This window comes from Gopherus evgoodei, chromosome 1 (assembly GCF_007399415.2).
Source record: "Gopherus evgoodei ecotype Sinaloan lineage chromosome 1, rGopEvg1_v1.p, whole genome shotgun sequence".
NCBI lineage: Eukaryota > Metazoa > Chordata > Testudines > Testudinidae > Gopherus > Gopherus evgoodei.
The window spans coordinates 37,078,682-37,655,397 of NC_044322.1; the positions used below are offsets into that span (position 1 = coordinate 37,078,682).

The following is a 576,716-nucleotide window of genomic DNA, read 5'->3' on the forward strand; positions in this document are numbered from 1 at the left end:
AAGTATTTTAAGATCGCTATCATCTCCCACCGTAATCTCCTCCTTTCAAAATTAAACATACCCAGTTCCTCCAGCCTTTGCTCATATGGCTTGTATTCTGTCCTTTTGATCATCTTTGTCACTTACCTCCGGATTCTTTCCAGTTTCTCTACATCCTTTCTATACGTTGGTGACCAAAATTGGACACAGTACTCCAGCTGAGGTCTAACCAGCGCCAAGTAGAACAGTACCATCAACTCTTGTGACTTGCATGCTATACCTCTGTTAATGCAATCTAAAACTGTATTTGCTTTTTTTTGCAACAGCATCACATTGCTGACTCATGCCGAGGCTGTGATCCACCACAACTTTCCCATTCTTCTCAGCAGTGCTGCTGCCAAGCCAGGTATCCCCCATTCTGTATGTTTCCCCCCCCCCAAGTGTAGTACCTTACATTTGTCTTTGTTGAATTTGTTGTCTATAGCCCAGGTCTCCAATTTATCAAGATCCCTCTGAATTTTAGCTCTATCCTCCAAAGTATTGGGAACCCGCCTAGTTTTATGTCATCTGCAAATTTGATCAGTATGCTCTCTATTCCTACATCAAGGTAATTAATAAAGGTATTAAACAACACCGGACCTAGAACATATCCCTGTGGAACCCCACTTGAGACCTCTCTCCTATTTGACATCATTCCATTAATAGTTACTTTTTTTGTTTGTTTTGATTGGTTAACCAATTATGTATGCACTTAATGGTAGTGCTGCCAAGCCCACATTTCTCTAGCTGTGGACCCATAGCTATGCAATTGTAGCACCCTAGCATAGACATGGACCAAGACAGCTCTGCCATGCCTGACGGAGAAGAGTCTAGCAGGGGCAGGAGCTGAAGCAGATCCAAGCTGTTGAAGGCCCCACCCTGCCAACACCTAATATAGGGGGAAAGGAAGAAAGACTAAGTACTGCACAGAAAAATAAAAATTAAAGTTATAAAACAAAATGGGTCAGTGGAAACTAAATTTTCAACTGGTTTAACTAGCAGAGGTAGAAAATCTGGTAGCCTGAGCAGAAGAGTAGGGCTTAGCCCTGGAGCTTTCAGCAACATTGGACCGCCTCCAAGTTCCATAGGTGGAGGACATTAACCCATTAGCAATGAATGAGGAAAGAAGCTGAGTAATAGAATGGGATGTTGTGCTTGAAGAGGTAAAGTGGCATAACTTGCAATCCGGGACTTGCTGTGAATACCACCAGATGTTGCTTAAGATTAGGTATACAGGGTAGATCCAAAGGAAGTCTTGTGGAAGAACTGTAAGCTCTTATACAGAAATGATCATGTTGCCTCTCTCTTAGTAAGGAGTTTAATGGTTTTGGAAGAAAATGTATCTCTGTTTCCTTGGGGGTTCAGCTTCAGATTTTTCCCTCTGCTAGGGGAACAGCCTCTTCTGGAATACTCTTGCTAGTGACAGATTTGCGATGTGGGATTTGATAGTGAGGATCAAGACCTCTCTGAATTCTCAGATACTAATTTCTCTGATTCCTCAAACATCTTCAACACCTGTAAATTTGGATACACAGCGTGTCTGATTAGGATGGCCAATTGCGATAGAATCATAGAAATATAGGGCAGGAAAGAACCTCAAGAAGTCATCAAGTGCACCCACTTGTGTTGACAGAAACAAGTAAACCTAGCCAACCCCTGACAGATGTTTGTCCAACCTGATCATAAAACCCTCTAATGATGGGGATTCCACAACCTCCCTTGGAAACCTGTTCCAGATCTTACTACCCTAACAGTTAGAAAGTTTTCTCCTAATATCTAACTTAAAATACCCTTGATGCAGATTAAGCCTTCTTGTCCTACCTTCAGTAGACATGGAGAACAATTGACAATTCTCTTTATAACAGCCCTTAACATACTTGAAATCTTGTCAGGTCCCTCTCAGTCTTCTTTTCTCAAGTCTAAGCATGCCGTTTTTTAAACCTTTCTTCAGAGATCAGGTTTGCTAAACGTTTCATCATTTTTGTTGCTCTCCTCTAGCCTGTCTTCAGTTTGTCCACCTTTTCTGAAGTGTGGCATCAAGAATTGGACACAGTACTCCAGCTGAGGCCTCACCAGTGCCAAGTAGTGCAGAACAATTACCTCCCATGTCTAACATAACAACACTCCTATCATATATCACCTCGGAATATTAGCCTTTTTCACAACAGCATCACATTGTTGACTTTTTCAGTTTGTGGTCCACTATAACTCTCAATTCCTTTTAAGCAGCACTGCCACCTAGCCAGTTATTCCCCATTTTATAGTTGTGCATTTAATTTTTCTTTTCTAATTTTTAACTTTGCACTTAATCTTTATTGAATTCCATCTTGTTGAATTCAGATCAATTCTCCAATTTGTCAAGGTCACTTTGAAGTCTGATTCTCTTCTCCAATGTGCTTGTAACGCCTTCCAGCCTGCTGTAAATCTGCAAATGTTATGAGCATACTCTCCAATCCATTATTAAAGTTATTAATGAACATATTTAATAGTTCCGGACAGGGGACAGACACCTGTGAAACACCACTAGAAGTGCCCTCTAAGTCTGACAGCGAACCGTTGAGAACTACTCTTCAAGTCTGGTCTTTCAACCAATCATGCACCCGTCTTACAATAATTTAGTCTCAATTGCATTTCCTTTGTCTGCTTAGGAAAATGTCATGGGGGACTGCATCTAAAGCCCTACTAAAATCAAGACATATCATAGCTACTGCTTTCCCTCTATCCACTAGGCCAGTAATCCTGTTAAAGAAGAAAATTAGGTTGGTTATTCCTTATAACTATTGTCCTTCAGATTTTTACAAACTGATTTTTTAATAATTTGTTCCAGTATCTATCCAGATATTGAAGTTAGGCTGACAGGTCTATAATTCCTAGGGTCCTCTCTGCTCTGCTTTTTAAAGCTAGGTACCATGTTTACTGGACTTTATCCAGTCTTCTGGAACATCTCCTGTCCTTCAGGAGTTCTCAAAGATAACTGCTAATCATTTTGAGATTGCTTCAGATAGTTCCTTAAATGTCCTGGGACGAATTTCATCAGGCCCTGCCAAACTGAATACATCTAAAAAGTTCTTTAACCTGTTCTTTCCCTATTTTGGCTTGCATTCCTTCCCCCTTGTTGTTAATATTAATTGTGGTGAGTATCTGGTGACCATTAACCGTCTAGTCTGAATCAAAATAGACATTAACCATCTTGGCTTTCTTGATGTTGTCTGTTATTAGCTCTCCTTCCTTGTTATATAAAGGACCTACAGTTTCTGTTGTCTCTCTCTTGCTCCTAATATATTTAAAGAACCTCATCTTATTGCCTTTTATATCCCTTGCTAGGGTAATTAACTTTGTGTCTTAGCTTTTCTGATTTTGTCCTACATGCTTGTGCTGTTCTTTTGTACTCCTCATTAGCAATTTGTTCATGTTTCCACTTTTTGTAGCTTTCCTTTTTGATTTTCAGGTAATTAAAGATCTCCTGATGGAGCCATAATGGCATCTTACTATTCTTCCTCTTTCTTTCGCAATGGGATAATTTGCAGTTATGCCTTTAATACTGTCTCCTTGAAAAACTCCCAGCTCTCCTGAACTCCTTTTTTGTCTTAGATTTCCTTCCCATGGGACCTTCTCTACCAGTTCTCGGATTTTCTTCAAGTCCAATATTCTTATTCTGCTGCTCTCATGCCTTCCTTTTCTTAGAATCATGAAAGCTATCATTTCATGATCATTTTCATTCAAATTACCTTCAACCTTCAGATTCACTATGAATTCTTCCCTGTTGGTCAGAATCAAATTGAAAATGGCTATCCATATGCTTACTTTCTCCACCGTCTGAAACAAAAATATTATCTCCAATACATTCCAAGAACTTACTGGAAATTTTGTGTTTTGGCATTTTATTTTTCCAGCAGATGTCTGGGCTACCAGGTCTTGTGTTTGGACATTCCTGCTGTTTGTTCTAGAAATGCCTCTTCCTGACTTGGTGGTCTATAGCAGACCCCTATCATGGTGTCACCCCTATTATTTTTACCCAAACACTTTCAACTGTTCTGCCTTTCACCTCCTTCATCAGAACAAGTGTATATATTCTAATATAATGCAACACCTCCTCCCTTTTTATCATGTCTGTCCTCCCTGAACATTGATGGGTATAACACAACTTCCTTGAAGCCACTCAGTTAGGAGCCATTGCTCTTGCCACAAATAAAATCAAGTCCCAGGAAAAATTGCTAAAAACATTTTACACACATCTGCAAGGACCTGATCTGAATGTAAATCCAAGACTTCACACCCAAAGCAAGATTCATATCCCTGTGCGATGAGCCATTTGATTACCAAATAATAAATTTTCCTTACTAAGTACATGAATCATTTCTTGTCTGAATAGCCAGTTGAGACTTTGAAATTTTGGTATACTGTCCTCATTTTTATGGTCTTTGGGATCTTTTGGAAGGTTTGAATATATCTTTTACTGGTGGGATTAGTGCTGTACCAAACTTAGGTCTTAAATTTAGGAAATTTTAAGTTTTACATAACATTTCAGTTTAACATTTGGTTTTAATCAGAAGCTTGCTTTGAGGACATCAGATCCAAAAAGTATGAGATAAGCAAAATTAAAGTGAAAGCAATATTATTATTAATGAGCTCTTCACCTGCAACTGGCTTCCTGTCTTGTAGGCGTCAGTGTTTTTAGGGTTTTTTTTGGAGGGGGGGGTGTTTCTCTCTTTTGATAATGTGTATGTTACTTACCCTGGCTGTTTATAGGAAAAAGATAGCACATTATGATAGCTCAGCCTCTGAAGCCCCATGCACTGGCAGAGCAAGGGTCAGTGGCTCCCCATCTGATGCTCCTGAAAAGCAGTGTACAGCACCTCTTGAACTTGGTTCCATGCTTACAGGGCTTCTTTGCTGCTGTAGTGCAGGGCAAAGGGAGTCCAGTCAAGAAGTGCTATACTGGAGGAACTAGAGGGTTAGAGCGTCAGTACTCCAGTAAGTCCTCAGCTCCGAAGAGGGAGAGAAGAACTAGAAGCTGAAATGAAGTCTCTACTGTATAAATAAATTTGTTAAAACAAACTGGTTGGGAGAAACTGAACAGCAACTTGTTCCTCGGCCTGAGGCAGCAATTTTGGTGGCCTAAGCCAAAGGGAAGGGCTTAGTCCCAGAACTCCCAGCAACAACAGTGGATCACCTCCAAATTCTAGAGGTAGGAGGAATTACCCATTCATTATGAATAATGAGAGGAACTGTGCAGCAGAAGTCTGTTGCCTATAACATTCAGCGTTGCCTCTTGCTAGCATTTTCCTTTCAAATCACAAGAAGTAATTTCCTCTGTATCAGACTGCTTTTAAGGGACAGGATTTAAGCAGTTCTTTATTATTGGTTTTCCTGCTTGTAATGCAGGATAACAAGGCCTCTGAAAATAAGGACTACCTGGGAGGAGAGTGCTGGAATTCTGGTTGATAACTACAAACCAACCATCACTTTGCATGGATCAAAAGTGATGTGATTAAGAATGATCTTTTCAAAAATTCATGAAAACAGTTCAGCATTTGCAACTATCTTTCACATTATAAAAATCTATCTAAAGTGGGTCAAATATTTAACACCTCCCTTTTTTATTTTTTTTTACAAAATGTTTTTCAATACAGTTCTCTCATTTCCTCTCCATCTTGTTTCTCCCCCCCCCCAAGAGAGAACCAATTTCTTAGTGTATGTGCACAAGCAGTTCCTTATTTAGAAGCTGTTTATGTAACACTGTATTTATTCCTCTTTCTAGTTCTTCAGTCATTGGGGTGGCTTTCAACTTCCTGGTTACAGACAACAAAACAGGTATTTTAATAAAACATTGACCTTAAATTCAGTGCTTTTAACAAGATGTATAATGTAAGTGAAAGATTTAGATATTTTACTTTGTAAGGCAGCATACTGAAGTTTCAGTTTAGTGTATTATTTGAATCATCCTCTTCTCTCTAGTATACTGCACAAACGTGTAAGCAGACAGAAATAATTACATGGAATATGTCACCAGTTCTGAATTAAATGAAGGATTATTCTGCAAAGCTCTTTGAACCACATCATCACTAACATAGAAATGTAGCACAAATATATTTTTGACTGTGCTTTATTTTAATGTGAGATTTAGTACAAATTGGTAATTAAAACGATTTTACTCGCCCCAGGTCCTGTGTATAAGAAGTCCTCTTTTTCCTGTGTCTCCCACTTCCAAGTTTGCAGCTAGTGCCATGGAGGTGTATTTTGTTGAAGAAAGGCAAAGTTATGACAATGTACCTCTCTTTTCCATGAGAGTTTTGCATAACTAGTTCCTTGTGACTTGCTGAAAGTTATTAGAAATTGAGATATAGGTCTTTTTTCACTGGTTTTCTATTTCTTCAAACTTTTTATGCTCTGTAAGACTCAGAAGATCCATGAATGTGGCTCAAAATCCAGCACCATGCCCAGCTCACTCTCAATCATTTGATTTGATAGATTCAGAATATCCTTTGCAAATATATCCAGAACAGAAGTTTATTTAACATTTCAGTAGTGTTTTCAACAAAGAGAACTAAGTTTGTCAGTTCAAACAGAAAGTCTTTGAAAGAGGCATTTCTTTGTAAATCTTTCTTGACAGGGATAAAGTCCATCTAAATTAAAGCTTTATTCTATTTGATACAGAACTAGAGCGGATCCCAATTTCGAACATACTAGCTGACATAAGCCAGAGAGTGTTCTCGGTTTCATTCAGGGCTCTCGTGAATACTGTGGTATGATGGCCGTAACTCTGAAGAAGACTTGTCTTTTCCTCACTAATATTCTAAAATCTGTAGCAAATACAAATAAATATCAGAGTAAGCAACAAGCACAGTAAAGAACACTGAAGCAGAGGAATATCATCCTGTATGAGATATCCATAGTAGGTCAAGTTATTTGTCACAAATAATGCATCCTTTTCCTGATCAATCTGAACAGGATTTTTACTAATTTATCCATTACGCAGAATTGCTCAGATATGTTGTGCAAACTTGTTTCAACCTATGGATTTGTTCAAACTATTTGCTGCAAGCATTTGAGTATTCAAAATTTGTTATTTGGGCCGCGTGATTGGTCATTTAAGTCACGGGTGGTTATTTCTGTTCCCTGGTTTTAATGATCTAACCTTGAACAGTAGAACATCTCAAGAAACCATTTGGGCGTTGGGAGTGGGCAAAGAGCCCTTGAAGAAAGAAAATGTTAAGAGTTTTATGAAATTAATTTTTTTCCTGTCCTCCTTTGTACAAGAATGAGATTAGATTTGATTAAGTCCTTGGACTGCACATTTAAAGGATATTTGGGTTCCTTCCTGATTAAGAAAGGCGTAAGCAGTATTTCTTGACTGTTTACATTCTTCATAGTCAATTCTCCCAGTCATGAAGTAATTGTATTTGCATGTATACACACATGCTATTTGGGAAGGGTACAGTAATCGGTCCTATGTCTTCTTTAATTGCTAGACTGCCACAGTTCTGGACAGGTAGTATGGGAAGCTGCTGTGTATTCCCCACCACTGATATAGCACACACTTATATATATTTGCCAGGTCACAACTCTTTCAATTTTGATAGTTATACAGCTGAACATGATCATTTTAAATTCTATGAATTTATTCTATTTATAAAAAATGAAGTTATTAGTTGTACACAAATATATATTTGTATGAAGTACAGACCAAACAGAAAAGGAACCTTAAGACAGTCACCATAAATACCAGGCCAAATGTTGCACATTTATTAAGACACAACCAAGAAGGGCTGTTTTGGTAGCTGATCTGAGAGCAAGTATTAATTTCTAAATGAATATATCTTCTCCAAATATACTCTCCTAAATTATATCAATTCAATTTCTTTAGTACATCTAGGGAATTCACTCTCACCTGTTCTCTTTGTTGCAATAATCTGGAATATTCCTTTCAAATCTTGTAGCAGTTCCTGTTTTGATCTCCGTTTTCATTACTGTAGGTGTATCTGTTTTTGGATTATACCTTGATAATATCTAAAATAAAACATTGAAGGCATTAAAGAGAGAATTTATCTGAGCAAGAATTCAAAGCATGACTATGGTTTATATTGTTTCAACTGAAAGCAGCAAAGAATTCCCAGATTCAAATCTGATAAAATTAAGCAGTCTTTCCACACCACTGGATAACAAAATGCAGATTCCACAGGCACAAACACACACAAGAAGTAAAAACAACCTGCAGAATGTCTTCTGGTATCTGTGTTATTTCTGGAGGCGGAGGAGTATTAAGGAGATTTTCATAGTCAGATATTTTTGGAAGAGAGGGTCTTCCAAGATGGTCAATATACTTGTCAGAACTTAAAATAGGAGGAGCACAATCTTCTTTGTGTTGTTTAACTGTCACATCAATCTCTGGCAATGACTCAGCCTTGTTCCCCTTTAATAGCTGTATAAAAGATGATAATCATATTCAAATTTATCGTAAAATGTCGTCAGCTAGTTTAGTTTTATTAATAGCATTCTTAATTTGTCTAATTACTTCAAGTTGATGTTATGGAGATTGGTTCTACACTGATACACCTGCCCACAAAAGCAGTGTGGGAAGGGAAGGCCATTACTGACTCATTAAAAAATTATATCTAAGTACATTTTCACTTGTCACAGAATAAATATGATTACTAAAATGACATTTAAGCACTTACTTTACTTTCTGTTTTTAGCCAGCCTGTTTCAAAGTCTGGAAGAGTGGGTGTTGTTATCTGATTAGAAATATTTGATTTTTTCATCTTTGGGGATTTGGGTAAGATAGTATTGTCCTTTCTGGAAGGAATTTTCAGACCAGGAGTGCAGAACACAGGTATCAAAGGAGAAGCCAGGCAATCAACAGCTAAAATAATGGATATGAGTAATAATTTTACGTGCTTGAATACACAGGGCATTTATAACAGTTCAGTTTAACAATTAACAATAGAGACTGCAGTAATAATTTTTGTGTATTTACGCATCCTAAAACAGCATGAAAGTATAATACTAGCTGACCATTTTACCACTGTGAAGACAAACTAAATTAGAAGGATCTTTGAGGTTAGATGCTTTAGTCCATCTATACAATGCAAATTTTAGGTTCAAGTCCATAGCAATATCCACATTCAAGAACCAGTTCTCTTGCTTAAAACATATCTACGTCATATTTCTGAACAAATCTCTTACATAAATGTATCTTACATTTTTCCAAATTTTAAATGTCAGTGTACAATTTTGCTCTAAGATCTTCATACACCTTCTGAAGTATGTCTCATTTTTCTCTTTTAAGATACTGTACAGCTATCTTGAAAGTTACAAGTTATAATATCAGGTCAGCTTGTTCTAACGTAACTTCATTTCTGTTCTTTTAAGCTTTTAATAAATAAGTTTAAAATTACTGAAGCAATGATTAAGTTCTGAAGGTGAAAGACTCACAGAGTAACATATGGTCTTTGTGGATGATGGTGTTGGAGATGGGGGAGAAAACCAATATTTATCTTTAAGTCTGGATGCTAGATTTACACACCACCAAACCCACCTTCTTTTGTACCTTTTAAAAATAATTTTCTGAATTCTTACAATGCAAACAAGTATCAAGCCTTAACTGTCAATGTAGAAAGTTTATTCAGAATTAACTGAAAATTACCACTATTAATTCCAAATAGTTTGAATTTACCATTTTCGCTAGGTGTTTTCATTGCTGGTCCAGGAGTAACCATGATTTCCCTGGATTTTGATGATGTTTCTGCTGCCACACACATTTCATTATCATCTTCCTTAGGAAAACTACAGATTCGGATTAAAAAAATACATCAAAAGTGATATTAAAATACCATTGACTATGGTTCCATGATTAAAGGTATACTGTCAACTTACTAAACATTTATATAGCAGTTACACCCAGAGGCCTGATCAGGATCAGGATTGTGCTAGGCATACGGGGAGGGATAGTTTAATGGTTTGAGCACTAGCCTGCTAAACCCGGGGTTGTGAGTTCAATCCTTGAGGGGGCCATTTAGGGATCTGGGGCAAAAAAAAAAAAAAAGTTGGGGATGGGTTCTGCTTTGAGCAGGGGGGTGGAGTAGATGACCTCCTGAGATCCCTTCCAACCCTAATATTCTATGATTGTATAAATACATAAGACTACACACATTCTCATCCTCGAAGAAAGCTATGGCTCAAATCCCACAGTTCACAGCGTACAAGTGCAGCAATCTATCCATGCTCTATCAATTGCCCAAGAGATTTGAAACCTAGTCATTCTGAAAAAAAAAGTAGTTACAAGTTTCCATTTTATTTTACATTGTCTCTCCCTCTTGCCTGAAATCCATACAACAGAGAAGGAAGATTGGCAATGAGGAAGACAGAGGAAGTTGTTTCCCAGCCCTGTTTTCTCTATGACCATGGATTCCATAATTGTCCAGCAGGGATTCTTGAACCTTCCCCTTAAACATAAAAGTACTGACAGGACTGATCTGATATGGAAATTCCCATGACTATACCTGAAGTGCTGTTGTATGATTTTAAGTTGATGTCTCTTTAAGGTTGCAACCAGGTTCCATTTTAAGACCCATATATTTATCTTCCTACCTGCTAGAAAAGTTAGTTTGGCTTGAAAATTGCCAAAGTTACTCAAGACTAAGGAGAATTTTTTCCCCCTAAAGCTTCAAGAAAACTGGTCAAACTGTTTGAGTTACAGGTTACTTTACACTGATTATCTACTTAATAGCGTTCTATGCAGGCTGCATCCCGAGTTTCATTATAAGACCAATTTTCACATCCCTTATAGTTTTGCACAGGAAAAGTATTTCTAGCTAAAAAAATTGGGCTAGAATTATTTTTGAAAGCTAGTAATCAAACCATTTTAAGTTATAGGTGTTTAAAAATGACATTGAATAAGTCTACTTCGTGTCACTCTGGCTACATACATATCTCAAACTTTATACAGATTCTTCCCATTAAATTAATAAACTAATTAAATTTTCCAGACTCTTATTTACAAAAATTAGCCTGCGTAAAAGCATGTAAAGTCTTTCTGCACAATTTCTGCACTATATGCCTGACTAGAGAGAGTCCAGGAAAGAGAAAGTGCAAGAGGACTGTTATCCTGCAGAGCAAATGAAACAAAGATTAGTTAAACTACAGTAACTCCGCACTTAACATCATGCTGGTTAATGTTGTTTCATTGTTACATCGCTGATCTATTAGAGAACATAGTCACTTGAAGTTGTGCAATGTTTGCTTATAATGTTGTTTGGCTGTGGGGGCTTGGAACCAGGGTGGGCTGGCAGCCCCCCATCAGCTCCCCTCCACCACCACCAGCGCCACTCACCCACTGGCAGCCCCATGGACCAGCAACTCCCCCTTTGCTCCCCACACCTCCTGTCTGCAGCAATCAGCTGTTTCGTGGTTTTCAGGAGGCTGGGGGGAGGAGCAAAGACGTGGCACACAGCTTCACCCCTTGCCCCCTGAAGCAGCTGATTGCTGCAGGCGGGAGGCACGGGGAGGGAAAAGGGAGATTGCATACCGTGTCCTCACTCCTCCGCCCTAGAGCAGTGGTTTTCAAACTGTGGGTCGCGACCCAGTACTGGGTCACAGAATGTAAGGCACTGGATCACAGCGCCCTGGTCAGCACCACCGACTGGGCTGTTAAAAGTCCCATTGACAGTGCTGCCTGGCTAAGGCAGACTAGTCCCTACCTGTTCTGACACTTCACTGTGCCCCGGAAGCAGCCGGGAACAGGTCTGGCTCCTAGGTGGGGCGGGCCCAGGGCTCTGTGCACTGCCCCCGCCCCACATGGGTGGATGGTGCCTATGAGCAAGAGCCACACGGAGCTGCTTGCGTACCTCCGCCTAGGAGCAAGACCTGCTGCTGGCCACTTCTGGGATGCAGCATGGTCTGCGGTACCAGGACAGCCAGGAAGCCTGCCTTAGCACCCCTGCTGCGCCGCTGACTGGGAACCACCTGAAAAGCCTGCGCTCCAACCTTATGCCCCAAATCCCCTGCCCCAGCCCTGAGCCGCCCCCAAACCCAGAGCCTCCTCCCACACTCTGAATCCCTCATTCCTGGCCCCATCCCGCAGCCTTCACCGTCACCCCTCACTCCCAGCTCCGCTGGGTGGTGGGCATCAACAATTTTCTTCAACTGGATTGTCAGAAAAAAAGTTTGAAAACCACTGCCCTAGAGCCACAAATGGCTGATTGCTGTGGGCGGGAGGCTTAGGGAAGGAGGCGACGCACCTCCTGCCCACAGCAATCAGTTGTTTCATGACATTCAGGAGGCTCTTGCAGGGAAGAGCGAGGATGTGGTGTGCTTGAGGGAGGGGGCGGAGCTGGAGTGGGGCCTTGGAGGAAGGGATGGAGTGGGGATAGGCCTCGGGCAGAGCTGGGCGTTAAGCACCCCCACCACACACTCACTTTGGAAAGAACAGCAAGAGGAGCAGCTGAATGATCCACCCTCTGACTCCACCACCTCACCCAAGCTTCACAATCATTATTGCTGAGTACAATATTTAATTGTTTGTTTAAAACTTATACTGTATATAATGTCTTTTGTCTGGCAAAATTTTTTTCCCCGGAACATAACCCCCCATATTTACATTAATTTTTATGGTGAAATTGGATTAGCTTAACATCGTTTCACTTAAAGTCGCATTTTTCAAGAACATAACTACAATGTTGAGCAAGGAGTTACTGTAATCTAAACTCTACAAAGCAGGGGGTAGACATATATACACTCACATACGCCACGCAAAGAAAACTGTGTTGACAGTATATGCAACCATATCTATCAACCACAACTCAAAGTTAGCAAACAGTAAGAAGCAAGGAAATAAAAAGTTCAACCATTCCAACACTTCATTTAGTTTCCTTTCAAACTGAACCACTTTCACCTTTCATAATCCACATATTACTTTAATACTGAACATTATCACTGTGCAGCCCTAACTCCAGTCCTGGTTACTGGTTTTATGCTAATCTACTTTGATTTAATATACGGCTTGTGTGGCTAGCACAACTTATACCGTATATAGTTCTGTGTACAATTTTGAATTGGTTTTGTAAGTACGAGAAATATGTTGTCAGATTGCCAATGGTAGCTGTGATTTTCTTTCTTTTTCTTTTTTTTTTAAATAAAATGTTTAGGAAAAGGTGATGTGTGTCAGCAATTGTTCTAAATGTAATTACAGTTACAGAACTGAAGTCTTAATTTATAGATGCATTGGTATATTTATGGGCACAGGTAAGGCGGCAGATCATAGTTAACACATTTTGATTTTTTCACATAGTAACAGAAGATAGAAGCAAAAAAGAAGTGTGATTTATTAAAAACTAAATACCCAGTGAGGTCCACTAGTTGACACTACTTTCAATGCATTCTTTGAAACTGACTAGGTTTTGAATTAGCATCCCTTTAAACACAGTACATGGAAAAAAACACAGCCACAAAAAAAGTCGCATCAGTCACAGCATAGTGAGCTCTCTCATTACTAAAAGTTCAATATTATGAAATACAAATACAAGGGGCATGTTTGTGCCATTTACAGAATGATCCAGACACGAATTGAAACTTGTTCCTTTACAAGTCCACAGAGTGGGGAGAAAAATAGCAGCCGCAGAATAGCCAATGGATGGAATATATATGGGAAATCATCATGTCAATTTTTCGTATGTATAGAAAAAGGCAAAATAACTGAATTGCCTGTGCTTGTAGTATTTGCAATTAGAGCTACTGGTTCTAACATACATGGCATCATAGCAAGAGCATAATGTCTAGAGATTTTTAAAAAATGTGAATTTTAACATTGATCTAAAAAAATCCACCTATTCCGTAAGTGTGAAGAAACAACAGCCAACTATGCTGTGATAACTGTTTAATTCTATTACAAACTTTCCATTTGAGTTTTAAAAGATAATATAGAGAGTCAATTATAGAAGTCCCATGGAACTAACACTGACTTCATAATTAAAGTTGTGACAGTTTTCATTATCAGCCCTTTTCATAGACTCATAGACTTTAAGGTCAGAAGGGACCATTATGATCATCTAGTCTGACCTCCTGCACAATGCAGGCCACAGAATCTCACCCACCCACTTCAGTATCATAACCTGTGTCTGAGCCATTGAAGTCCTCAAATCATGGTTTAAAGACTTCAAGGTGCAGAGAACCTTCCAACAAGTGACCCTTTTTTGACACCCCATATACTAAACCTTTCATTAAGTGAAATAAATCATTAAGAGAAATCGAGTTGTAGAATTTAAAAGGACATTGTGAAAAAAAACAAAAAAAACTTCACCTATTTTAGTAACCTCATTTTAGAATATTACAACCAAAATTATTTTAAAAATATAATGTATTTATTATGCTGTGCATTTCTTCTGTTTTATTCAGCTATGGACAATGAGGACTTGACTTTTAAAACCAGGTGCACCCATTTTAGAAGTCAGGCCCTTAAAAATACCAGTTTGACTTTGAAGTTCTCCATGCTGCCATGTTTGTGTTGCAGCTACTACAAGGGAGTATCTATTTGATAAAAACAACATGTTCATGATTACTGAAAAATTGTAAACATTTTTATCCATCTTTGGTTTTCTGAAAAATTAGTTTCCAAAAAACCAAAAACTGGACTACATTACAGCTGGTAACTGCTTTTAAAAGTGCTAACTTAAAAAAAATAAAAAATAAAAAAAACAAAATCACCTTTTATTGCCCATCCATAACTCAGACAGCATGATCAAGAAATAGCTTTATATCAGTTCTCAAATGATTATTGCACACGACAATGTTTATTAATGTCTGAACCCAAATCTGAGGTTAATGAAAGCCAAGGTCTTCAGATTGTCACTCTGACTGTCTCTATCATGTGGAACCTACTCAAACTGGAAAATTTAAAATCTTTAGACGGCACAAAATTTGCGGAAAGACGCAATTTATCTAGGGTATCCAACACAGTAGTGTCTAGCACAGCAAAGAGGTCGTGTGTGTGTGTGTGTGTATACACAGTGTTTTTTTCAAAATGCAACACTAACAAAGCTGGAAATCAATATGAAAAAAAGGATCACCTACCATCAGAAAATTGCAAGAAACTAGTACAATCACAGAGGCAACTACTACAGAAAACACAGGATAGCCTGAAGTTAAACACATCTACTTACTTTTTTCTTGTCTGTACATTTTTATTAATAAGTGCCATTGTATAGTCTTCATTCAAACACATGGTATGTTCACTAATGCCAAAATGTTCAAGCTTTGGAGTTAAACACTCATAATCATCCATCTTTAATGTACATTTTGGTGTTTTGGGCACTATATATGGGGTCTGTTTGGGAGTTAGAATTCTATTTCTTGAATCTTCTTTATGCATATTTGTCTGGGGTTGTACATCCATCATATCCCAAGTTCTGGAGAATGCGTACTGTGAAAGACCGAAATCTGAAAGCTGTGGGTTACGCAAGGGATCCTTAGGCACAGATATTTTCTCAGTACAAGCAGGAAAGCTAGACATATCTTCCACTTTCTCTTGATCAGAGTTAGCTTGGTCAGATACCTTAAATGCATGGTTAACTTCCTCCTTGTCCTCCACTGTTTTATTATAAACAAAAGATACGTCAGAAATGTCAGTAACCATTTAAGAACTGTTTTATAGACTAAGAAAACAAGACACTGACAAAGTGTTAATAGAAAACTGAAAATGTGCATAAGCACAATGTAAAAAAGTCAAGAGGAACGAAGAAGATCCCACTGCAAAGATAACTGAGTGCCCAAATCCTACGTTCAGAAACTAAGACACTCAAGAAAACAACACTTACAAATTCTTACAAATTATAGCAACTAAAAGAAAGCCATTCAACTGATAGCATAAGTAGCAGGAGCGCCAGTGGCGACATTGCTGAAAATGCTTTTGTATTGCACATATTTACTGATTTTCTTTAAACTTTAATATAACACCTTTAAGGGTTTATATTAATCCTCAAGTATTACTGAGATTTTTATATCAATAAGGAGTAGACTGGGGAAAGTTGAGACAATATTAAAGAAGAAGAGACACAACTAGATAATCCTTTGGTTTTGTCTAAGGCCTTTGTCTATGCAAAACTGGTTTAACACTGTGATTTTAAAACAATTTAATTAAACTGGTGCAAACAGCTGGATACTTATTTTGGTTTAAACCAGCTTTATTTGTTTGATTTAAGCTAAACTGAAAAAAGCCATTCAAACCAACATAAGCGTATAGGGGTATGAACTGATTTAAATGAAACCAGTACAATAGCTCATGTAGACAAAGCCTCTGCTAGGATAACAAATTGGGTTAAGAAGATGTGTTACATGTTTTAACATGCTGTTAATTACCAGTTAGTATTCAATATAGGACAAGACAGTTATGTTTAGAAACAACATCAAATGGGCTTTATTAACTCTAGAACCTGTGTCTTTTTGTCCATGTGTTTACAGCACCCAGCACAATGGGACCCCAAATCTTTGGGTACTACTGTAAAACAAATACTACTATGGTCCACATTAATGACACCTGAAATGAAAGACAGATTACAAGGTCAGGGAGTGTAATTTTATGCATGTTACTGTGATATTTAACTTGTCCATGCAACAAGGGTAAAAATTTCAAGTTGCATACTATTTCAAGGGTTTATGGATAGACCTACTATTAGACATGTTAATGTAAAGAAATCTGGCTAAGCCTGTATTATGTTTTGTAACTAGTTCATAATATTAACACATTTGGTCTGTGCTTTAATACAGAGATGCTTACAATTAGAGCAATGTTTTATCAGAAATCATATTTTTAATCTTCCAAAGGTTCTACAGTATTTTCAAGTAGTCTTACCTGAGTTATCTTTAACAAGTGGTTGATAACCATATTTCTGGAACAGTTCTCTTATTTTTTCAAGATCTGTTGTATTTCTTTGCATTAGTACTTTAATGGCTTTCATGATATCATAAGTTTCTTGTCTTTCAGAGCGACTCTGATCAAGGGTAGCGTTAACATCACCCTTTGAAGGAAAAAAATAGAGGTGAGTTTTAAAATACTAATTTACAAATAGTTTGTTCTTCCCTAGTTTTGTTCAAAGATCAGCGGGGAATAAAGTATACAATATATTTATTGTATGCTTCATCAAATGAGTGTATTGAATCTTTAAATAAAGGCTTCTTTTATTCAAAAGGATAGTCACAGAAGATACACATGTAAAAAACAAATGCAAAATTTTTAAACAGTCTTTAAACATCTTCCCTTCGGAACACACTGCGCTATGGTTGAAATTTTCCTGGGTGTGGGGTATATGTACCTGGACCCCTCAACACCCAGCCCTCCCACCATGTATGTACTTCCCCAGATCATTCCTCGAATGTTTTCTAAACATAAATACAACATTTGCTACTCTCTAGTCCTCTGGCACAGTAGCTGTTGTTAATGAGAGATTGCATATTTTTGCTAGAAGCTCAGCCACTTAATACCTGAGCGCCTTTGAGGGTAATTTTCAGCTGTTGTTCTTGAAAGTTTATACACCAAAGTTGCCAGTGAAAAAAGCGTTAATAAATATGTGCAGTTGTTGGCACCTAAGAGCCAATAGATAAAATCATCATCAGCTGCACTTCTGCTTCCATGCAGGCCTCCTCCCCTTACCGAGTTCCCCATCCCTATTTAATCATTACAAAACTAGGAAATGCACAGATCTTTGCTGTGAAGTAGTTTGGTTGCTACACACAATGTATTTGACACAAAATCAGTATATGAAAAGTTAAGCCACCTAACAGTACATATGTTCTACTCCTCTACCCAAAGGCACAAACTTTACCATTATCAAAACTACTGTGCACCAATCCATGTACCACAACTATAACTCAGTCCTAGGGAAGCAGCCTTCCACCACCCACTTTACCAAACTACCTTCTACTAACCCAACACGCTTACCTAATATCCACAATTAACAAAGTTGGGAGGAGGTACTTTGATTAAAAGGGTATGTAGAGAAGGCTGGGTTGAGTGAGGCAGTTATGGGTGTGGTGTGCTATGTACGGTAGTCATGGTAATAGTAAATAGGTACCCATACGTGATGGAGGGGAGTATGTACTATTAGGTGGGTTAACTCCATTTAATTGCTTTTGGGAGTTTGTGTCACGTATACGTGTCACAACCATATCAGCTTCACAAAGTTTTCTGTATATTAATAAGGAAACCAAAAAGTGTACAAACTCAATTTTTTTATTTTTTTGCTTTGATAATGGAAAGGAAGTGGAACACAATATCCATCACCTTCAATTTCCACCTGTTACCTTGCTATATGGAACAACATCTTATGTATGAAAGTATATCCTACAGAAGAAATATACAAAATATGTACAAAGTTATGGTAGCAATAAAACATTGCTAATTTGGGGACTGGAAGGCTCAGACTTTCCCCTAAAAATCAGTACTTCAATTAGACTAATCTGGTTCAAATTCAATCCCAGTGTGCAGAAATGAAGAGTTATTAAAACTTGCTGGCAGGAAAGAACATTACAGCACAATGTCACCATATTTTACACTAACAAGTAGATAGTGGAAGCTCTTAAAAATAAGTTTTAATCTAAGATGCTTAGTAGTTGACTTCAAATAGAATTTGTAATTCTCAGTCCTTGTCTCTACTTTCTCACTGAGGAAAGGTCCTAAAATGTTGCTGCTCTGATATTATGGGAGGCAAAAGATCAGAGCATTGCCCACATGGCAGTTAAGTAAAGTTAGAGTTCCAGATTGTGGGAAGGAAGTTTCTTCTCATCTAAGGCTCCAGGACTGGATACTGTCCTTTTGCATATTTCAGCCAGAATACCTGCAGCTGGCTAGAATGCCAGATATTGGGAAAGGAAGGAAATGTAAGAGTGATGGAACTGTCAAACAAAAGAGAACGTTAGAAGATTTTAGTTGCTTGGGGCCCGCTCTCATTGAAGTCATGAGTAAAACACCCACTGAATAGTTTGAACAGACCACTAGACATTGCTAATAAGTTTCTTCCATATTTTCCATTGTATTTTAATGTAGTTCACCATAGAACTCTTATAGCAAGATAACATGTTCACTAGGGTATATATTAGTACATCTAATCTGAACTCCATCAGTGCTATAATTTACTCCCTATCTGAACATTTTTGTTAGAAATTTTGGGCTACGGAATACTTCAGCACACTGTCAATTCAAATGTCAATTTAGCCATTGGAACATTTTATCAAGGGTCATGGTGGATTCTCCATCATTGACAATTTTAAAATCAAGATTGGATGTTTTTCTAAAAAAAATCTGTGCTAGGAATCATTTTTGGGAAATTGTATGGCCTGTCTTATACAGGAGGTCAAACCAGATGATCACAATGGTCGCTTCTGGCCTTAGAATCTATTAATTTAATATTTAAATACCAGAGTGAGAAGACAGTAGACAAAATATTTGTATATTTAAAAATCTTTTTACCATTTTTAACCACTATCTGAAAGCCTGAAACTGGGATCTGTTTGCTTACTAAATTTGGATTCTCTCTCATGAAGTGCACAAATTGGCTTATTATAAATTCAGTGCCAGCAACTCTATAAACGAAGAATTTACTAAAGTAATTAGTTTGGAAAACAAATAATTAGGACTTGCAAACTGAAAGAAAACAAGTCAAATTCTGAGTTGTTAACATTCATGAGTTAGAACTGTAAAATAATTTAATATATGATCTGTAAAGTTATGGAAAATAAAAAGATACATTGTTGTATAGTTTGACAAGCAAGTGATGAGTCAGTCATTACCTTTAGAGTCCTGACTTCACAATGCAGGTCATGTAAGACTCTCATTGGAGATTCATCTTCATATTCTTCAATATGCATGTTAATGGAAAACGATTTTGGAAGAAAAACAGAGGTTAATATCTTTTCATTAAGTTAATCAGTAATCTCAATTATTTCTACCATAGACATATACTTCTATTAGATTCAACATGAAAAACAAAACAAAAACAAACAAATAAATAAATATATAAAAAAGAACCAAGTGTAATATTATAAACCAAATGCCCCACATATCAGCGTGACAACTGACATTACACAGGCTGCAAAGCCACAGGGGGAAGAGGAGAGAAATTGATGAGGATCAATTTAGGTTCAATCCATTACTGCTCCAGTGAATGATGCTAGACAGTCCTGTTTATAGAAGCAGTATCACCACAGGTATAATCTACTCCTATAAGAATGTTCTGTGAAAATGTGGGATACCTGTGCCAAATGTCACCTCTTATCAGGTTAACCTTCAACTCAGATTGGCAGAAACATGGATACAAACATCTATACCTGCAAAAAGCAGAATCTAGTACCAGTTCTGACTTGTTTGCTTGCATACAGATGCCAGTGTTTGTCCCTTATACTGGAAACTGAGGCTAATGTGAATAGCTGAAGCAAGAGGGAACATCTGCTATGTGACAAGACACGGCAATGTACAGACCAGGAAAAGTATGAGTTGATAAATCAAATTAAAACCTTGAATCAAACGTGCAGCTACACTACAAAGCAAGCAAGCAATGAAAATAGATAGACAAATAGCACAGGACAGGCTGGATCAATAAGGACAATACAAGCAGCAATAGTTTTACAATGAAACAGAAAATGTAAGTAAAACTTACTGATTTTAAGGATTAGAGGTAATGGAACAAGGTACTGAATTGTCATCAAAGATTAAATAGAAAAACAACTTAATTAATGCAGAGGTAAGGTTGCCCGGTGGTATCTCATGCCTCTCCAAAACTCCAAGTTCAGCAAAACTCAAACTTGTGAAAATGAAGAAATACAAAGTTGAGATACCTGCCCATGCAATCTTAACTCTGCCCACCTGGAGCCCCTATTATCTGCATGCTCCCGAACTGCATTTGTTGTGTTAGATGTAGCTGTACTGAATGGTGGAGAAATTAGTTCGAGCAGCTTGGAAGAAGAGCGATTTTGATATGAGGCAACATAGGAGGCTGCAGTCTCTGGGGATTTGAGAGTGCCTCTCCTTGACCCCCAAGTGTGTGATCAAAGAGATGCAAGTGTACTTGAGAAATCTAGTATCCTTCATTTCAGCGATGCACTCTAAGTTAAACTGGCCTGCTGAACTTTAATGTGATTGCTCATCCCAAACATGAATAAAGTGGGGAGGGTTGAGCATAAGGTTAACCACCTAGCCTCATAAAAGACCCACACTGATTATAGAAACAGAACCAAGGTATCATTCTGGTAAAAATGGCTGCTCAGCAAAGAACACTGCTGAGCCCGCATGCTGCATGAAGGCTCCTGGTGAAACCACGTCTGTGGAAACCAGGACCCTGAAAAGTTTGATGCTGGCAGCAAGAAAACACTTCAAAGTTTGTTACTGAAACATGAGAATGATGTTTCAAATATCAAAGATGATGAAGGAGATGGACAACGTTCGATTCAAAATTCTGGCCATCAGCGAGGGCAGACTGACAGGTGCGGACAAGAAGCACTTCAAGCAAGAAAAGCCACATCTCATTTATTCAGGTTATAGTGACAACAAACAATTAGAGGAAGTAGTGCTCATTATGGCTGATTCTACGCAAGGTAATCACTCATCAATTGGGAACATATAACCCAGTGCATCATATACTCCAGACTCCAAACCAGATTCTTAAAAATGTCAATCATACAGTGCTATGCTCTGACAGAGGAACATGGCAATGATGATAAAGATGAGTTTTAAAATTGCCTCCAAAGAGGATTGGCAGAATACCAAAACATGACTTACTCCTTGTGATGGGTGACTTTAATGCTATAGTAGGATGTGACAAACTAGGAATGGAAAGAGAAATGGGTTGGGAGTTATCAGTCAAAATGGTAAGACTCAGAATTGTACTTGGAGTCCAACCTAGTTTTTGCAAGCACCCAGTTCCCTTACAAAGACAAACACAAAGAAACATGGAATTCACCAGATGGCAAAATGACAAACTAGATCAATCACAGCCATAGGCGCGAACTTTCCCTGGCGCCAGTGGGTGCCCCTCCACCCTTTCCCCGCCCTCATTCCAATCCCTTTCCCAAAGTTCCCACCCCAACTCCGCCCACTCCCTGCCCCATTGGACCCCTTCCCCAAATCCTCGCTCCAGCCCCACCTCTTCCCTGAGTGCACTGCATTCTCCCGCCTCCCTCCCAGAAGCGCAAAACATCTGTTTCGCAGCTCAAGCGCTGGGAGCTAGGCGGAAAAAGGGGGCACGTGGTACACTCAGGGAAGGAGGCGGAGGCAAGCTGGGCAGGGGTGGGAGCTGTGGGTGTGGGCTGAGCACCCACCAATTTTTCCCCGGGGGTGCTCCAGCCCTGGAGCACCCACGGAGTCGGCACCTGTGATCACAGCTGCACTAGTTGGAAAGTCAAGTCATCTGTCCAAGCCTCAAGGGCACATTGAGCAGCAGATGTCAGCAGCGGCCAAAATCTTTGCATTTCTAAACTGAAATTCAAATTCAAACTAAATTATCAACTTTAAACAGAAAACAAAAGTGTACCCTGAGAAATTCCTGCTTGAACTGAGAAACAGATTTGCGACATTGCCAGAGGCAGAGGAAGGTGAGAGACAACAGACCTGAGCAGTGCTCAGACTTCCAGAGACAATGTGATTTAACCTGCAGCAGCCACAGTTGGGTATCAGTGTAGACAGAGCAAGAACAGAGTAAGCCAAGAAATGTGGCCTCTCATCCAGGAAAGAAAAGTACTAACAGGAAAACTCCTGAATTCTGAGATCAATGAAATACTGGAAAAAACAAGAGAGGATTGCAAGAAAGAAGTGAAAAGCAATGCAAGGAAAGATAAATGGAGATATGCTGAAGACCTAGCAGCTGAAGCTGAAACTGCTACTATGATAGAAAGTCAGAGTTGTTTACCAAGTGAAAATTTCAAAATAGGAAATAGGCCAAAAAAAAGCAAAGATGGAAAAATGTTTACAGCTGAGGTAGGCCAGAAAAACAAATGAGCAGAACATTTCAAAGTTCTCACCAGACCAAGCCCCATTTCAGCGCCAGATTTCGATGAAACATGCAAACTGGATCAACTTGATATTAACATTGGCCCAACAGAGATGTCAAAAGTACAGGTTGCAATCAAGAAACTAAAATATAAAGCATTGAGGGATGATCAAGTCACAGCAAAAACACTAAACTTGATACCATCACCATAACAAAACTGACAATTGGTCAACTAAGGTTTGAGAAAAAGGAGAACCCCCCGCCCCATGACCAGTGAAAAGATGGAATCATTGTCAGAATATCCCAAAAGGGTGATCTTACTGACTGCAAAAATGGGAGATAAGTTACATTACTCAGTTGTAGGGAAAGCCTTCTGCTGAGTGACACTACTCAGGAAGAAAGGCAGTGGGTGCAAAGTTTAGAGAAGAACTCAAGCCCAAGACATCCTGTGTAGAGGAGATATTTACACTAAGGACAATCATAGAAGAATGTCTAACCTGGGAAGCTCCCCTCATTATCAATTTAATTGATTTTTCAAAAGACATTGTGGAATGTGCACAGACGTACATTGTGGAATGTGCTTCAGTCCTACGGAATCCCAGCTAAAGTTGTCACCATTATCAAGGCCATGTACAAAGATGCAAAGTGCTCAGTAAGTGTAAACAACCAGAGAAGGTATTTCAACTTGGACACTGTCATAAAACAGGGCTGCATTTTATCACCGCTGTTTGGCATTGCCATAGACTGGATAATGAAGAAGGGTATTGGCAACACAAACACTGATATAGCATGGCAAATGCCTAGAAGACCTAGACTTTGCTGATGATATTGCACTACTGAGTGACACTTCTGAAAAGTTACAAAGATTGACAATCTGGCAAAAACACCAGGCCAAGCAGGGCTCAAGATTAGTATGCTAAAACAAACATCCTTGAAGCCCAGTCATCTAGCAGTAAAATCATACTAGAAGGCAAAAACAAATAAGTAGAACAGTTAACTTACGTAGGCAGCAACATATTGGCCAACAGAGATTTCAAGAAGGAAGTGAGATCAAGGATAGGAAAGACAACATAGCATTTACTAAACTTAAAAACGTATGGTAATCAAAGAAATACACAAGCTTGGCAGAACTTTTTATGTAATTTCAGCAGAAATATCAATGTTTCAAAATAAACATTTTTAATTTTTCTCAATTTAAATTTTCAGTTGTGAGAAATTATATGGGGTGTCAGACAATTATTTAATTACATCAGATGTTGAGATTCAAAAATGTAAAGTTATATAACTATTAAAATAAACTGTCAATATCACATCAAAATATATAAAGTAAATACCTTTAAATCAAACTCTAATATGTTCTCAAGCAGAATTTCTTACTTTGTCTATCGGTAAGTTTCAATTATCATCTATGGCAATATTTTTTCATCAGTTTGTCTGTGTATAGTGAAAATGACATTTACTGACATGTAGCAATAAAAATTGAATCCTTCCAAGCTTACATCAGAACAAAACTGAGAATTTTCAATTCAAACAATCTCTGTGTGAATGTATGGCTTTGAAAGCTGGCTATCTACCAAATCATTAGACAGAAAAATTAGATGCATTCAAAAACAAGTGCCCACAAAAGATTTTGGGCCTTAGTGGAAAGACTTCATTACAAACACAAGATCTGAGAAATCACCAACCAGCTGATTATTGCCATCAGAATCAGAAGGAAGCATGGCACGTATTTGGGACAAGAACTCTGGATGCCAATGCACAGATTCCCACATGAAGCTGTCAAGTTGAAAACAACTGGTTTGAGGAAACAAGGTTGCCCAAGAGAAACCTTCAGAAGAACTCTTAGAAGGACAGGCAAAACAGCTGATCAACACTGTAGAGCAGATGGAAGCAACAGCAAATGACAAAAAAGAATGGAAGAGACTAGTTTCCGCCCTGTGCGCCAATAATGGCACGGGAAGGATGTAATGTAATTTACTTATGTAGTTTGTGTCACAGCTTTGCGAACAGGGGCCGTTAACAGGGAGTTTCGAGAGGGAGTTCTCCAGGTGAAGAAGGAGCAAATACGGGACCCTTGAGGTAAGTGGTTGTCTGTACTGTCTTTATGTTTGGGGGTTACTGTGTGCTGTGAGCTTGTATTTGTCTGTCTGTTTTGTTTTGTTTGAAGGACCGTGTGCTGTGAGCTTCTAAACAAGGTTTGAAATCTAGAAACCTCTGTTCATTGGCTGACCCTTAGTTAGGGGGTGGGGCTATCAGGAAGGCCGGGGCTTTATAAAGCAGTGAGTCAGCGACCAGGGAGCTTTGTGAATAGGGGCCGCTAACAGGGAGTTTGGAACGGAAGTGAGAAGGGGGCGAGGTACACTTGCTATTCTTTAAAACCTTTAAACTAAACTATAATCAAAACTTGATTTAAACAAAACCCCTATCATTAACCTAGGTAGCTATAGGAGAGAATGCAGGCAGAAGTCCAGCAGCAGAGTGGGGGCTGTCCTATTTATTGCACTCAGTGTCCCATGTATAATTACCTACCCCTGTGTGCATTCAGTGCAAGGACCTCCTGGTCCTCAGAGACTGCATACGGGTCTGGTGGAACTGGAGGAGCTAAGGCAGACAGAGAAGTATGTTGATGAGGCTTTCTGGGACACTGTAGATTTCTCCCACCTCCGGTCTGACAGCCCCCACGCTGTTAAGGAGGATGAAAGGCCCAGGGAAGCAGAGCAGTGAACGGGAGCAGAGATAAACCTTCCCATAGTTGGGACCCTCCTTTCGATGATGTTGGGGTATCCTCTCGCACTGAGGTTACCTATCCGGGGGAGGGAACTCTAGTCATTAGGAAAAGGCAAGCGTTAGTAATGGGAGATTTGATCATTAGAAACATAGATAGCTGGGTTTGTGATGACCAGGAGAACCGTATGGTGACTTGCCTGCCTGGTGCGACGGTTGCGGATCTCTTGAGGCATCTAGATAAACTTATGTGTAGTGCTGGGGAGGAGCCAGTGGTCGAGCTACATGTAGGTATCAATGACACAGGGAAGGGTAGGGAGAGACGTCCTGGAGGCCAAATTTAGGCTGCTAGGGAAGAGACTGAAATCCAGGACCTCTATGGTGGAATTCTCAGAAATGCTTCCAGTTCCACACTCAGGGCCAGGTAGGCAGGCAGAGCTTCAGAGTCCCAGTGCATGGATGAGATGTTGGTGTAGGGAGGAGAGGTTTAGATTTACTAGGAACTGGGGAAACTTTTGGGTGAGGGGGAGCCTATATAGGAAGGATGGGCTTCACCTAAACCAAAGTGGATTTGGACTGCTGGCACTTAACATTAAAAAGGCTGCAGAGCAGTTTTTAAACTAAGAGATGGGGGAAAGCTGATTGCTGCAGAGGAGCACATGGATTGGACAGAGACTTCTCTTAGAGGAGAGTCTATTGATAGAGATTCTCTAGGTTTTAGTCAGGAGGAGAGGATGGAAGAGGATAAAGTATGGAGCAGATCAGACGAGAAACATTCACATAAAAAAGAATCTGACATCAGAAAAGGGCAAATAAACAGTGACAAGTTTTTAAAGTGCTTGTACACAAATGCTAGAAGTCTAAATAATAGGATGAGTGAACTAGAGTGCCTTGTGATAAAGGAGGATATTGATATAATAGGCATCACAAAAACCTGGTGGAGTGAGGCCAGTCAATGGGACACAATCATTTCAGGGTACAAAATATATCGTAAGGACAGAACAAGTCGTGCGGGGGCAGGGGGAAAGGAGTGGCACTATATGTGAAAGAAAATGTAGAATCAAATGAAGTAAAAATCTTAAATGAACCCACACGTTCCATAGAATCTCTATGGACAGTAATTCCAGGCTCTAATAAGAACATAACAGTACGGATCTATTATCAACCACCTGACCAGGACAGTGATGGTGACTATGAAATGCTGAGGGAAATTAGAGAGGCTATCAAAATAAAGAACTCAATAATAGTGGGGGATTTCAATTATCCCCATACTGACTGTGTACATGTCACCTCAGGACAAAATGCAGACACAAAATTTCTCAATACTTCAAATGAATGCTTCTTGGAGCAGCTGGTACAGGAACTCACAAGGGGAGAGGTTTCAGCAGTAGCCGTGTTAGTCTGTATCAGCAAAAAAACCCAGGCGTCCTTGTGGCACCTTAGAAACTAACAAAGAGACAAATTTGTTAGTATGTAAGGTGCCACAAGGACTCCACTTTTTTTTTTTTCCCCCTCACAAGGGGAGAGGCAATTCTTGATCTAGTCCTAAGTGGAGCCCAGGATCTGGTCCCAGAGGTAACTATAACAGGACCGCTTGAAAATAGTGACCATAATATAACAACATTTAACATTCCTGTGTGGTGGGAAGAACATCTCAGCAGCCCAACACTGTGGCATTTAATTTCAGAAAGGGGAACTATGCAAAAATGAAGAGGTTAGTTAAACAGAAATTAAAAGGTACAGTGACTAGAGTGAAATCTCTGCAAGCTGCATGGACACTTTTCAAAGACACCATAATAGAGGCCCAATTTAAATGTATACCCCAAATTAAAAAACACAGTAAAAACTAGAAAAGAGCCACCATGGCTTAACAACCATGTAAAAGAAGCAGTGAGATAAAAAGGCATCTTTTAAAAAGTTGAAGTCAAATCCTAGTGAGATAAATAGAAAGGAGCAGAAACACTGCCAAATTCAATGTGAAAATGTAATAAGAAAAGCCAAAAAGGAGTTTGAAGAACAGCTAGCCAAAAACTCAAAATGTTTAAGTACATCAGAAGCAGACAGCCTGCTAAACAACCAGTGGGGACCCTGAACGATCGAAATAAAAAAGGAGCACTTAAAGAAAATAGAGTCATTGCAGAGAAACTAAATGAATTCTTTGCTTCAGTCTTCACGGCTGAGGATGTTAGGGAGATTCTCAAAACTGAGCCATCCTTTGTAGGTGACAAATCTGAGGAATTGTCACAGATTGAAGTGTCATTAGAGGAGGTTTTGGAATTAATTGATAAACTTAACAGTAACAAGTCACCGGGACGAGATGGCATTCACCCAACAGTTCTAAAAGAACTCAAATGTGAAATTGAGGAACTATTAACTATGGTTTGTAACCTGTCCTTTAAATCAGCTTCCGTACCCAATCATTGGAAGATAGCTAATGTAGCGGCAATATTTAAAAAAGGCTCTAGAGGTGATCCCAGCAATTACAGACCGATAAGTCTAACATCAGTACCAGGCAAATTAGTTGAAACGATTGTAAAGAATAAAATCGACAGACACATAGAAGAACATAAATTGTTGGGCAAAAGTCAACATGGTTTCTGGGAAATCATATCTTACTAATCTATTAGAATTATTTGAAGGGATCAAACAAACATGTGGACAAGGGGGATCCAGTGGACATAGTATACTTTGACAAAGTCCCTCACCAAAGGCTCTTACGTAAATTAAGTTGTCATGGGATAAGAGGGAAGATTCTTTCATAGACTGAGAACTGGTTAAAGGACAGGGAACGAAGGGTAAGAATAAATGGTAAATTTTCAGAATGGAGAGGAGTAACTAGCGATGTTCCCCAAGGGTCAGTCCTAGGACTAATCCTATTCAGCTTATTCATAAATGATCTGAAGAAAGGGGCAAACAGTGAGGTGGCAAAGTTTGCAGATGATACTAAACTGTTCAAGATAGTTAAGACCAAAGCAGACTGAAGAACTTCAAAAAGATCTCACAAAACTAAGTGACTGGGCAACAAAATGGCAAATGAAATTTAATGTGGATAAATGTAAAGAAATGCACACTGGAAAAAATAACCCCAAATCTACATACAATATGATGGGGGCTAATTTAGCTACAACTAATCAGAAAAGAGATCTTGGAGTCATCATGGATAGTTCTCTGAAGTTGTCCATGCAGTGTGCAGCAGCAGTCAAAAAAGCAAACAGGATGTTAGGAATCATTAAAAACGGGATAGAGAATAAGACGGAGAGTATCTTATTGCCCTTATATAAATCCATGGTATGCCCACATCTTGAATACTGCGTACAGATGTGGACTCCTCATCTCAAAAAAGATATACTGGCATTAGAAAAAGTTCAGAGAAGGGCAACTAAAATGATTAGGGGGGTTGGAACGGGTCCCATATGAGGAGAGATTAAAGAGGCTAGGACTTTTCAGCTTGGAAGAGAGGAGACAAAGGAGGGATATGATAGAAGTATATAAAATCATGAGTGGTGCAGAGAAAGTGAATAAGGAAAAGTTATTTACTTGTTGCCATAATATAAGAACTAGGGATCACCAAATGAAATTAATGGGCAGCAGGTTTAAAACTGTCATAGCATTCCCTCTCAGATCTGAACCTTAGAGTTCAGAAAATGAGATACTAGCACCTGAATCCTCTAAGCTTAATTACCAGCTTAGATCTGATAGCACTGCCACCACCCAAAAATATAGTGTTTTGGGGCACTCTGACCTCCCCAACCTTCCCTAGGGACCCCAAGAACCCAGATCCCTTGGGTTCTTAAAACAAGGAGAAATAAACCATTCCCCCCACCTTTCCCCCTCCCAGAATTTCCCTCCCTGGGCTATCCTGAGAGATACTGATCCAACCTCTTAAATCACCATACAGAGAAGCAGCTCCCTTTCCTTCCACAAAGAGGCAAACAGATTCAAGGAAAACAGAGAGAGAGTCTCTCTCTCCCCCCTCCCGTTTCCCCCACCCGTCCTGATGAGTTATCCCAATCCCCTGGAATAAAACAAAAGAGACTTTCCCCCTAGTACCAATACAAATCAAAATATTCCCAGCAACTACACATAAAAAAGTTAACCAGCCAGATCCACAATTGCAAATAGAGTAAAACAATCAAAAAGCCTAAACCGCCTGTTTTTACTTACTATTTCAAAAGAAACTTAGAGAGTCTGTAGTAATGTCTGGTCTCTCTCAGACCCTCTGAGAGAAGAACACACAACGGACAAAGAACACACACAAAAGCTTCCCTCCACCCAAATTTAAAAGTATCTTGTCTTCTGATTGGTCTTCTGGTCAGGTGTCCAGTTCCCTGCTTGTAACCCTTTACAGGTAGAAGAGACATTAACCCTTAACAATCTGTTTATGACAAAAACAAATAAAAGGAAGTTCTTCTTCACACAGCGCACAGTCAACCTGTGGAACTTCTTGCCCAAGGAGGTTGTGAAGGCTAGGACTATAACAAGGTTTAAAAGAGAACTAGATAAATTCATGGAGGTTAAAGTCCATTAATGGCTATTAGTCAGGATGGGTAAGGAATGGTGTCCCTATCTTCTGTTTGTCAGAGGGTGGAGTTGGATGGCAGAAGACAGAGCACTTAATCACTACCTGTTAGGTTCACTCCCTCTGGGGCACCTGGTATTGGCCACTGTCAGCAGACAAGATACTGGGCTGGATGGACCTTTGGTCTGAGCCAGTATAGCCATTCTTATGTAGAGGGGCTCTGGAGATAGTCTGCAGTTACATGGAAGAGAACTTGTGATCTGAGTTTAATGAAGGGTAAATACAAGTATAGCGTTAGTTGGTATCATATGCATAAGGGTGAAGGGGTACTGCATCTCCTCCAGGCTCTCAGTCTATGTCTACACTATCGCTTATGTCAGCAAAACGTATGTTGCTCAGGGGTGTGACTATTCCACTTCCTTGAGCAACATAAGTTACACTGGCATAAATGCTAGTGTGCACAGGGTTATGTTGCCGACACAGCTTCTGTCCCCCGGGGTGTGGTTTTTTTATGCTGAAGGGAGAGCTTCACCACACGTGCTGCAGCCCACAACTTAAATATGCGCAAACGAGGTTAACAAAATAAGTTTAAGCAAACTTTTCAGGTGTAGGTAATGCTGCATCACTATTATTTTCTAGAAGAGAGGTATCATATTTTTAAACAATTTGCCAGTTTCCACAACTCAATCACAAATTTTCCTTTTTTTTATATCAAATGTTAAAAAGGCCATTCTAGGAACATACCATTCAAGATTTAACCCACAACAAAGAAATTTCAACTGAGAAAAATAGTTGGAAGACAAAAAAAGTTAAAGTTTCAAAGTCTATAGATCTCAGCATTCAACATTCCATCTTAATCCAAATATCCATATCACATTGGCAACTAGAATCTGCATCTCCATTAAAAAGGACCAGGATGGAAATACTTTGACCTCTCTTGTAATGTTTTTCTTGCTGAGAGCACAAAACTAACAGCTTTCACGGAAGTACAAGATTTGAGGTGCAGCCTCTCACACACTTACGTGTATCTTCTCTATTTAATGCTTGTTCAAGTTGCTCAGCCTCTTTCTCCAAAGTGACAGCTAAAGCCCGCAGTTTGCTGAAGAAATTTCCCGTCAGCTCCATGATGAAGAAAATCACTAGAGAAGACAAGGCAAACACCTATCAGCAACTTAATAGTTGACATTTACATAGGCCATCTCTTGCATAAACTACCAAGAGCTAATGAACTACAACATGAAATACAGCAGTGGGGTGTGAGGGGAAATTTTACTCATGAATACCACAGGACAACCATACTCTTACAAAGTGCCATAAGTCATTTCAAGAGACAAGGTGGGTGAAGCAATCTTTTATCAGACCAACTTCTGAGACAAGCTTCAGGTCCTGAAGAAGAGCTCTGTATAGCTTGAAAGCTTGTCTCTCTCCCCACAGAATTTGATCCAATAAAAGATATTACAAGATATTACCTCAGGGAGGGGGAGGAACAGCTCAGTGGTTTGAGCATTGGCCTGCTAAACCCAGGGTTGTGAGTTCAATCCTTGAGGAAGCCATTTAGGGATCAGGGCAAAAAACTGTCTGGGGATTGGTCCTGCTTTGAGCAGGGGGTTGGACTAGATGACCTCCTGAGGTCCCTTCCAACCTGGTATTCTATGATTCTCAGGCACCTTGCCTCTCTAATATCCTGGGACGGACTGACTGACTGACATGGCTACAAACTACACTGTATATAAGTGGCTTAAGGTCATCTCTGAAAGATGCAACTGTATAGAAAAGTGTTTCAGTTTCAAATGAATGGTCGCTGCACGCAGTGCAGTGCTCCAGCATACACCCATGAAACAAAATGCACTCTCCTGGCCATATTCACCCATAATGGTGAATAACATCACCAACCACGCTGGCCATAAAGTTCTACTTAGCAGTGCATTTCCACACTAAGACTGGGCAGATGGGTGCTGTACTCTCATGTGGCACCAAGTTGGCTGGCTTCCTGCTATGCTTAGCCTTAGCTTGTACCTGTGATGCTGCATAAAAAGGAATACAACTAGTTACACTAATACAGTCACCATGGTTACAAATCGCAATAAATCCTGCACAAAGTATGTCATGGATCAATGGAAAAGTTATAATATATCCAGTATGATTATTCTGTTTAAATCCAGGTATCATCATTGTATCTGAAGTTATGAATACAGGCAGTCCTCGACTTTACAGACATTCAACTTATGATGAATGGCACTTACAATGTTTCTGAATTGACACCCTGATTTGACTTACAATTGGTTTTGACTTTATGATGCTTGGTCCCACAATGGAGAGTACTGCGGTTCCAAGTTATGATGCAATTTTCAAGAACCAATTGTGTCCTAAGTTCGAGGGCTTCTTGTATTATACAACCCCAGGAGGGGGGCCAGAAGCCTGAGCCCATCCAAGTCCCACTGCCCCAGGTGGGGAGGGGACCAAAGCCCGAGCCCCACCATTCTGCGTGGAGGGATGGGGGAAGGGAGTTGAAGCCCAAGGGCTTCAGCCCCACATGGGCAGCCTGTAACCTGAGCCCGACTACCTAGAGCTGAAGCCCTCAGGGTTGGGCTTCAGCAAGTCTAAGCCACGACCCACTTTGGGGTCCCGACTAACAGTTTGAGAACCACTGGGCTATGTGTTCGTATATCAAGTATGTTTTGCTCTTGGGTGACACCCACAAGGCAAGTTTACATGCATACTAGCCATCCCTGTGTTGATGGGCCACTGAAGAGACTCAGCTCGCCCAGTGAGCCTCTCCTGGAGATTCTTCAGAAAGCACCAGGCAATGGTTGCCCCGTGACTCAGTGAGGCATGAAGGACATGTGATTCAAGACTCCATCTTTTTGCCAGTAACTTTCTAGGCACATGGGCTGAGGGTATAAAATAGGAGACTGACATCACTGTTTTGTCTTTTTTCTTGCTCCACTTCTCTAGATTGTGATTTCTAACAAGGAAGCTTTGGAAAAACACTGATGATCCCCAATCTTTTTTGGTGATTCAGGGAGATATACTGCACGCTAGCAGAATCACTATCACTGCTATTATCCTGACCTGCATACTCTGAAATCAACTGTATATGACTCCTTTAACCATTTAATAACCCTCTTATTTTCTATTAATAAATCTTTAGTTCATTAAAGGAATTGGCTGCAGTGTGGTATTTGGTAAGATCCTGAAAGCATATACTGAGCTGGGAAGATGGCTGGTCCTTTGAGATTGGAAGAACTTTATATACGATTTCAAGTTTTAATAATCATTCATAACAAAAATCCAGTTGTCTGGGTGGTAAGTCAGGGGCTGGAATGCCTAAGGAAACTGTGTTTTGGCTTCTTGATAACTAGTGTGGTGGTACAGGAGTCACTGTTGTTAACTGGCTTGGTGAAATCATATAGAAGCAAACCACCAGTTAGGGCTGTGTCTGCCCTATTTCTTGACATCTGTCCTCAACTTGGTATTCTTGGTGGTGACCCATATCAAACACAGTGACAGTACCAAACTGCACACCTTGAGCTACTGAAGTGAACTTCTGAAGTTCCAGGTCATGCTGCCAGTGATCTTCTCACACAAAAAGATGCATACAGGGATGGCTCAGAGCAGCTGCAAAAGCTGCAGCTGCAGAGAACTCTGACAGCAAAGTGCTCCTACACAGAAATCCACTGCAGAAGCTGCAGACTTGCCAAAACAGGGCTGGGAGGCCAGGGACACATGGGGAATTTCTTCCTATCTCTCCAGGCAAATTGCAATTTACCCAGCAACTGTAGACAGGCGCCGCTTGGAAGGTGCGGAGGAGCAAGGCAAGCTTCAAGAGGGCAGAATGCCCCCATAATGTTCCCACTTCCAACCAAACCTCCTCTATCAGCACCCTCTGCCATTTTACCCCCTTCTCACTAATACCTTTTTTTTCGTTTTCTGTGAGAGCTACTTTAAATGTTTTGTATTGTCCTTGCCTTACATTTCATTCAGAGGGAAGCTAAGGGGTCTTCGGCTCATGTTCAACAATAAGCCAGATGAGAATTAGCAAGAATTTAGTTTAAATGTAAATTAAACAAGTTAAAGTCAAGCCATTGACAGCGGTTCAGCAGCACAGAGGGGGCATGGATCGCACTCCCTGTCAGTACCTAGCTTGGGGAAACCCATGAGTCTACCAGTGGATCAAATTCAGTGATGAATCCTAGTCATGTGCCACCTGAGGCACATTATGCATAGGCTAAGAAGAAAAAGTGACACATAAGGATGTAATTTATGACACATTTCATGTGTGTTTTTCAAGCTACAAGACACACAGTACTAATTGCAGCTCCACAGTGTTTCTTTCTGACAGACTGTCTAGAAAGTGGAGATATTTAAAGAGATTGTCATAATCACACGTTATGCTTCCTGAAGCATTTACTTTACTGAGATTCCACAAGTACTTAAGCTAATTAAGCCCTCCCTCAATAAATACACCCAGAGAGGAGCAATGTACACGTGCCATTTCACACATCAGTTGCAGGAGTGAGGCCTGGGAACTCCCACAGCGGAAAAAGCACAAATTTCCTGGGATTTGTATCTCTGCAATGACGGTGAATCCTGAGGTTTCAGCCCTTACAGCCAGGCCCCTTTGCCGTCCGGATGCCGCTGTTGTTAGATAGGGACAGTCCCTGAGCGGATGGCACATAGTACTGGGGATGTTGGGGGAGCACCAGGGTATGGTGCGAATTAAAGTAGTTTCAGTGTCCTGCAAAGGGAGCTCGGTTAATGCAATAACCCCCCACCCATGTCTGTGCGGGAGTTCAGCTAATACAACACCCCCCTCCCTACTCCGCACGTATCTCTGGGGGGCGGGGGGGCTCACCTAATGCAGCACCACACACACACAGACACACACACACACACACACACACACACACAGACACACACACACACACACACACGCGTGGGTGGGGGAGCCAGGGCTCAGCTAACGACCCCGCCGGGCACCCGCACTCCCCTCTCGGACTGTCCCCCCGCTTAGCTGGGCGGGAGCAGGGCCCGGACATGGGGCAGAGAGAAGGCTCCCCACCCCCACCCGACACCGCGCGGTCGAGCCGTTACCCGCAGCCGCTCTCGGTTGGCTCGGCCGGGTCCGTCCCTTGCTGCTGGAACGGAAACAAAGACACGCGCCGCCGCGCGCCTCGAGCGCTGCTTGAATGCCTGAGCAGAGCGACCGCCATTGGACGCTGCGAGTCCCCGCCCCTCCCGCGGCGGCGCCCCTAGTCTCGCGATAGAAGCGGCCGCCGGTGGCGCTGTGATGACCCTGGTTAGCCGTTGCCGTCTTGTCTCCGGCCTGTGAGGAAGTGACCGGGCTGCGGTGAACGGGGCCGGATCTCGTCTTAGGGTAAATGGCTCCAGGCGCGGGCGGGCCCGGCCTGTGCCCGCACGGGGCAGCCCTGAGCCCCGGCGGTTCTCGCGTGATCCCCGTAGCCCAGGCCCGGCGGGGGGGTAACGCCCCCCGGGCGTTCTCCTGAGCCCCGGCCTCCCCTGCTCCGGGGGGACGCGAGCGAGGCTCCAGGGGCTCCGTGGAGCGGGAAATGCAGTGGGGGCGGGGTGCTCGTCACAGCGCGATGGGCCGCGTAACCTGCGCCCATGCCAGCGCTGCGATTCGGGGCCGCGGGGTGCAAAGCTCGTGCTGGGAACGCGCGTCCAGCCTGGGGCCGCCCACGGGCTAGAAGGCGGTGACTGGCAAGGATTTGGGGAGGAGGGAGCAGTGGACAAGTAATTCAAGATGAGAGCCTAGCGTAATGCTATGGCAAAACGGGCTGCTGCAAGCTTTGAACGTGTAAAGGTCCCTTTATATGCATTGGTGACACAGATACTGGAATCTAGTTCTGGGGCCCCCATAGTCAAAAAATTCTTGGAGAGGATGTGGAGCCCCAAAATGATTAAACGATGGGGAAAGGTGCCTTACATTTAGAGACTTAATGTTTAGCTAGATTAAAAAAAATAATTAATTACAAATCAGGAGGTGAGTTAATTGTGGTGTGTAAGTACCTTTACAGGGAGAAAATACCAGGTACTACAAGGTTATTTTACAAAAACCAAAGAGTGGAAGGTAATGCTGGACAAATATCCAGTAGAAAGAAGGCATATCATTAACAAGGAGGGTGATTATCCAATGGCTGTACCACAGAAAGTGGTGGTTTCAGAGTGGCAGCCGCATTAGTCTGTATCCGCAAAAAGAACAGGAGTACTTGTGGCACCTTAGAGACTAACAAATTTATTTCAGCACCAGCTTTTGTGAGCCACAGCTCACCTGTCATCACATTAAGACTGGATGCCTTTCTAGAAAATATGCTTTAGTCAAATAGAAGTTATTGGCTGGATGCAGGGATAACTGGGTGAAATTCAGTAGCCTTTGTTGTACAGGAAATCCGATTAAAATATCTAATGGTCCATTTTGGCCTTAAAAAAACCCTGTGAAACTCTGATGTATCCATCACTGTGGAATTTGTCTGAATGGTGGTTATTTCAGGGTGCCATATTGGTAAATGTTTAGCTTTGTAACACTTTAATGCAGTGTTTCCCAAATCCCTACCAGTCTGTCATCAGGCATGAACAGGTGAGCAGTGGCATTTTTTTAAAAAGTAAATGTTAGAACAAGAAGTGGGGGAAAGCTGCCTGTCTCACTGCCCTGCCTACTTCAGGGGCAGAGCAACCAATCAGAGTTCAGTCAATCTCCCTCTCTCCCCTCTTCCCCTTCTCTCCTGCAGCCATTGGCTGGTGGAAGAGCCCCAGAACTCAGGGTGTGCCACAGCAGATTAAAGACTTCTCTAACAGCTTAAAAGTGTTCTGAGCAAGTGTTTTAATTGTAGAGAAACTCTTGTTATTTCTAAACAGACTTTAATTATTTATAATAAATTTAAAAACTTTATATATATAATTTTATTTACTTTAAGGTAATGTTTCTGACCACAGCACTACTCCGAAAAAGGATTCCTGGGAAACAATGGATTGGAAAATACAGAAGACCAAGAGTGGTTACTCTTTCAATGAAGCATTCAATGATTCAAAGGCTGGAAGTTGAAGCTGAGAATGAATATTGGCTGAGTCGACCATATATGACACCAGAGCAGGAATATAAACATAATGCAGAGCGGAGACTTGCAAAATGGGAGGCCTTGAAAAGCCAGATGATATCTAAGTTTCCTGAACATAGATACATTGCGGATCATTTGAATCACTTGAATGTGACTAAAAAATGGACAAACTCTTAAATCATATCTGTTCACTTTTGGCATATTTGCAGTGCTCTACCATCTGATCTGTTGTAGGCTGTTCAACACTTCTTGTGGAAAATTTTGTACTTGGTAAAAAAATGTGGGGATAAGGATGTGAATCTGATGAACATTTGTCTTCTGTTAATATATGTAGAGATAATGACATTAAAATCAATCATACAAGAAAAATGTGAGGTGTTTTTTCTTAATCTTGGCTCACTACATAGTGAAAGCTTTCCATGCAGTATATGCCTATCTTCTGTTATAAAGCAGGGGTTTTGTATAGGGCCATGTTGCATTTGGGCAGTAGGAGTTGCTGTAAGGAAATTGCTGTTGTGTAGTAGGAGTTTGGCAGGATCACTGTAAACATTTCTTTTTTCCTTCACTAGCTTCCTCCTCAAAAGGGCGGGGGGGGGCAACCTTACTAGGTTAACCAGTATTATTGCTGGCCTTTTCCTACCACTGAGTCCCTTTGCTTTATTATGAGATGAAAATGAAATTATGCTATTCTGGGCAGATTGATATCCAAGAATATTAGTATCTGTACCAAAAAAATTATCTAAAAATAATCTGGAGAAACAAAAGGCATTGAGGCTATGTTAGGATTAAGAGTTTCTCCTAAGTATGACTAAATCCTGATTTAGTTATATTTATGGGTATGTTTTATTTGACCTCTCTCTTCCCAGAACAGCATCCCATGGTCAAGGAAGCCAAAGTCCTCTTGCCAACAACATCTATGCCAGGGGTCCCCAATGCAGTGCCCGGAGGCACCATGGGGCAGCTATGTGTGCTGTCAGACAAGCATTCCCTGAAATGCCACCGAAAAGCAGCGTCAAGAGGCGTCGCTGCCGAAATGCTGATTTTTCGGTGGCATTTCAGCGGTGACGCCTCTTGCCGTTGCTGCTTCTTGGGACATTTCAGCAGATACTTGTCTGCCGGCCATGGTCCTTGGTGGCTCGTGTCATAACCTAGTCCCAGATTTGGACCTTAGCGTCCAAAATATGGGGGTTAGCATGAAAACCTCCAAGCTTAGTTACCAGCTTGGACCTGGTACTGCTGCCACCACCCAAAAAATTAGAGTGTTTTGGGGCACTCTGGTCCCCCCGAAAACCTTCCCTGGGGACCCCAAGACCCAAACCCTTGAGTCTCACAACAAAGGGAAATAATTTTTTCCCTTCCCCCCCTCCAGGTGCTCCTGGAGAGATACACAGAAGCAACCTCCGTGAATCTAAGCAGAGGGAGTCCACCCTCCCCGTTCCCAGCCTGGAGAACAGAATTACTGAGAGTCAATCTCTCTTTCCCCCCTCACCCAGAGGGAATGCAAAGTCAGGCTAGTACATCTAACACACACAGGTTTTCCCTTGACTTCTTCCTCCCACCAATTCCCTAGTGAGCTGCAGACCAAATTCCCTGGAGTTCCCCAGTAAAGAAAAACTCCAACAGGTCTTAAAAGAAAGCTTTATATAAAGAGAAAGAAAAATACATACAAATGGTCTCTCTGTATTAAGGTGACAAATACAAGGTCAATTGCTTAAAAGAATATTGAATAAACAGCCTTATTCAAAAAGAATACAATTCAAAGCACTTCAGCAACTAGACATGTAAATACAAAAACAACAAACCCTTTTTGTACTCACAACTTGGAAACAGAAGATTAGAAAGCAGGAAATAGAAAAATCCTTCCCATAGCTGAGAAAGAGTCAGACAGGCAGAAGACCCAAGAACAAAGGATACCCACACAACAAACCCTCCACCCAGAGTTAAAAAAATCCTGTTTCCTGATTGGACCTCTGGTCAGGTGGTTCAGATTACTTCTTTCCAGGTGAAAGAGACGTTAACCCTTAGCTATCTGTTTATGACAGCTCGTCATCTGGTGCCCGCCACCTGGAAAAGATTGGGGACTACTGATCTATGCAGTGATGCATTTATATCCAGGATGTATGTGTCCCTGCCTGGGCCTTTACTCTCAACTTGGAGGATGTATGAGAACACTATCTGCACCCCCAACTTCTTCCCCCTCACTCCCGCACCCCTGTAGTCATAGTCCTGGCACATATTTGCTTTCATTGTGTTGTGGTCTGGTCTGGTTTTCCTTAATTTAGATTACAAATACTCCAGGGCAGGGATTCTTATATTGTGTGAACCCATTTTTTTCTATGGATTTTACTCCTGAGGGCATTCTGTGCCAAAACATTAAATTCTGCACAATATTTTAAAATTCTGCAAACTTTGTCAATAAATAAATGCAGAGACTCCACTAGCTGTATTAAGGTGAGAGATCACCCTACAGCCTCCCCACCTGGGACATGGACTCAATAGTGAAACTGCATCCGACCCTGACATAGCACAAGGCCTGGGCCTATGCCTGTGCCAGAAATACCCTGGAGCCCTGCCCCGCTGTACCAGGAGCACCAGGTGTGAGGCAGGTAGGACCCAAGTGGGGAGGGGATCAGTGTGAGGTGAGAAGATTCTGTGCAGGACAATTGGGGTGCAGGCACTTCAGTGAGGGGATCTGGATGCACAGAGGCTTGGGGGGGGGGAGGTTCCAGGTGCAGGGGCAATGGGACTCTGCAGGGGATTCCAGGTGAAAGTGGTTGGGGCTCAGTGTGCGGGGGTGGAGCGGGTCTGGGTGCAGCTAGTTGGGAGTCAGTGGCAAGCGGGCTTGGGCTCAGGGTGACAGTGGGGGGCTTGTCGGAGTTTGAGTGCAGGGAGCTCTAGGGGGTGGTTTGGGTTCACGGACTAGAGGCAGTGAGGTCGAGATGCAGGGGCTGAGATACAGGTATGGAAGGTTACGGGGGTTCTGGGTGTACAGCATGAAGCTTGGCAGGAGTGTCTGGGAGGTCCAGATGCATGGGGGTTAAGTGCATGGGGGAGCAGCTTCCCATACAGTGACCGTTGGACTACTCTGCATATTTCTTTTAATTCTCTTCAGCTTTGACTCTGAAATTGCAGAACCAGATTTTCCATTAGACAGATCAGTATGAGGATTAAAACAGGATAACTTAGAACTAACAGTTACCATGTTGTCATTTGCTTTTGTTTTGGACTGTAAACCTTGTGGGGCAGAGAGTCTTATCTGTAGTGCAAAGCACACCATGCATATACTCGTCTCTAACAAAAATTAGAGAGAATTTTGTCTTCCCTTTACAAATGTTTTAGGATTCCATCAACAGGTCAAACAAGCTTCCCTTGCCGCCACACAAATGCACTACATTTAAACAGTTTAATTTCAGAATATTTCACATTCTTTATTTAGTCACTTTTGCATTCAATGAGGTCAAGTGTCACAACTTAATACTTTACCACTTAGGAAAAGAGGGCCCCAAAAGGTGCAAGTTTTGCCTAAACCGTGAATTGTAATTTAGATAAAATATATAGGTCTGGACTTTGATTTACAAAAGTCTGAATGCAAACATTCAACATTAAGTAATAACCTAAGAATACAGTGGTGAAAAAAATATATATGTATGGAGATGTTACAAGGTACAATTAAAATATGAAGGAACTCAGGCAAAATTTGTGTTTTTTTTTTTGTATATTTCATTAATTTATAAAAGCCATTAAAAAAAAACCTCTTCAAAGTATTAAACTATAAATGGCAACGTTTTCTTTGTGCATAGGAATGTTCCTATCAGCAACATACAAAAAATACAATGTGTCACGTATTACATATTTATTCTTGTATAATTAACTTCAGAGACTCAAACAATTAATTGCAAGTGTATGTAACCCACTGAAAAGAACTACAAGAAAGTAAGATGTGCAGACAGCCAGGATTTTGCCATTACAGTGCAATGTAGATGACATCCCCATTGGCAAATACAGGAGCTGCAGAGAGATTTATTTCACAATTTAAATGGGGCAAATTCTTAATAAAGGACTACCATACATCAGTCTTATCTATCCTCTGTCTGAACCATAATGTAGATTGATCCTAAAAATATTACTGTGAAATCTGATTTTCTCTGAATACCTGACTGGAGCTGATGCAGCAGGAAAAGAGCTCAACAGAGGCATGCTGAGCACTTTAGTATATTGTAACCTACATGTAAACAGTATGATGTCTGCTGGTCACCATTAAATCTTTGGTGCCAGCAAGCAGGAGACCCTGATACTCATTCCCCAGCACATTTGCATGGGTGCTATGCACTCATCTTGAGTTTCTGCTGGTAAATCGCATCTTCTGAAAACCAAATAATTAAAACAGTCTTGTAAAAATGATAAGATTCTGCTATCTATTAGAAACAAGATTCAAGTAACCTGCAAAAATCACTGTTTTATTAAGTCTAACTTAAAACAAATTTTATCATTACAGTAATGTTAAGATGCACTATAACTACACTCTGCATTTTAATTACATATTATGGCAGTTCTATACTAAAGAAAAATATGCATACAAAAAGCTGTCCCTACATACAAAATAAATGGATAGAAATGAACTTACTAAACAATTTCAGTATTATACTAAACTTTACATACTACAGCTTCTCTTTGGTATCAATTAGTGATACTGCCAAGATGCCCTGTGTGTTGAATATCTAATTACATTTCAGGTATGGTGAACAATGGTTCCCGGGTGATCTGTGTTTACAGTTATTTCAGTAATTGAAATATTTGGAGTCTTCTTAAACAGATGTCCAAATCTCTAAAGCTTGCCTGGGTTCCACAAACTATTCTATTGTAATGTAAAACTTCATATTCAGACAATACTTTTGAATTTGGTTGGTTGCTGCTCAAACTGAAGAATGATTGCACTAGCCTTATCTTTCATTAGACAGTCTGGCAAAAGACCTTAACTGTTACTTACAAATGCTACTTCCATTCCACTGGTGGGCCTCCACTGAGCTGAAATTGCAATGCTTCAATGATGCAGACAAATGTCCACATAAATTACTAGAAACAGATTTTAGTATGTTTAAAGCATGAACTTAGACTGGAATAGTACCTGAAAAATTTAGATACTTAAAACTCATAGAAGTGCAAGTGTTAGTGTGCCTAATTCTGACATATACTGTACTCAGAGTAGCTTGTTACCCATGCATTCCACACAGTTTGGGAATGCTTACTAACACATTAGAATACTTTCTTAAATCAGTAGTTAAATTAAATTAGTAATGTCAAAAAATTTCTAGAATTACCTAGTAAAAATCAGTTAGTGGAAGTCTGGGCTCAAAGATTACTTTCTATAAACTACTGATGTCAAATTCTGAGATAGTATTTTAAGAATTTAGTTGATAGATAGCATCTCTCTTTTCCTACATTCATCATACAAATTTGCCAAGAATCAGATGACCACTATTTAAAACAGTCTGATTATGTGATACGAATTGTAAATGCAGAAATAGCATTCCAAATTGAATTGAATTCTCTCACAGATTCACTTGTTTCATCTTTCTCCCTTAAGGGACTTCTTTATCATCTAAAGTATTCAGAAATGGGAGGAAACCCTTACATAGGAAGAGAAAAGAGCTTTGTGTCAGGCTTTTGTCCTCAAACTGGAAGTTTAAAGCACATCACATACATTTAATATAAAATAGCTTTAAGTAGCATTAAGCACATGGATTCTAATTGTACCACTATACTCCAGAAATCAAATAACTGGAATACTATTTGCGGCTGAAACATGGAGGCATCTGAAGGCTTAAGCATTGGAACTGCTAGTCTTCACTGGCAATGTTAAAGCACTGCTGTAGCAGCACTTTAATGTGGTTTGTGTATTCGCGGCAGAGAGCGCTCTAAAAAACCAGCGCTCTAAAAAACCCACCTGCACAAGGAGAATAGCTCCCAGCGCTGATACACTTTCTACGCTGGAACCGTACAGCGCTGAAATTTGTTTTTTTCACCTCCCTGAGCGAGAAAGTTGCAGTGCTGTAAATTGCCAGTGTAGACAAGCCCTTAGCTGTCATCTCAGTATTTCTGTACTTGCACATATGGAACAGCTTTTATAAAACACAATCCAGCACTCACTATAATCATATTATCTCAAGAACACATCCACTGATCCTGAATGGGTGGGGTTCCCTTGATGCAGTGACTGGAAGTTTCTGAGTGGTTGAATAGGAAGGCCTGGGCTGAAAGGACTTGCTCAGTAGGTTGCTCTCACAGGTTGTCCTACCTCTGTAAGCCAAGCGTGGAAGCAGTGAGTTTACAACTCCACTCAGCAGCAAAACAGCTTCCCCCCACCCCCTTTCCCCCATCTCTCTCTTCTTGCCAAATTTATTTTTACTGCTGGCTCTCTCCCCTTCTGCGTTTAATTCACTTTCCTTCACTCCAGTACAGAGTGCTCTTGCCTATGCATGGGAAACTGCCAATAGATTTGCTCTCCAAATGAGAGTCTGGAAGATTTGATCCTGTTTCAAATGCTGTACCTATTGTATACGCAGAGCTCCTATGTCAGTTCTCAAAAAAGACAGCAAAGGTGACGCCCTGTATCAGAGAGAGGCACCACTCTGGCCAGTGTCTTCTAATTAGTTCTATGAGTCCACAGTTGAGCACCCTTTAAGATCAGTTTCATGGTATTTCCTTTCCATCAATATGGTCTTTTTTCTGGCAATCACTTCTCCAAGAAGGGTGAGCTGAACCCGGGGGCTCTTTGCTGAACCACCCGATGATATTTTACATCCTGTAAAAGTGGCCTCAGATACTACCTGCTTTTATATCCAAGTATAGCTGCTCCTTCACCAGAATCAAGAGTGTGCTACTCTTATACCAGTCTTACTCAAAACATCAGAAAATCTGGCAAACTATGGCACATCTGTATCCAGATCTATATATCAGTGGCACCAATTCTGTATGGAAGTCTCAATTCATTGTTAGTGGCTTATCTGAGATACAGAGAAAGAATGCTCCCAAAGAAACTATTGCTCACTGGAAACCACACACAGACATTTGGCTTAATCTCAGAGGGCTTGTCTATCTGCAGCTTTTGTACTGCTTTAAATTTTATCAGTTTAGAAGCCAATACAGTTAAATTGGTGTTAGCCTCTAGTGTAGATGCAATTATACTGGTATACTAAACAGATACAATTAACACAGTGTTTTTAGACTCTTAAAGGCAGTACTGTTAAGTAGGAGAGCTTGCCACAGTAGAGACCTAGGTTCTATCCTTGCTCTGCCAGAAATGACCCTCTGCAACCTCTTAGATCTTCAATTAGCTCATCTGTAAAATTCAGGGGGAAATACACAGTCACATTTTCTATAATGACAGCTTGGGGTGCTTCACAGCCCTTAACATCCATCAGTGGAAGAAGGGAGATGAAATCAGGGTCTTCTCGTTCTCAACCCAGTGCACCTTTCCCCAAGCCATAGGATATTTTGATGGGGCCACCTCTCTTTCCAAACCTAACATGTTTATTGCTAGAATTTGGTGACTTCTGTTTTTTTTATTTTCAGTTAAGCAGAAGTTGCCAATATTTGAGACGGGCTGAAAGATTTCAGGGAAAAGTGGTTTGTAGCTCAAAAGAAGGCATATGATGTTTTTTGTGAATTCTGAAGTTGCTAGGTGCTACGCTTTTTGTACAAAAGTAGTACAAAATTTGGAGAGACATTTTGCAAGACTTCTGAAAAGTAAAATTTTGGACCATTACATTTCCTTCCATTAGTACACTTGCTAGTGACCAGAACATGCTTAAAAATTCTCAGATCTATCCCACTTTAAACAGTACTTGAAAATATAAAGGAATAGGTACCGTTTCAACTCCAGATGACTTAGGACCCCTGTGAGAGCAAAATCCCACCTCAACTTTAACCTTAGTGTTTCCATAAAATAAACGTTTAGTTTTGGAAGTAATTAGCCCAGGAACAAAAAAACATAGGTGGATCCCTTCAGCCCTGATAAACTGTTCTGCTGCCTCCAGTCTCAGTTTCAAGAGGACCCAATTGCACCTATTCAGGATCAGTAGATACCATATAGTGGAATAAAGAAATTAACAAGTAAGGGACATTTTTCAAGTTCGCTGGGCGCAATGTCAGTACCACTGAAAAAATAAATATCATTAGTAGTCTTTTCTAAATAGGAGTAAGAAATGTGGATATGTTGTTTGCTGTGGGTCTCGAGCTTTGGATGGACTATATTCCCTGCATAGGAAATACTTAATTTGCCTTTCATGAACAAGATAAAGAATTACGTAAAGTGCTTATGTCAGCTATTTTTCAGTCACTTCCACTTAAAATGAAAGTAAAAGACAACAGACTAAAGCATAAAATAAACTTCCAATATATTCCCCAAATGCATGATCCAACATTTACATTTCATCACAGATACTTGAACTGTGTCTAAATAGTACTTTAGAGCCAACGATAAAAAAACAAAACCTTCTGTTTTTATTAAAAAGCTAAAGCAAATATAAAACAATGTTTATAAACCATCAAGTGTCCAATATAAAAAGCAGTAATTTCCTCCAGTTCCATTTTCTAATACATTACAAATCTTACAGTAAGTTTTCTGCTGCCACTAGGATCTTGCTGCTCTGTTACTGCCCTGTACATCCCATTTTGCACCCCTTAACAGAAAAGTGCACTTTTTCTAAGCTCCTTTCTGGATTGAAAATGTTTTGTAAGTTGAGAGGCAACTGTAGGAAAAGTAAAACTGTTGTTCAGGTTACTATATCGAAATGGAAATTCAATTTATGGAGTCACATTCCTGATATGATTAAAGAAATCAAATTACTAGGGGGCCAATCCTGAAGCAAACAAATGGAGCCCAAGTGAAAGAGCTTTACTTGCTTGGCATTTTGCTGCAACAAAGCAGGGCTGAAGGAAGGAGTTTTTAACCCCCACAGCACTACAGAGCCAGGGTACAGGGGTAGTAAGTGTGTGACCAGCAACTACTGGGTACTAGGAAGAGATGAAGATACATCGTGCTGCTCTTCCCTTATGTGGTGTTTGGGCCACATGTAGCTACATAGTGGAAACTCACTGGCCATGCTCTCTGTTTGTGAGCAAGATACCCACTTTTCCCCTTTCTTGGTCCCCTGGAGACCTGCTATGGAAGTAACTTCTGCAGTGCACAGGAATATGGTATCTGCCTGCTTGGGTCCTGGCAGATCTACTCCCTCACAGCAGCAATGCATAGTTTCTGCTCTATTTGGGCCTTGTTCGCCACGCAGGACACTTCAGGATTTGGCTCTTTTGTAGCAGTATATAAGTCAATGTTGCATAAATGCATATTAATAATCTTAAGGCATCTGTCTTACTTCCCTGCTCTGCAGCAGTGCTTATAAACGTCCATTGTACTCCACAAAAACAATTTCTCATAAATCTTCTTTAACATGTTCACACTGTTCCATTTTCCCGAGCAACATCTTTCAAACAAAATTAATATTCAAGCACAAATGTGTTGCAGAAACCTAATTAAACGAAATAAGTTAATTAGTGGAAGTGTAACATTAACTTTAATAAATATGTAGATTAGTTTCTATTTAAGAATTATATCTACCTACCTTATAATTAATTCTACAAATAAGATTTTAAAACATATAATTTCAAGCTCTCTGCCTCTGGTAAGGTCCTGATTCATAAAAATACTTAAACATTTACTCATCTCTATTCAGGGCAACATTAAGCACAAGCTTATATGCTGTCCTAAATAGTGTTGCTTTCCTGAATCAGCTGTATTTTCTGTCTACAGCAGTTGCCCAGCTTCCTGCAAAGGATCTCAGTCTCCCTATTTCTCCTGCATGGTGACAGACTCTGGCAACCAGGGAAGTCCAACGGGGAATTTGCAATACAGGACGCCAATAGATGGTCCCTCTAAATTCTTCTTAACAACATAAAATGGTACATCATGACTAATAACAAATAACAGTCGTGTCTGTATACAATGTGCTGCTCTTACGAATACTTCCTCATTGCATTTTCCTTACAGAATTCCACCAGATTTTTGTAAATTCACTATTACAAAACTAAACTAGTCATTGTAAACCTACCCAGGAAATACAGAGTTTTCATGTATGCAGCAGCGCACCTCGTATTTCCCAAATATCAAATAAGAAAAGTATATACAGAAACTCTTTCATACACAGAAAAATAACGTTACTGTCAATTTGAAGTGTGACTAAGCAGAGCCATTTGTTCTGTGTACAGAGATTACTCACTGAAGCCGGATTTACCTCACGCCCACCACTTCTCTGACCTCATAAGCAAGGGTAAGACAAAACAATATATTGTTTAGCTGCTCCAGAACATCAAGAAAGCATTTAGCTTGGAACTGCCTCTGCAGCGAGTTCCTTCCACTGGTGGGTAAGGCTGGAATTCTTTGGCCTGCTTGCAGACCAAACTGTGGGGAACGGCTGAGTCTTCTCAGCCCACAAATCCACTGCAACGAGGTTTGCTCCTTCTATCCACTTCTCCAGTTCCATCCCCTCCAGCTGTTATGGCTCTGTCCCAGGAACCTCATGCTCAGCTCTACAAACGAACCTCCAGTTCATTTATCCACCGGACTCTATCCTTAAATCTACTCTTGCTCAGGGAAGGCTGAACTGACTTACTATCGGACCTTAATACTTCAGAAGCAAATAAATCAGAGGATGGTACTATTAAGACGCAAGGTTCTCTGCTGTTTAATCAGACAGAGGAAGAGACTAGCCAACCCCCTTATTACTCTGCAGACAGAATGCTACGTAGAGCTACACCTCTAGCACTTGTGATGCACTGAAGAGGGAACTTTTTATTAAGAAGCTTTGAGACGTTCTCTGAATTCATAGACTGAATATTTTATGGCTTCAGATGGCCAGAAGTAATTTATTTGCTGTTTCTGTGTAAAATAATCAATTACATTGATCTTACCTTTTTCTCATTGAGATAATTGGTAATTAACAGACTGAGATCAGCTTTCCAATGAAACTATAACATGCTTTTTTGCACCTAAAAAAAGTGAGAGGATCATCATGCAAAGTATGTATTGCACAGACACTGGCTATAAACCACAAAGTTTACCGTGCTGCAGATATTTGTCTCTCTCACCAACAGAAATTGAAAGATATTGGCTCACCCACCTTCTCTCTCTATTTTACAGAAGTAAATTTTCCCCTCCCTTTAAACCAAAGCACAAACCCACCCCAAACTAGAACATCCAGAACAGGAGACTAGAAAGTTGGAACTCTTCGATTTCCTTAGCACACTAATCTGTTTTGGATTAGATTAAGAGGCACAAATTAGCCTCATTCTAGAAATAAAATATTGAGTTTATTCCATTTGACAAATTTTCCACCCATTAATATTTTATTTATTAAACTTTAAAAATCCATTAGGAAAACACAGCTGAACTATAAAGTATGATACCATCTGAGATGTGACCCTCTACTTTATAAATTCTACCTGATTTAACATTTTCTTCTGAGCCATCTTCCACCCACTGACTTTCATTGTCCAACAATCGATTTTGCGACTCACTAAGTGGCCTGGCAGGAAAGGGCTGATTGGCTCCAGAACTGAAAACAGAGTACACAGAAGTATGGTCCAAAGTTAGATTTTGTAAGAAGCATACAAGTCATAAGTTACTGAAAAAATTAATAAAATTGACTTAAAAGTAAAACAAAAACACCAAACAGCCCAGGCAATGTAACTGGAAATTAAGTGTATTTTTGCCCGTTTGTAACCTAATTACGTACAGACTTGCTTCAGTGAAAATAGCCTCTGTCTGGACTGGTTAAGGCCATTTACTATTCTCATGGGGAAAATAGAAAACTGAATACTGGGGAATGCCTTGTTCAGAACTCCGTGCTGCATTCATCTTGTGATTTCACCTACAAAATTGCCATATAAATTATGAAAATAATGTAGCCAGTACTTCCTGAAAAAGAAAAAGCAGCATAAACCTGCTCCATTGTTTAAGTTTAAGCAAGTTCCACAGGTTAGTTATCTGGCATAAAAAAAGTATATTTAATTTGGTTCATAAAAGTTGGCTTTTAATTTCTCCAAAGCCCATCTACATCAGAAAACAGAACTGTTGCCAGAATGATTTAAGCCATGGATTCCCCTTAAGTGCTACTGTAGGCTGGACAATAATGGCACTTCAGAAAGACTTAGTTCCATATACATGTACAAAACTTCATCAAGTCTGAATCCAGCTTTCTGAAGAATACTGCAGACAGTTTTGTCCTCTCTAAACTAGCACACTTTTCAATATCAGCAAACTACTAAAAACCGTTGCCAGCAACAGTTTAATTTCCTCAAATAGGTAGGGCTTGAGTGTCCTCTTGTTTATTCATTTATGGGACTATTTGAAATGGTAAAAACACCACCAATATCGTTTGTTACTTTATACACATCTACCGCTAATCCTTCTCTAAAATTGTATTATTATTTTAGTCTTTTCATATCCCTTCTGATAGGCCTTCAAATTATATTATTTGCTAATCTTTGGAACTTTTCTATTATGTTCTTCTTGAGAAGTAACTAAATCTGAAAGCGTTCACAGTGAAGATGCATCATTAGGGCCCTACCAAATTCATGGCCGTGAAAAACACGTCATGAACCGTGAAATCTGGTCTTTTGTGTACTTTTAACCTATACCATATAGATTTCACAAGGGAGACCAGTGTTTCTCAAACTGTGGGTCCCGTCCCAAAAAGGGGTGGTGGTGGTGGTGGTGGTGGGAGGGTGGTCGCAAAGTTATTATAGGAGGATCATGGCATTGCCACTCTTACTTCTGAGTGCCTTCAGAGCTGGGTGGCCAGAGAGCAGCAGCAGCAGGCCAGGTGCCCAGCTCTGAAGGCAGCGCCCCGTCAGCAGCAGCAGTGCAGAAGTAAGGGTGACAATACTATACCATGTCATCCTTACTTCTGCGCTGCTGCTGGTGACAGTGCTGCTTTCAGAGCTCAGCTCCTGGCCAGCTGCCACTGCTCTCTGACAGCCCAACTGCCAGCAGCAGTGCAGAAGGGTGTCAATACTGCGAGTCGCCTACAATAACTTTACAACCGCCTTTCTCCCCACAACCCTCTTTTGGGTCAGGATGTCTACAATTACAACAGCATGAAATTTCAGATTTAAATATCTGAAATCAGGAAATTTACAATTTTTAAAATCCTAGGATGGTGAAATTGACCAAAATGGATTGTGAATTTGGTAAGGCCCTATTATCAATCTATCCATTTATATTTATTTTCGGTACTGGTGTCTATCCCCTTAAAACTATTAGGTAAATAACTTATTCTTTTCTTTTTTGATTGCTGCTTTGCACTGAGGAGACATATTCATTGTGCTCTCCACCATTGTTTCTCAACCCACCCCATCTACCTATGAAGGATTACAAACTAATTCAGGACCTACTTACTGGTGGGTGTAACTAGTTTAAAGTGGCCTTTCAAACTTGCACTTACTTTATTAGCCAGATGAAAGATGAAATGAGACATAAATAAAAGCACAGAAATACCAAATAAATAGCTGAAACTAAATACCTTTTGGTGGGTTCATTCTGGCTTGAGACAGTAAGTTGCTCTGGATCCATAATCACCAGGCGAGTTGGAAAATTACAACCATCACCCAAGCTACACGATGAAGGAAACATTAAATAAATCAATACTGGAGGTGTATTAAAATGAGCTAGGTAAATCCAGTTGAAAGATATGTACATGAAAATCATATGTCACATGTCAGAACTAGTTAGCTTAAGTGCCATGCTGCACTCCAAACCCGTGAAAACAGGAACTGCACATAGATTTCCTGCATGCCAGTGCAAAGTTCTACCATTTAGCTATGTGGCCAGGCCACTTACTACTGGAGCCAGTTTCTGTGCTTTTGAGCAGGCCTATGAAATAACTTTTGCCCTTCTCTGCCTAAACATATTGCTGTCTGTCATGACTGAGTCACAGCACCAGACTGTAGATTTTAGTAAGAACTACTGAGATGATTCTTTGGGACATGACCCAAAAGTAACTGCCTTTTTTTTTTTTTTTTGGTATAAAATTGTGTGGGAAAGCATGTGAGAGAGATTCACGCATCCCACTGTACAAATGCATGCAGGTGATCTGGCATTTAAACTGGCGAGAGCTGTAGTGTAGGCAAGGCTCCAGTGGCCAGACCTATTTTTACCACACCTTCAATAAGCCTGCTTTTGAAGCCAGTCTAAATTAAAATGACAGGGGAAAAAAACTTGTCTGGCTGTCAAGAGGCTCATCTACACTCTAAATCCCAGTAGTTTTAAACACCCATTTGAACATAGGTTCAGCTGAAATGGCATTAAAACTGCTGGGAAATTATTTGTCAATTTCTCTACCACAGAGAGAACCTTGTATTGCTTAGTCTCAAAATATTTTCTCATAACACATTTAATCTAATTATGTGCGGTCCACACTGAAGGCAAAATTGTGTCAGACAGTTATTTTTAAAACTATTTCTACAAAATGTCATCTGACATCAGTGTTCTTGTAGTATAGATGAAGCCTGAGAGTTCACTGGTCTGGTCCTTTGTGTTGCTTGGGTCCTGCTCTATGTAAGGCACCAGCCCACTGTCATTTGAAACTGTTAGCATCATTCCGAACATTGTCCAAGAAGTGTTTTCAACATCTCAGTCTGGCAGGGCCCTACGCTCCCTTGTGATCAGGGCTTAACTCTTCAGATTAGGGTCCTCAATGAAGTTTGTTCAGCTGTTTACTGTACACTTTCACCCACCAACCCCTAAATTCCAGGAGTTATGCATAGTTAGTTTCTTTTTTAAAGTAGGGGAATCCATGGTTCCCATAAGGGGTAGCAAGTCTTACTTAATACCTTGTAAAAACAGGCAGAAACCAATACTTCTTTTCATCTCCAAAAACCTCTTTCAGATTTTTGCTGCATCCAAGAGAGAAGCCATTTTTGTCAGGGCCATTTCGAAATGTGGGTGCACGGAATGCTTCTGTTAAAAAAGGGAAATTAACCATTTTAAACTAAGTAACATACTTAGAAAGCATGGAATTGAACAAATAATTTCTCTTCATCACTATGAATACTGTAGGCAATGGGAAGATACATGGGATTCAGACAGTGAGTTTAGTGAAACTAATACACTGATGTCAAGTTTTAGCAATTAAAAATATGGCAAAGATCTAACAAGGTAAGTGACATAATAGCAATGAAGGGTAAAATTTTGAATTTGATATGGGACGTGCTTTTATAACATGTCTATTTTATTTTATTTTATTTACATTTGACAGTCAAAAGAATACAAATACAAAACCTGAAACCCCGACTATAATTAGGCTTATAACAACTACCCTGCAGCATTAATACTGATCTACAAATAAATTAACCACTAGGCAGTCAGTGCCGATCTTGGAGCACCATTGTTGCATACTCCCAGTGAGATACTGTTTGATAAGGGAGTTGCTGCATTCTGTACCAGCTTCAATCTCCAAACAGTTTTAAAATATACAGCGCATTGCAATAGTTTAATCTTGATGTGAGAAGGCCTGTCCAACAGAAGCAAAGACCACAATCAGAAGGAAAAGCTGCAACTAGAGCTGAGCGAATGATCTGATTGATGAAAAATCTGAGGGGGGAAAAAAAAAATCACAGAAAAAAACCCAACAGGACTTGGGCTCCAAAGTCACGTAAGTACTTTTGAAAATGTTATCCAAGTGCTTTAACTTGAACACATGGTAGAAAAAATACCCATTGTACTGACCAGCAAGACTCAGTTTACAGCAGGCAAGGGAAGCATCATTATGTTAGTATTTCCATTTTTCCTTATTACTTTGAGTGTTTTACAAAAAGTTTTCTAGTAGTAAGGTCCCCCCTTTTATTCCCTCTATACCTCGTAACAGTTCTGGGGCATGGACTGCGTCTTTCTACATCTACGTACAGCACCTAGCACAAAGGTGCCATGATGTTGGTTGGAGCCCTGGGGTGCTACTGTAATACCAATGATTTGCACTGTGGTAATGCCTATAGGTTCCAATTAGGGACCTATTATGCTAGGCACCATACAAAAAACCAATACAACAAAAAGATAAAACAAATAACTGAAATCCATCATGCACCCACACCTTTGGTTCCAGACAGATAACTCTTTACACTCATTTATCTCACAACAGAACCTTTCAATTAAATTACTTCCACTGAAAATGTTCCACTCTCCACAGAATTTTAGAATTTCCCTTAAACATTATGCCACTTCCTGCAGAACTCATGCTCACATCAGTATCAGTTTTCTGGCCAAAAGGTAACTGCATATTCCAATTAACTGACCTATTGTTGATCTGTTTTTGCTGACCAGCCAGCAGTGGTAGCTGAAAAGTGACAGTACGCTGATGAAGAACATGGCAGCCACAAAGAAAAGGAAAAGTACATGGAATTTTGCATGCGAGTCTGGCAGATCATTCTGGGGAGAAAAAAAATGAAGATTAATATTAACCCTTTTAGCAAATAATCCGGCATCCTCAGTAAATGTTCTACTCTACACTTATTCCCCCCTGAAGCTTTTTTTCCCTTCACTTTGCATAATATGCTGCATCACTAATAAGCCTCTTTTCCATATTATCTGAAGCGGTTCAGAGAAGTGGATCACAGTGATTAGCCTGATGGTAACCCCATTCTGTCTGAATTTTACCTACTGTTCCTTGTAAACACCAACATAACTGGAAGCGAGCAGTATTTTCTATGTACACTTGACAGCACTTTTGGTATAATCGCTTTCATGTTAGGGTGGGTCTTCCAAACAGCAACAGGGGAGAGAAAATTGTTTTTAGAAACAGGAAAATTTGGACTGTGAAACCACAAGAATCAACAGAGTGACTCAGGGAAGGTGCTTAAACTACTTTTAACTTAAAAATGGACTAGATTTTAAGTTGACAGTGTCCCTGTTAACATGACCCTGAATTGGCAACGAAAGCAGAGAGGAACTGGACTAGTTACACAATGTCTTGTCTAAAATATTTTTAAATGTTGGAAACATTAGGGGCTAAACCCACAAAGTGATTTAGATGCCTAAGTCCAAAATTTAGATCCTCAAACCCTTTGCTCAGCTGGCACTTAACCCTGAAAGTGCTTAAATTCCCTAGGTGCCTACATTTCTGCCAGTGGGCATGTGCCAAGTTGTGCAAGTCCTGAGTTGCTCAATGCCTAAGCCCGAGCGGGATCTTCAAACTGGGCATTCCAACTTCTAGGTTGCCTACAGCACCCACATCCTGGGTGTTCTCAAAGATCACCTAAGAGCACACTTACTGGATTGGGCCCTGCACAAAACAAAGGAGGACGACTTGCTAATGCCCGTGTCTCCCCCCTGTAGGCCAGTGGTCAGGGCATTCACCTGAGAGGCTTAAAGGAATGATTTCTAGTTCAAAAGGAATGATTTTGGGGAAGTTCTATGGCCTGTGTTATACAGGTGGTCAGACTAGATGATCACAACAGTCTTTTCTGACCTTGGAATCTATGAGGTTCATGGTCAAGAATATCAAAATGAGAGAGCTGTGTAAGAGCCACCTCTTTCCTCCAATTCCTACTGGCTAGTTTCGGCAGCAGGGCTAAATCCCCTTGGTTGATCTAGGCCTAGTTGCTTGAGTTAGACCAGCTTAAAACACAGACAGCACTTACACAGCAAACCACTACAGGCCTGTGCCCATGGCAAAATTATGGAGATCACGTTTTTATGTAGGTCAACTTTTCTTAAACTACAATTTCAAAAAGTCAGGCACAAAACATGATTTTAAAAAACAAACAAAAATATTAGGCATTCACTTTCTTCCCTATCTATTTTTAGGTTTTGCTGTATACTTTTGCAATAGGCCAATGAGTTTTTTAAACAATAAATGGTTTAATTACATACATTCAAAAACTCAATACTTTTAAGAAGTTGACCTTTAACAGCATTCGGAAATTAGAGTATCTATTTTTATTCAGAGGTGTAGTTGGTCTTATTGCCATTTAATTTTCCATCAGTCCATTCAACACACACTTATCTGATGTTGATTTCTTTTCTAGGCTATCTGCCATACATTTCAATTAAGTCAAAACACACAAACACTCTATACCATCTGTCGTATACGGAGAAAGGATTACAGGTTTTTTTCCATTAGGTAACAATGTAAACAACTATCACAAATGAATGGACTAGAAAAAGCACAGTAGGAACAATTTCTATACTAATCACATCAACACAGGATTTTACCTTTGGACAATTCTCTGCAGATTTCCTGCGGCAAAGCTTTACGCAAACAAAGACAATTTATTATATACCAGTATTACTTGAAGACAAATGTTTGAAAACAGCACAGGCTTTGTTCAGAAAGCAATGGTTAGTGTGCACATGTGTTCTAGAACATGCAGAGTTCCAATGCCCATTAGAAGTCTTATCTTTCATTCATAAAGAAAATGGGAACAAAGTGCATAGGAGCAGATTGCTAACTCTTTTCTGAAAGCCTGAAGTGCTCTGTTGGTGTGTGTAACTGGCAACATTTATATCATGTATAGGGCGCTTTCAACATGTTTCCTCAACTTTCCCAATACAGTTGCATCAGGTGCTTTCTCCATTAGTAGTTTTCATCTAACTGTCTTTTAATTTTGTAACTGAGGTTTAAAAACCACTGAATAGGAACAGAATATTCAGGGATCAGGAAAATAACTCAAGCTCAGCATACCTTAGAGGTGCAGAACAAATGCTGTACAGTTTAGTGATTACACATCTATCTGCATTTCCAATATACGCATTACCACAGGCTGGAGTTGTCAATCAGGGGGTTGTAAATATGAAGAGGGGAAAATTTTCCATTCAGATATGTTTGTTTTTCAGTTGTGCTGGGGAAGTAAAACATTTAGGAATGGGCTCTAAATGAATAAAAGTTTCTCTTTCATTTTCTCTAGTCATAGCTAAAAAAGTAAAAACTGCCCATACAAATACACGTGAGATAACATTGCCTCTCCTGCAGTGTCCTTTTGCATGAAGGTAAAAGGGTCTTACACACTGATCTGGGATGCCTCCCACCAGTTAACTGAAAAACTCTAGGCTTCCCCTTCTGCAACAATAAAGCCCTCTCTAAACTCGGACTTCAAGTGTGATGTTAGCACACGTCAGCTAACACTTTAAAAGTCTAGCGTGGGCAAGACTGACTGCTTTAAACATATAAAGCTGATCAAACAAAAGCCTAAGCTTTAACTTGAACAGTTTAGCACATGTTAAAGGCAGCATCCCTTGTCTACACAAGACTTTTAAAATGTGTTAGTTAACATCACATCTTACATCCAAGTCTAGACAAGGCATAAGAGAGCAAGATACAACTGCTCTCTCTACCAACACATCAAGGCTAAGCTCCCTGACCTTGCAACATCCTTGCGTAGGGACATTTTAGTTACTGATGATTTCCATTTCTTAGGGCTGCCATTCTCTCTCTCTTTTCTTCAAGAGACCCAGCCATGTCTTGACCTCCTGACATCAAGGTCAGCGGAGGAGATACTCTAATTGCTTCTCTCTGCTGACCTCCTCATTGGGATAGCCAAGCCTCTTTCCAATCCAAGGTAGGTGGCCCTCTTTCTGGGGGGACACAGCTTGAAGATTAAGAAATACAGATCCACAGAGTAAACAAGAAAGTTACAGAGATGCTTTTTATTCCAGGAAGGCAGGATAGCCAAGGCTCTGTCATCAGGGTTTGCAGGCTAAGTGATAAGAGAGAAATTCTCAAAACTGTAAAACTACTAGCACTTCAAGGTATGTCAGTTTTTTCCACTGTAAAAAAAACCCACATTTTCAAGGGTTGATAGTAATTCTAATACAACTTTCATGAACATGAAACACATCTTCAGTTTAAAAAAACTTTTTTTAAAACAATTAAAAAAATCCACTTGGCTATTTTGGAATTATATTTCTGTCAAACAGACAGAGTAATTCTTGGAGAACAGTATTTTCTCAAAGCAAAATATTTAGTTTTTGAAATAAAATTTGATCAGGACCTGGTCGATACTGTGGTTAAATTGCTGCCGCTGTTCTGAACTTTAGAAATTGTTTACCTAACATGGGCAGAACTCAATTTGGTAAAGATATTTTTTGATTGTTCGTGTAACAAAATAGCCAAGTGGATTTAAAAAAAAATTGTTACTTCTATTCATCTTCTCCATGGAATATTTTCTTATCTCATTGTTCTCCTCACTCCACACAGGCACTCTCATTTATAGGGATTTTCTAAACATCTAATAGCATGAGGACTCAACTAAAATGAAGGGCCCTATTGGCTAGTAGCAATGCCCATGTGAGAATCTAAACTCCTCCCGCAGCCTTCCTCTCCCTGCCTGCAGCTGTTGCAAAAGGAGATTTGAGATTTCTACTACAATGTCCCTAGATCTGCTCGAGGACTCCATTTTTGTAGTGTCCAGATAATGTATGCTTGGTAAGTATGAAGTTTCCATTCTCACTGACTGTTGGAACTAAAAAATAGCTCTGTTCCCCAATTCTGGCCTCAGAGCCTACTGGCTGTTGCAAGGGTGGTGCTATCGCACTTATCCTATCTATATACCTATATATGGTCTCATCACTTTAAAATCTAAGAACCCCTGTACCAGGCTCTGTTTTTGAATCCATCTTCTGCCTTTGCTCAGAGCTTTCCCAAGCTGTAGCAGAGTAAATTTCACTTGAAACTTGTCCATGTTGGGTCAGTGCTGTCTCAAAGGTCCCCAACAGCAACAGTAAAAACTAACAAGCCTGATCAATTTTCACTTTGCTTTGGGAGAAAGATATGAGCAGCTGCAGAGGCATCGAGCTAACAGTCTTCAAACAGCACCATATCAGTTATACCTGGTTCATATCTGGAAGATTTTCTTTACAACTACTGAGACTAGAATATTTAAAGAAAAACAAATCACACATAGGAATAAAGTCTTAGATTCTGCAGAATCTATGACATTCATCTAGAAAAGCTTCCTACACACCACACATAAATGAATTTTGTAAGCTATGCTGATGAAGGTGCCACCACTGCTCTACAGAAGTCTTATTAAAATGGTCTACTATTTTAGTCTCATTACAATTTATTTTAGGTACATTAGATGCAGGAGTGTATAAGTGGCTTAAATATAGGTATAAAGTATAGTTTTACTTTGAAAAGTGATTGAAAGAATTCAGGATTTTGTCTCAATGATTTCAATAACAAGTGTGTGTAAGTTTACAATTAAAAGATGTTTTTCCTACTGCAAGTCCAGCAACCTCATTTTGAAATTTGTCAAGATGGGTTCTTTTCCATCTTGAATATTAAGGTTCTGCCTGCCAAATTAGACCCACACTCATAATCAAAACTGTTCTGTTGTTGATGCACTGAATCCTGCTCAATATTTCTAAGTATGTTGGCTCTGCAGTGCTACCAGACATAAGAAGCATCACATACCTGTTTTAATCACTAAAACAAACAGATATAACAGAATATACAAATGAAGCAGTACTGCTGAGTAAGATAAGACCATTTTTTTTTAAACAGTCAATTATGAGAAATGACATATGCTTGCAGAGAATATTGAAGTCTTAATGATTACATAAGAAACTCTTAAGTTCCCTCTCTCCGCTCAGAGAAGTCCTCTCCACTATTGTGTCTGATGGGCTTTGGAAGAGATTTTCTGTAAACAGGTGGTATTAAATAATGCTCATTAAGGCCAAATGTCCAAACACAAGACTTCTACTGTAATAAGATTTATGAAGTGAGGTGACAAGACAAATCAATTCTCTTTCCTGCATGTCTGCTCCCCCACTGATCTGTAAAATACAGAGGGCCACATCCACACTGAGCCACATTCACAAACAAATTAAAGATTCAATAGTGTATATTCAATAAGATTGAACATTAGAGTTAGACCATTTAATTCTGAGAAATTTGCCAAGGCAATGTTTTAATGAGGAAAATTAGTAACATATCGAATTGAATACTATCATAGAGCCTGATCCTGCAAGGCACTGACACTCAATTCCTACTGAGTTCTTTGGCTCTAGACTGATGGGCCACAATGTAAAATTGATATATTATACTGAAAGGCAGCACTTCGTAGAATTGGGCATACAGGCTGGATGACTACTAACACCATTTGTACCATTTGTCTTTCTGAGACATCAAAAGAACAACTGTTTCAAGTGTAGCTACTCTGAACGTACCGTGTAGTCTTATACAAAGAAAGAGATACCTGATTAGCTACATCTTTAGGCTCCAAAAACTGTCATCCTTACAGCTCTGAGAACAATTACTGTTTTGCACAGCTGCACAGATGGCAACTTGTGTCTAAGAGGCAGTCACAAGTTTCAAAAGTTGTGAAGAAGAGCCCTTCACTGATGACAGTTCTTCCAATCAATTATTTTTCAGTAGCATTAGCTGAATTCTGAAAGTAACTACATCTAGTCCTACATATCAGGAAGGACAGTAGGCACAATGCAAAGTTTTAATATTAGGAGAGGCAATGAAATAGAAGATACTCTATTGAGTCTGGAATGTGCACTTCTCTCTGGAAGAGAATTTGTATAAAATATAATGTATAAGGATGCTTCCTCTGATAAGGCTCTATTCAAATGAATTTGTGTAATAGAGTAAGTGCATATTGTCCATTTGAACACTGAAAACAGTTGCAGTGAAAGTAAACAGTATTAGCACTGCACATACTTTGTATAACTTCTTATGATGCCCACGTCTGGTCAGTAAACACTACTAACCTCAAATTGAAATTTGCCATTATAAGCACTCAGTATTAAAACCAAACAAATTCATAATGAATCGGCAAATTTAGCTGTCTCTTCTACTTGCATAATATCCACAAGTAGACTTCTATTTCCTTGAATCTGTTATTCAAATCTAACAATATTTTCCATCATTTGTTTTACTCTGTTGGTTGATTATAAGCAGCTCTCTGTAAGTATCCAACACACACATTTGAAAAATTGAGCTGTGCTCTTCAATTTTGGGCATCAGAGAAGTTGCATTTTATTGTTTTTGAATTTCCAACTCTCTAGTCTCCCACAGTATTTGTCCAGCTCTACTCAATGTAGAACTTAATTCATTTAATTTCGGAAGGTTCTCTTGCTTCAGTCACCTTAAGTGATGCTGTTGTTGATGGTACTGATCCACAAAACAGACAAAAATGGATGACATGATGCTCTGATACAGATTTCAGTAATGCATGCAAATTTAACAAAAAGCAAAACTTACTGTCCAAAACTTTATGAAGTACTGCAAGACCGTAGCAGCAACAAACAGACAGTACAATAAGGAGTATAATAAAAACAGGAGGAAGAATTTGTAGTTAGAAAATCCCACACAGTTATTCACCCTAAAAAAGAAAGAGTGAGAGAGATCACTATGGTATAAAGATTAATCACACTATTTTTGTGGGGCACGACTGTATGTGCATGATTTCAGCAGTCTGATAATTGGGACAATGTTCCATCAATTAAAAAGTTAAGATTTAACATTTTTCAAGAATATTCCCTTAAATCAGGTGATCTGGGCTCCTTCCATCACTCCTGCCACTGAAATTATTTTGCTGCACAAAGACTAGCATGATGACCAGCACCATTTCTGGCCAGATTTCTTATATAAATATATGAAGTCTTGCCAGACATCAGGGACCTTGATCCACTGGGGGCCTTTATATTGACTTCAATGGGTGTCACGTTAGGCCCTAGAACATCTATTGTTTACCACAACTAGCAATACCTGCTGGGATGGCACATCAGGTGTAGAGGAATAAAAACTATATGATATTCAATAGGGTCTACATATCCAGGTTGCAATTCTACACCCTGAAATGAAACCTGCATGAAAAAAAATATATATAGCAATACAGTAACTCCTCGCTTAACGCTGTAGTTATGTTCCTGAAAAATGCGAGTTTAAGCGAAACAATGTTAAGCAAATCCAGTTCCCCATAAGAATTAACGTAAATAGGGGAGTTAGATTCCAGAGAAATTTAACAAACAGTTTAATACTGTACACAGCAACGATAATTGTGAAGCTTGGCTGAGGTGGAGTCAGAGGGTGGGATATTTCCAAGGGAATCCCTTGCTGTTAAATGATGAACTAGCACTCAGCTGACCCCTCAAGTGTTAACACGTTGTTAATGGAGCCTCACACTCTAAAATGCAGCACAAATAGAGGGAAGAGACACAATAGTTGCATGGCAGTGGCTGCAAACATTCCCTTTGGAAACTGAACATGATGATGAACCCACTCTATGCCACTAGAGTGTACCACTCCCTCCACTTTCCAAAGTGCCAGGGGGTGCGTGCAAGAGAGACAGACACACAACATGTGTGAGAGAGAGACTCGCATTGCCCCTTTAAGTACACTGACCTCACTCTATGTACACTGCCTTTTAAAGTACATCAGCAAGCTCCCTTCCTCCTGAGCCATTGTGTCCCCCTCTGCTCTGTGGAGATGGGGTACAGGAGCAGGGGGCAGGAGAGGGGAACACCCTGACATCAGCATCCCATTTGCCCTCCACTACAAGCAGGAGGCTCTTGGGAGCAGCTCCAAGGCAGAGGGCAGGAACAGCATACAGCAGTGGGGGGAGGGACACCTGAACTACCTGATAGTTGATAATCTGCTGGGTGGCTGCAGCACAGGGTACTTAGAGGAGCTGATGGGGGGCTGCTGGCCCACTCTGATTCCACGCCCCCACCAGCTAGCTCCAACAGGCTGTGTTTCCTGCAAGCAGTGGACAAAGCAAGTAGCTGCCAAACAATGTTATAAGGGAGCACTGCGCAACTTTAAATGAGTATGTTCTCTAACAGATTAGAGACGTAACAACGATAATCAGGACAATGTTAAGTGAGGAGTTACAGTACCTGTTAGTGAGCTGATCAACTTGATATCTGGGAGTGAATTCATTTAAGCAGTTGATTTTCACAATTTAATGAAATAGATTCTCATCTCTTGGCACATACAGTATTGAATTAAACACAATAAAACAGCATCTCAGCCTCTCTCATTTCTTTTAACCTGGTCAGTTCTGATGTGCATCTATATTTAAGTATATATTTAGGTTTCTTAGACCTACAATTCTGGCTTGCAACATACATTGCAATAAGCATTAGGAAATATGCTGCTTTCATTTATACATGTCTGAATTTGGAAAAAATCCACTAAAAATCAGTGGAGTAATTACATATTTACTTTGGTGTAAAGGTGCAGAATTTGATCAATTGTTTCAATATTATTTATATTCATTTAAAAAAAACAAACATACCAAGGACAATGATGGTCCATTTTTAGTATACATCTGAAAAAGAAAAAAGTCCATTTCCAATTAATTAAAATAAAAATTGAAGTACAAAACACATTTACTTTCTAAATCAAACATTTGGTCTCAAACTTCCGAACATGTGAAACAACTTTTTAATACCCATTATTTCTGCTTTTCAAACCCCCCTCCCCCACACCCTTCAGGCAAAGGTCCCATATTATAGCTGTCAGATCTTCTGCCCAGGAGAAGTTGAAGATAGTACTCAAAAAAGCCCATTAATCAGACAGAGGGGATATTATTGAACTGCACAAGGCACTCTCTGTCTCCATAGATCATAAGGTGCTTTTTTCACTGTACACCAGCTCCACCTAACGAAGAGAGAAAAGAGCATCTTTGCAAGCTAACTTAGTGAGGAGGCTGGCTAACCTAGTTAGGAGGGCTTTAAACTAGGTTCACTGTGGGAAGGAGACCAAAGCCCTGAGGTAAGTAGGGAAATGGGATACGGGGAGGAAGCACAAGCAGGAGAAAGTAAGAGGGGAGGACTCCTGTCTCATACTGACAAAGCGGGATGATCAGCAAGTTATCTTAAGTATCTGTACACAAACGCAAGAAGCCTGGGAAACAAGCAGGGAGAACTGGAAGTCCTGGCACAGTCAAGGAACTATGATGTGATTGGAACAACAGAGACTTGGTGGGATACCTCACATGACTGGAGTACTGTCATGGATGGATATAAACTGTTTAGGAAGGACAGGAAGGGCAGAAAAGGTAGGGGATTTGCACTGTATGTAAGAGAGCAGTATGACTGCTCAGAGCTCCGGTATGAAACTGCAGAAAAACCTGAGAGGTCCTGGATTAAGTTTAGAAGTGTGAGCAACAAGGGTGATGTCGTATTGGGAGTCTGCTACAGACCACCAGACCAGGGGGATGAGGTGAATGAGGCTTTCTTCCTGCAACTAACAGAAGTTACTAGTTCGCAGGCCCTGGTTCTCACGGGAGACTAATCACCGTGACATCTGCTGGGAGAGCAATACAGCGGCGCACAGACAATCCAGGAAGCTTTTGGAAAGTGCAGCGGGCAATTTCCTGGTGCAAGTGCTAGAGGAACCAACTGGGGCAGAGCTCTTCTTGACCTGCTGCTCACAAACAGGGAAGAATTAGTAGGGGAAGCAAAAGTGGATGGGAACCTGGGATGCAGTGACTATGAGATGGTTGAGTTCAGGATCCTGACACAAGGAAGAAAGGAGAGCAGCAGAATATGGACCCTGGACTTCAGAAAAGCAGACTTTGACTCCCTCAGGGAACTGATGGGCAGGATCCCCTGGGAGAATAACATGAGGGGCAAAGGAGTCCATGAGAGCTGGCTGTATTTTCAAGAATCCTTATTGATGTTGCAGGAACAAACCATCCCAATGGGGAGAAAGAATAGTAAATATGGCAGGCGACCAGCTTGGCTTAACAGTGAAATCCTTGCTGATCTTAAACACAAAAGAGAAGCTTACAAGAAGTGGAATATTGGACAAATGATCAGGGAGGAGTATAAAAATATTGCTCAGGCATGCAGGAGTGAAATCAGGAAGGCCAAATTACATTTGGGGCTGATCTACACTGGGGGGGGGGGGATGGGGAGAAGTCCATGTAAGATATGCAATTTCAGCTATGAGAATAGCGTAGCTGAAGTCAACATATCTTATTTCGACTTACCTCCTGTCCTCACGGCAAGGGATCGATGGCCACGGCTCCCCCGTCGACTCCGCTTCCACCTCTCACCCTGGCGGAGTTCCGGAGTCAACAGGGAGCATGGAGGGGATCGATTTATTGTGTCTAGACGAGACATGATAAATTGATCCCTGATAGATAGATCGCTACCTGCCGATCTGGCGGGTAGTGTGGATGTACACTTAGAGTTGCAGCTAGTAAGAGATGTTAAGAGTAACAAGAAGGGTTTCTTCAGATATGTTAGCAACAAGAAGAAAGTCAAGGAAAGTTTCGGCCCCTTCCTGAATGAGGGAGGCAACCTAGTGACAGAGGATGTGGAAAAAGCTAATATACTCAATACTTTTTTTGTCTCTGTGTTCACGAACAAGGTCAGCTCCCAGACTGATGCACTGGGCAGCACAGCATGGGGAGGTGACGACCAGCCCTCTGTGGAGAAAGAAGTGGTTCAGGACTATTTAGAAAAGCTGGATGAGCACAAATCCATGGGGCCGGATGCGCTGCATCCGAAGGTGCTAAAGAAGTTGGCGGATGTGATTGCAGAGCCATTGGCCATTATGTTTGAAAACTCATGGCGATCGGGGGAGGTCCTGGATGACTGGAAAAAGGCTAATGTAGTGCCCATCTTTAAAAAAGGGAAGGAGGATCCAGGGAACTACAGGCCAGTCAGCCTCACCTCAGTTCCTGGAAAAATCATGGAGCAGGTCCTCAAGGAATCAATTCTGAAGCACTTAGAGGAAAGTGATCAGGAACAGTCAGCATGGATTCACCAAGGGCAAGTTGGCCTGACTAACCTAACTGCCTTCTATGACGAGATAACTGGCTCTGTGGATGAGGGGAAAGCAGTGGATGTGTTATTCCTTGACTTTAGGAAAGCTTTTGATACGGTCTCCCACAGTATTCTTGCCAGCAAGTTAAAGAAGTATGGGCTGGATGAATGGACTATAAGGTGGATAGAAAGGTGGCTAGATTGTTGGGCTCAACAGGTAGTGATCAATGGCTTCATGTCTAGTTGGCAGCCGGTATCAAGGGAGTGCTCCAAGGGTCAGTCCTAGGGCCGATTTTGTTAAATATCTTCATTAATGATCTGGAGGATGGCATGGACTACACTCTCAGCAAGTTTGCAGATGACACGAAACTGGGAGGAGTGGTAGATACATTGGAGGGTAGGGATAGGATACAGAGGGACCCAGATAAATTAGAGGATTGGGCCAAAAGAAACCTGATAAGGTTCAACAGGGACAAGTGCAGAGTCCTGCACTTAGGATGGAAGAATCCCATGCACTGCTACAGACTAAGGACCGAATGACTAGGCAGCAGTTCTGCAGAAAAGGCCCTAGGGGTTACAGTGGACGAGAAGCTGGATATGAGTCAACAGTGTGCCCTTGTTGCCAAGAAGGCCAGCTGCTGTGGATAGTATGGGATATATGGTAACCTGGCACTCAACTTAATCAATCTGATCAAAATGCTTGATAGAAAAATAACTTTGGGATAGAGAGGAAGAAAATGGAAAAATATATAAATCGATAGTTCCAATGGTCTATATTCCATTTTCTTCCAACTTTAGTATAGCATGGCCAAAGGGTAGTAATTCCAGACAGACACATGCATTCATCAGATTTCTTAATTAAATAGATCGACCCAAGCTTAGTCACGGAAATCTATTAACAATCTATTTCCCAGTCTTAGGTGGCCCATAAGAACAGATTTTGCAGGTGGAGAGAATACCTCAGAAGTTATGAAGATCTGTAATGCTACTGTAGCTCTCCTGAAACAAAGTTGTTACTACCACAGCATGCTTGTGCCTGACAGCTAGGGAAGCAAGCTAGGTTCCATGCACAGACATTTCTGTTGGCATATGTATCACAGTCCAGACCCACTTCACTTTCCAGTACTGATCCTTCAGACTGAACACATTTTACAAAGCTAGAAGCAAATGTAGGACAAATCCTGTCCCATTCTCCATGGTGCAGAGGGCCCCATATGCAGTAGAACTGTTGCAGTTCCAGCTGACGGAAAGGCAGAGATTTGCACGTCTTACATGAAGCCCAGGCTCTGTGGGCTGGGAGAGAGACAGAGATAGATCTACCATTATTCAATTCCACTGGCAAGCAATAAAAATAAGGCACAAGTATTCAAGATGAGAATGTAAACAATAGATCATCACAGCTACTTACAGGTCACATGCAGAACAGTGGTGACAGCGGTCAGGCTTGATTAGTTGGCATCTATCACAATATCTGATTGCTATGTTCAAATTTTAAAAGTCAATCTGTTAAACAGGTCTTTGTAAAATTAAATTACATACACACAGAAGCTCCCTATGTTCAGGAGACTGTCTCAAGGACATCTCCCCTCCCACTTCCATTCTTAATCGCATAAGATTGCTGTGGCAACTACAACTGCTTACAGAAAAATGTAACACGAAAGTATTTAGTGTAGCAGTATCTGTTTCTATTGTAATAAATGCTTTTTCAACTCTTCCTCTTCATTTAACCTGTTCCTCAGTCTCCCCTCCCCTGATCCTCCAGCACATGCTTCTCTGCCACTTGGTTTCCTTCTCCTCTGGATATGCTACCAGACACCGGGTCCTCTTCTCCCCATGTGCCTCTTGACATACTCCTCAAGCCTTAGTCCTTTCCAAGTCCTTGAGGGGGGCTGATATTTCTCTCCTATTCTGCTGACATGGTATCTAGTAGATGCGCTTAGGCTGGCCACTACTCCTTCTCAGCAGTTGCTTTTAAGAGCCTCCAGACTCTTCTTGATAAAAAGATGGCACACCTGTAGAGGCAGCTATAAAGAAGGAGAAAAGCCACCACCATCAGGCAGCTCTGTGCTGACAACCAGCAAGTGCTCCACAGACCACCAATGGCCCAGGAACCATAGTTTGGGAATCACTTAAATGCAAAATGAATTTACTCAAGATAAACATTAACAAATCTCATGACTTGCTATTAAGTGATAAGAGAGACAAGGTGAGTGAAGTGTATCTTTTATTGGACCAACTTCTATTGGTAAGAGACACAACAGAAGTTGATAGAATGGAAGATATTTCCTCACCAACCTTCGTCTCTCTAATATCCTGGGACTGACATGGCTACAACCACACTGCCTATTAAATGGTATAGCATTTGTAACTTCTAGTAAAAAAAGACCATAGGTCTTGGGAGTAATCAATAACACCACTAGTTTTAGAGTAGTAATGCAGTTATAGAAATCTAGCTATATTGTATTTAGGCATCAGAGAAAGTCATTTAACAGTCTCTCATGATATTTTCAGGGAAATTGCAATAGTATTACTTAAAAATAGTGAAGGTAAAGACAGACATAGCTGAAGCATCATAAACATAATGATTAAACATCTCTGTCCTGAGGGTTATAGCTGATATTGGAAGAAGAATTTACTGGCATTTTAGCTTCCATAGCCTCAATTCTGACACTGTAGTGGAAGTAAATTCAAGCCTTACATGTTCATAGTTAGAGGACCAAAGCAATAATTGGGATTAAATAGAAATGAATATAAAAAGCTCAGCCTTCCAATTCTGTTCTTTCAATCTATGTAAGATTATTATAAGCAGAGCACAAGATAAATATTTTCATGCTGAATTTGTTTTGCAAAACAGGATCTTTTTTGAGAAAACTGTTCTATCTACTGGCTGCTTGTAGAGATCCACAGACAAAAAAGAACTCTGGCTTCTCATGGGGAAATATGAAGTCATGGCCTTTTGCAGAAATTATTTATCAGATGGTTCACACAGCAACATCAAAATAAATCTCATGAATTGGACTAGGAGCTTTTGGACAACTGGACTTGTCTGTATGCCTCACCCCTTGATGCTGTTGTGGTATAGATAGGCAAGTCTTTAGCAGCTCTTCTCAAAATGTCCTGCTGGGATTCTGGTCTCTCTTCTCTTTCATATTCTTCTTTATCAGATTTTGATAAGCAGAACTGCAAGAGGGGGCAGAAGAATAGTTTTTAACTGCATGGCCAATCAAGGTTTACGTTAAGAGAGAATGATTTGAATTCTTTACCCCTAAAGAAGCAGCAATATCTGCCTATCATCTTACCAAACAGAGGACAAAAAGTAGTAAATGATAGGAGGTACAGTAAGAGTTTTCCCCCACACATTCTGAAATTACATGATTGATCCTTTGTAACTAAACTTTAAAATACTGAATTTAAAGGAACTGTCTTTGTCCTAGTTCCCGCCACTAGATTTCCCTTTGCCATACAAGATTACAAGATGAAGACTTGTACTCAGTGGCGTTTTATGAAGGTGGAAACTTCCCTTGAAACCATGGGTCTAAACCCTGTCCCAGAGGTGCTTGGGAATCCCATGAGTTCAGAGGGCTCTGTAATAACAAAGGGGGAGGGATAGCTCAGTGGTCTGAGCATTGGCCTGCTAAACCCAGGGTTGTAAATTCAATCCTTGAGGGGGCCATTTAGGGATCTAGGGCAAAAATCTGTCTGGGAATTGGTCCTGCTTTGAGCAGGGCGTTGGACTAGATGACCTCCTGAGGTCCCTTCTAACCCTGGTATTCTATAATCTAACCATTCTTGCCACAGGGAGAAGGGTCAGGCTCTATGGCTGCCACTCTCTATGTCTGGTGGGCCTGCAGACAGAGCAGGAACAGGGAAAGCTTTCTTGAAATTGAAAATAAGTCACTTTTCACAGTCACACCTCACCAGCTGAAGGGATACAGCTGGTAACTTTAATGAGACCATCAGCAATGGTCTCAAGCTATATTGGCAGAGCTAGCAATGTCAGTGAAGCCACAAAGGTAGTTCTTCGGGGAAGAGTTACCAACTTCTATAAGACATGAGAAGAACCATACTTAAGGCTCACCAGTTAGAAGCTTTGCCAGAATCACCTGGAGAGCTTGTACATTCCTGTGACACCCAGGGATTAGTACTCACTAAAATTATAAGCTTCATCCCCCTGCACATCCATGAGGCCCAAAGCAGTTACAAGCTTCTCTGGCAGAGACCTTGGCACAGAACATACTGCTTCCCTAAGGAGCTCTAGGTTCTGAACGGGGTGAAATCTTTTAAACTCTGAGCTCCCAGCAGGAATCCCTGAAGGTGCCCTTTCCTTTCTATATGCACTACTCAGTGTCTCCACGCCCACTCCAGTGAGGAAAAGATGCAAACCGGATTAAGGGTGTATCATTTTAACCATGTTGTACTTCTTGATTAGTTCATGTGGGTTTTCCTTGGGCCCTGTAACATCCCCTTCTTTTGGAATTCACCAGAGTCTAAGTAGTTGGAGAGGGAGTAATAATAGGGACAAGTGAAAAAATGGTACCTCTCCTACTACAGGAAGAATAGGAGAGACTGCTGTTGCCTCCCCATGTTACTTCCTAAATCCAGAAGGCTGAAGATTCAACCCACATTGCTCAGTAGTCAGGCAAGATTCCACTGCTGTATGCAGTATTGCCAGCTCCAATTTTTTTAAAAGTCATAACACGTCAGTTTCCAAAAATTATGAAATTGGCTTCAAATCATGAATTTAAAAAAGAATAAATATATCCTGTATTCTTTTTATTTGCCTTCAATGTTTTGAGGCATCAGGGTGCACTTGGGTCAGGTTTAAAAGTTTTTCTCCACAACCACAAGGGCTAGAAACTTCCCTTTTTAAAAAATAAAGGCAGATTTTCATATAATTATTTGCCTACAGGAGACAGGGCTTTAAATAAAATATCAAATATCATGAGAGTTGGCAACACTGTAGAAGGACGAGGAGTACCGCAATACACATTTGCTGCTGCCTCTCAGGAGGCCTTGTCAAGCGGAGACTGCTGCTAGGAGGAGTCTGCTTCATGTCTTCAACCCCGAGCCAGAGAAGTGGGCAATTAACTAAGGGTACGTCTATACTACCCGCCAGATCGGCGGGTAGTGTTCAATGTATCGGGAATCGAGACGCGATAAATTGATCCGCTAATCGACGCCCATACTCCACCTTGGCAGGAGGATTAAGCAGAGTTGACAGGGGCACCACAGCAGTCGACTCATCGCCATAAGGACGGCCAGGTAAGTCGAACTAAGAAACTTCGACTTCAGCTATGCGAATAGTGTAGCTGAAGTTGTGTATCTTAGTTCGAACCACTCGCTAGTGTAGCCCAGGCCTAAGAGAGTAAAAGTAGCCTTAAAACACTAATTAACAGACACAGCTAAACAAGCCATCCAACTAATGCATAGACAAAACCCTAAATCTCTAAAATTGTGTGGTTTAAATTTTTTTTCTAAAAGTTGTCCTTTTAGAAACCATAACCATAACAAATTGGCTAACAAATGTTCACTTTCCCAAAAAAGTTATGTTTATATAATTATGTCTATTGAATATTAATGGGGTCACAAGTCTATCCTCTCTTTGGGCAACAGATGCAAATATTCAAAGGGATGAAAGTTACAGATCAACAAAACATCAACAATTGTGACAAAGTTCCAGCAGCTCTTAATGTAAACAGTAACAAAGAGCCCCTTTGTTTCCTTCCTCTCTTTCTGGGATCTCACATAATGTTGATTGTTCTTCCTTATTATAAAATGTGCAGGGATTACATTTGCACAATAACAGGTGTGAAATCTTTTTTAGTACATTAGTAAAATCACAGGATGCCACTCATTTTACAAGAATGGGTACTTAAAATAACAAGATTACGTGAAAATGTATACATCTATGTTTTAAAACAATTGGAAAAAATTAAGTGAGAACAGTTTAGAGACAATACTATATTCTTCTCTGGTGCCTGAATGGAGATGACAGACAGAGACTGTGGGAGAAGAGCGCTCAAAGGAGGAACATGGCTTTTGGATAAGCGCATATGTAGAAATTTTCCAATTTAGACCTGATTTTATCAACACTTAAAATGGCTGAACTCTTTTTAACTCTCTGCTACTCACTGAAAGTTGAAGCCTTGCTGCAGCTTTTATTACAGTTAGTTATAAATAGATGTTGGCAGACAGAAGTAACCAGGCAAGCACCAAAATAATTATAAAATACATTGATGCTTAAGTTAAGTTCATGTGGCTCTACAAATCTTGGAGCAACTAATTGGTTGAGATAACTGTTTGATCTGCCAAGTGTTTTGTCATCATCATACAGAACAGGCTCCAATTAAACCAGTCATATGATTTGAAGGCGAGCCTCCGCAGTGAATTTACAACTTAAAATATTCAGTACTACTTCCTTTGCTCAGCTAACCAGCAGAACTCTCTCTTCAGCTTCCTCTCTCACTCTACTGTAAACTTCTGTGACATTTTATAGATACATATTATAGAACTACAGTGTCTGCTTTTCCATTGCAAGTATGTTTTCACCTGTACAAATTTGCTTCGGGCTAAGTGCTGGCTTTGAGAGAGTCATCCCTGTCAAAAATAGAATAAAAAAATTTCTGTTTAGCCATTTTAAAAAAGTTACAGGAAACAGAGGGACAACTTTAATTGCAGTTTTGATATTAAGACTATAGAGCAATTGACTTACGGGAAAAAAATAAAAGCCATCATGTTATAGGTTAGTTCACCTAATACATTCCTTGGAGAGATGATTATATTACAATTACCTCTGTCAATAAAGCTAGCACTTTTTAATGTCAGTGTTTAGAGATTTCTTTCTATAATGATTTAACAGTGCTCACCACGCCTTGAGCTTCTAAACAGACTTATCACTGAGCATTACAATCTTCTTAAAGTTACGAATATTTATTGTAACCTATCCTTATCCAAAGAAACATCACTGAGAGAGTTCAAATAAGGGTGTGTAATGAAAATACATACAGACTGAGTCACTGAGCTTGTTGTGTCTTAACTTATACTCAGTTTTGGCAGAATTTTTTTTTTTTTAATAATTTTGACAGATAATATTGATGTTTATTTTTAAGCATTTTTCAATTTTTATTGATGTAAATTTTCACAGTTGCACAAAAATATTGGTTTTAAGCATTTTTTAAAATCAATTTAAATGTTCACAGTTTTGGGAAATTAGGGGCGGCATCAGACAGTAATTAACGATATACTGATAGAGAGGTTGGGAGCTTGGTGGGTGGCCTACTGGTTAGTGCATCTAACATACAATCCCTTGTCTCTTTGTTGGGGGAGTGGATACCAGTGCCTAGTTCCTGACCCCAGGTCAAGAGTGTTGGGGCCTTCCCCCTCTGTCTGGGTCTTTTCTTTTAAGTGGGCCATCGTAGAGGGACCTGGCCTCTCCCTCTCCAGCAGGTCCCAGCCCAGAGCCCTTTGGGAAGTACCATTGGCAGGTTCTTCCCTGTAGAGAGTCCAAGTCTGCTGCCCTGGACTAGTGCTCCTTCACTTTGGGGCATGGCCCCGCTAGTTCAAACAGTCAATAGCTTCACAAAGTCCAAATGAGCCAAGCCTTGCAAAACCTGCTTGTTCTCCAAGTGGTTGGTGGTTGGAGAAGGCACTGCCGGGGGGCCTTACCCGCTCTGTGGGCCCCTCTCAAGGATCCACCTTCTGTCTGGCTTTCCGGATTTTTCTGTCCTGCAACCCATCAACCCTTTGCCGAGGTTTCTGAGCTCCTTTTAACCCACTTCTCCACATTGCACATGCTCAATAGGCCTATAGGGATGGGGTTGCTTGGGCCTAGTATAGCCTTTTAACCCCTTCGGGCCCAGTGTGGGGTTTGTATACCCCATCGTACAGGCATCGGGATTCAAAAAGTTAAAGCTTTATAACCAAATTGTCAATGTCGCGTGTCAAAATACACAAAGTAAATATCGTTCAATCAACCTCATGTTCTCAAGTAGCATTTTTCTTCCTTTTCCTATCTGTCAATTTTGATTAATCGATAGAAATATTTTTAGTCAGATTGTGTGTGTAATGGTGAAATCAACATTTACCACCATTTACCCATAAAAATGAATCCTTCCAAGCCTACTTATATTTTATTTATTCTAAATACCAAACTGAAGTTATTGCTTAGCAAAACACTGTGGTGACATATATACTCACATATCTTATTACTTGAACATATGCACCTGAAAGTCAAACTTGTGACCAGTTACAAACAAGCATTCAATCTGAAAAAATTTCATTAGGTTATGATAATTTTCAAAGTAATTTAATTATTTACATTCACGATATGGCAGCATGCTATTTATTTCAGTTAATGGGAACAGAGAAGATGAATTACATCGTACTTTAAAACAAGGATCACTGCTGAAAAGAGTTCAATGGTATAAGTAGTGTTGGCATTTTTCCATCATTAAATTTACCTCATCGGAGGGGGAAGCAGGAGATGTAAAAATAGTCTTCCAATAGGACCACACAAACATGACAAATGACAGATGAAAAACCACAAGGTAGACAACTGCAATAAAAATAAATATAATAAGACTTCAGTGAATATAGCTGAAAAGATCTAGAATTATAACATAAAAATGCAATGGTTTTGGGTGTAGATAAGTCATTTCTCTTCTGCAAGCCAGTAAGATAAATTGCACGTAAACCCACTGGATAATTAGGAATACTAGCACATCTGAGTGGGCTTAGCCCTATAAAGAAATTGTCTAAATCCACTTGATAGCCCACCAGATATGATGAGTGCTACTTCATCCTTAGAAATGATTCATGTAATTGGCTACTAAAATAATGATGATCAAAATCTTGGTCATGAAGCAATTTCCCCACTTACACTCCCACTTTTTTTTTTTTTTTTTTTTAAACAACTGAATGAGTCTCATCATGACAGCAGCAACCCACAACTTTAGAAACATACCTTCATTCCCACGTACCCACCCTCAGGAAAATTAAAATAAAGTGTCTGATGTCTGAAATAGCAAAATAAAAAAGCTGGAAGTATACATTTAAATTATCTTGACAGATAGGCCACAGTATATTGCAATTGGTTCGATTACTAAATTCAGTCCATGTACAGTATAATATATTGTCAGCAAATGAAGTAAATGATACCAGACACTGAAAACACTCAAGTTAATGTAAATTTTGGGTTATGCAATATATATATATATATATCTTATAAAGTCTAAGCATTGCACTAAAAATGTTTACATGCCAATATTATAATTATATTTTATTACTACTAGGTGTTGAAAAGGGGTTGTAAATAATCTTAAAATGTAAATGTTCCTGTACTGTAATTCAAACAAGGTAAACATTAATCGCATGTGGATTTTGCTGTAGTTTTTAAATATACTAGGCTCCCACTTTGATTCCATCTTGGAAAAGCTATTCTTTATACTTATAATAAAGGGCTAGGGACGAGATAATGGGAATTCTTGATGTAACATCTTAGTTCTGTATGAACATTTGTGATAGTGAGAACTTATGCGTTTCTGATAATTTTTTGTCTGTATAACTCTTGGTGCCTTCTCTGCCTCCACCTGCCAAATAAAAAGGAATATTTGTAACTAAAATGTAGACTCAGCACTGTCACAGCCATAGTGGAAAGTAGGATCTGCTGGCCTTTAACACACAATGGACTCAATTTCTTTTAATGGGGCTGACCTAAGGAAAAGGTGTAGCTAATTTCAAGATAAATTATGATATGTTTATGATTAGTTAGCAGTGTCTGGGAGACTCATGAGAACTGGATGACCCAAATTCTCCTTAAGGTTGCAAAATAAAGTATTTCGAGGCTCTCTTCTGGACTAAAGGGAAGCATCAGCACTGCAGACAACTCGGGGTCAGGTTCCTGAAAGAGTTGGATATAATCTCATGTGCAAAAACAGAAGTAGGACCCTTGTGTCAAAAGATGAGAGATTTGTTTTCTGGTGTTAATATACCACAGGGCAATTTCAAAATCATTTAATGGGAGCTATCATCTCCAGCATTTTGGGAGAAGGGGAAGGAAACCAAGAAGCAGTTGGCCACTGATCTGTAATATGAAACAGACACACATATAGACCACAGCCATTCTTGGTAGGAATTATATCAGAGGTTTGTAACTGGATTCATGGCGCTAGAAAGAGAGAATTCACTGGGTGATTTGAAGCCATCGCAGGAGATTGAGCAAGTGCTTAAAATGACATGATGAGTATAGCACCACAATTTATGGTGCTTGGGTTAATGCTGGTGGCCAGGGCTGAACAAAGTCATGATATCCAAAACTAGTTTGACCAGTTTCTACTTCTCTGTAACATCTTGTGAGGAAGATCTATCTAGATCAGCGGTCATCAATCGGTTGACTGCCATCGACTGGTCGATCCTAGGAGGATCTCCCAGTTGATCGCAATCTCCAGCAGCGCAGCGGGGCTGCCACTAACACAAGCTCCTTGCCTACCCCAGCCCCACGCTGCTCCTGGAAGCAGCCAGCATGCCCCATGGCCAGGGGTCTCCCTCTATACGCTGCTCCTGCCTGCAAACACCATCACCGCAGCTCCCATTGGCCAGGAACAGGGAGCTGTGGTCAATGGGAGCTGCGGGGGTGGTGCTTGCAGAGAGGGGCAGCATGCGGAGCGACATGCTGCCCCCTGCCCCCAGGGGCGCGTTGGCCCCTTCTGGGAGCAGCGTGGGGCTAGGGTAGGCAGGGAGCCTGCCTTAGCAGCAGCCATGCTACACTGACTGGGAGCTGCTGGAAGTTAAGTGCTGCTTGGTGGGAGGCTGCACCCCAATCCCTAGCCATGAGCCCCCTCCCGGAGCCAGCACTCTGAATCCTCTCCTACACCCCAAACCCCATGCCCCAGCCCTACCCCCCCTTCCAGAGACAGCACCCTGTACACCTTCCTACACCCCAACCCCCTGGCCCAGCCCTGATCCCCCTCCCAGAGCCAGCACTCTATACTCCCTCCCGTACCCCAATATTCTGCCGCAGCCTGGAGCCTCCTCCTGCACCCAAATTCCCTCCCAGGGCTTGCACCCCTCACCCCCTCCTGCACCCCAACCCCCTTCTCTAGGCTCAGCCCAGAGCCCCCTCCCACACTGCGAACCCATCCCCTGCCCAAACCCCTACCCAAGCCCAGTGAAAGTGAGTGAGGGTCAGGGAGAGCGAGTGATGGAGAGAGGGGGGAATGGAGTGAGAGGGGCGGGGCTTTGCAGAAGGGGCAAGTAAACAGGAACTCCCTTACCTTAGGCTTTGTCTACACTGGCAAATGAATGACAAAACTTTTGTCGTTCAGAGGTGTTAAAAACAAAACAAAAAACCCACACCACCCCGAAAGACAAAAGTTTTGTCAAGGAAAAGCACCAGTGTGAACAGTGCTTTGTCGGCAGGAGTGCTCTCCTGCCGACAAAGCTACTGCTGCTCATTGGGAAGTTTTTGGTCAGCAGGAGAGCTCTCTCCTGCCAACAAACAGCGGCTACACTGAGCGCCTTTTAACGGTACGGCTGTAGTGGTACAGCCGTGTCGCGAAAAGCTGTGTAGTGTAGACATAGCTTTAGAGGGAGATTAGAATGATTTTAACAGTCATGGAATAGAGCTAGTGGGACTCAACTGACATAGCAGTCAGCAAAAATAACTTTATATTCGTATGCAGAGTCCTAAAAGCTGCCACCATGTGACGTGAATACTTATTTCTCTCTGAAATGTTCCAGGGTACTAGCACTATACAGAACAAAGAAGATGGGGTCTTCTCTAAAAAGCTTCATGTCTAAGTTTAGACATAATAGGAGGCATGATAAAAAAACAGTAAGATGGGTTGGGGAAGGAGGACAAAGGTAAATTTAAGATTACAGTGGAAGTGGCTGGGTAAATCAGTGCAAGGGGGTGAGAAGAGTGGAACAGTTAGAACTAGAAAGAGGAAGTGATGGATGCACGAGGGCAGGGCACAAATAAAGTGTCTTAGCAGTAGGGAGTTAACCAAAACATAGAAGATTACATTTAAAAAGCAAGTTCCTTGAGGATCGGAGGCCTCTCTAGCGCGTGCGCGCACACACACACATACACACACACACATACCCCCACACCCCAAGCCCTTACTGGGGCTAGGTGCTACTGCAATGCAAATAAGCAACAACAGATGGTAGTACAGACAGTAGTTAGTGGCAATAAGGGCAGAAATTTGTGGCTGTGCTAGCAATACTTAGCAGAAACAGAAAACTGTCTAGACTTCTTGCAAAAGTGATGAAATCAGGTAGAGAACTCTGCAGACGACACCAAGTTGGGAGGAGTTACAAGCATTTTGGAGAACAATATTAGAATTCAAAATAGTCTTTATAAATTGGAGAACATCTAAAACCAACAAGATGAAATTCAATAAAGGCAAGAGCAAAGTAGTACACCTAAAAAGGAAAAATCAAATGCACAAATACAAAATGGAGAATAACTGGCTAGGCAGCAACAAAGGATCGGAATGAGAGGGTATAGTGACTCACAAACTGAACATGTGTCAGCAGTACAGTGCTGTTATATAAAAAGGCAAACATCATTCTGGGCTGTATTAACAGGCGTGTCTTGTGTAATCCATGGGAGGTAACTGTTCCACTCTATTCAGCACTGGTGAGGTCTCAGCTGGAGTAGTGTGTCCAGTTTTTGGCACCACACTTGAAGAAAGATACAAATTCCAGAGTCTCCAGAGGACAGCAACAAAAAGCAGTAACAGGTTTAAAAAACCTGATTTATGAGAAAAGGTTGAAAGAACTGGACTTGTTTATTCCAGAGAAGACTTGGGGGGAGCAGGTGGGGAGCTGGCGGAGAGGAAATAGGACCTGATAAGAGTCTTCAAATATGTGAAGGGTTGTTATAAAGAGGACGGTGGTCAATTGTTCTCCACGTCCACTGAAGGTATGAAAAGAAGCAATGGCCTTAATCCACAGCAAAGGAGATTTAGGTTAGATATTAGGAAAAATGTTTTAACTACACCTCTATCCCAATATAACACTGTCCTCGGGAGGCAAAAAAATCTTACCACGCTATAGGTGAAACCATGTTATATCGAACTTGCTTTGATCCACCGGAGTGCGCAGGCCCACCCCCCCAGAACTGCTTACCACATTATATCCGAATTTGTGTTATATCAGGTCGCATTATATCAGGGTAGAGGTGTATAAGGATAGGTAAGCACTGGTACAGGTTACCTAGGGAGGTTGTGGAATCCCCATCACTGGGAGGTTTTTAAGGACCGGCTAGACAAGCAGCTGTCAAGGATGGTCTAGATATATTTACTCCTTTCTCAGTGCAGGGGGCTGAGCTAGATTACCTCTTGAGGTCCTTTCCAGCCCTACAATTCTATGATTTCTATGTCATGCAGCACTGGAAGCTGAATGTCAGCCCTCTACAGCTATACTCTTCAAGGGGAACAGGAGTCTTTTGAATGTCCTGTCCAGATGAGTCCAGCTGCTACTGTATGCCATGCAGGAGGAAGTCCCTGGGATCAGGGTCCTGTCCTTTGGAGGCTGGCCCTATGCTGAACAGGCCCCTGCCTCTCTATCCTGCCTCACGTGCTGTCGTTACTGCTGCTGTTGAGAAAGGGATTCTGCATGCAGGTGCCTCCTAGGGTAAAGATGGGGTGGGGTGGAAGCAGGGCCGGTGCAAGATTGTTTCGCGCCCTAGGCAAAACTTCCACCTTGTGCCCTTCCCCATCGGCACCCTGAGGCGCCCCCTCCCGCGGCAGCTCCCCGCCTCTGCCCTGAGGCGCCCCACCTTCGGCAGCTCCCCACCCCCCACCCTGAGGCACCCCCTCTGCCCCAGCTCACTGCTGCTCCGCCTCCACCCCAAACACGCTGTCGTTGCTTCACTTCTCCCACCTCCCAGGCTTGTGGAGCCAATCAGCTTAGACGCCGCAAGCCTGGAAGACAGAAGTGAAGCAGCCACAGCATGCTCAGGGAGGAGGCGGGGCAGGGATGAGCTGGGGTGGGGAGTTCCCCTGCGTGCCATCATCCCTGCCCTTACTTGCTGCAGGCAGACCTCCCTGTGCTCCCCTGCCCCAGCAACCTCCGCCTAAATGCCGGAGGTGACCGGGGCGGCCGAAGATCCGGCCGCCGTGGTTGCTGCTGAAGAAAATGCGACCCCTCAAATCCTAGTGCCCTAGGTGACCGCCTAGGTTGCCTAAATGGTTGCACCGGCCCTGGATGAAAGACACTAGATTCAGCAGTTTCCCTTCTAGACTCCACCCAACCTACAAAGGCAGTAGCAGCAAGACTCATTGAAGGCAACCCTTCAAAGATCCTTGTGCTGGCTCCATGTATAAATATGCATTAGCTGGTTTCATATTAAGATCTGTTTATTTTCTTATAAGTACAAACCAGATGAAGGAAAGGAAAGAATAAAATAACCTCAGCACCAACTAGCAGGGAAAGTCAATTCACAGTTCTAACATAATCGGAGATAATAACCATAAAGTCTAACTTTGTTTGAAGTGTTAAGAAAAATCTGTAAATTTAACAGCATTTTAACTGAAGTCAACTAAAGAGATTGGCAGAGTTACTTCTGCTGTCTTCACTGAACAAATGTAAGTTGGCAGACTAAGTGGTCTAGTGACACTGAACTGACAAGTGGAAGGGGAATGTATTCAGGACCCCTACTCAGATTTTGTTCATTAAACAAACAGGTGCTGGCAGTACTACAAGGAGTACCTGAGTGCTTAGAAGAAAAGAAGGTCTTGCATCACTCAGTAGTGCTGAGGCTTTTGAAGGATCTATAGGAAATCTTCTTCAGCTGAAGGAAGGATTTCACTGATAAGAGGTTCAAGACTGACAGAAAGAACTCTACAGAAAACCCTACAGAATTCTCACTGCACCAAATAAAACAAAAATGCCCTTACCACTTACATTTAGTATGTTTTCTAACAACCTGTCTTACAGAATCAAAACATGTGGGAGAACAGCGGCCCAGTTTGTATGTGATTAATAAAAAGGGTTTTCTTAAACTCTTGTGATAATCTTCAGATAGAGAAAGAAACTTTGGGAAACTGGATTAGACATGCACACCCAGAGATACTCATGACACCACACCACTCTAGATTTCCTCATGTGGTTATCGTTAGCGCCTTGCATGTGTATAGGGTCTACTGGTTTTTATGTGGTTGTATATCAGATTCAAAACAATTCACATGTTTAAAAATAAGGCAAATTAGGGGAGAAACTACACACATCAAACAAGAGATAGATCACTCATGTAGTTCTATGTACTTCCTGTTAAATTAAATAGAAAATTAAAATAAAGCACTGCTCTAACAGGATTTAAACATAATACACTTGAAATGTGAGGCAGAAATTTATCTGCAAAGATATGGGCTCTTGGTTTAAAAATCACAGAATCTATTGATACCACCTTGGCTGCTAGAGGGCTGAGTTTTCTACTGATTCAAAAAAAAAAAAAAAAAAAACACAACAAAAACCTGACTACAAGAGCTATAAAATTCAAGTAAAGGAGATTTCCTATTTCATACTAACACCTAAATGTGAATGTTTTCCTGCAAGTCAGACTTGTTTTTGTTATTTCTTCAAAAAAAGTAGGAAGATTATAAACAAGCAAGGTTTCTCCTCTACTGGTGCTTTTGGGGGGGGGTTGGGGGGGTATAACCTGTACAAATATGTTCAACTATAGGAAAAGGAGGGGTTGCTCAGTGAGCTGAGGATCGGGTCTTAAATATCTAGATTTCCCGGGCTATAGGTACAAACTACACTAGATTCTATTCAGCTCTTCATTCTTCAGAATTATTAATTTCCCCCTGAGCTTTTCTATTATGCTAACCACTACAGTATCAGAGTGCTTCATAAAGGTATTTGCACAATGCCTCTGTGAGGTGAGGAGGTATTATCATCCCCATTTTACAGATGGTGAACCAAGGCACAGCAGTATTAGCCGTAAAAAGGATTCATTAATTTTGTATGTCCAACTGAAATGCCTAGAACCCTCTTTTTTTTTTTTTTTTTAAACACAGTGCTTGGCATTATACAGCATTTTATATGTTCAAAGCACAGTCCCTATTGACCCCAGTAGCAGCTGAGTACGCTCAGCTCCTCTGCATATCGGATTGTAGGGTCTCAAGTTAGGCTCCCAGAAAATGAGGACCACACAATTAGTGACCACCTGTGAAAAGTTTGGTTGAACTGTCTTGTCCAACATCTCATAGGAACTCTGTGGCAGAGGCTGGGATAAAATCTAATTACCCAAGGCAGCATTCAGTTGCTTTAACCATGAGACCATACTCCCCAACCTCATTCACTACTCACTTTTTAATTTCTGCAACAAATGAGGCAGGAGTCCTACAAACAAGTCTGCTTCCCTACCCAACCCTGATTGAGCCCCAAAGTAGCTTCATCCTATGAAGTGAATGAGACAGGGGTCTTATGGAAAAAAATAGCATGTAATCATGTAACTAAAGACTGTAATGTAATGTAATGTATGCACATAAGGGGGCTGGGCAAGTTTAATTCTGGCATCACCTAATTTTGCAACCTTAATAATGTTTTCTCAACATAGTTTTTTCTAGTTATTTCAATGTAATACAATACATATACACAACAAATGTGGTCAGAACCATCACTATGATAACTTCAGAATTTCAATAACCATATGACTGATTTTATTCTGCAATGGATGTAGCCATAGCAGATATCAATAGTATGGTTACCACAACAATTAATGCACTTTAAAAACAAGGGGGAAAAACAGAGAGATAAAAGAGACCCACATAACACACATTGAGTGGTATATAGAAAACATGATGTGGGTCTGATTTCCCCTTCCCTCCTCAACCACTTGTTTTGAAAGATCTGCATAACTAAGTCATGCTTCCATTGCTCACAGGTAATATGATCATCCCAGGCTTGTGGCACTAAAAATTGATAGATCCAGCCTCCCTATGTTTTCCCCTCTATGTACCCATCTGCTCACTCTCTCTAGAGAGTTACATAAAATCATACAAAATTGCATTGGTAAGTAGGTGTAAATTATACATCAGAAACACACTGTACATTTATATTAAGGAGACAAGAAGTAGGCAACCTTCCTATTTATAAAACTTTCAATTTATTTATTGAGGATGAGTAATACATGTTTCCTACCTTTTTCTCCAGTTGAGGTAATCGTAACTAAGAAAAAAGAAAGACAGAAAAGGTTAAGTGTATCTGTATTGTGTTTTAAAGATCAAAGCATGTTATAAATGTTAATAGAGCCTCCATAACTCTGTGAGGTAAACACTCATTAAACTTCTCCTCTAGATCTCCACGTCTCAAAAGTCAGTGACAGGGCTACAAACAGCCAGAAGCCCCAGCTCCCTGCTCTAGCCAAATAAGCATACTGCTCTTCACAAGCATTAATCCATATGTTTAATTAGATCATAATATAACAATTAAACATGTTGCCATGAACACCTACTATACTTTCCGAACTTTCTTAGGTTGTACACACACGCAACAGCTTATTTACTGCCTACAGAGATTTCAGAAAAGCTTAAATGAATAAAACCCTTCAAGTGGCAGATACAGAGGGAAGTTTAAATAACCTGAGAGCCCTTCACAGAAGTCCCTATACAATTTTTGTATTAGTCACATCCAATCTACTTTCTAGAGCTCCACACTTTCAACACCACCATCGTCCTCCCCATCACGCAGGCAAGTAATTTACAAGCTATTTTTGACTTCCTCTCCCCTGCCTGACACATTCAGCTCATATCTAAAAGTCTCATCACTTCTTCCTCCTCAATATCTCTAAGATGTCACCATTTATTTCTACCCCTACAGCTAAATCCCTTGTTCAGGCCCTCATTATATCTTGTCTTAACTAATGCAACATCCTCTTCTCTGGCTTCCCTAAACCAACTTTTTCAATCCACACAAAATATTGCACTGGAAATTTTCCTTGCTTCTGATTTTCATCATGTCACACCCCTTTCTGAATCCCTTCCTTGGCTCTCCACTTGCTACCACACCAGATTCAAGTTTGTCATCACCATCTCCAAAGCTCTGCATAACTCTGCCCCTCCCTCCCTACCTGAGCAGGTCTCATTTTGCATTGTCTCCTTCCTCCCTACTCTGCCAACTTTCCTAATTTCCACTGTCTGTCAGCTTTGCACAGACACAGCCATGTGTTTTCCCCTTGCACAGGCAGGGCATTTCTGTGCTCGTTTGCAAGGCCTTCATCCTCTCCACATTAAGTCCCCCTTGAAGACCCACTTCAGTCATGCGGTCTATAGTGAATTCTATTGCCATGTGTAAGTAAAATATATGTATCCCCACTCATCCTAATCTCTGTCTACTTGTCTGTCTGCCCTTCCATTGTCCTTAGGACTGGCACCACCCTCTTTTTTCGTTGTCTAGATACCTCTAAATAGTTAGTAATTCTTAGCAGTAATAAGACCTAACCGAAGAAAGAAAAAGCAAAACAGCTAAAATAAAATGTTCTGGCTTCTCTCACAAGGCTCAGATACTTCCTTTCTGCTCAGCACCCTCTCCATTCCCCTATGCAGTTTTATTGGCAACTTTTTAATTCCTTCCCTGAGAGGGAAGGATCTTTATCTACCATCCAAAATACAGCAAGTTTGGTTTTAAACTGAATTAGGAAGAATTATTGAGTATGATTAAAAATCAAGTTTCTGTTTTAAATGCCTTTTTTTCAGGGCATTTTCCCTCCCCCAAAGAACATGAACCAATAACATAGTAAAATAGTCCCAAAGCAAGTCAATATGTATAAAGACAAGTTACAACTGCTAAGAACAGGCTCACATGCTATAGGACAGTACAGTCAGTATTAACCTCTTGTGACTTAGAATTTGTCTATGCTTACAGTGGTGCAAGCTGCACCACTGTAGTGCTATGTATGATGACAAGAGAGTTTCTCCCACTAGAATAAGTACTCCACCTCCAGAGAGCGGTAGCTATGTTGATAGAGAAGCACTATCTACACCGGGAGTTCAGTCTGTATAGCTGCATTGCTCGTGGTTATACCAACATAAGATAGTAGCGTAGACAGGTGCTTCAAGGTTTCAGGCAGGTCTGTCGATTAATTGTAGTTAACTCACACGATTAACTCAAAAACATTTATCGCAATTTAAAAAATTAATCACAATTAATTTTAAAAGTGCCATTTTAATTGCACTTTTAAACAACAGAATATAAATTGAAATGTATTAAATATTTTGGATGTTTTTCTACATTTTCATATATTCTGTGTTGTATTCATGTATATGTGTTGTAATTGAAATCAAAATGTATATTATTTTTTTATTACAAATATTGCACTGTAAAATGATAAACAAAAGAAATACCGTATATACTCATTCACAAGCCGAATTTTTTTTAGTAAAAAAGGGAAGCACCAGAGAAGGGAGTCGGCTTATGAACAGGTATAGAGAGGGAGAGGTGGGACACAGCTCCTTACCCCAACAGAGGGAGCAAGGAGAGGCAGCACAGCCAGCAGAGCCAGAAGGAAAGAGGCGGGGCCAGAGTGTCTCTGCTTCTGGCCATGCTGCTCTCCCCCCAGCCTCCGAAGCAGCCGCGCTGCCCGGCCCGGCCTCCCCGGAACAGGCTGCAGCCAGGCAGAGGACATCCTCCCCAGATAAGGTGGGAAGGCATGGGATAGGATGGGAGAGTGTGGGGGTCCTGAGCTAGGGGTGGGGTCATGTGGGGTGGGGTCACAGGGGTTATTCCCCTGACCCCCAGCTTCTCTCCCCTCCCCCAAATTTCCCCACCAGTCGCTCTCCCAGCCCACCAGGGTAAGCAGCTGGTGCGCCTGGACACTTTGTTTACTTAGGTTTACCTCCGTGCCATGGACACTCGAGGCAAACCAACCATCTCAGCCCACCAGCGGCTTTTCCTGATGGCCCGGGATCCAAAGTTTGCTGACCCCTAAATTATAGGGTCGGCTTATGAATGGGTCATAAAACTTTTCCATTTTAACTTATCCATCTTGGGAGGGGCTGGCTTATAAACAACTCACCTCATGCAAGCATCCTAGTGCAATCTCTTTGTTGTGAAAGTGCAATTTACAAATATAGGGTCTGAAGTTTTACATTGTTTTGTTTTTGAGTGCAGTTATGTAACACAAAAAAATCTACAAGTCTACTCAGTCCTACTTCTTGTTCGGCCAATCGATAAGACAAACAAGTTTGTTTACATTTACGGGAGATAATGCTGCCCTCTTTTTACTTACAATGTCACCTGAAAGTGAGAACAGGCATTTGCATGGCACTTTTGTAGCTGGCATTGCAAGGAATTTACATGCCAGATATGCTAAACATTCATATGCCCCTTCATGCTTTGGCCAACATTCCAGAGGAGATGCTTCCATGCTGATGACGCTCGTAAAAAATAATGCATTAATTAAATGTGACTGAATTCCCTGGGGGAGATTTGTATGTCCCCTGCTCTGCTTTACCCACATTCTGCCATATATTTCATGTTATAGAGTCTCAGATGATGGACCAGCACATGCTGTTTATTTTAAGAACACTTTCACTGCAGATTTGCCAAAACGCAAAGAAGGTACCAATATCAGATTTCTAAAGATAGGTATAGCGCTCGACCCAAGGTTTAAGAATCTGAAGTGCCTTCCAAAATCTGAAAAGGATAAGGTGTGGAGCATGCTTTCAGAAGTCTTATAAGAGCAGCACTCAGACGAGGAAAATACAGAATCCGAACCACCAAAAAAGAAAATCAACCTTCTGCTTCGGCATCTGACTCAGATGATGAAAATGAACATGCATTGGTCCACACTAATTTGGATTGTTATCGAGCAGAACCCATCATCAGCATGGGCGCGTGTCCTCTGGAATGGTGGTTGAAGCATGAAAGGACATATGAATCTTTGCAGCATCTGGCACGCAAATAACTTGCGATGCCGGCTACAACAGTGCCATGCAAACACCTGTTCTCACTTTCAGGTGACAAAAAGTGGGCAACACTATCTCCTGCAAATGTAAACAAACTTGTTAGTATGAGAGACTGGCTGAACAAGAAGTAGGACTGAGTGGACTTGCAGTCTCTAAAGTTTTACCTTGTTCTATTTTTGAATGCAGTTATTTTCTCTACATAATTCTACATTTGTAAGTTCAACTACAGTACTTGTATTAGGTGAATTGAAAAATACTATTTCTTATTTTTTTTACAGAGCAAATATTTGTAATAAAAAATAAATATAAAGTGAGCACTGTACACTTTGTATTCTGTGTTGTAATTGAAATCAATATATTTGAAAATGCTGAAAACATCCCAAAATATTTAAATAAATGGTATTCTATTATTGTTTAAAAGTGCAATTAATTTTTTTAATCACTTGACAGCCCTAGTTTCAAGTTATTTTCTATTTTTTTGTTTGTTTTTTAAAACTCTGGAGATATCTGTAGTTTATTAAAACAAAATAGTTCTAATTTACTGTATTATATTTCTCTTTTCTTGTTCATATTAAATTGCTTAATTAATAATTTCACATTTTTTCCCCAACATAAAAAGGTGAACATTACAGACAGTGGAAGGTAAACATTAAAACTGGGGTTTTTTTTGCAAGATTGAGTTCCTAAACAATGAACTTCAAAATGACAACATGTATTTTCAGACTGAATTTTGCCTCTAGCTACAGCTCTATCCTGGGTGAACATGTTTGCATGGAGTTGGAAAAACATGCATTCTCTGAGACAAGATAAATTCAAAATTCCAGTTGTCTTCTGAAAGGAAAGAAACTAAGCATCCAACTTAGAAATGATGTATATAAAAAGATTCACATCATAGTTCCAGTCAAAAAGCGCTGTAATATGTGGCCTATACAGGTACTATATCAAGTAAATTTTACTCACTTATATTTTATGAGAATATTCAGAATGATGCTTCAGAAATCATATATTTTCCCTCTTGAACACAATTAGCTTAAGCCTAGGTAACATCATATTACTTTGCACTTATAGAGACTTCATCCAAGGATCTGGATGCCAGGCCCGCTGACCGGAGGGCAAGGGAGGGACAGAGGACGCGAAGGGGGCAATTTCCCAGGGGCCCAGGCAATTAAAAAGGGCCCGGTGGCCCCCAGCCACTGCTGCCAGGAGCTGCAGGCCCTTTTAAATTGCCTAGGCGGGCCACAGGGCCCCGCACTTTGGGGAAGCAGGGGGCCCGTGGGCCGGGACCCAGAATTTCTGTCGGCAAGCTTGCTGGATGCATTTTGCAAACTCTAAATACACCTTATAACCCTGGAAGGAAGCTAATTATCTCTCCCTTTCCTAGCCAGCTCCCTCAGGTGAACATGCATAGCCATCAGACCATGCAGAGCAATTTTAGGGTAACAAAATATTGTAGTCTGAAGTATGCCCTAATAGTGAAATCCTTCTGATTTCTCATACTGTTTTCATTTCAAGATTACGTCCAGTCACCACCAAATTAAAAAAAAAAAAAAAAAAAAAGTCCTTTGGGCAGAGAAGTGCACATAAGATATGAGGACAGTTTGTTGGGGTCTAGACAATTTAGGGAAAAGGTAAAAAAACTGGTCTTAAAATGTAAAGCTGGTTACCATTTTAGCTAAAGAGAGATTATTCTCACTCCACAGGTATTCTCATTTTATGGATGGATAAACTGAAGAACAGTCCTGAGGCACCAAGATTTATGACTTGACTAAACTCACAGAGCAAGCAAGAGGCGAGTCAACCATTTTCCAGGATGTATCTATATTACACCATGAAGTCCTATTTCAAATTAATAGTGATATTTACTATTTTGTTTCCACTAGGAACTTTAAACATGCACTGATTACCTGGCCAGCCAATCAATCATTCTAGCCTTTAAATTCTGCTTCAGAACTGCAAACTAAAATCCTTCCCTGTGCTGTCTTTGACCAATTTGCTTTGTTGCAGTGGCTCTCCAGTGAAATGAAACTTATTTCCACTCCAGGCACTTCAAAATCTTTTCTACACGTGGGAAAGATACCAAACAGTGCTGCTTTTTTGTCCTATTGATTTTTTACAAAACAAGTCAAAATGCTTCCAAAACCTTTGCATGGAAGCACATACATCTCAGAAGAACACGATGAAATGTATTGACCAGGGTCTGTGCCCTGAGAGCTGCAATGCAGAGCAAAGTCAGTATTTCACAAGTTTAAGTACTACAAATCTGCTTTCAGTCTGTCCTTGCTGGGAGCTGAGGAGTTCGAAATATATTCATTGGTCTATTGTTCAATTACAGAAATAAGGGGGGGGAAGAGTGGGGGGAATTAAGCAAGCCAAGCATCTTGAAAATGTATTAAATATTAAAATCACAACTTATTAAAACAGTAAGCCAATGTTTTAATAAGTTATTGCCGCCTGCTCCCTGCCTGCCCCAACCCCTCTCCACACCCCTGCCCCGTGACAGGACTCCCCAGAACTCCCGACTCATACAACCCCCGACAGTTCCTTGTCTCCTGACCACCCCCTCCAGAGACCCCCCACACCCTAACTGCTCCCCCACGACCCTCCTTGCTCCCTGTCCCCTGACTGCTCTGACCCCTATCCACCCCCCAAACAGACCCCGGGACTCCCATGCCCCATCCAACCCCCCTGCTCCCTGACTGCCCCCTCCAGAGACCCCCACCCCTAACCACCCCCCGGGATCCCACCCACCCTGCTCCCTGTCCCTTGACTGCCCCCACCCCTTACCCAACCCTCCCCCGCCGGCCCCGGACCTGGCCCCCTTACCATGAGGCTCCCCGCTCATCTGGAGCCCTGCCGCTGCCGCCCCCGTGCATGTATCCCTGCCCCGCCCCTCAGAATGCTGCGCACGGCAGCAGGGCTCCAATGAGCTGGGAGCGTCTTTCCTTCCCCACGGAGCCAAACACTACCCCGCGGGAGCACCTAGCCCCAGCTCCAAGAGCGCTGCGCGCGTGGCGGCAGGGCTCTAGGGAAGGCGGGGGTGGAGGCTTGCTGCGCTCGGGCTGGCACTCTGACCTGGGACAGCGGACCCCGCAGCTTGCTGCGTCGGCAGGATTTTTAATGGCACGCGGAGTCCCAGCAGGCAGCCGCGTGCCATTAAAAATTGGCTCGCGTGCCATCTTTGGCACGCGTGCCATAGGTTGCCGACCCCTGGACTAGATGATCACGATGATTCCTTCTGGCCTTTAAGTCCATGAGTCTATTTATAGGCTTTTCTATGGTTACTACAGTAGTATCCAAGCACCTCCAACATCCATAAGAACGGCTGTACCGGATCAGACCACAGGTCCATTGAGCCCAGTATCTGTCAAGGTAGGGAAATATCTCCACAGTGAGGCACAGAGAGATTGAGTGATTTGCCCAAGGTATCAAAGGAAATCTACTAAAAAGCCAGAAACAGAACCTGTATCTCAGTGCAATAACTTTAACCACAAAACCATTCTTCAGGTATTGGGTGTGTATTCTTTTAATTGTAGAGTACTGATTGCAGATAAAACTCAAATAAAAATTAAGACGTGGAAATAACTGGATCTGTTTCTTATGGAACGTTTATTTACAGCCCCATCATGGATCCTGACTCAAGTCATGGACTTTGAATATTAGAGTCTCTCCAGGCATTCAAAGAGTGAACTTTTACATTCTTTATGGTGCTCCATGTAGATGTGGAAATACTAAAGTGCAGATGCAAGTACATTCCTTCACCATATCTGAAGCCCTAACTTGCCCCAGCTTCCACTCCATTAAATTGTTCACAAATGAAGATCAAAACAATTTAAAAAAAAAACCCACCAACCACCCATCAGCTCTGGAACTCAGCTGAAACACATCTCAATAGTGCCCCTGACTGACTATAAGAAAAAGTTCTCCACCCTAACTCTCTCTAAAAAGTAAGTTAGCTCAACTCAACTGAGACCCCCACTCCTTTTAAGATCCATGTAGATATGGATCTTAGCAAGGTAACAAGGCAGAGCTTGAGTGTTCTCGACCCCATCCACATACAAAAACCCAATCACTCACGTGTGGTGGTGATATAACAAAAGCTGGCAGACTTAACTGGGGGTGTAGAACAGACTTCCAGTGAGATTCCCTCAACAGTTGCTAACATGTCTTATCTGTAGCCTGGATACAGGCTAATGCCACAACACAAGCAAAAACCGTTAGTCCTCCAATGCCTTCCAACAATTCTCGAACACCTCCCACCTGATGTCCTTTTCTTGCCATCTACCTCTCTCTGTTTTCTGATCAGAAACCACCTACCATTGCACATAGGCCTTCTCAGTCTTCTTTCCCCTACTTGCACAGTTTCCAGTATCAGCAATTTTACTCATCTATATGCAGCACAGAGCTCTGTTTGCTAAGAATGACCCCAAGAGGACTGCCTCAGTTTGCTGCCAGCTGGCCGAAGGCTGACACGAAGGTATCAGTGGATCTTTGGTGTGACGCTAGCAGGGCTCACAAGTTGGATACATGCTTTGCCACCCATAGGAATGTTTCTCCAGAGAGAAATCGGAAGTGAGCCCAGATCGGACTGGTTTACTTCACTGAGTTATTAGGTTCATACCACTTCCAATCAGAATCCCCAGAAGGGGCAGACATGTTCTCCCTCATTACACTGCAAAAGCATTCAGGGAGCAGTGCAGTTTAACGTAGCACTACAATGAGATGGGTCCCCACATGCCTTGGCATCACACACAAGTAAACAGAATGCTCATGTGGATGCAGGAGGTAACTCCCATAGCTAATACAAGGCAATAATCTCAAGGGTGGATCACTTGAGTTAATATTGTAATGTAGAATCACTCCTGGTTGTGCGGTAGCTTCAAACTATCTCAAAAAACGTTAAACTGTCTGCATAGGAGTTAAGGGAGGGGAGCGGGTTCCAATCAAGCTGATCTATCTCGAATGGAAAAATTAAAAAGCAAGGCATATTTTTTACATGCATAGACAGGGTCATGCCACATACTGCTATATTTATTAGTTTATTGAGAGAATTAACACTCACAGGAATTGACATTATAAATTGCATTATATTCCAAATATGGTAAAAGAGAGGTTATAGTTGCATAATATGGGTCACAATGATTTGTTTTTTAGTTGTTACTAACCATGGTCACAATTTCTGTTATATGGTTAAAGCAACATTAACAGAGAGTTATTTGACCGCAACAGATCATTTAGAGTGCCTGAGAGGCACACTGCCCAGAAAATACTCTCTTATAACAAAAGCAAGGTAGATATTTATTTATGGTGAGGCCACTCTAGCTTTAACACAGTATGTGTACCAACACGGAATCAAGGGAGGTCCGTAAGTATATGTTTGTTTGTTTTTAAAAACAGCATAAGCTGCAGAAACAAAAACATTCTAATTACCGTGTACAAGCATTCTATGCATCTAAGGGTTTTCTATAGTATGTATACTGCAACAGAGTCACTGAACAGGTAAAGAAGATCTCCATGATACTAACTACAGTGGATGCCAAGAGGATTCTGCCTCTCACCCCTCACAGTTCAAAATAAAGAGATCTAGTCAGAGCTGGCTTTTCAGACCCCCAAAGCTGCAGATGACCCTCCATCACTGACTCCATTCCTGGTTTTGAATGGCAATTTCAACTTTCATATTTAGAAAGTAAGTTTCTAGTCCTCTTCTTTGGCAAAGATAGTCTTGAAAGTGTAAAGGTAACCTGGGGCTGAAATGATGTCATGGATTTTTCTTAGGGTTGTCTATAAAAAACTGAACTGTTAGATCAGTTAAGAAACCACACATTTATCAAAATAAGCTATTCTGATATAAGCACCTTTACATGGCATCTACACTAGGGGGTTGCACTGATTTAATTATATCTGTTTCAAAAATAGATATAATTAAACTGTTACCAAAACTGTTTCTAGAAAATCTCTAAAAGATCCTGAATTATTCTGTGTCATTCTTATAGCTGGTCAGATATGACCTATGGGACTGGGAAAGCCACAAACACAGGGGTGGGCAAACTATGGCCCATAGGCTGCATCTGGCCCGCCAGCCGTTTTAATCCAGCACTCAAGCTCCCACTGTGGAGCGAGGTCTGGGGCTTGCCCAGCTCCAGCACTCCAGGTGAGGAGGAGGGCCGGCCCTAGGTTTTTTGCCACCCCAAGCAAAAAAAAATTTTGGTTCCCCCCCACCCACACACACACCCCTGCCGCCCCTGGGCTCCCGCCTTCCCTCCACCAGTGCCCTCCCCACACCTCCTGCTGTCCCAGCCCTGGGCTCTCCCCCTTCACCTGCACCCTCCTTTCGCCGCAGCCCTGGGTCACTGGTAACTCGCTCCCAGGGAGGATCATTCAGCAGGAATTTTGAATGTGCACAAAACACTGACAGGATTGGTTCCCATATGGTTACAGAGCTGCAGTAAAGTGAAGCAATTTTCAGCTTGTGTGATTGGAGGATATCTGGATGCATATTATAAGACTGTCTTCCATAAATGAGGAAAAGTTGAGGTGCCTTTATTATTCTTTTGTTTCACTTTCTTTCTTTCTATGGGAATTTGCCAATTCAATATCACTGTCTTCCTTTTAAACAAACAAACAAACAAACAAACAAACAAGGCAATGGCTGTTGAAAATAGCAATTCCAGTCCTAATAACCACTGGGAAGCATTTCTTGCTCAATTTTATCCTACCTTTTCTACAGCAAGTTACAGTGGATCAGTATATTTGATTTGGGAGAAATGAAGTAACACCTGCCCAAACTGAGCTTGAGCACTCCTCTGAATTTTGAGGTGTTCAAGTCTGGAAGTAAGGTGCTGGGTGCGTGGGTGGGGGGCTGTGGGCTCCGCGGGGCAGCATGGCAGCATGTATGCAGCAGTATGTCTGGCGCTGCGCGGAGCCAGACATGCTGGTTTGAGTGACACTGTAAGGGGGCTGGGGGGTTGGAGAAGAGGTAGGGGGTTCCGGGGGGGGGCAGTCAAGGGACAGGGAGCAGGAAGGGTTGGATGGGGCGGAGGTTCGGGGAGGCAGACAGGGGACAGGGAGCAGTTGGATAGGCTTGGGAGTCCCAGGGGTTTGTCACGGGACAGGTAGGGGGTGGGATCTGGGGGGGGGGTCTCAGGAGGGGCCAGTTGGGAACAAGGAGAAGGGCGGCTTAGATAGGGGGTGGGGTCCCGGGGCAAAGTTAGGGGCAGGGCTCCCGTTAGGGGGCAATCAGGGGATGGAGGGGGGGAGTTGGATGGGTTGGGGTTTCTGTGGGGGGCAGTCGGAGGGAGCGGATGGTGGCAGGGTGGGGCTTCCCTCCCTCTGGAGTGTCTTGTTTTATGAATGTTAAAATATGGTCTCCCTACCATTCACAGCACGCTGCTGCATGAGGTCTCCTTCCTTCCTTTCCAGTTGGTAGTGGCCAAGAGAATGCTGGGAAATGTAGTTCTTTCCCTGTTCCAGGGCTGGCTCTATAGGCAGGGAGCTAACCAAGGGACTACAGCTCCCAGAGCCCCATGTTGGTTCTCAGCTCCATGCCGCCCATGCAAATGGGCTGCCCCAATCAGGTGCTTGCTTTGCTGGTGCCGAGAGCAGCCCCTGGTGGGGAGCAGGGTTGGGGGCCACTCCACGTGGCTTCCAGAAACAGCAGCATGTCCCCCTTTTGGCTCCTACACGTAGCAGCAGCCAGGGGGCTCCACTCCGCACACTGTCCCCACACCAAGCGCCGCCCCTGCAGCTCCCATTGGCTGGGAACCATGGTAGGGGATCCATTACACCAACTCAAACTTTTCTGCCTACGTTTTTCTATTAACTACTTCACAGGTGAAGGTTATGATGATTCATTAATATTCATATATTATTGATGCAGAGGGGACTATAATGCACCAGAATGCACACAAAAGTTTCCAGAGATTCTAACAGCATACTGACCACTGGGTTATCTGCAGAATTGTGCCTCGAAACATTTTTAGATGTTGGTAATTTACATGGACCCTTTCCATTTCCCCAACACAAGAAAGCAGACAAAGAATTAAGGGGAGATTTTCAACAGCACAAATGGCAGTTTGGTACTCAACTCCCATTGACTCTGAACCAGAATTAGGCACCAAACTGCCATCCGTTATTTTGAATATCTCCCCCTTAGTCCTTACTAAAAAGCAGGAAGCTAAATACAAGGTTGCTCTGAAAAGAAGTCACCCAGCTAATCAAGCCTAAAGCTAGTCACATGCATAGCTGGGTAAAATGGTGAGGCATTGGCTATATTTGGAAAGAGTTTTGTACATTCATCCAAAAATGCTAAGGCTGGCTCTGTAATCAGCACATTAAGCTAATCAAACTACTGTACCGCAGCAGAAACTCTTAACCAAATTTGTTATCCTTGAAAAGCACCATTCACTGTAATGAAACACAACTGCACAGACTCAAGACATCTAAATTAGATCATCTTTCCTTTTTCTTAATCCCCAGTACACTGAAGGAATGCAATCTGTTCATTTTACTAGCAATTTGGCCTGCGCCTATTTCTACTGTCACTTGATTATGCCTTCCTAATCTGATTGGTAAAGCCACTACATGCTCCTCATTCAATCCCTCCTGAATAGTCGGCTCTGCACAACACCTTCAAGTAACTTCAATGGCTTGACTGTAGGGTAGTTTTTTAACGCTACATATAAATGATTTGTTTCCAATACTGCCCACAATGTGCAAAGTGCTATACAAACACAGAAAAAGGCACACTCTCTTTTAAAATCAAAACAGAGAGTATGTCTACACTACAGAGTCAACTCAACTCATGTACACTTGAGTTACTCTTCTCTGAGGGCACAGCTACACTGCAATAAAGATCCATGGTCCAGGTCAGCTAACTCAGGTTCGCAGGGCCTTGGGCTGTGGGGCTAAAAATTGCAGTGTAGTAGATATTTGGGTTCAGGCTGGAGTTTGGGCTCTGAAACCCTGCAGGGGGAGGGGGAAATGTGTCTCAGAGTTTGGGCTCCTGAGCTCCAAGACCCTCTGTCTCTTGTGGAGTTTTGGAGCCTGGGCTCCACCCCAAGTGTCTGTGTACAATTTTTAGCCCCACAGTCTAAGACAGAGTCAGCTAACCCAAGCTCTGAAACGTTGTGCCACAGGTTTTCTACTGCAGTATAGATATACCCTGAGTTAAACTAGCTTGAGTGAAAGCAGCCACACTGAGGCTATGTCTACACTGCACTTTCATCATTAAAAGTTTTGTAGCTCAGGGTTGTGGGAAAAAACCTCCAAATGACAAAAGTTTTAACAACGAACAACACCGGTCGGGGTGGTTTTATTTTGTCCTCAGGAGCGCTCTCTCACAGCGACAAAAAGCAGCTACACTGCATACCTTACAACGGCACAGCTGTGCCATTGTAAGGTGTGCACTGTAGATATAGCCTGAGAAACAATATGAGCCTCTGTGTCCATACTGGTGCTGCACTCACTTGGTTGTGGCATTAAAACTTCTGAGAGCACATGCTGTGTTTCTTAGTATTGTAGTAAGCTGAGCTGCTCTACTAATTCTTTCCCAGTGAGTTGTGAGAGAACTTCTCTGTCCTTCCTGGACACACGGGGAGAATTATAGGAAGACATTGTAAGAATAGCAGCACTTGAGCGTGGCTAGCCTTCGTCCACGCTACAGAGCGATCACGTTAGCAGCTGACAAGTTGTGTTTCGCTGAGCTTTAGCCTACACTCCTCTCAGGCCTACCAACTTGAGATAAAAGCACAACTGCATTTGAGTTGAAGGTCTGTGTAGGGGGATGGGACTACAGTTAGGGGCAACACTTGAGTTATAAACTTGAGTTAACTGTGCAGTGAAAACAAGCACTGAAGGAACTAGAAAGAGGAGTCAGAAACCAGCAAAGTGGCCAACTGATAGTATAATTTTAGCAATACATGGGTTTTGTAGAGAGAACACCTAATACATTGTGGGCAACATTGGAAACAATAAATCTAAAAAAAAAAAAAAAAAAGAGAGACATGCTTCTCATCTTCAAATTTCTCTGATCAGAATTACTGTTTTCTGAAAAGAATAAAATGTTCTCTACACCACCTAAAGTGTATTTTTAGTCAATACCTGTGTTGATAATCAAGCTCCTATCTCTAAAGAGCACTTGGGTCACTGGGCATAAAATTCAGTACCTTAATTATATGTGCCCAATGGCCTAACTTCAGATCCTACTAACAAACCCATTCACCCTTCAAATCCAGGTAGATAAAGACAAGGAAATAGGAACAATCTTGATTTAACTAAGCCAAAACAGAGAGTATTTCTGAGTGCTGAAATATTGGTAAAGTTATGCACTTAAATAGAGGGGAACAAAAATGCTGGAAATTACTGTATATATTCGATCATAAGCCGGGTCGCTCATCAGCCAACCCTCCCAAGACGGATAAGTAAAAATGGAAATTTTTTATGACCCATTCACAAGCTAACCCCTATAATTCAGCGGTCGGCAAACTTCGGCTCCCGAGCCATCAGGATGAGCCCCGCTGCTGGGCCGAGATGGTATGTTTACCTCGAGCATCTGCAGGCACGGAGGTAAACCTAAGTAAACAAAGTGCCTCGGCGCGCCAGCTGCTTTCCCTGATGGGCCGGGAGAGCAACCGATGGGGAAATTTGGTGGAGGAGGGAGAAGCTGGGGGTCAGGGGACTAACCCTTGTGACCACCCCCCACGACCCCACCCCTAGCTTGGGACCCCCAAACTCTCCCCATCCCATCCCTTCCCACCTTAGTTGGTGCAGGCCAGGGGAGGATGTCTCTGGCCTGGGCAGAGCTGCTCCAGCAGGCCAGGCGGCGCAGCCACAGCCTGCCAGCCCTGGAGCTGCAGCTGCTTCGGAGGGCTGCAGGGAGAGCACGATGGCCAAAAGCGGAGAAATTCTGGCCCCGCCTCTTCCCTTCTGGCTCTGCTGCCTCCCCTTGACCCCTCTGTTGGGCAGGACGCTATGTCCCACCTCTCCCTCTCTATATCCGTTCATAAACCAACCCCCTTCTCTGATGTTTCCCTTTTTTACTAAAAAAATTTGGCTTATGAACGAATATATATGATACTTAGACTCATAGACTCTAGGACTGGAAGGGACCTCGAGAGGTCATCGAGTCCAGTCCCCTGCCCTCATGGCAGGACCAAATACTGTCTAGACCATCCCTGATAGACATTTATCTAACCTACTCTTAAATATCTCCAGAGATGGAGATTCCACAACTTCCCTAGGCAATCTATTCCAGTGTTTAAATACCCTGACAGTTAGGAACTTTTTCCTAATGTCCAACCTAAATCTCCCTTGCTGCAGTTTAAGCCCATTGCTTCTTGTTCTATCATTGGAGGCTAAGGTGAACAAGTTTTCTCCCTCCTCCTGATGACACCCTTTTAGATACCTGAAAACTGCTATCAGGTCCCCTCTCAGTCTTCTCTTTTCCAAACTAAACAAACCCAATTCTTTCAGCCTTCCTTCATAGGTCATGTTCTCAAGACCTTTAATCATTCTTGTTGCTCTTCTCTGGACCCTCTCCAATTTCTCCACATCTTTCTTGAAATGCGGTGCCCAGAACTGGACACAATACTCCAGTTGAGGCCTAACCAGCGCAGAGTAAAGCGGAAGAATGACTTCTCGTGTCTTGTTTACAACACACCTGTTAATGCATCCCAGAATCATGTTTGCTTTTTTTGCAACAGTATCACACTGTTCACTCATATTAAGCTTGTGGTCCACTATGAGTTACTTAAGTAGTGGTCCACTACTTAATGAGTTACTTTTCACAATTTTAACTACACCTGCCTTATAGAGTCATTACACTACAGTTGTTTTATAAAGATGTTTCACTTTCCAGTTGTTTGCACAGATTTCAGGGATTAGAAAATTCAGGTTTGATTTTCTTAAATTAACTTTACCATTTTGAAGAGATTAGTTTTTAAGTTACTTTACTATTACTGTGGTTGCACTGTTGTATTACATTTTACTTAAAGCAGCATTACCTACCTCCCACAGGAGATTTGACATGCTAAAATAGCTTTTATTTTGTGAGTTGGATGCATATACATTTTAAATAAGTGTCAAAGGAAGAAGGCCTGCAAACATACATTTCACCATTAAGTAATGGCCTGTCTTTGAGCATACATATTTTCCTTTAGTCTCTTAAAAATCCATTTTCTCCCATGCCCTTAGACCCGATATGAAGCATATGGAGGAGTGGATGAGATTCCATTCTAATCCAATCGCAGAACACCAGGCATTCTCTCTTCCTCGGGACCAAGTGATTTGCTGCTGTGGAACTCTTCTGATGACCTGAGAAATGAGGCCCAACCCAGCTAGCAACATGGAGGTCTCCGATCAATCACTACATTTTTGGGCAGGATGATTTCTGATTTTAAAAAAATTAAATGTCAGCGAGGGATGAGTTTCTTTGGACAAAGTGAACTGCAGGAAACAAGCATAAATTATTTTTGTTAAGTTCACCGACTACATGCAGTCAGCACTACCCTGATGTCAAAGCCAACAATATAGTGATTTACATTAACTGCTGAAAGATGTTACTTAATTGTGTAAAGCTTATGAACAGAGACATTTAAGGAAGTTTTATTTCAAAAGCACACTGTAGTCTGTCTATTAGTTGTGGGCAAGCTGAAAGAATGAGTTCCAGCCTATTAGGCACACTACATTTAAGTATCCATGTGCTGTCAATCACCAGAGTATCTAGATGAACAGCATGGAATTATTGCCTTTGGTACATTACCTATATAATTAGGAATTGGTAAACAATGTCTTTCTGTAAATTGCATATGACATGAAGAAGAGTGAAATCTGGCCAATCTCTGAATAATTAACTGTAAGGTATTCTAGTTCTCTATTACCCTTCACACAAACAAAAACTATTTAATTCTATCCTAATGTGGAACAACCTTTAAACTCCCTCTCTAACCACATTCCCTATCCAAAAACAGACAGACAAAAAACCAAAGCCAGTAGTTAAATATGTTTAAGCTCTGAAGCATTAAGAAAAGTCATTGTTATAAAACCCACCTTTACACTGCTGGCTATATTCCAGTACATGGAGCCCTGCAACATTGCTCGTGGGCCAAGAATTATGATGATGTGTATACTTACTAGACTGACCTCTCCAAGATTCTGCAATGACTTCAAATTTCCATAGTTCAAACTAATCTTTAATACGAAAGGAAGAAATGGTAGTTCCTCCCCATAACACTATTTTATTTGTCACAAATACCTCTCCTTTTTCAGCTTCCATTCTCCGGCAGATTTCTGCATTAGATACATGGAACAATTTTCCAAGGAAAAAACCCAAAGACTGCTTTATTTTCATTCTAGATAGGTGTACCATTTGTGACGTGCAGGGCCAGCACTGGGGCTTTTGCCGCCCAAGTGGCGGGGAAAAAAAAAAGCCGCAATTGTGATCCGCAGCAGCTCCACTGCACCGCTTTCTTCTTTAGCAGCAATTCGGCGGCAGGTCCTTCCCTCCAAGAGGGACCGAGCAACCTGCTGCTGAATTGCTGCCTAAGAGCCCGACGTGCTCCCCTTCCCCTTGGCCGCCTCAAGCACCTGCTTGCTGAGCTGGTGCCTGGAGCTGGCCGTGGTGACGGGTTAGATCACAGAAACCCCCTTGGGAACTGCCAAGTGATGTGCCAAGACTACTTCTGCCCCTGCTTTTCCTGCCAGCTCAGGACCGCTGTACCCTGCCCTGCTGAGCCAGACATGCCCATCTGCTCCAATAAAAACCTAGGGTCTGAATTACTTGCTGCAGACTTAACTGAAAGCAGCTTGCAGAAGTGTTCTTGTCTTTAACACTCAGATGCCCAACTCCCAATGGGGTCTAAACCCAAATATATCTGTTTACTCTTTATAAACTCATATACTGTTCGCCTCTGGAACGCTGATAGAGAGATATGCACTGCTGTTCCCCCCCCTCCAACCCCATATTAACAAATACTCTGAGTTAATTAATAAGTAAAAAATGATTTTATTAAATACAGAAAGTAGGATTCAAGTGGTTTCAAGTAGAAACAGACAGAACAAAGTGAATTACCAAGCAAAATAAAATAAAACAGGCAAATCTAAGCCTAATACAGTAATACAACTGAGTACAGACAAAGAGACTTTCAGGGTGAGATTTTTAAGTCTCAATAAGTCTCTTTCACAGACTGGACAACTTCCTAGTCTGGGCACAGTCCTTTCCCCTGGTACAGCCCTTGTTCCAGCTCAGGTGGTAGCTAGGGGATGGCTCTCATTTGTGGGTTTTGGGGGAAGTGGAGCCAGCAGCTGAAGGGTTTTGTCTCTTCAACCCCATAACAGCCAGTTCATGCTTCTGGGCCTCAACAGATATCTTGTGGGCAGCCTCTTCTGCCTCCATTGCTCTTTTGAGGGCAGCCACCTCCCTGGCTGTTTCAGCCTCCATAGCTCTCTTGTGGGCAGCCTCTCCTGCCTCCATTGCTCTTTTGAGGGCAGCCACCTCCCTGGCTGTTTCAGCCTTCATAGCTCTCTTGTGGGCAACCTCTTCTGCCTCAATGCTCTTTTGTGGGCAGCCACCTCCCCGGCTTCCTCTGCCCCTTTGAGTTTCAATGGAAACTCCCGGTCCTTTTCCTTCTCTTCCGCTTCCAATCTAGCCAGCACTACTTAGAACCTGCTTCACTGGTAGTCATTTTCCTGCTTTCTTGTGCCGGGCCATACCATTCTTATGGTACCAAACCACAGCCCTGAAAAGCCTTTGGTTATATTTATCCTGGCTAATAAAGTAAAGTCTATTCTCATGTTTATAAGATATTGGTGAACAAAACACAAGTCTCAAGCTCCAAAACCTTCTTAGTTATCCAAAAATTATGGATAATTTAGCCAAACACTTCAAAAAATAAGTCATGGTTAGAGGTTTTGTCTCAAGAATTACATAATACTACACATTCTCCATAACTATGAGAAAAGTATCAGTTGAATCATAAATTAATGTCAAGTTCTAATTCTATAATAGAAAACTTCAAGTTGTGCTTCAAATTGTCTTGTAAAAAAACCTTCTCCTTTTATAAATTAAAAAAACAAAACAAGTCTGTTGTTCCCAAAAGTATATATGGTTAGCTTGGACTTGCGCTTCTGAAATGAGATAAACAACCAATGTGGGGACAGAATATTTTAAGTGTTATGTATTCCTAAATCTAACAATTTAGGATTAAGTATTGTTAATTGTATACATACCAGTGCTAGATGCTTCACAGAGATGCCCAAGACAAGTTACTGCTCTCAAGAGCCCCAAAACTAAGGGGGTAGATATGACAAACAAGAGAAGGCAGAATGTACACAAGCAAGCGCTGGCAGAGACATGGATTACAGAGATAGTGAGTTTACATATACATGTAACATACATTATAATGGTTCAGAAGGTTTTGGTATTTACTGTAGGATTTTTTTTTAAGTGAGTGATCCGAATGAGATCAAGGACTCGAAGAAAAGGACAAGTCTAAATTTGATGCACAATGTAACAGAGGAGCAGCAAAATGACTCAAAAGAAGAGTGAGTGGGAGGTGACATGGTAAAAGTTCTTGGCGAGAATGATGACTTTAGTACAGCAGCATTTCGGATAGAGTGGGGGCTATCAGTTACCACAGACATAGATGCCGACTCTGTTGGTGCTCCAGCCCTGGAGCACCCATGGAAAAAAAATTAGTAGGTGCTTAGCACCCACCAGCAGCCAGCTCTCCCCTTCCCAGCACCTCCCACCCACTGCCAGCTCTGCCAATTAATTCCTCCCCCTCCCTCCATTGCCTCCTGCCTGCCACGATCAGCTGTTCCGCAGTGTACAGGAGGTGCTGGGAAGGAAGGGGGAGGAGTTAGGATGGGGCACACTCAGGGGAGGTGGCAGCAGAGGAAATGGGAGAAGGGGTGAGATGGGGGCAGGGGTTGGGAGAAGGGGTCAGGGCCTGGGGCAGAGCACTCCCAGGGCTTGGAGGAAGCCAGCACCTATGGCCACAGTGATCAAATTATTAAACAAGACTGTTACACACCTCAGAGGAGAAGATTCTAATAGTCATGATGGAATATGAGTAGGGTATGGACGAGCAATTTGGCTGAAATGTTGTGGAGGAAGAAGTGACGGGACTTAATTTTGGCTTGAGGTTGAGAGAAGAAGACAGGAGTCAAATATTATGCTCTTACAGAGAGCAAGAAATTATTCCTGCTGGAGTGCTTTCTTAAGACATTTCTCACTCTTGTTGTTCTGGGGTGCAGGGCACGGTTAAGGTATATCCCTCAAAGTTCAAAGGCAGCAGAAATGGGGAAGCGTGGAGGAGGTGACTACAGGATTTAATTTGTCTGTTGCTGTCTCACCTACCCTCTCACATCATGTTAGTGAGTCTGCCCAGGGAGCAAGAAGGTCTGATAATGGATTAGTACTTCTGTTAAATACCACTAAGGGAAAATTGGATGTTTTTGCCTCTGAAGTTGGGAAAAAAATACCACTCTCTAATTTTGAAGACAAATGAGCAGTTTCTAAGATTTAAATCAATATGACTTGGATGCTAGCAGACCAGGTGGCAGCTCATGCCAAGGCTCCAGGCCCCACTGAACACTGACAAATGCACAGCTGGAAACCAGTCTGGCTTACCTGCGTGTTAGTACTGTTAAGATAAATATTAGAGTTGTAAGAATATGTTTGGTACCTAGACCTTATGAACAATATAGGAAGCTGTATGTAGTGATCTCACTTATAACTTCTGTAGCCCATAGTATTGAGTGTTTGTATTGTTATACTGAGTGTTTGTATTGTAAACCTCTATAACTGTGTAACTCACTAAACAGGACAAGCAGCATTAATTCAGGTAAAGTGCTCCTGCACACCAGATGATCCATTGAAGGCAAATGAGGCAACGCATAGCATCAGAGGATAGAGACCTTGTTGACTGCATCCCTCACTCCCTCCAAGACCTGAGCATGACCTCATCCCATCAGCTTGGATTCCAGGTGATACAGGATAAAAATCCCAGACAAGGAGAAACTGGGATCTTTATGCTGTCTGGATTCTGAGGGGCAAAGATTCCTAAACATAAGAAAGAGATCCCCATGCTGTGTGGCATGGGTCAGCCCTAAAAGACATAAGCGTGTATAATAAGCAGCTTTATATTACCTTTTAAATCAAAGACTGTAACTCATTTGTGTGTATGTTTCCTGTTTTAACCTTGTAAATAAGATTTATTAACTAAGAAATGAGTTTAGTTAGTTTATTACAGGATTGGCTACAGGCTGCATCTTGGGCTTGAGATCTAAGTACAACTGACCTGAGGTAAGTGACCGGTTCTTAGGAATCGGGAATAACTTGAATATTGTTGGGATTTTTGTTGTAAAGTGACCATCTATAGTCCAGCTTGCCTGGGTGGCAAGACAGACTGGAGTGCCCAAGGGGACTGTCTGTAACTCCATGGTAAGACTGTTACAGTGCTTTAGGACATCACACCTGTTACTGGGTTGGTGAAATCTAGTTTTAGAACATACAACCAGTTTTGGGTTTCTGTCCTGCTTTCTGATAGTCTGACCTGAGGCTGGCACTCACAGTCATTAGCCACTCCAGACTGTGTGACACTGACAATTGAACTGGACAGTCTGAAAAACTGTAAGAAGCTGTAATTAATTAATAGTTTATTGCACAGAAGGATGAAACACAAGAAAATGTCACAAATTCATACTGGTTGTATATGAGGAAATGGTGGGTTTGGCTAAAGGGATCTCAGAATTATTAGGAAAAAAAGTTCCAAAAGCACTGATATACCGAGTGGGATAAACACAGCATTCCAAAACCCAAGTCTATACAAGATACAACTGGGATTTGTCTTTAAAAAAAAAATGGTAACAAATAACCATACACAGATTACCCTTTTGTGCTAAGCCAAATACATAGAGAAGTTTCACAAATTATAGAAGCAAAGAAAGAGATAGATATAAGACAGTCTAAATACACTATATTGAAAGGACAACTCAATTCAGAAGATGCATTTCTGAACTATCCGAGTAAGTGTCTTTGAATATGGGCAAGGCTACCATAAAATTCAGATGGTGAACTTTTTTGCTCTTTATGGTTTTGTTTGTTCAATTTTGAAGAGAGTAAAAGCTGATCTACAAAAGAAAACATAGGTTTATGCCTTTGTTTTTTTATATGTACAAGGAAGACCTGAAAGATTATTTTGTTTTCAAAAACTAAATATTACTTTTTTCATTTTTAAGCAGAATAGAACTTCAAGTCTTGTCTATCCTGATTTCCCTACAAGACTCTATGGATGACTGAAGAATTGGTATGATTTGGATAAAGAAATGTAAACCTTGACAAACTGAAAAATGAAGTGATTATTATTCAGACTATTTCAAACTTTTTTTTTTAACTTGCACATTTAAATTCAATGTCTGAGAAATATTTAGAAAACATTAGTCCAGGCTTTTCAATTAAGGGATGATAAAGTTAATAATGTATATCTAAACACAGCCAATGAAACCTAAAGCAAAATCAAGGAAGACAAAACTTGATATACCTGTTAACTCCAGAGTAACAAACCAAGCAGAATTTTTTAAAAGAACATGCACACAGTTTCAAATCTTATATACCATAAAAGGGCACTAACCCCCTTCTTCCCCTTCCTTTTTGTGAGTCATATCAGTTAATTTAGCATACCTTATAAAAAGGTTTGATCATCTTTCTTTCAGTGTTCTCAAGTGGGATCAGATCTGTCAACCCCACTGCATCAGGCAGAAGCTCTTGAGAGGAAGTATATATAAAACGGAAGCCTCCAAAGAGACAGAGACTATTCCCAACTCCCATCACTGAACTGAGTTAGTGAAACTGTAACAGATTTTGATCATTCTTTTTTATAATATATATTTAAGATAACTAAAATATTTAGCTTACTGCAACTAATCACACCAGCTTTCTATTTTCCTTGAAATGTGGGCCTCTTCATCCCATTAGCAAGATATGTTGAGCTCATATAAAACCACCATATGCAAGTCTTGTAATATATTGCTGATACACACGCAAATACAGAAACAGAAGAGCTTTCCAAAAAGTTACTGAAACACTATACAACTGTTAAGTGCAATCTTGTCATTGTTTGTTAGCTAGTTTGTTAACATTTTGATACAGAGTAAAGACTTCTTGTGGGAAAACAGATGAAATTACAGTCCCTTTGTTTATCAGAATGCAGCACGAAAACAGATCAACCCAAGCCTCTTAGTACTGACTGTGCATCAGAGAAATTATAAAGGACAGTTTGTATTTACGTTTACGGTAACTCTTGTGGGCTTGGTGGTACAGATAGAGGAAACTGAAGTTACATATTATTTATGTGTATTATTGTCACACCTAGGAGCCTGAGCCATGGACCAGGACTCCACTGTGCTAGGGGCTATACAAACACAGTCCATGGTACAGACTAACTCTATATGTGAGTTCAGGATTCTAAACAAACCAAAGACAGAGACTATCACATATTTTCCTAGGACAAGGTAGTAATGATTCTTCACAACACAGAGGTGCATCCACACTAAGAAAAAAAAAGCTAACATGATGTAACAGCAAACCTAATGGATGCTAAACTCTTAGTGAAGATAACGGTTTGTAATCTAAGACATACAAAAACTACAAACTGCCTTGCATTCATTAGGATTTTAACATGTGATGGCTAACACCATTTTTTCCCTAGTGACAAGGCCATAAGGAAGAGTGGGTGTGAGGGTAAAAAATGTCTTAGCTATTAAAGTATACAAATGCTGCTTCTAGTCTGAAGATTAAAGGAGCTCAACAGATTGCTCCTCCATAGCAGCAAAGGAAGCTAAATCCTACCTTTGAAAGCATATGCTGTTCCATCGGTGAGGCGAAAGAGAGAGACCATCATTCCCAGTCCACTGTTATAAAAACCAGACAAACATGCCTCTGCTGCAGGGGTGGGCAAACTACGGCATGCAGGCCGGATCCAGCCCCTTAGCGCTTTGGATCTGGCCCTTGGGATTGCCCCCCGTGATGTCACAGGCCCCGCACCACTCTCAGAAGTGGCCCTTGGGAAGGGGGGCAGAGGGCTCCACGTACTTTGCCCTTGTCTCCAGGCACTGCCCCCCGCAGCTCCCATTGGCCAGGAATGGGGAACCCTGGTCAATGGGAGCTTTGGGGCAGGTACCTGGAGGCGCGACAAGGGCAGCGCACGCAGAGCCCTCCGCCCCACTCCTTGCCCAGGGATCACAGCACTTCCTGGAGCGGCATGGAGCCGAGACTAGGGCAGGCATGCAGGGAGCCTGCGCTGGCCCCAGTGCGCACCACTGCCATCCCAGAGCCACTTTAGGTAAGCAGCGCCGAGCTGGAGCTTGAACCCCTCTTGCACCCGCCCCCCAACTCCCTTCCCACATCTCACACCCCTCCTGCACCCCAACTCCCGGCCCTGAGCCCCCTCATACACCATGCACCCCTCCTGCACCCCCTGCCCTGAGCTCCCTCCTGCACCCCTATGCACCCCAACCCCCTGCCCTGAGCTCCCTCATGCACCCCAACCCCTTGCCCTGAGCCCTTTCCTGCACACTGTACCCATCCCACACCCCCTCCTGTACCCCAATCCCTTGCCCCGGCCCTGCATACAATTTCCCCACCCAGATGTGGCCCTCAGCCCAAAAAGTTTGCCCAGCACTGCTCTACTGTACTGGTTCATTGCTGATTCCAGAGACAGTAGAAGTTTTCCAAGTTAGTTGTGAAAGTGATGGTCTGGAAATCAGTTCCTTTAGCTAGCTACACTTTTGGTCCCATTCCCCACTTCACCACCAATTCTGTGATTTAATTTAAGGCTTAACTATCCTAGGGAAGTTTTGCATAAAAGTTTTCCACTGTTGGTAGTGGTGGAGCTGAACCAGCGTTAATAATGTTGGAAGCCATAGCCTAGATGGCCACTGGCACTTTTCACCAAAATCATACTGCTTCAGTGTTCAGGGGCAGGCGATGGAGAAAAGAGCCAGGTCAATTACAAGGGGAAGTCACTTTCTTCCACAGAGGAAACACATTTTTAGGTGTGGGGCACTGCAGAAGGGATCTGCAGCTAGAAAAAGTGGGATGGAGGATGGTGAAACTGGAGGGTCTAAGAGCTGTGTGAATGGGGGGAGGAGCACACACAAGGTTTGGTCAGGCTGGAACATAACATCTCTTTTCTAACAATTCTTCTTATCCACTTAGCAATAAACTCTGGCCAGCTACATGTGTTGCTGGGCCCTGGCATAAGCAATTAATTGAACTTTACCCAAAATGAGATTGGGGCTTTTCAAATTCCTCTCTCAAAGAAGTTGACATCCCAGGTTTCACTATCTGTGAGAGCATGCAGAGCTCAGCGGAGGCACGACTAAGGCCAGCAGAAGCAGACAAGGGCTTCAAGTTTCCTTAAGGTGTAGCGGTTAGTAGCTAGACAACTACATTGAAACAAGTCCAAGTTTTAACATATTTAGGCAGGGTGTCCCACAAGACAAGAGTTTTCCTGCATAATGGATCCTGGTTCAGCCCAGGGCCAGATCCACAGTAAATCCACCAATTGTAGCAACTGGGAGCCCCAGTCACAGACCAGGACCCAGTTATGGTAGGCACTATACAACCACAGAACAAAAAGAGAGTCCCTGACCCATAGAGCTTTTCCAAGCTAAGCATAAGACAAGGAACAACAATACTGGTCAGCTGTTTGTCCTGAATCAGCCCAGGGCTGGATCCACAGTTAATCCACCATTGCTAGGATGAGCACACACTACTCTGGTTGCCTATAGTCACAATTATATAACTCACTTATTTCTGAAGGCTTTGGAATATCTTCAGAATGAAGATGTGTATAGGCTTATATAAATAAAAGGTGCAATATACAGCAAGATTTTTTCCTTAAAAATGTAACTCAAGTAAAAGGTGCTTTTGAAAACTGAACCACTCTCAACAGGGAAAGCAAAGTACTGACAGCACTCCCAGTTTCCAGCTATAAGTTCCAACCAATGGGCCTTAGCTATGTTCTACAAGCAGCAAAGAGTCCTGTGGCACCTTACAGACTAACAGACGTATTGGGGCATGAGCTTTCATGGGTGAATACCCACTTCGTTGGAAGCAGCACACCCAAAGATAAGTTAGTTCAGTCACAATACTGAGATTGCATCAATGGTAGCAAGTAGTGTGAACTGCAATATCTAAATATTTAGCGTGTTCATAACCATGGTACATAATGGATGTTTGTCTAGTATGGAACAGACCAAGATCACTCCCCAGCTCATTTTATATAGGTCACAACAATGTCTTTTGGTCATTACCAAGCCAGCACAGATTCAAGATAGTGGCGTTGATATGAAAGATATTTGCATCTTATCAACCACTCCAGGTGTCACAAACAATTTCTACACTGAATAATTTCTGCCAGGGATAAATATTAATTTTGAGGAGCCACATGGATCAGCTGATTGAACATCTATTTTTATGCATAATTCAAAATTATTTAAAATAACCCAAAAGTGACCATCATACTTAATCATTGGTTTCTGATTTCTACTTAAATCTTCTCCCTCCCCAGAATATTAACATAGCAGAACCAGACATTCTTTGTCTCACATGACCACTTCCATCATTCTTCCTGATCTCCATCCAACGCAACGAACTACTAAGAAATCATCAGTGCCAACTGCAGCATCAAATTCAGCGGAGCCAGGTGCAGAATGAAATTCATTTGGATCACAACACAAACCTAGTCAGGCATTTTCACTCTGCAATTCAATGTGCATGTAAAGCATTTCTCAGATGTCAAGAATTCCCACACCTAGAGCATACCAGGCTACAGTGCCCTGCGTTTCAACCATTATTACCCAGCAGGTCTGACTGAGTTCAAGCACCTGTCTTTCTTTCCTTCAGGAGTCTGTGAACAGGATGTACAGTGATCAGATAGCCTTCTTAAAACCAAAGTATTGCTTAGTTCAGCAGTAGGAACAGAGCATTCAGAGAAAATGGATTTTAAAACAGTCTACATGCACGTCTACCTTGCCTAAAAGCTTCCCACCCCAAATAACAACCTAGGCAAGCTTAAACTTCTTCAGACATCTGCAGTAGGGTCCATCTGTCTCAGTCTGGTTTCCTCAAACAACTACACCGCCTCTTAAGAGACCATTCCTTTTTAAAACTTCCAGTTCTTCTATCTCCTACATTTACAGGCCTTTTCCAGTCCTGGTAGCCTCTTAACTACTCAAGTGTTTGGCTCAAAATAAGTCATTTCTCAGTATTCTCTCCTTTCCTGGTGGCTATTCCTGACAGCTCCCTCTTAAGCTAATTATAGCCATATAGTAAACATCCAAATAACCAGGTCAACATACAGTTTTTAATAGAAATGTAAGGCTAAAGGGGGTCTCAAGAGGTCAAGTCCAGTCCCCTGCACTCAGGCAGACCCAAGTTTATGAATTTATAAATTATTACAAAGCCACCCTAGTTCCATCACAGGGGTAAGAGAAAAATGCTGAAAATGAAACTCAGAAATACATAAGTAAACAGAGAAACAAGTATGGGAAGAGGAAGATAAACAGAATAGGGACAGAGACAACAGTGGTACTCCCAATATTGGCATCCTATCTAAATTTGGTTTTCAAGAATCTTTTGCAAAGTTTACAAACAAGATACTAAAAGTGCATTCTGGTAGCCCACTAAATTACTCAGTGAATACATCTGTTCACCTTTATTAATTTAATAAGGACAGGCTACAAGGAAGGAACTATCTTTTTGTTCTGTGTCAGTACAGTGCCTAGCACAGGGGTCAGCAAACTCTGGCACGCAGCTCGCCAGGGTAAGCACCCTGGCGGGCCAGGCCAGTTTGTTTACCTGCCGCGTCGGCAGGTTTGGTGGACTGCGGATCCCAATGGCTGCGGTTCGCCGTCCCTGGCCAATGGGGGTGGCAGGAAGCTGTGGCCAGCACATCCCTCACCCGCGTCGCCTCCCTATACCTAAATACCGTGGAAAATCTTATCTGTAGGGGATTTATACATAGAGATTTTTACAAGCTTGTCCAAATATCAAATATGCCCTGTAACTAGAAACAGAAGGTTTGCACAACAGAAAAAATAAAAGCATTTCACACATTCTGTCTAAATAATTAGTGTAAGGTATTTCCGTATTCCAGGGCCCCACAAACAGAAATATATTAGGGCTGTCAAGCAATTAAAAAAATTAATTGTGATTAATCGCACCGTTAAACAATAATAGAATACCATTTATTTAACTATTTTGGATGTTTTCTACATTTTCAAATACAGTATATTGATTTCAATTAAAGCACAGAATACGAAGTGTATAGTGCTCACTTTATTTTTTATTACAAATATTTGCACTGTAAAAAACAAAATAAATAGTATTTTTCAATTCACCTAATAAAAGTACTGTAGTGCAATCTCTTTATCATGGTAGTTGAACTTACAAATGTAGAATTACGTAAAAAAACCCTGCATTCAAAAATAAAACAAAGTCCAATCAGTCCTACTTCTTGTTCAGCCAATCACTCAGACAAACAAGTTTGTCTACATTTGCAGAAGATAATGCTGCCTGCTTCTTGTTTACAATGTCACTTGAAAGTGAGAACAGGCATTTGCATGGCACTGTTATAGCCGGTGTCACAAGATATTTACATGCCAGATGTGCTAAAGATTCATATGTCCCTTGATGCTTCAACCACCATTCCAGAGGATATGCGTCCATGCTGATTATAGGTCCTGCTTGATAATGATTCAAAGCAGTGTGGACTGATGCATGTTCATTGTCATCGTCTGAGTCAGATGTCAACAGCAGAAGGTTGATTTTTATTTTTTTTTGGTGGTTTGGGTTCTGTGTTTCCATGTCAGACTGTTGCTATTTTAAGACTTCTGAAAGCATGCTTCACACTTCATCCCTCTCAGATTTTGGAAGGCACTTCGGATTCTTAAATCTTGAATGCTGTAAATATCTTTACAAATTTCACATTGATATCTTCTTTGCATTTTGTCAAATTTGCAGTGAAAGTGTTCTTAAAATGAGCAACATGTGCTGAGTCATCATCCGAGACTGCTATAACATGAAATATATGGCAGAAAGTAGGTAAAACAGAGCAGTAGACATACAATTCTCCCCCAAGAAGTTCAGTCACTAATTTAATTAACACATTATTTTTTTAATAAATGTCATCAGCATGGAAGCATATCCTCTGGAATGATGGTCAAAGTATAAAGAGACACAGGAATCTTTAGAGCATCTGGTACCTAAATATCTTGCAATACCAGCTACAACGGTGCTATGCGAATGCCTGTTTTCACTTTCAGGTGACACTGTAATTAAGTAGTGGGCAGCATTATCTCCCGTAAATGTAAACAAACTTTGCAATTGGCTGAATGAAAAGTAGGACTCAGTGGACCTGTAGACTCTAAATTTTTACATTTTTTTGTTTTTGAGTACAGTTATGTAACAAAACAAAGTCATTTGAAGTTACACTTTCATGATAAAGAGACTGTACAACAGTACTCATATGAGATGTATTGAAAAATACTACTTTTTATCATTTTTAAGTACAAATATTTGTAGCAAAAATAATATAAAGTGAGCACTACACTTTGTATTCTGTGTTATAACTGAAATCAATATATTTTAAAATGTAGAAAAAGATCAAAAATATTTAATAAATTTCAATTGGTATTCTATTGTTTAACAGTCCGATTAATCGTGATTTTTTTTTGAGTTAATCAAGTGATTAACTGACAGTCCTAATCTCTCTCGCGCACGCATGCTCTCTCTATATATATAGTAGTCGTGCACTCTTCTGTCTTCCAGACTACTTTTTTTTTTTTAATGTATTTCAACTTTTACATAGATTACTTATAGATTTGAAACACTACATATCTTCGAAGCATGTAAAACATAATAAAGTTCTGATGAATTATGTAAATGCAATGTATTATTATTATTAAATGAACAAATGATCTGAACAATACCATAAGACTTCAGTCTAAATTGAGATCTAAATATAAGGATAAATATCATCCTGAATGACACTGTCTACAAATAAGATTTACATAACACTGAACTACACTACCAATACCCTGACAGTATGAAACAGCTAAGCTCTAAATTCCTTTTCCCAAAAGACTTCATTCTAATCATATTTCAGTGACATGAGGTTTTAGGATTCATTATCAGAAGAGAGACAGAATACTAAAGAACTCAAAAAGTTGTACTTTCTAAAACTTCTAGCCCAGTTTATTTTTAAAAGAAGACAAACAACAGTGGTTTGGTTAAAAAATTCCCCACATCATCTCAGGGAGGGGATGAAAGAAGAATGTCAAAAGCTAACAAAAAAGTGGCAACACGTATAAATAATGTAGGGACAGAAACCATGGATGGTGAAGGAATTAACCAAAAGCTGGCACAAGTTACAATGGCAGATTTCTAAAGGCAGATTTTGGAGAGGCCCTGAGCCACTTTCACTAACTTCAAGGGGCAGAGAGCTCAGTCTCTCCAGACTCTTCCAAGCCTTTGACAGCCCTCTCACCCATCTCTTCCCCACCGCCCATTCCTTCCTCACTTCTAACTCTTCTCGGTTCTTTGGCACCCTGGTTTCTCCCCCAAGAAGCCTTCGTTTATGAGACTCTAGGCCTATTATCACCCCACTTCGGCACTCTGCTGGATGCTCTCCTACAGCCCTCAGCAAGGACGGGTGCAGCGCCCCGCAAGCCTGCAGAAAGCAAGAAAGTGCCGCTGCCTCCCCTCTTAAATGCTACCAGGTTAAAGGGACGTTTTCAGAAAGCACATCAGTGGGACACCCTTGGGCACGAGGGCAGCTGACACCATTCAAACAGGAGCTACACCGCCGCCCCTGCGCCTCTCAGCCTGCTGCTTTCCAAGCGTGAGGCAAAGCTCCAAAAGGAGGGACACAACCCAACAGCCTCACGCAGGGCAACATCCAAGTGCTGTAACATCCCCCCAGCAGCTCGGGACCCGGCTCGCTGAAGTGACAGGCGGCAGCCACGGACACCCCGTACACACACCAAGGGAGGACGGACACCCCCAAACGAGCGGGGGACCCCCTGGGAGGACCCCGCACGACACACGGATCTGTGGGGTCGGCGCCTGCTCTGCCCCGCGAGCGGCAGGCGGAGGAGAGGCGGGATTTGGGGCCGGGAGCCGGGGCACCGCAGAGGTAACCTGGGGGTGGGGGGGCTCCCCGCTCTCACAGCCGCTGCCGTCCCGGGAGGCGGATCCACCCCCCGAGCTGCTGGGGGAAGTGAGAGCGCCACCGCCGGCAGCCCTTCCCTGGCCGCTCCCGGGCACTCACACGCGCACAGCTCCACCACGTAGGCATAGTAGGACCAGGCCACCACCAGGGCGATGAAGACCACGGGCACCCAGGCCAGCACCCTCTGGCAGCACTTGAGGACGTGGGACGGCGCCATCTTCCCTGGCGAGCCGCTGCAGGGCCGGCATCGGGGTTCGGCGGCGCCGGCGATGCTGCTGGCGCTGCAGCCGCTGCGGAGCCTCCCGCCGCCGTCCCGTCCCGTCCCCGCCCCGCACGCCGAGGGGGCCGGGCTTGTGCTGCGGCCGCCCCCCCGGAACTCGCTGCGGTGTGGGGCTCGCTGCACCGTAGGGCCCAGCCACTGTGTGGCCTGCCCAGAAACCTTCCCCCTCCCAATTTCCTTCCCGCCGCCTCCCCCGAGCTTTCCCACCCTCCCCAGCTTCTCCCCAGTGCCCTGAGCCTGGGCTCAGCCCACAAATACTCTCAGCCGCCTGCAGTGCTGCGCATTATCTGCATTGAGCAAAAAGCCTCGACCCCAATACCACCCCACTTTGCGTCCTAACCCCAGTCCCCTCACGCTAGCTCCCCCCCCACTATCTAGCCACTACCCTAACATCCAACAGCCCCCGCTCCAGTTCTCCCCAACCCATCTCATGGGCAAACTAGGGAGACATTGTCTAGGTGCAATTACTATAAAGAGGCCGCAAAACTGGATGAAAGACCAGACTCAAAGAGTGGTTATCAATGGTTCACTGTCAAACCAGGGGGAAGTATCTAGTGAGGGCCTACAGGGGCCAGTCATGGTTGTGGTGCTATTCAATATTTTCATTAATGAGTTGGATAAAGGAATGGCCAGCATGCTTCTGAAGTCTGTGGCTAACACCAAGCTAGGAGAAGTCTTTGGTGTCCATTCAATCCAGTTCTGGAGGAAAAAACTATTTGAGAACTGGTCTGGCCCAGTTCTTATTTTTTCTAATCCAGTTTGCCTATCTCTAACAATCATATGCATAATCATAGAATCATAAGACTGGAAGCGACCTCAAGAGGTCATCTAGTCCAGTCCCCTGAACTCATGGCAGGACTCAGTATTATCTAGACCATCCCTGACAGGTGTGTGTCCAACCTGCTCTTCAAAATTCCCAGTGATGGAGATTCCACAGGAGTTTGTGGCTAACACCAAGCATTCAAAACAATGCCCTGACCTTCAAACGGAAGATCCTGGATGGTGTATTGGAGCTCCGGAGGAAGGCCAGAAACCTGTAGCCAGGAGATGCAGCATATGGTAACTCCAGAAGCCAGAGTTCTGGCGGCCGAGTCCGCTGCGTCCAAGGATGCCTGCAATGAAGTTCTCGCGACCTTCTTGCCTTCATCAAGAATCGCAGCGAATTCTTGACGCGGATCCTGAGGCAACAACTCCTTGAACTTATCCGCCACTACCCAGGAGTTATAGGCATAATGGCTAAGGAGTGCCTGTTGGTTAGACACCCGGAGTTGGAGGACGCCCGCTGAGTAGACCTTCCGGCCTAGCATGTCCATGCGCCTCGCCTCTTTGGACTTCGGTCCAACTACAATTACAACTATCTACAACTATGAGAACAATGAAACAAAGGAGAGCTAGGGACGTGGAGGACAGCTATGCCGCGCTCCACAGTTCCAATGACCGACATGGCAGTAAGAAGGAACTGAAGAGCGGGTGGGCCGGCAGGGGTATATATCAAGCACCATGCCGGCGCCACTCTAGGGGGCGACCTGCGACCCACTGGAGTTGCTAGGGTAAAAGTCTTCCGACGAACATGCACACGCAGCGCGCACACCTGACTGGAATGGATATGAGCAATCACTCGAAGAACAATCTTGTTAAATCAGAGAATTGGTTTGAAATCAATAACATTCAATTCAGTAAAGACAAGTGCAAATTACTGCACTTAGGAAGGACAAATTGGCTGCAAGTAGTTAGGCAGCCGTACTGATGAAAAGGAGCTGGACATTAGAGTGGATCATAAGCTGAACATGAATGAACAATGTGGTGCATTTGTGGAAAAAGGCTAACATTCTGGGGTGTATGTAAAACACAGGAGACAATTGTTCAGCACTGGTGAGGCCTTAGCTGGAGTATTGTGCCCAGTTCTGGGTGCCACACTTAAGAAAGATGTGGACAAACTGGAGAGAGCCCAGAGGGGAGCAACAAAAATTATAAAAGGTTTAGAAAACCTGACCTATTTTGAATGGTTAAAAAGAACTGGACATGTTTAGTTTTGAGAAAAAAAGACCGAGTGGAGACCTGATAGCCTTCAGATATGTTAAGAGCTGTTATACTTGATCCTGCCTCATCGCAGGATGCTGGAGTAGATAACCTCTTGAGGTCCCTTCTAGCTCTACAGTTCTATGAACTCCCTACAAATCCCTTAACCTTTTGTAATCCACTCCTAAGCATTTATCCTCCTAATGACACATATCTCCCAAACCTGTCTTCTAACACTCCCTTTCTAATCACCTGTTAGTTAGTATCTAATATATATATAGAAATTGCACCTAGAATTAGCTTTTGGAACTGATTCAGAATATTCACCAGTTTTTTTCTCAATACACCTTTAACCGATTCTTAACCATTCTGAACAGCACAGTCGGAGTGGCCTTATTTCATGTTTCCTCAGTGCTGGCTGCTTCAAGGCAATGTGATCTAGTTCTAGGTTTAAATGGAAACTAGTCAAATGGATATTTGTTTGATTTGCTTTCAAAGAATCAGTTTTAGATTCATTTGGAATTTAACTGTACGTACCTTGTAAATATGAGTCAACAGTATAACACTGTTGCAGAAAAAGCAAACATCATTCTGGGATGTATTAGCAGGAGTATTGTAAGCAAGATACGAGAAGTAATTCTTCTGCTCTACTCCACGCTGATTAGGCCTCAAGTAGAGTATTGTGTCCAGTTCTGGGCCCCACATTTCAGGAAAGATGTGGACAAATTGAAGAAAGACCAGAGAAGAGCAACAAAAATTATTAATGGTCTAGAAAACATGACCTATGAGGGAAGATTGAAAAAAATTGGGTTTGTTTAGTCTGGAAAAGAGAAGACTGAGAGGGGACATGATAACAGTTTTCAAGTACATAAAAGGTTGTTACTAGGAAGGGGGAGAAAAATTGTTCTTAACTTCTGAGGATACGACAAGAAGCAATGGACTGAAAATGTAGCAAAGGCAGTTTAGGTTGGACATTAGGAAAAACTTCCTAACTGTCAGAGTGGTTAAGCACTGAAATAAATTGCCTAGGGAGGTTGTGGAATCTCCATCACTGGGAATTTTGAAGAGCAGGTTGGACAAACACCTGTCAGGGATGGTCTAGATAATACTGAGTCCTGCCATGAGTTCAGGGGACTGGACTAGGATGACCTCTTGAGGTCGCTTCCAGTCTTATGATTCTATGATTATGCATATGATTGTTAGAGATAGGCAAACTGGATTAGGAAAAATAAGAACTGGGCCAGACCAGTTCTCAAATAGTTTTTTCCCCAGAACTGGATTGAATGGACACCAAAGTCTTCTCTATCCCTCAGCTTATAACACTATTGACTTTTTGGAATCATGATTTTTTTCTTATAATTCTCTTGTACTGGTGGGATAGTACAATATAAGCACCCTCTGGTGGCCAAAGAGCCTACCTTCAATTATATTCTGTTCAAATTTAGTTATTATATTTTTTATTAGATACTCTTCATATATTATTTTCACTATGTCAAATAGATTACTATATATTCAAAATATAATAATTTTAAAATGCTCTTCATTTAAGAAACTTTTTGACAATTTAAAACTTTAGAAAATAAAAGCAACAAGAATTCACTTTTTGGGTTACAAGTGTAGAATCAACAGCAGAACAAGAGTCACAATAATATAGTACTATATATTACTACAGGAATATACAGTTTGCACTTAAATACATTTAAGTCTGAGAATCTCAATACATTTAAATTGTTAATGAATTATATACATCACTGGAGTTATACAGTTGATACTGAAAGCACAATCTGAAGACACATCTGGAGATTCTTAATTACAAGTGATAACAGAGGATAAGGAAAGAACCTACCTTGATTCCCAAAGCCCAGGTTGAATCTGTAAGGCTAGCAGGCAGAAAACCATTTGCAAACTTGTAAACTGAACAAATCTGTGTTATACATCACTAAGACACAACAAACAAGAAAACCCCAGTTACCATTTGTACAGTTACTTCTCAAAACAGAGCAGCACTTTAAATATGTTTCAGATCTGACAACAGTAAGGGTCAATAGAGACTTCTATTATAAAGTGGACTAATTAATACTTCATGTTTGCAGGAAGAAATCATAAATGTGTTTGTTGCATTTTACTTAGGACAAGCTGCAGTAACTCAGTGTGCATGTTGATATATAGTATAGAAAGATATATAGTATCAGTTATAAAGTCCTGAGCCAAAATATTTTAGAATATATTTGAAAATTTGGGGCCTATTCAGCACACCTATGAGTTTCTGGAGACTGCACAGTTTGATTGTTTTAAACCTGAGTTATGTATCTTATCATGGAGTGCATCTACACTCTGCTCACATGTGTGCTTTGAAGATTTGCTGTACCGATTCAGGCAAAATAGTCAGCTGAGTTAGGCCATGACTTCTGGCCACATATTTTAGAGATCCTAGCACTGGATGATTTTGCACAGCCTGCTGGGAGACTTTATCTGTTCACAGTGGACTTGTGGGCTGAGAAGTGAAAGTAGCTTTTAAGCTGGGGTCAGCAACCGATGGCACGCGGCTGCCTGCTGGGACTCCGCGTGCCATTAAAAATCCTGCCGACGCGGCAAGCTGCGGGGTCAGTGGTCCCAGGCCAGAGTGCCGGCCCGAGCGCAGCAAGCCGCTGCCACCTCCCCCTAGAGCCCTACCGCTGCGCGCGCAGCACTCTGAGGGGCAGGGCAGGGCTACGCGCACAGGGGCGGCGGCGGCAGGGCTCCAGATGAGCGGGTAGCCTCATGATAAGGGGGCCAGGTCTGGGGACGGAGGTTGGGTAAGGGGTAGGGGCAGTCAAGGGACAGGGAGCAGGGTGGGTGGGATCCCGGGGGGTGGTTAGGGGTGGGGGTATCTGGAGGGGGCAGTCAGGGAGCAGGGGGTTGGATGGGGCATGGGAATCCTGGGGTCTGTTTGGGGGGTGGATAGGGGTCAGGGCAGTCAGGGGACAGGGAGCAAGGAGGGTCCTGGGGGAGCAGTTAGGGTGTGGGGGGGTCTCTGGAGGGGGTGGTCAGGAGATAAGGAGCTGTCGGGGGTTGGATGAGTCGGGAGTTCTGGGGGGTCCTGTCAGGAGGCAGGCATGTGGAGAGGGGTTGGGGCAGGCAAGGAGCAGGGTGGGGGGTTGTATGAGTCCAGAGTTTGGAGGTCCTGTCAGGGGGTGGGGAGCAGTTAGATAGGCATGGGAGTCCAGGGGGTCTGTCTGGGTGCGGGAGTGTGGATAAGGATTGGGGCAGTCAGGGGACAGGTAGGGGGTAGGGTCCTAGGGGGGCAGTCAGGGGATAAGGGGCCGGGGTCCCAGGATGGTGTAGTCAGGACAAGGAGTGGGGGAGTTGGGGTTTCTAGTGGAGGCAGTCACTCAGCCCTCTGCCCTGAGCCCCCCCACCCCCCACCCTCAGCCCTGAGCCCTGCACCTCCACACACCCTCAAGTGCTTGCCCTGAGCCCTGTACCACCCAGCCCTCTCTTGACTCTTTCACCCCCCCCATGACCCCAGCCCTGACTGGCACCCCCACACATACCCAGCCCCCCTACCCTGACACCTGCATCCCCCTCACATGCCCCCAGCCCTCTGCCCTGACTCTTGCACCCTGCACATCCCCAGCCCCCCCATCCCATGCACCCCACACGTCCCCATCCCCACCCTGAGCACCAAACAGGAGCCCTTGCACCACCACTCACATTCCTACCTGCACCCCTCACACCAAATGGGAGCTGCCCAGGTGAGTGCCCCCACACCCAAACCTCCTGCCCCAACCCTGTGCTCCCTCCTTCATTCTAGCTCCTGGTCAGACCCTTCACCCCCAGCCCTGTGCTCAGTGCACCCCCACCCTCAGCTCAGTGCAGAGAGAGGAAGAGAATGGGCCAGAACCAGGGAGAAGGTAGGTACCTACTGTATGTGGGCAGGGCTGGGACCCCAGACCGGCACCAGGCTGAGCGGGTCCGGCAGCTGGGATCCCAGCTGGCAGGAGCCGGAGGGTGGGGAACCCCTGAGCGGCAGTAGGCTGGGCCGCTCAGCCTACTGCCGGTCTGGGGCCCTGGCTGTTGGCCCCGCACAACCTGCTGTTGGTCTGGGGTTCTGGCTGCCAGACCCTTCCCAGCTGGGGTCCTGGCCGCAGGCCTCACTCAGCCCACTGCCGGCCGAGGTGAACAGAACCCCAGACCAGCAGCGGGCTGAGCGGGCCGGTGGCGTAAGATCAACATTTCAATTTAATTTTAAATTAAGCTTCTTAAACATTTTGAAAACCTTGTTTATTTTACAATACAACACTAGTTTAGTTATATAATATATAGACTTGTAGAGAGAGAGACCTTCTAAAAAACATTAAAATGTATGACCGGCATGCAAAACCTTAAATTAGAGTGAATAAATGAAGACTCAGCACACCACTTCTGAAAGGTTGCCGACCCCTGTTTTAAGCTATTGTTAAATTTAGTGTGAAATACACAAGTTTTAAATACCTTGCACTTCTAGAGTACCTTTAATCCAAAGACTTCAAAGCACTAATTCTCACAATCCACCTGTAAAGACAATATTTTACAGATGGATGAACAGAGGTTAAGTGATTCATCCAAGGTGATGCAAAAAGGTAGAGGGAGAGCTAGGAATAGTAGCCACGAGTTCTGTCTTCTAATGTGGACGAAGAATAAAATGACATATAAGCAGACCCAGTAAATAAATAAATACACACACACACACACACAATTTCACAAACCTGAAAACATTTATGAGCCAAATTGGCGGGGAGAAAGAATTTAATCAGAAAAATGTGAATGATAATTGGGAATCATTTCTAGATGACCAAAAAGCCATAATCAAGGAAGAAGGCTGTGCTGATTTTAAAAAATGACCTGGTTTAGAGGGATTGTCAAGGCAGCTCTAATAAATATATATATATATATATGGGAGCTCCATATATATAAATGGAAGAAAGGGGAAGTTGATAGTAATGAATATAAATTGTGTGTTAGGAATTGTAGAAAATTGATAAGAGAAGCAAGGGACACAAGCAGAACTCTGTGGCCAGTAGAGTAAAGGACAATAAGAAGGAGTTTAAAAAATATATTAGGAGGGGAAAAAAGAATCTTGAGAATAGTATTAGTCCATTGGTAAAATTATCAATAATAACACAGAAAAGGAAGAAGTGTTAAATTAATACTTCTGGTCTGTATTTGGAGAATAAACGGATGATACATTGTGATGATAACACTCTTTCCATTCCACTAGTATCTCAGAAGACGTTAAATGGAAGCTATTAAATCAGACATTTTAAAATCAGCAAGTCCAGATAATTTGCATCCAAGAGTTTTAAATCAGCTGGCTGAGGATCTCAAAGTTGATGTTGATTTTCAAGTATCAAAGGGGTAGCCGTGTTAGTCTGGATCTGTAAAAGCAGCAAAGAATCCTGTGGCACCTTATAGACTAACAGACGTTTTGGAGCATGAGCTTTCGTGGGTGAATACCCACTTCCTCAGATGCATGTAGTGGAAATATCCAGGGGCAGGTATATATACGCTAGCAAGCAAGCTAGAGATAACGAGGTCAGTTCAATCAGGGAGGATGAGGCCCTGTTCTAGCAGTTGAGGTGTGAAAACCAAGAGAGGAGAAACTGGTTCTGTAGCTGGCAAGTCATTCACAGTCTTTGTTCAATCCTGAGCTGATGGTGTCAAATTTGCAGATGAACTGAAGCTCAGCAGTTTCTCTTTGAAGTCTGGTCCTGAAGTTTTTTTGCTGCAGGATGGCCACCTTAAGGTCTGCTATAGTGTGGCCAGGGAGGTTGAAGTGCTCTCCTACAGGTTTTTGTATATTGCCATTCCTAATGTCTGATTTGTGTCCATTTATCCTTTTCCGTAGAGACTGTCCACAACTGGCTGCTGAGCTCTGTGCCTTTATACTCACACACAACTATTTCAAATTTGATGACAATATATATCTCCAGATCAGTGGCACTGCTATGGCCACCCGCATGGCCCCACAATATGCCAATATCTTTATGGCCGACCTGGAACAACGCTTCCTCAGCTCTCGTCCACTCACGCCCCTTCTCTACCTACGCTACATTGATGACATCTTCATCATCTGGACCCATGGGAAGGAGACTCTGGAAAAATTCCACCATGATTTCAACAGCTTCCACCCCACCGTCAACCTCAGCCTGAACCAATCTACACAGGAGATCCACTTTCTTGACACTACGGTGCAAATAAGGGATGGTCACATTAACACCACCCTATATCGAAAACCTACCGACCGCTATGCCTACCTTCATGCCTCCAGCTTCCATCCCGGACACATCACATGATCCATTGTCTACAGCCAAGCACTGAGGTACAACCGCATCTGCTCTAACCCCTCAGACAGAGACCAACACCTACAAAATCTCCACCAAGCATTCTCAAAACTACAATACCCGCACGAGGAAATAAGGAAACAGATCAACAGAGCCAGACGTGTACCCAGAAGCCTCCTACTGCAAGACAAACCCAAGAAAGAAACCAACAGGACTCCACTGGCCATCACATACAGCCCCCAGCTAAAACCCCTCCAACGCATCATCAAGGATCTACAACCCATCCTGGACAATGATCCCACTCTTTCACAGGCCTTGGGTGGCAGGCCAGTCCTTGCCCACAGACAACCTGCCAACCTGAAACATATTCTCACCAGTAACTGCACACCGCACCATAATAACTCTAGCTCAGGAACCAATCCATGCAACAAACCTCGATGCCAACTCTGCCCACATATCTACACCAGCGACACCATCACAGGACCTAACCATATCAGCCACACCATCACTGGTTCATTCACCTGCACATCCACCAATGTAATATACGCCATCATATGCCAGCAAAGCCCCTCTGCTATGTACATCGGCCAAACTGGACAGTCTCTACTGAAAAGGATAAATGGACACAAATCAGACATTAGGAATGGCAATATACAAAAACCTGTAGGAGAACACTTCAACCTCCCTGGCCACACTATAGCAGACCTTAAGGTGGCCATCCTGCAGCAAAAAAACTTCAGGACCAGATTTCAAAGAGAAACTGCTGAGCTTCAGTTCATCTGCAAATTTGACACCATCAGCTCAGGATTGAACAAAGACTGTGAATGGCTTGCCAACTACAGAACCAGTTTCTCCTCTCTTGGTTTTCACACCTCAACTGCTAGAACAGGGCCTCATCCTCCCTGATTGAACTGACCTCGTTATCTCTAGCTTGCTTGCTAGCATATATATACCTGCCCCTGGATATTTCCACTACATGCATCTGAGGAAGTGGGTATTCACCCACGAAAGCTCATGCACCAAAACGTCTGTTAGTCTATAAGGTGCCACAGGATTCTTTGTTGATTTTCAATAAATCCTGGATTACTGGGGAATTTCAAGAAGACTGGAAAAACACGAATGTGCCCATTTTAAAAACGGTAAATGGGATGACCCAGGTAATTAGAAGCCTGTTAGCCTGATATCAATCTCTAGCAAGATGATGGAGTGGCTGATATGGGAGTTGATTAATGAAGAATTATAGGAAGTTGACATAATTAATTCACATCAGCATGGGTTTATGGAAAATAGATACTGTCAAACTAACTTTATATTTTTGATGAGCTTACAAATTTGGTTGATAAATAGTGTTAAATAATGATATACTTAGACTTCTGTAATGTGTTTGAGTTGGTACCATACAACATTTTCATTAGAAAACTAGGATGATATAAAATTAACATAGCATGTGTTAAATGGATTAAAAACTTGCTAATTGATAGGTCTCAGAATGTAAACTGGGACTCATCATTGATTGAGTGCGTTTCCAGTGGGGTCCCGCAGGTTTCAGTACTTGGCCCTGCACTATTTTACATTTTTGTTAACCAACTGGAATAAAACAAAGTCATCACTGATAACATTTGCAGATGATACAAAAATTGGGGGAGTGGTAAACAATGAAGAGGACATAGTACTGATTCAGAGTGATTTGGATCGCTTGGTAAACTGTGCAAGCAAACAATATGCATTTTAATATGGTTAAATGGAAAAGTATACACCTCAGAAGAAAGAATGTAGGTCATATTAACAAAATGTGGGATTATCCTGGGAAGTGAATCTGAGAAATATATGGGGGTCGTGGTGAATAATCAGCTGAACATGAACTGCCAGTGCAACACTGTGACCAAAAGAGCTAAAGGGATCCTGGGATGCATAAACAGAGGGATCTCAAGTAGGAGTAGAGAGATTGTTTTACCCCTGTATTTGGCACTGGTGTGGATTGCTGCTGGAATACTGTGTCCAGTTCTGGTGTCCACGGTTCAAGGAGGATATTGCTAAATTGGAGAGGGATCAGTGAAGAGCCAAGGGAATGATTAAAGGATTAGAAAACATGACTTGCTTAACAAAGAGAAGGTTAAGGGATGACTTGATTACAGTCTATAAATATCTACATGGAGAAAAAATATTTAAGAATAGGCTCTTCAATCTAGCAGAGAAAGGTATAATACAGTGTTTCTCAAACTGTGATCGCTGCTTGTGTAGGGAAAGCCCCTGGCGGGCCGGGCCAGTTTGTTTACCTGCCCCATCCGCAGGTCCGGCCGATCGCAGCTCCCAATGGCCGCGGCTTGCCGCTGCAGGCCAATGGGAGCTGCTGGAAGCAGTGCAGGCCAAGGGACGTTCTGGCTGCCGCTTCCAGCAGCTCCTATTGGCCTGCAGTGGCGAATCACGGCCAGTGGGAGCCATCATCAGCCAGACCTGCAGACGGGGTAGGTAAACAAACCGGCCCAGCCCGCCAGGGGCTTTCCTTACACAAGCGGCAACTCCAGTTTGAGGAAATACTGGTATAATACAATCCAGTGGCTGGAAGTTGAAGCTAGATAAATTCAGACTGAAAAGAAGGCGGATATTTTTATTTTAACAGTGAGAGTAATTAAACATTGGAACAATTTACAAAGGGTTGTTGTGCATTTTCCATCACTGACAATTTTTAAATCAAGATTGGATATTTTCTAAAAGATATGCTCTAGGAATTATTTTGGGGAAGTTTTATGGAATTGGGAAAACAAATATTTGGAAAAGCAAGGGAGCCACCTTGTGGAAATTGTGTTCACCTAGCTAAAACAAAGAGCTTACAATATAGCTTAAACTAGCCACAGGAATCAAATGATAAAAAGGAACCATATCGCAGCAAAATATGCTTTATTTTGGTATAATTTATACTTTGTGTGTCTGTTTTACCTCAGAAAAATATACTGTTGTAAATCAGAAATTAAAGCAGGAAAAGACCTATTAGCTTATCCATTTCATTTCTCTGCTCATGCAGGCATGTTCTCATCTGTACATTTTCTTTGCTTGCATTTTGCCCATCTAGTTTTATATCCTTCAAGTGAATGGGATTTCTACCACTTTCCCCAGGAGATTTTTCCATAGTGCAATGAACCTCAATGATAGGAAATTATACCTGATATTCAAACATGTTGGTCCCTTTCTTGGTTTCATTTAACCATGCCTAGTCATACCGCTGCGTACTGTACCACACTAAATAATTTATCCCTCTCCAAGGTGCTTTACACCTTCATAATTAGTAAACTGTTGTTACCTCTTTTGTCATCTCTTAGTCAAATTATATATGTAATCTTTTCTCATAAATTAATCCCTCAAACCTCTTCTCTGAACTCATTCCACTTTGTTAATATCTTTCTGGTAAGGTGGCCAGAACTGAATGTAATATTTCAGGTTCAGTCTCACCAAAGTCATATAAAATAAACTTAGTACTTCTATGCCCCTTGAGGTAATATTTGTGCGTGTGTAGCCCAAATACTGTATTAGTCTTTTTGCTGCTATGTCACATTGTGAACACATTTCACTTGCTGTCTACTATCATCAAAAACCCATGGGAGAACACTTCAGCCTCTCTAGCCACTCAGTGACAGACTTGAAGGTGGCAATTTTACAACAAAAAGACAAAAAACAGACTCCAAAGAGAGACTGCTGAACTTGAATTCATGTGCAAATTAGATACAATTAACTTCGGTTTGAACAGAGACTGGGAATGGTTGGGCCATTACACTGATTGAATCTATTTCCCCATGTTAAGTATCCTCACGCCTTCTATGGGTCATCTCGATTATCACTTCCAAAGTTTTTTTCTCCTGCTGATGATAGCTCATCTCAATTGATTGGCGTCTTTACAGTTGGTATGGCTACTTCCACCTTTTCATGTTCTCTGTATATATATATCTATATATCTATATATATCTCCTCACTATATGTTCCAGTCTATGCATCCGATGAAGTGGGCTGTAGCCCACGAAAGCTTATGCTCAAATACATTTGTTAGTCTCTAAGTGCCACAAGTACTCCTGGTCTTTGTATCATCTCTAGGTCTCTTTCAGCATTACTACTTTCCAGGGGACTCCCTTCAATTGAATAGATGTATTTAAGTCAGGATAATACAAGCTTTATCTTTTGCTTTCATGAAAGGCTATATTCATCCCCAGTGCAATTCTCTGCCCCCCTGAGAATTGCCTCAGTTGAAATTGACACACCACTAACCTAGTAGTCCTCACTCTGAAAAGAGTAACCAGAGCTATTACTGTAATGAAGTGTCTCACTTGTGTGATGCCCTTAGTTCCTGCAGTGCAAGAGAGAAACTATTTAAAATTATATTTATTCAGTATAGGGACACATGTTGTGGATTGATTATAATCTCTTTGGGGCAGGGACTGTCTCTTTGGCCACGTCCAGACTAGATATTAAAATCGATTTTAGATACGCAACTTCAGCGACGGGAATAACGTAGCTGAAGTCGAATTTCTAAAATCGAGGTACTCACCCGTCTGGACGGCGCTGCATCGATGTCCGCGGGTCTCCGTGTCGATTCCAGAACTCCGTTCGGGTTGATGGAGTTCCGGAATCGATGTAAGCGCGCTCGGGGATCGATACATCGCGTCCAGACTAGACGCGATATATCGATCCCCGAGCAATCGATTTTAACCCGCCGATGCCGCGGGTTAGTTTGGACGAGGGCTTTATGTGTTTGTACAGTGCCTACCACTGAGATTTCCTGCTCCATGATGGGCTCCTATGCACTACCATACTACAAACTAATAAATAATAATGGATAGTGAGTTTTGGACCATACTTACAAGGTTTAAAGGGTGAGGTTGCCACTAGTAGTTTGCTGCTTCTGCCGCCACAGGAAATGTGGTAGCAGGAGAAGCATAGAGTCTTGCTCTGTGTTGGAGAGGAAGGATGGTTTTGTGTGTTAAAGCAAAGAATCTATTCTGGAATCTGTTCCCATATAATTTCCTTTGTGATCTTTAATTTGCTTTGCACCTTGGATAGTCCTTTGCACCTGTGAACTGTGGGTGTAAAGTGCTGACTTTGTGTATATGTGTGGGGAATTGCAATCTGATAGCATTTATGCTCACTTTGCACAGGCATAGATGACCAAAGAAAGTGCACAACGGGCAAATCAGGTCCTTGGTGGCTGTTCTCTTTTCTCTAAAAGATATTATTTACCCAACACACAAGGGAGTTTTGAAAGTTAATAAATAAATTGTAAATTATTTTGACATCTTTTAATGGAACAAATGATAGAAGAGCAAGAGATTATTATACTATTATGTTGCGAATTAGTTATTGTCAGACAAGTAGGTCATGCTGTGTAATCAACATAATCCTGATTGACACATAGGTCAAGGGGAATAGCTAACTGAAAGTTGTTTGTATAAAAGCTTCTTCTGCCCTGAATTACTTGATCCAAAAAACTGAAGATAAGCCTTTTCTGGCAGGCTTTTAAAGATATGAATAGACTATATATGCCAAACGTTTTGATTTCTTGGGCCCAATTCATTCCTGAATGGTTGATCCTTAGTTTTGAACATTAAGCTTCCACAGGTGCACACTGGTGCCCTCTCTTATATTTATCTGTCTGCTAAACATTGTAAGGGATTCTGTCCTGGCACATAGGCTGCAAAAATCCCAGACCAAAAATAAACAATGACTGAACAACCAACCTTTAGCAGAGTGGTTAAACTACAAATGTTGAATGTAGGGCACGGCCACTAAAGTTATTAGGGAAGCTGAAGGTGGAGGAATGGGACAGGTATAAGATGAATCTTGGGTTTTCCCCCGTAAAATAAGTATTTACCTTTCAGCAATGCCCAGTTCTGGTATTTCAATAACTGCTCCTTTACTTCCTCCTTGGTGGCAGATACATTGTCCCCTGCTGATACAAGAGAGGGAGCTCCCTTTAGGAGCAGGACTATAACTCTTTGAACCTAAAATCCATCAGGAACAGAAATCAGGAACATTTTAAAAAGTATTTTCATGTAAACTTTTTTAAAGCAAAGTTCAAAATTTTTTTGCAAACATTTGTACTGAAAATTTTTGTATTTGCTCTTTCCTCCCTTCCCCATTTTGCCACTGACAAAGGAGAAAAAGAAAAATGGGGAAGAAAGGGGAAAAATCAGGACCCCATTCTTGCTTACCATTCTCAATAAAGCTCTTCAGCATATTTGTATAAATATGGAACTTGCTGATTCATCCATTAAACTGGGCAAATGAGAACTAGGATCTCATGTTTCCTGGTGGTGCCACAAATGGTCCTTCGAGAACTGTATCTTTAGGGCTATGTACCCTATATAGGGAAGAGTTTGATCTCCAGCTCTTTCAATCTGTAGTTTATCACTAAGGCTCTGTTTAAGGTTTAAGCCAATCTCTAATGATTAGAGACCAGGATGGGACCTATTTGGGGGCAGATTATCCCACATCTGCATACTGTGAGGCTCTTAAACATTCCTCTGAAGCGTCCCGCCCTGGCTACTGTCAGAGACACGATGATGTGTGAAAAAGTATTTTGTTTTATCAGTTTTGAATTTCCCATCTTTTAATTTCGTTGAGTGTCCTTGTTCTTACGTTATGAGACAGGGGGCCAGAAATTCCCAGTCTACATTCTCTACACCATTCATTATTTTAAATTACTTATATCATCTCTCCACTTATTCATCAATAGAGCATATGAGTAGTTTAAGTGTTTTCTTCCAATGGGGATTATTTTACATTTGTTGACATTTAATTTCATTTGCCATTAAATTGCTCATTCACCTAGTTTGATATCTGTGAAGTTCTTCACAGTCGTCTCTGGTCCTAAGTAACCAAAATAGCTGTGTCATCTGCAGATTTTGCTCACTACTCACCATCCCCGTTCCAGATCAATATATTTAACACGGATTCTAGTATAGAACCTTTTGCTATTAACCTTTTACTGTGATGAAAATGACCATTTTATCTTGCTCTTTGCTCTCTGTCTCCTAGACAGTTTTTGATCCATGACAATATCTTGCTTCTTATCCCAGGACTATTTAGCTTCATTAGCAGCCTCTTGTGTGGGATCTAGTTGAAGGCCTTTTGGAAGTCTAATAAATTGTCACATGCTTCTCTTTTACAAATTCTGTAATTACACATTCAAAGAATTCTAAGAGATTGGTGAAACATGATTTTCCTTTAGAAAATCTGTTCTAGTTAGACCCCATCATATGATGATTTTCAAGGTATTGTGTTATTCTGTCTTTAATTATCAATTCGTCCAATTTGCCACATACAGGCTTACTGGTCTGTAATTCTCCAGATCACCTCTACAGTCTTTATAAAATCTGGGTACAACACTTGCTGCTCTCTAGTACAGTAATGAGAGATTGCAAATTTCTGTTATCATCTCAGCACTTAATACCTGAGGTCCTTCAGAACTCCTGGATGTATATATCCTCTGGCCCTGGTGAGGTATTGCAATTTAATTTATCAAATTTGCTCCAGCACCTCTTCTTTGGACAGCTCAGTCTCCAATAACCACATTTTTATTATCAGAGAAGAGCAGGTCTGGGGTAGGTGTGGTGAAAACTGATGCAAAGAAATCATTTAACTTTTTTGTGGCACCTTAGAGACTAACATTTATTTGAGCATAAGCTAAGGTGCCACAAGTACTCCTGTTCTTTTTGTGGATACAGACTAACACAGTTGCTACTCTGAAACTTAACTTTTCAGCAGCCTTCCTTAATTACTCCCTTTAGCCCTTGGTTATCCACCAGACCTACCGATTTTTTTGCAGGTTTCCTTCCTCTGACATACTTAAAGATATGAAACGAAGGCATTCTGTAACTATTTGGGGCTAGAATTACAAAGGGACTGAAGTGCCTAACTGCCACATTAGGGGCCTAAATCCCAGAATCAGACCCCACTGGTATTTACAAAACCACTGCTCAGTTCTGCTGAATCATAAAACACCTACACTCACTAGGTGCCTCTGAGCATGCACATGCTGTAGGTATCCAGACACTTAAGCCCTAAAGTGATGCAGGAACTGGGATAAGATGGGCATTCCTCTGCCAAACTCGCCTGCAGGGTCCGAGCTAGTAAGCATGCTCGGAGTCCGAGGCGAGCTAACACAGAACAGCTGGGAGGCAGGAAGAGGAACTCCCTCATAACTTTTAGCCTAGTGGTTAGGGTACTTACATCGGCCGTGGGCACCCCCCCACCCATGTCAAGCCCACCTCCACCTGAGAAGCTACTTCTGAGGTGAGTGCTGAACAGCAATCTGTCATATCTGAGGTGAGTGCCCTAAGCCCTGGGCTATGAGATGGGGAGGAGGGACTCTCTAAGAATATGTCTACACTGCTACCCCCATCCCCCAACCCTTATGGCAGCAAGTCTCAGAGCCTGGGTCAGCTGTCTCAAGCTCATGTGAAGGGGCTAGAAATAGCAGTATAGACATTCCCACTCAGGCTGGAGCCTGGGCTCTGAGACCTGTGTCAGAGCCTAGGCAGGAATGTCTACACTGCTATTTTTAGCCCTTAGTCCTGTGAGCCCAAGTCAGTTGACTTGGGCTCTGAGATGCACTGCTGTGGGTTTTTTTCCCCAGCGTAGATGTACCCTCAGTCAGGACCGTCCTTAGGATTTATGGTGCCCTAGGCGGGATTATTAAACTGGTGCCCCTGTGCCTGTCTTGCTTTTAGCAACACAAACATAAGCTTACACTATTGGAAAACTTGCTACATGCATGTTATTAAAACCAGTTTAACTTAATTAAGCACACTGTAATGCTGATGGACTAGCACTAAAGTAGCACTATAGAAAAAATTCTGATTTGACAGAATGATGCATATAATATAATTTTTTAAATTTGTCACCATTTTATTGGAAATTTATGTGAAGAGGTATTGAAACAAGGATTTGTTTTTAATTAAAAGCAATCTTTCTGGCTTTTTGGGCTGCAAAATCAGTAATAATGTCATTGTATGACAAAGTGATGTCTTGTATGATTGCAAGAATAGCAAGACTAATCAAGTGTTCCTGACTCATTGTAGAGCGGAGATAGTTTTTAATGAGCTTTAGTTTTGAGAAACTCCGTTCTCCTGATGCTACTGTTACAGGAATTGTCAGTAGAATACGACTGGCAATGTACACGTTAGGATATATGTCAACAAGTTTGCTGGTATGAGTAAACTGTACAATGTCCATCATCGATTTTGTATGTGGCAACATTGATAGTGTACTCAATTCTTCATACAGTTCAAGTCTATTTAAATCAAAATGATCACCGTGCTTCAGGAGGCTCTCTAGGTCAGGGGTCCCCAATGCGGTGCCTATGGGTGCCATGGCGCCCACAAGGGCCTCTCAGTGCACCTGCGTACTGGCCGGCGGACAAGCCTCCCCCGAAATGCGGCACCATTTCGGTGGCGACGCCTCTGGATAACACAGCTTGCTGCTGATAAGCATCATCATCCAGAGGCGTCGCTGCTGAAATGCTGCCGAATGCTCGTCCACTGCCATGATCCTTCGTCTGGCGCCCATCAAACGAAAGTTGGGTACCACTGCTCTAGGTTCTTGCACTCTGTCATTAGTTGCTCTCGTTTTCCTATTTCATTGAATTTAGTCCCGTTCAGCCCACCTGCCAGCTGAGTGAATGGAACCCCAGGCCGACAGCAGGTTGAGTGGCTCAGCCAGGGTCTCAGCCACCAGCTTGCTCAGCCCGCTGCCAGCCTGGGTTTCCTTGGGGGTCTCCAGGCTAGCAGCAAGTGCTGAGTGGGGCCAGCGGCCGGGACCCCGGGTGGCAGTGGGGCAGCAGCCGGAACCCCAGAGCAGCCGTGGGCTGAGCGGCTCAGCCCCCCGCTGCGTGCCATCAAAAATCAGCTCGCATGCTACCTTTGGCACGTGTGCTGTAGGTTGCTGACCCCTGCTCTATACACTGGTAATGAGATGAGCATATTACAGTTGTTGGAGGGCTCTATTTAGCAGTAACAGGGCTATAGGAAAGTTTTTTGTTTCTCTGATGTAAACGGGCCCACTCCCTTCCTTGTACCAAACTTGTCACAAATAATTGTCAACAACTTAATTTTTGTTTTTTGGCCAAGATATGGATTTTTAAAAAAAAAATATATATATATATATAGAAATTGAATTCAGGATTGTTAGCAAGCATTTTTGGCAAACAAATTTGTTAAATGACAATCTAAATGGTAACACAGCACTGCTTTCATGCTTGGCTCATTCCCCAGCCTGCTGGTCCAACAGCTGCAGTAGAGGAGGAGATAGGTGGAAAACTGCAGGACTCCAAAATCCACCTCGGGGTGCAGAGTGCCAACAGCAGCAGCAAACCCTCAGGTTCGATCACACACCAATGGGCGCGGGGGTGGGGGAGAATAGGAGCCTATATAAGAAAAGACCCAAAAATCGGGACTGTCCCTATAAAATCGGGACATCTTGTCACCCTACAGGTGAGTTCCTTCCCCCACCCCTTCTCAGAGACCCCAGCAGCCAATCCTCTCCCTCACTGTGCTGCATTTGGTTCTCTCTAGGACCCAGCAGCCCTGCTCTTACATGCTCGACTGCTTCCCACCTGTCAAGGCTCTCAGCAGAGCGGTGCCCCCAGACGTAGTGATGCCCTAGGCAGCTGCCTGTTCTGCCTATGACTAGGGACGGCCCTGCCCTCAGTCTCTCCTGTTGAAGCTGTTGCACTGTGGCTATATAATTAAAGTGTCATTGGAGCAGGGGAAGCAGTGGAGGTGAGTGCTCTAACCACCGGGCTATAGAGTCATTCTCAGAGTTATCTCCTCTCTCTCTGGCCTATGACTCTGTAATTATTTAATCCACAATAGAACAGCTTCAATAGGAGAGACTGAGACATTCCCCTCCCCCATCAGCATAGCCCAGGGGTTAGGGCACTCACTGAGAAGTGTCAGATCCCTGTTCAAAACCCTTCACCCCCCAGGTGGAGGGGGGATTTGAACTGGGATGGGGTAGGGGTGTCTCTGATATCTCAGGTGAGTACCCTAACTACTGGGCTAAAAGTTTTGAGCGAGGTCCTCCCTCTGGCAAGCCTCTTGCAAAAATGGTGTAGGTGCCTCACCCCCAGAGAGGGCTTGCAGTGGAGAATCCTGAGAGGAGGGAGGCACCTCTCTCCAGACAAGATTTACACATGTAACTCCCTCAGAGGAGTTGGGGCTTAGGACAGTGGTTTTCAAACTTTTTTTCTGGGGACCCAGTTGAAGAAAATTGTTGATGCCCGTGACCCAACAGGGATGAGGGGCTTGGGGTATGGGAGGGGGCTCTGGGCTGGGGCAGGGGTTTGGAGTGCAGGAGGTGGTCAGGGTTCTAGGCTGGGGGTGCAGGGTCTGGGGTGGGGCTGGGTCTGAGAAGTTTGGGGTGCAGGAGGGGCTCTGAGTTTGGGGGGAGCTCTGGGCTGGGACAGAGGGTTGGAGTGCAGAAGGGGGTCAGAGCTCTAGGCTGGGGGTGCAGGCTCTGGCGTGGGGGCTGGGAATGAGGGATTTGGGGTGCAGGAGGAGCTCCGGGTTGGGGGGTGGAGTCAGAGCTGGGGGTTGGTGCACGGACTTACCTTTGGTGGCTCCTGGTCAGAGGTGCAGCCAAGGTGTTGAGGCAGGCTTCCCACCTGTCCTGGCACCACAGACCGCACTGCACCTGAAGCAGCCAGCAGCAGGTCCGGCTCCTAGGCAGAGGTGTGTAAGTGGCTCTCGCCTGCAGGCACTGCCCCACCCAGCTCCTATGGACCAGGAACCAGCCAATGGGAGTGCGGAGCTGGTGCTCGGGGTGGGGGCAGTGCGCGGAGCCCTATGACCCCCCTGCCTAGAAGCCGGATCCGCTTCTGGCCGCTTCTGAGGCACAGCACAGTGTTGGAACAGGTAGGCGCTAGCCTGCCTTAGCTGGCCAGCACCATCAACAGGACTTTTAATGGCCCGGTCGGCGGCGCTGATCAGAGCGACCCAGTGCCTGACATGCCGTGACCAAGTACTGGGTCATGATCCGAACTTTGAGAAACACTGGTTTAGGACACACCCTTGCCTTGGCATCTCCCCTTAGCTAGCTTAAAACAGAGAGCCTCCCAGCATGCTGGCTTTTGTGGTCTCATTCTTACACACCTAATCTCCCTCCATTCATTGTATAGGAACCCTGAGCACTGAACTCAGGCTTTGTAAATCCTAGTGATTTTCTAGGCACTGCAATGCTTAGTGTCACCATGCCCAAATGTCTTTGTGAATCTAGCCCTTGCTCTCCAAACTCCAGTTTGGCCCATCTAATTTCCCTGTTCTGACTGCTATAATTTATGATCCTGTTTATTGGCTTCACTAGGCCAAGATTTTAAAGGTTGAAGGATGGCTGAAGGAGAGCTTCTCGAACGTGGCCATTTAGCCATATTAATTTACTGTTTGCCTTCCTGGTTCCCTTTCGGTTCAGCTGTCTTTTGTTCAGAGACTCCATTATTATTTTGCAGCACCCAACCTATGGATTTTGCTTCCTTTCATTTTAACTTTAGGATTTTTTTGACTTATCTCATTTTAATGAAATCTCCTTTTCTAAAGTTTAGTATCACTGTGTCACTTTTTGGTACCTGTGATAGCATCTTCCCTGGCCAGGCAGCCTAGTGACTAGATCGTTGGTTTTTCAGTCGGTAAGGCCAGAGGGTATGACAGGGTTTCCAAGCCCTTCCTCTCTACAGGGTCCCAGCTCTGGGTCCTGTGTAGATCAACCCCTAAACAGCGGAGATGGGTCTCCTTCCCAGCTTTCCTGGGCTACTTCCTACAAGTCTCTTCAGCCTGGGGCATGGCCCCACTAGCCCAGTTTAGTGGCGCTCGCCTAGTCAGTTGCCTGGGTGGTAGGGATTATTTGCTACCTCCTCTTGGCAGGGGCGTGCTTACTTGCTTCAAGTGACTGTGCTGGCTGGCAGGTCTCTGATCCATCCCTTTGGGCAGGTAGGCAGAGGGCTCCTGCCTCGCCAGTCAGCCCCCAACTGAGCCAGACTTCCTTCTTTTCTCCCACCTCTAGGCCTGGCATTGTCTGCAGGCATAGCGTCGTAGGGTTACCTGACCCCAAAGGGTTTTTTTAACATCAGCTGTGCTGCTCTCTCACAGCACCCTCCTGGGATGTTGAACCTAAATTATACTGTGATACAACTGTATTTTGGTTCAACTATTTTTACTGCTTGAATTAGCTTCTCTGTATTACTTAAGACTAAAGACACACACTAAACTTTTAACAGTATAACTCATTCCAAAATAGTTATGTCATTTTCAAAGCAGATTAATTAAAGTGGGATCATAATCAAATGCACAAAATTTACCGAGGACTGTTGTGCCAGCCACAGTGACCACTGTTCATGGCATTGTACTAGGCAAGTAGAGTGCAGTTCCCAGATCTGGCTCTATTCTGCAAATCCACAAGTCTTTGAGGTGGCCTTGTGGGTGATGTGAGGTAGGGTCAAGGAGTAAACCCCTTTGTGCGTTGAGGGAGAATTTTTGACAGCACGGTGTGCTGGGGTGTTTTTATCCATCCTGGCAGCATGGCTGAAGAGCATGCAACACTGCTTTTGGAGGTACTGAGTGATTGGAGGAAGGTCAGATAGCTTAAGACTGTGAAATTTCACACCAAGGTGTTGAACCACTTTATGCTCAGGATTTGGTGCTGATAATGCACATGGAATGCCTCCAAGTCTGCCTATAAGGGGATCCAGGTCTCTGACCATATAGCAGTATAAGCAATTCACAGATTTGATATATCCTCAACTTTGTTTCAACACAGAGATGTTTTCGTATTCATAGGCAAAACATGGACTTCATGGGCAAAAATGTTAAATATTTCCTTTCCAAGACTTCTTACCCTTCACTGGAGGAGTGCTGTAATTTAATAGAAAGTGCATGATTACTAATAGGCTCTTCCTTAGAGTTAATGATCATAGACAAAGTTTTCAAACCTGGGTCAGCTCCCACTAACTTCAAAGTTATTTATGGGTTCTCAACGATTCAGAAAATGAGGGCACTTTCATTAAGGGATCTAAATATGGCATTAGCAGTTTGACTTTGGTGCCCAGGTTTGAAAATTCTGGATTTTGTGGCCTTTTAAAAAACAGGACATTATGTATAAAACCCATTCAGGTGGGCACTCTGCTCACAAGATCCAGGCTTCTGGACACCAGATTGCATGAACAGCAGAGTAGTTACTAATGAGGACGAGGAGAGTTCTGCACTACTGCACTATTGTTACTAAACTGAATACAGTAGTAAGCCAGTACTATCCTAATGGAGAATCTTTCTCCAAGTATGCCACACTAATTCTTACATTACTGGACCAACCAGGAATTGTTTAATCAGCAAGGACAGTAGCAAACATTCCAATAGCAGGAGAGTGAAGAAAGGTGCCCTTGTTTGCAGATTAATTTTGTACATGCGATGGTCTCTCAGGTTTCCTATTGTGAATGGGCCTTTTCACCTCTTATTGGGTGACATCTTCAGTTTCTCTAGGAGGAATTTATTTGGTTGGTTGGATGCTAACAGTGTATATCTATGTCTGCCATCATCTGCATGTTGCTCTTGGAATCAGTTATATATCAGGAGCTTGCTAATGACTTATAATGGCCATGCCATCATTTCACAACCTATTTTCTACGCAGAGACTGCAGGAGCTTGCTTTCTGCATTGGAGTCTTTTGCTGACCAAACTTTACTTTGTTTCATTACAGAAAAGATTAAATGCAAGGGTACAAGACATGTTTGCAGAACCCTCCCACCCCCAACTGTGGGATAAGAAACAGTTTTTTCTGAAACTTGATGTGAATCTTGACACATTTCAGGTTCAGAATCATTCAAAGCGTGGCCAAAACATCTAATATAAAAATATTTTACTATGTATCTAGATCAGATTATGTTCATGCCCATTATTGCACAGTGATTCATTTTGTAAGACAGATTGAACATGTAACATGATATAGAAGTAGTAAATAATGTGACTTTAACCCTGGGTCTTGACAAAGCCCTGGCTGGGATGATTTAGTTGGGAATTGGTCCTGCTTTGAGCAGGGGTGTCAAACAGATGGTTAAGGGTTAATGTCTCTCTTACCTGTAAAGGCTTAAGAAGCTCAGTAAACCTGGCTGACACCTGACCAGAGGACCAATAGGGGGACAAGATACTTTCAAATCTTGGTGGAGGGAAGTCTGTTTGTGCTTTTTGTGTTTGTTTGTTGTTTGCTCTTGGGGCTAAGAAGGACCAGACGTACATCCAGACTTTCCCAATCTTTCTGAATCAGTCTTTCATGTTTCAAAATTGTAAGTAATAGCCAGGCAAGACGGATTAGTCTTATGTTTGTTTTCTTAACTTGTAAATGTGTCTTTTTGCTGGAAGGATTTTTACCTCTGTTTGCTGTAACTTTGAATCTAAGGCAAGGTGGTGGGGGGGGTCCCTCTAGTCTATATGAATCTGAGTACCCTGTAAAGCATTTTCAATCCTGATTTTACAGAGATAACTTTTTATTTCTTCAATTAAAAGCTTTCTTTTTAAGAACCTGATTGATTTTTCCTTGTTTTAAGATCCAAGGAGTTTGGATCAGTGTGAAGCCTCTCAAGGCAACCCAGGGAGGGGAAAGTCTGGGGGGAAAAGGCGGGGGATGGTTAATTTCTCCTTGTTTTAAGACCCAAGGGGTTTGGGTCTGGGTTCCCCAGGGAAGGTTTTGGGGGAACAGAAAGTGTGCCAGACACTAAACTCTGGCTGGTGGCAGCGTACCAGATTTAAGCTAGCAATTAAGCTTAAAAGTGTTCATGCAGGTCCCCACTTTTTGTACCCTAAAGTTCAAAGTGGGGGAAAAACCTTGACAAGGGGGTTGGACTAGATGACCTCCTGAGGTCCCTTCCAACCCTGATATTCTATGATTCGCATCTCACTTTTCCCCCTTCAGACGTACAGAGGAGTCTAGACAGTGAACAGTGATATAAAGCCTAAGTGGTGACATTAATAGGCAAAAGGTGTTTCCTTCAATATAAGGGCTGGAATTAATGAGGAATTAATGAACGTATTGTTTCCACTTGTTAAAATAATTTGTTCAATGCACATCAATAGGGAGAGCAGAGAAGTCCTTACTGGTCAAATCCTACATGTGCTGCTAAGTGCAGCTAGTAGAATCCTGTATATGCTGCTAGAGTTACTGTCGGTTTGTGAACATGAGTAAATCAACTAATTTGCTTTTAAAACAGGAGTACTTGCGGCACCTTAGAGACTAACACATTTATTTGAGCATAAGCTTTTGTGGGCTACAGCCCATTTCATCAGATGCATAAGAATGGAACATATAATTAGAAGAATATATATATATATACACACACACACAGAGAACATGAAAAGGTGGAAGTTGCCATACCAACTCCCACGAGGCTAATTAATTAAGATGAGCTATTATCAGTAGGAGAAAAAACAACTTTTGTAGTGATAATCAAGATGGCCCATTCCAGACAGTTGACAAGAAGGTGTGAGGATACTTAACATGTGGAAATAGATTCAATTTGTGTAATGACCCAGCCACTCCCAGCCTCTATTCAAGCCCAACTTAATGGTATCTAGTTTGCAAATTAACTCTAGTTCAACAATTTCTTGTTGGAGTCTGTTTTTGATGCTTTTCTGTTGCAAAATTGCAACCTTTAAGTCTGTTACTGAGTGATCAGAGAGGTTGAAGTGTTCTCCTACTGGTTTTTGAATGTTATGATTCCTGATGTCTGATTTGTGTCCATTTATTCTTTTGCGTAGAGACTGTCTGGTTTGGCCAATGCACATGGCAGAGGGGCATTGCTGGCACACGATAACATATCACATTGGTTGATGTGCAGGTGAACGGGCCCCTGATGGCATGGCAAATACTCACCAGCAACCACATACCATACAATAAAAACTAACCCAGGAACCTATCCTTGCAACAAAGCCCGATGCCAACTCTGTCCACATATCTTTATTCAAGTGTGTCATAAACAGATAGCTAAGGGTTAATGTCTCTTTCACCTAAAAAAAAAAAAAGTAACCTGAAGCACCTGACCAAGGGACCAATCAGGAAACAGGATTTTTTCAACTCTGGGTGGAGGGAAGTTTGTGTCTGAGTTCTTGGGTCTTCTGTCTGCCTCTCTCTCAGCTATGACGAGTAATTTCTATTTCCTGCTCTCTAATCTTCTGTTTCCAAGTTGTGAGTACAAAGATCATAAAAACAATAAGGGTTATTGTTTTTTTTCTTTTGTATTTACATGTCTATAGTTGCTAAAGTGCTTTGAATTGTATTCTTTTTGAATAAGGCTGTTTATTCATATTTCTTTTAAGCAATTGACCCTGTATTTGTCACCTTAATACAGAGAGACCATTTGTATGTATTTTTCTTTCTTTTTTATATAAAGCTTTCTTTTAAGACCTGTTGGAGTTTTTCTTTAGTGAGGAACTCCAGGGAATTATGTCTGCAGCTCACCAGGGAATTGGTGGGAGGAAGAAGTCAGGGGAAAACCTGGGTGTGTTAGATGTACTAGCCTGACTTTGCATTCCCTCTGGGTGAGGGGGGAAGAGAGATTGACTCTCGGTAATTCTGTTCTCCAGGCTGGGAACGGGGAGGGTGGAATCCCTCTGTTTAGCTTCATGGAGTTTGCTTCTGTGTATCTCTCCAGGAACACCTGGAGGGGGCGGGGGAAGGGAAAAGGTTTATTTCCCTTTGTTGTGAGACTCAAGGGATTTGGGTCTTGGGGTCCCCAGGGAAGGTTTTTGGGGGGACCAGAGTGCCCCAAAACACTCTAATTTTTTGGGTGGTGGCAGCAGTACCAGGTCCAAGCTGGTAACTAAGCTTGGAGGTTTTCATGCTAACCCCCATATTTTGGACGCTAAGGTCCAAATCTGGGACTAGGTATTGACAAAGTGACACCATCATGGGACCTAATCACATCAGCCACGCCATCAGGGAAAATGGGGAACGTTAGAGCTCATTAAAAAATTACTAGATTTGGTCTACATGGGGATCATCCAATTTATTAGAAGGCTTTAGGCATTTCACTTTTGGGAATTGGGTTGTATACACCCTCATAGCAAAAATGAACTCCAAACAAAACCGAGGTTTTTTCAGTACTCTATTGCATTGATTTTGTTCAGCTCTACTGCATTAGCTATGTATTGGTGAAGTCTCGGAAGAGTTAGGATTCACTCAAAACTTTCAAGTATCAGAGGGTAGCCGTGTTAGTCTGGATCTGTAAAAGCAGCAAAGAATCCTGTGGCACCTTATAGACTAACAGACATTTTGGAGCATGAGCTTTCGTGGGTGAATACCCACTTCCTCAGATGCATGTAATGGAAATATCCAGGGGCAGGTATATATATGTGTGCTAGCAAGCAAGCTAGAGATAACGAGGTCAGTTCAATCAGGGAGGATGAGGCCCTGTTCTAGCAGTTGAGGTGTGAAAACCAAGAGAGGAGAAACTGGTTCTGTAATTGGCAAGCCATTCACAGTCTTTGTTCAATCCTGAGCTGATGGTGTCAAATTTGCAGATGAACTGAAGCTCAGCAGTTTCTCTTTGAAGTCTGGTCCTGAAGTTTTTTTGCTGCAGGATGGCCACCTTAAGGTCTGCTATAGTGTGGCCAGGGAGGTTGAAGTGCTCTCCTACAGGTTTTTGTATATTGCCATTCCTAATGTCTGATTTGTGTCCATTTATCCTTTTCCGTAGAGACTGTCCAGTTTGGCCGATGTACATAGCAGAGGGGCATTGCTGGCATATGATGGCGTATATTACATTGGTGGATGTGCAGGTGAATGAACCAGTGATGGTTCAAAACTTTATTACCAAACTAAAACGAAACTGTAGAACTCCATGTTTGTTCCTTTTCAGAGATAGCAGAAAATTTTGCTGCAAGGTTCAAAACTGGTTCAAGCTAAACATTCTCGTGTGCTTGGATACGTACTAAAATGGAGTTTCACATGGTTTTGTGTTTCTATACCAAACTCTTCCAGTGCCTAGCAAAGAGAGGTATATCATAATTGGTCACAGTAAATAAACGCACATAAAATTATAATAGAACACTTAACTAATCTTTGTGCTTTTTGCAAAGGTGTGAAGCCAGCCTTTGGCACCACAGTAACAAAATGTACGTACCTTAGCATTTTTCAATACCACCTGCCACCATAGTATATAACCAATATTTTGAAGGATATTTTTCAAATTCTATTACATTGTATTAAGTTTTCTATAAATTGCTGTTTATAGCCAGGAGATTATAAAAGTAAGAACCGATTAAAGTAGTAATTCTCATATTTAACTAATACAGTGGCTTCACGCATAAAGATTTATATAAATTGTATTTGGTTAGAAATTATATGTTGAGTTATGCTGACATACAGTTTTAAAACAGACTATACAGTTACTGCAGCTGTGTTAGTCTCTTGAGAGCTAAATTAAGTTTTAAAAAAACAACTGTGGATTGCTTAATAAGGAAAGGATGATGTAACTCTTCACATGAATAACATTTTCAATTTATGATGTTAATTCAGGATTGTTTAAAAACCTATTAATGAAGGCAAATTAAAAATAGATTTAAAAACAATTAAACACCAAGCCCAATCCTTCAAGCCCTCATGCATGGGCCTCCTTGCTCAGTGGGAGTTCTCAGTGGGTATATCCACACAGCATTTTGGAGCAAGCCTCACAGCCCGAGCTGACAGACTCACATGAGCAGGGTTCATGCTCGCGCTCTAAATATAGCTGCATAGACAGCACTTTGAAGTTGCAACTCAGGCTCCAGAGCCTGACCTCCATCCCAAACTGCAATTTCAAACTACTGTGCATACAACTATTTTTAGAGCGCTAGCATGAGCCCTACTAACCTGAGTCTGTCAACACGGCTTGGGAGATTCATTCCAAAATGCTGTGCAGACATACCCATCGGGTGTTTGCAGGGTCAGGGCTATGAAAACATTTTCATCAGATGGATTTTTATTCCTGGTCTATTATCCCATTTCTTATTAAAAATTTCAGTATTCATCTGTAGGAAATAAAGATGCTACAGCTCTCATTTTCCTCTGAACTCTATCTTTAGATGTAACTTCTTAGAAACTCTGCTAAAAATGACTCAGATTTGAAATCTTGGTTTTTACTAACTTGCTGCCAAGACCTGACACTGCTGATTGCATATACCCAGCTACAAAAGAGGCATTAAACTTCTAGAGATGACAGAGCTGAACTAATTTATTTTTCATAAAGTAGTCATAAGAAAGAACACGTTAGTAAACAAAAGAAGCCACACAACCAAAAAATTAAAACAGAATATTGAAAAATTTGTTAAAAAGTCACAGGATAAGAATGAAAACGAGTAACCTTTATCCCCCAAATTGCAACTTCTATGGGCTAAAATTATAAATAAATATACCAAATCCAAAGGCTTCCTGCATTAAAGTTAGAACCTGAACAGAGGTGTAGTTGGGGGAATGCTCTTCTCCATTGTAAGATGGGAGACAGTATCTTGGGGAAACATGGGGCTGTTTGGTTATGTCCTATTTTTCCTGGCTCTGTTTTCAATGTCCTAGGAAGGGTGCTTTAGGAGCATGGTGGGCTCGAACTTCCTGTGGCTACAAGGAGAAATCTTCATATGGTTTATTTATTTTGGTTTTTTTGGCTGCTGTCAAAGCAGTGCCCTAGCTTTGCCCCATTAGCTATCTTCCACTTAGGCAGTTATGGCCCCCCATCATCACAATATCTGAGCATCTCCCAAATATTTAAAAACAGAAATCTTGTTGTTGTCCATAACAACTCTGTGGGTTCAGTTTCTGAGAAGGGAACGGAGACATTTCAGAGTGTTTCATATCAGCCCTGTAGCTTCCTGGAGGCAGAACATGAGTCGTCATTGGTATCTGATTCTTAAGAAAGGCCATGCAGGATGGGTATGATGCTGCTCTGCTGGGTGAGCTCTTCATGTCTATAGACAATAGGAGTACAAGTATTATCTCTTTAACCATGCCATAGTCAGAAGTATGACAGAGTGATGCAGGATACTGGTAGCTGACGGGTGGCATTCCTGTTTTCTCCCTAGCGTCTCAGTTAGCATGCTTAGGAAATAACACTGTTTGGGGGTCTGGGAGAGCTCCATCATTGAGCAATGGTTTCTTTAAGCATTGGTCTATTACCTAGGGTGTGTAGTGATGATCTTGATGATCTCATATTAGGGGTCCTTCATGTTCTCCATCTCAGGGTGGTCCTGATATCTAACTCCTCTGTAAGGCCCAGGAGCTTCCAAGCCAATGAAGTGAAGAGAAAACTACCTGGAGACTGGTGGACAGTCATGTTTAAAATGAGGGCAGGTATTTGCTCACAGCCTGCCTTTTCTGAGACATGCTCATAAGACAGGCTGGGAAGTCTTAGTACAACAAAGGCAGACATTTTGGAAGGCTAAACTTTCTACTCTGGTTGGGACAAGCTAGGAAATGGGGTGAGAAACCCGGAGCCTTTATAAACAGGACTACTTTCCAGCCTTCAGTAGATTGGGTAGGGAGGCTAATCTTGTCTCAGAGCCAAAGGAAACATCCGAAAATATATTACACACAAATATTAACCTGTTCCTTCTGTCACTATTTAAGGCCTTGTATCTCATTATATGTTGTTTGTATTCTGGGGTAATGAATACTTTAATTTTTATTTATCTCTGTACTTACATTATGCTGCCTTGGTAACCTTGGGTTCCTGAGATAATGTAGGCTCACCATGACACCTTCGTTAAGATTAAAAAAACCAGTTAGAAATAATTGTAGGACACAGATGGACAAAGGTAGTGTTCAGTTTGTTAAACACTGAACCACCAAGTTATGACTAAAGCGAGATGATTAAGACGACTGCAAGCAATATTGAGCACAATCTTAAAAAAATGACAAAGGTCTTTACTTCAATCTTCTAATTTATTCTGTTTGTTGAGGAGGTCTTGAGCCTATTAACTTTCACAAAGAGTTTACAATTTTCAAAGCCTCTGTAAACAGTCTTAAATTTCCAGTTTTGATTGAGATATGTTAATTCTATTACCAAGACAGTAAACAAAAATACATTCATATGGATTACAGGCAGTTCATAATAGTGATGACACACAAAATAATACAGTCAAGCTTTCCTTTTTGATACCAAAATCTTGCATCTCCTAGGGATTGTGCAGGTAGTCTGTGCCTTTGTAACCTCCAATTTCTATAAAGGAAACGTGGTAGGTACATTTTGGGTTGGACTATATTGCTGTATTACTGGTCTTCCATTCTCAAGTTGTAAATGCTATTTCTGCAGCACATTCAGCAAGTGACCAGTACTAAAATTCAGGTATCCCACATGCTAGAGAGCAGGGCCAGTCCCCACACAAGAATTCTGCTGATGTCCATTTTTGTAAACTTTAGCATTTCCTGGAATAAGTATACTTTTGTATGGAAGCTAGATGTCATAACAATTCCACAGGCAAACCTGATTACACTGATAAATACTGTAAAATTATTGTATCAGAAATTGGATTCATTAAATATTTAAGTTGCATAAAAATTTACACATGATTTAGCCAGCATACAAACAAAAATACATGAAAACCCCAACCTCTGATATTTATAGTAATAAAAGAACAAGTAACTTATTTAGAAAGGGCTTTTCCCAGTTTGCTTCCAGACTTCTTTTGCTCCTTTAATGCTTTCTCTTTTCACACATTTCCAGTATCCTTGTACCCCTTGCTGTTGTGGTACCTGTTATCAACAATAACAACACAGTTACATAGTTTTGTTCCATCTTTACATATAAAATACCTTCCCTATATTATGACTGTTCAACACACAAAAGCATAGCAGCATCATAGTGGTACTCTTCCACAGTTCGTATGGATAATACTGAGTATCAGAATTAGCACAACTTTGCATCCACACCAGCCAATCTGCATTCAGGATTCCTCAATATGCTGAAATTCTCTTATTTTGCTGTACAGCCTATGTTTCTCAGACAGGTGGACAGCTAATCTTGATTGGCTGGTGAAGGTCTTCTCTCTCCGAGTGGAAAATTTCATTATAATTAGTATTAGGCCCAAACTGCAGTTCCAGTCTGGATTCAAACTTTTCCATTGATCAGGGAGTTCAGTTCTGGCATACCGGTTCATGTTTAGCTTTAACTATAACAGTTATATAAACTATAAATATATATAGAAAGAATTAAAATAAATGCTGAACAAGTTTACATTCCCCAAATAAAACAAAAATACCATCGAGAGGCCAGTTTAACAAATACCTGCTCTTCCTCTCATTATGGATGTTCTCTTATATACCACCAATGAGCTAATACTTATCCTATAAGAGATACTCCAATTAGAATGATAAATTCAGATTATAGACCCTAATAAGAGAAATCAGTTTGCTGCATAAAATGCCGATGTATCCCAGGATGTTAACCTGGGGGGAGTGATATCAAAGAGGACTGGTATGAAGGTACACTTATTACAAACTCAGTGGGAGTTTCTTCTCTGAGATGCCTGCTTTAAAGAGTTCCTCAGTTCATGTCAGAAAGACATTCTTAGACACTGAATTCCAGATCCTTCAGAAGCATCTGAATGTTTAGGAGCAATGTGCATGCAAGGTAATAGGGTAGTTTTTCTTCAGTAATTAGTAGTAGTAGGAATCATCAGTTTTTAATGTTTTTTCCCTATCAACTAGTTTTGCCTTCACTTCTACAAATGTTAACACAGTAGAATTAAAAATTCCCAATGTTACACACATGCGTCTGATGAAGTGGGTATTCACCCACGAAAGGTTATGCTCCAATACGTCTGTTAGTCTTTAAGGTGCCACAGGACTCTTTGTTAATATTTTTTTGTGTAATTTAAAGGCAGTTAAATACTTTCATTGCAGATTTTAGACAACTCTAATTTTGTTACCCTTAAGCCTCGATGCATCCTGTTCTTTAATACTCCCAGAAACTCTCCATGGCTGAGGCAATTATCTCCATCTAAATCAAAGATCTTGAAGACTGTGTCCAAAACATTGTCTGAGAGCTCCTGTCCCGTTGCCACTTTCACAGCTCTCTTGAACTCAGCTAGTAAAAACATAATGTTAATGTTAATTACACAATGTGTAATAACACATTACAGAGACATGAAGAAAAACTAAACACACATAAATAGTGGGATTCTGTACCAATTTATGATGTCTTCTGGGTATCCTAACCTATGGTATTTGGGATGTGTGAACTAGTAACTTATAGATTCATAGACTGTAGGGTCAGATGGGACCAATATGATCATCTAGTCTGACCTCCTGCACAAAGCAGGCCACAGAATCCTACCCATCCACTTCTATAACAAACCCCTATGTCTGAGTTATTGAAGTCTTCAAATTGTGGTTTGAAGACCTCAAGCTGCAGAGAATCCACCAGCAAGTGACCCAAGCCCCACGCTGCAGAGGAAGGCGAAAAACCTCCAGGGCCTCTGCCAATCTGCCCTGGAGGAAAATTCCTTCCCAGCCCCAAATATGACGATCAGCTAAACCCTGAGCATGTGGGCAAGACTCACCAGCCAGCACTCAAGAAAGAATTCTCTGCAGTAACTCAGATCCCATCCCATCACCAACCACTGGGCATACTTACCTGCTGATAATCAAAGATCAATTGCCAAAATTAGGCTATCCCATCATACTATCCCTTCCATAAACTTATCAAGCTTAGCCTTAAAGCCAGATATGTCTTTTGCCCCCACTACTCCCCTTGGAAGGCTGTTCCAGAACTTCACTCCTCTAATGGTTAGAAACCTTCGTCTAATTTCAAGTCTAAACTTCCTAGTGTCCAGTTTATACCCATTTGTTCTTGTGTCTACATTGGTACTAAGATTAAATAATTCCTCTCCCTCTCTAATATTAATCCCTCTGATATATTTATAAAGAGCAAGCATATCCCCCCATAACCTTCTTTTGGTTAGGCTAAACAAGCCAAGCTCTTTGAGTCTCCTTTCATAAGACAGGTTTTCCATTCCTCGGATCATCCTAGCAGCCCGTCTCTGAACCTGTTCCAGTTTGAATTAATCCTTCTTAAACATGGGAGACCATAACTGCACACAGTATTCCAGATGAGGTCTCACCAGTGCCTTAAATAACGGTACTAACATCTCCTTATCTTTGCTGGAAATACCTCGCCTGATGCATCCTAAAACTGCATTAGCTTTTTTAACGGCCATATCACATTGGCGGCTCATAGTCATCCTGTGATCAACCAATACGCCAAGGTCCTTCTCCTCCTCTGTTGCTTCCAACTGATGTGTCCCCAATTTATAACTAAAATTCTTATTATTAATCCCTAAATGCATGACCTTGCACTTTTCACTATTAAATTTCATCCTATTACTATGACTCCAGTCTACACGGTCATCCAGATCTTCCTGTATGATATCCCGATTCTTCTCTGTGTTAGCAATACCTCCCAGCTTTGTGTCATCCGCAAACTTTATTAGCACATTCCTGCTTTTTGTGCTAAGGTCAGTAATAAAAAGGTTAAATAAGATTGGTCCCAAAACTGATCCTTGAGGAACTCCACTAGTAACCTCCTGACAGTTCACCCTTCAGTATGACCCATTGGAGTCTCCCCTTTAACCAGTTCCTTATCCACCTTTCAGTTTTCATATTGATCCCCATCTTTGCCAATTTAACTAATAATTCCCCATGTGGAACCATGTCAAATGCCTTACTGAAATCGAGGTAAATTAGATCTACTGCATTTCCTTTGTCTAAATAATCTGTCACCTTCTCAAAGGAGATCAGGTTGGTTTGGCACGATCTATCTTTTGTAAAACCATGTTGTAATTTGTCCCAATTACCATTGACCTCAATGTCCTTAACTACTTTCTCCTTCAAAATTTTTTCCAAGACCTTACATACTACAGATGTCAAACTAACAGGCCTATAGTTACTCGGATCACCTTTTTTCCCTTTCTTAAAGATAGGAACTATGTTAGCAATTCTCCAGTCATACGGTACAATCCCTGAGTTTACCAATTCATTAAAAATTCTTGGTAATGGGCTTGCAATTTCATGAGCCAGCTCCTTTCATATTCTTGGATGAAGATTATCTGAGCCCTCCGATTTTGTCCCATTAAGCTGTTGAAGTTTGGCTTCTACCTCAGATGTGGTAATATCCACCTCCATATCCTCATTCCTGTTTGTCATCCTTCCATTATCCCTAAGCTCCTCATTAGCCTTATTAAAGACTGAGGCAAAGTACTTATTTAGATATTGGGCCATGCCTAGGTTATCCTTAACCTCCATTCCATCCTCAGTGTTTAGCGGTCCCACTTCTTTTTGTTTTCTTCTTATTTATATAGCTATAGAACCTTTTACTATTGGTTTTAATTCCCTTTTCAAGGTCCAACTCTACATGGCTTTTAGCCTTTCTCATTTTATCCCTAATGTTCTGACCTCACTATATTAGAAGACCTCAATCCACATGCTCTTGAGCTTGCTTTGTATTTCAATGCAATCTTTGCTGCTTGTATTATGAGTTTTTAAAATAAATGATTTCTTCTGAAGCAACAAGAACAAATGGTAATCATTAATATTTGCTGAAAATAGCTGCACATTAAAAGAATTAACTACTTTTGGTTTACACCTGTGTATGTAGATTGCAAGGACTTAACCCACAAAGGTCTTATAAAAATACTAACATTTTATTTGGAATCAGTCTAATGCTAAATAATTCCATATTAAAATCTTTGTCTATAAGGCATTTTTTTCAAAGACACACTTCACTTCAATTGACAACCCCCTCAGCTATTTTTTTTTTTTTTTACAGCCAGTAACTATCAGGCACTAAAAAGTGCGTTTACAGCACACGGGTTTATATGCTTTTTGAAGGAGGCTTTAGGAACTGATCTGCCCTTTCTTGAATGAGTGGAAGAGAGGAAGGTTTAATGGAATTCATGGAAGAAGCAGCCACTATACCATTCTGGGCCTCCATTTCCCCCTCTATCTTTTGCCATCCTCTTTTCACATTTTTATTGTTATTTATATGTATTGTGGTACTGCCTACAGATCCTAGCCAGGGCCCAGGGTCCTAATGTGCTTCAGGCTGTATACATGTAATAAAAAAAGCAGATTCTGCCCCAAGTAACTTATAGTCTTAGCACATAAGAAACAACACACAGCTACAAAAAATATCTGGGGGGTGGGGAAGGAGGTGAGGAGGAATGTGGAAGACAGGATAAACACAGAAATTATTATGCTTAATACAATAAGCAGCAATCACAGCACAGAAACTGCCTAGCTTAGGTCAAACGTTTTATAGGCATCATGGACAAGATGCGTTTTAAGGTGGGATCTGGAGAAGAATAATGAAGAAATAGTAGTTTTATGTATTTTTACGGGGAGCTCCTTCCATTTATAGCACACTGCTCCTACTAAGAGGGCCACATATTAAAATTGAGCCCCATCTTCACAAATTAATGCTGTTGGTAACCCTGAGATAAACCCAGCTAGTTCTAAAGCAGATTAGAGGAAGGGCTACTCATGACTTAGTTCTCAGGGTATGGCTACATTTGGAATTTCAAAGCGCTGCCACGGCAGCGCTGCGGGAGTGCTGCCGCGGCAGCGCTTTGAAGTGTGAGTGTAGTCAGAGCGGCAACGCTGGGAGAGAGCTCTCCCAGCGCTGCATGTAAACCACATCCCTTACGGGTGTAGCGTGCAGCGCTGGGAGCCGCGCTCCCAGCGCTGCTGCCCTGATTACACTGACGCTTTACAGCGCTGTATCTTGCAGCGCTCAGGGGGGTGTTTTTTCACACCCCAGTTGCAGCGCTGTAAAGTGTGAGTGTAGCCAAGGCCTCAGTGACACAAACAAGTTGGTTTAAGCAGTAATTTAAGTTCCGCCACTAAGGGTTTGTCAACACAAACAGTTAGTTTATGTCAAGCTGGGGTGTTAATCTACCCTGTACTAGAATAGGGCTGAGTAACTGTCCGTGTGCACCCTGCTGAAGTGCAATAATAGTTCATTTATGCACTTTGATTACTCCTATTTCAAAGAGGACTGAATCAAAGCACCTTAAACTGCTAATGCACATCAGCAGAGTCCACACAGTCAGTCCATGACAGGCTAGCACAGGCCAGATTCACATCCCAGCTTGCTGTGAACTACATTTTATTATAGATAAGCCCTTAGCAATATTATTATTTATTATTTGTATTACGGTAGCACATTGGAGCCCCAGTTGTGAACCAGGACTGCGTTGGGTTAGATGCAGTATAAATACAGAACAGAAAGTCAGATTAACCTCCATGCACAAAGGACGGTGCCAAAAACTAAAAGAGTGTATTCATTAAGCACTGTAAGTGTAGAAAAGCTCTAAGTTGCAATAAAGAGATGTTTGTCATTCTTTGTAATGATTACAACAGTATCTCCCTTCCTCAAAAATCTAGATATTTGATTGCGAGAAAGAAAACAGTTACCCACCTTTTAGTAACTGTTGTTATTCGAGATGTGTTGTTCATGTCCATTCAAAGTAGGTGTGTGCGCGCCGCGTGCACGCCAGCTGGAAGATTTTCCCCTAGCAGCGTCCGTAGGGTCGGCTCAGGCGCCCCCTGGAGTGGCGCCGCCATGGCGCTGTATAAAGAGGCCCGCCAACTCTTCACCCCCTCAGTTCCTTCTTGCCGGCACTCCGACAGAGGGGAAGGAGGGTGGGTGTTGGAATGGACATGAACAACAAATCTCGAAGAATAACAGTTACTAAAAGGTGGGTAACCATTTTTTCTTCTTCGAGTAGTTGTTCATGTCGATTCAAAATAGGTGACTCACAAGCCTAACCTTAGGAGCTGGGGTCGGAGACCACTGCTGACTGGAGTATTGTGCGACTGAAGGCTGCATCATCCCTAGCCTGGTGCGTGATGGCGTAGTGTGACGAGAATGTATGGATGGAGGACCACGTGGCCGCTCTACAAATCTCCTGAGTCGGAACCTGATCCAGGAATGCTGCCGAGGAGGCCTGCGCCCTAGTGAAGTGCGCCGTGACCGGAGGGACAGGGGGTCTTTGCTATACGGTAGCATTCCTGGATGCAGGTCGTGATCCACAAAGAGATTTGCTGAGAGGAGACCTGGGAGCCCCTTCATCCTCTCTGCCACTGTGAAGAAGAGCTGGGTCGAGCATCTGAATGGCTTGGTACGCTCTATGTAAAAAGCCAAGGCCCTGCGGACACCCAGGGAGTGTAGCCTCCGCTCTTAGCTGGAGGCATGTGGTTTCGGGTAAAACATTGGGAGAAAGACATCTTGGCCCATATGGAACTGTGAAACAACCTTGGGTAGGAAAGCCGGATAAGGTCTAAGTTAGACCTTGTTCCTGTAGAAGACTGTGTACGGGGGCTCAGATGTTAACGCTCAAAGCTCCGACACCCGTCGGGCTGAGGTGATGGCCACCAGGAAGGCAGCCTTGTATGACAGGTACAGCAGGGAGCACGAGGCCAGAGGCTCAAAGGGAGGCCCGGAGAGGACCAGGTTCAGGTCCCAAGAAGGTGTCGGCTGACGCACATGCGGGAAGAGCCTGTCCACACCCCTGAGGAAACGCCCAACCAGTGGGTTCGCAAACACCTAGGTACCCCTTCTCCCGGATGAAAGGCGGATATGGCCGCCAAATGTACGCGAATGGAGGAAAGGCAGAGGCCCAGTTCTCTTAGGTGAAGCAAATAGTCAAGGACAATAGGAATTGGAACCCCCAGCGAGTCGTGACCCCGCTGACCCAACCAGATGGAGAAACGCTTCCATTTAGCCAGGTAGGTGGCCCTAGTTGGTGGTTTCCTGCTACCCAGCAGCACCTGCCTGACCTGCTGGGAACACTGCAACTCCACCGGGTTCATCCAGGCTGTAAGGTGAAGGGACTTGAGGTTCGGATGGTGGAGGGAGCCCTGGTCCTGCATGATCAGGTCCAGGAGTAGGGGCAGCGTCAAGGGCGCCTGAATGGACATGTGCAGGAGTGATGTGTACCAATGCTGGCGCGGCCACGCTGGAGCTATCAGGATTACCCTGGTGCGATCCCTGCAAATCTTTAAAAGCACCCTGTGTATCAGGGGAATCAGAGGGAAGGCATAGAGCAGGCCGTCTTCCCATGGCTGAAGGAAAGCATCCAACAGAGACACCCGACTGCAGCCCAGAAGGGAGCAAAACCGTCAACACTTCCTGTTTTCCCTTGAGACAAACAGGTCTAACCGGGGAAAGCCCCAGAGCTGGAAAATTGAGCACACCACGTCCCATCTGAGGGACCACTCATGACCCTGGAACAAGCAGCTGAGGGTGTCCGCCAAGCCGCTCTGCTCCCCCGGAAGATAGAGCGCTGTCAGGTGAGTGGCATTGTGGATGTAGAAATCCCACAGTGCGAGGGCTTCCCTGCAGAGGGGAGAGGAGCGTGCACCCTCTCGTTTGTTGATATAAAAGACTGCCGCCGTGTTGTCCGAAAGGACTGTAACATACCTGCCGGCCAGGTGAGACTGGAAGGTCAAACACGCCAAGCGGACCGCTCTCAGCTCCCTGACATTGATATATAACTCGAGATCCTTCGGTGACCACAAGCCCTGAGTCCTGAGGGATCCCAGGTGCGCTCCCCAACCTCGATCCGAGGTGTCTGTCACCAGGGAGAGGGAGGGCTGTGGGGCAGCAAAGGGAACACCCATGCAGACCTCCTGCAGGTTGAGCCACCACTGAAGCGAGCGCAGCACCAAGCGGGGAACGGACACCACGGAGTCCAGGGGGTCCCTGACCGGGCGATAGACTGTCGCCAACCAGGACTGCGGCAGGCAAATCCGGTGTCTGGCGTGGACCACCACATAGGTGCATGCCGCCATGTGGCCCAACAGCCGGAGGCAAACTCGCGCCTTGGTAACCGGGGCGCGGTGCAGTCCGAGATGAGCTCGGAAATTGCACGGAACCTGGACTCTGGCAAATACACTTTGGCATGTGTGGGGTCCAGAACCGCTCCTATGAACTCTGTGCATTGCGTTGGAGACAGGGTGGATTTGGCATCGTTCAAGAGGAGGCCTAGATTGAGAAAGGTCCGCCTGATGAACAGCACCTGGGTCTCTACCTGCTCCTTGGAGTGGCCCTTTATGAGCCAGTCGTCCAGGTAGGGGAATACCTGGATGCTGTGCCTGCGCAGGAAGGCCGCCACGATCGCCATGCACTTCGTGAAGACTCTGGGAGCAGCTGACAGGCCAAATGGGAGCACCGTGAACTGCAGATGGGCGCCGGCCACGACGAACCTGAGGTACCGACGGTGCCGTGGAATTATGGTGATGTGGAAATAGGCGTCCTTTAAGTTGAGGGCGGTATACCAATCTCTTGGATCCAGGGACGGAATGATCGAGGACAGGGAGATCCATGTGGAACTTGAGTTTCCTCACAAACTTGTTCAGCCGCTGCAAGTCTAGTATGGGTCTCAGGCCCCCTTTTGCCTTCGGTACAAGGAAGTCTGGGAGTAGAAGCCTTTGCCCCTGCGCTTCCGTGGGACTTCCTCCACCGCCCCTGCCTCCGTGAGGGTCTTCACTTCTGTCATAACCTAGTCCCAGATTTGGACCTTAGTGTCCAAAATATGGGGGTTAGCATGAAAAACCTCCAAGCTTAGTTACCAGCTTGGACCTAGTACTGCTGCCACCACCCAAAAAATTAGAGTGTTTTGGGGCACTCTGGTCCCCCCCAAAACCTTCCCTGGGGACCCCAAGACCCAAACCCTTGAGTCTCACAACAAAGGGAAATAAAATTTTTCCCTTCCCCCCTCCAGGTGCTCCTGGAGAGATACACAGAAGCAACCTCCGTAAATCTAAGCAGAGGGAGTCCACCCTCTGTAATTCCAGTCCTGGAAACAAAAGCACTTTCCTCTTCACCCAGAGGGAATGCAAAATCAGGCTAGTAAATCTAACACACACAGACCTCCCCCTGACTTCTTCCTCCCACCAATTCCCTGGTGAGCTGCAGACTCAATTCCCTGAAGTTCCCCACTAAAGAAAAACTCCAACAGGTCTTAAAAGAAAGCTTTATAGAAAAAGAAAGAAAAATGCATACAAATGGTCTCTCTGTATTAAGGTGACAAATACAGGGTCAATTGCTTAAAAAAAATATAAATAAACAGCCTTATTCAAAAAGAATACAATTCAAAGCACTTCAGCAATTATAGACATGTAAATACAAAAGAACATATAAATCCCTATCTAATCTTTGGTACTCACAACTGGGAAACAGAAGATTAGAAAGTAGGAAATAGAAAAACTTCTCATCCGAGAAAGCATACAGGCAGAAGACAAAGAACTCAGACACAAAATTCCCTCCACCCAGAGTTGAAAAAAATCCTGTTTCCTGATTGGTCCTCTGGTCAGGTGGTTCAGATTACTTCTTTCCAGGTGAAAGAGACGTTAACCCTTAGCTATCTGTTTATAACAACTTCTTTAACCAGAAGTTGCTTGTGAGAAGGGTCCCTGAAGAGGGACGGGAAAGGGAGTTGGTGGGGCGGGAGGGAGGAAAACTGTATAGAATATCCCCTCTCTACTGTGCGGAGCACTCATTTGTCCGACATAATTCGGGACCAGGCACGGTAGAAGTGGGACAGACATGACTCAAAGGTAGGGGTGGGAGGATCGAGAGTCTCGATCAGAAGGTCGCCCTCGACCGTACCATCAAATAGGGGGTCTAGGCCTAGATGGTGGTCTTGACTGGCCAGCCGCCTAGCTGGAGGGGTGATGCTGGTGACGCCTCCTGCCATTTCTACCCCGTCTGCGCCCCAACTCCTGGCGGACCTGTGGCTGGTATGGGCGTGGGGCCGCCTGCGGCCTAAATTGTCTGCACTGGGTCACGGGGGTATGCAAGCCCAGCGAGCGAAGCGTGGCCCTCGAGTCCTTTAAACTATGGAGACATTTGTCTGTTTTCTCTGAAAACAGCATCTGCCCTTCGAAGGGGAGGTCTTGAATCATCTGCTGGCCCTCATAGAGCAGGCCCGAGACCTGGAGCCAGGCGCCCCGCCGCATGACGAGGCCCGTGGCCAGGGTGCGCGAGGCTGAGTCCGCCGCCTCTAAGGTGGCCTGGAGGGAGGCTCGAGAGTTCAGTTTGCCCTCCTCCACTAGGGCCGAAAACTCTGACCTCGAGTCCTGGGGAAGGAGCTCCACAAACTTCGACATGGCCGAACATGTGTTGTGGCCATATCGGCTTACTATTGTCTGTTGATTGGCAATGCAGAGTTGGAGTCCCCCCGTGGAGTACACCTTCCTGCCAAAGAGCTTAAGTCTTTTTGCGTCCCTGCTCTTTGGTGTTGACCCTTGAAACCCTTGACGCTCCTGCTGGTTAGCCGCATCTACTACCAGGAAGTTGGTGGGAGGGTGTGTACAGGTGGTCATGCCCTTTAGAGGGGACGAAGTAGCGCCGCTCCATCCTCTTGGCAGCAGGGGCCAATGAAGCTGGTGTTTGCCATAGGGTGCGGGACGTATCCGCTATCGTCTTTATCAGCGGGAGGGCCACCCTGGATGGCCCTGAGGGGGCCAGGATGTCCACTACAGTGTCCGCGTCTGTCTCGATCTCCTCCACTTGGATTAGGAGGCTTTGAGCTGCTCGCCGAAGCAATTGTTGGAGAAGTCAAGTGTCCTCTAGGGCTGGAGCCACAGCTGTGCCTGAGACCGCCTCGTCCGGGGAGGACTCATAGACCCTAGGACTGGAAGGGACCTCGAGAGGTCATCGAGTCCAGTCCCCTGCCCTCATGGCAGGACCAAATACTGTCTAGACCATCCCTAATAGACATTTATCTAACCTACTCTTAAATATCTCCAGAGATGGAGATTCCACAACTTCCCTAGGCAATCTATTCCAGTGTTCAACTACCCTGACAGTTAGGAACTTTTTCCTAATGTCCAACCTAAATCTCCCTTGCTGCAGTTTAAGCCCATTGCTTCTTGTTCTATCATTGGAGGCTAAGGTGAACAAGTTTTCTCCCTCCTCCTGATGACACCCTTTTAGATACCTGAAAACTGCTATCATGTCCCCTCTCAGTCTTCTCTTTTCCAAACTAAACAAACCCAATTCCTTCAGCCTTCCTTCATAGGTCATGTTCTCAAGACCTTTAATCATTCTCGTTGCTCTTCTCTGGACCCTCTCCAATTTCTCCACATCTTTCTTGAAATGCGGTGCCCAGAACTGGACACAATACTCCAGTTGAGGCCTAACCAGCGCAAAGTAAAGTGGAAGAATGACTTCTCGTGTCTTGTTTACAACATACCTGTTAATGCATCCCAGAATCACGTTTGCTTTTTTTGCAACAGTATCACACTGTTGACTCATATTAAGCTTGTGGTCCACTATGACCCTTAGATCTCTTTCTGCCATACTCCTTCCTAGACAGTCTCTTCCCATTCCATATTGTATGAAACTGATTGTTCCTTCCTAAGTGGAGCACTTTGCATTTATCTTTATTGAACTTCATCCTGTTTACCTCAGACCATTTCTCCAATTTGTCCAGATCATTTTGAATTTTGACCCTGCCTCCAAAGCAGTTGCAATCCCTCCCAGTTTGGTATCGTCCGCAAACTTAATAAGCGTACTTTCTATGCCAACATCTAAATCGTTGATGAAAATATTGAACAGAGCCGGTCCCAAAACAGACCCCTGCGGAACCCCACTTGTTATACCTTTCCAGCAAGATTGGGAGCCATTAATAACTACTCTCTGAGTATGGTTATCCAACCAGTTATGCACCCACCTTATAGTAGCCCCATCTAAATTGTACTTTCCTAGTTTATCTATAAGAATATCATGCGAGACCGTATCAAATGCCTTACTAAAGTCTAGGTATATCACATCCACCGCGTCTCCCTTATCCACAAGGCTCGTTATCCTATCAAAGAATGCTATCAAATTAGTTTGACACGATTTGTTCTTTACAAATCCATGCTGGCTATTCCCTATCACCTTACCACCTTCCAAGTGTTTGCAGATGATTTCTTTAATTACTTGCTCCATTATCTTCCCTGGCACAGAAGTTAAACTAACTGGTTTGTAGTTTCCTGGGTTGTTTTTATTTCCCTTTTTATAGAGGGGCACTATATTTGCCATTTTCCAGTCTTCTGGAATCTCCCCTGTCTCCCATGATTTCCCAAAGATAATAGCTAGAGGCTTAGATACCTCCTCTATTAACTCCTTGAGTATTCTAGGATGCATTTCATCAGGCCCTGGTGACTTGCAGGCATCTAACTTTTCTAAGTGATTTTTTACTTGCTCTTTTTTTATTTTATCTTCTAAACCTACCCTCTTCCCGTAAGCATTCACTATATTAGACATTCCTTCAGACTTCTCAGTGAAGACCGAAACAAAGAAGTCATTAAGCATCTCTGCCATTTCCAAGTCTCCCATTACTGTTTCCCCCTCCTCACTGAGCAGTGGGCCTACCCTGTCCTTGGTCTTCCTCTTGCTTCTAATGTATTGATAAAAAGTCTTCTTGTTTCCCTTTATTCCCATAGCTAGTTTGAGCTCATTTTGTGCCTTTGCCTTTCTAATCTTGCCTCTGCATTCCTGTGTTATTTGCCTATATTTGTCCTTTGTTATCTGACCTAGTTTCCATTTTTTATATGACGCCTTTTTATTTTGTAGGTCACGCAAGATCTCGTGGTTAAGCCAAGGTGATCTTTTGCCACATTTTCTATCTTTCCTAACCATTGGAATAGCTTGCTTTTGGGCCCTTAATAGTGTCCCTTTGAAAAACTGCCAACTCTCCTCAGTTGTTTTTCCCCTCAGTCTTGATTCCCATGGGACCTTACCTATCAGCTCTCGGAGCTTACCAAAATCCGCCTTCCTGAAATCCATTGTCTCTATTTTGCTGTACTCCCTTCTACCCTTCCTTAGAATTGCAAACTCTATGATTTCATGATCACTTTCACCCAAGCTTCCTTCTGCTTTCAAATTCTCAACGAGTTCTTCCCTATTTGTTAAAATCAAGTCTAGAACAGCTTCCCCCCTAGTAGCTTTTTCAACTTTCTGAAATAAAAAGTTGTCTGCAATGCAGTCCAGGAACTTATTGGATAGTCTGTGCCCCGCGGTGTTATTTTCCCAACATATATCTGGATAGTTGAAGTCCCCCATCACCACCAAATCTTGGGCTTTGGATGATTTTGTTAGTTGTTTGAAAAAAGCCTCATCCACCTCTTCCACCTGATTAGGTGGCCTGTAATAGACTCCCAGCACGACATCACCCGTGTTTTTTACCCCTTTTAGCCTAACCCAGAGACTCTCAACACTTCCGTCTCCTATGTCCATCTTCACCTCAGTCCAAGTGTGTACATTTTTAATATATAAGGCAACACCTCCTCTCTTTTTCCCGTCTATCCTTCCTGACGAAGAGATTACACGGAGCGGCCCTTCGTTCGGTGCATGCGGCCCCTCTGGGTCCTGCGGCACACGGTATTGAGGTTGCGGTGCCGGTTCCGAGTCCAAATGCGGCACCGCGGCCGGTACCGGGGTCGCTAGTGAGCGACTTGGAGTATCAGGTGGTGCCGGCGTAGCACGAACTAAAGCCGCTGCCGGTGCCGCTGCCTGGTTAGGGGGTGCTGAACTTGACGATGGCACACCTCTGCCCGGCGACGGTGCCGGTGGGGGAGGCCGCTGCGCCGGGCCACCAACTTCGAGGACACCGAAGCTGACCGTGACCAAGGGCCAAACACCTGGCCTACCGACTGATGGTAGGCCCAGAAAGTCCAAAACGGCCACTGCGAGGGCGGCTGCCACTGTTGCTGCCACTACGAGTAACGGTGGCTCGCCCGCAACACCGATCTCCTGCTCCGCGACCTGCTGGAGTGATAGGAGTCTGCCTCTGAGTCTGAGGTCTCTGAGTATGAGGACCTGGAGGGAGTGGTGCCCGGTGCCGAGGCGACGGGGACCCTCTCCTCTGGTCCAGTGCCACCTTCGCAGCTCGGTGTGGGGAGGGAGGCGATAGCATGGCCGGCTTGCCTCTAGACTTTACTGGTGGGCGGACCACAGTAGGCAACTCCAGAGGATGTGGGGAGGCCGGTGCCGGGAGACCCATCAAGTCTGAGGCCGCCTCGAATGCCTCTGGCATCGACAGGGGCGTATGTCTCCGCTGAGGCCCAGAGAATTAGGCTGGTCTGGACTTGACCGCCCTCTCTGCGGTGCGGGAGTTGACGGAATCGCTGGGGGCTGTAACGCAGCCTGTCCGCTTAGCCCCGGGGGCGGGGTCGGCCTCGGGTCCTGGTGTGGAGACCGATCCCTCACCGGCTTCTTTTTCTTGGCGGGCACCGGCGAAGGTGAGCGGTGCCACACCGAGGCCGACTTCCTATGACCTGATTCTGCCCGGTGCCGGGTCTTGGACGACCTGGGCTGGGCCTTAAGTCCTGATGCTGGTGCCGGGGCACTCCGCACCGAGGACGACGTGCTGGGGCCCGCCTTGGCCGGTTCTAGGTCCGAGAGTGGTCGCAGGGCCGCCTCCATCAGGAGAACTCTAAGTCTTTGAGCCCTGTCCTTGAGAGTTCGCGGGCGGAAGCCTATACAGATAGAGCACCGGTCCTTTTGGTGGCTCTCTCCGAGGCACCTGAAGTACGCAGAGTGCGGATCACTCTGGGGCATGAATTTCCCGCAGTCCTCTCAGAGTCTGAACCCAGGGGACCTGAGCATGCCCCAGCGGGCGACGAAGACTGTTGGTGGGGGGGACCCCCCAGCTACGAAAACTATATACAAATAACTGTCTAACTAACTATAATATAACTGAATACACGGACTAAATGGTACGGATAGGACACTGCCAGATTGCTATGCAAGAGAAGTTCCAACTAGCCGTCACCAGTGGTAAGAAGGAACTGAGGGGGTGGAGGGTCGGCGGGCCCCTTTATAGGGCGCCATGGCGGCGCCACTCCAGGGGGCGCCTGAGCCGATCCTACAGACACTGCTAGGGGAAAATCTTCTGGCTAGCGTGCACGCGGCGCGCGCACACCTACTTTGAATGGTCATGAACAACCACTCGAAGAAGAATTTGCTGTTACTTACAGCAGTGGATGCATAATGCTAGGCAGACATTGGGAAAAAATGGAGACCATGAATGGGGGAAAAAAGATGAACACAGATGGATTATAGCATCTTGCTAAAACAACAAACCATTACTGTTCCTTTATGGCCTTTGTTAACATGAACCTACAAACATGCATTCCTTCATTAAAACCTTTCAATTAAATGTATTTAGATATCACTAAGTAAATTTGATACTATGACGCATAGCCAGAAAGGGTTAAGTATCCTGCAGGATAAATGACCCAAATTGAACCTTTAGGGACATACTAGTAGATAATGTTTGTGTTTTTGTGTGTTTACATCAGGGCGGGATTAAGGCAGGGGCTTTAGGGGCTGCAACCCAGGGCCCCGGCTCAAGGGGGGGCCCACAAAAATAAATCACAGGCAGATCTCCCCAACTCTGGGCCGCTAAAAGTCCCGCAGTGCAGCAGGGTGGTCAGACAGGCTGCCTGTATGCTGTGGCCCCACACTGCCTGGCTGGAGCTTGCACCTCACACCCTCTCCTCCACCCCAACTCCCTGCCCCAGATCAGAATCCCCCTCCTGCACTCAAACTCCCTCCCAGACCCCCCAACCTCCTGCATCTCAATATCCTGCCCCAGCCCCATTCCAGGAAGAAGACTTGTATACAGGGGCCCACAAAATCTAATAGACCCAGGCCTGCAGGAGAGTTAATTCGGCTCTGGGTTACATATATATTGTCAGAGGTTAACAGTGTAATTGAATAGTTTGTGTCTATGCTCTATTCTCTTAATTCAGAGATCAAAAGGAAATCTTACCATTTAAATGAACTGTAAATTTAGTGATATCACTGTATTGATTTTCTCTTTGAAGTATATAGCAAATCACCTGCAAATGGTGGAAAACAGGCAACTGCCTTATGTTAATCAGGTGATGCTTAGGAAATAGGTCTAGTTTAGAGTCTGGATGATTGCCTATTGTTCACCTAAGGACTCCAAACTGTCAAGAGAAGGCCTGGAACTGTATTAAAAAAACACCTTGGGTCCTGATCCTTTTTGTCTCAGATCTGCTTGATGCTTTATGCACGGGAAGCTTAAGTCCCAAGAATGAGATCTCCTGTCCTACCTGGATCACCCTGGATATGAACATTGGACTGAATCTATGGACTAATTCTAAGAAATCTTGTAACTCTAAAGCTCACCATTTCTGCTATGAAACTGATCTCAGAACTGTACTCATGTCTGTATGTATACTGATCTTTTAACCACTACTCACTCTTATCTTTTTAATACATTTTAATTTAATTAATAAGAATTGGCTGTAGCGTGTATTTGGGTAAGATCTGGAATATTCATTAACTTGGGTGGTAATGTGTCCAATCCTTTGGGATTGGTAGAACTTTCATATTTAACTTGGCTGTCTGGGAGGGAACTCGAAGGCTGAATTCCTTTTAAAGGAACTTTGTTTTGGCTTCTGGGTAACCAATAAAATACAGAAGCTGTTTTGTGCTATCTTGGCAAATTTAAGTATTGGAATATCCACCAGCTTTGGGGATTGTCTGCCCCATTCTTTGCACTTTGCCCTAATTGAGTAACCCCCGTGTGCCTCCCTGCCCCACAACCCTGGTCACAGATACACTTAGGTGTCACTAAATAAGTTCAAACTTTTGTGGGTGATTCTGTGAATACTATATTACAGCACACATCAGAATTTAGAAATCCTAATAACTTGTGGTTATAAATGCTACTATTCTTTGTGCAAGTTAAATTAATTTGTAATAAAATTTTAATACTATAGTTTTTGGAGTCGACAATGCTAATGTTTGAGATAACTTATTCACACAATCTCTATGCAGTATACTTTCTACTACTTACCCAATTTAACAGGACGATTAGCTACAGTAAACATTTGCATGGCAATAGAAAAGTCTTCTAAGCGATTTGTAAACTGGCAAAATGTCTTGAATTCATCCATGCTGATATTCTAGAGTACCAAATAATTCAAATTAGGTTTGTTAGATAATTAATCCAGAAACAAGTAGGTCTATTTCCTTAGAGTTCTAGTGTTTAGATATTACTGTGATTATCACCTTTTATATTTCTATTTTCTAGTTATCAAACAATCATCATGTTTACGAATAGCAAAATTAAATCTGAAAGATTGCAAGAACTCCTCTATTTGAAAATAACCACATTTTTAGTATATACTTATCTAATTAGAAGCTTGCACTTGAACTTAAAATAAGAAAGCAAAACAAAAATAATATATTCTATGTACCAACCTCTCCTGCTTGGATTCTCTCTTTCACATTTTGCCAGTAAATTTCATTGTTTTCCTCATCAGTGAAATACAATAACCATTCTGCAAAGTCCTCTTTTCTCATGAAGTTCAGACCCTTTGAAAACTGTATGAATTCCATTTCTTGCACCTCTGTTTGTAAATTTTCCATAAATCTATATGTAAAGAAATACAGTGAAATACATAAAATAACCACAAATTAGTACTAAACTAGTTACTCAACTCAGTAGAAGAAATAGTAACATTTTAAAATCTATAACTATCCACCGACAAATATTACAATCATGTTAACTGTTTAATATATCTAAGATACAGTTCTACCTGTGCATGTAAATGTTTCAATGCTGGGTTTCAGTAATTATACCACTAGGGTGCTCTCTAAGTCTATGTACATTCATGGATGTTGCAGTCAGTATTACATTAGTGAACAACAATTACCCGGAGAAAAGAATATGCAGCAAAGTGTGTATGCATACATGCATACATATGCATGTGAACCTTAGATGGCCAGCCAGTAACAAGATAATTTAATGCAAAGGGACTGACCTGGTAAATATAGTTTATGGACTAAAATGTGGTTTATGCAATTTAATGTTAAAAATTGAGGAATGAGAGAATTGGACAATGGCTAAAGATATTATACTCTAACAGTCAAGCCACAAGATTCCTGATCATGAAAGGTGATAGAAGAAAGAAACTTAAAACCATCAATACAGGGCAGCACAGGTAATTAAAGGCCTCAGCGGTTATGAGAGGCTTGGTAAATCAGGTAAATATTCATTAGAAAATGGATTAAGAGGGAATATGATTGGCATGAAAACAGTGCTGAAAGTTACAGAAAATATGATGTCACAGCTATCTGGGAAGGTGACAAGACAACAAACAAGAGCACAATCTGATGTAGGAAGGCATGAACATGAAGGGATTTAGGAGATTATTTCCCCCATAAAAGATCCATGAAACAGGCTATAATTGGCAGCAATAGAAACTACAACTGTAAATATAAGCGTGGCTTTGAGTTTACTTATTTCGGAGGAGATAATCACAGGGCAGGGGAAGGTTCATTTCTGGCCTTAAAATCTAGGAATCTGGGGAGCTGTCACACACTTAACAGAATTTCCAAATATATTTTCTTTCCTATTTTGTTAATTTTCATTTTATTTCTGTTGCCCACATCCCTAAGTAGTTACATTTTTGTTGGAAATATAAGATAAAAGGGCACTTATTCCCAACAATTTGTCTCTCCCTGTGCTTTCTTCTCAATGTCCACAGGTTCTAACAAGAACTTGGTTTTATTGAGTTGCAATAACTACAGAGAGGCTGAAATAAAGTACATTTATACTACAACAAAGTAATTACTTGGAGAATAGAGTAGCAAGGAAAGTGACTGTGCAGCAAATACTAGTAGAGGCTCCTTTGCTTATCAGTGTTTGCATTGTCTCATTGTATTTGAATTCTTTCTTGAATCTAAGGCATTTTAGTCAGTAGAGCTATCTTTAGTTCTTTAATGAGATCACTTGGACAATTAGCAGCTTGGAGCTCTGTGTTGTCTGTAGGGGGATATGTCAAGATTGCTTTGCAACATAAGCTCTCTCTTGTATTTTCCTCCACATAATTAGTGCTGCATAAGCAAGAGGGTGCATGAATAATGATGCAGGTGAAAGAAAGACAGACACTGGAATGGATTTTAAGCAGTAGGCTACAACTTCATTAACTCAACACTGTGTAGGGGTGGTATATACTCACCCCATCTCACATATCATTTAACTGGATCCAGTGTGGAGTTAGAGGTCTCCCACCATATAAGCAATAACCTGAGGTAGACCCCAAGGGATTCAGCTCGTTCTGAGTCCTCTAGCTCTCCCACCTTTGAGGGGGAAGAGAGTATCCAAGTGCGGACTTCAGTCTGTGAAGACTTCAGGTCTCCCTTCTCCCCAGAGGCACAAGATTCACCAGCAAAAATCCTGGGTCTCATTTATCTCTGGGAGCTGGCCCTTTTAGCTCTTATTTACAACTGACACGGGCTCCAAGTTGTGACAAACTACACATTCCTATAATAGCTTTTAATATTAGACCTCCAAATCCTATTCTTCTTTACCTCAGCTGCGCTTCTACAATTTGCTGTGAGGAGCGCAAAAATCCACCAGACCTCCATCAATTTTGCCCAACGGGAAAAAATTCTTTTCATATCCCAAAACACAGGCAAACAGTCAGGTCCACAGTATCCTGGAAATACAGCTTGCTATCTACAACTAAAGAGAGGGAGGGCTGGGTAGGCAAAGAGGCAAGGGGCTCCTGCAACCCAGAGAAAAGTTTAAAATATTGGCGGAAGCACAGGTGCCAGTCAGCTCCCACTCTACCCTCAGCCAGCCAAGAGGACGCAGTGAATCTGAGAAGGGGAAGTCTGGTGTTTTCAGGGAATGTGCTCCCCTCCCTCTCGCAGTGGCAGCATCCCTCCTGATCCACGGAGCTGGAGATGTGGTTGTGATACTCGGGTGTACAAACTGACTTTAATTGCAAGCTGAATTGGTAAAAAGAGAGTAAAGGTCTATGAATTGTTACAATAATTTGTTATATAAAACGGTTTCTCAGGCATGGGCTCTCTCCCCTCCACTTCCCTTTGGGGACAGAGCATTCTTCCTGCAGCGGGGCCAACCATCCCCCCAGCTGAAATGGGATGGATTATCTGTTTAGATGTAAGGAATTCAGTAAGTATTGCATTTCAAGCTAGTAGGTTTACTCTTGGTGTGCTGAAGTGGGAAGATTTCATGCAGTACCAAATATTTCGCAGAACAGCAGCTGAACAATGCAATTTAAAATTCAAATGTGATATTTCCCCATATTTTGAGTTACCAGTGTATGACTCATCACATCGGGGCATTTTTATTACCAGATGTGAGAGCTAAAATCCTAATGAGTTTTTTTTTTTTCTTTTTTTTTTAGTAACACTTTTTGAGAAATATCTAGCTAGGAAGGAAATCTTGGTAGCTTGATCACATTTATATGACTAAGACACTTGATTGTGGGTGTTTTTCTATGTACCTCTTAGGTCTCTGGTTGCATTTGTTCAAAATAATGATTCACAGCTAAAGAGAGTTAAGATCCCCTAAACAGTGCTTAGTTTTGAGAAAACATTAGGAAGGGACAAAATAAATTTTAGGGGTAAAATCCTAGCTCCACTGAAATCAATGGGAGCTTTGTCATTGACTTCAGTAGGGCCAGGATTTCACCATAGGAACAGAGGGCAAGATTCTGACCTCAGACAGTCAGTGTAAATCCAGATTAATCCACTGCAGTCAAGGAAATTTCTGTTACAGTGGTGTAAAAGTAATCAGAATCAAGGGCAGAGTTTAAAAAATGTATAAGAGAAATCAATAATTTACAAGAGGGAAGGAGGCAGGGAGAAGACAGTACTTTATTTCATCTACCCTGTTATCCATATTCTTCAAAATGCATGTTTAAGACCAACAGCCAAATTTGCTACTAATTATTTGAGATATGGTAGCATCCAGAATCCCCAGTCAGGATTGGGACTCATTTTGCAAGGTACTTGTCACCCACATAGAAAGACACAGTGCCTAAAAATCCTGGGTAACTCACTTTTAAATGGAAGTGAAAGTAAAGCGAAACCTCAAGGCTTTACAGATTCACCCACCAACCTGGGATTTTGAAACACAATACTAGCTTAGTACTTTCCTTATGGTAAACAAAGTAGCAAAATGAAACACAAAGGAAAAATTAGGGAAAGTTTTCCTTTCTATAATTTTGTTTCTGTACTTCAGAATGTTTGTACAACACCGACATTCTAAGGCAGCACTGTCTAGCAGTTACAAGACTCCTATTTAGGAATGAAGTCTTATCTCCTGAAAAAGGACCAACTGATACAAAGGCTGCTGCCCGCTTAACCTAGCAACAAAGGTTGCCATGGACACATCACCTTGGTGTTCCACTCTGCACTGACTCCCCATAGAACACCGAGTCCAGTTCAGGAATTGCTAACATTCAAATACCTCTCTGCTTTATAGGACTGTCCTGAGGTACCAGTAAGATCACTCTCTCTTTGCAACCTTGACCATCCACAACAGCTGAGTTCTACCAGAATCATGAAACTATCAATGAATAAAGGGAGTCTCACGATGGCTAGACACAGAATTTTCACTTTTTCACAGGAGCTGGACCTACATTATTGAACTCATTCCTACTGCAGGTAAGAATGATCATTGAGCTCACCGGTTTCAGAGCTAAATATAAAACTCACTTCTTTGATTTAGCTTTTCCTCAACAAGTTCTCAGTACAACCACAGCCACTCACTCACACTTACAAACAACTCCCTAGAAACAAATCAAGCCATTCCTCCTACTGGTTGAGAAGGAAGGAAGAGAGATACATTGTTATAGTTTTCTCTATTATTAAATACTTTGGAGGTGCTCTGGTTCTACCATGAGGAGGGCATATAAGTACCTAGATAGACAGGGTCAGACCTGAGTTCTATTCCCATTTCTGTCACTAACTCACTATCACACTCTGGACAACTATTATGTAGCCTTTCCATATTTTGGTTTCCTTACTTGTAAAAGAATGATAATACCTCTGCCTATAAAAATCACTTTGAAATCCTCAGAGGAAAATTCTGAACAAGTGTAAACCACCCTCATGATATAAATACTATGATTAGCCTTTTTTGCCACTGCATCACATTGTAGACTCATATTCAGTTTGTGATCTACTGTAACACCCAGATCCTTTTCTGCAGTAAAGCTGGTATTACCCAACCATTTTGTAGTTGTGCAATTGATTTTTCTTTTCAATGAGTAGTACTTTACACTTATCTTTATTGAATTTCATCTTGTTGATTTCAGACCAATTCTCCAATTTGTCAAGGTTATTTTGAATTCTAATCCTGGTCTCCAAAGTGCTACAACCCCTCCCAGATTGATGTAACCCACACATTTTATAAGCATGCTCTCCACTCCTTTATCCAAGTCTTTTAATGAAAATACTGAATGGTACAGGATTGAGGACCCTGCCTGTAAACAGGGTGAAATTTCATGAAGAAAGTACAATAGAAACCTGTTTATTGAGCTCCCATTATCCAGCTCTCTGTACACTCGAACTGGACAGCAGGGCTCGGGCTAACAGCCTGAGCCCTGCCACTCCCAGGGTGGACAGTCCGAGCCCCGCCCATTCTCCGGATTAGCTTATTTTTTGATTATCCAATCTGGCCATGGTCCCAATTAGATCAGATAAACAGGATTCCACCATATCCCTTTTATTTTTGAGAAATCTGAAGTACATGGATTATTTTATATATAACTGCTGTGACAGGTTTTAATGTGTCTTAATCAAATCTAATCATTCCTACTTTTTCTAGGTGCTGCACTGATCAGTGAAAAGACTTTCTAGCAACAACTTGGAAAATCATAAAAGCATTTACCATCATTATTTTTTCCTTTTGACAATGATCTATGTCTGTATAGCTCATCAGTCATGTCTTGTAAAAACAGCATGGCACTTTGATCAAACAGCTAACAATAGCTTCCCGTGTGAGGTAAAATGTTGTGAGAGGCCATCAGATAGAAATCACATTTTCCTTGAACAATAGGAACCCAGAAATGATGTGCTTGATTTACTTACAAATAAAATCATGTGAAAAGTGATCGCTCCACACAGGTTAAAAAGACACTGATTCTTTTATTCACCTTTCTCTGTGTTAAACAAACTTCACTGTCATGTGACAACTTAAATGGAGTGTATATGCAGTGATAAAGAGGCACATTCCACCTCTATGAAAAATAACTGCCACTGTTGAAAAATTACCTGCATTAAACCTTACACTTATCCCACAAAGCTTAAGAGCAAGATGTGGGAGTTTGATTTTGATTACAGGTCTCTATTTGTGTGGCAGGCAAAGGTCTTTAACCTACATTTTCTGAATGTACTAGGTACATAGTTTTATCTATGTCATTCCTCATTGGGTCAATGCAGGATTTTATCTAAAACATGAGGCATTCCAGTTTACACTATATATGCAAACACAACCTTTTACTGGTGCTCTCTGTCCTTTGTTTCATTAGGAGGGCCTACTGTATTTATAAAGAAGGAAGCTGCAGACATGCTAAACTTATTTTACTCAGTTAGCGTTCTATTGAGTCAAGAGCTTCAAAAGAGAGAAGTTTGTTTATTTATTTGAAGACTGGTATGTGTCTCAGTCAGTGGAGTAGAAACACTTTATAGTGTTGGAGAAATGCCACTCTCCCCTTTTTTGTTCTGGCTTTTCCTAAACCTCAACTGATTGCAACATCTTTTACTAAGTTCAGGGCTGACTGACTCCATTGCAGCTGGACATAAATCAGACTATCCATTTTATGCTGCTACTTTTTTTAGTAGATTAAGAACTACCTATTACTTTTGAAGAAAATGGAACATTAGTGAAAATAATCTTGTCCCCTTTTAGGTGTGAAAGCACCTAAGTTGTTGTGACATAAAAACTTGGTGTTCAACAGTATACATGCAAATGTGGTTTCAGCAATTAGTATCAAATCAGGACATTTATATTCCACAGTAATAGAGGGTTTTAACTGGTTATTTCTTTACAACGCAGAAGTGTTGGGGACTGCTGTTACATACAAGAAGCTATGTTGATGTTTTAAGATCTGATTATTTCTTCCAGTCACACATGCTGCTGGGCTGTCAAGTTGAGGGGGGACAAGGCAAGAGATTCTGCATTAAGATTTATGTGAGCATCTTTCTGACATCACAAGATGACTATGGGTATGTCTACACTACGGGATTATTCCGATTTTACATAAACCGGTTTTGTAAAACAGATTGTATAAAGTCGAGTGCCCGCGGCCACACTAAGCACATTAATTCAGCGGTGTGCGTCCATGTACCGAGGCTAGCGTCGATTTCTGGAGCGTTGCACTGTGGATAGCTATCCTGTAGCTATCCCATAGTTCCCGCAGTCTCCCCCGCCCACTGGAATTCTGGGCTGAGGGCCCAATGCAAAAACAGTGTTGCCGGTGATTCTGGGTAATTGTCGTCACTCAATCCTTCCTCCGTGAAAGCAACGGCAGACAATCATTTCACGCCCTTTTTCCCTGGATTGCCCTGGCAGATGCCATAGGATGGCAACCATGGAGCCCGTTTTGCCTTTTGTCACTGTCACCATATGCGTACTGGATGCTGCTGACAGACGCAGCACTGCAGTGCTACACAGCAGCATTCATTTGCCTTTGCAAGGTAGCAGATGGTTACCATCCCTATTGCACCGTCTGCCATGCCATTGTAAATTGGCAATGAGATGACGGTTATCAGTTGTTCTGTACTGTCTGCTGCTGTCATGGGTGCTCCTGGCTGGCCTCGCTGAGGTCGGCTGGGGGCGCATGGACAAAAATGGAAATGACTCCCTCGGTCATTCCCTTCTTTATGTTTTGTCTAAAAATAGAGTCAGTCCTGCCTAGAATATGGGGCAAGTGTACTAGACAACCAGAGAGCACAGCCGCTCCGTGTCAGAGCCCCAGAGATCCAGCAGAAATGATGAGCTGCATGCCATTCTAGGGGGTGCCCCTGCAACAACCCCACCCATTGCTTCCCTTCTCCCCCAACTCTCCTGGGCTACCATGGCAGTGTCCCCCCATTTGTGTGATGAAGTAATAAAGAATGCAGGAATAAGAAACACTGACTTTTTAGTGAGATAAAATGAGGCAGAGGAAGCCACCAGCTGCTATGATAGTCCAGGCAGAACATTAAAGGGTCGGGGGTGGGGGGGAGAGTAGCCCAGGCTCCCGCTGCTATAATAGTCCAGGCAGTACAGAATCTTTTATTTAGGCATGAAGGGGGGGAGGGGTCTGATAGAGCTCAGCCTCCAGTTGCTATGATGAGGACGGTTACCAGCCTTTCTGTACCATCTGCTGGGAATGACCAGGAGTCAGACCCATTTTTACCCAGGTGCCACTGGCCGACCTCACCGAGGCCAGCCAGGAGCACTCACGGGCTGATGATGACGATGGATAGCAGTCATATTGTACCGTTTGCCACTGGGAAGGGGATGGTGATGTTCAGCGCTGCAGCACCCCGTCTACCAGCAGCATGCAGTAGACATAGGGGGACATTGAAAAACGGTGAGAAATGTTTTTTTTCCCTTTTCTTTCGGGGGTGGGGGAAGGGTGTAAATTGACAACATATACCCTGAAACACCCGGGAAAATGTTTTTGACCCTTCAGGCATTGGGAGCTCAGCCAAGAATGCAAATACTTTTCAGGGACTGTGGGATAGCTGGAGTCCTCAGTACCCCCTCTCTCTATGAGCATCCATTTGATTCTTTGGCTTTCCGTTACGCTTGTCACACAGCACTGTGCTGTGGACTCTATCATAGCCTGGAGAGTTTTTCAAAAGCTTTGGTATTTCGTCTTCTGTAACGGAGCTCTGATAGAACAGATTTGTCTCCCCATACAGCGATCAGATAAAGTATCTCCCGTACAGTCCATGCTGGAGCTCTTTTTGGATTTGGGACTGCATCGCCACCCGTGCTGATCAGAGGTCTATGCTGGGCACACAGGAAATGAAATTCAAAAGTTCGCGGGGCTTTTCCTGTCTACCTGGCCAGTACGTCCGAGTTCAGATTGCTCTCCAGAGCGGTCACAATGGTGCACTGTGGGATACTGCCCGGAGGCCAATACCATCGATTTGCAGCCACACTAACCCTAATCCGACATGGCAATACCGATTTCAGCGCTACTCCCCTCGTTGGGGAGGAGTACAGAAATCGGTTTAAAGAGCCCTTTATATGGATATAAAGGGCTTCGCTGTGTGGACGGGTGCAGGGTTAAATGGGTTTAACGCTGCTAAATTCGGCTTAAACGCGTAATGTAGACCAGGTCTATGATGTTTCAGCCCATATTGGGTATCTGTAGTGGCCACAGGTGAAGTTACAAAACTGAGAGATGAGTCCATTACATTTTGTGGGCATTACCAGATCAAATTATGGAGGCTCTTCACTTGACAGCCCAGGTGAGGAGTCTCCCCATTCCCCATACAAAGAAAGGACTGTTTTGGCCTTGTAACATTTGCTATGACCAGTATGTCAGTCATCACGGATTAGGGGGTGCATACACATACATACATACATACACACACAATTAATAACAACGGCACATCATACCAATAAGTAATGGCGTCTCTAGTTAAATAATTACAATCCTTATTTTGTGCTAGTGCTTTATAAACAGAATGATTGACCTGTATTATTCTTACAGCTTTTTTCATTAATTTCTGGCTTTCGGTATAAGAATGGTAAAGAGATTCTTTGTGACATACGAGAATAAAATATTTTGCACATGGAAAGATCTGAAACCACACATTTCAGAGAGTAATGTTTCACAATATTCCATTGCAGTTTCAAATGGATATGGTGTTCTTCGCTTCCTGTCCTAAAATTGTATACTGTGCTGAATCACTGTTAGGCAGCTGCAAGAACATTTCAATTGGTTACATGATTCCTGTATATGTAAAGTTTGTAAAGCTCCTTCTAATTCTTTGGGACAAAGCATACTATTTAAATGTACTATTTAAATTATTCTGGAGAGTAGGGAGAGCAAATGTGGCAGTGGAAGGCAAAATTTCTCAGGGCTTGTCTACAAAGCGCCAGCAAACAGCACTGGAGGGGGGTGATTTGGAAAGTACTGGATCATGTTATGCTCTAACAGCCTCATGTAGATCCTGCTGGTGTGCGCTAAAAGGTACCTAGTTTGTGTTAACATAGCCCTTGAAACAGAATGCAAACCAGGTATCTTTTAGAGTGTGCCTACAAGGTCTACACAGGGCAATTAGAGTGCAGCTTGTTTGTGTGCTTTACAAATCATGCTTTGCTGCACCACGTAGAAAAGCCATCATTTTTTTTTTCAGATTGATGTGCATTGGCTGATACGAGTTTGACCAAACAGGAACAAACTCATCACTACTCAAACGTGGAACTTATAAGAATGACTACTATCAATGAATGACAACTAGTATTTGTACACTACCTGCAAAACTCAGAATAGCGAAGCTTCTCCTTTCCTGCTCTTCCAAAGAAGTGCACCAGCAATGTTGTATTAACAGCGGAGTCTTCCAATTCTGGTTCCTACAAACAAAAAATAAACTTGTATAATTAATTGCTAACAATTCAACACAAAATTGGTGATGCATATTTGAACTGGAGTTTCCCAGAAGTCACTTGTAATTTAGTTATTGTTCTTGCAGACAGTATTTAGAGAATTCCAAAGCAAAATTTAATGGTTCTCTGCCAAGCTAAACTCTGACATCTGTGTCCAATGTTCTTCTCCTGATATCAAGTAGAGTAGCTAAACGCTGATAAACCAGCAAACACAATTTTCCTTTTCATTGGCAAAAAGATTATCAAGGAAATAATTTGGAGATAATTATGGTTTATCCAAGAAACAGAAATCATCTCCCTCTGATTTTAATTTGCAAAATTTTAAAATCTAACTACTGTATTGCTTTTCATACTCAAAATCTTAACACCTTCCTGTTACAAGTTTCTTTCCCTTATTCACAACCATATGTTGCTTAGAACATGCAGTATCTACCTGAACTTGGCAAAGTAACCTGGCAATATTTACTCAAAATAAAATTATGGTCCACAGTATGTCTCTTTGACATACTGTGATTCAAGTGCAAATTTCCCATTAAAAGAACCATTTGGGATAGGAAATAACAGCTGTCTTTGAAAAAAAGATTGTTTTCCAGTTTTATACATGTTTTGAATTAAACTCTGTAATTGTCATTAAATCAGATAGCATGCTAATATCCACTTTAATGTTACAGCACAACATACTTTTCTATATTCTTTGTTATTAGTTACTGATAAAATTGCTGGTTAGTTATTCAGCAAGCTTCACTTTTAGGTTAATATTGTCTTTCAAATCAATTTAACATTCAGATAAAAACAATTTTCAGCTAATTCATCTGGATTGGTTTGGGAACCTTCGGCTCCAGCAAAACGCAAAGTCTGATTTGTAACAAACTCATAAATTAGTCTGAAACACACACAAAAAAAGTAGAATACAAACATTTACATTTATGCATTCAAGCATCATGTATGTTTTTATATTGTTATAAGGCTGTTTGTTAATCTCAATTTTCTCTAACAGCTTATTCTTTTACTGTATGATTTTTTCTTCTGGAAAAAAAATAGCTCTACAGAAAACAAAGAATACACTTCAACTCAACTACTGCATCTTTATAAAGCCTAAAACCACACAATGTGCTGAATTTCTACGTTTTATTCTTCTTTCACCACTAGCATAGTGGCTTTTCTTTGAACACAACAAAACACTAAGCAACATGAAGAGAGATTTTTTTTGGAAGCCCACAGGGATTTCAACAGAACTATTCTTATGACATCTAAATAGCCTCTGTGTCTTTTATCCTGCTGAAGAGTTAAGATGAAAGACAAGAGTCTATTCATGAGATTTAATACTAATGGTTATATAGCTTTCAGCATCATCAATAACAAGTCCCATTAGTCCACTGTGTGTTTCATGCTTACTGCATATATGACACAAAGTATTTTACAGTTAAAGAGGTAACATTCCTTGTTTCTATTCTATGCCACATTTCATAAAATGCCAGTAATATTTGATAAGTATGAGCTAACTTAAAAACAATCTTTTCAGGACTCATGCAATGGCGCTGCCTTTTGTCATTTGACTGCAGGTAGACAATTTAAATATCCCCAAGGTCTGTGCTTCAGAAGTTTAAATGCTTAGGCTTCATATATGATGACTGATATATAAAATATTCATATAAGCTTATCTGAAAGTCAAAAGCAAAACTTTTTGTTGTCATGTCAGCATCCATAGCTTTTCAAGAAGAAACAAAGGAGGATCAGCCCATATCTGTTTCTAATTAGTTTTGTACTTTCAATTTACATATTAAAGATGGATTTAAAAAGTACATAACTGAAATTATTTATTTTTAAAATTGAACTTACAACTAAGTAACAACATAATGCTTTTAATAGTCCACTTTTATCTCTATGCCTGTGAAGTCAAAATCTCTTGTGTTGCTCTGAAAACTATGGCTGAAAAGCAAGTGTTTATAATAACCTTTTAAAGACTAAATCTACAACAGAAAAGGCACATTGTTCCTCTACTCAAATTTCTCCTTATAAGCTAGAAGACGGTATATAAACAATACCTATCTCATCTTATCTAAGATGACAAAGACTATCCCTGGATTTATAATAAATATGCACCTACTTGTTTGCTGCCCTCTTTATCAGTTGAAATTCCAAGGTGGAATTGGCACATGTCCAAGAACTATGCTAGTGAGAGTTAAGTGTGTTTAAAAAACTACAAAATAGTACTTTTCTTGAAAGCAGAATGTGTGATAGGAAACCTGAGAGACAACAGCTTAAGGGTTTCAAAAAACTTCTTCTGCCAAGGTTAATGCTATTAAATTAAGGTACATTGTTAGTACATAGTTCTTTTTTGTCTACAGAATCATTAGCTGCCTTTCCTGCTGATCTCCACATATTGTATAAATTAATACCCCCAAGACAATTTTGTTAAAAGGTATGAGAGATGTATTAATATTTCCAACCCCTCACTCTTCTGAGGTTAGGTGCAAACATAATTTAGATTTTGAAACTTTCTCCTTCAGCTTTGGGAATGAATGGAGACCTAATCTAGTATCCAAACACATCACTGAATAATAGGGTGACCAGATGTCCCGATTTTATAGGGATAGTCCTGATTTTTGGATCTTTTTCTTACATTGGTTCCTATTACCCTCCACCCCATCCTGATTTTTCACACTTGCTGTCTGGTTGCCCTGCTGAATAATAATCTTTAGAAACAGACTCCCAAGAATTAAGTTTAGCTACAGTGCTGATCTGCACCAAGTAAGGACGTCCTGAGGTCCCTTCCAATTCTGATATTCTATAATTCTATGATATGCGTCTTTCCAATCTATTGAAATTAAGGTAGTGTTATTGGAAATATACTGTACAGAAACACAGTATGTACTACAAACATAAGAGCCTATATTTCTACTGCAATTTTATTATGTGGAAATAAAAGGATAGTTTTTTTTAAAGTAACTTAAGCTCCTAAATCACATAGGTGCTTTTAAAAATTTTACTTCAAATCCTGAAACTAGTCCTTTTCAATCAAGAACCATTTATGGCTTAGATAAAACAAAATTTTTCCTTATTAAATCATGGAATTTGTTAAAAAATTGTATTAATGGATGACCTGATGCTGCAAACACTCAAAAATGTGTGTAACTTTACTCATGTGAGCAGACCCAATGAATTCAATGTTTGCAGGACTGAGGCCTTAAGTATCAGCCTACTGGCAAGTATTAGTTAGAGCAGAAAAATGGTATTAGGCAGTGGAAGCATCCAAAGAGGTGTTACAAACAGTGGTGGACAGACTGTCTCTATTTTCAGAACAAAAATAAGAGCAGAAATGAGAAAAAATGATTTTCATAAATTCATTTATAAGAAACAAATAAAACTATTCTATTCTTTATCGTTGTAGCTGAGCACCTTCCAACAGTGCATTAAGCTCCATGACTAACATCTGTCACATATTGTTTGTTTTCTCATTCTCTCCCTAAGGGGAGAAGTATGTGCAGCACTTTATTTTGTTTAGGTAGTTTAAAATATACATGTCGATATTTATATTACAGAAGGCAGGGTCAAAGAAACATGGTGAGGTTCGTGATGGTCCCTAGTTCCTGTAGGAGTTCATTCCACAGTCTTGGAACAGCCCCCAAGAAAGTTCTGTCTCCTATGCAGACAAGCTTATTGTAGCGGGTTTCACAGTGTCAGAGGGTCACAGTTGTTGACCACAGTTTTCACCCTGGAGCTTTAGATGATCTTTTAGGTATGGTGGACTCATGGAGCACCTTGAAGATAAGGACTGAGGACACTGATTTCAATTTGATATTCTATGGAAGGCAGTGTACAAAGCAGAGGACAAGTGTGATGTGCTCACAGTAGCCAATGTTGCTGAGAGGAAATGCTGGAGTGTTCTGTATTAGTTGGTGGTTCCTAAGTGCTGAAGCCTTCATGCCCAGGCATATTGCAGTGCTGTAGTCCAGTTCAGAGGTGAAAAAAGGAAATCATCTCTCTCCAGAACAAAGGATGGAAAAGGAGTTTTGTGAGTGAAGAAGCTATGAATAGAAAGAGTGCTTGACACATGATCAAAATGGACATCAGTGGAAAATGCATATGGCCAAGTCTGAGAGTAAGTTGTTTATAGCTGCATCAAATTTCAGTTTAAGAGTTTAAAATCTCCTGTTTTTAAGGGATCAACAGCGGCGTCCCTAAGAACCAGGTAAATTTTTCACAAAAGACACACGCGAGATACTTCATGTGGAAACAAAGCTCATTATAGAATTCAGAACCATATGCCTAATTTGTCATTTGAAAACAACTGTCAAAGTAGATAATATACTGTATTATCTTGCCTAATATGAAACTTTACTTTATAAACAAATGCAAAACATCCTACACAAATCCTACTCCTTGCTAATGGTAATTAAAGTTCATTTTGTACCATTATACTTATTTTAGCCTTTTTGAAAAATTACACATTATTAATTAAAAGTATTTAAATAGTTTAAGAAACTGGTTTGACTATGTACCAGTCTTAGAAACAATGTGATTGTTCTTTATGGTGGGTTTTTTGGGTCAAAGTCCCCTTTATTATTAAATTATACCTGTATTATTGGTGAAAATCAACACCTCCTCAATATGTCCAAGAGGTTTTTCCATTTTGATATTGTTTAGGACAACATACACTTCTGTAAGTTAGCTAGGAAATACACTAGCTAGGGAACAATTATAAGCAATACCACTCCCCATGCATTAGTACTGGAGATGATCACCAGCTGCAGTCACAAAACAAAACAAACAATATCTCCTCACCCAGGTTTTAACACTGTAAAATAAAGGGAAACATGGGATTTTTACATCATCTTCATGAGCATCTGGCGTTGCCCAGGATGTTGGTGACAGGATATTGGATGAGAGTGACCACAGATCTCTAGGCTATGACATTTATGTTGCAATAAAATTTTGCCTAATGGCCTCAAAAGAAAGTGGTGCTCACTGAACTGATGAAAAGCCTTCTGAAATGAACAGGGCAAAAAAGCATGTCTCAATCTAAATACATGACAAAACCTTATATAGGTCAAACTAAAGGTATTTTTAAATTTAAAATTTTAATGTTCTCAAAACAAACTTTTTAATTTGAATTGGCATTTGGAGCCACCTACTGGCAGCAACCATCTCAATAGAATGTGGGACTCCATCTAAGATATGAGATGGCTGTGAACTCCTTGGGGCAGCAAGGAGTTTGTTCTGTTTGTTCAGTGCCTAATACAATGGGGTCCTAGTCCAGGACTAGGACTCCTAAGGGCTATAGAAATACTAATAAATAACAATAATACCATCTGGGAGTTCTGCAAAACAGACAGTCACCCACCAACAGGCTTTAATACATATGTCACAATTACAACTGTCTCTATGTGAGTCCTTCATGGGGAAGAGAAGGAATGCCAGATGGGACAGACAGTTAGTGCTCGTGGCAGCAAGGTTAGATGGGCCGAAGAGACAGCATGTGTGAATGTGGCCCACCTGCCAAATCTATGCACTTGCCCATCTAAGTACTGGCTACACCATTTACAAGATGTAACAAATTCTGGTAGCCAGGGTGCTCCCCATAGCATCTCTCCTGGCATTAGCCTTGTATAGGCATAACTTTAGGGTCTGCCTACTCTCCATCCTCAGAGTGATTAAGGCTCTTAGTTCTAACTGAGCATTTCACACAAGATAAAAACCTAGGACTGTTGGTCTTTGTAAGAAAGTAACCTCATATGCAAATCATAATAGTATTGAGAAACTATGTTCTTATTTTTCTCCGCAGAAACTACTGTAGTAATCCTTTGGCTCTAAAGGGACACAATCAACTTTAAAAAAATCATACTTCTGACAGCTCATCTACTATATTTAAAAATAACACCAATGATTACCACAACATTAACATATTAGAGAAAAAATTTGTACTTTGACAGAATTTTTGTGGTCAGTTTTGATTTTTATTCTGTTAGTTATTGAGTTTCCAGGGTTACTGTGGTTTTTTTTACATAGCAACAGGCAAGAAAAATAGTTTTTTTTTTAAAACAGCAAGAAAATAGGACTATAAAACCACAAAAATTGGCAGAGGGATTTGTTTAACCTGATGCTATTTTTAATGTGTATTTTTAAAACTGACGAGAATTCCAGATGAAAGTGACCCTTTAAGAAATTACATTATATTTTGTAGGGTAATATTACTTCACAGATTTTTCTAATGAGAGTACTTTGAGGGAACAATCTGGAGTACGGTTTAAAGCACAGTTAAGATATTTAGGGCTGGTCTACACTACTGCTTAAGTTCACGGGTTTGAAAAAGACACACCCCTGAAACGGCATAAGTTACACACCAGCGCTATGTCGGCGGGAGATGCTATCCTGTCAACATAGCTTCTGCCTCTCGTGGAGGTGGAGTAATTATGCTGACAGGAAGTGCTCTCCTGTCATAGAGCGTGTCTTCACCAGATGTGCAGCGGCAACACAGATGCATCAATGCAGTTGCGCCGATGTAGCACTTGAGTGTAGACTGCCCTTAGTCTTAACTCTTAAATTAGTTCCTAGAGAGCTGAGGTGTTCACAGCTAAATGTGACCAACTGCATCATAAAGGTCCTTTGAATTCTTATGCTGTAACTGCAATGGGGCAAAGAAAAGAATTTCTGCTTCCACCTAGTATTGGCTAAACCTCAATCCATTATTTTTATGAATAGTCGACAGCCTGGTTAATCTCAGCTGTCTTCATTTGGTGGCTGATGAAAATTCCCAAGGCAGAAGGGAACTGTATATTACTTTCAAGAAAGTAAAGCAGATTTAGACTGAATTATCTGCTTCTATGGAGGTAGAGCAATATCTTGATGGGGCAAACACCAGGTCTTCATGCTTAATGTTAGGAATACTTTGTACCACAATCATGTCTTCCTGTTTGCTGAATGCCAGTGAAGAAGAACTGGTTCTGTAGTCTGTAGAGACTATCAGTGTCTTGCAAATTGCTGGTTTTCATAAGGAAGCTCCTCTTCACCATCTTGCTGGACGATGACTATCTAGCCAGGTATCACCTTAGTATCTGATCTTCCAGTTTTGGCTAGGTTGTAAAGAAGGTTGTGGTGAGGCAATTTTCAAATACATAGATGCCTCAGATCTCCATGACCCCTGCCAATCTGGGACAAAGATAACACTGGTGGTGCATTCATCTCCTCCTGGCAATGTGTTCTTACTGACATTGTTAGTTTTATCAGCTACCTTCAAACATGAGGTGAAATGCTGAAGACTCCCAACTCTGTTTCTCAATCTCATACAATCTAGCCATTGGTGTAGAATGCCTTATCTGTGTGTTTAGTAGAGATTACAGAGTGGATGACAGTTAGCTGGCTGAAGCTCAGTCTGGGAAAAAATTAGGTAATGTTGGTAGATTGAGGGAGGCAGCCAAAAGATATGAGGAGGACTATATCTCCTCTTTTAATTGAGGATTGTGGTAGTCATTTGTTAACAAAAGGTATCAATCTGTGGGAGCCCCAAGCACTGCTGGAAGATTGTCTAGGATTCTTTTTTACATCTTCAACTGGTCCAGAGACTGCAAATATTTTCATTGGATGTGGACCTGGCTAAAGTAATCCATGCCTTTCTCAACACAACATTAAGGGCCACATTGTAAATCAATAGAAACTGAAGCTGATGCAGAATGTGGAAGCTACTCTACAGTCTGCGCTGATTGCCTATTGGTTCTTGGGTGCGTTGATTTTAGCCTATAAAGTCCTATATGGCTTGGGACTTACCTATCTGAGATTCAGTCTCTCTCCTCATGTAACATTATATTATTTCTTTCTATAAACACAGTTGTTAGGATATAAATATTCAAGCCTGTTTGGTCTGTGTATTTTTATTACTTAGCTAGTTATAGAGGTATAAAAGAAAGAATTAAAATCTTTGTCTATCTGCGTAAGGGCCCTCTCTCACTATGACAGTCTGAGGCCCTGTTTAGTCATATTGAAATAAGGCAATCTGGGGCTGTTAGGAAGGTGATCCAATCTATCACCTCCAGAGAAAGGGAAGAGCCTAGAACAGGGGTAGGCAACCTATGGCATGCGTGCTGAAGGCAGCACACAAGCTGATTTTCAGTGGCACTCACACTGCCCGGGTCCTGGCCACCGGTCCGGGGGCTCTGCATTTTAAATTTAATTTTAAATGAAGTTTGTTAAACATTTAAAAAACCTTATTTACTTTAAATACAACAATAGTTTAGTTATATATTATAGACTTATAAAGAGACCTTCTAAAAAGGTTAAAATGTATTACTGGCACGTGAGACCTTAAATTAGAGTGAATAAATGAAGACTTGGCACACCACTTCTGAGAGGTTGCCGACCCCTGGCCTAGAACATGTAAAAGGAAATTTAGTTTGATAGTTTTCTGTCTGGTAAGAACTTACTTATTAATAGACACAGCTGGAGAACCCTTATGTTTGTATAGATGTAGTTGTGAAATTCTTATTTTTGTACTGTTTTGTATGGTTATTTGCATGGTGTTTGGTTCTGTAATTGTTTTTGTTTGCTGTATAATTAATTTTGCTGGGTGTAAACTAATTAAGGTGGTGGAATATAATTGGTTAGCTAATCATGTTACAATACGTTAGGATTGGTTAGGTAAATTTTAGTAGAATGACTGGTTAAGGTATAGCTAAAAATATTACTATATAAATTAGGAGCAAATAGGAAGTAAGTTGGGATTAGAAAATAAGAAAAAAGAAACTTGTATTTAAGCTTGCTGGAAGTTCACTCCAATAAACATCAAATTGTCTGCACCTTCAGGCTTCGGGTATTGTTGTTCTCTGTTCATATGAGAAGGACCAGGGAAGTGAGAGAGTGAAGGAATAAGCTAACAACGGTTTTTCATAAATTATAAAAATGTTGCTTTTAAATAAAAGTTTATGAACTCTAAATAATAGAGTGGCTACATAGTAGTGAAGTACATTACTTCAATAAGTTTTATTAGGAAACTCAGAAGTTAAATTGAAAAACATTTATAATACTTCTCTTACCAAAATTAAATAGCAGAGGGGACAGATCATGTACTTTCATTTAATTAGAAGTACCAGAATTGAAATGGATGAATTAATCTATAAGCGCTGCAAAAAACACTAACATACAGAGTTTAGTGCAAGTTCTATAGAAACCTGCTTAAGAAAAATGATTAACTTACTGTCTATCAGCATACCTGTGATACTATTTCATGTCCAGAAGCTTTTCTCAAGTCATCCTGCTTCCCAATGATTTTCTGAAGCTAAACATAACAGAAACAGAGAATCTGTAAACATTTTGATTGGTTTAAGATTCTCGTATTTGTATTTTAGGAATATTTTTTATTAACCCCTTTTAATTAATCTCATATTTTTCTATTGCTCTATTTTCTGACCATCAAATTACTTTGTTTATTAAAAAATACTTTACATATTTAAAAGATATTTTGCCCAAATGTTTACCCTTCCTCCCTCTTTTCTACAGAGGTCCAATCCATCACAGTTCTCTTGCTTAATAAGTTCAAGCAAAACACTGGGTAATGAGCTGTCTTCTTACTTGTCATTCTAGTCTTACTGACAGAGGTTCTCTTTTATTGGGAGTATCTTTTTGTACCATCCACCCCTGAAAAATCTCAAGATTCAGGGATGTTACATCCAGGAGCATAAGGAGAGAAGAATATGAAAGTGGAAAATACGGTTGTGTTTCCCCACCCCAACTACTTTACCAATGCTTTGGAATAGTTCTCAAATAGTGTAAAACCCTCCCTCCAGACAACAAAAAACTTGTCTGTTTAAATAAGGTACCATATGGTTAACAAGAACAACTAATTTCAAATTCAAAGCAATTTAACTAGCTAGTCAGAGAAACTACTTTTTGTTTTTGAAATCAAAATGTGGCCTGGACTTTTTAAAAAAAAAAAAATATTCTTGAATGAGTCAATTAATAGAATTTTCAAAAAGCACCTAAGTTTCATTTTCAAAAGTCGCACAGAGCCTAAGTCAGTCTCATTTTCAAACAGCATAAAATACTTAAAATAATTGTATCAGGAAAAATACAGCTATTAATCTGCACTTTACTATAAATATGTATGTATCATTCAGAAACACACTCAGCAGCAAGCTTTCTTAATGGATATATTTTATAGCTGTTGACAAACAGCTTGAGAAGTCAACATACTCACAAAATCAAGTGAGTTAACATAGTACATAGCAAAGTTCACCTACCTTTCATAGACATTTGTACTAGTCCTCAAGTGGATAGCAAAAATAAAAGAACAAGGAACTTGTCATTACATTTGGGATACAGGCATAGACAAGAACAGATCACTGTGGATTTCAAGTCACTTAGGGAAGATGTTTTAAAAACCAATATTTATATTGCCATCTTCTAGTCTGTTTTCTCTCTGAAACATCTCTGAGCCATTTCTCATGCTGTCTCTTATTAATGGAAAAGCTTCCTAACAAAATCCATAAAGCCACTACTCTATTTTCAAATCCCTCCTTAGTTCATTTTTGCCATGATGCCTAAAAAGCAATACTGGCGGACATGGCTCTGCAGATGGTGAGCCAAGAACACTGTTTATTGTTCACACTGTTGTTACCATTCTTCTCCAGCCCCTTTCATTCTGTTTGTCTAATCTACCTGTTGTGTCTTGTCATAACCTAGATTCTGAGTTCTCTGAGGCAGGGACTAGCTTTTTTACAGCATGCTTACACAATCTTTAGCACAATGAGGCCTTTATCCTTGGCTGATGTCCTATTTCTGGTTCTTGCAGTACATTTGATGCCTATGGTAAAAGCATTGTCTTTGTAGGAGCACGAAGTTCTTCTGGTAATGAACTAAATTTTCATAGCAAATAGCAAATTCTGCTTTGGACAAATTCATGATTGCTCACAAGTGGAAAAATTAAGCCAATTTGTTTGAAAACTCCCCTTTACTTTCTTATCTGAAGAATTTCTACTTTTTGTTTATATGAAAACATAAGAGATAAAGCAGCAAAACTTTTATTCTTCCATAAACCAAAGAAATGTGATTTTTCATTGGTTTCAATGCTTATGAGAATTTTTTTTTAAATATAAAATCTGCTGAGAGCACTCACTCACATGTCTGGGCTTAAAGTGTAATTTTGAAAAGAAAGCTATCTATAAGATTTGTTTGTTGTTTTCTAAAACATAAATAACTGCGAAGTTCATTATCCACTTTCTAGGAAAAAAATTACGGTAATTGGTCTTTTCAGAAGTTTGAAGAGGTTTTTCCAGGACAAGGGGGGTGGGAGGAGGAGGTAATTTCTAGTGGAAGAGAGAAAACTGTGCCCTTAAGAAAGAGATTTTCTCATCACATTGTAACATTTATCTGTGTTTAATATTTATATTAGTTCATCACAGTAATACACTAATGGCCATCATCTTTTAAATAAAACAAGTCAAAGAGGATGACGCATATTATGCATAACTGATGCTTCTCTACCAAAGAAATATATTATTAAGAAGCAATCTTCTCAGAAAAAGACTTGCTTTAGTAGAATAGACTTCTTCATTTTTGAAAACAAAAACAAATGAAACAATTTTTCATTTTTAGAATTATACACTGAAGTTAGTGCTTGTGGAACAGGTATTGTATGCCACTCTTCCAGGAATGAGAGAGTAGTTCATTGTCCATGTTCAGTTAATTTTTTGGCTTCTACTTACTTTGTGATGTGCACTTGTTTGGTGCTCCACTCAGGGCAGCCCAGAACCATAAGCCACTGTCATAAACAGATGGTTAAGGGTTCATGTCTCTTTTACCTGTAAAGGGTTAACTAGCTCAGTAAACCTGGAACACCTGACCAGAGGACCAATCAGGAGATAAGATACTTTCAAATCTTGGCGGAGGGAAGCCTTTGTTTGTGCTTTCTGGGTTTTTCGTTGTTCTCTCTGGGTCCTGAGAGGGACCAGACATGTATACAAACTCTCCAATTTTCTGAAACAGCCTCTTCTGTTCAATTTAGTAAGTACCAGTTAGAAAGGCGGTTAGTCTTTTGATTGTTTTCTTTATTTGCAAATGTGTATTTTGCTGGAAGGATTGTATCTCTGTTTGCTGCAACTTGTATTTGTGCTGGGGGGAGGATTCTCTCTAGTGTCTATAAGCTGAAAGACCCTGTAACATTTTCCATCTTGATTTTACAGAGACAATTTTTACTTTTTTTTCTTTTCTTTTATTAAAAGCTTTTCTTTTTAATAACCTGATGGATTTTTTTTTATTTCTTGTGTAAGACCCAAGGGGTGGGGGTCTGCACTCACCAGGGAATTGGTGGAAGAAAGAAGAGAAGGGGGGGGGAGGAAAAGCCTAATTTCTCTCTGTGTTAGGATCACTGTCTCTCTCTCAAGGAGTCTGGGAGGGGGAGAGAACGGGGGAATGGAGGTGAATTTCCTCTCTGTTTTAAGATTCAAGGAGTTTGAATCATAGTGATCTCCCAGTGTAACCCAGGGAGGGGAGAATCTGGGAGGAAGAAAGGAGGAGAATGGTTTATTTCCCTTTGTTTTGAGATCCAAGGAGTTTGGGTCTGGGGGGCCCCAGGGAAGGGCTGGGGGCCAGAAAGTGCCCCCAAAACACTATATTTTTGGGTGGTGGCAGCTCTATCATTTCTAAGTGAGTAATTAAGCTTAGAGGGGTTCATGCAGGTACCCCATCTTTTGGATGCTAAGGTTCAGAGTGGGGAATCATACCTTAACAGCCACTGCCTTAGGAAGATTAGACTGTGTGTCCACTCTTTGCCACACTAGTCTGTCTGCTTCACCAAGAAGCTCCTCGGGACTCTGCCAGCTTTAATTTTGCCAAGGAGGTAATAATCAGTGAATCCCAGTTCCAAGGTCACCAGAGGTGTCCCTCTGAAATGTCCAGTCCCTCTCATTGAATCCTCCCAGAAATCATTAAGTTCATTGCCTCCAAAGAGACAGTACACATGCCAGCCTGTTAGGTTAATTGGGGACTTACTCTATACTTCAATATAACAGCACTAAGGGTATGTCTACACTACGGGACTATTCCGATTTTACATAAACCGGTTTTGTAAAACAGATTGTATAAAGTCGAGTGCACGTGGCCACACTAAGCACATTAATTTGGCGGTGTGCGTCCATGTACCAAGGCTAGCGTCTATTTCCGGAGCATTGCACTGTGGGTAGCTATCTCATAGCAATCCCATAGTTCCCGCAGTCTCCCCCGCCATTAGAATTCTGGGTTGAGATCCCAATGTAAAAACAGTGTCGCGGGTGATTCTGGGTAAATATCGTCACTCAATCCTTCCTCTGTGAAAGGAACAGCAGACAATCATTTCGCGCCCTTTTTCCCTGGATTGCCCTGGCAGATGCCATAGCATGGCAACCATGGAGCCCGTTTTGCCTTTTGTCACTGTCACTGTATGTGTACTGGATGCTGCTGACTGACGCGGTACAGCAGTGCTACACAGCTGCATTCATTTGCCTTTGAGCGGGAGTCATTCCCATTTTTACCCAGGCGCCCCTGGCCGACCTCACTGAGGCCAGCCAGGAGCACTCATGGGCTGATGATGATGGAGGATAGCAGTCATATTGTACCATCTGCCACCGGGAAGGGGATGCTGGTGTTCAGCACCGCAGCACCCCGTCTACCAGCAGCATGCAGTAGACATAGGGTGACATTGAAAAAAGGCAAGAAACATTTTTTTCCCCTTTTCTTTCTGGGAGGGGGAAGGGTGTAAATTGACTACATATATCCTGAAACACCCGAGAAAATGTTTTTGACTTTTCAGGCATTGGGAGCTCAGCCAAGAATGCAAATGCTTTTTGGAGACTGCGGGATAGCTGGAGTCCTCAATACACCCTCCCTCCCTCCATAAGCGTCCATCTGATTCTTTGGCTTTCCGTTACGCTTGTCACACAGCACTGTGCTGTGGCCTCTGTCTATCATAACCTGTAGATTTTTTCAAATGCTTTGTCATTTCATCTTCTGTATCGGAGCTCTGATAGAACAGATTTGTCTCCCCACACAGTGATCAGATCCAGTATCTCCCGTATGGTCCATGCTAGAGCTCTTCTTGGATTTGGGACTGCATTGCCACCCGTGCTGATCAGAGCTCCACGCTGGACAAACAGGAAATGAAATTCAAAAGTTCGTGGGGCTTTTCCTGTTTACCTGGCCAGTGCATCCGAGTTCAGATTGCTTTCCAGAGCGGTCACAATGGTGCACTGTGGGATACCGCCCGGAGGCCAATACTGTCGATTTGCGGCCACACTAACCCTAATCCGACATGGGGAGGAGTACAGAAATCGGTTTAAAGAGCCCTTTATATTGATATAAAGGCTCTCGTTGCGTGGACGGGTGCAGGGTTAAATTGGTTTAAAGCTGCTAAATTCAGTTTAAATGCGTAGTGTAGACCAGGCCTGAGATGGTCATAGTAAAACTAAGAATAAGTTTATTAATAAAGAACAGAGATTTAAGTGATACTAAGCAAGAAAAAAAGATACAGGTATGGTTAAAAATAAAACATAACACAACGTGCTTTCTAGTGACTAAAACTAGCAAGTTACAATCTTTGCCTAAGCAGTTTTCTTACCTACATCAAGTTACTAGCATATCCAGCTCCCCAGGACAGAGGATCCAATATTCATGGAATCAGAGGGTGCTGTCCCCTTTGTTCCCCAAGCGATGGATAACTGAGAGGTCCTCTGTCCTCCCTTTTATAGTCCAGAAAACCTTTGACATGTATTCTTTGAAAACTAAACACAAAGTTCCTCTCTCCTGCTGTAGTGTAGATGCCAAAATGTCTTCCTCATGCTCTAGCCAATTTGCTTTTTCACTTGGCTTAATCACTTCATTTACCCTAGACGAAAATGTACTTCTATTGTCTGTGGCCTCACCTGGCTCAGTTTACATTGGAGACACAGGCAATCAGATTATTAGCCCTGTCTGCTCAGATTGCTGGGTCTGAACATACTTTACGAACATACTTCCAGCACACATACATAATTCTTTACATGCTAACCAAACACACATCAATATATACACAATCAATCAGCAGGTCAATAGTTTTTATATGATAACTTACAAGACACTGTTTGGCTAAATGTTCTGACAACAGTATGTTGGGTGCTTCCTTTGCCTGTTTGCATAAAGGGATTCAGGGTCACAACTTGTCAGCTAGGAACTATAGTGAGACCAACAATTCACTTCGTTCACTATCTTAATAAAGTCTAAATCATACAGAGATTGTAGGTGTGACCACATCTGTGCAGTGTAGGAAATGAGAAATACTAAACAGTTATTACACTAATTTGTTATCTTTGGAGTAGTTGACTAAATCCAATGAGTTTTTATTACTGGCAGGCCAAGGAGCAATGCCTCTAGTTTACCTCAGCTAACATTTTTCATTATTAGACCCTATCTTCAGATTTTTTAGAACTTTGCCGAAGTGTAAACATTCAGACTGAAATCTTCTGTTTGCTGTCTGCTTTAGGATAATTTTTTTTGTGTGTGAAACTTTAATCTGAAACAGTTCAACCATTGGAAAAATGCTTGTTTTTTTTAATCATGATGCTAAAAAAACTTCTTACAATAATTTCATTGAGAAGCTCTAGTGCCTCCATGCTTTAGAGCAAGGACTTGAAATTTGACAGGGGGAAGCCTTGGGATTAGAGAAGTGTATTTTGCTGTCAAATATGCACTGAAATTTGGCTGAGTGATAAGCCTCTGAAAAATCACAGTTTGCACATCAGTAGGGGTTTGTTAGAGGCGGACAGCTAAATTCTATGAACATTTTACTTGCACTAAGCATGCTCCAGCCCAGAGCCGCAGGGATGACCAGGACTTTCTCTGCAATTGCTCCTTCTGGCAGTCAGAAGTTGCTGTGATGTTGGCCATGGAAGCTGAGAGCTAGGAGGCTGTCTCTCTTATGCGCTGAATAATCCCCTGTGGCCCATGGGGTGAAATGGAGAAAGAGAAAGCAGCCTAACAAGTGCAGAGATGTGAGAAGCAGAGAGGGGAGAGGAGCAGGTTGGGAGAAGGACACATTAAATTGCGGCAGGGTGGGGCACAGGAACAGATCAAGGGATGGACAGAAGAGGGCACCACTGGGTGGACAGTGTAAGAAGGGTCTGTAGCCACAAGAAAACACTCTCCTCCAAAACATGGAATTGAACCCATGATTCCTCTGCTATAAGGAAACAGTTATAAAATTACAGGCAAAGTATGCATCTTATCACGTTTAGTGGCTGATCTACACAGAGGATGACAGCCTATTACAGCTATCAGTTACTCTGTTAGTTCAAGTGTAGAGATCTGTGCTGCAGATCTGAAGATTCCAACAGTGTGGATGACACATGTAGACGTCAATATGGTTCCATGCGATGGATTTTTCTCCAGTTTTATTTTTTTAATACAGGAAATTATATACCCTGTACTAAGTCAGAAGAACATTAAGATTGAAAAGGCAAGCACTCAAAAGTTCAGTAATGCAAGAATTAATCAACTTTAATTCACTATGCATTATGATACAATCTTTAATTACATGATCATATACATTTTTTTTTTCCTCCAGAGGACCTTTCATTCAGAGCACAGGGTGGATGGAGCTCATGGAATGAATCAGGACTGGGTAACGAATGAGACTATTATCTGTGGGACACTGTCTCATTTGTTGCAGAAGTTGGAAGATGTGTATCTACTAGTAGTACCAAGACAGGTCGGACTAGCCCTGCCCAAAGCTAACGGCCCGACCCCTCAGCTAAGAGGGCAGGCTACTAGTGATTTCTGGGGACAATGGAACAGAAAACAGGATCAGGAGTTGAGGTCAAAGGTTAATAATGAGGGATTCAAAGGGGTCACTGAGTAGAGAACCCCAGACCCCACTGCTCCTCAAAGCTGTCTAAGGAGTCAGTGGACATTGCCCAGAGGAATTCTGCCCGGAGGTTTGACCAGATAAGGGCACAAAAATAGGCCCCACAGGCACAGATCACTGCCCCTCCATCTAACTTCCTCCTTCTGGAGTGATGTATGGCAGTCTTGGCCAGTGCCAGGAGGATGTTGGTGAGAATGTCTTGCAACTTTGTGGGACTCTGGATGGGATGAGAGAGTATTTGGAGGTGTAGGGAAAAGTGCAGCCAGAACCTCGGTAGGAGGGTAAGTCAGGGCTGCAAACTGATGCACCCTACGCAGATGAACACCAGGGTCTCCCTGTTGCCACAAAAGGGGCAGGTGCCAGGAAAGTTCGTGAACTGGGCTAGGTACACACTCATGCTCACAGCTCCATGAAGCCAACAGATGATATCCCTAGCAGGCCATCTGACCAGAGTGTAGCGCAGGCTGGCCCGCTGGTGGTCCTTGCCCTCCTTAGGTGACAACAGGTGTCAGCAAGGGACATGAGGGCAAAGAAGCAAATTATGTGAAGCACGAGTGTGTACCGAAGTTTTTGCGTTGCACTATGGAGGCAGGCCAGCTGGACACAGTGTAGCTGGCTCAGGTGGTATGGAAGAGGTGTAGTGAATGAGACAGGGGATTTCACAAAGAGGAAGGATGGTCACTTGACTAACGCAGTTGAGAATTGTATTTTACCCCTGCATCTGTTCCAGAGTTCCAATGTGATGCTGGGTAAGTCTCAAATCTCAATTTTCACTGGTGGCCACTGTGCTTTGGATTTTCTGTGTGCCCAAATTGAGATACCTGGGGCCAGATTTGCAGAAATGCTGAGAACTCATAACTGCAACTGACACCAAAAGGAGCTGTGCCTTGAACATATGAAATTCATAAAATGCTAAATACTCTGAAAAATCAGGCCTTGGGCATCTGAACTTGGGCACCCCAAACCAGTGGAAACCCCAAACCAGTTTTGGCCTTGATCTCTCTATGTCTCAGTTCCCATCAGTAAAATGGGGACAAAATCTCCCTATCCAACAGGAGTGCTGTGAAGATCAATTCATCAGTGTTTGGGAAGCACTCAAGTAGTGTAGTCATGAGCATCACAGAAATGCCCATGAGGAAGAAAATAATTCTATATTAGGAGCAAGGCTTGGATGGCATGAAGTTCACTTACTCTCAGAAAAAGCAGTTGTGTCCTTAGCATACGTATAAAGCACCTGAGAAATCTGTGGACAAATTCTTTTACTTGTTGGCATTGGCCACTGTCGGAAGAGAGGATACTGGGCTGAAAGGACCTTTGGTCTGACCCAATATGGCCATTCTTATGTTCTTATCTTCCTCTTTCCACCCCTTTCTTTTTTGCTCTTGCTAAATTTTGTTCTAGTTAGTTATTGCCTTTCTAATATTACCTCTTCTTGTCTCCAGCACGTTTTCCAATGTCATCATCATCCACTGTGTTGAGAACTGGACAAAAATAACTGATTTTGATCATTCTGAAATCCTCTTCTGATTATCTTCCCTGTATTGAAACAGCCCTATACCTTCCCCTTATATTTTTCTATATGGATTTCTGGAACTGTCATTCCTCTGGCTGCCATAAAATGCTAGTTGTTTTAAGGATTAAGTTGAGATCATAAACACTTTCATTGGTACCTTAATCACGATTTGAACCCAGATATCAATTGCTGCCCTTTGTTATCATTGTGCAGCCCCAAAGATTTCTCTGAAAAGGTCAACACATTATTGTTTAACATTGCTTAATGTGTGAACTATATGTGTTTTGTGAATGTGTACCAAAACTGAATGCTTCATTAGAGAATCTGTCATTAATTGATATGAGATAAAATGAGTTATTACATGCTTCTATAAGTCTTTCATCACTTTCCATTATTTGTGTCAAGAAAACAGAACATTTATCCCAAATTAAAGAGCATATGCTCCATGTCCTCCTACAGCAATCAAACAATTTCCTTGAAAAAGACCAAAACTGAAAGATTATCAACCAGAAAGCGCTCAAAACCATTATAGCACCTACAGAAAAAAATTCTACTATGCTCAGGGTGTGTCCATCACACACAGACGACATGTACACACTAGGATACAGATGCTTTTCAATACATAGTTAATGTGTTAAAATCCTATGGTAAAATTTTGACCTCATTTAATTCAATAGGAGTTTTGCCATTGCCTTCACTTGCGCCAGGGTTTTAGTCTCAGTGCAGACAAACCAGTTGTAGTTGTTGCATGTTATGGCTTCTCAGGGTAAACCCTACAGTGAGCCCAGTGTTTATCCTGATCAGCTAACGTGTTATAACTACAGCTCGTCTACACAAAGATGTTAATGTGTTCAAAATATACTTTTTTTTTCCTTAGTGAAGTAAAGGCCTAAAAGTGGTCAGATTTGGACTCTGAGGAACTTTCAGAGGCAAAATCCCATCACTGAGAATGCCTCACCACTTGTGCCTGCAAATTTCACCCTGAAGATTGACAGTTGAAGTGTTCTTGCTGAATGCAGGTATTGCAGTGGACGGAAAAAGGAAGAGAGGAAGAAATGGATACTACGGAGCTGGCAACTGTATTCTGCAGTAGCTGAAGCTTCTAAGGGCTTGTCTACACTGGCACCTTCACAGTGCTGCAAATTTCTCGCTCAAGGGTGTGAACCCCACCTCCTCCAGCCCCAAGCACTGCAAGTTTCAGCACTATAAAGTGCCAGTGTAGACAGTAGTTGTGCTCCCAGCGCTGGTAGCTATTCCCCTCGGGGAGGTGGGTTTTTTTTATAGTGCTGGGAGAGCTCTCTCCCAGCGCTATGCCACTACTACATAATCTAGGAACAAAGGGGAATCCCATAAGATACAGAAATTGTAAAATCACCTTGAAAATTGGCAGGCAAATACTTTCATTTCAGAGTGCAGCTGCAGTTCTTCCCAGTTCCTTAAAATTTTTTCCCCACGTATAAGCACTGCCTCTGTCTTATCTGGTTAGAACCAATGCCAGCTGCCTTTCAACCAGGTCATTATCTCTACTAGACAGTAGGAAAGCAAGGAATCAGCTCTGTCTAGGGTTGATTAAAAATGAAACAATGAAACACAGCTAAGAAGCACCTCTAAATGTCTTCTAATAGCTTCACATACAGAGTGAACAGAAGGGTGAGAAGATTCCACCAGCTAGACTAGTTATGGACTTAATTATCGGAGCTTTAGGGGAAGAACAACAATTGGCATCTTTGTGGTAGGAATAAGGGGTTGTCTACACATAGATATATTCCGGAATAGATCCATGTGTGGACACTCTTATTCTAGAATGAGAGTGTCCACACATGGAATTATTTAGGGATAGTTATTGTGCTTTAAATTCACACACCACATAAATGCAAATTAACTTTCAAGTGTAGACAAGCCCTAAAAAGTCACCTTAAAACAACTCTGGCTGTTACTGCCCCGTTCCATAGGGGAGTCAAAGGCATCTCATAATTAAGGGTATTGAAAGTGCTGATAGAATTAATCGTGTTTTCATGGTTGTACAACTTCTCTCCACTACTCTAAGAAGATTACAAACAATCAAGGCACTTTCCATATCATATCCAGATCTGAAGCCAAATAGATTGGGCTTGAAAAAATGAGAAGGATTCAGATGCTGCAGGAGTTGGCTTGATACTATCTTCTTACTGACCTTCCCCACAAAATGAAGGTTGTAACTTGCAAGATAATTCATATTATTTGTTCTGAACACAGACTGCACCACTCCATATTTGAGGATTAGTGGGCCTAGAGATTGCTTATAGGCTTCCACCAGACATCTTTGGGGAGAGCAATACAGCAGTGCACAGAGAATCCAGGAAGTTTTTGGAGAGTGTTGGGAACAACTTCATGGTGCAAGTGCTGGAGGAACCAACTAGGGGCCGTGCACCTCTTGTCCTGCTGCTCACAAACAGGGAAGAATTGGTAGGGGAAGTAGAAGTTTCACGGTCAAGTTCAGGATCCTGACAAAAGAAAGAAAGGAGAGCTGCAGAATATGGACCCTGGACTTCAGAAAAGCAGTCTTGGACTCCCTCAGGGAATTGGTGGGCAGGATTCGCTGGGAGGCTAATATGATGGGGAAAAGGAGTCCAGAATAGCTGGCTGTATTTTAAAGAAGTTTTATTGAGGGCGCAGGAAAAGACGGTTACTCACCTTTGTAACTGTTGTTCTTCGAGATGTGTTGCTCATATCCATTCCAATTAGGTATGCGCACACTGCGTGCACGTTCATCGGAAGATTTTTACCCTAGCAACACTCGGTGGGTTGGCTGGATCGCCCCCTAGAGTGGCACCGGATATATACCCCTGCTGACCCAATGGCCCTCAGTTCCTTCTTGCCAGCTACTCCGACAGAGAGGAAGGAGGGCAGGTTTGGAATGGATATGAGCAACACATCTCGAAGAACAACAGTTACAAAGGTGAGTAACCGTCTTTTCTTCTTCGAGTGCTTGCTCATATCGATTCCAATTAGGTGACTCCCAAGTCTTACCCAGGCAGTAGGGTTGGAGTGAGATGTCGCAGAATGTAGAACTGCTGATCCAAATGCTGCATCATCTCTGGACTGTTGAACCAATGCGTAATGTGATGCAAAGGTGTGGACCAAGGACCAGGTAGCTGCATGACATATCTCCTGGATGGGTACATGAGCCAGGAAAGCGGTAGATGAAGCCTGAGCCCTGGTAGAATGAGCGGTAAGGTGACTCATCAGAACATGAGCCAAGTCATAGCAGGTGCGGATGCACGATATCATCCAAGATGAAATTTTCTGGGAGGAGACAGGTAGGCCCTTCATTCAGTCTGCGACCGGGACAAAGAATTGGGGTGTTTTACGAAAGGGCTTTGTTCGCTCGATATAAAATGTGAGCGCCCTACGGACGTCTAGGGAGTGCGGCTTCGTGAAGAATACTGGAAGGAAGATATCCTGGTTGATATGAAAGGCCAATACCACTTTAGGAAGGCCGGATGTGGTCGCAACTGTACCTTGTCGTTATGAAACACTGTATACAGGGTGTCCACCATGAGAGCCCGAAGCTCTGAAACTCGTCTTGCCGATGTAATGGCTACGAGGAAGGCTGTCTTCCAGGACAGGTACAGCAGTGAGCAGGTTGTTAGCGGCTCGAAGGGAGCAGTCATAAATTTGGCTAGAACTAGGTTGAGGTCTCAAGTTGGGGCGGGGTGGCATACTTGTGGGTATAATCGCGCCAAGCCGTTGAGGAACCTCGAAACCATGGGGTGAGAGAACATCGAGCAGCCGCTCTCGCCTGGCTGGAAGGTAGAGATGGCCGCCAAGTGCACCTTCAATGAAGATACCGCTAGGCCATGCTGTTTGAGAGACCAGAGGTAGTCCAAGATGGTAGGGACTGGTACCTCAGTGGGAATAACATTACGATGGTTGCACCAGCAGGAGAAGCGCTTCCACTTGGCCAGATATGTTAACCTAGTGGAAGGTTTCCTACAACCCAGGAGCACTTGTTACACTGACGCAGAGCAATGTAACTCGGACTGGCTTAACCACGCAGTAACCATGCTGTGAGGTGAAGGGACTGCAGGTCTGGGTGGTGAAGTCTGCCGCGGTCCTGACTTATGAGTTCCTGGCAAAGAGGTAGAGGGATTGGGTTGGTTATCGACAGGTCGAGCAACATAGTGTACCAGTGTTGCCTTGGCCAGGCTGGCGCGATCATGATGAGGTGGGCTCTGCCTCTGCGGAGCTTGAGCAGGACCCTGTGAACCAGTGGGAAGGTGTAAAGCAGATGGCTCGTCCATGGTATCAGAAAGGCGTCTGAGATTGAACCCTGGGAGAGACCTTGGAAGGAGCAGAACATCTGGCATTTCCTGTTCTCGTGGGAGGGGAAGAGGTCTATGCGGGGAAAGCCCCACTTCTGGAAAACAGAATGGATAACATCCGGACGAATTGACCACTTGTGAGACAGGAAGGATCTGCTGAGTTGATCCGCCAGAGTGTTCCGAATCCCTGGGAGAAAAGATGCTACCAGGTCTATCGAGTGGGCTATGCAGAAGTCCCAGAAATGAATAGCTTCCTGACAAAGTGGGGAGGAACGTGTTCATTCCTGCTTGTTTATGTAAAATATGGCCGTTGTGCTGTCTGTGAACACTGACACACGATGGCCTTGTAAATGCCCTTGAAACTTCTGGCCCGCAAGGCGGACTGCTCTCAGCACCCACACATTGATGTGCAAGGCCAGTTCCTAAGCTGACCAAAGACCTTGATTGCGGAGATGTTCGAGGTGGGCACCCCAGCCGAGAGATGACGCATCCGTTGTCAGGGTCATTGAAGGCTGAGGCGGATGGAATGGCATCCCTGCACAGACCAGGAAGGGCGTCAACCACAAGTCCAGTGAGCCTAGGATGCTCGGAAGGATCATGAGGATCGTGTCTATACTGTCTCTGACTGGGTGGTATACTGAGGAGACCCAAGTTTGAAGGGGACGGAGACGTAGTCTGGAGTGTTTGGTCACGAACGTGCAAGCAGCCATGTGACCAAGTAGGCCAGGACAAGTGCAAGCCGAAGTTGTCAGGAATTTTTGTAGGCCTTGTATAATTGATGCCAATGCCTGAAACCAAGGCTGTGGTAAGCAGGGTCTGGCGAGATTGGAGTCCAGAATGGCCCCAATGAAGTCTATTCTTTGTGTGGGAACCAGAGTGAATTTCTCTATGTTGATCATCAGGCCTAGTCGCTTGAATAGGTCCTTGACGATGCCCACATGAGGGACGACTTGGGTCTCGGAGGCCCCTCAAATGAGCCAATTGTCAAGATACGGGAAGATGTGTATCCGATGACGACGGAGGGAGGCGGCGACTACAGCCATGCATTTTGTGAATACTCGTGGGGTTGCAGAGAGGCCAAACGGAAGGACTGTAAATTGGAAATGTTGATGGTTGACCACAAACTGGATGTACCGTCTGTGCAGAGGGTAAATGGCAATGTGAAAATACGCATCCTTCATATCGAGTGCGGCATACCAGTCTCCTGGATCCAAGGATGGGATGATGGTCCCCAGCGATACCATGCGGAACTTCAACTTTATCATGAACTTGTTGAGTCCTCGCAGGTCTAGGATAGGTCTGAGACCTCCCTTCGCCTTGGGGATTAGGAAATAGCGGGAATAGAACCCCTTGCCCCTTGAGTCCTTCGGTACCTCCTCTATCGCTGCCATGGTAAGGAGCATCCGTACCTCTTGAAAGAGGAATTGCTTGTAAGAGGGGTCCCTGAAGAGGGATGAGGATGGGGGCTGGGAGGAGGGGGGGGGGCAAATAAACTGGAGGTGGTATTCAAATTCTACTGTGGTATTCAAATTCTATTGTAGGACCCAATGATCCAAAGTTAGTTGGATCCATGCAGGGAGGAAAAAGGAGAGGCGGTTGTAAAAGGGAGGGAAAGGATCCTGGGAAACAACTGGTAAGCTGTCCTCGGACATGCCTTCAAAAGTTTGGTTTGGGTCCCGCGGGTGGCTTGGAGGGACCCTGATTCTGACCCCCTTGGGGTCCAGACTGCCGTCTACGATTGCCTCGGCCGCGACTTCTGCCGAAGTCCTGTCGTGGCCGAGGCGGGGGGGTAAGGGCGGTGAGGCTGGGGGCGGAAGGATCTGCGCTGAGTCAGTGGTGTGTGCATCCCGAGCGAGTGCATGATCACCCTATTATCCTTTAGGCTTTGCAGCCTAGGGTTAGTCTTTTCAGAAAATAGGCCTTGGCCTTCGAAGGGCAAGTCCTGTATGGTGTGCTGTAATTCAGGTGGAAGGCCTGACACTTGAAGCCTTGATATTCACCTCATGGCCAGAGTCCTGGCTGCGGTGTCGGCTGTGTCCAGCGAGGCCTGGAGAGAAGTTCTTGTCACCTTCTTCCCTTCCTCCAAAAGGGCGGCAAACTCTTGGTAGGAGTCTTGAAGAACTTACTCCGTGAATTTTCCGACCGCCTCCCAGGTGTTATAGTTGTACCAGCTAAGCAGAGCTTATCTTAGTCACCTCTGGCACCCGGTGTTCCGATGGTACGGAGCATGATATCACTGGAGGCGCACCTTGGGCTTGGTGATATGCCCAAGGTGTCCAGAATGACCACTGATGAGGTCCTTGTTCTTGGGCTTGGGTCTCTTGGAAGACTCAGCTGGGCACATCTGAGTCACGGTCCTGTGCACAGGAAGCACTGTCCGTGGGAGATGACACAGATGTGTGTCGAGACGGCCACAGAGGAGCTGAAAAGCCCTGGGAAGGGTCTCCATCTCTAAACAATCTCTCTGTGCGGCACCAGAGAGCGGTACCGGGCACCATACCGGTACTGGAAACGAGACCGGGACCTGTGACCAGAGCGGTGCCGGGAGGTGGACTGGGATCTCAAAGCTCGACATCTGGAGCGGCTGCGAGAGGCCCGGTGCTGGGAACGGTGCCAGGAGCTGGGGATCAGTGCTGGGAATACCGGGCCGGCGAATAGGATGCTGAACGGTGCCGCAAGTGCGACAGGTACCGAGATGGAGAGCGGTGCTGGGACTGCGAGAGGCGTCAGGACCGGGATCGGTGACGGGACCGAGAACGCCGGTGGGACCGTGACAGTGATCACTATCACGGTCCCACTCGGCGGTGCCGACAGAGGATGGTCTCAGCAGGGCAGGCATGCCAATCGATTGTATAACCTGCACCGGCGGTGCCGGGGCTTGAGGCAGCGCAGACTCCGTCAACGCAATCAGCTCCCTCGCTTTGGGAAAGGTCGCCGGCGTGGAGGGAATAGTGAGCTCAACCACGGCATGCACCGGGGAGCTTTCAGGCACCGGACTCGATGGCTTTGCGGGACCGAAATTGACAGTGCCGAAGCTGGCGGTGCCGCAGCAGGTGCCGGTGCCGGGTGGTCCGAATAAGGCAGGTGCTCCGACTGTCGTGCAGGCGGCATAGAAGCAGCAGGAGTCTGATGTTTCTTAACCCACGGGGAGAGGGAACGGTGCAGACCAGACATCTGTGCTAGTGATGGTCGGTGCCAAGGGGCCTTAGCAGTACTGGTGTGATCCGGTGCCGAAGAAGCACTTCTCTCTGATGCAGACTGTCCGGCGCTCGGTGTCGAGGGCAGAGCAGTAAGAGCTGCCTCCATCAGGAGCTGTTTGAGACGAAAGTCCTGCTCTTTCTTCATCCTCAGCTTAAAGGCCTTACAGATCCAGCAATTATCCGAGAGGTGGGATTCCCCGAGGCACTTAAGACAGGAGTCGTGGGGATCTCCCGTTGGCATCGGCTTGGGGCAGGCCGACCACGGTTTGAAGCCCGGAGAACTGCGCATGGGCCCCTGTACCAGGTGCGGGGAAGGGGCTAATCCCCAAACCCCTCTCAGCTATATTATAGAACGAATAAAACTAACTACAACTATAGAAATTATAACTATATACACGAGAATTAGTAAGAGAACTACGAGTAGCTAGGGAAGTGGAGATCAGCTAAGCCGCGCTCCACTGTTCCAACGACCGACACGGGCGGTAAGAAGGAACTGAGGGGCCGTTGGGTCGGCAGGGGTATATATCCAGCACCACGGCGGCGTCACTACAGGGGGTGACCCAGCCGACCCACCTAGTGTTGCTAGGGTAAAAATCTTCCAACGAACGTGCACACGGCACGTGCACACCTAATTGGAATTGATATCAGCAAGCACTCGAAGAAGAACAAACCATCCGAATGTGCAGAAAGAACAGCAAGTATGGCAGGCGACCAGCTTGGATTAACAGAGAAAACTTCCTGAGCTTAAACACAAGAAGGAAGCTTACAAGAGGTGGAAACCTGGACAGATGACTAGGGAGGAGTATAAAAATATTGCTCGAGTATGCAGGGGTGTAATCAGGAAGGCCAAAGCACAATTGGAGTTGCAGCTAGCAAGGGATCTGAAGGGTAACAAGAAGAGTTTCTACAAGTATGTTAGCAACAAGAAGGTGGTCAGGGAAAGTGTGCGACCCTTACTGAATGGGGGAGACAACCTAGTGACAGATGACGTGGAAAAAACTAATGCATTCAATGCTATTTTGCCTTGGTTTTCACAGACAAGGTCAGTGCCCAGACTGCTACACTGGGCAACACAGTATGGGGAAGAGGTGAGCAGCCCGCAGTGGTGAAAGAACACGTTAAGGACTATTTAGAAAAGCTGGACATGCACAAGTCCGTGGGGTCAGATACAATGCATCTGAAGGTGATGATGGACTTGGCTGATGTGATTACAGAGCCACTGGCCATTATCTTTGAAAACTCATGGCGATGGGGGTGGTCCCAGATGATTGGAAAAAGGCAAATATAGTGCCCATTTTTAAAAAAGGGAAGGAGGAGAATCTGGGGAACTACAAACCTCAGCCTCACCTCAGCCCCCAGAAAAATGATGGAGCAGGTACTCAAGGAATTCATTTTGATGCACTTGGAGGAGAGGAAGGTGATCAGGAATAGTCAGCATGGATCCGCCAAGGGCAAGTCATGCCTGACCAACCTGATTGCCTTCTATGATAAGATAACTGGTTCTGTGGATATGGGAAAAGCGGTGGATGTAATATACCTTGACTATAGAAAGCTTTTGATAAGAGTCTCCCACAGTATGCTTGCCAGCAAGTTAAAGAAATATAGATTGGATGAATGGACTATAAGGTGGATAGAAAGCTGGCTAGATCATCGGGCTCAATGGGTAGTGATCAGTGGCTCGATGTCTAGTTGGCAGACCCAGTGGAGTGCCCCTGGGGTCGGTCTCAGGGACAGTTTTGTTCAACATCTTCATTAATGATCTGGAGGATGGGATGGATTGCACCATCAGCAAATTCGCAGATGACACTAAGCTAGGGGGAGAGGTAGATACACTGGAGGGTAGGGATAGGGCCCAGTATGACCTAGAGAAATTGGAGGATTAGACCAAAAGAAATCTGATGAAGTTCAATAAGGACAAGTGCAGAGTCTTGAACTTCGGACGGAAGAATCCCATGCACTGCTACAGGCTGGGGACCGACTGGCTAGCAGCAGTTCTGCAGAAAAGGACCTGGGGATTACAGTGGACAAGAATCTGGATATGAGTCAACAGTGTGCCCTTGTTGCCAAGAATGTTAATGGCATATTGGGCTGCATTAGTAGGAGCTTTGCCAGCAGATCGAGAGAAGTGATTATTCCTCTCTATTCGGCACAAGTGAGGCCAAATTTGAAGTACTGCATCCAGTTTTGGGCCCCCCTCTACAGAAAGGATGTGGACAAATTGGAGAGAGTTCAGCAGAGGGCAACAAAAATGATTAGGGGGTTGGGGCATATGACTTATGAGGAGAGGCTGAGGGAAAAGATGGTTACTCACCTTTGTAACTGTTGTTCTTCGAGATGTGTTGCTCATATCCATTCCAGTTAGGTGTGCGCGTGCCACGTGCACGTTCATTGGAAGATTTTTACCCTAGCAACACTCGGTGGGCTGGGAGGGCGCCCCTTGGAGTGGCGCTGCTATGGTGTCGGATATATACCCCTGCCAGCCCATCCGCTCCTCAGTTCCTTCTTGCCGGCTATTCCGACAGAGAGGAAGGAGGGCGGGTTTGGAATGGATATGAGCAACACATCTCAAAGAACAACAGTTACAAAGGTGAGTAACCGTCTTTTCTTCTTCGAGTGCTTGCTCATATCCATTCCAGTTAGGTGATTCCCAAGCCTTACCTAGGCGGAGGGGTCGGAGCGAGACGTTGCGGAATGTAAGACCGCTAAGCCAAAGGCGGCATCATCTCTGGACTGCTGGACCAATGCGTAGTGTGATGCAAAGGTGTGGATGGAAGACCAGGCAGCTGCGCGACATATTTCCTGGATGGGAACATGGGCCAGGAAAGCGGCAGATGAGGCTTGAGACTGAGTAGAATGTGTGGTGAGATGGCCAGTCGGAATGTGAGCCAAGTCATAGCATGCCCGGATACAGGATGTCACCCAAGATGAAATCCATTGGGAAGAGATTGGCATGCCCTTCATGTGCTCTGCGACAGCTACAAAGAGCTGAGGCGAACGTCGGAAGGGTTTGGTCCTCTCGATATAAAAGGCAAGAGCCCTGCGGGCATCCAGAGTATGCAGCTGTTGTTCCCGACACAATGAGTGCGGCTTCGGGAAAAAGACTGGTAGAAAGATGTCTTGATTAACGTGGTAGGCAGAGACCACCTTAGGAAGGAATGCCGGGTGCGGTCGCAGCTATACCTTGTCCTTGTGGAATACCGTATACGGGGGATCCACAATCACAGCTCGAAGTTCCAAGACTCGCCTAGCTAAGGTGATAGTGACGAGGAAGGCTGTCTTCCAGGACAGGTACAGCAGCGAGCAAGTGGCTAAAGGCTCAAAGGGGGGACCCATGAGCCTAGCTAAGACGAGGTTTAGATCCCAGGTAGGGGTTGGGCGCTTAACCTGAGGGTAGAGCAGCTCCAAGCCTTTGAGGAACCTGGAAACTATGGCAAGGACGGGTGCAGCGCCCCTCAAGCCAGTTTCCCCAGGATGGAAAGTGGAAATAGCTGCAAGATGCACCCTTATAGAAGAGATTGCCAGGTCCTGCTCCTTGAGGGACCATAAATAGTCCAAGATAATGGGGACTGATACACCTTCAGGGATAAAGTCATGCTGGGTGCACCAGTGGGAGAAGTACTTCCACTTGGCGAGATATGTTGTCCTCGTGGAAGGCGTTCTGCTTCCCAGCAGCACCTGTTGCACTGAGGTGGAACAACGCAACTCAGATTGGCTCAACCAGACAGCAGCCATGCTGTTAGATGAAGGGACCGCAGGTCCGGGTGGTGAAGCCTGCTGAAGTCCTGCGTTATGAGGTCCGGGCAGAGTGGCAGTGGGATTGGGTCTGCCAGAGAGAGTTCGAGCAGCTGGGTGTACCAGTGCTGTCTCAGCCATGCTGGAGCGATCAGTATTAGTTGGGCTCTGTCCTGCGGAGCTTGAGTAGAACTCTGTGGATGAGAGGAAATGGTGGGAAGGCATAAAATAGGTGACCTTTCCACAGAATTAGGAACGCATCTGAGAGGGAGCCCGGGGAGCGACCTTGTAGGGAGCAGAACACCTGGCATTTCCTGTTCTCTTGGGAGGCAAAGAGGTCTATGTGGGGAAAGCCCCACTTCTGGAATACAGAATGGAGAATGTCCGGACGGACGGACCACTCGCAGGGCTTGAAAGCCTTGCAGATGTGGCACTTGTCTGCGAGGTGGGATTCGCCCAAGCACTTGAGACATGAGTCGTGAGGGTCTCCTGTGGGCATCGGCCTATGACAGGCCGAGCACGGTTTGAAGCCCAGTGAACCGGGCATGGGCCCCGGTACCAGGTGAGGGGAAGGGGCTAATCCCCGATCCCCCTCAACGATATATAATAACTACCTAATAAGACTAGAAAACTAACTAGAAATATAGACTATCGAACTATATACACAATAACGATTAGAAACGAGCGAATAGCTAGGGAGGTGGAGATCAGCTAAGCCGCGCTCCACTGTTCCAACAACCGACACGGGTGGTAAGAAGGAACTGAGGGGTGGATGGGCTGGCAGGGGTATACATCCGGCACCATAGCGGTGCCACTCCAGGGGGTGCCCTGCCGGCCCACCGAGTGTTGCTAGGGTAAAAATTTTCCGACGAACGTGCATGCAGCGTGCACATACCTAACTGGAATGGATACGAGCAAGCACTCGAAGAAGAACTGGGCTTATTTAGTCTGTAGAAGAGAAGAGTGAGGGGGGATTTGATAGCAGCCTTCACTATGTGATGTGGGTTTCCAAGGAGAATGGAGGTAGGCTGTTCTCAGTGGTGGCAGATGATAGAACAAGAAGCAATGGTCTCAAGTTGCGGTGGGGGAGGTCTAGGTTAGATATTAGGAAAAAACTATTTCACTAGGAGGGTGGTGAAGCACTGGAATGGGTTACCTAAGGAGGTGGTGGAATCTCCATCCTTAGAGGTTTTTAAGACCTGGCTTGACAAAGCCCTGGCTGGGATAATTTTGTTGGGGTTGGTCCTGCTTTGAGCAGGGGGTTGGACTAGATGACCTCCTGAGGTCTCTTCCAACCCTAAACTTCTGATTCTATAAGAGACATCGGTCCATTTACCAGATGATGGAGCAGACCTTTCCAGCACATTCAGAACCAGGAGTAATTGTGACTCAATCAGTGAGGGAGACAGTGCACACACTCTCCCCCTCTGATCATGCTACCAGAGAGACTGCCTCAAATCTGATTTACATTACTGGGAAACAGACTGAAAGTAATGCTCCAACAAAGAAAATCTATTTTCCATGACACACAGAAGCCTTTTGGTCACTATATAACTGGAAAAGAAAAGAGACAGTAGTATCAAAACAACCCTTGCTGGGTCAATCAGTGAGACACTGTAGATAATAAACACATTATACCACTGAGAGGAGACTGGAATAAAAAGCTCAGGAGGAGGTAAAGTTGTGAAACATAGGCAAAAGAAACTCAAAAATAGTTGACTTATTTTCTTTTGAAACTAATTGTGACACAACAGGGGTGTGTAGATTTTTGTTAGCTATACAGACATTTAGTTAGTTAATTTGTTAGCTATATAGACACTTGATTCAGGCAGACTAATCGTGTCTACGTAACAATTTTCATTTTTAACATTCTAAAAGTTTGAGGACCAGGATATTCTTTCATCAGTGCATTTACAGCTGATATGCAAAGTCTAAAGGCCTGATGATAAATTCTTAGTTTTGAGTCTACCAAACTAGTGCTGCCCAGAAATGAACACTTTAAAATATTCACCTCTCATAAATGTTTGATATCTAACCACATGAGAAGATTCCCTCTGTGACTGCAGAGATTGTTTTCCGTTTCCTGCTCTGTACCCACATGGGGTTTGTTCTACCCTCCCCCCAAAACAAGACCATTCTGCGGGGAGAGAGGACAAAAAAAACAAACATCCAATTTCCGTAACTATTTGCCTGATGAAGCAATCCTCTGAGGATCCTTAAGGACAATTTTGAATTTAATGACTTTCATGGGTTTAGATTACATTTTCTGGGCTCTTAGAACTTCCATTTTAATTCCTTAATACAATATCAAAAGTAGGGCTGTCAATTAATTGCAGGGAACTCACGCGATTAACTCAAAAAAATAATCACCATTAAAAAAATTAATCGCAATTGCAGTTTTAATCACATTGTTAAACAACGGAATACCAATTGAAATTTATTAAATATTTGTGGATGTTTTTCTACATTTTCAAATATATTGATTTCTATTGCAACACAGAATACCAAGTGTACAGTGCTCACTTTATATTATTTTTTATTACAAATATTTGCAAAAATTATAAACAAAAGAAATAGTATTTTTCAATTCACCTCATACAAGTACTATAGTGCAATCTCTATCGTGAAAGTGCAACTTATAAATGTAGATTTTTTTGTTATATAACTGCACTCATAAACAAAACAATGTAAAACTTAGAGCTTACATGTCCATGAACTTCTTGTTCAACCAATTGCTCAGACAAACAAGTTTGTTTACATTTATGGGAGATAATGCTGCTGGCCTTTTATTTACGTCACCTGAAAGTAAGAACAGGCGTTCATATGGAACTTTGGTAGACAGCATTGCAAAGTATTTACGTGCCAGATATGTTAAACATTTGTATGCCCCTTCAGGCTTCGGCCGCCATTCCAGAGGAGACGCTTCCATGCTGATGATGCTAGTTAAAAAAATAATGTGTTAATTAAACTTTGACTGAACTCCTTGGGGGAGAATAGTATGTTTCCTGCCCTGTTTTACCTGCATTCTGCCATGTATTTCATGTTATAGCAGTCTCGGATATTATAGCAGTCCCAGCATGTTGTTTGTTTTAAGAACAATTTCATTGCAGATTTGACAAAATGCAAAGAAGGTACCAATGTGAGATTTCTAAAGATAGCTACAGCACTCAACTCAAGGTTTAAGAATCTGAAGTGCCTTCCAAAATCTGAGGGGGATGAGGTGTGGAGCATACTTTCAGTCTTAAAAGAGCAACACTGTGATGCAGAAACTACAGCACCCAAACCATCAAAAAAGAAAATCAACCTTCTGCTGGTGGCATCTGACTGAGATGATGGAAGTGAACATGCACTGTTTTGGATCAGTATCGCGTAGAACCCGTTATCAGCATGGATGCATGTCCTCTGGAATGATGGTTGAAGATGAAGGGACACATGAATCTTTAGCAGATTTGGCACGTAAATATCTTGCAACGCCGGCTACAACACTGCCATGCGAACGCCTGTTCTCACTTTCAGGTAACATTGTAAACAACAAGCGGGCAGTATTATCTCCTGTAAATGTAAACAAAGTTGTCTGGCTGAGCAATTGGCTGAACAAAAAGTAAGACTGATAAGACTTGTAGGCTCTAAAGTTTTACATTGTTTTATTTTTAAATGCAGTTATTTTTTGTACATAATTCTACATTTTTAAGTTCAACTTTCATGATAAAAAGGTTGCATTACAGTACTTGTATTAGGTGAACTGAAATATACTATTTTTTTTTGCAGCACAAATATTTGTAATAAAAAATAAATACAAAGTGAGCACTGTACATTTTGTATTCTGTGCTGTAACTGAAATCAGAATATTTGAAAATGTAGAAAACAAAAAATATTTAAATAAATGGTATTCTATTATTAACAGTGAGATTGTATGCACAATTGTGATTAATTTTTTAAATTGTGCGATTAATCACAATTATTTTTTAAATCAATTCACAGCCCTAATGAAACCTAATGACATGCAAAGTAACAATTTTTCTTACTACAATGACATTCACTTAATATGATTGCCTCTCCAAGATTCTAATTTTTGTACTGATTTGTATTGCTGCCTATTTTGATAACTTTCAGTTGTTAATATTGGATAATTCAATCAGAACTGATTGAAACATGAAAATCAGATATGTGATTTAACACATACAACATGGAGAGACTTGCAATATACTTAACCAGGAATTTTCTTGCTTGCTTTCCTGCAGCAGTACACAGTAAAAGAAGTAGTGGTAAAGTGACCTTTTAATGCACTGGCACTGCAGGCAGCCAGACCAGAAAAAAAAAGCACAGACTTTCATCTTTAACGGACTTATCTGTATGTTATCAATGTTCTGTATTGTTCAGCTTAAAAAAACAGTAGCTGGAATAGACACATTTCACTGATCAGTATGTATTTTAATTGCTCTGATACAATCCTGTTGGATGATTATCAGAACCAATGGGTAAGAATGACAAATGTAAAAAGAAAATGGATGTTTTGTAATTTGGCTTTATTTTTCATCAGCAGAATAATGATGTGAACAGTTTGCTAGAATAACTTTTTCACACCTGGAATAGCTTGCACACAGGACCTGCAGAGAATTGAGAACACTCAAGAACCTTGCAGGATTGGGCCTATACTTTGCAAATGGTACTGAATGGAACTTGGCCACTGGAGCAGGTTAGACAAACACCTGTCAGAAATGGTCTAGATAATACTTAGTCCTGTCACGAGTGCAGGGGACTGGACTAGATGGCCTCTTGAGTTCCCTACCAGTCCTATGATTCTATGATTTGTTTGTGCAATTTATATCCAAATAGTTCAGTAGCATCCTCCTAATTGGCACAAACAGAGAGAAACAAATGTACCAAAATTAAGCAATTGTCTCAATTATTAGAGGTTGATGGGAACACGCTGCACTGGGAAACTTTGTTTAGTTTCAGGAATTGCTTTAAAAAGGTACTCCAAAGCATTAAAATATTTTCTAAAACAATATTAAGGCATGACACTCTTAACAATCATAATTGAGCTGGGAAACAGCATGAAATGAACAAAGGGCAGCACAGTGAGAAATTTATACTAGCAATTGGTGTGCTATTATCCCAGTGTTTAAAGTCATTGAAATACATTCCACTGAACCCTTGGCAATTTTCCCAATCAAGTGGGCTTGCCAATTATTAAGGTTCAGGTTAAGTGAATTTTACTGTATTTCTGACTTTGATCACAGTACTGTTTACCGTTAGGGTAATGTTGGAGACTAATTCATAAGAGAGGACAGCAGTCATTTCTGCTTCTTTTAAAATCTTATCTACAGTCATGTAATAGGAGATCACAACGAGAGTGCATAAAAAGTGTCCGGGTTTCCTATTTTTGACTTGAATATTTAAGATATATTTTCCTGTAAGGACCCAATTGAAAATTTACTATAGTTTTTTATAATCTACAAAATTAATGATACTCTCGTAAAAGCTTTTAAAATAAGTGTCTTTCACAGTTTTCTTTTTCTATTTGTGGAACACTTTCCCCCATTTGTGTTTCAAATAAAAATGTAGAGTTTCTTTCCTCCACCTACATTATATATTAGGTTGGGAACAATCTTTGTTTACTATTGTGGAACAGCACAATCCAATTTAAAACAAATCAGAGACTGACCTTTTTAAAGTCAATATTTAGAAATTGGAGACTTTCCCCAGCTGATACATTAAGGTAGGTCAAACTTGGGGCAACTACTACTACTATACAGAGATCTGCAGATATGGATGAAAGGTAAGGCTTATAAAAGTTAACTTCAAACATGACATAACTACTTTTAAACTCTGTAGTGATGCTTTTTTATATATTCCTTTCATATAAATAAAGTGTATTAGCAAATATAGCTCTCTGTATTGTAAGATGTGGTCACAGATTAGATGCAAAAGACTACACTTGAAAATTTTTCATGTACTGCTCATTTGGTGGATATAATTTATAGAAAATTTGTAGACTTCAAAAATGAATATGTATTTACATACCTTAAAGAATTCCTTTTTTTCAACTTGTTCATTGCCATCTGCATCCAACATTTTAAAAGCAATATGAAATCCAGTTTGTGGTTCTGCAATGAAGTGTTAAAAATACATATACATTTGCTTATAAATAATTAATACAGCAGAATTATCACCTGCAGTTTTCCATAGTTGAACAGATGCTCTGAATTCCCAAACTATATTATCCTATGCAACTATTCTGTGAATGTTAGAAAACACTGTTTTATATCCATTTCAAAAGATAGAGATATGGGTAATTAAATGCTAATAGTACCTATAAATAGCAGAATATCTTGATCTGTTCTCACCTATTCTGAAAATTCAGTCCATCTTAATGTCCTAGATTCTCTTCCTATGATCCTCTGCCTGTTTCCCCATTTTCTCCATTGCCATTGACCATCTCAAGTTCTAGCTCTATGTCCTGTACCTACTTTCATGCTAAAAAGAGCCAGAAAAAATCTCCAAAACCAATCAATATTCCCAAATTGGTCAGAAGAATCACTGTAGGTCTCAGGTACTTCCTCTCAGAAACTAAGCATGCTGTACACAATTATCTTCAGTCTCTACTGCCCTGAGAAGCAAGAGATTGGGTTTGTAAATCAAATCCAGTTTGTAAATCAAACCCAGTTCCTTCAGCTAGGAGGCATGGGAACTAGCCACAGGGTCCTGAGACAGCCCAAGTATTTTTTTTTCTTAACAGAATCTCTCTATAAATTTGAGCTCCAATTCTTCCCCTTTCAGCACATTGTGTATTTTATTCTCCAATACTTATTTTTTAATGAAATGATGCAAATAGTTTGCAAAAACGTGCACTGCATTTCTTTCACCAAATTGCTGCCTCTTATCTATCAGGACAATTTCATCAAGTCTAGTAAGCACTAAGAAAACGCAAAACTCTCTGAATTACTTCTTTTGTCCATTTGAGACTACCTGACTCACTAGTGGGTTGTCCTCTTAACTAGCAGGAGTAATTTGACACTGAAACACGTTTGAAGTCCATTGCAGCAGCAAGTGACCCCACTGATATCTGGGAGTTTGTAGCTCTATGCAGGCAAACCATCAATTAGAAGAAAGCTATGGGACATCTCCTATCGTTTACCAGGGTCACAAAGGTCTCCAGGAATACAATGTTCAATCTCCCTGGGGAATGTGAAGCCCCTTCAGAGAGGTTTTTAGTTTGGAGTTAAATTTTTTCAGCCTTGGCCGACAAAAGCGTGGACCTTATTTTTCTAACGTGCACAAAGCTTACGTTTTTGCAGAGTGAAAACATTAAGAAAATGCCTCTTATTACTTTCCAGTGAATCTGGCAAAAATATTATACAACATGTTGTCTTTATATATTAGACATTATTTACCCCTTCACCAGCCAATTAGCATTTCCAATTGACCAACCTTGTGATGCACTAATATTTGACAAATATTGCAGTGTGTTAATCCGAACTCTATGGAAACTGATTTCCTTTCCATGGAAATGTTTCATTTGCAACCTTTCACCAGAGAGTTCTCTGGTTCAATACTAATAAGAGCATATCCCATAAAAATGTTAGAGAATAAAAGTGTAATGATTTATTGTAAAATGATTCATGTAATCTGTGTTGTAGCTAACAGATAAGAAAGTAGCCTGACGTAAAATATACAGGCTAGAACTGCTCACACAGTCCTCAAGAAGACACACTTACCTGATACGAAGTAATGCCAATGGTATGCATTTTATAATGCAAATGTGGTTCAAAGAAGATCTCAAATATATTTGTATTTAAATACACTGCCAGACAAAACTGTAAAATCTGAACATCAGACCTGCATATTAGCCACAAGTGTAGGTTCCATTTGGTCCTACACAGCAAAACAGCATTAATTATCTCTAATTTTTATAATGGGCTAACTGGAATAAAGTTTTTGATAGAGATGGTATGCTCAGCTCCCGGAGTCACTCACTAGGAAAGAAATGCTGGCTTTTAGCTGTTCACAACCCATAGCAGAGACTAACCAGGAGTATACCATTAACTAAGCCTTGGCACTGAACAAAAGATAATTGTGGTGACATGGGGCATGTCTGAGTGGGAAGCAAGTACTGCAATAGGTAAAATAAGGCCTCCATTTATCATGAAGAAATATTTTCAATGCAGGCCCTTGTTATCCAGTTACTGGATTTCATATCTGTCCAGGTGCACAGAAACTGGGAATATCTTAGCCAATAGAGGGGTAGTACAAGAGGATAGCAGATCCAGAGAATAACTGTGTGGGGTTGGGAAAATCTCATTAAAAAGGTAAATAAAGCCTCATAGAGCTTCTTCGAATAATCTGATTGTATCTAGTAATAATTAAAGAGTCAGACACATAGGCTACTTAATTATGAAATATCAAGAACTGATTGATATGGGATAGATATTAGATACAGATGGAAGCACTAACCCTTGCTGACATTTGCTTTCAGAATGACGTACATGATAACCTTTTGTGTAACTTCCGAAGCAAAATTAACGTTGGATTCATCCTGTATAAATAGGTTCCTTTGTTTTTGAAGTTCAATCCATTCCTATATGATATACTCTGGAAATAATGTCATTTGATTGTCTAAAAATGTGAAGAAGTGCTTGCTTTGAAGCTGCTTCATTTCCTTCTTATTGATCCAATGCATCGACATTGGTTTTAATTCTCAGCCTAACTGAATGTAAAGAAACTGAATCTTCTGCTATCTGATTTTAATTAAAACATACTATATAAGAATATTGATGCTGCTATGGGGTTCTCTTTTTTTAATGTGCTTATGACTATCCACTGCCTGATTTGTTTTGCAACAAATAAATTAGTTTCACATTTTTCCTGTGGAGCTAGATCCTGTCTGCCCCTTCTGGATTCAGTAAACCCCTGGCTGGTATTTCTATTTGCATGGAAGAAATGTTTTCCTTCTCTTAAATACCAGTAGTGATCAAGGTAGCCTATCTTGAAAATGACTGTTTTCATATGTAAGAGGTGACCTTACTTCTCCCCCCTGCTTTATGTAGGACATTACTCAGCCAGAATCCTTCTAAGCAATTACCATCTGTTTGGAAACACTTTTGAATAACTATTGTGCATTTAGTATTGTTCACGTTCAAAATTATTGGGTCATTAGTTGTGGCACTGGAGGGTCACTACTCGAGGAGGGGGGCAGTATATTTGTATGATGGATTAGTTTATACTGATACCCATGCACAATGTTGTGATCTGTATTAGCTAGAGTTTCCTGAAGGATGATTGCTTCATGCCATGTATATTGCATTGCTATAGTCCAGCCAGGAGGTGCTTTCCTCTGCCCACCATCATAACCTCTGTCTTGCCTGAATTCAGTTTCATCCATGACCTGATCAAGCTCAGGGCCATCTTGGTTGTACTGGTATGGTTACATGTGGTGAAAGATAGGTAGCTCTGTGTGTCATCTGCATACTGCTGGCACTCAAGTCCATGTTATCTTTCCAGTTCACCTGTATGTAGATGGTAAATAGAACTGGAGAGAGAATCAATGCTTGAAGCCCTCTACAAAGTGAGGGGGCTGGCGGGAAAGATGTCATTTTCCATCACGGTTCTCTGGATGCATCCTTCAAGCAAAATCATTTTAGTGCAATCACCTCTCTTAGGTAAGACAGCAGTATCTCATGGTTGAGAGTGCTGAATGCTGCAGAGAGGTTCATGAGGATATATGTCCATCATCCACTGACATCAAGAGAGCTAAGAATTTTGGTTTTCTCCTGCTTTTGTGAGTCTAATGGTTTGAGAAAGAGTATACTGGCTAACAAAACTGGACCTATATGGTTATGTAATTGGAATGTATCACAGCTAGCCAAAGGCCTCACTTCATAATGCCCATTATATCAATTTTGTCTTCGAAAGCTCTCCCTGACTTTTAATATTTCCCAGCTTGAGGGACAGACCACCAAAGTGGTACAGAGGGGTGGCATGTATAGCGCACAGGCCAGGATTAGTGTCTGTGAGGAAAGCTAAAAGATCCAAGGTCACCCCAACAGACCCAGCAAAGAATGCCTTTATATTTGCAGTTAAAGCAGAAAATGGCTCTCTTGAAAGCCAACTGCACTCACTCCCTGTTCCCACTGTAGCCCCTCATGAAGGTGGCTGCAATAGTACTTTTCATGTCCAGGACTGCAGGCTCAAAGAACTACCTGCCAGCCCAAACATCTTTTCCCTGTTCTTTTCAGACCAGCCTTGTGTAACACAGTCAACAGTTTCCACAACTTTGGTAAGTGGCGGCTGGAAATGGAGAGGAGGGCTACTGAAGTAATCAGCAGACAACAGGGCAAGCAGAAGAGTCAGCAAAATATATATATATGAGAGAGAGAAAAAAAACAAGGAAGAGAAATGGAACAGAGAAGAGGGAGGGAGTTAAAGAAAATGGATTAAAAAATGGAGTGATGTCAGCAACTGTTTTAGGGCATGGTATGAAGGAACATGATGGGTTTCAAAACAATAATGTTGTGAACTATTGCTGTCTATCTAGTGTCCTTTATACATCTTAGTATGTGAATATTAGAGAGACGGTGGATGAAGTAATATCTTTTACTGGACCAACTTCTGTTGGTGAAAGAGACAAGCTTTCAAGATACCATCTTCAGGTCTGGGGACAGTACTAAGAGTGTCCCAGCTAAATACAAGGTGGAAAAGATTGCTTAACATATGTAGTTAATACATATTTTAAAGGACCATTCAAGGTGATGTGTCCTGTTAACATCCCTGCAGTCATAGGACAAAATGAGGGGGATTAGTGGATTACAGATTGTTGTAATAAACCATCAATCCAGTGTTATAAAGACCCTGATTTTTAGTGTCTAGCAAAATTATGATTTTAAATTCCCAGGCTCATTTTTGGAGGTTTTGTGCATGACAGATACTCCTTTTCATACACGATTCATGGTGACACTATCCTATAACACTGAGTGAGTCCTGTTTGTTAAGACGTAAACGTCTCATTGCCAAACTTGACTAACAAATAACTGTTAAAAACACTTCCTTCCCTCCCCTCCACCAAATTCTCTTTAATGGCTACCTATTCAATTCCTGACCCTTGTTGTGGGGCTTACCAACATCTTTAAAGTTCTACTAATAATCACTGATAACACAATGGATTCAGAGTGCAATCATTTGACATAGTATCCATTTACATTAATTCCCTAATGTGCAGTAACCATTGGTCTTAATATAAATTTTTTTTTATGCTGGGCTGTGGAAATCTAGAAGCCATAAAAATTAGAAAAGTTACTGGGCAGCTAGTTGCAATTAAATATTCTTGCATTATAATATATAACACAAAATACTTACTTGTGAGGATTGTCAGCAAAAAGAGGTACTCTGTATATGAGATCAGTCCTGAAATAAAATAGTACTAAAAATGAAATGGTGAATTTTAAAATCAGCATATTGATCTGAAATATTTGCACTTTTACAATCAAACCTTGTATATTTAAAACATTCAGTTTCATATTAATTGTATATTAAATAATACAACTTATTAGAAATAAATATTTTCTTTTATCAGTATTTGTTAAACAAAACTTTTGATTCTATTTTCAGTGCTGTGGAGGTGAACTTCTTTCTCGAGCATCTCTGTCGTGTGGAAGTCTAATTGTGAGAATTAGGTTTATTTGGTATTAATGAAAGACCTGAACTAAATGTTTGGATTTTCACTGAAAAATTTCAGTGTTTATATGAAAGATGAATAAATTAAATGCGCTTTGTCACATTTAGTACCTGGGAGGAGAACTACTCTACTGTTATTCTGAAGGATCAAAGTATTTCATCCTTTGGCAGCCTTGAAAAGGCGGAGAATAGCTTTCCTTTAATTCTCAAGGGGAATATGGCAACAAGCAAAGCTGCCAAGCTGCTAGATTGCACTGATAGTACTGCTGGGCCCTGTGCCAAAAAGTTTTTTTTTTTTTTTTTTAATAGCAACATGTCCTTTCTACAAGGTGAAAGTGTCCCCCCCCCTGCCTTTTGAAGGAAAATTCCAGAGTTTTCCTTTGAAACACCGATTTAAATGAAAAGCCTGAACAAAGATGTGACAGTGTCAAATAGCAGCATACAAGCTAAAGACAGAGAATATATAAAGCTGATGGTTAAACAACAGACTCCTACACATCTGCCCTATGATAATGTTTTAAGAAAAACATTTAAAGGGCTTCTTATGAGCAGCTTTTAAAAATACCTTTAACTTGTGAAGTAAATACTGTATAATGTAGAAGCTGTTTAAACAGGCATGTTTAAACTATACTCTATTCAAAGATAAACATAATTTTTATTATTTATATTTAGCTAATTGATAAAGAATCCTCTTAAGCCTCAGTGATAAACAATAAACTTGATTAATCACTATGCTGAGCCAATAACGTTTTTATTTGCTTTGAAATAATTTAACATTTTAAGTTTGTCATTTTACACCAACTCCAGGATTTAGAAATATTCATTGACTGAAAGCAGCACTGTCCGGAGAAATGAGCGCAGGGCTGGGACTCAAGTGAGTGAGTTCTAATCCTAATTCTGCCCCTGACACGCTGTGCAGATTTGGCCAAGTCATTTCTCCTTTTCTCTCAGTTTCCCCACCTGTAAAAATGGGGATAAATGATTCTTAGCCATCTACTTAACAGCTACATTGTGAGGATTAGTAAAGTTATGTCTGTATGGTGCTATGACCATACAAACACTATTTAGATACTAAGTATTACTTATATTTCAAAAACTGTGTTTATAACTTGAATGTACAGTACTGTATTAGTCCTTTAACATAAAAAGGCATAAATTATTTGTATTTATTATTTGTACTGTGGTGGTGTCTAGGAGACCTGGTCGTGGACCAGGACCCCATTGTGCTAGGCACTGTACAAACACAGAGCAAAAAGTGATGTCCCTACATTGTATAGTGTTGGAGCCCTGCAGAAATGATTTGAAGTTGATCGTTTGTGAAATAGTCTCCAAAATCTAGCTTGTGTGTGATGTCACCATAAAACATAGCACCCATAGTCAAAACCTAACTAATATTTTACCAGTAAACTTTATCCAGTTGAAAATCCGTGCAACAGCAATTATGAGTCTTCACACATTAGTAATAAATACACATATTGTATCAACAAAAAAACACGGTTAATTCAGCTTTTATATGCCAAACTGTAAACTACATAGCAAGGCAAGTCCAAAGCACACATGTAGTTAACCAAAAAACCCACTGGTGACCTAACAACATTAGTATTCTCTTCTAACTTCAATAAAGCATTTAAGATTCCAAAAGAGTATTTTACACTGGTCTCAAACTTTACTCAGGTGTTGAGTTTAGAACATGGAGATTTGGAAATTTATCAGGCGATTTTTTCTATGGTATAGGATTACCGACTTCTATCCTAGAGCAGGATTATGAACAAAGGTGCACAATGAGACATTTTTTGTCTGCTTAATGCAGAGAGCTAATAGGGAGAATTAGTTAATTAGCAATTGCTCACGGACCTCTGTGGCATGAGAGTTTACCCTTAATTGGCTGAATTTTCAAAAGCCAAGGGTTTGAGTCACCACTGCATTACTGCAGTTTCAAGTTGGTGTAACTCTACAGAAACTAAATGGATGGAGTTATGCTGCTATAAAGAGGAGCGATGCAATGAGGACTCAAACCCCAAATCTTGATATCTGAACCCACAATTTTGCCCATGGAAAAACTTGCAATTTGAGCACAAACAGCAATTGCTTTGCATTCAATCATATGGCTGGGCACCAAATGCAAACAAGTGTTGTCATAAATATACAGACCCAAATTACTATGGAATTTTAAAAAACAACTATTAAAACAACCAACTAAAACGATCAAAAGCCCCATGGCTGAACCTTATTTTATGTTAATCAATTTAAATTATTCATGAAAGGCTGAGAGAATGGGAGAACTCTCCTATTTGGTTTTAATTTATCATTATATATTCTTCATGTTTAGACAGACCTTTGCCTCCCCAATCTATTTAATTTAATTACCCAATTTGTAATTGCCCATGACATTTTCCATTCTCTTAAATACTGTGTTGAAGAGATTTAAGCTCATACCTACAAATAATAATAATAACTGGAGATATACCAATCTCCTAGAACTGGAAGGGACCTTGAAAGGTCATTGAGTCCAGCCCCCGGCCTTCACTAGCAGAACCAAGTACTGGTTTTTGCCCCAGATCCCTAAGTGGCCCCCTCACGGACTGAACTCACAACTCTGGGTTTAGAAGGCCAATGCTCAAACCACTGAGCTATACCTCCCCCTAGTTCTTTGAAATGTAACTCATATTCCTATACTAAACTGAGTAACAGGGCTTACGACAATGCTACCGGCAGATACTGAAATCAGTTCTTTTTCTCACAGCTCCAATAAAAGTACCCATTTTTTCCTCCCTCCATTGAGAGTTTCTTTCCCCAAAGATGATATCTATGCAGGGATCCTAATTCCAGGGTCCTTATTTTGTTGTCTTGCCTCCACCCAGAGGGTGTGATAGCTATAGGCATCCGTGTAGGGCAGCAGCTGCCTAGACGCAGCAGATTTCTGGAAGAAGCAGTGCCACAGACCAGACTAAGCGATGTGAACTGCAGAACACTCCAATCTGTACTGCTTTAACTGCCTCATGTAGACCTTGCTGGTGTGAACTAAAAAGTAGTTAGTGTATACTGACATAGTCCTGTACATCAATGCAAACTAAGTGCTTTTAATTTGCACCAGCAGGATCTACACGGAGCAGTTGTAGTACTCTGCAATTTATACCCTGGTAGACTGGTCTGCGGCACCACTTCTCTGAGAAACCTGCAGATCCTAAGCAGCAGTTGCCTAGTTTGCCTATAGCTACAGTGGCTCTTAGGGGGAGTATGGGGCAGCCCCAGTGTAGATCTTGCTGGTGCAAGTGGGTAATGGAGGCTTGCATCTCAGGCTGAAGAAAGGTGGGAGTTGACATCTCATGCTAAATGAGCTGAAAGGCAGGGTGGGGATAAGCCACAAAGAGCCTTCAAAGTGAAGAAAAATAGCTTATGTTTGATTGAAATGGAGGAGGAGGAGGAGCCAGTAAAGAGAAACTCATAGATTCTAGGATTGGAAGGGACCTCGAGGTGTCATCGAGTCCAGTCCCCTGCCCTCACTGCAGGACCAAATACTGTCTAGACCAGCCCTGATAGACATTTATCTAACCTACTCTTAAATGTCTCCAGAGATGGAGATTCCACAACCTCCCTCGGCAATTTATTCCAGTGTTTAACTACCCTGACAGTTAGGAACTTTTTCCTAATGTCCAACCTAAATCTCCCTTGCTGCAGTTTAAGCCTATTGCTTCTTGTTCTATCATTAGAGGCTAAGATGAACAAGTTTTCTCCCTCCTCCTGATGACACTCTTTTAGATACCTGAAAACTGCTATCATGTTCCCTCTCAGTCTTCTCATTTCCAAACTAAATAAACCCAATTCTTTCAGCCTTCCTTCACAGGTCATGTTCTCAAGGAAACAAAGGAAGAGGTGACATGGTCAAAGCACTGAGCTAGGAAAATGATCTTTCCAGCAGCATTTTGAATAGATATAGGCAGGGCAAACTTTCATTTGTCAAGGTGAGGGAAAAAGGATGTTGTAGTAATCCAGATACCAGATGAGGAGAGCCTGGACTAGAGTTTTAGCTGTATGGGTGGATAAAAGGGTCAGATCTTAGAGGTTATGCAGAAAGAATTGGTTAGGCTCAGCCTCAGCCTGAATTATGTGAGGATCTATAAGAGAGGGCTGAGACAACGATGATACCCAAGTTATGGACCTAAGTGACGGGGGATGGTGGTGTTGTTCACTAGTGAATGAGAATGAAGGAGGGAGGAATTACAGGGGAGAGAAGATTAAGAGTTCTGCTTTTGCCATGTGACTCTGTGAGCAGTCAGCATAGTAAAATAGGTAAAAAAAGATAAAAATAGCAAAAAGGTGTAAAATATTTCTGATTGTTTTTCCACACCAACCTCAGTGACTTTAAACAAAGCCATTATATGTTTGATATTCTGTCTATGACTGATTATACTGAAGTCAACATATATCTGGTTGACTCGAAGCAAATTTTTACCATGGAATCATTTCCATGAGAATTCATCTCACAATACTATTACTTCACTTTTACTACTTTTATACAGATTTGACCACTTTACCTGATGCACAAACTGAACTGAGTTCTTTGTGAAACTTTTTATTCTGAAGAGATCATTGACATTTATTCATTTTCAAGTTTACATTTAATAGGTGCAGTAGACAAGGTTTTTTAAAAACCATTTGTAAATACTATTGGCATATATGAGACTCCCATCAGAATTAAAGGATAAATGCTGCACACTTTACTTAATGCTTATACCTCAGCCAATTGCAACCAGATTCCTTTATTTTGGATTAGCAAGCATGTTGTATTTTCCTGATATTAAAAAAAAAACAAAAAAACCTCCAAAGTCAAACTGCTAAGATTATAAAATAATAAGTGTTGCTAATAAATAAAATATTCTTAGTAAAATATAAACAGAAATATATCCACAAGAACGTGAAGTTAATTTTAAAACTGTCCACTAGAAGGCAGAATCTCCTAGCTTTCTATTCTGCAATCTGAACCAATAACAGTATTACTGAATATTTCAGTACCAAAGTATGTTACCTTTATCGCCAAGGTCTCTAAAAAAGGTTTGTCCTGGCTTAGCCTTCGTAACATTTACCAGTGAAGCCTCTACATCCTTTAAACACACAAATTAAAAAAAAATATATCAGTTGTGAAATACAATTTTAGTAACAGAAGGAATGAGAGTTCCTTCTGAGAACAGAACATTTTGCTTACCTTTTTTGTCAGTTTCTTGGCCAATGCTGTACCTGTAATAATAATTAAAAAAATCATCATTCAGTAACAAACTCTGACTTGAAACTTTGATCTGTAGCATTTCTTCAGCTTTTTATGAGAAAAAGGTAAGTAATATGAAACAGAATATTTTGCAGCCAGCAGTTTGTTTCTAATTCCCGCAATGATCAGGTAAGGACAATGCTCAAAAATATTCTTGCAACATGGATGAAACCACAAACTGCTTCAGGTATTTATTACTAGCTCAGCAGTATGCTTTTGCGTACACTGTGCTATAGATCCTGAAACTATTCAGACACATATATGCATATAATATATGTTGAAACAGAGTCAAGCACTCAAAAGTTTGGAAATGCGAGAACTAAAAGTTCTTTTAATGTAGTTTTAAAAATCCAATGTCTTAAGTTTTTAAAAAAAGCAAACTGCAAAAACAAATTTCATTACATGGAATCATACTGATGCCCACAGGTCATCCGCATGGCCCCCATTCCTACATCTTGACCTGAGTAACTGGTAGCAGTATTAGGCTGCTCTTCTCTGTGTGAACCAGCCACTACAGGGGGATGACACACATATTTAGCCAGTGGAAAGCAGTGATAGGCTTGACAGCTGTGAAACAGAGATGCAGGTGTAGAAATCCTGGGTTCAGTTCTAGCTTCTGGAGGGAAGTGTGTTCTAGTGATTTAGATAAGAACGGCTGTACCGGGTCAGACCAAAGGTCCATCTAGCCCAGTATATGTTTACCAACAGTGGTCAATGCCAGGTGTCCCAGAAGGAGTGAAACTAACAGGCAATGATCAAGTGATCTCTCTTCTGATATCCATCTCCATCCTCTGACAAACAGAAGCTAGGAACACCATTCCTTACCCATCCTGGCTAATAGCCATTAATGGACTTAACCACTGTGAATTTATCCAGTTCTCTTTTAAACGCTGTTATAGTCTTAGCCTTCACAACCTCCTCAGGTAAGGAGTTCCACAAGTTGACTGTGCGCTGTGTGAAATAATTAACTGGAGGTATACCTATCTCCTAGAACTGGAAGGGACCTTGAAAGGTCATTGAGTCCAGCCCCCTGCCTTCACTAGCAGGACTAAGTACTGATTTTTGCCCCAGACCCCTAAGTGGCCCCCTCAAGGATTGAACTCACGACCCTGGGTTTAGCAGGCCAATGCTCACACCTCTGAGCTATCCCTCACCCCCATCCTTGTTGTCTGAAACAGCAGAACCATTTTTGCTGAAAAACTTTCCTAGAAAATTCAGCAGATACGCGCTATAGAACATTTTAAAGTTATAAACTACTGAAATTCTAGTATTTTTTATAGAAAGAGTTGGGGGTCCTCAGCTATAGGTGTTGCTACTCAGCCCACCTTATTTATTTATACATATGAATATCGGTGTATGTATGAATGTATTATACACAGAATTAGAAGGTTGGTGAGAGAATATCTTTTATTGGACCAACTTCTGTTGGTAAGAGAGAGAAGCTTTCGAGCTTACACAGAGCTCTTCTTCAGGTCTAGGAAAGTTACTCGGAGCATCACAGCTAAATACAAGGGTAGAACAGATTGTTTAGCATAATACATATTTCAAGTGACCAGTCAAGGTGAAATAGCCTGTTAACACTCTTCCAGTCATAGAGGGGAAAGAAAGGAAGAGAGGAAAAAAAGACAGTTTGGGGGTAGTGGTTAGTGGGTTACAGATTGTTGTTATAAGCCATAAATCCAGTACCTTTATTCAGTCCAGAATTTTTAGTGTCTAGCAAAGTTATGAATTTAAGCTTCCAGGTTCATCTTTTGAAGTTGTTGCACAGATTCCCTTGAGAATGAGAACTGAAAGATCATATATGGAGTGATCATTTTGTGAAAAGTGTTTGCCCATGGGTGTTTCTGTCTTTCATCAATTTCCTGCGAGTTCATTTGAGAACATAGTGATTGTCAGGTTTCACACATACAGTTGTTATTTGGACATTTAGTGCACTGGATGAAATACACCATAGGTTGTGATAGGCATGCATAGGACCCATGGATCTTGAATGTTGTGTTGTGTGAGGAGGTGTTGATTATAGTAGTGGAGGTATTTCTACAGCAGAGGAAGTCTATTTTTTTTGCCAAAATCCAAATTTCTTGGCAAAGGTAAAGTCAAGGTCCAGACTCCAGAGAAAATAATAAAAAATAACAGAAAGTAAATAAAAAGATTTCGGGGTCCGTTCAAAAGCATCTGGTCATCTGAATTTGGCCCATGGTCTGCCTATTGACTACCCCGGTCTACAGACTTTACATGTGTTGTTCTGGCAGGGTCTGGTAATGGTTTTCAGTTTGTGTCCCCTAGTCTGTGGGGAGCCTGCTTCTGATGATGAAGTTGGAGTGACTGGGGTAGTAGTATTTGAAGGCCAGAAGAGGTGTTTCAGGACAGATTTCTTTCAGATGCGGTCCCCATCGAGTATGGGTTGTATTTATTTGATGATACATTATATGGGCTGCAGTGTGTGGCGGTAAGTGACAGTAAGGGGGTGTTATCAAAGAGGCTTTTATTTCTATATTGAAGCAGGTTCTCTCAGCTATTTGGATGGCCTGTTCCATGATGCAATCTACTTCTCTGGTGGTATGTCCCAGTTTGGTCAAGGGAGTTTTTGAGTGTATTAAGGTATATATCCTGGACTTTCTCCTCAGGGTACATTCTGTGGTATCTGAGTGCTTGGCTGAAGATAACAAAATTCTTGGTGTGTTTGGGGTGATTACTGGATCTGTGAAGATAGGTGTGGTGATCTGTGGGCTTCTTGTATATAGTTGTCTGCAGGGTTCCATTGCTGAAGATGATATCCAGGAAGTTGATGCTACTGTGGGAGTGCTCTAGAGAGAGTTTAATGAATGGGTGGTGGCTGTTGAAGTTGAGATGGAAATCTATGTGGGAGTTTAGATCTGTCCAGAATATGAAAATATCATCAATGTACCTCAGGTATATCACTGGTTTTGTGGTGCATCTGTCCAGAAAGTCTTCCTTAAAGTGGCCCCAAAGAGTTTGGCATACTGAGGAGCCATCCTAGTACCCCCGGCTGTTTGGACAAAGTGTTTGTTGTTGAATGTAAAATTGTTATGGGCGAGGAAGAAATAGAAGTTTGGTGATCTGTTTGGTGTGGATATCTGAGAGTGGTCCATTGTCTTGTATATACGTATTTGAGGCAGACAGCAATGCAGTCATTGGGAAAGATGTTGGTGTATGGGGAGATGACATGCTTGATGGCAAGGATAGTTAGTGTTCTGAGGGAGGTTGTATTATATACATACACCCCCAGGCCTTGTATCTTGAAGGATGTCAAAAATTAAGTATTTGAGCTGAAAGATGTTTAACATGGCTAAAATAATGATATTAGTATATTATTTCATGAATTCTATTTATATCCAGCACTGACATTCAGCCATCTTTTGGGCAGCATGTGAAAGGTGTTAACACAGCACTGCAATATTTCAGTACATTTTGGGGCAGAAAGTGAGGAAGATTATTGTATCCAGCAGGGGGTAGGTGGAACTTACTTAATTAGAATGTGTCGAAGACACTGGTTTAAAGCCCCTAGCTCTTGTAGAATATGCCTTTGGATCCTATAAAGCTGAGGTCCAAACCACTTGGTTATTAATTTCCTCAGAAAGCATCTCCAACAGCACAAGGCCCTCTAACATGGGACTAAATATCAGTGCAGCAGCTGCAGTGGTGCTTGGGGACCATGAACCTGCAGGATAGAATGAGGCAGGTTGTAAGTCTTCCCTTTCACTTCTCTGATTGACCTGCAGGAGTAGACAATGGAAAGCAGCTGAAGCAGTTGGGCAGCTGGTGGGCAGAACAGCAGATCTGGAGAAATAGGCAAAGCAATCACACCACCACTTTCACTGCAAGAAGCTCTTGGGAAACCACCAACATCTGTTTTAAAGCCAGCCATCTGCTCATGTGTCTGGTTAATAGCATTCTCCCCGCTCCCATGGTGGCCCAGGGAACAGTTAGCCACAGGAGTACCACATGTCAGAAGGCAGCCACTTCTTGCCAACTTCCAAAATAAATGTACAGAAACCAAGAGGCTCAAGAAGGAGAGAGGTAGAGCACTGCAAAGTGGAGTAGGAAAATGAGCAAAGCCACTAGGGGGTGTGGGGTGTGTGTGTGCGCGCACACGCGCCCTTGGAAGCTTCACTTGCCAGTACTATCAAGAATATAACCAGGAGATGGGCAGTTGGCTAATGGTTGGAGCTATGGGGTTTGCCAAGCCTGGAGGTTAGGCCACAGCTGAGTTGGAGTCAAGAATGAGGGCCATGGGACATATGGGGGTGGTAGTCGAGAGCAGAGCTAAGGGTCACAAAAGAAAGTAGTAACGGCGGGGTCCGGTGCCGAGGAGGCGCTTCTGCCCGCCGCTTGAACATCGCTCGGCGCCCAAGGTGGAGGGGTAAGTGAAAGTCCCGCACCTTTTTGTTCTCGGCTTAAAAGCCTTGCAAATGGGGCACTTATCTGTCAAGTGTGCTTCCCTGAGGCACTTCAAACAGGAGTCATGGAGATCTCTCTTCGGCCGCGGCTTCTGGCAGGCCGGGCCCCTTTTAAAACCCGGTGAGCCATGCATGGCTCCGGCACTGGGCTCATGGAAGGGGCTACTTCCTGAACCCCGCTAACTAAACTAACCATGTTAGCAAAGAAAACACGTATAACCATACAAATATATATATAAAAGGGTTATAACTGCATAATTATATACGAGAAAACGAGTAGCTAGGGAAGTGGAGGTCAGCTAAGCCGCGCTCCACTGTTCCAACGACCGACACGGGCGGTAAGAAGGAACTGAGGAGCGGGTGGGCCGGCAGGAGTATATATGGAGCGCCATGGTGGCGCCACTCTAGGGGGCGACCTGCCGGCCCACTGAGTTGCTAGGGTAAAAGTTTTCCGACGAATGTGCACGCGCGGCGCGTACACCTAACCTAACTGGAATGGATATGAGCAATCACTCGAAGAAGAACTGGTGTTCTTCGAGATGTGTTACTCATGTCTATTCCATATTAGGTGTGTGTGCTTGCCACATGCATTAGTATTGCAAGTTTTTCTCTCAGCAGTATCAGTAGGGGACTGGCTCGGGCGCCCTCTGGAGTGGTGCCTGAATGGCGTGGTCTGAGGGGTGCTGCTGGCTCCTCCCACCCTCAGTTCCTTCTTGCCAGAAACTCTGACAGTGGGGAAGGGTTGTGGAATGGACATGAGCAACACATCTCGAAGAACACCAGTTACAGAAAAGGTTACTGTCTTTTCTTCTTCGAGTGCTTGCTCATGTCCATTCCATATTAGGTGACTCCAAAGCAGTATCCCTAGAGGTGAGTATGAGTTCATGGACATGTAGACTGCAATACAGCATCTGGCCTGCTGAGTGATAGCATAATGATCCGTGAACGTGTGAACAGAGGCCCATGTTGCGACTCTACAGATGTCCTGCATAGGGATGTGCACCAGAAAGGCCACTGAAGATGCCTGAGCTCTAGTCGAGTGGTACTAACATCATTTTTTTTCATTTACCAGGAGGCCCACGGAGCAGCACATGGTGCCCATGACCAACCAGTCGTCAAGGTACAGGACCGGATCTGGATACCCTGTTGCTTGAGGCAAGCAGCTACCACGACATGCACTTGGGTAAACCCCCGCCGGTTCCTACATGGAGATGCTACCAGGTGGCTTTGGACGCTGCCCCATCTGCAGGCACCGTCCCTGAGCTCCCATTGGCCATGGTTCCCAGCCAATGGGAGCTGCGGGGGCAGCATGTGGAGCGGAGCTCCCTTACTGCCCTATCCATAGGAGTCGATGGGGGCACAAGCCAAGCCGAACAGGAGGACCGCAAACTGGTAGTGGTGGGGCCCCTCACCGTAAATCGGAGGAAGCGTCTGTGTCCTTGAAAGATCGTTGTGTGGAAGTATGCGTTCTTCAAGTCACGGGTGGCATACCAGTCTCCTGGATCCAGGAAGGGGATAATAGAAGCCAGGGAAACCATATGGAACTTTTACTTCTTTAGGTGCTTGTTGAGGTCTTGCAGGTGCAGGATTGGCTACAGACTGCCCTTAGTATTTGGAATTAAAAAGTATTGGGAGTAGAACCCCTTGTTCCTGTACTCGAGAGGAACTTCCACCACCTCCAGCTGTAGTAACCCCTTTACTTCCTGAGGGGACTCTCATGAGAGGGGTCCCTGAAGAGGGACGGGGAAGGTAGGTGGGAAGAGGGCACAGAAAGGAGCTGGAGGGTATAACCCTGTTCGATTGTGCTGAGGATCCAACGGTCTGAAGTTACAGCAGACAAAGCAGGGAGGAAAAAGGGAAAGGCGGTTGCAGAACAATGGGAAAGATGGATCCAAGAAATAGTCTGGTAGGTCGCCCTCAGGCACACCCTCAAAACGATTGTTTGGCCCCTTGCTTGGTATGGGTTGAGCCCAACTGGGAGCAGGGGGGAGGCAGGTGATTTGGACTGCACTTAAAGCCCTTGGCTCATTTATGGGGCTGGTCTTGCCGAGGGTGGCTCCTGTGGCCCTGAGGTTTGAACTTCTTATGTGCTAGGGCTGGGATGTAGAGATCCAGGGTTTTCAGGGTGGTGCAGGGTGGTGCAGGAGTCCTTGAGACCATGCAACTTGCTGTTTGCGCTGCAAATAGGGCTCGGTCATCGAAGGGCAAGTCTTGCATTGACTGCTGGGCCTCAGTGGACAACCCAGAGAGAAGCAGCCAGGAGGCTCACCACATGGAGACAGTGGAAGTCATGGTGTGGGCAACAACATTAGCGGTGTCAGACACTGCCTGGAGGGACGCCTGGGCCGCGCTCATACCCTCATCAAGGATTGCTCGGAACTCCATCTTGGAAGCCTCAGGGAGAAACCCTTTGAAATTGGTCATGGCTTGCCACATATTGAAGTCATGTTGGCCATGGAGGGCTTTATTTTTGGGGGTGGCCCCGGGTTGCCCTTACCTCTCCTTGTGGTTAACCACCCCAACCACAAGGGAATTGGGGGCTGGGTGGGAGTACAAGTACCCATGCCCCTTGGTTGGCACAAAGTACTTGCATTCGGCCCTCTTAGAGATAGGGGCCAGGGAAGAGGGGGTCTGCCACAGGGCATTAGTGATTTTGGAAACCCCTTCACAGAGGGGTAGAGCCACCCTGGCAAGGGCCGAGGAGAAAAAGACGTCAAACTGAGTCTCTGATGGCTCTTCCAATTCCTCTGCCCGAAGCCCCAGGTTGGAAGCGACCCTCTTCAAAAGTTCCTGGTGTGCTTTGGCATTATCCTGAGGAACTGGGTGAGAGGGCCCCGTGATAGCATCATCTGGCAATGAAGAGGATGATGCTGGTGTGGAAGGAACCTCCACTGCCATTGGTGGTTCAGCAGCTTGCTCCCCTGGGTCCTCCTGGCCTGGGGGAGTCTTACCCCCCAAAGCCTCGAGAACCGGAGGGGGATTGGATACCAAGGCTGCTGGCCTTTCCGAGGGTCCTGACACTGACTGAGGAGCCTGGGAAGGTTGGGTGAAGTGTTGCACAGGTTCCAAGGCACCAGCCACTGCGCTTGGGGCCATGGGAGAGCTTTTGGTGCTGATGATGTAGGGGACACTGCAGGTACTGGGGCTTGTCCTGCAGTCAGAGAACCTCACTCTGTGAGTTATAAGTGGAGCAGTTGGTACCAAATGACCAGGGTAATGTGGAGTGGTGGCTCTTGTCTGACCAGTGCTGGTCGCTGTGTCCCAAACTTGACTGGTCCGAGTGAGTCGGGGCTTGGGGACCGATGACATTCAGCGGATCTGCGTTAGACACCTGGCAAGCCAAGCCTCATGCTACTCGACTGGTACCGGGACACTGAACGGGACCAGGAACTACTATGGGCTGGTTACCAGGAGATCTTCGTGAGTAGGGCGACCTACTTCTTGGAGATGGGCGATGACAGTCCAGCAATCGGCGGTCTCTGGTCCCTCATCGGTTCTGTGATTGATACCAGGCCCTTGGAGACAGTTGGAGCCTGCCCCAGAGTTCCTGCTGGGTGACATGCGCCTCAGAGGGTCTGCGCCAATCTACCAGAGAAGTACACCTTGAGTCGCTCGATCAGTGCCATCTGTGTGGACCGAATAGGGCTCCGCTGAGCCTGCCTCTCTAGTCCTGAGGCATGATGGCTTCAGGTGGGCAAGCAATGGAGGGACGTCCCTCTGGATAGGGAATAGTGCCGCTGAAGCGGGGACACACGCACAGGTCCCAATATGGGTTTTTCCCGAGACCAGGGTACCGCTGGAGCCTGTGTGGGTGGCACCGGGAGTGTCAGGATTTCCTGAAAAAGCAGCAAAGAATCCTGTGGCACCTTATAGACTAACAGACGTTTTGGAGCATGAGCTTTCGTGGGTGAATACCCACTTTGTCAGATGCACGTGGTGGAAATTTCCAGGGGCAGGTACATATATGCAGGCAAGCTAGAGATAATGAGGTAGTTCAATCAGGGAGGATGAGGCCCTGTTCTAGCAGTTGAGGTGTGAAAACCAAGGGAGGAGAAATTGGTTTTGTAATTGGCAAGCCATTCACAGTCTTTGTTTAATCCTGAGCTGATGGTGTCAAATTTGCAGATGAACTGAAGCTCAGCAGTTTCTCTTTGAAATCTGGTCCTGAAGTTTTTTTGCTGCAGGATGGCCACCTTAAGGTCTGCTATAGTGTGGCCAGGGAGGTTGAAGTGCTCTCCTACAGGTTTCTGTATATTGCCATTCCTAATGTCTGATTTGTGTCCATTTATCCTTTTCTGTAGCGACTGTCCAGTTTGGCCGATGTACATAGAGGGGCATTGCTGGCATATGATGGCGTATATTACATTGGTGGACGTGCAGATGAATGAACCGGTGATGGTGTGGCTGATCTGGTTAGGTCCTGTGATGGTGTTGCTGGTGTAGATATGTGGGCAGAGTTGGCATCGAGGTTTGTTGCATGGATTGGTTCCTGAGCTAGAGTTACTATGGTGCGGTGTGCAGTTACTGGTGAGAATGTGTTTCAGGTTGGCAGGGTGCCTGTGGGCGAGGACTGGCCTGCCACCCATGGCCTTTGAAAGTGTGGGATCATTGTCCAGGATGGGTTGTAGATCCCTGATGATGCGTTGGAGAGATTTTAGCTGGGGACTGTATGGCCAGTGGAGTCCTGTCGGTTTCTTTCTTGGGTTTGTCTTGCAGTAGGAGGCTTCTGGGTACACGTCTGGCTCTGTTGATCTGTTTCCTTATTTCCTCGTGCGGGTATTGTAGTTTTGAGAATACTTAGTGGAGATTTTGTAGGTGTTGGTCTCTGTCTGAGGGGTTAGAGCAGATGCAGTTGTACCTCAGTGCTTGGCTGTAGACAATGGATCATGTGATGTGTCCGGGATGGAAGCTGGAGGCATGAAGGTAGGCATAGCAGTCGGTAGGTTTTCCGTATAGTGTGGTGGTAATGTGACCATCACTTATTTGCACTGTGGTGTCTAGGAAGTGGACCTCCCGTGTAGATTGGTCCAGGCTGAGGTTAATAGTGGGGTGGAAGCTGTTGAAATCATGGTGGAATTTTTCCAGAGACTCCTTCCCATGGGTCCATATGATGAAGATGTCATCAATGTAGTGTAGGCAGAGAAGGGGCGTGAGTGGACGAGAGCTGAGGAAGCGTTGTTCCAGGTCGGCCATAAAAATATTGGCATATTGTGGGGCCATGCGGGTGCCCATAGCGGTGCCACTGATCTGAAGATATAGATTGTCATCAAATTGGAAATAGTTGTGTGTGAGGATAAAGGCGCAGAGCTCAGCAGCCAGTTGTGCTGTGGCATCATCAGGGATACTGTTCCTGACAGCTTGTATTCCATCTGTGTGTGGGATGTTTGCGTAGAGAGCCTCTACATCCATGGTGGCTAGGACGGTGTTTTCTGGAAGGTCACCAATGCATTGTAGTTTCCTCAGGAAATCAGTGGTGCCATGGAGATAGCTGGGAGTGCTGGTGGCATAGGGTCTGAGTAGAGAGTCCACATATCCAGACAGTCCTTCAGTGAGAGTGCCAATGCCCGAGATGATGGGGCATCCAAGATTTCCGGGTTTGATCTTGGGTAGTAGGATTTCCTGAGCTGCCTGAAGGGCTTCAGGTGTCAATGGCACTTGAAGCTGGCCAGGGCCTGCACTGCTATCTGGAGTGCAAGCGAAGGATGGGATGGGATGGGATGGGATGCACTGCTCGACTTGAATTGGGGTCCGACTTCCCAAACAGGGAGTATTGAGCTGCCCCCAGCATGGGTCTTGGCTTGCCCCCAGCCCTCTCCTTTTCCTTGTGGGAGGTAGGAGATCTTCCCCTCAGTCTTTTTCGGCTTCTTGACCAGAGCCCCGAGGAGGGTACCGGTGCCCACTTGTGGATGAATCAATCATAGAATATAAGGGTTGAAAGGGACCTCAGGAGGTCATCTAGTCCAACCCCCTGCTCAAAGCAGGACCAATCCCAAACTAAATCCTAGCCAGGGCTTTGTCAAGCCTGACCTTAAAAACCTCTAAGGATGGAGATTCCACCACTTCCCTAGGTAATCCATTCCAGTGCTTCACCACCCTCCTAGTGAAATAGTTTTTCCTAATATCTAACCTAGACCTCCCCTACTGCAACTTGAGACCATTGCTTCTTGTTCTGTCATCTGCCACCACTGAGAACAGCCTAGCTCCATCCTCTTTGGAAACCCCCATCAGGTAGTTGAAGCCTGCTATCAAATCCCCCCTCACTCTTCTCTTCTACAAACTAAATAAGCCCAGTTCCTCTCCTCCCTGTAAGTCATGTGCCCCAGCCTCCTAATCATTTTCGTTGCCCTCCGCTGGACTCTCTCCAATTTGCCCATATCCTTTCTGTAGTAGGGGGCCCAAAACTTGATGCAGTACTCCAGATTTGGCCTCACTCATGTCAAATCACTTCTCTCAATCTGCTGGCAAAGTTCCTACTAATGCAGCCCAATATGCCATTACCCTTCTTAGCAACAAGGGCACATTGTTGACTCATATCCAGCTTCTCATCCACTGTAATCCCCAGGTACTTTTCTTCAGAACTGCTGCTTAGCCAGTCAGTCCCCAGCCTGCAGCAGGGGATGGGATTCTTCCGTCCAAAGTTCAGGACTCTGCCCATGTCCTTTTTGAACCTCATCAGATTTCTTTTGGTCTAATCCTCCAAGTTTTTCCTAATATCCAACCTAAACCTCCCCCACTACAACTGGAGACCATTACTCCTTGTTCTGTCATCTGCCACCACTGAGAACAGCCGAGCTCCATCCTCTTTGGAACTCCCTTTCAGATAGTGCTGGTGGAGTACTGCACATGGAGGTCACAAAGCTCGGTGCGGAGTCGGACCACTGCTCCAGTGCTGAAGTGAGTGCCGACTTCATTAGCAGAGCCTTTAGACGGATATCATGCTCCTTCTTTCTCCTAGGTTTGAAGGACTTGCAGATACGGCACTTATGTGCCCCTCGCCTAAACACCTTAGACAGCTGGTATGTGGATTGCTGACAGGCGTAGGCTGTTTGCAGTGATCGCAGGGCTTAAAGCCTGGAGACTGGGGCATAACCCATCCCCCAGCTGAGTCCCGTTTGGGACTAGAACTTCAAGAACTACTACTAAGGGTAACTAATTCAACTACTAACAATATACAACTATATTACAGGTTTTTCAAAGTTCTCAAGAATAGAGAACAAAACAACACTAACCAAAGCAGCAGACTTTCCAGCACTGTCACTGGCAGCAAGAAGGAACTGAGGGTGGGGAGAGCCAGCAGCGTCCCTCATACCGTGCCATGCGGGCACCATTCCAGAGGGCACCAGGGCTGGTCCCCTACGGATACTGCTGAGGGGAAAAACTTCCGGCTTTGGTGCATGAGGCAAACACATACATCTAATATGGAATGGACATGAGTAAGTACTCGAAGAAGAACCAAGGATCAGAACCTGAACACTAGAGCCAATGGATGAGCCGGAGATTTGGTCAAGAAGTGGAGACAGAGATGTCAAAGATGGAGAAGGGTTAGTTCTAAAGGGGCACAAGAGCAGGTGGGGCAGGAGCAAGTGCAGCTGCAGGTTGGGAATATGTTGAGCAGCCAATGAGCTCTGGCTGTTGCTGGGTTAAATAGTAGTTAGTTCTGCCCCTTCACCAGTCAGGAAGTGAAGTCAGTTAGGCAGCCCCTGTTAGGATCAGCTGCGTTCAGTGTGTTGCTAGGAGACTGCCCCTACTGCAGCTGGCTCCCTGACAGGCACAGAGCTGACCTCACAGTGCTTAGCTCAGCAACTTTGTCACAGGTGATGCTCTAATGCTGTTACAGGAACCATTTGGTGAAAACTGTTCAAATATGCTGATTTAGTGTTCTAATTACAATGATAAACCTTGCTAGGTATGATTAGTAAGGATCCCCACTATAATGTCCATAATACAATAGGGCATCTTAAATCATGGAAATTCGAAGCTGAGGACCAGGTAACAGTTTATGTATTTTATCCTTTGAAGAAAAAATATGTATTCAGGTGATGCTTGTTTCCAGAAGATTTTTTTCATCTGAATGGACAGCAGAAAAGCTGGGTAGGCAAGCAGACTGATGAACTTGTCTACTAAGAAAGGAGAGCCAAACTGCACATGTGAGCAGAACGGCCAGGGAAGAAGAGTGACATCAACTGGGGTTGGGGGAGAGAAACTGAGCAGCCAAACCGGGAAGGAAGATATGAATTGTGAAGGGTAAGAAAGACAACATGAAGTAAAGAGAAAGACAGTAGGAGAGGGGAGGTTGAGAAGCAAATCAAAACATTTTACCATTATTCTTAGTACAGAAAATGTTGCAAATACTGGGTGTAGTAATGCTGATTTCTTTGGTTTAAAAGAAACTACTATAAAAAGGTTTTAAAAAATCTATATTGTTACAGTTTATTCAAATTAATGTGTGTACTTATTCATAGATAGTAAGCAAAAATTCATGGAAAGTAGAACCTTGTTGAACAGAAATTTCAAACTATGCAGCATTATTAGTTTGTATATGGTCATGTGATTAGTGTGGTTTATTACAATAGAGATTTTAGGGCCCTTTTAACAACAAACTGCATACAGGAGTCTTATAAAATATTTTAAAAAAAATGTGAAAAGATTTGAATCCAGTTATACTTTGAATACAGGAGCCACACACATCATTTGGAAAACAAGCTTAAACCAATGACTAAATTTTACAGAGAAATACTGTAATTACTATTGTAGTTTTCATAATATTTCTTACACAACAGTTTAGCCCTTAGTGCTTCTCATTGTCATTGATTCAGTTTCTTGCAAGGAGCTCCTTTTGGAACTCTAACAAGGTCAGCATTGTTAATATCATGCACTAGCCCATCAGATGTATGGCTCTCTGAAGAACAAGGTCTTCTACGGACTTGTCTACATTGGTTAGGGAAACAAGGTTAAGTCCTGTCTAGTAAGAGCCATGCTTCAACATGGCTTGCTAGAGAGGTGCCAATAGGTTCTCTAGCCAGTGCAGACGAGGCCTTAAAAGCATGCCATTAATATGATTTATTTTAAAAAGGGGGCCCTTGCACCTTAAAAGATTATGGGAACATGCTAAAAAGATCATTCCTGACACTTGATCATATATACCAAGACCCAAACCTTCGTCTGAGGAATACAGGTGGGGATATAACTAGAACCTATTTGTTGAGAAGCAAAAAACTTATGAATGCAGTTTTCTGTAATTTTAGTCTAATTCAGAAACAGTGTATTTTTATACACACCCACAAATCAAAGATTAGAAAACTTATTTACAGTAATAAGTCTAATGTCAGTGCCTTAAAATGTAATTTTGAATTTTTATTTTTATGAGCATGGAAGAATGGAAAATACTTCTCTTGCTACAGATCTTCCAAGCCCATAGTGGAATTTTGGCTCAGGAAATAAAAACTTTCAGTTTAAGTCCCCTCCTATCTAACAGATTCCATCATCTGATTTTCACTATTTACAGTGGATCTACAAAGCAGCAATCAGGTACAAGCACATCTTGTTACAGGCACAGGGTCATTTTAGCTTTATGAGTGAAGCTGCATTAAAAAACATCAAGCGTACAGAAGAGTAAAAAAATTTACTTGCCTCCAGCCAAGAAAACGTGGTTAGTTGACAACCATAACTAAGAAAACACCACCAAGAGCAGCTACTTCAGTTTTAATTTGCTATAGGCAAGCATGGTCTTTTGTCACGTAATTTTTGACAATAGAAATGTTTCCATCATCTCTTTACATTAACATGCAGAATGAATTTGACATCAGTGCTAGAATTACTATTAGAACAGTACTGAATTAAACAAGTGCATGCTTGCATTCAGTAACACCTATTACTTTCATAGGGTTAGAAAAGGCTTAAAACTGACAGAACTGATAAGATTCTTTTGCTCTGACAAAACCTTTTATGAACAAAGTCACTAAGATCTCTCATTTTGATGATAAAAATCAAATGCCGAAGTAAGTGGGAAACTTAACTCTCACTGTGAACAAAGCAGAATTTTTCATGTCTGTATATTTATTTGTTTTTAAATAAGGAAAATTCCATGCAAACTATATATATACACATATATATATAAACATATATACAAACACACACACACACACACACACACACACACACACATACACATATATTAAAAACCTCACCATACACTAAGTGCCATGTCTTAAATTTAGAACAATTGCCCAACAGATATTTTTGTTCAGGAAATTAACAGACTACCATCACCTTGACTTAGCAAAGTTACTGAGAAAATTTCAGTAAGATACCATTTTGGCTATATTTCAGATGCAGACATAGCTTAGAAACAACAAACAAGACTTCTCTTTTTAGTTGTTGCCACCCCTGCTACTTTTGTTGGAGTTTGGCAAATGCAATACCCCATCAGCATTCCTCACATGTTACAGCTTCTTTTCTAAAGAATAAAGAAAGCAGGATTAATTGAAGTTACAATAGCATTAACTCAGGCTTTGATCCTGCAATCTGTTCCCTGTAGGTGTAGTCGCTGAAGTGGTGTGGAGTCCCACTGCAGTCGGGCTTTGCACAGATTCAGGGGTCAGAGCATGTGGATCAGATTCCAGGATTGGGGCTTAATTAAAACATTTACTTTACCTAAAACAAAGTTAAAATTAGCCTAAAAGCATGGGAACATCACATTACTCTGACCTACTGGATTTGGGCCTTCAGATAAACAGAGAGTTTTCAAAAACAGCATCTTATTTTTATAATAAAATCAACAAATTTTACACAGTGTTTATTCACAATGACAGTAGTTGCAATAGCTGTTCCCCTCACCCTCTTGTAAATTAGAAACACTAACACTTTCCACAAAGTGGCATGAAGGTCACTGCTAAAATGTGGGTGGATGTGGTTATATTTGTGTGTATACCCTTATGCACACAAAAAGTATCTCTCTCACATATGGCATGTATTTATGTTTTTATTTCACACTTTGATAGCAGCGGACTGGACTCAATGACCCATGAAGGCCCCTCCAGTCTTATGTTCCTAGGATAGACAAAGATGCCAGTTGGCCACACCAGTATCATGACAGTACATACTTTAGTACTATTCCTCTCTTCACTGGTTAACAACTGATTAAACCATGTCACATGACCCATCTGGTGCAGTGTCTTTGCCTTTCTCCTACTTGGCTGGGATTGAGACTTGAGAGCATGTGCTGGGTAGACAAGTTAAAACAAAGATGAATCTTGTGGGATGGTTCTTGACGGTATGCTAGGGCAGTCCCTAATTCCCACACTGAGACATCTCTCTACTTGTCCAAGAGATCCTCAGTTTGGGGATTACTTTTGGACACCTTCACCTCAAACTAATTTTACTTAGCCAGGCAGCAACCAAAATACTTAGTTTCATGGAGCTCTAGTAATGTGACTGCAACCATTCATCTTTGATCTAGATCTTATTGCATTCTATTATCGTGATAGAATATGTGCGTACGTTCACTCTAGCAGATGACCTGTGTCTTAGTCACTGGATAGAGGCATGGAGCTAAATTTACAAGAGTAACTAATGATCGTGGGTGCCTAACTTGAGACATGTTAAAGGGGCCTGATTTTCAGAGCATGTGTGCTCAGCATATAATTATTTTCAGTACACACAAAACTTTGAAGAAAATCCAATCTGCTGTCATATGCTCCTGGGAAATGCACCTAAAGATTACAATGGGCAGTGTCAGGGTACAGCTACACTTTGAGCTGGGAATATTATTCCCAATTCAAGGAGACTCTCTCAAGCTACCTGTCATCAAGCTAGTGTTCTAAAAATAGAATGTAGCAACGGCAGTATGAAAAGTGGGAAAAGCTAGCCACTCAGAGTGAGTGCCCATCAGAGATGACAGGCAGGTACTTGGGACTGCTAGTCTCTCCTGCCACTTGCACTTTACATTTTTAGTGCACTAGCTTGATGACAGCTAGATAAAATAGGTCTCCTCAAGCTGGGACTCACACCCCAAGCTCAAACTGTAGACATATCCTTAGAACAAAGGAAAAAAATAACCTCAAGAAGAGAGGAAAAACGGTTTTGGGGTTAAGCCACAGGACTGACTCGGGAGAGCTGGGTTCAATTCCCAGCTATCCCATAGACATCTTATGTGAACTTGGATAAGTCATAATCTCTCTGCCTGTTTTCCTGCAAAACAGAGACTATAATACTCCTTTGTCCTATCCTTTGTCTGTCTTGTTTATTTAGACTTTAAGCTCTTTGGGACAAGGACTGTGTTACTATGTGTTTGTAACAGTGTCTGACACAATAGAAACAAAGTTATGAATGGTGGCTATAGCTTATACTGTAATAGAAAGAAAATTCAGGGATAAACAATTTATTCTTTAAAATCTACTTTTGAAACACTCATCTGGGGAGAGTACTAGGCTAAAAAAATCAAAGAAAAATCAAAGACTCTTATAGAGTCAGTCTACAAGTCCTGATCAGCTGTGAAAAATATGAAAAAACAATATCTGATCAATAAATAAGAGAGTTAACCTAACTTTAGCAAGCAATCACTTACTGATGCCATGAATTGTCAAATGAAAAAGTAATTGATACAAGCCCTCAGCATCACCTGAATTTGCAACTTTGAATTAAAAACAAATATAACCAATGTAATGGCTGATTTTAAAAAACAGAATATCAAAAATTTCTGATATGATGATTTATAGAGCATCGTTTTGTATCTTTCAGAAATGTATATGAACATTATTTATTTAGTGCAATAGTTCCACTGAGGAAATAAGTTTATGCACACACCTGGGCTGAGGCCAACTTTGGCAGATCTCCACTTCAGAGGAGTAGTTGCATCACACCCCAGAAATACCAGAAGATTTCTTTATGAGTAAGGCCACCTGGGATTGAGAAGGTGGGAAGCTGTTGTAGGGAGACAACATCAAAGGATAACATGATCTGTTAGGAAATTGGAACAGACTGAAATTTCCAGGAAAGCCTATTTTCATAAAATGCTAGAATTTTTGAAAGAGATGGTAAGTTACCAACAATAATTAAGAATTCCAGAAATGATCAATAGCTTTTATGGTCATTAATCCATCTATCTAGGTACATACTTGATTCTCATCTGAGCACCTCCCAAATGAAAAATGTTACAAACACATTCTCTCCTTTCTCTGCCAGTAAAGGTAGCTTGAAAGATAAATTTATGTGTGTGTAAGTCTATGGGGAAAGTTTATTGTGAAAAGCTAAATTAAGATGTGGATTTTGCATTTAGTTCTGAATCTAGTGAAGTTAGTGGGCAATTCTTATATCTCGCAGAAGTGAGTTCCACAGCATTGGTTCAGCTCCCCTGAAGGTTCTGTCTCATGCACTCAATATCTTTGACTCTACCCTGAAATAAAGTGGGAACAAATTCTATAGTGTTATATATTATTATGCTTTATATTATGTGTTCTATTTCTCTTATAACCAAAAACTAGTTTTGGGATCATTTTAACATAGGAATACATGCTAGGAAAGGAACTACATATATACACATACACACAAACATTCAATCATCCATCTCAATCTGGTAGTGCCCCGAGGACCCGACTGGCGGTGGTGGTGATGGTGGGGTCCCCACAGTGCAAGGCATCAGACCTCAGATGCAGTCAACTAGATAGGAAGAAGATGTTCACAAAATGCCTCCCAACAAAATGTAAACTGGTTCTAGGAGATATGGCAGACTGATTTTTTTAAAATAATTTTGACAGATAATGTTTATTTTTAAAGATTTTTTTTTCAATTTTTATTGATTTAAAATTTCACTCTTGCAGAAATTTATGAAGTAGGTATCAGGCAGTAATTATTTAATGAAAGTAACTGTTAAGATTCAAAACCATCAAAACTCAAAATTGTTCACATCACATGTCAAAATATACAAAGTAAATATCCTTAAATCAAACTAAGAAGTTCTCTAATAGCATTTTTCTTACTTTGCCTATCTGTAAATTTTGTTTATTATTGATGGAAATATCTTTTTGTCAGTTTGTGCGTACACAGTGAAATCAATGTTTACCGACATGTACTGATTAAAAATCAACAGAAATTATCACTTTTTTCTGGCACCTAAAAAATTAAAAACCAAAAAAATCACACACAGGTAACAAAGGGCTGCTCATAAAAGATAAAAATCACTGTTAATTATTATGAACTGGATTCTCTGGTTGGCTAAGGCCAGTTTTCACTCTTTGCAGAGGACTGGTTGAGAATTCATCCTGTGCATGAGAATTTACCACTGGCATAAATCTACTCAGCCACACCTGAAGTAAAGGGAAGGAAAGAGTGTTCCAGTGGTGGGTGGATGGCTTGGCTGGAGTGAGGAAATAAAGGCCTATGTCTTTATGTGGACAACAGAAACTACTTTTACTAACATGGATTTTATCTTTTTTCTTCCTTTGATCTTGTTTATCCCCTAACCAGAAACTTCAAATCATATTAAACTGTGCCAAATTTTGTGAAATAATTGTATGATTTAATCTCTGCACTTAGAGACGCAATTAATATTTTGGCATACAAGAACCACAAGAATTAGTTACTGAGACCAGAAAAGTCCAATCGGGTCATCCAGTCTGACATCCTATGCCTAGTAGGATTCTTACTCGTGCTGTTTATATATGTATATACACATATGCCAAGATATATTAGTGTTAAACTGTAATTCCAGGTTTGAAAGACAAAGGAAACAGTTTAATTTTGTTACCCGGTGAAAATTCAGATGCAACAATTCCCAAAACTTTCTACACTGTGTACAACCTTCAGGATAATGTTGATACTGCTCATTCCTAATGGAGCGAAAAGTTTAATAACTTCAAAATACAAAATTTGAAACATTTTGTGAAAAATGTCAACTTATTCATGGGATCACTATGAAAAATGTAGTGCTCTTACCATAATTCTGTTCAGAGGTACAGCATTTATAGTGCTTGCATCCAAGCAGTAAATAGCAGAGGTATTAGTCCAAATCAAGACAATTTAGACTACTTCAGAGGGTAAGTAACCAGGAGCACTGACATTTCATATAAATTGAGTGTGGCCTCAGGAGTCCCATAAATATAAAAAGTTATTTGGATCCAGTTCATCTAGTTGTCCATTTATTATTTTTCATTTAATCCTTTCACACTATCAACATTATCTACAGCATCTTCAATGTTTTCTTTTTTGTTACAACAATATTTTTTCTTTAAAGGATTAATTTGTTTTCATTACAGCAGCAAAAGGTGAAAATTTTCACAAATATTGCAGAAAAAGTTACTTTATAGAGTCAATAATTAGTTGGAAAAAACAGTGAAATTTTGCTAGGAGGATCAGTTTGGGAATCTCGCATCTCAGTCTTTTGATCATTATATCCCAATAATCCCCAGTCAGAGCCTTGAAAAAGGTGGCATGCATTCATCTACATGTCTATTATGAGATCTGGAAATCTCACCAGCAGGATGCCTGATTTCTACCCTCCTTCATTTCCAAAGGTGCTGGTAATCCTTGTTCCCTCTTGCTTGCTGTTAATTCTTTTCTCCATCTAGCCAGCCTTCTTTTTAAAGCTGCCCATGTTCCATTGCCAAAACATCTATCCCACCACGTTACTGTTACTATTTTCTTTCCAGTTGCCAACTCCAGTGAATTTATAGCAATTTTTTTTGTTCTTGCTGCACATAGTCTCACAACAATACAAAAAGCCTTCACGTGATGTACAGAAGACACCATCGAGAGGAAGGTGCACTAAACTACAAGGCTACAGGCCATGAGTTCTAATCCCAAGTCTTCCACTGACTACTGTTGTATTTCTGCCCTATGAGCCAAGGTTTCATACCTTGGAGGAAAGAGGGGTTAAAACTCAGCCACACGTTTCTCAGATGAAATAACTGACAGATTGCACATGGTAACTGGATGCAGAGCTGAGAATGGATCTCTAATATAATGGAACGAAATCTCATCTACTTTGCCACATAGTCTTTCAAAAAGTACATGACAAATTAGGTGCTTCTGTAACCCACATCAACACAATGGAGTTCTATGAAACTCCCTTAGAGCTAGATCATATATAGAAGTTTATGATTCGGATACTGCTGCCCTGATAATAGATCTGGTTACTTAGCCCAAGTGGTAGAGGCTCATGCATGTCCATCACACAATCTTGGGTTCAGTACTCAAAGATGATCCCACAAAGAGTATTACATTTGGCTATGCTATCTGTAACCACTAGATCACAATCTGATCCCAGAACCAGGAATAAAAACAAAGAATCTACATGCCCAGCTTTCCATAAACTCTCATGTAACTCATTGACAATGTGCGTGCTTTCTCTCTCTGTATGGGCTAGTCCACATAGAGGACAACATGATTTCTCCTTAACTATTTATTCCTACAGCTGAAGCAGAAGAGGTCCATGCTGTGGACCTGAAGGCTGAGGATTCACATCCTACTGATGATCCATGAGGGGGGTGAAAAATATCTTCATATCCAATATGCATAAAAGTTAGTGTAAGAACCCCTGAATAATTGCTGAAATGCTTTTATATTGCAAATTGTTGTATTTAAAGGGAAATGTGGATGTTGTTGGGCTCAGATTTGTTTTACTGTTGCATTTTGTGTGTGTTTGTGTTTGGTTAATAGGGACTTTCCCTTCAAGAACAGGGTGGGGGTGATTTTGCCTGTGTTTTCCAGAGAGCGGTAAACTCCAATAGGCCAGAACTAGTGTTAATAAATTTACCTTCTCAGAAAAAATACCTTCATTCATGAAGGTGTATCTTAGGGTGACTGGATGCCTCAGAATGTTGCTTTTAGTTTATATAACCTTAATCTGTAGGTCTCCATTATAAATTCTGCTTCCCTCAACAGGGATTAAAACTTGTACCCACCTAATGGATGTTTTGTACCCCTATATGAGATGAGTTTGGCAAGTTCCAGGAGCCAGCTTCCAAATCACAAATTCACCACTATGCTTTGCACTAGACTGTAAGCTTTTTAAGGTACACACAGTGTTTTATGATGTGTTTGTACAACACCTTGCACAACGGGGCCCTCATCTCTGGTGGGCCCTCTAGCAAGAGCTCCTACAATGGGGTCAAAATCAAAATAACCTTACTCATGATAAACCTGTGGGAGTTGGAAAATTACTGCATACACAATGGACATGAGCAGGGGTAATTCTAAAGTCAGAAGACACTTAAAAAATCATGAATATTGGATCAAAAAATATTTTTGGGGAAAAAAATCATGATTTCTCCCCCAAATCTCCTGTTATTTTGGGGTCTTACACAACATTTTTGAACTTTTGGGGTTGGCAATACTGCCTCACTCTCCCTCTCCTGTCCCTCTGAACCTTCCTGACACCACTTTCTTCAGAAAACAGCTCTCCTCCCTTTATACACTTCCCCTTATGTATCATTTTGTCCTGTCTCTCTATATTATTACCATAGTTAACAACTCTCTCTCTGGTTCCTTCTGAATCTCTAAAAACTGCCCCATCCCAACCTTCCCAAACCTTAACGGGGGGGAGGGATAGCTCTGGTTTGAGCATTGGCCTGCTAAACCCAGGCTTGTGAGTTCAATCCTTGAGGGGGCCACTTAGGGATTTGGGGCAAAAATCTGTCTGGGGATTGGTCCTACTAGGACTAGATGACCTCCTGAGCCCCTTCCAACCCTGATAGTCTATGATTCTATGAAATTCTTTTCTTGACAATGACAGAGATTAACTATCTCTAACCCCACCTCTAACCTTTCCATTCTCAATTAAGTGCTGAAATGGTTTTGGACTTGCCTGCTAGTTTCTTTTCCATGAGGTAGGAATGCTGTGCAACCTAATAAATGAGTTGTCCTCCTCCTGGGTGGCTATGGAGGTACCTTTACGCTAAGTGGACTACAGGAAGTCCCACCCTTACAAATGATTTCACCTGGAATAATTCTTCCACAGATAATAGCAATAGTACTGTGCTTTATAAATTTGTAAAACACCTTCCACTAATGGATGTCATTGTGCTTTATAAACATTAAACCTCACAAAAATGATTTTTACTTTACAAATGAGGAAACTGGAGTAGAGAGAGGTTAGTTGAGCAATCTTGAGAGAAAAGATAAGTGCGGCTTCCTGTGCATGGAGAAATCTCTTCTAGGGAGCATCATTGACTAAAATTCTAGCTTTTTATTTTCTACTTTTCCCATCTTATCTCTACCTATATACACAGTTGTCAGATCTAAATACCAACTGTATGAATGTTTAAGCACTTTAAATGATTACACCTTATCTACACCCTTTCCTTACCTTGACCACAAATCTAAGACTTCAGCAAAACGTTTTCCAGTTAAATATAAAAAATATATATATATTTCTTTTGGGCAAAATGAGTATCCTTAAGCATGACTGTTCTATCTCCCTCCATGACTGAGGCTATGTCTACACTGCCCACGTTACAATGAGGCTGCAGCAGCGCTGCCATGGCTGCGTTGTGAAGTAGGCAGTGTAGTCACGCTTTATCGCCGGGGTAGAGCTCTCCCGGCGATAAAAAATAACCACCCTGAACGAGGTGTTTTAGCACTCCCAGCGATAAAGCACTGTCTATGCTGGTGCTTTTCAGTGCTAAAACTTTTGTCGCTCAGGGGTGTGTTTTTTCAACCCCCTGACCAACTAAAATTTTAGGGCTGAAAGTGGCAGTGTAGACACAGCCTTAGATCTCATATGCATTAGAAAACTTGCACCAGTATAACTACCATCAGTTTAGTTAAGTTACTGCATGAAATCAGTAAGGGCAATTTAAACCAGTTCAAATGTGCATATACATTATGGGTTTACAACAGTGTAAATAGACTGATGTTACTTAGGTCTTGGCTACATTTGAGAGTTACAGCGCTGTTGGTGGCTTTATGGCGCTGTAACTCACTTCTCGTCCACACTGGCAAGGCACATACAGCGCTGTATCTCCATGGCTACAGCGCTGCTTGTACTCCACCTCCCCGAGAGGAATAAAGAGTATAGCGCTGCTGCTGCAGCGCTGTGCCGCCAGTGTAAACAGGGAATAATCTTAGTACGATGTGATTGACCTCCAGAAGCTTCCAATAATCCTTTTACGTGACGGTTCTGCTCTTTGTTTTGTTGTGATGCCTCTCTTTGTTTTGTTGTGAACTCCACTGGCTCAAGTTTTCTAATATAGGATTTAGCCTTTCCGTCTCCTTTTGTGGACCATAGCCCGATATCATTCTTGGACCTGAATGCTTCACTCCCATCGTCTCCTATCACTGCAGATATACTTACAAGTAACTTTGCTTTTATTTACCACTCACTCAATTCTTCCAAGCAGCAGCAGCACAATTTACATGATTCTTTTCAGTTTCACTGGTGCTCAGAGTTCTGAATAGCGACAGTGAAACTGAATAATCTTGTTAGTTTCACGCCGGTATTTTATAAAAAAACTAATGAGAAGAGTAGAGGCACCACAGTAAAGTCCTTGAAGACACTGCTGTGTAAGAGTTACAAACAGAAATTATCTTTTCAAAAATAAGTGCTTTAGAAAATTAATTTTTTCAAAATGAAAGCTAAAATTCCATAGAAATTTGTCATCTTGGAACCCCATCTTCACTTTCCAGGGAAAAAGTTTCCTATTCACTGCTGGATATAATATGGATTTTTCAAACCCTGTCTGACTTTTGCTCTGCACTATTTATTTTTTCAAACCTTAGTTGCAAGAGGTAAGTCGTTTATGATATTTGTACATTTTTCATCAAAACTATGTGAGAATATGAAACAGTGAGCTCCTCAGACCTACTGTATATAGAAGAAATCTCCATCTTGCAAGAATAAAGCTAGTTGTACTACATATTTTAATACCAAGGCAAGTCAATCAGTTTATAATTCGTTATAATTATCAGTTTGACAAGCTGTAACACTGTTACCTGCAATCAAGTAGCACTAAGAAAGGTGAGAAATTCTTTCCTACCATTGGAGACAAAGAAAAAAGAAAAAAAAATCATTTCGACTAAAAATCACACTTTATCAGTAAAACCATAGTCAAACACATCACTACAAATGGGAACTGATTTTTGAAAGGTAAAAATTGATTCATATAATCTAATGATTGCTATAAACAGTGATTAAAAAACCTGATTTCATTATAATAAAAAAATCTTACTGGGTATGTATTATTTAAAAAAGCAACAATTCCTACAGAATGTAATACCTCTCAAATGTGTTATAAAATGGTGCAGATTAATTTACGGGAGCTGTAAAAATATAGACAATTATTTATAATATACTGCTATGCATGAAACAGTAAGTTAGCCAATGAATAGCAGTAAGAGGTAAAGAGAAAGATGCTACATTAAATGCAAGATTGTGAAACCATTCTAAAACAGTGCGGTGTAGACAACGTATTAAGTCGACCTAAGCTACCTAGACTCTAGCTACATTATTCATTTAGCTGGAGTAACATAACTTAGGTCAACTTACTGCAGTAGCGTAGACATAGCCTTAATTTAATCAACACCAGTTGTAATACTCCGAAGAAGCAGGGAAAAAGAATGGTCAGTGTGGATCTGCAGAGGCCATATGTTTAGAATGTTCCAGTTACTGGCTGCTAAGTAACCTTGTTCTTTCTTCCTTACAAGTTTGCCTCTGCAGGTCCCCATTACAGTTAATTATATAGCAGTAGCAACCCCAATAAGCAGGAGAGGAAATGAAGAATAAAAGACCACTCACTTGAAATCTGTATGTGATTTGGCTTCAGAGCCATAAAAATGTGAATGATATTCCAAGCAGCAGTCTCACAAATCTTAGAAACTGATAAATTATGGAAGTGGCTATTCTAGCAGAACAATAAAGTATTTGTGTTCCTTGAATAGAAATTCACTGCTCCATCAGACTTAGAACCACTTTTTTTTTTCTGTTATTAATCTCTGAGGCGGGTAAGAGATTTTTGTCCAGTGCAGTAGTCTCCCATCACCAACCTCTACAGGCCACTTAGTGAATTGCACTGATGATGCTTCCCAGGCTATACTGCCAAAGCTAAGAAGAAGAAGAAAAAAAGTTACAGGAACAGATTAGATCTTCAAACATTAGGTTTCACATTTTCCCCTAAGAAAGTATATGTGAAACAAAAGCAGATTTGTCATCTCTCTGACTAGAAAACCAGAAGAGAAAAATCAGTTGCTGTCTCAGCGCAGCCAGACATTCAGAAGTTGTCAAACACACTGAGTCAAAGGAGGCCCTAATGGGAAAGCAAATTCCCATTCAGAGAAGACAAAATTACTAATTTTGGTGTTCTCTATTATGGCAATTTGCTCTTCAAGTTTGGAATTATTTGGAAGCAGTAAACAATAAAAAAAGAGCACTTGGGAAGGAAAAATGAAAAAGACGTCTGTCAGTTCTGTAACATACAAGACACTTTCCTTAGCAACTGAAAGGTGATTTGGTAAGGACTTGTAGCACTTCTCTAAGGGCTTAATTTTTCCACAGGTAACCAGATCAGGAGTTTCTCATGGAATACTGCATCAGAAAATGGAAGCTAGATGGATGAAGCAGCAGGCTAGAACTGGGAGAAATAGGACACATGGTAGAGCCTAAAGTTACATTTTCAGGAAACTATAGCTTTATGAAAACCATCTGGTAGGAAGTCAGGAATGCCTTGTGTATTCAGCCTCAAGGACTTGTCTTTCTCCTTGTCCACCATGAATACCAGCTCCTCCAAATGGTTGGTAGAAAATTTTCTGAATTTCTAAGGGAAATCAAATCAGTACCTGGGCCTGACCACGTTCTACATTCAAGTTCTATGCACCACACCTCAAATATTATTGATCCAGGTAGATCCTGGTGAACTGAGGTGCCAAGAGATTGGGAGCATCCAGGAAGGACACACTGACAAGCCAAGAACACTGGCTTAGTATAGCATGATTAGGACTGCTGAAGCTCCATGCTGGCTAATCTTTCCAGCTATTCTGGATCTGATGAGAAAGGCATTTTCCCCTCAGCCAGTGGAATGATCAGGATGTCTATACTCACTTACTGTGGCTGCCAACAACAGAATCAGAATCAGTCATCTTTCAGATGGATTGGGTTGCAAACAGATGAGCTTGCACACAGAACCACCTCAGTGCAATCTGATCAAAAAGTTCTGTTAGCTCAGGGGGGTAAACTTTTTGGCCCGAGGGCCACATCGGGGTTGCGCAACTGTATGGAGGGCCGGGTAGGGAAGGCTGTGCCTCCCCAAACAGCCTAGCCCCCCCCACCTGCCCTCCTCACTTCCCACCCTCTGACTGCCCCCCTCAGAACCCCCAACCCACCCAACCTCCCAGTTCCTTGTCCTTTGACCACCCTGCCAACCCCTATCCACATCCCTGCCCCCTGACAGGCCCCTAGGGACTCTTACTCCCAGCCGTCCCTGTTCCCCATCCCCTGACTGCGGGGCCTGTACGGCGGCATGGCTGCAGGGAAAGAGGAAAGTGAGGAAGGGGCTGGGGACTAGGGTCCCTGGCTGGGCGCTCAGGGGCTGAGCAGGACGGTACCGCGTGCTGGGTGTGGTCCATGGGCCGTAATTTTCCCACATCTGGTTTAGCTTCTATTCTCTTGTATCCAGTTTGCAATGGGAAAGTCAGCAAGCCTGACCGCTGGCCTTGTCGAAAATGTATGTGGCTCTAAAAAACTGACCCATGTATTCCAAGTACAGAAGAATCTTTCTGACCTCTCTGTTTAAGCTTTTGCTTCTGTTCTGCCTTGTCAGTTGAGATAAACCATAGTGGTTCTGCTGTTGCACTCCAAGTGACTGGCTATGATTCTTGGAGGGACTCTCAGGAAGCAACACTGCCTCTGCACCTCAATAAGGCTGATGGTCTTCCCAGGAAAACAACATTTGAGCTCCCCCAACCCAACAGGCTTGCACTGGTCATAGGTCAGACTGCTGGAGATCTAATCACATTTGGATTTTACCTTGGGTCTAAATCAGTGGCTTTCGAATTTTTGTACTAGTGACCCTATTCTCAAAGCAAGCCTCAGTGCAACCCTCCCTTATAAATTAAAAACACTTTTAAATATATTTAACACCATTATAAATGCTGGAGGTGAAGTGGGGTTTAGGGTGGAGGCTGATTGCTTGCGACCCCCCTTGTAATAATCTTGCAATCCCCTGAGGTGTCCCAACCCCCAGTTTGAGAACCCCTGGTCTAAATGGATGTAGATATTTAGTGTGTCTAGCTTCAGCCTTTACAAGAATAATTAAAAAAAATTAGAATGCTACATTTCCAATCAGAATACATGGAGGAAAAAAAGCCTGTTCTACATACTGTAAGTATTCAAAAGTGGTTAAAACCAGTTTGATTACTAGTAAAACTTTCACAAAAAAATGCAACTCTAGGCTAAGATCAAGCAAGGAAGATTCCAGCCCAAAGGAATCAAGAACAACCAAAAATGGAAGGTTAGAATGGAAATTAGTATTGAATATAGCATGCTCTTCTTCCACCTTCTATTATCCATCTGGGTAATTATACGTCTACCCCACCTCCATCACAATAGTATGTGAGCACATAAATGTTGCACCGCAGCCAATGGGTACCTTTAAAACAGATGTTACCTAATTTCTTAGTACCACAACATTTGCTATTGTTAAAAGATACATGCTACAAGTTACAATTCATGCAACAATGGTAAAAATGTATAGGATTCTGATTTCACTGTATCTGCTAAGACTTAGTTAATTGTCAGTTAAACAGGATGTTTCAGAACTGATTAAGCTCCACTGCATTAATTAAAACAAACAAGTAATCTGTCAAAACTATTAAGTATCTAAAGTAGGAAAAATCCCAGAGATTTTTTCAGAGGTATGCCACACAGCATGTTACGCTAAATATACTCTAAATGGTGTGCTATGTTGTACAAAATATTCATTACAAATTAGAGAAATATTTAGAGAGAAACAGGAATGATCTGAAGACTTCTGGAGCCTTGTTCATATGCAAAAAGAAGAAAAGTAACCTCTATTTCTAAACTTATAAATATCATGGTAGTATGTCACAAAATTGGAAGAGTTGGCTAAAGAAGGAACTGCCGTAAATTTCTGAAATTCTAGGGCAGCCCATGTTTATACAACAAGCAGATTCGTGTTATTAATACAAGTAATGGAAATATCTGGTTATTACAAGTATTCTGTACGTGTACAATATATATTCATTTGCTTCAAAGAATCCATTTTCCATTCTAATGCCATTAAACAACAAATAACTTTCACACTGAAGTAACTAAATCCTTCAAGATGTGTGTTGTGAAAGATTAGTTGTAAGCAAGAGGCAAACAAACAAACAAACAAACAATCTAAAGTCTGAATAGTTTCATTGTTCACACTATTTTTGTTCAAAAAGTTTTGCTTTTAAAATGTGCTTTTATTCAATCAAGAAGTTACATTATTGGCAACTGCTGCTTTCCAGAAAGCTGCATAGTTAAGAACTGTACTTTTCACTCATCATTCCCTGACAAATAATTTTCCTTAATCAACATAAGTGCCTTGTTTAAGAAAGGTAAGAATTTTGATTCTGCATCATTCTTTAGCAAAACTCAGCAGAACCATGAAAGCAAAAAAGAAAACAGAACCAGAAGCTCACCACAATCTCATTGTTGTCTCTAGCAATCTGTCTGCTTTGGGAGCAGACCTAACTACAACCTTGTTTAAATATTGTTGTTGCTAATACAGTTCTAGCAAAGTTATTATGACGAGAGGGAAAAGGGACTCTAAAACAAAACCAAAGAAAAACTCCAGCAGCAACAAACTCTGCTGGCTGAACTATATTACAGACTTACACTTAGGTAATCCTTACCATTCTTTTATCACATGGTTCTAAATACAGTTCTCAAACAGAAGCAAAACACACATCTTCACACTGGGCAAAGAAACTGCAAAATCTCTTAGCAACCCTGTTTCAGAAAGATAGCTCAGGGCACATTTATTACAAACAAGTTTGACTCAAAAGACAACAGTATCCAATTAAGCAAAGCAGTTATCTATACAATAACCTCATAACTAACCCAAAGTCAATTCTTAGCTGCTGCAACTGCTAGCAGTTAAATACACCAAGAAGCAAAAGAGCTGGTCTGGCCAAAGGACCAGATGTGATTGCTGGAAAAATATATTCCATTGCTTGGTACCTGGACTCAGTAGCTGCTAACGTACATCTTCATGAGTTTATTAGCCTTGACTTCAATACTACAAGATAAACAGTAAACACCAAGGGGTTATAATAAAATTAAACAGAACATGGCAGTATTTCAATTATCTCTGTCTAAAAAGCAATTTTACAACAAGTTGTACTATTAGATAAGCCAGTCAGCTAAAAATCACCACCGCACCATTGCAGATATCCTTTGCAGTTCAGATAACAATGCTAACACAAAAACAATGAGGAGTCCTTGTGGCACCTTTGGCCTGATCTACACTGGGGGTGGGAGATAAGTCGGTCTAAGTTACGCAACTTCAGCTACGAAAATAGTGTAGCTGAAGTCGACGTACTTAGAGCTACTTACCACGGTGTCTTCACTGTGGTAGGTCGACTGCTGACTCTCCCGTCGACTTCATCTACGCTTCTCGCTCCGGTGGAGTACCAGAGACGACAGGAGAGCGCTTGGCGGTCGATTCATTGCATCCTCACTAGATAAATCAACCCCCACTGGATAAATCGCTCCAAAGATAAGTGTAGACATGCCCTTAGAGATTAACCAATTCATTTGGGCATAAGATTTCATGGGCTGAAACTCACTTCATCAGATGCATGGAGTGAAAAAATACAGTAAGAAGAATATATATCACAGCACATGAAAAGATGGGAGCTGCCTTACCAAGTTGGGGTGGGAGGGGTTTAGTGCTAATGAGCCAATTCAATTAAGGTGGATGTGGCCTATTCTCAACTGTTGAGAAGAAGGGTGAATACTAAGGGAGGTAAAATTACTTTTGTAGTGCTAACAAGGCCAATGTAATCAGGGTGGCCCATTGCCTTTTGGTGGGTAAGAGGAAAGAAAACAGAGTGCATCTTTGGGCAAAGAAGTAGTAGTTACTCACCTTGTGTAGTAACGATGGTTCTTCAAGATGTGTGTCCTTATGGATGCTTCATTGTAGGTATGCTTGTGTCCCTGAGTTGCTGTTCGGAGAACTTCGGTAGCAGTGTCTGTCAGGCCCGCACATGCACTGTGTCTCCTCGTGTTTTGCCACAAGACTAATCAGTGCACACGGGTCAACCCCCCTCAGTTCCTTGCATACCAGTCATTGACAACAACTCCAAAGTAGAGGGTAGTAGAGTGGGTTGTTGAGCACCCATAGGAACACACATCTCGAAGAACCATTGTTACTGCACAAGGTGAGTTTCTTCTTCTCCTTCAAGTAGTGTCCCTATGGGTGCTTCACTGTAGGTGACACCAGAGCAGTATCCCTTCTAGAGAACTGAGACTTCAAAGTTGGGTCAGTTATGGATGACAGTACTGTGGAGCCAAAGACGGCATCGAAGGCAGAGTCCCCAATGACTGCATAGTTGTCTGAGAAAGTGTGGACTGATGCCCATGTCGCTTCTCTACAGATCTCTGGATAGGGACATCCTTGAAGGCAGCGACAGATGAGGAGACAGATCTTGTGATGTAAGTATGAATCGAGTCTGGAGGGGTCATGTTGCAAATTTGGTAGCACTGCCTGATGCAATTCGAGACCCACTTAGAGAGCCTTTGTGCTGATATTGCTGATCCCAGGGATCTTTCCACAATGGAGAGGAAAAGTCTAGGGGACTTCCTGAAGGCCCTCGTTCTGTTAAGGGAGAATGCCAGGGCTCTTCAGACATCTAGAGTTTGAAGTATAGCCTCCCTGTTGTCTTTGTGAGGGTTGGTAGAAGACTGGAGGGTGAATCAATTGATTCATATGAAATGGAGAGGTTACCTTAGGGATCAATTTTGGATGCGGCCTGAGCATAACCTTGTCCGGAAAAAGTACTGTGTAGGTGGGATGTGCCATCAGGGCTGCTCTCTCTCCTATTCTTCTGGCCGTGGTAATAGCTATCAATGCCATTTTCAGGTATGTCAGCGAACAGGTGGCCATAGGTTCAAAAGGAGGCCTAATCAGCCTTTTCAGTACCAGGTTTAGGTCCCACATGGGAGCAGGAAGTTGAGGCTCAGGGGAGAGATTTATTATACCCTTGAGGAAACTTTTTGTGGTTGGTTGTGACAACACTGAGTGCCCCTCTACCGGCTGGTGAAAGATAGTGCTAGATGGACCCTAAGAAAGCTTAGGGGTAGTCCTGATTTTTTAAGGGTTAGAACATAGCCTAGGATGTGTAGAAGAGACATGGATGTTGGGGAGATTTGTTTGATGTGGAAGGGTATCTCCACAGATGACCATTTGCCTTGCATCATGAGGCCGTTTAAATGTGCGCCCCATCCTCCGAGTGATGCTTTGGTGTTGAGGAGTGACAATGGCGACGTCTGCGAGAAGGGGATCCCTTTGCACACATTGACTGGGTACTTCCACCAGTCTAAGGAGTTTTTGATCCTGGTGGGTAGTGACAGGGGTTTGTCCAACCTGTTCCTGTTTGGTCTGTAAACTGAACTGAACCACAGCTGGAGGCAATACATGAGGAGTCTGACATGTGGTATCACCACCATGCCTGCTGCCATATGTCACCAGAGTTGGAGGCAGAGCCTGGATGGTATTTGTAGACTACATTGATTGATGTCTATGAATGAAACTATGGATAGGAATCTGTGTTGAAGTAGGAGGTCTTTGGGCTGGAGGGTGTTGAGGTTGGCTCCTATGAATTCCACACACTGCACTGGAGTGAGGGTTGACTTCTGGGTATTGATCAATAGATCCAGTTCTGTGAACAAGTGTGTCACAGTATTGATGATTTAGTGAGCCTCCTGAAGAGACTGGGCTTTTAGGAGACAAATCATCCAGATACAGGTAAATCATTCTCTCTTCCAAGCATAAAAGAGTGGCTATCACTGAGAGAACTTTAAAAAATACTTTCGGGGCTGATGAGAGCCCTCAGGGGAGGCCTCTGTATTAGTAATGGTTGTGTCCCAGAGCGAACCTGAGAAATTGTCAATGAGCCAGTAGGATCAAGATGTGAAAGTAGTCATTCTGGAGGTCGAGGGCCAAAAACCAGTCTCCCTGTTCCAGTGCAGGGATGATCATCGATAAGATGACCATCTTGAACTTCTGAGCCTTGACAAACTTGTTGAGAGCTCTGAGGTCCAGTTTGGGTCTCCAACCTTCCTTCCTTTTGGGTATTAGGAAATAACAAGAGTAGAACCTCTTGCCTTGTGGATGGTGAGGTAGTGTTCAGAGCAGGAGTCAGACCAGGACAGATACCAGAAGGTCAGAGTCCGAGACAGGTCAGAGAGCAAACCGGGAGTCAGCTGTCCGGAGGCAGGTAGGGCCAGGTTACCAGGACATCAGTAGCAGCAACAGGTATTACAGGAGAAGCAGTCCTAAGCGGGGAGAATCCAGTTGCAGGGACAACTTCCTGTTTCTATGCTTGAGTTGAATAAGAGCTGGGAACCAATCAGGGCCCCCAGCATTCCAACCAATTAATTCCTGGATGGGCGTCCTCTGTCAGAGTTCAGATTCTACACTGGCAACTGACTGGCATGTTACTGGGTGTCAGGTAGGACCTAACCAGCTACTAAGTGCACTATGGACCAGGGTTCAAGACCCACTGTCCCTGACAGCAGCGCCTCACTGTCTATACTGCTATTTATACCTTTGCTAGGGGGCATGCAGTGTATATACTCTACACACTGCTGTAACAAGTGTGCAGTGTAGATGTACTCTCAGGGTATGTCTACACAGTAAAGAAAACCCACAGCTGGCCTGTGCCAGCTGACTTGGGCTCACTGGGCTGCAGCTGTGGGGCTGTTTCATTGCTGTACAGACTTCCAGGCTCAGGCTGGAGCCCCTACCATCCCTGCAGGGTCTAGAGCCTAGGCTCCCGCCTGAGCCTGGACATCTACATAGCAATGAAACAGCCCCACAGCCGGAGCCCCACAAGCCCAAGTCAGCTGGCATGGGCCAACCTCAGGTTTCTCTTTGCTGTGTAGACATATCCTCAGTGTACACAACTGTTTCTTACTGTTAAAATTAAAGCATTAAATGTAGCTTATTAACTCTCCATGAAAATTCATCCTCCGTATTAAAGCAATTCTCAAGTGAATTAAGCCTTCATATTTTATATACCTCAAAACCCAAATATGTTAAAAATACACGAGAAGCTTATGACGTAACCCAGCAAGTTTAAGTTATCCTTTGATATTTCTTTTACAAGATAGCAGCACAGAGTAAATGCAGTAGGTTCCACAGCACGATAAACAGAGGAACAATAAAATACTTAATTATTGATGTTTTACATATTATGGTTTGCTAATAACTTTTTTTTATTTACACAGCTAGTCTTTCCAGTGAAGTGTTTTGCTTGCAATCCCTGCTGTTGCGATGTTTGAACACTGTTTACATGGCACATAGCCAGGAATATAGAAGTCCTCAAAGCGCTCTCTGCATGTGTTGAGCTGATCAGTACAGGACACCATCCTATGTACAAATAATAAGTCAGGCTCCCAAACCTATTTTACAGATTTATCTATAATTAAAAAATAGAGCAGACTGCTTACATTAAGAAAACAATTGTAATAAAATTAAGAAAAAAAAATTGAAGTAATCCAGCATGCAGTGCTGCACATGATAGCAAACAAAAGCATTTTTTGGACCTTGTCATTCTGCCTTTAAAGAGTTATCTGCTGTGTCAATATGAAACACAAAATAGGTCTGTTAGGAAGCTGTGCATTTGTTATCAGCTCTTGCTCTTTAAATGGCAGGACTGTAAATATTTTTCTTCATTATCACCCTGATAGTAAATAACTTTGCAGGTGTGATTTAATCTATACAGAATGCCATGATCTCACATTTTTAAGCTATATTAAACAGAAAATCAGTAATAAAAAGCTTATCTACCAGGAAGCAAAGGAACAAAATTGGTGAACTAAGGTCCATGAAAACAGGGTTCAAGATCATTTGGGTTGTATTTTACGATGGTTTATGTATTTGCTGTACAGTTTTGTGCAATCTATATTCTCTTATCATGGAAACTGCTTTATAATAAATTATCATTTATTGCATATTTTGCAACTTTGTCAAAGGGTACGCCTAAGATTTTGCTTCAATAAAAAATGCTACCTAACCATTAGACAATCTAGACATATCCACAACAGTTTGATATTTGCCATCTTTAGCTGTAGTTCCAGGAACTTTTGATGTGGCATTGCCAGTTAGAATATTTATCTGTTTACTCAACACCACATTTACTCCCTCTCCTAAATTTTAATTATGTTTCATTAGAGAAAATATAAAAATATCCAAGCAAAATGCACATCAAGTAATTCTTCAAATGAAAATTATCAATAAGTGAAATGATGCTGGTGGGTAATGATTGTAAAATTGATTATGTTTAATTATATATTTGTTAGTTATGTGACAAAAGAGAAATTTCATCTCATAATAGCATATTGTTGTACCAGCTGTGAAAATAGAATAGTATATTAAAAGGGCCACATTTAAAGCTGATATGACAAAAAGTTAGCTTTATTAAAAACGTTGGTAACATTAGACCTTCTCTGCTGGCTGACTACAACAAAATCAAGGTGACAAGGTTCTATGTACTCATCGTCCTACACTCTGGTGGTTTGCTCTGATATTGCAAGCAGGCAGGGTACTGATGCACAATATATGAATTCAGCTTTCTGAAGCATTAAGAGAGCATAAAAATATTGTATGCATAATACCCTGACCAATCAGGGCACATTACACAGTCAAAATGGAGGGATATAATGTGCAGCTGTGAAAAAAAAAAAGCTTGCTTTTCAAAAGCAGAAGTAACAATTTTACAAGCCATGTGAGCCTTGCTCTGTGTGCTATGAATCCTCCAAAAGCAGGTTAATACAGTTGCCCCTTGGGCTGAGCAGTTAGTTAATATTCAAGGCTTTGCTGGGTTGTTTTCATTAGGAGGGAAAATTGATGATTCTTTGGTGAAATCTTATTTATTTACAAAAAATGTATACAAAGTTCTGTTTCCCTGAACATAAGAGGAGCAGCAACAGGCATTTTCCTTACTCATAACTTCCATATCTGCCTTGCCAGCAAGTCCTATGACCCAAAAGAACTCTGCATCTCTGCTCCCCATCAGGGCTATGCTCATGACCGCATCTCTGGCTTTCTGCTTGTTTCCATTTTGCTTGCTCCTCTTGACACATACACAGCTCCAAACATTCAATGACCTAGTCCTTGCATTTGCAATCAGGTCCCAGGGAAACTCTTTGGCCCACATGGCTTAAATCTTGATCAATCTTGCATACAGCCTTGGGTGGTGACTTCCATTGTCTCCAGCTATTTTACTCCATAAAGGAGCTTAATTGCATCTTCCATTTAGGCTGAATTAATAGTAGCTAGCATGCCCATCAGCTTTAATTATATCTGTAATTACCTAATGACTAAAGACATGCTTGATAGCAGCCATTAATAAATTTCAGCATAACAGTATTATGCACTCTTTAGCTTTATGTAGTATTGTCATCTGGACTTATACTAGCCACACCAGCTGCAATGACTCACTGATTCATGAATATCTGTTGAAATAATGAACAGCATCTTTGGTTTGCTCAGTAAATCACTAAGCGTCGTGCTCAAACTGCCACTTCATTGTCTAGTTAATGTCTGGGTAACTGATGTGGACTGAGAATGACTTTGCCTTCTTTCTCTACTGAAAAGATTCTTAAGCACCCAACTAATGTTCAGACAATAAAATGAGTTGATAGGTTGAACATTCCAACCCCACACTTTAAAAAATAAACTAGCTGTCCAATCAAGCAATATCCAGGAAGAATTTTTAACTGCTGGATAGCTCTGATTGTTTTTAAATGGTAAGGCTAGTAAGGAAGATGCAAATTTGCACCACATTTGCATAACATAAGTATATTAGGTTTGGTATATTAGGTCTACCTAGGTTCTGCTAGATAGAAAACAGAATATTTTACATTTGCATAACTTTTGGAGGCAAATGGCAGGCTTGCTTTCCCTGAAGCAACTTATGGGGCAGTTATTCTTCATTTCCATTCCTCTGAAAGGGGATAAGGATCTTCTCTTTTTCTGAGGGCTTGTCTTCACTACCAGGGTAAGCTGATCTAAGTTATGATACTCCAGCTACACGAATAACATAGCTTAGGTCAGCTTACCGCTGTGACTTCACTGTGCTGCGTCAATGCGATACGCTACCCCATGGACTTACCTTGCTCTTCTCGGGGACCTGGAATACTACAGTTGATCGGAGAGCGCTCTGCCATCGATTTAGTGGGTCTTCACTAGACCCGCTAAATCGACACCCGCTGGAAGGGTATAGATCTCCCTGGTCATGAAGACAAGCCCTCAGTATCTCCCTCTCTTTTGGGAGTGGTAACTGCTGCCTGAGGGTTCTGTAAAAACAAAGGGCAATCTCTTAACTACTAGGGATTGATCTGCTGAGTAGGGAGGAGACTTGCTCTCTTTCATGTTGCTGTATGAACGTACAGCAAAGCTTAGCAGTCACTTCCTGCTCAGCAGAATAAGATGACCAGCTCCCAGTCTAATTTTGCATGAGTATGTGTTACATCCTCTCTCATTCCATACCTCGACAGGGATCAGGAAACCAGACAGCTGATATAGGAGGAGTGAGAGAGAGAAGAGGCTATAATCCGGGAGGAAAGGAGACAGATGAGGACAAAAGAATGAAGAAACTCCAAATGGCAATGGGAGGAGTGGGCAGAAAAAGGGTAACAGGTAAGGAAAGGAACAGGAAGACATTTGGTGGGGGAGAAAAGAGTTAGAGCACCCAATGAGAGAAGTCCCATACTGCCACGAACGGGGAGGGGGAACACTGCACAATACCCTTCACTAGAAAACAAGAAGGGATGATATCTCCTGAAGTTATTAGAAACAGGGAATGAGCATTTCATCTCTCCCCCTGCCCCAAACACACCAGAAGGGAGAGCAAACACACAAGTCTTCCAACAAGAAGAGAATAACTTCTATATGATCCTTACAATTCTTCCTGTGAGTGGGTGTGCATGAATTGCCTCTTATAAAACACATCTCTCCACCTTACTTATTTTTGCACAGCAGGGGAATGCTAACATTTTTGCAGTCTTAGCCTTTAGTATAGGACTGAAATCTGCCCCAAAATCCAGTCACAATTCCAGAGTTTACTACATGATTTTACTCTAATACATTTTCTTTTGAAAGAATGCTTATTTTGTTAGGCATTTGATGGGGAGTGCTTGACAGCTGTTCTGTGGGATTTGCACTATTGGTCTCTGGGTAAAGTTTAAGATGTTGGCACATGCCTTATAAAGCCCTACACCTGAGAAATCATCTCTCTCCTTGTCCTTGTGACATATTGCCATAGCTGCTTTTAGTCAGAGTTGGATTCCCCTTGTGATAAAAGACAGGGGGCCCACTGGCACAGTATTTTCAGTGAGGGCCTCAGGAATTTGCTCCGCACCTTGATCCAGCATAGCCTAAACCTGACACACTGTAAAAGCCATGTTTATTTTGCAGGGTTCTTCGGGGAAGGATGAGGGTATGTTACTAGGGAAAGAGGCTTTTCTAGTGTGTTTCTATTTTTATTGTCTACTGGCTGAGGTAAACTTATCTCTTATTTAAGGCTGCCCAATGCCAGAATTAATGTATTTGTATATTAATACAGTATTAAGAAGAATGGATGGTTATTGTAAATCTTACTAATGCAAAAGTGCTTAGAGTTTTTATGTGGATGTTCTTTTTAAAATGTTAAATCCAAACAAATAAATAAAATAATAGAGAGTTGCTCAATTACTATGATTTTCAATTTAGGATTGTAACAGTCATGTTCACGTGTAGAATCAAATATTGTAATTATATTTTTTTTGCAGAAAGAGCACAAAGTATCTTCTGTACAAACGAGAGACAGACTTCTTAAAATTAGCAGTGGATGGCTGGGTTTCCTCTTCAGAATCTTAAAACAGAGCCAAATGGGACTCCTGAAATATCATGTCTATATATTTCAGGGATTAATAGGATAGATTTTGTGATCAGAACAGAGTTCCCAAAAGTAATACTGCCTGATTTTACGAAGTTTATCTTCTTGATATACTTTATATGATTTTGGAATATTTTGTAGATTGCCCTCCATGGGACTAATTCTAAACAAATGGAACACAGTCCTGATTTTCTGTGATAAGTAGATGAATATAAAAGAAATCCAAATTCTCAGTGGTAAAGTGTGCCATCACTGTCTGAAATTATATGTAAGAGCACCAAGCATTCTGCAAGAATACAACATAAAAAGAAATAAATGCTTATAGTAGTAATGGAGATGTTGGCTGGAGTATCTACATTGATAATAGCAGGTAAATAAAAGAATTATAATAGGTGCACAAGTACTAAAGTTTAGACCTATCTATGGATTATCTACATCACCTACCACTGTAGCCTGTATGCCATTAAGTAAATTGGAAATCAATAAAGTTGAAATACACATTTCTGGAGTTTAAAATACACTTTTTAAAACATTGGCTATTCATATCAGCAGCAAACACACTGGAAATTAACCTGGATACCTCTATAAAACATATTGTCCACATGCAACCTTGTTTAAAAAAACCAGGATTTATGCCACTGTTGCAGATGTAAACCATGAATATGTATGATGCTGGAAGCAACTGCTATTGCTAACACTGCAAAACACTTCCTATTATAATCTTGTTTTCACACAAAACTTTCTGAAATATGCACCTTCTGAGTGGAAATTTTCTATGCTTTTTGTCTTTTAGTGAATGTATTTTATTTGGAAGGTTTATGGAAAATCCCCTCAGCCATTCTAAGTTACTGTAAACTGTGGGGCAGGGTGAACAACTTTCCCCACTGAAAAAAAAAGTTAATCACACCTTTTTACAAAAAATGAAAACCAAGAGGCTACAGTAACCACTGCAGAAAGCTTTATAAATTGAAACAGTATCGTCAGTTTTGCTTATTTTAAAAGAATGATTTTGATTTTAGAAAGTTAAGAGCATTTGAAAGTTGTGTGTTGGGCAGGTGGGGTCTCTCTCTTTGGTTAAGTAAGAAGGTTAATAAAGTTAATTGCAACCCAAGGATGCATAACTTGTAAAGTGCATGCTTACCAAAACTATTATGAGATGCATATCCTGCCCCATCTTGTCCCCTTACTGTCCCTCCCATGTTGTGTTTTTAAACTGTCTATGCAAGTTTAAAGCAACTAAAACCAAAGCAACTTAACCCAATTTGTGGAAGGCAACAAAGGAGCTGGGGGGCTAGTCAGGGGATTTAGGCTGCCTTAAGGATGTTTTTAAATGTATGCATTTATGAGCATATACACATGTGCAGTTATTAAAGGAAATACAAAGTAGACTGCAATATTAACAACTCTAGTCGTTCTTACCGGTTAAGTATTTTGGTTCTCCCAGGAGACTCCCTGACTTTGGGTACCCTTCTCCTGGGCTCTCAGGCAGCTGCCTCTCTCTCTCATTTTTATGATCAGGCAGTAGCTTGCTCAGTCCCCTAAAGGAGCCTCATGCCATGGATTTATAGAAAGGCAAAAGGCTATGGAGAGAGCAGCCACACAGTAGGAAAAAGCCATGGACTAGGAGGAAGCAGCGATTATAGACTGGAGTGAATCACTGCAACTCAGCAAATGCAGCCAGGTGCAGCGCAATGGGTGCATTAGAGAGAAAGGGGGCAGTTCACTATGGAACAGGAGACAGAGTATAACAGGGCCACAGTTAGTGAGGGGAAGACAGTGAAAAGGCAACTCCCTCTGAAATTACAAGGGGGAGCTTTAAGGTGGACATTGTTAATCAGGCTGGGATTTGGCCATGACAGTCTGGAACCTTGGGTAAAGGAGGATAAAAGCTCACAAGATCTTTAATTCAGCCCAAGCACTTGATACATAGGAGGTTGACATCTCATTGGATTATAGGATTTTAAAAGTGTTTTTTTTTTTTGAACATGTAAAAAATTTGACCCATTCCACTGTGTTTTTCACAAATGACAGTTTCCACAGAAGAGAAGTCTAGGTGCAATAGGGACAACAAATTACCATCTTTCACTCCCACAACTTTCTTTTTGTGCAAAGAAAAAAAGTCACAGTATCAATTATGGAGATAGCTGGGAGGAGATGCTCTGAATACTGGTGTATTTCTCTGTTGTTTAGATAAACAAGGAAATGAATATTGATCAAATATTCACATTACGGGTTTAAGTCATTTGCACAAAGACTCCAGATTTCTGGACCTTCAGTCTCAACAGGTATGTAAACTGGTCCCTTTTAAGAGTCTACAAGCGTGTATTCTATTAATGTTGTTAGCTGGCCTTTGCTGATTTTCTTCAGCTAAGGATAGGAACTTCTTAAAGAGTACCCATCACACAAATCAGTAGTATAATTTACTGAGGAGAAATCAACTTACGGCCGACTTGATCAAACATTACTGAGAACAGGAAGTCTCTAGGTGTCATGTAATATTCTCCTTCATATTCCAAGGATGCAAACTTCAGAAAGCGCTGCTTTCGAATAGACAGTTTTTCTGCCATCTCCTCATTAGCGACATCTTCCTTCTAGAAATGGGAGGAAAAAAACAATGTAACAAAAATATGATTAGGCTTTAGACCCTTATCCTAATCAGAAGGCAGCCTACTATCCTCAGTATATTGAGGTCAAGACACCACTGTAAGAGGGACGGTTGTAATTAAGATAGTTATTCTAGTTTAACCTTAAAAAGGGATAGGTTTATGCAGAGTTCAAAATGTTTTTTGAACCATTGTTAAAATTTGTTGTCTAGCTATGGAACAACTACCATGACATATTAGGAACAGTGATTTTTCCAGTTTAGGTGTGGGCTTGGCTTTTAGACAACAGAAGCAGAGGCAGTATTGTCCACACAAAAAATCATTCCTCCCAAATCATAAGATTTTAAAAATAAATTGTGTTCTTTTTATTTGCCTTCTGGGTTTTGAGCCTTTAGGGTTCATGTTTCCAAACTCCTCTCCATAACCATGAGGTTGAAACTTCCTATTTTTTGTAATCAGAGCTGAGATCCTAACATAATCACCTGACTCCATGAACTGTGACTTTAAGAAAAACACCAAATTTAGAGAAACTTATGATAAAATCATAAGCTTCGGCAATACTGCAGAAACAGCAACAGAAAGTGATGTCAGGTGCAGAGAGAATCTGGACGGAGTGAAAACAAGAAATAGGCATAATATTTTACCATTTCGGAGAGAATAACTGAGCACTGGGAAAATATGAGTTTCTTAGAATGAACATGACATATGTATTTGACTCATGCTGCGGAACAATTCTCCAACACCCATGTCACTCTTTAGAAATTGTATACAAAGCCATTACACTTTAGTAACACTAACAACTATGAACAATGATGGAAAAACAAGGAAATCTAAATTAGACAAACTCAGAGTACCAAGACCCCATTTGTAAGCTATTATAAATAATTATAGTTATTATAGCTGAGTCCAAACTATATGAGATGCTGTAGGGACTTACAGGAAGATATAGTTTGTGCCCAAAAGGTTTTACAATCTGAAAATGCAAATAAATAAATGAAGAATAAATGAAAAGGATATATAAGCAAAATATAAGCAAAAACACTACAGCAGGGGTAGGCAACCTATGGCATGTGTGCCAAAGGCAGCATGCAAGCTGATTTTCAGCAGCACTCACACTGCCTGGGTCCTGGCCACTGGACCGAGGGGCTCTGCATTTAATTTAATTTTAAATGAAGTTTCTTAAACATTTAAAAAACCTTATTTAACTTTACATACAACAATAGTTTAGTTGTATATTATAGACTTATAGAAAGAGACCTTCTAAAAACGTTAAAATGTATTACTGACACGTGAAACCTTAAATTAGGGTGAATAAATGAAGACTCGGCACACCACTTCTGAAAGGTTGCCGATCCCTGCACTAGAGCTAGTTGAAACACTTACCAGCTTTTTCCAATAGAAAACTTCCATGGGATCTCAAAATCTAAATGTTTCAAGGAAACATGTCAATTTAAATGAAATTTGAGGTTAAAGTAAAAAATTCAAAATCAAAATGGAGTATTTTGTTTCTACTTTCTTCTTTTCACTTATACTGACTTTTTGTTGAAATTTTTAATTCTATACTATGTTTAAATAAGCTTGTTTCAATGTTTCTGAATCGAAATATTTCAGATTTTGTCCCATGAAATATTTTGACTTTTTGTACCAGTTCAGGAAGAACATTTTTTGAAATACTAGAATTTTCCATAGGATGGAAATTCCATTTTCTGACTTGCTATAGTGATGACTAGACCTATCTTGATAGGCGCTTCAGCTACGCTCCGAACTGCATGACTTAAATCAAGCAGTTCCATTAAAGTGAAGTACATGGGTAAATGCTATGTTGGATGATATGTGCTTTTGTTTATATTATATTATTAGTTAATTTCACTTTTACCCCTATACTGTCATTGGGTTTCCCTTGCTTACTTGGGTCTTTCGAACAACAATAAAGGAAATGAAACAAATTTTAAAATTAGGAAACTGTTACTAGAAAAATAAAACCTGGCAGCAGAGGGACAGGTGTGGCACCTGAAGCCATTTTAAACTAATTTTTAAATTGATCAGATTTCAAGTAGAAAGCGTTCCTTTAACCTTTATCTTGCACATTAGAAGAAAGGTGGATGTGGAAGATGCAAACAGCACTTTTGTTCTTCTACTAATCAGATTCACAGATTCCGAAAAATACTATTTTAAAACAACTCTAATGTAGTAAGTCTCAGTTCCTTTTAATCACCTCTGTTTAAAAGTTCTGGGATTGGTTACTACTGAATTGTCTTTTTACAAGTTTCAACAAATGCCGTTTCAGATATCAAGTGAATAATTCATATTTGTGAGCTGTTAAAATTCAGCACTCTTATTAGAATTATCTCATAATAACATCAGCAGTTTGTGCCCTAAAGCAAACTTCAAAATAAATTGCTCTATAGTACTGTTTTAATTGAAATTATGGAAAGATTTTTTTTTTGCATAAACTTATTACATGGTGCTTGTGGAAGAAGATTAAGAGTTAATCCTATTATACAACTGTCCATGTCAATTGGATTTTCAAGCTCCTAAAATACTAGAATACTTGTTTTAACACTGGCCAAAGCATGGCTTATTAGTGATATTAAAACTGTTGAACTTCAACAGTTGAAAATTTTAAATTTAAATAAAACAGCTGTAAATTTGTGTATCTACACACACAAACACACAGGGAATAGAATTTATTACCATCAAAACTGTCAATACATATTATTACTGTAATTTCACTGGTTCAGTTTCTTGTCATGAATAACTTCTTTTGTTTACAAAACTATTTTGGAAACAAATGTTTTTTTTTTCCTTTTGGTAAGAATAAAGCTGAAGACATTTATCAAAACACTAAGTCGTCAATATTTGCATAAATGAACTATATTGGTCTTGCCAACTTTTGCAATTTTTTGTCAACCTTGCAACATTTTGTGTTTTTCTTAAACCCTCCACTCCTGGAGTCATGTCATCACATAAGAATCTCAAATTTCATTAAAAGAAAGTTTCTAGGCCTTATGGATATAGGAAGTAAATCTTGAAAACGGGATATCGCAACGCCTTACATAAGCGGCTACTACCAACATGCACTTGGTAAACATCCTCGGTGCTGTTGCAAGGCTGAACAGGAGGACCGCAAACTGGTAGTGGTCTGGTCCCACCATGAACTGTAGGAAGCATCTGTGACCTTGAAAGATGGCTATGTGGAAATAGGGTCCTTAAAGTCAAAGATGGCATACCAGTCTCCCGGATCCAGGGAGGGAAGGTGGATGTCAGGGAGACCATGTGGAACTTCCATTTCTTTAGGTACTTGTTGAGGTCTCGCAGATCCCTATCTGGCTTATGCGCATGCGCCATATGCCCGGAGTCTGAGCTTTTAAAAAAACAGTAGTGTGTGTTGGTCCATGTATGTGCCTTTGTACTGCCTTATAGTTTCAATGGAGGCAATAAGTGGCAGAGTAGACTGACCATTCTTTCAGTTCTGTCTCCACCACAAATCAAACAGGTCTGGAGCAGAAGGGAAGGAGGGCGGGATTGGAATACTGATAGGGACCACATATCTTGAAGAACCTCCAGTTACAAGTAAACAAACTCCTCTTCTTCTTCGTGTGATGATCTCAATTATATTCCACTGAGGTGATTGACAAGCAGTGCCTCGTTAGGAGGAGGGTGCGAGGAAGATGATGGAACTGTGGAGCAGAGGTCAGCTGCACTAAATGAGGCATCTATCTCAGAATCTTACAAGAGGGCATAACAGGAGGAAAAGGCATGTACCAAACTCCATGTGACCACCCTACATATGTCTGTGAGCAGCAGGTGATGGAGCGCAGCTGTAGTAGATGCCTGCATTCGTGGAGTGGGCTTGGACCCCAATGGGTGGAGACAGATCCAACAAACAATAGCAGAATATAATGCACCTCAAAATCCATTTAGAAATCCTCTGAGTGGAAATGATCTGGCCCTTAATCCTCTCCACTATAGCAACAAATAGTCTAGAAGATTTCCTGAATAGCTTTGTCCTGTGCAGGTAGACGGCGAGGGCCCTTCAGACATCGAGGGAGTGATGTCATTGTTCCTCTGCTGAGGCATGTGGCTTAGGGAAGAACTGTATGGGGTTGACTGAGGTGAAAACGGGAAACCACCTTCAGCAGAAACCTGGGATGTAAGCACAGGGAAACGTTGTCTTTATGGAACATGCTGAAAGGGGGAGTCCTGCCATCATGGCCCCCCCCAATTTGCCTACCCTCTTTGCAGAGGTGATGGCTATCAGGAAGGTGAACTTCATCGAGAGAAGAGAAAGGGAGCAGGAGGCCAGAGGTTCGAAGGGTAACTTCACCAGTGCCATGAGGACAAGGTTGAGGATTGGATGGAAGGCCCTGATCATACAAAGCCCTTCCAGAATCTGACAGTTAATGGGTGAGTGAAAACTGAGTGCACTAATGGCTGCTATGTGCATCTTGATGGAGCAGAGAGCGAGTCCTGGCACTTTCAGGGACAGGAGATAGTCCAAGAGGAGAAGGATGCCAAAGGCCTCAGGAGCCATACTCTTCCGTTGGGTCCAGAAGGTGAAATGTTTCCTCTTGACCTGGTAGGACCGCCTTGTGGATTCTGTTCCTGCTACTTGAGGGGATGTCTCATACTGCCAGTGAATACTTCTGTGCTAGTGAAGATGCCCATCCAAAAACCAGGCTCTCAAGTGAAGCATCTGCAGATTGGGGCATCTGATCTTGCCATTGTGTTGAGTAAGCAGTTCCAGGAAAGTCAGTAGCCTGAGTTGTGGATATCTTGACACACGAAGAAGAGGAGGAAAACAGAACTGGCAAGGCCAGAATGTGGTGATCAGAATGACCGTCACCTCCTCCCACCGAATCTTGTGGAGAATATGGGGCAGGAGTGGGAAGGCATAATTGATTCAGCCCAACCAGTCAAGGATCAGGGTGTCGCGTTAGGAGTGGGCTCCAAGTCTGCTCCTGGAATAGTACAGGATGCGTCTGGCATTGGTGTGGGAGGCAAAGAGATCCCTGGTCTGAGTACCCCAGCAGTCAAAAATATCCATGTTCATTGAGTCATGGAGCTCCCACTCCTGGTCAGTCACAAAGTTCCTGCTGAGAGTATCTGCAGTCATATTCTGAGTCCCTGGGAGATAAGCCGCTGACAACGGGATACTGTGTAGAAATGGTGCATCGTATACAAAGTGCTGGCAATTTCAGGTCTCCCTTGTTTGAGTAGTAAATGGTAGTGGTGTTATCCAACATGATAAGAATATGGCGGGAGTGGCTGGGTGGGAGGAATGTGCAACATGCTCTCTTTACTGCCTGAAGTTCTAGGGTATTAATGTGCATCCTGGATTCCCAAGCAGTCCAAGCCCTGTGCATCATGTGGGAGCCCCATCCATCAAGAGATGCATCTGTAATGATCATTATATTAGGGGAGAATGTAAGTAAAGAAATCCCAGAGCAAACCTGATTCAGGTTTGTCCACCACCAAAGGGAGAAGAGGACCTCGTTGGGAAGAGTCAGAATGATGTCCATGGAATGGAGTGTGGGAGAATGGATGTTCTGTAAACACAGTTGTAGATAGCAGAAATGAAGATGAGCATGCCGCCATGGGGCCAAGGAGGGAAAGGCAAGTTCTGGCCGGAACAGAGAGGTTGGAAGTCATTGAACTAATTAGTTCCAGCAGGATCTGGAACCTGTCCTCTGGTATGTAGGCATGCGCAGAGACTGCATCAATGTGTGCTAGGATGAATTTCAGGGACTGAATTGGGTCCAAAGTCAATTTTTTGATGTTCACACTGATCCCCACAGAGGAGAGGAATAGAAGCAGCTGGGATGTTGATACTCAAGCTTCTCATCTGGACTGCGCTGCCAGTAGACAATTGTTGAGATAAGGGAAGACAAGGATTCCTTGATGCTGGAGGTGGGCTGCCACCATGGAGAAAACCTTGGTGAAGATGTAGGAAGCAGTGAGTCCGAATGACAGGACTTTGTATTAGAAGTTTTGAGTGCCCATCGTAAAACTCAAGAATAGTCTGTGGGTTGGGTGGACAGCTATTTGAAAGTAAGCATCTTGCATATTGAGAGCCGTAAACACACGCCTCTTTCTAGTGAGGGTATGATGGCTGCAAGTGTGACCATATGAAACTTAGGCTTGCGTACAAATCGGTTGAGATGACTGATCTAGGATTGGGCTCCATCCTCCTTTTTTCTTGGGTACCAGGAAGTAGATGGAGTTGAACCCTGTGCCCTGAAAGGTCATGGGAATGGACTCTATTGCCCCTCCCTGCAGGAGGTAGTCCACCTCTAGGGCAAATATACTGTTGTGAGAGTAGTCCCTGAGGTGCGATTGGGAAGGGTGGATGTGGATGAGGTAGTGTTGTGAACTTGATCGGATAGCCATGTCGGATGACATCCAGGACCCACTCGTCCATTGTTATCACACTTCATGTCAGCAGAAAGAGCCCTAGATGGCCCTTGAAGGGGGTGGGTGGCTGGTAAGAGTGATGGAATGCAAGGGGGCTGACAGCTCTTTAGATGCACTCAGAAATATCACTTATGTGAACACTGAGTGTGCTTTGTGGAGGACTGCACTAACGGACCAGGAAAACCAGGCAGCTGAGTTTTTTGATGCTTCTCGGGAGGCTCATAAGGTCACTGGTGGAAAAACGGAGTCACTCTGTATTACTGTGCAGGATGTGGATGATAAAACTTTTGCTTGGGCACTGGTGTATAAATATCCAGAGATCGCAGAGTGACTCTAGATTCTTTGAGCGAGTGCAGGGAATCATCAGTTTTCTGATTGAAGAGGTAAGATTCATCGAAGAGGAGGTCCTCATTTGTGTTCTGCACCTCCCTATGGAAACCAGAAGGAATGTAATCAGGATTTCCTCCTCATGATGACCTCGTCACCATAGTACAGGAAGATGTGTCTGCTGGATCTACTGCAGCCGGGAACATCGTCCTGACAATCAATTTACCTTCCTCCAGAATAGCCTGGAAGCGAGCATGGTACTGTTGAGGCAACTTGTCTGCCAAGTCTGCTACCTGGCGGATAATTCAAAAAGTCATATTTAGCTAGCAATGACAGGTAGTTAGAGATGAGGAACTGAAGGCTGACTGAAGAAAAGACCTTGCGACCTAGAAGGTTTAACCCAGGAATCAACAACCTTTGGCACACAGCCCCTTGGTGAGTCAGGCCGGTCTGTTTACCGGCAGCATCTACAAGTTCAGCTGATCGCAACAACTGAATAAACCGGCCTGGCCCGCCAGGGGGCTTACCTTGGCAGGCCGCGTGTCAAAGGTTGCCAACCCTTGGTCTAACTTCTTACTTTCCTTGTTGGTTGGACTGGAATGCTTTTGAGGCTGCAACAGATAAAGCTGGAATAAGCTACAAGTTTAAGTAAAAACAGCCTCTAATTTTAAGACATTGTCTCACCTTAAGCCTTTTTGGGACTGGACACTCATGTCTGCTATTTTAGACACAGCATTTGGCATCCTATCATTTGCACTATACTGTTTATGACGACTGTTATTTACTTGGTACTCAGGAAAGGGATACAGTACAGCTGTAATTTTAAATAAACAAACAGCATAGCATCACCCTAGCACTACACAATCTAGCATTCATTAGGAGTTCAGGTCTTGCTATAGAGTTTAATTTCACAACCTTTTGGATCAGAGGCTAGAAAATTTGTGACTGAGCCAGACCACCACAAAAAATAGAGTAATATGACTTTCCAGGCCTGAGCCTGTTCTCTTACAGTTTGAAAAAATAATCATTCAGAAGAACAGCCATCACCACTGCAGTTTTAGCTAAATTTAAAAGATGCCTTTCTCAGTTCAGTGGACTTATAAATACCCAAACACCAATTTAAGCATACAGATTTAACAGTGGGGAGTGGTAGTGGTGGATCGACAGTAAGATTTTGTAACAGAATTACAGACAAATTCTGCTCTCAGTTGAAGACAATGGTTTCTCTGGATTTAGACCAATAGCATCCAGCCATATGCCAGTTTATCAATTTTCTTTCATTACAAAATAGAATAATTTAAAAAAAAAGTTTTCACTGATTCCACAGTATTTTTGTTCGTTAGCTGTATGTAGAAGTGCTGGAACCTACATTTTTTTCATGCCATATAATATGCTTACTATTTTATCTCCTGCAATTCTGTTGTAATCATATTTGGTTAGAAATATAAAAGGTCAAAGCTCACAGCTCCTTTCAATGTTTAATGTAGTTTATTCTAACAATAATGTCCCACCTACTCGCACAGAGATCAGGACCGTGTTGCTTTCTATATAAGGTATCAAAGGTCTCTCTACAGGAAAGTTTCATTTTCTAAACAGTAACAAACATAACCTTATCTAACTGCTCATTAAAAAATTAATTAAATGCCAAAACAATATGGTACATGCCATTGTCTCTTTTACTCTTCCTATTAAAGTACAAAACAACATAAATGTAAAAAATGCAGACATCAGCTTTGAATGTCTCACTTTATAAGTGTTTTTGCTGGCCAGAAAATGAACCATAGACTCATAGGACTGGAAAGGAGCTTGAGAGGTCACCTAGTCCAGTCCCTTGCACTCATGGCAGGAATAAGTATTATCTAGACCATCCCTGACAGGCATTTTGTCTAATCTCTTGGGTGAAACTCTGCTGAATACAAAGGCAGAAACTTTCTGCTCCAGCAGAAGTTTCCAGACACTCTCAAGAGGTAGTCCCAAGTAAAATGTGTTATAGAAGTGTCATCTAAGTGGGACAAAGTCATTAACTGCAGCAAAATTCACATCTAAAATAAACTGTCAGACTTTTCTAGGAAGGCATGGATGGAAACAACACTCTTGGCCAGAACTTCTACCCAGACATTCAGGAGCAGCATGAGGTTTTGTAAGACCCCTAAATTGTAAACTTGTGTCCCAAATGGTGGCCACCATCCCCTAAATTACACCAACCATTCTAACACTCACCCATCTGTTGGTTGCTTTTCTCAACCTACCATTGTTAATTTGAGACTAGTCCCCAGAAAGCTTCACTGAGCTAGCCTTTACCCAAAGTCTAATCACCAACATTTGACATGAGGGTGATGTAATTTTTATACAATTTAAAACTTTGGTTTTTTGCTAATAGCAACTAAATACACACACTTGGAGAAAAACCTCTTTTTGTTAAGGATTCAACACCCCCCCCAGTTCAATTAAGGTTTGAAAGCATTCCTAGTACATTTTCCTGAGTCATCCAAGTAGCCTTTCAACCAAAAAAGGGTGGTAAGACTTAACATTTCTGACATTGCTAAGGAAAAAAAGCAGCAGCAAAACATTTTAAATTGAAAAACATCGATGACATCAACAACAATAAAAATACTCCACAGCTTTCAAGTGTTTATACATCATAAATAAGCAAAAAGGGAAACAATCCATTTCCCCCCCTCTTTGTAGATCATCAAAATAGGATTAAATAATGACAAATATACTAAAGGGAACATTCTTGTATTTATAAGTACATAAAAGTGACAACTTAAAAAAACAGAGTTTAGGTATTAAAAACACCTATGAATAAACACAGCAGCAAAAACTAACAACAAATAGGATATAAAATTCATATTTACTCAAAAGACTAACAGTAACAAAGAGCTATTACTATTTTTAAAAATGCTCTTGTAAGCATAATAAAAATGACTGCTAGATCAATTTGGGCTTATTTTTGTCTTTAATTGGTCCACATAAGAAGAAATTAAACTACAAAGAACCACAGAACCACCTCAGAGTTACGAACACCAGAGTTATAAATTGACCAGTCAACCACACATCTCATTTGGAACTGGAAGTATGCAATCAGACCAAAAATGAAAATAATAAGAATAATTAAAAAAAACCCAAACACTTTACAGTACAGTACTATGTTAAACACAAACTACTAAAAAAAGGGAAACTTAAAAATAGATTTGACAAGGTAAGGAATCGGTTTCTGTGCTTGTTTTATTTAAATTAAGATGGTTAAAAGCAGCATTCTTCTTCTGCATAGTAAAGTTTCAAAGCTGTATTAAGTCAATGTTCAGTTGTAAACATTTGAATAAACTATAACGCTTTGTTCAGAGTTACGAACGATCTCCATTCCCGAAGTGTTTGTAACTCTGGGGTTCTACTGAATGTTAAGGTTAAGGCTCTGTCTGAAATTCCTTAGCTTGTTCTATTGTGCTTAGATACAGCAGTGGCTTCAAACAGTGGATGTTCCCACACATACCATATGCACTACAATACCAAGGCACAACTGAATGAATGAAGGATGGAGTTTCATTCTTAACTCTGAATTTAATTGCTTTTGTAGTTTTAAGTCAGACTTTGAATGTTAATTCGAGAATTTTAATGGTATAAATACAATAGTTAATAACTACATTCTGACTTGAATGAGGTCAGAACCACCCTCTAATGATGCAAGTGTTTCCCATACTGTTGACATGGCAGTGGATCAGCTGTTAGGGAGCTATTGGACACTATGAGCATTATTTTAGAAGCTATGGTCTGCTGCTTGCATTGAGAAATGCTTTAGGGCAGCAATTTCTCCATTAATGTTCTTTCCTCTTCTAGTTAGTTTGAAATTTGTGCATTAAAACTGCTTAACTTCATGAATTTTATTTGGAAAGCTAGTGAAGAATACATGAGTTTTCTTTTGTATTTTGGATTGTATCAGCAACCTGGTTCCCAGGTGGCTGAACAGGACGCAAAGTACTATTATTTTTGTTCATTTTCTTTCTGTATGGAGGATTGTGATAAATTAGGGATTCTATCTTTGTCACTTCTGAATTTTGGATGATTTTATGAAATCGTCTCAAGAAATTACAGTCTCAAGGAAAGCCCTCATGTGAATCCCCCGTGAGTTGGCTGGGTTGTGCCATGTCTCTGCCAGGCCAGATATGACAGCACTCAACTATAATCTGTTCAAAGTAAAACACAGTGGACCAATAGGTTTATTCTATCTGGGAGAAGACACTTCCTCCTCTTGTCAGAAGGGAGGAAGATTCGCGAGAAATGGAAAGTTACCAAAAATCAGACCAAAAGAAGCAGGTGACCCCAGGAGGAGTCTATAAAGGGACTCACACTGGGGAAATGAGAGCCATTCTGCACCAGATTAAGATGAGGGATAGAGGCTCCTGTAGGGGCAGGGTAGGCCAGTGCGGCGGAGAACCTTGCCTGTCTGCTTGACAGAACACAGATGGATCCCCTTCCAAAGGAAGGGTGACAGTGAGGGACATATTGGATTTAAGATTATGATCTGTACTTTCCTGTGCCTCATCTGTTAAGTAAAGAGTATAAAGTGATAGACTGAACAAAACATGTTTGTGTTAACTGCTTCACAACTACTGCATGCCCATGAGGTAGTTAAACTGTAAACCAGAAGCTTCACACCTTTGGGAGTGGAATTGTGGGAGAGGGGTATATTCAAGTACTGAGGAGTCTGAAGGGTCAGTGTGGTGCCCAGTTAGGTGGCTGGATAGCAGGTTCCAACACTCACAAGGGGGATGCCAGATAGAATGTCTGCTCCCTGGGAATGTGCCTAGAGACCCTGAGATTGGGGCAGTGGCTGGACTCCATTCAAGCTTCAGGAGCCTAAAACACATCCAGAGCACAGAAGCTTGGATTCCCCTCACAGCTAGGAAGGGACATGCGCTAGGACCTGTGACACCTGTTCTAATTATATAATTATTTTGTAAAGAAAAACCAGTTTTGCATCTTTTTGAAAAGTTATTTTGAAATAATACATGTCTAGTAAGTGCAATGGAAAATTTGAGCTAAAAGTAAGAGTTAACATGACAGTATGGCGAACAGAGTACAAATAGCATACCACGGAGGACTTAAATATGTGCACAACATGTGCATATAGAGAGTAGAATATTTTAGTCCAAGCTATTTTTAAAGTAAACTTACTGTGTTTCCTCCCTTGCATCTATTGTTAGTTTCTTTTCCCTTTCTTCTCTATTTTTAATTCCCTTGCACACCGTGCAGTGTCTTGGTGTGTTATCACCTTTTTCTATGCATTTTCCCCTCAGTCCAGTTATTCTGTGATGTTCAATAATACACATTTTTCAATCTATTTTCTCTCCAAGTACATTATTCCTTCTTCACTCTGTTCCCTTCCACACTGGGTTCACATCTGTCCTCTCTCCAGCTTTTCTTCCTCTTTTCCAGCTTGGTCTCCTTTTCTTCCTTTCCTTATCAGTTCACCCTTCTAAACACCCTCTCTCCTCACTTGCTCATCTTTCCCTCTATCCTCAACCCCTCACTGAGGGAAAGCTCTGAGTCCTCTTTTCCTTTCTCTCCCCTTTGGATACAATGAGAGGGCCATAAGCTGTTTTCTTCCTCCCCTCACACACAATAAGGAGGAAATGTTACTCCCGCATGGATGTCAGCAGATTTGGCAGGGTATACTGATTGCTCCATTAACTGTGACTGTTTTAGGCATCAGTAAAGAAGTCTGTGCACAGTTTAAACCTCACTAGGGCCAACAGGCTGCCTTGTAGCACTGAGGATGGATCCATGACGTCATGCTTAATCCATCCCCGGATTTAGTAAATCATCTTCACCTCAGATTTCGGAGTCTGATGAAAACTATGCAGTTCACTTGTCACTATTGTACATCAAATTTAAACAAATCCAATTTGAAATTATCAAGATATGGAAGTCTTAAAGTCTAGATTTAAAACTGAAAACATAATTTATCTTCAATCTGTGCTGCAAGTTTTGGCACATTTAGTGTATGAATGCACAGAATGAGAAATTAAAGCCTGAAGTCTCTAGGCTTAAAAAATTAAAACTTCACAGATGACAAAGGTTTCAGACAAGAAATACACAGGATACACATACGTGAGTTACTAAATGTATTTTATAAGATACTAATATTAAAGTAAATATCAGGGTGGATAAAAAAATTAAAAATCAGATTTTATTTATCTTCAATTTTTGTATTTAAATTAAATATGGGTTTATTTTAAAAATAAACATATTTAAAATTAAATGTGAAACAACCACCTATGTTAAGGCCTAAAATTGTTATAATCTATAAAATAATTTAAATTAAATTTAAAAAGTAACATTAAGCAGTATATGTTTGTGGCCAAATTTTAAATAAAGTCATATCATTGAACTGATGGGAGTCACTGGCTAAGCACGTGGAACCAGAGTTTGTTGAAGGAGTAAACCACTATTGACAGCAGTAGCCTCTTCTGCAGGTACAGAGAGAATATTTTTAATCAGCTAGTTCAGTTTAATGGCTAGTTCATTCAAAATTAAGAAACCAACTGTAGTTGAAAAAGCAAAAAATCTTGTTTTCCTCTTCCAGTCTATGGATAAAAACCTATGTGAGAGGATGAGATCTACTAGTTCTAATATCTTGGAGGACATGGTAACCAGAAACAATCAGTTCAATAAAACTTGACACAAATCACAAGTAAAACATTAATCATCTAATAAATAAGAAATGCGTCATTATATCAATGTTTTCTGCTTGCTGATTTAAGTCAGGATTAAAATCAGCGAGTAACATCACTGATTTAAATCAGTCCATCCTGCTAAAAATATATACGCTAAAAAAGGAAAAGCTCATGCTTTCACAATAAAGAATCTGAGCCACATATTATATAGACTCATTCAAATATACCAAGATATCAAAACCAATACCAAATCAAAGGGACCAGATCACAAGCAAAATGTTCTTTTGAAGTGAATTAGCCCATATGATTTCATTGCCATATTATATTTCTCTGGTTTGATCTAAGAGATAAAATTGCAAGCCTGGGCAGTGACCGACCAGAAAAAAATAAAATTTATTTCCATTTGAAAAAGTTACAGCTATAAAGATTACTATGTCTAACAATTTGAAATAAAAACACTACTATTGAACTGCCATAAACTTGTGAGTTCAAAATATTAAAGCCCTAACAAATTACAAAAATGAAATCAATAGAATATTGAAAGACTTTTCACTGAAAGGATTATTGGGTACAGAATGGGCTATCAATGGAAGTCTACAACCAACCAAACACTGTTAAGATTGAGATGGCATAGTATCCAAGGACTCTTAGCATTGCTGGATATAGCTACTTCAAAATGGCAGGGTGAAGATTAAATGGACCAGTTCCTATTAAAGAAAAAACAGATAGTCACTATCCTCTCCTTTTTCAAATCTTTACACAAAAGACATATTTGCTGTGAGGACTAAGTTTGAGGCAGCAGTTGGATAATTATGTATTTATATCTTTGTGTCTAAAAATACCTCTATAAAATATGTATATATTTTGATTGTAAACCTCTCTCTCACTCTTTGCATTTCATTGGCTTGAATTTCATTGGTCTGACTGTAAACACTTTGGTGCAAAGAGCAGGACTTCCCTTGTGTTTATACTGTGCCTAGAACAATGAGACCTCAATCCTGATTTGGGGCTTTTGGGTACTACTACAATATAAGTAATAATAAGGGTAATAGTACACATCAGTAAGTCCTAGTTCAAAACTTTTAATTTCTGCAGTTCTAATCCAGTGATCTTTGCTTTTGATTAGATCATTCTTAGAGTGACCAGGCAGCAAATGTGAAAAATCAGGACGGGGGTAATAGGCACCTATATAAAAAAGCCCCGATTATCGGGACTCTCTCTATAAAATCAGGACGTAAGGTCATCCTAATCCTTCCTGAAATATAAACTGAAGACAAAGTAGGAAGCAAAACATAAATCTAAAGAAAATATAATAAAGGCAGGCAGGGTCCACAAGTTCTAACAAGACACACAACCAACTCATTTAAAAATCATACATTTACACTTCAACTTGCAAGTTATCACACTGCACTACTTATACATTATACTACTTCAATAGTACATTGTTTGCACTCCCTTTTTTAGAAGTACTAAATATATACAGAACAGAGAAGAGTCATATAAACACCTCAAAGGCAACATACACATGAAATAGATGTTTTGAGTTGTCTCAGAAAGCTCGACAGTCTCTATTAAAATAACCAGTCTGTTGATAAGTAGAAAATGTATTGTATCTACTTCATGTAAATTGTATTCAGATTTAGATCCCTGCATGTTAATATGAGAAATGATATTAATTTTCTTCATAGCACTTATTTTTATACTAGCACAGTAATATCTATCTATAGCGATGAATATACCCAAGAACCGAACTACAGGCATGAAAGCAATACAGGAACCTGAAAAACTGAACAAATATTTTTTGAAGAAAACTTTTTCTTCCTCATGACTTGCAGTTGACATACTAGGTCAGATTCTCAGTCATACTGACTTTACACTTGGGAGCAGCTGGGGGGAAAAGTGGTTGTAATCCTGGGACTGCTTGTGCTTGAGGCTCTGTGCCACATGATAATTTGCCACTGTTGAAAGAATCTTCATCTGCCCCTTTATGGTAGCTTTCCATCTGCTTTGTGCAGCTGAGGTAGTGCAGAAAAAGCTGGGCCTGAAAATCTGGCCCCCTATGTTCAGATTTGTATAATAGTCTGTCAGCCATGTCACAACTCAGTTTGACTACACGCTCTTCAGGGCAGGGGCTGAGTCTTCCTTCAGAAAGTGCACATTGCCTTTTGGGCACTTCTGCAATCTAAAGAAGGTCATTTGCATAGTGTTATACATTTACATAGTGCTTTACAGCTTTAAAAGCTTTTACTGTCAATATTGAATCTTGCTCTCATGGAAGTCAAAGAAAAAATTTTAACTGACGTCAGTGAGGCAGCCTTATGACAGACAGATTATTGATGAGACCCAGACAGGAAAGAACCATAGAAGCAGAGAGAGACACAAGGTGGATGAAGTAATATCTTTCATTGGACCAACTTCTGCTGGTGAGAGAAACAAGCTACACAGAGCTCTTGCTCAGGTCTGGGAAAGGTACTTGGGCCTTGTCTACACTACACAATTTTGTCAACAAAACAGTGGAGGTGTACACGCAGAAATGCTCCTCCCACTGATGTAACTCGCCTGCTATGCTAACATAATAAAACCACCTCAATGAGAAGTGTAGCGCTTATGGCAGTGTTGTTGGGCGATGCAGTGGTTCCTTACATTGGCTGTGGGGCAGCCGGCCTCCCATCAGGGAGCTACCAGCAGAGTTGAAAAACCAGGCTCTCAGTTTCTCACACTGCCCCTCTTAGGTCGCTAGACATGCTCTTGGTGACGATGCACACCACTGACCCAAGGAGGGTAGTGTGGACATCAGCCACCGCAGTAATTAATTTGGTGCATGTAAGTCCACGTAACATAGGTAGACTTATCTTTGTAGTGAAGACAGCCTTAGAGAGTCACAGCTAAATACAAAGTAGAACAGATAGTTTAGCATAGATAGCTAGCCATTCCAGAAGCAGTACATTTCAAGGAAGAATCTGAGGGAGAAGACAGGGTACCCGATGGAAAGAAAACAGGAGACTGGTCTAAGCACAGAGATCCTAATGAATGCACATCCAAAGCCAGGACTGGGAGAAGATGGTAAAGGGGCTAGGATTCAAAGGAGTAAAGAGAGAAGGCATGGGATTAGGAGACAATGAAAGCAGAGTTAAAGACAGGGATGACCAGGTAAGGATAAAGAATGTGAAATTGTTGAAATAAGAGACAAGAAACCAGTGAAGAGTTTCAGAGTAGAGGATGGGGGTTGCAAGAACAAATTTGTTATAAACATTTTTAATGAGATGGTGCCTAAAGGCCAGTGGTGAGAAGAGGAGAGGCCAGAGATAAGAAAGCTACCATAATGAAGGTGGGTGCTAATTAGAGCATGGTAAATGATGTCAGCACTGTTCACAGTGAGACAAGAGTAGATTACAATCATATTAAAAGAGGAAAAAGTGACAATTTTCAACAGAAAGATCTTGGGAAAGGGTTTTTTTTTTTAACAAACCTTTAAAAATAATAATGCAGTAACTCAGTAAACCTTATGTATATTTATTTTTTCAAAAGCTCTGTAAACCACATATTCACCACGTCAATAACATTTCTGAAGAGCCATTATACATGTATGACATTTTACAATCTACATACTTCGAGGGAAGCATTCTGAAGGAAACTGCTGGCTTGCCCTCAGACAAGCCATCATTTGCATATTTTCAAAACACTTATCAGAATACTTGTCATTTATAAGCACTATAGCTAACATGTTTGCACATCCAAAATGTTTTAAACAGTGACTGAATACACAGTGCCTTTCAGAAAGGTACAAGTAGAAACAGTCTTAGATTTCCATATCAGCTCACACCAATATGCAGTGTGCCAAATATAATTAGACATTAAAATGCATATCCTTTAATCTGTCAATTTTTAACCTACATACTTTGCGCTTGCTCTGACAGGGATTTATTATTCAGCACAATGGTGCGATTCCATTACGAGAACTACATTTTGTTTTTCAGTTGTAGTGCAGACTGACACACACTGTCTGCTGACCAAATATAACCACATGGACTTCAGAACCTATAGACTCTGGGACAGACGCTTCTCTAATCTGACTAGACAGCACCCCAAATTCAGAGAATCTTTTCATTTTCTTTGCACTGTGAGAATTAATTTATGTACTAGTTCTATGAATGGGATTTCATGCAATTCAAACTGAAGAAAATAGGAAGTAATATTTTTGTAGGGCTCTAAAAGGCTATCGTCACACTCAAAGAGATTGAAAAATAAGATGATACAAATCTTAAATGAATATGTCATGTACCTTATCTGGTTTTCTGTTTGTCTCTAAAAAGAAGCACTTATTTACAACTGACAAGCAGCACGGTGGTTTAAATTCAAGAGGAGCTTGTTCTGAACCGACCCACATTTCAGGGGCTTCTTCCTGAAACCTCTCACATGAAAACCCAGGTGGCTCCAAAATGCTGTTGAAACTCTGGGCTGAGCTTTGTTGGCTGGTGCTCAACTCCTTGTGAAAGTTGAGCCTGAGCTTACTCACCTCAGAGGCAGACAAATTCCTGGTACGCTCAACGCACTATGGAAGGCAGATCTTAGGACCCCAGTTCTTTATGGTCCCAAAATTCAGTTGCAACATTAGCCACAAGATCTAGACCTCAATGTTCAAGGCTCTTGTCTTAGTTCAGATGTGTATTTGGCAATGCCACAATTATTTATGGTAGGTGACAGTGATGCTGGGGGTGCAGTTTGAAGTAGTAGTAACAAAAAACAAATACATGGTTTCCATCATTTGCACTCACACTATAAAAACTGTTCCAGCACCCCTGGTAGGTGACTATAGTGTCTTTGTAGTGAAAAGTGATCTTAGAAGTGATCTACACTCACAGAAAAGGAGCTGAAAGGGTGACAATTACAGAGAAATCTTCTCTGAAGACAACATATCTTTCATGGCAGTTATATAGATGTTTGCTGCAAATTATTTCATTTGAAATACAAAATTAAATTTTTATTTTAAGTAGTACGATATGCCCACAGGTGGTGGGTGCGATTCTCAAATAATGTTAATCCACTAAGAACATGTAAAGATTAATATCTAAAATGTGACAGCTAGCACATTGCTGAGACGTCAAGGACACATTACTACTGCATAATATTTTCTTCTGTTTTAGAAGACAAAAATAGCATTTCCCTTCATGACATAGTGTACTAATACAGGACCTTGCGCTGATTAAAGAGAGACATCCTATCAAATAATTTTCAATTTTTTTTATATGCTCCTCTAGGAAGCTTGAATATTTGTATCTACCCCTGCACAGCAAAAACAATACAGGAAAAAAAGTTTTTCAAGTTTTCTTCTTTTTAGAAACATGACATTTTGTTAAAAATGGAAGAGATAAAAATTAATGTGGAAAAAAAAACTTAGTATGGTCAGAGTTCTAAAGAGGTATCACAAACAATGAAATTGAAACTAAACTTCTAAAAATATAAAAAATATTTTACAGTGTGCACTGAAGTTTATAGTAACACTCTCTCTCTGAAATAAGACTACTGCATGTTAAGCCCCGTTATTACTCATGCTATACTAACATGATTTCTTAATTTTTAGAGTGCCTGATACTTTAAAAAGGTGGCATAATGGTACAGAGTAAACTGATCCATTGCCATAACAAACTATGACTACAGTATCTGTCATATAACGGGTTAAACAACATTGGCAAAGTGTGAAACTCTTTGCTTTTAAAGACAGTGAACTAACACTAATAGGTAAAATTTCCACAGTAGTAAATTAATCAGGGAGTGCAACTACATGTAGAAGTAAATGAAAAATGGAATCACTTTCTTAAGGATTTTTTATGAAGATTTAAACGTGTTATAAAAACATGAAGGCTAACAATTTAAGATCTTTGATTCAAGGGTAAAGGTTATGTTCAGAGGATTTAGACTGGTCCCAATAGGGAGCAGAAAAAACATCCAAATGTCTTATAAGACTGATACAAAAGTAATTCTTGCGGTTGAAATTACTTTAAGTAATGTTTATACTATAATTAAGTTGTAAAATTTATTTATTTCCCTATAAAGCTGCTGACTTCACTTCCAAATAAGTGATTTGCTTCCTGTGGGAGTGAGTGATCTGGGGGGCAATACACGATGTAAAACTTTTAAATGTCTTAAAATGCATTTCGTTTTCTAATAAGCAGACATAATTTTTCTAGTCTTTGTTGATTATTTTTTTAAACTTTTTACCTACATAAAATTTTCTCTCAGTCTGAAAATTAAAACATTTTTACTTGACAAAAAGATCACACATGGAAAGGAAAGGATTAAAAGAGGCAGCTGAGAAATCTATGAGATATACATATTACAATTTTGTGCCACTCACTGTCTTCCAGAAAATAATTGCTAAAGCTTTACATAAATACTAAAATCCCCACTATTCAGCTATTCACTTTTACCAAAATTCTTGTCTCAACCTGTAAAATACTTACAATACGGCATGGAACAAACCTTCCAAACACTGCAAAAGCAAATCATTTTGCCAACATAACGAATGAAACACCATGCTTATTCAGAAATGCTTTCTTTTCAGAAGATTGAGAAGCGGAAAATACGGGATGTGAACTCGAGGCTGAAGAGGATCCTAATGGGAGCGGGAAAGAATCCGCTAATTGTCCTTCATGAGGGAATGAATGATACGGCTAGATTCTCACTGGAACGTATCAAGGGACATTATGCCAGGCTGGGGAAGACGCTTAAGGAAATTGAGGCTCAGGTGATCTTCAGTGGGATTCTGCCTGTTCCTAGAGAAGGGCAACAAAGGTGTGACAAGATTATAGCGATCAACAGATAGCTCAGGCAGTGGTGCTATAAGGAGGGCTTTGGGATGTATGGCCACTGGGAGGCATTCATGGACAGAGGACTGATCTCTCGAGATGGACTTCCCCTGAGTAGGGAGGGAAACAGAGTTCTAGGATGGAGGCTGGCACAACTGATTAAGAGAGCTTTAAATTAGGAATTGAGGGGAGATGGTTGGTAGATGTCCAGGTAACCTCCATGCTGGATTTTAACATTGAGAGGGAAGAAAACAAAGCAAGAAAGGATACTGTTGTGGGTAGGAGAATCGACATACGGAGGAAGGGTACTGTAGATACAATTCTAATAGGTGACACTGGCAGTAGAACATCTGGGCCTAAAATCGGGTAAAGAATGTGAGTGAAGCCAAACAGCAAGAATTAAGATGTTTATACACCAATGCGAGGAGACTAGGTAACAAAATGGAGGAACTAGAGTTACTGGTGCAGAAAGTGAAACCGGATATTATTGCAATAACAGAAACATGGTGGAATAGTAGTCACGATTGGAGTACAGGTATTGAAGGGTATGTGCTGTTTAGGAAAGACACAAATAAAGGCAAAGGTGGTGGAATAGCATTATATATAAATGAGGAGGTAGACTGTAAAGAAATAAGAAGAGACAGAATGGATAAGACAGAGTCTGTCTGGGCAAAAATCACATTGGGGAAGGAAGTACTAGAGCCTCCCCTGAGATAGTGATCGGGGTGTGCTATAGACCGCCAGGATCTGATTTGGATATGGCTAGAGACCTTAATATTTTTAATGAAGTAAATACTAATGAGAATTGTGTGATCATGAGAGACTTTAACTTCCCAGATATAGACTAGAGGACAAGTGCTAGTAATAATAGGGGTCCGATTTTCCTAGATGCGATAGCTGATGGATTCCTTCACCAAGTAGCTGCTGAACCAACCAAAGGGGATGCCATTTTAGGTATGGTTTTGCTAAGCAGTGAGGACCTCATAGAAGAAATGGTTGTAGTGGACAACCTTGGTTTGAGCGATCAAGAGCTAATTCAGTTTAAACTAAATGGAAGGATAAACAAAACCAGATCTGTGACTAAGGTTTTTTATTTCAAAAGGGCTAAGTTTAAAGAATTAAGGAAATTAGTTAGGGATGTGGATTGGACTGAAGAACTTGGGGATCTAAAGGTTGAGGAAGCCTGGAATTACTTCAAGTCAATGTTGCAGAAACTATCAGAAGCCTGCATCCCAAGAAAGGGGAAAAAAATCATAGGCAGGAATTGCTTGCTCATCCAGCTTGGTCTACATCTCAGAGAGGTGATTAAAAAAAAGCAGAAAACTTACAAGGAGTGGAAGATGGGAGTGATCAGCAAGGAAAGGTACCTTACTAAGTTCAGAACATGAAGGAATAAAGTTAGAAAGGCCAAAAGCCATCTAGAGTTTTCCCTTGCAAAGGGAATTAAAACCAATAGTAAAAGGATCTATAACCACATAAATAAGAAGAAAACAAAGAAAGAAGTGAGACTGCTAAACACTGAGGATGGAGTGGCGGTTAAGGATAATCTAGGCAGTGCCCAATATCTAAACAAATACTTTGCCTCAGTCTTTAATGAGGAGCTTAGGGATAATGGTAGGATGACAAATAGGAATGAGGCTATAGAGGTAGATATTACCACATCGAGGGATAAGCCAAACTCGAACAGCTTCATGGGACGAAATCAGAGGGCCCAGATAATCTTCATCCAAGAATATTAAAGGAACTGGCACATGAAATTGCAAGCCCATTAGCAAGAATTTTTAATGAATCTGTAAACTCAGGGGTTGTACCGTATAACTGGAGAATTGCTAATATAGTTTCTATCTTTCAGAAAGGGAAAAACAGTGATCCGGGAAACTACAGGCCTGTCAGTTTGACATCTGTAGTATGCAAGATCTTGGAAAAAATGTTGAAGGAAAAAGTAGTCAAGGATATTGAGATCAATGGTACAAAATACAACATTGTATGGGACAAAATACAACACGGTTTTACAAAAGGTAGATTGTGCCAAACCAACCTGATCTCCTTCTTTGAGAAGGTAACAGATTTTTTTAGACAAAGGAAATGCAGTGGATCTAATTTACCTCGATTTCAGTAAGGCATTTGATACAGTTCCACATTGGGAATCATTAACTAAATTGGAAAAGATGGGAATCAATAAGAAAATTGAAAGGTGGATAAGGAACTGGTTAAAGGGGAGACTACAACGGGTCCCACTGAAAGGTAGATTGTTGGGCTGGAGGGAGGTTACTAGTGGAGTTCCTCAGGGATCCGTTTTGGGACCAATCTTATTTAATCTTTTTATTACTGACCTTGGCACAAAAAGTGGGAATGTGCTAATAAAGTCTGCGGATGACACAAAGCTGAGAGGTATTGCCAATACAGAGAAGGACTGGGATATCGTACAGGAAGATCTGGATGACCTTGCAAACTGGACTAATAGTAATAGCATGAAATTTAATAGTGAAAAGTGCAAAGTCATGCATTTAGGCGTTAATAACAAGAACTACTGTTATAAGCTGGAGAGGCATCAGTTGGAAGTAACAGAGGAGGAGAAGGACTTGGAGTATTGGTTGATCACAGGATGGACTATGAGCCACCAATGTGATATGGCTGTGAAAAAAGCTAATGCGGTCTTGGGATGCATCAGGCGAGATATTTCCAGCAAAGATAAGGTGGTGTTAGTACCATTATATAAGGCACTGGTGAGACCTCATCTGAAATACTGTGTGCAGTTCTGGTCTCCCATGTTTAAGAAGGATGAATTCAAACTGGAACAGGTTCAGAGAAGGGCTACTAGGATAATCCGAGGAATGGAAAACCTGTCATATGAAAGGAGACTCAAAGAGCTTGGCTTGTTTAGCCTAACCAGAAGGCGGCTATGGGGAGATATGATTGCTCTCTATAAATATATCAGAGGAATAAATACCAGGGAGGGAGAAGAATTATTTAAGCTTAGTACCAATGTGGACACAAGAACAAATGGATATAAACTGGCTATCAGGAAGTTTAGACTTGAAATTAGACGAAGATTTCTAACCATCAGATGCGTGAAGTTCTGGAACAGCCTTTCAAGGGGAGTAGTGGGGGCAAAAGGCATATCTGGCTTCAAGACTAAGCTTAATAAGTTTATGAAGGGGATGGTATAATGGGATAGCCTAATTTTGGCAATTAATTCATCTTTGACTACTAGCAGTAAACATGCCCAATGACTTGTGATGGGATGTTAGATGGGGTGAGATCTGAGTTACTAGAGAGAATTCTGACTGGTGAGTCTTGCGCACATGCTCACGGTTTAGCTGATCGCCTTATTTGGGGTTGGGAAGGAATTTTCCTCCAGGGCAGATTGGCAGAAACCCTGCGGGGTTTCGCCTTCCTCTGCAGAGTGGGACATGGGTCACTTGCTGGAAGATTCTCTGCACCTTGAAGTCTTTAAACCATGATTTTAGGACTTCAGTGGCTTAGACACAGGTTTGATACCGGAGTGGGTGGGTGAGATTCTGTGGCCTGCATTGTGCAGAAGGTCAGACTAGATGATCATAATGGTCCCTTCTGACCGTAAAGTCTATGATTCTATGAATAGTGTTTTGATAAATTGAAACTGATACAAAATTGTAGCCAAGGAGAACCTGCTTGAACATATAGTTTTCAAAGATTTGGAGGGGAATATTTTAGGTCCCAAACACACTGTAAAACTGACTGTGTTCACAAATGATTTTTTTTAAAATGACATTAAAGATAGCTTCCCTAGCATTGTAGATGGAGCATAAACTGTTTGAAAACCTCTAAACGAGAAACACAGCAAACAGAAATGAAGAAGACCTCAGGGTGACAGAGGATAGAAAATTAGATGTTTACAAAGTCAAAATGCTATGTACAAATTATAGGCATAGCCAAGAAAATGCTGTGTCTTAGAAAATTTGGATCTCAGAAGGATTAATGACCAGGGAATTTGGTTAAATTTATAGCAATGTTAATTATCATTTTTAACTATAGTGACTTCAGGATAATTCTCTCAGGGGTTCAAATGGACTTCAAATGAAGTCTTGTGAATGAAATAGAAATACATTTAACAATGTTATATTAACTTGAGTCATTACAGAACTCCTAAGGGAGTCAAAAGTCTGCTTTTCTGAAGTCCAGGGTCCATATTTTGCTACTCTCCTTTTTTCCTATTGTGACGATCCTGAACTCAACCATCTCATAGTCACTTCTGCCCAGGTTGCCACTCACTTCTACTTCCCCTACCAATTCTTTCCTGTTTGTAAGTGGCAGGTCAAGAGGAAAACGGCCCCTGGTTGGTTCCTCTAGTAATTGCACCAGGAATTTGTCCCCAACACCTTCCAAAGACTTCCTGGATTGTCTGTGCACTGCTGTATTGCTCTCCCAGCAGATGTCAGGGTGACTGAAGTCCCTCATTAGAACCAGGGCCTGTGTTCTGGAAATATCAGTTAATTGTCCAAAGAAAGCCTCATCTACCTTATCCCCTGGGTCCGGTGGTCTATAGCACACACCCACCACATCATCACCTTTGTTGCTCTCGCTTCTAAACTTAACCCGAAGATTCGCAACAGGCTTCTCTCTAGTTTCATATTGGAGCTCTGAGCAATCATATTGCTCTCTTACGCACAGTGCAACTCCTCCACCTTTCCTCCCTGAACAGTTTATACCCATTCATGACAGTGCTCCAGGTATGTGAGCTACCCCACCAAGTCTCTGTTATTTCAATCACATCATAGTTATTTGACTGTGCCAGGACTTCCAATTCTTCCTGCTTGTTTCCCAGGCTTCTTGCATTCGTGTACATACACCTACGATAATTAGCCGATTGCCCTGCTTTCTCAGTATGAATCAGGAGGCCCTCCAGATTGCTCCCTCCTCCTTGTGTTTCCTCCAGGTATGCCACTTCCCCATTTACCTCAGGGCTTAGGTCACCATCCCCCTCCTCTCTAGGTTAGCAAACCTGCCTGCAAAGATACTCTTCCCTCTCCGTTACGTGGATCCCATCTCTTCCTAGCAATCCTTCTTCCTGGAACACCACCCTATGGTCGAGGAATCCAAAGCCCTCTTTCTGACACCACCTGTGTAACCACGCATTTGCCTCCACAATTCGACAGTCCCTACCTAGGCCTTTTCCTTCAACACGGAGGATGGACAAGAGAACACGACTTGCACCTCAAACCCCTTTATCTTTCATAGAGCCACGTAGTCTGCAGTGACACACTCAGGGTCATTCTTGGCAGTATCACTGGTGCCCATGTGGAGAAGTAGGAAGGGGTAGTGGTCTGAGAGCTTGATCAGTCTTGGCAGACACTCCCGTCACATCTTGAATTCTAGCTCCAGGCCAGCAGCACACTTTGAGTCTCTCGGTCTGGTCGGCAGATGGATGACTTTGTCCCCCTTGGGAGGGAGTCCCCTACCACCACCACCTGTCTCCTCCTCTTGGGAGTGGTGATCATGGAACACCCATCCCCAAGACAATGCATCTCATGCCTTCTGGTTAATGGGGTCTCCTGATTCTTTCCCTTAGATGGCTCTTCCAAATCACTCTCCACAGTGGTACCTGCGCAGAGAGCCTGAAAACAGTTTCTTACCTCTATCTGCATAGGGGGTACATGGGTTCTCCTCATTCTTCTGGAGGTCCCATGTGTCCAATTTTCTTCCCTGTTCTGCATTGCCCTCTCTGAATCTTCAGCATATTGTCTCTCCAGAACCAAACGCTGACTTCTGTCAAGAAAGTCAGCATTTTCTCTGATGCAACACAAGGTTGATACTTGCGTCTCTAGTCCTTTAACCTTCTCTTCCAATATGTACAGACGAAGTTGCTTCCATCCTCTGGGAAAAAGACAAACACAGCATATCCTGTGCAGGTCACAACAACTGATCACTCACTATCTATGTCTTCCTTCTAAAAGTGTTGTATTTATTTCTCAATGAAGCCTAAAAGGCAAGAACAATCTGTGGGAACTCCCCCCAGGGAAACTCCCTCTGTTTGCCTGTTCTCTGTTTGCCGCTCACTCAGCTCGCAACTGGCTGCTTTTTTATAAGGCTCCTGGCTCAAAGCAGTTGACCCAGCTCAAAGCCTTCCCTCCAATCAACCACTCAAGGCCCACCTGGAACAAAGCAGTTCCAATATACACTTTTTAAACAAAAAACAAACACACACACACAGTCAAACAGTCACACTTTTCAAACAAACACATTGTCAAACTCCTTTTGTCCACTACTTCTTTCAGAACCCATCACTACTACCCCCTCGTCAGCCAGGGATGTTCCAACAGAGCAATGCAAGGTTCTTCCATCTCCCTGGTATCTGAGTGTAGTAAGTTGATCACAACTTAAATATGATTTTCTTACGGCTACATTCCTATACACTTGAGACAAAGCTTTTTTATGTTACCCTGGCTGCACTATAATGAACTGCTTTTGTAAAAGCTTATGGTGTTACCGAAGCAGGTTGTCAAGTGTCTGCTAATTTTCTTTTCCAAGACCCTCATGGCTATCAATGGTGCTTTGTTTATCAGGAGCTATTGTATTCTTGGAAGCAGACCATATTGATAGTAGAAACATTAAATTTGCTTGGGAGGTCCAGAACTCAATCTGATGCAATCCTCTCTTCACCGCCTGCTAATTTTTTTAAAGATTATCTACATGTCAGAGGCTCTTATTTTCTGACATAGTATGACTAGAGTATTCATTTCAGGAGGGATAAAACTATGCATGAAACAGGCTGAGTCAAGTTACAGATATATTGGTCCCATTTCTTTTTACTCAATTTATCAAACATCCCAAGACTCCAGACATTCCTACATTTTTCAAAGATGTCAGAGTGTTTACTTATAAATATTAGCATTATTTTTAGCTATTACTGTAAGGAATGTTTTTCTTCTTTTGCTTGAGAAACTTCCTTTTATGCTTCAGAGAAATTCTTCCAGGCTGCCCAGTATCATAATTTCTTCCTCTTCAGGTATAATTCAATGCTTGATTTTTGCCTGATATCTAGAATCATCCCAAGAAAAGTATTTTCACTCTGGATTTGTACGTAGCTGAAAATTTCTTCTGCTGTGTATTTCATGCTGATGAATGTGCAGAGTCTTGTTGATCAACAAGTCTTTTAAAACTGGATTTCAGAATAGCTCAAGCGTACAAACCAAATAAAATTTACAAAAGCAGAGATTTTTAAGTTAACTGTATTTCCTGATTTAAGACATTTCCGACAAATATTCTTCACATTACTTTTCCAGATATGGCTACTTTTAAGTGCTTATCCCTCAAAGCCTTTAATACTTTAAGGTGACATACAATTTAAACAAAAATGACATAACAGCAAGGTAAGATGCTGAATGCCCCAAGAAGCGATGAACAGAGGGAGTTTAAACACATACAGTGTCACCTTTTTACTCCCAAAGTAACTTGAGAGTCTTTAAAAGAGTTCAGGGTTCTGTTTTTCTTCTGAAAACAAAACCCAGCCATAAAATGGTAAGTCCTCAGTAGTCAGCTGCACCTCAGGCACAATGCCTGAATTCTGCACCCACGAGGCCCTCCTCATGGTCCCATCCAATGCCATAATTCTCACCGAGACATCTGCCATGTCCAGAGCTGACTGTAGTGAGGTCTTGATCACCATATGGCCTTCTACAATGAATGCCTTAAACTCTTCTCTGGAGGCTTCTGGCAACTTGTCTGTGAACTTAGACATGATTGCCCAATAAAGTTATATTTAGAGAACAACGCCTGCTGGTTTGCAATGTGCATCTGCAGGACAGAGGAGGTATCAATCTTCCTCCGCATCAAATGCACCCTCTTGGACTCTTTGTTCTTAAGAGTGGATTTATACCTTCCCTGCCATTCTCTGTCAATTGTTGCAGTTACCACCAGCGAATTAGGGGCCAGGTGGGAATAGAAACTCTCAGAATCCTGTATGGGAATGAAGTACCACTTCTCTGAATGCTTCTCTGTGGGAAGCAATGAAACTGCAGTATTCTAGCGGGCCTTTCCAGGCTCCAACAAAGCCTCATTTATCGGGAGGGCTACTTTCTGCAGAGCTGATGATTGGAAAATATCCAGCAGCATATGCGTATTCTCCTGCAGGAATTCTGCCTCAACATCCAAGGTAGCAGCCATATTCCTCAGGAGGTACTGATTTGCCATAAGTCTTCAGGTATCAAGGGAGAAGAAGATTTCAGCACAGTAGAGTCATGCGGTGAGGCAGTTTACAGGACTAGAGATCTTGCTCTAGAACAGGAAGCGTGAGACTTTAGGGACTGAGGAGTGTCACAAGGATTCTGAGGAAACCACTGGGCATACAGGTAAGATGCTGGTGGCCTGTAAACACTGGGCCAAGAGCCCCTGTCCCAACTGTGGCACAGGTGTCTATTTCTGATCACTGATGGTGATCTGAAGGTGATTTCTGGTGCTTACTGGGTGATAATGAGGGGGAGGATGCCCCTGATTTGGACCCTGAGGAGTCCCAAAGGTTCTCTGATGACAGTCGGGGAACCAGCCCTGATGGGGCAAACAAACAGTCAGATTTGTCTGAAGCCTGATATAAGGACAACATCAGCACCAAAGAGGAATACAGAGTTGGAACTGACAGTACAGAATGAGAGACACTCCCACCAAGTACTGAGAGAAGTGCCGGCATTGAGACTAAGGATGTTATTGAACTTGACCAATGGATCTGTAGCAAAAGGATGCACCAGTGTTGAGAGGGCCTTTGGTGCCGGGCCCAGTGTCAGCTTCAATTCTACAGTCTGAGACCCAGGCAGTGAAAGCTGTGGTGCCGACAAGCTGGGCAGCTCTGCAACACAGCCAGAAGGTATCAAGGGGCCAACACTATTGCCAATAATCTGATCTTACAAAAGCAGATATGGATGTTACACCAACCCAAAAATTGCAAACTGGGGTAACAAGTGGCAGACAAATGTCCTCAGAGGAGATAATGCAACTTCCACTAAATCTTCAGGTTGCTTTCCCAACCATCATCACATATATTCCAACAAAATAGTGCTCTGATCCTATGAATGCAGACCGCTCGGATTAAATCAGAGAAATTATATTCAGAAAATACAAAATCTCCCAACATAGAAGCTCAAATGATTAAAATAGCTACTAAACTATTTCTTACATTATTCACATTACTGATCCGTGTTTTAATATTTCTTCAATAGTCAGATGGCCATTAAGAAAAATATCTAAGAATTCCATGCAGCTAGGTAAGTGCTGAAAACTTTTTTCTAATTTTATAGTTTTATATGTAATATTATTACTGTAAAAAATATCATTAAATTTTAAATAGTTAATTGTTTTAGCATATGTCCCTTACCTCACAACAGAACACATTTTCTTTAATTTTCTTTTTTTTAAAAAAAATTACAGAGGGAAATAGTTGACAAACAGTAAACTATATCTAAAACATTTTACCAAATATTTGACCACTAAATGTTCGGTCCTCATTTCTAGGTGCTGGATTTTGACAACTAAAATAGCAGATGCCAAATGAAATGTTATTCTTAACACACACAGCAGGAAAACTGTAGGTGCTCCTCCACATGCATATATGAACTTTTAGGAAAAGAAATAAAGATATCACAGCTTAACATGCCTGTCCTTTAAAATTTTAATTCAATCAATCACATCTTTTTGATTGTTTGCTACACCCCTTATTCCTCCTCTTCCAGGAGTCTACAGAATTTACCAATACTCGATTTCAGCAGTCACACTTTGCAGTCACACTTTGCATGAAGTACTTCTGTCTAAACTGTCCATTTATACTTAGAGTACATCCACACTATCCGCTAGATCGGTGGGTAGCGATCTATCTATCGGGGATCGATTTATCGCATCTCATCTAGACGCGATAAATAGATCCCCAAATGCGCTCCCATCGACTCTGAAACTCCACCTGGGCAAGAGGTGGAAGCAGAGTCGACAGGGGAGCCACGGCCGTCGATTCTGCGCCGTGAGGATGGGAGGTAAGTCGAAATAAGAAATAAGATACGTTGACTTCAGTTATGCTATTCCCATAGCTGAAGTTGCGTATCTTACATCGACACCCCCCAAGTGCAGATCAGGCCATAGTTTCTCAATTCTTTAGATTCCCCCTGAGTTTTGAACTCTTATACCAAGAAAAAAATACGCCAATTTCACTAGTCTTTTTCATATGTTTGTAAATTTATGTTGCCTCTCTTCCAAAGACAAGCCCAACTCCTTTAACTTTTATTCATAAAAGATTCATCATCTTTGTTACTTCTTATTGCACTCCCTCCCTCCGCCCCGCAAGGCAATAATATCTTCCTTGTGTGGCATGGTGATCAAAACTGCACAGAGTATTCCAGATGGAGTCTAACACTCTTGTAACTGTATCACTTCTTGTTTTATATTCAGTCCCTCTGCTAATACAACCTAGTAACTTTCTTGCTTGCACCTGTGGATAGGCCTTATGGTTTCAACGATTTTTCCACAATAACCTTTAAATCCTTTTTCTAGTCAGGGTGCTGAATGATTGTTCCATTTCAGCACATACTGTATTTCCTTTGGTTTCTTGCTCCCATACATTTTTCCACAGTGGCATTTGCCAACTGTGGGTCAGCCACCTAAACAATTTTAAATCCTTTTGCATCTGATTGTATTATTCCTAATTCACTGAATTTTATTACTTTCAAAACAGAAAAACATACAGTAAACAGATGTATATGCACGAACACATTACTTATGTGGAGGTGTGATGCAAGTGACCAGTGTAATTTATCATATATTTTTGTAATTTATCATGTGCCTTTGGCCATTTCACTTGCATTTTTTTACTAATCCCTCTCTACTGGGACTACTTCTAACACTCCAAACTTCTGAGCAGCTTCCAACCACTGCCATTTAAAAAAAAACAAAACAAAAAACTTGCCATAAAAATATGTCTTTCCCCAAATGTAATCCTGCTGCCTCAAACTGCATTTACCTGCACATTAGAACCATCGATATCAGTCTCAAACTAGTGACAAGTTTATGGCCTGCTCTTATGATCTATTGAGGGTACAAATGGGAACTTTATTCCATCAGAAGTCCACTATTTCCTCTTTTTCATGGTATAAGGAATTTGTTTTTAGTTCTGGTAGCAGTCAAACTATCAGGCCTTAAAATTATAACATGTATACAAAGGCTATGGTAGATAATTTTTAGAGATTTGTAAAATATATCATTTATAATTTCCCTTATTGATTATAGCACTGGTGTATGTAAAAGGAGTTCTCACTCATTCCACAGAAACAGTAATTCGGGATATCAACTAATCCGAGGGGGGGGGGAGGGACGGGGGGATGGTATGTAAGCCTTCTTTCGGCCAGCACATCCCTCGGCCTGCACCGCTTCTTGCAGCCCCCATTGGCCTGGAGTGGCGAATCGTGGCCAGTGGGAGCCGCGATCGACCAAACCTGCAGACATGGCAGGTAAACAAACTGGCCCAGCCTCCCAGGAGCTTTCCCTGTATAAGCAGCAGCCCTAGTTTGAGAACCACTGGTATAGAGCACTGTAGCTTTAAGCAAGTATCTAACATCACTAGGGACTTCGGCTGCTTGTGGCTTTGTAACAGCATAACTGGAGACTATTCAGACTGCATTTGAAAGAGCAAATGGGGGAGGGGCACATGCAGCAGGGCGTGTGGGGGCCACATCCGACTACAGTGACTTCTCTCATTTAAAAAAAATTGATGTTTTTATTTTTCAGGCAACCACCAAGTATTCTGTCTTTATCAATACTCCATTTTCACATTTTGCGTGTAGGAAAAAAGAAACAAAGCAGTTTGAAATGTGAGTATGAACTACCATTTGATTATGAATCTTAAAAATCCAAGAAGCTCATTTAAAATTTTAATTGCACAAATATGCAAAAGTATATCAGGATTTGCATAATGAATTTGTGTAGTTAAACTGAATGACTAACCACAGCTCTACTATCCTCCAGCTGAGGGCTGGAGTAAACTAAAGCTGTAAGTCGACCGAAGTCGCACTACTTCAGTTATGTAAGTTACGTAACTTAAGTCTATGGAACTTGGGTCCTGGTCTACACTACATGTATAAACCGAATTTAGCAGCATTAAACCGATTTAACCCCGCACCCGTCCACACAACGAGGCCCTTTATATCAATATAAAGGGCTCTTTAAACTGGTTTCTGTACTCCTCCCCGACGAGAGGAGTAGCGCTGAAATCGGTATTGCCATGCCGGATTACGGTTAGTGTGGCTGCAAAATCGACGGTATTGGCCTTCGGGCGGTATCCCACAGTGCACCATTGTGACCGCTCTAGAAAGCAATCTGAACTCGGATGGACTGGCCAGGTAGACAGGAAAAAACCCGTGAACTTTTGAATTTCATTTCCCGTTTGCCCAGCGTGGAGCTCTGATCAGCACGGGTGGCGATGCAGTCCCAAATCCAAAAAGAGCTCCAGCATGGACTGTACGGGAGATATTTTATCTGATTGCTGTATGGGGAGACAAGTCTGTTCTGTTACAGCTCCGTTACAGAAGACGAAATGACGAAGCATTTGAAAAAAATCTCCAAGCTATGACAGACAGAGGCCACAGCAGGGACTCAACACACTGCTGCGTGACAAGTGTAATAGAAAGCCAAAGAATCAAATGGACGCTTATGGAGGTAGGGAGGGAGGGGGTACTGAGGATTCCAGCTATCCCACAATTCCCGCAGTCTCCGAAAAGCATTTGCATTCTTGGCTGAGCTCCCAATGCCTGTAGGGTCAAACACATTGTCCGCGGTGGTTCAGGGTATAGCTCGTCAATATACCTCCCCCGACGTGAAAGGGAAAAAAATTGTTTCTTGACTTTTTTCAGTGTCTACTGCATGCTGCTGGTAGATGTGGTGCTCCGGCACTGAACAACAGCATCCTCTTCCCTCTTCTCCCTGGTGGCAGACGGTACAGTACAAAATGACTGATAGCCGTCATCATTTTGTGAGTGCTCCTGGCTGGCCTCAGTGAGGTCAGCCGGGTGCGCCAGGGTAAAAATAGGAATGACTCCCGGTCATTCCTGGCAGATGGTACAGAACTGCTGGTAACCATCTTCATCATAGCAACTGGAGGCTGAGTTCCATCAGCAGCGGCCCCCTATTCATGTCTAAAGAAAAGATTCTGTACTCCCTGAACTATCATAGCAGCTGGAGGCTGCCTCCCCCTCATTTAATCTTACTAAAAAGTCAGTGTTTCTTATTCCTGCATTCTTTATTACTTCATCACACAAATGGGGGGACACTGCAATGGTGGCCCCGGAGGGTTGGGGGAAGGAGGGAAGCAACAGGTTCGGTTGTTGCAGGGGCACCCCCTAGAATGGCATGCAGCTCATCATTTCTGCAGGATCTGACCCAGAGCGGCTGTGCTCTCTGGTACACTGGTTCTGTAGTAGACTTGCCCCATATTCTAGGCAGGACTGACTATTTTTAGATAAAACATAAAGGAGGGAACGACCCGGGGAGTCATGCCCATTTTTGTCTTTGTGCCCCCAGCCGACCTCAGCAAAGGCCAGCCAGGACCACCCATGACAGCAGCAGATGGTACAGAACAACTGATAACCGTCATCTCATCGCCAATTTACAATGGCATGGCAGATGGTACAATAGGGATGGTAACAGTCTCTGCTACCTTGCAAAGGCAAAAGAATGCTGCTGTGTAGCACTGCAGTACCGCCTCTGTCAGCAGCATCCAGTACACATACGGTGACAGTGACAAAAGGCAAAACGGGCTCCATGGTTGCCATGCTATGGCGTCTGCCAGGGTAATCCAGGGAAAAAGGGCGCGAAATAATTGTCTGCCGTTGCTTTCACAGAGGAAGGAATGAGTGACGACATTTACCCAGAATCACCCGCAACACTGTTTTTGCACCATCATGCATTGGGATCTCAACCCAGAATTCCAATGGGTGGGGGAGACTGTGGGAACTATGGGATAGCTATGGGATAGTAGCTATCGGTAGCCTCGGTACATGGATGCACACCACCGAATTATTGTGCTTTGTGTGGCCACGTGCACTCGACTTTATACAATCTGTTTTACAAAACCGGTTTGTGTAAAATCGGAATAATCCTGTAGTGTAGACATACCCTTAGGTCAACTTACAGTCGTGTATACATCATGCTGTGTTGATGGGAGATGCTCTCCTGCCAACTTACCTTACGCTTCTCAGGGAGCTGGACTACAGAAGTTAACAGGAGAACAATCCACCATCGATTTAGTGAGTCTTCATCAGATCCACTAAACTGACACCGCTGCATCTATTGCAGCAGTGCCGATTCAGCCACAAGTACAGACATGCCCTTAGTGAGCAGGGCTGTTGATCTCACCTGGTAGCCTAAAGACTGCAGTCCCATCTCATAATCATCCTTTTCCATAAATGTGAAGAACAAAGTTGAAGTACCTGTTATTTTTAAGGCTATCAATTAATGGAATGTTTTAACAGAAGTTGTAGGCTTTCTGTGATTTCTTCCATCCAATCCACATCACTCATTACTATTAATTACATTGTCAGAAACTGATTTTATTGCTGTACCATAACATTGAGACTATTAAACAAAAAATTTAAAGAACTGTAAATATGTTGTTGATATACCTAGTATTGCCCTATTCTGTGACTTTTCAAAAATGTGGTTTAATTTTAAGTACTAATAAATTCATTTAAAACCTAAAAATTAATATTAAATTGTGTTGGTCTGGTGACAAAATCGGTGGTGTGCACATGGGATACCTTTAGTGGGAGTGCCTCATGGACTGTTATTTACCTGGCAACATGCTCGGTTAGACTACACTACAGACATGTTGCGGAGGAATAATACCTCTAGCCTTTGAAGTTAAATGTTTTTTATCTCTACTTTGTATTCATCTTGAAATAACATCTTATACTTTAAAAATAAATACTTTTTAGCTAATTTTTATGATCTGACTGTCATCAAGCCAAGACTGCTTCTTGCAGAATAATCCACAAAGAGGGTAGAGAGGCCTGAGCCATGAGCCCGCACCTTGTCTGGAGCTAGACATTGTAGTTTTCCCAACAACTTTGTTTCAAATAGACGGTTTGATATAGATAACATTAGTTCCCACTGCTATCACAGTGGTTCTCAAAACTTGAGTCCTGGTCTGCTGATACAGTTCTGGTCATGTGATACAGATTATCTTTCTGTTTCCAGCTGCTAAATCACATTATTAGAATGTAGAAGTATATAAAAAATGGTTCTAGTCATGAATGCAAATTTTATGTAAATAGATATGGTATGTTTTTAATGATTGTCTTGATGTTAACAGTTTAGGCAAAATGATCCATTGTATATTAAATTGATACTTGTTTTATTTAATGCATTTTCAAAGCGAATTTGACACAAATATTCCCCTGATTTGAACTAACTTGCATTAGACAAAATAGCAAAGGCCATGTCCAGAAATTTTATGTGATAGTAGAATGTCAAACCCACATTTGACCTTGTTTATTGCAAAAGGAATAATTTGTAAAATTTTAGAAATTATATGTGAAGATAGTGGGTAGGGACAGGGGAGAAAAATGAATTCTCCTAAAAAAAAATAAATAAATCTGGAAATCAAAGATGAAAGGAGAAAGTTTCAGACACAGATTCCTGAATCCTTATTTATTGTGTGTGTGTTACGATGGTAGTTTTAGAGGCCCCAATCCAAGATTAGGGATTTATTGTGCTAGGCATTGTACAAACAAGTACGAGAGATAAGCCCTGCCCCAGCTCACAATATAAGATTACATCAAGAAGAAAGAGGCAGACGAATTGACAGAAAGGTAGGTGGTGGGGGGATGAAGTAGTAGTAAAACAAGCACATTTCACATAACTGTGTGCCACCTGACTAACTGTGAGACGGCAGCATTCCGTAAGAAACATGGCAGTGTGAAGTCAGAAGCAGGGCAGGTGACGGAGGACAAGGTGGTGATTTTGTGAACTTTGACAAGCAATAAAAGTGGAGGTGAACACTGCAAGAGAGATGATATCTGGTGGGTAGGGCAGAATTAAATAGATAAAGAACTCCTGTGTATAATTTGAGATTTTCTTTTAGTTTGTGAACAAAAAGTATACGTTTTCTGGAAAAGACAAGGGTTCTCTCATACCATAAGGTTCATAATATAGAACCCTAATTAATAGAGAAGTTGTCTGGTGGACATATCCAGTATCATCATACAGACTGCCTCCTCTCACTTTCCAAACTCCATGGACTACTTTCCTTCCCACGGGTAATAGTGTAACTCCTTTGTGCAAGTACAAAAATTACTTACATGGAAAGAAAAGAGTGAAGAGCTCACTACTGTAGCAAAGAGTGGAGAGAGAGAGAGAGAAACTGCAGAAGGAAGAGAGGGAGTCACCTCACAAAAATGGAGAGAAGAGAAAGCAGAAAGCCACCAACCTCCCCAACCCTCACAGAAGGCAAGGGAAGATAAAAAGAAGCGGAGAGGAATTAGTGTGAGATTTAACAAATTTTCTCTTGGGACCTAAGCCAAGATTTGAACTAACTAACTAAGGTGGTAGTTAGTTCATTATCTCAAAGTCTGAACTGATCTCTTGATATATCATCTTCAGTTTGCATGTTCATGATGACTAGTGGATTTTACTAAAAAGGAAGGAGGCTACACTGAATCATAAAATCTCCAGAGAAATACTGTTTCAAATTCAATGCAATTCCCTCTAAATCAACAGATTTATACCAAGAATGAATTTGGCCCACTCTTTCTAAAATCCCTACAAGATGCCACTATACTGAATGAAACCCAGAAAATGTTTGCATTGACTCCTATATCTTTTATGCTAATTATGGGATGTTTGATCTTTTTTAATGTTTTATGAGCAAATGCACCTTACATAGGCTCAAGGCTAAAAATAGTTATACTTAAATAAACAGCATTTTAGTATTATATTGCAATTATTAGATTATTAGAATATGTAAGCAAAACAATCATTCACATTTTTGTAGTTTTGTTTGCCTCAAATTTCTAATTTCTTACATTATTCCCTTTATGATTCAGCCCTTTAGAAACTCTAGATCAGAGAAAATTAAGATAGTAAGGTCCAATCAGCCTGGGTCACTGTAATTCTTGCCCCATGAAGTAAGCTACAATTCCAATAATGTCCCGGATCACTAAGTGATAACGTTTTCTAAGGTGTCATAAAATATTAAAGTGACATGTTACACAGCTGTACATATAAATCTCTACCAAACATTTTCAGAAGATGTCTTCCTTCTAAAACATGAAATTCACACCAAAGTGACACAGGTTTGTAGCTTGCTATTGCATCCACAAAATCACTAGACACCATAAAGTACTGTAGATGCAAGAACTGAAGCAGTAAAGGGGAACAGAAGAGAAACTGCTGATAGATAGGTGGTGCTAGTGTTGATGGTACAAAGCACTTTTCCTTGTGTTAGCTGTGGGAGAAACCACGGAAACTACAAAAACAGAATGCTATGAAACTAGATTATACAAGCTGCTTCACGCTATGGCTCTGCAAGTATGAATGAATTAGCTGTATAGATTTCAAATTTTACACCATGGTTGATTTTCTTCTTAATTGATTTTCAGTCTAGCTTTTTATGTACTGAGAATATTTAAGGTAATGTTAGCAATGGTACAATTCTGCCTTTCCACCTAAATTATCACTGTTAGCATAAAAGTGAACAAGCACTTACATAAATTCAATTCAATTAACAGTAACTATATCCTATGTTGTGACTTAAATTAAAAAAAACATACAAACTACTTTAAATCATTTTGTATCTCTCTCTTCAAGGATCAGTAAATATACTTTGCTCAACACAACTTTCAGATTGAAATTCCAAACAACTAATGCTTCTGAAATGCCCATCCCTAAACAAAGATTCTCTGAACTCTGGGGCAGTGTCAAACTGGGAATGGGTGAACTGTGGCTTAATTAACTCACTATCAGTGTAAATGGAAAATGGGATGTACTGTAAGAATGGGTGGCATGGATTCAATGAGGATGCTAAATTCGTTTAGTACGAAGAGACAAGTTAACTATAAAATCTACATTATATTTAACCAGTTCATAAAGCTGGTCCTCAAGAAAGGAATGTTTGAGGTTATAAAGCTACCCAAAATTAAGCGTTTTATTTTAATATACTTCAAGCGAGTTCACTAATCACATAGTAATTAGTATACATTGAAAAGTTCATACCTGATCCTTTTAGCTACTGATTTTTTTATATGCAAATCTACAAAGGCAAATGGAAGACAAGCTTCAAATAAAAATGTACTGTTAAACATTTATGAAAATATACTCAAAAAGACTATAACGATGTAAATTATAACACTGCTGCCTACACTAGATGAACCAATTCTTTTTGAAGATTAAAACAGCATTCAGATTAAGGGCTAACAAGTTCAGAACAATTATAGCACTGTGCAGTACTTCTGAATAGAAAAAAGTATATGTTTACCCACAAAATAAATTTCAAAAGGTGCTTTATGAATGAATGAATAAAGTCTATGGCTTAACCAGAAGCAAAGCACATTTTGGGATGCTCCCAGATTGCAAATACATACGTCTTAACAACAATATGAGACATTCAAAGTGAAATATTTGTACTGCAAAGTTATTTGACACTATCCTTTGGAAATTAAGACTACAACTTGTCCAATGGACCAATGTGGCAAACATGTCCATTTTTCCTTTATGTTGCAATAATGAGCAGCTAAAAGCATTTTACACTTGCCTGGGCTGGCTACAACGTTAGTTACATAACACAATAACATTGCACTAAAGCAGGAGGTCTAGAAAATTTTCAAAATAGCTAGTTTAAAAAAAGATTTGTAATATCAGGATATCTTTCACATGAATGAGGTGCAAAATGTATTCAGTCAAGTCTACTCTACACAAGAGATGCACACAGAGTTCTTAAAGATCTACAGTAGCTTTATTTGTTAACTGAGTAAAATTTCATGTGGCATCTTTTATCAGTTTAAAGCAGGTATGTAAACATCCTTTTTACACAGTTAAATTAGACGCCATCTTTTATACAAGATAATATACTCCAGTCTAACAAGGAATCCGTGATATCCTTTTCACTTCTTTACCTTCTAGCCAAAGATGTACTCCAGTTGCTATTTGCCTTTTCCATGTTTTAGTTCCATAAGCCAAGTTCTCCTACACTCCATTTTATATACTACACAATTTTAATATTGGCAAAAGTCACAATGTAATTAAAAAACACATTTAAGCTGGATAATTTAAGACTGGGTCAGGCCCTCAGCTGGTGTAATTTGACATAGCTCTGCCGGATTTACACCAACTGAGGATCTGTCATTCTAACACAATTTGTGCAACTACACAGTAAGGCACCCAATGAGTTCAACAGGACTAATCGCAGAGTATAAAAGTAATCACATGTGTACCGTAAATCTTTGCAGGACTGGGGTCTGTGTGGAGTAATTGTCAGAAAATGGGCCCAAACTGACCAGTATAGTTCAAACAAAATTCAAAGTCAGAAGATCTTCAAATTACAATAAGAAAAGCTCATTTGCAGCTGAAGTTGAATCTAATAATGGAAAGAGGAAGGGATCTGTTGATGACACACAAAAAAGCAATTCGATAGAAAATAAATAGGAGAAAAATTAGAAGCCGAGCCCAGGATGATAAGTCCACAAGGTGACAAAGAGACTGCACTAAAAAAAAATGAACAAAAACATGTTTCAGTTTGAAACAAGGAATTTACACAATTAAACAAATAGCAAATTGTGTCAACGTACAAAGTGGTCAGAAATGAAGCAGAAATTCTGTTAAACCCTTTTCATGTAACCCAGCTCATAGCAGTAAATAACTAACTTAATAATTATTAAAATGATCAGGAAATGATAGATTTCATGACTCTACGGAAAGGAAGGCATGAGAGCAGCAGAAAAAGGACAGTGGACTTCAAAAAAAAGTAGACTTCTAACAAACTCATAGAACTGATATGTTAGATCCCAGGGGAAGAAAATCTAAGGGAAAAAGGAGTTCAGGAGAACTGGCAGTTTCTAAAAGAGACAATATTAAAGCTGCAGCAGCAAACTATATTGATACAAAAGAAAGATAGGTAGAATAGTAAGAGGCCAGTATGACTTCATCAGGAGCTCTTCAAATGACCTGAAAATCAAAAAGGAATCCTACCAAAAGTAGAAATTGCCAAGGATGAGTACAAAAGAACAGCAAAAGCAGGTAGGGATAAATTAAGGCAGGCCAAGGCACAAAATCAGTCACACGTAGCAATAGACATAAAAGACAGTAAGAAGAGACTCTATAAACACAGTAGGAGCAAGAGAAAGACAAAGGCAAGCACAGGTCCTCTGTTTAGTGGGGCAGGAACACTAATAATGGGCAACATCAAGAAGAATGAGGTGTTTAATGACTATTTACTTCAGCCTTCACTAATAAGGTAAGCTGTGACCACATATCTAACAATTAGATATCTAACAGCAAAGGGGAAGGAACACAAGCCATAACAGGGAATGAGTAAGTTAAAGAATATTAAGCTAAGTTACTTAACAAATGAGCTGAGGCAGTCTCAAAACCATTTGTGATTATCTTTGAGAACTCAAGGTGGACACATGAGGTCCCAAAGGACTGGTGGAGGGCAAACAAAGTACCCTATCTTTAAAAAGAGGAACAAAGAGGACCCAGGGAATTACTGATCAGTGAGCCTAACTTTGATACTTGGAAAGATACTGTAATAAATTATTAAACAATAAATTTCTAAGCACTTAGAGGATTATAAGTAACAGCCAACATAGATTTATCATGAACAAATCATGCCAAACCAACCTAAATTTCCTCTTTGACAAGGTTACTGGCCTAGTGGATGTGGGGGAAGTTGTAGGTGTGTGATGTATCTTGATTTTTTGTAAGGCTTCTGACACAGTTTCACAAGCAAGCTAGGGATAGGTAGTACAGATTAAATTACTATAAGGTGGACGCATAACTGGCTGAAAGACCTTACCTCAAAGAGTAATTATCATTGGCTTGCTGTCAAACTGTGGGGGACAAATGCAGTGGTGTCCCACAGGGGTAAGACCTGGGTCTGGTAGTATTCAATATTTTCATTAATGATTTAGATAATGGAGTGGAGAGTATGCTCATAACATTTGTGGATGACACGCAGCTGCTAGGGGATGCTAGCACTTTGGAAGACAGTATTAACTACACTGAAATCAACAAGATGAAATTCAATAAAGACAAATGGAAAGTACTACACATAGGAAAGAAAAATTAAATGCACAAATACAAAATGGGAAATAACCAGCTAGGTGGTAGTACTGCTGAAAAAGATTTGGGAGTTATAGTGGATTACAAACTTAACATGAGCCAAAAACATAGTGCAGCTGCAAAACGGGTTAATATCATTTACGAGTGTCACATAAGATATGGGAAATAACTGTCCACTCCACTCAGCACTGGCGAGGCCTCAGCTGGGGTATTGAAAACCACACTAAGAAATAATGGAAAAAACTAGAGAAATCCCAGAGGAGAGCCACAAAAATGATAAACAGTTTGGAAGACCAGAGAAGAAAGGTTAAAAAAAACCTGGCACGTTAAGTCTAAAGAAGAGAAGAGTGAGGGGGTACCTGATAACAATCTACAAATATGTTACAACTGTTATAAAGGGGATGGTGATCAATTGTTTTCCAGCACCACAGAAAGTAATACAAGAAGTAACTGACAAACTAAACAAGGAAGATTCAGCTTGCATATTAGGGAACTTTCTAACTATAAAGGACAGTTATGCACTGAACTAAGCTTCCAAGGGAGGTTGTGGAATCTTTGTCATTGGAAGTTTTTAAGAACAGGTTGGACAAACACCTCTCAGGAGTTGCCTGACCTGGTCATGCCTTAGTGCAGGGGGCTGAAATAGATGAACTCTTGAGGTCCTTTCCAGCCATACATTTCTACCATCCTATGGTTGATTAACTCTATAGCAGGCCTTCACATTTTTTGGTGGTGGGAAGGAAGGTGTGCTTGCCAACCATAACCTGACAGAAGAGTGATTCAAACATTATGCAGGCAAAGTACTTATTCCATAGTCACTAATGAACATTTTTCCCAAGGACAAATTTTCATAATTAGCTTGGATTGACATCCACTAAGAGCCCTGCTGCTACTGATTTTTGTGAACATTCTAGTGAATTTTAGGATTAAATTTTAAAAATACCAAATGTCTTATTTTCAGGTCTCAAAAAGACGACAGCTTTCAGCATGTATTTAAAGATGATTTCCTACTAGGTATCCTTCTTTGTCATATATATATATTGCAACAGCCTGTGATGGTTCATCACAATTTTCGGACATTGAATTTTTTGCATCATAAGATCAAGAATCCACCAATAGGCCAAAATAAATAGAGATGGGAAAACTCAAAAAGAAAATTTGAATAAGCATCCTAAAACCTGGATGCTTGTCCAAACTTATAGAGTCTCCCATCAAGCCCAATAACACTCTATTGCACAACCACTCCTGCCCTAAGCAAGTCCTCCTATCTGCCATTTTCTTGTAGAGAACCTAGTAGTCAGCTACTCCTATCTGGTATAGTCTCAAGATCTCTCCCTCCCAGGTCCCCTTTACAGGTTTTCATCTTCCTCTGCACAACCTAAGGCTTCATCTCCTCCTGTCCCCAGACAGGAGCTAAACTGACATAGCTGGCTTGGTACCTTCTTCTCTGACTGTAGAAGTCAACAAGAGAAATCATCAGGAACAGCAGGGGAAGAATACAGGCAACCTCTGGAAGACATCTCTAGACCAGGCAGGCACTGGTACTAGTGACAGCAACAAGAAAAAAAGCTTTCAATTTCCCTATGAAACACTGATTTCAATAAGGATAATCCAAACCCGTTACCTTCCAGTCTTGTCTACATTATACTAGGAAACAACTTTACAAACCGAGATCCTGACAGAACTATTTTATAGCTTAGTTATACATGAATAACTGTGACAGAATTTTTCTATCCAGGTCACATTTAAACATAGTTCTCTAAAAGGTACTAAATTCAGTGTTAACTGAATTTTTTAAACAAAGTTAAGTAATGTGACAAAGTCCCTCCACTACTTTGGTGGGTCCTGCGCTTATTGGTAGATTTGCTCACCTCAGTGATCTTCCCCACAGTCTGGGTCAACTTCTCCTGTGTCTGATCAGGAGTTGGGAGGTTTGGGGGGAACCCGGGCCCACCCTCTACTCCGGGTTCCAGCCCAGGGCCCTGTGAATTGCAGCTGTCTATAGTGCCTTCTGTACCAGCTGCATGACAGCTACAACTCCTGGGCTACTTCCCCATGGCCCTCTCCAAACACCTTCTTTATCCTCACCACAGGACCTTCCTCCTGGTGTCTGATAATGCTTGTACTCCTCAGTCCTCCAGCAGCACACCCTCTCACTCTCAGCTCCTTGCGCCTCTTGCTCCCAGCTCCTCACACGCACTTCCTCTCCTCTGGCTCCCCCCTGGCCTGACTGGAGTGAGCTCCTTTTAAAACCCAGGTGCCATGATTAGCCTGCCTTGATAGGCTGCAGGTGTTCTAATCAGCCTGTCTGCCTTAATTGGTTCTAGCAGGTTCCTGATTACTCTAGCGCAGCCCCTCCTCTGGTCACCCAGGGAACAGAAAACTACTCATCCAGTGACCAGTATATTTGCCCTCTACTAGACTCCTGTACCCCACTGGTTTGGGTCTGTCACAGTAAGCAATTTGATAGTTTCCTACATTTACAAGTATTGAATAAGATGGTTACTCATCTTTGTAACTGTTGTTCTTCGAGATGTGTTGCTCATATCCATTCCAATTAGGTGCGCGTGCGCGCTGTGTGCACGTTCATTGGAAGATTTTTAGCCTAGCAACACTCGGTGGGTCAGCTGGGCGCCCCCTGGAATGGCACCACTATGGCGCCAGATATATACCCCTGTCGACCCAACGGCCCTTCAGTTCCTTCTTGCCAGCTACTCCAACAGAGGGGAAGGAGGGCAGGTTTGGAATGGATATGAGCAACACATCTCGAAGAAAAACTGTTACAAAGGTGAGTAACCGTCTTTTCTTCTTCAAGTGCTTGCTCATATCGATTCCAATTAGGTGATTCCCAGGCCTCACCTAGACGGTGGGGTCAGAGCGAGATGTTGCAGAATGCAAAACTGCTGAGCCAAATGCTGCATCATCTCTGGACTGTTGAACTAATGCGTAATGTGCGGGAAAGGTGTGAATCGATGACCAGGTAGCTGTCCAACATATTTCCTGGATGGGGACGTGGGCCAGGAAAGCAGCAGATGAAGCTTGCGCCCGAGTAGAGTGGTCGGTGAGGTGGCTAGCCAGAACGTGAGCCAATTCATAGCATGTGCGGATGCAGGATGTTACCCAAGATGAAAGCCGTTGCGAAGAGACTGGTAAGCCTTTCATCTGGTCTGCGACAGCTACAAAGAGCTGAGGTGACCTTCGGAAGGTTTGGTTCTCTCTATATAAAAGGCGAAGGCCCTGCGGACGTCCCGGCTGTGTAGCTGTTGTTCCCGATGCGATGAGTGCAGCTTCGGGAAGAAGACTGGGAAGGAAGATGTCCTGGTTGACATGAAAGGCGGACACCACCTTAGGGAGGAAAGAGGGGTGCGGTTGCAGCTGTACCTTGTCCTTATGGAATACAGTGTATGGGGGCGGGGGTCCGCTGTCAAAGCCCGAAGCTCAGATACTCATCTCGCTGAGGTAATAGCGACAAGGAAGGCTGTCTTCCAGGAAAGGTACAGCAGCGAGCAGGTAGCCAGTGGTTCGAAAGGAGGACCCATAAGCTTGGCTAGCACCAGGTTTAGATCCCAGGTAGGGGTCGGGCGTCTAACTTGAGGATACAAACGTTCCAATCCTTCAAGGAACTTTGAGACTATAGGGTGAGAGAAGATGGATCGGTCATTTTCCCCCAGATGGGCGGAAATGGCTGCCAGATGCACCTTTATGGAAGAGACCGCTAGGCCCTGCTCTTTTAGGGACCAGAGGTAGTCCAGGACAGTGGGAACGGACACCTATCTGGGGATTAAGTTATGCTGAGGGCACCTACAGGAGAAATGCTTCCACTTGGCGAGATATGTCATCCTAGTGGAAGGCTTTCTACTGCCCAAGAGCACCTGTTGGACCAAGGCAGAGCAATGCAATTCAGACTGGCTTAACCACGCAGCAACCAAGCTGTGAGAAGAAGGGACTGCAGGTCCGGATGGTGAAGCCTGCTGAAGTCCTGTGTTATGAGGTCCGGCCAGAGTGGCAAGGAAATCGGGTCTGCCACTGAGAGGTCAAACAATGTGGTGCAGCAGTGCTGCCACGCAGGAGCAATCAGGATCAGGTGGGCGCTGTCCCTGCGGACCTTGAGTAGGACTCTGTGGACAAGTGGAAACGGTGGGAAGGCATAAAGTAGATGCCTCTTCCACAGGATCAAGAATGCGTCTGAGAGGGAGCCCAGGGAGTGTCCCTGGAAGGAGCAGAACACCTGGCATTTCCTGTTCTCTCGGGAGGCAAATAGGTCTACTATGTGGGGAAACCTCTACTTCCAGAAAACAGAATGGATGATGTCCGGGCGAATCGACCACTCGTGAGACAGGAAGGATCTGCTGAGGTGATCTGCCAGGGTGTTCTGGATTCCTGGAGAAAAGATAATACCAATTTGATTGAGAGGACTATGCAAAAGTTCCAGAGGTGGATAGTTTCTTGGCAAAGGAGGGAGGAGTGTGCTCCGCCCTGCTTGTTTATGTAAAACATGGCTGTTGTGTTGTCCATGAACACTGATATATAACAGCCTTGGAGATGGTCTCGAAACACCTGGCATGCTAGGCGGACTGCTCTCAGCTCCCGCACATTGATATGTAAAGCCAGTTCTTGAGGCGATCAGAGGCCTTGAGTGCAGAGTCCCCCGAGGTGGGCACCCCAACCCAGAGATGACGTGTCCATGGTTAGGTCCATCGAGGGCTGAGGTGGGTGGAATAGCATCCCTGCACAGACTAGAGTGGGGTCTAGCCACTAGGTTAGGGAGCCCAGAACCTTCCTGGGGATAGTGAGCACCGAGTCCAGGCTGTCTCTGCGTGGTTGGTACATTGAAGCAAGCCAGGCTTGGAAGGGACGGAGGCGTAGCCTGGCGTGCTTGGTCACGAAGGTGCAGGAGGCCATGTGACCTACTACGCTGAGGCAGGTGCACACAGACAATGTCGGGAAGGTTTGAAGACTTCGGATTAATGAAGCTATTGTCTGAAAACGTGACTGCGGGAGGCACACTCTGGCCAGATTGGAGTCCAGAACCGCTCCAATGAAGTCTATTCTCTGCAAAGGCGTGAGAGTAGACTTTTCCGTGTTGATCATGAGACCTAGGCTCCTGAAGAGGTCTCTGACGATGTGCAGGTGCTGTAGTACTTGCCATTGGGAATTCCCTCGAATGAGCCAATCATCGAGATACGGGTAGATGTGTACTCGACGACTGCGGAGGGAGGCGGCGACTACAGCCATGCACTTTGTGAAGACACGCGGAGCTGCAGAAAGGCCAAACAGAAGTACAGTAAACTGGAAGTATTGATAGTTGACCACAAAACGAAGGTACCGTCTGTGTGGTGGGTAAATTGCGACGTGGAAATACGCGTCCTTCATATCGAGGGCGGCATACCAGTCTCCTGGATCCAAGGATGGGATAATGGTCCCCAGGGATACTATATGGAACTTCAGCTTTATCATGAATTTGTTGAGTTCTCGCAGGTCTAGGATCGGTCATAGACCTCCTTTTGCCTTGGGGATTAAGAAGTAGCGGGAATAAAACCTCTTGCCTCTCATGTCCTTTGGCACCTCCTCTATGGCTCCCATGGCTAGGAGAGACTGGACCTCTTGTAAGAGGAATTGCTCATGAGAGGGGTCCCTGAAGAGGGACGGGTAGGGAGAGTGGGAAGGCGGGTTGAAGCAAACTGGAGGTGGTATCCCTCTTCCACTGTGCGCAGGACCCAATGATCTGAAGTTAGCTGGGACCAAGCAGGGAAGAATCTGAAGAGGTGGTTGAAAAAGGGAGGAGAAGGATCCAGTGGGGTAACTGGTGGGCCATCCTCGGGCATCCCATCAAAAGTTCTGCTTAGGTCCCACTGGTGATTTAGGAGGTGCCTGATTTTGAGCTCCTTGAGGGACAGACTGTCTCCGACGATTCCCCCGCCATGCCTTCTAGTGACGTCCTGACGTGGCCTAGACTGGGTGTAAGGACAGTGCAGCTGGGGCCTGAAGGTCCTGCGTTAGGTCACTGGTGTGTGCATACCCAGTGAGCGCATTATAACGCGATTGTCCTTCAGGCTTTGCAACCTGGGGTCAGTCTTGTTTGAGAAAAGGCCCTGACGTTCAAATGGTAAATCCTGAATGGTCTGTTGCAATTCAGGGGGAAGGCCTGATACCTGGAGCCAGGAGATAGCCCCATCGTCACTCCTGATGCCAGAGTTCTGGCTGAAGAGTCTGCTGCATCCAGAGAGGCTTGGAGGGAGGTTCTCGCTACCTTTTTACCCTCCTCAAGTAGGGCCGTGAATTCTTGACGGGATTCCTGGGGAAGAAGCTCCGTAAACTTCCCCAAGGACACCCAAGTGTTAAAGTTATACCTACTTAGGAGGGCTTGTTGGTTCGCCACCCTAAGCTGGAGGCCCCAGGCCGAGTATATTTTACAGCCAAGTAGGTCCATACGCCTAGCCTCCTTTGACTTAGGAGCCAGGACTGGCTTGCCATGACACTCCCGTTCGTTCACTGATTGACAACTAGAAAGCAAGGAAGCGGGTGAGTAGAGATATTCATACCCCTTTGAGGGGACCATATATTTCCTCTCTACTTCCCTTGCTGTAGGTGAAATTGAAGCTGGGGATTGCCAAATGGTGTCCGTATTAGCCTGTATAGTGCGGATGAATGGAAGAGCGACTCTAGTAGGTACATCAGACGATAGGATGTCCACAACCGGGTCCTCTATTTCAGGGACCTCCTCCACCTGCAAGTTCATATTCTGAGCCACTCGCCGCAAAAGGTCCTGATGGGCCCTGAGGTCAATTGGTGGAGGGCCTGAGGAGGATGTCCCCGCCACCGCCTCATCAGGCAAGGAGGAGGAGGAAAGGCCCAGGACCAAAGGGTCTGTGGTGTCTCCTGGACTTGAAGGGTGTCATCTCCATCCGGTGGAACCTTGGCGACTGCAGATGGTATTGGCGCTTCGTCTGTGCCTGTAGGTGGGGGGCGGCTTACTGTGGTCTCTGGTACCCGGTGTTCTGATGGGGCCGACTGTTGAGCCACTGATGGTGCACCTTGGCTTTGGTGGTATGCCCACGGTGTCCAGAAGGACCAGTGATGAGGCCCTTGCTCGTGACTCTGTCTCTCTGAGAATATATGGCTGGGGACGTCAGAGTCATGCTCCTGATGACAGGATGTGCTATCAGCCTGCGATGACACTGATGCGTGTCTGGAAGGCCACGGCGGTGCCAACAGGCCATGGGGGGAGCCACTGATCTTGACACTCAGGCCCAGGGCAGTACCAGGGAGCGGTACCGGGAGCTATAATGGCACCGAGAGCGAGATCGGGATCTTCTACCAGGTCGGTGCCGGGAGATTGACCAAGATCTCGAGTCCCTTCGTCTGGAGCAACTGCAGGATACATGGTGCCGAGATCGGTGCCGTGAGTCGGATCGGTACCAGGAGTATCTGTCCGGTGAATGAGATGTTGAACGGTGCCGCATGTGCGACTGGTGCCACGAAGGAGCGCGATGCCAGGACTGAGAGCAGTGCTGAGAGCGGGAATGGCGCAATCGAGAGCATCTGCGAGACCAGGATCTTGAACGACGTCTCTCTGGTGGACCAATGGAAGGAGGTCTTACCATGGCCGGCTTGCCGGTGGATTGTATGACCCGCACCGGCAGTGCCGGGGGTTGAGGCCATGTTGACTCTGTCATTGAGATGAGCTCCCTTGCCATGGAGAAGGTCTCTGGCAAAGAAGGGAGGGCAAGTTCTACCACAGCGTGAGCCAGAGAGCTGTCGGGAACCAGACTCAATGGCCTTTCTGGGACCGGAATCGATGGTGCTTGGCAGAGCCACAATCTGTGGAGTCGCAGTCGACAGTGCTGCGGCCGATGACGGTGCCAGATGAACCGTCTTGGAAGAGCGCTTCTTCCATGCAGCCGAAGTTGAGGCACTATGTTGCTTCCCAGGTCTTGGGGACAGGGAGTGGTACCGAGCAGATGTCGGTGCCGGGACTCCTTCTCAGTACCGGAGTGGTCCGGTGCCGGAGGGGCACTCCTTACCGAAGCAGTCTGTTGGGCGCTTGGTGCCGACGCTTCAGGACTAAGTGCAGACTCCATGAGGAGCTCCTTCAATCGAAAGTCCCGCTCCTTCTTCGTCCTTGATTTAAAGGACTTGCAGATGCGGCGCTTATCAGGAAGGTGGGATTCCCCTAGGCACTTGAGGCAAGACTCGTGGGGATCCCCTACTGGCATTGGCTTTTGGCACGCCGAGCATAGTTTGAATCCCAGTGCCTTGGGCATGGGCAGCACCGGGGTGGAGGAAAGGAGCTAATCCCTGATCCCCCCCTGAACTATATATACTAACTATAAGAACTCAAACTATAGACACAGTAACAGTAAAGAACTACGAGTAGCTAGGGATGTGGAGATCAGCAAAGTTGCGCTCCACAGTTCCAACGACCATCACGAGTGGCAAGGAGGAACTGAAGGGCTGTTGGGTCGACAGGGGTATATACCCAGGGGGCGCCCAGCCGACTCACCGAGTGTTGCTAGGGTAAAAATCTTCTGACGAACGTGCACGCAGTGCACGCACACCTAATTGGAATCGATATGAGCAAGCACTCGAAGAAGAAATGACTGTTTCCATACACAATCTTCTTTGCTTAGCAGTGTTCTTAAGGTTATAAAAAAATTTGGCTAATAGTTGTCTAGCACTTAAAGGAAAGCAGGTTTAAAGGGCAGTACTGCTCCCGCTCCCACTCCGCTCGGTTCCTTCTTGCCAGAACTCTGATGTAGAGTGGTAGGAGAGAGGGTCATGGAGTGGACATGTGGAATAGATGTTGAAGAACAAGAGTTACTGAACTGGCTATTAAACATTTTTTCATCTGAGTGACTGCACATATGCATTCCATTCTTAGTGACTCAAGCTGTGGAGCATGAGGTGGGATCAGAATCTATTTAAATAAAAATTGAACAACATCATCATCTCTTGAGTCCTGATTGACAGCATAATGGGAAGCAACTGTGAGGACAGAGGACCAGGTTGACGCTCCACAAATGTCCAGAGTTGGAACATGTGCTAGAAAGGCTGCTGAGGCTGCCTGCAATCTCATAGAATGAGCTGTGACTCTGCTCGGCAGGGTAACATTAAACAGGTCACAGCACATACATAGATAACAGGCTATTCAAGAAGAAACTGTCTGAGACCGATTGCCCTTTTATTCTGTATGCTACCACTATGAAAAGTTAGGAGGATGTGGTTCTGTCAAGGTAGAATGTCAGAGCTCTTCTGACCTTCTTCTCTGCTCATATATGGCTTCAGGTAAGCAAATGCAGGATAAATAAATTGGCTGTTGATATGGAAAGATGACACCACTTTTGGGACAAACCTTGGATGAGGACGCAGGTAAACACTGCAATTAAAAAAAAAAGACTGTATATGGAGGCTCAGAAATTAAAGCGTACAGTCTCCTACTCTTCCGGTCAAGGTAATGGCAACCAAAATACCACCTTCATTGACAGATGTAGAAGAGAGCAAGTAGGCAAAGGCTCAAACAGATGACCCATAAGTCTTGACAACACTAAGTTTAGATCCCAGGTGGGAACTGAGTCTTGCACCTGAGGGTACAATCTGACTAGGTCTTTCAAAAACTTTATGGACGTCACTGGAGAAAGCAGACTGATTATCCACTTTAGGGTGGAAAACTGAAATAGTTGCTAGATGTACCTTGACTGAACTAACAGCCAAACCTTTGTGTTTCAGGTACATTAAGTAATATACAATGTGTTGAACTAAAGAACTGGATGGTAATGGCAAGACCAGATGGAAAAACATCTCCACTTAGAGAGCTAAGTAACCACGGTAGAAGGCTATTATTTAGCAGGATCTCTTGAATCTCTTTCAAGTAAGACCACTCTCTAACATCTAGGCATGACGCATCCATGCAGTTAAACAAAGAGACTGCAGGCTCAGGGGGAGTAGGCAACAAAATGGTTACCTACTTACAACTTGTCCTTGTCCTGTGTTGTCTGTGTTGTCCTTTGAGATGTGATGCAGATCTGTATTATATTTAGGTATGTATGTGCCCCACGGCTGGAGAATTTTGCCTAGAAGTACCTACAGCAGTGTTGCTCATGCCTTGTAGCCCTAGCCCCTCCCCTGGACATATAAGGGGCGCTGCACTGACTCCTTCAGTTCCTTCACACTGACTGTTAGAAGTACAGACTTTGATGCAGAATGGACAAAGGCTGGGTCGTAGAATACAAGTCTGCATCACAATTTGAAGAACTCTATAATCTACTGGTTTGGGCACTTTCATGCAAGGTGGGAGACCCAAGATCAAATTCCTGCTTGACATCAGCAGAGGTGGGAGTGAAGCCCTGATCTCCCACATCCCGGGTTAGCCCTAACTACTGGACAGCTCCATCCCTACCTCCTTTTGTGAATCTAGCCTTTAATTGCCTGTGTTTTTATGTTTAAAAGTGTGCAGAAACTAGACATTTTGCTTGGGTTGACAAACACATTTCATTTGATCCCAAATGAATTTGTTGACTTTTTCAATTCATCAAAATTTTTCAAAAGTTTCGGTTCCCCCTTGACTGATTGTACATGTGCATTCAACTCTTGGTGTCTGTGTGCCCGGCCCATGGCCATAAGAAACTTTATCCCTCAGTGGTACCTGTTGGGCAGCTCGAGTGCCCTGTGCTGCCAGGTTCTGCCATTTGGTTCTCTGTGTGTAGTTTTACAAACCAGTATGGCATTACTGCTGTGCTTAGGACAGATGCAAATTTTGGAAAGGCAACCCTGCAGTCCTTGTTTAAATAGACTCCAAGCTCCACCTCCTACTAGTACTGCTTATGATTCACATGGCTGCAACTTCTCCATGGAGCCCCATAAATCAAAACCAAAACACCACAGCAGAGCTTACTAGTTAGCAATTGAGAGCTCCAATCCCTAGTCCAAGAAATCTTTCTACCAAACAAAAGTCCAGTTTTTTTTTGTCTATTTTGATTTGCGGATGGCAGCCTGATGACTCAGACACTCTCTCTCATTAGCCACTGTAATGACTAGCAATCATGCAGGCAGGTGGAAGTAAAGATAGTCAAACCTCTGGGAGGGACATAGTACTTGCTCTCTGCATGTTTTGAAATGGGAGGCAACAAAGATAGGGTCTGCCATAATGTCTTCAGAGGCCCTAATATTGCATTGATTGGAAGTGCCATCCAAATGGACCTGCAGTTGATAAAATGTCAGTCAGGCTACGAGAGGACTTCCTCATCTCCTTGATCTGAATTCCCAAGTCTGAAGTCACCCTCTGCAACAATTCCTGGTAAGTCTTGTAATCATCAGGAGAGAGTGAAGTTGCCTCCAAGGAACACACCTCATCTAGGGCAGGATCTATGTGGGGAATGGCCGGTTCTGCTCTGATCCAACCTCTGAGTCCAAAGAAGAAGATTCCCCATACTCTGACCATTGAGGGGCTGCCCCAATGAATGCTGGGGACTGGGCAGCACAGGGCACTCGAGCTGCCCAACAGGTACCACTGAGGGATAAAGTTTCTTATGGCCATGTGCCAGGCACACAGACACCAAGAGTTGAATGCACATGTACAATCAGTCAAGGGGGAACCGAAACTTTTGAAAAATTTTGATGAATTGAAAAAAGTCAACAAATTCATTTGGGATCAAATGAAATGTGTTTTTCAACCCAAGCAAAATGTCTAGCTTCTGCACACTTTTAAACAAACACACAAGCAATTAAAGGCTAGATTCACAAAAGGAGGTAGGAATGGAGCTGTCCAGTAGTTAGGGCTAACCTGGGATGTGGGAGATCAGGGCTTCACTCCCACCTCTGCTGATGTCAAGCAGGAATTTGATCTTGGGTCTCCCATCTTGCATGAAAGTGCCTGAACCAGTAGATTATAGAGTAGTCTGGATTAGGTCTCTCTGAACTTTTCTATTGAAGCTGTTCCACTTGGTATAAATAATTAAATTTTTATTGTGCTAGAAAGAGTGTGAGAAAATGACTCTCTAACTTTGTGGTTAGGGCACTCACCTGGGAGGGAGAAGACCCAAATTCACATCCCTGCTCCACATTAGACAGAGCGGGGAACGGAATCCATGTCTCCCACATCCCAGGTAAGTGTTCTAACCACTGGGATAAAAACTATAAAGTTGGCATCATGACCACTGCCACTTCCTCTGCCCTGTTTTGTGAATGGCACTTAAGTCTCCCCTGAACATTTTTCTGGCTGAAACCATTCAGCGAATGTGTGTGAAATTTGTGAATGATTTCAGGTTCAACCAAACTGCATTTTTTGGTGAATAAATCATTTGACTGAAAAATTTCACCTAACTCTTCTTTTAACACATTTACAAACAATAGTGATAGAATTATTCTATATTGTAATTTCCAGTTAATATGATATCATAGTAAGTCTCTCTATGTTGATTAACTTAATAAAATTGACTGGAAATGTGATGTAACAACAAAATCATTTAAAGGTCATTACCTAAACATTTAAATGTTGCAAGGGAAATGAAGACTGGACTTAAGCAGGTTCATTCTATAACTATATTAATCTCATTTCTAAAGATGTCATTTGTAAAATGATATTCCTTCATGGAAGACATTTCCCTGCCTTACTGTGCTGTCTCACGTCTGGCTCTGTAACCATTAAAAACCTTTTTAAAAGAAATTAACGCTGAACACCTATGTTATTCTGTAATGAACATGCTTTAACAGAAAGAAACATACACCATTAGCCAAATAATTGGAGTGTATTTGGCAAGTCAGACTTGAAATCTTTTACTCTTGGAAGGAGAAATACTCTAGTAATAAATAGCTAGAGACAGAGAAGATCACATTTGTTACTCTGAAAGCATGAGTTCCATAGACACTGAACATTAGTTCTATTGAGTTTTGGATATCATTTTCTGTATATGGAGATATGATGTACACGGCATTCATTTAATTTCTCAGTACAGAAACGGTATATCAAAGTTTTGTAATATTTCCTACATTATATTTTGGTAAAGCCAGTATCTCTATTAAAAGAACAAAATGCTTTGATAAACTATTGGTGTATTGACTGTCAAAGGTAACCTTCGCGCTAATACATAGCTAACATAATTAGTGAAATCATAGTAGTTTGCTAATTTGCTGACCTTCCTGCGGTGGCATTACAGAAGCCCAAGAAGCACAGAACAGTATCTCAGCTTACTACTTTGAAAATGTCAGAGACAAAACAGTAGGAATAAATGGTCAATTTGAATATGGCATAATGACATCACAGGAGTGTCACTTTGTCCTGTACTAGAACTGGTATGTTTATTTATGCTCTGGAAAAATAGGTAAACAGAAAAATTGCAAAATCAGCATATGACAAAATTATTTCGTTTAATCAAGACAAGTCAAGAGTATTTGGAACTTCAGAAGGACCTAACAAAAATAGATGTATGGGGAGAACAAATCCAAGTTGCGCAAGTGGTTATATACTAAAATCATGTGGGGAAATCTTTTTTAGAGATGGAGAGGTTTTAATTTTTTTCCTTAAAAAATATTTCCAGTATTTGTGGCTTCACTTGGTGTGTAAAGCTATCCTATTCCAAACTGACCTAAGATAAAGTGGAATCCAAGAAGAAGTGATTTAGGGTCACTTCAATCCACAATGGTCAATCTATATCATAAATATATCTAATAATTCCACCCAGTTGGTAATTTCTTTTGAGTAGAGAAGATGGTCTCTGCTTATATGTAGCTTACCTTTTTTGTCCTAGAAAAACGTGAGCAAAGGGCAAAATATTTTTAGTTTGGAGCACAGTTCATTAGAAGGAGGCAATCTGATGAAGCTAAAATAGGTATATACCTATTTATAATTCCCATTATATGGATAAATGCAAGACATTTTTCTATATTAATTTAGCTTTCATTTCCACAGTATGTAAAATTCTAAAAGTTTCTACTGCTTCTGTGGCCTTTGCAGATATGGTAACTCAACATTCAATCTCCACCACAGCAGATTCACCTGTGTAGGAGAATTTAGAGTCTATGGTCTATCTATTAGTTAATTAAATGTTGCATAATTTTATGAAGTATCATTTGACACTAATTCAGTATTACAGGTACCTAATTTTAATGGATTCACTATTTAACTGAGCCTAAATTTTAGATATTCTGACTTAATAAAATCTACAATCCTTGCAAATAAATCTGTTTTAATCAGTGTATCATATCTTTATGAATCCTGCATTTTACTGAATTCACTCTCAGCAACTACTGCATATATGAACAATGCAAAGTTGCCTGTATTTAAAGACAGTGTCGTGTTAATGATTTACTTTGTTGTAGGAGAACCAATTTAATAAGCACTGAGAGTATTATTTTGATCATTATATCGACTTTATCCTCAGACAGTAAATCATTCTAAATTATGGTGCACTTTATCTATTGGGTACAGTAGGTGCAGGCAAAAACTGCTTAGGATTTTGTTAGAAAGTAGCTTCATGTATGATCTTTCCCATTTTACCAGTTTTATTCCTACCAACGAATGATTTGGATAATAGCAATTCTGCTATAATTGTTTGATTATATTTTCATGTTTTCTCTAGAATTTGTAAGTAGGCAGTAAAAATTTATTCATACAAAGTCCTAACCCAGAAGCAATTTTCTTCCAATTTGTTTGTTTTAAAACAAAACTTAAGGCCTTGATTGTGTATAGTCCCAACGCAGGTGTACAAAGAAGTAGCAAGGAGTACGGGTTCCCCACTCTTGCATGTGCCTGTTAAAGCTTTCTAAACCATGGGTCCTGGCTACACTCTTAGGTGGAAGCAAATGTTTTGGGAGAAAACAGAGACATGGCTCTGACCTCCAGGGCTGGATGAGCACAGGAGGTGGAAGAATATGTTTAAGGGTCATCATAAATTACTCCACTCAGTGCAAGAGGGAAGCCCTGGGAGGTGTTGTGCCTCTGAGGCACAATACTTCCTAAGTGCACCTACTTGCCATGTTATACGCAAGCCTGTGACATAAAGGCACGTGTAGGCTTCAGTCAGGCAGTCTAAATTATATTAAGGAATGGTAAATTTTAAACATACACTTATTGCTAATTCAGATTTATGGTTGAAAAAGCCATTACAAATTTTACAAGGTACACACTAATGAATAATCAGATATCTAAAAACAGAGTACCCTTCAGGGCAAACTGGAGTCCCCTTTTCCTCGCAATACTCTTGTGCCTAGGAACTGAAAAAAAACATGTTAGTCCCCAACTCTCTCCTTTCCCCTCCTGCTACTATTTAGAGTCAGAAGCAGCCTACCCTGGAACGAGTTACTGCTCCCCAAAACCTGAAAGTCTCTACCTCGCCATATATTGGAACTGTTAAATTTGTATGACTGTTTTGGTGAAACTGAGCATCTTTATTCTGGCTGTCAGCTAGCGGAAAAGAGACTTCAGCAATATGCTTGCACACTTAAAAATACATATCTATCCTACATGTTTAACAACCAGAAGACCAAACCTCTTCATATTTAAAAAGTATTCAATTTAAATATTAAACCATGAACTGGACATGATGAATGTACTACTTTATAATCTTTAATGGTTCAGGAAGTTACATCAGTTTTAAATAATAAAAGTAGGATGAGTTCTGAAATTTTAAGCAAAAACAGTTACAAGAAACAGTTGTTTGTGTATATGGTGAAATATAAATCTCATCCTCTGTGGTTTCAAAATACTGTCCTGGGCAAGATGGATACAACCTTCCTTTAAGGGTGGAGTTTCTGTCTTAACTCAGTGTCCTTACTTCTGTGGGTTTAAATCAGCCTCTTAACACTTAAACTGAATCACAAAAAACGCATTATTTTAGCTAGTCATTTAGAGAAAAGAAGCTAACTATGTGAGCCCACACAACTGGATGTTTAAAGACAAATTTCTGTAAAGAAAAAGCAAATTGAGCTGCCTTTATAATTCACCCAAATTACTTAAGAGGTATTGTAGCTTCCATTATTTTCAATACTCTACAGCAACATAGCTGCTTTCAAAAGAAATTCATTTAGATGTACTGAGTTTACATGGCAAGATGTTTAAAAACAAACAAAATCCCTTTACTAGTTTTTAGACATCAAAGCAGGTTTTAAAAATATATGTATTTCAGTTTTGCACATCAGTTTTGCATAACACAGCTTTAGTCTCACTTTCCCCGGTACCATCATTTTACAGGAAAGACCCATAAATTGGTAAGCAAACTGAAATGACATTAGTTTAATAACAACGTAAGGTGGGTGCAATTTCTTTCTCTGCCTGAAACAGGGAGAACTGGTTTTAATGTATTCAAAACTGATTTTAAAATATCCAAAACTAATGCTATATAAACCTTTTACCTATGCTAACCTTTATGTCTGTATCGTGTTTTATTTTAAAAATTATGTCAATGTATGTCCTTTGATCGTGATGTTAAGATTTAAAATTTTGGGTCAGTGCTTTCAATACATTTCAAGCATGTTATGGCTAACAACTTCCACCAGTGCTATGTGCTATTTAACTACATAAGGTTTAAATGGGAATTACAGGAAGTTTGATCTGTAAAAGAGAAGCACCAAGGCATCTATGCAGAATGAATTTTAAAGGTTATATGTAATCCTTTTTCTTGGAAAGAGATTTAATTTTTACCACACTTGAGTTTGACTTAACAGATTTGCAAAAGTGAATATCAAAAAGGATTTAATAAAAATGGAAGCCAAGTTCTATTAGACACAGCTACAGCGGATACTAATTCTGAAATGTTTGCACTTAATTACTAAAACTTTTACATTTCAACACCATAGTCCAAACTATATTTTGTTTACTGAGCAACAGTATTTTTTTTTCATTCCTTCCTTTTCTCTGGTAATTACAACACACTTTTGGGGCGGGGGGATAAACTACTTTTTCTGAATCAGCACAGGACAATAAGATCAATTTATACTGTTAACTGGTGAAATCAGGCAAAACACTATTCTGCAATTTGGTTTTCAAGACACTATTATGCTTAGCTAACTATAACCAGAAAAAACAAGCATGCCTGCTGCTTATCAACACAACTTCAAAAACAAGTTATTGAATACCATAGCTCTATTTGTAGGAGAGAAACTTATTGTATTTTCTTATAACTATTGGTCAGCATACTACATACATTGCATTACCATCCTGTAAGAATGATGGGATTATGTAAAAAGAACCTTTGGTCCCAGCTAGAGATTAAGTAGTCATGTCACACTATTTCTATTCTACCGCCTTCAAAACTGTTTCAAAGCCACTCTAAATCCTTGTGAGGGTTTTAAATACAGCATGCTTTCAAAAGCCATCTGCAAAAGAAAGCTTGAAGAAATAAGCCAAATAGCTATTTTAAAAAATTCAGTGTTTTTTAATCTGTAGACATCCACAAATGGCTGCATACGTGCCCAACTCCAACTGCAGTTTGCAAATCAAGTTCAAGCATTTAAAACAGTTTAAAGAATTTCTAATCTTAAGTCTTGGAATGAATTCTATTTGATATTTGAAGAGCGGTGAAGTACTTGTCCATAACATTTATCTTGATTTGAGTTTCAGAGCTGTTTATATTTAAATCCTTATAAAAGGTTACTTCATATTTAAGAACAAACAAGTATAATGGGAGACTTGATCAGATTTCACTAACTCTGTATTTTTTTTTAATAACTAATGCTAGGAAAAAATAATTTTCTTTTGACAAGCATTGGAGGGTAAGAAACATACATAACTGTCTGTCTTTATTTTAAACTTTTCTGGACTTCATAGTTGAAGTTTTTCTTACCATCTCTTATTTCATTTAAATTTTGGAAGGCTAACATTTTACTGAGATACTTTAAGCTGGGTATTAATAAATAACTAAAAATAGAATATAGACAAAAATCTTACAATTCCTGTGAGATACACTTATAAGATATGAAACATTGAGGCAGCTCTCTGAAATGCAACAAGAAAGTAAGAGCAACACAGACTTTCCAGCTGAGAACATACAGTATGTAATGACTTAACTGAAAATATTTGTAAGAAACTTTGCCAATGTGTTGCAATTTGCTTCATTATTTTCTCCTCATTCCAGCTCCTCCCACTACACAGCAGATAGCTTCTTCTTTCCAGCCCGTGAATTTTAAGACAGCCATTATTACTACTATTTTGTTATCTACTTGTACTGCAGTAGCACCTAAGAGCCCAAGTCATAGCCAGGACCCTGTTTTTTGGACAGTCAAGACAGTACATCCCTACCACTACCATCGCACTTTTGTAAAGGATACAACTTCCACCAGTCCACAGGTTTAAAAATTAGTCCAGTCTTGAAGGTCTTTAATATAGGCCGAGCAAATATGCCTAAGGAGAAAACAGGTGAAAACCAAGAAAATATGTTGAACAGCAAAACTGATTGCAAACTGGGCTAACCCAGGAAAGTCATCAAGTCTTTACTGCAGTGGAAGAATGTGTGTATTTCTTGGACCTTACTCTGCTCTCACCTAGACTGAGAAGCGAAAATAACTCCATGGACCGTCTTTTTGTTCTGTGTTTGTACAGCACAAAGCACAACCGGGTCCAATCCATTACTAGGGTTTCTAGGTGCTATAAAAATAATAAATAAATAATAAAGTCAAAGTAGTTACACCCATTACAACTGGGGTAAGGAAGCAGAGAATCAGGTCCCAGGAATTTTTCCTTTAGGGTAACATGTACAGCTTACAGTCCTGATCTTGTATTACAATCCACTATTGTCGAACCCAGCACATCCGAGTTGTACTGAAATCAGATGGACTCCACACAATCCATGTGAGCAGATCCCAATTCAAGATCAAGTCCTGAAGAATACTAATGGCAAATAATACAACTAAGGATTTATGAAGTATTGTGCCATTTTACTGCATTTTCCTTCCCTCCACTTGATTCTAACGCTTTGATTCTCTGGATATGGGATATGATCATAATCTGAATTCATTTTAGATCTCACAATGTCTAAATTATTATATGTAAATACACAGAAGAACCCCATTTAGTAGCATATTTTATAAAAGACCACTACAAAAAGCCAAAGGTAGAAATAAATTACAATTTCTTGTTAAGTACAAGTACCAGTAAAGTACCTTTGAAAGAAAATAGTGTGGATTTCAATACTGTGTCAACTGACTCTTTGAACTACAAATCATATCTCAGAGAACAGCAATAAATGCAACAAATGGAGAGGTAGATTTAATTATATCATGAATCTGAAGTGCCCTTTGTACCTAAACAATATATTTTTACAGTGAAGTGGTTGTCATATGAACGATTTAGTAATACTTGTGAGAAAGATGTCAAGATCATTAGACAAGGTACAAAATACTAAAAAGAATAACCATTATATACCTAAGTTATGGAAGCAAAGGTCAAGTTTTAAGAAACACTGAGTTCTCAAGTTTTGAGTTCCACATATTATTTTCCATATATAATTAATATTGAAAATAATGTCACAAAGTTGATTACATGTTTATTTTGTTTTATGGTTTGAAGTAAATCTGACAATGGCATTCTAGAAGATGTAAAAGGATGTATTTCATCTCTAGAGTTACCACAGATCTCCATTCTTAGTCCCATTCTCTTCCCTTCACATAGGTGAACTCATCAGCTGCCATTATCTTATGCTCATGACTTGCAAATCTACCTATGCGCTGCTGACCTGTTTTGCATGATTCAGTCCCACATCTCAAACCATTGCTCTTGATGGTCTTCCTGCCACCTTAAATTTAAGATGATTAAAACTAAACTCATACTCTTTCCTCATAAATGCCCCATAAGCCAGCCATTCTTTGCACTACTGACAATAATACTATACTCCTCATCACCCAGGCCTATGTACAGACACACATCTTTGATTCCTCTTCATTAGTGATTCACACATTCAAGCTATGTCCAAAACCTTGCTACTTTATTCCTCCATTATTTCCAAAATTACCTTTTTCTCTCTATCTACATAGCTAAAGTATAGCCATAGCTTTACCACCTCTTGTATTGCTAGGGTAATCAGCCTCCATCCTCCCCTGTTTGGCCTATCATCCACATTGCCCCACCCACATTCCTTTTAAATCACAGCCAAGATTATCTTCCGTGCCATCTTCTTAAGCATGCCATCCTCTCTTCAAATCCTACAGTTTGCCCCACCTTTTTCATCACATCAAGGATAAGCTTCTTGTTCTCATCTTCGCAACTCTGCTCCACTGTACTTATGGGCTTTTGTATCTGATTACACTATCCTTCACTCTTTCTGCTCTGTCAGTGATGCTAGCTTTGATAGTCCACTAGTTTGCTTCTTCCATAACCTGATTCTTCCTGAGTGTGTCGATAATGACAAGCACATTGTGGGCACTAAAAAAAACCCAGAATACTAAATTTGCAAAATTAAGTGCTCTAAAGTTAGGAAATACCTGAATTAATGTTCCTCATGCAAACTTATTTCAGACCCCTTATGTGTATGTATTGAATTTTTAAAAAAATGTAATTTCCTTTAAAAAAAAATCTTACAATTGAAAAAAAAAATGCCATTATGTGGCACCATACTGACTCCACAGCAGAATTGGGTCTTTACAACAGCACATCTGAAGAAGTGTTTTTTTCAGCTGATGCCCAAATAAATCTGTTAGTCTTTAAGGTGCCACTGGACTCCTCGTTGTTTTTGTAAAACAGCACAGTCTTCTACCACTTGAACAGGTAGCATTCCTGGGCTCTTTTCTTCTATGTTTAACTGCCACAAGAGGGGCGTTGCCACTGGGTTTCACAGTTATTTGCTAGAAAGCAAAGCAATGTAGAGACTCAGGATTCCTGGGTTCTATCCCAGGTTCTATAAGGGAACTAATGGTGACAAATCCTTTTGCCCCATCCCTGCAGCCTCTTCCAAAATATTTCAACCTGGGAAATTTCAGACCAAGTAGTTAAAATGTAGCAAAGTTATAAGCTACTGAAAACATAGGCTTGTAAAGGAATGTGTTAAGCAACCTTAACTATAGGCATTGCTACCAGAGTTGCCTATAACAACAAAGGTCATCAGTGACTTCTCAGACCTGTGTCTTTTTTTTTTTTTTTTTTGTTGTTGTATAACACATACCATTTCCTCATAGATTTTAGCTATCTTGAAGTGCCTAAAGTCTATGCTACACAAACTGTTGCCCTAGCTGTGAAAACAGTATTATTTTATTTTTGATAACAGGATATCTGTTAGATATTAGCTGCCCTATATGCTCAAGCTAAAGATTTATTATAACTGAAGCAATGTGACAATATGCCAAAACAAAAGGGAGAAACAAAAGCAACTTTTTTTTTTTTTTTTAAGTTCTGGCAGAACATGCAAGATTAAGGATCTAGGTACTAAAGGTGCATACCATTCATATTTCTGTTGTAGCTGATATAAAGCACAGAACATTAAATTACAAGTAAATACAGTAGTAAGCCACAGATGTGGGCACGTAATGTTCTGGCAAGCTAATTTATTGCCTCAGCAAAAAACGATTTTGTAGGGAAACTCTGCTTTATACTGGAGAGGAACAAATGTTGTAACAAGTCACTTAAGACTTGGCAAGAGCTCTCCATCCTCCCATGACATACTTTATAAGAGGTCAGTATGATCTCATTCAACAAAGAGGATATTGCACGGATGATGATTTATAAACCCATAACACAAACTGGGGGCTTAGGGTTTTTTCTTTTTTTTTTTTTTGGAAGTCTTTTCGGTTTTCTTGGCAGCTCAGTTGGTAGTACAACATGCTATCAATACAAATAGCTGCTTCATACACGACTCTTGGGCATTAAAATACACGGATGGGGGCTTGATAGGGGAGAGATTTTCAGTTTCTAAAGAGATGAGTTCAATTTGTAGTAAACGCTGTGGCTTCAGAAGCATTTGCTTGCCCCTTGATGGTTTTGGAATCGTGCAGTGCACAAATGATATATGGAGAGCTGTTCAGTGAAAAGGAGGACTGAGACACATCAGGAATAAATAGGCAGTTTCAGAATAAAAGCACAGGTAATATAAGGTACACACCTAGTTGAGCTCTTAATTTTTGTCACAAAATATTGGATGCAACAATGCCCTTGACATTCCCACTATTTTGGACCAGGGTGTGAGAGGCAACAGCGTGTTGCTCAGTTTTGGAAGAGTGAAGTCTCTGGCACAGAAAGGATGCAAACAAATAAAATAAAATAAATAAAAATAGATTCAATATTCTGCAGCTATATTTGATATGTAATGACTCACCCTTGCCACAGGGTGTCACAAGTTTAATGATATTTAGCCAGAATTTCAAATGTTGAGAGAAAAATTGACAGGGAAAGTCTGGGTTATAAGGTAATACTGGTTCTTTTACCAGAGTTGCACCACAGAGACCAAATATAAAATTTGATTTATATATTTTAAAAAATCTACAGCAGCTACAAATAGAAAATAAGAAGGAACTGAAACTACATTTCAACCAAAGATATATTGTAAAATTTAGTCAAAGAAATCTCTTTCATTAAGTTCCCGCCACTCTTAGAGTTCAAAAAAATAATTAAACAAAAGATGAAGACCCACAAAATGCAGATTAAGCATGTCAAACTTTTACTAAATTAGTTCTTTTTCCTTTTATAGATGAACAGTAACTACGATTTCAAAAGTGGCATTTCTTTCCAAAGCCAGCATCTCAGAAAAGAAGATTAACATATTACAGATGTAATATACGAAGTGCTGATAGTCCTACATATAAAATTCTACCACTTTTACTAAGATTTCAGCTAGATTCCAATACATGTCTTTCTAATGTTCCTAGCCCTTTTTTGTTTTACACTTTGGCAAAATCATGAAACCTGAAAACACCGAAAAATTTTTGATAGGTGGAAGAGGGAATTGACTCAAACGAGGAATCTATCAAAAATCTGGAGAAAAAAATAAAGCAAAGTTACGATACCAATGGGTGAATTCTGATACTTTTTATAAGAGTTCTATCAGGTTTATTACATTAGAACAACAAGGGTTTAGAAAATAGGGTCAGTATTGGATTACTAGGGTTGCTAAAGGTTCTGACATATATCAGTTCATATAATGGTGTATAATCTTTATTAGAATTAAAATATGATGGGAAAATGTGATCCATTACTTTGAATTATTACAGGCTTTAGATTTCCATAAAAAACATGCCTCCATTCACACCCAAGACTGTTTCCCATCTATCGTACTTTAATATTAAACATTTTCTCTCTGTTTCTTGTTAGATTAGGGTCACGAAGGTTATATCTAAAGGTGGAAAGGAAAAGTAATACTTTATATCAATGAAAAGAGATACAACATATTCCAAGATAACAGAGCAAACCAGGATCAAATGAAAGAAAAATTAATTATTGAACTCTATTATTTGTAACTCTGATTTTGACAATGATAAATAATTATATTTATTTATATATAAATAATAAAAAATATTATTTTTCATATGTGTCTGTATGGAATATTTATACTATAATATAGATTTGGATGTGCAATGGGCCTGATTTGAAGTCAATGGAAGTATTTTATTCTCTAAATACAGATGTTCTTAAACAGTGTTCCACAGAGCACTTGCTTGTGGCCCAGACAGCTGACTGGTCACATGGTGCAGGCTGCTTCATGTTTCCAGGGATTAAATTACATTGAAGGACAGAAAAATACATTAAATACTTTATTTCTTTTCCACATAAACAATGCTATAGTTGCCACCTAGACATCATGTGACTGCAAATGGGAGGGGAAGTGGTCCATGAAAACATGAACATGAGGGGTTTCTGTCCATGTGATTCATACTATTATGTCATTCACACAGAGAGAGAGATGATAATTTATGTCTTAATACCATAGGTTTTCCAGTATGCTAAATCTATTTCATTTACAGTATACAAATTCCCTCTTTCCACTTGCCAATTTATAATTGTCTTTATCGATAATAAACATGAAGTGAATACAATATTTTAAAAGTAGCACTATTGTAACTCTCACATAGGCAAAGTGATAAATCCCAGCATGAGTTTACAAAGCAGAATAAACAAAAAGGGTGACAATAAACAAAGGGAGCCTATCTGATGTCCTACAAACCTATGGAACATTATAAAAATAATGGTTGCTCTGCACTGTTAGGGGAACAGTAACCAGAAAGTTAAACATTACTGTTCTAGAAAATGCTTAACTTCTTGAGTTGGGTGGCTGGGACACAATCTGGAAAACAAAAGTGCTGAGGTAAGCAACTATTTTTAGATTATGTTTATTTGTGAACTCACTTTCCTTGGAATGTCCTATTATAAGTTAAATCAGTTCTTAGGTGTTTCAGTTCACAGAACTGTAGAAGTTAGTGATGGAAGAGACCTGATAGATTATAATCTATCTGCCTACAAATCCAATCACTGTGCTGTGTATTTTAAATAGCTACGGCTATTTCTGTTTGAAAAAGCAGATGTTAACCTCAGACAGCCTTTGCTCACCTGGGCCTGATCTCTGCTGATGACTCAGATCTCACTTTTGTGAAATACCAACTTCTCCAGAGAGAGTGGAGGGTGTTTAGAAGCTTGCAGGATCTGGCCTACAAAAATTACTTTCTGTAGGGGACAAGACTTCTAGGGAAAAAAGGACTGGGCTCAGTAATCTCAAAAATTCTAAAATTAAACTATTTATCAAAATCAACCAAATTTTGGTCATTTATTCTTCCTAAATATCACTTAAAACTCTGATTTCTGTGGTGCCAGCAGCTTCTTATATTCAAGTTTACTTTTGTAGAGCTGGATTTAAGTGCTGAAAAGACTGAAAATGGATGTTAACTATTTCCATTTTCACTGAATTGCCCACTGTGTACTTTGTCCTGTAAATGTTGATATATATGTTGATAACTATTTAGTTGAGAGGTGTTGAGAACAGTATTTGAAGAAATGCCATAGGCTTGGTTTTCCATGGGTGTATTTCTGCTTTCCAGTATTCTGAACTCAGCACACACACTCAGACAAGCAATTCATAGCCAGCATCACGCTGACACAATATCTCTTTAACCTAAGGTATTGCATTTTTAACTGACTTAGAAATACAGATGTTATCTAGTGATATGTAAATTATAAAGTGGCTGCAGGACTTGTGCATTTTTATTTCTTGTCCTGCATATTCTCTGGCTTCCTTCTTGTTTGTTGCACCTCTACTCAATTCTCCTCCTTATTCAAATAGCTACGGAGAACATTTTATGACACACAAGGTAAAATCATTTATTGGGTACATGTGCTCTATAACCCTATTCTCAAGAGAAGATAGAAAAAAATCACCAGAGAGATCCTCAGCTGGTATAAATAGGCTTAACTCCACTGAGGTCAATGGAACAATTCTTATTTACACCAGCTGAGAATCTGTCCCACTATTGTTATTACATACAAAGTTACAAACTTGATAGAAATTGTAAGGGTATTGCTCTTTATTAAACACTGGACTTAATTACAGCACAAGCAAAAATCATTTTCTGTAGATTGCCTTCTTACGGAGTTATATATAACCAAGATGAAGGGGGAAATACCTTATCACTCTAATTTTCTTGAAAAAGTGAACACAGTAAATTAAGGGGGCTTTTGGTAAACTTCTGCACAGCTGCAGACCTCTGTATGAACTAAGGAAGATTCTTTATAACCCCATCACTAAATGCTGCATTAATTCTTTTGTTTCTTGGGCACTAATGGAGAACTATGGAAACTCAAAATCTTAAAAATTCCAATGGCTGTCAGCCAAGGACTTTGGAGCCTACTAGTTTCCATGTATGAGTTGCAACCTTTTAGCTTTATTGGAAATTAAGCTGCCATTAATTTGTTTTCCTTCTGTTCAGTTATAGGCAAGTTACTGATATAAGCTTACTTCTGCCACTAGATTTCTTTTTAGTAACCCACTCAATGAGTTTTGTATAAGAGAGGGGCAAGTAGCCTCTACCCATAGAATCAGATGAAAGCTTGTTGCCATGCACTAGTACATTCCCGTTCTCTTTTGTACCACAACAGGCAGCAGTACAAAAGCTCCCTAAGAATAGAATTGCAAGTATCAAAAGCCATGATAAATCCATGTCAGATTAATATGTACACTAATACACAGTACTTTAAAAATCTGTAAAAATTCAACGGGAGGGAAGAAGAGGCTGATCCCTATCTTTCATCAGGAAGAGCAGAAAAATTATGTCCATTAGCAGAAACTCTTGCCACCAAACCCGACCACGGGAGGGTTCAAGGTTATAAAGCTTCTCCCCGCACCCACATCATAATAACCCCAGCTAAAATGTGTGCTGGGACCTTTCACAATGGAGGAAGAATAGAAATACATTGCAGAAACCCTTCCGTAAGAGGCACACACCACTGCTGAAAAAACTCCAAACTGAAAATAATCCTGTGTAAAAAACACCAAGTCAGTACTTTCCACAGCTCCAGTAACCTTTCCTCAAATTTTTTGCAGCTCTGAAGTCAATAGGAATGCAAAAGGTGAATCTGGGAATAAAATGTGTCTTATTTTCTATTAAAAACTACCAAGTTAGAAAACGGTTATCTACTTAATTGGGTAAGCTAAACAAGGCAATTAGGACAAACTTGGTTCCCCCTCCTGAATTCAGACTACTGAAGTGTACTGTGGTAAGTGGGGCTGCTTTGCAGGACCCCCTTCAAGGCCATGCATCATATTGCAGGTACTCTCAGCCTTAGTCTGCACGATTTGGCTGCCTGTTTGTGACAGGGTAGCCGGTGCCATACACTTGGTGTCAGTCTCTAAACTATGAAGAAACAAAACAGCAATGCAGTATGCAGCTGTCTGAACCTTTAAACAAAGACAAAAAACCTTCAAAATTCAAGTGCTTAGTTGCAGCACTTAAAGGAAGGCCCTGGGTTAGTCCTGAGGCGATGTTCCTTTGTCCCAGTCTCACCGAGCTTGGCCCCTGAGTTCTTGATTGGTCAATATTTTCTCCTGGCCCTTCTAGGCTTCTGGAGGACTGCCCTGTTGGTCACCCAGTCTGAGTGGATTTCTCTTGCGCTGGGAGTGTCAGGGTGCTAATGCCTCCAGCAAGGGGCAGAGAAGGCCTGATAGACCCCATCACAGGTACATTTACAAGCACTAAAAGTAGGGCCAAATACATCCATGTAGCAACTTTTTAAAATTTGACTTTTAATAAACTGTTACATTTTGGGGATCAGATTTTATATACATACATATAGAAAATACTACTTGTTGGCCCCTAGCTTTATCCTATCCGTCTGGAAGTCACTTTGCAGTGATCTCTGGGATTAGAAATAATTTGTGCCTAAGTTCGGGAGGATATGACTGGTGAACCCCCTGCAATTTGATCTTTGATACAAAAACTTTATACAAGCATACCAAAGAGGAGTAACAGAAGCCAAGAGATGTTACCTTCAGACAGACACTGCAAGGGGCTGTTAGGCTGAACTTCTGTGCATTCCTTTCCTATCATTTTTTCTTGGAAAGCAGAAACTCTTTAGTACACTACCTTATTTACCTAGCTCGTCGTTTCTCATGAAAATTATGGCATTTAAAATTTTTAGTGCAGGGTAATCATGTTGATCTGGGAATAATCCAAAAAATATCACTATGTGAAAGATCAACATCAATTTAAAAACATCTACAAACCTCTTTGTAGCAACAATGCCTTAACAGCAATATGATAAATAGCATATGATAAATAGCAACAGCATCACTTCTCTCATCTCAAATGAGCAGAGCAGTTTTGGAGGTTTTTAATTAAATACATCTAAAAGTGATTACATTTGTTTGTCTAAATAAGGTATATTAAATTAACAGCAAGCACTGTTTTAAAATGTAATAAATGTTGGACATATGAAGAATAGTTAACATCTATGAACCAGTGCAAATAATGCAATAATTGTTTACACAACCTTTTAATAATACAGGCCAGGATATTAATGGTATAGTGTGGCTGTAAAGGATTAAAACGTATCTGTGCAACACTTCTATTTAAAAGATTATTATTTAACTGAAGACAATTATGAAAGAATACAAAAATCCACACAAATAACAATTTAACAGTTTCCAGTTCACCACCACAGCTCATTCCTGCTCTTACAAGTCAGACAACATTTTACAAAGATAGCAGCTTCCTTTTTAGTCAAAAGGAAAGAATCCTAATAATTAGCCACCCAGGAGGCATTTGTTTCACAATATTTTTGGTACTCTATGGATTCCATTGTGGTCGGATTTGCAAAAACTTACAAGAAGGTTTGGAATACAGCTTTTAACTGAAATGTAAACTTAGGCCTACTGCATTCTTGCTCCAAATTAAAAACATGAAGAGACTATTGGCTTGGCATAAGTAACTCTTATTTGTTTGTTAGAAATCACTGAAGTAGTTTTAAAAATATCCTCCACAGATTCACTGACCCCAGAAAAGCTAGGATTTTTGTGGGGGAAGTGGAATCAAAGACAACTGTAACTATATGATTCTTCTTTAAATGGATTAAAAAGACTGCTGTCATAAACAGATAAATAAGAGTTAATAGAACAAAAGTGCTTCATATCTCTTTTGCCTGGAAAGGGTTAACAAGAACAGTGAGCCTGGCTGTCACCTGACCAGAGGACCAATCAGAGGACAGGATACTTTCAAATCTTGAGGGAGGGAAGTTTGTGTGTGTGCTGTTAGTGTTTGGTTGTTGTTCACTCTGGGGGCTCAGAGGGACCAGACGTGCAACCAGGTTTCTCTCCAATCTCCCTGATAGAGGTTCTTATAGATTCAAAATAGTGAGTACTAGGTAGATAAAGCGAGTTAGGCTTATGGTTGTTTTCTTTATTTGCAAATGTGTATTTGGCTGGGAGGAGTTAAAATTGGTATTTTGCTGAAAGGATTTTAATTTGTACTTGTATACTTAGGCTGGGAGGATATTCCCAGTGTCTATAGCTGAAAGACCCTTTACCTATTCCATTTTTTAAATTTACAAAGATAATTTTTACTGTTTTCTTCTTTCTTTAATTAAAAGCCTTTCTTGTTTAAGAACCTGATTGTTTTTTATTCTGGTGTGAGACCCCAGGGGACGGGGTCTGGATTCACTAGGGAGTTGGTGGGGAGAAAGGAGGGAAGGGGGAGAGAGAGGCTAATTTCTCTCTGTGTTAGGATTACTGTCTCTTTCAGGGAGAATCTGGGAGGGGAAGAGAGAACGAGGGGTGACGGTGGATTTTCCTCTCTGTTTTAAGATTCAAGGAGTTTGAATCACAGTGATGGAGGACGGAGGGGATAGCTCAGTGGTTTGAGCATTGGCCTACTAAACCCAGGGTTGTAAACTCAATCCTTGAGGGAGCCATTTGGGGATTGGTCCTGCTTTGAGCAGGGGGTTGGACTAGATGATCTCTTGAGGTCCTTTCCAACCCTTATAATCTATGATTCTATGAATCTTCCAGGGTAACCCAGGGAGGGGAAGCCTGGGAGAGGCAACGGTGAGGGAAAGGATTTACTTTCCTTGTGTTAAGATCCAGAGGGACTGGGTCTTGGGGGGACCAGAGTGTACCAGACACTGGAATTCCTGGTTGGTGACAGCGCTACAGGTTCTAAGCTGGTAATTGAGCTTAGAGAAATTCATGCTGGTATCCCATCTTTTGAACGCTAAGTTTCAGAGTGGGGAATTATACCATGATAACTGCAAATCAAGAATTTTTTGTTGTTGTTTTAAATACCCAAAACCAATTATGTATAGCTTTACAACTTAAAGGCAGCTGCAAAAATAAAAATTCAGAATATACCTCAAAATGGTATCTCAGAAAACTGACTACACACCGCCCCCTGAATTTCAGGAATAATCTACAAATGCAGAAGGCAACAATATTCTCATGAGAAACTGATTAATGCAGATCTTTCAAAGAAAGACTGGAGGGGAAATACAAGTTATAAAAATAAAGAAACAGGTGAAATGAGAGTTGACATCACAAAAGAATCATCACAGAGATGTTTTATTTCAGCAACAAAAACAACCTGCCTCCCCCAGTCCCCGACACACACACACCCCCAAAGAAAACCCAACAAAAAACCCCACCCTTCAGTGACTGTCATTAATGAGAATAGCTTCATATTACATCCAAGTTCAAAGTTTGGAAATAGATTAAAAGCAGTAAAAGGCCCAGATATATACTACTGAAAAAGTATTCAACGTTTCTATACAGAAAAGTCTGCTCAAGTATTGGAGTCGATACCTTTGCTTTTTTTTTTTTTTTTTAAAATTTAAAAGTTATTTTCTTTCCTAAAATTGGCCTCTTTGTTAACAGCATCTGCAGAAAGGTGAAGGACAGAACAGGCAAGGAAGCTGAATTTAACCTATTAGCCACAATAGTAGTCCTCATAGGTCTGGGATAATATACGTTAGCCTCTGCACACTGCCTCACCAATGTAATAGAAGCTCTCCAGGATCCATAACTTTACAAATTGATCAAATGTGCCAGTCGAACAACAGGATTCTTGCTCCCAGGAGTTTGTATTGTACCTTCTGTTACATTTCAGTCTGCAACCATCATAGCAAGGCAATTAGAATGGTGTGCAGCCACTGACAGTGGAATGAAGATAAAAGTGAAACTGAAAGATGAAGAGTTAAGGCTGAAACTTCTTTTGCAGAATAATTTCCTGTTTTAACAGACAAAATATAAAATGTTCAAATTTAGCAATTCTCAAAAGTATCATGTAAAGGATACCTACAATGGTAAAAATCATAGAAGGGACTCCAACAACTCATTGTGTTAAGCATCTGGTCAGAATTAACCTTTTTAGTGAAGACTGAAGCAAAAAAGGCATTAAACATCTTCAACCTTCTCCGTGTCATCCATTATTTGCTCTTTTTCCCCATTAAGTAATGGACTTATACTTTCTTTCATTGTTCTCTCAATGTATTTATAAAAACTTTTCTTATTGCCTTTTATGTCCCTTGCTAGGTATAAAACTCATGCCTTTACCTTTCTGATTTTGTCCCTACAAGCTTGTTCTATTCATTTATACTCATCTTTAAAATTTTTTCCTTGTTTCCACTTTTTGTATGAATGCTTTTTGATTCTGGAGTAATTAAACAGCTCATGATGCAGCCATATTGGTCTCTAACTATTCTTCCTACCGCTCTTCTGCATTGTTTCTTTTGGAAACTGCCAGCTTTCCTGAACTTCTTTTTCCCTTAGATTTCCTCCCCATTGCCCTTTGCCTACCAATTCCCTCTTAGTTCATCAAATCGCAGTGTGACAGTTACTAGGCTAACTGCACCTCTGACCCCTCCTAGTCTCTTCAAGTGCATCCCTTGCAGATCTTGGGCCTCAAGCCATTACCTCATTGCCTCTACCTTGGGGAGGAACCACACAATTTGCCTCCTCTGTGTTTGCGCCTTGGGCTGCAGTCCTAAGGTGCTAACCATGATTATCTCAGCAGGTCTGATTTATGTTCAGCAACAGCAGTTCTGTTCCTCCTGGGAGCAACGACAGTGGTAACCAGTAACCAAACCGCCTTTCTCACAGCAAATTATGTCTTTAAAAAGCATTACAGAGAACACAATCAACAGTCTACATGCTTGCCTGTTAGGGAGACCAGATGTCCCGATTTTATAGGAACAGTCCTGATTTCTGGGTCTTTTTTTTATATAGGCTCCTATTACTCCCCACCCCATCCCAATTTTTCATATTTGCTGTCTAGTCACCCTATTGCCTGTCCTTCCTTAAGGCTTACTACTTCTTGGAACTGGGGAAATATCCAACTCTTTCAGACTCCTCTGCAGAGCCTCTCACTGTGGCAGCTATTGACAACTGACAGCTATTGACAACTGACATCTTCCCTCCTCAGAAGGGTTTTTTTTTAAAAAAACGATCCAGTGTTCTTTTGAGCTCTTTATTCTCCACTGTCAGAACAGCTGCCTCTTTGTGGGAGACTGTGTACAGGCTGCTGAAAGCTAACAGTTTTCTCCGTTGTCTTGTAATTGCCTCCAAGTGTTTGTTTGGAGATTGCTTATCTAAATCCTTTGTGTTGCTTTCTGCACAGCCTCTTATCAAGCTTCAGCAATATATTCATACAGGAGAGTCTCAGAACCTAACAGACAATAACTGCACCTCAATGACTAAGTCACATACAGTGTACATAAAATTACTACATCAGTATTCTTAGATTACCCAGCAGTTCCACTTCCAATCACATACAGATTTACCTTTATCTATGCTTAGAATGGAAAAACACATCAAATTCTACTATAAATTTAAGTACTCTACATAAGTGTCTAGATTAATGGCTCTCAACGTACTTAAATGTTAAAGCAAAAAAAATTAGTTTTAAAGTTTTATTTATTTTGAAATACATTGTTTTCTCAAAGTTTGTGTCTACTAAAGGATTATGTGCACAGAAGAAAAACAATGTTTGCATTTAGTTTAAGGTTCAACTTTAAATTGACAATATTATATTTAAGTATCTTACAGTTTGCAACATGTTGAAAAAAACTTTTCTAACAGACTACAACCATGTTCTCTAGCTTCTGTAGAACAGTGTTAGCTTTGTTAGATCATGGAGATAATATCACTGAACTCATCAGAATGGTAATTCAAGAAGGATTTGATCATACATTGAGCGAAAGTCATAATGCTATTTGATAAACACATAACTGTTGTAGTATTATGGTTAAACAAGTTTAACTAAGGTTGAAGTGAAGATAAACACTAAAACAGTTTGTATTATATCCAGAGGACATTCACGTTAGTAGATACATTCTCTCTCTCTTTAGATGTTTTTTCATTATGAATAAACAAACTAACAAGGTAGATGACATTCATAAGTGGGCAAACAAAGCTGGACTGGAGTAGAGGAAGTAGGTAATTCATTTCTATGACCATATAAACTAAATGTTGCAGTACATCCCACAATGAATTAGTGTGCAAACAAGAGGACAATAATACAGCTATTTTAATAATTTGTTATGCTGAAACTGTACAGACAGTAGTGTTTAGACCCCCAGTTTGCTATGATGATCAATAAAAAGATACCATAAATAATTTTTTTAGTCTATGAAACTGTATATTGCCATAGGAAAGAGTTTAAGCCATTACATAAAATAATACACATATATAGCCTCATCCATTCTTTACAGGTAATACGATCATATAACAAACAGAGGAGTTATTTTATAGCACTTTTTTTTCAGTGAGGGGAAGAGTAAATATTTTGCTAAGACAAAAAAAGACATACATGCAGTGAGGTCCCCTCCTGCTTGAGGTCAGATACTTTGGTGATGAGCATGGTATTACAACCTATATTACATAGTTGGCATGTATTTGAAAAGGCTGAAATTTGCAGATGAAAAACAAACCAACCTATGCCTTCAAATAAAAATGATACCACACTTTAAATAAAACCATAAACTTGAAATTCAGCAAGCCAGCTTCTCCAAAAGGGGATGACTGGGGGTTAGGGAGAGGATGAGAGAGAACATTAGACTAGAAACTATATTACTTACCATAACCCCTAACTAACATGCATTTTAGTCAAAGATTAAAAAGGGACAATTTATCATCTATACTTTCTAGTATTAATTCTAAATATGGTGACTGGTTTAAAGTTGATCCCAAATAAACCTTAATTATAGATTTGCTAATTACTAGAAACAGGTTAACATTTTTGGGAAAAATTTTAAAAAGGGGCCTTTAATTCAGTCTCAAAGTGAAGCCAATGTTGCACAAATGAAGCTCAATTCTTTTCTCATGCTAATTAGATTCAGATGTAACTTCACTGAAGCCAGTGAAGTTACACCAGCATGACAACAAAGTGGGTGAGAATCACCCATTTTTTTTTGGCTGTGTAAGATCAAATAGCGTGTGCACAACCATCTTATCTTATGCTTGCAAGATTAGTGACAACTCATAAGGTAGCCTTTGAAAATATCTCTCTTTGAATTCAGAGTTAGTGCTTGGTTTGCTTAATTTGTAATTGTTCCACATCAGAAATCTACAAAAACCAAGAATCTTTCAGGCTTTTACACATTATAAAGAAGCAAAACACAAAAACAAAAATGGCACTAACCTATTGCCTACTCCTTTGCTCCTCACCTGGAGGGGGAGCGAAAGAAGAAACCACTAAAGTTGGTGGCAAATACTGAATTATTTTATGAAAAATGTCAACCAGCTCTATGAATCCTGGGCACAACAAGCTCTGTACACAAAAAGAGCCAGAAATATCCCAAATTGAACTGTTAGTCATCTCTCACATGTTACTGATGGCAACTTACAATTAAAGGGAAAAAGCAATCATTATTAGCTCTAGTTAAAGGAAAAGGGAGTCTCTCTTTAACCAAACTGTAGATTTCTGAGAATAGCTCTAGGGCTTAGGCAAAACGCTATAATGATTTTGTAGATTTGTTTTAAAGATGAGTTGTCATCGCATGGGAGTAAAGTACCAGTAGTTTGAAAGTTGCCTCCATCTCCACCAAATGCTGGTTGCTTCAACAGTGGCAGCAACACTTAACTTATATTTGACATGAAAGAAACAGATTCATACAAGCATGTCTGGGAGTGCTTAATTCACAGTATTGGAAGAAGAAAAGAATGAGCTAAAACATCTGAAGCACAGATCTGCCACTTGACTTATGGGACAATGACTGCACCACAACTAAAGGAGGGGCAGAATTTGTGTGGGCTTACCCAAAGAGGGCAGCTCTGTGGTTGGGGGAGAGAGGGGGAAAAGAGGAAGAAGGTCAGAAACTGCTGCGAAAGGTGCTGCGTGGTTAACTTTGCAGCAATGTCTCACCCCCATACCCCTCCCCAGGAATGTGCATAAAGGCACAAAACCTGGGTGGGGCAAGTCTCTATGTGAAAGCAGTGAGGATGCCAGCACCCACCCTCCCTCCCCTAGTAGCCAGCAAGTGGAGGCAAATGGCAGGCTGGGTTTGGACTTGCTGCGGGCAGTACTCTAGTTGCCCCTTTTAAAGGGGGGCTGGGAAGGAATTTTTCCCACTCCACCAGAATTGGCTTCTGTGGAGTGTGGTTTTTTCGCCTTCCTCACAGTGGGTGTGAGGATGGACCTTTTCTGGTGAATAAAAAAGGTGGTAAGCCATATGTCGCAACTTATTTTGTAATATTGGTCAGACGTTCAATGCAGGTACTCCAAAGGGAGGGCAGCCAGTGACCAGATAAATGGCCTGGTAAAGGACTTAAAAGGAGGTACTGGATAAAGAAACGGAATGGGGGAGGGGTTCGGGGAGTCCCATGACTGGTATGGCAGGAAGCCAATCCGCCCCTCTCCCCCATTCTCATAGCCTTCTTTAAGCTTCTTGCGAGGCTGGTGGATGGTAAGGTTCAAGCTATGGATCTGCTGGGGGACCTGGATGGAAACAAAGGGTGGCTGGTGAAAGCCTCGGAGAACTGATGTAAATAAGCATGGATTTGCCTGCACTGTACACTTTATCTGCTGGGTAGTCCCAGAGATCTATATAATAAAGTTGCGGCCTGATTAAACCCACAACAAGTCTCCTGTCCTTCTTGCGGTATACCCAAAGATAAGTCAAATCTTTTCATTCCATTACAGGTAGAAAATGCATCTTAAGAGATACAGATAAAATAAATCAGTGAATCCCAGCAGGAGGAGAACTGAGTGAGAGACCTATAAGCAACTGTGTACATCATGAACTACAATTATCTTTCAGAGTAGCAGCTGTGTTAGTTTGTATCCGCAAAAAGTACTTCAGTTCTTTTTAGAATTACCTTTAGAATTCTAGTCTATGTCAGGTCTTTCTTACTTAGGAGTCCACAAGACACAAACACCTAAACATTTCATTAAGAACAAACAAAAATTATGCCTAATAATAATAATAATAATATGATCTATAAAATGCAACATTCTCACAAACATATTTTTAATAGAAATTGGGGAGTTCTACTGAAAAAGATTTAAGTGCTGCATCTCTGACACTTGTTGAATGTTCTTTAGCAAATGGAATGTGTGCAACACACATTTGATTATTGATTTTCTTAGTGCCCCTGCCTTATCAGTAAAAGTCTCAGATTAAATTTTATGATACAGAAGTGATTTAAAACATTTTTTGAACAGCCGTCAATGTTTCTATCTCATTTGATTTGAATTATGTAGTGATATGCTTATGCACTCTAGTTTATAACCTCAAACACCAATTTTTAATCTACTGAATTCCATCCTATTTTTAAAATGAGAATTTAAGAGAGACTCCTAATTTTTTGGAGAACTGTTATAATTATATCCTACAACTCTTCAATCAAATTATATTTTAAATATATTAAATGTTGAACACGTGTCAAAATTTTGATATTTTATCTTTTACATTTATGCTTTCAGCTTACATCTTTCAATGATTTACTGAAACAAGACCTTAAATCAAAACGCTTCCATGATAGTGTATGCAAAAAAATGATTTTGGATCTTCAGAAGATAAGACTCCAAGATACTCCTAGGTTCAAAATTAAAAAAAAAAAAAAAAAAAGTTATGCATCTAAAACAAAGCAAATATTTAAGGCAACTTAAAACAGAAAGATTTAAAGCTTATTATGTGTTTTTTGTATATTTAATTTTCTCTATACAGTAACTCCTCATTTAACATTGTAGTTATGCTCCTGAAAAATGCGACTTTAAGCAAAATGATGTTAAGTGAATCCAATTCCCCAATAAGAATTTATGTAAATGGGGGGGGGGCCCCCCGGCGGCTAGGTTCCAGGAATTTTTTTTTTTTTTAAAACCAGGCAAAAAACTACACCTCTACCCCAATAAAACGCTGTCCTCAGGAGCCAAAAAATCTTACTGCATTATAGGTGAAACCGCGTTATACCAAACTTGCTTTGATCTGCTGGAGTGCACAGCCCCCACCCTTACCCCCGGAGCACTGCTTTACCGCGTTATAGCCGAATTCGTGTTATATCGGGTTGCATTATATCAGGGTAGAGGTGTATATATTATACAGATATTCACACAGTATACGTTTTAAACAAACAATTTAATACTGTTCACAGCTATGATGATAGTGAAGCTTGGTTAAGGTGGTGAAGTTAGAGGGTGGAAGAGGGAGGGATATTTCCCAGGGAATGTCTTACTGCTAAATGATGAACGAGCACTCAGCTGAACCCTCAAGGGTTAACACATTGTTGTTACCATAGCCTCTCACACAAGGCAGCATGAACACGAGGGAGGGGAGACAGCATAGCAGACACAGACAGACACACACCTTGTGTGTGGGAGAGAGAAAGATGTGCACTGCCCCTTTAAGTAAACTGAGCCACTCAAGTGCATTGTCTTTTTAAGTGGATCAGGAAGTTGAGATAGCAGCAGCTGCTGCCTCAAGCTCTCTCTGTCTCTCTGACTGTGTCCACTCCCTGCTCTATATGGAGAAGGGGTAAGTGGGGTGCAGGAGCAAGGGGAAAGGGGCACATTGACATTAGCTCTCCCTCTTTTCCCCCTGCACAGCAAGCAGGAGTCTCTGGGAGCAGCTCCAAGGCAGAAGGCAGGAGCAGCACATGGCAGTGGGAGGAGGGACAGCTGAACTGCCCGGCAATTGATAGCCTGCTGGGCGGCTGCATCACAGAGAACTTAGGGGAGCGGGGAGCTGATGGGGGGCTGCCAGTCCACCCTGGTTCCAAGCCCCCACCAGCTAGCTGCAACGGGCTGCTCTTCCTACAAGCAGTGGACAAAGCAGGCAGCTGCCAAATGACTTAGAAGGGAGCATTGCACAACTTTAAACGAGCATGTTCTCTAATTGATCACCAACGTAACAACAAAATATTAACCAGGACAACTTTAAGTGAGAAGTTACTGTATATCTAAGCTCAGGTCACATATCTTGCTATGTACCTCACTGGGGTTTATGTAGGTACAGCTGTCCACTCATGCACTGCGCATTGCAGGATTGGGGCTTAAAGTGTACTCCAGTAAAAGTGAAAAACTGTCCTGGTACAACATTCTAAACTTTTATAACAAATGAGAGTTTTAATCTTTACATCAGTTAACTACACAAACGATATACCATTACCAAAGCATATGGTTATTTCATAATGACACTGCAATGGAGCTTAGTGTGGTCAAAGATATATTTTTGTGGTGTCTTACTGAGAGTAAACATTTTTACAAAATGACACTCATTAAAAAAAAAAAGCGCAAAAACCCACCTGTCATAAACAGATAGCTAAGGGTTAATGTCTCTTTCACCTGTAAAGGGTTAACAAACAGTGACCTGCAACACCTGACCAGAGGACCAATCAGGAGACAAGATACTTTCAAATCTCGGTGGAGGGAAGCCTTTGAGTGTGTTTTTGGGTTTGGCTTTGTTCTCTCTGGACTCAGAGTGACCACATGTACCTACAGGCTCTCTAATCTTCTATTCCCATTTTGTGAGTAAAAAGGTAGAAAGGCGGTATAGTCTTTATTTCTTTTCCTTTATTTGCAATTGTGTAGGTTGCTGGAAGTATTTTAAATTGTATTTGCTGGGGGGAGGCTTCTTTTTAGTTTCTATAAGCTGACAGACCTTTTACTTTTTACCATCTAAATTGCAGAGATAGACCTTTTACTTTTTTCTTTCTTTTTATTAAAAGTTTTGCTTTTAAGACCTGTCTGATTTTTTCTCCTTGTTGAGGCTCAAGGGAATTGAGTCTGTACTTAACAGGGAGGGAGGGAGGGAGGGGAGAAGAGGGAATCCCTTTGTTTTAGATTCACGGAACTTGAATCTGGATTGCCTCTGGGGGAAGGTATCATTCCTCTTTGTGGGTGATTCAAGGAGTTGAATCACGGTGATCTCCTAGTGTACCCAGGGCGGGAAACAGCTGGGAGGAAGAAAGGAGTGGGAAGGGAAATGGTTTATTCCTCTTTGTTGTGAGACTCAAGGAATTTGGGTCTTGGGGTCCCCAGGAAAGGTTTTGGGGGAGACCAGAGTCTATCAGCGCTCTACTCTAAGTCCTGATTCGTGGCAGCACTACAGGATCTAAGCTGGTAATTAAGCTTAGGGGAATTCATGCTAATACCCATATTTTGGACGCTAAAATTCAGATTTGAGAATTATACTATGACACCACCACAATGGACATTCATTAAAAAACTCACCACTGCAACTAATGTGTTAAAAATTGGCCAATTAATAAAATCTGAAGCATTAAGATTTTGTCTATTTCAGATGCTTTATAAACTGGAAGGGAAAAAAATGCTTTTTAACCTTTATCCAGTGTCAGGAAAAAAAATGACATTAATTATATCATGGTGAAAATTTGTACCCCACATGCATTCAGAAACCAAGACAATTATTTAATGTTTTAGGTGAAAAAAATTACTTAACAAGCAAACTGAAAGAACTAGCGGGACTCTCATTTGGTGTGAGCCTATAGGCAGTTTTCACATATCAGCATCAGTGCGAAGTGATCAGTGCATACAAACTCACTGCATTCTCCACATTGCTTGTGGCTCTTTCAGTCAGCTGATCTTGGGGAAATGTGGCATCATCCACTGTTGAGTTTGCTCAGTGTTGTGTGGTGGCTGGTTTTTTATGGTAGCCAAAGGATAAGAGTGCTACCTTGATGGGCATGGCAAGATAAGGGGTATCAAGGATTCTTCTCTTTATATGTGTCTCTATGAGTCATTCTCCTACACTGACAAGGAACAAGCACCTTCTTTGTCTTGGTCGAGAGTGGTATCAAGCACGACTGTTGCTGACCCAAACGATGAAACCTGCAATGCCAGCAACATCAAACACGTTGAAGAAAAGAACTGCTGGACACCTATTTATCTTGCACCTACAGTAATTCATTCATGTTATCAACACTACTGTCAGTGTCATTGCAGTGGAGAATTATGTGGAGTTTCTTTTTGTCTCCTTCTACAACCTGGTCATGATGCATCATCAATAACATTATTACGGACTTGCCCTTCTTCAAAAAAAAAAAAACACAGAAAACCAGAGTGGCCCAGCAAACCTAGACATTAGTGACAGTTTTTCCTCTGCTGCAATACAGATGCATCTCACTCGGTAGATCTGGCTTGTTTAATTGTTCCAACTTAGTTCAAAATTTCATTGAATAGATATTCAGCAAGCTGAACAGTGGTGATGAAGCTATCCCCAAGTATGTTTCTTCCAGTTTTATATCAAGGCTGAACACAAGCTCCTCACAGTCTGAAGACAAACTTGATGAACAATCAACAGAAACGTGGTCATCCTTCTCAGAGCAACTCTCAACATGATCTGGCACAAAATCACTACCATCTAATACAGTGGTGGGCAACCTGCAGCCCATCATGGTAATCTGATTGTGGGCAGCAGGTTGTCTACCACTGATCTAATATGTTATCACATGATAACTCGTTTTCAGAGTTGCAAATATTTTGTATAAGGTTAGAAGCAGAATATCCTGTCTGTTTATTTGCCTTCTTGAATTGCGTAACAGAGAAAATACCCTCAATAATCTCCTGCTTCTGCAGCATTTGGAGCACAATACCTGGACAGAAAATCTCCTCAAGAGCGTTAGGCAAAGTGAGCAAGCATCAGCCCACACTGTATTAAGAATAACTAACAAGCCTTGGATTTGAAGGGACCAGCCTCTCTGGAGTACCTTCTAACTTAGGGTGACTGTATACAGCAACCACAGTCACTGCAACACGTTGTTAATTAACATATGCTAACTATTACAATATAAGACACTCTCACTAGAAGCAGACATGTACATAGAACTACTAAAAATATAGGATAACAGTGCAACACATTTGGGATACAATTGTACTGCACATACTTTTTTGATACAGTAAAAAATGTTTTTCATGATAAATTAATTTTTCTTCCTCTGAATTGTTTACATGTACCTAGGTGACAATGTCGTAAAACAACACAGTTGGAGGGCCATATTTCATGAACTATCACAACATATATATTTGCAGGGTACATTACTCCACAAATGTGGGTGAGGGTTAAACCTTCACAGGGGTGAGAGATGGCAGGAAACTGGATTTCTGTCTGGGAGTACAACACCACCTCAAGCATGCAAAACTAAATTTCACATTACAAAACACAGACAGCAACAAACTGAATGAAGTTATTTAGCCAATAGCAATTTCTTCTACAACATTTTCAAATATTTATGAGACAGCCATTTATGCAGCTGCTAAACAGAAACAGTCATTAAATAGTTTAATGAGGTTGCCCAAGTGCTAGTTTTGCTGTAGTCTGCATGTACAACACACAGCACTTTTGTGGTTTAGATTTATGTGAGAAATCTAAAGTTTGTGGTTTTCCTGTATTTTACATTGCTGCTACTTTGTCTATTAAATTTTTGCAGCTCTGGAGTAAGTGCTTGGAATATTATTTTTTTAAAGCTACTTAGGGCCAACCGACAAAACAGAGCAAACTTACAGTTCCAAAAAGAAAAGGAAATAAATATGCATACTGTTTTCAAATTTTTTTTAAAATGCCTTTGTAGGTTTAAAGTGGGATGTGCCAGTACTGCAATTCTATTATATAAGGACAAGAAAACATAAGACAACCTCTCATTCATGCAGGACAAATAGCTTTGCCAAAAGCACAAATTACATCTAATTACAGGGTATAACTCTGTCATCTTTCTTTTTATAACCTAGTCATTTACACACTTTGATTTTTGACTTCCATTTGGGTTTATTAACATCAAAGCTTTGTCATCACTTATCTGTTTCTACAGACTTTTTTACCTGAGGCAATAAAGAATAAAAACTTCTTCGCATTTCAGCTTTTCGGATGCAAGAAAGGTTTAGTCTGTATTGTTCTTATGATGTTTCATGCTTATTAAACTTTTGTATGTTGTTGTAAAGTTTACTGCCCTAGGCATACCAATCTTAAATGCACTATAATTAAACCGACTGCCAGTATGCATATAAATACATTAGCACTACACTCTGATACATTTTATTCTTTTTCTTAACACAATTTTTCATTAACATAACCACAGATGTAATTATCCAGTCTTGATGTATTACTTGTTGCAGTAAAGGACAATTTAATGTTATAAATTGTTTAGGCTCTAATCAAAGATTAAATGGCAATACATTTTTAATTAAGCTGTACAGAACTTTTCTGTATTTATAGATTCCAACAGAAAAAATAATAACAGATAACCATCTTTGATGAAATATGACAGGTAAAACAACTACTCTTAGAAAATTAACATAGCTATCAAGATTTTTTCTTGACACTTCAAAAAGAGATTTCCCATGAATTCTGAATGGAGAAAGGTGGGTGAGAGAGAATCCTGTCTGAAGAATATAGTCATAGAAATGTTTATACATCAGTTATTTTCCCTTCTCTGAAGATATCCTCTATCAGAACTCTTATTCTGAGGAGAGTAATTAACATTAGGAATGTCCCAAAATAAGAGGGATAGGATAACTCTGAATCTCAGATTTAATTTAGGTTACTTAAAAGTTTTGAGTCAAGTGAAAAATCTTCCAGTAAAATTGGCCAATTTAAATAAGCAATTTCCTTTTAAAAAAAACACCAAAAACACCCCACGAGGTTTTCAAATGTGGAGTTTCCTGCACAGGAGTCAGATTCTGCAGCTTAGGCCAGGTCTACACTGCAGGCGGAGGGAGGAATTGATCCAAGTTATGCAACTTCAGCTATGTCAATAACATAGCTGAAGTCGATATACTTAGATCTACTCATTGCGGTGTCTTCACTGCGAGGAGTCGACAGCTAACGTTCCCCCGTTGACTCCACCTGCGCTTCTCACTCCGGTGGAGTACTGGAGTCGACGGGAGAGCGCAATTTAGACACGATAAATCGACTCCTGCTGGATTGATCGCTGCCCACGGATCCGGCAGGTAGTACAGACATACCCCAGCTTAGAAGGACAAAACTGGGATTGACTCCTAGAGAAGCTGAATCCAAGCAATAATGCTTGTATGGAGTGAATGTATGGAGTACTGGAAACAGTGTGAGCTCAACTTACCTCGCTATGAATACAGCTTGTGTCATGGTATAATTCCCCACTCTGAACCTTAGCGTCCAAAAGATGAGGTACCAGCATGAATTCCTCTAAGCTCAATTACCAGCTTAGTACTTGTAGCGCTGCCACCAACCAGGAATTCCAGTGCCTGGTACACTCTGATCCCCCCAAAACCTTGCCTGGGGACCCCCAAGACCCAGACCCTCTGGATCTTAACACAAGGAAAGTAAACCCTTTCCCTCACCGTTGCCTCTCCCAGGCTTCCCCTCCCTGGGTTACCCTGGAAGATCACTGTGATTCAAACTCCTTGAATCTTAAAACAGAGAGGAAAATCCACCTTTCCCCCTCCTTCTCTCTCCCCCTCCCAGACTCTCCCTGAGAGAGAAAGTAATCCTAACAGAGAGAGAAAATTAACCTCTCTCCCCCTTCCCTCCTTTCTCCCCACCAATTCCCTGGTGGATCCAGACCCCCTCTCCTGGTGTCTCACCAGAATAAAAAAAAAAATCAGGTTCTTAAACAAGAAAAGCTTTTAATTAAAGAAAGAAAAAACAGCAAAAAATATCTTTGTAAATTTAAGATGGAATATGTTACAGGGTCTTTCAGCTATAGACACTGGGAATACCCTCCCAGCCTAAGTATACAAGTACAAATTAAAATCCTTTCAGCAAAACACCAATTTTAACTCCTCCCAGCCAAATACACATTTGCAAATAAAGAAAAAAAACAAACAAAAGCCTAACTCATCTTATTTACCTAGTACTCACTATTCTGAAGTTATAAGAGCCTGTATCGGAGAGATTGGAGAGAAACTTGGTTGCACATCTGGTCCCTCTGAGCCCCCAGAGTGAACAACCACCAAACACTAACAGCGCACACAAAAACTTCCCTCCCTCAAGATTTGAAAGTATCCTGTCCCGATTGGTCCTCTGGTCAGGAGACAGCCAGGCTCACTGATTTTGTTAACCCTTTACAGGCAAAAGAGACATGAAGTACTTCTGTTCTATTAACTCTTAACTATCCGTTTATGAGAGCTTGACATGAGCTTCCAGTTTTAGCCCAGGTAAGTCACAGCAGTTCATGATACAATCAGTCATGGTCCTCTTAGTACCAAGATCCTCTGCTGAACTCGTGTCCAATTAAACAAAAAATTGGGTTTTTAACAGCTTTAGTCAGAGTAGAATTCAGAGGTCATGTTAACTTTAAGTATGTAGAGAAAGGCCTCACCAGGATGGGCAGGTGGCCACGAGAAAAAAATACTGACAGGGCAACAGGTTCATTAAAGTAAAACTCTATCACCATCTGGAAGAATCTTGCATGAATTCAAAGCACCATTTCAAGTTTTATAAAAACTTGGAATAATGTGGATCAGTCGCTAGAGCCTGAAGCTCAGTGACCAAAGTCACTGCCACCAGAAAAACGACCTTCTATGTAAGAAATCTGAGATCAAGACGCTTTTACCTGCTTGATCGGAAGCACATAAATATCAAACACTACAAAGGGCTTTTTAAATGGCAGAGTTTTAATAATTATTCTAAATACTTATGGTTAATTACCTATATCACTAATCACTCTGTGCTGTCTCAGAAGTCAAGCATAGGAACGGTGGAATCACCTTTGTGTTTCATCATGTTTAAGAGGATATACTAATATATTTATTCTTTTACAGTAGCTCTCACTGAAGTGGTTTCCCTCTGTTCTTGATCTCTGGACTTGGGATGTTTTGAGGATGAGTTTGCCCAGCCAATCTGAATCAAGGGCTCTGTTCTCCCATCTCTTACCCTTGGAAAGAATCTGTTTCCTTTGGCTGGGATGACATTTACCCTTGTTTTGCAATTTTGCTTTGCACTTTTTTCCTCCCCAGAGAAGAACAGGATAATGTGGCAATTTCTGCTGCTTTCACTGGATATGAGGAAAATGGGAGGCAAAGGGAAAAGCTGAGGAGTTTACCAGTCTCACCACATAATCAACGCTGTTGAAGTCTCCAGACAATACAAAGATTGGTGGGGTAGCAAATACAGACAACAACTGGTCATGGATACAGTGTGATCTGAATAAACCGGTAATCTGGGACTAATCAAACAACACGTTTTAAAATAGCCATGTGCCAGGTAATACATTTGAGATTGTATCCTGGAAAGCAATGACTTTCCAGCCAACCAAACATGAACTCCCAGGGCATGCCTACATTGCATCTGGGAGCGTGCTTCCCAACATGGGTAGATTCACATATGCTAGCTCTGCTCAATCCTGGTGTGCCATAAATAGTGGCATAGCTGTGGGTAGCACAGGCGGCAGCTCAGGCTAGCTGCCTGAGCACCTACCCACCTGCAGCAGGGAACATATTTGGGCTGCTAGCCCAAGCCACTGCCCGTAGTACTCCCAGCTACACTGCTATTTTTAACACGCTATCTTGAGCGGAGCTACCACATCTGTCTATCCACTCTGGGAAGTACACTCCCAGCTGCAATGTAGACATACACTGGTGGACAGTGTAGACAGGAACATTGAAAAGAATATACACGGGTCAGCAACCTTTCAGAAGTGGTGTTCTGAGTCTTCATTTATTCACTCTAAATTAAGGTTTCGCATGCCGGTAATACATTTTAATGTTTTTAAAAGGTCTCTTTCTATAAGTCTATAATATATAACTAAACTATTGTTGTATGTAAATACATTTAAAAAAAAATGTCTAAGAAGCTTCATTTAAAATTAAATTAAAATGCAGAGCCCCCCTAGACCAGTGGTCAGGACCCGGGCAGTGTGAATGCCACTGAAAATCAGCTCACATGCTGCCTTTGGCACGAGTGCCATAGGTTGCCTACCTCTGGAATAGAAGCTAGTATTTGGTACTGGTGAGATCACTAATACAATGCAGTGTCCATTTTAAAGTGTGGATACCAAAAAAAAGCATACTGAAAAACTGGAGAAGTTCATCAAAAAGCTAGAAGAACTATTCGAGTTCTAGAAAACAAGATCTGATGGTCATTTTATTTAATCTTAACAAAAATAATGGTAAGAGGAATTTGATCATGATCTGAACTACTCACACAGATTGATGTTAAGACTGTTCAGTTTAGCAGACAGACTCAAAGGCTGTCGGAAAAATTCAGAACTGGAAATCAGATGCAAAATTTTCCCCAGTGGACGCTAAATAACCATTGAAAGACGTTATCAAGGGATGTGGTAACAGTCTTCCTCACTATTTTGATAAATATGTCAAGTAGTAGGTCTTTCTAACAGATATGCTGTAGTTCAACTACAAGTTATAAACTTGTTGCAGAAATCACTGTGTGAAACTATGTCCTGTGTTAGGCAGAAGATCAGACTAAATTGTTATAATGATCCCCTTTACCTCAAAAATATATTATGAATCCAAAAAAATCCTTTAGAGTCATCTTACTTATGGAGTTTGCCGGGAATATATTGCCCAGGCATTAAGTATTTCTGACTCGACAGACTCCCAATGAGGAGACAAACAGCTACAACGGTGTTGGTCAAAGATGGCAGCGTAAAAAGGATCACTAAATACACAAATATATGAATGACAGAGTTAAAAAGCTTATAGTGGACTTTAGAAACCTCTGCCCCCAGCACTTGCTTTCAGGGAGTGAGCTGCCACCACATGTGATTGCCAGATTTCACATCTGTCTGAGCCATGTCCTCCACTCCCTCTCCCAGATTCAGAAAGGTTAGTAGAGTAAGAGTGTTGGACTCTGCAGAAGGTGTCAGAAAGCTGCTGCAGGTAGTTCAGAGCACAGAGAAATCCTCATCCAGGAAAGCATTTTCAGACTGAGCCTTGAAAGAACTTAGATGCTACAAGGATGGACACCACAGAAAGCCATAAGGCAGGTGAGTTAAAACCTATAAGAAGCATTCCAAACTGGCAGGTAGGTGGCAACAAGTTCCCTATCCTGCTTCTAAACTGCTGTAAGAAATGAATCTAAGAAAACCTGCAGCAAGCAACCCCTGGATAGTGTCAAAATTCTACAGTGTAGCTGTCTTTCAATCCTGCCTGTTGATCAAGATGCAAAGAACCCAGGGTCAATGCTGTAAGACAGTGGCTTTCAACCTCTCCAGACTACTGTACCCCTTTCAGGAGTCTGATTTGTATTGCATAACCCCAAGTTTCACCTCACTTAAAAACTACTTGCTTACAAAATCAGACATAAAAATACAGAAGTGTCACAGACCACTATTACTGAAAAATTGCTTACTTCTCATTTTTACTATATAATTATAAAATAAATCAATTGGAATATAAATATTGTACTTACACTTCAGTGTATAGTATACAGAGCAGTAAAAGTAAGTCATTGTATTAAATTTTAGTTTGTATTGACTTCACAAATGCATTTTATGTAGCCTGTTTTAAAAGTAGGCAAATATCTAGATGAGTTGAGGTACTCCCTGGAAGACCTCTGCATATCCCCAGGGATATGTGCACCCCTCTGGCTGGGAACCACTGTTGTAGGAGACCTTGTCAGGCATTTATTTATTTATTTGTTTGTTTATTTAATTTAAAGACCGGTGTCACAGAAGTAAACGACTTCCCCAGAAAGCTTTTGTGAAAGCTACTCAGTGTCTCAATATTTCTCAGGCTGCACATTCAACATGTGCTTGACTTCAACAAGTAACTATCTCCTTGAGCAACAAGACCAGCAGTGTGGTATTACCAGCACAATTTTAATGAATAATATGATTGAACAGCCATAATATAATCCACTGGTTTCTATTCTACATATTATGCTGTTTTCTCATTAGCACTTGCCAGTGTAAAATGCAAGTTGGACTGTCTCAATTTAAAATTAGAATTACATTAATGTTACTGCAAGAAACAAGTAGTGATTTGTCTTTTTATCATGATAAAACCACCACAACAACATTTATAGGGAATTACAAACAGCTATAATTACTAGCCAACAGGTATTATGTTAACTGGAAAATGATGGCATGTTTTATGAAATACAAAGTATTACATTATGTTTACTGTGTTTTCCACACAATAGATTTTTGATGTAAAAAAAACAATAAAATCAAGGGTTTTTTCTAGCTGTCTAGTCATGCATAGTTTATTAAGCTCCAATAGAAATTGTAACAATCTCATGGCACAATGAGCAATAAAAGGGAAGAAAGAGAAGTTGGCCAAAATATACATCTGTTATAAAAAGCTATTTTAATTCTTCAGATGACTTGTATATTTTACTTCTAATTCAAGACAAATGTATGCTTTGAGTGATACATCAACTGCAATTTTAAAGTTTCATTATACACTATTTATTGGTATGGAAATAAGAATCAAGTGGCTTTTTTATTTTACTCTCATTTGAGAAAGATGGACAATTCCTTGGTCCCTGCTAGGTCTTACATCAAGGGATGACAGAACTCCAAGCCAGTACTACAAAATATTAGCCAGTTTGCGAAGGAAGGGGGCTGGGAGGAAAACACTTTTTTATTCACAACCTTGTTTGATCTGGGCTCCCTTTCCCATCATATATTCCCATCCCTACTCTGCCATAGCAACTGAAAATTCTACAGATAGGATATGCTAGGCCATCCTATTGCTGGAGCTCTTTGGGAAGAATGGTGGGTACAGTAGACGCCTGTTTGCAGCAACACCCCGTAAGAGCAACCATTGCTTACCAGTAATATTTCAACCGGGAACACCTTCCCCACTGTGAATAGTCAACACTCCTCACAACAGCAACAGCTGCTTAGGAGCAACATAGCAAAAGGGCACCGATATGTTGCTACTAACAAGCATCTACTGTATTGCTATTGACAATCAATCTATTGAGGGAATCAGAGGATATAAAGGAACTTCTATGATGAAAGTGCTAAAAATGTTTTCCTTTTTTCAGCTTCATCTCAAATGGGAAGAAACCTATTAGTCTGATCCAATTTACTTTGATTGAACTGTTGTCACTGTTGAGAGGGAGCTGGTGCACAAAATTAATGATGGCAATTTCAGTTCCAAGAGCTATAAAGAGAGGCTGTAAATCAGGCCAAACAATACTAGGAAAAAACAAATGGGAAGCGAAAAAAAACTCAGTGAGGAACAGAATATACCAAAGTAGACCTCAAAGACTGAGATAGATTATAAGGGTTGGAAGGAACCTCAGGAGGACATCTAGTCCAACCCCCTGCTCAAAGCAGGACCAATCCCCAGACAGATTTTTATCCAAGACCCCTAAATGGCACACTCAAAGATTGAACTCACAACCCTGGGTTTGAGCAGGCCAATGCTCAAACCACTGAGCTATCGCTCCCCCTGGAGGAAATAAAAGTAAAAAAAGAGTTAATTATGGACCCCAAATAGAGATAATAAAGTGAGAAAAATAATGGTAAAACTTTGCTATAGAACATTGAAATACAAAGCTTTTTGATAAGAAAACAAAGCACTGGACAACCGAAGTTATCCAGACGCGGGCGGGGGTGGGAGGGGGGCGGGAAGAGGTAGCGAATTGCAGTGCACAACATTGTGGTGCGCTCTATCTGCCCTGTGTAGACACTGCTGGTATTAACTAAAAGGTACCTACAATATGCGTTAACATAGTCCTCTTTCATAAAAAAGGATTACATTAATGCGACCTAATGACCTTTTAGTTCAAACCAGCAGTGTCCACACAGGCCATTCAGTGCATGAACTTAGGTGCATTCTACAGCCCGCCTCCCAGTCATCCGCACTGCAGCGCACTACAAGCAAGAACTGGGATACAATACTGCATGAAATATTATACTACATCAGAAGGAGACTGGGGGAAAAAAGGAAATTTTATCTAGTACTCCAACTTACGTTTACAATTAAAGAATGTGATTAAAGATGTGCAGATGCCACTTCAACTTCACAAAGATCTGATATCAGCCTGGTAATTCAAGACACAGTGTTAGAAAATACAGATATATATTTCAGCAGATATCAGAGGAGCAGCTGTGTTAGTCTGGATCTGTAAAAAGCAACAGAGACTCCTGTGGCATCTTTAAGACTAACACTATCTGTTAGTCTTAAAGGTGCCACAGGACTCTCTTGCTTATTTCAATGGAGAAGGTTTTACAAGAACATAGTAAATGCTGGGTGAAAATGAAATGAGTAAGACAATGGAATGAAAAGAATACAGAAGGGAAATACAAATTGTTCAGAAATAACATAAGCTAAAAAGTTAAACATGCCATCCACCAATAAAGAAACTAGTTATTAAATATTGAAATCCAGTGTAGAGAAACTCTCTGCAAATAAGCGAATGGGAACAGAAGGCTATATCAGGAAAAAACTGTAGACTATAATGTCAAAATGACAAACCCGCCAAGAAATAAAACAAAAATTACACTAGAGGGTGCTGGCAATACAAATTGCAGGGCAGCAATGAGAGTTCAGAATTACTAAACCAAGGCAGTAGGCAATTCAAGTAGGAAATTAAATGGGAAAATAAATGAGTACAAGTGAAACCGATAGGAAATATACTATCAACTATAGATGTATGCTACAAATAATACACTGTACACTTGTCAGAAGTAGTGTTAGTACTGTTTAAAAGGAGAATGCATTTGTTTTGTGATGTGTCATTGTGGTCACATTTTCATGAAGAGGAAGTGATAGGAGATCATGTGACACAGACTTAGATAGCTGTTGCATTCACACTGAACTCTGGCTCCATTCCTCACTGCTCTGATAAAACCACTACCTAAAACAGCATCTTACTGAAGAAAAATAATATTTTTCAATGGCATAAAAATCTCTGGACATGTATCTGTTTTAAAAAACGATCGAGACTTTGATCAGTACAAAACAGAAGCTGCGCCAGCAACCTCCTAGCTCTGATAATAAACGTAATGATGCCAGCAACAGAATATCCTCAAACACCATCGTGAAAGAACAAGAAAGCTTGATAGCTGGAATTGTGGAAGAAATTGCACAGAACCATATCATACATAGTAATGAGGAAAAGTTGTTTAAGAATTTCTCTGCATTCTGTCCTGGTGGAGATGTCCCCTAAACGGAAAGTTCTGACTAAGAATCACAGTGATAGACCAAAGAGTGTCATTAACAGGAGACTCAGTAGGAACACAAAGACCATTCTGGGATAAAGAGAAAAAAACTGCAACTGCTTGAGAAACAAACAGAAGATAGCAAGTACAGGTTACAGGAAAAATATTTGAACTGAGTGACTCCCTGCATTCAGAGAGTTACTATGAGCTATTTTGATACAGTTCCACAACTATAAAGACAGACAAGCTCTTTTGGAAAACATACACTTTGGACCTTTTCATTAAATGTTCAGTGCCTAGCACAATGGGGCTCCGACTCCTAGTGAGATCTCCTGTTACTATCACAATATAAATAACAAAATAAGAAGATGCTGCAATTAAAGAGGATTAATCAGCATAATGGCAAGAACATCAGTTTGAGTATGAGAGAAATCACACACCTTTTAGCCCAATGAACAAGAGCCGCAAGAAACATGGTCACAGATATAACATCATCTATTCAGCTGTTGTACACACCTTTACCAAAAAGAATATAAAACTTCACACAATACAGATGAATCCCTAAGTATCCTCAGGAACTGTATATACTATCAACATAGACGACAGACTTCAATGTATGATTCAGCATTTATAAGGTTTACTTGACCATATTTTGGGGGGGAGAGATAGCTAAGTGGTTTGCGCACTGACCTACTAAACCCAGGGTTGTGAGTTCAACCCTGGAGGGAACCATTTAGTTGGGGATTGGTCCTGATTTAAGCAGGGGATTGAACTAGATGACCTCCTGAGGTCCATTCCAACCTTGATATTCTATGATCATATGAAACATAAGGAAAAAATTTAGTCTGCTGTTTAGTCCATAAGATAGTATAAATAGGGAAAGATCTGATTAGTTTATGATTAAGATTTAAAATTACTCAACTGAAATTTAAGTTTTAAGTGTCTTTATATAGTTAAGGAGAAATGTTTAGATTCTTGCACAATATGTTCATTGGATAGATCAACTGAAAATCTTTACTATGTACTCCTCTACCTCGATATAAAGCTGTCCTCGGGAGCCAAAAAATCTTACCGTGTTATAGGTGAAACTGAGTTATATTGAACTTGCTTTGATCACCCAGAGTGCGCACCCCTCCACCCCCCAGGAGCACTGCTTTACCAGGTTACATCCGAATTCATGTTATATCGAGTCACGTTATATCGAGGTGGAGGTGTATTTAATTTTAAAATTCCTTTAGAAATTAAGTTGGCTAATATTTATGCTAAAAGTTACAGCAAAAATCCATTGCTTGCTCCTTTATTAGATGTGGGCCTACTTATGTTCGAACTGGAAATAAGGTGTAAATTTTTAAAAGTGAGAATCATTAAGAACTGGAACAGATTACCAAGACACGTAATATATTTTCCATCACTTGAAATGTCTAAATCAGTAGTAGATGTTTTTCTAGAAGATATTTCTTAGTTCAACTACAAGTTATTGGACATGACGCAGGAATCACTGAGTGAAATCTAGGGTCTGTATTATGCAGCAGGTCAGACCAGATGACTAATGGTATCTTCTGACCCTAAAATCTTTATGAAATATAAAAACAATTTAGGCAGTTAAGGAAATGCATTACCTTTTATTACAGCTGATCTTAAATTCTTTTCTTAGAATATCCAGGCCCTTCAGAACCCAACCAAAGCATAAAAATGGCCATACTGGGTCAGACCAAAGGTCCATCTAGCCCAGTATCCTGTCTTCCAACAGTGGCAAATGCCAGGTGCCTCCGAGGGAATGAACACAACAGGGAATCATCACGCGATTCATCCCCTGTCGCCCATTCCCAGTTTCTGGCAAACAGAAAGAAGAAACAAACAAACAAACAAGTAATTAATTTCAGAAGACTGGAAATTGCTCTCTTGCAGCACTGGGCAGAACATGCATTGTAAGGCATTTAATTCCCATAAAAGATGCCCATCTTTTATTAAATGCAAGCACTTTTTTCCATCCTAGAGGACAACACTTATATGTTATATTTTCCAATCAGGGCTTTTATATCACAATTGGAGAAGTACTGCCAGTATATATATACACACCTCTAGGATAAAAAACTAATTTCCAATAGTTAACATACTAGATGGAGATTACAGCATAGTTCTAGACCCTTTGATGGACAGTGCCCTGAAGTCTATTCACAATTCTCCTCTGTCACTGTGAGCTAGACTATGTCCCTGCTGACAGCCACTATATTAGTGACTAAAGATATTTAAATCCCAGCGGAAAATACTTACGTTATTGCTCCCATTGACATGAGACACACCTTAATTTAAGCCTGCATCTTATCCTATACATTATATGATGAGAGATACATGTCAACCACAGAAGTCCCTATAATATCAGCTAATCATGCAGCCACCTACCTGATGGAAGATGATTTAATTCCTCACAGCACACAACAGAATTGAGGTTTCCTGCTTATCTTTTAGATAAACCCAAATTTTAATATAATAAATGCTTTGCAAGCTCCATTGTTTTCAAACTGCATGACACCCTCACTCTGTGTACTGGGGTAAACTGGACCTTCCTTTATCCAAAAAATACCCCCATTGGATACAATATTGTAAGAAAATTCTTAGTTTGGCAACAGATCTGGCAAAATGCTTCATATGTCTAAACCTCTACATCAAGAAACGATTATAGCATCCACCAAAGATGGCATATTAGGTCCAACTACTAACTACCTAATTATTTATCAAAGTATTCCTAAATTTCTGTAAACATACTCCTGAAGAGCAGCAAGGTCCTGTTGACATCAAAGTTCCTACAGAAGTTAAAATTCCTCAAATAAACATAAAATTAGAGGATAACATTATTTTGAATTACATATAAGCAGCTATTAAAAGGCTCAATGGGTACTCTATTTCTCTAAGGCCATGTCTACATCTAAAATTTTGCAGCGCTGGTAGTTACAGCTGTATTAGTACAACTGTATAGGGCCAGCGCTGCAGAGTGGCCACACTTACAGCAACCAGCGCTGCAAGTGGTGTTAGATGTGGCCACACTGCAGCGCTGTTGGGCGGCTTCAAGGGGGGGTTCGGGGAACGGGAGAGCAAACCGGGAAAGGAGACCAGCTTCGCCGCGGTTTGCTCTCGCGTTCCCTGAACCCCCCTGCAAACCGCAGGGAAGGAGACCAGCTTGCTCGGGGTTCGGGGAACGAGAGAGCAAACCGGGAAAGGAGACCCGCTTCGCCGCGGTTTGCTCTCGCGTTCCCGAACCCCCTGCAAACCGCAGGGAAGGAGACCTGCTTGCTCGGGGAACGGGAGAGCAAACCGCGGCAAAGCTGGTCTCCTTTCCCGGTTTGCTCTCGCGTTCCCGGAGCCACCCAGCAAACCGCAGGGAAGGAGACCTGCTTGCTCGGGGTTCCGGGAACGAGAGAGCAAACCGGGAAAGGAGACCCGCTTCGCCGCGGTTTGCTCTCGCGTTCCCGAACCCCCTGCAAACCGCAGGGAAGGAGACCTGCTTGCTCGGGGAACGGGAGAGCAAACCGCGGCGAAGCTGGTCTCCTTTCCCGGTTTGCTCTCTCGTTCCCCGAACCGCCGAGCAAGCGGTTCTCCTTCCCTGCGGTTTGCCGGGTGGCTCCGGGAACGAGAGAGCAAACCGCGGCAAAGCTGGTCTCCTTTCCCGGTTTGCTCTCTCGTTCCCGGAACCCCGAGCAAGCAGGTAAGGAGAACCGCTTGCTCGGCGGTTCGGGGAAAGAGAGAGCAAACCGGGAAAGGAGACCAGCTTCGCCGCGGTTTGCTCTCTCGTTCCCGGAACCCCGAGCAAGCAGGTCTCCTTCCCTGCGGTTTGCAGGGTGGCTCCGGGAACGCGAGAGCAAACCGCGGCAAAGCTGGTCTCCTTTCCCGGTTTGCTCTCTTGTTCCCCGAACCGCCGAGCAAGCGGTTCTCCTTACCTGCTTGCTCGTGGTTCCGGGAATGAGAGAGCAAACCGGGGAAGGAGACCAGCTTCGCCGCGGTTTGCTCTCGCGTTCCCGGAGCCACCCAGCAAACCGCAGGAAAGGAGACCTGCTTGCTCGGGGTTCCGGGAACGAGAGAGCAAACCGGGAAAGAAGATCAGCTTGATTACCAGAGGCTTCCTCCTTCCACGGAGGTCAAGAAAAGCGCTGGTAAGTGTTTACATTGGATTACCAGCGCTGGTTCACCAGCGCTGGATCCTCTACACCCGAGACAAAACGGGAGTACGGCCAGCGCTGCAAACAGGGAGTTGCAGCGCTGGTGATGCCCTGCAGATGTGTACACCTTCAAAGTTGCAGCGCTGTAACTCCCTCACCAGCGCTGCAACTTTCTGATGTAGACAAGCCCTTAGAAATGTTCTTATACCCTCATCCCTTATTTCACATGGCCCACATCACTTCAAGCATCTAGGGTAGTTGGAAACCACAATCATAAGATTTCATCTGTGCGAATGACCTGTTAATGTATTAACCTCTCCCCAGAACTGCATATTTCAGGTATGAGATCTATTCATTTTTTGGGAAATAGTCTTTAAATTAACATAAACAAATGTATAATCACTCCCATTGGAGCCCTGACTAAAAAGGATACAAGCGAAAATCTTTTGATAGTAATGGGCACCTACCAAACTGAAATATTTAATACACTGATCTAAGCAACATCTTTGAAGAAAACAGTCCACCAGCATTTCACAAAATACAGAGTAATTATATGGCAGGATCCCCTACTTCTATTGCATGGCTGTTTTCCTTTTAGTAAAGTGAACTCAAAACCAAGACTATGGGTATGTCTACACTACGGGATTATTCCGATTTTACATAAACCGGTTTTGTAAAACAGATTGTATAAAGTCAAGTGCACGCGGCTACACTAAGCACATTAATTCAGCGGTGTGCATCCATGTACCGAGGCTAGCATCGATTTCTGGAGCGCTGCACTGTGGGTAGCTATCCTGTAGCTATCCCATAGTTCCCACAATCTCCCTTGCCCATTGGAATTCTGGGTTGAGATCCCAATGCATGACGGGGCAAAAACAGTGTCGCAGGTGATTCTGGATAAATGTCGTCACTCAATCCTTCCTCCGTGAAAGCAACGGCAGAGAATCATTTCGCACCCTTTTCCCTGGACTGCCATGACAGACGCCATAGCATGGCAACCACGGAGACTGTTTTGCCTTTTGTCACTATCACCGTACGTGTACTGGATGCTGCTGACAGAGGCGGTACTGCAGCACTACACAGCAGCATTCATTTGCCTTTACAAGATAGCAGAGATGGTTACCCATCCCTATTGCACTGTCTGCCATTGTAAATTGGCGATGAGATGACGGTTAGCAGTCGTTCTGTACCATCTGCTGCTGTCATGGGTGCTCCTGGCTGGCCTCGCTGAGGTCAGCCAGGGGCACACAGACAAAAATGGGAATGACTCCCCGGGTCATTCCCTTCTTTATGTTTTGTCTAAAAATAGAGTCAGTCCTGCCTAGAATATGGGGCAAGTCTACTAGAGAGCCACAGAGCACAGCCGCTCCGTGTCAGAGCCCCAGAGACCCCACAGAAATGATGAGCTGCATGCCATTCTAGGGGGTGCCCCTACAATAACCCCATCCATTGCTTCCCTCCTCTCACACCCCTCCTGGGCTACCGTGGCAGTGTCCCCCCATTTGTGTGATGAAGTAATAAAGAATGCAGGAATAAGAAACACTGACTTTTTAGTAAGATTAAATGATGGGGAGGCAGCCTCCAGCCGCTATGATAGTCCAGGCAGGACATTAAAGAGTGTGGGGGGGGGAGAGGAACACAGCCTCCCACCGCTATGACAGACCAGGGAGTACAGAATCTTTTCTTTAGATACGAAGAGGGGAGAGGGGAAATGATGGAGCTCAGGCTCCAGCTGCTATGATGAGGACAGTTACCCAGCATTTTGTACCGTCTGCCAGGAATAACAGGGAGTCATTCCCATTTTTACCCAGGCGCCACCAGCCGACCTCACTGAGGCCAGCCAGGAGCACTCACAGGATGATGATGGGACAGCTATCAGTCATTTTGTACTGTACCATCTGCCACCGGGGGAGGGAGGGGAGAGAATGCTGCTGTTTAGTGCTGCAGCACCTCATCTACCAGCAGCATCCAGTAGACATACTGTGACATTGAAAAGTGGCGAGAAACGATTTTTTCCCCTTTTCTTTGAGGGGGGAAGGGGGGTAAATTGACGACATATTCCCTGAACTACTGGCGACAATATTTTTGACCCTTCAGGCATTGGAAGCTCAGCCAAGAATGCAAATGCTTTTTGGACACTGCAGGAACTGTGGGATAGCTGGAGTCCTCAGTACCCCCTCCCTCCCTCCATGAGCGTCCATTTGATTCTTTGGCTTTCCGTTACACTTGTCACACAGCACTGTGTTGAGTCCCTGCTGTGGCCTCTGTCTATCACAACCTGGAGATTTTTTTCAAATGCTTTGGCATTTCGTCTTCTGTAACGGAACTCTGATAGAACAGATTTGTCTCCCCATACTGCGATTAGATAAGTATCTCCTGTACAGTCCATGCTGGAGCTCTTTGGATTTGGGACTGCATCGTCACTCATGCTGATCAGAGCTCCATGCTCGGCAAACAGGAAATGAAACTCAAAAGTTCGTGGGGCTTTTCCTGTCTACCTGGCCAGTACATCCGAGTTCAGATTGCTCTCCAGAGCAGTCACAATGGTGCACTGTGGGCTACTGCCTGGAGGCCAATACCGTCGATTTGCGGCCACACTAACCCTAATCCGACATGGTAATACCGATTTCAGCGCTACTCCTCTCGTCAGGAAGGAGTACAGAAACTGGTTTAAAGAGCCCTTTATATCGATATAAAGGGCCTCGTTGTGTGGACGAGTGTAGGGTTAAATTGGTTTAACGCTGCTAAATTCAGTTTAAATGCGTAGTGTAGACCAGGCCTATGTTACCTCTTCTAAGTCCTCCCTATATATTTCAAACACTTGTAGCACAATAAAACAAGAAAATTCTGGGGACAAGTCTAAAAACAAATCAGAACAAAAAAACAAAAAAACAATTTTAATGGGCGAGGGGAAAAAGAAAACTGGGGAAGAATTAGTCAGTACTGTTATCCAAAGACAGGAGTTCTTTCCCTTCTGAACTGGGAACACCAACCATGCCGCATCATTATTTTCTGTAAGGGAATGGTATAATCATCACGATGTACCAAAAAAATCTGTTTTAAGAATAACATACTAATGTAGCATTTGTTTAATATCAGCCTTCAAAGGAAAAGAACGTTTTTAAAACCCAACCAGGAAGGACCCTTAAAAAGGACTGGGTCCTTAAAAGATTGAATGACACTATGTCCTTCAATTAACTGTAAAAATTTTATATATGTATGTACCTACAATTACGAGACTTTTTAAAATAAAGTCTAGATCCAAATCTCTATCATCATGTCATACAACAGAGATACACTTTCAATATACAAACAGCCTTAAGCATTTGTCTCCTAAATTTACATATTCCTTCAGAATACTATGGATGAAAAAGTTTATCCTGCTTCACAATCTGCGGGTGCAGATATACTGAAGATTGACTTTTTATGAATGGTAGCAAGGGGTCTGGACAAGTCAATTTGCACTGCATTTACACAAATACTGTGTGTGAGACTGCCCCCAGACAGTAATAAAAAAAAAAATCTAAATTTGTAGCTATCCAAAGCAAAACTCACATTTGACACTATTTACCTTAAAACTTGGTTGTCTTTATAGAAAAGGATTAACTAACTGAGTAAATTAATACAATACACTCATTTAGATTCTCAGGCCATGTCTACATCTAAAATTTTGCAGCGCTGGTTGTTACAGCTGTATTAGTACAGCTGTATAGGGCCAGCGCTGCAGAGTGGCCACACTTACAGCAACCAGCGCTGCAAGTGGTGTTAGATGTGGCCACACTGCAGCGCTGTTGGGCGGCTTCAAGGGGGGTTCCGGGACCGAGAGAGCAAACCGGGAAAGGAAACCAGCTTCGCCGCGGTTTGCTCTCTCGGTCCCGGAGCCAGCCAGCAAACCGCAGGGAAGGAGACCTGCTTGCTCGGGGTTCCGGGACCGAGAGAGCAAACCGGGAACGCCGCGGTTTGCTCTCTCGGTCCCAGAGCCAGCCAGCAAACCGCGGGGAAGGAGACCTGCTTGCTCGGGGTTCCGGGACCGAGAGAGCAAACCGGGAACGCCGCGGTTTGCTCTCTCGGTCCCGGAGCCAGCCAGCAAACCGCAGGGAAGGAGACCTGCTTGCTCGGGGTTCCGGGACCGAGAGAGCAAACCGGGAACGCCGCGGTTTGCTCTCTCGGTCCCGGAGCCAGCCAGCAAACCGCGGGGAAGGAGACCTGCTTGCTCGGGGTTCCGGGACCGAGAGAGCAAACCGGGAACGCCGCGGTTTGCTCTCTCGGTCCCGGAGCCAGCCAGCAAACCGCGGGGAAGGAGACCTGCTTGCTCGGGGTTCCAGGACCGAGAGAGCAAACCGCGGCGAAGCTGGTTTCCTTTCCCGGTTTGCTCTCTCGGTCCCGGAACCCCGAGCAAGCAGGTCTCCTTCCCCGCGGTTTGCTGGCTGGCTCCGGGAACGCGAGAGCAAACCGGGAAAGGAAACCAGCTTCGCCGCGGTTTGCTCTCTCGGTCCCGGAGCCAGCCAGCAAACCGCGGGGAAGGAGACCTGCTTGCTCGGGGTTCCGGGACCGAGAGAGCAAACCGGGAACGCCGCGGTTTGCTCTCTCGGTCCCGGAGCCAGCCAGCAAACCGCGGGGAAGGAGACCTGCTTGCTCGGGGTTCCGGGACCGAGAGAGCAAACCGCGGCGAAGCTGGTTTCCTTTCCCGGTTTGCTCTCTCGGTCCCGGAACCCCGAGCAAGCAGGTCTCCTTCCCCGCGGTTTGCTGGCTGGCTCCGGGACCGAGAGAGCAAACCGCGGCGTTCCCGGTTTGCTCTCTCGGTCCCGGAACCCCGAGCAAGCAGGTCTCCTTCCCCGCGGTTTGCTGGCTGGCTCCGGGACCGAGAGAGCAAACCGCGGCGTTCCCGGTTTGCTCTCTCGGTCCCGGAACCCCGAGCAAGCAGGTCTCCTTCCCCGCGGTTTGCTGGCTGGCTCCGGGACCGAGAGAGCAAACCGCGGCGTTCCCGGTTTGCTCTCTCGGTCCCGGAACCCCGAGCAAGCAGGTCTCCTTCCCTGCGGTTTGCTGGCTGGCTCCGGGACCGAGAGGGCAAACCGGGAAAGGAAACCAGCTTGATTACCAGAGGCTTCCTCCTTCCACGGAGGTCAAGAAAAGCGCTGGTGAGTGTCTACATTGCATTACCAGCGCTGGATCACCAGCGCTGGATCCTCTACACCCGAGACAAAACGGGAGTACGGCCAGCGCTGCAAAGAGGGAGTTGCAGCGCTGGTGATGCCCTGCAGATGTGGACACTCTCAAAGTTGCAGCGCTGTAACTCCCTCACCAGCGCTGCAACTTTCTGATGTAGACAAGCCCTCAGTCTTTAGGATTAGACTGGACCAACATACATTCTACAGGACCAGGACTGACCAGAGAACAACTTTATGCCTGTTGATTATGAAAACCACCATAAACTAGGACATGCACTCCATATCTACCATGAACTAAATATAAAATCTTATAGCACATATGAATTTATAACATGGAATCTTATATGTAATAGGTTAATTATTTTGTGGCTTCCTTTCTGAGCCTTAAAATGTTTTATATACACTTCACAGACTGAATTATAATTACTGCTAAAAGCAGCCGTGGCATTATATATACACAATATAAATTAACTTCTCCATTGACAATCTTTCAATTAGACTTAATTGCAGTTAAGTCAAGCAATTAAAACGAATTAACTTGATTGAAAATTAATCACAATTAATAGTTTTAATCACACTGCTAAAAATAAATTATAAATATTTTTGGATGTTTTTCTATATTTTCAAATATATTGATTTCAATTACAACACAGAATACAAAGTGTACAGTGCTACCTTTATATTATTTTTATTAAAAATATCTGCACTGTAAAGAGGGCAAAGGAAATAGTATTTTTCAATTCAACTCATACAAGTACTGTAGTGTAATCTGTTTATCCTGAAAGTGCAACTTACAAATGTAGAATTTTTTTTTTTTATAACTGCACTCAAAGAGAAAACAATGTACAAAATTTTAGCCTACAAGTCCACTCAGTCCTACTTCTTGTTCAGCCAATTGCTAAGTTTGTTTACATTTACAGAAGATGATGCCGCCGAGTTCTTATTTATAATGTCACCTGAGAGTGAGAACAAATTTTTTGCAGGAAGAGATTTCCATCTTCCAGCCAACTCTAATTATAATATTCTCTGTATTATTTTTCATCCCATTCCTTATGCATCCTAACATCCTGTTTGTTTTTTGACCACAGCTGCACACTGAGTAGAAGTTTTCATTGAGCTGTCAATAGTGATTCCCAGGTCCCTTTCTTGAGTTGATCCAGTTAACGTATAATCTTGTAAAATGTGTGAGTAATCTAAATGTTTCCCTTCAATGTTCATTACTTTGCATTTATCAACACTGAACTTTATTTACCACTATATTACCCATTCCCCTAGCATGGTTAGGTGTCTGTAGTTTCTCAAAGTTCTCTCTGATTTTAACTAACCTAAATAACTTGGTGCCATCTGCAGACTCCCCACTTCCCCCCCCCCACCTTTCTTGATAACTTATTAATATATTAATCAACACTAGACCTAAAAAGAGAATCTCGATGCATCCTACTGTTGACTTTTTGCCATGGTCAAAATTGACCATTTAATCCTATTCTGTTTATTCTCTCGTAGTTAGTTTTTAGAACCTCTTACCCTATGGCTTCTTATTTCCTGTTGTAGTCTCTCATAAGGGACTTCGTCAGAGGTCTTTTGAACATCTAAATAAATTATGTCAACCAATTCCACTTTATTCACTACTTTATTCATATGTTCAAAGAGATTAGTGAGAAAATTTTCCTCTGTAGAAAACATTCGTTACACACTACCATATCATGGTCTTCCTGGTGATTTATTATACTGTTTTTAAATTATAGTATCAATCAATTTGCTAGGTACAGTTACAAAACTTACTGGTCTTTAATTTCCAGACTGCCATTACAGCCTTTTTTTAAAATATAGTTACATTTGTTACCCTCCAAACCTCTGGCACATTAGCTGTTTTTAATGAGGGAATGCATATTTTTTGCTAGCAGTTCAGCCACTTCATACTTTATTATATCAGTTCAAAATATAGTGTTTCACACGCAGTCCATAAAAACTGAAACCACCACACTGGATCAAACACAGAAGGACACGTATATATATCCTAGGACTAAATTAATGATAAATCTATTGACTACCATCTTAGTCTCTAAATATACCAGCTATATTCAAGTCAATCAACTGATTGCCCAAAATACTGTTTAGTATTTGGTGTTTGAATTCATAATGAAGAGTAGATGGATGTGAGGGGAAGTTTATTATTCAGAATTTTTAATTGCTATGTTAAATATAAACACATTGTAACAAGAAAGAAATAAGAATATAAACGTAAGAACATAATGTAATAGGCTTTCCTTTTACTTCTGTTATCTGATGTAACATTCAGTACTCCCCAATTTCCATGTAATTGTCCTTCTGTGTTTATTGAATGAAGCCATATTTTAGAAAAGTTTGTCTCTCCTTCTATGAAAGTATTCTCATGACTAAACATTTGTTGTTGATCATACCTTTCCTGTACTTTTTTTTATATGGGGTAATCGGAACTCAAACATAGTATTCAAGATGAGGAGGCACCATCCATTGATCTAACATGGCTATGTACGATCTCTTCTCCAATTATCTTGCAACATGATCTTGGAGCTCGACACTCACCAATGATGCAGCCATCATATCAATCCTGCTTGCCTCTTCTTAGTAGCTTACAAAATCTAAAGACCATGACTGCATTACTGTCCTCAGTAACCTCAAGTTAGATCAGAATATTCAAAGCCAAGCTTGAACAAAATCATTTGTGTGGTTTGCTGTTTGAACGCAAGAGTGCCACCTTGTGACATCTGCCTCGAAGACTTAGAGAACAGTTGCACTGCAAGAAAAAATGTTTGGAAAACAAAGTTCTCACACAGAACAAGCATCACTTCAACTGAAGTGATTGTGTATATAGTACTTTTGTTGCAATGGATTCATTACTGGAAAATATGTTTATGCACCCTTTGGGTAACAAAACTAAGAACTTTACAGCCATAAGTACCGATGTGGCTAGCCAGTCTTAACAACAAGAATTCTAATCCTGCAATAATATGGCTTGTCTCTTGTTTTAACAGAATTGTTCCTTGTACTAACAGAACTGGGGAAAGTAAACGGTACAATAAAGTGTCGCATCTCTATCTATCCTTGCAAAATTTCTATATCCACTTACACTAGACTTCAGGCAGACATTTTCAGTCACATCTTCTGTCATGCTATTAATAATATGCCCTCATACATCAGAGTTAATGGCATATCTAAAAATATGTCAATCATGTTTTACATTGCAAGATTAACATAATAGAATATTCTCTATGGTAAATAATTCCAAATATGTTCCATATATGAGAAAAATTATAGAAAAACTTGAATAGAATGTTTAAGCATGTTTCCAGCTTCTCTGCTTTCAAAGAGCAATTTAGAACTCAAATACACAGAAAAGAGTATCTGTCTTGGGTTCTAGGTGCTTTTGTTAAAAATTAATATACAAGCAAACAAGAGTGAAGACAGCAGCTACTCCTCATGCCCAAACCAGAAGGAGACCAAACAAAATACATGATGCTCCCCTCACAAAACATTAGCATTAATCCCTCTCCCACCTTAAAATTTGGGAAATCAATGGGCCCTGCAGTCTGCTCTCAAAGTGAACAGCTTCAGGCTACTTCAGATTAGGGGAGAACAGAGGAAATTTCAAATATCAAGACACCTTATGGAAGATTCCTTGCCACAACTCCCTCTTTGTTAAAATGTTGGGGCTGACATTTGAGTGCCTCTACTGAAAGCAACTGTAGCAGGATAGCACAGGTAGAAAGGCAGCCTCCCAAACAGGCAAGTCCCAAACCATTTAGGGTTTTACAGATCAAAATCCTACAATTCAACATCATCCAGAAACCATTAAGCAACTACTAGTACAAATTCCTGAGAAGTGATTTTCTTGTGTTCCAAGGAGATATACCGTTTGGTATGCCTCCTGATGAATTCTGAAGTAGTATCAACGTCTGGGTTGATTTAAAGGTATAAGCAAATCTAGAGCTCACTGCATAATCTAATCCAGCAGTCGGCAACCTTTCAGAAGCAGCATGTCGAGTCTTCATTTATTCACTCTAATTTAAGGTTTTGCATGCCAGTAATACATTTTAACGTTTTTAGAAGGTCTCCTTCAATAAGTCTATAATACATAACTAAACTATTGTTGTATGCAAAGTAAATAAGGTTTTTAAAATGTTTAAGAAGCTTCATTTAAAATTAAATTAAAATGCAGAGCCCCCCGGACCGATGGCCAGGACCCGGGCAGTGTGAGTGCCACTGAAAAATCAGCTCACGTGCCGCCTTCGGCATGCATGCCATAGGTTGCCTACCCCTTAATTCTAATCTTTACATGACAAAGGTATGTCTCAGTAACAACATCTGAAACTGAAAGTAATGATCTGGCTAAAAGAGCACAAAGATGAAAAAAAGCATTCCTAGAAACTGCTGTTTTAACATAGTTTAACAGCTGGAACTGATAGCTGTAATTATATAACTAACTGAGAAGGATAGATAATGTGACTATTGTTCATGCACCCAAAGCAAAATATTTGAAATCATAGCATTTTGTCATTCAAAATCTAAGAAAAGATTATTATATCCCAACATGTTCATCACTGTACGCTGAGTCAGTTATCTACAGGGAACCTAGTTTTCAGTCATAACCCCCCCCCCAAATTCTTAGATTAAAAAACCCCATAAAAATCCAGATTTTTCCATGATTAAAATGAAATGCAGAACTTATATTTCCCTAGCCTCTATATAGGTATCTGTTGAACACAGTGTTTGATTGATATACAGTAGAATCCCGGTTTATTTGAGCCTCCATTACTTTGCTCTCTGTAATAACCAAACCACCAGCCACCTGGAGCTGACCAGCTAAGCACCAGCCACCAGGACTGATGGCACAAGCCCCAGCCACTGTCAGCCCCCGGAGTCTGGTGGTTCAGTTAATATGGAGAGCCGGATAATGGAGGCTCGGATAAATGGGGTTGTACTGTACATGTTTTTTTTTGTTTCCCATAAAATGTAAAAACTAAAGATTCTCTGTAAAAATGCAAATCCCGCATATTTCCGTGGCAAACGGATTTCTAGGATCCCTTGTTATCTATAACTTTTCATCATATAACAGCAAGGACTGAGATTATCATGTCTTTAGAAATTAATACACTGGATGTTATTGCATCTGTAAATTAAAGGAAGTTCAAATGGTGGCATGTTTTACTTGGAATACTATCAGCAGGTTTAATATATTCAGTAAAAAGTTATCCATAATGTCATTTTTTTCCAGGACAGGTTAAGGCCTTGTCTACACTGGCAAGTTTCTGCACAGTAAAGCAGCTTTCTGCTGTGTAACTCCTGACGTGTACACACTGCCAAGCCACTTAGTACACAGAAACTGTGCAGTTGCAGTACTGTGAAAAAAACACCCCAATGAGAGGCATAGAGCTTTCTGTGCCAGGGGTACAGTGCCGTGGTGCCAGCGTAGATACCCTGGTCGATTACATCGCTGTGATCGGCCTCTGGGAGGTATCCCACAATGCCTGTTCTTGCCTCTCTGGTCATCAGTTTGAATGCTACTGCCCTGCTGTCATTCCCACCCTGTAAATTCCTTGGGAATTTTGAAAGTCCACTTCCTCTTTGCTCGGTGATGCATACAGTGGTCTCAGCACACCGTTCCAGGCGACCATGCCTGCTCTACACACCAGGTGATCCCCTGCCAAGCTGCTGGATCTCATCAGTGTTTGAGGAGAGGAGGGTGTCAAGTCCCAGCTGCGCTTCACTCATAGAAATTATGATACCTACAGATAGATTTCACAGTGCATGACAGAAAGGGGCCATGACCAGGACACACTGCAGTGCAGGGTCAAAGTGAAGGAGCTGCGGAACGCCTACTACAAAGCACGGGAGGCAAACCACTCCAGTGCTGCACCCACGAGCTGCCGGTTCTACCAAGAGTTGGACGTGATACTTGGTGGTGACCCCACCTCCACTGTGAAGGCCACTGTGGATACTTCAATGGCTCGCGTGCCAGTCGAGAGTGGACTAAGCCAGGAGGAGGAAATCTTGGATGAGGATTTGGAGAGGGAGTGGGACCCAGAGGCAGAGGACGACTTGGAGGTCAGAGATGCGTGCAGCCAGGAGCTCTTCTCTACCTCAGAAGAGGCTAGTCAGTCACAGGTTGGCAAAGTGCAGACAGGAGAGGAGGCCCCTGGTAAGTGGCTTTGATTTTGGGAATCACTGAAATGAGTTGTTGGGGGCAGAAGGGTTGCAGAAAGCAGGCTTGTGTCTGTATAGTGTGTGTATCACTATATGCCTTATCTGAGCGGCAGAATAGGTTACTGACTGACTCCCACACTTCACGGGAATCTGCCTCAGATTTCCACGAAACTCTCAAGGAGATACTGGGCAATCTGCTGCAGCAGGTTCTTTGGCAGAGCTGCGTTGTTTCTTGCCCCATTAAGAGTAACGTTTCCGCACCACTCTGCCTTCACTGGGGAGTGGGGGGAACACTGCTGCACATAGGCAGGCCACATAAGGGCCAGTGGAGAAGCTGCAGACTTGGAGAAAACCCACCCCTGATTCCCTGCTGCTGAGGGTGAGCAAGATATCTTCCATAATGAACACAGCCTGTGGAAAATGTGGGGACAGGAATGATTATAAGGCAGCTTCTTGAACAGACCAGTGTTCTGAACGATGAGTGAGTCATGCACCTTTCCAGACCAGCCTGCGTTAATGTCTGTGAAACACCCATGATGATCCATAAGTGGAGGGGGCCACGCAGAGCAGTTTGTTTCTGTGTACCAAGATGTCCCATGAATCCTCCGTAGAGATCTTGAAAAAAAAAACTTTTATTGTAGTCCTTTGCAATCCTCTGCTGAAAGTTTCTGGGGAGGGCTGCTTTATTTCTTTGACTTCGGTAGGACACTTCCTCATGCCACTCAGCAATTACCTCAGCAGGCACTATTGAATACTCAGGGTAGCAGCATATGGGTCTGGGCGGCATCAGAATGTCAGCAGCATCTGTGCTGTCTCTGCCTCTGTTACCCTCAGGAGTGAGATCACCTAAAATCATCACTACCTGTGGAAAATGGTGCTAGTATTGAGTTCCATTACCTTACATAACTATACTCATGCCCATAAGCTACTCCCCCCTCATTTTCCCAACCTCCCCGAAAGGGCCTTACCCAGTACGGCTGGTGCTATGAATGGTACCATGCTGCATCGATCCCCAGGAGAAGTGAGCATGTAGTGCTTACAACTTTGGGAGATAAAGGGGAGTGAGTTCAGTATCCAAAGTTTTGATCTCTGTCATGAATACACTGACAGTAGTACTTATGTGTTGTATCTGCAGCTGCTGCCACTGTGGCCTTCCGGATCTCTCTTTCCACACTCATGGAACACCTGAGTCAGACACGAAGGAGAAGACAACTCAGGATGACACATTCCAGGAGATGCTGCAAGCCTGTCCAGGATCACTAATGGCCTTTCAGCATTGCTAATGGTAATCTGCCACCTGGGAAAGTCCCTGCTTGCAGCTTTCTGAACAGCCCTGTGTTCTTAAAGATGTGTGCATTATGCCCATCTCTGACCAGCCAACAGTGATGTTGGTAAAGCTTCCCCCTGTGATCCACCAGCATTGGCATTACCATCGAAAAGTAGTCCTTTCTGTTGATGTACTCTGTGGCAAGGAAGTTTGGTGCTAACATAGGGATATGTGAGCCATCTATCACCTCACTGCAGTTTTGGAACTCCACTGCTGCAAAACCACCCACTGTGTCCTGCACATTGCCTGGAGTCACAGTCTCGCATAGCAGGAGACAATTAATAGTCCTACACACTTGCAGCTCCTGCAGTAGATTTCACGACTCCATTCCACAATGCAATCACCACTCACTTCTCAACTGTCAGTGTGGATCTCATTTTGATGTACCTACGGTGGAGGGCTGGAGCAAGTTCAGCACACAGATGTAGCTTTGTACATCCAAAAGTTCTGCAGCCACTGCTCGTCATCTTAAACCTGCATAACAATGCAATCCCACCAGTCACTTCTTGTTTCTCGGGCCTAGAACTGGCACTCCACTACCTCCATCTGCTCCATGAACACTATCAACAACCTTGAATTGTTTCTATGTCCCAGAACAATATAGCCTCCAAGAAATCATCAGGCTCCCCACAGCTCCTCTTGCGGCGCTGTAAATACTGCAGGATCAAGTGCCCTGTGCTTGGAATGCTCATGACAACAGCACAGAGCTGTGCAGGCTTCATGCTTCTGTCAAGAGATGGTGGACAGTGAGGAGGGACGTGCAGGTTTGTGGGACGTTGTAAAGAAGGTGCAAAATAATATGGGCTGCGGATGAAATTATGGGATGGAGAACACTGTATTATGAGACATTGACTCCATGCTCCCAGTCATTTTGCTTTATGACAAAACTCAGGAAGATTAGGTTAGCTGCTCAAAAGAGATGCAAGACAAGATGTTAAGAAAAAAATTAGACCAGGCTGAGCATGTGGGCTGCTTATTGGTACATGGGCATATTATTCACACAACTTTTATCTGCCATAACTAAAAATATGGGTGTCACATAAATACAGATTGCAAGAGGCAGATAAGAATGCAGCATGGCATATTACATAATGCCATATTCAGACCAATGATCAATAATGGAGATTATATGACAGGGCTACAAGTGGCCAGATACATTACAAGGTTAAAGTGTCAGAAAACATCTCATTCTACAACTGTTACATGTCATCACATCACACAACAGTGCAAATAAAATGTGTGTAATTATCTGGCCTCAGGTTCTTCCAGCAGCAGGTATCTCATAAAAACACATCAATGATCAGTGTGGAAAAGCAAGAATTCTTTGTACATCTCCTTGATTCATCATTAAAATTAGTTGTTTGTAATATATTTGTAGTTGTATTGGTCCCAGGATATTAGAGAGATAAGCTGGGTGAGGTAATATCTTTTATTGGACTAACTTCAGTTGGAGGGAGAGAGAAAGAGAGAAGCGTTTGAGCTTACACAGAGTTTTTCTTCTTCAGGTCTGAAGAGAAGCCTGTGTAAGTGTGAAAATATGTCTCGTCAACCAGCAGAAGTTGGTCCAATAAAAGGTATTACCTCATCAACTTCTTAAACGATATTCTAACAATTAGGAATATTCAAATACCAAGGCAATTTTCTTCATTTGTACATAAAACTGAAAATAAAGGAGTGCTTGTCATGAAATAGAAATACATATGGACAAGACAGAAATTTCAATGCCTTCTTCGTGACCAGCAGAGCTCAAGGAGAAAGATTACCTTGCAAAGAATATCTAAATTTAAACATTCTTGGTTAAACACTTCACCAAGAAGCACAAAATATGCCTGCACTGCTGAGCACCAGCAAGCCTAAGTGCTACTAAACAATGGAACTTTCCAAATGTTGTATGTTGACCGAACCTAATTTATTAGCTGATGTAAAATTTGTGTTCTCCTTTTGGTTAGTAGGAACCATGAGAAGGGCAACAATTTTCCAGGCCAGACGATAGCCTGAGCAATTTATTGTTATTTATGAAGTGGCAGTTCTTAGGCTCTCTACTGGAGCTTAGAACAAAACAATATAGTCATTTTGATTACAATCTGTCTATATAATAGAATTTGAAAGCATTATTTATAAAGCAGAAGTTCAGCCAAATTGTTTTATCATGTTTATGTTGTCTGGCACCTCTCACCTCACAGGGTCTCAAGCTAATTAGGCAACCACTTATTAAATCCATTTTTCTTAAAGTAATCTTCAATCAAATTTTTCTAGGCTATTATTTTTTCACTTCAAAAGATTTAACACTGGAGATCAGAAGCTTTAGGATACCGCTCCCTTGTTAGTTAGCAATGTCCATTTTTCATAATGATTTCAAAGTCCAGAAAGGAACTTGGTAAGTGTAATTATGAATCTGGAGGCATACCAAGCTATGGAAAGCTGAGTACAATGTGCCACACTTAAAAATATTTGTTGTGCTTCAGGCTTTACTCTGATGTAAATGTTATCAGCTTCCTTCAACTCAAGCATCAATGGAGCATGTTAATCAAGATACAGGATGTTTGATACCATGATTGAAGTACCATGATTGAAGAGGCCCCCTCTTGAGAAGACCTGCATAAAGCACAGAACTGTACCCAGAAAAGCAAAAGTTGCCATAAATTATTGCTAACATATGAGCTACCTGAAATTTAATGCCTTATTTGTTCCTGGGTTTTTCACCATCTGGATCTTCACCCAAACTGTCTCAAAATGCCAAAAGAAAACTTCCAATCATGAACAAGTATTGTACTGCTTAATTACATACATTTTAAAGCATTTTGTTATTTGTATGCAGAAGGTACAGACTATAAAAGCAAGACAAGATGTAATCCTACTTTTAAGACATACACTTCAGTATGTAAAATTTGAATATAAGTTTATAGATAAATTATTAGTATTTATCATCAAGATTATCTGCTTTAAGTTACGTGCTTATTGATGCAAGTTTTCCATACAAACATTATCTTTTTCTTCTGGTTCAGTTTGTACAGAAAGGAAAAAGATAGTTTTCATTCATTTTTAGAACAAATGGGTCCATTCATACAACCAAATAATATTTTTTAAAGATCTTGATAATAAAGTATTCCAAACCAGTGCTCTAGAAACAATATACTTCTAATAATTAGTTACAATAACTACATGCTAGAAAACTAATTTTCTAACACTACTCTAAGAACAACCTAGAAAGAGATCTAGACAAGATCAATTCTTTCAGTATTCTTTGCTAAAGAAACTCAATGTGTGTGACTATTTTCATTAGCAACATCTTTAAAGAAAAGAGATCTGAAAATGGAGATTGTACAATGCAAATTACACTCCTAGCCATTTTATTCATTCATCATTCGAAATCTGTTAATTATCCATGTAGTTAATGTTATCTGTCAAAATATTAAATTAATCCCTTAAACAACACGGCTTCAAGCTAGCCATTAAAGCTTCTACAGAAAAAAGCATAAAAGTCATCATTAATTCAGTAGGTAAAATAATTTGATGCATTATGCGTGGCAGCCTAAAGACAAATAGTAGGATTTGATTTCAATGTCAACACAAACAAAATCCATGTTAAAAACCAGAAGTTCACATCCAATCAATATTTTGTGTGCATGTGCCTGCACATTTTATAAATACAAAGTCTCTTGTTATCCATTCCACTAAAAACCTAGCTTTCCAGGGATGCATACTTGACAGTTGTAAGTCACATTAGATTAAAACTTGGTATAAAAAAATAGCAATACCAGACAACATTTTAGTTGCTAAAATTATAAAAGTATGATTAACTGTTTTAGTTATTTCACAGAAAAAAATGAAGCATTGAAGTTGTTCCAAATGTTGCTGAATTGTTTTGAAATTCTGCAGTTAGAAATGACAGAGATAGTCAATTTGTATAAGACCTATTGACCACATGCACAACAGATATTTTTCATAAATATTTTTTAGCTATGGGACAGGATATCAATTTTCTTTTTTCGTCCATGTTACCACTCAGCGCAAAAACTTCTACAGAGAAAAAGGGACTGGAATGTTGTAGGGTGAAGGAGGAGAGTGAGGAAGTATCAGAGGTGCAAGTATATCTGACACACGGTAAGAAATAGCACAGGAGGGAAATAGAAGAACGAACTGTGGGAGTCTCACATGGGCAGGGATCCTCCACACTGTGGGTCAACAGCTGTATAGGGCCACCTTTCCCGCTGTACACCAGAGTACATACATGTCAAGATTCAAAGTGCTTGCAGAGTTCCAGTTCTCATGGATGCATGAAATATGGACCCTCGGAGAAGGAGGAAGACATTACCTCTACCAGTGATAAAGGGACTCTAACCAAGAAACAGTGGTTAAAATTAGTCAAAAGAGAGAGAATTCTTTTAAATATATAGTAATGTTTTGGTAATAAGTTCTAGTCATCACCAGAGTATAAACTGGCAGCAGCTGGGAACAGCTATTTAGACCTCGGGCTTAACCAGCTTAACTACAGAAGCTTGTAGAATGTTAAATGCCAGACAAACATTAAAGAAAATTTTTAGTACTGCATTCCTAGTGCCAGGAAAGAAAAATAACTTCCATCTTCATATGAGGTAATTCCCAATGTCTGAAAAGTTACAGTACTTCGTATCCTCAAAAAAAAAAAAAAAAATTACCCAGGCTTTATACTGGATATGATCTTTTTCTAAGAACAGAATTTAACATACTTGTAGAAGTACAGCTTCCAAGAAAAAGGTACAGATGATTTTCTGATGTAAATAATATGAACAGGATGAACAATTTGTTAATCATGTACCAGAGATTAAGATACTTTCTATTTCCAAGACGTAGCATTTCACTCAAAGTGTAGCCAAGAGTTACCCGTATAACCAAATATTTTTGTGGAGATGGGTTGTGCACAATTATACATGGCAAAATAGTGTCATTTGCATTATACTTTCAAGTGTGCTCCTGCGGCTCCATAAAACTGACAGCAACAGAGTTTATTGAAGATGATATATGAGTAAATTATTATATAGACCAGGGGTCGGCAACCTTTCAGAAGTGATGTGCTGAGTCTTCATTTATTCTCTCTAATTTAAGGTTTTGCCGGCCAGTAATACATTTTAATGTTTTTAGAAGGTCTCTCTAAGTCTATATTACATAACTAAACTATTGTTGTATGTAAAGTAAACAGGATTTTTAAAATGTTTAAGAAGCTTCATTTAAAATTAAATTAAAATTCAGATCTTATCAGTTTAGTACTGTGGTTCTTAACCTGGGTGCATGATGCCTTTCTGGAGGTGTGAGACATGTGAGATTTTTTTAGAAGGTAAATTGAAAACACAAATTAAGCACAGGCACATAAGTACAACTACTTTGTTTGATCCAACCTATGTATTTATTAACACTATACATGTTTTAACAATTACTGTAATATACAAAGTTTTCAAGTTTTTAAGCTAATTGTAGTGTAATTTTTTATAAGGGCTGTAGAGCACTGGGACCAGGCCAGGAGCAGAGTCCTGGGCTGGCTGCCAGTACCCCAGCCCAGCAGGAGAGCTGAGCAGGGCTGGAGGCCCAGACCCCAGGCTGGCAGGGGGCCAGGCGGCTGGAACCCCAGACCAGCAGCAAGGCGAGCGGGTCTAGTGGCTGGTATTTCAGGCTGGCAGCGGGCTGAGCAGTCCCAGCGGCCAGGACCCTGGCTGACAAGGGGCTGGTGGCTGGAACCCCAGACCAGCTGAGCGGCTCAGCCCGCTGCTGGTCTGGGGTTCCGGCTGCCAGCTCCTGACAGCCAGGGTCCTGGCCGCCGGCACTACTCAGCCCACTGCCAGCTAGGGGTTCCATTCACTCAGGCTGGCAGCGGGCTGAGTGGAGCCAGAAACCGAGACCCCAGCTGGCAAGGGGCCGGCAGACAGAACCCCAGACCAGCAGTGGGCTGAGCGGCTTAGCCCACCGCCGGTCTGGGGTTTCATTCGCGAGTTCCTTCCAGCCGGGGTCCTGGCTGTCAGCCCCGCTCAGCCTTCTGGGCGTTCTGTTCACCCAGGCCAGCAGTAGGCTGAGCAGGGCTGGTAGCCGGGACCTCGGCTGGCAGCAGCGTGTCAGTAAAAGTCAGCTCTGGCACGGTGCCACAGGTTGCCAACTTCTGATAAAGACCTATAGCAGGGGTCGGCAACCTTTCGGAATTGGTGTGCAGAGTTTTCATTTAATCACTTTAACGTTCCGCGTGCCAGTAATACATTTTAACGTTTTTAGAAGGTCTCTTTCTATGTCTACAATATATAACTAAACTATTGTTGTATGTAAAGTAAATAAGATTTTTAAAATGTTTAAGAAGCTTCATTTAAAGTTAAATTAAAATGCAGAGCACCCTGGATTGGTTGTCAGGAGCTGGCCAGCGCGAGTGCCACTGAAAATCAGCCTGCGTGCCACCTCCAGCACCTGTGCCATAGGTTGCCTACCCCTGACCTATAGCATGCTGTAGAGTATATCACCGAAGAAAATCTCCACCTTTTGTCTTTCGTCATACACTTGAGTTGTAAGCTCTTTGAGGCAGGGATTTTCTTTGCATTTTACATATATAATGCCTAATAAAATAGGACCGTACTCTATGATTTGAAGCATCTAGGCTTCAAGAGAGGAAGGATGGTCCAGTGGTATGGGTGCTAGTCTGGAACTTAAGACACCATGGTTCAGTCACAAGGGGCTCTCTGTTTGACCTTGAGCAGGTAACTTAGTTTCTCTGTGCCTCAGTTCCCAGTACATAAAATTAGGGATAACAGTAGTACCCTAACTCACAGGAGGTGTTGTGAGGATATATCCATTATAATTGAGAGATGCTCAATGACTACAGTAATGGGGGCCAAAAGTACCTTAGACAGGGTTTACCACAATAAATAACAATAGTGTTACATATTCAAGAACTAAGGGATCCATTTAATGTTCCTATACACACACCTCTACCCCGATATAATCGGACTCGATATAACACGAATTCGGATACAACGCGGTAAAACAGTGCTCCGGTGGGGGCGGACCTGCGCACTCCAGTGGATCAAAGCAAGTCTGATATAACGCGGTTTCACCTATAGCACGGTAAGATTTTTGGGCTCCCGAGGACAGTGTTATATCCGAGTAGAGAGAGATATTCTGCATAATTTTTCCCTCTTCTGAATTTGTGTAATCACAAATCCATAGAAGGAAAAACCATCTGGCCAGGGCTTCTCAGAACAGGCGAAAGGAAGGAACAAAGAGGCGCAAACTTCAGCTCTCTGATCCTGAGCCTGGCTCCACATGGGCCCCAGGTCTAGCCCAGAACTAGGAACAGTCTGAGGCTACTCCAGCTTGCCATGGCCTACATATAGAGCTGGCAGGGACAATGCCATCTCTACACTCACTCAGGATTCCCCAAGTCATGGGAGCCCTAGCAAGGCAGATGTGGCTGTTTACTGCTCCATACTGGAGTGGTGCAAAGAGAGCAAAACAGACTAGAGAATCTTTCCCCAAGAGTATAACAATCTCAATCATGCAATCACTGAAATTTCTAAATCTCATTGCATTTTTCAAGTATATAACACAGTCTTGACACACTATACTAACATGCATAAGTAGTAAGCAATAACTATCTTGGATATATGTTTTACCCACACAAAAATATTTCTTTAGAGTTCAGGATGCACATTTCTCTCACAACAATATGAACACTAAGAAGCAGATTTTCAAAGGCAAAAAGGGAAATTAGATGCCCAACTCCTGTTGACTTGCAATGGAACGGGTGGAGGAACATCAGTTTGTGTAGAACAGTTAATAACAGGGGTTTTCAACGTCTGCAGGAGATAAACTTCCATCTTGTGCGCATTCGGGCGGTGTACAGGATGACAGTTCTCCTGCAGATTCAAGGAAGGCTATAAGAGAGCAAATGCCCACCCATTTACAGAATTCAGGAGGTCCAGGAGTCAAGCTGGGGGACTGGCTCTTTGCTTATAGCACAGCTAGTAAAGTGATCAACATAAATGGCTGAACTGTAAAGTCCAGTGATGAAAAGTTTCCCCAATTTCTCTACTGGTGATTTAACCTCTGAAAATACATTGTACAAACCATTCTCCAAAAAGTTTGATTAAAGTCAATTAGGTGAGAGAGATTTATATAAACTTTGCAGCATAAAAAAACTTGCAATTAACAGTGTTCATAAATTAAAAAATGTATAGAGACTATGAAACTTTAATAGCCTAAATGTTAGATTTTGCAATAATCTGCAAAAGAGTCAATTTTCACCAGAAACGTCTTTACTAGAGGGATCCAAAACAAGGTTAGTCCCAAAAATAAAGTGGATGAACAAAATAGTCTTGTAAATTTTCAGAGAACTCATTCTGTATTCAAAGAGTAAATGCTGTAAATTGAGTGACACATGTTGTATATTTATCATTCATGCAAAAGGGCTAAAGAAGTTTAGCCCCTGCAGAGTGCAAATCTCAATGCAAACTTAAATACAGACCTATGGTATCTCCATATCATGTTTCGCCAAACATTTTAATTTATAAATATTTAGAAGTCTAGCACTGCCCACAATTAGGAAGAATAAAAATGACTAATATCAAAGTTGAACTGGTTACAAAACCAATTAAACTATATTGTATAGCCAGTGTTTGGGTGAAAGGATAACTATACATTTTGGGAGAGACCGCACTTAACTACTCCGGAAAGTGCCTACATAAAATCTGCGTGTCCAGCAATATAGGATGGATTACACCACTGAGTACAATTTTAAACCCATTTTAGCACTTTGTAAATTATTAGACAGACAAATTATATTCACTATTTGCTAATTAGTTCATATACTAGCATACAAATTTGTACTGCAGTGATTCAAGAGTAGAAAACTCATCATACAATGCTGTCTGAGCTTGATCCTCTTGAATTTCCTTTAAACTATATTTATTTTGAAACAGGTAATCAACAGAATTAAATTTTTGTTTTCAGGAAGTTCTTTGTAAACTGGCCAAGTACAGAAAAGTTGATCAATTTTTGAAAGAAAAAGTGTTTGTTTTTTCCTCTTAATAGTTGCTTTACATAATGGAGATTAAGAACGGCCATACTGGGTCAGACCGAAAGTTCATCTAGCCCAGTATCCTGCCAGGTGCTCCAGAGGGAATGAACAGAACAGGTAATCCACAAGAGATCCATCCCATCGACCATTCCCAGCTTCTGACAAACAGAGGCTAGGGACACCATTCCTGTCCATTTGGCTAATAGACATTGATGGACCTATCCTCTATGAACATTAGTTCTTTTTTGAACCCTGTTATAGTCTTGGCCTTCACAGGGTGACTGCGTTGTGTTAACAAAAAGTACTTCATTTTGTTTGTTTTAAACCTGCTACCTATTAATTTCATTTGGTGATCAGTTCTTGTGTTATGAGGAGTAAAAAACACTTCTTTATTTACTTTCTTCACATCAGTCATGATTTTGTAGACCTCTATCATATCCCCCCTTAGTCGTATCTTTTACAAGCTGAAAAGCCCCAGTCTCATTAATCACTCCTCATATGGAAGCCATTCCATGCCCCTAAACATTTTTGTTGCCCTTTTCTGAACTTTTTTCAATTCCAATATATCTTTTTTGAGATGACGTGACCACATACGCACGCACTATTCAAGTTGTGGGCGTACCATGGATTTATACAGAGGCAATATGATATCTTCTGTCTTATCTATCTCTTTCTTAATGATCCCCAACATTTGCTTTTTTGACTGCCGCGGCACGGAGTGGATGTTTTCAGAGAACTATCCACAATGACTTCAAGATCTCTTTCTTGAGTGGTAACAGTTAATTTAGACCCCATCATTTTATATATGTGACAGATCCAGACCAGTGGAGTACAGGAGACTGGTAGAAGGCAAATATACTGGCCACTGGATGAACAGTTTTCTGTTCCCTGAGTGACCAGAGCAGGGACTGCCCTAGAGCAATCAGGAACCTGCTAGAACCAATTAAGACAGGGGAGCGAATCAAGACACCTGGAGCCAATTAAGAACTTTCTAGAATCAATTATGGAAGGCAGGCTAATCACAAGGTATTATTCATATGCACATTTCAATGTTGCTAACGCTCACCATTTTATCACAAGCTTAGTGAGTTTTTTTGTTGTTTTTCTTAAAAGCCCAGCTAACTGGAGTCATGAGATTGCATGAGCATCTAAGCTTTCATTAAAAGAAAATTCTAGATTCCATGGTTGCAGTCAAAAGCTTGAATATTTCTGAATCCTATAAGCTCAAAAACCAGAAAGCAAATTAAAAACCTCATGATATTTTGGGGCCTGACTCATTATTTTTGAATGCCTGGTATTGGTACTACTGCCATTTATGAAGTCTAGTAATTCTATGTATTATCTGTTAGTCAAAATTTTGGTTTAATCAGTTATAGATGAGCTATATGGTAGGTAACATGCCCACACAACAGTTATTTACTTTTAATTAGAATGGTCGGCATATTTTATGGATTTTTATTTTATTTCACTAATTCATGGACAACACACAAGGCCATACTTGAAAAAAATTCTTGAGTATTTTCTGAAAATGACTGTGGGTTTGTCTATACAGGGATAAAAACCCATGGCTCCAGGCTCCAGGACTGAAAAATCTCTGCGTAGACATTTGGGGTCAGGCTGAAGCATGAGTTCTGGGACCTTGCATGGGTGGAGGGTCCCAGAGCTTGGACTCCAGCCTGAGCCTGAATGTCTACAAAGCAATGTTTAGCCCCACAGCCTAAGTCTGAGTTAGCTGACTCAGCCAGACTGGCTACACCACAGATCTTTTATCACTGTGTATACACATACCCTCTATTAACACAACATGCTTTAGACAGGGCCTCATAAATTCTGCAATTCTAAAAAGATCATGGAATCTATATCTTGCCATTCTATAAAATTAACAACATGCCCTCTCCCAGAATACTGTGCTTAGTTTTGGTTACTTTATCTCAAAAAGGATATAGCAGAAATAGAGGAGGGTCAGAGATGAGTAAAGAGAATAGACAAACTTCTATGAAGAAAAAACTGAGCCTATGTAATCTTAGAGATGATGAATACATGGGTAAATGATAAAAATATACAAAATAATGAGTGGCATAGAACAGTAGATCTATTCATCATCTCTCATAATGCCACTATAAAAGAGCAATCAAAACTGAAAGGTTTAATTCAGATTCAAAACTGATAAGGGAAACAGATTGTGCACAACTACAATAAACAACATGATGTAGGACAAGGTCCTTGCCAGAAGTATTTACAATCTAAGTTCCTTCATATCCAACCACCATACATGTGAAAATGAGAATTTATTCCTTTAATTTATAAAGAGGCACCTGCCACACCACCTGCTTCACCTCAAAAAATCAGCATCTACTCTGTCTTTTGCAAAAGTGTGTTTCAGAGATATACATGCCATCTGCAGACAAGGAAACACTCCAAAAGGGGCATATATCAGAAGTCCTCCAAATCCACTTCTAGTTGAACATACCATAATCAATCAATCAATCACAGTGATCCGTTTCACTAGTCTATTCAGAGTTCACTAATGGAGCAAGGAAGATTATATTGAAATGAGTTCATGGTCAAGTCTTAAATTTCACAGCATTTTTAAATTAAATGGAAGAGGCATCCATCAGCTCTGAACAGATGTGACATATGAAATCACCTGCCCTAGAGTGGACCTTTCACAGCACAGACAAAGTCTGATGATGAGGCAGGAAGACAATGGGGACCATGCTCGGTGTGACATGCACTTCAACTAGGGTTGCCAACGTTGTAACATTTAAAAACCAGACATTCCAGCAGGAGTGCTGGAACCTACCCTTTTCCCTGAAGACCTGCCCTGCCCTTTCCCCCGAGGCCTTACCCCTGGCCCCACCTCTTCCCCCGAGGCCGTGCTCCTGCCCTGCCCCTTCCCACTGAGGTTTCATCCCCCATTCACTCCTCTTTCCCCCACCCTCCATCACACATTGCTTTTCCCCTCTCTCCTCCCTCCCTGTGTGAGTTGGGAGGGACACGCCTGCAGAGCTGGGGTTGGGAGCTGCAGCCGCCAGATACAGGTAGGAGGTGGCCCTGGCTGAGTAAGGGCTGGTGCAGGTGATGACTCAGAGCCTCCCTACCTGCAGTAACTGGACTTTGGGTGTCTGATCAGACACCGTCAGGTCCCCTTTTCAACCAGACTTTCTGGTCGAAAACTGGACATCTGGCAACCCTAATTTCAATGAGTAGCAGTATAATACTTTTAACCTAATTTTTATAAAGTCTATGTATTGATATTTTATGAGATATACATTTGACCAAAAAAAAAATGTATGTATATACAGGTCTATAGCATGATTGTAGAGAATGAATATATGATGTGAAGGGAAAGTTCTCAGTAATGAAACAAAAGTATTATTTGAAGAGTGTTGCATTAAGATATCTGGCTACTTGACATATCTTACAATGCACAGATGTGTTCTTCGTACTTTTATGTAAAATTGCCAGTTAGAACATTTTACACACCGCTTATCAACATGTGTCCAGTAAATCTGATCAACTATGAAAAAAACATTTCATTGAGCAACATGTTTAGAGATTTCTCCTGTAGGTATGAGGTGCAATAAGAGAATACATAAACATGGTCAGACTAGAGCAGTTTTTCATAATGTGTTTATATCAACCTTCCCTTCATCCCCTCAACACCAACAAGACATATTTCCATAGTGGCATGACTCTAAGTAAGGCTATATTCTTGACCTAGCACTGTCTACACTGGGGGTTGGTTGGCTTAACTATGCAGCTCAGGAGTGTGGATTTTCCACATCCCTTAGTGATGCAGCTGAGTCAATTTAAATTTTTAGTGTAGACTTGGCTTAAGTATAATTTATGCATCACTTCTGGTGCACGGAAATCCTTTTATAGTCTCAATTTTTGAACCTTTGGGGCAAAAAGAGGAATAATATTAATCTCAAGATTAAAAAAGAAAAAATCCACAATACTTATTTGGCATTAAAACACTGTCAGTTTTCCAAATTTAATAGCAGCTGGGGGAAAAAGTATGTTAGCAATTTCCTACAATATTCTTCTGGGAGTTCTAAGCAGGAACATTCCATACAACTGGCATATCCAGAAAAAAAGGAAAAAAAAGTTGAACAATTTTAGCAAAAGTAATTTTATACATTGTTTATTGTCCACAATAGTTCAAATGAACTGAGAATGTACAGCATTTTAAAATAAGTTTTTCAGAAAGATAAACAGATGAGTTTACTTTTTTGCCATTTTTATTCTCCAAGTCAAATCATGGCCTTCAGAGATAAACAATCCATTTTTTAAAAAAAAAAGTTTCTTCTTCTTTAGTACCCCTTTCAGGCAAGTTTTTGGATTAAAAGGTGGCAAGAGGAGAAGGATTAGATTTTTATTTGCAGGACAGCTCAACTAGAGACCCCTATGGAAAAAGGTGCAGGTATTCCAGTTGGAAAGAAAAAAAAAATAGTGACAGATGTGCAGAATGATAACCATGAAGTTATGAAACAAAAGCCAGACATTTGACACCCCACAGATTATTTGTCATTTGTTTCTACAAAACTGTATGCTTCAACAGTCATTTTGAGGTTGCTGAGGAGCCTGGAAAAACACTGGCTACTGAACACCTGATTTAAATAAAAGTTGTCAGAGTTAATTAAATCTTTTAAATAGAAAAAAAAAAGGCAGCTTGCACAGCCAAATAATTGGATTGTGGGATTTTAGGAAAGTTGCTATTTCAAGTGAATTACTTAAGTGGTTCTATTTTTGTTATTTATTTGATTTTGATGCGCACATCAACATCTCAGGCCTACCAGAGTGATTGCTGTAGAAATGCACCCAAGTATGGAAGACTTCTCTCCAATTCCAAGGCATGGTCTATACTAGAAAATGTTGGACGCATTTTGTGCTGCGGTTACAGCTACACTATTTTAAAAATTAAATTATTAATGTGTATTCACAAAAAAAGTATTTTTAGAACATATTTCTACCAGATTTGAATTCATACTTGTTTGAATCATTTTGTGAAATGTTTTTTCTGATCTATATTAGCACTTACACCTTTTTAAAAACTGGTATAGCTGTGATCAGTGTTGAAAACGTGCACAAAATTTACTGGTGTAAGCAAGACACAAGTGACTACAGTAGAAAGTCAAAAGATAAAAATGGACTTTTGGCCCTTCTGATAATTTAGAGAACATGTCTATGCACAATTTATGAATTCTGGTTGATCTTATAAAATTGCTGTATTATTAAGTGCCTCAATGTATGTGGAATCCAACATCTGCTGTCACACTTATCTCCCAGACCATGGATAATAGGTTTGTTAAACTTTGATGGCTCCCATTCAAATGAGAGCACCTCAGGACAATAGGATGGTTGAGGCCTACTAAAATCAGTTTTCTCCAGCTCCTCTGCAGGGGATTGGAGTCCAGAAGCAGACTGGAGATACCAGGAATCATTGCTAGGATTTACAAACACAGAAGAACTGTGAGGAAAGACTCACAAGAGGCATGCTTTCATATCAGAGGGGATCATTTCTGACTGAGGTAATAGCCAAGGGCAAAGGAAACTGGCTGCACAAGAAAGACTCGATGGTACACAGAGAAGTGATGTGCATGAGAAGGTATCCTGGACTCCTTAGAGTTTGATCTAAGCCCAAAGAATGCTTCAGAATAGTGAGGAAACACAGGCAGGGAAATGCAGGCACTGGCAGAGGCATTTATTTTATCTAGATCTGTATTTTTTTTTTTGCTAGCTAAAGTAAACTGCATTTGATTTTTGGGACCCTTACAAAGTGTATATTGTGTGTTTGCTTTCACTATTACATGTCCCAGAAGAGATGAACTGTAAAGGAGGGAGGGATAGTTCAGTGGTTTGAGCATTGGCCTGCTAAACCCAGGATTGTGAGTTCAAGAGGGGGCCATTTAGGGATGGGGGAGGGGAGAGTCAGGGACAGCCTTGGTCCTGCTATTGAAGGCAGCAGACTGGACTCAATGACCTTTCATGGTCCCTTCCAGCTCTATGAGATCAGTGTGTGTGTATATATTATATTATATTATATAAATAAATAAATGAATGAATGAAAGAAACAGGTCCTGGGGATCCAGCACAGCTTTGCCATAGGGGTCCCATTTCTGTGAAGGGGTAAAAAGCAAAGCATCTGTGCCCAAGAAATATGCCAGAGAGGCCAAAGACAGTAAATGCTAAAGCCTACTCAGACTAAAGGAAGGTTAAGAAAACATGGATCTAGCCTGTTGGAATATAAACACAGCAGCCTAGTGAGTGTCCAGCTGGGGAAGCTCTACCAGGGCAGTGTGACAGCCCTGAAAGCAGATCTGCTCTTCCCCTAAGTCTGCTCAACTGTATAATAGCCTTAAATTGTTTGGAAACAATTCTTGCTCTCTCCACCCAACCACACCATGAAAGTTAAAGCTTTTACTTTAGATTAACTTTCATAATGGCATTTCAACTGCTATTGGAAGTTCCAGTCCAAACATAATTTTAAAATGCATAAGCTAACATATCTTGGATACTAATTCATTTTTTGGAGTTCACAATGCCTGCTCTTATTATTTCCTGGTCTTTGCCAAAAAAACACTGTATGCCTTACTGGGCCTGCTACTTGGAATCAGTTACCTCCAAACAAGTTCTGCACTGACTGTGATATGTAACAGTAAGAACCACCATCCCCGCTTATCTTGATTCTGCTCTCTGACCCCAAAAGTTCAGAGCAGATAAAAAATATGGACCGTTATATGGTAGTCCCAAAAGCAAAACTGAGAACTGTTACAGATATGCTCCAGCTGTCCACCAATCCCCATCTCAATTATGGTTTACAGAGCTGGTGTCTGTGTTTATAATTCTTTAAAAGTTTTAGAAAAATAAAGTGTGTAGCCAAATAATCTGGATTATAAAAGAGATCTTTACATTTTGGAATTAATAAAAATGTGTTCACTTTTCAACATTTTTGATAGATACCATACACTATTTCCAAGTTCGTTTTCATCAGACAGCATACCTGTGTAACTCCTGCTCTCCACTCTTGTTCAAGACACTTCTCCTCTATTGCGTTTCCTTCTCTTTTCATTGACTCAACTCTAACCTTCCAATGCATCCATTCTGGACTGCACCTCTTTTTCCCTCTCCCATAATCTGAATGGAAACTAATGACTTGCCAATGCTGCATTTAGATGGCAGTGACACAGAATGAGCAATAGTTTCATCTATCTGGGTATTAGGACTGAAAGCAGGAGGTTCTACATCCAAAGACGTCACATATCAGATAGGTCTTGCATCAGTGGCATTTCTGTGTCTTCAAAGGCCTCTGTTTGGGCAGCAGATTTGTGTAACTAAAATATGAGTGTTCAACATAGTAGTGATAACCACTCATATATGGCGCAGAAACATGGCCGTCAAAACAGCTGAGAGGAAATGAAACAGTTTTCAGTGTCTAATGTACCAGTGTAGTCTTAGCATCCTTTGGTTTGATTTTGTTCCAAAGTGCAGACACAGTTTAGACAATTCCAGCAAGCTGCAGTCTTGCTTCACTTGAGAACAAGATGACTACAATCGTGAGATGATGTCCAATGTGCCAAAGACAGTACACTTCTTCTTCGAGTGATTGCTCATATCCATTCCAGTTAGGTGTGTGCGCACCGCGTGCACATTCGTCGGAGAAACATTTACCCTAGCAACACTCGGCAGGTTGGCTGGGCACCCCCTGGAGTGGTGCCGCTATGGCGCCAGATATATACCCCAGCCGACCCGGCCACCCTTCAGTTCCTTCTTACTGCCTGTGTCGGTCGTTGGAACAGTGGAGTGCGGCTTAGCTGACCTCTACCTTCCCTAGCTAATCGTAGTTCTCTTCTAGTTGTTATATCCATAGTTGTTGATTGTTAAAATTTAGTTATAATTCATAGTTTAGTTGTTAGTTAGTAATTGTTTGCGGGGTTCGGGGGGTAGACCCTTCCCTGCACCCGGTGCCAGAGCTCATGCCTGGCTCACCGGGTTTCAAGCAGTGCTCGGCCTGTCATAGGCCAATGCCAACAGGAGATCCACACGACTCCTGTTTGAAGTTCCTCGGGGAATCGCACTTATCTGCTAAGTACCCAATTTGCAAGGCTTTTAAGCAGAGAACTAAGAAGGAGCGGGACATCAGGTTAAAGCAGCTCCTCATGGAAGCGGCCCTGACACCTTCACCACTGAGCACGAGCCGTCGGTGAGCAGAGGCACCCCTACGGCACTGGGCATCACCAGTACGCCTAAGGACTCCCGGCACCAGCCACCACCAGCCCCGAAATAGACTGTGCCACTCCCTCTCCCCGAGGTCGAAGACGGCGAAGGGTCAGACGGCCCCAACACCAGCGTCACAGCCAGAGACTGCGCCTAGGTCGGACTGCCCAGCACCAATACCTGCCGCGGCGCTGCCGAAACCAGCACCGTCGACTCCAGCCCCACGACTACAATCCATGGGCAAGCCAACCCTGACCAGACCGCCGTCTGTCAACGTAGCAGACCGGCACCGCTCAAGGTCACAATCCCACAGGTGCTCTAGGTCAAGACATCGCTCTCACTCTCGACGCCACTCCCAGTCCCGGCACCGTTCCACTCCACGGCACCGGTCGGACTCTCGCTCCCCGACCCGCTACTTGCGGTACCGTTCCAGTTCCCGGCACCGACCCAGGCACCGTACCTCCCGGAGCAGATCACAGCGTAGAGACTCAAGATCCCAGTCGACCTCCCGGCACCGGGCTGATCGCAGGTCCCGGTCTAGTTCCCTGTACTGCTCTGCGTACCAGCACTGGTCCCCACGGTCGAGGGGTGCGAGATCCGTCGGGACTTCGGCTGCAGGCTTCTCTGCTTCTCCATGGCCATCCAGACAGACATCCGTATCCTCCCATGCAGACAGCTATTATGACTAGGACCATGATATGGAGGTGCCTACGGGGGGTTTTCAGGACTCTGGCCTCAGGACATAGGACCTCAACAGTGGTCCTTTTGGACACCCTGGGCATACCATCAAGCCCAGGGTGCTCCCCTAGTCCAGACCCGCTCTGCTGCCTCAGAACATCGGGCACCAGAGGCCACCATTTCCTGCCCCCCGGCGGTTGAGTCGGAGGAGCACGTGACACATCCTCCGGACTCCCCAGGACAGCTGGAGCAGGAACCGTCCTAGGAGAAAGAGGCCATACAGGACCCTCTCATTCCCAGGGTATCATCTTCCTCCTTCACCGGACGAGGCTGTGGCAGGGACCTCATCATCAGGGCCCCCGCCGATAGACCTCAGGGCCCATCAGGACCTCCTTCGCAGGGCGGCTCTCAATATCAACCTCCCAGTGGAGGAAGTCCCAGAAGTCGAAGACCCCGTAGTGAGCATTCTCACCGCCGATGCTCCCACCCGGGTGGCACTGCCGTTTATTAAGACTATCCAGGCCACTGCCGACACCCTCTGGCAGTCTCCAGCCTCCATTCCACCGATGGCAAAGGGAGTTGAGAGAAAGTACATGGTACCCTCTCGGGGGTATGAGTACTTGTACGTTCTTCCTCCTCCCTCCTTCTTAGTTGTCCAGTCGGTCAACGAAAGGGAGCGCCATGGCCAGCAGGCGCCTGCCCCAAAGTCCAAGGAGGCCAGGCAGATGGATCTCCTGGGTCGTAAGGTGTACTCAGCGGGGGCCGTACAGCTCCGAGTGGCCAACCAGCAGGCTCTACTGAGCCATTATAACTATAACACCTGGGCAGAAGTGGGTACGTTCACAGAGCTGCTACCCCCGGACTCACGCCAGGAATTTAGCGCGTTCCTGGAGGAAGGGAAGAAAGTGGCCAGGACCTCTCTCCAGGCCTCCCTAGACACGGCCGACTCAGCGGCCAGAACTTTGGCCTTGGGCATCACCATGAGGCGTATCTCCTGGCTCCAGGTCTCTAACCTGCCTCCTGAGCTGCAGTACACCATCCAGGACTTACCCTTTGATGGCAAGGGTTTGTTCCCGGAAAAGACTGATCCCAGGTTGCAGAGCCTGAAGGATAATAGGGTCATCATGCGCTCATTGGGAATGCATACCCCCGTAACCCAACGTAGACCCTTCAGACCCCAAACACACCGCCCGTACTTTATGCCTCGGCACAGGCAGGACCTCAGTAGAAGGTGCGGGCGGGGTGGCCGTAGACGCCAGTCCGGTCCCCAGGGGGGCCGAAACCACGGGCCCTCTAAGGCACCACCGGGGCCTAAGTCCAACTTTTGAAGGTGCGCCTGGGGATGGCGAACCAGTCTCAAGACAGGATCCTTCCCCTCCTTTCTCCAACCGTCTCTCCTACTTCCTCCCGGCGTGGTCCCAATTGACTTCGGATCTTTGGGTTCTACGCACAGTGAAGCAAGGATACCACCTCCAATTTGCTTCATCCCCGCCCTCCCGCTCCCCATCCCGGTCCCTCTCCAGGGACCCCTCTCACGAGCAAGTCCTCTTACAAGAGGTTCAGTCTCTCCTCGCCGCGGTAGCCATAGAGGAGGTACCTTTAGACAAGAGGGGGAAGGGGTTTTACTCCCGCTATTTTCTGATTCCCAAGTCCAAGGGAGGCGTCAGACCTATCCTAGACCTGCGAGGACTCAACAAATGGATGCTCAAGTTGAAGTTCCGCATGGTCTCCCTGGGAACTATTATCCCGTCCTTGGATCCTGGAGACTGGTATGCCGCCCTCGACATGAAGGATGCATGCATACTTCCACATTGCCATCTTTCCACCACACAGGAAGTACCTTTGCTTTATGGCCAACCACCAGCACTTCCAATTCACAGTCCTCCCCTTCGGCCTCTCCACGGCCCCAAGGGCGTTCACGAAGTGCGTGGCCGTCGTCGCCACCCACCTCTGCCGGCAACAGATATATGTGTTCCCATATCTGGACAACTGGCTCATCAAGGGGACCTCTCAGACTCAGGTTCGACAGTATGTCGGCATAATCACGGACCTATTCTCCCAGTTGGGCCTACTCCTCAACACCGAGAAAATCCACCCTGGTCCCCACACAAAGGCTGGACTTCATAGGGACAACGCTGGATTCCACTGAAGCCAGGGCCTACTTGCCTCAGCCCCACTTCCAGGCGATCATATCGATCATCCGAGGTTTGCAGGCCTCCCCAATCACCTCAGCTCGCACCTGCCTCGGCCTCCTGGGGCATATGGCCGCATGTACTTATGTGACCAAGTATGCCAGACTCTGCATGCAACCCTTTCAAACGTGGCTCCATTTGGTCTTCCACCCGGGCAGGGACCCTATAGACGTCCTGGTGACAGTTCCCCCGAGCCCCCTCCGCTCCCTCGATTGGTGGCTAGCTCCATCCCTGGTATGTGCAGGGATGCCATTTCCATCCACAGCCGCCGTCGCTGGCCTTAACGACGGATGCGTCATCCCTCGGTTGGGGGGCCTATCTAGATCACCTGCGTACCCAGGGCCTTTGGTCGTCCCAGGAGCTGACGCTCCACATAAACGTCCAGGAGTTGAGAGCAGTCCACCTCGCATACCAGGCGTTCCAGCAACATCTTCACAGCCATTATGTTTCGGTGTTCACAGACAACACAACAACTATGTACTATATCAACAAACGGGGGAGACCCGCTCGTCTCCCCTGTGTCAAGAGGCCATTCAACTCTGGGACTTCTGTATAGCCCACTCGACAAACCTAGGGGCGTCCTTTCTCCCGGGGGTCCGGAACTCTCTGGCGGATCAGCTCAGCCGGTCCTTCCTATGTCACGAATGGTCAATAAGGCCAGACGTCATCCATTCGATCTTCCGGAGGTGGGGATTTCCTCTCATAGACCTGTTTGCCTCCCGCTCGAACAGGAAGTGCCAGGAGTTCTGCTCCTTTAAGGGTCTCTCTCCGGGGTCGATCGCATTCCTCCTGTCGTGGAGGCACCACCTGCTGTATGCCTTCCCTCCGTTTCCTCTGGTGCACAAGGTCCTGTTAAACCTCCACAGGGACAAAGCGCATCTGATCCTGATTGCGCCTGCATGGCCCAGACAGCACTGGTACACCACCCTGCTAGGTCTGTCCATGGCCACCCCAGTTCCCCTCTCCCTCCTTCAAGACGTGATCATGCAAGACCACGGCAGGCTTCGCCACCCAGACGCGTGAGCCCTCCACCTCACGGCGTGGCTCCTGCATGGCTAAACACAGCAGAGTTACGCTGTTCCGCTCTGGTACAGCATATTCTCCTCAGTAGCAGGAAGCCTTCCACCTGCTCCACGTATTTGGCAAAGTGGAAACGCTTCTCTTGCTGGTGCGCAACATAGGGCGTTACTTCCTCGGAGGCCTCAATTCCCATGGTCCTAGACTACCTCTGGTACCTTAAGCAGCAGGGCCTGGCGACATCCTCTCTGAAGGTGCACTTAGCGGCTATATCCACTTTCCAGCCAGGCGAGGGTGGTCACTCCATGTTCTCCCACCCCTTGGTCTCTCAGTTCATTAAGGGCCTAGAGCGCCTCTATCCCCCTGTACGTCGCCCTGGCCCTACCTGGGATCTCAATTTGGTCCTAAACAGACTAATGCACCCACCCTTTGAGCCAACAGCGACTTGCTCGTTCCTGTACCTATTGTGGAAAACAGTTTTCCTGGTGGCCATTACATCGGCCAGGCAGGTCTCCGAGCTGAGAGCGCTCACTGTGGACCCACCGTACACTGTTTTTCATAGGGACAAGTACAACTGCGAACTCATCCGGCGCTCCTCCCTAAGGTAGTGTCTGCCTTCCATACCAACTAAGACATCTTCCTCCCGGTCTTCTTTGCGAAGCCCCACTCTTCTCGGCGGGAGCAGCAGCTACACTCCTTAGATGTACGCAGAGCGCTCGCTTTCTATATTGAGCGGACGAAGCCCTTCCGGAAGTCTCCCCAGCTGTTTGTGGCAGTCGCAGAATGGATGAAAGCTCTGCCAGTCTCCTCCCAGAGGATCTCCTCCTGGGTGACTGCATGCATCCGCACATACTATGACCTAGCTCATGTCCCTTTGGGCCACCTCACAGCGCACTCTACCAGAGCTCAGGCGTCATCAGCCGCCTTCCTCGCACACGTGCCTATCCAGGAGATATGCCGTGCAGTGACCTGGTCATCGGTCCACACTTTCACCTCGCACTACGTGCTGGTCCAGCAATCTAGAGATGATGCAGCCTTTGGCGCAGCAGTTCTGCGTACTGCCACATCTCACTCCGACCCCACCGCCTAGGTAATGCTTGGGAATCACCTAACTGGAATGGATATGAGCAATCACTCGAAGAAAAGACAGTTACTCACCTTTGTAACTGTTGTTCTTCGAGATGTGTTGCTCATATCCATTCCAAACCTACCCTCCTTCCTCACTGTCAGAGTAGCCAGCAAAAGGAACCGAAGGGTGGCTGGGTCAGCTGGGGTATATATCCGGCGCCATAGCGGCGCCACTCCAGGGGGCGCCCAGCCGATCCGCTGAGTGTTGCTAGGGTAAAAGTTTCTCCAACGAACGTGCTCGCAGCGCGCACACACCTAATTGGAATGGATATGAGCAACACATCTCGAAGAACAACAGTTACAAAGGTGAGTAACCGTCTTTTTGGCAAAGGTTTATAGACTGAGGTAAAAGGAAGTACAGCACAAGGCCAACCATGAATGAGACTGGAAGATGGAATTTTGAGGGATTTAAGAAACATAAATCCTCCCACACTGACTCTTGCCAAAGACATAAAAGGGACTGTTCAAGATGGAAATCCATTCTGTGTCCCATCACAGCTACATCATAGCCATGTGAATCTTCTGCTGTGCCTGATCTCTATGAAACTTGTCCCTTTCATTTCCTCTGGGTGTATTAATCTAAAGTGACAAGGAAGAAGAGGAACACAATGAATAACTAAAGGCAGAAAGATCAGAGTGGAATGAAACTGGAATCCAATTGGTAACGGTTTAAGAATTAAACTGGAAAACTTAATGAAGGATGAAAAACAATGATAAACTTATTTACTGGAAAACATGTCTCAGACTCAATCACACAGCACCAGTCCTTTAAAAAAATAAATCAGAATTTCTTCTTGTGAGTTCTCTTTAATGTGTGTATAAGATTAGTTTCAAATTCAGGCTGATCTTTAAGTACTCTGGAATGGCTATGTGCCTCTGGAAGGAACGAAAGCAGGATCATCTGCTTGAACTTTGGCTGGTATTGTTCCCTGAAGTTTTGGGGGTGCTTAAGGAGTTTCATGCAAAGTGGATCCATGGCCTCATGATTGGTGTTATCTCGGGTTCTCAGACTGGGGATCGGGACCCCTCAGGGGGTCACGAGATTATTATATGGGGGGTCGTGAACTGTCAGCCTCCACCCAAACCCTGTTTTGCCTCCGGCATTTATAATGGTGTTAAATATATTTTAAAGTGTTTTTAATTTATAAGGGGGAGAGGGTCGCACTCAAAGGCTAGCTATGTGAAAGGGGTCACCAGTACAAACGTTTGAGAACCACTGTGCTATTTAGTGAGGAGATACTGGATCACTCTAACAATTCCATTCTTCTCTCTCTCAGAGAACCAAGAAAGTAGTCTTGGGAAATTGCCCCAAGACTGTCTCATGTGGCAGTACTGCAGGGCTCTGCTCTGGTGCTCTCCAGTCCAGCATATGTCAGAAGCTGAAAGTGGGGAGGATAAGGAGCTACAATCTGCAGTGTCTCCTGTCTGCAGACCACACTCATTTCTAGTCCAGACATCTGTTGCAGTTAATAGTCTTAGCCAATGTCTTGCTGGAACATTAAACAAAAATCAATTCACCTGTGTTAAATAAAAGTATTCTCAAGATGGGAAGAAAGAGAAAAATGATACACCTGAGGATCACTATCAGTGTTCAGCCTCGCAGTAATGGATGCAGGAATCAAAAAGGGAGCAGGACAAAAATGGCTTTACTGCCACCTTTACAGCTTCCTATTTTGGGGACTGGTCGGTTATTCACTGAACGCAAGTTAAAACACCTTCAGAGTGACTTTAGCCTTCACTCAGCTACTACTTGTCCTAAGGGACTGTCCCAGAAGCTGGGAATTGCCTCATTATCCTTGTGTCTTTTATGCCAGGCATTGCAAGGAGTGGTGATGTAGAGCCACTATGCTGACGCTACAACCTCTGGGGATTCATCAGATCCATGAACAATGCAAAAGGGCCGTAAACAACCTGAGAATTAATGTTATTGTCTGTACACAATTGACCTTTCTTTATTCTAAGGTTAGTCCCCACTCTACCTAGTCACAGTTTTTAACAAGACAAGCAATATATTCACTAATACAGTGAAAGTTTTATAACAATTATAACAATGGCAGTCAACAGAATATAAATGTTATGATGTCCCCTATCTGTGTATGCTTTGGATTATTTAAAGTAGATGCCATCCTGTCTGGGTGTTTCTGGATCCAGATGTTGTTTTGCTATTGCAATACAAACCAAAAGCCACTGTAGCGCCATAAAGACAACCAGAGTAGACTGTTTTCAGCTTCAGACTCCGGTATCTTCTAGGGCAGAATTGATTCATTGTGGTTGGTGGGACTAACAAACAGTAATATTAATCCTAGACTATATAAGTCATCAGGGGCAACTTTTGCGTATCTTCTGCCATGCAGCTTCCTTTAGGAGAATTTCTTTCCTAGTTTGTTCTCTTGAGGAAGGGCGTAGCACAGTGGTGGGCTACCTGCGGGCCTACCACTCCCTCAGTGAGTCTTTGGGTTTCCTGCCTGAAGTGAATATTGTAGTTGCACGAGTTTTCGCATTGCCATCTCATGTCCTAGAAACAGGTGGTGGAAAACAGTTTGTCTAGATGTCAGAGAAAGCTCTCTTCTGTACATTTGCCACGGGAAGAATTCTGTCTGGTAATTAGGTCATCTGTCTCTCCACTAAAATGTGGAGCCAAAAAGCACATCATAAAATGTTTGTTGGAATGAAGAGAATTAGTTTGGAAAAAAAGAAAAAGCAAAAATAAAAACTACAGATCTGTGAATTAGTCCTCAGTTCACCAATTTGTCCAAATGGATCAGTCTGTCTACAGAGAATGCTTAGCTGAATTTTTGTTTTAATACCCAGGTCACACAGCAACAGTGAAAGTCATGAGCAGAAGGTGACTGATCAGACTAAAAAAGAGTTACATTTTAACTCCAACCCTTATTATTAGATTTGACATAATGCTGTTTTAATAACAATGAAAACAACTGTATAAAAAAAAATCTACATACACAGAAAGCGGAGTAAATGTAAATATTTTCAAAGCCAAAACTTCAGGCTATAAATATCTTTTCACTCAATAAGCTGAAATGGATACCATGTATTTAAAGTTGTGAAACAAATGCACATCTATAAGTAATATCTAAGTCTATAATTAATTACTACATCATGGTCCTACTGATTCCATACCTATTATACTATGTTCTATTATGGGCACACAGCATGACAATGTCTGTATGTCACTAATGCAGAGTATGATGTTTGTGATATATTTAATATCCAAGTTATTGATTTAGACTGCTTAGAGGGATATCTGATACATATAGTATTTCCAAAACACACTGAATTAAACAAGAGGTAGCTAGGGTTACCCTGTTTGGTTGGACTGCACAAAAGGAACACTTTCAGAAAGACTTAACTCTTTTTTTAATTAAAAAACAAAGCACTAAGAAGAGCTGAACAGACAAACTCATTCTAGTAGAGCTCTGTTTAAAGTATACATTTATATTTATTGATGCCATCAAAGAAAAAAAGCTAGAGGAACTACTTTACACATTAAGAATCATACCGTTGTCCTAGATTTTGGGTGGTATTAACTGAAACTCATCCACTGCAGAGTGATATGCCATAGCAGTGTCAAGAAGTTTAACTGCTTTTTATTTGTTATTTTTATTTTCTTTTTTTGTTCTGTACAAATATATGCATCAACTGACCCTTAAATGTACAGGAAAGAAATTCAATAAGGAATATATTCACACAGTAAGCAGATTTAATTACAAGGTACATGGATGGCTTTCATTAAAGTTTGCATCAGATGTATAGTTATAGACTATACATAACTAGCTAATGTATCATTAAATTTGTCAGCTAATTCCTTCCTCATAAAGCAAAATATTAACTGATTTAACGTTACTGATTACGTGCAATTAATCATTGACTTTATTGACATGTACAAACAATATGCTTTTTGTCTTATGTCAACACACAGATGAGACTCTCTAAACTGAGGATTTTTTTTAAACTTGGACACTTACAAACCATGTACACTCTCAGATTACTATGACATGATATTTCCCCAAAACAATGTATTCCAATAACAATTTGTTAAGAAAATAGAAGTACTTATTTTGTGTGTATATAGGATGTTAATTGCCTTATCTAAGATGTTTTGCACTGTATATTACATTAAATTCTGCAATGAGCAATAAATGTAGCAGTTAATATACTCTAAAAGGGTAACAACACATACAGATAAGAAATTACTAGTTTCTGTAACATACTGTATGTCAACTAAGAGCCTTCAGCATTGTGAATTGCTATAAAGAAGATTGACAACATGGGCCCACTGTACTTCCCAAGTCTCTCAAATTCTTCAGTAGAAAGAAGGTTTAAATGTATCACCATGTGAATGGTGTGAGGGCCCCAATTTTGGCATTCCACGAGGATTCACACATCTCATGCCAGTTCTGCTAAAACCAGATATACTACAAATCAAATTTTGTGAAAGGGGAAACCATCTGATTCCAAGCATTGCACTTCAGTGTCCACTAAATAAAACTTACTGTACTTCACATACCGGAAAGGAACAAATTCTGGAGACGAGCTGGACAGAAGACATTTCTGGAGAAGGGACAAGGCGATGGAATGAAGCTTACTTTAAAGGGCTACCATCTCATGACAGTTATGGTGATTTTAAGTATCTTCACCTTGTTTTGTTTTACTAATGAGGCCTAGTACTACTGATCTGGCCCAGTGATCAGATTTCTGTACAAATCGAACCCAGTTTGTAGGCACATTTGAGGCCTGCCTAAAAGCTCTCTCCAGTAGCGTGCCTGATATAGATTAAAAATATTCAAACTAAGATTCAGAAGCCTATTTAAATATTATTCATTTTACATTTGTACGTTAAGTTTAAGCATATTTTAAATGTCATTTTAATTGTATTTTGAGACGTCTAGACCATTCTGATGAAAAGATGCCTTTTTGTCATGATTATGTTTTCAGTTGAATTGTTTCTAGAAAAATTTTGAATTATTTCTTTTAACAAGGCCAGATAAACCATTTAATTTTAAATTAATGCCAATTGCATTACAACAGTTATGGCACACAAAAATAGTTTAATAATTATTGATAAAACAACCCCAAAAGCAATGAGTGATAATTTTTTTCTTTTTTACTATAGTGGGCTAATATGCTAAAAGATTCTTGTGCTTGCTCAGATTAGCTTCTACATTTTCTTCCTGGTTTTATTTTAGTAGCAGATTCCTACAGGCAATTCCACACATCGCTACCAATCCTTATGCAATTTTATCCAGGATTCTATATTTATCAACAGGCACATCTTAACTGTAATTTTTTTTCTCAACTGGAATCAGGCTTTAAAACAGATAAGAAACCCATAAAACAAAATGCTTTCCTATACTAAATATTACCATGTAATCCCAAATTTTTATTTAAAATTACAGATTAAGTGCTGGATCCTGCAAAGATTTAAGTATATGACTAACTCTGTGCTCATGAGTAGTTCCATCAAACACAACGGGACTGCTCACAGGCACAGAGTTATTTACGTGCATGTGTGTTTGCAGGATCAGAGGGCTAAGATACCTTATACTCTCACAAAGTTATTCTTCTCTGCTTCTGGTTCCATAAAACCAATTTTCCATAATAAAAAGGAATTAAGAAATGTGCTGTGGGAAAAATTCTGGCTTGGAAGCTGCATGAGCAGATCTGAGACCACAAGCTGGCCCAAGACGTGATGGAATAATCAGTATCCCATAGAAGATTTCCCCCCTCCTTTAAAAAAAAAAAAACAAAAACACAACCTTACACTGATTTAAATAAAAATTGTTTTACAAATATTTATGCTCAATAACCAACCAGTTTCAGATTTTTTCTTGGTAGTTTCTTAAACAAAGGCACTGAGAGCATTCAAAATACAGTTCTCACTAGAGCTCAGCGAAGCTGCTTTCAGCTACCTGAAAGCATGAATCTAGACTGTTCTCAGTGGTAGCAGATAACAGAACAAAGAGTAATGGTCTCAAGTTGCAGTGGGGGAGGTTTAGGTTGGATATTAGGAAAAACTTTTTCACTAGGAGAGTGGTGAAGCACTGGAATAGGTTACCTAGAGAAGGTGGTGGAATCTCCTGCCTTAAGGCTTGGCTACACTGGAGAGTTGCTGTGCTGGTGGTGGGTTTACAGCACTGCAACTTAGTAACTGTCCACACCTGCAGGCACATCCAGCACTGCAACTCCCTGGCTGCAGCGCTGGCTGTACACCTGGTCTGCTTGGGGTGTAACAATTGCAGCGCTGGTGATGCAGCGCTGCTCATCAAGTGTGGCCACCAAAAGCGCTGTTATTGGCCTCCAGGGTATTAGGTGGTATCCCAGAATTCCTGTCCACAACAACCCAGAAGAATGGCTGAACTTGGAGCTCCCCGGAGCTACTTATCTAAAAAACAAACACAGTTGCTCTTTGCTCCAGCGAGCGAGCAGAGGCAGGGGAACTGCTTTGGAACGTTCACAGCTGTTTGCTTGAGGAGAGAGGGGAGTCCTGTTGAGCAGCTGCTTATGTGGTCTGAAGGCTATTTAGGAGTGCATAATTTGCATTTAGTGAATAAGAGAGGGGTGGGGAAAGGGGTCAAAACTTTTAAAATGATTGAAGGTAGGTGCTGTGTATCTTCCAGTCCTTAGAACTTGCAAGGCAGGGAGCTGAGAACAGTGTCAGCTCCAAAAATCCACTCTCTGTCTCCCCCACGCTCCCTGTCACACTCCACTCCACCCCACCCCCGTTTTGAAAAGCACGTTGCAACCACTTGAACGCTGGGATAGCTGCCCACAATGCACCACTCCCAACAGCGCTGCAAATGCTGCAAATGTGGCCACACTGCAGCGCTTTCCCTACACAGCTGCACGAAGACAGCTGTAACTCCCAGCCCTGTACAACTGTAAGTGTAGCCATACCCTTAGAGGTTTTTAAGGTCAGGCTTGACAAAGCCCTGGCTGGGATGATTTAGTTGGGGATGGGTCCTGCTTTGAGCAGGGTGTTGAACTAGATAACCTCCTGAGGTTCCTTCCAACCCTGATATTCTATGATTTGCTGGAAAGTGTAGTTTTGGTTGACCCAAAACTCTTAATAAATTTAACTAGACTTCTTTCAGCTAGGAGAAAGACATTCTGGGGTACAATCCAGACAAGTGTGGGCCTGTGTCACCCCAGCCCTGCCAATTTGGGTGCCTCATAATGATTTCCTTTTGTAGCTCCCGCATGGTCACTTACAAACAACAAGCCACTTACAAACAGCCCTGAGTGTCTGTGGATAGCTGCACCCTATCAGCCACAGATATGTCATACTTTGGTTTCCACCAGTCTTGGTTACCACTTGCAGGGTGACCCCAACACACTCCCAGTCCGAAATTTTCCCCCAAAATGTGTGTTCTGCATTGTCCAGCCCTCTCCTGGACTGTCCAGATATATTATGTCCATTGCAACTCTAAGGGAATCAATATGAAATAGTTTGCTACCCTAAATGGAGTTATCCAAACTGAATTAGTTTTGATAAAAGAATAAAACAAGTTTATTTAACTATATGGAGATTATTTAACTATATGGAGGGGGCAGGGATAGCTCAGTGGTTTGAGCATTAGCCTGCTAAACCCAGGGTCGCGAGTTCAATCCTTAAGGCAGCCATTTAGGGATCTAGGGCAAAAATCTGTCTGGGGATGGGTCCTGCTTTGAGCAGGGGGTTGGACTAGATGACCTCCTGAGGTCCCTTCCAACCCTGATATTCTATGATTGGTTTTAAGTGAGCACAAGTATAAGGCATTAAAATAAATGGTTACAAGAGAAATAAAGATATTATGTTTCCTAAAATTTAAACTAGACTTGTATCAGAGGGTAGCCGTGTTAGTCTGGATCTGTAAAAGCAGCAAAGAATCCTGTGGCACCTTATAGACTAACAGACGTTTTGGAGCATGAGCTTTCGTGGGTGAATACCCACTTCCTCAGATGCATGTAATGGAAATATCCAGGGGCAGGTATATATATGTGTGCTAGCAAGCAAGCTAGAGATAACGAGGTCAGTTCAATCAGGGAGGATGAGGCCCTGTTCTAGCAGTTGAGGTGTGAAAACCAAGAGAGGAGACTTAAACTAGACTTGTTTCAAGATGAAGTTCCTTACTATATGTTCCCAGTGACACTGATGACCAAATTCTCAAATTAGGATCTGCTCCCTAAAGGGGTGGGTGTGGGTGTGGGTGTGTAAGAGAGAGAAAGAGAGAGATGGATAGCGACAGACACCTTGAGGTGTTTTTGCCCCTTACTTTGAAATGCATCTTCCTGAGATTTACCCATAGATAAAACTAATTCCTGCTGTGAGGACAGAGACAAGACATCTGATGGTGAAAAGTTTCATGCTGTTGTTTGCTAAGATACAGGTCTGTTTGTTCCTGCCCCCATTCCATGCCAAAGAATGGCCACTTAACAAGTAATTGCCCATGAACTTTGATGACACCTGACCAGAGGCATCAGCTTGTCCTTTGTCTTTGAAAAACAGATTTACCCACTTCCCAGACTTGTCTGGTAAACACAGCCCACTCATTATTTCAGCTTATGTTATAACTTTACATATAAGGTTGCTACATACATCTCACCATGTTATTATTAACCAGCAAGTTATTAGTTTTCAAATGATATCTTACAAGCTATATTTTGTACAAAGATTATTACAATGGTGTGTAAGGTATGAATACAGTGGTGCATTCAGAAAACTGTGTTATGGATATTTTATCATTTTTAGCCAATGGTTAGGGCACATGCCTGGGATGTGGAAGACCCAGGTTTGAATCCACATTCTGCTGCAGGGACTTGAACTCATATTCCCTCCCCTCCCAGGTGAGCATTCTACACAGCAGGCTATACGGTATTCTGGGGTGGCCAGCTCTCAATCTCTCCTGTTGAAGCAGTTCCATTTTGTATACCTACTTAAATCTTCATTGGAGCAAGGACTCGAATTCAGGTTACTCACCTCTTTTAGATGAGGCGAGAGAGAGAAACTAAGCATCAAGCTCTATAGTCTGCTGGTTTAGGCTCTCACCTGGGAGGCGGGAGATGTGGATTCAAATCTGTCTGTGTCAGATTCAGTGTATAGAGTCATTTTTTCTCCCTCTGTTTGCATAAATATTTAAATATTCATTGGGCCAAAATAGAACAGTTTCAACAGAAGAGACTGAGAGCAGAATAGCCCAGTGGTTCTCAGCTAGGGGTATGTGTACCCCCAGGAGTATTCAGAGATCTTCCAGGGGGTTCATCAACTCATCTAGACATTTGCCTAGTTTTACAACATGGTACATAAAAAGCACTAGCAAAGTCAGTACAAACTAAAATTTCATACAGACAGACAATGAGTTGCTTATACTGCTCTATATACTACACACTGAAATGTAGGTACAATATTTATATTCCAGTTGATTTATTTTATAATTGTATGATAAAAACGATAAAGTAAGCAAATTTTCAGTGGCTGTGACACTTTTTGTATTTTTATGTCTGATTCTGTAAGCAAGCAGTTTTTAAGTGAGGTGAAACTTGGGGGTACGCAAGACAAATCAGACTCCTGAAAGGGGTACAGTAGTCTGGAAAGGTGTCAAGCTACTGGAATAGCCTACAGTGTGGTGGCTAGGGTGTTCACCTGGCAGCTCTTCTTCTAGACAAACTAGAGAAATACAACCTATATGGAACAACTATAGGGTGGGTGAATAACTGGTTGGAAAACCGTTCCCAGAGAGTAATCATAGTTATCAGTGGTGCACAGTCAAGATGGAGGAGCATATTGAGTGTGGCACCGCAGGGATCGATTCTGGTTTTGGTTCTGTTCAATATCTTTGGAAATGATTTTGACAATGGTGGAGAGTACATTTATAGAGTTTGCGGACAATACCACGCTGGGAGGTGTTGCAAGTGATTTGAGGATTTCAATAATTCAGACACAGGTTAGGTGTTTGTTACAGGAGTGTGTGGGTGAGATTCCGTGGCCTGCGTTGTGCAGGAGGTCAGACTAGATGATCCTAATGGTCTCTTCTGACCTTAAAGTCTATGAGTCTATGAGGAAGGAGAACTGAGTTCGCATCCCTGCTCCAATGAGTACTTAAAATGGAAAACCTTCAAAAGGAGAGATTGAGAGCAACCCACCCCAAAATAGTTTATAAATTGGTGACCAGAATGCCCATCTGGGAGGTCTGAATTCAAGTTCCTGCTCTACAGTGATGATTTAAACTCCCATCATTACAGACAAGAGTCCTAATCACTGGGCTAAAAGTTATAAAATACAGTTTCTGGAGCTGGCCCTTTCAAAACGACTGAAATGAAACATTTCGTGTAACCTGAGATGGAATTTTCCAGTTTGCTGACAAATTCTGAATATTTTCAGAACTGAACCTAATATTGACCCTGATTTTTTGGTGGGCTGTTTGAACCGAAAAATCAGTTATTCACCCAGCTCTCATACAGATACTGCAGAGACCAAGCAAGGTGAAATTTTTTTTAAAAAGGACCGTCCCAGTAGGCTTTACTCAGGCAAAACCCACATTGGTTTAAATGGGAATTTCACTTGAATGAGGACCATGCATTTGGGTCCTAAATGTGAAATACTGGCACAAATTAATTCAATCTATAAAATGATTTTAGGAGTTATATCAGATTCAGAGGAAATGTTGTACTAAAAAAACCCACTAATAATGTTTGCATAGCAAGGTACATCAGTAGTGTGTGCCACATACATAATGCTTAAGATTCTGTGCTGTGCCTCTCAGAGGCATAGTATAGAACCCGCAGCTCAGGGCAAAAGGGTTGCTTAGGAGGCCTTAAGCCACCTTTGCATCTTCCTGATCCTGGACACTCTCGGGCTCTTCGCATAACGTAGGCAGGCTTCCAGGGATGTCTAAGTTATGACAGCCTTCCTGTGGCTATCGCAGGACTTGTCTTCATTACCGGGGTAAGTCGACCTAAGTTACACTACTAGTGTAGCTACAGTTGATGCAGCTTAGGTCGACTTATCCTGGTGTCTTTACTGCGCTGTGTTGACGGGAGATGCTCTCCAGTTGACTTCCCTTACTCTTCTTGGAGAGCTGAAGTACCAGAGTCAACCGGAGAGTGCTCTGCCATCGATTTAGTGGGTCTTCACTAGACCTGTGAAATCGACCCCATTTGCATCAATTGCAGCAGTGTCGATCTCCCAGTAGTGAAGGTGAGCCCCTGTGGGAATCTCTGCAGCCGCAAGGGATCCTCAGAAGGCAGCTTTTTGACAATATTCTGCAGTGCCTGCACCAACAGAATCCTCCCGTGGCCAGAAATGGGGCTTCCAGGGTCTCTTTACACTACTCCAGACCTTTCAGACAGCATAAAGGGTCTGGAATGAGGGTGAGGCTCTCACCCAGTGCATTTTCAACTAAAACATGAAGCACAATGTGAGTCTGTAGGCCACAAGAAAGCAGAATATTTTTAAATATCTTTTCTCTAAGAAATGTAAAAATAAGCTACCAATTTGTTTTGTTTTAGGGTTGGGAAGATGTACATTTTATTCATATGAACTAAAAAAAGAGGATTTCAAAAGTATAAGACAATGGCACTGGATAGACTGCTTGATTGTTAGGAGATCAGTATAGTTTAGTATTAAATTCTTCATTATGGTCTCTAATTACCATGTGCACTTAGTGTAAGCTCTTCAGGGCAGGAACCTTGTCTTCTCTTATCTGAAAAGAATGCAGCACACTGCTAGTGTTGAACAAATAACAATAAAAAGTCACAAGGCAAACAGCAACAATTGCAATGCAATGCTATAACAGATAGTATAAAGACAAGACAAAAAAGTTGCATCCAGTCAAAAGCTTTATGTTCTGCTTTACCTCAGTTAAGCAGAATCAAATATTTAGAAGTCAACTAGTGGGATTTTAAAATTACAGAACTGATTAATGTTAAGACAGACACTTCAGCCTAAGAGTTTCAGCGACAGTAAGAATTTAATGGTATGTTAATACAGTAGACGGCAAATGTCTGAAAATATAAAAAATAATAGATGCTGCATAGACAAGTCTCTTATCAAGCTTCTCAACCATACATTATTTCACTCTGATTTGAATTACAGTACTACAGAAAAACAAATATAAGCCATCACTATGGCTTAGTCTATACTTAAAGTTTTGTTAGAATAGTTGTGTTGATTAGGAGCACAAAAAAAAAACACACTTCTAATGAACACAGCTATACTGGCAAACGTCTAGTATAGATGCAGTTATACCAGCAAAAATAAGCTTAACAGAAAAAGCAGTCTTTTGGGCATACAAGGTGTCTCAACACTAGGAATGTTTCCCAGTATATCTATATCGACAAACACTTTCTAGTGTAGAGAAGGCCTATATCTGGCATTAGCCAATAGTGTAAACGGACAATGTTAAGAGCTATGTGGAGTCATTGCATAGATAAAGGTTTATATCATCACTGAAGAATTATCTATCACAGTACTTCCATGATACATTTCTAAAAAGAACAGGCAAAAAAAAAGGGGGGGGAGGGGAATTAATAAAGATAATTTCTTACATTCTTCACTGCTTATCTAGAGCTTTAATGACCAGAAAAAAATACATCCACAGTAATCTTACATTAAGGCAACGTCTACACTAGAAACATCAACCAACAACCTATGTAACGTAGAATTATAACCCCCACAGTAATTACTGCTGTGGTTCATGTCCACACTACCTTCCTTCTCTTGGTTGTACACATCCTGGCAGCCCCCAAGGCTTTTGACTCCTAGCCACTGGGAGCCCAACATCCCCTGGGCTCTCATCTCCCTGCCACCAGGAACCTGGCTGCCCCCAAGCTCTCAGGTGGGCAGCCACTGGGCTCCCCACCTCCCGGCTGGGCTGCACCCCCTGGCTTCCTGCTCACAGCCAGGCTGTGCCTTGGGCTCCCCACTCCCCGCAGGGAGCCCAACAGCTGCACCAAGGCTCCTGGCTCCCTGCCCAGACTCCAGGTGCTCCCCACAAGGAGCCCAGATGTGGCAGGGAGCCAAGAGCCCAGGGGGTGGTGGGGTTGGGAAGCCAGGATCCCAGCGGGACAAGTGCAGTCCAGCTGTGAGAGGGGAGCCTGGCTCTAGCTGGAGTTCCCCACCCATCCCAGTGACAGCTTAGCTTTCTTGTCAATTTCACAGCTTCAGCATGGAGCTGCGAAATTGAATGACAGGCAACAGCTGATGTAAATAACACAGTGTCTACACAGACACTGCATCATCCTAACTACACCAACATTAGCCCTATGCCTCTAGTGGAGGTGGATTTATTATGTTGGTATAACAGGGCACTTACATTGGCGGGAACAAGGCTGCCTTACGGTAACCTAACTGTGTAGTGTAGACCAAGCCTAAATCTGATCATGAACTTTTGCCTCTAGTCTACAATGAGAGTGTGACAGAACAAAGAAAATTACACTGTATGAACAAATATCAGACTACCATATCCTAAAGTAGAAAAAATTAAGATACAAAAGATATACCAGAAAAAAGCCTCCATGACTACACAGACCACACTGTAAGAAGAAATAAAAATGGATGAACACACAATAAAGGAAAGTAAGTCGCTAGAAAATGAAACAGGTTAACTATGCTTCTTACAGAAAGAAAAAATTGATGCATTCATTTATCCTCAGCCTGCACAGACTTACAGGCATGTTCAACTTTATGCACTATGAGTAGTAGCCCCATTAAAATCAATGGGACGTCAATCATTAGTAAATGTAAGCACATATATACATTTTAACAGCATTAGGGCCATTGCATAAGTCACTTAACAAGTAAGTTCAGTTAAGACTTCAGAAGATGATCAGTGCCAGAGATTCATTATTTATTGAACTGAATATAAAGTAAGAACAGGTCTGAGGGAATGGGGAAAGAGAAAGGAAAATATAGTAGGTGTAATACACTCTTTTTAAAAAGCACAAAATGATTTTTTTCAGAACTAGCTTTGATACACATATTGTTTGTCCTAAAGTCATCATTTGCCAATGGTTAAAAACAGTTGTATATGCGCACATCTTATCATTACTGCTCTGGAGCAAGTAATATCTGAAAAATTTAGGCCCTGATCCTCCGAAGACACGAATGATTGGCCAAACCTGGGGATGCGACAGGTAAACAAAACAGGCCCGGCCCACCAGGGTGCTTACCCTAGCAGGCCACGTGCCAAAGGTTGCCAATCCCTGCTTTAGACCATTTATAACTTGGTGGTGGACACAGAGTTACAAAACATTTCAAAATTTCTAGTTTACATTTTAATAATGTACTTTTGTATCACCATAAGGTAGTAGCAGAAATTCAAATTTAATGTTTATGAATATTTGTATCAAACTATTAATATTTTCTTTTACAGAACTACTTGTCTCTCTGTATCATCTCCCATCATACTACACAATGAAAAAATACTTAGGACATGCATAATCAAAGAGCTACAATGTGAGACAAATAAAAGGTGGGTTGGTAGCCTGTATGTTCAACAGGACAATGAAACAATGAAGTCATCACTTATCTGTGTCAAAGAAAAACAAAAATCTCAAACATAACACATATTCCTCACGAAACAATTCCCCACACTACTAACATATCTGCATAAGCAACTTAATAGTCTTACAACGCAATTTGTTTATTAATATTTTAGATTTATATTTACTAGAGCTCTACCAGTAGCATACAATACCAACTGTTCAACAGGGAGCATGCCATGCTGGCTCTACTGTTCCATCCCCCACCTCCTTTCCAGTTTAGGACTTCACAATCCCATTTTTATTTTATTCTCTTATTTTTATTTTCATTTTCTGTTCTTTGCCTCAGTATCACAGTTTATACGGTCAGCACTTGAGAAATTTCAGGGCAAGAGTCACTAGAAACTAGATGCAGAACCTTTGTCTCTAAGTGGCATGGAATTTCAGCTAATTTTATTGCTGAAAATGGAAAACAAAACTAAATTAATTGGATCTACTACTGTTCAGTGATTCCACTTTTCTGCAACAGAAATGGTTTCTAGAAATGCCAGGTTCCACCTAGAGGGTCAAAGAGTTCTACCACCTAGCTAGCCAAATAATATATGGGAGCTATGTCATGGTATACCACCATCAGAACCATGTTAATTTAACACAGCCTCAGATGCTTTTCCTTCGTGGTTAATTCTTTAAAAAATATTGGGGTTCACAAGTGTCATATGGCAAGACTATTTCCAATTCATTCATGTGATTATTTTGGCACCCGATTAAGGTTACACAAAATCATTGTAGTTATACATAAATACCGATCTCTGCAAATTTCCCTTGACAAGATTTTTTGTAATGCTTAAAACTGTAATCTGATATTTTCATATTTTAAATGTAGCAATCAACTTTTGTGAAATAAGAGACTACACTTTATGAACAAAAATACTGTGTTTTTCAATCTGTTGGTTCTTCAGAGCAAATGAAAACTATTCCCAGAAGCATGTAATGGGCCTGAATGCTGGATGACCCGCAGTATTATTGCTATGACAGGGTCCTATATACAGCAAGTCAAGTTGTTATTAAATGAGGATTTTCAAGGACTAATGACAGGATTAAGATTTAACTCAGCATAAAAATACCACAATTTTAAAAACTGCTCTTCTGATCTTAGAAAAGTGTCATTTCTCCATAATAAGGACTGCTACACCTGCAAAATCCTAGCCTCTCTATTTTGGGACTCAAGAATAAATCAAGGATTAGAAGTTTTATGCAATTGCCTGTCCTACACTCTTCAATGTGTTCGGTATTTGTTAGAAGGCAAGGTAAGTACAAATTTTTGCTCACGGAATTATTCCCAAATCAGAATTCTTGTATATTTCCCAATACCCCTGATCCACTCACGAGAACTAACCAGATGGACAGCAATACAAGCATGTCCATGTATCCAACAAGACACACATTAATTTTATCTCCTAAAGAAAACAGAGAAAGACTTCACTCCCAAACTGAAAATACAAAGTTAGTATGGATAATAATGTTTTCAAGTTTTCAAAAGAGGGGTTTTTTTTAATCTATTAACATAAGAACAACCATACTGGGTCAGACCAATGGTCCACCGAGCCCAGTATCCAGTCTTAACACAGGGCTGAAGGATTCAGAGGGAATGACCAGAACAGGGCAATTATCAAATGAATCCATCCCCAGTCACCCACTCCCACCTTCTGGCAGTCATCGGTTTAGGGACATCCAGAACATAAGGTTGCATTCCTCACCATCTTGGCTAATAGCCATTGATGGACCTAACCTTCATGAACTTATCTAATTATTTTCTGAACCCAGTTATACTTTTGGCTTTCATAACATCCCCTGACAATGAGTTCTACAGGTTGACTGAGTGTTGTCTGAAGTGGTATTTCATTTTGTTTGTTTAAATCCTATTAATTTCATTGGGTGACCCCTGGTTTGTGTGTTATGTGAAAGAATAAGTAATATCTTTATTCACTTTCTCCACACCTTTCATTATTTTACAGGCCTCTATCATATCTCCCACCCCTTGTCATCTCCTTTCTAAAATGAACAGTCCCCATCTTTTTAATTTTAATCTCTCCTCACATGGAGGCTGTTCCATATCTCTGATCATTGTTGTTACCCTTCTCTGTACTTTTTCCAACTCTAATTATCTTTTTGGAGATGGGAACAACCAAAACTGCCTGCAGTGTTCAAGTTGTGGATGTACCATTGATTTATATAGTGACACTATATTTTATCGTCTCTCCCCTAATGATTCCTAACTTTCTGTTAGCTTTGACTGCCGCTGTACACTGAGTAGATGTTTTCAGAGAATTATCCACCATGACGTGAGTGATAACTAATGTGGACCACATCATTTTGTATGTATAGTTGGGATTATGTTTTCCAATGTGCATTACTTTGCACTTATCAACCCAGTTTTGTGAGATCCATTTGTAACTCTTTGCAGTCAGCTTTGGACTTAACTATCTTGAGTAATTTTGTATCATCTGCAAACTTGGCCATCTCACTGTATGCCTGACAGTAACCCTTTATCTCCATACTGATGCTTAATAGGCAAGTACATTCTAATATTCATAACACAAGTAATACATAGACCCGCCCGGAAAATATTTGTACTGGGTGGTGAGCCATGCAATTCAGACAGAACACAAGGCACAAATACATTCTGTTTGTGAAATACTCATCCATGCCAGCTGAAGTGACAACATTAGATTGTGAAGCAGATGACAAATTTTGTAAATGAACAATTACAGGCAAAGCTGACTAACTGAATGCTTACTTGTGTTAACTGCAACTAAGTTTTCTACATTATTGTGTGATTATGGATTACAGTGAATGGGGAAAGGCACTCAGCACTAAGAGGGAAATCCTCATTAATCTAAATAAGGCCAGGATTGTTTTAAGTGAAATACTGTTGATCTTGGTTGCTGCCTGATATCAAGGAGACCAGACACATGCATTACCTCACCTGCTTGACCTCAGATGAACTAAGCAATGGAGACTCTTCCAGGAGGGCTCTAGCTACAGTTTTGAGACAGATAAAGTATGATCGTTACAGTTTGCTATCAGATGATTTCATACTACACCTACCTAAGCAGAGATGTCACCAGCTTCCACTCTCACTTATTCTTCTTTGGGTCAGATACAGTGTAATTATTGTCTATGCACCTTTCTTTACCTGCCAGACTTTCCTGACATAAGCTGTGTACTGCGCTGGGTCACATAGTGTCACTCTGCAAGCCCTGTGGTCAGCGGGCTTTGTTGGGTACTGACAAGAAGAGAAGTATCAGCCCCAGTTTAGCTTAGGCTACCGAGTTGGGGCGGGGGGCTATAGCAGTAATGGCCCTGCACTGGGCTACCAGGTGTGTGTGTTGGGGATGGGGTGTTATAGCAGGTAACAACCCCAGCGAATGGTGCATGTGTGTGTGGGAATGGGGGTTAGAGCGGGTAACAGCCCCTGCTCAGGGCGCGCGCGGTGGACACGGCAGTTATAGCGGGTAACAGCCCTGCCCCTGAGAAGCTGGTCACTTACCTGAGCCAGCACCGTCAGAAACCCACCGGGCGCTGCCCGTCCGCACCAGCCGCTGTAACCCGCTGCCAACGAGCCTCCTGCAAGTAAGGTGGCAGCTGCAGCCCACAGACCCGGACACCGCTGCTGGCTCCCGGGAGCCCGCAGCCCGGAGACGCTGCCCCTCAGGGAACGCCGGGCACCCGCAGCCAGTGCAACTCTCCAAGCCGCCATCTTCCCGGAAGCCGCTTCAGAACCAACGCAGAACTTAAACCGAGCCCTCTGCCGAGCCAGCCAGAGCCGAGCTAGGGAGCATGCGCAATGGAGAAGTGAAGCCTCTGCCCTTACTTTGCCCTCAGTTCCACTAACCAAGTGCGCGGAAGGACGCGCGGGGGTGGTGCAGGAATTCTTTCAGCATCAGTGCTAGGCTTGTGTGTGACTCCCCTCTCGGCCCTCCAGCCCGGTGTCTGTGCCTGCCCCACAGAGCCCACTCCTGCCCTGGCGCTTGGAGTGTCCATCAAGTCACCCGCCACCACACAATGAAACAGAATAGTGCCAGGGAGCAACAAATAGGCAAAGGTTAACAGGATAATAAATAAAGAGCCAGGGCTCTTCACTCAGACCCCACTGCTGGCCCCTGGGCGCTTGCAGCCCAGAGACTCTGCCCCTGAGGGAATGCTGGGCACTCGCAGCCAGGGCCATTTTCCAGCCCACCATCTTCCCAGAAGCAGCTACAGAGGCTGGGGCAATGCAGAAGTCAAACAGAGCCCTCCACTACTGGTCATCAGGGGGACGGAGGCACCCATCTGTCAGCCTGACATGGTGTCCTGGGAGGTATGGGCCTGTATCTGAGAGGATACGGAGGGACTGTCAAGGATGATCCGGCCCTCTGGCTACTGCTCCATGTTACTCATTCCTGTTAGGCACTAACAATTCTGTGAGGTATGACCCTGAGCAGATCAGAAGTGACTACAGGGCTCCCTGGCTCCAGAGTAATAGTGAAGGAGCTGGGGGAGTGGGTAGTGTTCTCTTCAATCCTTGCAGTCAAGGGTAGGAGACTTGGCAAAGACAGATGCACCCTGGAGGTGAATGACTGGCAGTGCAGATGGTGTCACCAGGAGGGATTCAGCTTCTTTGAAGATCGGCATGGACAGCAGGTATCATAGGCTAGGGAAGGCTGTGCCTTCCCAGATGGCCTGGTGTGGTCCCGCCCATGCTTTGCCCCCAGACTCCCTCCTGCTTCCTCCTCTGGCCCACTTTTCCCAGTTCTCTTGTGCCGTGGCCCCGGCTTGGGCTGGGGCGGCTATTGGGGCCGCGTGTGCCACCCACCCTCCCAGCACTCTGGGGCTTGAGCCGCACCACCTGCCCACCTGGCAATCCGGGGCTGGGGAGGCTGGGGCCATGCCACCCACTTTCTGAGCACTCGGGGGCTGTGGAGGCTGGGGCCATGCCATGCCACACAGTACTCGGGCTGGGACCACACCACCCGCCCTCCGAGGACTCCGGTGCTGGGGGGGCTGGGGCTGCACCAACTGCCCTCATGGCTCTTCAGGGATGGAGCCACGCTACCTGCCCACCCAGTACTCCAGGGCTGGGAAGCCTGGGGCCACACCACACCACGCGCCACTCAGGGGTTGGGGAGGCTGGGGCCATGCCAGCCACCCTTCCAGCAATCCGGGGCTGGGGCTGCGCCACTTACCCAGCTGGCACTCCGGGGCTAGCCTGGGGCAGGGGCCGGCAGCCATGGTGGGGGGGCTCTGGGCTGCACCAGGGGATGGAAGGGGCGGAGTTAAGGGCTAGCATCGCCCAACCAGCAGTCCAAGCGCTGCCCATGACCAGGAGATGCTGTTCCAGGAAGGACTGCTGAGCCGAGATGGGAACCACATATCAAGGAAGGGAAAGAGCATCTTTGGATACAGACTGGCTAACCTAGTGAGGAGGCTTTGAACTAGATTCAATGGGAGCAGGAGACAAAAGCCCACAGGTAAGTCAAAAACATGGCGACCTGGGAGAAAGGTCAGAATCTGGGTGGAGCATGAGCCATTATAGCAGCGATAAGGGAGAAACGAGAGAGAACATAAGTGGGGGGAAATCAAATCAGTATGTTCGATGTGTGTATACTAATGTGATAAGTATGGGGCATACACCGGAAGAACTAGAAAGGCTAGTTAATAAACACAACTATGACATAGTTGGCATCACAGAGATTTGGTAGGATAATACAAATGACTGGAATATTGGTATAATAGGATATAACTTGCTCAGGAAAGACAGGCAGGGAAAAAAGGGAGGAGGAGGTGTTTCCTTATAATATCTAAAATGTATACACTTGGACTGAGGTTGAGATGGAAATAGGACACGGCCTTGTTGAAAGTCTCTGGGTAAGGATAAAAGGGGTAAAAAACAAGGATGATGTCATGGTAGGGGTCTACTACAGACCACCTAATGAGGGAGAGGAGGTGGATGGGGCTTTTTATAAATAACTAACAAAATCATCCAAAGCACAGGATGTGGTGGCGATGGAGGTCTTCAGCTACCCAAACACATGTTGGGAAAATAATATTGTGCGGCACAGATTATCCAACAAGTTCTTAGAATGCATTAGAGACAATTTTTTATTACAAAAGGTGGAGAAAGCCACTAGAGGAGAAGCTGCCTTAGATTTGATTTTGACAAATAGGGAAGAACAGATTGAGCAGTTAAAAGTGGAAAGCAGCTTACGTGAAATTGATCATGAAAAGATGAGTTCATGATTCTAAGGAATGGTAGGAGGAAAAACAGCACAATAAAGAAAATCGATTTCAAGAAGGCAGATTTTAGCAAACTCAGGGAGTTAGTAGGCAAGATACCATTACATTTCAGTGATACCTGTACAAATTTATTATTAAATTTTGTTTTACCCTTTATGTTGTTGCAGTGAGATCACAGAGAAATCTAATTTCATGTTTTGAAATAAAACAGTTATTAAACTAATAGGAACAAATGCAGATATTTCAAAGTGGTCATTTTAATGTGTTGAGGGAGTCTGTTTATCCACATTTTATGGTAACAGCACCACTTGACAGCTCCACGTCATACCTCAACTTAAAGTAAACATAATAAGCTTTCAAATGATGTGTGTATGTGTAGAGAGAATACATTAAGTAGACTAAATCAGTGGTGTCTGCTGCTTGCAAGAAGGACCAGGAAAAAACTCTGAAATTTAAAGTGATAGTCTACAATTTTAACACACCACAGTTACAGCTAAACAAATATTATCAGTTGTCGCTAAAGGAATTTTATAATTCTGTATTCATTAGACAATGTGACAGAGTAGGGCAATTAGTCTGGCATAATTCCCCTGTGAAAATGAGATTTCCTTTTTTAGGAGATAGATAATTGTCTCTCTCTTTCATATATTATTACATACAAAAAGAATATTTTACTAATTCCTGTATTAATTAGTTGTATTGTAAATGAAGAGTAGGTGGAAGTGTATTCCGTTTTATAATAACCCTATGGCCCAGTTCTGGAAACACTTCTATTCCATATAGGTTCTTATATTGCACTCATCACCATAACTTGAGTACCTTCCAGTGGTACATTAAGCAACAAGATTACCATTTGTCATATGTTTATTTGCTTATCCTCTTCCAAGTGTGTGCAATGAATGCCTTGTTCTGATAGGGTTATTAATATACTTATACATGTTGCTATGTATTTATATTAGAGAAGACAAGTCAAATAAATGCACTTTATACTTGGAGCAGAAAGGAGTGAGATTTGTGATGGTCCTTATTTTCTGTGGAAGTTGAATCCATAGTCTCAGATTGACTTCAAAGAAAATTTTGTCTCCCACACAGATGAACTTTACCATTACTGTAGAGAATTTCGTCGTGCCAGAAGAGCAGAGTTGTTGACCATGGTCTTCATCCCAGGATTTAGATGATCTTTTAGAAATCCTAGGCCTAAGCCACAGAGCGTATTGAAGATAAGGACCAAGACCTTGATCTTGATTTGATAGTCTATGGGAAGCCAGTTTAGAGAGCAGAGAACAAGTCTGATATGATCATGATACCCAGTATTGCTGATGAGATGCACTGCAGTATTCTGTACTAGTTGGAGCTTCCTCAGTGTTTAAGGCTTTATGCTGAGATCTACTGCATTGCTGTAGTCCAGTAGAGAGGTGATGAAAGCTTTAACACGTGAGGCCTGGTCATCCTCCACCAGGAAGAGACTGAGTCTTATAGCCAACCAGAGATGACAGAAAGTGTTTTTCTCAGATGTTACTATGTGAGACTTTAGCATCAGTGACGAATCCAAGAGAACTCTAAACTCCCAGAGTGAATTGACCAATTTTGGGTGTGTATCTTCAATCAAAGGAGACTGCACCATGGCTGTGAACTCTTCAAAATGCTTTCCTCTGTCCAGCATAATCACCTTTATCTTGCTCAAGTTCACCATCAGCAAACTGTTCTTCATCCATGAACTGATTTCATCCAAGCACTGTGCCATCTTAGTGGTGTGGTCATATCATATATGGTGAAGGATAGATAGAGCTGTTCATTATCTGCATATTGCTGGTACTTGAGTCCTTATTATAAAAAGGGATACACTTCCACCCACTCTGACCAGTTCACTTAGTGACTGCATGTAGATGTTGCAAAGGACTGTGGAGAGAAGTGATTCTTGTGGGACTCCACAAGCAAGGGTTCTAGTGGTGGAAGTGCCATGTCCATCACCTCTTGTTGGTGCATCTCTCCAGGAAGGACTCAAACTGTTTTAGTGCATTACCTTGGACCTTTGCCATCTCACGCAAGTGAAGCAGCAGTATCTCATAGTCAACACTGTTGAATGATGCAGAGAGGACCAAGAAGATGAAAACTGATGTTTGCCCTATATCCATTGACAGGAAGATATTATTCATTACTGACACTAAAGCAGTTTAAATTTCATGTCCTGAATCCACTTATGTATATGAGTAACTTTACTCACCTGAGCACTCCCATCTCAGAATGTACCCAACCTTCCACTAGTATTTAGTGCCAATGTCCTATTTCTGAAGGGTATGGGACATCTATCAGAATGTGCAATCCTGGTCCTTAGAGGGACACAATCTGAGGGGTATGGAGCACTCCTGAAAATGTGCCCACCTTCTCATCAGCACCCCTTATCCACAGATGGACAAGACTGTACACACACAGCAAAATTCCCCTGGACAGTAGCACATACTATGATATCTCCTTCATCCTCAGAGTTTGTAAAACACATTGCAAAATGCTTCTCCCATCCTCAGAGAGATAGACATAACTTACACAGCAAAATTTTCTCTAATCCCCAGAGACTGTAGAACACATAGCAAAATCCCTCTATCCTCACAGACTAACACATACCACAAAATCCCATGCCTACCCTCAAAGAAAGAGAGGGTGTACGTTGCACTACACAATTCCTCCTCCCATTCCAATCCCACAGACTAAGATACATAATACTCCCATCCCTGTAGACCAGGGGTACTCAAGCTGTGGGTCAGGACCCCAAAGTGGGTCAGGATCCCATTTTAATGGGGTCACTAAGGCTGGTGTTAGACTTTGTTGGGGTCCAGGGCCCAAGCCAAGCCCCATCGCCTGGTACCAAAGCTGAAGCCTGAGCCCCACCGCCCAAGGCTAAGGTTACATGCCCCCCACCCAGGGCAGAAGCCCTTCTGCTTCAGCATTGGGCCCCCCAGCCTCGCCTAGGGCAGGAGGGCTTGGGTGGGCTCGGGCTTTGGTCCCCCTTCCTGGGGTTGTGTAATAATTTTTGTTGTCAGAAGGGAGTCGCGGTGCAATTAAGTTTGAGAACTGCTGCTGTAGACTACCACAGAGCAACTTCCCAAATGGAGCATTGTCACAAATACACATTAAAAATTCCCTGCCTTCCATCTCACTTCATGTATGGTGGCATATACCCAGAAACACTGTGAGGCATGGCTGAGGCAAGAGATTTGGGTTCCATGTGCCCATAATGTTAAGCATATGATTATGGTACAGACAAATAGGGCCAGCTTAGCACACTGCAGAGCACTTTTTGTTTTTCTTTAGTAAGAATACCTAATTTTGGAACAGTCATCTGTTTTCCCTCAGACTAAACCCCTGTGGTCTGTATTCTACCACAATAGCAGTACACAGCTGCTACCATACTTTAACATGGTGTTATAGGATTCCATCTGTATCCACACATGGCACCCATTTAGGCTTGTATCCTTACATATTTGCATATGCACTGGTAGAATTTATCCCTAAATATATAGGAAACACGTTACCTGACACAGAAATGTAGTTCCTATTTAACATCACACAGTGAAGAAGTGAACCTTACCATGTCCTATAGAAATAGTAATAATTTAGTTACCAAAACTGGGATTTCATCAGCAGAATGGGGTTAGCACTATTCCTGCAAAAAGTGGCATAAATCACAACATCCTTTAGCACCTGGATTTTCCTTTAATGGCAGCTAGCCAAGTATTTAACCCAGCATGACCATGCTTAGCTTCAGAAAGCTGACAAGATTACAGCTAGTGAAGTGATATGACTAACTTGCTCTATATGCATCCCGCACATTGTTGGAACTGAACTCAAACCTGGGTCCCCTGTGGTCTATAATCTGCCAGGTGAGCCAGTACAATGTGGGCTAAGTGTGCCTTTGATGGAAGTCAGTCATTGTGTATCTTATTTTATGGGGGGGAGACATTTTAGTAGACACAATGCCCACACTGCTAACAATCTGTAAAAGCAAATGTAAAACCTAGTAAAATATTTATGAAATCTGTAAAAATTGAATTTTTCTATACATTTCAGTGCTGCATTGAATCTTGTTATATTACGATGTATGATGCAGTTTTGTTAGGCATGATTAATACAATGTGAAATCATACTGACAAAAACTATGTTTCATGACAGTGTTTCTCTAGGAGTTCTTTCTGTGATTCCTGAGAATTTGTCAGGCAGAAACTTTGTTTCCCTCAAAAATTGTATTACAAAGTCAAATATAAAGAGTAAAAATACTCAATAAACCTACAGATCCACATGTCCAAAAATCCATTGCTACTTCTCAATGTCTTAAGCATTAGGCCTAGATCCAACATAGATTCACTATGTGAGAACTCCAATCCTCTCAAGAGCATTAGGCATTGTGCCAGCATTCAGACATTCACCATAACAGCTTAATTTAACTCCTGTTACATTCAGTTCAAACCTTTTCTCACTACTTTATATCAAAGAACAAGAGATGAGAGATGAAAATGTATTCATTCATGTAGTCTGGGCGCCCTCTCACAGGCTGCTGTGTGGCAATGAGGGCTTCAAATGCAGTATATTTGGGAAAAAGCAAATACTGCTGAGAGTTGGGGAGGGTATGGAAAGCCTTCCTGTATGTGGGTTGTATCTATTCAGAGGAACTGATGTAGGGCAGTTTAAAGTTTTATTATATATTTTATTATAATACTGCCTAGCGACCCATACCAACATCAGGGCCACATTGTGCTAGGTACTGTACAAACAAATAGGGCAAGAATTGCCTCTTAGTAAAGAATTTACAATCTAAGTAGTCAAAACAGATGAAAAGCCAGAGAAGGGAAGTAGTATTGTCCTAATTTTACAGATGAAGAACTGAGGCATAGAGTGATTAAGTGATTTGACCAAAGTCAAACAGGAAGACTGTGGAGAGCAGGGACTTGAACCAAGCACTTCTTAATCCCTTTCACAATAAGACCATCCTTCCTCTTAAGAAATCCACTACTATCTTGTTTTGTTTAATAGAAGTGCAGCATGGCTATTTGTCAGGGGTGAGAAGACAAAGATTTGGGGGCAGATAAGAATAAATGCAAACAGAAAAAGAAGAACTCTGAGTAAGCTCGAAAGCTTGGCTCTCTCAACAACAGAAATTGGTGTGATATAAGATATCACCCACCTTGTCTCACTAAACAGAAAAAAAAGACATTTAAGAGGTTTTGTTATCAGTGTTATAATGAAACAATGTGGTTTGACACCCCAGGGCTAATTAGGGGGAGCTGATCAGGCTTTTAGGCTGACTGGCTGATATCCACCAGGTCCTCAAAAGTTCTGGATCCACATTGCTTATTGAAAGAAATGGGACTCAAGGTAGGTTGACCATATTTACCAAAGTAAAATCGTGACACTGCACAGGGCTGACCTAAGCCACCTGGCATCACTGAGTTTCACACACACACACACACCTGGCATGGGGCTGTCTTGAGCCACCTTGTGTTCCATTTGCCTAAGCCCTATGCCACCCAGGACTGGAGCTGACTGCCCGAGTCCTGTTGCCCAACTCCTCGTGTCACCACTGGCTTCCCAAAACATTCTTCCAAATCCCCTTAACAACATGCCAGGAAACAAATGCTCAGTTTTGCCCAGGGCATTGGGGCCTGGGATTTAAAAAGGGGACTGTCCTGGCCAAAACAAGACGTATGTTGCCTCTATATAAATCCATGGTATGCCCACATCTTGAATACTGTGTGCAGATGTGTTTGCCCCATCTCAAAAAAAATATATTGGAATTGGAAAAGGTTCAGAAAAGGGCAACAAAAATGATTAGGGGTATGGAACGGCTTCCATATGAGGAGAGACAAATAAGACTGGGACTTTTCAGCTTGGAAAAGAGACAACTAAGGGGAGATATGATTGAGGTTTATAAATCATGACTGATGTAGATAAGTAGATGAGGAAGTGTTGTTTACTACTTCTTATAACACAAGAAGTAGGGGTCACCAAATGAAATTAATAGGCACCAGGTTTAAAACAAATAAAAGGAAGTATTCAGACAATGCACAGTCAACCCATGGAATTCATTGCCAGAGGATGTTGTGAAGGCCAAGACTATAACAGGGTTCACAAAAGAACTAAATAAATTCATGGAGGATAGGTCTATCAATGGCTGTTAGCCAGGATGGGCAGGGATGGTGTCCCTAGCCTCTATTTGCCAGAAGCTGGGAATGAGTGACAGGGAATGGATCACTTGATGATTACCTGTTCTGTTCATTCCCTCTGGGGCACCTGGCACTGGCCACTGTTGGAAGACAGGATACTGGGCTAGATGGACCTTTGGTCTGACCCAGTAGAGCCATTCTTATGTTCTTATGGTCACTCTAATTCAGAGTCAGATTTTTAAAGATATTTAGATGCCTAAGATGCAGATCCGTTACAAAAGCACCTAGGCACCCAACACCCATTGAATGGAAGTAAAATGACTAGGTGCTTTTGAAAATCCTACTAGGCACCTGAATATCTTTAAAAATCTGACCTGCAATATCAGTTTTATTAATTTATTAAAACTTGTAACAAATAATATAAAATCAAGACAACAGATCACCAGCTACTATTAATACTAATCTAAGAATAAAGCAATACTGTTACCAAATCAAAATCAAATCAAGGTCAAATCAAGTTAGTCTCAGTTCTGAACTGGAATCACATAATCAGATTAGTAGGTTATTGGATGAATTCCACTCAAGTCAATCAAATCTATAATGCATAACTGTTAAGCCTGCCTAAGGGCTTACAAAGGTTTACACCCCCGTATCCCTGCATTTATCATCAGGTGCTTTTAACCCCAACAGAGGACCCATCAAATATTAAGGTGCAAAACAGATTACATTATTAACAGGGTAAAATCAAACAGGGTAGAACACAGGAACCCCAATTTAGAAAGATAAACATAAAATAACTCCTCGACTGTTAACTTTCCAACCAGAGCTTGAAGCCCTAACCCAAGAATATTACATTAGGTAAGGTTAAGATATCATAAGTTCAACACTGTACCATCTCTTTTTGATAGGCATGACATGCCTCACCGGCAGGACAAAGCACTGGTTACATAGGTGAAGAACCAGATCCTGGACTTAGGAGCTCAATGGACCTTTTCAGGTAAGTGATCTTCCTTCTTGGTCTTCTTCCCTGCATTGTCCTGGGTGCAAGTATGACGGAGGGTTGATACCCAATGGGCTGCTATTCTATGCGTAAAGTGAGATACCCTCCCCAATACAACACATATGTTATGAAGATGGTGCAGATATCTGGACGTAACCTTACCTAGATACTAGCTACCCCTGCTCGGGCTCTGACTGCCGCTAAGCCACATCTACATCTACCAGCTTCTACAGGTGCCTCCAACACACATGGCTTCCACTGCTGCCTTTAGGGTGGACAGCCCCAAGTGACTGGAGAGGTGGGCTTAAATAATCCCCCATTCCCGAGCAGATTAGCCAGTCACGTGATTCTGCCTATTCCCACCACTGCATGGAAAAGGCACCAAAGTTGAAAAAGGGTGCCAAAGCTTGGATAAAGACGGGGAGCCAAGATGGATGCCAAACAACATGGGCATTCCAAGATGGCAATATGGCCTGACAGGGAATAAAATAATGAACCCAAAAGTCCCCTTACAATAACTGGCTAAACATTTTCATACTGAAACCAAATTATTACCTAATGTTGAGATCACAGCCTCAAAGTCAATTATAACGCTTCCTCCTTAGATTTCAGTTCTAGTGTGGTGGCTAACCCTTTCCTTTCCCCCTCAACAGACATATTATAATAGTCTCCAGCAGAACATTTTGCTAAGCAGAAGTTTGACAACTGTTATGTCCCAAAATTTACCTTTGACAGTTTAATTTTTAAAAGACTTTTAAACATAAACACAGAACACATGTTAATGAATATCTTTATGAGTGTATTTTTAAGGCTGTTTGAACCTGGGGAACTTTCTTTCTTGTGCCTTACATGTGAGGCCTTTATGGGTGTTCATACATGTGCCTGCATCAGCCAGTTTTGCACTCTAAAATTGGGGAATTAAAAGGCTAGGATGTCTCCCAATTAGCAAAAACAAAAGACAATAATAGTAGAAGGAAAAACAAGATAGCAGGGGATACACAAACTCCTATAATCTTCTGGACTCTCCTGAAACAGGAGCTGGAACTGCAGTCAAGGAGCCAGATGGGGATGTTGCTGGCACAGTGCTTCTAGCTAGCATGACGTCTTCAGGTCCAAGGACACTGGTCAAAGCCTGGCAAAAGCTGCATGTTGATGTCTTGACTTTCTCTCCCCAAGATGGCTGGCCTTCAGGTTTCAGTAATGTCAGTCCTCCATCTGGTGGCTTATTGACCCAAAAGGTGAGGCTTCTCAGTCTTACCTTGGATTCTTATGGTTTGCAATCTCCACTCACTCTGGACAAGTCTACACTATCATTTAATTTGATAAAACTTATGTCGCTCAGGGGTGTGAAAAAGCCACCCTCCTGAGCGATGCAAGTTACAGTTATTTAAGTGCTGTCCACACTGGTGCTATGTTGGTGGGAGATGCTCTTCCTGTGACATAGCTTCTGCTTCTCGCAGAGGGGGAGTAATGATGCCAATGGGGGAGAGAGCTCTCCCATTGGCATAGAGAGTCTTCACTGGACATGCTACAGCTGCATTGGTACAGCTGCACTGATGTAGCACTTCTAGTGTAGACTAGCCCTCTGTCTTGCACTGCTTCCCACTACAGCCTTTGAGAAAATCAGATCAGAGGCCTACTCTGGAGCTTTGCAACTTGATCCAATCAGGTTTGAGTTGTATCATCCTTACCTAGAGCCAATTTTGAGAAAAGTCCCACCTAAGTCAGCAATTAAAAAAAAATAGCATTTGAATATCACAGAGATTAAGTATATAATCCTCCTTCTCCCTAAATAAATAAATAAAATAAAATAAAAATATCAACAATACAGATGAGAGACATCTTTTGAGGAAACTGACATGACATTGTCTGGGTGAAAAGGTCTTGAAATGACATTATGTCATCAGTTTATAGAAAGTTCAACCCAAAATCCTATAAAAATAATTGATTGAAAAGATCCTAACAACCACTAGCCACTCCACATTTATCCATCAACAACGTTAAAAATAAATGTGAACATCTTATACCCATATGTCACCATTCTTCTTGTAAATAAGACAATTTATGGTAATCTTTATATTTAGGAACTAGACCATAAATCAAGCAGTGTTTCTTTGAAAGTTTTCATCTTGACAGAGAAAAGTTACTTTAAAACTTATCAAGATAGAAACCATTTAAAATAAAAATAATTAAAATTTATATAAGGTCTGTAGACCCATGTAGGCTATTTCTCTCACAGCATATACTTAGATTGACATCTCTACACAGAGATTGAAGCCAGTTCTCTTCATACACTATTCCTGTACAGCAAATGGGAAAAACATAACATGCTGGTGGTACATGTGATAAGCAAGTACCAATATTTACAAACAAGTTCCTTTAGGCTGCATAGGAATTATCATATGAAGAAAAACTGAGAAAGAAATGCAATTTGAAACAAAATTCATTCTGAGATTTTGATGGTATTAGTAACACTAAAGAAAAAATATTTTTAAATATGATTTTTAAGTTGACAGTGCCTCTTTTACTGACAAATACTTTCTATTTAAAAGTAATTCTTAAAATACTTAGATATGAATATTAAAATAGCAAAAATAATTCTTTAGAAATAAACAGGTGAAAAACAACCTATGGGCCAAAATTAAGGTGGCTGTGTTCTGAATAAATAGGCATTTCTTGGTAGTTGATAAGTACAGAGTGGCCAATTCATTGTTGTTTTGCAACTTGTGTAGTCATTTAGGCCCCAACTCTGCAAAGACTTATGTAGGACACTTAAGGCAGTGACTTAAACAGGACTACTCACAGTGCATAAAGTTAAGCATGTACATAAATCTTTGAAGGATTGGAACCTTAATGGGTAATAGTGCGTAGAGAAGAAAGGTGTGGTTCAAGTCTCTGGTTTGTCTATACATGGTAACAACCCATGGCTCTTTTGCAATAGTAATAAAGGGCTCATAGTATCCTGGAAACATTTTAAACAAGGTATTTATATTATGTGCTAGAGTATTTTCCCAGTGGTTTCAGTTGAATAAGTTATCCTTCACTTTCATTTCTTGTCTAAACTATTGAGTAGTGTTGCTAGCACTAGTTAACAACAAAGGACCATATCCACATCAAGTCACTCAAAGAGGTCTGTAGGATTGAGCCCATAGCCTGTGTTACATTTCACTGGCAGGCAAAGTCAATGCACTTAGGTTGTGATCCTTTTAGATTAAAAGTACTATGTGGCATAGCACATAGAGTACAGGTATGGTAAGGAGGAATGGCCTGGGCATCAAGTTAAAAGAAGTCTGAGCTTCAAACCTCAATTTTATCTGGTACATGCACCCAACTTCCTAGGAAGTCCTCCTACCTGCAAGTATTGATTCAGTGGCATATCGCCAGACAGGCCCAACAGATCCCAATACAGCAGTCTCTCATCAATTTGAGGCAGCCAACAATTTCATAGATGTAGTGGCAGTCTGTGCCTTGCAAATGACCTTACAGCCTAAAAGCCGCCTCGATCTGATTGAGGCTATTGGTGGCTCATCCCTATCCTCAGGACCTGTGACTCAGGACTGTCCCTGTGGAAGTCTGTGTTGGAGCATAGGGAAATACTGCAATTTGGAGTGATACTCTCCACACTTCCCAGTGATTGTTGGGATCTCCTGGATGGCCCTCCAGGATCCCCTCCACTGCTGGTGAAGACAGGAAATCCGTTTCTCTTCAAATTTTGACAGCAACACTGCCAGGGACAAGCTGCTATTGATCCAGCCTCCAACACAAAGAAATCTCAGGCAAGAGTGGTCACCCAGATGGGTACACTCTCAATGCCCCATGGCCGTACTCCCCTGTAAACATCAAGAATTGGCTGATGTGTTTGAAAAGAAAAATGCAGATATCCTCCCCTCACACTGAGCTTATGATTGCACAGTGCAGGTTCTATTTGGGTGACTATACGCTACGTCAAAGCCTGAAGTGGCAGCATTATGCAATTATCTCCAAGAAAATCTAGATAAGGCAGGCAGACTTGCGTTGTCAACTTGGTCCCCCTTATTCAGTGGATGATAGGATGTGGCTCTCAGCAGAACATCATCGTATGAATAGACCTCCCCACAAACTGGATCACCAGTTCCTGGGTCCCTGTTGAATTAGCTGTGTTATAAATCCTGAATGTAGGAAGTATGAAATGGCAATGCTGACCTAATGCACTTGTGCACCACAAATATTTTCTGGTAGTTGAGCATGTCTTAGATTTCTTTTGTTGTTATTTTTCTTACTAGTATAATTTCAGAATGATACTTGTGCTAAAACATCAATTCTGTGTCACTCATACTCTGTGCCTAAAACTGAAACTAGAGAGAACATAAAAATGGCCATACTGGGTCAGACCAAAGTATCCTGTCTTCCAACAGTGGCCAATGCCAGGTGTCCCAGAGGGAATGAACAGAACAGTTAATCGCCAAGTGATCCATCCCCTGTTGCCCACTCCTAGCTTCTGGCAAACAGAGGCTAGGGACACCATCCCTACCCATCCTGGCTAACAGCCATTGATAGACCTATCCTCCATGAATTTTCTAATTCTTCTTTGAACCCAGTTATAGCCTTGGCCTTCACAATATCCCCTGGCAAGAAGTTCCACAGGTTGACTGTTCGTTGTGTGAAAAAATACTTCCTCTTGTTTGTTTTAAACCTGCTGCCTATTAAATTAATTTGGTGGCCCCTAGTTCTTGTGTTATGAGGACTAAATAACACTTCCTTATTTACTTTCTCCACACCAGTCATGATTTTATAGACCTCTATCATATCTCTCCTTAGTCATCTCTTTTCCTAGCTGAAAAGTCCATCTTTTTAATCTCTCCTCATACAGCAGCCATTCCATACCCTTGATCATTTTTGTTGCCCTTTTCTGAACCTTTTCCAGTTCCAATATATCTTTTTTGAGATGGGGCGACCATATCTGCACGCAGTATTCAAGATATGGGTGTACCATAGATTTATATAGCGGCAATATGATATTTTCCAGCTTATTATCCATCCCTTTCTTAATGATTCCCAGCATTCTGTTCGCCCTTTTGACTGCCACTACACATTGAGTGGCTGTTTTCAGAGAACTATCCACAGTGAATCCAAGCAGGGCCACCCAGAGGATTCACGGTGCCTGGGGTCTTCGGCAGTGGTGGGCCCCCGCTTCGGCGGTAATTTGGAAGTGGGGTGTCCTTCCGCTCCGGGACCCACTGCCAAAGTGCTCCGAAGACCTGTGGCGAGGGCCTCCCGCTGCCAAATTGCTGCCGAAGACCTGGCACTTTGGCGGCAGGTCCTGCTTCAGCAGTAATTCGGTGGCGGGGGCTCCTTCCGTCCCGGAGCGGAATGACCCCCGCCGCCGAAGACCCAGAGCAGAAGAAGCTCCGGAGGCCTGGACCCCACAAGAGTTTTCCAGGGCCCCCGGAGCAAGTGAAGGACCCTGCTCCACTTGCCCCCCACCCTGGGCGGCCCTGACTCCAAGATCTTTTTCTTGAGTGGTAACAGCTCATTTAGACCCCATCATTTTATATGTATAGTTGGGATTATGTTTTCCAGTGTGCAGTACTTTGCATTTATCAACATGAATTTCATCTGCCAATTTGTTGCCCAGTCACCCAGTTCTGAGAGATCCTTTTGTAGCTCTTCACAATCTGCTTTGGACTGAACTATCTTGAGTAGTTTTGTATCATCTGCAAATTTTGCCACCTCACTGTTTACCCCTTTTTCCAGATCATTTATGAATATGTTAAATAGGACTGGGCACAGTACAGACCCCTGGGGAACACCACTATTTACCTCTCTCCATTCTGAAAACTGACCATTTATTCCTACCATTTATTTTAACAAGTTACCAATCTATGAAAGAACCTTCCCTCTTATCCCATGACTGCTTACTTTGCTTAAGAGCCTTTGGTGAGAGACCTTGTCAAAGGGTTTCTGAAAATCTAAATACACTATATCCACCGCATCCTCCTTGTCTACATGCTTGTTGACCCCCTCAAAGAATTCTAGTAAATTGGTGAGGCATGATTTCCCTTTACAAAAACAATGTTGACTATTTTGTGTCTGACAATTTTGTTCTTTACTATAGTTTCAACCAGTTTGCCTGGTACTGAAGTCAGGCTTACTGGCTTGTAATTGCCGGGGTCTTCTTTAGAGCCCTTTTTAAAATGTGACGTCACATTAGCTATCCTCCAGTCATTTGGTACAGAAGTTTATTTAAATGATAGGTTATGGATGACAGTTTGCAGTCTTGCAAGTTCACATTTGAGTTTCTTCAGAGCTCTTGGATGAATACCATCTGGTCCTGGTGACTTATTACTGTTTAGTTTATCAATTTCAGTTTTTTGTTCCAAAACCTCCTCTAATGACACCTCAATCTGGGACAGTTCCTCAGATTTGTCACCTAAAAACAGTGGCTCAGGTTTGGGAATCCCACTCATATCCTCAACTGCGAAGACCGATGCAAAGAATTCATTTCGTTTCTCCGCAATGGCTTTATCGTCCTTGAGTGCTCCTTTATCATCTTGATCTTCCAGTGGCCCCACTGCTTGTTTAGCAGGCTTCCTGATTCCGACATACTTAAAACATTTTTTGCTATTACTTTTTGAGCCTTTGGCTAGCGGTTCTTCAAATTTTTTTTGGCCTTTCTAATTATATTTTTACACTTCATTTGCCAGAGTTTATGCTCCTTTCTATTTTCTTCATTAGGATTTAACTTCCACTTTTTAAAGGATGCCTTTTTGCCTCTCACAGCTTCTTTTACTTTGTTGTTTAGCCATGGTGGCTCTTTTTTGGTTCTCTTATTATGGTTTTTAATTTGGGGTATACATTTAAGTTGAGTCTCTGTTATGGTGTCTTTAAAAAGCTTCCATGCAGCTTGCAGGGATTTTACTTTTGGTGCTGTACCGTTTAATTTCTGTTTAACTAACCTCATTTTTGTGTAGTTCCCTTTCTGAAATTAAATGCTACAGTGCTGGGCTGCTGTGGTTTTTTCCCACCACAGGGATGTTAAATTTAATTATATTACGGTCACTATTACCAAGTGGTCCAGCTATATTCTCCTCTTGAACCTGATCCTGTGCTCCACTTAGAACTAAATCAAGAATTGCCTCTCCTCTTGTGGGTTCCAGGACTAGCTGCTCCAAGAAGCAGTCATTTAAGGTATCAAGAAACGTTATCTCTGCCTCCCTTCCTGAGGTGATATGTAGCCAGTCAATATGGGGATAGTTGAAATCCCCCATTATTATTGAGTTTTTTTATTTTAATAGCCTCTCTAATTTCCCTGAGCAGTTACTATCACCATCCTGGTCAGGTGGTCAGTAGTATATCCCTACTGCTATATTCTTATTATTCAAGCATGGAATTAGTATCCATAGAGATTCTATGATACAGTTTGGTTCATTTAAGATTTTTACTTTATTTGATTCTTTACTTTATTTCACATATAGTGCCACTCCCCAACCAGCATGACCTGTTCTGTCCTTCCAATATATTTTGTACTATGGTATTACTGTGTCCCAGAAAGTCTTTAATAAACTAAATGGTGTAATTAATTTACGCTAATTTTTATCAGAAATCTCTGATGTAGAAATGTCCAAAAATTCTTTGTTTTTTCTTTATACTACATGGAAGCTCGAGAAATCTCTCTTCTGTGAATAGCTCTCTCCATTTCCATTTGCTAGGAAATGCCACCCCTAGCTCTCTGGTGACTATCTGGTCACAGTGATGCATCTGTTCATCATGTCCAGAGTAGATTACTATAACTCACTGTGTCTGGGTCTGAATATGAATGCAATCCAGGGGATCTAGCTTGTACAGAATACACCTGCCTGCCTCCTAAGTGGCTTGGGTTGCCATGATGATGGGCTGAGACTCAGTCCTTCCACTGGTTTCTAATTTACTTACATTGCCAGTGTCAAGCCTTGGCGCGAAAAACACCCTTTGAGTTCAATGGGGCTATGTAATGCTCCTCACTCAGGGTTTGGTTGGAAAGTGTGGCCTAGTGGCCAAGGCCACAACCCGTGGCCGACAGGCAGGTTGTTGGTAGGGGAGTCCGAACCCTTCAACTCTACCAGGCTCCAACCCAGGGCCCTTTGGGCTACCAGTAGTCTGGCAACCAAAGCTGCTCAAGGCTGCTCTCTCTGGACCACTTCCTATCTCTCCCAACCCTGGGTCAGCTTAGTCCATAGACAACTTGTGCCTGATGATACTGAATTGGGATGGGTGGGCACAATGTAATGGGAGGTCCATGTGACCCCTCCACATGTCGCCTGTGGGAGAAACCTTCCATTCCCACCTCCCTGAGCCAGGGCAGTCAGGGAGTCCCTGGGAGGCTGGGGCCACAGGAGTGGGGAGCATGTGCTTCTGGGCCAGGCCAGCCAGCTCTGGCCTGATTCACAGCAGCAGTGTCTCCCCTGAGCTCCTGCACTCTCGCAGACACCTCAGCAGGGGAAGGGACATGGGAAATGCCCATACCTCTGGCTGAGCAGAAAGACCATGTTCCTGGTGCCTACCCTAGCTACCCCCACCCTGGGCCTGGCCTGGGGCCACCATGCTGTCCCCGGGCCACCATGCTGTCCCCACCCCACCAGCATTACCTGTGTGGGGGAGGGATGGGGGGCAGCCATGTACTTCTCCTGCTGCACCTCCTGCCCCAGCACTTCCAGCTCGCTTGACCACTCTCCCTAGTAGCCAGGCCTGGGTGGAGTGTAGCTGCTTCTCATGCCAGCTGACTCAGCTCAGGGTCACTGCCTCTGTGCAGTGCAGCTCTTGTCTGCAAGACAGTCTGGCTAGGGAGGCAGCCCCTCCATTCTCCATCTAGGCCCAGCTGCCAGGGACAGGGGCCGAGTGGGCCAGACACTCCAGTAGGTGTCCAGCTCGCTTAGCCGCTGTCCCTGTCAACCGGGCCTGGGCGAGGATCAGGCCTCCACCACCTCCTCAGCTGGGATCTCTTGCAAACAGTGACCCTGAGTAGAGTCCACTGGTGTGAGAAGCAGCTCTATCGCACCCTGTCAAGGCTGATTCTCCACTCTGGCACTTTGAGTGCAGAAGGTGGGGGCCCGCAAGGATTTTAAACATTAATACTGGCCACTCTAGGATTGTATTAAACTCCCAAGGTTACAGCTTTTCTCTGACCTTGGCTGGGGAGATGCTGCCACCACCCAAGTGCAAAACCCTTTTAAGAACCCAGGAAGGCGCACTTGGGAATTCCTTCCTGTACAGTATCCTCAAGCCCTTCCCCCCACCCCTCAGGGGAAGAGCTGATAAAGAAAAACAAAGGAAATCAGCTGTTGCCATCAGCAAATTAAATAACATGCACAAATCTCTTGGGACACAAAATCCAATCCAGTTCTTAAAAAACATAAATTTTATTAAAAACAAAAAGAAAGAAAATACATGTGGACACTCAGGCTATTGCTAGATTAAAAAAAACCCACTTACAAGAATTAAGCATCAAGAATAACTTTCTTGAGGTCCATCTTAAAGGCTACAAGCAAAACAAAAGCATTTGGAGTTAGCACAGAGGAATCCACAAGCCATAAAGAAATAAAGAGAGAGAAACTTAATTGCATCTTCCTAGACATTGCCTGATCTACTTACATATCTACTTACATTTCATATGAGTAGTTTCTAGGTATGATTCTGATGATTTTTCATACCTGGCCCAAAGCTTTTTACGGCATGGTTGCTGCCCTGTTCACTCTTCCCAGAGAACAGACAGACAGACAAAGGGGATGTTTTTTCCCAATTTTAAAAAGTTCTAGCCTTCCCAATGGCTCTTTTGGTCAGGTGCCCACTCCCTTCCTATGCACCTATGCATCGCAGGGAGACTTTTTAACCCTTTACAGGTAAAGCAAGTAGAGAACAGCTACTAAGAGGGATTTTATAGCTAACTGGCTGGCTGAGTGTCCATAAAAGAGAGGTACACCTCCCACCCCCTTTTATTTATCACACCCCTTCAGCTCCCCGCCCAGGCCCAGCTGCCTGAGGGAGGGTCTGAGCGAGCTTGAAGTGACAGGTGGGAGGCACAGCAGGAGAATTATGGAGCCACTCTTAGGGTTACCAGGCATCCAGTTTTCGACTGGAATGCCCAATTGAAAAAGGGACCCTGGCAGCTCCGGTCAGCACAGCTGACAGGCCGCTAAAAGTCCAGTTGGCCACAGCAGGGCAGACAGACTCCGTGCCCAGTTCCGCACAGCTCCAGGGAAGCGGCGACATGTCCCTTTGGCTCCTAAGCAGAGGGGCAGGTGGAGAGGTGGCCAAGGGGGCTTTGCCTGAGAGCCAGCTCCAAAGCTCCCATTGGCCGGGAACCGCGGACAATGGGAGCTGCAGGGATGGTGCCTATGGGTGGTGGCGGCGCCTATGGGTGGCAGCGGTGTGCAGAGCCCCACGGCCACCCCTCTGCCTAGGAGACAGAGGGACATGCTGGCCACTTCCTGGGAGCCACATGAACTTCCTCCCCCACCTCAACCCCCTGCCCCAGCCCTGAGCCCTCTCCCACACTCCAGAGCCCCCTCCTACACCCTAAACCCCCAATCCTCTGCCCCACCTCAGAGTCCACAGCCTTAGCCCAGAGCTCATACCCCCTCCCACACTGCAACTACCTACCCCAGCCCAGAGCCCTCTCCCACACTCCAAACCCCTCGGCCATAGGTGCTTGAACTAGAAATGCTTGGGTGCTGCAGCACCCCCTGGCTTGAGGTGGTTTCCATTATATACAGGATTTACATTTTGGTTCAATGGCTCTCAGCACCCTCACTATAAAAATTGTTTCAGTGCCCCTGCCCTTGGCCCCAGCCCAGAGCACCCTCCTGCACCCCAAACCTGGCCACACCCCAGAGCCCTCATCCCCAGATGGAGCCCTCCCTCCCTCCCCCAGCCCAGTGAAAGTGAGCAAGTGAGGGAGGGTGGGAGAGAGTGAATGATGGAGGGAGGGGGAATGGAGTGAGCGGCAGGCGGGGTATCAGAGAAGGAGTGAGTCGGGGCAGGGCCTCAGGGCGTTCCATTTTCTGCCATTAGAATGTTGGCAACCCTAGCTGCCCTCCCCCAGGAGCAGGCTGAACAGAGCAAGCCCTACAAGAGCAGCTTGGCACTCGCTGAAATCTGGGGAGGGCATTCAACCCCACATGTCCCACACACATTGTCTATGACTTAGTCCAAGGCTTTTCCCTGCTGAGGGAGTGCAGATCAAGCAAATAAGAGCAAATTACCAGCGTCCATATGTGGGGGAGAGGGGAATACTTCCTTCTCTAATTGTTCTGGGGTGGGTCTTCTCAGGACCCCATTGAGCCTGTTGTGTCAGGAATTTCAGCCTTCTCTCTTCTCTGCACTGCACAGCTGGAGCTGCGAGCTGCAGGTCTGCTTTTTTCCAGGTCTGTTTCCCTGTCTTTTAATTCCTTCACCACATGGAGCATTTGCTGCAGGTGTGGTAGGAAGGGGCTGGCTGGACCCAAAATAATCCTTCAACCCCTTGTTGCCCAGTGTGGGGTTTGTACACCACATCACAGGCTAGGATTTCAGTCTCAGACCTTTTATTCAGAGCCATCAGTTAGTCAGGACCTAACCACACCAGCAAATGCATCTTCCACCATAATTCACCAAGAGAGATGTGCTCTTTTGCTACAATGCCACTTTGAAGAATGTATGAGCTTGAGAAAAGCATTCTTGAATAAGGGGATTTTGCCTTGGAATGAGCTTCCAGAGGAGATCAAACTAATCCAGAGTGAATACCTGCAAGGCATACTGCAAAACTCTCCTCTATGACGCAGCATTTCCACCATAAATGGAATAATGATGATGATCATTTAAAAAAAAGGAAATAAAAATTATTCCTCCAACACAGCCTCCCGAAAAGAGCAGAAAACTCACGGAAGTCCTCTAGGGTCCTCCTTGTGCAGATTTAAATTCACCTGGGAGGCACTGTGGTACTACAGTGATGGGGGCTATAGAAATCCGTGTGTGTGTGTTTTATATATATATATAGAGAGAGAGAGAGAGAGAGAGTTGGCAGCAATGCCTGTAGTTAAGGTTGCCTAACCCTTTCTTTCATATGGCCATTCTATATATACAGAGAGTGAGTGAGAGACAGACAGATAAATGTACTTAAGGGTATAAATAAAACAAGTCAAGATTAGCAAAAGTTAATTTTATATGTATTACTTGAAAAGCCAGAAAGATTTATTAGGGACTCCTTCTCATATTTTTATATAGAATGTGTGTGATATAATTTTAAATTATTGTTATGCAGCTGGAAGATATAATTTAGATGAGGAAAACATTACTTTACAGTAGTGTTAAGGATACAAATATAGAATTATCTGTGTTTGTCTGTTTTAAGTATTTTTTTAAATACTTAAAAAACAAGAAACATCAGACACCATTTTCCCCCAGATTCTTTGCCTACACCACTGCCTAAAGCTACTAGTTATAACAATTTGTAGCATTACTATGATTTATTAATAAAGGTTGACTTAAAATTATAACATTTTAAAATAATGTTGAGAACAGCAAAGTGTATTTAATTATTTCTTTCTTTGAATAGGAATGGAATTATAAAACTTTGCTTTAAATTATTATTTTCAATAATGTACACCATTATTTTAAGCAGTGTTATTTCCTTTGCTCAAAAGACCATTTATAACCATTATAAACACCTATCTTTATATGAGCAGAGAATAAATGGTGATTTTCCAGATATGCATGTTCAATTGTCTGGTGACACTTCACCATTTATAAAGAGCAGGGGTCAGCAACCTTTCAGAAGTGGTGTGCTGAGTCTTCATTTATTCACTCTAATTTACGGTTTCACGTGCCGGTCATACATTTTAATGTTTTTTAGAAGTCTCTCTCTACAAGTCTATATATTATATAACTAAACTAGTGTTGTATTGTAAAATAAACAAGGTTTTCAAAATGTTTAAGAAGCTTAATTTAAAATTAAATTAAAATGTTGATCTTACGCTATCGGCCAGCTCAGCCCGCTGCTGGTCTGGGGTTCTGTTCACCTTGGCCGGCAGTGGGCTGAGTGAGTCCTGCGGCCGGGACCCCAGCTGGGAAGGGTCTGGCAGCCAGAACCCCAGACCAGCAGCACGCTGTGCAGGGCCAGCAGCCGGTACCCCAGACCAGCAGTGGGCTGAGCGGCTCAGGGCTTCCATCCTCCGCCTCCTGCCAGCCGGGATCCCAGCTGCCGGACCCGTTCAGCCCAGTGCTAGTCTGGGGTCCCAGCCCTGCCCACATACAGTGGGTACCTACCTTCTCCCTGGTTCTGGCCCATTCTCTTGCTCTCTCTGCACTGAGCTGAGAGTGGGAGTGGACTGAAGACAGGGCTGGGGGTGAAGGGTCTGACCAGGAGCTAGAATGAAGGAGGGAGCTAAGGGTTGAGGCAGCAGGTTTGGGTGTGGGGTACTCACCTCGGCAGCTCCCATTTGGTGTGAGGGGTGCAGGTGGGAATGTGAGTGGTGGTGCAAGGGGCTCCCATTTGGTGCTCAGGGTGGGGATGGGGATGTGTGGGGTACATGGGATGTGGGGGGGCTGGGGATGTGCAGGGTGCAAGAGTCAGGGCAGAGGGCTGGGGGTATGTGAGGGGGGTGCAGGTGTCAGGGTAGGGGGGCTGGGTATGTGTGGGGGTGCCAGTCAGGGCTGGGGTCATGGGGGGGTGAAAGAGTCAGAGGGCTGAATGGTACAGGGCTCAGGGCAGGTGCCTGGGGGTGTGTGGAGGTGCAGGGCTCAGGGCAGAGGGCTGAGTGTGTGTGGGGGGGCTCAGGGCAGAGGGCTGAGTGACTGCCCCCCCCGAACACCCAACCCTCCACTCCTTGTCCTGACTACCCCCTCCTGGGACCCATGCCCCTTATCCCCTGACTGCCCCCCTAGGACCCTACCCCCTACCTGTCCCCTGACTGCCCCAACCCTTATCCACACCCCCACACCCAGAAAGACCCCCTGGATTCCCATGCCTATCTAACTGCTCCCCACCCCCTGACAGGACCCCCAGAACTCTGGACCCATACAACCCCCCGCCCTGCTCCCTGCCTGCCCCAACCCCTCTCCACACCCCTGCCTCCTGACAGGACCCCCCAGAACTCCCGACTCATCCAACCTCCCCTCCTCAGCTCCTTGTCTCCTGACCACCCTCTCCAGAGACCCCCCCACACCCTAACTGCTCCCCCAGGACCCTCCTTGCTCCCTGTCCCCTGACTCCTATCTAGCCCCCAAACAGACCCCGGGAATCCCATGCCCCATCCAACCCCCCTGCTCCCCGACTGCCCCCTCCAGAGACCCCCACCCCTAACCACCCCCGGTATCCCACCCACCCTGCTCCCTGTCCCTTGACTGCCCCCACTTCTTACCCAACCCCCGTCCCCGGCCCCCTTACTATGAGGCTCCCCGCTCATCCGGAGCCCCGCCGCCGCCCCCGTGCGCATAGCCCTGTCCTGCCCCTCAGAGCGCTGCGCCCGGGGCAGCAGGGCTCCGGATGAGCTGGGAGCGTCTTTCCCTCCCCCACGGAGCCAAACGCTGCCCCGCGGGCGGCGGCAGGGCTCTAGGGGAAGGTGGGGGCGGAGGCTTGCTGCGCTCAGGCTGGCACTCCGGCGTGTGACCGCGGACCCCGCAGCTTGCTGCGTCGGCAGGATTTTTAACGGCACGCGGAGTCCCAGCAGGCAGCCGCATGCCATTAAAAATTCGCTCGTGTGCCATAGGTTGCCAACCCCTGATATAGACTGATCCAAAAATAGACCACTGAGGTATGCGTGTGCCCAACTCTTTTTTCACCGTCAATGCAGGGTCTTTTATACTTCTGCCACACTAGTGGACAAAACGTGGAAAAATAACAAAAACGATAGTCCTAACCTGATCTGATACTGCAGGGTCCTCTATTCCCCACCACTAGCTCAAGAGTTAAAACCTCCCTTTGCCTCCAGGGGATTGGGATTACAATCCAAGCCCAGCCTCTCACTGCCACCGTGACTCAGGGAAGTGTTTCTCTCTCCCCTACAGGCCTAGATCCTCATTTATCACTTCCTGCTGAAACTCAGCACCAATTAGCTGCTGTTTAGCTCCATCAGCTGCTTCCCATCACCTGTCTGCTGGGCTTTTCTTTAGGGCTAGGCTTGCTGCTCCCTGGTTCCTCAAGCTATAAAAGGGCAGGGCACCTTTTTACAGGTACTACTGTGACATAAATATTAAACAACAATAATAGTTATACTAACTAATAAAACCTCACGGTTGTGTATCAGCACTTCTTTTTGCAAATCTGACTAGCACTAGCAAATTAGAAAAGTTACAAGCTGTTTTACTTCAGCATGATAGATTCTTCTTGTTTTTCCATACTTAAGATATGACCCTATCTTTGTCAGTTATTATAATAAAAGTTATTGTCATTGTTTGGTACAAAGAAGCAGAAGCCAAAGGAGAAAACTCAAATAGAATCTTCAATGCTTAATAATCTTCAAAGATGGCTAAAATTTTCTTCCTAAAATTGTTTTAAGCAATAGAGTTTACTGCAGAGATCTCAGATATCTAAATGTTCAGAAAGACCCAATGTCCTAATACAATAGAATTTCAAATTATTTTCACAAACCTCATTGTCTATTATAAATCACATTATCCTTTATTAAAACACATAAAAGTTGACAGCTATCAGGTAAAATTTGTAACTTATTTTTTTCTCCAGATTTGTTAACATTTTCTTCAAAAACACTTGCTTTAATAACTACAGAATCTAACTGGAAACCAAACTGATCAGTGTGTTTGTCCTACTTGAATTCAGACAAAACTACACTGAACAATACATTAGAAGATGAAAGAACAGAATTGACAGCAGATACTGTACGGGTAAGCTGGTCAACATCTAAGGGTTTGTCTTCACTACCTGAGAGATCAATGCTGCTGCAATCGATGCAGTGAGTGTCGATTTAGTGGGTCTAGCGGGTCTCCCATAAACATAGCGCAGTGAAGACACTGTGGTAAGTTGAACTAAGCTACGTCTATTCCAGTTACATTATTAATGTAGCTGGAGTAGCGTAACTTAGGTTGACTTACCCCAGTAGTGAACACAAACACTAAAGCTGCTGTGATCAAGGGAGATTGTGACGGTGATGAGATGAGGGATTCTGTCTTTCTTAATAGCTCTTAACTGTTGCAAAGTCTTTGTTGAAACTAGAGGTAAGATCTTGACATCAGACGAAACTCCCATTAACTTCAATGGGGCAGGATTTCACCCTATGCATTTTTCTGTGGCTTTGCACATGTATTTATAACAGAGCACTGCAGCTAAGGCTATAAATATAACATGATAGTGCTAGAGGAGTTGGTATTAAAGCACTATTGTTCATGTGCACATACGGACACATACACACAACTGGGTGTTTTCAAATTTAACTCAGTTCTACATTCTCTGCGTGCATATAAATCCCACTGAAGTCAATGTGAGTTCAGTGCCTGGAAGACTTCTCACATCATATAAAATTGAATAAAATGCCTGTCTTGTCTTTAGTTTCCTCCATCCCCCCGCTCCGCCCAAAACCTCTTATAATAGTCAAGCATGTGGCATAGATCATATTTTATTTACAGGTACATGTTAACATCTATTTTGTTACCACATTTGCACTGAGGAAATTTTTAATTCAAAGAGACACTGCAACTTTTATGCACATAACATATATTTAAACAGACATCTACTTCTTTAATGTGGGTTTTTACTCCCTTTTTAACACTTTTAAAATTTGATGACATTATAAATTTAAGTCTCTTCAATTAGTCTTCTACTGTGCGTATATGCTAATGGAGCACTGGCTATACTAAAACTGGAGAAATGAGGAAAACAGAGATTTTTCAGGGATCTGTGACATAGTACAATATTTCTTTGCTGAAGGTACATTGCCACCTAGCAAGCATTGAGAAAAATGACCAAAAAAAAAACAAAAAAACCCGATCAGCGACTATCTTATGGTTTAAGGGTACACATTTGGATTGAAGAATGTGCTGGAAGATTTTTCTGAAAACTTGTGCTCTGATTATCACCCCAGAGATCTAGAAGAGACTCTCAGTACATTAATCTGGCCCTTCCTGTTGTGGAATGTCAAAGAACAGCTGCCATTGGGGGGAGCCCTGACAGTGGGAGTGGGTTTCCCACGGAAGCATGCTTCCCAGGAACTGGAAGGCAGGGGTGCTGAACAATTTGCATAGTGGGGGTACTGAGAGTCATTGAACCAAACTGTAAACCCTGTATATGATGGAAACCACTTCAAGCCAGGGGGTGCCGCAGCAACCCTAATTCCAGCACCTACACTGTAAGGGGCTAGCATAGAGGATACAGAGATAGAAGACCTCAGTGTAGAATGCCCATGGCCTCTAGTGTGTCCATTCCACATGGGTCTTTGAGGAACCGCAGAGTTTGAGGATGGAATCATAGTCCATTGTGTGTGCATTTGTGTGATTGTGACCCTAATTTGGGAAGGAAGTTTCCTATAGTTTCCTTGGTTTGGCTCTAGCTGACAATCACCCACGTAATAGCCATACGATGTTTACCCCAACATCATAAAAATATAGCAATAACAGCCACATTATGTATTTTATTTTTATTTTTGTATTAGTTGAGGAAGGGATGCAAACACAATTTCTATGTTTAAAGGTAGACTAAAGGGCAAAAAATAAAGCATCATTTATGTAGAAATGGATTTAAAGACTAGACCTAAATGACAATACTCTATCTGGAAACCAAGAAAGCTACTGCTTGCCCCTCATTTTGTGGCTGAAGCAGACACTATGGCACTGATTGCTCCTTGAAAGCTGGAGAAACATAAGGGAAAAACAATACTTTAGTAAATATATGTAAGCCATGACCATTCAGTGTCCCACTCTAATGGTGGCTAGACCCAATAGAGAATGATGAACCTTGGCTAACAGAAGTAGGCCTTTTAGCTCAGGCAGTAGAATGTCATGCACTAATATCCCGATGTCCCCAAATTCAATCCCTCCTACTTTTGACCCACCCCGGGGTGTTGCTGTTACACAGGGGTGAAAATAGGCTGGTATGGGCTGATACAGCGTACCAGTAAGAAATGGCCACCAGTACCAGCCCATACGGAGCCAACGTTCAAGCACTGCCATGGCAGTGCTTTAAAGTTGCTTCCCCTTTTGGCCCCTGCCCCCCCGTTGGCGGTCCTGCTGGTAGGGACTCTGTGTGTGTGTAAAAGGGGCAGCTGCCCTGGAGCCTGGTGATTTAAAAGGATCCAGGGCTCTGGACGCTGCTGTGGGGGAGGTTGGAGCCCTGGGCAGCGCAGGCGCTGCCTGGGGGAGGCTGACCCCCCAGTCCCGCCCCTTCTGCCCAAGGCTCCGCCCCTTCCAGGGGCCCGGGGCTGGACCCCCGTACCAGTAAATCTTCTGTGTTACTTTCACCCCTGCTGTTACATATAAGAAAACAGGAACACTAGGAAAAGAAATGGAGAGAAAAATAGCAAGTGCTGAAAGAGGGCCCTGAAGCCTTTTGGAGGCATCATACCAGGAGTGCTGGAACAATTTGTATAGTGGGAGTGCTGAGAGTCATTGAACCAAAGTGTATACCCTGTATATGATGGAAACCACTTCAAGCCAGGGGGTACAGAAGCATCCCTAGTTCCAGAACCTATGCATCATACCATCAGCCAAAAGATATTGAACAGATCCTTGCAGACATCTGATTAGCTGGGTGGGAATTGCTACCTAGCAACAGGTAGAAATGTAGCACATACACACTGGACTTTGTTGTACCTGTGAAAAACTGAAATCAGCTGGACTTCAGTAATCAAGAATAAAAGTCCTCAAAAGGTTAACAGACAGATGTCCTGAAAATAAGTGGAGGAATTCCTTTCTTAGACAATAAGTTGTGAAAGGTTCTTTTGAGTAATGGGGCTGAAACAAATCAGTGTTTTAGCTTGTATCTTTCACTGTATGGACCAGAATTTTAGTCTCTCTCTTCATATATCTTAGTAGAGGTTAAAACTCAGTAAACTTTAAATCCAGCCCTCAATAAAGCTAGACACCAGTGTGAGGGCTAACAAGGATGCTGACATTTGTGAGTATCCAAGAAAGAGTGTTAATGTGAGGAATAGTTGCTAAAATCAATCTCTCAAAATGAGTGTATACATGTTCCTTGTTTTGTCATTAGCCAGGGGTAATTGGCATTGAGAGGGTAGCACTTCTAATGAGCTGTTTATATTCCCTAGTGGATTAAGACTGGAAATTAGTTAGGCTCATGCATTCTATACCAGTGAACCATTTGCTGCTGAAACCTCTTGTGTGAATCTTACATCCAGGAAGTTTGAGGCTGCTGCCTAATGTTGCCATGAGCACAGCAATTAGGGCTTGAACCTGCAGGCTGCTGAGCATGGCTAAAGAAGTACAGAAAGCTAGCACTCAGCATTCGATCAGTACCTGTGCAGAAAAGCTTTATCACAGTATGGGAAAATGTGCACAGTACTCAACAATGTGAGCACGCCTCCATGCCCACACTGAACTGAGCACTGGTGAATAAAGGGAGGAATGGGGGTGACAGGAAGGAGAGGCAGAGACAGAGTGTGGCCTGTGTATAAGTGCTTAAATGCAATCCAGTGAATGCAGAAGAAAGAAGTGCACAGCAGCCATGTTAGAATTTTTCAGCTATTCCACTGGCTAGCCAGGAGTAGTGGCTCATTCTACTGTATCTAAAACTTGCTCTGAAAATAAATTATTATTATTATTATTATTAGTCATGTTTATTATAGTAGTACCTAAAGGTCAGCCAAGAATGAGGCTCCTTGTGCTAGGCACTGTATTAATCGAGTAATAGATGGTCCATGCCCAAAGAGCTTACTGTTTAAATAGACAAGAAGGGCATAGGGTATGGGAAAGACTATAACATACAAGCAGAATGAACAATGTGATAGCAGCAAATGTATTAGTTCCATAATTTCTTTTTCGGGGGAGGAGGAGGTGGAGGGTTACTAAGGATGGGGATCAGCTAAATGGAAGGGGAAAGGAAGAAGGGTGAAGGGGATTGGGCAGGAGAGAAGAGGGAAAGAAGAGCAGGTGTGGAGTGAAACAAAGGTGAAGAGACTGTGAGGGAGGGTTGGAGCAAACGGCCCATCAGCACAGGGAAGAGAAAGTCCAATTAAAACTGTAGAAAGTTCTCAGTGTCTAGGAGTCTGTGCTTTGGTTGCTTCTATTCCTACCTGCTGGTGAGTCTGGCTGACTCTCCCAAGGCCACATAGTGGGAGGCAGCAGCTGGGTACTAGTACCACCAATGTGTCTGGGGGTCTCCCCATCACTGTTCTGGGTCCAGCAGGGTACTGGAGGCAAGGTGGCCCTGGCTGGGTCCCACCGGGCCAAAGAGAGTGAGAATGTCTCTACAGCCCAGTGGAATGTGGGAGAGTCAGGTTCCAATTCCTGCTCCAAATAATATTTAATTATTTCATACAGGGTGGAAAAGCTTCAACAGGAGAGACTCTGTGGCCACTCACACATTCACGGAATATCAGACCATCCAGTGCTTTTAGTCCCCTACTGGCATGACCCCATCCCCACTGCCATTACCTCACATGAACAGTGCATGTGAGGTCACACTCATGAGTGGATACCATTTTGAAGAGTGCACCACTCTGCCCCCACCAGTGTGACCTCATATGCCCAACGCTGGCAGCCAAAGCACTCTTCAAAATGGTGTCTCCTGTCCAACACCACATCCACTTTTGTCTCTGTACCAAATGGGGGACAAATCTCAGAACAGTAGGACTGTCTGGTACAAACCTGGACAAATGACCTGCCTAAACTCACACCAGAATGTCCAATAACTAGGGTACTCACATAGGAAATGGGAAACCTGTTTTCAAATCCATGCTTCAAATCAGAGAGAGGTAGGACTGTGAACCTGGGTCTCCTATATCTTGGTTGAGAGCACTAACCACTGGGCTGTAGGGTATAAAGTGGTGGTGGAAATGGTCACTATCACCAGCTATGTTTTGGATATGACCTGATCCAGTAGATGTGCTCTAAGACAAGGTCTGGGCACACCTACCAGATTGAGTCCTGTAGGTGGAATAGGCAAAAGAATGCCTAGTTTGAGGATCCCACCATGACTTACGTGTGAGTCGTGCATCAGGGATGAGGTGGCTTTATGCATGCCTAACAGCAGAAATTTAGGTACCTATGGGACTTTACCAGTGGAATTTGGGCACCTAGGGAATTTAGGCACTTACAGTGTAAGGTAGTAGCTGAAAGAGGAATCTGAAGATCTAAATTTTGAACTTAGACACCTAACTCCCTTTGTTGATCTAGCCCTTAATTTTCATTGAGGTCGGTGACATTCCTTTGCAAAGAAGGCTAAAAAAGTTTGAAGCAATGAAAAGTAAGTATAAGCTCCTCTGACTTTTCACTTAAAAAAATGCTAAATAATCAAAAGAATTGTTTCACTATATAGAGACATGGGCCAAGATTTTCAATAAGAGAGGCCTACAGTTAGGCCAAAATCCTTATTTATGGTGATGTAGGGTTTACCTTTAGAGTTCCCCCTTGTGCTGAGTAGAGCATTTCCTCTGTTCCTGGTAGTTTCCTCTGGCAGCAGGGGTTCTATAGTCAGACTGGAGTGGGGCTGTGTCTCTTCAGCTGCAAGTAGGGTTGCCACCCATCTGGTTTTTACCCAGACAGTCCAGGTTTTGATTTGTGTGTACAGGTGCCATCTGACAAGCCCCGATGTTCAGTTTTTTTGATCTGTGGAAAAGGTAGCAACCCTGAGTGGAAGAAAGGAGGCAGCGCAGCAGCAGCAGTTACTACCTCCAGGGCCAGGCTGCTTGTGTGGATCATGGCAGTGCATGGCCATGTGTAGCTCTGCACAGCCCACAGGTGGTGGGCAAGGCAGCTGCAGCCTGCTGGAGAATACCCTGCAAGTGATGGGGGTCTTGGGGGAAAGAGACAGAGCAGTGGTGGGGCCTTAGGGGGAAGAGGTGGAGCAGGTGGCAGGGCCTCAGGGGTCCAGTTACCAGCCATTAGAAAGGTGGCAATTCTAGCTTCAAGTGTCAGGGAGGCAGTTCTCCTCTTCCTCCCCGCTTCTGGGATTTAACAATAGTCCAGGTGAAAAAGGCAAGGCTGAGTAGTCTTACAGTCCAGGTTCACCCGCTCTCCTTGCAAGGTCACCAGGTCAACTGTCTACAAGATAGAGCTAAGTTTGGAAAACTAAAGAAAATCCCTCCTCTTATTCAGAGAGTCAGGCAGCAGAGGATCTTCAGCAGCTTGTCCAACAAGCAGTCCTCACTCTGTGGGTTCAGGGAGCTCTATAGTCTGACTCAGCTTCCTACTGAGTGCTACACCTTACTAAGCTGGGATCCTTTCTTTTAAGGAGCCACTCTTTTTCAGGTGCAGCAGGTCTCAAAAGTGCACTGGGTTGGAGATTATTGCGCCCAGAGGAGCTTATAAACCCTTCCTGGCTGGGGTGGGAGCCCATTCCACCATTAGGCTCTAACTAATTAGATTTTTTTAAATGTCTTGTGATTTTAGGTGTCTTAATTTTGGGTGCCCAACTTGAGACATCTTAAAGGGGCCTGAGTTTCTGAGGGCCGGCACTCAGAACTTTCTGAATATCAGGCCCCTTTAAGATATCCCAGATTGGTCACCCAAAAATAAGACATCCAAAATCAATAGACATTTTGAAAATCTTGGCCAATATACCAATAAAAATATCATATTTGCAAAAGATTGGCTGTTGATATGTTCATTCAAAGATTACTGTATTGGAAGTAACTTGATAACCTGCTCTACAACTGAGAGGTCCAGCTGCTGGGACCAAGTTAGCTCATACTGTGTCCTTTTTCAAATGTCCCTTTAAATGACTAACTCCTTTCAAACACTGTTGTTGTAGATGTCACATTCTTTTTTTAGTTTGTCTTTTATTTTTGTGACTTTTATTGTTTTTTCCTTTAGAAAGAAAGACATAATCTTCAATCACATTGATAATGAAAAGTTCATAGATGTTTGTAATAAAGTCTCAACTCTTTAATAGCATTGGAACTCAATAACATTGAAATATAAAGTAGACACTAAATTATACAGACTTTGATTACACCCATGGGAAATTACAAATGTTATATTAGCTGCAAGAGGGCTCCCCTGTTGTTCTCTGAATACTATAGAAACATATTAAAAATTGGAAGACAAAATAATAATGGAAGCAGCATATATTGACTTTAAAACATAACCAAAATATATTCCCTTCTTTGAACCAAAATCTACAAATATGCAAAAGTTCATGACAATTAGATTTACAAAAAGAAATATTCAGACATGTTCAATAAGAGCTAAATCTTCATGCTTAGTCAATTGATTAAGGGCTGAATCTTCTGAGTAGCTGGAGGGTGAGGAGTCTTTACCCCAGCAGCCTGCAGAACTACTTTACAGAGACTATTCCAACTTGCTAGCTGAAATAGACCTCTGCACCCTTACAAATACCCATCCTCCTTCCTCTCCTCTGGTTTGCCTCTGCTCCGCTCTTGCCTGCTCTGCTGGGGGCCAGATTTGCCAGTGCAGAGTATTTGGGGATGGTGATGAAATTGTAATGATCCATTTTGCAGTGAGAAAATAAGACAGAAAGAGGCAGATACTCACCAGGTATAAATGATCATAGTTCTATTGATTTTAATAAAGCTATGACAATTTACACTAGCTGAGGATCCTGCTGTAAAGACTTTAAAAATAAGAATATGCTTCTTCGTGACTTGAAATTATTAATTTTACAATATGCTATATACTTAACCCCCTAGGGCACACAGTCTTTGGTGACCATCTGTGGCAATGCATACATTTTAAATAAGGGCATGATGATGCATGTTGTCTGTGCACCAACTCTCTTTGCACCCAGGAGGCTAGCAGAATTGAGTTTGAAGTTACAGAAATGAAACAAAATTGAAAATTGCAAGAACAAATGTTATATAAAATATTTCTGAGTCATGAACAAAGTTCAAATAAAATCTATTTGCAATTTATGGAGGAGCATAACTTGAGGCTTTCCTGGAGAATTTTCCTGCATTTTTGCTATATATTTCTCTATAGGCATGGCATCTATTAAAAGTGAAGGGCTTGTATGTAATATTAGAAGGCCCACCCAATATTGCAGGGCTTCTGTAAATTGTTCCAGTGCCTATAATGGGGCTATCCATGGGAGTAAGGGAGACAGAATCAGACCCAGAGTAATTGGGTTTATGCATACCCACAGAATGAATAAACTTTCAGTACTTGGTGGTAGTGTGAGGCCAATCCCTGAGATTCCTCACTGGTTGGAGTAGTGCTCTTTTTTTAACATTGTTTCAGTCATGAGAAATTTTTAAAAAGATGGAAGTACAAAAAGGAAAAAAAGTTGCTCCTGAAGATTGATTGTAAACCTTTTCAAGGCAGTGCCTAGAAGCAAGCAGTTCTTCAGGGAGCATCTATTTCTGGATTGAAATCCAAGTTGCTGATTCCCATTGCTGCTGCATTTTTCAGACTCTCTTGTTATGAGTTTATAAAGCTCTCTTGGAAGAACAGCTGCATGGAGAAGACTGCAGTCCCCACAATGGTTTTCTAGGAGTCATGAATTCATGAGCTCTCCAAACTGAAACGGGCTCAGCTATCTCTTTTACTTTTGAGAACAGCTACAGAGGCAAATAGTGCAGAGTCAAAAAAAATCTTGTCATTTAAGAATTTTTGGGCCCTCCTTTTCTTGTGAGATGCGAGGTGATAGAGTTCAGAGACCCTGACTAAATACCAATGTGAATGGAGCTAGCTGCATGTTCAGGCCTCCCATGGGGGAAGTAATGACACAGGGCCAAGGACTGAAGGACCAGTTAGCCCCTCAGAAGTGTGCTCGTTAACTCTACAGAAACAGCTCCATGGTAGTCAGAGAGGGAGAGGACATAAGACTGGCCAAACTAGGCCAGACCTATGGTCCATCTAGCCCGGTATTGTGTCTCCCAACAGTGGCCAATGCCAGGTGCTTCAGAGGGAATGAAGAGAACAGGTAATCATCGGGTGATCCATCTGCTGTCATTCACTCCCAGCTTCTGGCCATCAGAGGCTAGGGACACCCAGAGCAAGGGGTTGCATCCCTGACCATCTTGGCTAATAGCCGTTGCTGGACCTATCCTCCATGAACTTATTTAATTCTTCTGAAGAGTCACACTCAGTTGCTAGTGGGGTAGTTTGAAGCCTAAGCTGGTTCCTTTCTTCTTGGAAAGCCTTTTATTTCTTTTTCATAGATTTTCAGGCCAGAAGGGACCATTATAATCATTGGCTGACCTCCTGAATAGAACAACACAGATTGCATCTGTGCCCCCTAAATCCCAAAAGCCAGCCCAGGGAGAAAAGGTCCCTGTGTGAAAGATGTTTATTTGTTGTTAGATCATGCATATTGCCCAGTCCATCAGATGACAAGGTCGTAGGGCCAAATCCTGAAGTAGTGTACATGGTATAAATTACACATTGCTAAATGGGTGTAATTTATCTTCTGTGGGATGGAAGGTCAGATTATAGCGGGAAAAGTAGCCAAATGGAGGGTGTAAGAAGGTATAAGATAAAATAGCTTTCTCCATATTTCATCATATATCCTTTAGTGTGGGCTTTTCCTGTTACAACCGTGTCCTTCTGCCCCTTCAGCATGTAAATTGTACATTAGTTAAATGGGTGCAATTTATACTACCATTTGTACCACCTTTGCATTTCACCATTAGTCTTCACTGGATGCACAAAGGTTCTGCAACATTATTTGCAACAGATTTACTAAGTCCCAAAGAAGTAGCTAAACTTCCTGACAGGGCCAATATAAACAGTACCAGATTTGGGGAATAATGTGGCGCATGGCTGCAGCGACTCCACAAATGGGAGAAAGAATCTCAGGTTTCATTTTTTAAAAGAAGTTTCTAGCCCTTTTTGGTTGCAAAGATAGCCTTGAAAATGTAAACTGATCACTGGAATTAAAAAATCTGGGATGAATTTTCCAATAATGTATGGGCTATTTACAGTCCCACCTACAGCCACCCTGTGTAACCAACAGCCATTGATCCTTGGATTCGTTGGTAGACTCCTGACCAATTTGTGGCCAAGGCACTATTCCGTCTGCCTTGCTGGAGCTGGGTCATCTATTGAGTAGTCAATTTGACCTTTGACTAGAAGAAGCAACAGCTCAATAACGTGAGAGACAGTGGAGTGCACTCACCCCAGGACTAAAAGCCAGATACTCCTCTGTTGTAATCCCCATTGTGACATGCACAACACTTAGTACGATGAACTAAATTTATTTATGTACCTTTATTTTATTATTTTATTCTCTATATATAGAGCTCTGTGTGTGTGTGTGTGTGTGTGTGTTTGTGTGTGTGTGTGTTTTGAAGAAAAAGAATAGGACAACAGAGGACAATCTCAGTAGGGAATCCCAGAACTGACTGGAGGCCCTGGGGACTGAACCCTTACCCTACAAGAGGCCTTTCTGAAACACAGTTGAGATGCATTGATAGGGAACACTGTATTGTATCTGCTTATAGAGCGATCTAACTTCATATGAGTCAACAGTGTGATACTGTTGCAAAAAAAGCAAATGTGATTCTGGGATGCATTAACAGGTGTGTTGTAAACAAGACATGAGAAGTCATTCTTCCGCTTTACTCTGCGCTGGTTAGGCCTCAACTGGAGTATTGTGTCCAGTTCTGGGCACCGCATTTCAAGAAAGATGTGGAGAAACTAGAGAGGGTCTAGAGAAGAGCAACGAGAATGATTAAAGGTCTTGAGAACATGACCTATGAAGGAAGGCTGAAGGAATTGGGTTTGTTTAGTCTGGAAAAGAGAAGACTGAGAGGGGACATGATAGCAGTTTTCAGGTATCTAAAAGGGTGTCATCAGGAGGAGGGAGAAAACTTGTTCACCTTAGCCTCCAATGATAGAACAAGAAGCAATGGGCTTAAACTGCAGCAAGGGAGTTTTAGGCTGGACATTAGGAAAGAGTTCCTAACTATCAGGGTAGTTAAACACTGGAATAGACTGCCTAGGGAAGTTGTGGAATCTCCATCTCTGGAGATATTTAAGAGTAGGTTAGATAAATGTCTATTAGGGATGGTCTAGAAAGTATTTGGTCCTGCAGGGGCCAGGGGCCAGGGGACTGGACTCGATGACCTCTCGAGGTCCCTTCCAGTCCTTGAGTCTATGAGTCTATGAGTCTATTTCCAGTGTAATCAGTCCTGCCCCTTCTGTTAGCACGGTTTTATTCTAGAGTATAATATAAAGTATTGTGTGATACTGTATTTCTTGTCACACATACACAGTATTAGCAATTTAATAAAGATGTAGATTTTGTGGATGGATGGAACCAATCATCCAATAAATTAATCTCCTTACCAGTGTAAGCAGAGTCTGAATGAGCTCTCTCCTGACATCTAGTGATGAGCTGTGGAAGACCTTATCTTGTTTGCATGGGCACACTTACCCTGCCTAAGTGCTCAGCATGATGGTATTGCTTGCCCAAATGATCACTTTTGGCTGTGTTGGATCCTCAGTGTCCTTATTATTGGGGCAGGGGTAATAAAGTGTTGTTATCCTTGTTGTATGAATTGAGGGCAGCAGAACTGTGCCTGGCATACCCCGATGGAGGGACTCACCCTCAACTAAACAGCACTTGCTAGTCAAGGGACATAGGTTCCAAAGCCCTGGGAAGAGGTTAGCACTTGTACTTGCACCTGATAGTGTAGGCCCTTCCTCTATCTACTGTGTAATATAAGAGGTAATTTACATTCAATTGAGAGTCTTATTCCATGCTGCAGAGCTGAAATCACTGATATCTAGGTCTAAGTGTTAGATTTGCTTTGGGACAGTGTCTCTGATGTAAGAAGCTGCCACACTAACAGCTGAAATCACTGAGAGCCATGTTAAGTGGTGGGCCGTGAAGGCATTTTGGTGAGCGGCCTGCAGGGTGGCTGGTGGAGAAACACGGTGAGTGGCCAGCAAGGCAGCTGGCAGAGAGGGACAGGGCAGAGCCCCACAGAGAGGCATGGTGATTAGCTGGCAGGATGGCTGGTAGAGAGGGGTGCCAAGCGAGTGCCCAAGCAGCGGAATGAGTAAGGTGCCTCCTTACCCCCCACTCCACCCAGGATGGGAGATGAATTTTGCAGATGCTCCTCTGACCTCTGGGTCTGCACTGACCAAGGACAGCAACTATGAGTGGGGTTCAGAGAAGGGATGGGCATGTTAAAGGGACTTTTGGGTTGCTGGACTTAAGAACCTAAGGGGAAAAGGACACTATCCAACTTCCTTGGGGATGGGTCTTTTGCTCATGGTTTATGTGTCTGAATCCTTTTTGCAGTGTTTTTCCAAATTAATGCTGAGTTACTTCCCTTTTTTTATTAAAGGTTTTTTGCTACACTCAGACTCTGTGCTTGTGAGAAGGGAAGTATTGCCTCTTAGAGGCGCCCAGGGGGTGGTGTGTAATTGTCTCAGGTCGCTGGGTGGGGGCTCAAGATAGTTTTGTGTTGTATTGTTGAAAAGGAACCCCTAGATATTGAACACAGCCCTTATTGCTGCCAACTCAGACTTGCAGAAGGGTTATAGTGCAGTTTTTTATTTACCAGCATACACAACAGTGGACCAATTTCTCAGCTGGTATAAACCAGCACTCTCTCTCTTGCCAAATGGTGTAAAGGTTACAAGCAAGTCAAACAAACCCTCATGCTTCTAGGCATAAGCCAACCTTTAACAAGTGAAGCTTGGGAAGAAACTTTCCTTTTGGGCAGGCAATTCCATATCTGCCTACTTCAGGATTTCTTGCACCTTCTTCTGAAGCTGCTGGTACGGGCCACTATTGAAGAATAGCTACTGGACTAAATGTACCACTGGTCTGATACAGTATTGCAATTCCTATGTTCCTATAGTATCCAGCTAATAGCTATTTAGTGCACAGCTGTATGCAAGTGAAAAAGAACCATATTGTGAATATAATTAACATGAAGTGAATGAAAATCTAGTAATCTGGAGTAACTCTTCAAAGATTTCTCACAGGCAGTTTTAAATGTTCTTCTTTTCAATTTTCAGGCATGTGTTTCATATATTGAGGTTATTAGCATATCTAAGAAATCCATTTTATTGTAGTTTATACTATGTGTTCAGTGTATTTAGTCATCATAAGGTAAATAATTCATAAGTAACAACAGATATGAGCCAACAGTTAACATATGTGTATGATCACAGTACAGAAATGTGTGGGAGAAATTTCAAACATATTTGGCAGTTTAATGCATACTTCCACCTTATCTACCTCAGATATCCCCTAGAGCAGGGGTTCTCAAACTGGGAGTCAGGACCCCTCAGGGGTCTTGAGGTTATTACATGGGGTCGCGAGCTGTCAACCTTCACCCCAAACTCCACTTTGCCTCCAGCATTTATAATGGTGTTAAATATATAAAAAAGTGTTGTAAATTTATAAGGGGGGTGTCGCACGCAGAAGCTTGCTATGTGGAAGGGGTCACCAGTACAGAAGTTTCAGAACCACTGGCCTAGAGCTATATAGGTTCGATAAGACCATGTTAATACATATAATAATGCAGTTTGCTGTGGCTAATTGATAATAGCATTATTTTGTATGTACCTAAAGCATGACATTTGAAATCACACAATCAGTTAATTCCCAAGGACAGGAAGAATTCTCATATTTGGCCATGTTTGTCAATATGAGGACGAACCAGTTCTCTATATGGGTACATGCACTAGTTCCTAAAAGTGGTAAAATATCATGTCATAGGAAATTCATGCAGTGTGGTTTATAATCCTCTCGCCTGAAAAGTTAAGTATGATGTGATATTATCCAGCACAGGATAAATATGATTCCTGTGTGTTTTACTCTTCTGCCATCTGAGATTTCCTTTTATTAATCCAACCTACTTCAGTCATATGGTTTCAGTAGTCTTGAACTGCTGGAACAAAGTGGCATTTGCCTCCATATTTGTTTCTTTTAGGGTTTCATTTGTGTATCTACATTAATAGCTTAGCTCCCTCTCCACCCATTTTGGAGAGGAGCAGAAACACTCTCTTCCTCTCCTCACAATCTCCCACACTCATCCATGGTGACTTAGGCTTCCATGTTGATGACCTATCCTGCCCCTTAGCTGCATATTTCCTCGCACTCACCCCTTCATTTGACCTGCAGCCCTGGTTTAACTATCCCACTCATTAAAAAGGCCATTTATTTGACTTGGTCTTTACCAAGCACTGCTATCTCTCTGATCTCTCTGTTGCTCAGTTCCCTCTCCCCAACCATCACATGGTCTCTTTTAGCAGCACTCATCAGCCCTCCCCGTTTCCCCAGTGCCTTGTCTCTTAGCCATTCTGCTGACTTCCAGTCCATCAGCACTGATAACATCGCATCTCCTCTCAGACCTCTGTTCCAATGATATGGTTGTTGAGTCTCTCCATGCTTCACTCTCCTTCACTTGTGACTCCTTTGCCCTTTTCTCCCACAGTCAGGTCTACGGTGGCTCACCCCCTGCCTCAGCTTCCTCTGCTGTTGCTCTTTCACTGTGGAGCATCTCTGGTGGAAATCCTGTGACCTCCACTACAAATTTGTTCTTTCCTCCTTCAGTTCTGCCATCTTCCTTGCTAACCAGCTCTACTTCTTCAACTTAATTGAATCCCCTGCGCACAATCCTAACAACCTTTTCTCTGCCTTGATTCAATTCTCAATCCCTCCCCTCCTGGGAGAGAACTTGAAAATAGTATCACATGCCTAAATTCCAGTTTTTATGCATGCATCTGACAAGCACGTTTTCAATGATACCTCTGATGTATTGTTTCCTTCATTTTGCACTGTACCAGGTCATTGTCTTAGAATGTAAAGACTTCAAGGCATGGGTATATGTTTAGCACAGTCCTATTGCACAATTCCACGTGCACCTAGAATGCCATAATCAGGAATAATAATTACCAGTATAATATCATCCTGCAGTGAAGTTTGCAGAAGGTGACAGATGTCCTGCAAAACTCCCCTAAATTCACCTGGTGGGTTATATGTGGGACCACACAGAATGCAAACTCTGCAGATCCTGGGTACCCAGGGGAAAAAGAAGTTGGAGCCCCACTGAGAGCTGATCCCTCCATGGTGATGACTGGCTCCCTTCTCCTTCATGGCAGCGTGACTTCTCTAAGTTGCCAGTGGATCCTCTGTTTATATCTGGTAAAACAGTTCCTTTTGCTTAGGGGGCTGAAGGCACAAAATAAGAGTTAATGTTGTTTGAAGCAGCATTAACTCATGTAGATATCTGAGTAAATATCCATACAGATTAAGGGAACATAACACACAGAGTAGCTGCTTCTCTGGCACACAGCCTCCTAAAATAGTGACAAATGTCACTTATTTAAAGTCTGATAACTCAAGACTTTCTAGGCCCAGAAGCAAATGCTATGTGTCCCTCCGGAAAACTAAGAATCCTCTCTTTCCAATGGTATAAATCTTCCAGTTCTCTCTCTACAAAGTACAGGATCTTAAACCTAACACTGATCCAGGACTCAGTATTGCTCATACTAGGGGTGAGGCCCAAGCATTTTTGGGTGAATCTCCATATGTTTTTGGGAAAGGAAGAATTTTTTCTCATGGCAAATTGTTTTTTTTTATGATGGTGGTTATAAGAAATTGCTCAGAATTTGATATGTGAGAAATAAGCCAGGAGATGAACTGGTGGGCAAAGTGGAGGTGAAGCAGTAAAAGGTGCATGATACATGCACTATATCTCAAAAATATCACATTTATGTGGAACATATAGGAAATTTATATGGTGGTGCAACAGGGTGCCAGGAACTACAGTCCTGCATGGAGATGCAAGATTGTGTTGATCCACTCTGTTAGCAGGAGTTAAAATCCTGTAGAAAGCTGAGAAGAAACTTCTGACAACTCATAGTGGCAGATGCAACCTTTTAAGTCCACCAGGATATAAAAGAGGTAGGCATGATATTCTGGTTAAAGGGAACTAGGGGTAGAGACATTTCCACATGGATGTCTTGGGGATAAAAGTGTAGGCTTTTAATATTGCTTGAGGTATCAATAAACGCAAACTTTTGTGAGGGGGTGCATTTGACATTATGCATCTTGTATAGATTTTGTGCCAGGCTGGAACACCACTTACTTACAGAGAGGGTATAATATTTGAGATGTCCTGCATAATTCATGTGTGGCTTTGATATTTATGAGTAATTCAGACATCAAAGCCTCAAGTTAGATAAAACCTTTACACCACAAAACTTCGATATCCCATATGTGTGTATGTGCATCTCTTTTTCTCTTAACTATGGTGCTGCTATTCATGTGATAACCTTGTAGCCATTTCACCTGCACTCTGCCCACTAATCCATCTCTGCTGCTGACATTACAACCTTCTGAACAGCTTTCAAACACCCACCTAATGCTGGTGTAGATTGTATTATGGTAGCACCCAGAGGCCCAAGTCAGGGACCAAAATCCATTATATGAGGTATGGGAGACATAGGTCATTAAAAAATGTCTACCCATGATGAAAGACAACTGGTGTGTCATGGGGGAAAGATAACAAAACAGTAAAACAGCCATGATTAGCACAAAAAGCAGCAGGCCTAGCCAACATCAAGTGTTTTTGGCAGAGATGAATTCTAAGGAGAGATTTTAAGGAAAACAATCATAAAATCATAAGGCTGGAAGGGACCTCAAGAGATCATCAAGTCCAGTCCCCTGAACTGAGGCAGGACCAGGTTAACCAAGACCATCCTTGACATGTGTTTGTCCAACCTTTTTTAAAAAGCTCTAATGATGGGGATTCTACAACCTCCCTTAGAAGTCTATTCCAGAAAGTAACTACCCTTACAGTCAGAAAGTTTTCGCTAATATCTAACCTAAATCTCTCTTGCTGTAGACTAAGCCCATTGCTTCTGTCAGAACCTCAGTGGACATGGAGAACCGTCCTCTCTATAATAGCTATTAACATATTTGAAGACTGTTCTGTAGTGGCTTTTGGGATATTACTGGGAAGCTTTTTCCATACGTAATGGGTGACATGAGACAGCTTGAAATTGCTTGTTAGAAAATTGGACTAATGGGCAATGAAGGTTTGCATTGTTGACACAGCAGTGGTAATATAACAAAGTGATCTGATATGCGGTTGTTTATCAGGGCTAGAAACAAGTGGGAAGGTGGCTCTCAGCTCCTCTCCAGGAACATAAAGTACAAATTTCTAGTCCCATTATGCAGTGAGATATTGGATTTTAAATCTGTTGCTAGTCCAAAACTGAATATTGTCCATTCTGTACTTCAGACTGTTGTAGCTGGGAAAGGTGAGATGGGTCACACCAGCTCCTTGATAGCCACTCACATAGAAGAACCACCAAATACATTATTTTTCATCTGCTTGCAAAATTCTTCCTCTCAAAGATGTCTCCAGCCTCCACCACTAACCTCTTTGGGCCCTGCCCCATCAGAGGGTCATGCCATTGAAACCTCGCCTTGATGTAATGTAATCTTTCTGGCAATACAACAGACCTTTCTGGTGACTTCCTTCTCATTGCGGTGATATGGCTGGTGACAAATAAATAAAAACCCACCAGATTTACTAGTAACCTTCCGCCCTCCTCTCCCCCCAACAGATTGTTGCGGTGCATTGTGTTATTGTTGCGAGGACAATACTGATTTGTCAATTATTTGGGTTTGCAGATTAGTTTACTTTCAAATTGCATTGGACTGTAGTTTGCTCGCAGAAACCCGTCGAACAGTCTGGTTCACAGAGAAGTGATTTCATTATGAAGCATTAAGGGAGTCGGCTGCTGCAGGAGACTTTGGAAGCAGCACGGGGACACTGTCCAGATTCTCCACTGCATGCTCCCGAGCCTTAAAAGCCGTTTATAATCCCACGCTCTTATCCTGATTCTGAACTGCAGGAGTCTACAGCTTCCTCCGAGCAAAGAGCGAAGATCTCCCTGGCGTGTGAGTACCGTAGATCACAGTAGAGAAGAAAGGCAGGGTAGAGCTGTCCCAAAAGTGCCCCCTCCAGTGCGAGTTGAACTACTCCTGGCTGCGGCGGCTCCCCAGCGCCCCTCGCCTCCCATGCGCTGTCTGATGCGACAGCGCTGAAAGGGGGTCAGGCTCCAGCGAAGGAAAACATCCACGTGGTACAGCTGAAGAATAATGGGGCTCCAATGAAAGTGTTTCACAAACTTCCAGGTGACTGATCGAATTTCCACGCCGTGCTTCATGGGGACAGGTGTCTGGTATCCAATGTACCTGGCATGCAATTGTCAGTGTAACCGGCAATGATTTGCTCTGACACAGAGGCTGGTATTTCTATCTACATTCGCAAGAGCGGGGTTGATTTCCAGACAGTCAGTGACCAGGCTCTAAATCCCCTATCGCAAATAACACCGAGAATGTCACAAAATCCACCTTCAGAGTAGTTTTCCAGTTACAATGATAATGCTGTTTTATCCAGTGCCTTGGTGGACAGGGCTCTGCAGGGGTCTCCAAAAAGATCCTGCTTCCAGCCAGCAGTGTGGCTTTATACATTAAGCATGTGCTTCATTTATACCATAAAGTTTCTGGCCATTTATTTAATTATGTGCACGCATATGTTGCCGCAGAGCAGTAAGAGACATACTTTAAGTAGTGAATAGAGCTGGAACCGTATCTGTATTGCAGCAGGTAGAGCTGAGCGCTAGGACCTCGGAGAATCCTCCCAGTAGCAATCAGGACTACCTTAAACCCAGCCCAATGCCTCTTCCTGCGCCACTCTGCGTGCTGGATGGAGATTCACAGTCAAGAGCTGCAGCTCAGTGCCGGAGTACAACATTTCACAGGGAGCCCTGCAGAAGCAACACCTGTTTCGAGCCAGCCAAGAAAGACACAAGCACTTGTACGTTTCTGCTTTGCTTGTGGATCGTCAATAATTCTAAACCAGCGGACATCTGCTGAACCTCCTGAGAATTCTGGATAATAGATCTGGACGTCAAAAGTTTTTTTCTTTTTCGGATTTATCTCCGCCAACAACGTGAGATTCCCCCGCCCCCTTGCAGGATTCATGCTGATGTATGCAGTCTGTTATAGAGTAAAAACAGCGCATGCCTTTCTGGAGTCAGAATCCATAAATCCTGACGTAGCCTGTGCATCTTAAAAAAAATCCCTATAACGCCTAGGTATTTAAGTTGCTATGGTCATTCTTATCTTAAACCAAATGGAGAAACTACGGATTTTTTTCCTTATTACAGTTGGATGGGCTGAAGACCTTACTGCTTGCTAAGAGCTGGGGATATATATACATATATATAGATATACACGTATATATGTTTATAAATATGTCAGTGTGTGAGTATAAAGTGGTGGTTTCTTAGACTAACAGGGGTTTGACCTTGACCCTGTACCAGTCAAAACAGAATATTACTTTTATTTATGCATTTAATGGATTGAAGAAAGAACATTTTCTCTGTAACTGCAATAGGGAGGGGAAGTGGAGTGGATATACCCAATCTTGTATCTCCTGGGTTTGGCACCATTATTGTTTATTCTTGTTCTCTAAAAACAGAATCTTCTGATGGCTCCCTTAGGTGAAGTTGGGAACTATTTCGGTGTGCAGGATGCAGTACCCTTTGGGAATGTGCCCGTTTTGCCGGTGGATAGTCCGGTTTTGTTAAGTGACCACCTGGGTCAGTCTGAGGCAGGTGGGCTACCCAGGGGGCCTGCAGTCACGGACTTGGACCATTTAAAGGGGATCCTGAGGCGAAGGCAGCTATACTGCAGGACTGGATTTCATTTAGAAATCTTCCCCAATGGTACTATCCAGGGAACCAGGCAAGACCACAGCAGATTTGGTAGGTATTATCATTAACCCTTTAGTGGTCATGTGATGAAATAATGTGCTAGAACTAATAAAAAGACGGGAGGGGGAAACGAGACGGGAGGAGAATGATTTATTGTTATTGTTATGACGGGCCAGCTAAAGAAATGTGTACGGAAATGCAGATACGCGGGTGGCACAACTGCAGCAGCCAAAGCAGCGGCACTTACAGAATTTTTAGTACAGTAGTAATATTTTCTAGCTTTAAATTATGCCTAACGGTAGAGAGAGAGAGAGATTGGGAGTTTTTGTTTATTGTTCAGGACGCTTCTACTGAATGGGCTGATTTCAGGAGTTTAAAGGATTTTTAATCAATAACTACTACAATTTTAAAATCCACTGAGTTTCCTGAAGGGAGTGGCTCTCAGTCTGTAGCCACTTTTATGGAAGGATTTAAAAAAATATATCTTAGTAAGTTAACTACCTGAATTATAAACTGATCGTCTTGATTCTCAGTGAGGGATCCACTGGCAGACCCTCCACGTCCGCACAAGATCTCTCTCTGAATGATCGCTGCGTGCATAACAAAAGATCTTAGTCATGAAATAAGAATAATGACAATACATTGTAAGAAGTAGGAATTATAGGGCTCGCAGGTATCCAGTTAAGACCGGTGCTTGTCATTTTCTATAAGCATGCAGCAAAATGTGGGCTCCCTGAGCTATGCGTGTAGAGCTGGGAGCTAATTTTAAAGAGCATTCCGTGGATTTCAATTCCAGAGGTCACTATTTGTGACTCAGCATTGACGACTGGGGGGCTTATGCCTTCATCCACTTTTAAGAGCCTGTGCGCGCACACGTAGTCAAATGGGCCTGGAGCTACCCTCCTGGCAGTGTAATTTTAAAGACTCTGTAGGGTGCATATATAAAAGTAGCCGAGTCACTTTGGATGGAGTGACTTATTGGTTTCTAAGGAGGGTGGGGCCGTCATAGCTATCCGGGCTTCCAGGCTGTTGGAAGGAGTTAACTTGTGAGTGAACCCACCTGACAGCACTTAAATTAGGTCGTAAAAACAAAGTCCTGTGGTGGGTTCCCCCCCTCCCCTTCATGTTTTAATGCCAGATGTTGAACAAGATCTAAATTGTATTTTATTGCTTGGTGGGTCTGTTTAGATAATACCCGTGTTGTAAGGGATGATCTCCAAAGGTATTCGAGGGTGGGCGGAGAGGATTAAAACGTGCACAGTCACCGTATAGCAGCCCGTGTCAGACTTTTCTGTCTGATAATTTAACGTTGTTTCCGAACACCCTCCTGCAGCCACACACAGCAGTACACAGCTCGGAACAGCAGCTGACAGAGAAACTGGCAGGGCTTTCCCTGCTTTATGATTGTTTTGCTAAAAGATTTGCAATCTTATAAACACACGCACGTACAGAGGAAGGAACACCCGCTGTCTGGCCGAAACTAGGATGAAGACAATAAAATGTATAATAAAAGAATGCGGGCAATGCAGCAGAGCGCAGCTGGGCTTTCCAGCCTAGGCTAAACTCTGGAGGAAAGTTGAAGGCTTGACAGTAATATCTGCCTGATGGTTGCACTCTCCCCGGGCTGCCGGCCCTTGCCGTGGGTGCGCACACAGGTTAGTGTCAGACCCCGGGAGCGGGCTGTGTGTGGCCGGCCGGAGCTGAGCTGGGGCCTTTGCGGAGCACCGGGGAGCACTTTGCCAGACAGCGGCAGCAGGCGGCTCGGGCGCGTTACGAGGCGAGGGGCTCACGCCGCTGGCAGGTGTACGGCGACCGCGCGGCGGCGGCTGCTATTTCGCGCGTTGGCCTGGGCCGTAGCAGGAGGGACTCTGCAGGGTCCTAGACCCCTCCGGGTTCCCCCCCTTCGGAGGGGCGCTGCCAGCTGGTCCTGCCCAGGCAGCGCGGCGGCGGGGACCGCGTTGTTCGAAGCCTGTTTTCCTGCCCGGCGCCCGGCTTTGCCGCCGTAGTGCTGGGGAGCCAACCGGAGCTGTTGCGAGGGGGCTGCTGCTCTAGCGCTGCGGCGGAGGAGTTCTTTGCCTTCCCGGCAGTTTGCCGAAGCAAAGCGCGGGGCAGCGCTGTAGGGGTTTGCAAAGGAGGGTCCCGGGTTGCAGGTGCTGGGAGGGGGCCCTGGTTTGACTTGTGGTGGGGCGGTGTTATCTCCTTGCAGGTGTACCAGGGCTGGATAGCATCCCGGGCGGGCGGGCGCTGACCTGAAGTCTCCTTTCAATCTTCTAGGTCAGGGACGTCCTATGCCGCACGTACAGCCAGGCCCTGCCTCTTCCAGAGCTAGAGGGACCCCATTGGGGCAGCTGTGGGGTTAGGGCTGGCAGCGGGGGCTTCAGGGCAGAGCCAGGCAGTTCCTCAGGAAAAGGGAGGACAAAGGGGACCTGAGGCTATTTGTGACCCACCCCCGCTGTGCGCTCTGGCCCTGGGAGCCCCGCTTTGCCCCAGAGGAGCCTACAGCTAAAAAGTCGACTTTGGGATGCAATTTTGGAGGCGTGCCTATGGCATGCCATGAATCCAGCTCGCCTGTGTTCCGTAAGCCTTAATAGTTTGCATTTTTACAGCCAAACGTACACCTTAAAAATCGCGCAGTGACAGCAGAATTAGCTCCCCCCATGCCATCCCATGTGATCAAAGCCTTATCTCTGTGGGGTGACAAAGGATTTTTTTGATGCAGTCTCCTTTGGTCTAGGGCATTTGGTAGACAGTGGAGTCATTGTAAATTCAGTAACTCTGGGACAGTGAGAGGCGTGCCCTCTGCGTCAGCACCGCACTGCATGTACAGCATTAAAAACCCAGGCGTATGCAGTGGGGCGCGGAGGGGGGTGGGAGCTGCTGAGAGGTGACCTCCGCTTCGGGACCCGCAGCCACAAAGAAGCGCAGCAATCAGCATCTGTACCGGCAGCAAGGGAAGGAGGAAGCTCCTACAAACCACGCACTCGACTGTCTATATAAGTCACCCGTGACCGCTGCGAGCCTGTGTTAAGCTTGGGATCCGAGTTTTATTCAGGAGAAAGTGTGTGTGGGCGCAGTGTGTTTTACAGAGCTACTTCGGGACCAGCCAGAGTTGAGCCTGTGGGAGAGAGGAGGCAGGCTGAGGTGCTCGCCAAAGCGGGGAACAATAAATCTAGTGGGCTTTCTTCCCCTTGTGGAGGCCAGTGATCCACAGGGTGCTGCATGGCCTGACCTAGAGCATCTCTGCAGCAGTCCTTGGGCAGTGGCTGCAGTGTGTATGCGACTAGCTGCCCGCCCGGCTGAAGGGGGGTGCAGACAATAGCTCCAGAAACGGGAGTGGAAGCAGCAGAAACAGCTTCTGGCACTTTTCCCCTCCTCCTTCTGGTGCTGTGTATATGTGATCTCCTCTCTCTCTTTTACCCGGCCCCTCCACTGTCTCCTTGGAAGGGACTGGGCTGGGGAGAGGGCTGGCACTGTAAAGAAGAAATGCAGGTAGCTAGCTCTATCCTTAGAATCATAGAACCATATGGTTAGAAGGGACTGCAAGGATCATCTAGTCTAACCTCCTCCAATATGCAGGATGTTATATCTAAATCATCCAAGACAGGTGGCTATCCAGTCTTTGCACAAGGTAAACTCTCACTGAGTTCAGGGGTGTGTAGCCTGAGTAAGGACTACATTCCAAGGGCCTGGATGAGAAATGCAGGCTTCCTTTCCCCTCTCTGGTGTCCTTTAAGAAAAAAAGTTCCCATTTTCTCTCTTCCCTTCCCTGTTAGTAACTGCTGCTCTGCAAGTGTGGTGATGATGATGCAGCAGCACCACCCCCAGAAACGTTGTAGCACCTCTGGATGCAGTAACTACAACAAAACATAGCATCCTTGGAACTGCAGCTGAGTTGCAGTTGCCACTGACCAACACAACCAGCAATTTTGCCAGCTATTTTAAGTTATCTAGGGTCAATATGCTCTGTCAAAGCCTGAGGGGCCCTCCTGCCTCTTGGGGAGTTGTAGCTGCTCTCTGGTGCTTTAATTGGCCTAATGTGGCCATGTAGGAAAAGAGAGGTGACAGCTGTGACTGTCAGGCAGTACTTCCCAGCTGAAATGTTTGTTCCAGCTGAGTGCCAAAATCAGAGCTTTCCAAAAGCAGACAGTAGGTCTCCAGAAAGAAGCTGCAGAAGCAGGGCTGCTCCAGCAGTGATCTGTAGGGATTGGGGGAAAGCCTGGGAAATCATCCTCTCCCCTGTCCTTCTCTTCCCTGTATTCCCCTCTCCATTTTGAGCTATCTGTTTCATGAGTCTGAACTTCAGTAACTTCATAGCCAGGGAGTGTATCTTTTCTCCTTCTCTCTATTTTTTCTGTGGTAGCATTATCACTTGCTAAATATAATACAGCACAGTGCTATTTACCTAGCTCTTTGGCTCCAGGTCATTTGTGGCTTCCCTCCTCTGTGCTGGACACCTCATCACCTCCTCTCTGGAAATTTCACAAATAAGTCACTGATGGCAATGATGCTTATTTAGTGTATTTGGTGATTTATGACATTTTAGGGTGTTAAGTAGAAGCCACATATGCCTTAGTCCTGCAATATGAAAAATAAATAACTATATTCAGTGAAAAACAGAAATGTACAAAGAGTGGGACAAACACAGTCCCTAGTTGAAAGGTATTCATTATTTAAGGCCAAAGAAAATACATTTGTAGTTCCAGTCTTTATTATTGTGTATTAGACTAGATAAAAGTTGAATTTATTCTGCAAAAAGTGTACCTACTCACCTCCCATGACATTGGTAGGAATATAGGAATTGCTCTACATGATCAGACAAATGGTCTGTCTAGTCCAGTATCTCTAACATGGTCTAGTATTAGATCGTTCAGAGGAAGGTGCAAGAAACACTGATGCAGGCATTTGTGGAGTAACCTTCCCACAGGAGAAATTGGATTCTGCCTTGAAGCAGAAATGCTCAGTGTCTGAAAATAAGATGCTCACACATTTTAGAAAATTATATCTTCATTTTGGAGGCTGTCAGATTTTTGACTACAATGGGACCTAAGCCTCAAAGTACGGAGGTGTTTTGTCCTGTTATTTTAGTTTGGGCTACTCTAATTTTGAAGGGAAAATATCCCTTTTAATTTACTATCTGGTTCAACTTGTAAGTACTACGTGTATATTACACAAACTATAAAGTGAAAATATTCACAAGGGCATAAGGCCAAATCATGCAATCCTTAAATTGGCAAAACTCCCAATGAAGTCAATGAGAGTTTTGCTTGAGAGTAAGGACTGCAGGGTAGGCCCAAAATAATCTCTTGAAGTACTCTGGTGTGTAACATATAATACTACTTGTGAATGGGCTTGTGTATTTAAAATATTCAGATGGCTCTATTGTAATCTCAAATATGTGGGTGTTCCTTGCCAGTTACCTTGAAAAATCTGCTACTGTGCTTCAATAGAACATATGACAGCACTTCCTCCCAACCCCCTAGACAGTCAGCAATGTGCACCTAAATATTTGAAATTAGAGTGGCAATTAAAGTTATGCTCCGCTTTTATACATGCTCAACATTACTAACTTAGAGCTACAATATGGAATGCTATACACTTAATATAAGAGTTGACTCATTTAAAATTCCCTGATAATGTATATCAAGTAATATGATAGTTCAATGAAAGCCTTACAGAAGAAGCCTCATTAACAAGATTTGGAAGTATTATATATGCAACAATAAGGGGTAAGTTTTAATTGTTTCAATGAGCTGATTGTGTCTGAAAAACCACCATTAATACTGGATGTTGCATACCATCTCTTGTTATTTCAAAGACAAAATTCCATAATTACCAAATATTTCCCCACTACATTGTACAAAGCAATTTAAAATATATAGGCCTTAATATGTCAGGGTTATAAAAACTGTAAACATACAGTGTAGTGCTTATATAAAGTAACGATCAATAGTCCCTTATAGGGAATACATTTCATCTTAACATTATGTTGGCTAGAAAATTTTCCCATAGGCTTTGACTTATATTTTATTAGATTTATGTGGTTCATGCGTATTATTGATTAGCGCACAGACTATTTTGTGAGATATGAAAAATTAAGTGTTCATAAATCCATGAAAGTACTTATTAGCCAGATAAGACTCAATGCTGCAATATTACACTATTTTATTGTTTTATGTAAATATAATTTCCAATAAGCTTTTTTAGATATACATATTTTACCAATTTATTGAAAATGCATCTCTACATTTTATCGTATGGCTCAGAAAGTAGCTTAATGCAGCAATATGCTTCTTTTGTATTAATGTTGCAGTCTAGTTATTATGAGATCATTGTAGTCTTGCACCAATACTGCAAAATGAAAAATGATGTCTATTTTGTTCCACTGAAATTCTAGATTTGTACAAGTCTTGGGTGGTAGCATCCTGGTTCATGAGGTAAGCAATTTGCAGGGAAGGGAGGGAAAAAACCCCAGAACCAGGTGACTTGGTGATGCAGATATTCGCTGTACCATGCACGCAGAACTCTGGGAACTTTGCAGAAGCAGTGTTTCTCTGCAGAACATTCTGATCTATAGTGCACAAATGCCTCTTTGGGAGATTAATGTAAAATGTACAAAAATCATTTATGCACATTTATCTGGAGCAGGAATGTTTTAATTTTCAAAGTTAGGATGAGTAAAAATATCATCCCAGAGAGTTAGATGAATAGTTTTGTAGACAAATGTGTGTGAGTCTCTGGACTGCACCTCAGATTTTTATTTCTCAAGTTTTTGGAGGACTGTGCTGTGAGTAGATTTCTTTCCATGTATGTATTCCTCATTGGATGATGCTTAGAAATGAATGCTTCTCATAGCAAACACATAACATTTTATTTTCCTCTTGCAGTTTTTATTAAAATACGTTTTTAGGGATTTATTTGGCAAAACAAATTTCGTAGCCAAAATTAACATGAGTAAGGAATTTATCTGAATACTTTAAATTATTTTTCTTTGAATTTATTATTTGTGGTGCAAATCAGGATACTGATAAACATTGTGTAATATGATCACGCTGTAGAGTTTTGTTTAAAAAATGCTGGGAAAGGTTGAGAATAATATCTTGGCTTGACACCCTTATGCTATCTGCAATGCATCATTCTAGTAGAGGCTTAGGAGTGTTAACAGTTTCACATATTGCGTATTTTAAAATAACACATTCAGTAGTTCTCCTACTTGTTGGGGAGACAGCCCTAAAGTGGAAGAACAATTTTGATAATATCTCCTTGTCAATTAGTGATCAATCAAAAGCAAATGATCTTCAAATGGAAACAACCTGTACATTTCTTTTGTTCTGTATTTTGCAGGTATACTGGAATTTATCAGTATAGCAGTGGGCCTCGTCAGCATTCGAGGGGTAGACAGTGGACTGTACCTTGGAATGAATGAAAAAGGAGAACTGTATGGCTCGGTAAGTTTCTTACCAGTTTTGAAAATTGTGCTCTCATCTGATTGCATTAATTATTATTAGTGTCACAGTAGCTCCCAGAAGCCCTAATGAGATCTGAGGTCCATTGTGCTAGGCATTGTACAAACTCATAGCCACTGCTTTAAATATTTTACAATCTAATTTAAGACAAGATGGAGCAAATCAATGTAACAAACAAGCGGGGAGAACAAGGGTAATAGTGGCAGGGAAGAGTGATTATGTAGACAGACTACAACTTTCAAGGTTTTTCTTTTTTTTTTAAATGATAGTAGTCGGGAAGTTTTAATGTCCCTTGCTTATAAATGATCATGACTAATAGGCCATTTACAGTAGGCATCATAGTAGAAGTCAGTCACAAGGAGGGATTTTAATTAGGACAAGGTGGCTAGTTTTGTGGATATATTGGGAGAGCTCTTTTCACGCATAAGGGATGTATGGAGAACCAGTGATAAAAGTTATCGTTCTTGGAACGGGCAACAGAAGTTCCAAGAATGGAGAGGTAGGGAGAGGCTAAATTATGCAGGGCCCTAAAAGCGAGGAAAAGAAGTTTGTTGTTCCTGTGTTTGAAAACTTGGCAAGATTGTGAGAGAGAGGGGCAGGAAGCGTTTGAGGAGGGATGAAAATGGTGTCTAGGGATTTCCAGTGTGAGAGTCAGAAGGAAGAAGTAGTGCTCCTGGAGAAGGAGGGTGGCAGGACTGACGAAGGAGAGAACATGTCACTGGGTTTCCTTCAGAGGCAGGAGGAAGGAGATACTGGTGATGAGCAACAGCTAGGGATTGCAGGGACAGGCCTTGCAATGAGAAGGAGAAAGGAATTGTGAAGGTGGTGAAGAGTTTGGCATGGAGGGAGTCAGTGAGGATGAGATAGGAGAGTCAGGAGTTGGTGAGAAAGGGATTGAGGAAGAGTGAGGTGGGTAGTAGATGACAGCTACAGGGAGGGGATAGGTGAGAAGTGTCAGAGGAAATGTTGTTTGAAGGAGCGAGGGAGGGGCTATGAGCACAAAGAGCGGGAGAGGAGAAGCCCAGTGCCCCCAACACATGTTCCATTGGAGATGATTTGGGGTGGAGAGTGCATAGAAAAGGAGAAGCTTCCACATGGGAGAGGTCCAGCAGAGCAGTTTCCAAGGGAGAGCCAGGTTTCATCCTCTGTCCTCTGACACCATGCTCTGTGAGAGCAGGGATACAGAGGAGTCAAGGATGACTGCCCTTTTTTTGCAGATGGAGCAGGATGAGAGAAGTGGGGCTTGAGGGGTGCGGAAGGAGAGGCCAGAAGGACAGAAGTGATTAAAAGGGACTATCTTAAGAAATAATTATTATGCAATTATTGGATCAATAATCCAAAGAACTAGTTAAGTTATGAAGCAGTTATATGGCTGAATTATGCAGAGAAACAACAGTAATATTACTAATTTTTCAGTTCATGAGGTGAATTTTTTTAAGCAGATAAACATATGTCCAATGAACCAATTAAATTATGCTACACTTTTCAGATTTTATTTAAAGCAAATATCTAAGGATAACAAAAGGCAAATAATTTAAAAATGACTCCTTTTTACTGATGAGGCTTTAATAAATGTATTTGGGAAATTAATTTTAGTAACGTGACAGAACTTTTCCATGTTAGGTTTGTATTCTATGTTTGTATTATAATGTCACAGTGAACTAGTGAAAATATTCCTTGTTAAATATTTCATCAAAGTTATATTTTAAAAAATGGAGCCCTTCAGATTGGAGGATTGCCAGACTGGGGAGTTCCATTTTTAAATGCATGACAAGAGATTGCTTGTCCTCATACTACAGAGATGCAGCATACCAAAGATTGCTGGTAATCAAATTGTATTACTTTCAATGAAACATAAGATGTAATGGCTACTCAGTGTTATGATACTCCAAAGCCTTGTCAACACTAGCAAAATTAGTACCCATATTTCAGCAACTGCAGCTACTGTGAAGACAGGGCTCAAAGCAGGTTTTTATGACAGTGTCAAAAGTGCCTAGTCTACATTAGTGTAATAGGATCAGAGCAGGTGCATTTCTGCTGGTTGTTACTGTTAACAGGTGCTAACTTTGCCAGTGTAGATGCAGTGAGTGGGAAGAATATGTATTTACATTGTAATATATCTGGGTGAATATTATAAAAGGTGTGACTTGTCCAGCACTTCCAAATCAACTGCCTTAGGACACATATCCTCCCTTTTTCGTGTTAAAAGACATGGAATTTGAGGCCTTATCCTGAGATATCTTTAGCACCACTGGAGAGGGGATAGGTGGCAGAGTAGAACACCCAGGGTATGTGACTACTGACAATTCTCACAGAAGGCAGGAGATTGCTGGGAGCAACAGTGTCAGTTTTGGCAAATCTTGACCCGTCCATGCTCCTCCGGGCTTTCCTAAAGCACTACCTATTAGGTAGATCTCCGCTAGCTGTTCATCCTCCCTTCTTCACAATATGTAAGCTTCAAAAGGAGGAGCTCCTCCATCATCATTATAACATTTAAAATCTTAAATGCCTGTACAATTGTTTTTCTTTGTAACAAGCTGCTCTCAGGTAGGAACATGCTATGTAGAGTGGCTGTTTTCAGAGTCCTCCTCTCTACCCCCATGTTCTAGCTTTGGCCATGCAAAACTCAGTATTTGTGTTGCATCCATGGAGAGGCCAGAGGTAGTTCTCAGTGGCCATAACTGGGAGGCTGCTTTGCAGTAACTTTTCCTTCTGTGCAGCTACTTTGTCCCGTCCACTCATGTTGACTCCCCTTTTCAGCATGCAAAGAAAACTCAGTATGATTCCCCTTCACAATAGAGCACATGCAACAAGATGAGATTTAATATAGATATAAGTTAAGTTTTTTCGTTTTTTTTTTTTTACTGGAAGAGGAAATGAATATCTGTGTTTCAGTCTGTAAATTATTTGTTTAGAAAATAGCTAATTTGATTAAGACCTACATGAAATAATCTATAGAAAACTAAGCATGACCTTGCCCGACAAAAGTACTGTGTGTGTTTTGAAGAGAGAGATATTATAGTGTGGGTGTGTTGCTTAGGAAGGTAAATGATACCTTGCTACAGCATCTTGTCAGGACTTCATCTGTGATATTATATGCACTTCTGGTTTGTTCTTGTAAATTTGCAAGGACATATACAAGAAATCCAAAGATTGGCAAATAAGACATTTTGAGAAGAGAGATATTCATAGTCCACAAAAGAATAACTTGATGTAGGTAAGATGGCATCATGTCACATTCCATAAATACCTTTCAGACTACAATGTAAATAAAAGAGAATTATTTGGTCTCTCAAATGGTAGGACAAGGAGCAAGAAAATGAAGTGAGAAAAAGTTTAGGCTATTTGTTAGGGGAAAAAAGATCTGAAGAGCAATTGGGCAAGGTAAGTAGTCAAAGCATCACTGCAGATATGTAAGAACAGGACAGAAAAAACACTATTGGAAAATAATGTCACCTTGCAATAACACTTAGCATCTTTGATCCAGAAAAATCCCAAATACCTTAGACTCACTTCACTTTACCACCACTGTGAGAGTAGTCTTTCATGGGAGGGGGAGCAGGGAAGTCTTTAGGTACCAACCTCACTGCACAGCATAATGGTCCTCTAGCTGTGACGTTGCAGTCTATATGGTTTTATAAAAATATGCTAATGAGTGAATATAATATAACTGGAGTATGCTTCATGCAAAAGGTCTCTTGTAAGGTATCGTTACAAAACTGATAATCTACTGAGTGTGATAATTCTATTTGTATAAATGTACCACTCTTGTATCTGAAACTAGAAATATGAAATATAACTCTGAGGGCCTATTGTAATTATGCAAAGTGTGGGCCATTAATGGTGGTTTGGAATCTTGATGACTCTTATTAACCAGGACAATTGTCTGCAAATGGTTGTAAGTCTTCCTGTATAAGTGTGTGCTGTCAAGTGGGCAATGAAGTCTTGCAGTGACATGTGATCATGTCACCTGAACTGGAATCTATCTTGAACCTGGTGTCTTTCCATTGAGAAGGAAGGGGGTGGGAACTCAGAAAGGGACAAAGGATTCCTGTCTTATGCAAAAGATATATAAAGGGGTGGAAGAGAACAAAGGGTGTGAAGCCATCATGAAGAATCCCCTAGCTACCACCTGAGCTGGAACAAGAGTTGTACCAGGGGAAGGAATTGTGCCCAGGCCTGGAAGATGTCCAGTCTGAAAAAAAAACTTACTGAAGCATCTCTGAGGGTGAGATTATCTGTATTCAGTTTGATTAGACATAGATTTGTGCATTTTATTTTATTTTGCTCGGTGACTTACGTTGTTCTGTCTGTTACTACTTGGAACCACTTATATCCTACTTTCTATATTTAATAAAATAATTTATTAGTTAACTCAGAGTTTGTATTAATACCTGGGGGAGCAAACAACTGTGCATATCTCTTTGTCAGTGTTATAGAGGGTGAACAGTTTATGAGTAAAATGGATTTGTTTGGGTTTAGACCGCATTGGGAGTTGGGCATCTGAGTGTTAAAGACAGGAACAGTTCTGTTAGCTGCTTTCAGGTAAACCTCAGCTTTGGGGCAAGTAATTCAGACCCTGGGTCTGTGTTGGAGCAGACAGGAGTGTCTGGCTCAGCAAGACAGGATGCTGGGGTCCCGAGCTGGCAGGGAAGGCAGAGGTAGAAGTAGTCTTAGCACATCAGGTGGCAGCTCCCAAGAGGGTTTCTGTGATCCAACCCGTCACAGTGGCGTAGTCGCGCAGGCTCTGTGCACAGCTGATTGCTTTGAGGTACTGGTTGTGATTTTAAGCGAGTTTTAAGTGTGGTGGCTGGAGAACAGACAAAGTGGTTACTGGTTTGTTTTTCTCTTTGCTTATTTTGGGTAAGGGAAGTAGGGACAGAAAAGGAAGCAAAATAAATAAGATTGAAGATCAGAAGAAGCTAGAACTATACAAGTTGCAAATTGCCCAGAAAGGCTGAGCACTGGGCACTGGGAAAGTCTCTGTTAACAAAAAAGCCCCTGAGCTGAGTGCATTTCAGTTTCAGTGAACTGTGGACAGGTGTGGCCCAACCTCTGTGTCTGTGCTGAAGCTGATTGGAATGTCTAACTTAGCAAGACAGGAGTGGAGGAGTGCCTGTTCTGGCAGGAGGAGATCCTCTGTGGTATCCCAGCTCATCGAGTGATGGTCTTAAGGGAAGACAAATAGAAATTGATGTACAATTTGCCCAGAAAAAGGCTGCCCTGGAAAAAGAAAAGGCTGCCCACCAGCCTGGACTTAAAAGACAAAGCAATTAAGACCCAGAAGCAGGAACTGGCTGTAATGGAGTGGAAGAGGTGCACAGAGACATATATCCCGGAGCTGGAAGTTGGGGTCCTGGTGACTACTGCGGTGGGAACAAGCCCCAAAGACTCTATCTGGAAGCAAACCCAGCCTGAGTGAAAGGGGGAGGATTTTGCTGGCCAGCGAAAGGTCTGTCATAGCTGGTAGCTGTGAGCCTACATTTGGATCAGGGTCTCTTTCCCTTTTGGGGGACACAGGAGTGTCTTCCCCATAGGAAGGCCTAATAGCCATTGATGGACCTATAGTCCATGAAATTATCTAGTTCTTGTTTGAACCCTGTTGTAGCTTTGGTCTTCATAACATCCCCAGGCAATTAGTTCTACAGGTTGACTGTGTGTTATGTGAAGAAATACTTCCTTTTGTTTTAAACCTACTGCCTATTAATTTCATTAGAGGACTCCTGTCTTCTTGTGTTATGTGGAGGGATAAATAACACTTCCTTATTCACTTTCTTCACACCAGTGATGATTTTATAGACCTCTATCATATTCCCCCTTACTTATCTCTTTTCCAAGATGAACAAGTCTTTTTAATTTCCAAGTCTTTTTAATCTCTCCTCATATGTAATCTGTTCCATACCGCTAATCATTTTTGTTGTCCTTCTCTGTATTGTTTCCAATATATCTTTTTATTTTTTTATGATGAGGTGACCAGAATTACATGCAGTATTCATGGTGTGGGCACACCATCAATTTATCTAGTGGCATTATAATCTTTTCTGTCTTATTATCTATCCCTTTTCTAATGGTTCCAAACATTCTGTTAGTTTTTTTTGACTGCCACTGCACTTTGAGCAGATGTTTTCAGAGATTTATGATCCACAGTAACTCCAAGATTCCTTTGTTAGAATCACAGACTTTAAGGTCAGAAGGGACCATTATGATCATCTGGTCTGACCTCCTGCACAATGCAGGTCACAGAAACTCACCCACCCACTCGTGTATCAAACCTGTGTCTGAGCCATTGAAGTCCTCAAATCATGATTTAAAGATTTCAAGGTGCAGAGAATCTTCCAGCAAGTGACCCGTGCCCCACGCTACAGAGAGAGGCAGCCCCCCCCCCCAGGCCTTCTGCCAATCTGCCCTGGAGAAAAATTCCTTCCCGACCCCAAATATGGCGATCAGGTAAACCCTGAGCATGCGGGCAAGACTCACCAGCCAGACACCCAAGAAAGAATTCTCTATAGTAACTCAGATCCCACCCCATCTAATGTCCAATCACAAGCCATTGGGCATATTTACCACTAGTAGTCAAAGATGAATTAATTGCCAAAATTAGGCTATCCCATTATACCATCCCCTCCATAAACTTATCAAGCTTAGTCTTGAAGCCAGATATGCCTTTTGCTTCCACTACTCCCCTTGAAAGGCTGTTCCAGAACTTCACTCCTCTGATGGTTAGAAACCTTCATCTAATTTCAAGTCTAAACTTCCTGATAGCCAGTTTATATCCATTTGTTCTTGTGTCCACATTGGTACTGAGTTTAAATAATTCCTCTCCATCCCTGGTATTTATTCCTCTGATATATTTATAGAGAACAATCATATCTCCCCTCAACCTTCTTTTGGTTAGGCTAAACAAGCCAAGCTCTTTGAGTCTCCTTTCATAAGACAGGTTTTCCATTCCTCGGATCATCCTAGTAGCCCTTCTCTGAACCTGTTAAACATGGGAGACCAGAACTGCACACAGTATTGAGTGGAAACAGTTAATTTAGACCCCATCATTTTGTTTGTGTTTGTATCATCATTTGTATGTAATTCCAATGTGCCTTACTTTGCATTTATCAACATTGAATTTCATCTGTCCATTCATCTGCCCAGTCTCTCAGTTTTGAGACATCCCTTTGCAACTCTTTGCAGTCAGCTTTGGACTTAACTATCTTGAGTAATTTTGTATCATCTGCACGCTTTGCCATCTTTTAAACCCCTTTTTCCAGATCATGTATGAATATGTTGAACTGCACTGGTCCCATGAGAGATTCCTGGGGGATACCATTATTTACCCCTCTCCATTCTGAAAACTGACCATTTATTCCTACCTTAATTTTCCATCTTTTAACCAGCTACTGATCCATCAGAGCACGTTTCCACTTATCCCATGACTGCTTACTTTGCATAAGAGCCTTTGTTGAGGGACCTCATTAAAAGCTTTCTGGAAGTCCAAGTACACTATATCCACTGGATCACCCTTGTCCAAATGTCTGTTGACCCCCGCGAAGAATTCTAATGGATTGTTGAGGCATGATTTCCCCTTTCAAAAGCTATGTTGACTCTTCCCTCAACTAATCATGTTCATCTATGTGTCTGATAAGTCTGTTCTTTACTGTAGTTTCAACTAGTTTGCCTCTTATTGAAGTTAGGCTTACTGGCCTGGAAGGCCTGCTGATTTAAAAGCACTATCAGGAGGCAAATTTAAGAGAAGCTTTCTTGCCTGGGGAAAGAGGGTTGTTTTAAATAGACAGAGGTAATTATCAAAGTTGGAATTTGGCCATTACACTCGGGTTAACACCCATATGCTTCTAAAAAGTGCCATGTAATCTTTAATAGCAATAGATGCTCGGGATTCACACGGCAATGCCAGGCTTGGGCTAATCACGTGGAAGCTGGTGTCTTTAGCTTGAGAGTGGTAGGAATAGAAGTAGTTTGGAAAAAAGTACCCACAGTCATATTAATCATGACAAATTTGACCCAGTTTTCATCAAAAACTTTTGCATCTCTGGTTATGAACTTTTGCTGATAGGTTTCATTTGGACAAGTTTGCTTGAAGGTTCACACGAAAGTGGATGAAATTCACAGGTTTCATCTGAAATTTACAGGTGTTGCAATTTTGTTCCCCTCCTGCAGGAATCCCCTCTTTTCTTTTGTGTTTTTCAAGGCAGTGACCTGTCGGCTTTCATTACTGCCTTCCGCCACACTCTGGTGTAACCAAAGGTGCTCATTATCTCATCTCTTTTTCTGCAAGAGTTGATGTGGCCAGGGCTGCCCAGAGAATTCAGGGGGCCTGGTGTCTTTGGCAGCGGGGGGACCCCGCTGCCGAATTGCCGCTGAAGGCCTGGCACTTCGGCGGCGGGTCCTGGAGCAGAAGGACCCCCCCGCTGCCGAATTGCCGTGGAAGATGCTCCGGGGCCTGGGCCCCACAAGAGTTTTCTGGGGCCCCTGGAGCGCGTGAAGGACCCCACTCCGGGGGCCCCGAAAAACTCTCATGAGGGCCCCTGTGGGGCCCGGGGCCTGGGGAAAATTGCCCAACTTGCCCCCCCCCTCCCGGGCAGCCCCTGGATGTGGCCACTTTTCTTCTGACTCCCAGTTCTAAAAGGGTCTTTGTTGGAGGGGAAGGGAAGAGAAGCTTGAGCCTTTCCCTCTCCCTCTGTGGTGGGGCAGGAAATAGCCTGCCCTGCTGCTGGTTCCATCTTTGAGCCTCCAGGCCTGAAAGATGCCCGCTGATCCTCAGTAGCTGTAGGTAGGGAAAACCTGCCTAAGGTTTCTAGTCTGCCTTCAGCTTCCCAGATGACCCTTTTAGGATTTGTATGGGGCAGCCCTGTTAAAACTTCAGTAGTGTTATCAGCCCAGTGCTATTCCTCCAGGATATAAGGGGTGGGAGTGGGTGCAGGTTGAAGGATGCTTCAGCCAGTAACTGAGATGGTAGAAAAGGTACTGAGGAATCTATATGGAAAAGAAAGGGGGATTTTTGGGGTATGGGGATACCGTGCCATCTGAAATCAGCATATGAACTTGTATACCTAGTTTTGAGAATGTGGGTATACTCTCTGTTCAGCTGGGCAGATTAACTTTTTTAGTAAAACTGGAAATTGGCCCTGGTTATGTTGTCTAAAATTCACTTATAATCCTTGACACTGTGCAGGGACATTGGTTCACTATTGATTTAAAGGGAAGCGCTAATTAATCACCAGCATTACTGCGTACAGCACCTAGATTTTCTTTATAGGGCTTCACTTGAAATATTGACAAGGCTTCAGCATAGTTTTATGAAACTGAAAGGGATAAGACTGAGTGACCTAAGTGATTCTCTCAGATTCTCTCTGATTCTATGATCAACTTCTTACAATGCAACATACCAGTCATGTAGTAGTGTTATTGAATGAATAATGCCATATGTATAGTGTCAGGGATGCTCAAATTGATCCCAATAGACTGGCTCCCAGTCCTATCACACATCCAGTCTCCACGGATTGGAAAAGCTGCCCAAAAATCTGCCTTTCTCAACCATGTCAATGCAAACGCAAGGATCCCATTGCACGATGACCTGCAGAACCCACCAAACACAAGATTAAAATCCTGCAACCCTCTGCAGAACTGCATCAATAGTCTCACACTCAACTTTGATGCTGAGGCTCAATGGAGAGCCACATGGAACATTTCAACAGCTCAAAACAAATAGCTCGTTTGTTGACCCTGCTGAGGAACCACTGGGTTTTGACTTATGTTAGAAAGACTGGTGCAGATTGAATTGCATCAGGACATCTCATTGGAGATGTGGACAAACCCCCTTTAAATAGAAAATGAGGCAAGCACCTTTATGCAACTGTTGTCACCAGGCACAAACAATGGAGCACATCATATCTGAGTGTCCCCTTCATTCTTTCACCAGAGACCTCAAGGACATTCCCCAGCTCACTGCTGCCGCAACATGCTGACTATCAAACCTAGATATAGATTTGTAATCATTGCTACCTACCCAAGCCATATGAAAGAAGTAGCAGCATTATTTCTTTTAGTTAAATGACAGAAACATCATAAACTAAAATATGCCAAAGCAGGATATTCCTTAATCCTTGATTTACTGACCTTTCCCCTCCTCCACTTTATTGTTTAAAAAATGTGTTCAAATTTTGGATGCTCATGAAAGTTGGGGGCCAAAAGAAATTGGCAAGTGTGCGAGCTTCCCTGTGTATCTTTTTAAAGCATAACGCATTCCTGATTTGCTGCTCCCCAGCTATTTGAATCCCAAACTTTTCTGAAGCAAGGAATGTTAATTATGCTAAATTGTACAGTAGGTCTTATAAAAAGTTTACCAGAGAAAGTTTCTGTCATCAACTCTGCAATTAATTGCCTGGATAAATTTTGAATAAAGATGGATTCCACTGTTTTTTCAGGGTTGTGGGGTGGGCGAGAGGGTAGTTAACAAAACACCCAAGGCAGCTGACTTGTCTAAGGCCTGGGCTACACTAGCAGGGGGATTCAAACTAAGAGAAGCAACTTCAGCTACGCTATTTGTGTCACTGAAGTCGAAGTATCTTAGTTCGACTTACCTGGCCGTCCTCACGGCGGCAAGTCGACTGGCGCGGCTCCCCGATCGACTCCACTTACTCCTCCTGCTGAGATGGAGTACAGACATCGATTAGCGGATCGATTTATTGTGTCCAGACCCTAACCCTAAATCGATCCCTGATGCATCAAATAATACCCGCCGATCCGGCAGGTAGTATGGACGTACCCTATGCCATCATTGATGGCTGAAACAGTTGCACCTCTTAGAGCCTAACTTAAATCACAACAGCACAGAAGATATTCCTGGCCTTTCTGAGAGAACTCTGATGTTAAATCTCATATGTCCTATTTAGAAAATGAATGACAAACAATATTGAAACAAGTGATCTTAGGGCAAAATTATTTCATTGAAACTCAGAATGGACAAATGTGAAAAGTGCATAATCTGGAAAACAAAACTAGAAGCAACAGCCTTTGAATGTTAAGGATCACTTGCGGATACAGACTAACACGGCTGCTACTCTGAAAAAGGATCGCTGACTGTCTTAAAGGGAAAAATATAATTAGTTTTCTTCAGTAGTTGCTACCTGAAATATTTAAATTGGGTCTTTAAGTCACCAAAGTGTAAGACCAAAAAAGTGGGATGCTGACAAACCCAGACCCATAATCTTTAAATAGCTAAAATGTAAGAAGATAATGAGTCCTGCCAGGTAAAAGTGGTGATGGTGGTTTGGGGCGGTGGGTTAGGGAGCAAGTGTGACACAATGGCCTTAATATCAATTTATTTCTACTTAGCTGACCAACGAAAGGGTTACATTTAATGGCCTCAAGTAGATTCTGTGGAGACTAACATTAGATATGGCATCGGGTACGCAGTACCCAGCAAACTCAGAAAGATCTTCCCAGACTCCAGCGGAGGCTTTGCATGACTAGATCTATTCAAAATTAATAGTATGGGTTTTTTTTAATAGACGTAAAATCTTGTCCAACACAGGAGTTTGAATTGCATTCACAGTTTTGATTCTAGAATTATAGTGTTATAAGATCCCAATCCTGTATAATGTGCGGGTAAGCCACCAAAGATCCTGTAGAAGGATTGGGGCCTAGAAATCTAATTTACCAGAGCTTAAACAAACTATTTTACTGAAAGAATCTAACCCTATAATTCAGGGGTCAGCAAAATCTGGCTCCTGGGCCATCAGGGTAAGCCACTGGTGGTCTGAGATGGTTTGTTTACCTCGAGCATCTGCAGGTAAACCTAAATAAACAAAGTGTCCTGGTGCACCAGCTGCTTACCCTGACGGGCTGAGACAGCAACTGGTGGGGAAATTTTTTGGGGGAGAAGCTGGGAGTCAGGGGAGTAACCCCTGTGACTACCCCCCACATAACCTCACCCCTAGCCCAGGTACCCCACACTCTCCCCATTCCATCCCTTCCCACCTTATCTGGGGAGGGTCAGGGGAGGATATCTCCTGACCTGACTAGTGTTGCTCCATCAGGCTGGGCAGTGTGGCTGCAGCCTGCTCCGGTGGGCCGGACCGGGTCAGCGCAGCTGCAGCATATTCCAGCAGGCTGGGCCAGGCGGCACAGCCGCAGCATGCTCCAGTGCTCGGGCGGCGTGGCCACATCCTGCTCTTGGGGGTGGGGCCAGGTGGCACAGCTGCAGCCTGCCAGCCCCGGAGCTGCTTTGGAGGCGGGGGGCAGAGCAGCGTGGCCAGAAGTGGAGAGACTCTGGCCCCATCTCTTCCCTTCTGGCTCTGCTGGCTGTGCTGCCTCTCCTTGCTCCCTCTGTTGGGGGGGGAGGGGCAAGGTCCCACCTCTCCCTCTCTATACCTGTTCATGAGCTGACCCCCGTCTCTGGTGCTTCCCTTTTTTACTAAAAAAAATGTGGCTTATGAATGAGTATATACGGTAATATTTCTGTATATATTAAAAAAGCTATTTCATATTACTGTGTCTTACAACATAGTATATAGTATAGTATTCTGAATATATTGTATGATTGCAGGGCAGTATACCTGATTTTACATATTTGATATCCTTTGACCCCATAGAATGTGGGGAGCGAGGATGGCCTAGGTCAAGTTACACTCTTCAATAATCTGAATGTGTCTGAAATGATTCACTTAGTGTTTTGATTTTTTTCCTGTTATCATTTATAAGCCTGATCCAACTCCCACTTAAGTTAATGAGAATTTTTCTACTGCCTTCAGTAGAAATTGGGCTGGGTCTGATGTCAGTTTGCATAATATAAACATGTAAACCTTGTTTTCAGATTCTTGGAAGGGCTCCCTGAGACTCATTCAGCCAAGTGTTCTGAATCAGATGCACTGATCATGTTGGCAGCTGTACTCTTGGGTATGGAAGGCAACCCTAAAATAAAGAAGTCAGTGGTGTAAATAGTGTATGGCACAGAATAATCTCAATCCTGTTGGCACTGAAGACAATGGGAAAACACTCAAGAATTGGCCCTTTGATTGTTTTCCTTACAGACTGACTTTGTTGGGCAAGACTGGTAAAGAAATCAACACAAGTCCCAATCCTGCCTAAGTAAATTTTGAGCAGATCTTCAACTTTTAAAGTCAATAGATCTATGACAATTTATACAGCTGAGGCTCTCCCCTGAAAGTTCTGCAGCTGCTTTCAATGGAAGCCTGTGGAGGCCTTCAGCATGATCATCTCACTGTGGATGAGTTTGCAAGTATCTCAGTATCCAAACATTGAAGTAAAAGCAGTTATCTACTTCATTCAGCTGACTATAATTAAAGTGTTCCTATATATACATTAGAACAAGTAAACAGATGTACTCAGTGCACAGTCACTGCTGGCAGAAGTAAATCCATCCACACTGGAGTTATTTTAAATGTTTAAATAAATGATTACATATCCAGTGAAAGTACATATTAAAAACTTCCCTAATGCCTTAGGAAAGTTGCAATCCAAATAGAGTGAGTGTCAGTAAAATGAAAGACTGTCTTGTGGAGGGGTGTGGGTGTGTGTGAGAGAGAGTGATGTATTGATTTGATAGATATTATAGGTCCTGGAACTAGGGATGCTGCTGCTTGAATTGGTTTCTATTATACATAGGGTTTACAGCTTGGTTCAATGGCTCTGAGCATCCCCACTGTGAAAATTGTTCCAGCACCCTGATAGATATTCTGTCTCTAGTGAAGTTAATGGGAAAACTCCCAGGATTTAACCATCAATGCTGAAATCTTCTCCTTATATAAAGGACAGCAAGTTTCACTGCCCTGCCAATATGTCTCATCTCTGAGCTAGAGAGACCATAGTTTCTATGTCTAGTCAGTCATTGGCCCTTCTGCTCATACTGCCAACAAGCAGACCGTGTTTTACCAGCTATGTTGGTAATTGTAGGATCATTTTGGATAGAAGATGTTGGATACAATAATGCTTGAAAAATGCTTCCAGATGATTGAAGATAAACAAACGCAGAATATAGTAAGTGAAGGTGTATGCATAATAAAACCTTCACATGTGTAACACAATGCAATTGTTTGTCAGTACACAACCCTTTAGAACAGGAAGCTAAGATTAAAACCGTAGCCAATTGAAAGTACAAAGTGACTCGAGATAGACAAAATATAATTACCCTATTGGGATTCAGCCAAGGCACTTGGCCTAACATCCCTGCTTTTGTGAAAAGTGTCATGGAATATTTAATGATCATAGCTGGACTGGATTTCAGTTTGATGCATTATTTGGTAGTCGTCTCCTTCAGCTATATAATGCTGGGTGTTCTTTCAGCAGCAATAAAAGTTTAAAAAAATAATGTTTTTGTCATCGTTTGTCAAATGATTTAATAAATAGTATTAGGTATGATAGCATTCTGGCTGAATATTGCCAAAACTATTGCTTGAACATATTTGTCAGAGAAAAATGGCAATGTGCAGGAAATAATATATTCAACTAAAGTGCTTATCCAACTCCGTTCACAAATTCGGAAAGAAAAGTGACACTCCTCAGTCACCAGTACCTCTTCCAATAATAGCTGTGGTTTCCCTAGAGGTCTTCCATCCAACCAGGGACCAATCTTGCTAAATATGTGAGATCAGACAAGAAAGTAGCCCTGTGTATGGCTGCTGTAATATTTATGATAGCTCTTCAGTTAGAGTAAATAATGTAATATGTTTATGTTTAATAGCCTATTCAGACCGAGTATGAGACCAATTTTATATATAATGCCCTAATTTGCAAGTAAAAAAGTGAGGAAAAGTGCTTAAAAATTAAAAGGGTCTGTTCATTACATTTTGTATAGTAATGCTTTCCTCTCATTGAACACATACCTTTCATTATTGTGATATACCTATCTCATAGAACTGGAAGTGACCTTGAAAGGTCATAGAATCCAGTCCCCTGCCTTCACAGCAGGACCAAGTACTGTCCCAGACAAATTTTTGCCCCAGATCCCTAAATGGGCCCCTCAAGGATTGAACTCCCAACCCTGGGTTTAGCAGGCCAATGCTCAAACCATTGCAAGCATATATTTAGGGGAGAATATATTTGAAAACATAACTCTTCTTAAGAGAGAGTTAACTCTCATGGTTGTGATGTAGAGTAGTTATAGAAAGAGCTTTGACCAAATCAAATTTACTTATTTTTATAATGTGCTGGGACTTTTGTATTAAGCATTTACATGTTAAAGTGTCTTCTTTGATTCAAATAATGTAGTAGTCCATGTGAAGAAGGACAAAATGATGTGTTGCACAGAAATAAGAGTGTACAACAAGCAGGATAGATGGCATGTTTATTGTCATTTTAGTAAGGATGGGGTAAATGGTCAGATTTCAAAATCAATTATACAACTTTAAATGTAGTCCCAATTAACAGGCCTTAAAAGGGAAAAAAACATACTGAATATTTTTGCACAGGATACTATACTTTGTTTTCATTTACTAAGCAACACAAATATATAATATGAAATATTTGTCCAATAAAAGTAATTAGCCTTAGAATGAAGTCATTTTCAGAGTAATATCTATATGGATTAAACATTTTCTTATTTTCTTATTCTACATTTTACATTAGCTGCTCCACAAGAATATATTTTAAAAATCATCTAGTCAGGCATCCATTGTGGTGTCCGATAGTCCTACACTTTATTAATTCATAGTCTTACTTTTAATGGGACTGGCTGAAAGTTTTGATGTTGTAATTACTGTTTTTTCCCTGCTAAGTAGTGGATAATATATAAAAAGAGGAAGGGGTTTCCATAGTAGCTAATGTTCACCAGATTTTCTTCTAAAGCACCAGGTTAGCAGACTTCTGAATTAAATCCATATTCATCACTTGGGCCCTGTGATATAATTGAATAGTTCAAAGATACATATTATATTAACAGCTACAGTTAAATAAGCTAAAAGAGGAAAAACATGGAAATACAATAAAACGAGACTTGATCGCTTTATAGTGGAATACTCTATAAACTGTCTTAGCTGGAAACATAGTGTGTTGTGCAACATCTGATTTGTATAGTTCCAAGGTCAAATCTTGAGCAGAGCTTTACTTGATTAGCACCTCAAGATTTGGCCGCCAAATTGAACAGTTTGGTGAAGGCAAACAGCCTTTTCTCTCGCAGGAGTAAAGGTTAGAGTTTCCACTGCTATCCCACTGATATGCTTGGTGTATGTGTCGGTCTCTAGCAGAATTCATCTAGTAAGATTAAATAATACATTGTACTGTAAAGTATGCGCAGATGAGTAATTACAAAAAAAAAAATGAAATAAGTTACAGATCACACCACAGAGAAGCAATGGAGTATTCTAACGCCAACTTCTGCTTTCAGGCTATGCACAATGTACTTCCAGAAAATTACAGGCAAAGGGGGAAACACCAATAATATTCCCTCCCAAAACCTCAGGGTTGGCTTTTTGTGAATGGTTCACACACACAGCTGGAAGGACAAAAGGGTATTCCAGATGGGTTCACGTATGTTATTGCTCAAAACTACTGCATGCATGCATCATTCTCTGCTCCTATGTATTCTTCTCCACCTAAATTATGTGTGCTTCTGTCTTGAATAAGATGCACGAGCACTCATGATATGGGTGTAAACTGCTGCAGCTTTTTGCAATATTGATTTATAGCAATTTCTATCTATCTAAGAACTTATATGGCCTCTATTGTTGTGGCAGCCATGTCGGGAGAGGATAGGGAGGGGAAAATCAGATGCAGTCCACATTTGGTCGTGGATTAGTGTTACATCACTAGCTAACAGAGCACCTTGTCCAAAGTCCATCAAAGTCAATGGCAGTCTATTTACTGCAGTGATCTGTAGACCAAACCCCAAATTCCCAACTGTCAGAGAATGCCATACCATATCAGTTCATGATATTTTAAATACACATATCACATAAAATATGGTTGTTTATATATGTATAAACAATCACCCATATCCTGGGAAGAAAAATATTACAGTGTGTACTATATAGATCTCATACCAATTTTTCCTAAATCGATTATTTTGATATGGTACAAAAAAGGCCTAGCTATGTTCCAGAAGGAAAATATGGGAAAATTGGGAACTCTTCATAACATAGATATTGAAACTGTAAGGTGAAAAATATGTGAAACAAATACAGAATGCAGTATAATAAATAAAATCAATCAAGGTCTGATGATTAAGTATACTGTAGTGTTGTCATAATTGATTAAGCCTTCCATATGAAGGGATAGAGTATTGTAAACTGTATACCTGGGTATGGGAAAATACTTATAAAAATATACATTTGTTAGTAAAAGACCATTCCTCAGTATGTATGAAATGTAGATGAAGTGAATAAATAATTAATGGATTCAAGAAAGGACAGAATAACATTTTATCAAGATCTCTATTTTTAACAAGGACTCATTCTGCAGTGCATGTCATGTGATCTGATTCCGTGCAGAGAGCAGAAAACTTAATTTGAATTAGTTTCATGTCCCCTGTGGAGCTAAAGGCACAGCATACAACACCAATCAGCATCTGCTTTTGCTGTTAAAAAATACAAAGTAATTTTAAAAATCACCCAAAGTAAAAGAAATGTTAAGACAAGATCAGTATTTAAAGATTATTTAGTTAGTATAAGAAAGATCTTGATCTTAAAGATGCATGTGTAATGTTCTATATATGTTGTGGGAGGCTACTAGAACACATTTAATTCTCAACTTTTTAAAAAATTCAGTAAAAATGTGTTATTGGTGGAATCCCAGCTCTCAAAGTCAATGGGGCATCTTGTATGATTAAATCTTACACAAGTAGCAGGTTGCAAATTGGTCCCACTGATGCTTGAGGATTTATTGAAAATAAATATTTTTTCTTCATTTTCTAAACAGAAACAAAAACCTGAGCAGTGTTGCTATGTATAAAATATTTCACTAAATTGCCATCAAAAGCGCCAAAAAAGATAAAGCAGCAAAGACTCCTGTGGCACCTTATACATGCATCCAACGAAGTGGGTATTCACCCACGAAAGCTCATGCTCCAATACGTCTGTTAGTCTGTATGGTGCCACAGGACTCTCTGCTGATTTTACAGATCCAGACTAACATGGCTACCTCTCTGATACTTAAAAAAAAGATAAATACAACCATCTTAAAAAGTTGCCTACAAATTGTGATCTAGGATGCACACATGTGGGAGAGGATGGTCATGTGCTTAAAGACCAGAGCTGAGAATCAGGATTCTATTCCTGTCTTTGTCACAGATTTCCTTTGTGACGTTGGACAAGTCATTTCACTTATGTCACTCTGTTTTTGTTTCCTTATCTGTAAAAATGTAATACCTATTGTACAGGTGTATTTTTTAAGGTTTAATTTGTTAATGTCTGCAAAGCGCTTGGAGATCTTCTGATTTACGGTAATAAATGCATGTAACATACAAAGCATTATCATCATTTGTGCAAAATATTACAGTGATTGGAGTTCTATAATAATTAAGGCCAGAGCTTGAGTTAAAGTCAATGGAACTATGCTGATTTACAACAGTTGAGGATCTGTCCCCTAGGACCTAATTCTAGTCTCAGTCTTATGTGGTATAAACCCAGAATAATCTGAGTGATTCCACTGGTGTTACAGCTGAAAACAGAATTTGGCCGATAGATAGGTTTCCCTTCTATTCATTTAACTGACAACTGGGCATATGAATCTAGGGCAAAAAGTGGCTCTAAATTCTTTTTTCTTCTTGGGGGCTCAGAGTTCTTTGCATGTTATAGAGATCAAAGGCTCTTCTTCACTTTCTCTTAAGTTCTTTCCCTCACTCTATAGGTCTTGTGTTCTGATATGAGGCTCTCTCAGGGGCTTGATAACTCTGTGCCACAATGTGTGTTGAGCAGGGGCCCTCAATTTTGAATTCGTTGGCTCTACAGCTCTGCTTACTTTAGCCTTTGAAGGACAAAATCCTGGAGTTTTTGCTTTGTTGCCCATGTGAGTTATGCCTAGGCTGAGGACAGGAGGATCAGGTGCAAAGGGAACAAAAGACAAACCTAGGTGTCCTTCATACCTCTGTGAAGAATTATCGCTTAGCAAATTGGTCAGACCCTAAATTCTGTTTTAATAAGCCAAGTAACAGATATTCAAATAGTATTTCTTTCAATTCAATATTTCGATTACTCTTTGGAACAAACTCACTTGGATTTTAAGGCATTACATTATATTTGAAACCCACAAAAGAATTCTGTTTTCCTTTTGTTGTATCTCACAATTCAAAACCTTTGCATAAAAAAAAAAAAAAAAAAAAAGATTTTTAAGATAAAAAGTCCATTAACATCACCTGGCTGTGAGCTGCTTTTCTCTCTAGAATGAGTGGTAGTGAAAGCATTGCTATTTTTATTGTTTTTTAAAACAGGTTATTGAAAGAGCTTTTTAGCTTTCACACACCGTTGTCTAAGTTGTGATTGCTTTAGGCAACACATAGAAATAACAGAGCTCTGTTGCATCTTTGCTATAGTTGACATTAGGAATTGTTATCTAGCACATTTCACTGTACTTGCAATGAGTCACTGGTATCGAGAAGTAAAGATAATCTTGTAATGTTTCCTTTAAATATGGTAATACATGTATTAAATGGATAGAAAGTTAGTTATTTTTAATACTGGTTTCTTACCTCTTTTTCTTTTGTCTTCTCAGGAAAAATTAACCCAGGAGTGCGTATTCAGAGAACAGTTTGAAGAAAACTGGTATAATACATATTCATCAAATCTATATAAACATGTGGACACTGGAAGACGATATTATGTTGCATTAAATAAAGATGGGACTCCAAGAGAAGGGACTAGGACTAAACGGCATCAAAAATTTACACATTTTTTACCTAGACCCGTGGACCCTGAGAAAGTACCTGAACTATATAAGGATATTTTAAGCCAAAGTTGACAAAGACAATTCCTTCACTTGAGCCCTTAAAAAGTAACCACTATAAAGGTTTAATGCGGTGGGTTCTTATTGATTAGCTGTGCCATCACATCAGCTCCACTGTTGCCAAACTTTGTCGCATGCATAATGTATGATGGAGGCTTGGATGGAACATGCTGATTTTGTTCTGCACTTAAAGGTTTCTCCTCCTGGAGGACAGCCTATGCCCACTTGCTTGATTTATTATGAGAGAGAGAAAAGAGTGTGTGTGAGAGAGAGTGAGAGAGAATGAAAGAGAAAAAAAGAAGCAGAAGCAAAGAGGAAAAAGGACTGATGCATGCTGGGAAATAGACACGCTTTTAAATTTTTGATCAGTTGTACTTCATCATATATCAGCATAGCTGCCATACTTTGATTCATCAGGATTTTTGGCTGGCGGCCTGCTCAAGTGTACGCTGTATTTACAAAGGCATGGAGGGTGCAGTCTTACTTAAACAAGAGACTTTTCAGTTAACTGCTCTCGGGGTATTGTCCCCTTGAGTTTAAAGCAAAGACCTCTTAGTGAAAAACTAAAAAGTTAAATTTATTTATAGAAATTCCAAAGGCAACATTTTATTTATTTTATATATTTATTTATTATAGAGAGTTTATTTTTAATGAAATATGTACAGGCCAGATAGGCATTTTGGAAGTTTTAGGCTCTGTAAGCATTAAAATGGCCAAGGCCACTATGAACCTGTGGTAAATTCATGCAAGTAAATATAAAAGGTGCATGGATACAAAAACAATCTAGTGACCCTAATGTACTAAAGGTGACAATCTATTCTGTGCCCATATTATTGTAAAAGTATGCACACCACTCATGACACTGAGTATTCACTCTTCTGACTGCTTGTTTCATAGCTTACCCCAAGAGGATTAAAGATAAAACTGGGTCTTCAACTTTTATTCTGTGTTTGTAATATTTCCTCTCTGATAAAGTGACTTATTCCATCATTGTAAACTTCAGTAGTGGAAAATATAGGGGTTGGTATATACTCTACTTGTTAAAACCTATTGCAGATTATACCAAAGCTAAATGATAAATATGCTTTTTTTAAGCAGAACACCAGAAACAACATAACTAATATAAACGGTTGTACTAATTAAGATTATCACAGATAGCACAGAATGGTTTAAGAGGGCAAGAACCAGGTAACAAGATCTCTCTTGTAAACATATTTATTTGTGCACTTGACTATCTGCTATGAAATTATACAAGTTCCATAGGGGTCATTGTAACATCTTTTATGGAAAATTGCTTTCAGTGTGAACTGTCATAATACATGATATTAGCACCCTTCTTAAAGTCAAACTTGCAAAATGAAACTAATAAATCTCTATCAGTAATGACAATGAGGGGGAAAGTATTATACTTGTTTTTTTTCCCTGAAGTTACCTTCAAATATTCATAAACTATAAATGAGATTACAATATGTAATATACTTTATATGGATTTTGTATCATTTTATGTTAAGCACATAAACATATATTGTTACTGGTAATAATTCTGGAACTTCTTGTTAGGAAAGAGACTATTTTTCACAATAGTCTGAGGAAAAAGGAGCAAAATTGTTAGCATATTTAACAAAATGGAATTTATAATTTTTGTATTACTTAAGTTTTGACCTTACTTCACTTTGCCACTGAATTCACTGGGAGAGAGATATGGCCTTAATATTCCTAGCCGACTGCATACAGAGACTGACCGTGATCATAGACATATTTTGCAGTAGCCATACTTATCATTTCTAACTCACTTTTGATTATTAATCCTTTTTTTGCTCTGATGCATAATTGTCTATGTGGTATAAAACTATGTAATTTGAAACTTAAATCTATTATGGAACAGCATATGGCTTAATGTCATTGACACATGACTTTTCTGTGCTCCCAGGTATAATAGGTAGCAGAGACTGTGTCTTGACTCACACCACTAGTAAACTAAATCAAATAAAAATGTGGCATTTTATAATAATTGTTTTTGAATGCTAAAGTTATCTAAATTAACGTAGTTGATTTAAGATATAGTTAGGCATTGCCTGTTTGTTTATTTGTGTAGGGACTATGTTCTCGTTTAAGAATTTACAGCATTTTATAATAGCTTATCAGATCATTCATTTGTTTATTTTTAACCCTCTTCACTGTTGCTGAAACAGGCAGGGAGTCTGGATGCAGGTTGACAGAACACTGAATCATTTGAGCAGAAGGTATTAAAAACCTATCTGGTCAAAATGGAGGAATGAGTTTCCAGGGCATACCAGGTTCATCATTCAACATTAGAGGTTAACTTAATTGAACTGCAAAAAGGTGGATTATAACTGAATGTACACTAAATCCACTAACGTAAGACATTCATGACAAAAGTTGAAAATGTCATGAGTTGAGACCACAGTCTGAGTCTTAACATTGAGTTTCCTTGGGTTTTTAGTCATAGTCAGACCATTTATATCACTTAACATGTTTTTATTTAATTTATTTTTTGTATTTTTTTAAAGAAAGGATTAAAAACCAAGAAAAAATGTTTTATGCGTTTATGGCAGTCGATACAATAAAATGTAACCAATTTACTCAAGTAACCCATAATGGTGTGTAAATACTGAATTTATGTAAATATAGAAATATGGAATTTAACATAGGCATTATTGTGAGACTGAACTGTCCGGGGATTGGCAGTGGGCCACAGAGCCTTTCTTCTCAGGTTCAGCTCATGTCAAGTAGTGAACAAAAGTTTGTTCAGTCACTTATGTAAAATGTTTGTTTTCTAATGGAGCGAGGTTCACATAACAAAACCACTATTACATGGGTGCCAGTTAGCACCCTTGCCAGGGACTAAATGGGCATGGAGACTCAAATGCCCTTCCATTCCTCACGTGATCCTTCTAAATCAAGTGTGAAGATAATTGATGGGGCAAAGTGGGGAAGCTTGCACTACTGCTGTTCCTGTGCTGTGGACAAAGAGAAGTCTTCATTTTCTAGTGCTGTCAGTCTGGCACCTTTTTTGAGCACTAAAATTCACTTGGAGAAAAATCTGAAAAAAATTGGTGTTATTTACTTGATAATCTGTAATTGTGTGTAAATACGTACAGAATTATGTAATTTGTATAAATATATGGTTATAGAATTTTGAAAATTGGCATTATTTACTTGATGTTCCATTAGAATTGTTTCTTACAACTGTGCATATATGTAATTATGGCGTTTAATAATATTTCTGCTAGCTCTTACAGGAGACGTGAGAAAATTCCACACAGAGCAAAATCATGAACGTATATATCTTTTTGCTAATTTGGGATATGGGGAAAAATTTCTTTCTGACAGGAGTTGTTTTGGGGATTTCACTGCAAGTAAACCTGTAACCTATTGGGCAGTCAGTATGGAAAAAATGTGTTAAGATCCAAATTTAGTTGGATGCATCTCTTGGTTCTGATCTAAGCCTGCTATGTGACCAGCAGTATTCAAAAAATAGCAAAGAGTGGGTGGAAGGCTTGGCAAAGAAGAAAGGTGCAGAGGGTAAGAAGACAAATTTCAGAAAAAAAAAAGTCTTCCATTGTTACCAATCGGAGTGGAATTTTACCCACTCTTTTACTTAGAGGAAAAGTACATTTTTGTTTGATGACTGGGTATAAAGTGTGTGGAGATGGGGAAGGGGAAAAGGCAGAGATCATTGGAGAAAGAGTGAGCATTAACAATGGGGTCTCTGAATGGGGGTAAAAGTGTGTTTAATAAAAACACAGGTTGGTGAGAGATGACAATATGAAGTACTCCTCTAAGATAGTCTTTAGGTTTCCTCTATAAACAGAACATAGCAGGATGCAGGGGAAGATATGCCAGCAACATCTGTTCCTTCACCATACACTTGTGTTCTTCAGGGAGTCCATTTCCTTCATACTCTGAGTGGATGTGAATGCAGTGGTTGTGGCACTGCTAATTAATTTAATATTTAGAATATAGGATTATTTTGTCTTCACTCATCAAAGACATGAGAAGAAAATTAGTCAAAAACAAAGAAGTAACAGTACATGTTGTCCTGGCTACACTTTGTCATTGCAGTTCAGATCAATCCTGCATTGGCCACAGATTTTGATCAGAGTAGAAAATGTGTTTGTTTTTAGTGAGAGGAAAACTTGAGGATGGAACCTGGACTGTGATGATTATGTCTCATTTGCATCATACTGTGTAAATCCAATCTTGTTACCTTTTTTGGTGCTTGTGTATTTTTTTTAAATAGCTTTTGTGCATTTTCCTTTACCTGGCCTTGATCCTTGCAGATCAGTGTTCTTTTTTTCCCCCGCTCATCATTTTTGAGGTGCATTATTTGTTTTAATCTCCCACTGAAGGATTCAGAAAATCCAACACCTCATCTTTGGAGAGGTGAAAGGATCTGTATGTATTGCAAAGGATGTAGTACTCTGATCTGCTGATGTACCTTGTATGAATGTCCTGTCTCACTGTAGCCAGCACATGTGAGGCAACAACATTTATTTATTCTTTCATGTTTCATGTTGGGGCTGATCATGAATGAGATCTCCTGAAATGGTTCTGAAGAATAAGAGTACACAGTCTTTCTATAAGATGCTACTAAATAGGTATCTCTTGCTCCCTCTTACACTCACACATATCCTATCTTGTTTTCATTGCAATAAAGTAATAATTAGTTGTATATTGCTTAGTAAAAAGAAGAATTTCACCTCTTTCAAAACTCTTTGCTGGGGTAGAGGGAAATTATTTTTTTGTGTGCAGTCTTATGAGGTGTGACTATGAATGAGCTATTGAAAGAAGCTTAGAAGTGAATTCACTTGTCAGTGTTTCATGTTTTTATGTTTGCTTGAGAAATCACAGACCATCAAATTGAGGTGATGCGCAAAACATGACCCATAAATCACTTCCATCCTTCAAAACACAGTCTTATATATATGTCCTATTAATGGAGGCAATACATCTACGAAAAGAGAGCATTTCTCAAGAGTTATCGTTCATGCATCTTCTTAAAAAGGGCATTCACTAACGCGTAGGCTTTCTGTAGCTACACAGGCAATTGCTGATAAACATTGTTTCGAGGATGGTTCTAAATATTGAAGGAGTGCCCTGAACCTCTCTCTACCAGCTCTCCTTGAAGCTGTGTTCTTCCTTGCTTACTTCTTTATTTTGTGTTTTTTTTCTCTTACCCAACTCCTACTTCTTTTTTTCAAATTGTACTGTAGGTTGGTACTCTGCACACTGTGACTCAGTTGTAGCCAGTTCTACGTTATTGTCCTCCTTGGCTGTACTAATTTTCATATGGTTTTACTGTGAAGACACTAATGAGTGGTTCCCCTCCTTGCCACTCCACCCTGGCCTTTATTTTTTCTTTCAGTAAAACTTCCTACCACAATAACTCTTGTATAGTTTGGGAATTGTTGCAACATTTCATGACCTTTCATAAACAAATTACCATGCTAACACTTGGGTATATCTTGCAACACTGCTTACTTTTATAAAAAAAAATTGCATAACCTTTTACTTTATTTTGTTTAAGTCTAGTTCAGAAGAGGTTAAATGCAGCCTGCAGCCTCCCAGCTCTTTAAAACAAACTATAGATAAGCTATTCAGCTCAAGATGCAGCACTGTATGCTGGGACTTGTATTCTCTGTGAGCCATGCCTCTGGCCCGAACATTAGAGCAACTACAGTATTTTTAGGCCAAGTAGGCAGAGTCCTTCTGCCCCAGCAGGCTGCCTGTAAGACCCTCTGCTGGGCAAACTTTGGGTGGCCATGCCAAAACAAAAAGAAAGGGAAAAAATAAAGTTAAGAGGAGTAAAACAAATGTACATCAAACTGGCCCTCCTCCCCTCTGTTTTTGTATTACTTGAACATGCAGCTTTAAAAAAAATTAATCAAGTTACTCTTGGATGGAAACTTAATAAATTCAAGCCTTGTTATTTGTAATGCACCAACTAAAACATGACTAGATGCAGGGCAATACACAGTAGTTTGTGGGCCAACATGCAGCTAGAGCACCAGATTGTTTCCTGATGAAAAATGGGATTGTTGGCAGAAATGTAGTCTTCAGATCAGATTCAGTCATTACACAGGTGTACTGAGACCTCAGTGCTTAATAAAATTGGGCATGGTTCATTTGCTACAAAAATATTTCTCCATGAGGAGCCTAGAGGCTTTCTCAGTTTTCTCAATTCCTGTACTCAGCGGAGAGCATGGATGAAACTTCCATTGGAGCTAGGTAAAGTCCCTCAGAGGATGCTACTCAGCTATACAAGAAACTTCCTTCTGAAAAAGGGCCAGATAGGTTGCTTCTGAGAACAAAGGAAGAAGAGTTAGCAAGGAAAGGCGCTGGGTTAACAGGGGCATACTTCAGCATGTGCAGGGAAGAGCTGGTCCTGGGTTCCCTGGAAAATTTAGATTACATGAATACAATCTGGAAGCAACTCTCTTTTCATTATGTCCCCTTATCATTCTGTAGTGGAGATGGACATTATTGTGAAGCTAACTAGTGTGTGTGAGCTGGGCTTAAGGTCTCAGAGACTATTTCCTGGAGGCCCCCATGCCCCAACCCCATTCAGGGCCCCAGCCTTCAGCTGCAGGGAGGTGCCAGGGTTTGGGGCTTCAGCCCAGTGGAACGTGCTGGGGCTCCCATGGGTTTGAAAATATTTACCGGAGATCCACTCCAGATGGCTCCAGCTGAATTTAAGCCCTATGTGTTAGCGAGGTTATAATGATTCCTCATTGTGTGTTTAATAGCTGATCTTTCTAATAATGAATAACTGGTCTGTTTTACATTTCAAAAAACACCAAAAAGATCAAGCTCACACTATGGGTTTTTGCTTTACAGACCAAGGGCCAAACGACTTTGGGGCTTCTATCATCACTTAGGTCAATGGGATTCTTTCAGTTGACCTGTCTGGATCAGGTCTGGAATGCAAAACCTGACCAGAACTACATGTACACAGGCCTGTTTTTATAATAATGAGGGTAGTGGGTGAGTAAGAGGAGTTCCTGTGGAACAATTGGACCATTGCATGTCTGTGCTGATTTTTAGCAATGCTTAGCAGGATGGAGGCAGAGAAGAATGCTGTGGAGAACTTGTTCTTATAAAGACATTTGTAGCAAAATCTTATCTGCGGGGAAAATTAAAATAGAGAAATTCAGTATAATCAATGAAATGATGATGGGATTTTATTTCTTAGAGAAGACAAGATAATCCTGAACCAGGAATTCCCTTTCTTTCATGCCTATTCATGGTATTGCAGTGGCTCTCCACAGAAGTGAGGTCATTTTCTGAGAAATGCCTCCCAACGGTTTTGACAGTATTGATTAATTGTACAGAGCTGTATTTCAATAGAGAACTCTGAAAGCAAACGATGGCATGTGAGCCTAAGAGTACATCTACAGTACGCAGATTATTCTATTCGAAATTTTGGAATCGATTTTATACATTCGGTGTTGTGTGTCCTCACTAAAGCACATGAATTCGGCGGAGTGCGTCCACAGTACTGAGGCTAGCATTGAATGTCGGAGCGGTGCACTGTGGGTAGCTATCCCACAGTTCCCTCAGTCCCCGCTGCCCACTGGAATTCTGGGTTAAGCTCCCAGTGCACGATGGGGCAAAAACATTCTCATGGGTGTTTCTCGGTGTTTGTCGTCACTTGCTCGTCCTTCTGTGAAAGCTATGGCAGATGCTACAGAAGGCAACCACTTCCTGCCTTTTATTGGCCATCTTGAACCAAACAGCTCTCCTACGTTTTGTGCCCTTTTTCCAGGATTACCTGTGCAGGCCCCATAGCGCGGCAAGCATAGAGCCTGCTCAGATCTCCACTGCAGTTTTGACCATTGTAAATACCTCGCGCGTTATTCAGCAATACATGCAGTACCTGGAAAACTGGGCGAGGAAGCGATGACAGTTTGATTACTATACTGATGAGGACACGGACACAGATGTTCCTAGAAGCATGGCATGTGGTGATTGGGAGATCATGGTGGCATTGGGCCAGGTTCATGCTGTGGAACGCCAATTCTGGGCCCGGGAAACAAGCACAGACTGGTGGGACTGCATAATGTTGCAGGTCTGGGATGATTCCCAGTGGCTGTGAAACTTTCTTATGTGTAGGGCCACTTTCATGAAACTTTGTGACTTGCTGTCCTCTGCCCTGAAGTGCAAAGACACCAAAATGAGAGCAGCCTTCACAGTTGAGAAGCAAGTGGCCATAGCACCATGGAAGCTTGCAGCGCCCAACTACTACTGGTCAGAAGAGAATCAATTTGGGGTGGGCAAATCTACTGTGGGGGCTGCTATGCTGCAAGTAGCCAATGCAATCATTGACAAGCTGCTATCAAGGATAGTGACTTTGGGAAATGTGCAGACCATTGTGGATGACTTTAATGCACTGGGGTTCCCTAACTGCGGCGGGGCAATAGATGGAACACATATCCCTATCTTGTCCCCAGAACACCGGGGCAGCCAGTACATAAACCCCAAGGGGTACTTTTCCATGGTTCTGCAAGCACTGATGGATCACAAGGAATGTTTCACCAACATCAATGTGGGATGGCCGGGAAAGGTGCATGATGCTCTCATCTTCAGGAACTCTGGACTGTTTGAACAGCTACAAGAAGGGACTTACTTCCCAGACCAGAAAATTACTGTTGGGGATGTTGAAATGCCTGTAGTTATCCTTGGGGACCCAGCCTACCCATTAATGCCATGGCTAATGAAGCCATACACAGGCAGCCTGGACAGTAGTAAGGAGCAGTTCAACTATAGGCTGAGCAAGTGCAGAATGGTGGTAGAATGTGCTTTTGGATCTTTGAAAGCGCGCTGGTGTAGTTTACTGACTCAGTTACATCTCAGCACAACCAATATTCCAATTGTAATTGCTGTTTGTTGTGTGCTGCACAATCTCTGTGAGAGTAAGTGGGAGACGTTTATGGCGGGGTTGGAGGTTGAGGCAACTTGCCTGGTGGTCAGTTTTGCACAGCCAGACAACAGGATAATTAGAAGAGTGCAGCAGGGCGCGCTGCACATCAGAGAAGCTTTGAAAACCAGTTTCATGACTGGCCAGGGTATGGTGTGACAGTTGTGTTTGTTTCTCTTTAAGTTACCCGCCCCCTATATATCTGAAAGGAAATAAAATCACAATTGTTTAAAAATCGTTCTTTATTATTTGTTGCACGACACATTGAGAGAAATCAGAAGGTAGACCGGGGGGTGGGGGTATTGGGTTGGGGTGTGGAGGAGGAGGGAAGGACAAATCCAGAAACCAAATCAAAAGTTCGCATATGCCAGCTTTCTGCTGCTTGGGCGATCCTCCGGGGTTGAGTGTGTGAGTCTCCATAGCCTCCCCACTCATGTTCTTGGGCATCTGGGTGAAGAGGCTACGGAACTTGGGGAGGAGGGAGGGAGGCTGCAGCAGCAGTCTGTGATCTTGCTGCCTTTCCCGCATTAGATCCACCACACAGCACAGCATGTCAGTTTGCTCTCCCATAAGCTTGACCATAGTGTCCTGCCTGCTCTCATCACGAGCATCCATCCTCTCTTTGTGTTCCTGTAATGCTTTACGGGACTCCGCAATTGGTTGCCTCCATGCATTCAGCTGGGCCCTATCAGTGTGGGTGGACTGCATGAGCTCAGTGAACATGTTGTCCTGATTTCATTTTTTCTTCCTTTTAATCCGGACCAGCTTCTGGGATGAAGCAGATAGGGGCCCTGTTGAAACATTTGCACTTGTGGGAGGAGAAAAAGGGAGGGTAATATTTTAAAAGATACATTTCAGAGAACAAAGGGGACACTCTTTCTCAGTGAAACAGGCGATTCATAGTACACAGCACATGTTCTTTCTGTACAAGTTAGTATTTTGCCTCTTCTACTGAAGTGCCTGCCACTTTGGTGTGAGTAAGCCATCACACATGGCTGGGCAACAGAATTCAGCTTGCAGGCAGCCATGGTAAGCCCTAGCGGCAGGTGGGGTTCTGCTTCTTCCGCATTCATTTCAATGCTTTCAAAGGGCCGGGCCCTCTTTCCCATAGCAAGCGATGCCTGGTGGGTTTGCCATATAAAAGGAGGACCTGTAGGGTCTCTGGGATGATCACTTCACACAACCCCCCCTTCCATCCCCACAGCCACCGTGTGGCTCCGATGAGGGTTTGAGCAAGGATGAGCCCTTTAAACTAAACGCGAACAGCTCAACGAGGCTGGGTTTCCCCCGCCCCCCACCGCATGGCTCCCATCAGGCTCTCACTCACCAGAAGTAACTTTTCCAGGGTCGTGGCCCGGGAGCCAACCTTGGGAGTAGGGGGAGGCTATTGGCCCAGCGTTAAGAATAGTTCCTGGCTAGGGGAGAAAATGGATTCCCCACTTGCCGCCTATGCACTGTCCTCCTCCTCCTCTTTGTCCTCCAATAACTCATCCTCCTCTGTCTGTGCAACCAGGGGCGGCTCTAGCTTTTTTGCCGCCCCAAGCAGGGCAGGCAGGCTGCCTTCAGTGGCTTGCCTGCGGGAGGTCCGCCGGTCCCGCGGCATCAGCGTACCCGCTGCCGAATTGCTGCCAAAACTGTGGGACCAGTGAACCTCCTGCAGGCAAGCCACCAAAGGCTGCCTGGCTGCCACCCTTTCAAGGACCGGCAGGGTGCTCCCTGCGGCTTGCCGCCTCAGGCACGTGCTTGGAGTGCTGGTGCCTGGAGCTGCTGCTGCATGCAACTCCCCCCTTGCAGGTGTCCACAGACAGTGGTGGGGTGACGTCACCCTCCATAAATGCATGCAGTTCACTGTAGAACAGTATGTATGGGACTGTGACCCAGAGCATCCATTTGCCTCCCTGGCTTCTTGGTACACTTGCCTGAGGTCCTAGATTTTTGTACGACACTGCTCTGTGTCCCTGGAGTAGCCTTTTTCCCTCATGGCCCTGGAGACTTTAGCGTACCTATTAGCATTCCTTTTTTTGGAACTTAGTTCTGCCATAACTGATTCATCTCCCCAACCTGTGATGAGATCCAGTACCTCCCATTGGGACCATGCTGGAGCTCATCTGCGAATCCAGGACTGCATGGTCTTTTGTAATGGTGGACTGTGCTGATGGTCACCTGTGCTGATGGTGACCAAACACGAAATGAAATTCAAAAGTTTCCAGGGCTTTTCCTGCCCACCTGGCTAGTGCATCGGAGTTGAGAGTGTTGTCCAGAGTGGTCACAAGGGAGCATTCTGGGATAGTTCCCGGAGGCCAATAATGTTGAATTGCGTCCACAATGCCTTTAACCCGGGATTGCAATCTCGATTTAAGTGCTACTCCACTTGCCAAGGAGGAGTACAGAAATCGGAGTAAAGAGCCCTTTAAATAGAAAAAACATGGTTTGGTCATGTGGATGGAATCATTTTTTTTTCGAATTAATTCGGCTAATTCCGTAATAACTGACTAATGTAGACTAGGCCTAAGTGTTGCCGCAGAAATATGTAGCAAGAGAGTTCCCTTTGGAAAGTTCCATTTTAATTACAGATGGGCCTGAACCAAAACCACAAACCAAACACTCCTGTGTACTGTGGAAATTCAGATATGTATATGAACTATTCTGGCCTCAAAAGGGCCACCCTAGCCCTCTCCCTTCACTGTAGTTCTACTAGGGAAGGGGTGGGGCCATGCACACAAGAGAGATCTGGTGGTGGACTTGTCACCCCTCCCCTCTGGGCAGACTGAGACTCCTCACACTCTGGACCACTGCTCCCTGTCTTCATGTGAGATGGGTCCATTCCAGAGGAAGAAAGACTCAGCCCTCATACACTTGAGCAGCATAATCTGTGTGTGTAGGCCAACAACCTCCACAGAGCCCTGCAGGGATAGCAGGCAGGAGCCCTCCTGTGAGACTCTGATGGCCTCACATGACTCCAGGTGTGAGGCCCTAATCATGTGGCCATAGTGCTGAAACCTAATGGAGAATCACTGCAACAGGACAATAAGGTCAAGGAAGTAGGGACAGCAGATTAAGAAAAGGAGAAGAGCAGATACTTTAGAGTCCCCTCATCTTTCTCAAGGGAGAAAATGATCATGTTTACAAAGTCTTCAAACATTGACAATAAATCATGGTTGAGTCTTCTAGTCCCCATTTGTTACTTGGCTCTTCCATCGGGGAGGGAGGGAGTATCCTTTCACTTGTTCTCTGTAACAGATATTTGTTATGATTTTGGAAAATGTCTGAAAAGCACAGTTTGTCATCTGCTGTTCTTATAAGTGACATTTATGGAAGTGCCAGATAATTAGTTTCATTTTCTCAGTTCTGTTGTACCACATGATTTGATCAAAAAAAAAATATCTTGAAGGGCCACATTCTCTTATATGATTTTCTGATTAGGAGCAGGGTGTCACCTGCTGTGGGGAAAAGGAGGCAGCTGACACCCCCCTCCCTAACTTTTCAGAGGTCTATATGTTTCATTATGTCTTACATTTTTTTGTGCCCCTCCCATCCCCCACACTTTGCAGGACATAATAGCATCATATATATTGTTCATTATGCTGACACAGCTTCCCCCACCCCGCATTTTTCTGAAACGATGCCCCTGATTAGGAGCTGCATCTTACAGTGCCTCATGCTCGTCCTCCTCCTCCCTTCCCCTTCCCATAGCCATCATTGACTGACTCTTACACATGGAGAAAACTGTTCTTCATGCTCTAACCTTGAAGCCCATACTGCTGTCAACACATCTTTGGTTGAGGTGGACAGGGCTCCTCTGAGGCAGATCAAGGGTGTTCCTTATTTGGCTAGAGAGGCTGCTGTTGAAAGACACAAAGGAGTTTGTGGTTTCTATTTCCCAGCTGCTGAGTGTATTGCCTCCACAGCACTCTTTGCCCCAGCATCCTATAGAGTGAAAGATCAGGCACAAGATTACTTATACCACTGTAAATCCAGACTAACTCCACTGAAGTAAAAGCAACATAAATAAGAGAATAAGAATGTTACCAGCTCACTTGGATTTGTCCTTTAAAAACAAAAATCATCTCAAACAAATACAAACAAGGGCGTCCAAAGGGGAACAGACTAGCAAATGGATAATAATTTTAGCTCAATGGGTTGTGGCTGGTATTGTCTGCAACTGATCTAAAAGTCTCCTTTTCTCTGCAGGGAACTCTTAGTTTTGACACAAATCCTGAGTTGTATCATGCCATCAGATCCTAAGCGGAACTCACCTTTGACTTTCAATGGGGACTTCTGCTTGAAATCTAATGGTACAATATAGCTGCCTGGTCATACTTGTTTTACACAGAGTATTGAGTATTGGGAGCTCTGCCCTGGTTAGACTAAGGCTGAAGAGCCTCAGAGTCACATGAAAGCTATGTAAAATCACTCATAGCCAGACAGTTGCCTACTAGAGATTAGCTAAACAAGATGGCTTGGGAAATAATTTACACTAAGGACATTTGTTCCTGATATGTCCATATGACACTCCAGGACATGAACAACTGGGTGAAGGGGCAATATCTCCCTCCTTTTTAATCCACTTATCTGGAGATAGTCAAGATCCGTTGTGGAGAATACAGATGGGTATCATTAGGCACAATGCATAAAATCTAGGAATGACATGGAACTACAGATTATGTGCGCCCAATGGGCTGCTTTAAGTTGCACCAGGTGGTAATGGCTCCTCAAGAGATCATTAAGCAGCACTGGAGTGTACGGTGCTCTGGCCATGCCTCCTTTCTTTTGACCTTTCATGTCGTGTGGGGGGAGAGATAGCTCAGTGGTTTGAGCATTGGCCTGCTAAATCCAGGCTTGTGAGTTCAATCCTTGAGGGGGCTGTTCAGGGGTAAAAATCTGTCTGGGGATTGGTCTCCCTTTGAGTAGAGGGTGGACTATATGACCTCCTGAGGTCTCTTCCAACCCTGATATTCTATGACCCTGCACTAGGCAGCAGGGTTAAGCTGGTGATACCTGCTCTATGCCACCAAGAGGTTTACCCTTTGCTGGACGAATCCTTAGCAAGGCAGGTTCTGCACTGCAGGCAGAGTAGTGCTGAGCACCTGGCCCAAGCCACAAGGAAGTGAAGAATCAGGCCCCTACTTCCAGCCACATGGCACTTGCAATGGAAGAGTCTGCAGTGGTCATTTCCTTATTACTTCTCTCTCTCTTTTTTTTTTTGATCTTGCAAAAGCAGTTGCAGTCCAATAGCATGTAAGTGTGTGCACATTTGTGCAAGCTGTCTGTGTCTGGAGTTCAAGTTATCCAGGGCCAGTGACAGAGTGCTCCCACTCTTGGCACTTAGCATAGTCTAAAAAAGCCCACCTAGAGTGACTGTCAGGCCATCATATGGGCTTTCATGTTCAGGTGGCCTTTTGCCTGAACACTTTAGTCATTTGTTTGCTTGTTATTCCAGCAGATGAGTTCTCATGAAGGTGTTAGAACAGTAATTATTGAGTCAGCATTTGAATGTTAATGAAAAACACCAAGTTATAATGGTTAGCAATGCAATATATGCCATATAGACAATATTTACTATCTTCTACACTAAAACATAGCAGCAGCATATTAGTATTCAGAGCAATAAAAGTCCCAATCTTGCTCCCAGTGAAGTCAAAGGCAAAACTCGCATTGGTTTGAATGGAAGCAGGCAGTTTTTAGCTTAGGAACTTGAATTGCAGCCCTTGCTCAAGCAAGTAGGCACAGTGAGTACAGTGGGACAACTGTCTTGCATAAGTTCTACTTACCTGAACATGGGTAAGAAGACTGAACTCTACCCCTATTCCAGGTTTAGATTTGATTAGGTTTAACTTTTAGATCAAAGCATCATGCAACATTATTATGAATGTGCATTAAACATTCTGAAACTTGCCAAAAACATTTGTTCACGTTATTAAACGTCAGCAAGACCTGCAAAGTCTGGTGCAGCAAAGTGCATTCTTCCCAGCTGCTCGAGAGCAAAGTGACCTTGATTAGTTCAATCCTTTCTTTGAAAACAAAAACATGACCTTGGAATGTTAATTAATCTACAGTTAGCTGGCTATCCAGCTTAGTTTTAATTTGTGTTAATGACAATGCATATTTGAGGTGGAAACATCCATAATTTACCATGGAAATCTGACTGACAGAGGTTTACTAGAATTCTTCTCATTACTCTTAACATGAAGAGCTTTTATGGGGTTTGTTAAGCATACATTGTTAAACACAGAACCAAATCATGACTGAATTGCATTAAAAGAGATAGCTGAAAAACTAAGAAAAGCAATATATCAAAATATATTTTCAGTTCCCATTGCTTGAACATTGCATAATGTTAATCACATACTTTAAAACTACTGATGAGGCAGCATGGCTTAAACACAGGAGTCCAAGCACTGACCTCCTGAGTTTTACTCCTGGCTTTATCATGCAACAAGATGGGCTATGCTTCTACTTGCAAAATTATTTGAATGTATCAGTGGTTTGAGTACAGAAAGGGCACTGTATTGTGTCACAGGGCCCAATCCTAGGCCACCGTCCAACCACTTTGCACCAATCCAGCAGCATAAAGTGGTTTTAAACCATGCAGATCTAGCCTCTATAAGAGTGCCCCTGCACAGAGGGATCCTTAAGGAGCATAGAACCACTATAGTGACTCCTATTGCACTCCATGTCCCTGAGACCAGTGCAGGGTGGTGGTGGTTGTAGTGACTGAGTCATCCCTGGCTGATGTAACAGCTTGAGGACAGGTGGATGGCATAGATTATAGGAACCTTGAGGCTGCTCTAAAATGTGTTTATGGATATAGCCTGGTGCATAGTAGCTCTAGGCTTGGGAGAAATTGAAAGTGTACCTTTTTGTCACCTTCCTAAACCTCAGCAAGGAATGCTCAGCACAGCTGATGATCTGGCTCAGACAGGCTGGTATAAAAACAGCTGATATGCAGCTTATCCTGGCAGACCTTGGGTCTTTTCTACAGTGTTGGGTTTGATTTTCTTTTACTGATGCTGCAGTGAGTCAGCAAAAGAATAGCAGTGGAGTACAGGCAAGACCCGCAGCATGAGTCAGTATTCAGCCAAGCAGGTTCCCTGCTGTTATATAAGTGACCATGCTGTCAACTCCACTTCCTCCTTTTCTGAAAAATAGATGAATGTAATAAACTGCACACTCACATTGCTCTAGATACTATATCTATTTTTAACCTTTCCCAAAGCCTTTTCTAACAGATCTTTCACCTCTTCTAAATCTTTTTAAAGTGTTCTGGACAAGAGATAAAATAGAGAGATACAATAGCTAACTGCACTGGTAATGTTGATAAGTTTATCTTTCATCTAGGCTCCTCATTGCACCCTTTCTTTCTGTTACTTGTTTAGATGATAAGCTCCCTGGACCAGGGAACATCCAGCCTGTTCTTAGCAAATAAACTACTACTACTACTACACATACACTCTTAAAAATGTGTAAACATAATATTTATGAAGGATTAGTACTAAGTGCAGCATTTCGCAGGATGCCCTGCACAGCTCTGCAAATATCCCTCCATCTTGACTACAACAATCCTATGACTTCAGTCCTGACAGAGGCTGGCAGTAATGATTTTACAGTATAGATTCAGGATGAAATCCTGGTCCTGTTTAAGTTAATGAGAGTTTTTCCATTTTCATAGATTCAAAAATAATAAGGCACAAAGAAGAGACCATGGTGATCATCTAGTCTGACTTTCTGAAAGTCACAGATTTGCTAGGTTAAATTAGGAAACATAAAGTTAGAGACGAAGAAGACCTATTAGGCCATTCAGTCTGTCTTCTTAAACAGGCAGGACTGTTCATTGCAGGTTTTAAATACCACTCCCACCGCAAAAATCAAACAAACAAAACCAACCATCCCAAAACAAGCATCTCCGAAGGGACTTGAGGTCTCAGTCACTAATGTAGAAGAATGATGGTATCAGGGCTTCACAGAGAAAATGTCTGCTCGTGACAAGGCAGTTTGATGCCTATATAGAAAGTATGTGTTTAAATATGTCTTTTAAAATATGTTATAAGTGTGGATAACATGAAAGTTTGCTGCTTTCATATTTATACGAGTCAACATTAGATCTCACTTAAGTCCACAAATAGTATTCTAATTTTACATGCATTTTTTTGTTCCACATGGAACAAAACAGGAAGGAACATGCAGTTGGATGGGAGACTTCTCACATTTGTATATTTGTATGATCATGTAAGCTCAGCTAAGAGAGGGTGGTTTAAGGATCTGTACGGGGAGCAGCACTGTTCAACATAATCATAAATGATCTGAAAAAAGGGGTAAGCAGTGCGGTGGCAAAGTTTGCAGATGATACAAAATTACCCAGGATAATTAATTCCAAAGCAGACTGTGAAGAGTTACAAAGGGATCTCATAAAACTGGGTGACTAGGCAACAAAATGGCAGATGAAATTCAATGTTGATAAATGTGAAGTAATTGGAAAACATAATTTTAACTATACATACAAAATAATTGGGTCTAAATTAGCTGTTACCACTCATGAAAGAGATCTTGGAGCCACTGTGGATAGTTCTTTGAAATCATCTGCTCAATGTGCAGTGTCAGTCAAAAAAGCCAACAGAATATTAGGAACCATTTGGAAAGAGATAGATAATAAGGCAGAAAATATCATAATGTCTCTATATAAATCCAGGGTATGCCCACACCTTGAATACTGCATGCAGTTCTGGTTGTCCTATCACAAAAAAGATATCTTAGAATTGGAAAAGGTACAGAGGATATGGAATTGATTAAGGGTATGGAACAGCTTCCTTATGAGAAGAGATTAAAAAAACTGGGACAGTTCATCTTAGAAAAGAGATGACTAAGGGGCCATGTGATGGAGTGTTCACCCCCACATCAGCCTAGAAGAAGCCAGTTAACTGGATAGGCCAGAGCTGAGGGGAATTAGTTGTCATAACTAACCTCTTGAAGAACGATAGAACCAAGCAGAGAAAGAACAGACAAAGCTAGAATAAAGCCAGGAATCTATCAGTAGAATGGGGCTGGCTGTAGTGAGGGAGCCTGTAGCCAAGCTCTGGACATTAGAGAGGGAAAGCAGAGAAACTAGATGGAGTGGGTGTAGGAAAAGGCAGCAAGGTTTAAGATGGTGAAGACCTTGGCTGCTGATTGGAGGGTCTCTGAACTAGAACCCAGAGTAGAGAGCATGCCTGGGTTCTCCCACCAGTTGTATGAACAGTCATGCCAAGGTGAATACCAGCTGAATATGGCACCTATGTACATCTATGACTTTTATATTGGTGAGTCTGTATGCTACCTAGCAGCCATTTTAGTTGCAATCAAGGCAGTGAGCTAGGATGAAACTTGCATGACCTGCCTGCTAGAAAAATATTTTTCCTGATCCATCCATATAAATGGACAGATTATAATGCCACTATTCTTCACACACAGCACTCAGTGGATGCTGCAGATTGGCTCACACATCACTGACATGTGGCCTGCACTCATCTACCTTCTGCTCCCATTCTTCATTCTCTGGAGGTTTATCATTGCAGCTCAAAATCTAACCAAAGTTGATTTAGGGGTGGGCGGGATAGCTCAGTGATTGGACTATTAGCCTGCTAAACCCAGGTTTGTGAGTTCCCTCCTTGAGAGGGCCATTTAGGGAACTGAGGTGAAAATCTGTCTGGGGATTGGTCCTGCTTTGAGCAGCAGGTTGGACTAGATGACCTCCTGATATCCTAGTAATTTTGAATTACACAATAGGCACAGTTCCAGCCCACTAATAATTTTGTTTCTCTTCTTATGATTTTCAAGTGTGACAATATCTTTCTTGAGAATGGGACCAAGGACTGGCTATACTGTTCCAGGTCAAGTTCCCATCAGGTTTAATCTCTGTGCACAGATGATTATGTGGTACAATTTCATGCAGTGAAATATACTAGTTAGATATAGGGAGAGACATACAGGGCCAGATTTTCTTTTCACAGCAGCATACATCAGGATTAACTCCATTAAAGTTAGTAGTTACACCAGTGTAAGACTGCTGTGAGAAGAGAATCAGACCCAAAGTACTTAACATGGATGCTCTTGAAGAAATGCCTACCTGATTGTTTGAATTTTCTCTGTAAGTCAGCAAATGTCATTACTGCTTCATTATTTACATCTCCAGAAAAGTTTATGCTTAAAAAGAGTTGACATGGAATATAGTTTCCAAGAACACCACACTTTTAAAATTCCCAGACACTTTTGCTCTTTGTAGGTAAATTGGGAACTTTGTTTTGTATGTGAATGACAACTTGGTTTACATCTGCCCCAAGTTCTATGGAATGTGCAGAGATTTCCAGCATTAGGCCAAACACTAATTTTTTTTTAACTTAGTGGAAACCACTTGGCTTGGAGCACATTTTCAGTTTTAGAATCATAACTCAGGCGTTTGAAACTAACACAAAGCACACCAATCTGGCAAGCAATGCAGTTGCTGAAATTAACAAAATGAAACTCATCTATTTTTTTCTTCCACGTTTGCCCACTAAAAGTGTTATGACAGAAATCTGTTTTTCTCTTTGGTCACGGGTCTCTGAAAAGTATACTGGTTCTAACCATTTTTTGTTCTGATTTGTTGATCCTTAAAGTGTGGGTGTGATCTAATTTATTAAAATATATTTTCAATATTTTTGTTATGTTAAACTGCGTCAAATACTGATAGTTTCATGGAACTGAGGAAAAGTAATATTCAGACCTCTGCTGTGGCTCCTTCTCTCAGCAAAATTTAAGAGGCCCCTATTAGTTGCATGCTGTTTCCACAGGCTGTGACTGTTTTCACAGGGCAAAGGAGCTGTAATAACCAATTGAAGTTAAGTAGAGAAAATAGGCTCAGAAAAAAAGAAGAAAATCTGATATTTCATTGGAACATTTTAGTTTCTCTTGAAGGTACCAAAAAAGAACTGCTTGTAATGCCAGGAGCAAACTGTCTCTTATAAGCAGAAGCACAAATATTATCTTTCTTTTATGTTTTATGAAATTTTATACAGTTAAAGCTTAATAATATTGTAAAAATATATTTTAATAAGTTAAGCAACACCTACACTTTAAAATCAGATTACTCCAATTAATGCCTTACTTTGTACTTCTAACCCCCTATTTCAATTCTGGCCTGATTTTGATAGTGCATTCTCATTAACCACTAGAGTTCATGATTAATGCTTTATGTCATTTGAAAGCTGGGATACCAAAGTTTTAGATGATGTACAGCTTTGGTTCTACTTCTAAGAGTTTGAGAATGTTGTTTCTAAAATCCATGCAGAATTGAAGTCTGGAATAGAAAGCATGGTAGTAATCAGAATAGTGTGATTTTAAAGTTTGATACTTCATGACTGTCTAGGCTAGAAGTTAATGCAAAAGTGGATAGTAGAAATCCTGCTTCAGGCAACTTTTTGGTCTTCTTGCACCACTGACACATTGCAAAGGGCCTGTATTGGAGGCCAGGATCTTGGCCTCTGAATTTAGAGAAGAGGCTTTTCATAAACAGAATTATTTGTGTTAATACACATAAGCTTCGTAAAAATTCCAAAGTCCTGAATTATTACGGTACTTTAATTTTAAAATTAAAAGGGCTCTAAATTGAAAAGTTTTTAAGCTAGGAAAGAGAGAGTACTTGAACTGACATGCAGAATACCGTGACCACAATTTTAAACAAACTTTGATTTCTTGGAGTTCAAGTAAGTATTATATAGATACAGTTGATTTTTATTTTCTAAAATTGCAATTAAAGGTAACTTCACACACAAGTGAATTGATTCTATTATAATATGCAAAAAGCTAGGAAGGGCATTCCAGTGCAGCTGGCCAGATGAGAAATTCAGGTTACAGAACTAAGAGGAAAGACATGTAACTGTGCCTTCCTTCATCTTCCCCTTTCTGGTTGATGAGGCTTGTGAATTGGAATGATAAAACTGTCATTCTGTGAAATGTCCTATACTTGACATTGGTAGGGCCCTGCATAATGAAAAGAGATATCTATCCAGGGTGGGAAGATAGGTGACTAAAAAGAGAGGGGCTGAATGCATTGGCATTGTTAGTTTTCTGTTCACTAGGAGATGGGGTTTAGGCTTCATTTTGAGGGTCTGATATTCTTTTGCCTGCACTGATGCAGTCATTTGCAAAGCAAGTCAGATGCTGCAATTATGGCTTGTATGCTTTTTTCCAACTAACTTCCCACCCCCAATGTTTCTTACTTTTTTTTGCAAATAGTTACACAAGAGACAAGGGAGCGGGGAGAATAAGACCCAGAAATGTTCCCAGGGGCTTGCATGTCTGATCCTCCCTGCTCTCCATGTGCAGAACTCCCACTGACATCAATGCAAGTTAGATGTGGGCAGGATTGGACCTTATTTGGCTAAAAAGAGCCTCCTTCAAGCAAACTCGAAACTGTTTCTTCCTTTTTCCTTAAGGGATCCCCCTCCCCCCATGCCTCTTCAGATGTATTTAGGGGAATGAGACCAAGATGAGCATGTGCTCCTGCAGCCTCAGCCCATTCTAGTGCCATGTATCTTCTTGCTTATGTGCTACACGGTCAGTGTAGATAGTAGGTTGCTTTTATATATAAAAATAATATATGAACTTAATGGCAGTGTGACTGGCATATTGTTTGCTTTCTTTCTTTGTCCAGCTTCGTATAATTTATTTTAAAAACTCATTAATTTATACCATTAAAAGAGCATCCAGGTAAAATTTTCCCAAATCCCTATTAAAGGTTTCCTTCAGAGAAGGGGCTTCTTGTTATTGCTCGGATCTTGCGCAGTAGAACCCTTCTATATTTGCCTCTGAAGGTGCTAAATTTCCTTCAGGACAGTAAACTCTGTTCACCTTATCTGACTGAGCCTAGTGAAGGTCATTCCATGCCCTCTCCCACAAATTTGGAAATAGTTATTGAAGACTTAACTTAGGATACTAGCAAAATTCTGAAAAATCTACTCAAAAGTGCCCAAGAAAGAGAGACAAAACCAATACAAACATACAAAAATACAGAGAAAACCAATGTTCATAGCTGGTCACATCTTTAGAAATAAGATATGCCTTTATTTATGTAAGCAGGGTCTGAATGAACTTTCCCCTGACAGCAAGTTGGGGAGGGGGAGAGACTTCAGGAGCAAACTGTGTTTACATGAACACATCTACTCTGCATGGGTATATATCAGACAGGAACTGTGTAGCTCCAAGTGATCAACTTTGGCTGGTGCTGGGCTACAAATCACTTGAGTACTGAATGCAGTAGTAATGAAATGTTGTTATCAATGTTGTTGTCTTTATTGTCTGAGTAAAGAGGAGCAGAACTGTGCTTAACTTGTCCCAAATGAGGAGGTCACCCTCAGTTGAAAGAACCTTATTAAGCCAGGGGCTCAAATGCCAGCCCCCCTGTGACAGTAGAGAGAGGTAGAGATAGATGTCCCAGCTAGGAGGGGTGGACTCTCCCTAAGTTTCTCTAGGCTGGTTTAACCTACTCCTCCCTACTGTTCAAAGATTGGGCTGAATAGGCTTCATAGAAGCATTTGGTTATTTTAAGTGCTTAAAAGAGCTGACAATCACTTATGTTGGGTCAGAATCTCTGCCCAGCCTCAGAGCTGAAAATCACTAAGAGCTGGGTGGAATCTCAAGAAACTGACCTTCAGAGGTTACAGCAGAGAGGCAGGTGGCAGAAGGTGACCAGTGAGTGGAATGGTGGGTGGTGAGTGGAGTGGAATGAACAACTGGTAGGGTGGCCAGTGGAGTGGAAGGAGCAGCTGGTGGAGTGACCAGCAGAGAGGAACCGCAGCTGGGGGGTGGCCAGCCAGAGCAAGTGCTCAGATGGTGACGCAGACAAGGTGGCTTCTTCCCCTAGTGGAAAATGAACTCACACAGATGCACCTCTGAACTCTGGGTCCTCACTGATCAAGGACAACCACTATGAGTGGGGTACGGTGAGGGAGCACAGAGGGGCACAGTAAAGGAACTTTTGGCGGTAGAACTCAAGAATATGAGGTGGAAGGCACTGCCCCACTCACTCTGGAGTAGGCATCCTGCTCACAGTTTTATAATTATGAATCCTGCTTGAGGCATTTTCCCAAATTAGTGTTCAGTGATTTCCCTCCTTTCATTAAAAGTTTATTTTCTACACTCAGACTCTGTGCTTGCAATGGGGAAGTGTGTAATTTTCCCAAGTTACTGGGTGGGGGCTTGAGCCGGTTCTGTGTTGTATTGTTGAAAAGGAACCCCTAGATTGGGGTGGACAAACTTTTTGGCCTGAGGGCTGCATCGGGTTTCATAAATTGTATGGAGGGCTGATTAGGGGAGGGGATCATGGCCCGGCCCTCACTTCCTATCTGCTTCCCTGGGACTCCTGTCCCATCCAACCCCCATGATCCAGGTGAGGCAAGAGGGAGGAGGGGGAGGTCTACATTGCATATTCTTCCTTCAGTATTCAGAATTTCCTTGAACACCAAATGGATTTCCATATGCAGTAGGAATGCAGACTAGAGAGATGCACTGCAAATCAGAGAATGCTGCACTACCTGGGGAAAACCTCAGTACATAGAACAATGCCAGTGAGACTAACCTAGATACACTGGGAATGGATGGGGCTCCCAATTTGCAAATGAGTGCCTAAGCTCTCAGCTTTACAATACTCTGGAATGGGTCTCAGTCTCTCCTGTTGAGGCTCTTCCGCTTTGTGTAATTGCTGAAATAGTCACTGGGCCAGAGACAGAGTGAGACTGAGCCTATATCCCAGTGCTTAGGACACTCCTTGAGGAGGTGGGAATGTCCGATCCAAATCCAGCAGCGTAGGGATTGAACATGGTACTACATTCCAGGTGAGTGTTCTAACTATTAGGCTATTATTTATAAAGGGGACACAGTCTCCTCTTTCTCTAATTTTCAGGAGAAAAGGCTGACCTTGCTTAGGTGCCTAACTCCAGGAGAGGGTTCACAGGAGTACTGGTAGGTGCCTCCCCTAGCCTAATTCCCTGCGAGGTCACACCTCTTTCTTTGACATTTCCTAGCTTAGGCAGCTCCTCACTCAGCCTGATGATTTCTGTGAATCCCATTTTTAGAGGCTTAACTCTCCTCATGTGTTGTATGGGGAGCTTGGGGGGATTATCGTGGGGTTGTGAATTCTGGTAGGTGGCAGAGCACCTAAAAGGTAGGCATTGCAATGCTTATCTTAGCTTGGAAAAGCTCTTTGGGGGCAGGGACTGTCTTTTGTTCTGTGGTTGTACAGCGCCTAGCATACTGGGTTTTGGTCCACTATTGAGGCTCCTAGGCACCACTGCAATAATAAAATAATAATTAATTAATATAATAATGATACTAATAGGGATTGAGCAGAGCTGTTAAGTCTTCTGATTTTGCCAGAAGATTCAATTTTTCAGCTGTTTTCTGCATTGCTTCAGCCTTGATGCTTAAATCTTCTGATGTAGAGATCAGAGAAGACACTCTCATCAGTGTCTTAATGGTTAGGGCCACTCTAGGCCAGACCTCAATGGCACAGAGGCACAGCACAGAAGCAAAGCTGGCCAAAATATGGTGTATGTCACAACAATAAAATAAAAACCCCACAAACAACCTCCACCCCCCATATCTGAATTTAACATTTACATGCATATTTTTTTGTTATTTGACAAAAACAATTACGAGTTATTTTGTACTGAGAATGAAAGAAGAGTATAATAGTGTTTTCTTCAAAATATGTTGATAAAAAACACTTCACACACACACACACACACACACGTGTTCTCAACCAAAACAAAAAATAGACCCCTCCGCTGCCCACCTGCACATTTTCCCCACAAAAAGTATCAAGCAACTGTACATAAGAAGACACTGCCTGAGTTGTGGGGAGAAAAATGTGGCTTTAAGACTATTCTCAGAGCAAGTGAAGCCCTGGGCCTAGGGCTGGGCAGCTATCCTTTACTGCAGCCCTGATCAACGCTGCTTATGGGCTGCTCTGCAGCCCCAGGAATTCCCCGCGGTGCTGTATACTACAGGGACTTCCCTTCCCTTGTGCCCACATGATGAGTGTGTGTTACAGGCACCTCTCTGAGGCCAATCCACAGAAAATATGAGTTTGTTGCAGACCCACCTAGACAGCTTTGACTCTTCATCTTAAGATATGGCAACTCATGCTTAACTCCAGAGGTCCCCATTTCAATCCCTGGTATGACTGCCAAGATGGTAGCCATCACATAAGTGGGTGCTAGTCAAGGCTCTCTAGTAGGGGCAGTAACGGACTCATGACCTCTGCACATTGAGTACAGAGGGGGACTGTTACACATACTCACCTGCAGCTTACATAAGGGCATGTGAGGCGTCCTGTGCTTTACCCTGATTGGCTGCAAGGCTTTTATGGATCCTGTGCACCCATGCAGAAGTGTAAGGGGTTGTTGCAGGAGCCACAATCCCAGTCAGAATCCTCGAAAGACAATTTAGGAATCATGTTTTGGTCACTACTGACTTTGGACACATCTGAATCAGTCTACTGGAGGGTGAAGGACTCAGTATCCAGCTACCAGTAATGTGAGCCATTCACTCACACTCCTTGCAATAATAGTGGAATATATGCACAGATGTATATGTGCAATATAAAGTAAGAACTGTGGTGCACATTGGTGATACTGTTATGAAACACAATCATCTCCCACTCCTTGCCGACAGTCACATTTCTCCCCACCTGTTCCTGGATTTTTACCCGTGGAATGCTGGCAATGCACTTGGTTACAGTGTGGGAAATTCCCAGGTTCCAAAATAGCATTGCAAAACTCTTTCTGTCCCTGTTAAAATGACCTTCTTTTTGTATAAAAAGAGAAACAAAGAAACACACCTAGATAAACAAAGCAGTGCAAACACTGCCAGGCAGAAAAAAAATCCAGGTCTTGACTTAGGCCAGTATTATTACAATACATGTTTTGCATTAAACCCAATGTTTAGAAAGAAAAATAAGCTTGAAAGTGGTACTTGGGATCTTTGAGCAGAATGAAGAAATTGTAATGAACCTGCTGGCTCATTATTGGTGCTGTGTTATCCTCCACTTTGATATGTGGTCAGAAGATGGTTCCATTCTTGCCAGAGGATGGGAAAGGGAAGTACAACCTGAGGTTGGAGGGAAGCGAACTCACAAGAAAGATGGAGGTTGCATGGGATCCAGAGCAGTGGGCCACAGGCAGCAGACTGGGAGCTGGCTATGGAGAGAAGGCTGGGCAGCAAACACATTCTGCAGCTGGCAGGAGGCTAGTAATTGCTGCAGTAGCCTATGGTCAGGAAGATGGCTTGAAGGTGCCAGTGGGACACTTATCTTCATAGCTCTGTATTGGACTGCCCTTAGATGCTGGATTAGGAACTGTTTTGAGTTTTTGTTGTTTGCAGTGTTCTTGTAGCCATGCTGGTCCTAGGCTATTAGAGAGACAAGGTGGGTTAAGTAATATTGTTTATTGGACCAACTCCTGTTGGTGAAAGAGACAAGCTTTCAGGCTACACAGAATTCTTCTTCAGGTCTGAGAATGGCACTCAGGGGGTATGTCTACACTACAATTAAAAACCTGTGAATTGCCTGTGGCAGGGGACTTGAGCTTGTGGGGTTCAGGCTAAGGGGTTGTTTCATTGTGGTATAGACATTTGGGCTCAGGCTGCAGCCCAAATTCTGGGATCCTCCCACCTAGCATGGTCCAACAGCCCGGGCCATGGCTTGAGCCTGAACATTTATACTGCAGTTAAATAGCTCCTTAGCTGGAGTCAGCTGGCATGGGCCAACCACAGGTTTTTAACCGCAGTGTAGACATACCCAGAGCATCACAGCTAAATACAAAACGGAACAGATTGTTGAGCATAAGTAGTTACATATTTCAAGGAACCATTCAAGGTAAAATGGTCACTAACACCCCTGCAGTCATAAGCCAAGAGGGTTAGTGAGTTACAGGTTGTTGAAACAAGCCATAAATCCATTATCTTTATTAAGACCATTATTTTTAGTGTGTAGCAAAGTTATGAATTTAAGTTACTAGACTTGTCTTTTGAAAGCGTTGTGTAGGTTTCCTTTGAGGACCAGGACTGAGAGATCAGATATGGAGTGATCATTTTGTGAAAAGTGTTCATCCATGGGTGAGATGGTGTTTTTAATCTTTTATCATTTTTCTGTTTGAGTTCATTTGAAAGCTTAGTGATTGTCTGGTTTCACCCACATAATTATTATTGGGGGGTATTTAGTGCATTTCATGAGGTACACCACAGGTTGCAATAGGCATATGTAGGTCAGGGATCATGAAAGGTGTGTTGTGGGGATATTGATCGTTGTAGAAGTGGAGCAGATTTTATGTCTGTTGATCTGGTGGTGTTTGGAATTGGTGTGTCCTGATCTCCAGGAGTTTGCTTCTGATGATGAGCTTGGTGAGGATGGGCATGTGCGGGGGGGTGGGGGTGGGGCGGTGTTTGACGGGCAGAAGAGAGGTTTGGGGAAAGATTTATTTCAGAAAGTGGTCCCCATTGAGTAATTGTTTAATGATACTCTCCAGGGGCTCCAGTGTGCAGTGGTAAGTGTCAGCTGGGGTGTGCAGTTGGAGGCAGAGGGGTTTCTGTATTGAAGCAGGGCTTATTTGGGTGTCCCATTCCTTGATGTGATCTACTTCTCTGGTGGAGTGTCCTTGTTTAGTGAAGGACATTTTAAGTATGTTGAGATGTGTATCTGGCTTTCAAACCAAGACAGGGATAATTTGACCCTAGGATTCTCCCGCCAGCCCCAGTGTGCACTGTAGGTGAGATTCAACCTGGTGGAGGAGACCGTTGCAAAGCTCTATTTGTTGTTTAAGTGGGGCATAAGCAAAGCCTAGGGCTTTCCACATGCCCACTGTACTGAGTGCAATTCCACCCTGTCTGAGCAAATGAAAATGTGATGCAGAGTGATACAAGGATAATGGTCTCTCTGTTATGTAGTTCTAAAGTGCGCTTCTGTGATACATACATTGATTTACATTGGAGTTTCAAACAATATATGTGTTGTGTATAACATATATGCTGCATACGTTAGGTTTGAAGTCCAACCACTGAGAGGAACACAGCTGTTTTTGCTGAATCTTTCTATGGCTTTCATCAAACCAAAATCCAGCCTTGGTGTTGAAATAGCACATTTTCTTTGTTTCTTTTCTTTCAAATATTTTATGATCTTCTCCTTTCTAAGGTGCCCTTTCTACAGTCTTCACTGGGAAAGGAGAAACTCTTGTAGTTTAGGAGTTTCAGAATTACATTAGGGAAAAAACAAGCTCAAAAATGTACCGTAGGAATAATCCTGAATCAGGCATGAGGTGAACTGCATGACCTTAACAGGTGTTTTCTGTCTCTAACTTCCAGTGTACTATGACACTGAGATGTTTAGAACAGTAGTAATTAAGAGTCTGAAGGCAAGTTAGGAAAACAAGCACCAAATTTAATAAGACTTGACTGACCTGCTGCATGAGGGAGTGCCTACTCCTGGACCTTCCCAGAAGGATACCAAACGACAGTATTCAGGCAATGAACCCATCAGCAGTCAGACCAGACTCACACTGGCTAAACATACACAGGGCTGCCCAGAGGATTCAGGGGCCTGGGGTGAAGCAATTTCATGGGGCCTTTTCATAAAAAAAGTTGTAATACTATAGAATACCATATTCTTGTGGGGGCCTCTGCGGGGCCTGGGATCTGGGGCAAATTGCCCCACTTGCCCCCCCACCTCTGGGCGGCTCTGATCATACACAGAGGGCTTGATGCTGTCTCTAGTAGCTTCTGAAACCTGCCAGTTTCAAATTAACCCTTTCAGAGACTAGCATTTGAGCAAGCATCTTCCTCATATGCGCAAACTCCCATTGCAGCAAAGAATTACATTCATTTCAGTGGCATTTTTGTGGAAATCTTTGCTCATGAAGTATTGTGAACTACCTGGCAGGCGGGTCAGCAGGCCTACCCTCTTATGAGAGGATACTCCAACTTCCACACCTGCATGGCACATCTCAGTCATGGATTCAAACGACTCCCAAGCTTTGGTGACATTCAGAGCCAAATCCAGGTCCAAAAACTTTGTTATTAGTTCCCATCTCTTCAATGGCATGAAACCAAATCTCAGATCCAAACCACTCCTACTCCCCTCTGAACTCTGAAAAAACTGTGATTCCCAGTGAGTTTATGGCCTGTGCCCATATCTAATCTTTATATATTGCAGAAGGTGTTTGCTAACATCCAAAGTAAAACATCTCTTTTCTTCTTGCTATAGTCTTATCAGAAATACTGGAGGCAGCTTGGTTTAAGGAGTAAATCTTGTTAGGCAAATAAACACTCTCTAATATTGGCCAATACAAGCTATACTTAATAACTGGACAAAAATTCACCATCCCCTATTAATAAAATGCTGTACTGGAACCATTTCAATTTTTTGAATGCACCTTCCGAATATTTACATCTGAAGAGTACAGAGTGTTTACAAGAGCTCCAATGTTTATTTATCCAAGAGCACTTTTGCAGAAAAGATTCTTTATGCGTTGTCGTATATTTTCCTTGCCAGTTTATTGACCTTTAGCAATGCATGGCTATTAGTTTGGTAAAAAAGATAAAGTTAACCTTACCCTGCCATGTGTAACATCTTTGTAACCATATTATTAAACACATTTCAGAGTGCTGGAATGGCCCAGGGGATTGAGAATGGGATAAGGTCTGAATCTCACCCAGTTCAGTAACGAACAAATGTCATTATCCTGATGAGGTTTAAATGGATTGAGTGAAATGAGTTGATGGTCTCTGCATGTTAGTATCAGACACTTGCTGATATCACAGGCCAGTGTTTCAATTGACACTGAGAGGTTCTTATCATGATTTTTCCGTTTCAGTAGCATTGATCATGGAGGCTACAACATCTTCTGCCTCTCAATAGATCGTCCTTTCAGTTTATTGTTGAGGCATGTAGATGGTGCCATGTGGGAGATGCTTATACTATTGCTGCTTCTTGTGGGACTAATCAGAGGACTTGAGTTTGCTTTGCTCCCTGTTCTGGCACTTTCTGAACACTAAGTATATTTAACTCGCCCACTGACCCACCTTTTCTCCCAATGTTCATTTCAACAAAGTCCCTCGAAGAAGATCAGAGGCCGCACATACTGACCCTTTTTAATCTCTGGCACACCCATCTTGGAGACTGGCATTTCTATAATCATCACCTCAAAAGCTGTGCTTACAAGAATTACATCAGTGTCTGATAGTGCTAATCTGCTAGTCAGAAGCACGAGTACAGGTCCTGAACTGTGGCTGAGCTGCACAGGGGAGGGGACCCTTCAACCCCTAATCCAGGGTATGTCCAGTCCTTGGCTCAGTCCCCAGGATAAATTAGAGCAGCTTCAGGTATGCTCTAATCCAGGGTTGGGCAAACTATGGCCCAGGGGAAAATCTGGCCCTCCAGATGTTTTAATCTGACCCTCTGTGACAGGTTTATGTTACCAATTTGCCTGGGGCTTTAGGTGATTAGGCTGAGGCCACAGGATTTTTAGGGGAGGAGATGAAGGAGCACACCACGTAACTACTTTAAAGCTTTATTAATTAAATAACAGTGGTGAGTGCTGGGTGCACCCCACCTTATTTGGAGGAAGGAAGAAAGCACTAGTGCTGGAGCCCTAACCCACTTTTATGTTTATACACACACAACCCGAGGATGGCCAAGTCTGGGTATAACGAAAGAAAAAGACAGGGGAAGGGTAAACAAGAGTTTTGCCCTGTGCACAGGGTTGTTTTGGGTTTGCTGTAAATTTTGACTTGCTTTAGCTTTTGGGAGGGATTTAAGCCCTGGGTTTTTTTGGAGGTGTTTTTGTTTAGGGACTCCTGTTTTTTGTGCACTTTGTACCAGTTTGAACTGGCCTTTTGTGGCTTTTTTAGGTTTTTTTAAAACACACCAGCTTTAGGGTTGTGAAGCTGTTGTTTTTTAATGTACTGGCCTTTGCAATTATTTTAGTTTGGCAATTTTGTTAGGTTTGTTTGGCTTAGGTTTTTTTAAGAGGCTTTTAGCTGTTTGGCAGGTAGCAGAGAGCTTGTTTGTGTGCGTTGGCCTTAGGCTACAGTTTTGTTTTTTATTTTTGCGCCTAGCTGGATTGTTGAGTCAATTCAGGTTTTATTTTTTTGGCTTTTTGCAATTTGCAAAAGAATTTTTTACTTTACATTTATATTTGTAACCCTTTAAAAGATTTTTTTAACGCACATATAAGTGTTAGCAATATACAACACTGGTGCTTACCCAGGGGACCCCATGAGGGGCAATTTTTATTGTGACTGTGACAACTCCAGCTGGGGAGTGGGATTGGGGGTTTGCCCTTCTCTGGCACTCCAACCAGGGAGTGGAGTTGGACGTTTTCCCCACTCCATATGTCTCCTGGAAGCAGCAGCATGTCCCTATTCTGGCTCCTATGCGTAGGGACAGCGAGGGGGATCTGCACGCTGCCCCCACCCCAAGCGTGGCCTCCACAGCTCCCATAGGCTGGTAACTGTGGCCAGTCAGAACTGCAGGGGGTGGCACCTGTGGATGGGGCAGCACGCAGAACCACCTGGCCGTGCCTCCATGTAGGAGCTGGAGGGGGGACATGCTGCTGCTTCTGGGAGCTGCTTGAGGTAAGCGCTGCCTGCAGCCTCCCTCACCTTGACCTCCTCCCTTGCTCCAACCCACTGCCCCAGCCTTGATCCCCCTCCCACCCTCCAAACCCCTTGGTCCCAGTCCAGCACCCCCTCCTACATGCTAAAATGCTCATCCCTAGCCCCACCCCAGAGCCTGCACCCCCAGCTGGAGTCCTCACTCCCCCCACCTCAGCCCCCAATTTTGTGAGCCTTCATGGTCCACCATACAATTTCCATACCCAGATGTGGCCCTTGGCCAAAAAATTTGCTCACTCTTCCCTAATCTGTCCTTTCTGCCTGTGGTCCCAAGGCATTGTTCTAGCAGCTGGAGATTATCAGGGTGAGGGGTTCCTCGTTACTTTTCTCTGGCACAGCCCATCTGGGAGTGGAGATGGCACAGGAACTGCTATGGTTGCTCTAAATTATCCCAGGATTCACCTACTCAGAGGACTCCAGTGGCTGGCTACGTTAACTTGAGGGTTACTTTATGATGCTAGAGTCCGTACAAAACAGCCATCACGTATTGGATGATCTGAGCTGCTGCATAGATGCAGGAAAAGCAGGTGGGAAGGAAACAATGGCTCAAGACAAGCATCCACAGTAAACACCTGAGGGTTGTTGTGGTACAATGGCAGAGCCATTAGTACTGAGGAGTCTGCCTCTTGTGGAGCTTACCAACTGGTCTGGCCAAGCAGGCCAAGGCCTGGGAACTGACAAGAACAGAGAAATTCTGGTTAGGTTAGAAGGATTCTCTCTGGAGAGGAGGCCGTTGTTGGGCTGCTGGGATGGGGAAAACAGAGTGATACAGGCACCCTCTGGGGTGCCTGATGAAGCTGGGCCTGCTTAGGCTGCCCTGAGGGAATGGCAAGCCTTTAGGCAAGATAGACATGTATAGACTGTTGTTTTAAAATCCTCTTTCCAAAAGCTTTGTTCCTACTGTTAAAATAAACAATACTAGTGAATATATAGTGACCAGGCAGCCTTTTAAAACCAGATTCCCAAAGGGAAGAACCACAGGTGCTAAGCTCAGTTGGATCTGCTGGATAAGCATAGTTGAGGCACAGGGCATTGTCTCTCAGCACCTGTTCTAAGAGTGAGAGAACTACCGGATTCCACGCCAGGAGAAGAAAAAGCACAAGGCTGGACACTTGATGGGTTGCACTCAGAAAGACCGGAAAGGAGACAGAGATTCAGCAACCCTGTAACCACGACAATCATAATCGTCCATCTTGACCTTAAAAATCTATGGAAAACAAGCAAAGCAACCTCAATGCCCATTAAGTCCATTGGGAACTGAGGACTGAGAGCATTCAGCATCTCCTAGGATTGGACTATCAAATAATGATTTTAGTAGTACATTAAGTGCTGGATCCTGGAATAGAATTAAGCTCTAATGCAGGAAGGTAGCTTTTAATTAGTATCACATGACATATATGAAAAATAATGGCCATTATATTTTAATAAAAGCTGCATGTTGAAAGATCTCCAGTATTGAACTTAACTGATTCAATTTAAGATACACATTTTAACATCAATGTGGCACAAAGGACAATTTGCTAAAACAATTTTTTATGCTACTGAAAAGGATTCTATCACTTAGAATACAAACTTTATTTTATTTTCTATCATACAACTGCTGAAAATGGGATTAATTGTACTTATTTCAGCAATTGTACTCGCATAAACCATTAATAATTTAGGCTCATGGGGGTTGTTTTATTTAATTTATTTCCAAAAAAATATTTTTACTACAGTGTGCTAAAATAATATGTAACCAGACATTTAGATTTATGTGGTGAGCTTCAGCCAATAAAAACGTTAGTTAGAATGGGATTAGTTGTCTTAGAAGCCTGAACAGGTATAGAGTTTTATCAAAGGCAGCCAAATGAAACCAGAAACTCACACAGGCAGTTTAGTTTGTTTTTTCTTAGGTTTTTGACTCAGAAAACATTCATTATAGTGATGGTATCAGTCAGTACTTTATAAGTAAAATCATGCCTAACTTCATTCATATGTCACTGATGTCTCCATCTTGATTCTTTTTGTGTTTTTCCCCCCCCATTATTTTTTAGGGAAATATACCTTTTGAAAGCCTGTCTGCATTTTACAGATCTTTATAGAATCATAGAATATCAGGGTTGCAAGGGACCTGAGAAGATCATCTAGTCCAACTCCCTGCTCAAAGCAGGACAAATCCCCAACTAAATCATCCCAACCAGGACTTTGTCAAGCCTGACCTTAAAAATCTCTAAGGAAGGAGATCCCACCACCTCCCTAGGTAACCCATTCCAGTGCTTCACCACCCTCCTAGTGAAAAAGTTTTTCCTAATATTCAACATAAACCTCCCCCACTGCAACTTGAGACCATTACTCCTTGTTCTGTCATCTGCTACCACTGAGAACAGTCAAGATCCATCCTCTTTGGAACCTCCTTTCAGGTAGTTAAAAGCAGCTATCAACCCTCCACTCATTCTTATCTTCTGCAGACTGAATAATCCCAGTTTCCTTAGCCTCTCCTCATAAGTCATGTGCTCCAGCACCTAATCATTTTTGTTGCCCTTTGCTAGGCTCTTTCCAATTTTTCCACATCCTTCTTGTAGTGTGGGGCCCAAAACTGGACACAGTACTCCAGATGAGGTCTCACCAATGGAATAATCACGTCCCTCGATCTGCTGGCAGTGCTCCTACTTATACAGCCCAAAAATGCTATTAGCTTTCTTTGCAGCAAGGGCACACTGTTGACTCATATCCAGTTTCTCATCAACTGTAACCCCTAGGTCCTTTTCTGCAGAACTGCTGCCTAGCCACTTGGTCCCTAGTCTGTAGCAGTGCGTGGGATTCTTCCGTCCTAAGTGCAGGACTTTGCATTTGTCCTTGTTGAACCAATCCTCTAATTTGTCTAGGTCCCTCTGTATCCTATCCCTACCCTTCAGCGGATCTACCACTCCTCCCAGTTTAGTGTTATCTGCAAACTTGCTTAGGGTGCAGTCCATGCCATCCTCCAGATCATTAATGAAGATATTGAACAAAACCAGCCACAGGACCGACCCTTGGGGCATTCCACTTGATACCAGCTGCCAACTAGACATGGAGCCATTGACCACTACCCGCTGAGCCTGACAATCTAGCCAGCTTTCTATCCACTTTATAGTCCATTATCCAGCCTTTACTTCTTTAACTTGCTGGCAAGAATACTGTGGGAGACCATATCAAAAGCTTTGCTAAAGTCAAGGAATAACATGTCCATTGCTTTCCCCTCATCCACAGAGCCAGTTACCTCCTCATAGAAGGCAATTAGGTTAGTCAGGCATGACTTGCCCTTGGTGAATCCATGCTGACTGTTGCTGATCTCTTTCCTCTCCTCTAAGTGCTTCAAATTGATTCCTTGAGGACCTGCTCCATGATTTTTTCAGAGACTGAGATGAGACTCTCTAGCCTGGAGTTCCATGGATCCTCCTTCTTCCCTTTTTAAAAGATGGTCATTACATTAGTCTTTTTGCAGTCATCTGGGACTTCCCTCGATCGCCATGAGTTTTCAAAGATAATGGCCAATGGCTTTGCAATCACATCCACCAACTCCTTTAGCACCCTCGGATGCAGCACATCCAGCCTCATGGACTTGTGCTCGTCCAGCTTTTCTAAATAATCCTGAACCACTTCTTTCTCCACAGAGGGCTGGTCACTGCTTCCCCATACTGTGAAAAGAACAGGAGTACTTGTGGCACCTTAGAGACTAACAAATTTATTTGAGCATAACATTTCATGGGCTACAGCCCACTTCTTCGGATGCATACTGACTAACACGGCTGCTACTTTGAAACCTCCCCATACTGTGCTGCCCAGTGCAGTAGGCTGGGAGCTGACTTTGTTCATGAAGTATCAGAGGGTAGCCGTGTTAGTCTGGATCTGTAAAAGCAGCAAAGAATCCTGTGGCACCTTATAGACTAACAGACGTTTTGGAGCATGAGCTTTCGTGGGTGAATACCCACTTCCTCAGATGCATGTAATGGAAATATAAAAGGATAAATGGACACAAATCAGACATTAGGAATGGCAATATACAAAAACCTGTAGGAGAGCACTTCAACCTCCCTGGCCACACTATAGCAGACCTTAAGTTGGCCATCCTGCAGCAAAAAAACTTCAGGACCAGACTTCAAAGAGAAACTGCTGAGCTTCAGTTCATCTGCAAATTTGACACCATCAGCTCAGGATTGAACAAAGACTGTGAATGGCTTGCCAATTACAGAACCAGTTTCTCCTCTCTTGGTTTTCACACCTCAACTGCTAGAACAGGGCCTCATCCTCCCTGATTGAACTGACCTCGTTATCTCTAGCTTGCTTGCCAGCACACATATATATACCTGCCCCTGGATATTTCCATTACATGCATCTGAGGAAGTGGGTATTCACCCATGAAAGCTCATGCTCCAAAACGTCTGTTAGTCTATAAGGTGCCACAGGATTCTTTGCTGCTTTGTTCATGAAGACAGAGGCAAAAGAAGCATTCAGTACATTAGCTTTTTCCACATCCTCTGTCACTAGGTTGCCTCCCCCATTGAGTAAGGGGCCCACATTTTCCCTGACCTTTTTCTTGTTGTTACTCTTAACATCCCTTGCTAGCTGCAACTCCAGTTGTGATTTGGCCTTCCTGATTTCACTCCTGCATGCCTGAGCAATATTTTTATACTCCTCCCTGGTCATTTGTTCAAGCTTACACTTTTATCTTTCTAAAGCTATCCACTTTATAATGCTCTCCTGCTATAATTGAGGGGTTGATATTAGTGTAATCACTTTGCTAGTCGACTCTAGATCAACTAATGTGGAAGAATATTTTTTGAAACCACATCCATGGATTTGATCCTGAATTACTGTAAAGTATATTGTAAGTGGATTTTAATTGTTTGTTAAAATATTCAAAATATTTACACTGAAAAATACTATTGATGAGTAAAGAAGTACTGGAAAAATTAGTCTGTACTCTGCAGTGCTTTTGATATTCAATACAGTGTAAATAAGTATAAACTATAAAAGCAGTGAAGAGACCTGTGGCACCTTATAGACTAACAGACATATTGGAGCATGAGCTTTCGTGGGTGAATACCCACTTTGTCGGATGCATGTACTCATGAAAGCTCATGCTCCAATACGTCTGTTAGTCTATAAGGTGACACAGGATTCTTTGCTGCTTTTACAGATCCAGACTAACACGGCTCCCCCTCTGATACTTAAGTATAAACTGTATGTAATATAAATACCTAGTTAAATGTTTAGTAGAGAAGAGCAAAAATAATGTTGTGTGCATTGACAGAAGTTAATGTTCACCAAGTAATAGAAAACTATAATCACACTAGCTAGAAAGCAGTTGGCGGGAATATATATTACCCATTGGTCAACAGCATTATTGGCACCCATGGAAAGTCAAGAGCAAAAATTACTCTATAGACTGAAGTCTTGACCTTCCTATTGAGCATCTTTCTTGGGGACATGGGGAAAAGCAGAGCAGTATTACTTGAGTATATGTTCTAAAACACAGAAGTTGGACCTTATCCATACCATGGTATTGCTGGTCCCAATCATTCAAAAATTACGTCAAGCACCATAAAGCCACAAAATAGGCTTAAAATCATGAGGTTTCAAATAAATAAATAAATAAATAAATAAAAAATAAAAAGAAGAATACATTTTAGGTCCTTTTCTGTTTGCCTTCTGGATTTTTAGCCTTTAGGTTTTATGTTTTTAAATATTTCTTCACTACCCTGAGGGCAAAAAATTTCCTTTCTGTGACACTGAGACTCTCATGTAGTCACATGACTCCAGGAGCTGAGACTTACAAACCCAGCAAATATCACAAAAACCTTCACACTACCCTGTGCACCAGGGAACTCAGGGAGGGATTGCATTGCCTTGGGTCAGTGAGGCTCCAGGTTACACATGAAGAACACAGGAAGTGTGATATAGCTGTATTAATATTACTGCAGGAAGCTTACAATTTGTTTTTTTTTTGCATTTGTGTAAAATTTATCTGTGCAACGGTGACACTCCATTATTTTAACAAGCACACACCCAAATAGATATACATAGAGTATATTCAAATCTACGTTAACTGATCTCTGATTTGCTATACTATGCTGCAAATCTGCCTTCTATAAACTCTGCAACAGAGGCTGCCACACATCCTTGCTTTGAAACACTCTACGGACTCGCTCATTCAAGCACAGGACACTACGCTTCACACCTTGATAACTCCAATTCCTTCCTTCAAAAGTCACTCAAACTCCAGTCTGTTCCAGTCTGGAAATAGACTCACATCATGCCCTCTGCAGGGTAGATTTCCACTGTCTCTAACCTAATTAGTCTAACAACTGATTTCTGATGTTTCCACCATCAGATTAGCTGGATGCCATACATCAGAATTAGTACAAGCTTTATCTACATCATTTTCAACTAAAAAATTATACTCTTAAACCTATCATGTCTGCACCCCATCTACTTTTGTGAGCTCAACTGGGTTCCCTACAGACTGCCAGTTCTGCCCTTCTCTTAGTTTCCCTCTCCCTACTCTCCTCCACAGGCTCTCTGTCCTATGCTGTGGCTGTACCAGCTGTCTGGATTAGTTCGCCTTTCTCTTTCCACTACACTAATTCCCCATCTGTTATAAAATTTTCACTCAAGCCTCACTCGATCTGATCTGAACAAAGCAAGGAGCTCTCATTGGCTTCAGCAGACACACTGAAAAAAGATTGGTGGCATGATCATCTATGCTACCAAACACCAGCAAGGTGTTAGTCAGATCTTCACCGTAGTGCTTACTATTACAGTCCCTGACGTTTCTCTTTGCCTAAGGCTTGACCTCGTAAGGTGCTGAGCACTTTGGTCCTGATCCAGCAAACCACATGCATAATTGTTATTTCAATGGGACTATTTAACTATTCTTTAAGTTAAGCATGTGCTTACATGCTGTGAGGGACTGGGCCAGAATGCTCAGCAGCCAGCAGGATTGCTCCTCTACTGCGCAAAATTGTTCTAAAGTCTTCCTGCAACAAACATTACCTGCTGTCTCAATTGCTGAGCTTTGTGGGATAGTTACCACCAGAATCCTGCACACACATGTGCTTAACAGTATGCATTTGACTAGCTCCATTAAGATCAGCTTCTCTAATTTCATACCATAAATTCCCCAAGCACTGTATGAAGTGTGTGTGTGTGTTTCTATATCTATATCTATCTATATCTATATCTGTATCTATATCTATGTCCATCCAAGAATCATTTCTCCATTACCAAATGCTCTTATCTTTGGTGGTGAAATGTAGCAGTTGTTTAATAGCATACACCATTATTTACACAACAGTTCTGGACAAGCAGTGGAGAATATATTCGACTGAAATTGCAGTGTACCAAACTGGTAATACAAATATGCGGGGCTTAATTTTGTATTAAGGACTGGTTGATGTTGGTGACTGTTTTGTAACACAAATGTTTGCTGTAAAGCAAAGGGAAAAAAGTGAGTCATAAGAGCAATCTTCATAGCTTAATCTACCTTCTGGAGCTCATCAGGTTATGAAATTATGTAAATAGTAACCAAATATCCTTCATGCAACTATCACTGCTTAAAATTGTATGAGTCCATATGATTACTAAATGAATGATGAAACAAAGAGTGTATTGTACACATTTGTTTTGAAGTGCGTTAAGTTTGTACTTCAAAGCTTGTCAGATTTCTTGGTACTATTGCATACTCACACAAGTAGCTAAAAAAAGATGCACATTAGATGCATCTAGTTCTGACAAACCTGGATCAAAGAATCATTCATTGCCAAACTGCATATGTTGTAACTACCAGATGGGCAGATAGACACTTAATGTAAAAAGTGTAATGTAAAAGAGTATATGTGTAGGGGAATCAGTTGCTCCCTTCATGTGCTGCAGCCTAGCAGAGTGTATGAGAAGGCAGAATTCACAGTTGAGAATAGAAGTCAGTTTCATAAAAAGCAACTGAATTTAGTACATGGGTTTTATCAGGGATGTTGTGTAAGTAGATACGACACCCATCTTTTAAATGGAATGCAGTAGATTTAATAATATTTGATAAAGGGTTGGAAATTGGCTGGACAATAAACAAAAGTTAATAATAAATTGCTGTAAATCAAGTAGAGGGAAGCATCCCCTTGAGATTGGTACTAAGCCTGCTTTTAGGGTCTGAGCTTGTGAAGTGCTGAATAACCCCAACTCCCACTAAAATCAGTGGAGCTGAAAGCCTCCAGCGAGGAATTGAATACTCACAGCAGGATTAGACACTACCTTGTATTATGATACTACACAGAAGGTGTTGTGAACACCAATAAGGCCAGAGAAATAATAGAAAGGATCCAAAAAGAGCAGGAAAAAAATGAGATTCAATGAGGAAAAATTCAAGCATCTACAGCTGTGCTAACAGACATTTAACGGGAGAAAGAGATTTGGAAAGCTGCAATGCTGGAATTAATGGACATCAAATTAAACAAAATTTGCAATTACATATGATGGTAAAATAAAGGGGAAGCATGAAGGAGTGCTGCTGTCCCTAAACTGCAAATGGATAATACAAACTCCCTCTGACTCTGCTTGGCTTTGGGACCCTGGCTCCCCCCTCATTGGCTGGTGAAAAGAGCACTCACCAAGCAGAGAAATCTAAATTGCGAAGAGCAGGTGCCTGGCTGAGGAGCTTCTAAGGCTCCCTGCATTTCCCACCAGTGGATGGAACTGCACAGCCTCTGATGGGAGAAGATGATGTGTCCCAGCAGGGAGTCAACTTCTTCTTCTCTAAAAGACATTCTGCTTCCTCCACCCCTCTTCCCTCTGGGCAGGAAGACACATAACTACATAATATATAGACTTTGCATGAAGTCTCCTTGGAAATGTCTTTACATCTTTTATAAGGCAGGAAATGGTATTGTGGACTTCAAAGTTTCCTATTGAAGTATCCCCTAAGTGTGGTATATGGAGAACTGTGCTGGAATTTCAAGCCATCACTTTAAGAGTGCGTGTGTGTAGTGGGCTGGAGAAGGTTCCTGGTCCTGCTTGCAGTCTTGAGTGTTCTGTAGGAAAGTGTGCAAAGAAGTTCAGTCTGAAAAGAGCCAACTTGAAGAAGATGGGGATGGATGTGTGTGAGCTGCACTTTGCTGCCTTAGGCAGCAGCCTGTTTTTGAGTTCTTGTGTGTTGTGTTATGAATTCTAAGAAATAAAGTTGTTACGTTGCAACCCTCCCAACAAGACTATTTGTTTCTATCTAATTTCTCTCTGCAGGGCCGGCTTTAGCCATTTCGCTGCCCCAAGCACGGCGGCACGCTGTGGGGGGGCGATCTGCTGCTCACTGCTTGTGCGGCTCAAGTGGACCTCTCGCAGGCGTGCCTGCGGATGCTCCACTGGAGCCGTGGGAGGTCCACCGGAGCTGCCTGCAGCCCTCCTGGCAACTGGTAGAGCGCCCCCCGCGGCATGCTGTCCCAAGCAGGCGCTTGGCGTGCTGGGGCCTGGAGCCGGCCCTATCTCTCTGTGTTTGCTATGAACGTAACACTTAGGTTTTTTTTTCACTTCGGTACAAATTCTTCATCAAATGGAAGTTAATATTGATAGAAATGAGGCTGGGGAACACCTGTGATGTGCAGTTACATGCGTTTGTGCGCAAACATACTTGTGGCTATGAGCCTGCTGGAGGACATGAAACCTTTTCAGATACATTCCTTCTCCTGCCCGTGTTCTCTTCCCCCTGTTGCATCCTGTCACCACAAGCTGATGTATTGCTGCATCACGCTGACACATAAGATTCCCTTTGCTTATGATCACACAGAGGACCCTATCCCACAGATGTTTCTCTCCTGAGTAGACAAAATTTCCCATTGAATTAAGAAACATTACAAAGAAACTCAGAGTTATTCTTGTTCATATTATCCCTAAGGACCCAAGTAACTGTTACCCTCTGCCTTGTGCAGTCCTTTAAAACTAGTGGAAAGTATCAGCCTTTCTGCTGCCTTGCTGCTTCCAGGAAGTGAAGTCTGCTCTTGCTTTTGAAATAAATTTCCTTCATTCCCTCTTGGCATTATGAAATCTCCAGCCATTAGAAAATTATTTTCCCCATAAGACTTTGCTAGAGTGAAAGAAGGGGGGAAAGACCCATCCCAAACCTTTACTCTCTGCAGTTGCATTGTATTCACTTGATTCAGTCTTAATTGACCTCACCACAGGTGTTTCCTTCTTTTCCCCTTTTCAATCTCTGTAGCCCATCTGACCTGCCTGAACTATTTTAGCTACTCAGAGGGAATGAGAAAGGACTAAAGAGTTGTAAAAGAAAGATGCAAATGGTCACAAGAAAGGAAAAAGTTTCATACTTCTCTCTTGTTCCCGTTTATGTTTATCAAACACTACTGGTAGTTTTCAGTGAGTCTCTCATCAGGTGGCAAAACACTACTCAGTTCTACCCAGTATTAACAAAAGCCACATAAAACCAACTAATTTCTTAAAGGCACTGTTCTTATTCAGATGATTCCTTATCAGACTCAGGAGCCAAAATCACCTTTGCCCTACTCCAAGGGCCTGATCCATAAAGGGGTTTAGGCATTTATGTCCCAGTTTTAGGTGCTGTGATCCACAAAATCACTACTTGGCTGCCACCTAATCATGTTGACACTTAAACTTACATGGTGCCTACTTTTTTTCCATAAAAGTCCCTTAGGTGCCTATGTTTTTGCCTCTCGGCATGCTCAGGTGCCCCGAAGCCTATCATCTCAAGCCTAAGCCTCAATGCAGTCCTCAAACCAAGGGAAGATGGATATTTCCCTGTCTATCTTGCCTGCAGAGCCCAATTGGATATGTGTACTGCGAGCACACCTAACCCTGCAGAAAATGGTGAAGGGAAGAGTAGAAGGAGCCATCTAGCCTAGTGCCCTCACCACTAGACTATGGGATGTTCTGATGGGGAGCGTCTCAATCTGTCTTGTTGAAGCCATGGCACTTAGTTAAATAGTGATTGGGCTACAGAGTGACTCAATGTATAGCACACTCACTCAAGAGGTAGGAGACCCCTTTTCAATTCCCTTCTTCTCATCAGTCAGAGCAGGATTTGAACCAGAGTCTTCCACATCCTAAAGAAAGTGCACTAACCGCTGGGCTAAGGGAAGCATTAGCCACTATGCCTCCCCTCTGACCTGCCATTTTGTGTGGTGTTAGTGCTGGCTCTTAAACCATTCTCATAAGCAACAGCATAGATATCCAGACCACTTGACTCCTAGACAGGTGTTCTTGGCTGTGGATGGCCTACAGAGCTAGATATCTCCCTTCATCCTGGACTTAGGCGCTGAACTCCATGAGAGGGCTTAGGATAGAGTCCTCTTGTCAGCATCTCCCACTGGCTAGCTTAGGCACCTATCTCTTTATAGGGAGCCTAGGCATCTAACTCAGGTTTTGTGGATTCCAGTGATTTTCATGGTGCATAAAAGTTAGGCATCATAATGATGGCTAAGTCCCTTTGTGGATCTGGGCCCAAATGACTGTATAAGGAGCAAGGCAACACTAATTTGGGACCTTAGGCCTGATATGGGATCATTTGAACAAGATTAAGAGCAATTCAGTCATGACACTTCCAAATCACAACAGCAGCATTTTGCACGTTTCTCACAAGGTGTAGTCGTTTACACTAGTGGAAGAGGAGTGGAAAAATGCTCTCATTATGATTTGAAAGCATTTTACCCCAGTGGATGTAATCAGGGGCATGTGCAGGAATTTAAATTTTACCACTTTTGGGGGGGGCCCAGTGGGGGATGCAGAACTCCTCTGGTGGAAGTGGGGAGCAAACTCCTCCGCAGAACTCCTCCAGCCCCAGGGCTGTGCCAGGGAGAATGAGAGAGCTCCTTTCCCCACAGGGAACTTCTGCTCCTGAGCTGTGGTGGCGAGAGTGGAACTCCTTCAGCCCTGGGGGAGAGGAGCTCTTTCACTCTCTCCACCACAGTCCAGGAGCAGGAGGAGTTCTCTCCCTCAGGGCTGCAGTGGGGAGAGGGGAACTCTCTTGCTCTCCCTACTGCAGCCCAGGAACAGGAGGAGCTCTGCATCCTCCACAGACTATTGGGGTCCCCCATATCCCTGCTTGCCCCCCTTGAGCACACCCCTGGGTGTAAGTGACTACACAAAGTGCAGGACAATGATAAATCAGGTCCTAAGCATCTTACCAAGAACAGCTAAAGGCTATCCTGTAATGTGGCACTCTGGGATACTCGGAAGAGCTTGGTCTTAGCTCTTAGGACTCCTGGAAGTGGGGACAGATTGGGTAGCATTCATGCTTCTCATTGCTGCAGTGGTCAGGGAACGATTTGGTTCTTCAAATTATTTTCAGCACTACCCAAAGGAATTTTTGCTGAATGTTTTGAGGAAAATCATCATTTATGCTCTTCTACTGTTGTGTATGTACTATAGAAAGTACTATTCAGTAGATGCCACAGTGTAAAATTTCTTGGACCAGCCTGTCCCAGAGGAATTGGAAAGGATATGTAGGGAGGTTGTGGAATCTCCATCTCTGGAGATATTTAAGAGTAGGTTAGATAAATGTCTATCAGGGATAGTCTAGACAGTATTTGGTCCTGCCATGAGGGCAGGGGACTGGACTTGATGACTTCTTGAGGTCCCTTCCAGTCCTAGAATCTATGAATATATGAATTTGTACAAGCAGATAGACAAATGTATCTTGGAAGGAGGGGGCAAATAAAGAACACAAAACAAAGCCATGCCTGCAAAAATACTTAAAAGGGCTTCCTTTGGGTAAATTCTTTCTTGGGTCACCAGAGAAAATCACAGTCTGAGTTATTTTGCTCACATGAATCTTTCTGTAGCAATTGCCACCGCATTCTTCATAATCGTTAAATTAAGATCCATATTAAATGTTTATATAGCTCCATAAATGTGCACTGTGCATAAGAAAACAAATAAAATGAGGGCTCTTTTCCTGAAAAACTTATAATGTAACACAGACAAAAACAAAACTCAGAGTAACAATTCAGGTGCAGAGGCAAGACTGGTGAGGAAATGAAGATAGGAAGAGCTTTCTGAAGAAGTAGGTGTTCTAGGAGGGATTTGAAGGAGAGGGAAGGTATTTGGTAGACAATAGTTAGGAAGCTGTTCCAACTGAACGGGAACAATGAAAGGAACAAAAAGCCGACCCTGAGAAAAGGAGACAAAGGGGGCAGTGAGGGTATAGGGAGTGAGAGGGAGGCAGGAAGCAACAACAGAACTCAAGAGGGTTCGATGTGATTACCCAGAGCCTTGAAGGTGAGCCAGACAATAATGACAAACAAACAAGAGTCAGACAAAACAACTAGAGCTGATTAGTTTTATAGATTTTTTCTTTTACTCTCAATCATTTGTAATATCTGCTGTGAAGCAAGAAAGTGAAATTCCTTCCCTTGGCAATTTTATCCTTTTCCATTTACTGAATGGAGATGGAGACATGAGGAGCACACACTGGCCGAAGCTGGCTTCAGATAAGAGAAGCAGTGATGGTCAGAAGGGAAAGCACTGGACGCATGGGCCGGTACTATTGTTTAGAGCCTTCCAACCTTGGCTGATGAGGACTGTAGTTTAAGGGTCTATACCTCCCTCTCTCTGCTTCTGGATTATTGGATAGTTGTGATGTCTTGCACTGTCTTTGTCCAGAATATTATTGCCTTCTTGCCCTTGGATATGAGCCTTTGCCACACTGATGCAGGCTGTGATAAATAAAGGAGGGATAGCTCCCTTTTATGGACACCCAGACATCCAGTAGCTATAAAATCCCTCTTAGTAGCTGTTCTCCAATTGCTCTACCTGTAAAAGGTTAAAAAGTCTCACTGCTATGCATAGGTAAAAGGATGTGAGTGGGCACCTGGCCAAAAGAGCTAATGGGAAGGCTAGAACTTCTTAAAATTGAAAGAAGACTTCCCTTTTGTCTGTCTGCTGTTGTTCTCCTGGGAAGAGGAAGACAAGGCAACAGCTATGGTGTAAAAAGCTCAGGACAGCTTTGTGGCAACGAAATAGGGCAGCCTTGTGCATGAGGTTGCGGTTGGGCACTGAAACCCTAGAGCAACCAGTCTTCCCAAAGCAGCACGCCATGGAGAAAACAGACCTAGATCAAACATCCAACTCCATGACAGGAATGCAGGGAGGGGATGGGGGACTGGAGATTTCCACAGAGCGAATGTTCAGCCCTCCCCAACCTGAGGTGCCAAGATGGAGGGATGCCCTTAACCCAGACCAAGCTCTATCTGCGGAAGACAGACATTTCTTTCTACAGATGAAGCACTTGGAGGCGGAAGCAGAGGCAAAGCACTTGGAGGAGGAAATGGAGGCAAAGTGCTTAGAAGTGGAGATAGAGCTAAAGCGCTTAGAGCTGGAAAGGGCTAAGCTGGATCAGGCAGGTAGCCCTAACACTCCTCCTCCAGGTACCACGCCCCATTCTAGGAAATTTCACACATACAAGGTAGGTGATGATACAGAGGCCTCTTAGAAAATTTTGAAAGGGCCTGCCTTGGGTACAACATCCCTACAGACTAGTATATGGTGAAGCTGAGACCACAACTCAGGACCGTTAGCAGAGGTGGCAGCTGAAATGCCTAAAGAACATATGAACGAGTATGAACTTTTTAAACAAAAGGCCAGAATTAGGATGAGGCTAACTCCCAAGCATGCCCGTCAGCAGTTCAGAGCCCTAAGGTGGAAACCAGACATGACTTTTCCTGACACGCCTCCCACATTGTAAAGAATTGGGATGCCTGGATATCAGGAGCAAATGTTAAATCTCTGGAAGATCTGTCTCTCCTAACAGAAATGGAGCAGCTCTTAGAGGGTGTTCCTGAGGAAATAATACATCCTAGATGGGAAGCCCAAAACTATAATCGAGGTGGTGGAGATCGTAGCCAAATGGGTGGAGGTGGTGGAGAAGAAGAAAGCTAGTCACTAGTAGATGGTGGGGATACCAGAAGCGGCAATCCGAGATGACACCCCACCCTTGGAGTCAGCGCAAGGCTCCACCTCACAAGGAGGAGCCTTCCACACAGCCAGGGAGACCCCAGATGCCCTCTCGACCCACCACCACCCCACTCTCCAACCACCCACCTCGCTGCAGCCCACAGTCAGTTGGGCGATGCTTTAAATGTAATGAGCTGGGGCATGTGAAGGCCAACTGCCCCAAGAGCACCAGCTGACTGCAAGTCATCACCCTGGGACCCCACCAAGAGCCTTCAGAGCCAGATGCCTCACAAATACCCCCAGAGTGAAGGGAAACTGTGAGTGTGGGCAGGAGAAAGATTACTGCCCGGAGAGATACTAGAGCACAGGTGTCAGCTATCCATCAATCCCTGATGGACCCCAAATTCATCAATCCAGAGGCCCAAGTGACAGTGCAACCCTTTAAGGGCAACTCTTTTAACTTGCCTTCAGCCAAGTTGCTTGTCCAGTACAAGGGCTGGTCAGGCATATGGACTTTTGCAGTCTATGATGATTATCCCACTCCCATGCTCATGGGAGAAGACTTAGCCAATCATGTGAAGCTAACAAAAAGAATGGGGATGGTCACCTGCAGCCAGGCTAAACAGGCATCCACACCTAACTCCATTACTGAGCCTCCTACAGGGGCCTAGTCTGTGTTGCCTAATACCGCAGCCTCAGGGACCCAGCCAGAGGTGGTGGAGCAAGACCCCAGACCAGAATCTACGGCAGCAGTTGTAGATCGAGTTCCTAGGACCCAGCCAGAATCAGCCCAAGGATCAGAACTGGTGGAGCAGTAAGCACCAGAGCCTGTGCTTGCAACCCCACTGGAGTCAGGGGAGCCAGCACCAAAGGGCATCACAGAGCCTGCACCTGCAGCAGCAGCTAAAATGGTGCAAGAAGCTCAACCGGAGCCTGACATACAACCCAGTGCACCAGCAGAGAGCAGTTCACAGTCGACGGAGACACCCCCATTACCTGCATTGCTTCCAGTGGGACCAAGCCCAAGTCCACAACCCAGCAAGGAACTAATGTCTCCAGCATCAAGGGAGCCATTCCAGGCAGAGCAGGAAGTGGATGAAAGCCTCAAGGAAACTTGGATGAAAGCACAGAGTGACCCACTGCCTCTCAGCTCTTCTAATAGGTCTGGGTTTATTGTAGAAGGAGGACTCTTATACAAGGAAACCCTTTCTAGTGGGTAAAAGGAGGACTGGCATCCTCAGAGACAGTGAAGTATATGGAAAAACTCTTGAGCTTAGCCCATGATCACCCTAGTGTAGTGGCCACAGGATGCTCAAGAAGAGCAAAAGGCCTGGTATGATAAACATGCCAGAGAGCGTTCCTTCAGAGTAGGTGACCAAGTCATGGTCCTGAAAGTGCTCCAGCCACTAAGATGGAAGTGTTGTGGGAAGGGCCATTTATGGTCCAAGAGTACCTGGGAGCTGCTTATAGTGTTCCCAGACCCTACCCTAAAACCTAAAGCAGGGCTGCCCAGAGGCAGGGGCAAGTGGGGCAATTTGCCCCAGGCCCTGCGAGCCCTGGCCCAGCGGCGGTCTGGGTCTTTGGCGCCATTTCGGTGGCGGGGGGGGGGGGCCTTCAGTGCTGCCGAAGATGCAGAGCGACTGAAGGATCCCCCGCTGTCGAAATGCCATCGAAGACCCAGACCGCTGCTGGGTGAGTACAAGCGCCGCAGCTCCCCTGCTTTGCCCCAGGCCTCCTGAATCCTCTGGGTGGCCCTGACTTAAAGTATACCATGTTATTCTCTAAAGTCCTTTTATTCCCAAGAAATCAAGGTTCTCCAGTTTACAGCCCAGGAGAGAGATGACACCGTGTGGCCTGAAGGAGTTGAATATGAAGGGAAAAGCAGTGGTGGCCTGGAAGAGGTGAGGCTTTCCATGACCCTTGGGCGTAAGCAACAGCAAATCCAGGAGCTGTGCACCAGCTTCACGCCAATGTTTTCAGCCACCCCAGGACGGACAGAACGGGTGTACCACTCTATTGACACAGGTGATGCTTGCCCAATTAAAGCCCAACCCTACTGGATGGCTCCTCAAGCCAAAACTGCGATAGAACGGGAGATCAAGGACATGTTACAGACGGGTGTAATCCACCCCTCTGAGAGTGCATGGGCCTCTCCAGTGGTTCTGGTCCCAAACCAGATGGGGAAATGCGCTTTTGCATGGATTACATAAGCTAAATGCTGTAACTAGCCCAGAGAACTATCCAACGCCACACACAGCTGAGCTATTGGAAAAACTACAATGCACCTGGGGTTAGCACAGAGAAATCCACAAGCCATAATGAAATAAAAGAGATAAACCTAATTGCATTTTCCTAGAAATTTCCTGATCTACTTTCATATCTGGGAGTTTTAAATGAGTAGTTTCTAGGTATGATACTGATGATTTTTCATACCTGGCCTGAGCTTCTTACAGCATAGCTGTTGGCCTGTTTGCCTCTCCCTGGGAGAATAACAACAGACAGACAAAAGGGGACTCTTCTTTCAATTTTAAAAAGTTCTAGCCTTCCCATTTTTAACTCTGTACAGGTAGCGCAATTAGAGAACATCTACTAAGAGGAATTTTATAGCTAATGGCTGGCTGGGTGTCCATAAAAGGGAGCTACCCCCTCTTCATTTATCACACAGGCCTTCGTCAGTTCTAGCCTAGACTACTTCAGTGTACTCTACTTGAGCATGCCCAAGAGGACTTGAAACCTTCCTACGTGGAGTGGACAACTATGAGCATGTTACATCGATGGTTACATTGACGACTACTTTGTCAGTTTTGAGTGCAGCTTAAGGCATTTGTCAAGAGAGCTGGGAGTTAACACGTTTCATTTGTGGGGAGGGACTGCTGTTTTAAAGCACAGTAAAGTTTAACAGATTTGGATAATTTTTCCAGACCTTCAGCTTTTTTTGTGTAAAAAAGCAAAAACACTTTGTATGAAAGCCACATTGGGAAGCCTGACTGTGGTGACATGTACTGCTCCTTTATATCTGTATCAGGAAGTCAGGCAGGAGGAGAGTTGGGGAAAGTTATAGACAGATGCTCTACAGGGAAACAAAGAAACCAGGTAGCTTTAGAGATAACACTGTGCTCCCAATTTTAATAAAGTTCCTTGTTCCCTGTGTTAGATGGAAGTGACTCTTTCTGTGTTTTGTTATCCGACATAAATCTATTGACTTTTACCAGTGGGATCTTTACATTTAAAAAGTGGATTTTTTCCTATTTACTAATACATTTTAAGTAAGTAATGTTGTGAGCCCGAGTTATTTTACTTTGCTCTCCTAGCAGTGTCTCTCCTGTCCATCAGTGAGCATTCCTGGTGCCTCAGCTTCCCTTTCTGGCTGGCCATGCTGTTTGGGGTATTTACCTCATTCTCTGCAGAGTTATCCCTTTGCTAAGCAGCATTTCGCCCAACAGTCAAAGGGAAAAGTCTAAATGAAAATCCAAATCCAACCACCACTACCGCTGCCAGTGCTTCACCGTTCCTGGACCTCCAGGACCATGTGTCCATCTCCCCTTCTTTGCAGTGGGTCACAAGGTCCATCACTTTCTCTGGGCCAAAGCCTCTCCTCTAGAGTTTATACAATCTTAGTTGCAGGGGACCACAAAGTCCTTCTTGCTGTCATACCACCTATAGGTGATACCCTTGAGTAACAGGTGACATGTCCTCTCTCTACCATGGGCTCCAGCTCTTCATTCTGGATAACAAAGCAACTACCTTCTCCAAACTCAAACTCTCCCTACTTTACTTTTACCTCAGAGAAGAAAGATGGCCCAATGGTTAGGGGCTAACTTGGGACTCCTGGATTCAGTTCTTTGCTCTGCCACAGACTTCCTGTGTGATCTTGGGTCTGTCACTTAGTAGCTCTGTGATGTAGTTTCCCATCTGTGAAATGGGAATAATACTACATCCCTGTCTCACAAGGGTATTGTGAGGATAAATCCATAAAGACTGATGTGCTCACCTACTACAGTAGTGTGGGCCATATAAATACCTTAGATAGACAGAGCTACTGCCTACATCTGCTTGCCGCTTAGGATTTTGCCTTTACAGATTACTCTGTCCAATTTCTGGTCCTCTTCTCACCAGAGAAATCCACTGCTGCTACTGTCCACAGATCTCTCATTCTTGTGAGGGAAGGGCGTTTATTTACATTATGCTTCCCCCCATCCCAACAGGAAGCAGCGGCCAGCATATCCCTCACCCGTGCCACTTCCCGCTGCCCCCATTGGCCTGGGACGGCAAACCGTGGCTAGTGGGAGCTGCGGTCTGCTGAACCTGCTGATCTGGCAGGTAAACAAATTGGCCCGGCCCGCCAGGGTGTTTACCCTGGCGAGCCACATGCCAGAGGTTGCCGGCCCCTGGTTTAATCCATGTACTGCTATTTCTGTGTATTCACTTGTATTGCAGTATCAGCATTCTCAGAAATGCTCCCAGTTCTATGCGCAGGGCCAGGTAGGCAGGCAGAGCTTCAGAGTCTCAATGCGTGGATGAGACGATGGTGTAGAGAGGAGGGGTTTATGTTCATTAGGAACCGGGGAAACTTTTGGAATGGGGGGAGCCTATACAGGAGAGATGGGCTCCATCTAAATCAAAGTGGAACCAGACTGCTGGCACTAAACATTAAAAAGGTTGTAGAGCAGTTTTTAAACTAGGAGATGGGGGAAAGTCGACTGCTGCAGAGGAGCATGTGGATCGGACACAGACTTCTCTTAGGGGAGGGTCTGATGATAGAGAATCTCCAGGTTATAGTCAGGAGCAGAGGACGGAAGAGGATAATGTAAGGGCCAGATCAGATGATAAACTGTCACATAAAAAAGAATCTAGCACATCAGAAAAGGGCAGACAAATAAACAGGGACAAGTTTTTAAAGTGAGTGAGTACACAAATGCTAGAAGTCTAAATAATAAGATGGGTGAACTAGAGTGCCTCGTGATAAAGGAGGATATTGATATAATAGGCATCACAGAAACCTGGTGGACTGAGAGCAATCAATGGGACTCAGTCATTCCGGGGCACAAAATATATCGGAAGGACAGAACAGGTTGTGCAGGGGGAGGAGTGGCACTATAGGTGAAAGAAAATGTAGATTCAAATGAAGTAAAAATCTTAAGCGAATCCACATGTTCCATAGAATCACTATGGATAGAAATGTCATGCTCTAATAAAAATATAACATTAGGGATCTATTATCGACCACCTGACCAGGACAGTAATAGTGATGATTAAATGCTAAGGGAAACTAGAGAGGCTATCAAAATTAAGAACCCAATAATAGTGGGGGATTTCAATTATCCCCATATTGACTGGGAACATTTCACTTCAGGACAAAATGCAGGGATAAAATTTCTCGATACTTTAAATGACTGCTTCATGGAGCAGCTGGTACTGGAACCCGCAAGAGGAGAGGCAACTCTAGATTTAATCCTGAGTGGAGAGCACGAGTTGGTTCAAGAGGTATCTATAGCAGGACCGCTTGGAAATAGTGACCATAATACAATAGCATTCAACATCCCTGTGGGGGGAAGAACACCTCAACAGTCCAACCCTGTGGCATTTAATTTCAAAAGGGGGAACTATGCAAAAATGAGGGGGTTAGTTAAACAAAAGTTAAAAGGTACAGTCACTAAATCCCTGCAAGTTGCATGGGCCCTTTTTAAAGACACCATAATAGAGGCCCAACTTCAATGAATACCCCAAATTAAGAAACACAGTAAAAGAACTAAAGAAGAGCCACCGTGGCTTAACAACCATGTAAAAGAAGCAGTGAGAGATAAAAAGAGTTCCTTTAAAAAGTGGAAGTCAAATCTTAGTGAGGCAAATAGAAAGGAGCACAAACACTGCCAACTTAAGTGCAAGAGTATAATAAGAAAAGCCAAAGAGGAGTTTGAAGAATGGCTAGCCAAAAACTCCAAAGGTAATAACAAAATGTTTTTTAAGTACATCAGAAGCAGGAAGCCTGCTAAACAACCAGTGGGGCCCCTTGACAATCGAAATACAAAAGGAGTGCTTAAAGACAATAAAGTTATTGTGGAGAAACTAAATGGATTCTTTGCTTCAGTCTTCACAGCTGAGGATGTTAGGGAGATTCCCAAACCTGAACTGGCTTTTGTAGGTGACAAATCTGAGGAACTATCACAGATTGAAGTGTCACTAGAGGAGGTTTTGCAATTAATTGATAAACTCAACATAAACAAGTCACCGGGACCAGATGGCATTCACCCAAGAGTTCTGAAAGAACTCAAATGTGAAGTTGTGGAACTATTAACTAAGGTTTGTAACCTGTCTTTTAAATCGGCTTCGGTACCCAATGACTGGAAGTTAGTCAATGTAACGCCAATATTTAAAAAGGGCTCTAGAGGTGATCCCAGCAATTACAGACCAGTAAATCTAACGTCGGTACCGGGCAAATTAGTCGAAACAATAGTTAAGAATAAAATTGTCAGACACATAGAAAAACATAAACAGTTGAGCAATAGTCAACATGGTTTCTGTAAAGGGAAATCATGTCTTACTAATCCAGGGGTCGGCAACCTTTCAGAAGTGGTGTGCCGAGTCTTCATTTATTCACTCTAATTTAAGGTTTTGCGTGCCGGTCATACATTTTAATGTTTTTTAGAAGGTCTCTCTCTCTACAAGTCTATATATTATATAACTAAACTAGTGTTGTATTGTAAAATAAACAAGGTTTTCAAAATGTTCCGCTCAGCCTGCTGCTGGTGTGGGGTTCTGTTCACCTCGGCCGGCAGTGGGCTGAGTGAGGCCGGCGGCCGGGACCCCAGCTGGGAAGGGTCTGGCAGCTAGTACCCCAGACCAGCAGCAGGCTGTGCGGGGCCAGCAGCCGGGGCCCCAGACCGGCAGTGGGCTGAGCCGCTCAGCCCACTGCCACTCAGAGGTTCCATCCTCCGACTCCTGCCAGCCGGGATCCCAGCCGGGATCCCAGCTGCCGGACCCGCTCAGCCCAATGCCGGTCTGGGGTCCCAGCCCTGCCCACATACAGTGGGTACCTACCTTCTCCCTGGTTCTGGCCCATTCTCTTCCTCTCTCTGCACTGAGCTGAGAGTGGGAGTGGACTGAGGACAGGGCTGGGGGTGAAGGGTCTGACCAGGAGCTAGAATGAAGGAGGGAGCTCAGGGTTGGTGTGTGGGGGCACTCACCTGGGCAGCTCCCATTTGGTGTGAGGGGTGCAGGTAGGAATGTGAGTGGTGGTGCAGTGGCTTCTGTTTGGTGCTCAGGGTGGGGATGGGGATGTGTGGGGTGCATGGCATGCGGGGGGGCTGGGGATGTGCGGGGTGCAAGAGTCAGGGCAGAGGGCTGGGGGCATGTGAGGGGGGTGCAGGTGTCAGGGTAGGGGGGCTGGGTATGTGTGGGGGTGCCAGTCAGGGCTGGGGTTATGGGGGGGGCGAAAGAGTCAACAGAGGGCTGAGTGGTACAGGGCTCAGGGCAGGTATCTGAGGGTGTGTGGAGGTGCAGGGCTCAGGGCAGAGGGCTGGGTATGTGTGCGGGGAGTCAGGGCTCAGGGCAGAGGGCTGAGTGACTGCCCCCTGCCCAAACTCCCAACTCCCCACTCCTTGTCCTGACTACCCCATCCTGGGACCCCTGCCCCTTATCCCCTGACTGCCCCCCTAGGACCCTACCCCCTACCTGTCCCCTGACTGCCCCAACCCTTATCCACACCCCCGCACCCATATAGACCCTCTGGACTCCCATGCCTATCTAACTGCTCCCAGCCCCCTGACAGGACCCCCAGAACTCTGGACCCATACAACACCCCCCCTGCTCTCTGCCTGCTCCAATCCCTCTCCACATGCCTGCATCCTGATAGGATCCCCCAGAACTCCTGACTCATCCAATCCCCCACCAGCTCCTTGTCTCCTGACCACCCTCCAGAGACCCCCCCACACCCTAACTGCTCCCCCAGGACCCTCCTTGCTCCATGTCTCCTGACTGCCCGGACCCCTATCTACCCCCCAAACAGACCCTGGGACTCTCATGCCCCATCCAACTCCCCTGCTCCCTGACTGCTCCCTCCAGAGACCGCCTCCAACCACCCCCCGGGATCCCACCCACCCTGCTTCCTGTCCCTTGACTGCCCTCATCCCTTACCCAACCCCCCCCACCAGCCCCAAACCTGGTTCCCTTACCATGAGGCTCCCTGCTCATCTGAAGCCCTGCCCCTGCTGCGTGCATAGCCCAGCCCGGCCTTGCCCCTCAGAGTGATGTGCGTGCAACAGCAGGGCTCCGGATGAGCTGGGAGCATCTTTCCCTCCCCACAGAGGCAAACGCTGCCCCACGGGAGCGCCTAGCCCCAGCCCCCAGAGCTCTGCGTGTGCAGCGGCAGGGCTCTAGGGGAAGGTGGGGGAAGGGGGCGGAGGCTTGCTGCGCTCAGGCTAGCACTCCGGCCTGGGACCATGGACCCCGCAGCTTGCTGCATTGGCAGGATTTTTAATGGCATGAGGAATCCCAGCAGGCAGCCGCGTGCCATTAAAAATTGGCTCGGGTGCCATAGGTTGCCGACCCCTGTACTAATCTATTAGAGTTCTTTGAAGGGGTCAACAAACATGTGGACAAGGGGGATCCAGTGGACATAGTGTACTTAGATTTCCAGAAAGCCTTTGACAAGGTCCCTCACCAAAGGCTCTTACGTAAATTAAGCTGTCATAGCATAAAAGGGAAGGTCCTTTCATGGATTGAGAACTGGTTAAAAGACAGGGAACAAAGGGTAGAAATTAATGGTAAATTCTCAGAATGGAGAGTGGTAACTAGTGGTGTTCCCCAAGAGTCAGTCCTAAGACCAATCCTATTCAATTTATTCATAAATGATCTGGAAAAAGGGGTAAACAATGAGGTGGCAAAGTTTGCAAATGATACTGAACTGCTCAAGATAGTTAAGACCAAAGCAGATTGTGAAGAACTTCAAAAAGATCGCACAAAACTAAGTGATTGGGCAACAAAATGGCAAATGAAATTTAATGTGGATAAATGTAAAGTAATGCACATTGGAAAAAATAACCCCAATACATACAATATGATGGGGGCTAATTTAGCTACAACAAGTCAGGAAAAAGATCTTGGAGTCATCGTGGATAGTTCTCTGAAGATGTCCACGCAGTGTGCAGAGGCAGTCAAAAAAGCAAATAGGATGTTAGGAATCATTAAAAAGGGGATAGAGAATAAAACTGAGAATATATTATTGCCCTTATATAAATCCATGATACGCCCACATCTCGAATACTGTGTACAGATGTGGTCTCCTCACCTCAAAAAAGATATTCTAGCACTAGAAAAGGGCAACTAAAATGATTAGGGTTTGGAGAGGGTCCCATACGAGGAAAGATTAAAGAGACTAGGACTCTTCAACCTGGAAAAGAGGTGACTAAGGGGGTATATGATAGAGGTATATAAAATCATGAGTGATGTAGAGAAAGTGGATAAGGAAAAGTTATTTACTTATTCCCATAATACAAGAACTAGGGGTCACCAAATGAAATTAATAGGCAGCAGGTTTAAAACAAACAAAAGGAAGTTCTTCTTCACGCAGCGCACAGTCAACTTGTGGAACTCCTTACCTGAGGAGGTTGTGAAGGCTAGGACTATAACAATGTTTAAAAGGGAACTGGATAAATTCATAGTGGCTAAGTCCATAAATGGCTATTAGCCAGGATGGGTAAAGAATGGTGTCCCTAACCTCTGTTAGTCAGAGGATGGAGATGGATGGCAGGAGAGAGATCACTTGATCATTGCCTGTTAGCTTCACTCCCTCTGGGGCACCTGGCATTGGCCACTGTCGGTAGACAGATACTGGGCTAGATGGACCTTTGGTCTGACCCAGTGCGTCCGTTCTTATGTTCTTATGTTCAGTATACAGGCTGTGTACATTCTGTCTGGGAATCATGTTTTTGATTAACTAACAAACTAAACAGAATATAAATGATGGCTCCAGAAAAGGTGATATAGTTATGTTGCTATTTTCATAGAAGTTACAAAAATATACACAGCAAGAGATGTCTAGCAACCAGTATTGCCAACCCCAAGTGTTCAAAAATTGTGAGCCAGGTGCCCAGAAGTCATGAGATTGGCTTAAGAGTCATGAGATTTTAAATAAACTATCCATTTTGAGTTCTTGTTTGCCTTCAGGTTTCTGAGCCTTTCGGTTACACTTGGGTCCCAACTGCAACCATGAAGGCTAGAAAATTACTTTTTCTTTTTAAATTAAAGCTGAGAAACTCACAAAATAACAAGTATCAGAGGGGGAGCCGTGTTAGTCTGGATCTGTAAAAGCAGCAAAGAGTCCTGTGGCACCTTATAGACTAACAGACGTTTTGGAGCATGAGCTTTCGTGGGTGAATACCCACTTCTTAAGACTCCAGGAGCTGGAGCTTTTATCACGACAGCCAATATTATGAGGCTTGTGATAAAACTGTGAGAATTGGAACTGCACAGTAATGTGGGCCCAGCAATCAGATCGGCTAGTGTGGACCCCTGTAAGGCTTCTTAGACACACAATATCTCCACTAATGAGTCTGACTGCTTGATCAGGGAGACCTATTATTCATGCGTACTCAGTCACCACTGTATTTGAGATGGTTTCACATTTACAACAATGCAGCCCATTAAGGTTTCTTTAAGTATATGTCCAAAATACTTCTTGTCTCATCTTTCATTTAAGGTAAGTGTTGTGCATATTGACTTACATTTAAAAAAATCCTTAAAAACCTGGGCTGATTTCCTAGAATTGTTATGGCCATATTCTGTCTTCAATTAGACTTCCATGGATTTCATTGGCGTTATGTAGGTGTAACTGAGGACACAATGCAGCCTACTTTGTTTTTTAACATCGATGTTATGGCATACTTTTTCAGAGGTGCATTCAGTTTCTGTCTAATGGTGCAGTAAACTTCTTTTCCTTGTGTGACGCTGTGTGCTGCTTTGCTATGCCTGAGAGAGCTGCTGTTCAAGTGAAAAATGAGTCAGCTAAAATAAGAGATGTCATAACCTTCAATAACTACTACAGTATATATTTCAAGATAAAAACCAAATTATTTCTTTTTCTGGTAATGATGTCCAAAAAGACAGGCCTTCCTGCACAATCTCAATTTGAGCTTTGATAAATTACAGTCTATGCATTTTAACTTATAATTATTTATTTACCCTAAAGTACTTCAACACAAAGATACTTTCCACAGCAGCCTTAAATAATATGATGTTACTCTTCATATACAGCAATTTTTCTTCTTTAAGCAACCCATACCTACACACAAATCACAGGACAGTGTGGGCTTGACATTGTTTTAAAGGTCATCTTGGTTTTCTTTTTTCCACAGAACATTTTTTCCTGCTTATTTAATAATCACTTACAAAATATAAAATATTCCTATGTCATATTCAATAATAGCTTTGCTGATTAAAAATGTGGGAAAGATTTATATTTTGGGGAGGAGGGAAATAATGGATACATGACACAGCTGTTGATATTTGGATCCTATTTTGTTAGCGTAATATAATACGAACTACTCAGGCATAAATTCCATGTTGCCATCACTCATCCATGCAACTGCTTTCCTCAGATTCATATTTTAATTTTGCACGGAACGGAGTGCACTTCAGAATCCTAGTCATTAGGACAGCTGGATTATGACAGGACTGGAGCACTCATGGAGTTAGTGCCTATGGGTGCTTGACTGGCTGGTTCTTGCTCAGATGTTAGGGCTTGTCTTCATGTATAGTGCTAAAGTGACACAGCTGTGACACAGTAACACTTTAGTGAAGATCCTTCTATGCCAACGGGAAAGCGACTCCCATCAGTGTAGTTAATCCACCTCCACGAGAGGTGGTAGCTATGTCAATGGGAGAAACTATTCCAACAGCACCGTGCTGTATACACAGGGGGATAGGTTGGTATAACGGTCGGTGTGAACTGCAGGGGTATGGATTTTTCCCTATGACTTAGTTATACCAATGTAGGTCTGTAGTGTAGACATGACCTTAGAGTCTAACTGATTGCCATATGTGGAGTCAGGAAGGAATTTCCTCCCAGGTAAGAATGGCAGTGACTTTTGGGAGGTGTTTTATCTTGTTCTGCAGCAGGTAGGTGAGGGTCACTTGCCAGGATTATCTGGATATATCCCTCTTGATCATTTCCCTGCCATTCGGGGACCTCGGGCACTGGAGCATCTCAGTCCCTCCTGTTCTCTGTCTGTGGTATGTAATAGTCTAGTCTCCTGCGGGTTGTAATACTTTGGTCTCATTTTGGTTGTTGGGCTAGTGTTCTGCTGCTGGGAGGTGTTGGTGGCCTGTGACATACAGGAGGTTAGAATAGACAATCTAGTGGTTCCTTCTGGACGGACTGAGTTTTTATACCATAGAAGCCAACAGCACAATTGACACTAATTGGCAGCCTGGTTGTCAGTCTCAGCAATGGATGAACCTCTTACTCATGAGACAGAGTTCTTTTAGGCCAAGTTTGAGACACCCTGGCATAGTAGTGTGGCAAAGTTTGCACTGATGGTGCATCCCACACTACATTTGTTCTGTCATCAAATATAAGGCTTCATTCTTCAGGTTCATCACTCCAGCAACTTTCACCAGCACAAAATTTCCCTAATTTATTTTTTAAATAAGAAAAAGGAAGAAAAGAAAAGAAGCATTATATTAACTACTTACATTAAATTGTCTTAACTGAGCTGCAATTATTTCTTTTTATTAATTTTTTTAAGTGGTCAGCTATATTAAGGTGATTTAATTATTATTTGTAATGCTATTTACGAAATTCATTTAATGAATGTTTGGGATTGATTCATCTCTCATAGAAGTGACTGGTGAAACTCCTACTTCTAAAGGATTATGATCAAGTCCAGTGGTTGTATACATGACAAGGGACCTATTAAAAATGAAACAAATATTAAAAAAATCCCCACCCACCGTTATTCTAGTCCTGACTTCAATAGCAGTTGACATCTGCTCGTTCGTTTGTGAACCTCCCTTCGTGTCACAGTAGCTTGTATGTTTTTCAGTTAAGAATTGTTCATGTTTTGCTGAAGACATTAGTGACAAATGCATTTCACCTTTAACCTCTTAAGTAAATGAATGTCATATTGTCCCTTATTTGCAGAAATTGAATGTTTTCTGCAGGGGCTGGTTGTGATCATATTTAAAAGATTGCCTGAGCTTCATATAGTTTTAATGAATATCTTGACATGCTGGACAAAAATCCTTGGCAAAGACAGAAGAGAACATATTCTGTACTTTCACTCTTACACCTTCTAGGATAGAAAGATTGCACAATTTGAATGAGAGTCAGAAAGAGATTAAGAGTTCAATGAAATTTAATTTTTCAAGGTTTTTGTAAGGAAACATTGGTTTGAGAATGGTAGTCCATTTTTTTTCTTTCCAAGCCATTTAATTGACAACATGTTTAACTAAATTTACTATATTATAGTGATCTAATAAGCACCGTCACTTATTTAAATATCCATAAAATATAAAACCAAGTTCTCGTTTAGTTCCACTGAAGAATAAAACTGCAGCAAGCTATGTGCCAGAGTTACGAATACTCTCACAAAGCATCTGATAGGTTTCCTGGAAAAGTTAGTTTCACAGTTATTAATCACTTTGACTCAGAATAAAAAGTGAGTCCAAACAGTACCAGTATGTATTATTGCAGTATATAGGGCCTAAGTGCAGTTGTATTTATTATAATGTACTATGTGAGGTCATCTCTGCTACACATGGATATTAAATAACCCAGGATACTTTTCTTAAGAGTAGGACTCATGTGTCTTTCCTTAGACAAAATTTCCCCTCTTCTCACTGTTGTGCAATGTCCAGTGAATCTGGCTACCACCTTCTACCTCGCAAGAGACTTCATTTCATGACACTATATTATATAGGAACAAGATTAGACTTGAAAACTATGGAAAAGCATGTTGGGTACCTGAGATGAAAAGTGCTATATTAGATTAAAATAAAATAATTTGTTCCTAGAAAGCAGATATGATGTTGAGTGTAGTACTTGGGATCACATAAGCTTTATTGCAATTTACAAATCAAATCTCCTGACGTTTGTTTGTTTTAACCATTCTTTCCTTTCTGCCCTAAAAACACCATAATCACTATGTCTTCACTCACTGATTTATGTCCTATATGGACTGTAATGTGATCCAGTTGATAAAATGTACTTGGACATTGAGAAAGTCTTTGACAAAGTCTCATACCAAAGTCTTTTTGTCTGGATATGCCAAAAGAAGGCCAGGAGACATTTGACATGAGATTAATCAGGCCACAACTTTATTATTAGGTGTCTGCAACTATCCAACAGATAACAGTGTACAGTGCTGGTAACCCCATGTTTATTCCGTAATTACCTGGGGCACTTTTACCAGCTCCCCCTCTTTTTCCATCCAGGTCCCTCCAGTAAATCCATTACCAGGACCTTATCATCCACCCCCGTCTCGTAGGAGGGTTAAGGTGGGCTATAAGAATGGGGGGTTGGCTCACTGCTGTACCAATCACAGGAGTCCCCAACCACCCCGTTTGTTCCTTTAATGAACATCTTTCTTAAAGTCCTTTTCCAAGCCATTTATCTGGTCACTATATACCTCCTATGCAGTACCTGCACTGGACCTCTGCACTACACTTAAATGAGTTGCAACATATGACGGTCATAAAAGCCCTAGCTGGGAAGATTTAATTGGGATTGGTCCTGCTTTGAGCAGAGGGTTGTGCTAGATGACCTCCTGAGGTCTTTTCCAACCCTAATCTTCTATGATTCTATGATAAGCAAAGTAAGCAGTCATGGGATAAATGGGAAGGACTCTCATGGATCAGTTTCTGGTTAAAAGATAGGAAACAAAGGGTAGGAATAAATGGTCAGTTTTCACAGTGGAGAGGGATCACCCAAGGATCTGTACTGGGACCAGCGCTGTTGAACATATTCATAAATTATCTGGAAAAGGGGTTAAACATTGAGGTGACCAAGCTTGCAGATGCTACAAAATTACTCAAGACAGTTAAGTCCAAAGCTGACTACGAAGAATTATAAAGGGATCTCACAAAACTGGGTGACTGGGCACCAAAATGGCAGATGAAATTCAGTGTGGATAAATGCAAAGTAATGCACATTGGAAAACGTAATCTCAACTATATGTGCAAAATGATGTGGTCTAAATTAGCTGTTGCCAATCAAGGAAGAGATCTTGGAGTCCTAATGGATAGTTCCCTGAAAACATTCACTCAGTGTTCAGTGGCAGTTAAAAAAGCCATCTGAATGCTAGGAACCATTAGGAAAGGGATAGATAATAAGACAAAAATATAATGCCACTATGTAAATCCATGGTAAACCCACACCTTGAATACTGTGCACAGTTCTGGTCACCTTAAAAAAGATATATGAGAATTGGAAAAAGTATGAAGAAGGGCAACAAAAATGATTAGGGGTATGGAATAGCTTCCGTACGAGAAGAGATTAAAAAAGCCTGGCAGTGTTCAGCTTAGAAAAGGGATGACTAATGTGGGATATGATAAAGGTTTAGAAAATCATGAATGGTGTGGAGAAAGTGAATAAGGAAGTGTTATTTACCCCTTCATGTAACACAAGAAGTGGGAGTAACCCAATGAAATTGATAGTCAGAAGGTTTAAAACAAACATAAGGAAGTAATTCTTCACATAAATCACAGTCAACCTGTGGAATCCATTGCCAGGGAATGTTGTGAAGGCCAAAAGTATAACTGGGTTGGAAAAAGAATTAGATAAGTTCATGGAGGATAGGTCCATCAATGGCTATCCTCTAAAAAGTTCTGAAAGATTCATATGTCAGTGGGAAAGGAAGGTGACACTCCGAATAGAAATTTTCTGTTTCACTGAGGTCCAAAGAAATTTCAGAACCAGAGGGTTTGATTCTGTTGTCACTGACACCAGTGTAAATCAGGGGCATCTCCAATGAGGTCAGTGGAGTTACACCCAGGTGAAAATAACGTGACAGCAGAATTAGGCTCAGAATTTTATGTAGGAAATAACAATTCTGAACAACTGGAATTATTGCTGACCTTGGGCCAAATCATCCCCTGCTATGGAAAATGCATAGAAGGGGAAAACACACTCTCCAAAATCCATGTTCCTCAGAACATGGGAAGAACAGGGCAGCATCCCTCTTATGAATGGCAGCAGTTTCACACAAGAGAGGCAGAGGACATGACTTGCTAACTCAAGAATATGTGCACAATCCTAGACCCAACTTTGTGGATGCTGGGCCACGTGGAGAACCAAATTCAGAATCTAAGCAAGTCAAAAGGGCATGTTAATTGGTATAACTTATTGTCATAAACGGAGAGTTAAGAGTTAATGGAACAGAAGTACTTCACATCTCTTTTGCCTGTAAAGGGTTAACAAGATCAGTGAGCCAGGCTATCACCTGACCAGAGGACCAATCAGGGGACAGGATACTTTCAAATCTTGAGGGAGGGAAGTTTGTGTGTGTGCTGTTAGTTTTTGGTTGTTGTTCACTCTGGGGGCTCAGAGGGACCAGACGTGCAACCAGGTTTCTCTCCAATCTCTCCGATACAGGCTCTTATAAGTTCAGAATAGTGAGTACTAGGTAGATAAAGCGAGTTAGGCTTATGTTTGTTTTCTTTATTTGCAAATGTTTATTTGGTTGGAAGGAGTTCAAACTGGTATTTTGCTGAAAAGATTTTAATTTGTACTTGTATACTTAGGCTGGGAGGGTATTCCCAGTGTCTATAGCTGAAAGACCCTGTACCTATTCCATTTTTTAAATTTACAAAGATAATTTTTACTGTTTTTTTCTTTCTTTAATTAAAAGCCTTTCTTGTTTAAGAACCTGATTGTTTTTTATTCTGGTGTGAGACCCCAGGGGACGGGGTCTGGATTCACCAGGGAATTGGTGGCGAGAAAGGAGGGAAGGCGGAGGGAGAGGCTAGTTTCTCTCTGGATTAGGATTACTGTCTCAGGGAGAGTCTGGGAGGGGGAGAGAGAACAAGGGGGGGAAGGTGGATTTTCCTCTCTGTTTTAAGATTCAAGGAGTTTGAATCACAGTGATCTTCCAGGGTAACCCAGGAAGGGGAAGCCTGGGAGAGGCAATGGTGGGGGAAAGGGTTTACTTTCCTTGTGTTAAGACCCAGAGGGACTAGGTCTTGGGGGTCCCCAGGCAAGGTTCTGGGAGGACCAGAGTGTACCAGGCACTGGAATTCCTGGTTGGTGGCAGCACTACAAGTACTAAGCTGGTAATTGAGCTTAGAGGAATTCATGCTGGTACCCCATCTTTTGGACGCTAAGGTTCAGAGTAAGGAATTATACCATGACACTTATACTTTCTTCTTGTTTCCTCAGTGAGTATGTTACACCAACTTATACGTGGACTAGGCTAACATATGCTTTTTTAGGCTCTCTTACCTATTTAGACTCCCGTAGATTCACCACCCCCACACATGTAACTTGAATACTAATAATGAGGTGGGAGAATGAAGAATCAGTGGGTCACTTACGTGGTTTAACCAAATTCCTTGACATAAAGTTATATAGGTGCAGTATAATACCTGCTCAGAGCAGGGTTAGGAGACACAGCTATAAAAACACATAGTCCCTGCCCACATACCAATTGTCACCATTGCTACCACTATTGGAGAAGCATGGATGGAGAATTACGGTCCTGTTTTTGCTGGCATACACACAGTTTTGGAGAGAAATCAGCAGGGAGGGCAAATGTAATTAGTTCATGTGCTTACATAAGTTAACTATTTGCATAAGTTGCTGGTTGTTTTTGATATCAATTATGATCCCAAGAAAACACAGGAATGAGACTCATGTGAGAGTGACATGGAGCTTTTTTGGGAGCTGGCCTATTACTGTGGAATTACTGCGACAGAACAGAATGGTGACAAAACTCACCACCTTCAGAACACAGAGTAAAACGTCACTTCTCTCACTAATAATAATAATAATAATAATAATAATAAATAAAGTACTACTACTACTACTAATATCCCAAAAGAGGGAAGGAGAGAGACAGTAACAAGATTTCCTTGTTTATGCAACAGATATCACGGAGATGAGTGAGGTATAAATACCTACACACATTAGATAGAGCTATGAGACTTATGTACGTGACTCATTTTCTTCTGCACCCAGTGATGTTGCCTATATATTTTGTGCACTGTGGTACTAGAAACCTACAAGTTAAAGCAGGTTTTCTTTCATGGTGCCATAGAGTGGGTATGGGGGAGGGGAAGGCATTTGCCTCCTACCTTGTGATATATCTTTGGATAATCTGGTAATAATAATAATAATACTGCAGTGTTATGGTTCTCAAGAACAGGAAACATTAAGCTTGGAGCATACTTAGAGAAAACAAAAGGTTAAATGAAGGCTGTGTCTGTTTTAAAACACTTGTAAATTTAAAGGCCCTACATTTTTTTCTTGGGCTTTTGCACTCTGCTGATATAGAAAGAACAGTCATCAGTCATTTTTAGCTGCTGCTCTCATATGCAGGAACCAATAAAACATTTTAGGTTGAACACATACATGTTATGTTTAGAACAACCACCCACTATGTACCATATGTTGTCACACTCTCTTACCAGAATGAAAAAGAATGAGTTTTCCTGATTTGTTTTTTTAAGGCATTTCAATTTAATATCTATTGAACCTTGCTTAATTTTTTTTTTAATTTACAAAAAACAGAGACATTTCTTTTTTTAAATAAATGGAGGTGCAAGTAGTCACAGTGTTCCATGATCATAATATTGCAATTCCCTTGCAACACTGTAATCATTTATTTCTGGAAGAATATTAAATTTGACAGAACTATATAATTAAATAGCAAATATACTACAAGCTACTTCTTCAAGGGCTTGATCCTGCATGGTACTGGAGCATTCAGGACCCAATGCAGCAAAGCACTTCAGCTTATATTTAGTTGTATGTGCATAGTGTCATTGAAGTTAAGCATGTGTTTAATGCTTTGCTAGATTGGGCCAGAATGCATAGCACCTTGCAGGATACAGCATTAATAAAATATTAAGTCATGGTCTCATTTACAAATAATGCTACAATTGCTTTGTGCTAATACTTTCTCTAACGTTGAACCTTCATAGAAACTAAGGCATGGATCCTCTAAGGTATTTAGGAGCCTAACTGCCATCAATATTAATGGCAGTTATGCACCTAAATACCTTTGAGCATCTGGCCCTAAGTGCCAAGCCCTGGGCAGCAGCACACAGTCTTAACAGGCTGAGCATTGTTTGGTACCAGGAGCATGGTTTATGTAGTAGGGATGGAAGAATTTTCCCCACACCTAGGGTTATGATCCCCATGTATCAAAGTCTCCCTCCATAGTGTGGTACGAGACAGAAAATGGTGGGGATCTATCTAAAAGCATAGCACTATCAATAGACGTTAAAATAATGTAACAATTGTGCATGGTTGTTTCTGAAGAAACACTCTTCTCTGTAGGTGGTAGGTAGGACACTACCTGTGAAATTCAACTCACTGGAGAAAAACTAATCTGAAAAATTGTCAACAGCTGTGGCAATTGTGAAAATGTGCCACCTTGAGAATTAGCTAGGTGGCACTAGACCACACTTACGTACTTTTATATATTTTTAAAATATATTAATGTGATTGGAGGGTTTTTTAAATCCGTTTTGGGTAGAAGTTCCTGGAATCAAGATAATATCTAGCTGTTTGGCACTTTTGTTTTATTCTAGTTATAGTATATAATATTTTAGGGACAAGAATAGCAGGGCTCCCCTTTAACCTTCTTTCTGCATTTCTAACTTGTCTTTTACAAACTGGTTTGGTAAGTTTGAGATCTATATTCTTGCTGTTAATAAGGAGGACCTCTCAGTTGCCAGGATACAGCCTTTGCGGTTATATTTTCCAGCTACTGAAAGGCCAATACATTTCCTTTTCCTGTTACTCTCTATGCTGCTGCACTTCCCACTTTAAAGATAATCTAGCAGACAAAAGTATAACAAGATCCAGTTTCTGGAAGCTGAAGCTAGTCAAATTCAAACTAGAAATAACAGTGAGAGTAATTGACCATTGGAACAACATACAAAAAGCTATAGTGGATTCTTCACTAGTGGTAACTTTTTTCCTCAGAGATATGCTCTAGTTCAAACAGGAATTAATTCAGGGAAGTCCTATGGCCTATGTTATACAGGACTTCAGACTAGATAATCACAATGTTCCTATCTGGCCTTGGAATTTACGAATCTATAAATCATGTCAAAGCAGCTAAATTAGTTAATAGTGCAATTTCCAGATCAGTACAGAAATAGTAAAGAAGATGGTCCACATTTCTTATGCCTATAAACTCTCTGCATCTCAGCATCCTCCGTCAATTACAAGCTTTCATTGAAGGTGGATTTGTGATTTGTATAGCCAATTATACATGATGCCCTTGCAAAAGATTCCAAGCAACATCTGTGTGGAAAAACAAAATATTCTCTCCAAAAAGGTGCAACATGATGTTCGTATCTGTGATGTCACTGTCCTGAGTGTATGTAATTGTAGTTCACCTGTTAATTAACCACTTGTTATCTTGACATTTGCACCCCTGGGGTGAAATCTGGGTTGCATTGAAGTCAGTGGGAGTTTTTCCATAGCCATGTTGCACTGTTGTGAAATATTGATTCAGTCTGGTTCTGTTTACTTGATATGGTTTTAGAGCATGCATCTTACCGATGCCATTTTATGTTTGGTGATTTTGTTTTAATAGTCTTGAGTGTTATTTGTAACACTAGCACATATAATGCTTTTAGATTCAAATGTGACTTTAGAGATGGTGTTATATATTTTTTCTGCTGAGAGAATACATATTTTATAGGGTGTGGCAATATGATGGTGTGAGTTTCTTTGGGAGATAGCTAGATGGTGCTACACTCATGATCTGCTAGTCTGATGTCATTGGAATACAGCCCTTGCTGTTGATTGGAAGATGCTAGAATAAAGAGACAATTTAGCTGTATGATGTAATTTCTCTGTACCAACTACAGTACGTCTCTAAGCATGAACTATCTTCCCAACACCTGTTCTCAAGCTGCCGCCTTCATTCAAATCCCTCCTAAAACCCAGTTCTTTCCACGTTGCCCATAAGAAGTGAGTGTATTTACCAAACAAACAAAACTTCCATGGAACCATCATGCTGGTCACATACCATAACTAACTGTGTGATCCTATTACAGTAACCCTTACCCTTCCTCACCCTTCCTCCTGATTGTTTATTGCCTCTCATTGCATCATGTATAAAATTGACAAAACGCTTTGAGGAAATGATCATGTCTTTTTCTTTCGTCTGTAAAGCACTTAGCATACTCATTAAATGTACAAATAAACAATAAATATGCTTTATGTCACATGTAGAGCTCTAAGAGCTTTACCTAGGAAAGTAAGTGTAATTATCACCATTTTACACATTCGGAAACTAAAGCTTAGGGAGGTGAAGACCCAGATCTTCAAAGGAATTTAGATGCCTAAATACTTTTGAGGCTGTGGGCCAAAGGAACTTGTCCAAGGTCAAACTGCATGCTAGTGCTCGAACTGGGGATAAAACCCAAACCTCCCAATTCTTAGTTAAATGCCCTATCTACTGGGTCCCACTGCCCCTTCATTAATAACCAGACCTAATTATTGTTTCTTTTGAAATGGATTGATTATGTATTTATCTGGCTTGCAATTTATTCATGTTCACAGTGTTGATGCAGCTATGTTGGTCACATGATGTTAGAGACTCAAAGTGGGTGAGGAAATATCTTTTATTGGACCAATCTCTGTTGGTGAGAGAGACAAGCTTTTGAGCTTACACAGAGCTCCTCTTCAGGTCAATGCTGTGTAAGCTTGAAAGCTTGTCTCTTTCACCAAAGGTTGGTTCAATAAAAGATATTACCTCACCCACCTTGTTTCTACTTTATTCATGAACATTTTTGAAAATTCTAGCAACACATTCTAATAAGTGACAATGGCAAACCATTATTACCCTATTGCCTTTGGCATTTATTATAATAACAGTAAGTATGGTGAATTCCTTTGGCATTCAAGTGGAGGTAATGGGTAGTTGTATAAGAATTCCACTGTAAACATTAACAAATGTTTTCTTGTTATGAAGTGTTACCACTATACCTTACAAAACAATATTGCAAAGATGTATCTGCTTCCTGTGTAATCTAATATGGACACTTTTTTGTGCAAGTTAGTTCACACATACATCTGCTTGTGCATGTTTTGCTGCTAATCATCTCCATGCTCAGGTGCTAGAATTTTCACACACAGAGCCGAAACAGCTTCACTATGTGACAATGTTATCACTTTTTTACAGCAAGTGATGGAGTCTGCTGCCTGCTGCACAGATGACACAAATAGCACATGTGTACCCAAGTGGAAGACGGAAATCAGCCACTCTCTTCTCTCTCTCTCTCTCTTGCTGTGTGTCAGTAAGAAAAGAGTGTGTGCGTGTCAAAAAGAAAATCTAGACTGCTAAATCAAAACAGGAAAGGAGTGAAATGACAAACACTTACAAAAGACAGCTTTTCCTGTTCTAGTTATAATATACATTTGTTACGAAACAACAAAATCTCCAGTTATATTGGGTGGAGCACAGATGTGGAAGGCATACACTTTTGAATTATAATACTGGCTTTGCCTTTAGCTCATGAAGCAACCTCAGGCAAGTCACTTGGGCCCAAATTTTAAGTGACCATGGATGGTATGTTTTGATTTTTGAGTGCCCAACTTCAGGTTTGATTCTTGGAGGTAATCAGTATCCTCAACTTCCACAGGACCTGAAAGTGCTCAACACTTCTGAAAATCAGGCTAGTGTGGGCACCTAAAAATTGAGGCACCCTAATTCAGTGGCTACTTTTGAAAATATTGGCCTCAACCTTCTTGCCTCAGTTTCCCCCTCTATCCAATGGAGATAACAGTACTTACTGGCCTTCTTTACAGGATTGCTGTGACAACGATTATATACAGGTAGACTGGCACTCTCACAGAGAATAGTATTGACTACTTGCATGAGTAAGAAGATTCTGCCATTTTTACTCACATGAATACGACCTGCTCATGGAAATAGTCCGCCTGGGTAGCAAAATTAAACCCTTAATATTTGTTAAGCACTTTGAAAATGTAAAGCACAATGTAAGTGCTAAGTATTATTTGTTCACATGGATAAATTTATGTAGACAAAACATTTTCCTCCGATTACGTTTACAGCCATTTAGCTATATCCACATTTTAAATCTGTTAGCTTTGTAAGATTAATGCACTCAGTTCCATTAAGATATGCAGAACTCATGAAAATATGGATTGCATAGCAGTTACTCCATTCTGAAAGATCTCTGTTCAGAAAAATACTCTCTTCCCAGGCACAATTGTTTCATGCCTTTGGAACCCACAGTCAACGAGTGGAAGGGACACACTGAAAATAAAGAAGTTGGCATTGCCATGAAATAGTTTTGGAGCTCAGCAGACCAATCTATGCACATTTTTAAAGATATTTTTAGTGGGGGGGTGGGGGGAATAGTGCATAAGTTAGACCTGCAAAGAGCATGTTTAACTTGCATTCTACTCTGGCCTCTTACATGGAACTTTACTCTCCTCCACTCTCTAAACACAGATAATTACCATGGTAACCACTGTATTTGAAGACTCTTACACATATACTCACACCTTTCTTAAAGAAACACAGAGCAAAACAATGTAGGATTAGAACACTAAATCATTTGGCTGTTTTTTATTTGTTGTTAAATAACTGTCAGGATTTAGTGAAGAGCTGGACACTATCAACCAGTATTGATTTCAGTCCGAAAAAGAAGGTGTTTAGACAGACACTTTGACTTCTTCCCTAAAAAATTGCCTATGGTTTGTAACTGTGTGTATGCAATGACCTATGGCTCTAGGGCAACAGGATGAGAGGATTCTTGAGCCAGGGAAAGAGACTAATGGCCTAATACGGAGAGGTGATGAGCCACACTTAGTATTAAGCACTAAATTATGAAGACGCTGAGCTCTGGCATCCTAAGAACTCCATGGTATTCACTGAGAATGTATCAAAGCTGCAAAGATCAGAGATAAATGTCTGGAGTAAATATTTGCAGTTATTACTGTTTTTTATTATTAATATTTTTATTCCAAAAGCTTCTAAAGCTGTGATCAGAACCCTGTTGGGCTAAATGCTGTACAAACACATAGAAGTGACTTCCCCTGCCTCAAAGAGCTTATAATATAAACAAATGAGACTCTTATAGTGCATACCTGCCCTGTAATACCCTCTGCTTTGTCAGTATGGAGCTGCAAGTAATCCTTGCCTCAGTTTCCCTGAAGCTAATATTTCCACTTCAGACACTCTTGACATGTGAATCAATAATATTATTCTTCTTTGTTACAAAACCTCTTACAAAAAGGGGCCATAACAAAAAGGTCCCAACAAACAAAAGGTACATCTGGCTTTTAGGGTTCCTCCAAAATCTGCCCCCTAAGCTCTGTTCCTAGTCTCCTCAGGGTTCTTAGTTTTGCCTCATGACAGGATCCCTAGCTTGCTTTCTGGAGCTGGGGGGAACTTCATCTCCTTCAGCTGGCCTCACATAGTCCATAGGCTGAGAAGGTTTGGCTGCTATCTTCTCCCTGCTAACTCAGGAGCTTTCTTACTCCTTTCAGTGTTTGCAGGCATTTGATATCCCACTATGAAGAAGGAGGCAGCATTTATGCCAGTCTCTTCCAGTTCATTCCTTATTGGGTGGGTGAGAGTGGAGCCTTGCCCCACCCTCTTTTCTAGTCAGAATACAGTTAATGGTTTAATAATAATAACCAACAATCCATTTTATGATTATTTATTTATTCATTGTATTATAAATTTCACCTAGAGATCCTAGTGAGACCCTTCTACTAAGCACTCTAGAAACAAATTGTAAGAAACAGTCTCCATCTCAAAGAGCTTATAGTCTAAATAGACAAACCAGACAAAGAGGGGGATGAGTAATTTTGAGTGGGGAGTCAATGTGACTCCTTCCCAGCTAAATTTTCTGGAACTCGTTTGGACTCTCTTGATGTCGGAAAGATACCCTGCTAATAGGGGAAGAGAGAGTTATAAGTTATAAGGTTATAAGTTATAAGTGATAAGACTCAAATGCTGCAAGTTATGTGAACTCTTATTAGCATTTGCAAAATTTCGCTTTTGGTGAGTCAAAAATGAAACAGTGAGAACCCAAGGACGTGTGCAGGTCTGGAGCTAGATTAACAAAGAAGATGACCTCTGTTTGCATGCCTGTGAACTATTGGTGCGATTTAAGTCCTTTAGACATCTAATTACTAGCTTCCCTCAGCACATCGGGTATGTAGATATTCAAATGAACTAACGTGCGGGTGCCAGAAAGAATGCCCAGTTAAGGACAAGGCACAATGCTGACTCCCCAGCATAATGGCATAACTATTACTTATTTTCTGCTTGGATATGACAAATCTCAAATCTGAGACAAATCTACAATGTGCAGGACATAAATGGTATTTCCAGTAAAAGGTGTCCATAATCACTTAGAAGGTGAACAGAACACAGTGATTTACATACATTTACATTTAAACTGATCTTTCCATAATTTCTTTTCTAATTCATGATGTGGAGCTACATTCCCTGCCATACCTTCCTACATAAATTTATAGCATTCTGTTCAGAAACTTGAATGTACTCTTTAAAGGAGATCAAAACTTCCTTCCTCCTGCCCCCCATAAAAAGCACTAATTAGGAAAATAACAGTATTTGGTATGGTAGTAGAGAAGTAAACAGAGATGAAAGAACTAGGAATTCATGAAGTTCTTCAGACAAATGAAGTGTCCTCCAGACAAATTAGGCAACAAGTTGGACCCAGCATTGAAGGTGAGATGCAGAATTAAATCCAAATCTGAACGTTCCCAGAATTTAGGAGACTTGTGCACAGAGTTCCCATCTCTAATTAGGAAGTTCATTAAAAGCATCCTATCAATACTGAAAACTTATTTTAACAACAATCCTTACTTCTGTTACTAATAAGACCTTAGATGATTGAAACTAAAAGTAAATTAATTTTTTAAGATGTATGCTCTTGTTTACTCTTTGCACTTTACTCAGGCAGGACAGCGAACCTAACATGGTCATTTTCAATTTCTGGTTCTCATGTATTTGAACAAGAATGTTGTGTTTGAGCTTCCAGCATTGCAGGGGAATGTTTAAACCCTGCCTTCATGGGTTCATGTATTCTTTAAAACATCATGACAATAATTCTATTAGTATTATACTTTGGGAACCCCCCTCCTTTTTTTTTTTGGAACAAAAACTTAACCTTAGACTTAAATTTCTTGGCAGTGATTCTTTAAAGTGGGATTTTCCACAGGGTAAAATTGAAAGACCAGACCATTTAAACTATGGCTATTTTCTTGGTCCATAATTATCTCTATTCCTCTTCCCTTTATTTAGGGCCTTAGTTTAAAATATTTCTATATCAGAATGCAGGGCCAGATCTTCATCTGGTAGAAACAGCATAGCTCCAGTAAAGTTAATGGAGCTACAATGATTTACACCAGCTAAAGTTTTGGCCCCAGTCTTTCTTCTTGATCTCCCAGTGAAATCATCACCCTCAGATATGGTTCATTGTCACAGATTCATCATTATGATTTTGACGTGTGAAAGATGGGCTATAAGGGGGGTGGGGAGGAAGAGGGGAAGATCTTATAAAATATAACTGTTATCTTTGATAGGTAAATCAGGCAGTAAAAACAATAAGTGATACAGGAAAGATAAATGGATTTATCTAGGTATGAAACATGCTTATATTTTCCTTCATGTTAATGATCTTAATCTCAGTGATTACAGTTCAAATGTGTTTCTCAGTTTATTCTTACATTAGTGAAACATTACTAAATGTCTTTTTGAAGATGTGAACTTTCAAGGATGAACAGTCTGAAATATTTGAAAGTAAGGATAGCCAAAGAAGCCTGCATGGCTAAAGTAGAATTAAGCCTTGAATTCTTAAGTATCTCTATAAATCAAAATAGCCCCCCCTCCAAAAAAATCTCTGTCTGTGTTTGGGAGTAAGGATATTAATTTATCTAGATGACATGTTGATTGTAGCTTGTTCTCAGGAGATTCTTTCCTTCCATCTCAGATGTGTAGCTCATCCCCTTCTGTCTTTGGTATTTGTAATAAATTTAAAAAGTTCATTCCAATCCCTTCATGGGGAATGGAATTTTTAAGAGTTCACAGTAGTTTCAGTTTTCTAAACCCTAAAAGTTTTTTTTCCATGGAAAGAACTATTTGTATTAAATAGTAAGAGGGTTTTTTTTTCATTAGGACAGTTTGATCGTATGGGAATCAAACTGATGCCATATAATTCTTTATTATGCATCTTGGGAACTTTGTTGTGTAATTTAAACACATTTCACAGAATTCAAGAGCTGATCAATATTTGACTTGTTATTGGGTTAAGAACCTTGGCTTTCAAATATATCTTCTCATCTGTCTGTTAGCCGGTGATGAAGCAGTAAGTGATTGCGTCAGAACAACTGGAACATTCAAGTTTTTGGGGAATGGCATTCAACTGTCTACATTCTGTCTGAGCTGAAACTTTGCACACAATCCTCAGCAAAAGGATAACAGCTTTTAACATACAGTATTTAAAAAATGACTGGTTTGGCTGTTTGAATTTTTGTTCTGAGTTTGTATTGTTATTTAATTAGTTTAAGACAATTCTGCCTGATTCTCTATAATAATATAATAATTGCTCCTAACATTGGCAGTATCATGAGTGTAAGCTGTAGTATTTAGGATCAGTATTCTAGGAGTGCTGGTCACTTTGAGATTTTTTTTATAAGGGGAGCACTTCAGCTGGTCTTACCTGGGCAACAGAAAGGCAGATAAAGGGGAAAGCAGCTCCTGACATTACTCTGCTGTGACTCAATTGCTTGGCCACAGGCTGGGGCAGTGTTGAGGTGGTGATGTCATTGCCGATTCTTCCGGCTGCCAAGGAAGACCAGTGGGCCAAAGTGATGAAGCAGTAGCCTGTCATTCACTCTGTCCTGATTGGCCACAGTTATTGTAGTTTTAATTCAGAGATGCTACACGTCTTTAGATCACGTCTGAATTCAGCTTCCAAGAGTAAAAGTTTGTCCTGTAGTTTGTGTCAGGTCCTCCTAGGTGGCAACAGCTGACAAATCTAGGTTCTCCTCTTTGATAAGACAGATCAAGATCCATGTCTGGTTTCATAATGGCTCAGAGGAGGGGACTGATCCCCCCCCCATTTTTGATATTCCTTAGTGTAACTGACAAAAATGAGGAGACTGAGACAGCTCTTCTTAACCACTAGTTGAAAATTGATACCAGGTAAAAGGATGCTAAGCTAGGCTGCCTATGTCTGGGTTGAGTGTCTTAATAAATACTATTGCTGTGGGATGCCACACCCCTCTGGGTGCAATTCTTCCACCCTCTCCAGACCTTCTGCTTTTTCTATAGGCTTCCTTAGAGAATAGGTGGGCATATCACAATATGCTCAGGAGGAAGATCACTATATTTCCCTGCAAGTCTAATACCTTCCACTGTGGGTTGCCAGTGAGGATGGAACTCAGGACTTTCATTAGAAACAAAACAAAAACAAAAACCCACAGTCACTTTATCAAAAGTAATAACTCCGTTATCCATTGGTAGTAGCAGGCTGTTAAACCTTGATGGGGGCCAGCCACTAGAGAGCGACATGGTAGGCACCCGGGCAGTGTGTTACACACATTTTGTCAGACAGGTTAATACACAGGTTGAAATCCTGTACACACTGATTTCAGTGGGTCCGGGATTTCACCCACAGTTTTCATATATAGACACTCTTTTTCACCTAAGTGGAGTCTTCATTCAGTGGAAAGGCCTGCTTCATTCCAGCAGGAAAGTGTTTGGAGTTACACTCTGACTTGGACTGGCAAGAAAGAATTCCCATAGTTTATCTACTCATCCAGAGAGGAAGGATGGTTTTGTGGTTACAACTCAGAGCTTTAAGTTCTGTGAGACTTGGGCAAATCACATAAACTCCTTGTGCCTTATTTCTCCATCTGTACAATGGGCCTAACAATACTTTCTACCCTGCAGGGGTGTTGTGTGATACATTAATTAACTGATGTTTTTTAAGTGCTCCAACAGTATGCTGATGGGTGTGTGTGTCTATACCAAGCTAAATAGATACACAGAATCCAGGATGGAATGCTGTTGTTTTTATTTACAAAGTGTCATAGTGGTATGTGTAGTTTACAGGCAAATACAAAGATAAAGCCCCTGCCCTGAAAGGTTTACATTAAACTAAACCATAGCATTGCAAATTAATGTAGAAATGTACAGTATTTTTGTGAAATGTATATGCTGGTAGACAATTTAGTCAGAATGGAATAGTCTGTATCTGAAGAACTAACAATTAGTTTATTGGAAGGTCTCATTTTTTATTTACTTCTGATGAGTTATTTTGAGTAATTTATATGGTGTCATTTGCATGATATTCTATTTATTGACATGGCCACTATATCCATTTTGGGTATATTAACCAGTATTTTTCACAACATTTCAGTTCTGATACCTCTGGCCAATCTGAATCTTAGGCAAATTTTAAATAAGAGATACAAATAAAGGGAATGGTAAAATAGCTGTGACATTCGCAAACTAACAAACACTGTGGTTTGCCAACCACTGACAAATATGCATGGCCTAGTTTAGGACAACTCTGTTTACATAATGTGCTACCGTAGGAAGAACTGTGATATAAATACACTGCAAGTATTGTGAGGTAATAAGGTTCTCTGTATTATTGAATGGCTGTAAGATTGTCTCTCTGGACTCCTGGTAGAATACAAGCTGATTTTAATATTCTAATGATGACTGACACTGCTCTTAAAAATGACCTAAAATGGTAACATATTCCAATATGTGCTGAATACTCCTCATGGTATTGCCGCCTTTTTACCCATAACGCACCACTTTTCTTTTTGATCCTTGTAATCAGCCCCACAACTCGATACCTCTTGATCCAGTCTGAAACTCCTTAATACGCTATGCTATGATGTCACTACTACCAGATAGCTGATGAAGAATGAAGCCAGCTTACAGGGTCCAGAGAAGAGATGTTTTTTAATTTTGTGGTGGTGGTTTGAGGAGGGTTTTTTAATAAATAAATAAATAATGTAACATCTATGTGGTTTGCATTTGTATGTGAGTCCTTCTAGTCTTTCCCTGTGGAGATTAGGAGAGAGAAGGGAAACTCATATAAGTACAATTCCACTTGCAAAAATAACTCCAGGATAAAAACTGTCCCTAAAACCTTCTGATTGAAGTACTAGTTGCACAGCAATGAAAACCCACCTCTTCAGAAAGTAGCCAGTGAAGGCTGTAAAAAGTCACCAGAGACCTTCTGCATGAATCACAACTGAGCAACTTTCCCCAAAAGGGAAAGAGATTAAATAGGTGTCTAGAAGTGTGCCGAAGTCTGAGAGAGTCAGAAGAGAATTTCCACAAGGAATGAATGGGTAAGAGAAAGATGAGAAGGGGGATGTGATAGCCAGCCATTAATATGCTTTTTATGGTGCTGTCTCGAATACATTCTCAGCATTTTGATTATATCATGCAAAAATACTTGACTAACAATTTTAAACACAGTGCAGGACACAGTATGCATCCAGAAATGGAGTCATAGTCCTTTATTTACAAGGTATGGTGGCACTATTATATTGGTATAACATTTAGCCATTGTTCTCTGCCCCCTCTCCTTAAAATCCACAGAAAAAAGCCTCAAGATTGTTATGTTAGTTTAGGACAGAGGTTCTCAAACTGGGTCACGACCCCATTTTAATGGGGTCGCAAGGGCCAGCATTAGACTCGCTGGAGCCCGGGGCTAAAGTCTAAACGTTTGGGCTTCAACCTGGGGCTGCAGGGCTCAGCGTTCAGCCCCCTTACCTGCCCTGGGAGGCTGGGCTCTGCCCCCGTCCCTGCCCGGGGTCATGTAGTAATTTTTGTTGTCAGAAGGGGGTCCCAGTGCAATGAAGTTTGACAACTGCTGGTTTAGGGTCTGAGTTAGAAATTTTCTACCAAAAACTGGACAAGGGTTTCCTGATTTTCAGCACCTTAAAAACAGATGTTTTTCACAGTTCCAGTGTTTGCATAACTTCTTTTGCCTTACTGTAGCACAAAAAGAGATAAATAAAACATAGTCCACTGGACTCCCCTAGTTGAGATATAGTTCACAGGAACAAAATTTAACTGTATTAAATGAAATATCAGAAGTCATTGTGGTTTTCATTTTGGGAATTGAGGTATGAGGCTAGCGTGACCAGATGGCCTGATTTTATAGGGACCGTGTCAATTTTGGGGTCTTTTTCTTATATAGGTTCCTATTACCCCCCACCCCCGTCCTGATTTTTTCACACTTGCTGTCTGGTCACCCTGTATGAAGCATCAGGTCCAGCAAGCTTAGTATAGACCCTCAAGAGATTGCTGGAAAACTAAGCTTCAGTTTAAATATAACAAAGTGATTCACCCAAGACCTCTTTCCCTGCAGAATGTTACACTGATGATTCCCAAAACTCCTCTCTGTCCTCAAAGCTTACCCCTCTCTTCAGCTATGCATCCACAACTCTTTCTCAGACACTTCCTCCTGGATGTCCTGCCGCCATGTCACACACAATATGGTGGAAAAGTGAACTTCTAAAATGAAATCCATTAAAGTCTATAAAAGTTTGGCTGTTGACTTCAATGGGGCCAGGATTTCATCGCTAGTTCTCTTCCAAACTCATCTGCAGCTCTATTTCTCTCTCTTTGTTAGTCTTTCTAAAGCAAATAACCACTATGGTATCTTTAATAATGCATTCATAATGTATTAATCTGAGGCTGCATCTCTATACAAGTAGCAATCATGAACTGTATCCCAATAAAATTACCTACAAAAGTTTAAAATAAAGTGTTTCTGCCTTTTTTTCTCCTTTATTTCATATAAAGGAATATTTTTTCTTTTCTTCTACTTTTCTGATTTTTTTAATACTGCAAATCTAGTCTAACCTGTTTTCATGGATGACTGGATAGTTATTGGGATTACGACATCACAAGTACAAAAGAGTGAAACTTTGAGAAGGGTAGGGATATTTACTTATTTAGCTATTCAGTCTTTTAAAGACTATTTTGCTTGGTTTATTGCATTAACAACAGTTTAACTCAAACACCTGAGAAAAAGTTGGGAGAAATAGACTTTTTGTGAAATATTAAACATTCTGCCCCTTTGTCTATGGGCTACAGAAGGCCCTATTCCAGTTCTCTGGACCTCCCACATGTTCTCCAGAAGAAAACAAGCGAGACAGAATTTGATATCTTTGCTAGTTCCTTGATAGTGTTTGGGTAAAAAAGAATCTGCAACTTTTTCAAAACAAAATACAGATCTTCCAGGCCTTCTTTATACAACAACAGGCTGTGATGCTACAAACAGATTCTGATTTCCCGGGAAGATGAAGCAGATGGAGAATTTGAGCTGTGAAAGAGAAAACCCTTATCAACAAAAATATCTTCAGTAACAGTAAAGTGAACTGAAAAATATAGGCCAGATGCCTTTCATGTTGTATAAATATTTGATTTTTAACAACTGAACCTTTCCAGGGCAAAAGCCCCACTTTAAGGTGTAATCTATAGGAGGTAACCTTTAAAGGAATGAAGGTGTATGAAAATTTGTACTTCATCTTCTAACATCCCATTATGTCCCAGAATCAAATTTAGCACTTGCCTACAGTCAAGAAACATAGTAATTTTACAGGTTTTTATATATTTTCATTCTGCATGTCCAATTTGTTCACCCTTTTCTGGCCTCTGACACCCACGCAGCCAGCCATGAAGATTTGTACACATTCTTCTGAGAAAATAACGTCTTTCCAAGAGAGAGATTAAATCCACTAGAATTTCAGTTTAATTTTACTAAATTACATAGGACACTACACTTCATGTGGCAGTTAGAAATTCACCATTTTAGGTCAGGCACTTTAGTTAATCTGTGTAGTTTATGTACTGTATGACATTCTGCTTTTTATATAATACTATATATATAGTACAGGGAATTTCATAGTTTTTTAACAGTGCAGTTTGCTATCAAGTAAAGAGGGTAGGGTTTTACCAAATTATCTGAGTAAACATATTATAACTTAACTTGTTCATTAACCTATTCAGCCAAAACCCTATCTTGCTAAATGAAGGGCTCAAAATCAAATATTTCTATTGCTGTTTGTCTGGTACTGTATCTCAAGTTACAGCAAAACTGAGTAATTGCAATTTAGAAATATGTAGCACTCCAATTATTGGGGTGATAGCAAAATTTAAGTAAATTGAATGCTTCTGAAAACTCTGCTGATAAGACTTCAAAACACTGGGAAGATTTTCAACCTGGGTTGAAAAAAAAATCCAGAAATTGAGTAAATCAAGGGTACAAGGTAACCTGTTTAAAATGAAATCTGACTGCCTCTGTTATCATTACTGTTTCCTGAGAGACAGTTTATGGAAGGTGGTTTTATGATGCATTCCTGAAACACCTCCAATTTTCAAATATGCAATATAAACCACCTTCTGAAAACTGCATAACTTGCCCTTGATTTATAAATACTACCACACCTACTTTAGATGTAGCAAAATTTCTGAAGTTCTGCTGGAGTCAGTAATAAAAACATAGCTTAACTTCTATAGAAAGATTTGCTAAAGAATCAGAGCGACAAGGGACAGGAAACCACCTAGTAGATTAAAGCTTGTTGCCTATTCCTATGGTAATAGATAGAAGAATTTAGCAGTACATGAAGCATGTTAGCAAGAATGGCTGGAAGAAAAATATCAAGCAAAAATATTTATTTGTAATGTATGCTGTGTGCTGTTTCCCTTAGAAACTAGGGTTAAAAGGAAGAGTCCTTATAGAGCTTAAACAAACAAAACTATTACTGATTCTTTAACACTGAATTTAGTAGATTTTAAGCTATTTCTCATTAACAGAGAACGAACTGCAGCCATTCACATAATAACAATCATTTCCCATTCTGTGTGTAACCTGAGAATTGTGGGGTCTTGGAAAATATCTCCCCCAGCTTACATGTGCTCTTCAGCCCCTATCTTATGGGTTGTTCTGCAAGCACTTTCCGCTGCATCTGGTACAGCAAGCCAGAGAATTACTCAATGCTCAGTCTCGTGCCTGACTACAGCATCCCTCAACAATATCAATTAAGGCTCTTTGGTAACATTTTCGTTGACACTGTGTCACCATCTGGAAATGGACATGTAACCAAAATGTCCCACATGCTCCCTCCAGCCCACGCAGGGTCCAAACACTATGAGTCTTCAAGAAAAAGATCAGTCTCTTCAAGAAACCCCTCTCGTTGTCAAAGGGAAATTCTTCACAAAGGGCCTGATCCAATGGGGGATGAAGACACTCAGGAAGTGCTCAGCACATTGCAGAATTGGGCCCAAGGTCTTTTCTTATCAATACAAGCCACAGCTCTAGTCCTGTGAGGTGCTGCATGCCCTCTCTCCACTGACTTCACTTGCCATTCTTCATGAAGATGTATGTCTTGGACCTAATTCTTCTCTTGTTTACCCTGGTTTAACTCTAACTTCACACATTTACTGTATGCCTTTCCCTTGCTTTTCCACTTTGTGCCACTTCAGGACAATTTAGGTATTATCATCTGTTGTATTTGAATATTAGTGTTATTGAGGCTCCTATTATTGTGATTCCCGGTTGTTGAGATGGCCTACAAGGTAGAGTCAATTATGCTGCAAAGACTGGCATGAGCTGAAGATTTAAGTTCTCCTCTGTTTTCTTTATATTCTTATACCAACTCCACCTCTATGGTATTTGAGGGCTTACTACAAATGCGCAATTGCAGACCCATAACAACATGTACATTTCTTAGTGAATACCCTTATTTGCCGTTGGTGATTATCTAGAAACTGCACCGCAGACACGAATCCATGATTTTTGAAGGAAATAGTCATAGGGCCAGATTTTCAAAAGTATTTAGGTGTCTAAAGACACAAGTAAATACAAAAGCAATTAAGCAGATTAGATGTCTAATGCCCAGTGATTTAATCTCCTACTGATTCCTGTCTGACCCTGTAATTCTGTTGATGATGCACAAGAAAGGATAGAATCCAACTCACTCCCTCTTAGTGATACCAAGAGTAAACAGCAGTATAAATGTATCATTGTCATTAAAGAAGATATGCTTCTGAATATACACAGGGATCAGATAAATTGAGTGAGACGGTGATAATTTTATAGTCACTCCTTAGAGCAAAATCACATTTTAATATAATGTTCTTATTTTTTCTACCATAAAAGTTGAGAATTCATACATGGTATATTTGGGAGGTAGTAGGACAAGGAAGCTGGATTTCTAACAAGACTAAGAAGTATGTGTGTCAACAAGGAAAGCCTTGACTTTTACATGTTTTCTGCATATTGTGTCAAGAATGAAAGATCAAAGATGCAACTTTTTCTAGTTCATGAATTACGTATGTGCGCAATAATGTAATTTTCTATCCTGATTCTGTTAGACTTGACTAGATAGCCAAAATCAAGCATTTTTAATTCCTGTGCCTCTGGTTATTCCTGGTTTTATAGATTTATATCCGAGTGACAAGATTCCACTTCCTGGCACCTTCTAGAATTGGAGCTAATTGTGTACAATTGACCTGGTGTCAGTACAATCACTTGAAGGCACAGTTCAACTATCAGCAAAGAATTGGGACCACAAAGAAATTCAAGAAAATAGCATCCATGAAGGTTTGGGAAGTAGGAAATGGCTGAGAAATTGTGGACTGATGAGGTAATCATTAAAGTCTAGTATGGTTTACTGTGTCTAGTAACCTGCAAAAGATGGATGCTGCGTCTTAATTATTTTCTAAGATGTTGCTTTAACCAATGGAAGAATTAAAGTGATACTAGATCAGCCTTTAAATAAACCCTTTGTTTTTATTGTTTAAACATGCACACATCCATAATTTCATTTTATTATATGGTTACCAGAAAGGGTATTTTAAAAATGTTTACATGAGGTGTATATGAGGCAGAAAGTTTTAAGCACATAAGTGATGAAGTGGTGTCCTTAAACCCTTTAGAAGTGAGAAAAAAGATGCTGAAATTTCATTGTTTTCATTGCATCCAATGAAGTGGGCTGTAGCCCACGAAAGCTTATGCTCAAATAAATTCGTTAGTTTCTAAGGTGCCACAAGTACTCCTGTTCTTTTTATTGTTTTTGATATAATTTAGCGGGAAGAAATGATGCAATAAGTGGTTTGAGCAGTAGGTGGCGCCTGACTGGAGTGAAAAGCAGACACAGATATGTGTTCATTAAGGCTACTGATGAGCATTTGCTCATGTGAGTAATCCCAGTGATGTCAGTGAACCACTCATGTAAGTGCTCTGCAGTGTGACCAAGGGTTGCATAATCTGCTTCTCTGGTAGGGGAATTTTGCTCTCCTAGAATACAGTCTGCAGAAGAGGAAGAGGAAGTTGAGAAAGAAATAGAAGGATCCAAAAGAGTCAGAGACTAACACGGAAGCAGAGTTTGAGGCTAGTTTATAGGCAAAGCACTTGCAGAGACTATTGAAGATAAAATGGACTTAAAAACACATGAGAAGCTTCCGAAGCCTGTAAAAGAAAGACAAAGCATCTTCCTCATTCATAAGAGCCTATCTAGTAGTTCCAGGATACTGAAGGACGTGTGGGACTCTTTTACAAAGCCAGCCTGCAGTGAAATGCACCCACGAGGAAGCTCTGATGGAACTTTCAGAGCAAGAGAAGCCTGAAGCTGGAAGAAAATAATTTCCCTGCAGCCACATGCAGTATAATAGACACTACCCCAAAATTTCCTCCAAACCAAGTAATGATAACAGTTACTGTACATTTAGTCTGATATCCATTTGTTTGCATTTGGAAAGGAAGATGACGCCTGTCTGTATCTGCACAAGTTTTTTCATGAAGTTGATGGATTTCCACATCAGATGGCTAAATTCAGTGCCTTGCACGGTGACTCTGAAACCTGTCATCATGCAAGGCACTGAATTTAGCTGCATGAAGTGGAAATCCATCAACTTCATGAAAAAACTTGTGCAGATATAGACAGACATCATCTTCCTTTCCAGTTACTGTACTGTTCAACTCAAAAGATAAAAAGGTCTCAAGCTGCCTATTCTCAGGGGCATAGCTCTGTTTTTTCTGCAGATTTCCACCTTTTCCAGGAAGAGGCACCCTTGCTCCTATCTCTCTCTACAATTGGCTCCATTTGTAGAGGAATTGATGTAGCAGAGCATAGGGAGGAACAGGCCATGACTTCTTTTTAAAGGCAAGAATTCTTGTTCTGCAGGTTGATATTCAAAAAGGGAAGGAGAAGAAAATAAATAAGTAAACAGTAAATATCATGTGATGTAAAAGCTGACAATTTATTAATGTGATGCTGAGAAAATAGATTGAAGTAGTAAGTTATAATAGCTTTAGGCTGCAGTAACTATTACAAGCTATTGTGATCCAATATGGCAGCTGTGGATGCCACTTCCTGGGAAAAGCTGAAATTTGATATTGTGGAAATAATAGTATGTGATTATGTAATGAAACAACGTGGTTAAAATTTTCAAAAGTACCTAAGTTCCATTTTCAAAAGTGACGGATAGTTTAGGAGCTTAAGGGCATGTCTATGCTGCAGTTGTGTGTGTGACTGCAGTCCATATAGAACTACCTGAGTTTTAATCTAGCTAGCTCAGTTACCAACAGCAGTCAAGCCATACCAGCATGAACTTCAGCCTGGGCTATACAAGCCCCCCTGGAACCCTGGGTAATTTCTTGGGTGGATGGGAAGCTTCACTGCTGTCCCTACTGAGCTAGCTAGTTTAACACTAACTCAGGTACGTCTACACAAGCTGCAATGAGGCCACCTAACTGCAGTGTAACTATACCCTGAATCTCAATGAAAGTCAATGGAACTTAGGCTTTCAAGTGCCTAAGTCACTTCTGAAAATGGGACCTACGTGCTTTTGAAAATGTTACCCTAGTTCACAATGCCTGCACCCAAGGGTTCAGAATTAATGTCGCACAGGCTACCTAAATTCTGGCATTACCTAACTTCTGAGTGCTTGATTTTACAATCTAAATAATGTTCTTTTAGTATTTTGTCTTTAATATATGTATATATAGCAATATTTAGCAGAAGATTATATAAAGAGAGACCACATATCAAAGGCATAAGCAAAAGAAAGCAAAGTTAAGGCTCAGCATTAATTGGAACATTTGGCTTTTGAACAGTAGTATCACCAGATTTTTGCATGACATTAACAATAATAGTATATTATTTCCTTACTAGTTATGGTGTACCATTAAAAAAATGAAAAAATAATTCTCAAAGTAGCAAGCAAAGTGTTTTCAGTTTACAGTATTCTGCATCACTTCATGCTAGACTAAACTAATGCAATGCCAACAGAGATGTGTTAACTAAAGCTACTTCACTGTCTTGCATTTTATCTATGATCCTTTCTTACTAACGATGAAAAAGCAACATTACATTTACGTTTCCTCTTCATTTTATTATGACATACAGACAATATAATAGCAAACTGCTAACGCAGACATTTTTAACATGATACCTGTGTAGTGCAGATATACTGTTCTTTCCTATCCATGCTCACTTGTAATCTGTATAAGCAAAAGAATGGCTCATATTTTTAGGTTTATGAATAAAATCCCACAGTATTCCACATGCAAACACTCCCAGTATTCTTTAATAGGCTAAAAGGGGGTCCCTATGCACATAAATCTTAATGTGTGCACCTGCCTTTAATAAGCTCATATCAAGTGAACAGCATGCCAAATTTGCCTTGTAAAGCAAATGTAAAAAGAACAGACTTGTTGCATTGAAAAAATATTTTAAAAGGAAAATCACAATTGAACAGGTTTAGTTGAGGTCTGGGACATGAAAGTATCTGAGCCAGGCCTATGAAATAATGGAAGAAAAAAGGTCACCATAAATTACAGTGGATTTTTTCATGTCACTTTCAGAAAAATTGCAGAGTATTTTCTGTAGTAGCTAAGTTGGCCATGTCTTTCCAACTCGGCCCTAGACGAAATGGCACCCCAGGAAAGGCGCATCTTCAGCGCCCCCCTCCATTAGTTAAACTTTTGAATACCTTATTTTTTATTGCATTTGTTTGTAGCCCATTTCATAACTTCAATGCATGATTTGCATGCATGATTTATTCCTTTCATATAAGATGATAAATTTGCTCACTAGGATCTGTAAATCTCTATTTATTCATGCCATATATAACCAAATACAAAAATTCATTTCCTCTAAGTTTATAGAAGCTTTTTAATTTTAAGAGTAACTGAAATGTACTAACATCAAGAAATTGAACTGTGCACCAACATTGGGTGGACCAGTATTAAATAGTGTTACAGTAGGTGACAGCCTTAGAATGTTAACCCTAATTCATTAGTTCAAAAGGTTGCTTTTCTTGCCTTTGTCCTTGTGAACTGAAGCACAGCATCAGAGAGGTCCAAAGACTGGCCAATGACATTTTCTAGCGATAAAATAGCAAGTGATGTCAATCACTCATCGACCATCATCTATTGAAGATCGAAGCTTACTTTAAGGTCATACAAACACCTCCCCTCCCTGACCCGCGATCTTTTCATGATCACTTTCACCTAAGCTACCTTCCACTTTGAAATTCTCAACGAGTTCCTCCCTATTTGTCAAAATCAAATCTAGAACAGCCTCTCCTCTACTTGTGTTCTCCACCTTCAGAAACAAAAAATTTTCTCCAGTGCATTCCAAGAACCTGTTGGATGATATGTGCCATGCTGTGGTATTTTTCCAACAGATGTCTGGGTAGTTGAAGTATTCCATCACCACCAAATCCTGTGCTTTGGACAGTTAGTTGTTTAAAAGTCTTTTCTTCCGGGTGAGGTGGTCTGTAGTAGACCCCTACAATGAAGATTTATCAATTTATCTTTCATATTCTTACTTTCTAACTACTTCCTTTTGCTGGTACCATCAGTGGCAACCATCTCTGAGCTATGCATCATAGAGATCTTCCATATCTGAACTGATTGCTATGGTTATGTTTTATGGACAACCTGTGATGTGCTGGGCCTTCAGGATATGTAAATAAGGGCTCTTTTACTGTTAGGCTAATGCTGACTCATGCTTATACGTAATACCTATCTTTACTAAACCCACATCCTCTGGTTGTTGCTCATGTCACAATTAGACATGAATCTGCTGCCCTTTACACTTTCCTGTTTAGGAGTAATTTTCAGGGCAACTTATTCTCTTCCACACTTTTTTTTTACTACAAAAGGGATGACTGAAGCCTTGCTTTTCTTTTTACACATGATCTACTCTTCTATAATCTTTTCTGGTTTATCTGTTGTTCTGTTTCCTTAAAAATAAAGTGCTTGCTCTCTCTCTCTCTCTCTCTCTCTCTCTCTCTCTCTTTCTCTCATACTTTATGTTTCTTTCTCTCATTCTTATCACTCTGTCTCTTTGTTTCTCAGTTTTCATGGCTTATCAATCCTCTACATCACTTACTCTTTCATTCCAGGAAACTTCCATTTAAGCTGTCAGGTCTATTTTTTTTCCACATCCATTGTCCCTTTCCTAATTCTTTTTCTTTTGTTTCTCTGTCTTATTTTAGGCCTTTTCCGTCTCATCTCTCAGGTGCTCTTGTTTCCTATGTTCACTTCTCTCACGCTACTTGGCATCTCTCTTCTATTTGAACCCTCTGTTTCTTTTTGTGACATTGTTGTAAATGTTTCCATTATTATCGATTACTAATTTGTGTGGCTTCACATAGAAAAATCTACTTTATCCGGTATGCTTTAAAAATTATGGGATAGCAACAGCTATCTTAAATCTGTTTCTGTGGGAATTACAATAAAGAAGGCATTTGTTGCCAGCCTGCAAATGCTGAGGTTTATTTTCATGTATACTACTCTACTTAAACTCCAGATGTGCCATCCTCAGTGTCACCTGACATCTCATCTCATTTGCTCTTCTCTGAACTTTCTGTGGGCAGTGGGTGAACTTAGGCTACTACCACTCAGTCTCAGAATGATGCTCATTCATTACTTCTTTGCCTTGTCCTCTGTTTACTTCCATCATCACTATTTAGTCCACCCACTATCCTTAGAGTATATGACTGGAAGGGAGAAAGAAAGGACTCAGTCCGCAAACGCCTTCCCCATAGCCAGCATCACAAACACAGCACCTGTAATGAAACTTAATCTTTAAAAGGATCTGTTCAGTTGTAAAAAGGTGAACCCATAATGTCTGAGGGTTTACAGTTTTTGGAATGCATTTTTCCTCTCCCTTCATATTTAATATTGTTTTTGCATTTTAAAAATAAAAATGGCTGAAAATAGTGGGCTAGATTCAGACCTGAGTCCAGACTCGGATTCTCATTGATAAAAACATGGAGTAAGTCAATAGCATTGGAAATAGATGATAGGGCCTCTAGCAAACTGTCTAGACTTATTGCAGACAGCAAGTCAATTGAATTTTTCCAGATTTACCCTTTTGTAACTACACTGACATCAGCAGAGTTGTGTTCACTTACACCCAGTTGTATTAAAATTAGTACTTTGAATCATACATGTAGCCGTAAGTGGAAGCATGGGCTCCTCCCCAAACTAAATTTTAAATGTGTGCAGTAAATTGTACAAAACTGTTATGCCGCAAGCCAGTATTGCTGATATGAGGTCATTTGCCATTTTAAATGATATGGGTGTCTTACGTATGCAGTGTTATTGTACCCATGTTAGTCCCAGGATATTAGACTATTACTTGTTAATTTAGCTTGTTGTTGTTATTAGTAATAATAAAGATACCACTGTATATTAAAGAAAGTTTGCTATTTCATTTAAGTCAGTAGCACCTCGACATGTTATTTAAACCATCAGGAAATGCAAACCCTATAAGCAGGGCCGTCCTTAGAATTTATGGGGCCCTACACAGTATTATTAAACTGGTGCCCGTATGCCTGATGATAGCCCAGGCTCGCAGCCCAGGGTGGGAGGGACGAGGTAGCAAAGGATACCGAGCTGCTCGGCCCGCCTCATGGCAGCGGAGAGTCACAGTTCTCCGCAGAGAGCTCTATACCCACTCCCTCACGCAGAATGCGCCATGCCGGTGCATTCGGCTCTGTGAATAAGGCCCCGGCCTAAGGAGACTGCAGTGCATGCTGGGTGTGTGGGAGCCGACCCGCTCTTACCTGCTGTCATGGGCAGTGGGTGAAGCTTCCACTTGGGGAGGTTAGCTCCCCAGCCCACCTCTTTTGCCTGTGGCCCCACCTATACTCCACGCCTGCTCTTCCCAGGCCCCAAGCCCCTCCTCCACTCCACCCAGGCCCCACCCTCTCCCCACTGTCTCCCTCCTCTTTTCCCTCCCTCACCCTGCTTGCCCCCTTCCAGCCAAATCCCTGAACCCAAATGAAACAAATGCCTTCATTTGAAAAAACCACGCTTCTGCCATTCCTTTCTAAAGAAAATGGAGCATGTTTTCCACTTTATGCCAGATGGTGAAGACTGGGCATGCAGAAGGTACCTAATTAAAAGCATTAAATTTGGGAATAAAACATGTCAGTCACAGGTTTTTTGATATGCCCTGAAGTTTGTCAGAGATTTATTTGCAAAAACTTTGTAGTAAGGGTGAGTCAGCTGTCTTTCTGAATACAACATTAAATATTATGGAATACATGATGCAGCTCTTCTCTGTTTTACATTTTCTTAATCAGTATTTCTTAGATTATTTTATATTTTAAATGTACTCTTAACCCTTCATAAAGTAATCATTCCAGATTACTACATATTTAAATAACACTGGTCTACAATTTTTGAGAAGTTGTCTGCTTCAGAGATAAAATGTGCTATTTATTATGTATTTTGATGTGCTGAATTCAAATATGACAATTAAAACAACTGATTAGCCACTGTTTCTAAGATATTTAAGTTTTTACATTTTATGTCTATGTATATTGTGTAGATAGTAGAGTTTTAATCATAAATTGTAAACCTAGGTTTTTTCATGTGTTTATGGTTGCTTTACATGATAATATTTCACCTGTCCTGTTTATGTAACACTTTAAAAATGAGCAAAAGGGTTATATAAATAAAATTTATTATGAAACAAAAGGCAAAAAACTGTTAAGTACATAGCTTAGTCCTATTCAGTGTCTACTCGGCGCTTCTTGGCCTGTCTCTTGTATTCATTAAATGGAGCATCTCTTGTCACTGTCCAGCAATAGTCTGCAAGCATTGATGGGCTCCATTTGCCCTGAAAGCCTGCCAGGAGATTCCACTGCTGTAGTCTGGAGCCCAACAGCTCTGCCTTACTCTTGCGTAGTTCCAAATCCCTGACAAGGTCATTCAGTTCACCTTGTGTTAGGAGGTGTGGTTCAGAGGAGGAGGATGGGAGAAAATGTGGGTCCTGTGACATTGATGGTTCAGGACCAGAAGTTTCATCCTCTTCCTCTTCTGACTCAAGTGAGAATGATTCTAGTGCATCAGAAACCGGCAGTCCTCCTCCGTGGGGTACTGGGCGTATAGCTGATGGAATGTTTGGATAATGCACAGTCCACTTTTTCTTCTTTGACACACCTTTCCCAACTGGAGGCACCATGCAGAAGTAACAATTGCTGGTATGATCTGTTGGCTCTCTCCAAATCATTGGCACTGCAAAAGGCATAGATTTTCTTTTCCTGTTCAACCACTGGCGAAGATTTGTTGCACAAGTGTTGCAGCATATGTGTGGGGCCCACCTCTTGTCCTGATCTCCAGTTTGGCAGCCAAAATAAAGGTGATAGGCTTTCTTAACCATAGTGGTTAGACTGCGCTTTTGTGATGCAAAAGTAACTTCACCACAAACATAGCAGAAGTCATCTGCACTGTTCACACAAGTACGAGGCATCTCTGCTCTCTTTGGCTAAACAGAAATGTGCCCCTTGCAAAATCAAACACTGACAAATAAGAGAGCACGACACTGTATGATTTCTAGAGCTGTTATAGGGCAATTTGTTCAGCAGAGTGATGTAAGCTTCGTTATGATTGCATCATCCATAACTTCTAGGAATAACATGATGCAATTCCTATCATGTATGATGCAATACCAGCTTCAGATTGCATCATTCATTGTTTTGCCTGAAAAGCAAGTACTGTCCAAACCCAGTCATAGATTTATTCATAGATCCAGTCAAAGATGTATTTTAGTCATTTCTGGTTTAAATTGAGATCTCTTCCCTTTGTAACTCGCTTATCCTCCGCCATTCCCAAGTCAAGGGTCGTATATACTGACCCAATAGCATATCTTGAAAACTAGAGCCAATCAACAATTTTAAAAATCACTTTCGTTCTCAGTGACCCAGAATTAGTAAAGTTGTACTACATTTATTTCAGAAGCATTTTGGCTGTAGAGCAGTGTAATTGAAACAAAGACATTATTTTAAATTAATCAGTCACAGAGGTTTAGTGTGTTCATAACAATGTTCATTGCTTTTAGAAAAAGGGAACACTAATTTACTTTGTGTGATCTCCATAACAATAGACATGCTTATGAAATTTCACCAACTTTAAAAAAAATATGTTTCCAAAGATTTTAGGCATGACAAAGGATTTTATATCTTACTAAGGTACTGATTTTTCTGGAGTGTTCTCTTAAAACTAGTTAATCAAATAGTAAGAAGTAAAGAAAGGGAAACTCGTTTTCCAGCTATCTGGAAGGAAAAGGGTGCCTTTAAGAGCTCTCTTCAAGGGGCAGGGGGTGAAGGGAGAAAAGAATAGACAGAAAGGATAGAAAGACTTTGGAAGCAAGTTTTTTGTATTATAGTAATTAAATTAAAATGCATATTTTAGATAAGGGGGGTCTTTTGAAGGATTTATTTTAAAAAAACTGTATGTCTGAAGATCCAAGCATTTAAGGCTAAAGATGAATACTCAGACTGTGCAGCTAAAAATCTATGCAAGGATTTTTTAAAGATGTGATTTTATAATCTTCACCAACTCACTAATGAAATATTTTTAAAGCAAATTTTAAACTAAGGACCTGTAGACTACCATGTTCTGAGTAGATATTACAGTAATGCACAACTGTTTTTGTCAGTAAATTCAGAAACTGACAGTATATACCTGGGGGTTGGCAAATGCCTGTTAAATGTCTTCATTGCCACTTGAATGGCTCTTTAACAGTTTCAGTGTTGTGCTAATAGGTCTGGCAGGCTGGAAGCCTTTTTTACTTTTAAGTTACTAGATCCCCTCTGGAGGAAAACTCACCAGGCTGCAGCAGCTAGCTGTGGGAGCCTGCAGGAAGGGTCAGAAAAAGGATAGGAAGAGGTGAAAGGATGGACACTAAGATCCAGGGGTGCCCCAAATTTTCAGGTGCCCTACGCAACGCGTATGACTAAGAATGGCCCTACCTATAAGTTAATGAAGTAGCACTAGGATTTTGTCATCTGATGTAAGACTCCATTGCTTTAAGATGAGACAAACGCAGTATTGCAGATAGCTTTCCAAGATTTAGTAGAAACAGAGAGACCTGAATAACATGCTTTGGAATGTCTGGCCTTGGAGTATATAAAACTTAGTTTTCCACAGATGCCTGGTTTTAGAGGAAAGCATTTTCACATTACAATGAAAGCATTTGTCATGGCCTTAGTTCTTCTCTATGTCTGGGGCACTCTGGGCTGATGTGCATACAGTTTGTACCCATGACACTGCCCACATGACATGGGAGCTGTGGCATGGTTTGGAAGCTGACAGTGACTGATAAATACATAAAATAAGGGAAAATTGAGAGGAAAGGAAGATTCTGCCCCCAAAAATCTATTTTTTGCTTTTAAAGGCAAATACCTGATACTGATGTTCATCAACAGTATGGAAATAGTGAGTAACCAAGACAAAGGAGTTCTACAGGGGCAGAGGAAAATACATTTGTAGGAAAAAATGGATAACATTTTCCTATATGCCTTTAAAGAAAGAATTTGTCTATAAATTAAAAAAGGTACAGCTCGCCAGATGTTTTATAACAATTGGTTATGTATTAAAAAGTGAGCTACTGTTTTGGTCTTTGAAGTGAGAAATAAAATGACTTCTGATTGTTTCTGATCTGCAACAGCACTGACCTGTTTTTTCAATGAATGTGAAATAATAGGGTCTGTGGTCTTGAGAAAAACATTACCTTATTTCAAATTTCAAAGACATTTATTGCTCTGTATGTGATAAATTTGTATTTCTTCTAATGTCAGGGACACAGTATTCAGTCTTTGGCCAACTCCTCCTATTTAACGGGGTTTACATGGGTGTAATTGAAAGGAGAATTTGTCCTCTTGTACCCTGCCTGCTATTTTCGTCACTTGATCCAAAAGCTAAAAAGTAGCATTAAATCAAGAAAATCCTGTGAAAATTTTTGTATAAAGTGTTGCAGCCCACCTACAGTGTGATACTTAGTGAGATGAAAGGGTGTTAAATTATGAGTGCCTTGTGCTTTTCAAAAGAAACCTTGTTCCTTATATTGAAAACAAGGATAACTAACATAGTTCAATTACACTCTAACAGAAGTTGAAAATCTCTCTCTCTCTCTATTGATGTAATGTAATTCTTGTTTAGAAAATACAGTATTTGTGTGAATTATACAGTACTGCTGGAATGCCCCTTGTTGGAAAATGTTTGTTAGGGGGTGTTGTCATGTGCATATTTCAATATACTACCTAGGTTATCAAGCCGGTGATTTTTTTTCTCTTTTGAATTTAAATGAGGCTCAAGGGGTTATTTTATTCCTTTCTCCTCTATTTTAGCACTCTCAATGTCACCATGTCCAAGTTCCTATATGTGGTTTGAAGCGCTCAGATTATATGGGATTGCCCAAGAAAGAGCCATTTTTGTTCTTTTCCCTCTTAAATAATTGAAAACTACGTATAAAAATTTCCATAAATTCAGAAGCAGGAAATATTCCAACAAAAGACAAGAGCAGAGTTAGCATTATTCCTTTAATCATTGCATAGCCTCAAACGTGTGCCTGTATCCCAATGATTGCTGTTTGCAGCTAAATTTAAATGAAAATGTAGTGTATGCAAACCAGTCAGGTAACGTCACATAAATGCAATTAAGTAGCTAGTGCCACATTGTTCTCTCGGTTACTCTGTTTAAAATACTAGGGTTGCACTGGTACAATTGAGAGCAGAATTTGGCCCCCAAACTTTAGCAATATGAACCTTTGTCAAACAGCAATATTCAGCCTACTGCTTAGTTTTATTTGACAAATGATGGTTATATAAGCACTCTAGGTTCAGGAGAGAATGAGGAAGAGAATTTGCTGTCTGGATAAATATTTGCAATATATTAATAGTAAAGATTAAACAAATGAGAATGAAGGTTGGACTCAACTATTCACTTTAAGCAAATACTAAAAAATCATGCTAATTTGTTCCCCTTTGGAGGAGATCCTTTAAGTGGTCTGGAGCTGGGTTGTAGCTTCATGTTATTAGTAAGTGACAACTTCAAGCAGTTTCAAAAGGTTTATCATTAGGGCCATGCCCACCAGACAACTCAAACACCAAAACTCAAGGTGTTTTGGGATAGTTTTATTGCAAACTTTGGGATCTGTTCTAAAGTCTTTACTCTGGCAAAGCTCCCC

The 576,716-nt window shown here is 41.9% G+C and overlaps 5 protein-coding genes and 3 long non-coding RNA genes across 15 annotated transcripts; 4 read left to right on the plus strand and 4 right to left on the minus strand.

Annotated features, from left to right (window-relative positions):
* The first annotated feature begins 354 nt into the window (after window positions 1-354).
* Window positions 355-33,382, plus strand: LOC115651055. The gene is made up of 4 exons (XR_004000302.1): window positions 355-385; window positions 5,780-5,832; window positions 16,994-17,048; window positions 33,184-33,382. It is a non-coding gene; the product is annotated as an uncharacterized LOC115651055 (long non-coding RNA).
* SKA3 (spindle and kinetochore associated complex subunit 3) lies at window positions 6,109-35,508 on the minus strand. Its single transcript, XM_030561859.1, has 10 exons — window positions 35,323-35,508; window positions 31,251-31,367; window positions 19,795-19,859; window positions 16,862-17,027; window positions 15,174-15,600; window positions 9,695-9,804; window positions 8,697-8,881; window positions 8,231-8,440; window positions 7,910-8,028; window positions 6,109-6,821 (listed from the first exon to the last, which is right to left on the minus strand). Exons 2-10 carry the CDS (start codon window positions 31,351-31,353, stop codon window positions 6,815-6,817), a joined length of 1,392 nt encoding a protein of 463 aa, XP_030417719.1. The 5' UTR covers window positions 31,354-31,367; window positions 35,323-35,508; the 3' UTR covers window positions 6,109-6,814.
* MRPL57 (mitochondrial ribosomal protein L57) lies at window positions 35,508-37,666 on the plus strand. 4 transcript variants are annotated; one of them, XM_030561882.1, is made up of 2 exons: window positions 35,508-35,591; window positions 37,164-37,666. In XM_030561882.1, exon 2 carries the CDS (start codon window positions 37,167-37,169, stop codon window positions 37,479-37,481), a length of 315 nt encoding a protein of 104 aa, XP_030417742.1. In that variant the 5' UTR covers window positions 35,508-35,591; window positions 37,164-37,166; the 3' UTR covers window positions 37,482-37,666. The 4 variants fall into 4 exon arrangements, 3 of the variants coding, with proteins under 3 accessions (XP_030417742.1, XP_030417733.1, XP_030417751.1); XR_004000301.1 differs by having other exon boundaries at window positions 35,517-35,605; window positions 37,183-37,221; XM_030561873.1 differs by having other exon boundaries at window positions 35,519-35,605.
* Window positions 37,667-40,706: 3,040 nt separating this feature from the next.
* ZDHHC20 (zinc finger DHHC-type containing 20) lies at window positions 40,707-113,526 on the minus strand. 3 transcript variants are annotated; one of them, XM_030561917.1, is made up of 14 exons: window positions 113,327-113,526; window positions 82,234-82,260; window positions 73,542-73,636; window positions 68,142-68,262; window positions 66,491-66,560; window positions 62,601-62,633; window positions 60,563-60,683; window positions 55,567-55,602; window positions 53,649-53,781; window positions 52,191-52,317; window positions 50,882-50,971; window positions 48,801-48,913; window positions 48,270-48,347; window positions 40,707-46,831 (listed from the first exon to the last, which is right to left on the minus strand). In XM_030561917.1, the coding sequence occupies exons 1-13, from the start codon at window positions 113,442-113,444 to the stop codon at window positions 48,310-48,312; spliced, it is 1,122 nt and encodes a 373-aa protein (XP_030417777.1). In that variant the 5' UTR covers window positions 113,445-113,526; the 3' UTR covers window positions 40,707-46,831; window positions 48,270-48,309. The 3 variants fall into 3 exon arrangements, with proteins under 3 accessions (XP_030417777.1, XP_030417787.1, XP_030417795.1); XM_030561927.1 differs by lacking the exon at window positions 55,567-55,602; XM_030561935.1 differs by lacking the exon at window positions 73,542-73,636 and having other exon boundaries at window positions 113,327-113,449.
* A 30,213-nt stretch (window positions 113,527-143,739) lies between these two features.
* MICU2 (mitochondrial calcium uptake 2) lies at window positions 143,740-409,661 on the minus strand. 3 transcript variants are annotated; one of them, XM_030561965.1, is made up of 13 exons: window positions 319,427-319,489; window positions 260,863-260,898; window positions 259,766-259,913; window positions 218,762-218,793; window positions 218,585-218,660; window positions 213,241-213,288; window positions 207,913-207,995; window positions 181,481-181,546; window positions 172,148-172,245; window positions 162,105-162,276; window positions 161,698-161,806; window positions 145,744-145,901; window positions 143,740-144,568 (listed from the first exon to the last, which is right to left on the minus strand). In XM_030561965.1, the coding sequence occupies exons 1-13, from the start codon at window positions 319,472-319,474 to the stop codon at window positions 144,464-144,466; spliced, it is 1,179 nt and encodes a 392-aa protein (XP_030417825.1). In that variant the 5' UTR covers window positions 319,475-319,489; the 3' UTR covers window positions 143,740-144,463. The 3 variants fall into 3 exon arrangements, with proteins under 3 accessions (XP_030417825.1, XP_030417809.1, XP_030417817.1); XM_030561949.1 differs by lacking the exons at window positions 260,863-260,898; window positions 319,427-319,489 and adding an exon at window positions 409,434-409,661; XM_030561957.1 differs by lacking the exons at window positions 181,481-181,546; window positions 260,863-260,898; window positions 319,427-319,489 and adding an exon at window positions 409,434-409,661.
* LOC115651097 lies at window positions 166,017-172,136 on the plus strand. The gene is made up of 3 exons (XR_004000309.1): window positions 166,017-166,328; window positions 168,793-168,893; window positions 172,029-172,136. It is a non-coding gene; the product is annotated as an uncharacterized LOC115651097 (long non-coding RNA).
* On the minus strand, window positions 351,232-354,628 carry LOC115651091. Its single transcript, XR_004000308.1, has 3 exons — window positions 354,617-354,628; window positions 352,516-352,521; window positions 351,232-351,319 (listed from the first exon to the last, which is right to left on the minus strand). It is a non-coding gene; the product is annotated as an uncharacterized LOC115651091 (long non-coding RNA).
* A 44,423-nt stretch (window positions 409,662-454,084) lies between the features above and the next one.
* FGF9 (fibroblast growth factor 9) lies at window positions 454,085-485,506 on the plus strand. The gene is made up of 3 exons (XM_030561992.1): window positions 454,085-455,140; window positions 462,431-462,534; window positions 482,224-485,506. The coding sequence occupies exons 1-3, from the start codon at window positions 454,864-454,866 to the stop codon at window positions 482,467-482,469; spliced, it is 627 nt and encodes a 208-aa protein (XP_030417852.1). The 5' UTR covers window positions 454,085-454,863; the 3' UTR covers window positions 482,470-485,506.
* Window positions 485,507-576,716: the final 91,210 nt, after the last annotated feature.

What these genes read in the sequence shown, in the direction of transcription:
- ZDHHC20 (XM_030561917.1), bottom strand. Translation starts at nt 113,444, where the DNA reads ATGGCGCCGTCCCACGTCCTCAAGTGCTGCCAGAGGGTGCTGGCCTGG. An exon ending in ATGGACCATCATTGTCCTTG is followed by an intron (nt 60,684 to 62,600) that starts GTATGTTTGTTT and finishes TTTCTTTTTTAG; the next exon opens with GGTGAATAACTGTGTGGGAT. An exon ending in ACTTCATAAAGTTTTGGACA is followed by an intron (nt 55,603 to 60,562) that starts GTAAGTTTTGCT and finishes GTTTGCGTAAAG; the next exon opens with CTTTGCCGCAGGAAATCTGC.
- FGF9 (XM_030561992.1), top strand. Translation starts at nt 454,864, where the DNA reads ATGGCTCCCTTAGGTGAAGTTGGGAACTATTTCGGTGTGCAGGATGCA. An exon ending in GCAAGACCACAGCAGATTTG is followed by an intron (nt 455,141 to 462,430) that starts GTAGGTATTATC and finishes TGTATTTTGCAG; the next exon opens with GTATACTGGAATTTATCAGT. An exon ending in AAGGAGAACTGTATGGCTCG is followed by an intron (nt 462,535 to 482,223) that starts GTAAGTTTCTTA and finishes TTGTCTTCTCAG; the next exon opens with GAAAAATTAACCCAGGAGTG.
- MRPL57 (XM_030561882.1), top strand. Translation starts at nt 37,167, where the DNA reads ATGTTTCTGACCACAGCACTACTCCGAAAAAGGATTCCTGGGAAACAA.
- MICU2 (XM_030561949.1), bottom strand. Translation starts at nt 409,643, where the DNA reads ATGGCGGCTTGGAGAGTTGCACTGGCTGCGGGTGCCCGGCGTTCCCTG. An exon ending in TTCTGACGGTGCTGGCTCAG is followed by an intron (nt 259,914 to 409,433) that starts GTAAGTGACCAG and finishes TCCCATTTCTAG; the next exon opens with AAGGAAGATGTCGCTAATGA. An exon ending in AATGTTTGATCAAGTCGGCC is followed by an intron (nt 218,794 to 259,765) that starts GTAAGTTGATTT and finishes TTATTATTACAG; the next exon opens with GTACAGCATTGGCCAAGAAA.
- SKA3 (XM_030561859.1), bottom strand. Translation starts at nt 31,353, where the DNA reads ATGGAGCTGACGGGAAATTTCTTCAGCAAACTGCGGGCTTTAGCTGTC. An exon ending in AATGTACAGACAAGAAAAAA is followed by an intron (nt 9,805 to 15,173) that starts GTAAGTAGATGT and finishes CCGAATCTGTAG; the next exon opens with TTTTCCTAAGGAAGATGATA. An exon ending in GGCTAAAAACAGAAAGTAAA is followed by an intron (nt 8,441 to 8,696) that starts GTAAGTGCTTAA and finishes TCTTTTATACAG; the next exon opens with CTATTAAAGGGGAACAAGGC.